The sequence below is a fragment of the Chiloscyllium punctatum genome, chromosome 39, assembly GCF_047496795.1.
Source record: "Chiloscyllium punctatum isolate Juve2018m chromosome 39, sChiPun1.3, whole genome shotgun sequence".
NCBI lineage: Eukaryota > Metazoa > Chordata > Chondrichthyes > Orectolobiformes > Hemiscylliidae > Chiloscyllium > Chiloscyllium punctatum.
In genome coordinates, this window is record NC_092777.1 from 58724374 (window position 1) to 59260256 (window position 535883).

Genomic DNA, 535883 nt, shown 5'->3' on the forward strand with positions numbered 1-535883 from the left:
TGCTATGATCCCAGGTGCTCTTAATACCACACAAATCAGATCCCAGCACGAAACCTGGGTTGATAAACAAACAAGACTTCTAGTCTATTACAGTGCTCACTCGGAGCATCCATGTTCTAAAAAACATAGTTAGGAATTAGGAATTAGATTCAATTGAAATCAAAAGATTTAGCCATTGTGTCACTCTGGTGATTCTCCTAATTTAACATGCACAGGACTTTGAAACAATTGTTTAAACGTGAACTATACTTGGAAGTAAATTCAAGTTAACAGACAAATACAAAATAACCATTTGATGCCTAAAAGAAGATCAATCTTTAAGTCACTCCAATTCTTTGTTATTTCATTGCATTTTACAAAAGTAAGTTTTTGGTTTAATTCTGGTTGCAGTTTTTGTTAACTCAATCTGCCAGTAATACACAAAGAAATTCTCAGACATCTCCATGGTATACCTTTCAAGAACCAATGATAGAAAGTTGTGTATTAGTCCTATTACACATTTTGAAGATGGCAGAACAAATTGAGGAAGGTACATGGGAGTTCAGCACTGGGAATGAGAGAGTGGTTTTGAGGATTTATTCTCCTCTAACAAATATTAAGGGAAGGTTAAATGATATGTTCATAAATAGGAACAGGGTGAAGGACAATAGAAATGATAACACAAGGGTACAGATTTAAAATACGTAGCAAAACACCAGGGACAAGGATGATGACTTGCTGCAAAAAAGAACTTGATCTGGAACATATAACCTGAAAGGGTGGAAGAACAATATCCAATAGTACCTTTCAAAAGACAATTGCCTATTTTTATTACAAAAGGAGACATTTGTACGTCATGGAGAAGAGCGCTTCGGGGTCTGCAGTGAGACAAATAGAATCAGACTGACGAAACAGATAAGAGCTGGGATTCTCAGGAAGGGGTTCCCTGAGATAGGTCAGAGGTGTGGCGCTTAAGCATACAGACGTAACAAACACAAATCTGTTTTAACTTGATATTCGGGTTGTCAGCCTTGATTGAACATATTTGAGAATATTTTAACATGCCGTCTGTCTTTTCTGTATATTAGTGATAAATACCTTGAAAACAAACAAACAAGCAAAATAAAAGAAAAGCTTTTTGGGTTATATGCAGGCAAATCTAGTTGATGTCTACTTACCAGCAGTAGATAGTGATCAAATGTGGGAACTCCATCAATGATACTGAAAATAGAACTCAGGAACCTCGAATTCCACATTGGCTGAGATTTATCAACACTGCACGGAACTTAGATTTAACCTGGGTCTCCTTTCCCACTCAGTAGTTCACATTAGTGCAGTTATATAATAATCTAAAATTCGCAGTAGGTAAGGATTCAATTGAAAAATTAAGTTTTATGATCTACTATAGCAGGATATCATTTTTTCAGTATCGATTTTTTGACTTGAAGCGGCTGAGCAGTTAACAGACAGAAGGCAAATATAAACTGAACTGGTTATGCTGTGAGGGTGCAAACAGCATACACTTTATTGCTCATTCTGCATGGGTACACACGCAAAGTTTTGTTTTCCATACAGTTTTGTTTTTTTTTAATTATTAAAGCCCATGTAACAGCGGGAGTGAAATACAAATGTGTTAACAACGCTAAAACACTCTGTAATAAATACAAAATAAAATGGAAATAAGAAAAACCTAAAAACAAAAAAATATGGTGTTTTTAAGAACTGGGAAGTAAAGCCAAGGGATTAATTGTAAACTAATTACATCTATATAAAAAAAGATTTTAACAACTGGTAGACAATATTCTATTAACCAATAAGTGTTACATACAGTGAACTGCTCCTATAACATATTATTCCATTTATTCAGCATATTTCAAGTCTGTGAAGCCATGGGCGCATGCTAGGAGCTATCGGCTGTATGATGAAGCATGCAGTCTATTACAAGAGCAACACTCTAATTGCTGATTTTAGCTTTTCCTTCTCAGTACGCAGTCCATTTTAAATCCATTATTGATAAACTTAGGTGTAGTGTTATGGATGGTTTTGAACAGATCATGAAAATAGACCACGTGTGCATTGGGCATTCATCAGAAGAACACAGCTGTAAATGTCCATTGAAGACTTTGTTCTGGTCATGGGATGTCAGCTGTCAACCTTTCAGGATGGGTAGGAGAGGGGAGGGAAAGGTCAACAAACCAAACAGAACTAAAGTCATAAGATGTGCAAAAAGTGGTTTAAAATAAAAGTTAAGATATAATTAACTTAAAAAGTTGTAATAGTCACAGTATTAGCCTCAGATTTATATATATGCCTCACCCAAGACTGTACAAAGCACCACTGCAGGACACTTCACTGCTGGATGATGCTCTTGCAATTGATAGGCAGCAGTGCAGGGCAAAAAAAATAAGATTGCTGTATCAACAGGTGCTCCCAGTACAGAAATACTATTTGACAGGTTATAAATATATTAAAACTCATGTGAATGGACAGGATCTGCAGAACATTTCCTATCATTAAAATTACAAAAAAAAATGATCTCAAACTCTTTATATAAAAAAAGTCAATGTGGGATTTTGAGATGCCTCAATTTAATATACAAGTCATAATTCATCTATGGATAGAAAAGCATAACCGAGGACAACTCTCTTTAATTTATATATTTAATTTTTGCTTTAATAATTGTTGGCTATACAATGAAGTTTGTCTCAGCCCAGCTATAACTAATAAAAGATGGAATATACTCAACACACTTCATGTTAGAAAACGTTCTGAGAGCATAAACCAACATCGCATTGTAGAGTGTTGTTGCTTTTAATATACTATAAAGGAGTAATTATCCCTTGTCATGTAATATAACTGATGCAATAACAAAAGAAAATTCCCAGTTAGCAATGCTGGCTGGTAATATGCAATTCATAAAAAAGATTCCTCCCTGTCATTTTTGGGAGGGGTTGGAGAAAAGTGGTTATGGCTGAGTTTGCTGAAATAAAGTGGAATGTTTCTCCTGCAATGATTTTGTACAAAATTATTTGCCTAACAGACATAGGATCAAGTCTGCAACACACCAGGAAGAACACTGAAAACAAAAAAAAGCCAATTTTCCATTTGAGAATTCATTTGGAATATTTACTTTATAACAACTCAGTTACTGCACTGTTGATAATTTTGAAGCTTCACTACCAAATGAATGACCAGTAGGAAAAAAGGTGCAATGATGGTATAGTCATGTCAGCCCAACAATAATTTTGTTGTACCAATTGCTGCAGTATACATCATGATGCATCGGGGTATTATCCATTAGTAAGGAGTAGATGGGCTTAAGACAGATGTCAAAATTGTTGTAGTAGTCTTTTAAGTCAGAAATGCTATCAAGAATACTGCTAACTGGTCAGATCATAAAAAGCTAGCAGTTTGTAATTTTCCAGATATTAGTTTAGCAGCTGATAGTCTCATGGCAAACGCCAGGTGACCAAATTCCTCAAAATTCCCTAATCATCCAATTCCTCTTGCTGTGCTCTCGCTAGGTAAGGGAAAGACATCCTGTGTATTCCAAGCACTGCTGGAACCTCGGCAGGAGAAAGCCCTCACTGACAGGTGCGTACGGAAGTCCCATGATGCACAAAGCAATCATTCCACAGCAAACCCACAAGTCTCTTCAATGGCTGTTAGCAGCTTCTCATAGAGTTTTTCATAGTTCTCGTAGGGAGGAATGTCAATTCTATTAAAGCTAGAAAGAAAACAGTCAAGAAATAGGTTTTACTATCCAGGTTATAAATCATGCATGCAGCTACATTGTCTCCAAGTCGGTTTCTCAAGTCTCTGGACATGACTGTGCATTTTCTCCCCCCGCCCAGGACTCCTTTTATTATCTGTAACATTCTTAGGCTGCATTCATAATCTTTAATGGACAGATATAAAGCTCCAAACAAATTATGCAATAACATTCACTCATATGCATAATACTATAATCTGTTCACTCCAGGGAACAAGAGTGAAAGAGCTACATGATGACAGAAAATTATGAATGGCAGGTTCCATATACATGACAATCCCATCTTTTCTTTAATGAATTCCTGCCAAGTTTGGAACAAATGGAATGGGATGGGCTAACTCAAGAAGATATGATCTTACTATGTTAGATTAATCCATTAAAATGGAGAAATGATCAATGTTTTCACTTCTCTAGTTTCTTTTGAATTCTAATGCAAATATTAACAGACAATAAAACCACTGCATACCAGGTATGTGCTTTGGGGAGGTTGTTGGTGCTGGCATCAATCTGGTGAATGGTGAAGAGCCTTGGACCTGCTGCACCTGCAGTAATACGAAGACTGTTTTAAATATCAATATTCTTAAAATGATTTGTAATCTTAGCAAGTGTTTGGTTTCACAATATATAACTCCAAAGATGTTGTGCCTTGTAAATCAATGGCTTCTTTCACCCAATGTCACAACGATAGTACGCATTTCTCCCTGTCCTTTTGGTACACAGGTGGAAAGAAATAATCAAGCTTATGCTTTTGTTTGTTTTATTACAGTACACATAACTGTACACAGCCTCAAAAATCACACTCACCTTGTAATGCTTTAAAACCCTGCAGAGGCACTCGAGAGGATCCTGTCACAAACTGGAGCAATCGAGCTCGCCTTTCTTCATCAAAAGACTCCACTGCCTTCCAGAACCACTTAACAATATTGCTATCTGGCGTACAGTGTTTTAACCTAGTGTTTGATTTCCAGTCGTTAATATCGATCTTGCCAAGTCCACAGATAATTAGCTGGGAAGAGTCAATAAAAGCATGCCAAATTAACACATGAAGACAGTTTTTCCTTCTCCAGACCATTGCTTGCTTACTCAATGTAAGTTAAATGCTGTAACTACATTTAGTTCAATGAACCTACTTAAATTTTTTTTGCTTCTTCAAAGTTATACACAACTTTAATAGATTAATTTATGATGATTCAGACTATACCAAGAACTATACAATTTTCTTGACGTTTCTTTAGCTTTTGATATTCCATTTTATTAAAATAGTTTTTATGTCTGCAAGAAACTTTGATAGTTTCTTTGGGATGCCCTGAAACAATGTAAATTGAAACTCTTCTTTCTTATTTTAGGATTGTTTCCTTAAACCTGCTGTTGGATCTTTTTGTTTCTTCCTCTCCCTTGGATGTCAATTCTCTTACTGAGTCAGCTGCCTTAAATTGCTCAAGCAGTATGACTCATCAACCTTGTTAGAGCAGGCTACATAGGACAACACTGTCAACTTAAGTTCTAAGATTGCCCTGCAATTACCGAACACACAACTTCTAGTAGGAGTAGCTGTACAATGATCAACACTAGAGGGCATCATAAATAGGGTTCTGAAGAAAGATTAAATTGAATTTTTAAAACAATTTGTTCCGGTGAGGTGGATTTCGCTGGCTCAGATAGCCAACACGGTCTTGGAAAAAATAATGGTGAGCTGCTACCCTAAACTGTGGCAATCAACATCCATAGTACTGTTGGAAAGGAAGGGAGTCCAGGGTTTTGCCCCAGTGACAGTGAAAGAACAATACCCTTCCAAGGAAGGAAACTATGCTTAAAATTACCTTGTAACTTGCTTCCACGCATCTTCTACCCTTATCCCTTTAGGTTTGGAAAGCGCTGTCAAAGGAGCCTTGGTGAGTTACTGCAGAACATTTTATAAATGCCACACCCTGCTACCATTATATATTTGCAGTGGAGGGTAAGAATGTTAAATGGGGGAAGAGATGCCAATCAAGTAGGATGCTTCATTTCAAATGGTGTCAAGCTTCTTGAGTGTCAGTGATGAGTATTCCATCACACTTCTGACTTGTGCTTTGTAGACTGGGGATAGGCTTTGATGAGACATGAAGTAAGTTACTCACTGTAGCATTCCCAGTTTCTGATCTGTTCTTATCTCCAGAGTACTTAAATGGCTGGGAGAAAGGGAGGACTGCAGATGTCAAGAGTATGGTGGTGGAAAAGCACAGTAGGTCAGGCAGCATCCAAGAAGCAGGAGAATCGATGTTTCGGGCATAAGCCCTTCAACAGCCATTCCTGATTAAGGCTTATGCGCGAAACGTCGATTCTCCTCCTCGGCTGCAGCCTGACCTGCTGTGCTTTTCCAGCAGCACACTCTTGATTACTTAACGGCTGGTCCAGTTCAGTTTATGCTCACTGATAACCCGTAGGATGTTGATTGTGAGAGATTTTGAATGTCAAGTGACGTGGTTAGATTCTTGCTTTTTGGTAATGACCATTGCCTGTTACTTGTGTGGTGAAAATGTTTCCGTAGACCTTGGTCATTTAAAATTTTTCACAATGAAATGTATGTGTCACTGCCATTTTCCTCAATCTGAAAGTCTAGAAATGGGGCCAAAATCTTAGACTAAGAGGTCAGAGAACTGGGATGAGGAGAGATTTCTTCGCTCAAAAGTTTATGAATGCCTCCAGCAGTGGGAGTGATCGAATTGCACTCTGGGAAGCTGAGTGAACTGATATATTTCGGCAGTGGCTGAACTAGAGACACTATACGTGTCTCCCACTTGTCGTCGTCCTCTAAGCAAACAAAACTGTGGTGCGTTGATAAAGTAAGGGTTTTCTATTTATTTTTTGTTGTGTAATTGATTAAAAAAAACAGTTTAACTACAATATCAAGTAATAGATAAATGAAAACAAAGTTAAGCTTAAGAGTAAAAATGGCAGGAGATCTCAGACCCATACTATGCTCCTCTTGCTCAGTGTGGGAGTTAGGGACGTGGCTGATGATGTCCCTGACTCCTTCACATGCAGGAAGTGTGTGCAGCTGCAGCTCTTGTTAGACCGCATGACGGCTCTGGAGCTGCGGACGGACTCACTTTGGAGCATACACGATGCTGAGCTGGTTGTGGATAGTACGTTTCGCAAACTGGATACACCGCAGATTAGGTTTGCTGATGGAGAAAGGGAATGGGTGACCAAAAGGCAGAGAAAGAGCAGGAAGACAGTGCAGGTGTCCCTTGCAGTCATCTCCATCCAAAATAGGTATACCATTTTGGATACTGTTGGGGGTAGATGGCTCACCAGGGGAAGGCAGTAGTAGCCAAGTTCATAGCCCTGTGGCTGGCTCTACTGTACAGAAGGGCAGCAGAAAGAGTGGAAGGGCTATAGCAATAAGGGATTCAATTGTAAGGAGAATTGATAGGCGGTTTTGTCGTCGAAAACAAGACTTCCAGATGGTATGTTGCCTTCCAGGTGCACAGGTCAGGAATGTCTCAGACTGGCTACAGAACATTCTGAAGTGGGAGGGGGAACAGCCAGCTGTTGTGGTGCATATAGACACCAATGACGTAGGTAAAAAAGGGGATGAGGTCCTACAAGCAGAATTGAGGGAGTTAGGAGCCAAGTTAAAAAGTAGGACCTCAGAGGTAGCAATCTCAGGATTGCTACCAGTGCCACGTGCTAGTCAGAGTAAGAATGAAAGAATAAGCAGGATGAATGTGTGGCTTGAGAGATGGTGCAGGAGGGAGGGATTCAAATTTCTGGGACATTGGGACTGGTTCTGGGAGAGGTGAAACTATTACAAATTGTACGGGTCTACACCTGGACTGGACTGGAACCAAGGTCTTTGTGGGTGCTTTTGCTAATGTTGTTGGGGAGGATTTAAACTAATGTGGAAGGGGGATGGGAACCAAATGAAGGGGTTAATGGACAGTAAGGAGGTAGTAACTGTAAGGAACTAGATACTGAAGTCAGCATGACTAAGGGGTAGAGAAGGCAGGGAGTAGATTATGAACACAAAGGGCCAGATGGGTCTGAGGTGCATCTGTTTTAATGTGAGAAGTGTAGAAGGTAAGGCAGATGAAATTGGGGCCTGGATTAGTACCTGGGAGTATGATTTTATTACTATTACTGAGACTTGGTTGAGGGAAGGGCATAGTCATAGAGTCATAGAGATGTTGATTGGCAATTAAATATCCCTGGATATTGATGCTTCAGGCAGGATGGAGAGAGAGGTAAAAGGGGTGGAGGAGTTGCGTTACTGGTCAGAGAGGATATCACAGTTGTGCTGAGGGAGGGCACTATGGAAGACTCGAGCAGTGAGGCAAAAGGCAGAGCTCAGAAATAGGAAGGGTGCGGTTACAATGTTGGGGCTGGACTACAGGCCCCCCCCAACAGTGAGCATGAGACAGAGGTACAGGTATGTAAACAGATTATGGAAAGTTGGAGGAGCAACATGGTAGTGGTAATAGGAGATTTCATTTTCCCAACATTGGCTGGGATTCAGTGTTCGAGGTCTAGATGGAGCAGAATTTGTAAGAAGCATCCAGGTGGGTTTTCTGCAGCAGTATGTAAATAGTCCAACTCAGGAAGGGGCTAAACTGGACCTGGTGCTGGGGAATGAGCCCGGCCAGGTGGCTGAAGTTTCATAAGGGGATTGCTGTGGGAACAGTGATCTCAATTCCCTAAGTTTTAGAATACTCAAGGATAAAGAGGAGAGTGGTCCTAAAGGAAGAGTGCAAAAGTGGGATAAGGCCAACAATAGCAAAATTAGGCAGGAGCTGGGGAATGTGGATTGGGTCCAGCTGTTTGAAGGTAAATCCACATTTGATATGTGAGAGGCTTTTAAAGAGGGGTTGGTTAGAGCACAGGACAGACATATCCCTATGAAAATGAGGGATAGAAATGGTAAGATTATAGATGACAGGTGAAATTGTGAGACTAGCTAAGAGGAAAAAGGAAGCATACGTAAGGTCTGGGCGACTGAAAACAGACGAAGTTTTGGAAAAATATTGGGAAAGTCGGATCAATCTGAAACGAGGAATTAAGAGGGCTAAAAGAGTCATGAAATATCATTAGCAAACAAGGTTAAGGAAAATCCCAAAGCCTTTTATTCATATATAAAGGAGCAAAAGGGTAATTAGAGAAAGGGTTGGCCCACTCAAGAACAAACGAGGAAAGTTATTTGTGGAGTCAGAGAAAATGGGTGAGATTCTTAAATGAGTACTTAGTGTCAGTTAGGGATAGATGTTTGATTACTGTAGGTCAAGTTGGCATAAGGAGGAAGTGTTGAGTATTCTAAAAGGCATTAAGATGGATAAGTCCTAAGGACCGGATGGGATTTATCCCACGTAACTGAGGGAAGCAAGAGAGGAAATAGCTGGGGCCTTAACAGATATCTTTGCAGCATCCTTTAACATGGGTGAGGTCCCGGAGGACTGGAGAATTGCTAATGTTGTCCCCTTGTTTAAAAAGGGTAACTGGGATAATCCAGGTAATTATAGACCAGTGAGCCTGAACATCAGTGGTAGGGAAGTTGCTGGAGAAGATACTAAGGGATAGGATCTATTTACAATTGGAAGAAAATGGGCTAGACAACATGATTTTGTGCAGGGAAGGTCATATCTTATCAACTTAATAGAATTCTTTGAGGAAGTGACAAAGTTGATTGGTGTGGGAAGGGCTATAGATATCATATACATGGACTTCAATAAGGCGTTTGATAAGGTTCCCCATGGTAGGCTGATGGAGAAAGTGTAGTCGCATAGGGTCCAGGGTGTACTAGCTAGATGGATAGAGAACTGGCTGGGCAGCAGGAGACAGTAGTACTAGTGGAAGAGAATTTCTCAAAATGGAGACCTGTGACCAATAGTGTTCCACAGGGATCAGTGTTGGGACCATAGTTGTTTGTCACATACATAAATGATCTGGAGGAAGGTATAGGTGGTCTGATTAGCAGGTTTGCAGATGACACGAAGACTGGTGGAGTATCAGATAGTGAAGGGGACTGTCAGAGAATGCAGCAGAATATACATAGATCGGAGAGTTGGGCAGAGATATAGCAGATGGAGTTCAACCCGATCAAATGCGAGCCCCAGGCTAATGTGCTGAGGATATGGGTTCAAATCCCACCATGGCAGCAGCTGAAATTTGAATTCAATAAAAACTGGAATAAAATGCTAGTCTAATATCGACCATGTAACTATTGTCAATTGCCATAAAAAACCCATTTGGTTCATTAATATCCTCCAGTTCAGGAATTCGGCTTTCTAAACCTGGTCTGGCCGACATGTGACTCCAGACCACAGTAATATGGTTTACTCTGAACTTCCTTCTGGGCAATTCGGAATGAGTAATAAATGCTGGCCTGGAAGCAACACCCAAATCGCATGAACAAATAAAAAACATCTTCAACCCCAGTTTATATTATTTTAAATCACAAAATGTAGGTTGAGTACGATGAATGCACAAATACTACTGGCCATTAAGGATGGATAAAATTAGTCACTGGTTAAAGTGCTGGTAAACAGCTTCAGGGACAGCACAGACTAGTGACACTTGGTGAATAATTTAAAATGACCAAGGTTTGGAATCTATAAAGGCATGCCTCAACCTATGACCTACATACACCAATATAAAAAAATACAAAGAAGTTACTGATGTACACCACTTCACCAAATGTAAAAATCAATCCATTTTCAAGCAGCTCCTTTTTTTTTAGTTTAAACAAAAGGTTGAATCACCTCCAGAACAATGAGATGAACATACATGTCGGAAACACTATTACCTCACTAAATTAGGTAAAAACTTGGTACTCACTTCCAACTCCTTCTCATCAAATGTTTTCAGCAGATGCTGTGGGATCACCTCATTGAATCCTTTCTGCAAGGCAAGAAACTGGGCTTCGATACCTCGCAGAAACCGCCAGTTCACGTATAGCCTACAACAGGAAATATTACTTCATGTCAGTGTGTTTCACATGGACTCTACTGTTGCAATTGAAGTGGTAACCTTTGTAGAAAGGTTAGGCTCTTAGCTGAATTGCAAACAGATTTACTCCACCTTTGGCAGCTCTTTTCCTATCAGTGCAAAACAGCAAGTCCTTGCTGCAACCGCAACAGTGTTTTAGCCTTTGCCACTCGATGGGTCATAAAAATGAGTTTGTTCACTGTATAAACAGCTAAAGTTAATATAAAACTGAGTGACATGGACCTAAAGATACCAAATTTAAGTCCGGACCAGTGCTGAATGAGTTGATATAAGCCAGACAGTACAGTTCTAGAATTTGCTACAGCAGGCCTGTGATAGGTGCAGACTCCTGCTCCTAATCACAATCAAATGATCCAAAAGCATGAGGTACGGTCACAAAGATTTAATTCATTTTCATTCTCTACAGATACTATCAGAGATAAATATTTCCAGAAATTTTGGGGTATATTTTTCACAATCAAAGAATGTTTGCTGATGTTTGCCCATTATAACAATAACAGGCACGGCTGTGATTTAATACCTGACATATGAGATGTGTAACATGTTTGGGAGCGACAGATGACCTCAAATCATGTATTATTTCATAGAGATTGATCATTATTATTAGTCAATAATTCCATAAAAAATATTGTATCATACTAGCAGATGGTAGAAAGCAGACGAAACAGACACTGGTTCTTTACTAGGCAAAAGTTTAGATCAAGGTAAAAACAATGACTGCAGATGCTGAAAATCAAATACTGGAGTTATTGTATCCATCAAAGTTTCACCTGCACATCCACCAATATCATTTATTGTATCCGTTGCTCCCGATGTGGTCTCCTCTACATTGGGGAGACTGGGCGCCTCCTAGCAGAGCGCTTTAGGGAACATCTCCGAGACACCCGCACCAATCAACCAAACCGCCCTGTGGCCCAACATTTCAACTCCCCCTCCCACTCTGCCGAGGACATGGAGGTCCTGGGCCTCCTTCACCGCCGCTCCCTCACCACCCGACGCCTGGAAGAAGAACGCCTCATCTTCCGCCTCGGAACACTTCAACCCCAGGGCATCAATGTGGACTTCAACAGCTTCCTCATTTCCCCTTCCCCCACCTCATCCTAGTTTCAAACTTGCAGCTCAGTTACTGTCTCCTTGACTTGTCCGACCTGCCTATCTTCTTTTCCACCTATACACTCCACCCTCTCCTCCCTGACCTATCACCTTCATCTCCTCCCCCACTCACCCATTGTACTCTATGCTACTCTCTCCCCACCCCCACCCTCCTCTAGCTTATCTCTCCATGCTTCAGGCTCACTGCCTTTAATCCTGATGAAGGGCTTTTGCCCGAAACGTTGATTTCGCTGCTCGTTGGATGCTGCCTGAACTGCTGTGCTCTTCCAGCACCACTAATCCAAAGTTTAGATCAGACAGGTGCTTCACACCCACTCCAGTTACTGGCTCCACACCCACACCACATCCCAGCTCCCAGCCCTGCCAAGTTTTCACCATCCCTCCAGACCTTCCCCTCACTGAGGATGAACGATCAGTCCTCAGCAAAGGACTCACCTTCATCCCCCTCCGTCCGCGCATCAATGAATTTAATACACGCCGTGACGTCGAACACTTCTGCCGCCTCCGCCTCAGAGCTTACTTTCACAATCAGGACTCCCGCCCACCTTCCGAGGACCCCTTCGCCCACCTCCAACACACTGCATCCACCTGGACACCCCGCGCTAGCCTATTACCTGCCCTCGACCTCTTCATTTCCAACTGCCGCTGGGACATTAACTGCCTCAACCTGTCTACCCCCCTCCCCCACTCCAACCTCTCACCCTCACAACGCGCAGCCCTCCAATCCCTCTGCTCCAATCCCAACCTCACCATCAAGCCAGCGGATAAAGGGGACGCAGTGGTAGTCTGGCATACTGACCTCTACACTGTTGAAGCCAAATGCCAACTCAAGGACACCTCTTCCTACTGCCCCCTCGACCATGACCCCACCCCCCATCACCAAACCATCATCTCTCAGACCATACAGAACCTTATCACCTCAGGAGATCTCCCACCCACAGCTTCCAACCTCATAGTCCGGGAACCCCGCACTGGCTGGTTCTACCTCCTTCCCAAGATCCACGAGCCTGACCACCCTGGCCAACCCATTGTCTCAACATGCTCCTGCCCCACTGAATTCATCCCTACCTACCTCGACACTGTCCTATCCGCCCTAGTCCAGAAACTCCCCACATACATTCAAGACACCACCCACGCCCTCCACCTCCTCCAAGACTTCCGTTTCCCCAGACCCCAACGCCTCATCTTCACCATGGATATCCAATCCCTCTACACCTCCATCCGCCATGACCAGGGCCTCCAAGCCCTCCGTTGTTTCCTCTCCTGATGTTCCCAACAGTACCTTCCACTGACACACTCATTCGTTTGGCCAAACTGGTCCTCACCCTTAACAATTTCTCCTTCGAATCCTCCCACTTCCTCCAGACCAAAGGGGTAGCCATGGGCACATGTATGGGCCCCAGCTATGCCTGCCTCTTTGTTAGCTACGTAGAACAGTCGATCTTCTGTAATTACACTGGCGCCACTCCCCACCTCTTCCTCCGCTCCATTGATGACTGCATTGGCGCCACCTCGGACTCCCGCGAGGAGGTCGAGTAATTCATCAACTTCACCAACACATTCCACCCTGACCTTAAATTTACCTGGACCATCTCTGACACCTCCCTCCCCTTCCTTGACCTCTCCATCTCCATTAATGACAACCAACTTGACACTGATTTTTTTTAAAAACCCACCGACTCCCACAGCTACCTGGATTATACCTCTTCCCATCCTACCTCTTGCAAAAATGTCATCCCGTATTCCCAATTCCTCCACCTCCGCCGTATCTGCTCCCAGGAGGACCACTTCTACTACAGAACACACCAGATGGCCTCCTTCTTTAGAGACCACAATTTCCCTTCCCACGTGGTTAAAGATGCCCTCCAACGCATCTCATCCACATCCCGCACCTCCGCCCTCAGACCCCACCCCTCCAACCATAACAAGGACAGAACACCCCTGGTGCTCACCTTCCACCCTACCAACCTTCGCATAAACCAAATCATCCGCCGACATTTCCGCCACCTCCAAACAGACCCCACCACCAGGGATATATTTCCCTCCCCACCCCTTTCCACCTTCCGCCAAGACCGTTCCCTCCGCGACTATCTGGTCAGGTCCACGCCCCCAAACAACCCACTCTCCCATCCTGGCACCTTCCCCTGTCACTGCAGGAACTGCAAAACCTGCGCCCACACCTCCTCCCTCACCTCCATCCAAGGCCCTAAAGGAGCCTTCCACATCCAAAGTTTTACTTGCACATCCACTAATATCATTTTTTGTATCCGTTGCTCCCGATGCGGTCTCCTCTACATTGGGGAGACTGGGCGCCTCCCAGCAGAGCGCTTTAGGGAACATCTCCGGGACACCCACACCAATCAATCACACGGCCCCGTGGCCCAACATTTCAACTCCCCCTCCCACTCTGCCGAGGACATGGAGGTCCTGGGCCTTCTTCACTGCCGCTCCCTCACCACCAGATGCCTGGAGGAAGAACGCCTCATCTTCCTCCTCAGAACACTTCAACCCCAGGGCACCAATGTGGACTTCAACAGTTTCCTCATTTCCCCTTCCCCCCATCTCACCCTAGTTCCAAACTTCCAGCTCAGCACTGTCCCCATGACCTGTCCTACCTGCCTATATCTTCTTTTCCACCTATCCACTCCACCCTCCCCCCGCCCCCGATCTATCACCTTCATCCCCTCTCCCCCTCACCTATTGTATTCTATGCTACTTTCTCCCCACCCCCACCCTCCTCTAGCTTATCTCTCCACGGTTCAGGCTTTCTGCCTTTATTCCTGATGAAGGGCTTTTGCCCGAAATGTCGATTTTACTGCTCCTCGGATGCTGCCTGAATTGCTGTGCTCTTCCAGCACCACTAATCCAGATCCTGGAAAAGTACAGGTCAGGCAGCATCCGAGGAGCAGGAAAATCGACATTTCGGGCAAATGGTCTTTACTCTCTAGCTACACCTATCTACCCATGCTGTCTGCTGGAGTTTCACCGACTCTGCAAATTGCCCTCCAGATAGTTGCAGCGGGAAAAAATTTCCAGAATGTCCCATGACAAAGGTGTGGAAAATAAAAGATGCAGTGGTTTTGTCAAGGTTGATTCCTGAGTTGCTCCATGACATAGTTCAGCGTGTTACAGACCGTTCTCGGGGATAAATAGAACATAACTGCGCAGTACAGCCCCTTCGACCCTCAATGTTGCGCTGACCTGTGAAACCAATCTGAAGCCCATCTAAATCGCATTATTCAATTATCATCCATATGTTTATCCAATGACCACTTAAATGCCCTTAAAGTTGGTGAGTCTACTACTGTTGCAGGCAGTGCATTCCACGCAATTACTACTGAGTAATGAAACCACCTCTGACATCTGTCCTAAACCTATCAACCCTCAATTTAAAGCTATGTCCCCTCTGCTAGCTATCACCATCCAAGGCAAAAGGTTCTTAACTGTCCACCCTATTTAATCCTCTGGTCATCTTGTGTCTCTTACCCTTCTCTCTAACAAAAACAGCCTCAAGTCCCTCAGCCTTTCCTCATACGACCTTCCCTCCATACCAGGCAGATCTGATAAATCTCCTCTGCACCCTTTCCAATGCTTCCACATCCTTCCTATAATGCAGTAACCAGAACTGTATGCAATACTTCAAGTGCAGCCGCATCAGAATTTTATATAACTACAACATGACCTCATGGCTCCGAAACTCTATTCCTTTACCAACAAAAGCCTTCATAACAACTCTATCAACCTGGGTGGCAACTTTCAGGTATTTATGCACACTGACACAGATCTCTCTGAGCACAGTGGCTCAGTGGTTAGCACTGCTGCCTCACAGCGCCAGGGACCCGGGTTTGATTCCAGCCTCGGCCGAATGTGTGTGTGGAGTTTGCACATCACCCCATTGTCTGCCTGGGTTTCCTCCGGGTGCTCTGGTTTAGACCATAAGACCATAAGACCATAAGACATAGGAGTGGAAGTAAGGCCATTCGGCCCATCGAGTCCACTCCGCCATTCAATCATGGCTGATGCGCATTTCAGCTCCACTTGCCAGCGTTCTCCCCGTAGCCCTTAATTCCTCTAGACAACAAGAACCTATCAATCTCGGCCTTGAAGACATTTAGCGTCCCGGCTTCCACTGCACTCCGTGGCAATGAATTCCACAGGCCCACCACTCTCTGGCTGAAGAAATGTCTCCGCATTTCCATTCTGAAATGACCCCCTCTAATTCTAAGGCTGTGTCCACGGGTCCTAGTCTCCTCGCCTAACAGAAACAATTTTCTAGCATCCACCTTTTCAAAGCCATGTATTATTTTGTACGTCTCTATTAGATCTCCCCTTAATCTTCTAAACTCCAACGAATACAATCCCAGTATCCTCAGCCGTTCCTCATATGCTAGACCTGTCATTCCAGGGATCATCCGTGTGAATCTCCGCTGGACACGTTCCAGTGCCAGTATGTCCTTCCTGAGGTGTGGGGACCAAAACTGGACACAGTACTCCAAATGGGGCCTAACCAGAGCTTTATAAAGTCTTAGTAGTACATCTCTGCTTTTATATTCCAACCCTCTTGAGATAAGAGACAACATTGCATTCGCTTTCTTAATCACAGACTCAACCTGCATGTTTACCTTTAGAGAATCCTCGACTAGCACTCCCAGATCCCTTTGTGCTTTGGCTTTATTAAGTTTCTCACCATTTAGAAAGTAGTCCATTCCTATATTCTTTTTGCCAAAGTGCAAGACCTCGCACTTGCTCACGTTAAATTCCATCAGCCATTTCCTGGACCACTCTCCCAACCTGTCTAGATCCTTCTGTAGCCTCCCCACTTCCTCAGTACTACCTGAGATGTGCAGGTTAGGTGAATTGACCATGCTAAATTGCCCACAGTGTTCAGGGATGTGTAGGTTAGGTGCATTAGAGAAGGGTAAATATAGGATAATAGGGTAGGTGAATGGGTCTCAGTGGGTTACTCTTCAGAGGGTTGGTGTGGACTTGAGCTGAAGATCCTGTAGGGATTCTATGACTCCAAAAAATCTCACCGTTAAGCCAATACTCTATATTCATGTTACTCCTTCCAAAGTAACTCACCTCACACTTTTCCGCATTAAACTCCATTTGCGACTTCTCTGCCCAGCTCTGCAATTTATACATCCCTGTGTAACCTGCAACATCCTTCCGCATTGTCCACAACTCCATTGACTTTAATGTCATCTGCAAATTTACTATTCTTCTATGCCCTCATCCAGATCATTTATAAAAATGACAAACAGCAGTAGCCCCAGATCACTGCAGTACACCACTAGTAATTGAATTTCAGGATGAATATTTCCCATCAACCACAACCCTTTGTCTTCTTACAGCTAGTCAATTTCTGATCCAAACTGCTAAATCACTCTCAATTTCATGCCTCCATATTTTCTGCAATAGCCTACCATGGGGAATCTTATCAAACATTTTACTGACATCCATATACACTACATCAACTGGTTTACCCTCATCCACCTGTTTTGTCACCTTCTCAAAGAACTCAATAAAGTTTTTGACACATGACCTACCCTTCACAAAACTGTGTCGACTATCCCTAATCAACATATTCCTTTCTAGATGATTATAAATCCTCTCTCTTTAAGGCTCACTGGTCTGTAATTACCAGGGTTGTCTCTACTCCCCTTCTTGAACAAGGGGATAACATTTGCTATCTTCCAGTCTTCTGGCACTATTCCTATAGGCAATGATGACATAAAGATCAAAGCCAAAGGCTCTGCAATCTCCTCCCTAGCTTTGCAGAGAATCCTAGGATAAATCACATCTGGTCCAGGCAACTTATCTATTTTCACATTTTACAGAATTGTTAACAGCTCCTCCTTATGAACCTCAATTCCGTTTCGTCTAAAAGCCTGTATCTCAGAATTCACCTTGACTACATTGTCTTTTTCCTGTGTGAAAAAAATTCGTCAGTGTTCATACTCGCGAAGATAAAATTCAATCGTGGCTAGATGACCATCAACTCCATGAAAGATGCTCTTTGGTATGTTCAAAACCAATTGGCCTTCCATGGCTGCACACTGCAACATTGCAAGATCCAGGGTTATGTGCTGAGGGACACATTAATGCTTGGGAAAACTGCAGAATAGGAACAAAAGGGTCAGGCCACCACTGAAGGCCTTTCAGATGTAATACATAGCGAGGCTAGAAACTGGATAAAGCCCCTCAGGCTGTCTGCTCAAGATGTAGTGAACATTAAACATTAAGAAGAAATTGACTTGCTTTATGCCTCATGTAACATTAAGTAATATGTTTCTATAAATTTTATGAATTAAGTGTTATTTTGGAAAAATAAACTTCCACATAATCAATTCTTCACTCACGAATAAAAGTATGCACTAAACAGAAACTGAATCCTTAGAATCCATACTTAATTTATTATTTCATAATTTAAAAATGCAAAAACAATTTCAAAAGATAGAAGACAGAAAACAGCACTAGGTTAAAATTAAGAAGCAAAGATGAGAAGAAATGGATGAAAATGTGAACACGGATAAAGTGCACATGGGTTATTACATAGCAATGTGTTTGAACCTTTCTGTTGTTTGGGGCTAATATTAAACTGCATTAATCTCCAGATATTTTAGAAAATCTGTTTATTCATGCTTTTTCAACACCAGAACTATGTTCTAAATTGTTGCAGAAATGAATCAGAAGTGAAATAATTGCAACAAATGTAGATTGGGTTCAGTTGACTCAGTGAAATCCCCAGGTACTGACTGATGTAGCCCTAATCAACTACACATCAAAGATGGCTGTCTCCTGGTACATATAGGTTGTTTACATTATGTTAAACCACAGTAAATCATAGCTTGCATCTAGCCATGCAAATATAAACCAAGAAGTCCAATCCCTTACAAATTATTTTGTTGCAGACTATTTTCTAATTGGATTAAAGTTTCATGAAGTAGAATCATAAAACAGCAGTAAAGTGCTTGCTGTCTCTCTTACCGAACGTATTCTTTCTTGGTCTCCTCTGTTACAGGAATGCTTTTCCCATTTGGCTTTAGTTCATGTTGAATGATTTCTCCATAGGCATTGTGCTCCACACAGAATGTATGGTCCAAGACACCGGTGATGTCATTTTCACTGCATAGCAGAAAAACAAAACACTTGATCACAAACTTTTCAGCCCTCAAACTACTGTTGTTTTACATCTAGTACATGTTCTGCATCATCAGTTGATAAAGAGGTCAAGATTTTCAGCCAAGGGAAAATGCATCAAACTCTTCTGTATATACTTAACATACATTATTTTTCAACTTTCGTAATGGTACATGTCTTGGTAACAGTTCTCCATAAATATTGTCAGTCAGAACACAAATTGACAAATTAAGTGAAAAAGATTTGTGGCAAGTTTTGTCCCAATGAATTATTTTGCCAAACGCTTGTAAAACATTGCAGAATAAAGATGCTCAAACTGCAAGACACAGATGCCATTAACATTGCTCCTCATTTTTCAAACTTTGTAAACTCATACAGAAACTCAAACAGCCTTTGAAGTTTTTAAACAAGAAAAAATAATCTTACAACATACTAGAATTACCTAACCCAATTCAAAAAATGCTGTCCATTCCAAGGCTACTATTAGCTAGAGTACAGAGGGTTCAACTGACAGATTGCTAAAGATTTCTAATCCTGTTACAATGAAAATGCTACTTAATAATAAAGACAATGTATTTTTAAAAACATGAAAATTTAAAAGTTATAAACAGGAAATTAGTTAAACAAAATAAAATTGGGGGGATTCAAGATGGTGGCGATGTGAATAGATCAGCCTTGCAGAGCTCTGCACCCCAACCCAGAGTAGTTATATTTTTTCACCTCCCCACATTAGTTTTTTGGAAAAAAATATTGTTAAATGGTAATACAACAGTTTAAATCCTTTTGAGTGTGCGAGAATGACTAAGGGGAAGCAAATGGCCAAGTCTCAACACTTGGGACACTCAAAAACACCAGGCAGGCCAGAGCCTGTAACTGGGAAAGCAATCCCTGTGCAGCACAACATTGTGGAGGAACTCTGAGTCATCCGACAGCTGACCCAGGAGATGAGGGAAGAGACTCGTAATCAAGTGGAGCCCAGCTCAACCATGCTGCAAAAGCACGAGGAGGAGTTAGAAGGACTCGGGAAGCGAAGTGAAGAGGTTGATTGGAACACTTGAAGTTGCAGTAGGGTGGGTTTTTCTCGTCGTTTAGTACGAGGGGCAGAGGAGTGGCAATACTCGTCGGAAGGGTCTCCCATTTAATTTAATAGATTGCGCTAAAGATGATTATGGTCAGTTTTTTTATTCTGAAGGCCCTTATACATGATGAGGAATATGGTATTTTGAATGTCTACTGTCCTCCAGCTCACCCTCTTAAATTTCTGACTGATTTCCTCGACTAAGCTGATGGCCTTAGCGTCATGGAATATTATTAGTTGGGGGGGGGGGGGGGGCGGTGCTTTAATTGCCTTATGGTTCCTGCGCTGGATAGAATGCCCAAAGGTGCACCCCTCCTCCCCCTCCCAAAGCTTTCTTCACAATCTACGCAGTTAGGCGATCTGGGGTTGGTACACGTTTGGAGATGTTTATACCCATGGGCAGAGATTTTACATTCTTTTCCAATCCTCGTAAATGCCACACAAGGATTGATTATTTCCTAACTCCTGTGGCTTCTTTAAATTTGGTGGTATCCTGTTCAATTGAGAATATTGCCATCTCTGATCATGCAGCGGGGTACTTAACGGTATCAAGTGTATTAATTCATTTGGTTTTTTTCTCAGGTTACAAGATCAATTTTTCAAAATCTGGAGTCTTGGGGAATACCGGACATTGAAGTGGGCACAGGGTGGCTCTCTTTATTTTGGCCTTAGTTGTCCCTAGTTTTGATCAGTTATTCAAGGCTAGTTTTGTTCATTTGTTTGACAAGATTAAACAAGACCTTCAAAGACAGGGGGCCCTTCCAATATCATGGCTAGGTCGAGTTGCTCTTCTTAAAATGAACACTCTTCCTCGCTTATTATACCCTCTGCAAATGCTGCCCTTGTCTTTTCCTAGACAAATATTTCAGAAATTAAATGTTTGGTTTAGTTCTTTTATTTGGCCCCTTATCAAGCTTATGGAATTCCAAATACCCCAGGGGTCAGGAGGAGTGTATCTCCCAGATGTCAGAATATATCAATTGAGCTCCCTTCTATCTTTTGAGAGCGACTGGGTCTATGAGGACTCGGTATCAATATGGTTGGACATTGAGGCCTCCCAGGCAAAGTGTCCTCTTATTAACCAGCTGTTTCTGGACAAAACGAGGATAGCTTTGAAACAGTGCTGCAATCCAATAGTTATTAATACTGTCAAAGCATGGGGGGCAATGAGACAGATGGAGGATAATATGTCTAAAACATCTTTCCATACTCCCATAGTTGGTATGCCAGGTTTCCGGCCAGGGACAACGGATCCCATGTTTATGTCCTGGGCGGATAAGAGAGTCTCTCGTTTGGTGACCTGTTTGAAGATTAAACATTGATGTCGTTTGATCAAATAACTCGTAAGTATAGATTATCGAATAGGGACCTCTTCTGTTTTTTCAGATCAGAGATTTTATCCAAAAAGAGACTACACTTCTAACTGAGTGTTACAGATCTGATACGAAAAAGAGGGTGCTTCAGGCCAAGAGCACTCTTTCAAGTGAATACTCTCTATCGTTTGTAAGGGGGAGGTTCCTCGGGTGACATTGAGCAATTACGGGAGGTCTGGGAGAGAGAGTTGGGGTTAGAGATCACTCCTGAAACTTGGGAGGATATTTGTAAGAGTGCGAGGAAGATTTCAATATGTAATAGGACCCATGCTGTGTAGTTAAAGATTCTTCGTAGGACTCATCTGGCCCCAGGTTGTCTTGCAAAATTTAAGCAGGGTGCGTCTTCAATGTGCCCCAAATGTAAAATAAATACGGGTACCCTCACTCATTGTTTGTGGTCCTGCCACAGTGCCACAGACTGGAGCACTGTGGCAGGAGTAATAGAGGGGGTCCTGGGGACCGAAGACAAGGTGGACCCGGTTTCTCTTCTCCTGGATTTGCCAAATTTATCTCCCTTCGATGTACATGGGAGAAAGTTTTTAGTGTCCTCACTTCTTGTGCGAGGAAGAACGTTCTGATGTGCTGGGTATCCGAGAACCCCCCGGGTCTATCGGGGTGGCATAAGTTAATTATGGAACACATTCCTTTGGACGTTCCTACAAATATGATGCACCAGAAAACGGAAAATTTTGATAAGACATGGCAACTATTTTTGAATTATTTGGAAGCAGATCTGTCCGCCATTTTAATTAGGGCTTTGATCGAGCCATAGTGGTTTGGTTTAATAAGTCTAATGTCCTGAGGGAAAGAGTTTCAAGCAAATACGGGTTTAATAATTGATGCTCTCAAAGCTGAGGTCTTGTTACGCTGAGTGGTGTTATTTATTTACTTATTTATTGATATGTAATGAGTGTAGCTGTGAGTTCTTTTGTAGAGTAGTATAGTAGTTGGCTTATTGTTGCGGTCGTTATAATGTTATATTTTCATATTTTTGTAATTTTATAATTTTGTAAAGAAATATTTTTTCAATAAAAGTATTTAGAAAAACAAAGTTAGAAATGGATGAAGTGTTCATTTTGATATTCACTGCAACTGATAATATTGGAGGGAAACGAATTATGAAAACAGATTCTACTTGCGATGCAGTAACTTGCAAGTGACATATACAAAATAGGATACGCTACTTTAAAAGTTAGCATTTGATACATGATTGAAAAGGATCACAATGTTTTTTTTTGTTCCCTTCACCCCTTTTGATTAATTCTACATTTTTTACATTACTGCATTTCAGACCACTTCCATATGTAATTAATATTCTCCATGTCCCATTAACAGAACTATTCACAGATCGTTTCAGCTACTGGTTCAATGCTTTCAAAAGATCCTCTTGAGGTTTGGAAGGCAGCAGGATCATTGTTTGGACTTTGTCTTTGATGTTAACCACAAAACACACAAAAAACACTAATAGGAGATGCAAACAATACCAGTAATACAACAAACAGTTTTGCAGCAGTGAGCGTAATATTGTTCTGTGTGTAGGAGTGGAAAAAAACAGTTCTCATCTACTGTACTAAATAAATGAATGGCCATTTTCATGGTAATGACTCTTTATTCTTCTTCTATCTGCAGATATGGATGTCACTGCACCTGACTAATGGCCTTCAAAAATTATATTCAGTGATTTTGAATAAAAGGGATGATAGTAGTGATGAGGACCCAGTAAATTTGAATAGCCATTAATTCACAGAGCTACCAATCAAAACTATATTAGGAAACTAATTTAAAAAGCCTTACTTTTGAACTGAATGGCTTTGTTCCTCCCTTGGAGGAGGGGTCAACAAGAACCACACTAATTGTTGCAACAGCACGTCAAGCGAAACTGACCCAGAATTTTGCTGATAGAAACCTGGTTTAACTTCGAATGCATCATGACAAAATGAAAGACGATCGCATTGCACTCTGGACAAAAATAACTTCATCACTTGAGTGCATACACCTGTATGGGGTATTCTCAAGCGCACTCTCTTGTCCACAACTGTTCTATTGGCTCTGGAGATGAAGTGGCGTGTGTAAACTCAGCTTTCAAAAACTATCAGCTTTGCCTATTCAGATTTCTTCAAGCGAGCCTTAAAAGTAATCTCTGCTCTATTTGAAATAATTTGACTTCACTTCTAATAGAGTCTAAAAGCAAATTACTGAAATTGCTGCATTGAATTAAGTAGCAGTAGATGTAAAGCAGGACTGTACGTACAGGATCCAGACTAAGCTGTTGTGTAGATCTGGGTCCACAGACTCCATGTCATCCAGTGTGATTGACTTTCCCAGCAGCTGTTTATAGAAGGGAAGAGTGAAGCCCCCATCGATGTAGTGTCCATGAAACACTGCCATCCCCATAATCCGACCAACAAAATGGAAATAAGATAAGTGTTCCTATTTTGAAGAAAATTTGAATTAAAAGTGAAATGGCAGTTAAAATTGCTTGCCTTCAATTAGAATTTTGTTAGGATACTTTATCAAATAGATCAATCATATCAAAGAACAAAAATATCATCATCTTATGCTTTGATCCCATTCCTTTGTAATAAAGTTGTTCAAAAATAAAAAGTTGACTTCAGAGTTCATATTAAAAATGTACATAACCCATTTCCGCATACAACTTTTCTAGAGGTATCTGTCCTACTGTATTTTTCCTACAATAAGATCCAGACTACAAGTTTCCAATAAGAGTCTCACATTTACAAAGTACTTTTAAAAAAAACTCAAAGGCACATGTTAAAAAGGCAGAAAATAACTGGCAGAGTAGACCTCCAGGAGACAGTCAGCAGGAGAGAGCCCTGTCAACATGGCTCAGTCTGTCAGTCAAAATGTGACATCACAAGAATGGTGGAATGTCTTCCACGTCACCCCGACTAGCCAAGTGCTCTACAACAGGAGACATCATAATAGCTGAAGAGTAGAATTTGGAAATCTACTTTCAAAATATTTAATATCATAATTAATTAAAATTAAGATGGCCAAGCAGGTGATGTGTTGCAGCTGTAGTATGAGAGGTGTCACCGGTGTAATTCATAGTGGCCACATTTGCAGCAAGTGTTTGCTGGTTGAGGTATTTTGATTCAGAGTTCATGGGCTAGAGTCTGAGGAGTGAACACGGACAAATCAGGGACTGGGAGTGTTTCAGGAGACAATCACACCCCTTAAATGAATTATATTTGATCCGCAGTCTCGGACACAGGGGTATGACTGTGAGTGAGGCAGACACTGGGATCCAAAATTTAGTTTTGTGCCCTTGTCCAATACGTAGGAGGTTCTTCTCCCAGCGTGGACATGGACACAGACTGCAGAGAGGATGGGCAAACTGACAAAAGCACCAGGGTACAGAGTGTTATTCATGTTTGTTGAGGGGATGGGAAAAGAGAAATGAAATCGTAATAGGGGATAGCATAATTAAGGGAATAAATACTGTTCTTTGCAGCAAAGGGAGCGCCAAAGATCATGTTGCCTACCTGGTGCTAAGGTTAAGGACATGTCTTCTGGACTGAATAGGAATTGGAATGGGAGAGGAAGAATCAAGTTCTCATGATCCCTCTAAGTAGCAGTCTCATAGATAGGACTAGGAAAGAAGTTCTGCTTAGGGATTTGTGAGCAGTTCAGGCTAAATTAAAATGTAGAGCTACGAAACTACCACTGCACCCTCCCCCACCTTTGGCCATGCTGGTTTGGTGGTGATGGTGAGGTTGGGGTTGGAACGGAGGGAGTGGAGAGCTGTGCGTTGTGAGGGTGAGAGGTTGCAGTGGTGACGGAGGTGGACAGATTGAGGCAGTTAATATCACAGCTGCAGTTGGAAATAAAGAGATTGAGGGCAGGTGCCCGATGGCACGGGGTATTCAGATGGATGGGGTGAGTTGGAAGTGGGCGAATGGGTGCTCAGAAGGTGGGATGGAGTCTGGATGGAAAAAGTAAGCCCAGAGTCTTGATGTCGGCTAGGAGAATATTAATGTCCATTTCAAGAGGCAAGGTTTGCTCAGGGATAATGAGCATGGCTTTGTCAGAGCGAGGTGATACCTAAGAAATCTGGTAGAATTTTGAGAAGGTGACCAAGTGTTTGGATGAGGGTAGGGCTGTTGTTATGGTTTACATGGATTTCAGCAATGCCTTTAACAAGATCCCAAGGGAAACTGATAAAGAAGAGAAAAGCTCATGGGATCCATGGTACCTTTGCAAGATGGATCCAAAATTGGCTGAGTGGGAGAAGACAAAGGGTGTTGGTAGAGGCTGTTTGTGTGACTGTAGTTACGTACCTCTGCTGGATCCCTTATTGTTTGAAATGTTCTTAAACAATGTAGATGAGTGTCTTTTGGGTGGGGGTGTTGATGATACGTAAGTTTGCAGAATCTATGATGTAAAGATTGGTCAGGTTGTTGACACTGAGGAAGGTGGTCTTAAATTACAGATTGGTCAGATGGGCAGATCAATGGCAAATGGAATTGACACGTAGGAGGTTGTGCACTTTGGAAGAAGAAAGTCGTCAAGGGAGTACTCAGTGCATGGCAAGACAACAGGAAGCTCAGACGACCACAGCAATCCAGGGGCTCTTGTCCACAGACCCCTGAAGGTGGCAGACAGGGTAATAGGGTAGTTAAGATGACATTTAGGACACTTGCCTTTATCAGTCATGGACTAGATTACAATAGATTAGGGAGGTCATGTTGAAGCTCTACACAACTTTGGTGAGGCCACATATTATAGCCACATTCTAAGTCCTCACACTATAGGAAGGATGTGACTGCACTGGCGGGGATGCAAAGGAGATTCACCAGATATTGCCAGGGATGGAGCATTTCAGCTCTGAAGAAAGGCTGAATAGGATCAGATGTCTGCTTTGGAGCAGAGAAGGTTGAGGGGGAACGTGGTAGAAATGCATAAAATTATGAAAGGCATAGACAGGGTGAATTTAAAGCAGCTATTGCCCTTCGTTGAAGGGTCAATAACAAGAGGGCATAATTTTAAAAGGAAAGGCGGGGTTTTAGAGGGAATTTGAGGAAAACCTATTTTTCCACAGAGTGATGAAAGGTCTGGAATGCATTGCCTGGAAGGGTAGTTGAGGTGGGTACCCTCACAACCTTTAAAAAGTATTTGGATGAGCACTTGGTGTCGTAATATTCAAGGCTATGGGTCTAGTGCAGGAAAGTGGAACTAGAGTAGGTAGTATATTTATGATGGGACAAATTTGATGGGCCGATGACCTTTTCTGATTGTATGAGATAAGCAATGTGCGAAGAGGAGGAAAGAACCTGTAGCAGTCTACCACGAGGGACAAAGTATTTGACAAACTAATGTGACTGAAAGCAGACAAGTGACCAGATGATCTTCATTCAAGGATTTTAAAGGAAGTAGCTACAGAGACAGTGGAGGCATTGGTCGAAATATTCTAGAACTCAGAGTTCCAGCAGATTTGAAAACTGCAGATATGATGCCCCTGTTCGAGAAGAGAAGGAGACCTGCCACAGGGATTAGAGCTGGCGCCACAACACTAATGACTTGGACAGGGAAAGTGAACATATTAGCTGCAATTTTGTGGACAACACAAGAACAGTTGGGAAGGTGAGTGGTGAGGATGAAACAATGTGGAAAAGGTGAAGTTATGCACCTTGGCAGGAGGAATAGAAGAGCTGAATGTTATTTAAGTGGAGAAAGCTGCAGCACTGAGGAATTTGGGATTCTTGTACATCAAAAAACTAGTGTACAAGTTCAGCAGCTAATAGAAAAGGCAAATGGCATGTTAGCATTTATTTCAAAGAAAACAGAGTAAAAAAAAAAGAAGAAAATGTGTTGCTGGAAAAGCGCAGCAGGTCAGGCAGCATCCAAGGAGCAGGAGAATCAACGTTTCGGGCATGAGCCCTTCTTTGGGCTCATGCCCGAAACGTCGATTCTCCTGCTCCTTGGATGCTGCCTGACCTGCTGTGCTTTTACAGCAACACATTTTCAGCTCTGATCTACAGCATCTGCAGTCCTCACTTTCTCCTACAAAAAGAGAGAAATATTGATAAATTTATACAAGGCACTAGTTATAACACACTAGTCTGGTCCCCTTATCTAAAGAAAGATATACTAGCATTGCTGGTAGTCCAGAGATGGTTCATCACATTGATCTTGGATATGGTAGATTTTTCTTATGCAAAGAGGTTGAGAAGGGTAAGAATGTACTCACTGGAGTTTAGAATAAGAGGACACATTACTGAAACATATAAAGACGATTACAGGGTTTGACAAGGTAAATGCATTGCTTCTCCTTGTGAGAGAACCTGGGACCGCTGGACATAATTTGAGTAAGGGGTCTCCCAATTAGGACAGAGATGAGGAATTACTTCTCTTAGAGGGTAGTGAATCTGGAAGTAGTGGCCACTGAAAATCGCTAAGACCATCATATTAAGTATACTCAAAGCTGAGACAGCCAGAATTTTAAACAGTGAGGGAATCTAGGGTTAGGGGGACAAAATCAAGAAAGTGGAGTTGAGGACCATCAGATCAGCCATGATTTCAGTGACTTGCAGAACAGACTCCTTGGGTCAAATTCAATTTTTAGCAACCTGCCTTCAGTTGAATACAGAGAGTTTTAAAATGATTAAATTTGTTTAATTAATAAGAATCGGTCAATTAACTTCATGTCAACTGAGAAAATACTGCTGACTACTGCCCTCAGTTTTGTTTCTTCTTCCTCCCCCTTCTTTAGGTTCTCTGCACCACAAGTCATTCCTAAGCCAACCTTACTGGAAAAGCTTAAATGTAAACTTGTATATCAGTGATCTACTAGAACGTCACAGACAAACTGGTTTAACTTGCTGTTAACTTATCTGCAGACAAATTTGTTCTTCTGTTAGATATAGATTTTGTTTTTGGTTGAATGTAATCTCCCACTGGCTCATATTTTCCAATATGATTGCCATTCTACCTATGTCAAATGGAACTATAATCAGTAGAATAAAATTAGAATTTTCAAAGAGCACCAATAACAGTTTTCTAACTATGAGCTTAGATTCCAGGGTGGCTGTAAATATAATTATTCAAATGAACAGTTGACAGAAACTTCAACTTTTAAAATCTTGTTTTGGTACTGAACAGAATTACAACTATGCATTTAAAATCTAACAACTGTCCTGTGTTCATCCCTTAAATTTCACTATAGTTAAATTTTAAAAATATGATCGCTCACTGGAAGCTCTCATTCAACCCATATCCATTGATGGCCAATTACTTCACCAGGCAGAGAACATTACTGAAAGCATTCACACATATGCACACAGATCCATAAGCTATTAATGATTAAACAAGCTCCTTCTGCTTCCACAGGTTAGTCTCAGTGCTCTGCTTGCAGTAATTAGTTACAAGGTGTGCAGCCTCCTGGTTATTCTTATCTTACTTTGAAATAACAGACCACCACTCTAATAATTATGCAGTGGAGCTGTCAAGGGTGTATCAATTAAAAGATGATCTTCTGCTTACAGGATTGACCGCAGAGTCTGGGTTGATCTGTAATGTGTAGATGTCATCTCTGGAGTACTGGAAGAGTCCATAGTACGGGTTCAACATTTCATGAGACAAAAGATAAAGCCACTCCCTGCAAGAAAGAAAGTAGGCAGCTTTTGTTTAATATTTATGATATTCAGTGGCAATCTTATAGTAAGTTACAGGAAGTTTTGCTTTACAAGGACGAGAGAGCACATAACAATATATTCTTCCATCATTAAAAGTCCATAAGACATAGGAGCGGAAGTAAGGCCATTTGGCCCATCGAGCCAACTCTGCCATTCAATCATGGCTGACGGGCATTTCAACTCCACTTACCCGCATTCTTCCCATAGCCCTTAATTCCTTGTGACATCAAGAATTTATCAATTTCTGCCTTGAAGACATTTAGCGTCCCAGCCTCCACTGCACTCTGCGGCAATGAATTCCACAGGCCCACCACTCTCTGGCTGAAGAAATGTCTCCACATTTCTGTTCTGAATTTACCCCCTCTAATTCTAAGGCTGTGTCCACGGGTCCTAGTCTCCTCACCTAACGGAAACAATTTCCTAGCGTCCACCCTCTCCAAGCCATGTATTATCTTGTCAGTTTCTATTAGATCTCCCCTTAATCTTCTAAACTCCAATGAATACAATCCCAGGATCCTCAGCAGTTCCTCATATGTTAGACCTACCATTCCAGGGATCATCCGTGTGAATCTCTGCTGGACAAGCTCCAGTGCCAGTATGTCCTTCCTGAGGTGTGGGGACCAAAACTGGACACAGTACTCCAAATGGGGCCTAACCAGAGCTTTATAAAGTCTCAGTAGCACAACAGTGCTTTTATATTCTAACCCTCTTGAGATAATTGACAACATTGCATCGCTTTCTTAATCACGTACTCAACCTGCAAGTTTACCTTTAGAGAATCCTCGACTAGCACTCCCAGATCTATTTGTACTTTGGCTTTATGAATTTTCTCACCGTTTAGAAAGTAGTCCATGCTTGTATTCTTTTTTCCAAAGTGCAAGACCTCGTATTTGCTCACATTGAATTCCATCAGCCATTTCCTGGACCACTCTCCCAAACTGTCTAGATCCTTCTGCAGCCTCCCTACTTCCTCAGCACTATCTCCCTGTCCACCTAACTTCGTATCATCGACAAACTTCACTAGAATGCCCCCAGTCCCTTCATTCAGATCATTAATATATAATGTGAACAGCTGTGGCCCCAACACTGAACCCTGTGGGACACCGCTTGTCACCGGATGCCACTCCGAAAAAGAACCTTTTATCCCAACTCTCTGCCTTTTGTCAGACAGCCAATCCTCAATCCATACCAGTAGCTCACCTCGAACACCATGGGCCCTCACCTTGCTCAGCAGCATCCCGTGTGGCACCTTATCAAAGGCCTTTTGGAAGTCTAGGTAGACCACGTCCACTGGGTTTCCCTGATCTAACCTACTTGTCACCTCTTCAAAGAACTCCAACAGGTTTGTCAGGCATGACCTCCCCTTACTAAATCCATGCTGACTTGTTCTAATCCGACCCTGCTCTTCCAAGAATTTAGAAACCTCATCCTTAATGATGGATAGGTAAATGCATAGGTAAATGTGCTCCTTCAGAGATACAAAATATAAATGCTCTACAATGCTAAAATCAATTACAGGTCAGAGCATTTTTCTTCCACTTTTTAAATCATTTAAAGCCTTCTAAGTTCAGTTCAAGCAGCACCTAACTGTAAAATACCTTGAGAATGTAATAGTTCTGAAGCTGATGGCATAAATTGACAGGAAGCAACAAATTCCTTCAGTAAAAAAAAGGCCTTATAAAATGTTATTCAATCACTACAATTATTTGCAGAATTTAAATAAAAATGTTTCCACATTACAAAGACTATCCTCAAAGTGGTACAGATAATATTACTCCGACCAGGCAATCTATATAATCATTGGCCAGCTTCCTCTACCTGTATGGACATATATTCAGGACTGAAGCAAGCACAGCATTTACTATCAAGCCAATCTTGAGCTGTTTAGCATTTGATCTTTTTATAAATTTGGACTAGATTTTAGCCAAATGGCACTTATGGTTTAGCATTATGACCAAACTAAATCAGATGATGGAAATAAGGAGGCAGTGATAAAAATTATAAAAATATTTGCACTAAATAACAACAGGTAATGTGCTACCATTAAAGAAAACACAGCTAAACTAAAGCTAAAACGAAATTAGAAGACGAAACTAAAGCATAAAGGGATGGCAGGCTTAATACAAGAGAACTTTTGTGCACAACTATATTTATTTTATGAGCATAGTGCTAATAATTACAGTAACCAAACATTGTTAATTTCTTTTTTCCATGTAATTTCCCCTCTCTCCCCAAGTGATAGAGTGCTTGAGCTAAAATAATACAAAGTCAGCCAGTCCTTGGGAAAATCAAACTCTTGTATTGACCTGCTGACAGTCCAGGGGTATTAATCACACTAACAGTAATTCACTAAACAGGAAAACCTGCCCATTGGTTAAAGTTGTTTACTTCATAATTCAGGGAGGGAGAGAATTTAATTAAAATAGATTATGTAAGGGAAAGCAGAAAGAAACTAAATTACAAGTTCTGCAAATCATTCAACCAGTTAGTAACTAAAGCAGCAACTTTCCAAGTTTGACCTTCAGTCTGTACTGAGTTAGAAACTCTCAGCTGCTGTTCAGTGAAAACATCGTAATTTGTTTTCGGGCCCCTAGAACTCCTGTCCCTGTTCAGTGCTGCAAGGAGAATTATGAAGGTCCGCAAAAAATGGCATTAGGTTCAGCTGTGATACAACCACATGCAAACAGTCAGAATCTGCCAATGCTTGCCATGAAATTTGTGCATTAAGAATGACTACTCAGGTGACTAACACTATAAAATTATGCCAGGAAAGAATTAGCACCTTCAGTAAAAGGTAACAACTACAGAACAAGAGGAGAGACAAAAATGACATTCATAACTAAATTAAAGTGCAAAGTATTATGTAATTCCATGTGGTCGTGTTTGGGGTTGGTATATTTCTATGTACAGGAAGGTATCCACTAGGTGGTGCTACGTACAAAACCATTTAAAACTGACGATCACAGAGCAAAATTACTATCTAATAACTGGAAAAAGCAACACTACAACATGTCAGTTATTAACTTCCCATAACAATACTCACTATTTACTTGGTGGTTAAGATCATTTCCACATAACACCAGCATGAATGTTGCCTTAAGTCTACCATGATAAGTATTAAATTAAAGCGCAGAAACTTAATTATCAGCTGCAGCAAGTAGTGTACACTCAGATCAACCACAATCCACACAAAGGTTTCAAGCTACAATTTACAAATTAGCAGTCAGGAGACGTCACATGCCCCAGGAGGTAGGGCATCATCTCTGAAGTGCCCCAAATCGTGAATTTTGTGTCTTTTCTGCCTTGCCCATTCAAGGGTAATCAGACAGATTAACATTTCAGCTCAAAGAAGAAAATTTTAGAAAGTGACCTTGTACCACTATTATGCATCTTAATGAATTGTTACAGTAGCAATGGTCAATTGACTTTGATTTCAGTAGCAATCCTACACACGGCGTATGGCAGCGGGTCCAGTGAAAAGAGGGGCAACTCATTTTTATAAATCTTCAATGCGGTAGATTAACGTTATTTACCTAGCAACGCCTCCATAATCTAATCCTTCTTCACCACGGAATTTTACCATTAATCGTTTCCATAAATCTTTCGGTCTCATCTTCATTACTTGCCTATAAGACTCCTGGAAATAGAATATTAGACTATTTGTTAGTTAAAACATTGATCTAAATTATGAACCAAAGAATGAAATACTATAAAATGTAAAATCCCATTTCAGGTATTAAAAAAAAACATTTGCAGCTTCCATTCCAAAAACATATTACTGTTGACAAAAGGGCACCTGAAAGCAATCCAATCCATATTATGCTTAATAAACATGATATACAATAGCATTCTGAGGAGCTTACTGAATACATGCTGCTGTGATGATAGTCTCAAAAAAATGGCATTTTATTTACTCAAAGTGTTCCAATGGCAATTAAATACTCTAAGGAACCTGATCGAGGAGTAGGAAGGAACCCACCCTAAGTTAAAAAAGTTCTATGTATGTCAGCAACACTGGCCCCTTTCAGTTGACTATTTAGTGAGTGGGGAGACTACGATATAGTGGTATTGTGGCTGGACTGGTAATCCAGAGGCCCAGAGTAATGTTTTGGGATATGGTTTCCAGTCTAATTTTGATTACAGATTAAATTTGAATTTAATTAACCTACCTGGAACATAAAGCTGATCTTAATAACAAAGCTCATTATAATAATCAATTGTTGTAAAAACTGATCTGATTCACCAATGTCCTTTAAGGAAGCTAATCTGCTATCCTTACCCTACCAATAACTCCAGATCTTAGGGATGGACAACAAATAATGGCACAGTGAGCACTGCTTACATCCATGAAAGAACTGAAGAAAATGTTAAGAATATTGAATCTTTACCCAGTTACAATCAGATTCATATCTTCGGTTTAATTAAAAAGATCAGCAAACAAATAAATTAAGAAAATTAAATTAAATTTATCCTTGCAATACACAAATAGCAAAGTATAGAAGACAGCTCCAGTCAAGGAAAGCACAATGGAGAAGCCAGACACAATTTGGTGGACTATTTAGAATGCAAGTCACAGCCATCACACACCTGGTCACAACTCTGGGGAAACAGTGCATGGCAAAGCAAAATCCTAAAGCAAGGAACTGACAAATATTGTACAAATCACAACTCATGGACTCTACTAAAAATCTACATTGCTCAAAAACTAGTTTTGAAAACTAAAAATGTCAAATTTTAAAGGATTAAATTGTTAATCAATTGTTTCAGTAATTGTTTTCAACATTAATGCTGTAACAGCAACATACCTTGAAAGGTGAAAGACAGCTCAGAATATTAATATTTGAGAAGTTGTCAATCTGACAGCATATATGATCTTTGCTTAGCTAAGATATATCAACCACCAAGCTAGCAGATTTAATAAAGGTAACCTGCATAAGACTTGAAACTGATGTTTGCAGGTTGCCTGACAACAGTTGGCATTTGAAAATTTCAGCATCATTTTTTAAAAATCATTCATGGTATATGGGTTTCAATTGTGGGTTCAGCATTTACTGGCAATCTCTGTTTATTTTTGAGAATGTAATGGTGAGATGCCTTCTTGACTTGCTGCAGTCCTTTTGGTGTAGATAGACCCATAATGCTGTTAGGGAGGGAGTTCCAGGGTTTTGACCCAGCGACACGGGAAAGTCAGGACAGTATATGGCTTGCAGAAGAATTTGCAGGTGGTGGAATTCCTATGCATCTGTGGCTCCTGAACTTCTGTATGGCAGCTGTTGCAGGTTTGGAAAGTGCTGTCCAACAAGCCATGGTGAGCTATACATAGCACACACTGCTGCTTTTGTGCCTTGCTGTTGGGAGGGAGTAAATGCTTGTAAACGTGGAGCCAATTTGCTTTGTCCTGGAAGATGTCAAGCTTCTTCAGTGGTGTTGGAGCTGCACTCATCCATTCAAGTGAGGAATACTCCATCATTGATTTGTACCTTGTAGATTGCGGGCAGTCTTTGGAGAATTGGGAGGTATTTGACTCACTACAGGATTCCTAGCCTCACCATAGTATCTATATGGCTAGTCCATTTAAGGTTTTGGGAGAAAGTAAGGACCGTAGATGCAGGAGATCAGAGTCGAAAAGTGTGGCGCTGAAAAAGCACAGCAGGACAAGCTGCATCTGAGGAGCAGGACAGTTATGTTTCAGGCATAAGCTCTTCATCAGGAATGAGGTTCTGGTCAATAAATGGTAGCCCCAGGATGTTGATAGTGGAGCAATCAATCAGTGATGGCAATGCCATTGAATATCAAGGAGCCACGGTTAAATAATCTCTAGTGGGAGATGGACACTGCCTGGCACTTGTATGCCATAAACGTTATCCAGGTCTTGCTGCATTTGAACATGGGCTGCTTTGGGAATTGAATGCTCATATATCAGCAAAGAGTGTCCCTCAAGTAACACTGACTCCAATTTGCAAGGGCCTTGATGTCAAGGTCTGTCACACTCGCTGTCCCATGGACTCCAGTTCTTTTGTTCCTTTTGAATCAAGAGTTTAATGAGTTCAGTAGTCCTGGTGGAACCCAAACTAAAGTGTCAGAGAGCAGGTTATCACTAAGTAAATGCTGCTTCATAGCATCTGCCATCTCTTCATTTCTGATTGAGAGTATACTGAAGGGGTAATAAATGATCAAGTTGCATTTTTTCACATTGCTGGGTGGATGCTAGCATCACAGTTCTTTTGAAACAGCTCAGCTGAGGTGTGACAAGTGCTGGAACAAATCTTCAGTACTGTTTTTGGAATGTTGTCAAGGCCCATAGACCTTGCAGTTACCAATGCCTTTAGCTGTTTCCTGATATCACGTGGAGTAAATCAAATTGGCTGATAACTAGTGGGGTGGGATGGATTAGCCACTCTGTACTTCTGATTGAAGATTGATGCAACACTACAGCCTTACCTTTTGCAAGGATATGCCAAGCTCCTTGAAGATAGGAATATTTGTGGAGACTCATCCTTCAGTTAGATGTTTTAATTGTCCATCATACATGGCAGGCTCTGTCTTTCAATTATTGCTTATACTGTTTGGCATGCAAGCAAGCCCAAACTGTAGATTCACCAGGTTTACATCTCATTTTTAGATATGCCTGGTGCTGCTCCTACACTCTTAGGTGAGTCATGTCTAGGTTTCATAGTTTATTTTGCAGAATTACCAACATACCTGGAATTGATCGAAAACTTTAAAGCTGCAAGTTACATCAGGGCAGTTTCTGCGGTTTCAAAGAAGAGAATAAAAGGAGACAATCTCTATACCTCAAATATCTCTTCCCTGGAAACTTCAATTCGACAGTGGCCAGCCTGAGGCTGTTGCTGAGAGAGTTCTTGCCTGAGGATCTTGAGCTTCTGGACCAGGTCTCGTTTATATCTTGGCACAGTCAGGCATTCAGCTTCATCAGGCAGGAGGATTGGAGGTGCTGGTGGTGGCTGTTGCTGTTGCTCTTTCAGGTGATTCTGACGACTGGATGGAGAAACAAAAGCAAAAAGGAAGAAGAAAAGGTTTAAAGCTGATCTAAACACCATACTTCAATGTAGGTTATAAATGCATGCCAGAAAGAGAGAGACACTCCAATGAAATTACTACTAAAATAAACTTCAGTCAGATCCTTGCTCATAGTTTCTACCATACTGTAGAGATAATCATTTGATTTAGCAATTTTTTCAAGAAAAATCCTTTTTATAATTAAGGTAATAAGTGCAACATTGAAAAAACAAATTATGTCTTCAAACTTATCTGTCAAAAGTATACTGACATATTAAAATTTATTGCATATTTAAAAAGGAATTATTTCATTGTGGCGCTCTCACTACACAGTTTTAGAATATATCACTGAAGCAAGAAGCTTTCTTGCTCTTAAAACAATGGATACCTTTCCAAACGCAAAAATATTTGGATAAAATTTAGACAAACTGAGTGGGGTTCACTGAAGAGATACAACATTGAGTAATCTTCCTAACAATTACTTCAGTTTAATTTTCTAGTATTTCATGATATTGGACAAGGTGACTCAAAAACAATACTAACATTAGCAACAGTGAGTGAACTTTTGAAATCACAACAGAAAATACTCAAAACTCTGGCCAGCTTCAATTAAGAATTGAAAATAGACTGATCTTCTAAGCAGAGCCATAAAAGGAAGAACATTACCATAGTAGATGAAGCTACTTATATCATCAACAAACTTGGGAGCTAGGGAGGGAAATGTTTGGTCAGCAGTTGAGGAGGAATTGTGTCATAGGTACAGACAATGGATCACACAAATGACGAGCTCAGGCACAGCATAAGGAGGATGACAGAAAGAGAAAAATGTAGCTTTATAGACAGGAGCTATCTTTGCTCTCAGATTATGTTAGAATGGGGGATTCTGGCACAGCTATAAGCATTATAATGTAGACTTGGAGTCATACAGCATAGAAACAGATCCTTCAGTCCAACCAGTCCATCATGACCAGAATCCTAAATTAAACTAGCCCCAACCTGCTTGTGCTTGGCCCAAGTCCCTCCAAACAGTTCTTATTCATTTGTCATCTAAGTATCTTTTAAATATTGTAACTGTATTCACAGCCATCACTTTCTCTGGAAGTTCATTCCACAAGAACCACTCAGTGTAAAAGAAAACTTTGCCCCTCACATCTTTAAATTCCTTCTCCTCTCAGTTTAAAAATATGTCCCCAGGTCTTGAAATCACTGACCCTAGGAAAAAGACACAAGTCATTCACCTTATCTATCCCTCATGATTTTATAAACCTCTATAAAGGTCACCCTTCAATCTCCTCGGCTCCAGTGAGAAAGGTCACACCTATTCAGCTTCCCCTTATAACTCAAACCTTCCACTCCCAGCAACATGCTGGTAAATCTCTTCTGAACCCTCTCCAACTGAAGAGTATCCTTCCTACAACAGGCCAACTGGAACTGAATGCAGTACTCCACAAGAGGCCTCAATGTTTTGTACTACCTCAACATGACGTCCCAACTCCTATACTCAAGGGTCTGAGCAATGAAGGCAAGCATGCTAAATGCTGTCTTAACCACCCTTCATGTTATGCAAACTTCAAAGAATTATATAGCTAAAACCCAGGTGTCTCTGTTCTACAATACTATCCAAGGTACAACTTTTAATTGTACAAGTCCTACCCTTGTTTGTTTTACCAAAATGTAATATCTTGCATTTATCCAAATTAAACTGGATCTGCAACTCTTCAGCCCATTGAATAAAATATAGCCACAATTTAAATTTGTAATTGGAAATATTATGACAAAAAAATTGCCGTTTATAAAATTTACCTCTTTTTAGTATCTATCTAATATAGCTATTCATACATATGAATATAGATAACAATGCCAAGGGGCTGTTGACAAAACGGGCATCATAAACTGTCAGTCTTTTCCTCACAAATTAACTTCAAACACAGATATTTCATTAAGAAATGCTGGATAAGCAGAGATGGACCTGTATTTTACAGTCTATTACCAAAGGATTTGGAGGTCAGGAGGATACTGTTAAATCAAGTGGGCAACCTCCACGTAAACTTAGAAAATAGAAATCAAGAGGAGTAGGCCATTCAGCCCTTTAAGTCTGCCCCACCAGATCTTGGCTGATTGTCCAAGTCACTGTTCCTGCTGTCTTCCCAAAACATTTGATCCCTTTAACCATTAGAATTATATCTAACTCCTTCTTGAAAGCATTCAATATTCTGGTTTCAAACACTTTGTAGCAGAAAATTTCATAGGCTCACCATTCTCCGGTGAAAACGAATTTATCATTTCAGTCCTGAATGGCCTCTCTCATATCCTTAGGCTGTGATCCCTGCTTCTGGACTCCACAGTCAACAGGAACATTCTTCCTGTCTTTATCACATCTCATCGTTAGACTTTTATAGGTTTCTGTGAGATTTTCCACCCATTCTTGTAAAGTCCAGTAAATATAGTACTGATCAATCTCGTCTCCCTCCATATGGGCGGCACGGTGGCACAATGGTTAGCACTGCTGCCTCACATCGTCAGGGACTCTGATTCAATTCCCACCTCAGGTGACTCTGTGTGTGGAGTTTGCACATTCTCCCCATGTCTGCGTGGGTTCCCTCCGGGTGCTCTGGTTTCCTCCCACAATCCAAAAATGTGCAGGTTAGGTAAATTGGCCATGCTAAATTGCCCGTAGTGTTCGGTGAAGGGGTAAATGTAGGGGAATGGGTCTGGGTTGGTTACACTTCGGCGGGTTGGTGTGGACTTGTTGGGCCGAGGGGCCTGTTTCCACACTATAAGTAATATAATCTTACTTCAGTCTTGCCATCCCAGGAATCAGTCTGATAAACCTTCCCTGCACTCCCTCCATAGCCAGAAAACCCTTCCTCAGATAAAGAGATCAAAACTGCACACAATACTCCAGGCGTGGTCTCACCAAGGCCCTGTAGAATTGCAGCAATATATCCCTGCTCCTGTACACAAAACCTCTCACTACGAAGAGGTTTTGTGTACAGGAGCATCTGCCTTCTTCATTGCCTGCTGCACCTCCACACCTACATTCAGCAACTGGTGGACAAGGACTCATTGCACCTTCCCCGATCACAATCTATCACATTTCAAACAATAATCTGTCTTCCTGCCTTTCCTTCTAAAGTGGATAATCTCACATTTATCCACATTATTCTGCTTAAGCCATGCACCCTCTCAACTTGTCTAGATCATATTGAAGCGTCTCTGCATCCTCCTCACAGCTCACCCTCCTACCCAGTTTTGTGTCATCTGCAAGCTTGGTGATATTACATTCAGTTCTCTCATTTAAAACATTATATATTGTGAACAGCTGGAGTCCTACCACTGATCCCTGCGGTACCTCACATATCACTGGCTGCCACTTGGGAAATAAACCATTTATTTTTACTTTTTATGTCTGCTAACTAGTTCTTTATCCATACTTTTTAAAATTCATTTTTGTGGGCTGTGGGCACCGCTGGTTGGGCAGCATTTATTGCCCACCCCTAACTGCCCTCGAGAAGGTGGTGGTAATGAGCTAATGTCTTGAACCTCTGCAGTCCACCTGTGATGAGGAGATCAAAGTCTAAAAATGTGACACTGGAAAAGCACAGCATCTGAGAAGCAGGAGAATCAATGTTTCGGACATACGCCCACCATCAGGAATGTGAGGTGGGGATGGGAGTGAGATAGCTGGGAAGGCAAAAGGTCGGTGCAGGTTGGGGGGGGGGGGTGGTGGTGATAGGTTGGAGCGAATAGGTGGGAAGGAAGATGGACAGGTAGGATGTTTCAAGATGGCGGTGCCAAGTTGGAGGGTTTGATCTGGGATGAGGTGGGGGAGGGGAGATAAGGAAACTGGTGAAGTCAATATTGATGCTGTGAGGTTGGAGGGTTCCAAGGCGGAAGATGAGGCAATCATCCTCCAGTTGTTCGGTGGCTGTGATTTGGTGGAGGAGTTGGCCCAGGACTTGCATGTTCTTGCAAGAGTCAGAGGGGGAGTTGAAGTGGTCAGCCACAGGGCAGTGGGGTTGTTTGGTGCTTGTGTCCCAGAGATTTTCCCTAAGAAGTTCCATGAGTTGATGCCCTGTCTCTCCAATGTAGAGGAGACTACATCGACAGCAATGGACACAGCAGATGAGGTGTTTGGATGTGCAGGAAAAATCTCTGCCAGATGTGGAAGGGTCCTTTGGGGCCCTGGAAGAAGGTCGGGGGTCGGGTTTACACCTCTTGCGGTTGGAAGGGAAGGTGCTGGGAGTGAGGCGGGGGGGAAGATGTGGGCTGTGGACCTGATGAGGGAGTCTTGGAGGGAATAGTCTCTGCGGAATGCTGATAGGGGTGGGGAAGGAAATATAGTTCTGCTGGTGGGATCTGATTGTAGGTGGCAGAAATGGCAGAGGATGATGCACTGTATCATCTGTATCACTGTAGTGGGGGGGGGGGGGGGGGGTGGGGGGGTGGGGGGGGGGAAGGTGAGGACCAGAGGGGTTCTACTGTGGTTGCGGGAGAGGCGTTGGGGTCAAGGGCAGAGGCACGGGAAGTGGAGGAGATGCACTGAAAGACATTGTTGACCACATGGTAAGGGAAACTGCGGTCCTCGAAATACGTGGCCATCCAGGAGACCCTGGCGTGGAACTGCTCCTCCAAGAGCAGATCCGGCGGAGACGGTGGAATTGGGAGTAAGGGGCTTGACAATTTTACTTGGGGGGGTATAGTCCAGGTAGCTGTGGGAGTCGGTAGGTTTGAAGTAGATGTCCGTGTTGACTAGGTTGCCATTGGAGACAAACAGGGCCAGGAAGAGGAGGGAGGTGTCCAAGATGGTCCGGATGATCTGGAGGTCAGGGTGAAAGGAGTTCGTGAAGTTGATGAACTGTTCAACCTCTTCATGGGAACGTGAGGTGGTGCCAATAAAGTCATCAATGCAGCGGACGAAAATGTGGGGGATGTTGCCAGTGTAGCTATGGAAGATGCACTGTTCCATGTATCTGATGAAGAGGCAGGCATAGGTGGGGCCCATGGCTACCCCTTTGGTATGAAAGAAGTGGGAGGATTCAAAGGAGAAGTTGATCAGGGTGAGGACCTGTTCTACCACTCAAATGAGTATGTTGGTTGAGGGGTACTGGTTGGGTTGGCGGAAGAGGAAGAAAGTGAGAGCTTGTTTCATAGAAATTTTCCCTGAAAAATTCTGCAAGTTGATGTCCTGTCTCCCCAATGTAGAGGAAACCAGATGGGGAGCAACAGACACAGCAGATGAGGTGATTGGATGTGCAGGAAGATCTCTGCCAGATATGGAAGGATCCTTTGGAGTCTTGGATGGAAGGTGTGTGGGTGTGTGTGTGTGGGTGGGTGTGTGGGGAAGAGAGAGACAGGTTTTACACCTCTTGGCTGATGGACTAGATTTCCATGGTGAAGATGAGGCATTGGGGACCGGGAAATGAAAGCCATGGAGATGATGGAGGGCATGGGTGGTGCCCCAAATATACGTGCAGTCCCTGGATCAAAGGGGACAAGTCGCTGTCAAGATAGAAGAGAAGTTCGGTGGGGCAGGAGCAGGTGGAGATGATGGGTCGACCAAGGCAGTCAGGTTTGTGAATTGTGCATAAAAGGTAGAACCAGGCAGTATGGGGTTCCGGGACTATGAGGTTGGAGGCTGTGGATGAGAGATTCCTTGGGGTGATGGTTGGTCTGGAGATGATGGTTTGATGATGGGAGGTGAGGGCATCGTTGAAGGGGCAGTAGAAGGTAAGGTGATGCCTGGCTTCAGCAGTGTAGGTGTCGGTGCATCAAACTACCACTGCGCCCCCTTGTACACTGACTTAATGGTGAGGTTAGAGTTGGAGCGGAGGACTCCACCAGTTCCCTCATCTCCACTACACCCCCCCCCCCCGCAACTCATCACAGGTCCAACCTCCAACTTGGCATCGCTCTATTGAACTGTCCTACCTGTCCATCTTCCTTCCCATCTATCTGCTCCACCCTCCTCTCCGACCTATCACCATCATTCACCACCTCCAACTACCTATTGTCTTTCCAACTACCTCACTCCCCAACTCGTATTCTGCTATTTATCTCTCATGCCCCTTCCTCCCCACACACTCCTGATGAAGGGTTTATGCCTGAAACATCGATCCTCCTGCTCCTTTATGTTACCTGACATGCTGTGCTTTTCCAGCGCCACACTTTGAACTGCAGTCCACCTGCTGTGAGTTTACCCACAATGCCCTTGGAACAGAATTCCAAGACTTTGACCCAGTAACAGAGAAGGGATGGTAATATATTTCCAAATCAGGATGGTGAGTGGCTTGGAGGGAAACTCGAAGGTGGTGGTATTCCCATGTATCTGCTGCCCTTGTCCTTCTGGATGAAAGTGTTCATAGCTTTGGAAGGTACTGTCTGAGGATCTTTGGCAAATTTCTGCTACTAAGTGTTGGTAGTGGAGGGAGCAGACGCCTGTGAATGTAGTGCTAATCAAGCATGCTGCTTTGTCCTGGACGGTAATCAAGCTTCTTGAGTGTTGTTGGAGCTGCACGCATCCAGGCAAGTGGGGAGTACACCATCACATTCCTGACTTGTGCCTTTTGTAGATAGTGGACAGACTTTAGGCAGTAAGAAGGTGAGTTACTCGCCACAGTAGTTCCAGCTTCTGGCCCGCTCTCTTAGCGGCTGTACTTGTATGGTGAGTCCAGGTGAGTTTCTGGTCAATGGTATTTTGATAGTGGGGGATTCAGCAATGGTAACACCATTGAATGTCAAGGACGGTGGTTAGATTGTCTCTTACTGATGATGATCACTACCTGGAATTTAGCACTGCTTCACCTGGAAGGTGTGTTTGGGCCCTTGGATACAAAGGAGGGAGGAAATGAACAGGGCAAGTTTACACTTACTGCGGTTGCAGGGAAAGTGATATGGGGCTGTGGAGGAATGTTGGGACTGAAGGAGGAGTGGACCATGGTGTCCCAGAGGGAATGGTCCTTGCAGAAGGCTGACTGGGAGGGGAGGGAAACGTATGCGGAAATGGCAGCTAATGATCTTCTGGCTGGTGGGATGGTAGGTGAGGGGACAAGGGGGACCCTATAGCTGTTGTAGGATGGAAGACAGGGAATTAGGGCTGAAGTGTGGGAGATGGGTCAGACCCAGCTGAGGGCCCTGTCAACTATAGTGCTGGGGAATCCTCGGTTGAGGAAGGTGGTGACATCTTGGAGGCCTCTAGGCGAAGTTGGCATCATCAGAACAGATGGACAGAGACAGAGGAACTGGGAGAATGGAATACAGGAGGCAGGGTGTGAGGATGTATAGTCAAGGTAACTGTGGGAGTCAGTTGGTTTGTAGTGGATGTTGGTGGCCAGCCTAACCCCAGATATGGAAACAGATGTTAAGGAACAGAAGGGAGGAGTCAGAGATGGACCAGGTGAAGATGAGAGCAGGATGGAAACTGAAAGCAAACTTGATAAACTTTTCCCAAACCCAGACAAGAGAAGAAAGCAACACTAATGATGCTGATATACTGGAGGAAGAGTTGTTGTTGGGAGCCGGAATAGGACTGGAACAAGGCAGCTTCCATGTACCCCACAAAGAGACAGGCAAAACTGGAGCCCATGTGGGCATCATAGCCACCCCTCTGACCTGAAGAAAATGAGAGGAGTTAAAAGAGAAGTTGCTCAGGGCAAGAACAAGTTTGGCCAGGCAGAGGAGAGTGGTGGTTGATGGGGACAGTTCAGGACTTTTTTTCTAGGAAGGAGCAGAGAGCCCTGAGATCATCTTGATGGGGGACGGACAAGTAAAGGGATTGCACTTCCAAGGTAAAGAGGAGGCGGCTGGAGTTCACAAACTGGAAACTCTGAAACTAACATAAACAGTCAGAGGAATTGTGGATATAAGTGGGGAGGGACTGAGACAAAGGGGAGAAAAGATTGAGTAGAGGTCAGAAGAGATGAGTTCTGTGGGGCAGGATCAGGCAGTAACAATGGGTCCACTCGGGCAATCCTGTTTGTGGATTCTGGGAAAGGATCAGAAGCAAGCTGTGTGGGGTTGGGAGACTGTGAGCTTGAAGGCATTGGGAGAGTGGGGGATCACCAGATGAGCTAAGGTTAGTGACAGTGGCATACACAATAGCCTGATATTCCATGGCAGGGTCATGGTCCAGGGGGAGATAGGTAGAGGCATCTGAGAATTGGTACTTAGCCTCTGCAATGTAGAGGTCGGTCCACCAGACAACAACAGCACCATCCTTGTCCGCATAATTACAATGTCAGGTTTGGATCTGAGAGCACACAGTGCAGTCAGTTTGTAGACAGATAGGCTGGAATGGCTTTTCTTTTGGTGGGGAGTTGAGGCAATCAATGTCACGTCAACAGTTCTCAATGAACAGGTCAAGTGCATAGATTCTCAACGCAGCTCTTCACCCACCTCACAGCGGCCCTTGGAAACAGGGGGGAGGAAATGAACGTGGCATCCGGTTAAGATCCCAAAATCATCACTACACACCTCTGCCCCAAAATGATGGAGAGCTGCTGGCCTCTGATCTGCCAGCAAGCCTCTTTAGGCGGGTGTTCTTGATTGCCTCAACAATTTTAATCAAGGGGTTAGTATGCGTGCGTGTGTGTATATCCAGCAGCATCTTGTAAAACTCAGCTCCTGTACACTTTTTGTTCTTAAAGTACAAGCAGAGCTCCCAGAGCATTATACACTGGTTTCAATCAATCAGTTATTATGGGATAAGTTTAAAGATGTAAAACGCTGCAGTCTGAGGCGACTGTCCATTTGGAGTTTGCACATTCTCCCCGTGTCTGCATGGGTTTCTTTCAGGTGCTCCGATTTCCTCTTACAATCCAAAGATGTGCAGGTTAGGTGAACTGGCCATGGTAAATTGCCCGTGGGGTTCAGTGGTGCATAGGTTAGATGCATTAGTCGGGGTAAATGTAGAGTAATAGGGTAGGGGAATGGGTCTGGGTGGGTTACTTTTCAGAAGGTAAGTGTGGACTTGTTAGGCCCAGTGTTTCCACACTGTAGGGATACTTAAAAAAAAAAGCTTATTTTCAAAGTCAATGCATCAAAAAGGTAAACTTCTCTGCTCGAGTTTTCCCCCTCTTCTAATATGCATGTTCCCAGTAAACGTGAGAAAGAAAGAAATTGGGAGAGAAGACAGATAATGGCAGTTGTGACTATACAGTATTTTAAAAGTATCCCACGGTTTCACGGTTTTTCTCAAGTTGTGAAAGGCAGTTTTTATTGCATATTCTTTCTCCTAGAAAAGAGAAAAGATTTATTCCTTGACTTCCCACTGAGTGACAAAGGGAGATGAAACTGATTCATATTAGGAATATTTTCCATATTTGCAGCATTATTTTAAACAATGTTAAGTGCAGTTTGCAAGACTTCACAGCAGGGGCCCTGATGCAGAGCAATGAGAGGGTACAAGACAGAAGGAAAAACAAATTTTAAACAGCATTCTGCCAAATCTGCACTCTTCTTTAGCCTGACTCTTAATCTTATTAATGCAGCAGCTGTAGGAGAAAAGGCACATTCATAGACTAAACAGGGTCACTCTGAAAGTGATGCTAATTCTGAACTGCTGATGCTTGCTTCCACCTATTGTCAAGACAGAAAAGGAGATCTCAAATTTATGGGTAGCATGCCAATCGCTGCACCTTTGATCTAAACTCGGTACCACAGCATGTTCCAAGGAACTCATTGGCAAGATATTATTGCTTACAAAATGCTGTTTGCGTTAGCAACCTGGCTGAGACACCGTCCATGGCTGGCTGACCACAGGAATGAGGGAATTTTTCAGTACTACCCACTGGCAATAAAACTAAAAATTCTTGGCAATTTTTGCAGACTTCTGCAACTCATAAACAGATGGTTTTTCAGGTACTTATAATTCATTGTTTTAACAATAAGGTTCAAATAGCTCCAATTTGAAGGACAATAAAGTTATGCGACCATTGCACATAGCCTAGTTACTCAAACACATTTTTAGAAAAGAAACTGGCTTCAAGTAAATCATTTCCACTCCTTTAATGGAAATGTATTTACAGTGATATCCTGTGCCATAAATGAGTTGTTAAAACAGGAACTAGCAACTGCATAAAAGGTGAAATGGGGTTCCACATCTGATTCATGTTAAAGCATGATTTTCTTTTTAAACAAAGCTCATTAATTGCCCCAAATTTTTAAAATCATGGAGTCATGACTTGTAATATGAAAATAATAGTAGTACTTCTCGAGAACTGCTTGTACATTTTTTCATGAAGATTAAACTTGTATTCACATTTACACAGCTGGGTTAGCCCCTTGGGGTGCACCTGTGTCATAACATAGTCACTGAAACTGGTCTTATCAGCTAAGCAGCTCATCTTAAGCTTCTTCACATATTCAAAAGGCGTTACCACATTCTGTATTGAAACCACTGGGATAAAAGAATCAAAATTGTAAAAATTGGAAATATGATTTCATCTGAAAATAGTTATTCTGATTGTTCTCTTACTCTCTCCCTCTTACAGTCACAACTGTGACTAAAACTCAAAGTAAATTTCCTTTGCTTCAGTCATTTTTACACAAACAGTAATTTTTCTTTGGATTAAAAACCTACTCTCTACTGCTTGCAATACACACACATCCCAATTACGTGGCAGGATGATTCTATGAATGAGCCAGGCATATACTAGTAGCATTATAGGTCTTGTAACATGGGCTCATGTTAAGAGTTATCCACTCAGCCAAAAATAATCACTTAACATTTATGTGAGATCTGTGAAAAATCCTACCTTTCATCTATGATCCATCAGCATGGGAGGTGCACCAATAATGAACTCCATATTAATCAATTCAAAACAACAAACTTACATTTGCTCCTCAGAGGATGTCCCACTTGTGTCTCCATAAATCATAGCAATGTTACTTTGGAACTATTCTAATCAACATACTACTTAATTAAATATCTTCAAGATGTAATGCAACAGCCAAATGCAAAGTTGTACACCGCGGCTCAAACATTGCAGTGCCAATTAAAACAGGGTAATCAATGCTCTGTGTAATTGAGAGAGGATCAATGGGCTGAATGGCCTGCTTCCACACTTTAAGGATTAAATCAGCAACTTTTTGCATTGTTAAATGCAAAGTTAAATGTGGAAATCAGGCCATTACTGTTCATGCCATTCTTTTTCTGAGTAGCAAAATCTTGCCAAAAACTCCACATTGAAATGCATGGAAAACACACAAGTTCCTATACTTACTTGATAAGTATGAACTGAACTTGTGACAAAAGTTAAAGGCTTGACTATTTGGTGTAAGGATATATTTAATATGGTGACAAGACTTATTTATATTTGTCAGCCTCTTAAGCAGTAAAAGTGAGCTTTTACAAGTGTCCCAAGTTTCAGCAGAAAGGTTTCTCCCCCCCCTCCCCAAGTATGCCAGTTTAAAACTGCATGTGGCACTCCCAATATTTTAGGTGGCTCAGTGGTTAGCACTGCTGCCTCACAGCACCAAGGTCCCAAGTTTGATTCTAGCCTTGGGCGACTGTTTGTGTGGAGTTTGCACATTCTCCACGTGTCTGTGTGGGTTTCCTCCAGGTGCTCTGGTTTCCTCCCAATGTCTAAAGTGTTAGGTGCATTAGTCAGGGGGAACTGGGACTGGGTGGGTTACTCTTCGGAGGGTCAGTGTGGACTTGTTGGGCTGGAGGGCCTGTTTCCACACTGTGGGGGATCTAATCTAATCTAATCAATTTAAGCCTTCAACTTTTATTTAATATTCAAGATTTCAATATTTTTAAACTTTTCTTTTCTGTTTTTAAATTCCACTTTCTTTCCCTCTTCATTCCATTTTCAGAAATGACGAATAATTCAATTAATTGTTCTTAACTGAGATTTGCTGGTTCAGACTTTGCATGGCTTACTAACTTTTTAAAAACTGATTGGTCAGTGATGCACTGTTGCTTGACTCATTCTTACAGCTCTTCGATTTCCCGTAGAAGGTACTATACTATAACAAGACTCTACTCTCAGTGATGTTCCAGTGCAGAACTACATAAAAGGTCTTTGGGCAAGTGCAAATGCAAATGTAACATTCACTGCTCACTACATAATTCAGGCCCCTATGTTCAGATCAGCAGCAGATGGAGTACATACTCTTTTTAGCACTAATCTAATTTTTGTGCAAAAAATATTGAGCACAGAATTTGGAATATCTTACAATGTTAAGAACCTATATAAATGAATAAAATAATTTCACTTAATATATTATGGAAATTGGCTGTATTGGATAAATACTTTTGAAGATGAGAATGAATGATTATAACCACAAAACTCTATACTTGAGACATTTCCTTTATTTACACATAAAAGGAACTACTCGCTGTAATGTTTTCAACATTGCACAAATTTCTTCAAAATAACTTTGGACACTAATGCATCTCATTGGTGCATTTTTTTTAAAAAACCACAAATGCAACTTTAGTGTCTGCCTTTTAAACCTCAGACTTTACCATTAACCACCTGTCAGACAATCTTGACGCATTTCAGAAAAGGCATATGGCCAAGTCTGAACTGTATCTTATTTTTAAATACTCAGCTCTGCTTGAGCAGTTTACTAAAGTCTGCAACTTTTACAGTTTTCTAAAACAGCAATTTCATCGGTCTTCTTCAAAGCTTTTCTGCTATTACTTTTACCCTTGAATATGGGATCTCTTATTGGGATACTATCTGCTCTGGTAGAACGATAGCCCTGTTGCCCTTGTGTATCTTGCCTTTGGTCTTGAGATTGTTTGGTTCATCTTGATTGATAGTCAACCGTCCCAAACAGACATAAAGAAAGTATTTCCATTTGATACTGCATCAAAAACTAAAAGTTAATTAGAAGATAAAGCCTACCAGGAATTCAGGCAATATGTCTTTAGTCAAAGAGTGGCAAAAATGTTGAACTCACTACAACAAGAAGCAGATGAATTCACAGAAAAGCAAGATAAAGTAGGAGGGAGAAAGAAATAAAAAGTTACAGTGATGAGTTTAGACAAAGTAGAGGCAGCCTATGTAGGTTAGAAGTGCCAGAATTGTCCAACAGGCGTAAACATCTAACTTCTTCACTGAAAACAATGTGAGGAGCCGGGTATTGGTGGTGGTTTGGGGTGAGGGAAAAAGGTAATTGTGGAGGATGTTGTGGGGCAGAAGAGTGCATGGAGGAAGAGAATGGGTAGTCATGCTGCATAATGGCATTCTTCTGAACTTAAACTAGAGTTTTAATTTCCTGAATTTGGAAATTACAAACTCAGTACAAACTATATAACAAATACAGATTATCTTTATCAGTATAAACCAGTACCAAATCTCAATGCAGTAACTAAGTACAAGTTATTTTTAAAGAAAAATATTTTTTGAACCATCGAAGTGTGGACATCAGCATTGGCAAATTACATACTTGCTATTTTTATGTCTTTCCCCAACGCCAATGATATCAACAGCAAGAATTCCACATAGCATACATTAAATGCAGACTGCAGTACTTTTTGGTCTGTCCCATTAACCCAAGGCTCCTTAAAATAACCCTAAAGCATGACTGAGACAGTTCAATTTCATGGGAGCTCAATTAGTATTAATGAATAGTGAAAATTAGCCTGAATTTACTTCAGTCTCAAGGAGACCCAATATAAAAGACAGGAAGAGAGAGAGACAAATTTCATTTCAGGCTGATTACCAATTCATGTTCCCAAATGTGGTCTATTAAGAATAAACAATTCTAAAACAGCCTTAGAACTGAATGTGGAAAATATCTACTTTCTGAATTCAAAAATAAATTATGCAACAAGTTTTCAGACAGCAATTTGAGCATCATAACATGCAAGAAAACGAGATACATTTTAAACTGCTTCATATAGCTATAATATCTTTTTAAAAACGCAAGTCTACTCAAAATGGCAAATTACAGCCATCTCAACAAAATAAATCAACATAAATTACTTCAACTATCCACATCTAAACACTGACAAATTGCAGGTTATGATTTTTGTCACCAGAGCCACTTCTATTTTAAGATATTCCAGGGCAAAGATCAGTGCTCCCAATGATGAACTGCATCTGCCAAGTCTGAGTACTGTTCCAGCTTGGGTATGCATGGCATGTAAGCTTCCTCTTGCATTGGACTGGGAATAAGATGGGTTTAATTCCCTCTCCATCTCCCGCCTTGAACAAATGTCAGAAAAGTCAACAGGAAGTCTCATCCTATTCAAGTTTTGCATGCCAGACTTCACTGTGGAGCCAGCTATTAAAACCATCCTGAGTTGCAAGTACACAAGGACTCAGAGCACAGTGAATGCACTGTTCACATGGTAGCTGGAACTGATAACAGAAAACAGCATTTGACTGCTTAGAACAAGGCTTCTTTTGCTAATCTTAAAATGGTATGTCTTTCATGTTGGTTTGAGCTAATAAATCAAAATCTTTCATCCCAACTATTCAATGTCAAGGAGCAATCATCTGTTGCATTGTCTTCTGAGAGGAGTAGGGATGCTCTTGCCCATTTTCTATTTACCTTCACTATAGAATCCTCAAAATAGCTTCATGAATATATTCACCTTGTGATCCTAAGGCAAGTTACACAAGGCTCACAAAACAGAATGTTAGATAATCATTTTCCAATGAATCAACAACCCGTGCCATGTTCCCTTCCTTTTATTTTACAATGGCTGGCTGGCTGATACAAAGTCAATATAAATAATTATTATTTATGTATAAAAGCCGACTCAGATGAACAGAGAAAAATCAAAATTCCATGTCATATTTTAATTTTCAAAGACAAAGGTATTCTGTCATCTTTATGTGTGCTTCACAGGTTTATAACAGATTTATTAACATTATGTCACTTTAGCACACAGGAAATAGGGCAAACCTTGATAAGCACTTATATGAAACTGCAAAGCAATGCACCAGACAAACAACCAAATGAGTTAGTTAATGAAGTATTCATTTCTTGCACAATACAGATTTTTTTCTACTTTTGTTTATTTCAATATCAAAGGATTTCAAACAGCCCATCATGCATATACCAGCTCTTCTAACAAGCATCACTTCATAATGTCAATCACCTGCATTCTCTGCATACTCTTGTACATTATTTCTATCCAAATAGAAATCCAAATTTCTCTAACGCCTGAATTGAACCTAGCTCCAAAACATTTCCAAGCAGTGCATTCCATGTTCTAACTACTCTCAGAGTCACTTTAAACGGGTGCCCTTTGGTTCCTGATCCTTTTCCGAGCAGGAACAGCTTCTCCCCATCTACTCATGATTTTGAAGATTTCTCTCAAATTTCCTCTCAGCCTCTTCTCTCCAAGGTGAACAGTCCCAACTTCTTCTCTACCCTCAAGTGAAGTTTCTCATTCCTAGAACGATTCTTGTAAATTACTTCTGCACCGTTTCCAATGCATTCATATTTTTCCTATGAGGGGCCCACAACCTGGCACAAAATACTCCAGCTAAGGTCTAACGATTTCTTAAACAAGTTCAACATCAACTCTTTGCCCTTGTACTTTATGACTCAATTATTAAAACCAAGACCACTACATGCTTTATTAGTGGCTCACTCCATTTGTCCTGCTACTTTCAATGATCTGTGCACATACACCTTAGTTCCTCTGCACCTGCAATCCTTTTAGCACTGTAGCACTGTACTCTCTATTTTATATTTTCTTTCAATGTTCTTCCTACGAAAGTGCATCACCTTACACTTCTCTGCACTGAACCTCATTGTCACCTATCCACCCATTCCAACAATTTGTCAATATGCTGTTGGAGTTGCACACTGTCCTCACATTGCTTCCATGTTCTGTGTGATCTGCATATCTGTGCTCTTTTAATTCCCTTTACACTCATGCTTTCAATTGAGAAGCTAGACTGGACATGGGCGGGGACCATTTTGTTCAGTTAATCGAATTCTGGACAACATAGTTTAGACAAGCACTGGGACCTTACCACCTTGCCAGATAATCCGATATTCAGACAATTGAATGCCGGATTATCGAGGTTCCTCTGTACGTGATCATTTTTATAAGCCTGTGCAATGCAATAAGTCACAGGTTTAATTATCCTTCCTTCCACAGGAATCAATTTGGTACCTTTCTTGATAACATTTCAGTCTTTTACAGAAGTCACAAGTTAATTGTTTTTATCACAAAGAGCAACGAAGTGAATTTTTATAATATAGGGCTACATTGGCCAGGAATTCTACCATTCTCCCTCTTTTAGCTCTAATTCCTAATATTAACGCAAGCTAACTGGAGCTATGAACACTAAACCTAATGAATATGGGAGGAAGGATGTTGAAAGGGCACACAAAAGATTTATAAGGATGTTTCCGGGACTGGAGGGTAAGTTAAAACGCAAGGCTGAACAGGCTGGGGCTTTTATCCCTGGTCTGTCAGAGGAGGAAGGGTAACCTTATAGAAGTTTATAAAGTCAACAGGGGCATGGATAGATGAATAGTCAAGGTCTTTTTCCTAGAGTTGAAGAATTCAAAACTATAGGGCATAGGTTTAAGATGAGAGGTGAAAGATTTAAAATGACATAAAGGGTAACTTTTTCAAGTGGAGGGTGGTGCATGTATGGAACAAGTTGCCAGAGGAAGTGGTGGAGGCGGGTATAATTACAACATTTAAAAGGCATATGGATGAGTATATGAATAGGAAGGGTTTAGAGGGATATAGGCCAAATACTGGCAAATGGGACTAGGTCAGACTGGGATATCTGGTCATTGCAGACGAGTTAAACTGAAGGGTTTGTTTTGTGCTGTATGACTCTATGAACAATGAGTGAAGTAAATCAGAGTCAAAACAAACGAGGTAACCCTCCCATTTTATAAACCATTGTAAAGTCACACTCAGACTACTGGTCAGAGTCCTAGCAGTCACAGTACAAAAGGACATTGCTGCTATCAAAAGAATACAGAAAAGAGCAACCCGAATGACTGTGGGCATAGGCATGGTGGATTATAAGAATGGTCACGTACAGAGGAACCTCGATTATCCGGCATTTAATTATCTGAATATCGGATTATCTGGCAAGATCGCAAGGTCGCAATGCTTGGCTACACTATGCTGTCCAGAATTCAATTAACTGAACAAAATGCTCCCTGCCCGTGTCTTTCAGATAATTGAAGTTCCTCTGTAAATTGCACACATTCTCAATGGAAACAAAAGGCTGAGTGGCATCAAAACAATTGATTTTAAGATTCTAAGGAATTAGATAATGTGGACCATGACCAACTATTTTAGATTGTTCAGAACATTAGAACCAAAGCCCAGTTCTTGAAGGAGGGATAAACGTGAAATTAATCCATGAAAACTGTATTGCAAGGAGGAATTGACTAATCTATGGTACCAGCTCGCTAAGGAAACAGTGAAAGCAGGAATCTCAACTCTCAAGGAATTAAGGGCTACGGGGAGAACGCGGGTAAGTGGAGTTGAAATGCCCATCAGCCATGATTGATTGGCGGAGAGGACTCGATGGGCCAAATGGCCTTACTTCCACTCCTATGTCTTATGGTCTACAAATTAGGTATATTATTTTGGACAGTAACATTTGGAGATTAGTATATGAATAATTTAGGACATGATCTGGTACATACAGCATGCCAGGAAGAAAAGGTAGTCATGAATCTAGCCACCCAAAGGTCTCCTTCAGGTTTTGCTTGCATCATTTCTTGTCTGCTGGAGGCTAACTGATACCCTGATGGTTACGATTGTCAACAATTCAATTTTGTAATGTGGGTAATGTGACTACCAAGACTACCAAGACTGGGGGGGTGGGGGGGTGGGGGTGGGGGGGGGCGGGGGAATGTATATATTTTTTGTCCAGCAATTCATTTGTTTCATTACAAATCTACAAAACTGTTATTGGATAAAGGTTTCAGTCTCCAAAAGATTCCCACTTGCACTGTATTTAATACATTAAAGACAAATCCAAAGCAACCTTATTTAAAATGAACAGGAATCCATTTATTATACATGAGAGTTAAAGAGAACCAACAAAAGATTTCACAAGTTAAACAATCTGATTACTCCTTAAACCAAAATTCAATGGCACTATGCATTTGGAAAAAGTTAAAAATAAATCCAACTCAGCACAAAATCTACAAGCTTTGCAGCCATATTTAAACAGTTGCAATTTCAAGGATCCATACTAGTAAACCAGTTACCGGTATGTGCTGAAGGGGTTTAATTCTCATATTCATAAGATTTAAGCTGCTCAGTTATCAAGTTTTTTCAAGACAGAGTTCGAAAGCTTTTTTTAAACTTGAAGAGAATCAAGGGTTTTGGGGATTAGGCAGGAAAGTAGAGTTGAGATGATCAGCTGTGATTGCATAAATGGTAGACTTGAATGATTGAATGATGTACTCCTATTATTGTTAAAAGGGCAACAAGCACGACAGGTCTCTGAATGTTCATACCCTTTACATATACACAGCAAATCCACTGTGGCAGGGATTCAGGGAATCTACACTGAAACCTTACATTTTTTTGAACTGCAACTTCTGTGAAGTCAAACAAAATGTATTTATGCAACACTGATTCTTTAAAGTACACATTCATTTCTTGTAATTAGCTTCCATCATCAAAAATTTGTGTTTTAAGAATTTGAACAGATTTATTGAAAGTTCTCCCCATCCCTGTAGGAGTCCCAAAGTAATACAAATTTTTGAGTAGATTATTGTTCATTTTCTTATTCAAGGCCTTTATTGCATTCTGACTGGAAAGGGGTGGCAAACTGCTTTGTGCTTCTGCCAAAGCTGCCCAATGAATTCTAGGAGGAATGCAACAGCAACTAGCCTCTTTGAAGGAGGAAGGACCTGAACTTGGTCACTTTGCCATAATACAAGTGTGAAACACCCATCTTGACAGTCACTTAATTTAAGGAGAAAGTGAGGACTGCAGATGCTGGAGATCAGAGCTGAAAATGTGTTGCTGGAAAAGCGCAGCAGGTCAGGCAGCATCCAAGTAGCAGGAGAATCGATGTTCCTGAAGAAGGGTTCATGCCCGAAACGTCGATTCTCCTGCTCCTTGGATGCTGCTTGACCTGCTGCGCTTTTCCAGCAACACATTTTCAGCTTAGTCACTTAATTTAACTCAAAGTGTTTCTGTAATAGTCTTACAAACAAAAACCACAAAAATTTTGGGCTTGTTTTCCCCCCCAAGTCAAGCATGCCAAATTATTTGCTTTTAAAAATTGCCAATTATATCATAAATTCAAGTTTCGAAGGGCAGAGTCTGCAGCAACTCCAAACTGGTTAATTTATCTCCTTGCAATATTTCCAAAGACAGCTATCTCGATCTCTATGTTCAAGCAGCAACAAATTTTCCTCACTTCCACACAGAATAAAGCTAAAATGCAGACCGACAATTTTTACCTGAGAGATTAAATGAGATACATCAGCTCTTCAGCAATCACAATACAGTACAACTTAACACCTAACAGAAACTCTGTTGTAACATCCTTTTCATGGCTTATTAAATGTCATTATTTAATTTCCAGATTGAAACAAGTATGAAAGTAGAACTAACAAACAAAAATTGACTTGCAGCCGATTATGAATTGTAGAATCTGTTCAGAATACAATGTAACATGAACTAAACTAGGAGTGAAAGCCTTCACCAAGTTGGAATTGAACAGATGTGGAAAAACATCACTTGCAAACTTATCATAGCATTATCTTAATTGGTGCACAAAAGGATGAAATTTTAGCTCTGGATGCTAGATAATTAAGAAGTTAAACAAAACATCCACAAACACAAAGTAATGTTTTTGTTTACTTGAAAGCAAAGACCTTTTCTTCAGATGACATTGAAACAACTTGTTTTTGCAATAAGCTGTATAAATGCCATTTTAATTTTGTCAAACTGGTGATTTGATGTTCTTCGAAGAATGAAAGGCTTCTAAAAGGGGATGGTCTTCGTACTACATTTCTTCTGCACCAGTTGTGAAGTAGAGTTCTGAAACCTTGTTAAAGGCAGGCCAGCACACTGTCTGGATTCTTTACAAAGTTGAAAAAGGGCTGACAGGGTGATTTCCCATCATAAGGAACTTAAAACATTTCACTAACATTTGGAAACTACTGAATGGAGCTCTGTGTGTTCATTTAACTATGCATGAACAGAGACCAGCTTCCTGTATTAAATGTGACGGGGTAGGTAGTGCAGACCCACAAGTTTCCCTTACATAGCAACACAGAAAATAGGAATAGGACTAAATCATTCAGCCCTTCAAGCCTGCTCTGCCATTCATATGATCAGGACTGATCATCCAACTCATCAGCCTGTTCCTGCTTTCCTTTGATCCCTTTAGCCCGAAGTGCGATATCCAAGTCCTTCTTGAAATCATACAATGTTTTTGCCTCCACTGTTTTCTGAGACAGTGAATTCCACAGACCCACCTGGGTGAAGAAATTCTCATCTCAATCCAAAATGGATTCCCCTCCCCCCCAATCCTGAAACTGTGGCCCTAGTTCTGGGCCCTTTTAGACTCCCCTAAAATCAGCAACCTCCTGCTTTTATCTACTCCTGTTAAAATTTTATAGGTTTCCATGAGATCTTTCATTCTTCTGAACTCCTAATAGATTCAAATTGTCCTCATACGTTATATTCGTTCAGCACCAAAAAAAATTGCAGTAAACTGCACCAAAAAGGAGAAGACACATTAAAAAGTACCAGCACAGTGCCAAAAGCTCCTACATTTTAGGTCATTAAGGGATTGCAATGAATCAAAATTACATGTTTCTTGCACAAGGAGGGAATGAAGGAAAATTGGAGGGCAAGTCAACACAGGACACGCTAATGTGTCTGTCAGCAGCCAGTTAAACAACAGAAGAGGCCTGGGGCCAGGTTACTTGTCTGCTGTCCCCGCCAAAAAATGGTGCTTGATACTTGGGAGATCAGAGTGAAAAACCTAATTTGAATGGAGGAACGAAGTCCCCTTAAAATCCATAGTATTTATGGACTTAGATCCTTAATAAATTGATTTACAGATAAGCTGCTTGTGGTTCCCATTCAGATTACCAGAATTGGAGTTTGCCCAGGAAAAGGTTCACTGAGACAAGTGAAAATAAAGTTTGGATAAGCAGACAGTCATCAAGATAGGACAGTGGTTTTTCATAATGATGTTTATTACATGCTTCTGCTAAGGGAAGCATATAAAGCAGCATCCCTCAGCCACTGTGGTGTCTGACTATTTACTGAAAACTGTCTGCATTTTCAGGCCACAGAATTTTTCTTATTATAAACAATTTTTCCTTGAGCATATAACCTTTACTCTTCCTTCAAATATCTGTTGTTTGGCTATTTCATTGACTTAAAGAATACCAGTTTACATTAGGCACAATTAAACATTAAATAAATACATACACATATGGTTGCAATGCCTGTTAAAAACAATTTAACTTGTGATAAAGGATAAGGAAACTGTACTTAATAGATCAGAGAATGGAGCCTACAACTCTATGTTGACAAACTCGGGCAATGTTTCATCAGCACTAGTAGTGATGAATGGAAGCTAGGCAGTCTCCAAGTCAGGGTGTGGTGGGAAGTTTGGGGGCTGTGGTAGAAGAAGGAAAATATTTATAATCAAACAGCAAGTCACCCAAGAACATACTTCCACATCTGCTAGCAGCCAAATACAGAGAGATATTCACAGGTTCTTAGAAACAGGACACCTGCATGGTTTGAACTGTAGAAGAGTAAATTGTGGGTTTAGGTGGGTGGGAGAATGCGGATCCAGACTGGAAGAAGAAATAACTTTTATGTTCAAAGTATTTGACCACGCACGTGTAAACTGATCTCAAACATTTTTTAAAAGTTCTTAGATTCTGCTACATGATGTACACATGCTACACATAGCCTTTTACAGCAGTCACCTCTAACATAAAAATTACTTCGACTAAACGGAATATCTTTTCAAAGCTTCACAAAACTATATGCTTGCATTTCAACTCTTTTGTTTGCCTTGCAATTAGACATGCAACCATGAGAACTCTATCAGTAAAGCTGAGTAATATTCTTCACTCTGGGTTCCTCAGACAAAAAAAAACCTATCTCAAGTTGTTCAAACAAAAGTTTATACAATTCAGAGTAAAATGATCAATGGGCCATGCTCAGTGCTTGACAGAAAAGTAAACTGCTGCTAGGTTGGACTCAAGTAACAGCACTCATTCCTATCAGTGCAAGATAAAAATATTGGTAAGTAGATGATTTGTGTGTTTTATAAAGTTATCAATAGATGGAACCATTTTAGGTATTAACCTGATGCTTAAAAATTACATTAAAATGTATGATCGACACCTCATTAGATTTCTAAGTACAAATCATCTGCACAGAGAACCAGAGTGAATTAACAAAATCAATTCTGAAAATTCACAATTCGTTAACTCCAGTTCATTGAAAGGGTATAATTCACATGGTGCTTCTTTCTTCACTTGACTGCACAAGATTGACATCTTCAGAATTCTCGCAAGCACTGCAGATTTGTCAGCCTTGTTTATAAATTTTATCCAGGTTTTTGGGACCAACATGAGCATTACACAGGCTCTTCAGCACTTCATAACTTACCAATATGACAAACTGAACTGAATTGCAGAAACTATTACTCATTTTTAAAGTCCAGAAGAGACGTTGGACCTATTCAATAAAATTCTGAGTGTCTCATACTATGACCCTGGATGAAGCATGGGAATATTATCCAATCAAAAAGAACAAAAGGTCGACCAAAAGGAATTCTACGCAACATAAGAATAACAGATGCAACTAAGGTGCAGTTGCAACTATTGAGAGTTCATGGGAAAGGGCAAAACCAAGGGAAATGAATGAATCAGTTTTAAGAAGATTATGAAAACCTGAAATTCAACATATGAACGAATATTCAAGATAACTCAATAACTGGTTATTTTGAAGAGGAACTGGACATGTAATTGAAAGTGTAAAAGCCATGGGACTGTGGTAAAACAGGGAAATGGATACTTCTTTCAAAGAGACATTACAGCACTTTGAGTTAAATTGAAGTCGCAACTGGACTGCAACAAATCTTATGTCACACCTCCAAAAACACATCACACGAGAAAGCTAGTCAAATTTGAAGATACATGGATTTTGAAGATGAACACTGGACTCAAAACATTAACTCAGATTTCTCTCCAAAGATGCTGCCAAACTTGCTGAGATTTTTTCAGCAATTTCTGTTTTTGTTGCTGAAGATCATTAAATCAGTTAGTCAATCATGCAAGCCATAGATAGGCCACAGCTTTTAGAAATTAAAGTGAATCTGCAATCCATTCCCATCAGGACTATAGTTTGCATATAGAAGCACAGATATCAAATTTATATCCAGGAGGAATGAGTTCCGAAAGCAGCACATTTTAGTTTCAAAGAATGATTGACAAACTTTCATTCTTAAATCTGCTTGCTCTAGATTTTATCTATCTTTTTCTCAAAGTTTTCGCGTTTGTCTTGGTTAGCAATGAAATTCTGGCATACGCTACTTTGCTTATCTTCTTTGAAAATGCAACTAATACACAACAAAAGACTCAAAAATATAATTCACTTTTGAATTATTTTGAACAAGCATATCCACTTACAAAATGCTTTAAATCACTCAGAACATTCTCTACCAATCACCATTTAATGTAGTTTTTTGAATAAGGATACCGTACAAATTTACACATGAAACATTAATGAAAACCTAACCTATTTTCTAACTATCCACAATTGACTACCTGCTTCTGAACTAACCTTAAGTACTTTGTGACTATTTCACTTTGCAGCAGCTCAGAAGTACCAAAATTAAAGCGTGTTCTGCAAAACTGCTCCATTAGCGATTAGATAATTCCAATTTTAAAATAATTTTTCCAAGGTGAAACACAAGACAAACATGACTTAGTTTACGGAAAATTGATGACCATGATACCTGCACAACAACTATCCCACTCACGCGGCAAGAAAGTTAAGTCAGTGTAAACAGCAAAGTCAATGCAATGCTTTCTTAAAACTTCAACACCCTATCATAGTCCTTTTACTTTTGGCAGTTTCATCTTCAATTGAGAGTTTGGAAGTGCAACACATGAATTATAACTAGCTATTTTCTGATTTCTCATATTTAGGAGCTAGCAACATATTTCCAGCTAGTTGTACATAACAGGATTGTTCCATATTATCTCTCATGTCCAAAGGTCAATCTTCACATTAGCTTATCCTAGTCAATTCTCTAAACTCTCAAAATGTTATAACTGGACAACAAGTTTGTCCATTTGGCAGTTCTTATGCAGCCCACCACTAATGTTCCAAAGATAGAAAGTACAAGTGGAAAATCCTTGCAGGAGTCATTCCTCCAATCAAAAAATTTCTCTCCTGTTGTTGTTGCCAATAGGATTACGAGTAAGCCTACAACTGCATGGCAATATTAATAACTTCATCCAGCTTGAGGCATGTGCACTTGGAAAGGCAACAACGAAGCAGAGGCTGCTGAGAGATTATGTAAGAGAATGGGTTGAGACACACATACTGTTATCAGGCAGGTGTTGGACTCACAGGTTCCTCAAGCGGGGTGGGTGCAGGAGAAAGGGGCTCAGAACAAGTGCAGAATACAGAAGTTCCTCATTGTTGGGAGTGGAGGTTCCACATATCAAGTATGGGTTTGAGGCAAAGAAGATCAAAATTGCTGGGCAGATGGCAGGGGATGGAGTATTGGAACCCATGATTTGCTGAACATTGCAAGATATGTCACAGATGGAAAAGGTGAAGGAGTTAAGGCAGACATCACCCTTCCCAAAAACTGGAGGAGTTGGAATAAGGGTGGTTCTTACACATGGAAGGGCAGAAAGGACAACAGCACTTGTAGTAGGGCAGAAAAGCAGAGTACATTTAGGATAGCAGAAGGGTTGAAAGGTATGTCAACAGGAACAGATGCATGTGGTGGAACAGTTACAGATGCACAAGTGGGAGACAGACTCTGTGTGAACCGTAAGAGGCAAATGAAGATCAATTCTCATTAAAGCCAACTCCTCAGTTTTGGCTGGGATCTTCATCCTTTCCTAGTCATCAGGAATTGGGGCCTAGTCTACCTGTCTCCATCTCTGCTTCTTAAGCAAAAAGGCAAAAAAAATTCCTAATTAGTTCTGCCACTTGGCATTGTCTGGTTACAATTTTTATGAAATGCTCATTTAAATTATTGATTTTTACTTTAGGAGTATTTTTTCTGAAATTCACATTTACTGAAATTTGCTCACTGGTCCAGAATAAAAGCAAAGTCCAAATATACAACTCCACCCCTTGCAAAAGAGCAGTCAGGTCATGTTTGCTAAATGTGGGGTATTTTATGATCAGACTAATTTTAAATAGAGCCAAGGATACCTATCCCAGAGTTCATCTCCGCCTGAAGACCAGATATACTATTACTGCAACATTATTTTCTCTTTTCCTGCCACCCACTTAATGCAAATCATCTCTGATCAAGGAAGTGGCTTTGGAAAAAGTGAAGTTATTCATCTTTCAGGCAGTGCTCTCATTACTTCACCTGGTGTGTTGGTAATGTAGATTCGGTCCTTGGTTCGAGTCCCTCCTGTAGCACAGTACCCATGATAAAGAAATTAAAACAAAAAAAGTACAGGAATTAATTATAAAAAAACCCACTTAATATTTTTCACTTGAAGCTCTTCAATTCTAATGTTTCATGGCATACTCTAGTGCAAAGTATAAAGAACTAAAGTAAAAAGCAACATCTCAATGTTTACAGGATCTACTAGGTAAGATCTATTTTGTTAAAAATTAAACTGAACTTAAATTTAAAAACTGGAGCAAGTTTCGGCCATTTTAGCCCTTCAAGCCTGATATATGATTCATCAAGATAATGAATATTTTCTGACCCAATGAGGAAAAACAATCATAACCAATAATCAGGAATACCCTGAATAATACGGTGACAGCACAATTTTTTAAAATGTATGATCACTTTAGTCTCAAAACCACAACATTGTTTTTTTATTTAAAAAGGAAATGATAGATCATAAGACCAAAGAAATCCCTCATAGATGAATTTTACCTAGTCACCATTGCAGCACTCAGCTCAATAATTTTTCTCCTTGAGATTATAGAAATTTACATTTGCACAGCAACTTCAAACTATCTTCCTTGACAATGTTCTTAGCCTTAATGGAAAATGTTCTACCAACTTCTAACTTTTAATGTGATTTTCAAATGTGCACGCCCTTCATCACTGAATCCATCACCACAGTTAAAAGATTTTAGAATCAGTCTTTGCAATCTATTCCAAAGTATATAATCCTAAATTATTCAACTGTTTTTTTCTACAGCCAATCTTGGTAGGTACAATGACCTCCATTACCAGCATTTTTGCCCTCTTAACTACATACAACTTTGAGAATTAGATGGTCAGAATGGTACATTGCTTTCCAGACACTGTTTCTATGAATTTCTTGCACAGCAGAAATGCAATTTCTTCAGCCATCCCTATTACTACTAATGCAATCCAGTTATCAATTGTCTTTTCTGTATATAATCATGAAAAGATAGATTTATTGAATTTGCATTGGTAATCCTTGATGTTTGGCATGATTTATATTGTTGCTTGACTGTTATAGTTAACATATGGTCCTTTTTAGGTATTTGTTCTAATATTAACTGTTTTAAATTTATCCTCATTAAGTGGCTAGCAGTTACAATTCAATGACAAGATTTGCAAACCCTTCTGAGACAAATGCTACATGGCTATTTCTTCCTTCATCCAAAAAACTCTGATCACTGTTTGGAACATGGTTAACAATCTGAATTGTCATTATAGGTAGCTGGCTTAAACTCTTAAACAGAAAAAAAAAGTCAGAAAAGAATTCCCCTTTATACAAATGCTCCAAAGCTCACATTCAGTATACTATTAGCCCCCACAAAAACTAAAATAACGCAAATGCATTTTTTGCACTGTACGGTATTTTCTGCATGATTAGAAATTGAGTTATTGGATGCACCAATTACTGGGTACCTCAACACAAGTCTGACATTGTAGTATCAAGAATAAATGCAGTATGTCGAGTATAAGCAATCTTCTTCATGACAACATACACAAATATCTTTTCAACAAGAGAAATTTGCTTCTGAAACAAACCGTCCAGTCAACGGATGCTTATTAAGTGACTGTACTACATTTGGCACGTTCTTTTGTTTGGTGATTCATTCTTTAAGTTCATTGACTGCACAAATCTTTGTGTTCACTTGAGTTTTAAACACTTGCCCTGCCAATTTCAAATCAACAGTACTGGGAAGTTTTATTTGGTACAAATTGCTTAGCTATTTTTCAGCTTTTAGGTCTTTGATACTGAAACTCTACCCTATTTTGCTACTGGTTATTTCTATCAGATCATAGATCAAGTAGTTCTTCTACACAGGAGGAAACTGCGGCAGACACCTAATGTGTTTGCCACCAAAGAGAAATGCTAAGCACATTTATTTGAACAATCAGATGGGATCATCATCAAACAAAGTCCTCTTTTTTTTTCCTCAAAGCAAGATATTATGAGTAAAGGGCAGGATAGGAAAGCGAAACCACTTGGTAACAAAACATATATGTGAATCGTCTGAAAGACTTGACATAAATCAGAGCAGTTGGCAATTCTTTCTTATTGAAAATTTGCTAAAAGCCGTACGTTCAAACGATTCCAGATTTTTGTTAATATCTGTTTTCAAGTGCTGTTTAAACAGCTGCATTGGAAAAACCCACAATATCATTTTCAATAATAGGACATCCATAAACTATACTTGAAATTCACTTTGAAATTTTGAGAAAGGTGGGTGGGAATGGGGAAATCAGTAGCAAAAGGTTGTTCGGTTACTTACTTTAAAATAAAATGCAAGTTAGCAGATAACCGTGGGTCTGTAAACTGTGTTGTCCTGTTGTTGTGGTCAACAAAATAGACTCTTCCTGTGGCTGTATTGCGGATTTCCCAACCCGGAGGCAAAGGCCCTAGTTCCTCACAATTAACGTTGCTAAGATCCCTGCAAAACAAAACATAGACGGCTACCTCCACTTACTTCACGCCAAACCAATTAAATTTATAAAGAATACAATTCCATAATGTCAGAAAGACCAGAGCATTCCAAAAACCTGATATTTTCTGTTCTAAGCCTATAGTGTCCCAAGATACAAGTTCATTAAAACCTGCACAGGCCTGAAAACCAGGTTGTCATGTCATTAATCTACATTTTAGCTGCACATCTTAGCCAAGTGGCTTTATCCCAAGGAATAAGTCCACTAAAAGCAAATACTCTGGTATTTCACATTCATATCCAACTAGTAGTTCTTATCAAAATATACAGGAACATGGAAACTAATTTTTCAACAAACATTTTACATTTACCACAAAACACCTATCTATGCATCTATGCTCCACTACACTTCTAAAAGCAGGTACTTAAATTATTTTTAATTCATGTATTAAATGTGGGAGTTGCTGGTTGAGCCTGCAAATGTTGCCCATCCATAACTGCCCAGAGGGTAGTTAAGAGTCAACCACATTGCTATGGTTCTGGAGTCACATACGTCAGATTGGGTAAGGTCTTCACTAAACGACAATTGTGAACCAGATGGGGATTTCCAACAACCGACAATCCAGATTTTGATTAAATTCTAATTCCATCATCTGAAAAGGGGGGTTTCGAATCCAGGTCCCTCCTCCAATCTGGTTGTCACTTGTACTTAAAGCCTTTACAAAAATTCTATCAACGTCATTCTCTCTCTTTCAAACAAACAATCTTCTCCTCTTCACAGCCACCTCACATTTTTAATCAAGATTAAAAGCAGCTAACCTATTATTAGATCTCTGCTGAAAATATTATTTAGTTGGGTGCCAGCTGGTTTGGATCAGCAGTCTGGGTAGATTCACTCTCCAACCTTGTTCAGAGTTGCTTTGTCCCTACTTAGCCATTATTAATGGCAAGGTTTTGTCAAGGGGATAATTCCCAAATTTAGGTTTACAAGAATGAAGAATCCACGGAAGGTGGGATGGTCTCCTTTGAAAAGAGAAGATTAGCAAGATTTGATAGAAATGTCCAAACTCATGATAAGTCTAGACACAGTAAATAAAGAAAAACTGGACCTACTAGTAGAGCCACAGGATACTGATTAAGGTAAACAGCAAAATAATCAATGGCAACATCTTTTTGTTTTATATATGGCACACATAGCTAGAATCTGAAATGCACTGACAGGACAATGAATGGTAGATTCGTTAATCGGCAAACAAGTATATCTGACAAGGCCAGCACTGTTTGCCCATGCAAAATTCTTGAGTGCATTCTTGAATTGTTAGAGTGTTGTCACACCTGCAGTACTGTAAGGAAATAAGCTCTCACATTTCAATCCAGTTACAGTGAGGCAAAGCATCATATTTCCAAGAGTCAGATTGGAGGGTAATTTGGAGGGAAATACTCCAGGTGGATTTGATGGCCATTGTTCCTGCAAATGGCAGAGTTTGCAGGATTGGAAGATGATGGGGAGGGAAGTTTGACTACAGCAACTATAGCACATCTTGTAGATGATACACACTGTTGTGACAGTGTGTGGATGATAGGGAAAAGTGAGTGTTTAAGGTCGACAATAGGGATGCTAATCAAGCAGACTGTTTTGCCCTGGGTGGAGCTAAGCTTCTGAGTGTTGCTGTAGCTGCACTCATTCCAGTAAATGGGAAATATTCCATGACACTCCTGAGCTGAGCTTTATAGATGGTGGGAAGACTTTCGGGAGTCAGGTGGTGAGATACTTGCTGCAGAATTCCCAGTATCTAACCTGTTTTTGTAGCTATGGTATTTACATTCCTCATCTAGTTAAGTTTCTGGTCAAATATAATTTCCTAGGATGTTGATGGTGTGGATTTCTGAGATGGCAATGCTGTTGATCATCAAGTGGAAGTGGTTAGATTCACTCTTGACGAGATTGTCATTGTCTGACAATGTGTGACACAAATGCAACTCATCTGCCTAAGTTTGAATGTTATCTAGGTAGTTCTGCATGCTGATACAGACTACTTCAATATGGTAGTAGTAATGAATGGAAATGCAGCAAACATCTCCATCTCTGACTAAAGAGCTTAAGCATGTTTAAAACTCAAATCATTAAAAATGTAAATATGATTCTTTTGCCTATCAAACCAAACTGCAAGCCAGAAATAGAGAAGTATCTCCAAATTCATATGCCAAGTTTAGAAGAATCTGAAGATGTGGTCCTTACAAACACCTTGGGATGGAAACTGAAACCATTATCCTTTTGTTAAATCTCTCCATCAACAAAGTAGACCCATTAGGCCAGGCTTCCTTTACCTGGGTACTCGAGGATCGTGCCATGTGCTCACCCCGGTCTGTGTGTGCAGAAAATACACCTGACCTTGTTGCGTTGTTCTTTGTTCTATACAAAATAAAAGAATAATAAATACTCATGACAGTTGCAATAAAGAGAAATCGGTTTTCAGCCAATGAGATCCACACCAGTGAGAGTTTCAACTGTCCCTGCATGGAACATGGCACAGACTGTTACAAAAAAAGTGTCAAAATGCAAATGAAAAGTTATAGTTAATGAATTTTGTAGAATTTAAGATGATGAACAATCATACATGGAAAAAGAAGTATTTTCAAAAGACTTTTTCTTCTACCTCCCTCTTCGTTCTAGGCTATCACCAATCAAGAGTGCTAACAAATCAAATCCTTTGCCTGCTTTTAAAAATATATTCTTTCCTAGGCTGTCACCATTTACTGTTCATTTCCATTTGCCCTTGTGTAGGGCAAGTAGTAATCCACTTTCTTGAAGCACTGCAGTAACCTGATGTAGGAACACCAACAGTGCTGTGTGGAATGGAGTTCCAGGATATTTATCCAATGACAGAGAGGGAATGGCAATATAATGTGTGCTTTTATAACAAAATGGCTCAACAAATTTAACAATGTAATCTTTTAAGTTTAGTTCAGTATTACTGACCACCAGGAGGTGCATGAGAGCAGCCCATGATTGTTAAGATTTTTCTATTCTGTTTGTGATAAAGCATGTGTCTCTCCATTCACACCTATCCACAAATGTACAGCTAGAATCTACTTTACAAATGAGAAATAATAGGTACAAAGCCAAGTCAAAACATTTCATATTAGGAATACAACATGTTCCCTCTCTGTTTTCCATGTTAGGTACAGAAGTTACCTCCAGGCAAAGCATATTAATTCCAAAATCTTGTCCAGCACGGCCAGAAATGCTTTTATCAAGTCACTATTAGCTTATATGGTTCTGCAACTATATATTTACACGTAAATCCGCCAATTTCATCCTTCAAACTTTCATTGCACAACCTAATTTCTCTCAGGGAAAACAGACCACTTTGAGGATACTGTAAATATTTTAGGTCAGATCATGAGAGTTTGCAGTATACATCTATGTCATCCAGCGTGCAGTATGCATACTGGACAATTCATTGCAGGTAAAGATTTACAATTCAAAAGGTCTGTTTAGGGAAATAATAAAATTATATTTGTAAAACAATGGAATTTTAAAAAATTCATCATAGGATGTGGGCATCACTGGCTGGACCAGCGATTATTATCCACTCAGAGTTGCACTTGAGAAGGTGGTGATGAACTGCCTTCCTGAACCGCTCAAGTTCTGTACACCAAATACTGTTAAGAAGGAAATTTCAGGATTTTAACCCAATGACACCAAAGAAACAGTGATATATTTCCAAGTCAGGATGGTGAATGGGGAGCTTGCAGGTGGTAGTGCTCTTGCTATCCTTGTCCTTCTAGATGGTAGAGGTTGTGAGTTTGAAGCCTTTGAGTTTGAAGTCTTAATTACTTCAGTGATGAAAACTCCATGAATCTTTTCATTATGATGCCACAGCATATAACACAAGGAAGGCAGGTTTCATTACAAACACATGGTATTATGATCAAGAAAGAAAGTGTCTCAATTTATATTTACATCAAGAGGTGAAAATAAAAGGAGGGAGTGAGATAGGGAGAAATTTTCAACAGACAGAGCAAGAGAGAAAGCTATTAGTTATGGTTGTTGTCACTCAATCCACTAGCAATCATTTGAAACAGCTTGAGTGGAGTTGAGCTCATACAAACAGACATCTGATTGATGAGTGGCCTGATACGATCAGCATGTGGGAATGAGAAATGTGGGAGTAAGTATTATAAACAGAGCAATAGCCAAAGAAAAATAAAATTGATCAAGAAATTTTACAATACAAAACTTAAGTATGATACTGATTTTGTTATGAACATGTTAAATATGTATTGATTTATTAAGTTAAACATGCTGCTGAATATGCTACTCAACCATACAAATCAGGAAGGTACGATGGCTCAATTCTGGATTTTGTGGTGTTGGTTGATCTTGCAGTAGATGGAACCTACAACTACCCAACAGCCTATGTGGGAAGGCAGAAATGAAATAGAAATTGGCTAGAATCGTTATTGAATGGCATTTGCTGGGAAGTATGGATGCACATGGATGGGTGTGGGGAGAATCGGGTTTGGATATAACACCTCTCACATTTGAAAAGAAATTTCATACTCGGTGCCTAAGCAGGATGCCAAAGGATAGCGGAGACTTGTGAAATTACCAGAGCACCTCAAATACACGAGGGGGGAAAGAAATAATGCAGACTTAATATGTAAAAGCCTAATATAATATTTAAATAGCAGAAAAATGCAGCAATCTTATAGATTGTTTTATTTGTATGAGACATGATACTTTATTTCTGTTGTGCAATTAGTCAAAACATTAATGCTGTGTTCCCTCTTCTCTTTTTGACTATCCTATGACACTCACCTAGATCATGAACAATTAACTAATTACTAATTCACCTAGGAGAAAGTGAGGATTGCAGATACTGTAGAGTCAGAGTCAAAAAGTGTGGCACTGGAAAAAGCTCATCAGGTCAGGCAGCATCCAAAGAGCAGGACAGTTGAAATTTCAGGCTTAAGTCCTTCATTAGGGCATATGCCTGAAATGTCGACTTTCCTGATCCTCGGATGCTGCCAGATCTAATGTGTGTTTTCCAGTGCCACACTTTCCGACTCATTGATTCAAACAGGGCAAGCGGAGTAGAATATTAAACTTAAATAATAAACTTTGGGAATCACTGAACATTGAACCAGTTATCAAACAATAAATCTCTGAACTGCATATAATCCTGCCAAAAGGACTCTTCTCCCAATCCTGGCCTCAAACAATGAAAACAGTAAGAGATTGTCTGAAATTATTTCCAACATATCTAATGCATTTAATTAGATCCTATGCTTGCTCCACATACCGAACATAAAACCATGCACTGCTGAATAAACACATTGCCCATTAACCCACTGACCATTTACTTCCAGATGTAATAAACCTCAACAACAGTAATGCAATGATTAACTCAAGCAGGATCTGTACCCAGGTTCTCGACTCAAAAGAGGAGCCCTTCTGTATTTGTATATATGGCATCCTCAATAGAACACACAAACAATTAAGGCAACCTTCCCAAATAATGGCTATAGATTCACCCTTTCACCTCTTCCCTTTCCTGAAGGCTAGCAAGGTGGCCCACATACCTAGGGTCTACCTACCTTTCTTGGTCATGACAGTTTTAATTTCCAGATTTTCCACATTACCCTTTATTTTCTGCTATTTTCTTGTAACCTTTAACACTTCCTCAGGACCTACCTTTTGTTTTCACATTATCACTTTCACCTCATGCTGTCTTGCATAGTTATTCTCTTTGTCTTCTAACCACCAGTTGCCCTCCACCTCATTACAGTCTTCACTCTATTCCGTAGTTTTCCATTTCCTAGACCTGCATTTGCTTAAAAGTCATTCCACTTTCATTTTCCAGCGTTGATGAATATCATCGATCTAAAATCTTAAATTCAAACTCCACAGATGCTACCTGGCAAGCTGAACATTTTTTTGAATTTTCTATTTTTATATCATCCGCATAAAAGATTAATCTCTCACATGGTGCTATTAGCGACCTGAAGACAAGTGACTTACAAATCACACATCCTGAGATCTCAAAAGATTTTGATTCACAGCGATCAAAAATGAAGGAATGTTGAGACAACAGTGAGAGCTCCATGATTTACAGTAGACTAAGCTGATTTTAACAATGATACCAAATAGTGCCACTTAAAACTGAAGTAGAGGTATTTTAGCCCATAGCTATCAGACATAAATATTCATAACAAATACAAGATTCTCGTCTTCTGATTGAAATTCCAGCTCATGTTCAATAAACGTGAAGTAGGAAGATCATATCTATTTCCAGCCATTCTTTCCTCAAAAATAAATTTAAGTTAAGATTATACAATTAACTGACGGTGGGTAAGTATGAGTTCTCGGATTGAAATTGAGGCAGACGCTTCTTGGATTATTCTTGGTGAGAAAATATTGGATTAGTGTTTTGAACCCAAAACAGATTAAAGTATTTACAGTAAACATTGCGACAATGAGACAATTAAGCAATTCCATTTATGCACAGGATAATGCTACACGATTTTCTTTATTAATAGATTATCAACGTTCTACGAGATGACTTCTTCATGCATTTTTACATGTTTGAGGTTTAATGGATCAGGAGACAGGAGATGGTATTGCAAAAGTTCCCAGAACTGCAAGAATTCTTAATGCAACTCTACTGTAAGTGCTAAATTCAACTAACAAGTAGGGAGGTCCCAAGTTCAAGTCAGCTGATTTCAGCTTCAATGTCAGTGAGAAGGCAAAAGACTTTCATAGCAATTCTGTACAACAAGACGGTCAAAGTTATTTAGCAGACACCTTACCAACAGACGTTTCAAACAAATACTAAGATGCAGCTTGGCTGCTGAGTGATTAAATCCCTCCCTGTCAGATTCTTCACAAACAGAAGGAGTTTCAAGATAGTTATAGTAGGGAAAAACAAAAAAGAGGGTAACTGGAATATGCTTTTATAAAGAATGCATGGAAAGGGATGCAAATTGAAGTCCATCCTGAGCAGCTCCATAAGACAGGCTTTTGCCAGGAACAGTCTGAATCAAACTGGGGGTCAAATTGGTGTTTGGACTGCCTGAAACCTGTCGGTTTTCCAAACGTACTGATTCAACAATCTTGCAGAATACCATGCCCCAAAGTGCAAAATGATATTTTGGGGGTTCAATGAAGCTTGACAAAAAAATGCTCTCCCACCATAGTACGCTGAGGAGCTGGGCACAATATAATATCTCTTGGACAGAATGTTCCATTAATTAAACTGCAAATGCTTTCCAAGTGGACCTAATCACCTGAAGGAGCAGTACTCTGAAAGCTAGTACTTACAAATAAACCTGGTGGTGCATGATTTTTAACAAGTGGATAAAGGCATTGTGCACTTAATTGAACTAAACAAGGCACATTATCACTTTGTGCATTGCCATAATTGAATTGCAATCATAATTATGATGTACCTTCACAAATTTTAAGTCAATTTTGAAACAAAAAATACAGGTTCCTGAGGCAACAAGCTGAGAATCAACTAGGTTTCCCATTCCCAATTGATATTCAAATAAACAGTGTTGTCCAGCTGGCATACTAGACAGTGAGAGTTATGCCTGGGACAAATACAACATTTGGCTCATTACAACTTCACCTGCTGTTTAATGTTCTACCACTTTGTCATAAAGACCTCCATACTAGCAATATTTGAACAACTAATTTCACCATGGCTCAAAGGTAGAAGGCAGAGGTTGGTGGGGGAGGGTTGCTTTTCAGACTGGAGATCTGTGACCAGTGCTGGGTTGACTGCTTTTTGTCATTTATATAAATGATTTTGATGTGAACTTAGGAGGTATGATTAGTAAGTTTGCAGATGACACCAAAATTGGAGGTGTAGTGGACAGAGAAGGGTTTTTACAAATATATTAAGGACAAAAGGGAGAGAATAGAGCCCTTCAAAGATCAGCAAGGCGGCCTTTGTGTGGAGCCACAAAAAATGGAGGAGATACTTAATGAATATTTTGCATCAGTATTTACTGTGGAAAAGGATATGAAAGATATAGACTATACGGAAATAGATGGTGACATCTTGCAAAATGTCCATATTACAGAGGAGGAAGTGCTGGATGTCTTAACGGTTTAAAGGTGGATAAATCCCCAGGACCTGATCAGGTGTACCCGAGAACTGTGTGGGAAGCTAGAGAAGTGATTGCTGCACCTCTTGCTGAGATATTTGTATCATCGATAGTCACAGGTGAGGTGCTGGAAGACTGGAGGTTGGCAAACGTGATGCCACTGTTTAAGAAGGGTGGTAAAGACAAGCCAGGGAACTATAGACCTGTGAACCTGACCTCAGTGGTGGGCAAGTTGTTGAAGGGAATCCTGAGTGACAGGATGTACATGTATATTGAAAGGCAAGGACTGATTTGGAATAGTCAACATGGCTTTGTGCTTGGGAAATCATGTCTCACAAACTTGATTGAGTTTTTTGAAGAATTAACAAAAAAGATTAATGAGGGCAGAGCAGTAGATGTGATCTATATGGACTTCAGTTAGGCATTCGACAAGGTTCCCCATGGGAGACTGATTAGCAAGGTTAGATCTCATGGAATACAGGGAGAACTAGCCACTTGGATATAGAACTGGCTCAAAGGTAGCAGACAGAGGGTGGTGGTGGAGGGTTGTTTTTCAGACTGGAGGCCTGTGACCAGTGGAGTGCCACAAGGATCGGTGCTGAACCCTCTACTTTTTGTCATTTACATAAATGATTTGGATGCGAGCATAAGAGGTACAGTTAGTAAGTTTGCAGATAACACCAAAATTGGAGGTGTGGTGGACAGCGAAGAGGGTTACCTCAGAGTACAACAGGATCTGGACCAATGGACTGAGAAGTGGCAGATGGAGTTTAATTCAGGTAAATGCGAGGTGCTGTATTTTGGGAAAGCAAATCTTAGCAGGACTTATACACTTAATGGTAAGGTCCTAGGGAGTGTTGCTGAACAAAGAGATCTTGGAGTGCAGGTTCATAGCTCCTTGAAAGTGGAGCCGCAGGTAGATAGGATAGTGAAGGCGGTGTTTGGTATGCTTTCCTTTATTGGTCAGAGTATTGAGTACAGAAGTTGGGATGACATGTTGCGGCTGTACAGGACATTGGTTAGGCTACTGGTGGAATATTGCATGCAATTCTGATCTCCTTCATATCAGAAAGATGTTGTGAAACTTGAAAGGGTTCAGAAAAGATTTACAAGGATGTTACCAGGGTTGAAGGATCTGAGCTACAGGGAGAGGCTGAACAGGCTGGGACTGTTTTCCCTGGAGGATCGGAGGCTGAAATGTGACCTTATAGAGGTTCACAAAATTATGATGGGCATGGATAGGATAAATAGACAAAGTCTTTTCCCTGGGGTCGGAGAGTCCAGAACTAGAGGGCAAAGGTTTAGGGTGAGAGGGGAAAGATATAAAAGAGTCCTAAGGGGCAACATTTTCACGCAGAGGGTGGTACGTGTATGGAATGAGCTGCCAGAGGATGTGGTGGAGGCCGGTACAATTGCAACATTTAAGACGCATTTGGATGGGTATATGAATAGGAAGGGTTTGGAGGGATATGGGCCAGGTGCTGGTAGGTGGGACTAGATTGGGTTGGGATATCTGGTCGGCATGGACGGGTTGGACTGAAGGGTCTGTTTCCATGCTGTACATCTCTATGACATCTCTATGGGGTGGTTACCTCAGAATCAGCCTGCTCCTGCCCCACCAAACTCATCTCTGCATACCTCGACACTGTCCTGTCCCCCTTAGTCCAAGAACTCCCCACCTACGTTCGGGACACCACCCACGCCCTCCACCTCCTCCATGATTTTTGCTTCCCCGGTCCCCAATGCCTTATCTTCACTATGGACATCCAGTCCCTGTACACCTCCATCCCCCATCACGAAGGACTCAAAGCCCTCCGCTTCTTCCTTTCCCGCCGTACCAACCAGTACCCTTCCACTGACACCCTCCTTCGACTGACTGAACTGGTCCTCACCCTCAACAACTTCTCTTTCCAATCCTCCCACTTCCTCCAAACCAAAGGAGTAGCCATGGGCACCCACATGGGCCCCAGCTATGCCTGCCTCTTCGTAGGATATGTGGAACAGTCCATCTTCTGCAGCTACACTGGCATCACCCCCCACCTTTTCCTCCGCTACATCGATGACTGTATCTGCACTGCCTCGTGCTCCCACGAGTAGGTTGGTAAAGTTTATCCACTTTACCAACACCTTCCACCCCGACCTCAAATTCACCTGGACCGTCTCAGACTCCTCCCTCCCCTTCCTAGACCTTTCCATTTCTATCTCAGGTGACCGTATCAACACAGACATTTACTATAAACCAACCAACTCCCAAAGCTACCTAGACTACACCTCCTCACACCCTGCCCCCTGTAAAAACGCCATCCTATATTCCCAATTCCTTCGTCTCTGCCGCATCTGCTCCCAGGAGGACCAGTTCCGATACCGTACAACCCAGATGGCCTCCTTCTTCAAAGACCGCAATTTTCCCCCAGACGTGATCGACGATGCCCTCCACCACATCTCCTCCACTTCCTGCTCCTCCGCCCTTGAGCCCCGCCCCTCCAACCGCCACCAGGACAGAACCCCACTGGTCCTCACCTACCACCCTACCAACCTCCATTAACAGCGTATCATCCGCCGTCATTTCCGCCACCTCCAAACGGACCCCACCATCAGGGATATATTTCCCTCCCCTCCCCTATCAGCGTTCAAAAAAGACCACTCCCTCCGTGACTCCCTCGTCAGGTCCACACCCCCCACCAACCCAACCTCCACTGCAACCGCAAGAAACGCAAAACTTGCGCCCACACATCCCCCCCTTACTTACCTCCAAGACCCCAAGGGATCCTTCCATATCCGCCACAAATTCACCTGCACCTCTACACACATCATTTATTGCATCCGCTGCACCCGATGTGGCCTCCTCTATATTGGGGAGACAGGCCGCCTACTTGCGGAAGGTTTCAGAGAACACCTCTGGGACACCCGGACCAACCAACCCAACCACTCTATGGCTCAACACTTCAACTACCCCTCCCACTCCACCAAAGGCATGCAGGTCCTTGGACTCCTCCATTGCCAGACCATAGCAACACGACGATTGGAGGAAGAACACCTCATCTTCCGCCTAGGAACCCTCCAACCACAAGGGATGAACTCAGATTTTTCCAGTTTCCTCATTTCCCCTCCCCCCACTTTGTCTCAGTCAAATCCCTCGAACTCAGCACTGCCTTCCTAACCTGCAATCTTCTTCCTGACCTCTCCGCCCCATCACCCTCACCTTGACCTCCTTCCGCCTATCGCATTTCCAACGCCCCTCCCCCAAGTCCCTCCTCCCTACCTTTTATCTTAGCCTGCTGGACACACTTTCCTCATTCCTGAAGAAGGGCTCATGCCCGAAACGTCGATTCTCCTGCTCCTTGGATGCTGCCTGACCTGCTGCGCTTTTCCAGCAACACATTTTCTGCTCTGATCTCCAGCATCTGCAGTCCACACTTTCTCCTCAGAATACAATTGGACCTTGAACAGAAGGGCCAATGGCCAAGCAGTGGCAGATGGCGTTTGATTTAAATAAATGTGAGGTGCTGCATTTTAGAACGGCAAATCAGGGTAGGACTTAGATGCTTCATGGTAAGGTCCTGGGATGTGCTGCTAAACAAAGAGACCTTGGAGCGCAGGTTCATTGTTCCTTGGAAGTGGAGTCACAGATAGATTAGATGGTGAAGAAGAATTTGGTATGCTTGCCTTTATTGGTCAGTGCACTGAGTATAGAAGCCAGGAGGCCATGTTGTGGCTGTACAGGAGGTAGGCCACTTTTGGAGTACTGCATGCATTCTGAAAGGATGCCACCCTGCTACTGGAAGGATATTGTGAAACTTAAAAGGGTTCAGAAATATTTACAAGGATGTTACCAGGGTTGGCGGTGTGAGCTACAGGGAGAGGCTGAATAGGCTGAGAATATTTTCCCTGGAACGTCAGAGGCTGAGGGGTGACCTTAGAGGTTTATAAAATCATGAGAGGCATTCATACATTAAATAGACAAGGTGGGGGAGTTCAAAATTCGAGGGCATAAGTTCAAGGTGAGAGGGGAATGTTATAAAAGGAACCTAAGGGGCAACGTTTTTTTTCCACACAGAGGGTGGTGTGTGCATGGAATGAGCTGACAGAGGAAGTGGTGGTTAGTACAATTACAGCATTTAAAAAGCATCTGGATGGGTACATAAGGGCTTAGAGGGATATGGCCAAATTTATACAAGATATCTGGTCAGCATGGACAACTTGGACTGAAGGGTCTGTCTCCATCCTGTATTTCTCTATAACTCTATGTGTCACTTTGTTCTTTGTTATCTGCTGCATTGATCAAGGAGCGGGGTATTTGTTAAGCAGGAGTATTCTTCTCACAATTTTCATGATTTCCCAATATTGTTGCAAACTAATCATTGTTCCAGACTTATTTGATCTTCTGTTATGCCTTGTTCAATGTGAAGACTTCTTGCACTTAGAGTTCTGGCTCTTCACCTAAACCTACCATTAATATATTTGTATATTTTTGTATTGTTACTTTTGACCTGATGCATCTCCCCTGCCATTAGTAATTGAATTTTTAAAGTTTCAAAACACTCATTTAATAAATATTCCTATTCCATATGGGTTAATTTTTAGCACACTCTTAAATCTATTGCTTGTTTTACCTTGATCACACTGTGCAATAAAACAAATTAAACATATTATAATTAAGAGAAATTTCCCTATCCAATGATAAGTGTATGTAACATGCTATCACGAGAGAATAGTTGAGGCCAGTTCAATTAAACTGAATTAATGCATTCAAGAGGAAGAAAGACAATCAATCAGATTAGAAAATAATGGGATGATATGTTGATAGGCTTGGACAAAGAGGTACAGAGCTTGAAAAACACTGGTATATATCTGCTGGACCGAATTTCTGTGTTATAAACACTTTGTAACTCTCTGACAATCTAAGTGAACTGCATATCAGTGTTATAATATCTTTTCAGATTTCAACATATCTACACAATTCACATTTCACCAAATAACGTTAGATAACAAAAGCAGAAGTTGGTTACTCAGCCATTCTAGCCATTGACCATTTATGATCATGGTCAATCATTAAACTCCATATCCTTTTGCCACTTTGGGCTAAAGGGATTAAAGGATTTTTAAATGAAATTTTTTAATGAAATCATACAATATAGAATCAAAGAATCCCTACAGTGCAGAAAGAGATAATTCGGCCCATAGAGCATCCTGTCCACACACACAGCTGCAACCTATCCCTAAAAAAAAAATCCAAATTTACCATGACTAACCAAACCTAACCTGCACATCTCTGGACACTACAGGGCAATTTAGCCAGCCAATCCACCTAATCTGCACATCTTGGACTGTTGGAGGAAACCAAAGGACCTGACAGAAACCTATGCAGACATGGGGAGAACATGCAAATTCTACACAGACAGCTGCCCAAGGCTGGAATCGAACCCTTGACCCTGGTGTTGTGTGGCAGCAATGCTAACCACTGCAGCGCCAAACTATCATGGTGTTTTGGTCTCGTATGCTTTTTGTGGTAGTGTATTCACAGGTTCACCACAGTCTGGGTGAAGACATTCCTCATCTCAGTCTAAACGGTTTACCTTATAACGTAGGACAATACAGCACAGAACAGGCCCTTCGGCCCTCAATGTTTCAACGACCTGTGAACGAGACTTTCAAAGATGGGAGGCGCTTCTGGTCTCATGGTTAGGTTGGATAGCTCTTAATAAGATTAATATTCTCCCCCATTTGTTGTACCTTATATGGATGCTCCCCCTGATTTTTGATAAGGAAATGTTCAGGACTGTTGGTTCAGCTCTTTTATTTGGCATTGTAAGTGGCCCCCTATTAAATTAGCTAAACTGCAATTGCCTCACAGACTGGGGGGAGTGGCTCTCCTGGACATTAAAAACTATCAACTAAGCTTGCTTATATTAGTGGGTGGCACAGTGGTTAGCACTGCTGCCTCCCGCCTCAGGCGACTCACCGTGTGGAGTTTGTACATTCTCCCTGTGTCTGCGTGGGTTTGCTCCGGTTTCCTCCCACAGTCCAAAATGTGCAGGTTAGGTGAATTAGCCATGCTAAATTGTCCATACTGTTAGGTGTAGGGGAATGGGTCTGGGTGGGTTGCGTTTCGGCAGGTCAGCGTGGACTTGTTGGGCCGAAGCGCCTGTTTCCACACTGTAAGTAATCTAATCTAACTAATCTATGCCCATCCCCCTACACTATCCCATCATTATCCATAGGCTTATCTAAGGACGGTTTAAATGCCCCTCATGTGGCTGAGTTAACTACATTGGCAGATAGAACATTCCACACCCTTACCACTCTCCGAGTAAAGAACCTGCCTCTGACATCTGTCTTAAATCTATCACCCCTCAATTTGCAGCAATGTCCCCTTGCTGCCTGCTTACAAAAAGCCAGTTTCTAATCCAAACTGCTAAATCACCCTCAATCCCATACCTCTGCATTTTCTCCAAACGCCTACCATATGGAAAATTATCAAAGGCTTTTCTGAAGCCCATGTACACTACATCAACTGTCCTACCCTCATCCACATGCTTGGTCACCTTCTCAAAAAAACTCAATGAGGTTTGTGAGACATGATCTGCCCTTGACGAAACCATGTTGACTATCTGCAATCAAATTGTTGCTTGCTAGATGATTATAAATCCTATCACTTATAATGCTTTCCAAAACTTTTCCTGCACCAGACGTAAGGCTCACTGGTCTTTAGTTACTTGGGTCACCCCTACTTGAACAAGGGCACATCATGTGGAATCTTCCAGTTTGCTGGTATTAAACCTGTAGACAATGACAACTCAAAGATCAAGGCCAAAGGCTCCACCATCTCCTTCCTAGCTTCCCAGAGAATCCTCTGATAAATTCCATCTGGCCCAAGGGACTTACCTACTTTCACACCTTCTAGAATTGATAACACCTCCTCCCTAGTAACCTCAATCCTTTCTAGTCTAGTAGCCCATATCTCCGTCATCTCCTCTCCAATATTATCCATTTCCTGAGTGAGAACAGATGAGAAATATTCGTTTAGCACCTCTCCGATCTCCACAGGGTCCACACAGAACCTCCCACTTCTGTCTTTGTCTGGCCCTATTCCTAGAGTATAGTGCTGGAAAAGCACAGTGTTTTCCTGTAGTGTTAGGTAAGGGGTAAATGTAGGGGTATGGATGGGTTACGCTTCGGTGGGGTGGTGTGGGTGGACTTGTTGGGCCGAAGCGCCTGTTTCCACACTGTAATGTAATGTAATCTAATCTAATCTAAATCTAAATCTAATGTAATGTAATCTAATCTAGTCAGCATGGATGAGTTGGAGAGAAGGGTTTGTTTCTGTGCTACACAACTCTGACTCTATATGTACCACCCCTTGACATTCAATGGTGTTACCATCATTGAATCCCGCATTACCAATGTGCTTGGGGTTATCATTGACCAAAGACTGAACTGGACCTGCCACGTAAACACAGTGGCTACAAGAGTAGGTCAGAGGCTAGGACTACGGTGACAAGGAACTCTCCTCCTGACTCCCTAAAGCTTGACCTTCATCTATAAGGCACAAGTCAGTGTGATGGAGTACTCCCAGTTTGCCTACATAAGTGCAGCTTGACACCATCAAGTGACACCACTGACAATCGGAAGCTGCAGTGTATACTATCTGCAAGATGCACTGCAGAAATTTGCCAAAGCTCCTCAGACAGCACCTTCCAAACCCATTTAGAACAATTAGGACATCACTACCAGCAAGTCTCCACCTTTTTTGCTGCTAAGCCAAAATCTTTTGAGGCTTGCAGTGAGAAAGTAGTGGGAATAAAATAGTAATCCTTTATCAAACACAGTAGCTCATTTATATTGGCCACTTAGGAAAACTCCTGTGATCTTTGTTGCAAATAGGAGGTCAGTGAAATTGCTGTATTTTGGGACTGATAAAAGCAAAACAGATCATGGGATCTGCTCTTGAGTCTCCCTTGAAACATGTTTGGGTTACAGAATTCAAGGAAATCACAAACCGTTCTGGGAAGAAGCTGCAAGATGTTGACACTTGGAGACAATGGGCACATCATCTGTGTTTACACTGGTTGGTCTGGTGGTTTCCAATGCCCCACGAATGCACTGAGAAGGGTAAACAGTTATGCTTTAAGCTATCCATTTACTTGGAGAATAAAAGAGAGTTGTTGTCTTGATATTCCAATTAGCATTTCTACCTGGATAGGAGGATATGTAATTCATGTTGCCTTGGAGGTGGGTTTTGAAATGGAGAGAGTCCTTACAAAAGCATCCAAGGAGCAGGAGAATCGATGTTTGGGGCATCATCAGATTCCTGATGAAAGGCTTATGGCTGAAACATCAATTCTCCTCCTCTGATGCTGCCTCACCTACTGTGCTTTTCCAGCACTATACTCTAGGAATAGGGCCAGTCAAAGACAGAAGTGGGAGGTTCTGTGTGGACCCTGTGGAGATCGGAGAGGTGCTAAACGAATATTTCTCATCTGTTCTCACTCAGGAAATGGATAATATTGGAGAGGAGATGACGGAGATATGGGCTACTAGACTAGAAAGGATTGAGGTTACTAGGGAGGAGGTGTTATCAATTCTAGAAGGTGTGAAAGTAGATAAGTCCCTTGGCCAGATGGAATTTATCAGAGGATTCTCTGGGAAGCTAGGAAGGAGATGGTGGAGCCTTTGGCCTTGATCTTTGAGTTGTCATTGTCTACAGGTTTAATACCAGCAAACTGGAAGATTCCACATGATGTGCCCTTGTTCAAGTAGGGGTGACCCAAGTAACTAAAGACCAGTGAGCCTTACGTCTGGTGCAGGAAAAGTTTTGGAAAGCATTATAAGTGATAGGATTTATAATCATCTAGCAAGCAACAATTTGATTGCAGATAGTCAACATGGTTTCGTCAAGGGCAGATCATGTCTCACAAACCTCATTGAGTTTTTTTGAGAAGGTGACCAAGCATGTGGATGAGGGTAGGACAGTTGATGTAGTGTACATGGGCTTCAGAAAAGCCTTTGATAATTTTCCATATGGTAGGCGTTTGGAGAAAATGCAGAGGTATGGGATTGAGGGTGATTTAGCAGTTTGGACTAGAAACTGGCTTTTTGTAAGCAGGCAGCAAGGGGACATTGCTGCAAATTGAGGGGTGATAGATTTAAGACAGATGTCAGAGGCAGGTTCTTTACTCGGAGAGTGGTAAGGGTGTGGAATGTTCTATCTGCCAATGTAGTTAACTCAGCCACATGAGGGGCATTTAAACCGTCCTTAGATAAGCCTATGGATAATGATGGGATAGTGTAGGGGGATGGGCATAGATTAGTTAGATTAGATATTAGATTAGATTACTTACAGTGTGGAAACAGGCGCTTCGGCCCAACAAGTCCACGCTGACCTGCCGAAACGCAACCCACCCAGACCCATTCCCCTACACCTAACACTATGGATAATTTAGCATGGCCAATTCACCTGACCTGCACATCTTTGGACTGTGGGAGGACTAGATATCCTAAATTAACCTAGTCCCATTTGCCAGCGTTTGGCCCATGTCCTTGTAAACCCTTCCTATTTATATATCCATCCAAATGCTTTCTAAATATTCTAATTGTACCAATCTCCACCACTGCCTCTGACAGCTCATTCCATACATACACGCCACCCTCTCCAAGAAAAGACTGGCCCTTAGGTTCTTATTAAATCTTTTCCCTCTCACCTTAAACCTTTGCCCTCTAGTTTTGGACTCCTCTACCCTGGGGAAACAACCTTGACTATTCACCCTATCCATGCCCTTCATAATTTTATAAATCTCTGTACTGGCACCCCTCAAGCTCCAGGGAAAACAGTCCCAGCCCATTCAGCCTCCCCCTGTGGCTCACACCCTCCAACCTCAGTAACATCCTTGTAAATCTTTTCTGCACCCTTTCAAATTTAACATTTTTCCTATAGTTGGGAGGCTAGAATTGAACACAGTATTCCACAAGTTACCTAAACAATGTCCTGTACAACAGCAACATGACCTCCCAACTCCTATACTCAATGCAGTGACCAATAAATGCAAGCATCCCAAATGCCTTCTTCACTACTCTGTCTACCTGCGACTCTGTTTTCAAGGAACTATGAACCTAAATCTCCAGGTCTCTTTGTGCAGTTAGATTGTTTCTTAATGGTGATGGTCATAGCCTGACATTTGTGTGGCACAAATGCTATTTTCCACTTGTCAGCCTAAGCTTGGATACTAGCAGAAAGTGAGGACTGCAGATGCTGGAGATCAGAGCTGAAAAATGTGTTGCTGGAAAAGCGCAGCAGGTCAGGCAGCATCAAAGGAGCAGGCGACTCGACATTTCAGGCATAAGCCCTTCTTCAAGCATTCCTGAAGAAGGGCTTATGCCCGAAACGTCGATTCTCCTGCTCCTTTGATGCTGCCTGACCTGCTGCACTTTTCCAGCAACACATTTTTAAGCCTGGATATTGTCCAGATTTTGTTGCACTTGAACACGGATTACTTCAGTACCTCAGTCACAAATGGGGCTGAACATTGTGCAATCATTGACGAAGAGCCTCAGTTCTGACCTTCTGATGAAGGAAGATCATTGATAAAGCAGAAGATGGTTGGGCCTAGGATACTACCCTGAGGAACTCCTGCAGAGATGCCCTGGAACTGAGCTGACTGACCAACAACCATGAGCATCTTCCTACGTGCCAACCATGATTCCAGCCAGCGGATAATTTGTTAGGGCTCCTTGATGCAACACTCGGTCAGATGCAGCCTTGGTAACAAGCATTGTTATTCTCAACTCTCCTCTGAAATTCAGCTGTTCTGTCCATGTTTGAACCAAGGCTGAAATGAGGTCAGGAGCTGATAGGTCCTGCGGAACCCAAACGGAGCAGTTATTGCTGAGCAGATGCTACTTGATAGCACTGCTGATCACACCTTCCATCACTTTACCTATGATCAAGAGTAGACTCATGGAGCAGTAATTGCTATGGTGGATTTGACCTGCTTTTAGTGTACAGGACATACCTGCGCAACTTTCCATATTGTTAGGTAGATGTATTGGAAGAGCTTGGCTACAGGAGTGGCAAATTCTGGAGCAGACGGCTTCGGTGCTATTGCCAGAAAGTTGTCAGACCCCATATCCTTACACTATCCAGGGCATCAATTCTTGATTTCGTGTGAATTGGAACTGGTTTCTATAATACTAGGGATCACTAGAAAAGGTATCGATGGATCATCCACTCAGCACTTCTGGCTGAAGATTGTTGTGAATGCTTCAGCCTTACCTTTTGCACTGTTGTGCACAGCTCTTCCATCATTGAGAAAGTGGATATTTGTGGTGCCTCCTCTTCCCCTAGTGAGTTGTTTAATTGCCCACCACCATTCCTGACTAGATGTGGCAAGGCTGCAGAGTTTAGATTTGATCTTCGATCTGATTAAACTCAGTCCGGATACAGACAGTATGGCAAGACAGCATTTAGTGTTCATTCCTAATTACCCCAAGGTGATGGTAGTGGCCTTTTTCCTTGAGCCATTGAAGTATAGTGCTGAGCAAGAGCATCCTTTAGAGAAAGGGCTATCAAAAAGTAGTGCTTTATGTAGTCCACATGTGTCTCATGCCTTAAAATGCGAAACCTGTGAAACTCCAGTAGCTTAACTATTGTTGGAGTTAAGCTACAATAGTTTAACTGTTCATCTGAATTATGGACATTTTCTGATGTTATTTCATTGTTTTACTTTCACTGACCAGAAGTCTTTGAAAGATCTATTCTCAATTTACCTTCCTCAATGGTAGAGAAACCAAATCAAAATCCACAAACAAAGATATTTTAGTATTTGGTACTCTTGGGTTAATAATATTTAACACAAACATCAATTCAAACTTTATATGCCAAGGCAGCCCAAAGCACATAAGTAATTGGCCCAAGATAACAAAAATAACTTAGATACCCTTCATGTTTATTTTAGTAAACTATTTTAAATACATTTTGACCTACCAGTTTATTCACACAAATTTGCTGCCTTACAAAAGCTTAACTATCCTCTCAGTTCTTTTAAACTGTAATGCTGTGAACTTCCTTTCTTTTTGGTATGCTTCACGTTTCGACAAGGATAATTCTGTAGCTTACACAACATAATGCTGAAGATATTCATTTCAAGTCAACAATTTGATCCCAAAGGCAGGTTTGATAGCATTCCTAATTACCATGAAAATCCCCAACTGTGTAATTTGAGTTATCTTTTTCTCAGTAGCAATAGAGTGCAGTTGTACCTCCAGCATTTCTTCTCATTGAGTAGTAAGTGAAGAAAAAGGATGAAAAAAGTGAAATCAAAACATTAGTTGAACTGTAAGTGTAAATGAATAATTGAAAACAAAGCCAAAAAGTAACCTTGGAATAAGGAAATGGAGGAGGAAAATGAATAACAATAAACAAATGTTCAATGAAAGCAAAATACTGAAAATGCTGGAAATCTGAAATAAGAACAAAAAGTGCTGGAGAAACTTAGCAACTCTGGCAGCAACAGTGTAGACAGAAACAGAGTTAATGTTTTGAGCCCAAGACTCTTATTTGGAATGGATGTTCTGAATGTTAGACTGACACCTTTCCAACAAAAAGTAATTAGAACATGGAATGCTTCACAATATCACTATTTCAGCTTACAACTGATTGGGTAAATTATTTGAAGAAGAAAATGAATAAGACCTAGAAAGACATCACTGATTAGCCCATTTGATGATCTAACAGTCCATGCACAATACAGAGACATCATAAATGTATAAGCTTGTCAAATAGTTTGGCAATGAGGACTGGGAAGTGAGAATCTATGTAAAATTTCATTTCATACTCAAATTCTGAGCTCTCCACACATATCAGACCCTACTCCAATCAAGAAAAAATAAACTTAACAGTATCCTGACACCAAATGTTATAATTTTAGTTGAACTTTGTTGATATCATAGCAGGTAACAACTGCCTTTTGAATACTTTACTATATTTTACTAAGGTTACAATAGATAATTTACTTTATTGAGAGAAACCTAAGTGACTTACCATAACCTTCTGGGAGATCTGGTGGGAGGTGCAAATGTGTCCGACTCATATAGTTTCTGTGTCTTTGTGACCTCACTCTCCTCTCTGCCATCCGTGGGTCAGGGGTTTGTCCACATGAAGCACCATTAGCTGGTGTAATTGGCGTATTCTCATCCACTATGCAACTCAGTGGCCTGCCAGGACTAGCATATTCAGAGGCTGGCCTGTGACCAAGTAGAGTGTCATAAGAAAGTGTCATAATGTCAGTTATGCTGTCAATGAAATCCTCATACAATAATTTCAATCAATTTCTTCAAATTCGTCCTCCAACACATTCCTATTAGTTCCATCATGCTTTCATGACTTTAAAAAAACTGTTCCAAGTGGTTCTAATGAATCTCTCAAACTACAAGCATGGTAGACTCCAATTAGTGGAAAAAAATCCATCACCCGCAATAACTTCAGAAATACCTCATCAACCTGACCTGCTTCCTATTCTTCAACAGCCCTGATGAAGGGCTTTTGCCCGAAACGTCGATTTTCCTGCTCCTCGGATGCTGCCTGAACTGCTGTGCTTTTCCAGCACCACTCTATTCTGGAACCCTGTTCTTCAACATGCCATTTGCAAATTCCTTCACCTCGTTTGCAAATATATCTATGCCTAGCATCAAATTATTTCTGTAACCTCCTTCCACTTGACCTTCCAGACAATCCTCTGACTGTTCTTTGCCTATTCAGTTCTCCTTGTTGTAGTAAACTTATTTTCACGTGTTGTGTATTCTGGATCTCACAACCTGAACCTGTGTTCCTCCTCATCTTCACACCTCAACCAAACCTTCCAAGATACCATTTATCAAATTCTTCTCCTACTGATAGGTTCATCGGCTCCAATATGAGTGAAGCTCCATAGACAGTTTTGTTAATCTATATTGTAGCTTTTAATACAATGTTGTTAATTGCATTTTAAAACTTTTTGTTTTAAATAGTGGATTCATAGCGTTCATTATTTAGAGTTCTGTATCTCAGCCATGATGACCACTGAAGCAAAATACAAAAGTTTAAGCAATTGAAAGATTGCAGAGAGGTCAAATAAACATAAGTTGAAGGGAATCAACTTTGGTTGCTGTAGTTCATCTCCTAATAGCTAGTTAGATAGCAGCACTGATTAGCCACCTGCTCTCTGTATGTCCCAATACCTCATATCCTGAGCATTCTCCCTTTTCGTCATCTGTTTACAATGCTGATTATTACTGAATTGCTCTTTGGCACCTTGACAAATGGTCAATCTTAATTTGAGTCTATGTGTAAAAATCACAAGATATTTGAACTGTTGACAGTATCAGACAAGTTGGATCCTACCATAATCTGAAATATGTACAAATGCACTTTTTAGAAGTCATTATTTGTGGTTGGGGGTATTGATTTACAGAATGCTCACTGCCATGATATCTAATAGGAACATTAGGGGCTCATGTGGCTGAAAATCACTTTCATAGTGCAAGTATCCTCTATGTCAGGAAAGCTAGCTAAAGAAAATTGTTGAACTAAGATAAATATCCAATTATCATTAAGTCATTTTAGTATAATATTTGTAATTGACAGATTGAAACAAAGACTATCTTTATGCAAGGAATGATTGAAATGTTAATCAGCTGAAAATCTCAGACCTGCCCCTCCTCTCGTCGTTAAGGAAGCAACTGAAATAGAAAGACTGGCTTATTTGTTCACATGACTCATATCCATCAAGTTGTACTGCAGGAAGGAGTCAGATATAGTGGAATTTATGAAGGAGACTGTGGTCTCAGTGTCTGCTGATGTCATGATTTCTTCCTTTATCTGGGATTTTGTGAAAGCACGCTACATTGTATGATACAATTTTTGTTGCTGAATCTACGCACGTAATGCTATGATAGCAAATACATTAATTTTGACTCTTAAAAGGGGCTTGAAAAATGGTTTGCATTTCCACTGTTAAAACAATGTTAAGCTCCACTACCCAACAATTCCCAATTCATTTCTGCTCAATAGTTCACAGCAATTAAATGTATCTGCCTCAAAATTCCAGTCATACTAAACATTTTCGTAAACTGTATTTTGAGAGATGGGGAGGAACCTAATAAACATATTTTATTGACTCATTATTTACTTCAAACTATACAAAGAGCAAGCAATTAATATAGACACCTAGGTATAATTTTGTAATCTGAATTATTATAAACAACTTTTTTGTTTAAAAGGACCTTCTGTTCTGGGTGTAAGGTTTGCTCGAGTTGTTCAGGAGGGTTTAAATTAGTGTGGCAGAGACGGTGGGAACCTGAGCTATATACCGGTGGTGAGAGTTGATGAAGATGAGGCAATAGCAAGAGGTAGCGCAGCCAGTGGGAAGGAATTTCCTGGGAAAGAACCAAGGGATCGGTTTAAGTGTGCTTGCTTTAATGCAAGGAGTATCAGGAATAAAACTGATGAGCTTAGAGCATGGATCAGTACCTGGTGCTATGATGTTGTGGCCATAACAGAGATGTGGGCTTCTCAGGGGCAGGAATGGTTGCTGGGTGTTCCAGGGTTTAGAACATTTAAAAAGAATAGGGAGGGGGTGTAGCACTGCTAATCAGAGAGGGCATCACAGCTACAGAAATTACCATTGTCGAGGAGGGTCTGCCTACTGAGTTAGCATAGATGGAAATTAGGAACAGTAAGGGAGCAGTCACCTCATTAGGGGTTTACTACAGGCCCCCCCAATAGCAGCAGGGAGATTGAAGAAAGCATAGGTCGGCAGATTTTGGAAAAGTGTGAATGTAGTAGGGTTGTTGTAATGGGTGACTTTAACTTTCCCAATATTGATTGGAACCTCCTTCGAGCAGATGGTTTGGAAGGAGCTGTTTTTGTAAGGTGCATTCAGGAGGGTTCCTAACTCAGTACATTGACAGGCCAACGAGAGGAGAGGACACTTTGGATTTGGTGCTCGGCAATGAGTTGGGGCAGGTGCCAGATCTTGCAATGGGAGAGCATTTTGGTGAGAGTGACCACAACTGCCTCACATTCAACGTAGCTATGGAGAAGGAGAGAAGCAGGCACAATGGGAGGATATTTATTTGGGGAAAAGGAACCTATGATACTATCAGATGGGAGTTGGGAAGCATCGACTGGGAGCAATTGTTCCATGGAAAGGGCACTATAGACATGTGGAGACTGTTTAAGGATCAGTTGTTACGAGTGATGCACAAATGTGTTCCTGAGACAGGCAAGGAGGGGTAAGATAAAGGAACCTTGGATGACGAGAGCGGAGGAGCTTCTCGTCAAAAGAAAGAAGGCAGCTTACAGAAGGTGGAGGAAGCAAGGGTCTTGCTCAGCTCTAGAGGATTACAGGCAGGTGAGGAAGGAGCTCAAAAATAGTCTGAGGAGAGCCAGGAGCGGCCATGAAAAAGGCTTGGCAGGAAGGATTAGGGAGAATCCAAAGGCATTTTACACATATGTGAGGAATAAGAGAATGATCAAAGAAAGAGTAGGGCCGAACAGGGATAGCATAGGGAACTTGTGTATAGAGTCTGAGGAGGTAGGGGAAGCCCTAAATGAGTTTTTTGCTTCTGTCTTTACTAAAGAAAAGGACTTTGTAGTGAATGAAACCATTGAGTAGCAGGCAAGCATGCTGGAACAGATAGAGATTGAGGAAGCTGATGTGTTGAAAATTTTGTAAAACATTAAGATTGACAAGTCGCCAGGGTCAGACCAGATCTGTCCTCAGCTGCTTTGGGAAGCGAGAAACGTGATTGCTTTGCCGCTTGCAAAGATCTTTGCATCCTCGCTCTCCACCGGAGTCGTACGTGAGGACTGGAGGGAGGCAAATGTAATTCCTCTCTTCAAAAAAGAAGTAGGGAAATCCCCGGCAATTACAGACCAGTCAGTCTCACATCTGTCGTCTGCAAGGTGTTAGAAAGGATTCTGAGGGATAGGATTTATGACCATCTGGAAGAACATGGCTTGATTAAAGGCAGTCAGCACGGCTTTGTGAGGGGCAGGTCATGCCTCACAAACCTTTTGAGTTCTTTGAGGATATTACTAGACAAGTTGATGAGGGTCAAGCGGTGGATGTAGTGTATATGGACTTCAGTAAGGCATTTGATAAGGTTCCCCATGGTAGGCTCGTTCAGAAGGTCAGGAGGAATGGGATACAGGGAAATTTAGCTGTCTGGATACAGAATTGGCTGGTCGACAGAAGACAGTGAGTGGTAGTGGAAGGAAAATGTTCTGTCTGGAAGTTACTGGTGAGTGGTGTTCCACAGGACTCTGTTTTTGGGCCTCTACTCTTTGTAAGTTTTATTAATGACTTGGATGAGGAGACTGAAGGTTGGGTTAGCAAGTTTGCAGATGATACAAAGGTTGGAGGTGTCGTTGACAGTATAGAGGACTGTTGTCGGCTGCAGCGTGACATTGACAGGATACAGAATGGGCACGGAGGTGGCAGATGGAGTTCAACCTGGTTAAATGGAAAGTGACGCATTTTGGAAGGTTGAACTTGAAAGTTGAGTACAGGATTAAAGACAGGATTCTTGGCAGTATGGAGGTACAGCGGGATCTTGGTGTGCAGGTACATAGATCCCTTAAAATTGCCACTCAGGTGGACAGGGTTGTTAAGAAAGCATATGGTGTTTTGGCTTTCATTAACAAGGGGATTGAGTTTAAGAGATCTTGTTGCAGCTCTAGAAAACTTTGGTTAGACTGCACTTGGAATACTGTGTCCAGTTCTGGTCACCCTATTATAGGAAAGATGTGGATGCTTTGAAGAGGGTTCAGAGGAGGTTTACCAGGATGCTGCCTGGAATGGAGGGCTTATCTTACGAAGAGAGGTTGACTGAGCTTGGATGTTTTTCATTGGAAAAAAGCAAGAGAAGGGACCTAATTGAGGTGTACAAGATAATGAGAGACATAGATAGAGTTGATAGCCAGAGACTTTTTCCCAGGGCAGAAATTGTTAACACGAGGGGTCATAGTTTTAAGCTGTTTGGTGGAAAGTATAGAGGGGATGTCAGAGGTAGGTTCTTTACGCAGAGAGTTGTGAGAGCATGGAATGCGTTGCCAGAAGCAGTTGTGGAAGCGAGGTCATTGGGGATATTTAAGAGACTGCTGGACATGCATATGGTCACAGAAATTTGAGGGTTCATATATTAGGTTTACCTTACATGAGGATCAATGGTCAGCACAACATAGTGTGCTGAAGGGCCTGTTCTGTGCTGTACTGTTCTATGTTCTAAAGATCATATTTAACATGCACCACTTTTAATGGAAAATTGAGTTCAAAAAAATCTCCAACTAACTCCATTAATAAAATCAATTGCCCCACCTGCATAACTAACAAATTCAGGTTCAATTTCAAGTCAGCAGTAAGATAATTAATCAAACACCAATATTCTGGAGTAAGTGGAGTTCTGGGTTGTTTGAAAAAGAAATGGGATGCCAGGCTTAACTACTGCATTGAAAATCTTGCTGAAAAGCAGATGCATAATACAATTTTAAGTCTGAATTGGCCTTAACTAAGGCAACCAAGGCTGAAGACTGACTAGATACAGAGGAGAAGAATGAGTGACACAAGGAGTCTTGGAGTCTAACTCAACTGAAATCAATATTTTCATGGATGGGGAATGCAAAACAAAAATTGTAACAAAAATGTGGTCAGAAGTACTTTCTTGTAGTTTGGTAAATGGCGAGCCATACAAGCAGTTAGAATTCAACCATGTTGGTGTCTGAGTGGAGGTATATAAATCAGTCAGAGCAGAAAAGAACATATGAAAGGAAACCTAGTTCCTACTTGTATGGAAATCCAATAGCTTCATGGTCACTTTTATTGACACCAGAATTTTATTTCAAAATTACAAACCCTCCATCTGCTTTCATAACTATCAGTTATTAGGCCAGGATTATTCATACCATTGCCACTACACTTTCTCATCCTGATGATGTGTGGCTTAGCTGTATTTTAAACTTGCAGAAGGCTATATTTTAATCAAATTTAAAGTTTTTTTTCCTGCAAAGCGTACTTAAAATCAAGGTCACCATTTAAATACAAGGCAACATTTTTTCTCACAGAACATTAAATGTCTTTGCAACTGCTTGCACTGCATTTCAGGGAGAGACTTTGAACATTTTTTAAAGGCAGAGGTAGAAACACTCTTGGTAAGCCAAGGGTAAAAGGGCACAGGTCTCTGCTATAATGTGACAGTTGCGTTCCTCTACAACCTCGCGCTGTAGAAAATCATGTTGTAGAAGATTGCTCATAAAAAAATCAGTATACCCATTCAGCAGAAAGTTTGCATTATGTAAACAACATCCACAATTAGTCAATCGCTTTATAGGCAATTTGCACCAACGATACGCACGTTATAGCAGAACGACCTACATTAGAATAAGTGGGAATGCGGATTTGAACTTACAACCAGATCAACCTTGATCTTATAAAATGGAAGAGTAGACTCAAAAGGGCCAAATGGCCTGCTCCTTGTTTATAAGAGTCTCTTGGATTGCCAAAACTTTCTCTAACATTCTCCATCAGAGACCGATCACTCATTCGTAGTTTGATAGTCTTCTGTCTTTTGATAATCTCAAAATTAAACGTCTGGAGAAAGTATTTAGCCAATTGAACATTAACTTAGCATAATCTCCAAATAAAGGATGGGTGCCAGAACAAGCAGAAACAATTTAAGTAACAATTTCAAAGAAAATGGAGATAAGAGTCGACTCAAAAATAAGCTACAAATTGAAATGTCAGATTTTGTATTTCAGCTATAAAAGGATATTACAATAATAAAGCAGCTCCTAATATCCAAGTTAACGTGGCAGGTTTTGAGAAGATTTGTAGCTCAGGTTAAGGTTTTGGATATAGGTTTACTCGCTGAGCTGAAAGATTCATTTCCAGACTGAGGTCCACTGAAGAGGTTACCCAGTAGGTAACGAAACATCTGGAAATGGACCTTTCAGCTCAGCGAGCAAACCTACATCCATCCAAGTTAACTCTATCACTACAATCATGCTACATTTCAAATGCATGGTGGGACACCACAAATTTACTAATGCAGAAACACTTGATATACAAAGAAGTCACTAGGAAGCAAAAAACAATAGCATAAACTATATTATTATTGGTCATTTATTGTCCTTCATAGAACACTGGACAGTGTTTTCCATACATTAATCACTTACCCATTACATTCAAACCATTTTAATTTGTCATTCACTTTGTATAATTGTTTGCACAACAACACATCCAATTGTAGACTTTTTAATTAAAGACTTTGTTTATACCATATTTCAGCCAGCATAGCGTACCATTTTTAATACCCATACTTGGTCAATTGTAGGGAACAAGCTTAAAACAGATCATCTAGATTCAGAATGGTTGAAATTCTGGAAGAAATAAGAAAAGTGAAAAGCACAGATGGGTTGAATTATGTGGAAGGCCACCCATGGGACAGCGCATATTCTTTTCAAAAAGAGGACAGATTACATGAGGGTAAGGAGATTTTCAAAGCAGAAGTTTGTAAATATGCATGCCCTGTTAACCAATTGCCAGTTTCCTTCAAGATCCTTCGAGTAGCAGTCATTTCAGATTCACAAATATCTTTGTTAACTATCACAGACCTCAGATTCAACAGTAGCAGAAAGAAAACTGACACTATTCTTCACTTACCGAGTAGGTCTCTCCCACTGCGTTGTTCGTGTGATGTGGTTTAGATACTGTATTCGACCTGAGGCAGTTCTTCGTTCTTCCCAGCTAGTCAACCGAAACAAAGAGTAGTAAATGACATTTCCTGGAAATGGGCACAGGAATGTGTCCAAAACCAATAAAGGAAACAATCCAATACTAAGAAATGGTTATCCAAAACTTGGTTACAAATTCATGAGTTGCCAGAATGTAGCCTGGTCAGATGGAGTGATTATAAACCATTTGTCACAAATGATCTTTTCTGAAGTAAGAAGTACGAGATCCAAACTTCATTCCAAGACAAATGCATAACCTATACTCACTAGTGCAAAAGTGATGGGGAGTTGCATTGTCAGAGATATTTGTGGATTAAACATTAAACTATAGATTGTCTCTGTCACTTTAGGTCAATGTAAAATGCCAAATGTAACTATTCATACAATAAGGAAATATCCTACACCAACAAAACAGATTAATTGGCTGCAAAGACAAGCAGCACCAAGTCTCAGTGCCACTATAAAATTTCAATTAATAGTTCTATTACATTGCAACTCAAAGTGACTTAAATCAACCTCCCCTTCTTCATTATCATAACCTCACACCAGAGACACCAATAGTGCTTGTTCTTGTTTGGAACTCACTGTGACAACATCAAGAACAGAGTTTGGTAAAGGTACACAAAATATGAAAAAACAAATTCAGCAACTAAGCAGAAAGGCTTAGTTGCCTGGGACTCAAAGGCTGTATTTCCAAAGTTCAAAAGTGAACTTGAACAATACTTAAACAAGTACTATTAAGGAATTGGCTACAAGGGATTTTTAAATCTGAAAAAGGCTGGGATTTCCAAGCAATTAGTAAAGCTGAAGCTCTATATGCAAGGCAATTTGTATAAATTAATTTGTGATTTGTATATGGAGGTGAAATAATTAGAAGCAGTTTGCTTCATAAAACAAGCGAGATGATAAGACTTCTTTATAGGAGGAAACTCCTGCTAAGGACTTGTACTTTATCTTTTAATATGTGGGAAGCTATTGAATATTAAAACAAATTGTGAAAATGAAACAGTCCCATAGTGACAAATTCGATGGTGCCTCAGTTTTCTACATTTCCTATGTTTAACCTGAAATAACTCCACAGAGGCAGGTGTCCCGTCACCAATTCACCCTTTAATTATATGCAGAAAGTCCTTGACACTGATCCTAGTTTCTCACACACCGCTCTCAGACAGAACAGAAGCTCTTACACTCCTGTCTTTACCTGTCAGCCAGGGCTCCCAGACCGAACCAGATTCGGTTCCAATCAGAGAACTCATTCCATGAAGTCCACCTAGTTGACCTTGTTACAATCACCTCATAATCATTAAAATGACGCATTGTTCTGGGCAAGCAGGATCTCCTTAGAGTTTACCTGCTTTTTGTCATTAGAAGCAGTCTCTTTTCAATCAACTGCTGGCTATTAGTATTTAGTTTTTGATTAAATCCAGGGAAAACAAATCATAAACTTGCATCCTTCCTTAAAATAATCATGCACATCTTCAGAAGTACTTGGCATTCAGTGAATCTAATTTTACAATCATGCATTTTTTAGTTTTAGTATGCATTTTCACAGATTTCAATGTCCAAATGTATTCAATTCAAAATTCAGGGCATGCTATTCGAACTCACTTGACCTATACACACTTCCGTTTCTGTCAATCCTGTTAGTGTTTTTTTTGTCTTTCTAGTTTCGGAATATGTTCAGCAGCAATCCATAATTGATTCAGGGTATCAAGTCAAGAAAAAAATTACTTATATTTTGCATAAGTGCCATCTGATTCTTCATTATATTCATTACTACATGTGCCAACAACACATGTCAGTGATAGTGATGATGGTCAGTAACAAAACTCAAATTGTAATTATATCAACAGGTCATCAATGTGGACAAGTTGAATTCCAACTAGAAATCTAACTACAATTTTATTTCATTAAAACCATAAGACCATAAGACATAGGAGCGGAAGGCCATTCGGCCCACCGAGTCCACTCCGCCATTCAATCATGGCTGATGGGCATTTCAACTCCACTTACCCGCATTCTCCCCGTAGCCCTTAATTCCTTGTGACATCAAGAATTTATCAATCTCTGCCTTGAAGACATTTAGCGTCCCGGCCTCCACTGCACTCTGCGGCAATGAATTCCACAGGCCCACCACTCTCTGGCTAAAGAAATGTCTCCACATTTCTGTTCTGAATTTACCCCCTCTAATTCTAAGGCTGTGTCCACGGGTCCTAGTTTCCTCAACTAACAGAAACAATTTCCTAGCGTCCACTCTTTCTAAGCCATCTACTATCTTGTAAGTTTCTATTAGATCTCCCCTTAATCTTCTAAACTCCAATGAATACAATCCCAGGATCCTCAGCCGTTCCTCATATGTTAGACCTACCATTCCAGGGATCATCTGTGTAAATCTCCGCTGGACACGCTCCAGTGCCAGTATGTCCTTCCTGAGGTGAGGGGACCAAAACTGGACACAGTACTCCAAATGGGGCCTAACCAGAGCTTTATAAAGTCTCAGTAGCACAACAGTCCTTTTATATTCCAACCCTCTTGAGATAAATGACAACATTGCATTCGCTTTCTTAATCACAGACTCAACCTGCATGTTGACCTTTAGAGAATCCTCAACTAGCACTCCTAGATCCCTTTGTACTTTGGCTTTACGAATTTTCTCACCGTTTAGAAAGTAGACCATGCTTGTATTCTTTTTTCCAAAGTTCAGGACCTCGCATTTACTCACATTGAATTCCATCAGCCATTTCCTGGACCACTCTCCCAAACTGTTTAGATCCTTCTGCAGCCTCCCTACTTCCTCAGCACTATCTCCCTGTCCACCTAACTTTGTATCATCGGCAAACTTCACTAGAATGCCCCCAGTCCCTTCATCCAAATCATTAATATATAAAGTGAACAGCTGCAGCCCCAACACTGAACCCTGCGGGACACCGCTTGTCACCGGCTGCCATTCCGAAAAAGAACCTTTTATCCCAACTCTCTGCCTTCTGTCAGACAGCCAATTCTCAATCCATACCAGTAGCTCACCTTGAATACTATGGGCCCGCACCTTGCTCAGCAGCCTCCCTTGTGGCACCTTATCAAAGGCCTTTTGGAAGTCTAGGTAGACCACATCCACTGGGTTTCCCTGGTTTAACCTACTTGTCACCCCTTCAAAGATTTCCAACAGGTTTGTCAGGCACGACGTCCCCTTACTAAATCCATGTTGACTTGTTCTAATCCAACTCTGTTCTTCCAAGAATTTAGAAACCTCATCCTTAATGATGGATTCTAGAATTTTACCAACAACCGAGGTTAGGCTAATTGGCCTTTAATTTTCCATCTTTTGTCTTGATGCTTTCTTGAACAAGGGGGTTACAACAGCAATCTTCCAATTATCCAGGACTTTCCCTGACTCCAGTGACTTTTGAAAGATCTCAACCAATGCCTCCGCTATTTCCTCAGTCACCTCCCTCAGAACTCTAGGATGTATCCCATCGGGGCCAGGAGGTTTATCAATTTTAAGACCTTTTAGCACTTTCGCTTTTGTAATGGCAACCATACTCAACTCAGCCCCCTGACTCCTTTTAATTGTTGGGATATTACTCATTTCTGGGTTAGTGGTGCTGGAAGAGCACAGCAGTTCAGGCAGCATCCAAGTAGCTTCGAAATCGATGTTTCGGGCAAAAGCCCTTCATCAGGAATAAAGGCAGTGAGCCTGAAGTGATGGGAGATAAGCTACAGGAGGTATTACTCATGTCTTCCACTGTGAAGACTGACGCAAAGTAATTGTTAAGTTCTCCTGCTATTTCCTTATCTCACATCACTAGGCTTCCAGCATCAGTTTGAAGTGACCCAATGTCTACTTTTGCCTGTTGTTTGTTTCTTATGTATTGAAAGAAACTTTTACTATCATTTCTAATATTACTGGCTAGCCTACCTTCATATTTGATCCTTTCCTTCCTTATTTCTCTCTGTTATGCTCTGTTTGTTTCTGTAGCCTTCCCAATCTTCTGATTTCCCACTGCTCTTGGCCACTTTATAGGATCTCTCTTTTTCTTTAATACATTTCCTGACTTCCTTTGTCAGCCATGGCCATCTAATCCCTCCCTGGATAATCTTTCTTTTCTTGGGGATGAAGCTCTGTACAGTGTCCTCAATTATACCCACAAACTCCTGCCATTTTTGCACTGTCTTCCCCGCTGGGCTCTGCTTCCAGTCTATTTTCGTCAGTTCCTCTCTCATAATTACCTTTATTTAACTGTAACACCATTACATCCGATTTTGCCTTCTCTCTTTCAAACTGCAGACTGAACTCTACCATACTCTGCTTCCCAAGTGTTCCCTTACTTTAAGATTTTTTATGAAGTCTATTCATTACATAGCACTAGGTCCAGAATAGCCTACTCCCTTGTGGGCTCCATGACAAGCTGTTCCAAAAAGCCATCCTGTAAGCATTCCATGAATTCCCTTTCTTTGGATCCACTGGCAACATTATTTACCCAGTCCACCTGCATATTGAAGTCTCCCATGATCACCGTGACCTTGCCTTTCTGACATGCCTTCTCTATTTCCCGGTACATGTTACGCCCCAGGTCCTGACCACTGTTAGGTCTGTACATAACTCCCATTATGGTTTTTTTGCCTTTGTGGTTCCTCAATTCCACCCACACAGACTCCAAATCATCCGACGCTGTCATTCATTGCCATAGATTTAATTTTGTTCTTAACTAACAAGGCAACCCCACCCCCTCTGCCCACCTCCCTGTCTTTTCGATAAGTTGAAAATCCTTGGATGTTTAACTGCCAGTCCTGACCCCCCTATAACCACGTCTCTGTGATGCCTACCACATTATAACCATTCACGATGATCTGTGCCATTAGTTCATCTGCTTTGTTACGAATGCTATGAGCATTCAGGTAAAGTGCCTTAATGCTAACTTTCTTATCATTAGAGATATTGGAAGTCATAAGATGTCCTAAGTTATCCTTCCTTTTTGCTGCATTCCCAGTCTGCCTCGAGTTTAAATCCACCTGCACAAATGCTATTCTGTTGCTTATTTTTCTATTTAACTCCATACTCAGTCGCTTTCACTTTCCCTTCCCCCCCAACTCAGAAGTTTAAGGGGGTTAAAGGTTAAAGAACACTGCTGCTTCTGGGTAATTTTAGTTTTCAAATAAGTTAACCAAAACTTTACTGAAGCATAAAAATCAGTTCAACAAGTTAACACCAGCTCCAATGGTTTATGTACCAATTTTAAAGCAGAATACCCTGGCTTATATTTTTTCAGCACAACAGCAGAATCACAAAACCATTTGATGTAGTTTACAAACTATTCTTACGTGTCCTGACTTATTTGAAGCAAGCAAAGCACCTAGATAAAATAATTTAGCAATAAAACTGGCTTATAAATTGTGCAAGAAAAATGCTAGAATAATAATAGTAATTATATTTTGTTGAAGAGAAGGTGAACAAGATCCTGTTGCAACAGAAACTGGAAAAGCTAGGATAAAATAAGCTTGAAATGCAGTTTAAAGTGGAGTTTAAAATGGAACTCTAATTGGAATGAAGTTGAAAACTGGGAGGGAAGTTGGTGTCTAGGCATAAATCCATTGATTCAAGATGAATTTTTCAGATAACTCGAGTAGAATTTTCTTACTCCTCACATATATCTTGAAACATTCTAATTGGAACATCATCCACCGTATCCAGAAGTATGAAATGGAATCAAGTGCTCTAGTACTTAAGTTATAATCAGCTTGCACTACAACAAATGTGCTATTATGCAACATTTTACTGTTGCTTCAAGTTCTTAATCACCCGTAATACAACCAGCCCTTTCTTACCCATCTGGCAAATCATTGTCAAACAGACGGCTGCAATCCACAACAGGACCTCCGCTGCCTATCCGATCCCTAGATTGAAGGCTTACTGTTAAGAGATAAAGAAGAATTCATTTCACTCAATACACCTCTTACCAATTTTCCTTGTAATTAGGAATAAAAATAAATTAGATGAATACATTAAATAAACAATTATAGTTTATCTTTCTCTTTTTCTATTTTTCCAGTGTCAAATGTCATTCAACTGAAAACAACACAGAGGAAAAGACCTTTCAGTCATCTTGAACTGGTTTTATCACTCAACTAGATAACAGTAATGTATACCTCAACTCCTTTGTCTTGTCTTTGTGTTATATCCCTTGATGTCCTGGCCTAACAAAATCTTGCAAGATTCAACTGATCCAAAATACTAAGGTTTTGGGTACAACGTTCAAAATTCCAATGACCCTTAGTGTTGAAAGTGTTCTCGATTTTGCTTGCTTTCTAAATGGCCTAGCTGCAATGGTGCAATTTTGTCTCCTTGTTCTGCAACTTCTTGGCAAATATCATGCCTCAACCTTCTGTAATAATTTTAATTGTTGAAAAGTATTCAAGTCTGATTTGTCCTCAAATGATTTCCTGCAGATGAAAATACATGTTTCGCTTGTCTATTTCATGATTCATTTCACCATGTGAGACTAAAAGATCACTCTCCAGTAATCTTGCACACAAATTTCAATCACATGATCCAACATCATGAAACAGACAAAATGGAATAAAAGGATATCCAATTTTACATCAATGTTAAAAATATTCCAATAATTGTTTGTATACTTCAAAACAAAAATGTTTATACATACCTACTATCTGTCCCCTTACAGTATCATTGTCATTAGGGCTTAGTTTGCATAGATCCAGTCTCTGGTCTGTGAAAAATGAAAATGTTTATTATGTTTCTTCTTCGAAGTATTCAGCAGTTCAAGGAATTTCAGACCCAATATTAAGCTTTTGCCAAAGTAAACAATACTCATTATGGATTGCTTATAATATATTTAACAGATTAGAGGCTAGTATGCTGAACAGGACAAAAAGGAGCAAAAGTAGAACGTACTGCTCTTTGGACCTACACCAACATTCAACATCGTTGTTGATCTTCCACTTCAAATCCACTTTCTTGTCCTGTTACAACAGGGGTAAATCCCCCTGCTTAATTTAAACCAGCAACAAAGGAAAGATTTATCCCATGCAGTAATCTGTGAAAATTCGAGAGGCCAAGAACTATTTAAAGTAAAAATTAACAACTTTATTTTTTAAAGTATAAGAGAATAATTAACTAACAGTTATTTACAACTCCTTCCTCTAACCTATCTTTTAATTTCCCTTCTATAACACTCGTCCAATAAAACCCTCCGATTAAGATTTACTAAAAAATTCAAATTTCGAAACCAGGTTGAATCTTCTCATTATATCTTCCTCTATAGATTTGCTGCCCAGGTCAGTGTTAATGTTTTTCTCTGTGCAAACTCTTTCTTAGACAAGTACCCCTCAGAGTTCTGACAACAGCCGACATCTGTTGGTGTTTTGGCAGTTATCCTCAAACGGTTCAATTTATCCCGGTCTTATGGCCCCAAAGCATAATGTAAGCTGATTGGTCACATGCAAATTTGTTTTTGTCTCCAGGCAACCAGCTACCCTAGCTGCTGGACCAAAGGGTATCTTCTTCAGGACACATGGTACTGTCAGGTTGTTCTGCTAGCTTTTAACTTTCTTGAAGATACCGTAAACCCATATCTTCATAATAACTCTCTCATATCCTTGATCAAAAACATCTAATATACATTGCATGAACACTCAATAACAGTGCTATGGAACTGAGCATTCCAAAAATACATAAATTTTTGAATAGAGAGAGTCTAATTTTATTCATGGATAGCCAAACTTATTCTGAGGCTGAAACTCCTAGTCCTGGAGTTCGCTAGCAGGAAAAAACATCCTCCCCAGTATTTCCCCGAGCAAAACCCTGAAAATATTTTTGTTTTGCCACTTCTTTTTTTCCTCTTTTAAGTCTACCAAAACTTGCTCCAGTATAGCGAAAACACAGACAACTAACAGGAAATGTGGAAAAATTGTCAGAGACACCCTGTACACAAAAAATAGGTCAATTACAGCTGAACCAATTACTGGTCTACTAGTTTATCTCAATTATCAGTCATGGGAGAGAACATCAACTGTGAGATCAACCGCACTTCCTTCACAATAACCTTATCACTGGGTTCTGCCAGGGTCGCATGTCAGCATGGGTTCAAACATGGACAAAACTGAATTCCAAAGCAGAAGTGAGAGGGATTCCCCTCAAGGTGAAGGTTGCATCTTATCATGTGTAGGAATCCTGCAAAACTAGCTTCAAAGGGTATCAGAGCAAAACTTCTTCACTAGTTCACCTAGCACAAAGGAAAATGGTTGTGGTTGTTGGAGACTAGTCATCTGAGCTCGAGGAATCACTGTAGGGATATCTCAAGATAGTGGCCGAGAGCCAACCATCTTCAGTTGCTTCATCAATGACCAATGATATCAGAAGTGGGACGTTTGCTGATACTTACACAATGTTTTGCATCATTCACGACTCCTCAGATACTGAAGCAGCCAATGTCTCAATGCAGCAATACCTGGTCAATGTCCAGATTTGAGCTTACAGGTGGCAAGTAACATTCATGCCTCACAAGTGGCATAATGACCATATCCAACAAGATAATATGTTCCTATCAGCGTGAAGGGTAAGGCTGATAGGTGTAGGAAACACTGAATGACGACAGAAACTGGGGCTCTGGCCAAGAAAAAGGAGGCATATGGCAAGTATAGACAGCGGAGGTCAAATGAATCCCCTCGAGGAGTAAAAGGGCAGTAGGAGTATACTCAAAAGGAAAATCAGGAGGGCAAAAAAGGGATGCGGGATAGCTATGATAAATAGGGGAATCCAGAGATTCTACATATATATTAAAAGGCAAAAGAGTAATGAGGGAGAGAATAGGGCCTCTTTATGCTCAGCAAGGTCATCTATGTGTGGAAATGTAGGAGATAAGCGAGATACTAAATGAGTATTTTGCATCAGTATTTACTACGGAAGCTAGAGAACTTAGATCAATTAAACGGTGATATCTTGAAAAATGTCCATATTACAGAGGTGGTGCTGGAAGTCTTAGAATGCACGAAGGTGGATAAATCTCCAGGACCTGAGCAGGTGCATCCCAGAACTTCATGGGAAGCTGGGGTGGTGATTGCTGGGCCTCTTGATGAAATACTTATATCATTGATAGCCATGGGTGAGGTACTGGAAAACTGGAGGGTGGCTAATATGGTGCCATTATTTAAGGAAAGTGGTAAGGAAAAGCCAGGGAACTATGGACCAGTGGGGTTCATGTCAGCAGTGGCTAAGTTGTTGGAGGGGATTCTGAGGGACAGGATTTACATGTATTTGGAAAGGCAAGAACTGATTAGGGATAGGCAATATGGCTTTGTGCGTGGGAAATTGTGCCACACTAACTTGATTTGATTCTTTGATGAAGTAACAAAGAGGACCAATGAGGGCAAAACAATGGAAGTTGTCTGTATGGACTTCAGCAAAGTGTTCAACAAGATTCCACATGGTAAACTGGTTAGCAAGGTTAGATTGCATGGGAGCTAGCCACTTGGATGCAAAATTGGCTTGAAGGTAGGAGATAGAGGGTTGTGGAGAAGAGTTATTTTGGACTAGAAGCCTATGATCGACAGTGTGCTATAGGATTCGTCCTGGGTCCACTGCTTTTTTTCATTTATGTAAATGATTGGAACGTGAATAGGAGAAATGGTTAGTAAATTTGCAGATGACACCAAAAATCAGTGGTATAGTAGACAGTCAAGAAGTTATCTCAGAATACAATGGGACCTTGATCAGATGGGCTGAACGACTTTGGATTGGCAGATGGAGTTTAATTTAAATAATGTCGGGTATTGCATTGTGATAGGGCAAATCAGGGCAGGATTTATACACTCAATGGTAACATCCTAGGGAGTGTTGCTGAACAAAGAGATCTTTGTTGTGCAGGTTTATAGTTCCTTGAAGGTAGAGTCACAGGTATACTGGGTAGAGAAGGCGGCATTTGGTACACTTGTGTTTATTGGCCAGTGCATTGAGTATAAGGGTTAGGATGTCATGTTGCAGCTGTACAGGACATTGATTAGGACACAGAGGTTTATAAATTCATGAGAGGCATGGATAGGGTGAATAGCCAAGGTCTTTTGCCCAGGGTAGGGGAGTCCAAAACTTGAGGGTATAGATTTAAGGTGAGAGGGGCAAGATATAAAAAGGACCCAAGGAGCAACTTTTTAACACACTGGGTGGTATGTATGGAAGTGGAGGAGGCTGGTACAATTACAACATTTAAAGGCACACTTGGATGGGTACGTGAATAAGAAGGGTTTAAGGGATATGGGCCAAATGCTGGCAAATGGATTTAGATTAATTTAAGATATCTGGTTGACATGGATGAATTGGACTGAAGGGTCTATTTCCATGCTGTACAACTCTATGACTCTATGAGAGAGGATTTAACTATTGCCCCCACTAACAATATCCTTTGGGGGTTATCATTGACCAGAACCTAAAATGGACCAGTCATATAAATGGTGTGCATACAAGAGTAGGTCAGAGGCTATGAGTCCTATCGAGAGGGACCCACTTCTAGACTCTCCAAAGCCTCTCCCAGCATGTACAAAGCACAATTCAGGAATGTGATGGAATAGTTCCCATCTGCCTGGGTGACTGCAGCTCCAACATCACTCAAGAAGCCTGAAGCCAACTTCAAAGCAGCCCAATTGACTTTGTGGATGTGGTGCCATTCGCTCCCTTCACCACTGATGCTCAGTAGTAATAGCATATACCATCAATAAGAAGCACTCCATAAACTTACCAAGGTTCCTTAGACAGCATTTCCAAGTTAACAACCACTACTATATTAGAAGAACAAAGCCACAACCTAAAAGCTCTCCTTCAAGCCACTCAATGTTCTGACTTGGAAATATAGTGCCAACCTTCAGTGTCACTGGGCCAAAATCCTGGAACTCCATCCCTAACAGCATTGTGGATCTATCTGCAGCAAATGGACTGCAGCAGTTCAAGGAGGCAGCTCATCACCACTTCTTCAAGGTTAATTGGTGTGGGCAATAAATACTGACCTAACCAGAGACACCCACATCCCACAAATCAACAACAATAAAGTCACCACAGTGTTACCAGACCGTGGGACTGCTCTCTCATGAGATATTGAGAATGTGTGTAGGGAAAGAGTTAAGTTTTGGGTTTTATGAAACAAGAGTTTCAGCTGAGCATGACTCAGATCAGATACGAATTTGCAGTTAACAAGGGGAGTTGGAGGCAAGAGTAATCGGTTAACAAGATGGAAAAGCATTCATTATGTAGAACCATTTAATAGTATTGGAAGCATTCAGTATGTAAGGTCACTTAACAAGGTGGAAAGTATGCATTATGTGAAGCCAGTTATTCATTGTGTAATAACAGATGGCTTAGTCTTTACTATTGACACTCGCTGATTATAATGGTCACCCAATCAATATGTGTTTTGCCTTATCTAGATGCTCCTCCCTGTAAAATGTTTATCTAATTCACTAAGAAACTGCTGTTTGAGAGAGACAGGGAACTCTCATCTCTGTACACATGGGTGATCATTCTCTCCCTGCAGGACCTGGAATAAAGATGAAGCAGGTAAAACTATACTGTCTCTCTGAGCATTTTGCTTGGTGGGGGGTGGGGAGGGGGAAGGAATGGGATGATAATATCACTCTCTGGTCATGGAAGAATTTGAGAAGTTGAATCTTCACAGTAACCTCAACCGGTGAGGCAAATGAATCTATGATGTTGGCATCACTCTGCTTCACAAACCAGCCTTTCAGCCAACAGAACTAAACTGACCCCCAATGAGTAATAGTAATTGAACAAGAACTAATGGGCATCAGACAGCACCTGATGACTCTGTTACATAGAAGAAATGTAGTTTTGTTTGACATTTAATATATCACACTAATGAATACAGGTTATTTATTGACCGCAGATGAGATTTCAGCGCTTCCTTGTGTTATCCGGCCTTAAAATCTTTCCTGTACTAATAAGTTTTCCCTTAATAAGAGTTTTTATATTCTCTCTAAATTATATGAAACATCTCATTCAAAGGGTAATCTATAAATTCAACACTTTCGGAAGAATTTGAAGGCTTTGGAGGAAGGTTCAGAAAGATTTACCAGATGGTTCGATGGCAGCAGGGATTAAGTCATGTTGATAGACTGGAGAAGCTGAAATTATTCTCCTTAGAGCAGACTGCTAAGAGGAGTTTTGATGAAAATGCTTGGAATCATGAACTGTTTAGCTAGAGTGGAGAAGACAGTACTGGATTAGTGGTGCTGGAAGAGCACAGCAGTTCAGGCAGCATCCAACAAGCAGCGAAATCGACGTTTTGGGCAAAAGCCCTTCATTAGGAACGCCCGAAACGTCGATTTCGCTGCTCGTTGGATGCTGCCTGAACTGCTGTACTCTTCCAGCACCACTAATCCAGTATTTGCTTTCCAGCATCTGCAGTCATTGTTTTTACCTACCTGGAGAAGACAGTGGTTGTTTCCAATGGTTTAAGGTTCAATAACTAGAAGGCTCACTTCTGAAGTGGTAGGCAAAAGGACTAGAACGAATGTGGAAAAATGGAATTAACCAATGAGGGTTAGGATTTCAAATGCGCTTATAGGATGAAGAAGTTTTCAAAATTGGAACTGGAAATACACTTGAAGGAAAGAAAAACATCTGTTATGCACACAAAGAGCAGAGAAGTGATGAACACTTCTTGATTGCTCTTAGATCCACTTTCTGTGCTATATCATTCCATGATATTATCAACCAATGAACCCACTGGCAATAGCTTATGCTTTAGACAAACTCATTTTAAGTTGAACCAGGCTTGAATAGCACCCCGGTGAGGCAAAGTAAAATTGGAATTTTGTTGAATCTTATAAATGAAGACAATTTTTCTGCAAAAGCAAATGGGAAAAAAGAAATGGAAAAATTAGAGAGAAACAAATTGGTTAACTTTCTGACAGTAGGTGTCAGTATGTTTCATTAATCTGATCTCACCATTGTTGAGAATTGAAAACAAAACAGAACTCCAGCATTCATAGATATTTTCTAATCAATCTGTTCAGAAATATTATTACACACCTCTGGAGGAGATGGGACTTGAAACTGGATCTCTTGGCTCAGAGGTAAGGGCACTATCACTGTGCCACAAAAGCCCTGCCATTTATATACTGATTTTCACAATTTCATGACATCACTTCCAAACAATGATACATTTTTGAATATGTAGTGAGGTAGATCTGTAGTATATGGTTATTATTTTGGGAACTTGACAATGAAGGAAAATCAGATTTCAGTCTTCATTTCCTTGGAGGTGACTTAATTTTCTGACCTTTGTTTAGAAAGTATTTTAAGAAATGAACCAAAGACAGCATTTTCAATAATGGCATATGACAAACTAAATGATTATCAGCTACCTGAGAACTCAATTACTGAACGTTTACAAAGTTGAGTTTTATGAAACAGAAACAAATAATAAGTGACCATGAATAGGGTGAATTCTGAAGAAAAGTCATCCTAGCAGGAAGGGCATTTTCTGACTGCCAGGGTGGGAAATAAATCTACTTCAGCAGTTGAGAGAGAAGAGATGGGTAAAATCAGTTTAAGGGCAATAACTGAAAAAGAGTTAAGTGATGATAAAGCACAATGCCAGTAAAAAGGTTGAAATCTTTCTTCTTGCCGTTCATGTTAAGATCCTCAAAGTTTGGGAGAAGATTTGTAGCTCGGGTGCTTGTTGTTGTGGTTCGCCCAGCTCGGCGAACAGAACCACAACATGTTAAGATCCTTCTAAATTGTCATATATGTATTTATCTATGCTTTGTTACTTTTCTTGTGTGCACTTCACCTCTGTCCTTCTGTTAAAAGAAGTTTTACAATAAATATCTTCATAGGAAATAGGAGCTGAAGCCAGCTATTCGACCCCTCAAGCCAGCGTTGCCATTCAGCAAGATCATAGTTGATATGCCTCAGGCCACAATTTCTCTTTTATGCCAGTAGATCATAGCCTCAACTACTCAATATTTCAAATATCTACCTCCTCTAAATACTTTGTGATCTAACTTCTACAACTGGCTGTGGTAGAGAATTCCAGAAAGTAACTAATGACTGCTAGAAGCAACTCCTTCATGTCAGTTTTAATGAATTCCCCGACTTATATTGTAACTAGGTCCCCTGGTTTGAGATTTTCCCCCTGCCCCAGCAGACATATCTTCCCAAAATCTACTCTGTTAAATATTCTCAGAATCGCCTCTCACCTATTTTGTGTCAACAGCAAATCTGGACACATTACAATCTGTCCCTTCCTTCAAGTCATTAACAGAGAGCAAATAATCTATGTTTACTAATCCTTGAGGCACTTTACTAGTTATATCTTTCCATCCTGAAAAAGATGCATTAATCTGGACTCGGTGTCTTCTGTGCTCACCTTAATCCATGCTAATACATTAATCCCATTAGCATGAGCTATCTCATGCAGAAAAACTAGAGGTCATAGGTTTAAGGTGAGGGGGGAAGGATTTAAAAGGGACTCGAGGCAACTTTTTCCACAGAGTGGTGCATGCATGGAATGAGCTGCCAGAGAAAGTGGCAGAGGCTGGTACAATTACAGCATTTAAAAGGATGGGTATATGAATACAAAGGGTTAAGAGGGATATGGGTTAAATGCTGGCAAATGGGACTAGGTTTATAAAGGATATCTTGTCAGCATGGACGAGTTGGACAGACTGTCTGTTTCCATGCTGTTCGCCTCTATGACAATATCAAAAAAAATCTGGGATTAAGGGTTAAATAATGACCATTAGAAAAACCCATTTGGGTCATGAATGTCCTTAATTGGCCTGGCCTACAGGTCAGGTAACCCACAGCAATGTAGCTGATTCATAACTGCCCTCTGAAATGGCCTATTAAGCCATTTAGTTGTAACACCCACTAAAAGGAAAAAAAGGGAATAAAAGTTGCCCACATGGCATTGACCTAGGCACTGGAAACGACAGTAGCCAAAGACAAAACAAAACAAAAAAAAGTGCCATTCCTTGACTGTCATTCCTGGAATTCCCACCCTAACAGTATTGTGGGTTTACCTACAGACTGCAGCAGTTCAAGGTGGCAGCTGCTCACCATCACCTCTAAGAACGACTAGGGATGGGCTATAAATGCTGACCCAGCCAGCGATGCCCATCAACCTTTCTAGCAGCACACGATGGAGTGACTTCTGGAAACCAAGTACACAATACGGGTTCCCCTTTTTCAATTCGGCTTATTATTTCTTCAAAAGGGCTCTGGGAAGTATTTCATACATGATTGCTTTTTTAAACGTCCTGCTTGTTCTTCCTTAATAATGGACTCTATTATTTTTCTAACAAATGTGAATGACCATCAAGGAAACTAAATTGCAAAACAAAAATTTTGATCTATCAAATTAGTTTTCACTCAGAAATCTGATTTGTCCAGTATTACCATTAACTAGGATCATAACAGTAGTTACCGTTTCGTGCAGGAACTTTACACATGGTCATGTCCCACAAACAGTAATGTAATAATGGTTAGATAATCTGTATTGATTTAGAGATAAACGCTGGCCTTCTTCAAAAGGATTTCCTTCCTAAAAGTGGCAGGAGATCTTTTACCTCCACTTACCATCAACCAGCCACTTGCTCAGTATTATATAGGAATGGCAACCGAGAATCTGTGCTTCACCACCATGAAGCCACAAGTTACTGATTTGGAATGAGTAAGGCATTACTAACATTTTACTTGAGAAATTAATTATCAAGCATTCTCTAATCACCAAGTAGTTAACTTATACCTTCATGCAACAACTTTAGTGTTCATTACAGGTGCATAAACATAACTAAATATACTTTTATGCTTTCATAAACTATTACGGGAAATCTGGAGTGAATCTTCTGATAAATGGAATTTACATTGCAATATGTTCCGAAGGAAACTTAATAGGCAGGAAAAAGAGATATAAATAGTCAAAATGTACAAAATATCTGGCAGCATGATGACGGAGTAAATTGGAGCAACATTCTGAAAAAATTATGAGGTGGATCTCATTGGCTACCATTTGATTGCAGATAGTAAAGGGACAAGAAAAGTCACAGAAAGGACCAACCATCATCCCTCCGACATACCACCACAAGACAACTTTCACATTTTTCAGCAAGTAGTTTGGAACATTGTTTTTACACACAAAGACAGCAAATAGGAACACTAATAAGCCATTCAGCCCTTCATATCTGCTCCACCATTCGATAAGAAAATGGGCACGATTAATTGCAAACTTGCACCTGCTGGTTATAATTAAAATCAAACTTTTAAAATGTTCTTCCCAAATATTTGCTAATAACTCAAGTAGTACAGCAAGGTCTCTACCTAAAGAAGCTGTTGGGGTCTGGTTCCTCAAGGGAGTGCAATCAGGGCAACTTTTGTGGCAATAGAAGCAGCTCCACTGTGCAGGAGTGGAGGAAGAAAAAAAGCAAGAGCAATAGAAATTGGGAACCCATTATTTAGGAGGAATAGAGAGGTGTTTCAGTGGCAGTAGAAATGGCACCAGGATAGAATGTTATCTCCTGGTACCAGGGTCAAGGATATCAGAACACCTGCAAGACATTCTTCTTGTGAAGGTGAATAGCCAGATGTCAAGTTCCACGTGGATACCAATGTCATGGTCAGTAAGGGAAATATGGTCTTGGAACCAAAATTTAGGTAGCAAGGTGGAAAATTAGCAGGGAAGACCTCAAATATAGTAATAACTGGATTACTCCCAGTACTACATGCAAGATAGCATAGAAAGATAAGCTAGATTACTGCAATGCTGGAAAGATGGTACAAGAGGGAGAATTTTAGGTTCCTAGGACCCTGAGAGAAGATGGAAAATCTTGGAAGACAGAAATTGTGCAAACCAGATGGTTGGACCTCAACAGAGCTGCGACTGAGATTCTTGAGGGTGTTTTGCTAGTGCTGTAGGGAGGGCCTGAAAGTGATTTGGAAAGGATGTGGGAACAGTGATAATATTTTACAAGAACATTATCATTCACAAAATACGTGGACAGACTGATAGCACTAGCATAGAGAACAGGAAGTAAATACATGAAGTTGTAGTATGTGAGAAAGCAATGAAGTCTAAATCAGGGTTTTTGTACTTGTATGAGAATGCATAGAGTAGAGGAAGGGGGTTTACAGAAGAAACAATGTGTGGAAACACACAAAGACAGCAAATAGGAACACTAATAAGCCATCAGCCCTTCATGTCTGCTCCACCATTCGATAAGATCATAATAAATAATCCTACTCAGTACCCTGCTCCTGCATATGTTCTGTACTCAAAGATACCTTTATACATAAGATCTTTATCTCTCTCCCTGTTGAAAACATTCAACATTTTGGCCCTTGCTTCTGGATTCCAGAGTCACTGGGAACATCCTTTCTGCACTTACCCAGTCAAGTCCTGTTAGAACCTTTCATTATGCAGACTATCATATCATTTTCCTTCTTCCTGCATATTTACATTCAATGGCTGGTGTACAGGGACATCCAGGTCTCTTTGCATTTCCCGTCTCCAAATCTATCGCCCTTCAGATGCCTATCTGTGTTCCTATTTTTGCTTCTAAAGTGGACAATCTCACAATTATCCTTCACTTGGCATGCATTTGCTCAATCACACAACTTGTCCAAATCACACTGATGCATCTCTATATCCTCCTCACAGCTCAACCTCCCAACCAACTTTGTGTCATCTGCAAAGTTGGTGATATTACATTTAGTTCCTGCGTCTAAATCATTTATATTGTGAATAGCTGGGGTCCAAGCACTGATCTGTGTTACCCACGGGTCACTGACTGCCACTCAGAAAATGTCCCATTTATTTCTACTTTTAGTTTCCTGTATGCAAGTCAGTTCTTGATCCATGTCCGTATGCTACCCACAATGCCATGCACTTCATGTTCTAAATGTCCAAGTAAACCACATCCATTGGTGCCCTCAATCAACGTCATACCCTGAACAAGTTCCAATAGATTTGTCAAGCATAATTTCCTTTCCCCAAGTGCCGATTCTGTCCAATCCTGCCACTGTTTTCCAAGTGCTGTTGTGGTAATAACAGAAACATGACTCACAGAAGCATAAGACTAAATGTGATATATTTCTGAGTGCAAAGTGTTCATAAAAGATAGAAAAGGAAATAAAAGGAGGGATTAGCAGCATTCATTTAAGGAGATCATTCCAAAGTTAGAAAAAGAAGATTTCACATGGTTCAAAGACAATTTGACTAGATCTAAGGAACGAAAAAGTGTACCACATTGCTTGGTATAGCCCACAGACCACTAACTGGTGGGAAGGATGTAGAGGAACAAATCTGTACAGAAATCACAGTGAGAAGTCAACATGGCAGTACAGCTTTAATGTGGGACTTTAATTCCAAATATAGATTGATATATTGGTAATTGAAAGGGCTGTGAAAGGTACAGATTCATACAACATGGAATTAGAACCTTTGGTCCAACTCATCCACTCATCCATGCTGACCAAACTTCCAAACTAAACTAGTCCCATTTGCCTGCATTTGGCCCAAATCCCTCTAAACTTTGCCTTGGATGTACCTATCCAAATGTCTTTTAAATGCTGTTACAGTACCTGCATTTACCACTTCCTCTGGCACATCATTCCACATACGAAACACCCTGTGTGTTTTTCTAGATTGTGTTCAGGTGAATTTCCTACAGCCATACTTACTTAGTCCAACAAGGGTGACAATGTTTGACTTGGTTCTTGAAATAAAGTTAGCCAAGTTAATCAAATGTCAGTGGCTGGGGGGAATCATTTAGGAGACATGGATCATAGTATTGTAAGGTTTAGGATGATGGTGGTGAAGGACACAAGTCAGCCCAGGACAATAGTCAACATGCCTTGTGCTAACTTTTATGGGGCAAGAATGGAGCTGGACAAGATAGACTGGAATGAAAGGTTAATGGAAAAAACTGTAACTGAGCAATGGGCTCAGGGAGGAGAGCAGATAGTTTAAAAGAGGAGAGACTTTGGTTAAGGCATATTCACTCAAAAGGTAAAGAAAGATCAAACAAATCCAGAGGTACCAAGATGACCAAAGAGGTAGAAATTAAGAAAAAAGAAAAAGTGCACTTAAGATAAATATCAGATAGAAAATACACTTGACAACTAAGAGAAAGTCAGAAGGTTCAGCAGGAAGGGAGGTAAAAAGGCACAGAAGAGAAGCAATGAGGAATTATGAAAAAAAAGATTTGAATCCAACAAAAAGGAGGAGTTCCAAAGTCTTCCATAGGCATAGAAATAATAAAAGTGTGGCAAAAGGAGGAATGGGCTGAAAAGAGGCATTATACATGGATGCAGTGAGCAAGGCTGAGGTATTAAATTAATATTGTACATTTGCCTTTATGAGGGAGGTAGAAGGGACCCAGGCCATGGTGACAAAGATGGCAAATCTGTCACTGGAAGGGTTCAAAACAGTTAAGGAAGTAGCATCAGATAGACTGCAAGTGCTTATATTAACAAGACTTTATAACTGAGATACACCAATGATACTGAATGGAGTGGAGTGGAAACTGCAGGTATCCATAATCTTGCAGTGTCTCCCAAACTTGGGAGATACAACAGAACTGAATAATTGCAAATATCATATTCTTGATGAAAAAAGTTGCAGAGAAGCCCAGCAGTTACAGACCAGCCAGTTTAACTTCAGTGTTAAGGAGGCTTCTAGAACAATTAATTTTAACAGTGATAGCCCTATTGGCTCTGCAAAGTCCTCCTTACTAACATCTGGGGACTAGTGCCAAAATTGGGAGAGCTGCCTCACAGACTCATCAAGCAACAGCCTGACATGGTCTGTAAGGTATGATTCTGTGAGTATGACTATGTCCCAGATATCACTATCACCATCCTGCCTCACTGGCAGGACAGACCCAGCAGAGGTAGCAGCACAGTGGTATACTGGAGGGAGTCGCTCTGGGAGTCCTCGACATTGACTCTGGACCCCATGAAGTCTCAAAGCTTCAGGTTAAACATGGTCAAGGAAATCTCCTATAGATTACCACATACCGTCCTCCTTCAGTTGATGAATCGGTACTTTTCCATGTTAAATAACACTTAAAGGAAGCACTGGGGGTGGCAAGGGCACAAAATGTTCTCTAGGTGGGGAATTTCAATGTCCGCCACCAAGAGCGGCTCGGCAGTAATACTCTAGATCGAGCTGGTTGGGTCCTAAATGATATAGCTGCTCGACTGGGTCTGCAGCAGGTGGTGAGGGAACCAACAAGAGGGAAAAACATACTTGACCTCATCCTTACCAATGTGCCAGCTGCAGATGCACTTGTCCATCTGGAAGAGTGACCACCGCACAGTCCTTGTGGACACAAAGTGCCACCTTCACAATGAAAATGTCCTCCACTATCACTGTGCTAAGTGGGACAGACTTTGAATAGACCTAGCAACTCAAGACTGGACATCCATGAGGCACTGTGGGCCATCAACAGCAGCCGAATTGCACTCCAGCACAATCTGTAACCTCATGACCGAGCATACCCTCTACTTAATCATTACCATCAAGCAGGGGATTAACCGTGGTTCAATGGAGAGTGCAGGAGGGCATGGCAGGAGCAGCACAAGGCATACCTGAAGAGGAGGTGTTAACCTGGTGAAGCCACTAACAAGGACTACCAGAGACTGAATGCCAAGTCTCCAACACCACGTCCAACCTCCCCCTTGCCCATGACCTCACCACGACCCATTATGCCAAAATCACTCACACCATCCATGCCCTCATTGCCTCTGGTGATCTCCCCTCCACTGCCTCCAAACTTGTAGTCCCCCAGCCCTGCATTGCCCAGACCACCTGCTGTCCAAGATCCACAAGCCCAACTACCGTTGCCGACCCTTTGTCTCAGCATGCTCCTGCCCCACCGAACTCATCTCATCTTACCTCGACTCCATCCTCACCTCTTAGATCAGGCACTTCCCACCGATATCTGTGACACCAACCACGCCCTCCATCTCTTCAATAACTTTCAGCTCCCCTGCACCCAGTGCTTTATGTGCACCATGGACATGCAGTCCTTATCCACGTCCATACCCCACAAGAATAGCTTCCAGGCCCTCCACTTCTTCCTCTCCAACAGACCCATTCAGTTCCTCTCCACTAATACCCTCCTTCGCGCTGCCGAACTGGTTCTCTCCCAACCACTTTTCCTTTAACTCCTCCCATTTCCTCCATATTCAGGGGGTGGTCCTGGGCACCCAGATGTGCCCCAGCTACCCCTGCTTCTTTGTTGGTTATGTCGAACAGTCCCTCTTCAGTACCTACACAGACACTATGCCCAAACTCTTCTGCCATTAAATCGATGACTGCATCGGTGCAGCATCCTGCACCCAGGTTGAATTGGAGCAGGTCACAGACTTCACCCACAACTTCCACCTTGCTGTCAAATTCACTTGGTCCATCTTGGACACCTCCCTCCCCTTCTTTGACCTCTCCCTGCCCTCTCCAGATGGGCGTTTACTACAAAACCCACAGACTCCCATAATTACCTGGACTACACCTCCTCCCATCCAGTATCCTCCAAGAACTCCATCCCATTCTCCCAATTCCTTCCCCACATCTGCTCAGACAAGGAGACATTCCACTCCCAAGCATCCCAGATATTCACCTATCCTCCCTCTATCATCCAGACAGCCCTCTACTGCACCATCTTTATTCCCATTCCACGGCTCTAAATTCCCCCCCTCCAAATGCAATAAAGACGAGTCCGTGTCCTCACTTACCACCCCACCGTCTCTGCATCCAACACATCATCCTGAAACACTTCCCCTAACTCCAACTAGACTCCACCACCAAAAACATTTTCCCCTCCCCACCCCTCTCTGCCTTCCACAAGGACCATTCCCTTCAACATTCCTTGTTCAGCGCCACTCTCTGTACCAAACCCCCAGACACCTTCCCCTGCAGCCGGAAATGATACAAAATCTGCCTGCACACCAGCCCCCTCAGCTCCATTCAGGGGCCCCAAACAGTCCTTCCAGGTGAAACTGCCTCTCTTCCAACCTAGTTTACTGCATCAGGTGCTCCCGACGTGGTCTTCTCTACATTGGGGAGACCAAACGTAAACTTAGGGAACAGTTCAACGAGCAACTTAGCCAGGCCCATAAGGGACGACAGGATCTCTCAATCACCACCCATTTCAATTCCCCTAACCACTCCCTTCCGACATGACCATCCTTGGCCTCCTCCACTGCCACAATGAACCAAACTGCAAGTTGGAGCAACAACACCTCATCTTCTGCATGGGCAACCTACAACATTGAGTTTTCCAATTTCAAATAATTTCCCTTCCCTTCCCCTGACTCCCTTCCCAGCCTCTACCCCTCTCCCTCCCTTCCAACAACTGGATTCATTCCTCCCATTGACCAAAAAGGTCATACCCTCTACCTGTCTTCACCTATTCCCATCACCCCCTTTATCTGCAACTCCCCCTATATCCATCCCAGTCCCAAAGAAGGGTTACACCTGAAACGTTGACTTCTCCACCTGAATTGATGCGGGCTGGCCTTGTGTGTTCTTCCAGCCTCCTGCGTGTCTACTTTGGATTCCAGCATCTGCAGTTTTTTGGTCTTTAAACAGCATAAGCAGCAAGTTATAGTCAGAGCTGAGCAATCCATCAACCAATAGAACCAATCTAAGCTCTGCAGTCCTGCCACATCCAGTCGTGAATGGTGATGGACAATTAACAATTTACTGGAGGACAAGTCTCCATTAATATCCCCATCCTCAATGAATGAAGAGCCCAGGCCATCAGTGCAAAAGATAAGGCTGAAGCTTTTGCAGCAATCTTCATCCAGAAGTGCTGAATGGCTGAACTATCTCAACATCCACCAATGGTCCCCAGCATTACAGATACGAGTCTTCAGCCAATTCGATTCACTCCACGTGATATCGAAAAACTGTTGGAGAAACTGGATACTGCAAAGGCTATGGACCCTGACAACATTCCAGCAATAATTCTGAAGACTTGTGCTCCAAGCTGTTCCAGTACAGTTACAATACTGGTGTCTACCCGACAATGTAGAAAATTGCCCAGGCATGTCCTGTACATAAAAAGCAGGATAAATCCAATCTGGTCAATTACCTCTCCATTAGGCTACTCTTGATCATCAGTAAAGTGCTGGAAGGTGTGATCAACAGTGCTATCAAGCAGTACCTGCTCGGCAATAACTTGCTCAGTGATGCACAGTTTGGGTTCTGCCAGGACCACGCAGCCCTGGACTTCATTACAGCCTTGGTTCAAATATGGTCAAAACAGCTGAATTCCAGAGGTCAGATAAGAGTGACAGCCCTTGGTATCAAGGAGCCCGAGCAAAACTGGAATCAATGGATATTGGGGGCAAACTTTCTGGTGATTGGAATCATACCTGACACATTGGAAGATGGTCATGGTTGTTGGAGGTCAGTCATCTCAGCTCCAGGACAACTCTGCAGGAGTTCCTCAGGGCAGTGTCCTCGGTCCAACCATCTTCAGCTGCTTCATCAAGGGCCTTGCCCTTATGATTGAGGGAGAGTAGGGATGTTCACCGATGATTGCACAATGCTCAGCACCATTCACGACTCCTCAGTCCATGTTCAAATGCAGCAAGATATGGACAATATCCAGGCGTGGGCTGACAAATGGCTAATAATATTCACACCACACAAATGCCAGGCTATGACAATCATAAACAAGAGACAATCTAATCACTGCCCCTTGGAATTCCACACTGTTGCCATCACTGAATCCTTCCCCCACCCCATCCCCCCACATCAGCATCCCAGAGGGGATATCATTGACCAGAAACTAACTCATCACATAAACACAGTGGCTATAAGAGCAGGTCAGAAGCTAGGAATACTGCGGTGAGTAACTTACCTCCTGACTCCTCAAAGTCTGTCCACTATTTAGAAGGCAAAAGTCAGAAGTGTAATGGAATATTTCCCACTTGGCTGGATGAGTGCAGCTCAAACAACAGAATAGTGGGTGCATGGAATGCACTGCCAGCATTATTTGTAGAATCAGATACATTACGGGCATATAAGCGACTCTTGGATAGGCACATGGATGATAGTAAAATGTCGGGCACGTAGGTTAATTTGATCTGAGTGCAGGATGAAAGGTTGCCACAACATTGATTGTTATGTTCAAAACTTAAGAAACTTGAGACCATTCAGGACAAAGCAGCCTGCTTGATTGGCACCATAACCACAAGCATCCACTCCCTCCATCACTGATGCTCAGTAGCACCAATGCGTACTATGTACAAATGCACTGCAGAAATTCACCAAAGATCCTCAGACAGTACCTTCCAAACCCATGACCACTTCCATCTAGAAGGGCAAGGGCAGCAGACGCCTTCAAGTCCCCCCCAAGCCACTCACCATCCTGACTTGGAAATAAATTGCCCTTTCTTCACTGTTGTTGGGGCAAAATCCTGGAATTCCCTCCCTAATGGCATTGTGGGTCAACCCACAGCAAATGGACCGCAGTAGTTCAAGGAGGCAGCTCATCACTACCTCCTCAAGGGATGGGCAATAAAGTGCTGGTCAGCCAGCGCCACCCATATCCCACAAATGAATATTAAAAGAAAGATATAGTCAAATGGAAAAAGGCAGACTGACTAGGAAGAAACAATACAGACTTTGAAACAGGACACCATGTTTAATGCTGCCCTGTTTTGTGGAGAGAAAATATAAAAGTTTGATAAGGATACTGCTATTGATGGACTCCCAGAAGGTGCCTGATACAGTGCGACATAAAGGACAGCATGAGAATAATATACTTCATAGAATAAAAGTTACAGGAGCAAAGTGCATACAAAATTAGCTAGGTGATTATAAACACACAGTAATGATCAATGGATATTTATCATGCTAGAGGAAGGTTTGTAGTGGAGTTTCCCAGGGGTTCTGTTGAGATACCTTGCTTTCAAAGTTGCGGACGGTACAAAACTTGGGAGAATTCTAAACAAAGAGAAATACAATGCTGCAGAACTTCAGAAGAACATCGACAAGTTTGTTGAGTAGACGGATAGGTGGCTGATGAATGTTAATATAGAGAAGTGTGAGGTAATGCCTTTCAGTAAGAAAATCATGAACAGACAATTAAACAGAAGGTGTATAACTTTAAAGGAGATGCAAGAGCACAGGAACCCATGCGCATATGTGCAGAAAACAGTGAAGATGAAGAAAGCAATTAGTAAAGCATACAATATCCAGGATTTTATTAATAGTAGCAGTGAGTACAAGAGGAAGGATGCAATGCTCAACTTATATAGAACATATATTAGGTCTCAGCTACAATACTGTGTACAGTTTTGGTGCCAGGCGATAGGAATGATGTGAACAAGTTGCATTGAGTGGGAAAGAAATTTACAAGAGTGGTTGCAGGGGTGAGAAATTTCAGTTGAGGTTTGATTGGAGAAATTGGGTCCATTCTTCTTGGAAAGATGACGACTAAGAGGAGCTCTGATAGATTTAAAATTATGAGGGGGCTAAATAAAGGAGATAGGAATAAACCACTGCCACTCTCAAAAGGATCAACACCAAAACAGCAGAGATGTAAAATGATTTGCAGGAGAAGCAAATGCAAGGTGAGAAAATATTTTTTCATTCTTGTCTGGAATACACTGCTTGGAAGAGGAGTGAAGGTAGTTTCAATCGAGGCATTTAAGAGGGTATTGGATAACCATTAAAAAGAATGTTAAGTCACAATACTCAGAGAGCCAGTCAGACTTGATGTGCTAAATGGTCTTCTCCACCACTTCTGTGAAAAGATAGGGAGATGAAGAGAGTGCAGAAGAACAGGTATTATAGAATATGGAAACCCATTCGCAAGTTAACATTTTGGCATCTTTAAGAATAAAACAATAAGATATATGACTCTATGACTCTATATAGGAGCATAAAGAAGGCCATTCAGCCCATCGAGTCTGCTCCGCCATTCAATCATGACTGATAAGTTTCTCAACCCCATTCTCCCGCTTTCTCCCCATAACCCTTCACTACCTTGACAATTGAGAACCTATCTATCTCCATCTTAAATATACTAAATGACGTGGCCTCCACAGCGTTCCATGGTTGTGAATTCCTGGCCGAAGAAATTTTCCTTATCTCTGTTCTACAAGGTCTTCTCTTTACTCTAAATCTGTGCCCTCAGGTCCTAGTCTCTCCCACCAATGGAAACAGCTTCTCAACATCTACTCTGTCCAGGCCATTTAGTATTCTGTAAGTTTAAATTAGATCCCTGCTCATCCTTCTAAGCTCCACTGCGTATAGACCCAGAGTCCTCAAACATTCCTCATATGTTCAGCTTTTCATTCCTGGGACTATTCTCGTGAACCTCCTCTGAACATGCTCCAGGGCCAGGACATCCTTCCTGATCTGGGGCCCAAACCTGCGCAGAGTACTCCAAATGTGGTCTGACCAGAGCTGGAGAGCCTCAGAAGTACATCCCTACTTTTATATTCAAGTCCTCTCAAAATAAATGCCAACATTGCATTTGCCTTCCTAAGTACAGATTCAACCTGCAAGCTTACCTTCCAAGGAGAATCCTGGACTAGAACTCCCAAGTCTCTTTCCACTTCAGACTTCTGAATTTTCTCCTCATTTAGAAAATTATCCATGCTTCTATTCTTCCTACCCAAGTGCATGATCTCACACTTTCCCACGTTGTACTCCATCTGCCACTTCTCAGCCCGCTCTCCTAACTTATCCAAATCCTTCTGCAGCCTCCCACTTCCTCAACGCTACCCGCCCTTCTATCTATCTATCTTTGAATCATCTGCAAACCAAGCCAGAACACCCTCAAGTACCTTCATCTATATCATTACCATATAAAGAAGATTAATCACTGAATCTACACTCAGTTTTGAAATTTAACAGTTATGAATACATAAGTCTCCTTTAGTTTTACAGGAATACAGAAGTTATAAGGCTTTGACATTGGGACTAAAGCCTCAGCGAACCAATGTCAACCTGCCAAATGTTCCTCCCTATGGGAAGGTTGTTAGGTATCATTTGATACTACTAGAGAACTGTAATAACTGACAATTTGACTGGAAAGAAATCAAACTATTTCCTTCCATTCACTTTCACTGGACAAACTGGACATCAGTACTCAAATAATGTACTTTTCTTCATATTTCAACTGGATGACGCAAATTTAAGTTAGTGAACAATCCAAAGTGCCACAGAAACACAATTTGCATTATTCATGTTTCTCAAAAGGCAATGTTTCACAGGGGTGAAATCCAGATTAACATTTATGCAAGCATGCAATCAGTTTGCTATTGTTTTTCAGAATGGTTACATCTTTCCAAAATAATTAATATTGAATTAAAATTAAAAGCTGCAAGGTAAGTCATTAAAGACAAATTTAATAAAGATCTAGATTACTATCAGTTTTCTTCTTCTTATTTAAACTGTTTATACTTACAACCAGTATCTTTAAGGCGATTGATGGCATTAGAAAGGAGTCGCACACAACCAAGGAAGCCTGCGCCCTGTTTTTTGTGAATTTTCTTGTGATTCCAAATGCTGATCGTTATAGAATCTGATCTCCCAATATATCTGGAAACAATAAAAAGATATTAAAATTATATATTAATAATAAAAGTAATTTAAAATCAAAAAGAACTGCAGATGCTGTCAACCATAGACAAAAATAGAAATTGCTGGAAAGGCTCAGCAGGTCTGACAGCATCTGAGGAGAGAAATCAGAGTTGACGTTTTGGATTGAGTGACCCTCCCTCAGAACAAAAGCAATTTGTTTGCTTTTCTTTTGAAGTCAGTTTTGATCAAAATAAAGGCAAAAATTCTGTGGTTGCTAGAGTTCCTTAACAAAAAGAAAAAGTGCTGGAGGACCTGAGAAGTCTGCTAACAGCTGCAGAGAGAGAAGCAGAATGGATCTTTTGAGTCCAATACAGGTTGTTCTGCTATTTCTGCTACAGGTGCATTTCATTAATGCAAATTCACTGTAACGCAATTGACGAATTGGGGACACAGTTTCCAAAGCACAAACTTTTAAAGCGTGTATTGGTTATAATGCGACTCCAATCCCATTAGTTTAAATGTTAATGCTATTATACAATTTTCTTATATTGGGATTGCACAAGAATGGAATGACTATATTATGGCATAATCAACTGTACGAATCTTCTCACTCCAACTACTTGCTTTGACCTCTTGTCCTCAATTATTTATTTTTCTATGCTACATACCACCCAAGAGAGCAGACAGATTGCACTACGCCAGCTGCCTACAGGAATACAGATCTAGCAGCAGAACATTCAGCTCTGTTCTGTCAAACAATTAGATCGTGGCCGACCTACATCCTCATTTCATTCACCAGTGTTGCTCCATAATCCCTTAATATCATCAAGGGATAAATCTGCCTCTAGTTTAAAATTATCAATTGAAATAGTAGCCTTTGCTTTTTCAGAAAGTGTGTTTCACATTTCTACCGTATTGAGCACAAAGAAGTGTTTCCTAATTTGTCTGAATGGCCTGGTTCTGATTTTAAGGTAATGATTTCTTGTCCTAAACCCCCCCACCACCATTTGAAAAGTCTATCTACATAACAATGCCATTCTAAACCCTCAAACCTCAATCAAATCACTCCATAATCTTCTACACTCCAGCAAACATAGTGCTAACTTTTGTGACCTCTGCTCATAACTGAATTCTTGGGGTCCTAATAAAACTCTGACAGATCTGATCTGCATCTCTCTCTCGACAATATATCTTCACCACAGAACAGTATCCAAAAATTGTACACCGTACTCTGGATGAGGTTCTGAGAAGTGCTTTAGATGTTATCACTCCTACCAATATGCGATTTTATTTCTAAGTTCCCCACCACCTTCTATTTTGCTGAGGCACACAGTTATCCAATGCCCAAAAAGTCTTTCCTTCTGGAGGCATGGCAATCAATGCTGGCTATTTAATAAAAGGCCAAATCACACCCAAATCTGATTCTACCCAATCCTCAACTGGCAATGAAATATGTACCATCTGAAAGTGTGTCCCTGCACAGCAAACAAAAACACAAGTCCTGACCGATTTTCCTCTCCACATTGTCTTTTGCAATGTCATATTATCTGGAAACAACTAACTACAGACTAACAATCAAATCTTTGTTCATAGTCTTGTTATTTATATACTATTTTACAAACTAGGTTTTGGGCGAATCCATTTTGTTTCCTTTTATCGTTTTGTAATTCACCCAATATATTGTCCAATCCACTTCAATAAAACTGTTTCAAGAATCAATATCACTATCAAGAATAGATTAAACTGTTTAGATGCAACCAATATACATGGCAGCATGAAATGCTTTTAACTGTATGCTTTTATTATACTTAATTTTAATAAGAAATCTCAAACATAGTTACAGTGCACAGTTGTGGTTCTTATCAAGTCTTAAAATAATTCAAAATAGTTTTCCCAATCAAGATATTAGTCAACACTCCACAAGAACTTGAAGTGTACTTTTACCTTTCAAAGGATATTAACGTGAGTGAGTATAACCACTGCAGAGCTTTGTTTTACACAGCAGGTTGTTTTTGGCTTATTGTTCGATTCTTTCAAATAGTCCTGTCCACAGTCCTTTCCTTTCAATCCTGTGAAGTATTTACTTCCTTTCTTATATAAATTACACTTACAGGTAAATACATATAAGACAACAAACTTCAGCATACTCTAAGCTAATTTGGTTTAAGGGGATGGTCCATCTTGTGAGAGTGAAGAATAAAGCGAGAGCAGTTTAGAACAATTATTTAATTCCCAAATTGAGATTGCAACATTTGGCATTATCAGGAATTCATACAACATGCAGGTGTAGGAACAAAACTTTGACATTTAACAAAAGGTCCTAGGGAGTGTTGCTGAACAAAGAGACCTTGGAGTGCAGGTTCATAGCTCCTTGAAAGTGGAGTCGCAGGTAGATAGGATAGTGAAGAAGGTGTTTGGTATGCTTTCCTTTATTGGTCAGAGTATTGAGTACAGGAGTTGGGAGGTCATGTTGCAGCTGTACAGGACATTAGTTAGGCCACTGTTGGAATATTGCGTGCAATTCTGGTCTCCTTCCTATCGGAAAGATGTTGTGAAACTTGAAAGGGTTCAGAAAAGATTTACAAGGATGTTGCCAGGGTTGGAGGATTTGAGCTACAAGGAGACACTGAACAGGCTGGACTGTTTTCCCTGGAGCGTCGGAGGCTGAGGGGTGACCTTAGAGGTTTACAAAATTATGAGGGGCACGGATAGGGTAAATAGGCAAAGTCTTTTCCCTGGTTGGGGAGTCCAGAACTAGAGGGCATAGGTTTGGGGTGAGAGGGGAAAGATATAAAAGAAACTTAAGGGGCAACTTTTTCACACAGAGGGTGGTACGGGTATGGAATGAGCTGCCAGAGGAAGTGGTGGAGGCTGGTACAATTGCAACATTTAAGAGAATTTAGATGTGAATAGGAAGGGTTTGGAGGGATATGGGCCGGGTGCTGGCAGGTGGAACTAGATTTGGTTGGGATATCTGGTCGGCATGGACGGGTTGGACCGAAGGGTCTGTTTCCGTGCTGTATATCTCTACGACTCTAAAAATAATTAATCATTACACCCTCTGGAAAAACACTGCATCACTATATGAGCAACTTTGCTTTTAACTGTGCATATACATACTCTAGAAGCTCCTCTTAGTTTTACAGGAGCATCACCACAAAACATTGGCAGCTTCATCATTATTGCTACTGCAAAATCAAATTCAATATATTTCAAAATGGTTTATTTCAAACAGCAATAAAACAAATTTGGGTGTATTGTGTGAAAATTAAAGATAAGATCGGAGATGTCTTATACAGTTATAGGAGCATCACATGCAACTATGCTATGTTAAGAAAAAACAAACATAAAAATTCAAGTTATCAATCTTTATGAAAACTCTTCCGCGTGAGTGTCAACAATGAATATTACACATTAACAGAAAAATCCTGTGTTAATTCCCTGGGGCACTCAACTTTCCATTGGCAACTAATTCACAACAAAAAGGGAAGTTGAACATAGCACCAATGAAACTAACTTTAAAGCACCATAAAATGCCAAAATGGAAATAATAGCTGCACAAAACCTTTGCCCTTATCATTTTTGTTTTTGAAGCATTTATTTTAAATATTGCTTGAACAAAACTAAATGTTGAATTGTGTCAAAGAAAAAGCAATGATTTTCTTAATTATATGCTGTGGTGTCTTTCAAATGCATGGTACATTTGTCTCAAACACCACTTTATGAAATTGTGTCATGTTGATTGTTTGTAACTTTGTTCCTAGGAAAGGCAATAATACAGGGACAATCATGAATACCTGTCAATTTCCCAGAAAAACAAAAAAAAACACATTGAGTTGAATCACATAACATAGAAAAGAAATTTATCAGATGCAGAAAAAATATTTCAACTTCATTCTAAAACAAATTACAAGTAAACAATGAAGGCAGCATCCTTATTCAGATGAAAAGGTCAGTATTGCTAACATTGTGAAAAAAGTGAACCTGCTGCACCATTAACAATTTCTTTCTAATCTTCCTGCTACAAAACACTGTATACTTCAGAACTGTTGTTTGGATAATGAAGAGCTTATGCCCGAAACATCAACGCTTCTGCTCTTCTAATGCTGCCTGACCAGCTGTGCTTTTCTAGCACCACACTTTTCGAATCTGATCTCCAGCATCTGCGGTCCTCGCTTTCTCCCTGTTTAGATAATGCCAACAATACACATTTTGTGCAGAAACAATACCCATTCATGAAGGTACCCCCAATGAAATAACATGAGTAAAGGGATCTGGGAGTGCTAGTCGAGGATTCTCTAAAGGTAAACATGCAGGTTGAGTCCGTGATTAAGAAAGCTAATGCAATGTTGTCATTTATCTCAAGAGGGTGCTTGTGCTACTGAGACTTTATAAAGCTCTGGTTAGGCCCCATTTGGAGTACTGTGTCCAGTTTTGGTCCCCAAACCTCAGGAAGGACATACTGGCTCTGGAGCTTGTCCAGCAAAGATTCACACAGATGATCCCTGGAATGGTAGGTCTAACATATGAGGAACGGCTGAGGATCCTGGGATTGTATTCATTGGAATTTAGAAGATTAAGGGGAGATCTAATAGAAACTTACAAGATAATAGATGGCTTGGAAAGGGTGGACGCTAGGAAATCGTTTCCGTTAGGTGAGGAGACTAGGACCCGTGGACACAGCCTTGGAATTAGAGAGGGTAAATTCAGAACAGAAATGCGGAGACATTTCTTCAGCCAGAGAGTGGTGGGCCTGTGGAATTCATTGCCGCAGAGTGCAGTGGAGGCCGGGACGCTAAATGTCACAAGGAATTAAGGGCTACGGGGCGAATGCGGGTAAGTGGAGTTGAAATGCCCATCAGCCATGATTGAATGGCGGAGTGGACTCGATGGGCCGAATGGCCTTACTTCCACTCCTATGTCTTATGGTCTTATGGATTAAAGTCTTTACCCAGTCAGTACCACATTTAAATTCAATTTCTCAACCTTCCACAACCCTGCAGGTAGGGGGATATCGATGCATTGTTATTAATGTTGACATTGTAGCAGAGCATCTTCAGCATTAATGCTATTTTATAGCATTTGGGGTAAGATACAATTTAGATTGTATAAATCTCCCTGCCTAACTGCAAATGGTGAGATAAACTATCAATCGGTTAATGATACACAGCAGTAAGCTTGTTCTCCACAAAAATGATAATAGATTTCCAGGAAACACAAGCCATGTTTAGAAACTATAATTAAAGATTCACTTGGCTTTGTATACTGTACTTCCCATTCAATTCTGTGGTTAAAGTTTAGAGGAATACAGAAGACCATTTCACCATTATGAGGTTTGTAGTGTCAATCCAATTTGTTGACAAACTGATGAAACGGAGAGTTAATGATGAAAAAAAATATATGTTGGACAAGGTGTCAATCAAGTGGACTGCTTTGCCCTAGATGATTTAGAGTTTCTCAACTGTTGCTGAAGCATCCAAGCAAGCGAGGAGCATTCCATCACACTCCTGGCCTGTACTTGGTAGAAGGTTCACAAGCATTCTGGGAGACAAGAGACAAGTTATTTGGTGCAGGATGTCTCGCCTCTAAATTGTTCTTGCAGCCACAGCTTCTGTTTTTCATCCATGGCAACCCCCACTGAATGCTCATTATGGTGGTTCAGCAATGGCAATATCACGAAAGGCTAAGGGTATTGGTTAGATATGTTATTTGAAGATCATTGCCTGGCATTGGTGTGGCATGAATATAACTTGCCAATCATCAGCCTAAGCCTTCATATTGACGCTTCATTGCCTGGGTGAATGGTGCTGAACTTGATGCAGTCATCAGTGAGTGAACATCTCCACTTCTGACAACATGGTTGAGTAAAGGCCACTGGTGAAATAACTGAGATAGCTAGATCTAGGACCTGTTCTAGAGGTATGACTGGAAGCTCCACATTAGTATAGCGGTTAATACCACTGCCTGACTTGTACACACCAGGGTGCAATTTACGGTTGGAAAGTGGCTGATTTTAGAGCAAATCACTACTCCAGAGGTGTGTCAAAGCATCTTTGAGCAGGTTAAGTAGAAAACATCTAAGCTGAACAGCTTAGGGAGTACTTAAGGTGCACCGGTAGAGTCCTCGCCTCTGGTCTAGAAGATCTGGATTCAAATACAACCTGCTCTGGAAGTGTGTAGTAACACCTCTGAAGACAAAATATCTAGTCAGATTAGAGACTAACAGGTTTTTAAAAAAAAAATCACAAGCTTGTGCAGGTCAAAGCTCGAGATTTCAAATAAACCTGTTGGAATATCACCTAGTGTTGTGTGACTAATGACCTTGTCCATCCCAGTCCAACACTGGCACCACTACATTGAGAAAACATCTAAGCTGAGGATCATATGATTAACCTCAAGCAACCACAACTATCTTCCTTTGTGCTCAATAGGAATCCCACCAACAGTAAATACACCAATGGGTAATCACAAAGTAAAGAGGGACAACTCAAAGATGGTCATTCCTAACAACAGTGTCAAGGACAAATGCATTACTGACAGATAAATTGTTAAGATGATGATCGAGTAAGTCTCCCTCTCTTGTTGGTTGCTTCACCACTTGCTCAACTCAACCTAGCAGCCATGTCCTTTATGGCTTGACAAGTCATAGTGCTTTCATGCCATTCTTGGTAATGGACATTGAAGTAATTCACCCCACCCCCATCAGGTACATTGTGTCCTCAGCATTCTCAATTCTCTGCCACGTGGTGCCCACAAGAAGAATACCAATTCATCAGCCAAAGGTGAGTTGATGGTAACCAGCAGGTTTCCTTGCCGATTTCTGACTTGACAACATGAGATTTTTAAAGTCCAAGTTAATTTTGAGGGTAATTCATTTCCAGCCATGTACCACCTTTCCCTCCACCTCTGGTAGATGTGCCCTGCTGTGGGACAGGAAATATTCAGTGGTATTGTGTGGAACATCTTTTTGAAAGTCATAATTCTGTCACCATGACAATGTCAGTGGGACATCTCCTTCAATTTTGGCTTAAGTCCGCACATGTAGATAAAGGTATGTTTTTGTAGGGTCAACAATGCTGGGTGTGCTGCGATTGATTCCAGTGTTCAGGTCAATGCCAGCAAGTCTGGACAGCTTCATTCCTTTATGATTTTGTAGTGACTTTTCAGCAATTAGGTGGCTTGCTGGGCCTGTTCAGAGGGCATTTAAGAGTTAAGTGAATGATTGTAAATCTGGAATAGTATAAAGGGAAAAAGTGAGGACTGCAGACACTGGAGATCAGAGTTAAGTGTGTGGTGCTACAAAAGCACAGCAGGTCAGGCAGCATCCATGGAGCAGGAGAATCAACATTTTGGGCATAAGCCCTTCATCAGCAAAGTGGTATAAAGGTTAGATTGGGTAAGGAGGGAAGATTTTCTTTATTAAAGGTCATCAGTGAACCAAATGGCTTTTTACAACAGTTGACGCAGGTTTATCGTCACCATTGGATTAGCTTTTAATTTCATGTTGATTAACTGGATCAAAAAATCTTCAGCTGTCTTGGCAGTAACTGAAGCTATCTCCTGGAGCATGCTTGAGCATGTTTTTTGCTTCCATCGCCAGCTCTGGCAGTGAATTCTATATCCTCTACTCAGGTTTTGTCCAGTTTCAGTCCCAAATTTCTGATATTTGATCTTGTGCCCTCGTTACCTCTAAAATCGACTTTCCCAATCCTCTCATCAGCTTATACTCTTTCACCCTCTATAAATTCAAACTTATGCAAAGCTTCTACAGGCTGTATACTAACTTGCTTCAGGTTCTGTTCACATCTGTGCTTGATGACCTATATGGATTTCTGATTCCACAACATCGCCATTTTAAAATTCAACTTGTGATATTTTTGCACTTTCTAATCTGGTCCTGTCTAGTCTTTCCCATCTCTAATTACCACCTAAAACCTATAGACTATAACCTCTTTTCCAATTCTAACCACAAGCACACAGCTGACCTTAATGCTTCCATGTCATGCCTGTTGAAAGCACTTCCTTCAGACATCTTGGCTAAGCCTCTCCATCTCTCTTTCTTCCTACAAGTAGCTATCTATTTAACCAAGATTTTGATTCTTAGATTAGATTACTTACAGTGTGGAAACAGGCCCTTCGGCCCAACAAGTCCACACCGACCAATTCCCCTACATTTACCCCTTTACCTAACACTACGGGCAATTTAGCATGGCCAGTTCACCTAACCTGCACATTTTTGGACTGTGAGAGGAAACCAGAGCACCCGCAGGAAACCCACGCAGACACGGGGAGAATGTGCAAACTCCACACAGACAGCTGCCTGAGGCGAGAACTGAACCCGGGTCTCTGGCAGGTTCAGCACCAAATTAGCTCCCATCTATCACAGTGAGTTGTTTTTCCATTTAAAAGGCATTACATAACCACAAATATTTAGATGTTTATGTCATGTTTACACTGTACTTTGAAAGCATATTACAGTCACAGAAAAAAATAGAAGTACAATGGAGACTTTGAAATGTTCATTATCTCTCTATGCACCCAATTAAAAGTAAGGGGGTATTTGGGCTGCTACACTTAGACTCAGGAGTTTCATGGGGTGAGGGAGGGAATGGCTGGACAAGACGCCTTCAGTTAGAAGTATATTTCTGCAAAGTGTATATATGCAAATGTTGGGTGAAAGGTAGATAGGCCTCCTCTGATGTTCAATGCAAGTTAGCAGTTCACTGACTTGCTCCAAACTTAAGCTACTTCAACAGTAGTTGTTTGAGTGATGTACAATTATTGCTGTACCTCAGGGAATCTCTAGTTGTATACTTCACAAATTTTGTAGGCATTAGTGGGTACTGAAGATGCCAGAGATTAGAGTCAAGATTAGAGTGGTGCTGGAAAAGGATAGCAGGTCAGGTAGCATCAAAGGAGCAGGAAAAATTAACATTTCAGGCACAGACTCCAGCTATGCTGGTCTCTTCGTCGACTATGTAGAACAGTCCATCTTCCGTAGTTACACCGGCACTACTCCCCACCTTTTCCTCCACTACATTGATGACTGCATCGGCGCCCCCTCATGCTCCCACAAGGAGGTTGAACAGTTCATCAATTTCACCAACACAATCGACCCCGACCTTAAATTCACCTCGATCATCTCTGACACCTCCCTCCCCTTCCTGGACCTCTGCATCTCCATCAACAATGACCGACTCAACACTGATATTTTTTACATACCCGACTCCCACAGCTACCAGGATTACACCTCCTCCCACCCTACCTCCTGCAAAAAACGTCATCCCATTTTCCCAATTCCTCCGCCTCGCCACATCTGCTCCCAGGAGGACGAGTTTCACCACAGAACACACCAGATGGCCACTTTCTTCAAAGACCGCAACATCCCCTCCCACGTTGTTGAGCATGCCCTCTAACGCATCTCATCCACATCCTGCACCTCCGCCCTCGAACCCCACCCCTCCAACTGCAAAGAGGACAGAACCCCCTAGTCCTCACCTTCCATCCCACCAACTTCCGCATAAATCTTATCATCCACTGACATTTCCACCACTTTTAAACAGACCCCATCACTACGGACATATTTCCCTCCCCACCCCTATCTGCTTTCTGCAAAGACCATTCCCTCTGCGACTACCTGGTCAAGTCCATGCCCCAAAACAACCCAACCTCCCCTCCCGGCACCTTCCCTTGCCACTGCAAGAATTGCAAAACCTGCACCCACACCTCTATCCAAGACCCCGAAGGAGCCTTCCAGATCCAAAGTTTCACCTGCACTTCCACACATCACTTATTGTATCTGTTGCTCCCGATGCGATCTCCTCTACATTTTTTTTTAAGATTTCCGACAGTGTGGAAACAGGCTCTTCAGACCAACAAATCCACACCGACCCTCTGAAGAGCAACCCACCCTGACTAGTGCACCTATCACTACGGGCAATTTAGCATGGCCAATTCACCTAATCTGCACATCTTTGGACTATGGGAGGAAACCGGAGCACCCGGAGGAAACCCACGCAGACAAGGGGAGAATGTGCAAACTCCACACAGACAGTTGTCTGGAGGCGGGAACTGAACCCGGGTCCCTGGCACTATGAGGCAGCAGTGCTAACCACTAAGCCACCGTGCCGCCCTATTGGGGAGACCGAACACCTTCTCGCACAGTGCTTCAGAGAACATCTTCGGGACACCCACACCAATCAATCCCAGCTACCCATTGCCAAATATTTCAACTCTCCCTCCCACTCTGCTGAGAACAAGCAGGTCTCAGGCCCCTTCAACGCCACTCCCTCACTACCCGATTCCTGGAGGAAGAACGCCTCATCTTCTGCCTCGGGACTCTTCAACCTCAAGGCATCAATGTAGACTTCACCAGTTTCCTCATTTCTCCTCCCCCCCCCCCACCTTACCCCAGTTCCAACCTTCCAACTCAGCACGGTCTTCATGACCTGTCCCACTTGTCAATCTTCCTTCCCACCTATCTGCTCCACCCTCCTTCTGACCTATCGCCTTCACCCCCACCTCAATCCACCTATTGCACTCTCAGCTATCTCCTCCCCAGCCCCACCCTCCTCCCTTTTAAGTCTCCACCCTCGAGGTTCCCAGCCTCATTCCTGATAAAAGGCTTTCACCCAAAACGTTGATTTTTCTGGCTCCTTGGATGCTGGATGACCTGTTATGCTTTTCCACTCTAATCCACAAATTTTGTGTGCACCAATTGGGTTTACTGCATATATGACAGAAAGTAAAATCAAATAGGGTGGTTTTGGTGAAGGGGAAGGAGTCACAATGAGAAAGTCAGGTTTTAGCAAGACCCACAATGTCAATTTGTTTATGCAGTAAAAAAGTTGGGAATCCAAAACAAAATAATTGAAGGCAATTGCAACTGGGAGGTGGTGTCCAAGGTTAATCACAAAGAAATATGGGAAGTGAGATAGTATACAAGAGAGAAATGAGACAGCCAAACTTGATATTGGAATGTGCCAGGATAGTTGCACAAAAAAAAATTCCAGATTATTCATGGGAAACACGAGAGACAATTATAGAGTCATAGAGATGTACAGCATGGAAACAGACCCTTCAGTCTAACCTGCCCAGATATCCCAACCCAATCTAGTCCCACCTGCCAGCACCCAGCCCATATCCCTCCAAACCCTTCCTATTCATATACCCATCCAAATGCCTCTGAAATGTTGCAATTGTACCAGCCTCCACCACATCCTCTGGCAGCTCATTCTATACACATACCACCTTCTCACCGTAAACCTATGCCCTCTAGTTCTGGACTCGCCCACCCCAGGGAAAAGATTTTGTCTATTTATCCTATCCATGCCCCTCATAATTTTGTAAACCTGTGAAAGGTTACCCCTCAGCCTCTGACGCTCCAGGGAAAACAGCCCCAGCCTATTCAGCCTCCACCTGTAGTTCAGATCCTCCAACCCTGGCAACATCCTTGTAAATCTTTTCTCAACCCTTTCAAGTTTCACAACATTTTTCCGATAGGAAGGAGAACAGAAATGCACGCAATATTCCAACAGTGGCCTAACCAATGTCCTCTACAGCTGCAACATGACCTCCCAATTCCTGTACTCAATACTCTGACCAATAAAGGAAAGCATACAAAACACCTTCTTCACTATCCTATCTATCTGCAACTCCACTTTCAAGGAGCTATGAACCTGCACTCCAAGGTCTCTTTGTTCAGCAACACTCCCTAGGACCTTACCATTAAGTGTATATGTCCTGCTAAGATTTGCTTTACCAAAATGCAGCACTTCGCATTTATCTGAATTAAACTCCATCTGCCACTTCTCAGCCTGTTGGCCCGTCTGGTCCAGATCCTGTTGTAATCTGAGGTAATCCTCTTCGCTGTCCACTATGTGCAAGATGGCAGAAGCAACCAGGTTACATTAGCAACAATAGGAATAGAAGAGCTCCAGTGCACCTTAATTTCTGCAGCTTCAATGAACTGTGTTCAGCATTATTTGTATGAATGGGGAGCTCTACAAAATAGCATGTTTTGTTTTCTAGGTGGAAGAATTCATTCCCATCATCCAGCCTACTATTCTAATTCTCCAGAGAAACGTTACATCGGGGTCAAAACAGCAACAATATTGGGAGTCAAAAATAATAAAACCGAAGAAAATCCTTGGTATTAGATCAATGATTTAATTGTTTTATAGTGTAGTGAAGCAAATACACTGTGCAAAAGTTATTTGAATTATACAACTTAAATTAAGTTTCATTTGGAGAACCGCACGATTGTGAATTACATGCAGTATTAAAAGAGGAATCCTTGCTTCATATAAGCAGGATGAAAAGAGCGACAAAAGACTAATTGCTTCCCCCATTAGAAAAATGGCAACTGTCTATTAAAATAACCCAAAGCTCATTTCTGCCTAACTATTAGTCTTACAGCAACTTTTATTTTTAATTAGCTTAGATCTCATTACTGCACTTGAAAGTACAGAACCTTGCTGTTGTAATCCACTTTAATCAGAATGTACAAGAAAATCCAAACAGCTTCTTTACATAGTAAAAGTATTTAAACACTGAATATGCTATGGAATAAGTCACTAACAATTACAGTTTCAGCTGTAATACATTAACACAACATAACATGATCTAAATTTTATTAACAACACCTGGGAATGTGTCATGAAGCATGTTTTTGAAGTTTTTACTCCTCCAGCAAACAGAAAAGGAAGTTGCGTTTTCTTTGGCATATCAGGCACTCTCGTGGTTAGGTACAGCTTGATTAGATGCAACAAAAAAGTTGTACTTTCTATTCTGCACCAACAATATGTCTGGACCTAAATTATATGACATCAATGTGACATTTCTCTGTGCCAATTTAGTACAAAATTAAAGAGCACTCTAATGGACATCACATCAAAACACAATGGAGTTATGTCAGCTTATTATTTCCAACAAAGCAAATCACAGTAGAAGAAATTCCTTCCAATAGTCCAGGCTACTGTTGCTTAAATGATGAGAATTGAAACATCACCTTACAGTTCCTATTTTTACTTTCCTGTAGCATTTTGAGTCCGAGTTGCTTGCTAAATCATTTCAGATGGTCAATTTAGATAAATACGAGGTGCATTTTGGGAAAGCAAATCATGGCAGGACCTATACACTTAATGGTAAGGTACCAGGGAGTGTGCTGAACAAAGAGACCTTGGAGTGCAGGTTCACAGCTCCTTGAAAGTAGAACTGCAGGTAGATAGGATAATGAAGGTGGTGTTTGGTATGCTTTCCTTTCTTAATCAGTGCAGTGAGTATAGGAGTTAGGAGGTCATGTTGTTGGTGAACAGGACATTGGTTCATTGGTTAGGCCACTTTTGGAATATTGCATGCAATTCTGGTCTCTTTCCTTTCGGAAGGACATTGTGAAACTTGAAAGGGTTCAGAAAAGATTTATAGGGATGTTGCCAGGGTTGGAGGTTTTAAGTATTCACTCGATCTATCTGGTCTATACCTGACATATGCTTTTTATAAAAGAATTCAGGGGAATTGAGCAGGAAAATAGCCATGTTGAATGATTAGCAAGAGAACATACAACATTTAGTCTCAGACAGTTGGGCTGATTGGGAGAGCTAATTTGCTGACAAGGGATCAGGAAAACATAGGGAGAATCAAGGAAGCAGAACTGAAGACTGCAATAGGGAACTATAGGGAGAAGTTGAATAGGCTGGAGCTGTTTTCCCTGGAGCGTCGGAGGCTGAGGGGTGACCTTATAGAGGTTTATAAAATCATGTGGGGTATGGATAAGGTAAATAGGCAAAGTCTTTTCCCTGGGGTGGGTGAGTCCAAAACTAGAGGGCATAGGTTTAGGGTGAGAGGGGAAAGATATAAAAGAGACCTAAGGGCCAACTTTTTCAAGCAGAGGGTGGTACGGGTATGGAATGAGCTGCCAGGGGAAGTGGTGAAGTCTGGAACAATTGCAACATTTAACAGGCATCTGGATGGATATATGAATAGGAAGGGTTTGGAGGGATATGGGCCAGGTGCTGGCAAGTGGGACTAGATTAGGGTCGGATAGCTGGTCGGCATGGACGAGTTGGACCGAAGGGTCTGTTTCCATGCTATACATCTCTATGACTAAGTGCCAACCACATTGCTGTGTCACATGCACATAGACTAAATAAGGGTTATAGGTTTTCTCCAGTGATGGTGATGGTGATGGTGGTGGCGGTGGTGGTATTTTATTCCACATTTTCATTCAGCAACTCTTAGCTACAGTTGTAGGATTTGAACTCAAATGACTGCTGCATTACCTCAAGCATCTGGATTACTAGTTTAGCCACATTATCTCTAGGTTTATCACGAAGTTCTCAAGGGCAGTTAATGACTTGCCAATGACAATACCATCCCAAGAATATGACAGGAAAAAACTATATAGTCCTTCAATGTAAAAAAAAAGTCTTCAAACACCCCAGGGAAGCAAAGTGAGGGGAAATAACATATGGCAGTTGCCTCCTTTGGCTCGCCATAAGAGGTAGGTGAGGAATTTGCTAATGTTTTCGTCACAAACTTCCAAACATTTCAGAAATGTTCCCTTAAATTCAAAAGTTCCATTATTTAAGAGGATAGGATATATACATCAGGAAATTACAGACATGTTAGTCAAATTTCTGTTATGAGGAAGTTATTCAAATCCACTCGCAACAGAGTAACTGAGCACTTCAACAAAAATGAATTGAATAGAGGGAACCAGAATGGAATTGGGAAGGGCAAGTTATGTTTAATAATCTAGTGTATTTTTTGTAAAAAGGTCACAAATGTAGGAGTAGCTAAGGGTGCAGACAAGGCAGAGATGATTGGATCATTTCCAATTTCACACCCCCTTATTCACTGTGTTTTAAAGAAGTGATTTAACCCTGTAAGTGTGTGATTTAACAAGACACAAGAAGACAGACTTAGATTGAAACGAAGTATACACATTTATTTGCTTACCTTTTGAACTGTAAATGCAACAGCATCCATTCTCACTTATTCTCACTCAAGAAAAGACATAACAACAGACGTAGCATGCATTTATATTTCTAAAGAGAGTCCATAAATGTAAAAGATGCTATCTTTTATATAGATAGGTATAATCTGCAGTTGAAAGCAACCGTCCCCTTCTCCGTCTGTGACACTATCTGGTAGGAATCCACCTTTTGGCGACGAAGACGTCCTTCCTCTGTGGTCTCTGTCACAGGCCACTTGTTCTGTGCTATTACCAAGGTAATTGTGAATTACCAAGGTGTTTTCTTGCAAAAGACACTTGGCCATGTGACAACAATACTGGTGTTCCCATTCTCCACAAAAAGGATTGGATGAGCTAAGCAACTGGCACATATTGGGAAATGAATGCCGCCATTTGTATAGTCTTGTGCTTCAGTGATTTACAGCTAACTCATCTTGGAGGGATTTCAATATACAGAAAAGAAAGCTGAGTGACAACCATATTTCAATTTCTTCAGGTATTTAATTAAGATAGAAGCTGGAAGGAACAAGAAGTGTTTGAAGAGGAGATCTAGGTGTCAACATTCAAGAAACCTACTACAATCAAGGGCAAGATATCAGTGCAAACATCCACATGATGATCATGGTTGGTTAGGCATAGCTCAACTGAACATGCAACAGAAAACAAAACAAAAGGAAATTGTGAATGTTTAATCACACGTTGACCCAATGTATGGGCGAGGTGAGCAGAGCAGGAAGTTGCCAATCGCCCTAAGTACCTAATTAATATTTTACTAGGTTTCTCTTTTACCAAAAATCAGATTGCTACAATCATTTGAGAAAATCAGAAAGAACTGCTTCTGCCTATATTCTTTCAGTATTACAATCATTTCAGTTTAATATGATGTCAAAATAATTACAAACCAGATTAAGTCTTGGTCCACAAGACTATCCCAGTACACAAAAACAGAAATTGCTGGAAAAGCTCAGCAGTTCTGGCAGCATCTGTGGATAGAAATCAGAATTAACATTTTGGGTTGAGTCAGGAAGGAGGTAGTCCTGAGGAAGGAGGAAGTTCAGAGGAAGGGTCATTTGACCCAAAATGTTAACTCTGATTTCTCTCCACAGATGCTGCCAGACTTGCTGATCTTTTCCAGCAATTTCTATTTTCATTTTTGATTTACAGTATCCACAGTTCTTTCAGTTTTTACTATCACAGCATAGCCTGCAAAAACTTGGCAATACATGTTATAACACAAAATACACTGGCCGATGTTTAACTGAAGCAGATATCACTCTTACCCTTAAGCAGCAATTAATAAATGTTGTTTGGGCTTCCACATATGACATCAATGTATTTAAAGGTAATACTGTTGCCTGAACATGCAATTCCTTTGAATGTACACAATACTTATTATTAACCAAATTCACTTTGTATTTAGTTAGCTAATGCTGAAGTTGCAAAGGTCAAGTTCTGTGTCGCCTTTGTGGAGCCTCTTCCTACAGGTTAGCAGAGGGCAATGTCGGACCACGAGGGAAATATACAATAAACACGTCTCATGATGGAAAACCTCGGTATCAGCTGTTTGACACTTTCTCTTTGGACACAATCCAAAATAGTAAACTACAAATGTGAGGAAACCCTGCGCCTCATTTTGAATGAAAAACCTTTTTCTAAAAACAAAAGAACGTACTAGAATAAATCACAAAAACAAATAAAACGGGTTAGGGTAACTGGCAGACATTGAAGTGCCAGACCACTTTGATTACCAGACATCAACCACTCAAAGTTCTTATCTTGTAATATTTTGAGCACAAAGTAAAGCGCACACTATGGAAATCACTCTACACAGTGTTACTGAGGCTTCGTGAAGCTAGTCATCATAAACTTATCGGTTAAGACTCAATTGAGTTTTGAACAAAAACACTGGCTACAATTGATTTATTTAAAAAGTCAAAGAACCTTGACAATAAAACTATTGAACTTTACTGACTGTTTTGGAGCATGCGTTTCCATTTCCCCATGTCACTCAAAATTAGTGCTCGCTGTACAGGTCTGCAGTCGAAAAGATGGTTGCTAATTCTATAAAGAGCCATCTGAGTGCACCTGCAATCAGAAATCAGCACTTCACATAACAGAACAGAAACTCAGTGTGGGGAGTCAAATTCAAACTCTGACTGCTGACTAGCACTGTATATCTGCTGTTTAAAGTGCTATTGCACCCTCCAAAAGATAAAAACCAGGTAGCAAGCTGAACTGTTGTTAATTTGCACTGTACCTCATGCGCTGATGGTTCAATAGGTTTATCCAGTAAGCAACTGCAGAATTCCCGAGTAAGGACCAACAGTTAAATTAAGTTTTATGCCTTCAGTAACCAGAGAAGGGAAGAATCATGATTTTGGTTACAAGTCTGCAAAGTACTTCCCAAGTGTATATGTGGATCAGACTTGGTTTGGTGCCCTTTACAACCATAGAGCCTACTGACATAAGAGTTGGACACACCCTTGGACAAGTGCCAAAAACCTTCAAGACAGAGAGAATCGACACCGACAATTTACAGAAAATGGGGAATGATTCAATTGATATAATAGGTAACATTTAAAAAAAATCAAGTTATCGTATTCCAATTCATCACAAAAATTCACATTACTGGAACACTGAACTATTATTTTCTTCCCACCCTTGTAACAGTTCTCTTTGGTCATTTTAAGACAAATGTTTCATGCTGATCTCCAGCGAAATAAATTGGAATCACACCAGCAACATTTTCTTCACCAGTGTATTTGGCAGTAATTTTACTTCAAGCCTCAGCGTGAAGAAACAAACAATAGAAGGCACTTTGAGATATTCCTTTTACATAGCGTATATAATTTATCTTGCCGAGATTGCCATTCTGGGTTCAGTACTCACTGAGACAAATCAACTTTCTGCTTTTATTTTATTGAGGGTAGGTGAAAAAAATCTGTGGCTGCTGCTTTTTATACCAATCTGAACTAACTTTCTTGCAGCCCTTGTGATTTCTCTTTTTGCCATACAGCTTTCTGTCTCCATAGGCAACATTAACTTTTACATATACAATGGCAGGATGGAAGGCAGCGTTGTTGGAGAGGCCATTCTTATGTGAACTCAAAGCCATGTCCCAAAACATGTAGATCTGGATAAAAGGTGATTGACAAAAGGTGGTTAAAGGTTTCGTCAGATTCTGTCTCAGCCAAATATCTCCTTCAATGCTGAATCAAAATGGATTTTTGTTCATCACAGTTATTTGTGGAATCTTACTGTCTGCAAAGAAGCAGTACGTTTACCGACATGACATGCTATGTTTCAAAACAACATCACGGTAAGCAAGGTCCTTAACCTAAGAAACATGACATATTAAAATTCAAGAATATACAACCAGTGTCATTAACCAAACTTTACTTGCTACACTGTAGAAACATGTCCCAAGAATGTGTTCCAAAAATTAACATCCCTCGCTTTAAAACTTTGGACTTCCTTTTCCAATCAAATAATTTTCACTATTAAGAAAGCATCAACTGCATTTGGCCAAAATCCAGTCCACTATTACAAATAAATAAATGAATGAATAAATAAAAGATGCAGAGGAATGTGAAGATCAACTTTTGTCACTCATTTAGTGGCAATGACTTGAATCCCACTAGCCATGAAGATAGTGGAAGCCAAAACAGTAATTTCAAGATGAAATCAGATGGGCACTTTAAGGATCACATGGAACCAAGTGAAAGAGTGCAACTTGGTAGGTTGACCACAGACAGCTGGCAAGGATTCGATTGGCTAGTACGGCTTCCTTTTGTGTCACAAATCACTCTCTCCCTTATGATCCAAGTGACTGAAATGTAATTCTACTCAAAATTGGGTCACCAGGATTTCTTTTATTCTATATTAATGACTAAGACTCGGGTATGCAGAGCAATTTTCAAAGTTTGCAGATTCAAAACTTCCTAAGTAAAATTAGCTGTGAGTACATAAACAGACTTCAAAGAGACAAATAAACACATTTCAATAAGATCAATGAAAGACAGCATAAAATATAGAATCTCGAACAGCATGCAGAGGCACCTGGGTGCATTTGTGCATAATTCACTAAAGTTGGCACGAAAGGTTGGGGAAATCATTAATAGGATATTTGAAATCCTGGGTTTCATAAAATTACAATTATAGAAATAGAAACCCTACAGGTGTGGAAACAGGCCATTAGGCCCAACAAATCCACACTGACCCTCCGTAGAGTATCCCACAGAGACCCATTCCCCTACCCCGTTACTCTACATTTCCCCTGACAAAGGCATTAACCTATGCATCCCCGAACACGAGGGGCAATTTAGCTTGGCCAATTCACCTAACCTGCACATCTTTGGACTGTGGGAGGAAACCGGAGTACCCAGAGGAACCCCACACAGACATGGAAAAAATGAGAAAACTTCACACATACAGTCGCCCAAGGCTGGAATCGAACCCAGTTCCCTGGTGCTGTGAGACAGCAGTGATAACCACTAAGCCACCGTGCTGCCCACAGTTATATAGTAAGTCATGGTGCACTTTAATAAAACACTAGTTTGCCCTCATAGAAGAACTGACAGCAGGAGTAGACAATTCAGCACCTTAAGCCTTGTCCACCATTCAAAACAGTCATGACTGATCTCATTTCAGCCTCAACTCTATTTTCCTGCACATTCTCCATATTCTTTCAAACTATTGCTCGCTAAAAGTTTCCTCCCAAACATTTTCAGTGTACTGGCACCCAGTGCACCCTGGGGTTGTGAAATCCACAGATTCACAATCCTTTCAGAGAAGTAATTCCTTCTCACCTCTGTCTTAAATCTACTACCAGTTATCCAAAAACTATGACCTCACATTTTGGAATGCTCCATAAGGGGAAATATTTGCTCTCTGTCTACTTGATGAATTCCCTTTAATATCTTATATATTTCAATTAGATATCCTCTCATTCTTCCAAATTCAAGGCCGTATAGGCCTAAGTTACTCAAACTCTCTTCGTGGACCTTGTCTGAACAGCTTCAAGTACAACTACATTCTTCCTCAAGAGGACCAAAACTGCACACAATATTCCAGATGCAGACCCAATAATGCCTTATACAGTTGCAGTATTAACTTTTATATTATATATTACATTCTATTGTATTTACATTTACTCACTGGAGTACTATATCGATTTCTGGACCCTGCATTGTAGGAAGGATATGAAGACTATGGGGAAAATGCACAAAAGGTCCAGAAATATGAGGGACTTTAGCTACAGTAGATTCAAAAAAATTGGAATTGCTACTTTTGAAGCTAGGAAGGCTGATGGATTTAACAGAATATTAAATATCATGAGGGGACTGGACTGAGATGATGGGAAAATTTGTTCCAACTGAAGCAAGAGTCAAGACCCAGAAAACACCAATTTAAGGGAATATGATAAAGACATAAGAACGAGGCGTAGGAGTAGGCCCATCTGGCCTCTCGAGCCTGCTTTGCTATTCAATAACATCATGGCTGATCTTTTCGTGGCCTCAACCCCGCTTACCCGCCCTCTCACCATAATCCTTAATTTTTTTCTGTTCAAAAAATTTTAGCTTTTAAAAACATTTACTGAGAAAGACTCGACCACTTCACTGGGCAGGATATTCCACAAATTCACAGCCCTCTGTGTGAAAAAGTCCTAAATCTGCTCCCCCTAATTTTGAGGCAATACCTTTGTGTTCAAGTTTCACCCTACAGTGGAAACATCCTCTCTACTTCCATCCCATCTACTCCCTTCATAATTTTATACGTTTCTATAAGATTCCCTCTCATTCTTCTAAATTCCAATGAATACAATCCCAGTTTACTCAATCTCTCCTCATAAGCCAACCCCCACAACTCCAGAATCAACCTGATGAACTCCTCTGCACCCCCTCTAAGTGCCAGTACATCCTTTCTCAAGTAAGGAGACCAAAACCGCATGCAGTTCTCCAGGTATGGCTGCACCAGCACCCTATACATCTGCAACATAACCTCTCTACATTTAAACTCAATCTCTTCAGCAATGAAGGACAAAATTCCATTTGCCTTCCTAAATATCTCTTGCACCTGCAGACCAACCTTCTCTGATTCATGCACAAGGATACCCAGGTCCCTCTGTACAGCAGTGTGCTACAATTTCTAACCATTCAAGTAATAGTCCTTTTCACTGTTATTCCTACCAAAATTGATGACTTCACATTTATGAACATTCTACTCCACCTGCCAGACTTATGCCCACTCATTTAAACTAACTATGTCCCTTTATAATGTTTCACAGTCCTCTGCACACTTTGCTCTACCATTCATAGAAAGGGTGAGGGCAGTAACAAATTAAAAATACCATATATGAATGCATGAAGTATTAGAAATAAGATGGATGAGTTTGAGGCTCTTTTGGAAATTGGCAGATACAATACTGTGGGGATAACTGAGACATGGCTTCAAGTAGACAGGGCCTGGGAAATGAATATTCGAGCCTAAACGTGCTATCGTAAGGACAGACTGATGGGCAGAGGGGGTGGGTGGCCCTGTTGGTAAGGGATGATATTTAGTCCCTTGCGCGGGGGGGATCTAGAATCAGGGGATATAGAGTCAGTATGGATAGAGCTGAGAAATTCTAAGGGTAGAAAGACCCTCTTGGGAGTTATCTACAGGCCCCCAAACAGTAGTATGGATGTAGGGTGTAAGTTGAATAAGGAGCTGAAATTGGCCTGTCGCAAAGATGTTACTACAGTTGTTGTGGGGATTTTAACATGCAGGTAGACTGGGAGAATCAGGATGGTATTGGACCTCAAGAAAGAGACTTTGTGGAGTGCCTCAGAGATGGATTCTTAGAACAGCTGGTGCTGCAGCCTACCAGGGAGAAGACAATTCTGGATCTGGTATTGTGCAACGAACCAGAATTAATCAGGGACCTTGAAGTGAAGGAGCCATTAGGAGGTAGTGACCATAATACATTAAGCTTCAATCTGCAATTTGAAAGGGAGAGGGTACAATCAGTAGTGACAATATTTCAGTTGAATAAAGGGAACTATGGAGCTATGAGGGAGGAGCTGGCCAAAGTTCAATGGTGCAATACCTTAGCAGGGATGACAGTGGAGGAACAATGGTAGATATTTCTGGGTATAATGCAGAAGATGTAGGATCAGTTCATTCCAAAAAGGAAGAAAGAGGAGGCAGGGGTGGCCGTGGGTGATGAGAGAAGTTAAGAAACATATAAAGTCAAAACAGAAAAAGTATAACATAGCAAGGATGAGTGGGAAAACGGAGGACTGGGAAGCTTTCCAAGAACAGAGGATTACTAAGAAGAAAATACACAGAGAAAAAATGAGGTACGAAGGTAAACTGGCCAAAAATATAAAGGAGGATAGTAAAAGCTTTTTTAGGTAAGTGAAAGGGAAAAAAAATGGTTAAGATTAAAATTGGGCCCTTGAAGACAGAAACAGGGGAATATATTATGGGAACAAAGGAATGGCAAAAGAGTTGAATTGGTGCTTCAGATCTGTGTTCACTGGGGAAGACACAAGCAATCTCCCTGAGGTAACAGTGGCTGAGGACCTGAACTGAAGGGAAATTATATTTGCCAGGAATTGGTGTTGGAGAACTGTTAGGTCTAAAGGCTGATAAGTCCCCGGGGCCTGATGGTCTACATCCCAGGGTACTGAAGGAGGTGGCTCTAGAAATCGTGGATGTGTTGGTGATTATTTTCCAGAGTTCTATAGATTCAGGATCAGTTCCTGCGGATTGGAGGGTGGCTAATGTTGTACCACTTTTTAAGAAAGGAGCGAGAGAGAAAACAGGAAAGTAAAGACCAGTTAGTCTGACCTCAGTGGTGGGAAAGATGCTGGAGTCAATTATAAAGGATGAAATTACGACACATCTGGATAGCAGTAACAGGATAGGTCAGAGGCAGCATGATTTATGAAGGGGAAATTATGCTTGACTGATCTTCTGGAATTTTTTGAGGATGTAACTGAAGATCGACAAGGGAGATCCAGTAGATGTAGTGTACCTGGACTTTCAGAAAGCCTTTGGTAAAGTCCCACATAGGAGGTTAGTGAGCAAAATCAGGGCACAAGGTATTGGGAGCAAAGTACTGACTTGGATTGAAAATTGGTTGGCTGACAGGAAACAAAGGGTGGTGATAAACAGCTCCATTTCAGAATGGCCGGCAGTGACCAGTGGGATACTGCAAGGATCAGTGTTGGGACCGCAGCTTTTTACAATATATATTATGATATAGAAGATGGCATTAATAGCAACGTTAGCAAATTTGCTGATGGTACAAAGCTGGGTGGCAGGGTGAAATGTGAGGAGGATGTTAGGAGATTATAGGGTGACCTGGACAGGTTAGCTGAGTGGACAGATGCATGGCAGATGCAGTTTAATGTGGATAAATGTATGGTTATCCACTTTGGTGGCAAGAACAGGAAGGCAGATTACTACCTAAATGGAGTCAAGTTAGGTCAAGGGGCAGTACAAAGAGATCTGGGTGTTCTTGTACACCAGTCAATGAAGGCAAGCATGCAGGTGCAGCAGGTAGTGAAGAAAGCTAATAGTATGCTGGCCTTCATAACAAGAGAGATTGAGTACAGAAGCAAAGAGGTTCTTCTGCAGCTGTACAGAGCCCTGGTGAGACCACACCTGGAATATTGTGTGCAGTTCTGGTCTCCAAATTTGAGGAAAGACATTCTGGCTATTGAGGGAGTGCAACATAGGTTCACGAGGTCAATTCCTGGAATGGCGGGACTATCTTATGTTGAAAGATTGGAGCGACTGGGCTTGTATACGCTTGAGTTTAGAAGACTGAGAGGGGATCTGATTGAGACGTACAAGATTATTAAAGGATTGGACACTCTGGAGGCAGGAAACATGTTTCCGCTGATGGGTGAGTCCCGAACCAGAGGACACAGCTTAAAATTAAGGGGTAGGCCATCGACAAGGGAGATCCAGTAGATGTAGTGTACCTGGACTTTCAGAAAGCCTTTGATAAAGTCCCACATAGGAGGTTAGTGAGCAAAATTAGGGCACAAGGTATTGGGAGCAAAGTACTGACTTGGATTGAAAATTGGTTGGCTGACAGGAAACAAAGGGTAGTGATATTAAGGGGTAGGACAGAGATGAAGAGAAATTTCTTCACCCAAAGAGTGACGGGTGTGTGGAATGCTCTGCCCCAGAAGGCAGTGGAGGCCCAGTCTCTGGATTCGTTTAAGAAAGAGTTGGATAGAACTCTCAAGGATAGTGGAATCAAGGGTTATGGAAATAAGGCAGAAACAGGATACTGATTAAGGATGATCGGCCATGATCATAATGAATGGTGGTGCAGGCTCGAAGGGCAGAATGGCCTACTCCTGCACCTATTGTCTATTGTCATCTTAGTGTCATCCACAAACCTTGGCACACTAAACGTGGTCCCCAACTCAAACTTATCTACGTAAATTGTGAGTAATTGCAGTCCCAACACTGAGCCCCGAGGAACACCACAAGTCACAGACTGTCAACCCCAATGGCACTCATGTATTCCCACTCTTCGCTTTCTGTTGGCTAACCAATCCTTGATCCATGCTAATGTATTGTCCATAATGCTCTGCATCTTTATCTCATGCAGCAGCCCTTTGGTCAGCACCCTGTTATCAAATGCCTTTTGGAAATCTAGATAGACCACACCTACTGGGTCTCATTGTCCACCGTATTCGTTATGTCTTTGTAGAATTCCAAAACAATTGGTTAAGCATGACACGCTGTGTCTGCCCATCAGGACAATTTCTATCACGATGCCTTGCTATTTCTTCCTTGACAATAGACTCAAGCATTTTCTCCACTACAGAAGTTAAGCTAACTGGTCTATAGTTCCCCATCTTTTATCTATTACCCTTTTTAAACAATGGCATCACATTTGCTGTTTTCCTATCTGCTGGAACTGCTTCAGAGTCCAGTGAATTTTGAAAAGTTACCACAAGTGAATATAAAAGCAGGGGTGTACTTCTGAGGCTTTGGTCAGGCCACATTTGGAGTACTGTGTGCAGTTTTGGGCCCCATATCTCAGGAAGGATGTACTGACCTTGGAGCATGTTCAGAGGAGATTCACGAGAATGGTCCCAGGAATGAACAGTTTAACATACGAGGAATCCAGATGAAAGTTTGCGCGCTGAGCTGGAAGGTTTGTTTTTAGACGTTTCATCACCACACTAGGTAACATCATCAGGGAGCCTCTGGTGAAGCACTGGTGTTATGGTCCACTTTCTATTTCTATGTTTAGTTTTGAGGAATGTTTGAGGACTCTATACTTGGAATTTAGAAGGATGAAGGGTGATCTATTTGAAACTTACAGAATACTGAATGGCCTGCACAGATGTTTCCATTGATAGGAGAGACTAGTACAGAGGGCACAGCCTTAGAGTAAAGGGAAGACCTTTTAGAACAGAGATAAGGAGAAACTTCTTCAGCCAGAGAGTGGTGAATTTATGGAATTCACTGCCACAGAAGGCTGTGAAATCTAGATCATTGAGTATAGTTCAGGTGGAGATAGATAAGTTCTTGGCTGTAAAGGGGATCAGAGATTATGGGGTTGAGAAACTTTGTCATGATTGAATGGTGAAGTAGACATGGTGGGCTGAACAGCTTAATATACTCCTGTGTATTATAGTCTTATGGTCTAAGTGCATTTGTTATTTATCCCGCCAAGTCTTTCAGCACCCTAAGATGCATTCTATCAGGTCCAGGAGTCTTGTCTACCCAATGCGTCTACACTAGCTTGCTCAACACTACCTCTTTCAAGATCATGATTGTTTCCAGGTCCTCACCCACCTTTGTCTCTGTCAAATACTGGCATGCTATTCGTATCCTCCAGTACAAAGACCAACACAAAACACCTATTCAATGCCTCAGCCACCTCCTCACATCCCATTACTAAATCCTCCTTCTCATCCTCTAAAGGACAAATATTTATTTTAGCCACTCTTTCTTCGTTGTTTTATCTATTTATAGAAACCTTTGCTATCTGTATTTATATTCCAAGCTGTTTTTCTTTCTCAAACTTTTTTAAAAATCGCTCTTTTAGTTTTTAGCTGATTTTGGCTACTTTGAATGCCTTCGCTTGTAATTTGATAGCCTCCCTTATTTCTTTGGACACCTACGGCAAATTACCCCTTTTCCTTCAGACCTTCCTTTTCACTGGTATATACTTCTGCTGAGCACTTAGAAAAATTGCTTTGAAAGTCCTCTACTGTTTGTCAACTGCCCCACATAAAGTCTTTGATTCCAGTCTACTTTAGCCAACTCTTCCCTCATCCTATTGTAGTCTCCCTTGTTTAAGCACAGGACCCTGGTATTGGACTTTATCTTCACACTTTCCATCTGTATTCTAAATTAAACCATACTGTGATCACTCCTTCCCAAGAGGATCCCTAACTATGATATCATTAATTATTCCAGTCTTATTACACAGGACGAGATCGAGGATAGCTTGCTCACTCATCGGTTCCAATACATACTGTTCAAGAAAACAACTGCAAATCCATGCAATGAACTCCTCCTCAAGGCTACACTGACCGACCTGGTTCAACCAATCAATATGAAGATTAAAATTCCCCATGATAATTATTGGACCATTTTTACAGGCATTAGTTTTTTTTGATTGCCCACCCCAAAGTGATTATCATTTGGTGACTACTACTACTTAGAATTTCTAATTTCCACCCAAATGGACTCAACCTTACTCTCCACAGATGCTACATCAGCTCTCACCATTGCCCTGATGTCGTCCTTAAATATCAGAGCTGCATCACCTCCCTGTCTGTCCTTCCGAATAGTCTGATACACATAGATATTTAACTCCCAATTGTGACCATCCTGCAACCATGTCTCTGCAATGGCTACTAAATCATATTCTTTCGTGATGCCGTTAACTCATAGATCTTGTTATAAATGCTACAAGCATTCAGAAAAACTGCCCTTCTAATAGTTTTGTACACTTTTTATGGATTCCAACTTCTCCAATAATAATATCTTCTGAGTTATCCCTCCTTTTTTTTTTACTTCTTTCATATCTGCTATGTAGTTAAGCCATGCTGCACACATGCTAACCTGCTGCTTTCCCCTTTATTTGCCACCATACTTCTTGTCGTTTTCCCCTTCCCATCCTTCCGACTCACTAGTTTGAAGTCCTAGTGACGACCCTATTTATCCTTTTCGCTAAAACACGGTTCCAGAACAGTTCAGTGGAAACCATCCCATCGGTACAGATCCCTCCTGTTCCAATACTGATACCAACGCCCCATGAAATGGAACCCCTCTTTCCCACACCACTCCCATAGCCATGTGTTTACTTCTCTAATTTTCTTATCCCTAATTTGTATGTGGCTCGGATAGTAACCTGTACCTTAATTTCACTCCAAGTGCTTGAGAATCAACGGTGATATGGAAAAAATGTGGAACGTTTCAGAGAACATCTCTGGGACACACACACACACACACGAAACAACCCCACTGCCTTGTGGCCAACCATTCAATTCCTCCTCCCACTCCAGCAAGGACATGCAAATCCTCGGCCCCTTCCACTGCCAAAGCCTAGCCACCTGATGCCTGGAGGAAGAACACCTCATCTTCCACCTTGGGACCCTCCAACCACACAGAATCAATGTCACTTTCACCAGTTTCCTCATCTCCCTTTCCCCCTTATCCCAGATCCAACTCGCCAACTCAGCACCGCCCTCTTGTAATGTCCTACCTGTCCATCTTTCTTCCCACCTATCTGCTGCACCGGCCTCTCCGACCAATCAAAATTACCCACACCTTCACCTACCTATTGTCTTCCTACCTACCTTCCCCCCCCCAGCCCCACCCCCTCTCATTTATCTCTCAGCCCCCTTATGCCCCCCAACATTCCCAATGAAGGGCTTATGCCCAAAATGTCAACTCTGCTGCTCCTCCAATACTGCCTGGCCTGCTGTGCTTTTCCAGCACCACACTTTTTGACTCTAATCTCCAGCATCTGCAGTCCTCACTTTCACCTCGTTGTTTCTTACCCAGCAAATGGTTAGGATCTGAACATGCAAGTCTTAATATGTGGAGGAGATTCAACCATCATTTCCAAAGTGTAATGGATGATTATCCAATGTGCAAAATTTACAAAACTACATGGAAGAGCCACATGTTCTGGATCAACTGAGTTGTCCCACATGGTGGACTTAATGGGCTACTTCTGTGTTGTAACCATTCTATGTTAATATTATTTTTCTCATGCCACTCCAAATCCTCAATTTGGAGACACAGCACAGAATGGAAACAAGCAAACTGCTCAAGTTGTCAACAGATATTAGAGGAATTAATTTGAAAATACACTGTTCCTGTTGTCCATCATATAATTACAGTTCTTAGTAAAACATTACCAAAAATAACTCCATAATTTCAGTGAAAAGAGAGTCATACTGTCCAACCCAACACACGGGAAAATATGCCTGACTTCCAACAATCAGAACTATCACTTCCAGAACATCTCTGCACAGGTTCCTAAGAGTAGTGCTCTAGGCCCAACCATCTTCAGCTGCTTCATCAATGACCTTCCCTCCATTGTAAGATGGCTATGTTTGCTTATGATTGCATAACATTGAGAACTGTGACTTCTCAGATACTGAAGCAGTCCATGCTCCAAATGCTGCAAGATCTGGACAATAGCCCGAGTTTGGGCCAACAGGTGGTAAGTAACATTCCCACCAGTCAAGTGCCATGCAACAACCATCTCCTGAAAGACAGAATCTAACCATCAGTGAATCTCCCACTATCAACATCCTGAAGTTATCACTGAACAGAACTGGACAAGCCATATCAATACTGCGACTACCAAGTAAGGTCAGAGGCTAGGAAATCTGCAACGAACTCACCTCTAGACTCTACAAAGCCCATCCAGCACGTACAAGAGTGTGATGAAATACTCTCCATTTGCAGCTCCAACAACATCCATGAAGCTTAACATCATTCAAGACAAAACAATTTGCTTGACTGACAGCACAAACGCTCACTCCTTTTCGCCACTGATATTCATCAGCAACACGTACTGACAAAATACACTTAGAAATTCACCAAGGCTTCTTAGACAGCACAGTGGGTGGCATAAAGGGTCAGTGGTTAGCACTTAGGTCTCACATCATCAGGGATCGGCCTCAAATACATTCTTGGGCGACTGTCTATGCTGAATTTGCACATTCTACCCATGTCTGCGTGGGTTTCTTCCGGGTGCTCTAGTTTCCTCCCACAGTCCAAAGATGTGCAGGCTAGGTGGATTAGGCATGGAAAATGCTGGATTAGAGGGACTGGGTACAGGGTGAGTCTTCATACAGGCAGTGTTGAATCGATGGGCTGAATAGCCTGCTTGCCAAACTGTAGGGATTCTGTGATTCTTCCAAACCCAGTATCATCTGGAAGAACAAAGGCAGTAGACACAGTGGGAACATCACCTGCAGCTTCCCCTTCAAGCTACTCAGCATACTGACTTTAAATTTACCGTCATTCCATCAGTTGCTGGGTCAAAATTCTGCAAACTCTCCCATAACACCACTGTGGATGTATCTATATCAAATGGACTATAGATATTCAAGAAGGTAACTCATTACACCTTCTCAGGGGCAACTGGGAATGGGCAATAAATGCTGTTTAAAAAAAAAATCACAACACTAGGTTTAGTCCAACAGGTTTATTTGGAAGTACAAGCTTACGGAGCACTGCTCCTTCATCAGGCAACTAGACAACCTGACAAAGGAGCAGCACTCCGAAAGCTTGTACTTCCAAATAAACCTGTTGGACTATAAGCTGGTGCTGTGCGATTTTAACTTTGTCCACCCCAGTCCAACACCAGCACCTCCACATCAATTAATCCTCACCGCAGCCAGTGAAGTCAATATCGCACAAGCAAATAAGACAGATGTGTGATGCCATATAAATTATTTTAAAAACCAACACATACTGTAACTCTAGATAATTCTGCCTTTCAAACTTCAGAACATCTGGAATGCTTTGGTAAAATATGAAAACATTTAAATTAGGAAGAATGAAGGAGCAAGCAGACCCAGTAATTCAAACCTCAAAACCCGCAGTCAAACTGCCCATCATGATCACCATTCAGAAAATTTCCACAAGTCATGCTACACTGTTCCAGAGATTCATGTCTTCTGACTACATCAGAAACATGTGGCAAAATAAATTCAAGAGGAGAATAACTAATTGTTTTGATATTCTGCATCTAAAAACCATTATTTTTGATTATATAGGGAGCCATGTGACCTATAACTGACTAAAATCAATTAAGTATTGCTTAGATGCAAAAGAAATACAGGTATTAATTACCTGCAAGCACGTTAATCATTGATATGGATTGCTTGAGCCATGATATACAGGAAACTTTAAGGCTGTACGTTTTAGTTATACAGTACTCACACACCACTGATATAATCCTTGCCCCATCCTACTGCATTCCCCTGCCCTACCACATACCTTGCTTCCCCCCACCTTGGAAAAAATACAAAGGCAAAGATTATCTTAAAAACTATACAGCACAACAATCTTTGCAAACTCAACTAGTTTCACTACACAGTGTAACTTCTTTCAAAGTAATTACAGCCATGAACAGTTCTGAATACATTTTTATATTTAAAGAAAATATTTGCAGTGGAAAAATACACATTGATCAGTCTGCAGGGATGTCGGCCATAATCTGTTTTAATCTTGAAACACCAATAAAATGAGCAAATTGGCACTTTGCCAGTGAGGCACCATCTGTCATCTATGGCACGTAAGCTATTTCCTGTTACACTACATGCATTATAGGTCAGTCACTGTCTGCTTTTTATACAAAAAAACCATGGTGCACTGTAACACAGGTTTGTAGGGATTTTGAGATACACAATACCATGCTTTCACCATCATTCATAATCAAGGGCCTTTTTTAAATTTTTCAAACTGATTCAATCAAACAACTCCAGATTACAAACAACCGCTGAAATAATACAGCACAGAAAAGAGTCTTTCCACTCATCTTGTCACGCAGACGCAAAGACATCCAGATGCTTATTCTAATCCCACCTTCTTGCACATGGCTCATAGCCTTGCAGCTTGCAGCTCCGAAGATGCAGATCCAGATACTTTTAAAAAATAGTTTAGGGTCTCTGCCTCCACCACCAACTCAATAAGCAAATTCCAGACACCCACCACCCTCTGCACAAAAATATTTTTCGTCACATCCTTTCTAATCCTCTGCCACTGAGTTTGAATCTAAGACCAAGATTTATGAACTCTCTGCCAAGGGAAACAGGTTCCTCCTGTCTACCTCTACCCCTCACAATTTTGTATACCTCAATTATGTCACCTCTCAGTCTTCGCTGTTCCATGGAAAATAAATCCACTTTCTCCAATCTCCCCTCATAGCTAAAATTCTCCGGCCCTGGCAACATTCTAGTAACTTCACTCTCTCCAAAGCAATTACATCCTTCCTGTAACATGGTGACCAGAATGATACACAGTACTCCAGTTGTGGCCTCACCAGTGTGTTTTATACAGTCTTATCATTATATCCCAACTTGCACATTCTGGGCCCCTGCCAATGGAGGAGAGCATTCCATGTGCCTCTTTACAACCTTATCTATCTGTCCGGCTACCTTTACTTGCATACCCAAAATCTCTCACAACACCTACCCCTTTCACTATACTCCTATTTATTGTGTACTCCTTTTTACTCTTGACCTCCCTAAATGCATTGCCTCATACTTTCCACTCCATCTGTCACTTTCCTGTCCACTCCACCAACTCGTCGATATCATTTTAGAGCGGACACCCATCCTTTACACCATCCACTAAACAGCAAATAATCACCTGCAAATTTTCCAATTGTACTCCATTCAAATCCAAACTGTTAACATACAAAATAAACAGCAGCGGTTCCAACACCGAGCTCGGTGGAACACTTCAGCTATCAATTCACAGGGGAAGTCATGACCATTACCTTTTGCTTCCTGATAGTAACCCAACTTTGGATCCAATTCACCCTGTATCCCTTGGGCTTTTACTTTTTTGACCAGTCTCACATGTGGGACCATGTCAAATGCCTTATTAAAATCCAAGTCAACAATATCCACTGCATTATCCTCATCGATCCTCTTTTTCACTTCCTCAATGACTTCAATCAAGTTTGTAAGGCATGACCTTCCATTAACAAATCCATGAGGACTATCTCTGACAAGTCCATGACTTCCCAAGTGACAGTTCGTCCAATCTTTCAGGATTGATTCTAACAATTTTCACACAAGCGAAGAAAGATTAACTGGTTTATTATTGTTTGGCATTTCTTTTGTACCCTTTTAAAACAACAGAACCACATTTGTATTTCTCCAATTCTCCGGCACCTCAACTATGTCTACTGAAGGTTAGAAAATAATCCTTAGAGCATCTGCTATTTCCTCCCTGTCCTGCTTTAACATTCTGGTAACTTATCCACTTTCAAGGATTCCAGAGTCAGGAATAAGAATGATGAACTTAGAACTACAATGCTATGGCCATAATGGAGACATGGATTTCACAGGGGCAGGAATGGTTGCTGGATGTTCCAGGGTTTAGATATTTTAAAAAGTACAGGGAGGGGGCTAAAAGAGGAGAGGGAGTAGCATTGTTAATTAGAGAGTTCATCACAGCTGCAGAAAAGGAGGTTGTTAAGGAGGGTTTGTTTACTGAGTCAGTATGGGTGGAAGTCAGTCACAGGAAAGGAGCAGTCACTTTATTGGGTGTTTTCTATAAACCCCCACCCCCTTCACCCCCACCCCAAAAGCAGCAGAGAGATGGAAGAACAGGTTGGACAGCAGATATTAGAAAAATGCAGATGTAACAGGGTTGTTGTAATGGGTGACTTCAACTTGCCCAATATTGACTGGAGCATCCTTAGTGCAGATGGTCTAGATGAAGCCAATTTTGTCAGGTGCATCCAGAAGGTATTCCTGGCTCAATGTGTAGATAGTCTAACTGGGGAGAGACTATATTGGACTTGGTGCTCAGCAATGAGCCAGGCCAGGTATCAGATCTCTCAGTGAGACAGCATTTCAGTGACAGTGACCACACCTGCCTCACTTTTATCATAGCCATGACAGTATGGGAAGGTATTTAATTGGGGCCGGGGAAATTATACTGCTTTTAGACTGGAGCTGTGGACAAAAATTGGGAAGTATTGTTCTATCAGAAAGGCACAACAGAACTGTGGAGGCTATTAAGGATCACTTGTTGCAAGTTTTGGATAACTTTGTCCCACTAAGACAGGCAGGGAATGGTAAGGTGAAGGAATCTTGGATGACATGATCAGAGAAGCTTCTCGTCAAAAGGAAGAAGGAAGCTTACTTAAGGTTGAGGAAGCAAGGATCTGGCGCAGCTTTAGGATTACAGGGTAGCTAGGCAAGAACTCAAAAATGGACTGAGGAGAGCTACAAGGGACACGCTAAAGCCTTGGGAGGAGTGAGGAATAAGAGAATAATCAGACAGAGGGTAGGGTCGATCAGGGATAGTGGAGGGAACCTGGAGTCAGAAGAGGTAGGGGATGCCCAAATGAGTCTTTTGCTTCAGTATTCGCTAGAGAGAGGGACCTTGTTGATAGTGAGAACACCGTGGACCAGCTTAATAGGTTTGAACAGATTGACACTAAGGAAGTGAATGGGCTGGGATTCCTGGGAAGCATCATGATAGAGAAGTCCCCAGTGCCAGATGAGATATATCTAAGGTTACTACGGGAATCGAAGGATGAGATTGCTGCACCTCTGGCAATGATCTTTGCATTCTCACTCTCCACAGGAGTAGTACCAGCTGATTGGAGGGAGGCAAATGTTGTTCCTCTGTTCAAGAAAGGGAATAGGGAAATCCCTGGGAATTACAAACCAGTCAGTCAGTCAGTCTTACTTCTGTGGTAAGCAAGGTACTGGAAAGGATTCTGACAGATAGGATTTATGACTATTTGGAAAAACATAGTTTGATTCAACAAAGTCAGCATGCCTTTGAGGGGCAGGTCATGCCTCATAAGCCTTACTGAGTTTTGCACCTTCTCTAGTAGGTATATCCACATAATCAGAAAACTTTTTGTACACACCTAACAAATTCCTCTCCATCTAAACCCTTAACACTATGGCAGTCCCAGTCTAGTTTTGGAAAGTTAAAATCCCCTACTATAACCACCCTATTATTCTTACACATAATGGAGATTTCCTTACAAATTTGTTTCTCAATTTCCTGCTGATGATTAGGGGGTCTATAATACAATCCCAATAAGGTGATCATCTCTTCCTTATTTCTCAGTTCCACCCCAAATAACTTTCCTGGACATATTCCCAGGTATATCCTCCCTAAGGACAGATGTGATATTATACGTTTTCAAAAACACCACTCCCCTCCTCTCTTGCCCCCCTTTCTAACCTTCCTATAGCATTTGCATCCTGGAACATTAAGCTGCCAGTCCTGTCCACCCCTTAGCCACATTTCTTTAACTGCTATGACATCCCAGTCCCATGTTCCTGGGACAATGTTTCCATTGGTAAGACAGACTGGGATCCGAGGGCACAGCCTTAGAGTAATGGGGTGACCTGTTAGAACAGAGGTAAAGAGAAAATTCTTCAGCCAGAGTGGTGAATCTATGGAATTCATTGTCTAAGGCAGCCGGCAAGGCCAGGTCATTGAGTATACTTAAGACGAAGATTGATAGGCCCTTGATTGTAAAAGGAATCAAGGGTTATGGGGGAAAGCAGCAAAATGGGCTGAGAAACTTATTAACTATGATTGAATGGCGGAGCCTACTCTATAGGCTGAATGGCCCAATTTCTGCTCCTATGTCTTAAGATCGAACTATGTAGAGTTCATCTGACTTCCCAGTATATTAGGCCGCTTCCAATTCAGGTGCAATCTGTCCCACTTATACTGGTCACTTCTAGCCCAGAAGAGATTCCAATGATTCAAAAATATGAACCCTTCTCCCCTGCACCAGCTCCGCAGCCATGCGCTCATCTGCTCTATCCTCCTATTCCTTTCCTCACTGGCTTGTAGCACCAGCACTAATCCAGATATTACTACCCTTGAGGACCTCCTCTCTAAATTCATACATAAATTCCTATATACTCCCTTCAGAATCTCATTCTTGTTCCTTCCTATGTCGTTAGTTCCAACATGTACAGCAACCTACTGCTGGTCCCACTCCCCTTGCAGAATATTCTGCACTCTCTCTGAGATACCCTTGATCCTGGCACCGGGGAGGCAACATAACATTCTGATTTCTCGCTGTTGGCCACAGAAATGTCAGTCCTGACTAACTAGACAGTCCCCGATCATAATCAATCATTTGGAACCTGATGTACCTATCGTTACATTAGAGCTAGTCTTGGTACCAGAAACTTGGCTGTTCATACTACATTCCCCTGAGAGTCCAAAACAGCATATTTATTTGCAATGGGAATAACCACAGGAGACTCCTGCACTACCTGCCTCCCTCTCCTACCTTTCCTGGTGGTAACCCATCTACCTGACAATATGTGCAGTTTTTCTCCCTTCCTATAACTGCCATAGATCACATTCCTTGGCTCCTGGGAGAAAGTGAGGACTGCATATGCTAGAGATACTTACAAATGTGGAAGGATCCCTTGGGGCCTTGGATGGAGGTGAGGGGAGTAGTGTGGGCACAAGTTTTGCACTTCCTGCAGTGGCAGGGAATAGTACCAGGAGTAGGGTGTGGGCTGGTGGGGTGCGTGGACCTGAAGAGGGAGTCACGGAGGGAATGCAACCTCCGCATACACTGCATCATCCTCCGCCACCTCCAAATGGACCCCACCAAAGATATATTTCCCTCACCAACCCTATCAGCATTCAGAAAAGACCATTCCCTCCGTGACTGCCTCGCCAGGTTCACATCCCCCACCAGCCCACACACCACTCCTGGCACCTTTGCCTGCCACCACAGGAAGTGCAAAGCCTGTGCCCACACCACACCCTTCACCTCCTTCCAAGGCCCCAAGGGATCCTTCTACATCCGTCAGAAGTTTACTGTACCTCTACCAATGTCATCTACTGCAACCGTTGCACCCAGTGAGGTCTCCTCTAGATCGGGGAGACAGTACACCTCCTTGTGGATAGTTTCTGAGAATATCTCTGGGACACCCGCACCCACCAATCCCACCATCCTATGGCTGAACACTTCAACCCCCCTCCCCTCCCCTCCCCTTCCCTTCTCCCCCCCACCTCCCCCCCCCCCCCCCCCCCCGTCCGTCAAGGACATGCAAGTCATGGACCACCTCCACCACCAAACCATTACCACCCAACACCTGGAGGAAAAAGGCCTCATATTCCGCCTTGGGATCCTGCAACCACATGGGATAAATGTGGATTTCAACAGCTTCCTCATTTCCCCTCCCCCACATTATCCCAGTCCCAAGCCTCCAAATCGGCACTGCCCTCTAGCCCTGTTCCATCACTCTCCCCTGACCTATCACCTTCTCCCTCGCCTTCATTGACCTATCACTTTCTCAGCTATGTTCCCCCCAACCCCAACGCCCTCCCATTTATCTCTCAGCCCCGACCCACAAGCCTCATTCCTGATGAAGGGCTTATGCCCGAAACATCATTTCTCCTGCTCCTCAGATGCTGCTTGACCTGCCATGCTTTTCCAGCAACACACACTCAACTCCTGTAAATTCCTCATTGCCTCTAACTGCCACTCCAACCAATCCATGCGATCTGATAGGATTCGCAACCAACCAGACTTACTGCAGACATAATCTCAGTAACATGAAAATTTTCCCTAATCTCCCACATCCAACAGGAAGAGCACATCACTCTACTAAAGGCCATCTTTGCACTTTAACCACTTACCGACTCAGAAGATATCACAGTCTTACTACTTCAAAGATCACTGCTCCAAGTTAACTTAGTACCTATGTTTTATATTTTAAAGTTTAAATAAAGAGACAAATCTCAATAAAACAAATAACCAAAAAGAACCCACTCTATTCACTATTAAAACAAAAGACAGCAAGGTTCCATTTAAAAACCATGCACTTATCTGCTCCTGTGCTGTGAGCTTTCCTACACAAGTTCCTCCAAAGTCAGCTGTGAATTTCGCTTTTTGTTAATTTTTTCATAGACACACTCCGACATTCAGAAATATCTGAACTCAAACTGGAGAGGGTGCAGAGAAGATTTACCACGATGTTGCCTGGAATGGAGAATAGGTCGTACGAGGATAGGTTGAGAGTGCTAGGCCTTTTCTCATTGGAACGGTGAAGGATGAGAGGTGACTTGATAGAGGTTGATGAGATGATCAGAGGAATAGATAGACAGTCAGAAACTTTTTCCCTGGGAACAACAGAGTGTTACAAGGGGACATAAATTTAAGGTGAAGGGTGGAAGGTATAGTGGGAGGTGATGTCAGGGGTGGTTCTTTACCCAGAGAGTGGTGGGGGCATGGAATGCGCTGCCTGTGGGAGTCAGAATCATTGGCGACCTTAAAGCGGCAATTGGATAGGTACATGGATGGGTGCTTAAGCTAGGACAAATGTTCAGCACAACATCGTGGGCCGAAGAGCCTGTTCTGTGCTGTATTGTTCTATGTTCGAACAATGAAGGCAGTAACTGTGCTGATTCACTGCTGTGCCAGACAGCAGTGTCAGTTTCTTTCTGTCTCACTGACCATGTGGTCTCTCTGCCGTTGTTTCTCTTCCTCCTTTTTCAAGTGCCTTTGTTTTGATCATTTTCTTCCCCTCAAAGTTCCAAAACAATGTAACAGTTTGTAAAACAATAATTACTGTTCCTGAAATTTGAGGAAATCAGCCCCAACATCTAAAAGACTTCAATGAAAAAGGAACTGCTCTTGCAGTCTTCCTCCAACTGCTTTATTAATTGTGATTTTCCTAAGTTCCTCCCTCCCTTCTATTTCCTGATTTATTGATGTTTTTGTAAGGTTACTTGGATCCTCTAAATTGAAGACTAATGCAAAGTATTTGCTAAGTTCATTTGCTATTTGTTCATTTGTTCCTCATTAATTCTCCAGTTTCACTTTCTAAAGTCTCAACACTCCTTTTGTTAATTCTGTTCTTCAATACTTACAGAATCTTTTGCTATCTGTTTTTAAGTTTCCAGATAGCTTTCTCTCATACCCTGATCTTCCTCTCTTTATTTGTTTTTAGGGAATTCTTTGCAGCTTATTTTATACTGTCTAATTTTCTGATTTGTCCCTTGTCTTCTCACAATTATTTGCTTTTCCTTTTAGTTTGATATTATCTTTAAACTTTCTAGTCAATTACAGATGCTGGATTTGACCCTTGGAATTTTTCTTTTTCTTTGGAATATAGCTATTTTACATATTCTGAAATATCCCCTTAAATGCCAGCCAGTCCATCTCCTTTGGTATATCGTTTAATCTAATTTGCAAATTCACTTCAGTCAGTTCTGCTTTCATATCATAACTGTTATTATTTACATTTTTAAAAAAGATTCTTCGATCTACTCCTCTCCTTCAAACTATATGGAAAATTAAAACCTATTATGGTTACTGTTAGCTCCAAGAATCTTTGAATATTTTTAAAGGCAAAGGAAGTTACACTTCGGTTAGCTTTTAATGTCATAGCCTTTAAGTCTAATATATTACCTACAATGACAATATATGGATAGATCTTAAGTTTCACAGACAACATGAACACAAGACATCTATGTCAGACAAATAGATTGAAACATAAGATTCACAGTTTATTTCAAGTTGGAAAAGTAACACTTGTTTAAACTGGACAAAAAAAACAGTAAAACCATATCCCCCCACTGTTAAGCGATCAACAATTTAAAGTTACTAAATAATTTTTTGACTATTCCACTTCCTGAATGTACATCATTAGGTGCAGTGGCTCAGTGGCTAGTACTGCTGCTTCACAGCTCCAAGGACCCTGGTTTGAATCCAGCCATGGGCAACTGTCTAAGTGGAGGTTTTGCATTCTCCTCATGTCTGCATTGGTTTCCCCAAGTTGCCCCAGGTTTGAAGATAGAGTAGGGAGCTGGGTCTGGGTGGGATGTTCTTTGGAGAGTCGGTGCTGACTCGATGGGCCGAATGGCCTATTTTGCACTGTAGGGTTTCTATGATTCTATGAGATAGATATTCGTTGAAAGGTTATCAGGGTTAGATGGGAATGTGGACATGAGGTTTTAATCCGATCAGATTTGATCTTATTGCGGCAGGTTCAACGGGCTGAAAGGTCTACTTCTGTGCCTGTTTGCATGTCAACAGTGCTATCGAACAGCATTTATTCAGCAACAACCTGCTCACCAGTGCTTAGTCTGGGTTCCACCATAACCATTAAGCTGCAACCCTCTTTATCTAAGAGGGCAAAATAAGTGAATTCCAGAGGCAAGGAATGATTACCCTTAATATCAAAGCAGTATTTGATCAAATATGACACAAAGGAGCTTTAGTAAACATTGAAGTCAACAGGAATCAGGGAAAACTCTCCACTCATGTCTAGCATCAAGCTGGTCGTAGTTTGCTGGAGGTTACGCCAACAGCACAGGTCATTACAGAAGCTATTAAAATAGTGACCTAGGGTCTCCCATGCATTGACATCTATATTACATTTCTTGAGGGAAACATTCATGGAGTCTTTTAGATGCTTCATCTGCCCACATCTTGTTAAAAGTGTCTTCTTTGAGCTTGGTGAAGACAATTTGCTTTGGTAGTTGGAACTGAGGCATTCTAAGCAGACGGGAAGTCAAGTTGATTTTGGATGATGTCGTCCTCATTGCTCATTGGTGCAGTTAGCTGGTTCATGCTGGCAAGACAACCTTAATGGTACTTAAGGGTCTTGAGGTTGCATCTATAAGTAGTCCAAGTTTCGGAGCCACATAGAAAAGTCAGATGATTCCTGTCTTATGCACAAAGATCTTGGTATCAACACAGATGTCACAGTCGTCAAAGACGCTCATCCTTAGGGGTCAAAGGATGTTTGCAGATTGGATGCAGTGTTGAATCTCTGTACCAATGTCAGCTTTAGCTGAGAGGTAGCTTCCTAGGTAGGGGAAATGTTTCATGTTTGGGAGGATTTCTCCATTAATCTGGGGGGTAATGAACTGGAAATTGACTTGGGATGGTAAAGGGTTTGCGTCATAAAGGTTGAGGCTGAGACCAATTCTTCAGTACACTTCCACAAAGCACTGAGTGAGGTTTGAAGATGCTCTTCCGTGAGAAGCTTAACATAGGAGGAACATTTGAAGACTTGGGTCTATATTCCATAGAGTTTAGAAGGACGAGGGGGAATCGAATTGAAACAAAGAATACTGAAAAGGCCTGCACAGTGTAGATGTTAGGAAGATATTTCCAATGGTAGAAGAGGTAAAGGGAAGACCTTTTAGAATGGAGATCAGGAGAAACTTCTTCAGCCAGAGATGGTGAATCTACAGAATTCATTGCCACAGAAGGCTGTGAACACCAGGTCATTGAGTATATTTCAGACTGAGATACTTAGGTTCTTGAGTATTGTTATGAAGTTGCAGATGTGTACTATACCTCTAAAGGAGCTGAAATTTCTGGCTCGCACAGAGTGTGCTGAAATATTTAAAAATGTAACATTTAGTTGACACAAATAGCAGGAGCTGCACCGCCATGGTACAGAGCAAATTCAAATCCAGCCAATCAGTTTTTAAGTTATGCTCCAGATACCAAACTCCAATCAAATTTGAATTTTACTGTTTTTGGATGTCATCAAACCAATGAAATGATCTAATGCTTTGGGATATAAAAAAGGACATTTTAAACAGTTAGAGGGAGAATAGCAAAGAGCTGCCAAGCACCAACATAACAGCCAGCAGAATAGCTTTCTGAAAGGTACTTGTCCATAAGAAATTTATGAAGACCAAAGCTGACCTAGAGAAATCTACAGAGAAAGTTCGACATCCGAAGAAGATAACAGAGTTTGAAATTGATTTTGCCGTAAATTTAAGAGGGAATTTAATCGGACCAGCATTGTAGAGTGGGAGGTAAAAATAGGTTTAAGAGAAAGGAGTTGTAAATTGTTGTTTAATGTTCTCTTTTGAACTTAAAGAATAAAATTGTTAATTTTTTCTTAAAATAGTGATATTTGGGACAGCTCTTTGCCTCTAGAAGTGTAACAGATTAGGGGCAAGGTGTGATTTTCTGTGTGCCTGGTTTAAATTTGCAGGAGGATTTACCCAGTGTTGTAACAGTATCAAGGGGATCAAGATTACAGGGAAAAAGTGGGAGAATGGAGTTGAGAAACATCAGCCATGGTTGAATGGCTGAACAGACCCCATGGGCTAAATGGTCTAATTTCTGCTTATGGTCTTATGGATTCAGCAGAGATGACATTGATATCCACATACTGAAGTTCCACAAGCAAGGTTGGTGTCGTTTTCTTCTTGGATTTCAATTGGTTGAAGTTGAAACATTTTTTGCCAATCTATAATTGACATTCAGCAGTGTTAGCATTACTGAATACTTCATCAACAGCATCCATGGGGTTACCATTGACCTGAAGCTGAACCAGGCCAACCATATCTGCAGCAAATATCTAGCCTCCTAACTACCCAAAAACGACTGATCATCTACAAGGTGTGACGGAATTCACTCCACATAGCTGAATGTTTCTATCAACACCACTCTGGACAAAGTTTGACCAGCACCCCATCTGCTATGTTAAATAGCCACTTCTTCCACAACTGTACTATGGAAGACATATTGCAACACAGGCTCCAACAACAGCATCCTCCATGATCTCTATGACCTAGAAGGATAAGGATTGCAGATGCAGGCTTTAAGGGTTTCTAAGGGTATGATTCACATTTTGGGATGCTTTTATCTTTGCTAATGATAGGAGAGTGCCCCTGGGTGCAAATCCCAGCTGGTTTCTTGTTTAGAGAGGGGCTCTTCTGGCACAGTGATAGCGTAATTTTGAGCCAGGAGGCTGAGTTCAGGTTCTATCTGCTCTAGAGGTGTGCAATAATGTCTCTAAGTAGGTTGATTAGAAAATATTTAGACCACCACCAATTTTCAGTTTCTCTAAGTCACATATCACCTTGATTTGGCATTATGACAGCTGCTTTATTCCTGATGAAGGGCTTTTGCCTGCAACGTTGATTTTACTGCTCCTCGGATGCTGCCTGAACTGCTGTGCTCTTCCAGCACCACTAATCCAAAATCTGGTTTCCAGCATCTGCAGTAATTGTTTTTACCTATTATGACAGCTGGGCCTAAAGCCTTCAACTCCCTTCCTAATAGCACCATAAGTGCACATACACCACATGAACTCAAGCGGTTCAAGAAGACACCTCAGCATCACTTTCTCAAGAGAAATTAGTAATGGATAGTAAATTGCCAATAACATTCAAGGTCGATGAACAAATAATTTTTAAAATACATCCAAAAGGAAATAAGTGAGATGCATTCCACCTGAAATTGGCAATAAAATCACAATATAATAGATTTGTCAACTTATGACAAAGTCAGATTGTTGTGCCAAGAGAGGACTTTCTTTTTTGTTTTTGAAAAAAAAAGTTTTTTCTTTGAATAGATCTGTGCCATTCCTTGGACAGATGAGTTTGTGTAGCAAGTGAATCATTGATATACAGCCTGACTTAGAAGCTACTTTATCATGGTCTTCCAGATTGTTTAACCTAAATTGCTGTAACCAGACATGAAACTAAACATTCCTGATGAAGGGCCTAAGCCGAAAACGTCAACTCTCCTGCTCCTTAGATACTGCCTGTGCTTTTTCAGTACCACACTTTTTGATCATGAAACTAAACATACATCATAAGTGTAAAAACTAATAGGATTTGTCTCAAGTCTTTCAACATCCAAATCAATTGATTTAATAACTAGCAAACCACCAGTAGATATTTTACTTGCTCCTAAGCCTACACTAATACAATTAACTACATTCTAACAGGTTCACAAAGACAAAAGGACTTTTGGCATAACCAAATACGGAATCAAGATTATTCGTTTGCGATAGGAATTAAATAAACTGGTGCATATAAATACCACCTGCCTTTCAGCTCATTTACAGTGACTACATTTGACAACAATAGCACCAAAACTAAACAGACACCATCGACTTAAGTGAAGCACAGTATGCTGATGACAATATCATTGGTCACTCAGATTTGCAAGCCATTTTCAATCTCTTCAATTCTGCATACAGTAGACTCAGCCAGTCTACTCAGACATTTCATATCATCATGGCTGGTCATCCAACTCAGAACCCTGTTTCGACTTTCTCCTCATGTCTTTTGATCCCTTCAGCTCTGAGAATGATATCTACATCTTTCAAGAAAGTCTTCACTATTTTAGCCTCAGTAATTTCCTGTGGCAGAGAATTCCACAGGCTCACCACTCTCTGAAAGAAAAAAATTCTCCTCATCTCTATCCTAAAAGGCCTAGTCCTTAACTGTAGAATGTAATCTCCAGTTCTGGATTCTCCACTTATTATGAGCATCCTTCCTGCATCTACCCTGTCAAATCCTATTAGAATTTTATAGGTTTCTATGAAATGTCCTTTCACTGATCATATGTCCAGCCATGATCACATGAAATGTCTGAATAGACGCAAAAAAAGGTCAAATGGTGTACCCCTGCACCTATTTACCTGTTTCAATTGGGACATTTCATATTGAAATTTCAACATGTTCATCATAATGAGGAAGGACAGGGGATTCAATCCATATTTTCCGCAAACAATCCATAAGATTTCAACATCGTCCACCCAAACACAAAGCATTACAGCCTGTTTCACCCGCTCTCACCAATTTAACATCAGCCTTCAAACAGACAGGAAGTTGCACTGCTCAAGCCAAAAAAGAAACCAAGCGTTTAAAAATGTAAAAGGTGATATTCAAGATGACAGTTGTAATACTAATTCCCATTTCAGACAGACTCACTTTCAGGCTTGGGCAAAGTACCTGACAAGCTGATTTTAAAGCTTTACTTCTAGGATGTGAATTTGGGTAGATACATACTAAAAGGTACACACAAAATTACATTTCTCACGCTATGAATATTATGTCAAATCAGTCTTTCAAAAGAGAGAATAATCATATTTTCACAATTTCTTTCAATCGAAAAATGTTTCCAAACATTTGGTTTTATTACATTAGTTAGGGTGTACTTTTTATTGTGACAATAATTCTTAGAATTTAATCAAGCACTCACAGATCATAATGCTGATTCCACTTTGGATCTAGTGTGTTCTTTACTGTGTCTGTAGAATGGCACTGTCCTGACCCATCTACTACCACCTTTGCAAAGGGGTCAGGGAGTCCTAAAAGGGAAACAAAAAAAACACGATGATATTTTGATTTGTTACTATGCTATCTTTATTTTCTGGCACAAAAGAACTTTACAGAAGATACAATGGCATTTATTCTTAGAACGCTAAGCTCCGGAAAGATATTCTTAGTACCAAATATAAATCACAATTCTTTATGAAGAATTTTCCCTCTAAGAAAGTCCTCTTTCTTTTTCAACTCTTAGAAAATAATGTCACTCTCCTTTTCAAATGCCAGTGATTCTTTGCTGCAAATAAATGTGCATTCAATGCTTACCAGCTCAGAATATTTTTAATGTTAGAAATATGGGGGAAAAGCAAGAGATTAGAACCAGGTAATGATGCTAAATTTAACAAGCCAGTGCAGGAACAGTCGGCTGAATGGGCTCCTTCTGCACTGCAACACTTCTATAATTCTGAGTAAAAGTACCTTTAAAGATGGTCCTGTATCTAAAATGGTTTCACTGATCTGTTCCATGCATCTCCGGCATTCACTGCTTTTAATTCGCTTGGTGCTGAGATGGAGACGATTGAGACCTTCAAGTTCCGAGGAGTAAATATCATCAACAATCTATCCTGGGCAAAAGTGAGTACTGCAGATGCTGGAGATCAGAGTCAAAATTAGAGTGGTGCTGGAAAAGCTCAGCAAGTCAGACAGCATTCGAGGAGCAGGAAATCGACGTTTCAGGCAAAAGCCCTTCATCAGAAATGAAGGGCTTTTGCCCGAAATTGCTGATTTTCCTACTCCCCTGATGCTGCCTGACCTGCTGTGCTTTTCCAGCACCACTCTAATTTTGACAACAATCTACCCTGGTCCATCTATGTCGGTGTTACGGTTAAGAAACCGGAGCAATACCTGTATTTCCTCAGGAGGCGAAGGAAATTCAGCATGTCCACAATGACTCTACGGTTTTATGCAGATGCATCATAGCTTGGCATGGCAACTACTCTGCCCAAGATCGGAAGAAATTACAGAGAGTTCTGAACACATCCCAGTCCATTACATCAAACAGCCTTCCATCCATGACTCCATCTATACGGTCTGTTGCCTCAGGAAAGCTGCCCAACATTATCAAAGACTCCTTCCCACCCCAGTTATACTCTCTTCCACCTTCTTCCATCAAGCAGAAGATAAAAAGGTTTTAAAACACATAACAACAGATTCAAGAACAGCTTCTTCGCCGTTGTCATCATATTTTTGAACTTACCTCTCATACATTCAAGTTGTCCTTGCTCTACAGTTATAACTCTATATTCTGCATTCTGCTCTATTATCCTGACGTACTTACGTAATATGATTTTCCTGGATAGCAAACAAACAATATCTTTCACTATCTTGGTACATGTGACAATAATAAATCAAACGAAAAATCAGATTTCAGCAATTCATTTTTACCACCAAATGGTGCTGCACCAAACTGTACAACAACGCTGATAAAGGCCTGAAAGCTATTTCAGTTGAGTAACACGGAAAGATTCCAAAATAGAAATCTCAACAAAACATGCAAATATCTTGGCCCACAGTCCATTGTCTATATGAAATACATAGTGATGCTGCAGAGTGCCTAGATCAAAGGGAGTGATATTGGTGAAGAGATAATGAGCAAATATAATAGTCCACAAACAAATAGGATGGAGTGATTTTCCTCTCATTAAATGGAATTCTATTCCCAAATGTCCTCATAGCATATGTCTGAAGACCTCATGCAAAAGACTTTTATAGGTGAATAAAACAAAAAGGCAGCATGATCTACCTTGTTAACAGGCATAATTTGTCATGACACACAAAGCATTCTTATTTCATAACACTATTGAATATTTTGTGCTTCAGTCAACTTGATTGTGCTAATCATGGAATTTCTCAAATAACTGCACCAGATGTACAAAATCATTGAAGTAATTGATACAGAATGCAAGAGTCACTCAATGCAAGTATAAAAATATGTTCCAGATCAATTTATATCCCAATTTAGAGGAAAAAAGAACTGATGCACTTTTTAGAGAAATTAACAATCTGATTGTTCATTATATTTAAGAATGCAATAGCCAGTGTATTTTATGGCAACTCACATTCTTTCCACAGCAAATCAAAGTCACTCACAGTCTTGCATTACCAATCTTGTTGGAAAGTTTCCTTCAATTCAAATCCCCATGAAGATGTTGTGGCAGCCTTCTTCCTCATTAAGATGAAGGCTAATGCCATGGTGGTTAATTGTTTTAAGCATTGTGTGGTGTGACTCAGGAGTCCCAATCTGGCATGGCAGTTTCTGGCACAAAGGACAATAGCAAGCAAAGAGGATGCATGACGTGTCGGCCTCTATTTGCTCTTAGCGCTTTTTTAGCAGTGGTAGTACTGTCGCAAGTAAATGCCATGCCTTTCCATTTTGGTGAAGTAAAAATGAAAGGAAATGCCAATTCTTGGACTAAATCATGTGCCTTTTTTCACCTCAGTTGCTACATACTTCTTCAATCACAAGTCTTATGATCGCTTTTGAATAAACACAACGAAATGTGTTTGCTTGTGCTTTAAACTTTAAATTGCAATATTGTATGACATGGTCATCTTTTGTAGACTATGTTTATATATAAGGAACAGTGTTTGTGAACACCACAAATTTCTGAGTGACAAAGAACAGTAATGTTCAATGATCAGCGCAGTATCTTAAATGTTAAGTGATGTCATTTATCTTAAAGATCTTGAGCTCACTTTTATGAGGTAAATGAAGTATAAATTACTACATTCCAACACACAAAAATATGAGTGTCCCCCTTTCTCTATTATATGTTTTTTCCCACTCACATGGGACTTGTTTCTTCGCATCAGCTCAGGATTTGCCTCGGAATTCTGAATATTACGTACACTTAATATCATGTGCACCACTCTTGTAGGGCTTCATTATTAAAACAAATAAAAAGACTTTAGACTCCCTATGGCTCTCATGTACCACTGTAGACATAAACTCAACTGTGCTACACACAACTCCATCAGGTTAGTGCATATGGATTATGTACTAGTCTGCCTAAATACTATTCAATTCAATTTATACAGCATTAAATCATTATATTGCTCCAGTCTCATATGCCCATAGTGGAGTTCCGTAATACACATTTCATAAAAAGGGAACAAGAGTAAGCCACTTGGCCCTTCACATGTGTTCAACCATTCAGATCATGGCTGATCCAATTTTAACTTCAACTTTACATTCCTGAATACCTTCAATAACCTTTCATCTCCTTGGTAATCAAGAAATTATCTACCTTTATCTTAAAAGATATTTAAAGATTAGATTACCTACAGTGTGGAAACAGGCCCTTTGGCCCAACAAGTCCACCATCGGCCCTCCGAAGAGTAACCCACCCAGACCACTTCCCTCTGACCGATGCACCTAACACTATGGGCAATTTAGTATGGCCAGTTCACCTGACCTGCACATCTTTGGACTGTGGGAGGAAACCGGAGCACACTGAGAAAACCCATGCAGACATGGGGAGAATGTGCAAACTTCACACAGTCACCGGAGGCTGGAATTGAACCTGGGACCCTGGTACTGAGAGGCAGCAGTGCTAACCACTGAGCCACCATGCCACTCCAAGATTCCACAATCACTACTTTTTGAGGAAGAGAATTCCAAAGACACGCATCGCTCAGACAAACTGCCTTTTCTCACCTGAGTCTTAAACGACCAGTCCCTTATTTTTAAATTATGATCCCTGCTCAAAACTCTCCTGGAAGAGGAAACATTCTTTCCACATTCACCTAGTTAAGGCCCCTCAGGATTGTGCATGTTTCAATTAAGTCACCTCTGACTCTTCTAAATTCCAGAGGATGAAGGGTCAGCCTGTCTAGCCTTGCTCGGTGAGGCAATCCACTCATTCCAGCTCAATTCTGCTCAATCTACTCATTCTTATTTACTTTATAGTTACCCAGGTTACATGATGAGTGAGAAAAGAGTACTTGCTGCTGACCCTGAAGTCGACTTAATAAAAGGTCTTGTGTCTCTATGACAGACCTCTAACTCGCACAACATTCAACTGATTGCGGCATAGTTTCACGACAATTCCCAGTACGAGTCAGTGACATACTCAAGTTATCCAAACAGTCAATCTCATAACAAGCACCAGGAAGTGAAAAGCATTAACAAACAACATTTTTTCTTCCTACAGAAATAAAGGGTGAGATATGAGGTGAAGGTAGAAGCTAAACTATCAAAAGGATGATTAGGAATAAAATAAAAACCTGTTAATCTTAATGGAGACATTTAACTATACTCAATTCGTCATCAATAATTACTTTCTATGTTGTTACTGACAGCAATAAGAGTGAAAATTTTGCTAATTGCTAGATCAGAGAGGGTAGAGGTAGTGGTGTGGACCTCTACCCTTTCTGATTTAGCAATTAGCAAAATCTTCACTCTAATCTAATCTGTTTTCAAATGTTGTGAAAAAAAATATTGCTGTCAGTAACAACGTAGAAAGTAATTATTGATGACGAATTGATCTTGCCCTGAAAAATAGAGTATAGTTAAATGTCTCCATTAAGATGAACAGGTTTTTGTTTTAGGATGCAATAGTTGGATTTCCATTTTAATCTGAGTTCACACCTCATCTGAAGTCAGATTTCGAGGGAAATGACAGCATGTATCAGAAATTTATGGGGTTCTCAAGATGCAGATGTTGTGTCCTTACCCTTAAGCCAGGAGGCCCAAGTTCATGTCCTGCCTGCTCCAAGAATATGTTACAATATATTCAGCAGGTTGATTAAAAATATATAAACCCACAGCTCAACAGCAAAAGCCTAGCAAGTTTCAGTTAAGATATTTTCGTGTAGAGATCAAAGAAATGTTGCCTAAGTGGCTGCCTCCAGTACAATATAATGAGACATAATTTTTCATTTATGTTGAATTTCATGGTACAGTTGGGCTAATTTTGTCGAACCATAAACTTTTGTTTTAGGAAAGGGGCAAGTAGAGGGGAGTAGAACATAAAAGAGTACAAAATTAACAGTTTAAATGAAAAATATACAACCACTCAGGTGATTAATCAATACTGTTTAACTATGCAGATATGCAACATTTCTCTTCCTGTATACGGACTTAATAGTTTTCAACTCAGGCTATATTATGATGTAAAATAAGTTGAAGTACAAAAATACGAACTTCTTTGGAGTCTTGGAATTTCCTATGAACAGATTAGTGCCAAACATATAAGTATACTTTTTCAATGTATAGGTAGGGGCTGAAGACATCCACCTGACTCTCAGAAATACCATGATTTCTCTCCGGGACCCTATTTGTCTCATACCACCTTCACCTCCTCCCCCAAGAGTATAGACTCTCTTTTGTGTAGATTTCTTTGGCACCGAGGCCCCCCAAGTTATCCATTCTCAATGGTGAAATTACACAGTTAAAGTAAGCATCAGTAGCTTATTCAACGGAACATGAAGCTGAGCCCAACCTAGTCCAACTAAATTTGCTCTCCAATTTCAGTGGTTAACTCAATCAGTTCTCAGTACAGTTCATCACTTGCTTTCAGCCCCATAATTAAAAACTATTTTCAATATGCAGCTTGGTAGTGTGTCACAGTCTAGTACAGATAAGCATAAAGATCACAAAGCTCAAGTTTAAAAAAAAGTCAAGTTTGCCTCATCTTGCTTCTCATGCATATTTTTAAGTAAACACTAGATGTTTGAGGTAGCTGAGAAAGAAAACAGATGGAATCAGAAGTTCTCCACTGAATATCTGTTTTAAACAGTAACCATGAGCAAAACATTACCTACTGAGTGAGACTCACTATTCTTTTTGTTACCCCTACAAATTATGTATCAATAAAACAAAGAACAGGGATGGAAATCTGAAACAAGGACAGAAATTGCTGGAAAAACTTAGCAGGTTTGGCAGCACTTGTGGAGAGAAAATACAGAGTTAACTTTGAATCTTCTGAAGGGTCTGTTCCTATGAAGGGTCACTGGGCTCAAAATATTAACTCTGCTTTCTCACCACAAATGCTGCTAGACTTGTGGAGTTTCTCCTGCAATTTTTGTTTTTGTTATTATATATCAAATTCAGCTTGAGAACGTATACACGTCATTTTGTTAAAACACGCATTTCATCAACTCTAATTCACATGATGGGACAAATTGGGGACAGTTTCTAAAGCGCGATTACAGCACCAACACTTTAGGTGCTGTTTCTAAACTGCAACATTTCTATAATGTGGGGTTGCACAAGAACACAACCATCGCGTTATAGAAGAACTGACTATTATAAATCACTATGCAAAGTCAACTAGGCACATAAGATGATACCATGCTTCTAACTGCAAATGAGGTTGTAGAAACATGGCACATTTTCTACAGTAAAAATGCATACTTTACTTACCTTTACATTTTAAGGGATTAGAGTAAGTCAGATTCTAATTTTTTTATTATTTCACAGGATATGAGTGTCACCGGTTAGGCCCACATTTATTGCCCATCCTAAATTTCCTCGATGTGGCATTGGTGACCCATGTTCTTAAGCTACTTCAGTTCACAGAGTATAAGTTCACCCACGGAGCTGTTAGGAAGGGAGCTCCAGGACTCTAAAACAGCTACAGTGGTGGAACAGCAATATAGTTCCAAGTCAGGAATGGTAAATGGTTGAGAAGGGAATTATTGGGATAGAAGGCAATATTAGAGATAGAATCCATAGTCATATGGAAAAAGGTGGGTTGATTAAGAGTCAGCATTAACTTCTAAAGGGAGGACTGTGTTTAACCAACTTGCTAGAGTTTTTTGAAAAGCTAACAAAAAGGCTCAATGAGAGTAGTGATTTTTATGTGGTATCCATGGATATCCATGAGGCACATGATACAATTCCACACACACACTTACGAGGGAAGTTATATGCCAATGGTACAAAAGGGACAATAGACAATAGGTGCAGGAGTAGGCCATTCTGCCCTTTGAGCCTGCACCACCATTCAATATGATCATGGCTGATCATCCTTAATCCGTATCCTGTTCCTGCCTTATCTCCATAACCCTTGATTCCACTATCCTTGAGAGCTCTATCCAACTCTTTCTTAAATGAATCCAGAGACTGCCTTCTGGGGCAGAGCATTCCACACAGCCAGCACTCTCTGGGTGAAGAAGTTTCTCCTCATCTCTGTCCTAAATGGTCTACTCCGTATTTTTAAGCTGTGTCCTCTGGTTCGGCACTCACCCATCAGCGGAAACATGTTTCCTGCCTCCAGAGTGTCCAATCCTTTAATAATCTTATTTGTCTCAATCAGATCCCCTCTCAGTCTTCTAAACTCAAGGATATACAAGCCCAGTCACTCCAGTCTTTCAGTGTAAAGTAATCCCACCATTCCAGGAACTGACCTCGTGAACCTACGCTGCACTCCCTCAATAACCAGAATGTCTTTCTTCAAATTTGGAGACCAGAACTGCACACAGTACTCCAGGTGTGGTCTCACCAGGGCCCTGTACAGCTGCAGAAGAACCTCTTTGCTTCTATACTCAATCCCTCTTGTTATGAAGGCCAGCATGCTATTAGCCTTCTTCACTACCTGCTGTACCTGCATGCTTACCTTCACTAACTGGTGTACAAGAACACCCAGATCTCTCTGTACTGCCCCTTTACCTAAATTGATTCCATTTAGGTAGTAATCTGCCTTCCTGTTCTTGCCACCAAAGTGGATAACCATACATTTATCCACATTAAACTGCATCTGCCATGCATCTGACCACTCACCTAACTTGTCCAGGTCACCCTGGAATCTCCTAACATCCTCATCACATTTCACCCTGCCACCCAGCTTAGTATCAGCAAATTTGCTAACGTTATTACTAATACCATCTTCTATATCATTAACATATCTTGTAAAAAGCTGCGGTTCCAGTACTGATCCCTGCGGTACCCCACTGGTCACTGCCTGCCATCCTGAAATGGAGCCGTTTATCACTACTCTTTGTTTCCTATCAACCAACCAACTTTCAATCCAAGTCAGTACTTTGCCCCCAATACCATGCGCCCTAATTTTGCTCACTAACCTCCTATGTGGGACTTTATCAAGAGCTTTCTGAAAGTCCACGTACACTATATCTACTGGATCTCCCTTGTCCATCTTTAGAGTTACATCCTCAAAAAATCCCAGAAGATTAGTCAAGCATGATTTCCCCTTCATAAATCCGTGCTGACTCTGACCTATCCTGTTACTACTATCCAGATGTGCCGTTACTTCATCCTTTATAATAGACTCCAGCATCTTTCCCACCACTGAGGTCAGACTAACTGGTCTATAATTTCCTGCTTTCTCTCTCCCACCTTTCTTAAAAAGTGGTACAACATTAGCTACCCTCCAATCCGCAGGAATGGATCCCAAATCTATCGAACTCTGGAAAATAATCACCAACGCATCCATGATTTCTAGAGTCACCTCCTTCAGTACCCTGGAATGTAGACTATCAGGCCCCGGGGACTTATCAACCTTCAGACCTAACAGTCTCTCCAACACCAATTCCTGGCAAATATAAATTCCCTTCAGTTCAGGTCCTTCAGCCACTGTTACCTCAGGGGAGATTGCTTGTGTCTTCCCCAGTGAACACAGATCTGAAGTACCAATTAAATTCTTCTGTCATTCCTTTGTTCCCCATAATATATTCCTCTGTTTCTGTCGTCAAGGGCCCAATTTTAATCTTAACCATTTTTTTGCCTTTCACATACCTAAAAAAACTTTTACTATCCTCCTTTATATTATTGGCCAGTTTACCTTCGTACCTCATTTTTTCTCTGCGTATTTCCTTTTTAGTAATCCTCTGTTGTTCTTGAAAAGCTTCCCAGTCGTCCGTTTTCCCACTTATCTTTGTTATGTTATACTTTTTCTCTTTTAACTTTATATGTTTCTTAACTTCCCGCATCAGCCACAGCCACCCATGCCTCCTCCTAGGATCTTTCTTCCTTTTTGGAATGAACTGACAGTAGTGACATGGATATAAAACTGGAAAAATGTGACAGGAAACAGAGATAAAAATCATACAACACCAGGTTATAGTCCAACAGGTTTATTTGCAAAGCACTAGCTTTCGGAAGGCTGGTCCTTCATCAGGTAGCTGTGGAACAGGATCATAAGAGACAGAATTTATAGCAAAAGATCACAGTCAAGCAACTGAATTGATTGCATCATTTCAGTTACATGACACTGTAATGCGCTGCTATAAATTCTGTGTCTGACGATCCTGTTCCACAACTACATGAAGGAGCAGCGCTCTGAAAGCTAGTGTTTCCAAATAAACTTGTTGGGCTATAACCTGGTGTTGTAGTTTTTAGACTTTGTCCACCTTAGTCCAACACTGGCACCTTCACATCGAGAAAACAGAGTAATAGTCAATGGTTATTTTTCAGGCTGAGGGATGAATTGCAGTAGAGTCCCCCAAGGGTAAGTTTTGGGATCTTCGTTTTTTTCTGATGTACATATGACCTGGAATCTTAGTGTGCATAGGACAATTTCAAAGTCTGCAGATGACACAAACCTTGGAAGCACTGTCAACTGCGAGGAAGACTGTGTGGAACTGTGAAAGGACACAGACAAGTTGATGTAGTGAGCAGATAGATGGCAATGAGATTCAACGTAGACAGGTGAAAGGTGATGCACTGTGTAGAAAGAACATAAATACAACGTACAATGGGGGCACAATTCCTGAGGGAAAACTGTAATAGGGGAATCTGGGTGTATAAGTGCACAGACCAGAATTGAATGCAGTATTCCAAAAGTGGTCAAACCAACGTCTGGCATAGCCACAACATGACCTTTCAACTCCTGTCTTCAATGCACTGACCAATAAAAGCAAACATACCAAACACCTCCCTCACTCTCCTATCTACCTGTGACTCCATTTCCAAGAACTATGAACCTGCACTCCAAGGTCTCATTGCTTAGTAACACTCCCCAGGATCTTGCCATTAAGTGTGCAAATCCTGCCCTGATTTGCCTTTCCAAAATGCAGCACCTCACTCAATAAAATACTGTCTTATCATCACAGCAAGTCACTCTCACCTCACCTCGTGGGTTCAGCTGTTTGTCCATGTTTGGACCAAGGCTGTAACAAAGCCAAGAGCTGAGTTGCTCCAGCAGAACTGTGAGCAAAATTCTGCAAAGTGCTGCTTAATAATGTCATTGATGATACCAAGTACACTGATGGGGCAATAATTTGCTTAATCAATTTTTTCGGCCTTGGAAAATTTTCTATAAATCCCACTGTCATGGTTTTACTGTAATAGCTTGGTGAGGAATGCAGACTTTGGAGAATAAGTCTTCCCTATTATTGCTGAAACAGTGTGAAGGCTTTTGGTCTGTGCAATATTCAGTGATCTTCAGCCATTTCTTGATATCATGCAACATGAAGTGAATCAAATTTGCTGAATACTGGAACCTGGCAAGCTGTGGATCTCAGAAGGGCGTACAGATGGATCACCCACTCAGCATTTCTCAGTGAAGATGGAAACAAAATGCTTTAGTCTCATCATTTGCAGTAACTTGCTCCCATTATTGAATATGTGAATATTTATGAAGCCTCCACCTCCATTTAGTTGTTTAACTGCCTACTGACATTCACAACGGGATGTGTCAAAAATGTAGAGTTTAGGTCTGATCTGCTGGTTTTGGGATTGCTTAGCTCTGTCTTTCATATATTGGTAAGATTGCTTTGGCATGCAAGTAGTCCTGTGTTGTTAACTTGCACTCTCTCACTCAGCCATCACCCACGTTCACTGTTCTGTATTGGTTCCCAGGTCAAAATTACTCTGATTTAATAACTCATTCATATATTCAAATACTTCCACGGACTACTCCTCCCCACCTGTGGCCTCATGTAGGCCCCAACCAGGTACTCTCAGTTCCTCTAAATGACCTCCTGTGCACATCTTCTTTGCTGCACCATTGGCAGTCACACTTTGCACAAATGAATTCGGAGCAGTCAACCATTTGATTCCAAGTCAGAGCCATTATTTGATTAGATCATGGTTCAGTGGATTGTAGTTTGTACTTTCCTGTCTACTTACATTCCCCTGGATCCCCTAGTTAGTCAGGAATGTGTCCAACAAAGCCTTAAAATATTTAATCACAGTGCTTTGAGGAAGAATATTCCACAAACTCTCATCCCTCAGAAAAGTATTCTCAACTCAGTCTTAAATAGGAAATCTTTTTAAAAAAGACTCCCTCATTCTAATCTCTCATGCAAGAAAAAACATCCTTTCTGCATCCATCTTGACAACTGCTTCAAAAAAATCATCTCTCATTTTTCTAAACTCCAATGCATACAGGTCTAAAGTGTCCAACATTTTCTCATGATAGCCGCTTCATTGCAGGAATCAGTTGCGAACCTTCTCAAAAGATCTCACCACAGGCAGAAAAAGAAAATGGAATACTGCAGTTATAATATGCCACACATTCAAGTTTCCAGCACTCAAAACTGAACCCTACCACACAGAGCTCTCTCCATGCTAAAATCCAGAAATTGGAGTGTTCTTTTTCTCCTGCTCATTTAAAATCCACAAATATCGTAATGGTCATCCCTGACATCAAATTCTCAGAGCCGTACAGAAGTTGTGTACTCTCACCTTATTAGTGGACATCCTCAAATGGTTTACAAGAATTGCAAGACCCAAATAGCTTTTTAGGGATGAGTCGATCATCGTACGTGAGGAAATGCAGAACGGTAGAATCTGTACCCATTGGTGTTTAGAAAACGGAGAAGTGATCTTGCTGAAACATACTAATTCAATGGATATAAGGGTGGATGCTGAAATTATGTTTCCCATTGTGAGAGAGATTTGTTAAAGGACACAGTTTAAAAATAAGGGGTCACTTGTTCAATGAGGATTAATTCTCTCTCTCAGAGAGTTGAGAGTCTGCGAAACTCTCTACCTCAGAATGCAATGGAAGCAAGATCATTGAACATTTTAAGATAGAGTTTGATTGTTCAGTCACAAAAGAGACAACGTGTATCTGGGAGAGGCAGGAGGGTGGAGCTGAAGCTGTTAAATGGCTTACTCTTGCTCCTAACCCATATTATCATATGTTCAGAGAATGCTTAATTTGCAACTATGTCCTCTTTTAATTTAAGAGGACCAAAAATGTAAATTGTATTCTCGATGTCTTCACTAAGGTCCAATAGAAATATAGCAAAATGTCCTGTGTTCATATTCTGTTCTCCTTACAACAACCACATCGCATTTGCCTTCCTAATCACCTGCTATACTCACCAATGTATTAACTTTGTAATTCAAGTACCAGAACACCAATATCCTCTGTACAACAGAATTCTGCAATGTCTGTCCATTTAAATAAAGTGCTGTTTCTCTATTTTCCCTTCCAAAGAGGCCAGATAACATGTTCCTACGTTATCCTCCATCTGATAAATTTTTTGCCCATTCACATAACATAGTTATAACCCATTGCAGACTCAACATGTCCACTTTGCAACTGTCCTATCTATTTTGTTATCAACAACAAATTTAACAACCGAGTTACTGATATAGATTGCAAACAATTATGGCCCCAGTGCTGATCCCTGCGCTACTCCACTTGTTACATCTTGCCAACCCAAAAATGGTCCATTTATCCCGACTCTCATGTCCTTTCAGCTAACCAAGCCTCTATCTATATTAATATATAATCCTCTATACGATGAGCTCTGATTTTGTGAAATAATGTTCTATGTGGTACTTCAACAAATGCCTTCTGGAAAACTAAGTGCACCACTTCTACAGGTACGACTTAGCCACATTATTTCTTACTTCCACAATGTACTCTATTACATTTAGTTAACACGATTCCTTTCATGCTAACTCTGCAATGTTTATATCAAGATTTCCTGTGCCTTGTTAGAACTTTCTTAAAGATTCCAGCACTAGCCCTCTGATGTTAGGCTAACCAGCCTGTAAGTTTATTGCTTTTTCTCTCCCTCCTTGCTTGAATACAGCCTTCAGCTTTCCAAGCCCAAAACTCAAACTCCCTCCATAAATATTTGCATCTAAATGTTTCCTTCTTTGCAAAAGTTAACTTTGTCTAAGTTAACTCCTGAGGAGCACTTTGGAACTTTCACTATTAGGTATTAGCTAAAATCAAGTTCCTATATTTTAATCAATGTAAGAAATGTTCCATTGCTTAAATCAAGATAACCTTTTTGGATTACTCTGTACCAAATATCAGAATCAAAAACTTTGTATGGAAGATGTTGCCAGGGTTGGAGGATTTGAGCTATAGGGAGAGGTTGAATATACTGGGGCTGTTTTCCCTAGAGCATTGGAGGCTGAGGGTTACAAATCTTATAGAGGTTTATAAAATCATCAGGGGCATGGATAGGATAAATAGACAAAGTAGTTTCCCTGGGGTGGCAGAGTCCAGAACTAGAGGGCATAGGTTTAGAGTGAGAGGGAGAGGATATAAAAGTGACCTAAGCGGCAAACTTTTCACGTAACAGGTGGTACACGTATGGAATGAGCTGCCAGAGGAAGTGGAGGCGGCTGGTACAATTGCAGCATTTGAATGGCATCTGGATGGGTATATGAATAGGAAGGGTTTGGAGGGATATGGGCATGGACCGAAGGGTCTGTTTCCGTGCCATAAACCTCTGACTCCATAAATAAGCACAATAACGATCACTAGAGAAAATGCATGATACAAAGTAATAGAGCTAAAGAGCAGTAAAAGCCTTGGATCTGATGGGATGCATTGTAGGATATTAAAACAATTAGATACAGAGATAGTGGATGCACAGGTAATAATCTTCCAGAATCCTTAGATTTGGATTCCAGAGGATTGGAAAACTGCCAAAGTAACACCTTGATTTAAGGGAAAGAGATTTTAAAAAACTAACTATAGTCCACTTAGTTTAACATCTGTTCTTGGGAAAATGCTAGAGTCTACTATAACCATGGAACATTTGGAAAAACATAATATGATTAAGTTGAGTCAGCATGGCTTCATGAAGGGAAATAGTGCCTGACAAATTTATTAGAGGTGGTAACAAGCTGGATAGATAAAGGGCAAACAGTAGACGTCCTGTAGTTGGATTTTCAGAAGACATTTGATAAAGGAACTACACATTAGGCTGCTTACTAAGCTCAGGTTCCAAGGAGTTGTTTGTAATATATTAGCATGGATAGAAAGCTGGCTGACCAATGAAAGACAGAATTCGGGTAAGTGGGGCATTTTCAGAATGGCAACCCTGTAACTGGGATCAATATTGTTTGCAATGCATAGTTGTAACTTGAATGGCAGTGAATGTTGTGCAGATAACAAAAATACATGGAAGTGGTGAGACTGACACAGAGTCTACACGTAGACATGTTAAGTGAGTGGGAAAAATCACTACTGAAATATAATTTTGGAAAATAAGGCCTATGTACTTGGGCATGAATGTTAAGTAAATGGTGAAAGACTGCAGAAAGCTGAAGAACAAGAAGATTTGAGACACCTCATGTATGAATCAAAGCTAGTATATACGTTCAGCAGGTAGAAGAGAAGGCAAATTGAAATTTGGTGTTTAATTCAAAGGGAATGGAGTATAAAAATTGGGAGATTCTTTTAATATAATACAAGGCACTAGTCAGACCACACCTGGAATACTGAGCACAGTTTTGATCCTCTTACCTAGGGAAAGGTGTATGGGCATTGGAGGCAGTCCTGTGAAGGTTTGCCAAGTTGATCTTGGATATGCAGGGGCTACCTTATGAAGAGACATGGAGTAGGTTGAGCCTATACTCACTGGAGTACAGAAGAATGAGAGGCCTCATGCATTGGAATATGAAAGATTCTTTGGGGACTAGACAGGACACTTGGGGAAAAGTCGCTTCCCTTTGCATAAGGATCTTGGATCAGAACACAATCTCAGAATAAGGAGTCACCCATTTAAGTCAGAGATGAGGAGGAAATGTTTCATTCAAAAAGGGTAGTGAATCTTTGGAATTTTTTACAGGAGAGGGCTGTAGAGACTGGCTTACTAAATATATTAAAAAGATTGAGAGAGATAGATATATAATCAACAAGGAAATCAAGGTTTATGGAGAAAAGGCAGGAAAAGAGTTGAGGATTACCAGATCAGCCATGATCTCATTGAATGGCAGAGGAGATTTGATGGGCTAAATGGCCTACTTCCGCTCCTACATGTTATGGTCTTATGTCGTTAGTCATCATGCATCAACAGTACAAATGACTGAAGAAACCTGAAGAGGATTTGAGATGCTAAAGAGGGCTTTATGCGTCAAAACAATTACATCTTGGTTTTTTTTCTCCTAATGCACATTAGAAAGGCAAGAATTTAACTTAAAAAAACTGCATTGTTCTTATCAATATAAATATTCAAAAGTGATAAATGTAACCAGATGGGCTTGACTTTAACTCTTAAATACAATTCACTTAATTATATTCTCAATCTAACAAGTTATAGTAATTTTAACTGAAAGTCTTCAGACTGTGAAGTGAGATGGTTAGTGTGTTTGTGCCGAATTCCTGAACGCACCTGTACAGCATAACTGCTGGAACAATCAGATGAAATTTCATTATTATTACAAATGGTAAATTTCCAAAGATTAGTGAGGGTGGTATATGAAGTAGTTTCATTTGAGAAATGAGAAGTTTGCACTAATACATCATTCCAAAATCCCTTATTTCATTATTTTTCACACCACAGGAATACATTGGGGTTCTACTAGTTGTTTCATGTGCTAATTCAACTGAGTTATATGGACTGGATACAATGCAGGTTTAACTGTGCTGAATTAGCAGACATTAATGAAAATGCATTACTACAAAAGGCCTGGATTGGAATGGTATGGTATGGAGAAAGCAGCTGACTGGAATCAAATGATTCTTCTGAAGTGTGTGTGCGCGCGCGTGCATGTGTGTGAACATCCAGTGATTATTATCAGGGCTTGGGATGTGATACACCCACAGATCAGAAGCCCACCAATACTCATTATCAACATTCATTCATGAATGACAATTAGGGCATGCAAAGAGATGGCTACTCACACCTCGAACAACATCACAGGAGGAAAGATTCACTTATAGATCATATTTCTGGGTGAGAGTTTGGTGATGGCATGGACCAAAGAAAGACCAGGAAAGGGATACAGGCAGGAATTGAAACATATAGTTCCGTGAAAACTTAGTGACAACATACAAACCTATAGTATTAATGAATTGCCTCTTTTGAACAGTTCAAGTATTCCTTAACACTGATTAGAAAACAGTTTCTTAAAATGCGGTGAACTGGGATCAATTCTTATGAAGTTTTATTGTATGAAATTCACACCTCACAAAATGTTTCACATATTTGAATATGATTACTGCTACACTCTATGTCATAATTGTGTCTGCTTTTGGACAAGCAATTTTCTTGAAGCCTACTTTATTTATACTAGGCAACAGAACGGTGCGTAAAAATCTTGAAAATGTGTCGTCATTACATAACTGACTTGTATTACTTTTCATTTTAATGCAGCTAAGGTAGTCTTCTCTAATAACAACATGCAGCTGGAATACTTACGGAAGAAGTCTTTCTTCACCAAATTCTTAGCACATAATACTAGAAATTAAAAAAAGGAAAAGAATTACTTGCAGTCTTATGTATTTATTTTGATTTCAGTTATAGAATGTTGAACTATTTTACTTAATGATAGTTTAAACAACGCAACTCATTAAAATCAATTATAGACCAAGGAAAAATCAAAAATATTAACTTCAAATCACTACAAAGAATGAATTCTCGATTACAAATGTGATAACACTGGGGACAGAAACTAGGCAACTGATAAACTGAAACTAAGTGGCATGTACCTCATCTTAGGTTACTTACTTCAATGTAGCTAACTACGACAGCACTGTAAAATCTCAAGCACACATCATGTGGAGCTGTGAAAGCTCAATTAATTGCATGCTCATGACAGAAATTTACAGATTATGACTACAGAGATCTATGTATATGGAGATAATGCAGTAAAGTGGCAGGGAGGTAGATGGTTGGCCAAGGTCTAATTCAGCAGCGAAGCAAACTTGATGGACTCAATACTTCAGTTATGCTACACCACAAAATTAGATAATATTCTGAAAAAAAAACTGATGCTGGATCAGTTTCTATCATCCTGACCAGCCAGTAAGAAACTCTCTCAAGTCCTTAGCAGACAGTACTGTATTGAGTGTTGAAGAGATTACACAGTCAAGGTTTGCTTATGGCGTGCAGACAGGGAAGTAGCTGAGACCACAACCTGAAGAGCAAAGATGCTGTAGAATGATGGCAACTACTCAAAAGGCCAAACGGTCTACTCATATGCTTTCAAAACATACAGGAGGTGTAACTAATGGCAAAATAAATACGTGAAAGTGACATACAGAGAAAGCCCGTGTCACTTTTTAGGGCTATAAAATTGGGGATAAAAATTCGATAAATTTCACAATTTCTGATAGACTTTTTTTTGCTCATCCAAATAGTACATACAAACCCCAGCACTTGACTAGTGAAAATTAATACAAGTATATTTAATGCAAAGTGTTAAGAAAATTCATGAAAATATAGGAACCAATCTTATCCTAATCAAAATTTCTGATATTTAGCAGACATATTAATTTCAATCTTTTTTTTTCAATATTCTTCCCATAAAATTTCCTTACAAACGCAGGATTCATCTATGACAGACCACATCAACAACCCACAATTCAATGGTTACTCGTAACTGATTTCAATTTAGTTGCAAAGCATCAATATTTGAAACATTTTGTAATGAAGACACTTTACATTTAATATTGCCTGAAGGACTACTTTTGAAGAATTAAGTAAAATTCATTAATTTCAAATTTGAAGGAAATACTTGAAGAGGCTTCTGTAGAAAAACGTTTTTGAAAGATCACAGTAAACATTTTTAAAAGTGAGGCTTCCTGTAAATCACGAGACAGGTGACAACTGCTTCCCCTGCTGTAGAACCTGCTCTGAGGCTTTTTAGTTGGCTGGGACAAATCCCTGCTTGACCAGTTTACATTTGAAATCAGACAGGTTGACTCAGGTTGGTCAAGGCACTGCCCTAAGGAACGAAGCAGAAAATGGATAGTTAACTTTTAATCATCATTACTGGCACACTCCTCATGGCAGTGCTTCTATTCATCAGAGCCTATTTGTCAAATAGACAAAAAAAACTTGAACAAAATATCTCTTTCTCTCAGCAATAATGATTGAAAGGATATCTCAGGATCGTATTACCTGAACAAACCGTGCCCAGAGACTCAAGAGTTGTGCCTGATTAGAGATTTGACCACACGTGTCAGAACATCATGGAAACAAACTCTGGAACATTCTAATCTTCATCCCTTTGCTGTAAAACTTAAATTATTCTATTCTTCAGAAAGCCAACAACTGCAGAGAAATGGGTTTTGTTTTCTCTCTTTTCCTGAAGTGAGTGGGTGTGTTTGTCTGTCTTGGAGATATTTAGAAGGATAAACATTTATATTTTGTGTGCATGTTAATCAATTATTGTATTTTCATTGAATAGGTTTTTTTTGATAATAAACCAATCATTGTCCAGGTCCTGCTGTTTAAAACCAATATGGGGCAGGTCTGAAGACCTCCTCGTGGGTCTGCTCTTGGGCCTGGTCAAACTGGCCATAAACAGATCCAGGCAGTGGGTCGTGGAGGGGGTCATTAGGGCCGACTGCCTGCCCCTCTTCCGCGGTGACATTAGAGCCCGGGTGTCCTTGGAGAAGGAGCACGCGGTGTCCACCGACACCCTGGAGTTGTTCAGGGAGAGGTGGGGGCCGCAGGGAGTGGAGTGCATTATTTCGCCCTCCAATTCTATTTTGATTTAATCCCTGCCCTCCCCTTCACTGTCTGATCACACAGCATTGCTCTTTGTGAAGGGCACTGCTTGTCACTGGCTACTCGGGTGTTTCCTTTCTTCCTGGCGGTGGAAATTGAATAAAGATTCCTACACCTTGTGTCTCTCACTGTGTCTCACACCTGCACACACACAACATGGATGCTGGGGAACTAAAAATAAAAAAGAATAAATAAAACTAATACGGACTTTTCACTGGTCACCTCAGCAATGGGAAAAAGCCTTTTCTATTGTATGTTTTGACCCATAGAATTGTTGGACCAGTACAACATTGCACTCCTTTAGTCTTGATTATAACAATTCCTTACATAATTATTTTGTTTCACTGGCTGACAACATTTTACTCTAAAAATGCTGTAGTGCAACCAAATGAGTTAACTAAACATGGCAGATACTGAACATGAATTCCAACTTAACATCTTGCATGTAGTTGGTTACTGCACCTACTATCTGATGGGAGGAGAGGTGCATCCCAAAGGAAGCTGTACATGAATAAGACAATTTGCAGTAGTACAATCTTTCAGGTTAGTTAAGAGAATTACACTCATTGCAACTATACAAATACCTTCTAGCTTGTCCAACTAAAGATACATGGACTTAGGCCATGTAAAAATGAAAAGCGAATTTTAGAATCAATCTGGACCTGTATACAAACTGTCCAAGCTGTCAAAGAATTGGGATGTTGGGATGCAATAGCAAGGCAATGCAATAGCATATACTTCAAGAAAAATATAAGCACATAAAATTCAGTCCAAAACTAAATACCCTGAGAATTTAACACAGAGTGCAATAAATGTGAGGTTTTCTTCGTTTATATCACCCTAGTCATTTCCACTATTTTGCTAAAATGTGTTTGGTTTTGTAGAGTTGTGTGTGTATGCACGTGTGAATGGGAAGGATGGCATGGGAACATACAGAGAGAGAGAGAAAGAAAGAAAGAAAGAGAGAGCATGCACATGGGAGTGGGGGAGACAGAAAAGGGAGGATGGAGGAGGGGCTATTTTAAGTAACTCACATACAAAGTTGTTCAACACACTAGACCCTAGTCAGATATATTATTTGGAAGACCAGATGTAATTGAACTTAATTTAAGATGCTCATCATGGACAGTTAGTGAGCAGTTAATATTAACCGTCATATTTGCAAAACATATGCACATGTGCTTTAAGTTTTTGAATGGTTGATGGAAAAATGGTCAACCTGAAAAGCAGATTTTCGATCACTGTGCACGGTTTCTTCCTTGATGTGTAATGCAGGTCAAATTGCAGGACTTTGGCAGCACGGAAACACCACCAACATTGCCTGAAATTCAGTACCCATGGGAATGGCCGAAAACGGGCAAATTCAGTACCCATGGGGATGGCCTCAACTGGGACCTTGGATTCATGTCACATTACAGGTGACCCCACTGCACCACACACACACACACACACACACACAATCACTGACACTCTTACAGACCTATACACACAGGCAGACATGCTCTCATACACAAGCGCTCTCTCCCTGCACTCACATATACACTCCCACACTCACCCTTTTACAGACTTATACCCCTTCTCACACATATACACTCTGACACTCATACCCCCTTTGCGCACGCACATGCACACACACAGGTTGTAGGGTGAATTTGTACTTGCAGAATTACATTTAATTTTGCTCAAAACTGTATGAATCCATGTAAGATTCTGTAAATCCGTTTTTTAGATTATAATCAGTCTGAATACTGGGGCACAGACAGCCTCACACCTTCAACACATTATCTGGCCAACGTGACACCTATTGTTAAAGGGTACTTGAGAATGTAATTTCAAGAAAGTTTTGGAATTTACATACGAAACCAACATGCCCATTCTACAAGAGGAGAGACTTAAACAATCTAGGTCTTTTTCAATATACAATTTCAGTTACATCACACGATAAACTTTTGCTATAAATTCTGTGTTTTACAATCTTATTCTCCACAACTACCTGAAGGAGCAGCGCTCCGAAAGCTAGTACTTCCAAATCAACTTGGACTTTAACCTGGTGTTGTGTGATTTTTAACGTTGTACACCCCAGTCTAACACTGGCACCTCCAAATCATTATTTAAGATGGTATCCCTCTTCAAGCAATCAGAATAACTACTCCTGACAAGGAGCAGAAAACAAAGCCACTAATAACAAGCATCAGCTAACAGAACATTTCTCGGCAAAAGACAAGCAACAGGTCTGGATGGCAAGCAGTCTTGTGCAGGCAACATTCTGGGCAATCAATGTGACAAAAACCAAAGTACCACTCACCACAGTTGGGTATAAACATCGTAGCTGCACCAAGATATGCTAACCCTGAGAAATTCATTGCAGAGGTTCAAACTTTGCCAAAAGAGAAAGACTGCAATGTCTTCCGTGGGCATTACATTTACCTGTATGGCATCCAAAATATTTTCTAATCAACCTATGCAGAGATGTTATTACACATTTCTGGGGCAGGTAGAACTTGAACCTGGACCTCCTGGCTCAGAGGTAGGTACTTCACCACTGCACTACAAGATGATACCTTCTATTTGATATATTCTACTAAAATTAATGCACATAATTAACATGGTGTTATTGCCACACTTGTGGCTTAGCAGGCATTTCTATTTCTTGATCTACTGATACATTGTTGAAGTAATGGATGTGGTGAAACTTGAAAGGGTTCAGAAAAGATTTACAAGCATGTTGCCAGGGTTGGAGAATTTGAGCTATATGGAGGGGTGAAGTAGGCTGGGGTTATTTTCCCTGGAGTGTCAGGGCTGAGGGGTGTCCTTATAGAGGTTTATAGGATAAATAGACAAAGTCTTTTTCCTGGGGTGGGGGAATCCAAAACTTGAGGGCATAGGTTTAGGGTGAGAGGGGAAAGATATAAAAGGAACCTCAGGGGCAACTTTTTAATGCAGAGGGTGATGAGTGTGTGGAATGTGTTGCCAGAGGAAGTGGTGGAGGCTGGTACAATTGCAGCACTTAAAAGGCAGCTGGATGGGTATATGAATAGGAAAGAATTAGAGGGATATGGGCCAAGTGATGGCAAATTGGACTAGATTAGGTTAGGATTGTTGGTTGGCATGAAGGATCTGTTTCTGTGTTGTACATCTATGACTCTAATGGATCAAATTTTAACCAAACTGGGAAGAAATTTCCAAGCATTTATTAGCAGTGTGTTTTAAATTAACTTAGGTGGAGACATTTAACCAGTAGTCCTGACATTTGATTTGTACTTACAGAAACAGGCCATTGAGCCCGTTCAGCTCAATGTTTTTACTATATGTTAGCCACCTTGCACCCATCTTCATCCGAAACCTTGGTCATATCCTTTGATTTCTAAACACCCTCAAGATTTTAACTATCTTTCTCTTCAATACATTGCATAAATGGACAGACATTGAAAAAAAGATTTCACTTTCATTTATCAAACTTTGGTTTGAAATTTAAATATTCATAAATAATTCAGTTATACAATCCAATACATGGGGCAGCACAGTGGCAAAGTGGGCAGCACTGCTGCCTCACAGCAGTAGGAACCCAAGCTTGATTCCATCCTTAGGTGACTGCATGAAGCTTGCACATTCGCACCGTGTTAGCATGGGTTTCTTCAGAGGGTTAGTGCAGACTCAATGGCCCAAAAATGGCCTATATTTGCACTGTAGGGATTCTTATGATCCTATAATTATACATCTTTTCCTGCCCATTTTCAGAACTAAATCTAATACTACTTATGAATCAATGTATTGCTTTTTTTCCAAAAAGCAACATAGACATCATGAGTTTCAAGGTAAGTTTCAAAGCCAGTTCCATCAAAATCCATCTTGTGGCTTATTTTGCAGGATAGATTCTCTTGCTAATTATTGTGTTTCATCATTCCCCCACTCTTGGTATATTCCTAACACCAAGCTACAAAGTAGAAAACAGATCCACAAGGTAGATGGACCTCAATTATGTTATTCATGGCTGGTGTTCATGTCGTATGAAAACAAATTCAGATCATCTTTGCTACCAAAACCACTTTCCATCCCATTTTGAACTGGTTTATGGTACAAAGATCCCTTGACAGTCTGGCAAAGTAGTTCCAGTGGTTGAATCCTGTAACCCCAAGCCACAAGGGTCATAAATTTCAATGCCGGCATTCATTTACATTTGAACCTGCTCGTATGAATTTGGTTTGCTTTCAGCAGGACAGAATCCCAAAAATAATTCCAAATGGAAAGTAATTTCTACGTGGGAGGTTGACTGAATTTCTTTTCCTTGAGGAAATGCCTAGAAAGGAACAGAAATGTCAATGAAACAGTCAATGTTCAATTTTTCTAAGATTTTGATTAATATAGATGCTTTTAATGCCTTTCCTCTAAGGAAGATAGGCAATAAAAACTGAAGCTAATTTCATATTAAATAAATCAATAGCTGCAAACTGTAAATCATTGGAGGTATAACAGTAACCTAGCACACACCTATGTTTGTGTAAAATAAAAGTTCTCAGAAACAGAATTCAACAGATACATAAGTTTATAACTATTGTATTTTTTTCTTAAAAGCTAATGTGTGCCAAGAATTTTGTGTACTCTTTGCAACTACCATGGTGCCTTTTTTAAAAAAAAAATTATTTCAGCAGCTGTTTGATCAAAGGAACCCAGGCTGGCCTATGCACGCAGCAACAGCCTCTTGGATACAAATAAGGAGAAGTCACCTCTAACACAAAGTCTGGGATAAATCTTACAGGTAGGCACTATCTTTATGAGAGAAAAAAAATGAATTCTTCAAGATCCAACAAATTCCACAACTCATGTACTAAAATGTCCATATCACCAATTTTCTGAAACCAATACAATATACTAACAAATAATCAACTAGATGAGAAGTGTTAATGAGCTTGAATAAAATATTGGCAATGGTTAATTTCCAATTCAATTTTGGTACAATGGCTGGAAGCTAACAAACTAAACAAACATAAATTAACTTATAAAATGTGAAATTGCATTTTAGTTTATAGCAGAGTGATCGTTTAAACCCATATGCATGCCAGAGACTTCAATCAACTGACTGCTAATGTGCTCTAGCTATGCACGTACAACACAATGTTAATCCGAATCCATTTTATTTTAAAAAGGAAAGGCAAATCTTGCTTGTCTAAAACATTAGTCACTTTATCTCTTTCATATGCAATTTTGTTCCACACGTCTGAGAGCCAACTAACTTTGGCTACTTCGCCTGCTCGACCAAACAGAAGTAAATATATAAAACCTATAACCTAGCTGGCTAGATTTCAAAGGCAGAGAGATACTTGGGATCTACTTGATCAGGAAACAGAAAAATCAAACTTGCTTATTCATGTTTCGTGTGGTCATTTACTGGTTTACTTTGTTTCAATTAGATTCAGTTCTGACGAAATATATTTTATTATTTTTAATGCCCTTGAAATAAGCGAATCATTTTAGGTGTGAGAATTCTTGATTTCTGCTGTTTTTCATAATTGTTCTAGAGATGGTAACCTCTAGAGAATCACTGTATGAATGCTCCAGTCTGGATGTACATGTTGATTTAACACCCTTACTTAAAGGGAGGCACTTCTGACAAAATTAACATAGTTCCAGATTGTGCTCAAATCTTAGTGATCCATGATCCCATGGTCATCCTGCTCCCCCTTCAGTCGAAGCAAAATGCTCAGGGACACAGAAATTTTACCTTCCTTTATGCCAGGCCCTGAAGAGACAGAGAGAGAACGATCACCCATGTACGCAGGGACATGGGTTCCTGGTCTTCTCTCTAACAGCAGTTTCTTAATGAACTATATAGTCATTTTACAGGGAGAAGCATCCAGATAAGGCAACATACATTTAGTTGGGTGACCGTTACAATCAACGAGTATTGATAGCAGAGACCATGCCCTTTACCGTTATACAATGAATGTTCTTAGCCTTGTTAACTAGATTCATATAATGGATACGATTTCCCTTGTTCGCTGACCTTGCGTACTGAATGCTTCCAATATTGTTAAATGGCTCTACATAATTAATGCTTTTCCACCTTGTTTCCAGCACCCCATTGTTAACTAAGTTCTTTTGGATCTGAGTCATGGTCAGCTGAATCTCAGAACTTAACTCTTTCCCTGCCTACTTATACCCTATACACATTCGCACCACCATCTTCAGAGGTTAAGGTGACAGTAACGTTAGCCATGCCAAAAGGGCATTTCTTTATTTAGTTCAAATTATTTAATTATATTAACGTGAACATTTCCTTATGGCTATCACACCACTTAACTTTTAGCAATATCAGTAGGAGTGGCCACTACTCGATCCTAATGAAGGCAAAGTTCCATCTTTAAATGGAGGACATTCTCTATTGTGTTCAGTTATCTTACCAGCATACTAAATGGGACAGATTTAGAATAGATCCAATTGTTAACCATAAGCATCCTGAGTTGCACTGTAACATCAATAGCTATAAATTTATTAACCACAAATGTGTCACACTATAGTCCAGTATACTCTACCAATAAGCCAGGGGACGACCCTGATTTAATCAGGAATGCAGCAGAGTAGGTCAAAAGCAATACCAGACATACCAAAAAGGTTAGGTGCAAACCCAGTGAACTTACAATGCAGGATTTCATACATGCTAATAACAGAAGCAGGAGGAAGTGAGAACTGCAGATGCTGGAGATCAGAGTCTAGAGAATGATGCTGGAAAAGCGCAGGTCAGGCAGCATCCAAGGAACAGCAGAATCGACGTTGCAGGTATAAGCCTTTCATCAGGAATTCATCAGCCCTACCTGCTGAAGGGCTTATGCTTGAAACGTCGATTCTCCTGCTCCTTGGATGCTGCTGACCTGCTGTGCTTTTCCAGCTCCACACTCTCAACTAAACAGAAGCAGCTCACCAATCTCTCAACCAATGGATTATATCAAAGTTCTGCAGTCCAATTGTGACTACTGGTGGATAATTAAATAAAAATGATAGGAGGAGGTACCTCCATAAACATTGCAATGCTCAACTACAGTATGGTGAAGTTTAAGGGATGCAAAGCAAAACATTTACAACCATCCTCAGCAAGTGGCAATGAGTAGCTTAGCTTCCTACTGAGGTCTGAAGCACCACAGATGCTACTCCTCAGCCAATTTGATTCACGCTAGGTGAGAAAGAAATGACTGAGCATAATGAATACAGCAAAAGCTATGAGGGTTTTGACAACATCTTGGGTATAGTGCTGAGCATGTGCTCCAGAACTATAGGTGCTCTTAGCTAAAACTGTTCCAGTATCGTTGCAATACTGAAATGTGTCTGAATAAGAGGACAGTTGGTAAGATCATTATGCAACCCACAAATGAAAAAGGTTCAAATGGCACTGAACTGAACACTGTATATTAGGTGAACTTCTGACTTCTGATGGAAGGACGATCAGTAACAAAGCAGCTAATGATAATTTGGTTGAGCACAATGGTCAGATGTGTCCATGCTGCAGTATACTTGGGCTAAAATGATTGTTGGATAATAATCAGAACAATCTTCTGTTTTTCTGGCTATGATATGAACCAGTGAAGAGTACATCACCCAATTTCCATTTTACTGGAGTTCCTTGATACTATTCTTGGTCAAACGCTCTCTCAATGTTCAGGGCAATCACTCTCACCTCATGAATTCCACACTTGCGTTCAAGTTTGGACCAAGCCTGTAATGAGATCAGGAACCAAATGGCCCTGGAAGAACAGAGACTGAGTATTTGAGTAAAAATCACACAACACCAGGTTTATAGTCCAACAGGTTTAATTGGAACCCACTAGCTTTCGGAGCGCCACACTTTCATCAGGTGGTTGACCACCCCTCCGAAAGCTAATGTGCTTCCAACTAAACCTATTGGACTATAACCAGGTGTTGTGTGATTTTTAACTTTGTACACCCCAGTCCAACACCGGCATCTCCAAATCATGTGTATTTGAGTAAGTTACTGATGAGTAAATATAGCTGGACGTGACAAAAGGAAGAACAATCACCTCCTCCCTTTTTCACCATTTCATCAAACTCCAGTTACACTCTAATGTAACAAAGCAGCATTCCTCAGTACATACAAGGCTATAATGTTGGCCATTTGATTTGAACCATGTTCACCATTTTAGATACAGACTCACTCCAATGCCAGTATAGCACTACTGCAGTGTATACCATCTACAAAAGTGGTCTTTGAGAAACTGGATAAGGTTTCATTGACAGAACATTTCTAACTTCTAATTTCCAATACCTAGAAAACCAAAAGGCAGCAGGCTATTCAGACGTGCAAATATTTTCCCACTCCTTCAATGTCAATCAGTTAAAATCCAGAAACTCCTTTCTTGACAGCACTCTTAATATATCACATTGACTGCAACAGTTCAAGAAGGTACCTCTCAAAAATCTTCAAGGTCAATTAAGAATGGAGCAATAAATAAAAGATGCCCACATCCCAAAAACAAATAAAGATTTACTGTACTTTTGGTCCAAAGATGCAAGTTTCATAATTTTCACAATGTAATTGAGATGTTAAGAAAATACAAATATAATTTGCTGTTTGTGATTGCATGTAAAAGAAAATATAGCAAATATTAACAAAGAGTAACTAAATGTGCACATTTTAGGCTAAAAATTCACATTTCAACTGTCCCCTCACCCAGGCAACTTGCAGTTACTTTAAAATAGCAGAAATTAATTCATTAGTTTCAAAATGTTAAATTTCACTGTTAAATTGATGTCCTATGGATGTGATAAGGCATTATATTGATGAGCATTCTCTCTTTAAAGAGAGAATATTTGCAAAACATGTTTCACTTCAGTGTCACATCCAACAATAAAATTTTCAGTTACTTTTGTGACTCCTTAACATCAACTGTAGTAGAGGTCAATCACTTGATTACAGAACTGTTTTCGCAGCAAGAATATAATATTTTACAACAAATTCTTATCTCATATTAATAACAAGCTACTTGCAGAAATGGCAATGTATCAACTCAGGTTCTCAAAAAGGTAACAAATCCTCATTTTGTAAACTGCAAACTTAACGTGAAAAATAGCTGGCTCACTATGCCAAAAACTCTTTATATGCTGCACTAAAAATTCCATTGACTTTCTTTGCCCTCATGTTGAATTTCAATTCCTTTCTTGACTTTTTTGATCAATTTAGAAAACAAAATCAACAAAATCCCATTTTAAATATTCAGATATAACATTTTGAACTTATCAACAAAATAGTGTCCCATTTTGTAGGTCTATTTAAGCACAGGTGTTTTGCTTAATCAAATGAACTACCCACTCCATCCAAGCAATGAAATGCATTGCCTGAGAGGATAGTATGATGGGAAAACTCACACCCTTTAAAAAGTATTATCACTTGAAATATCATAACTTTCAAGGCTATGGGCCAAGGGCTAGAACGTAAAGCAAGTGTAGATTTAGAGTAGTTTTATTGGTACAGACTGAATGGGCCAAAGGGTCTCTTGTACCGTACAATTCTATGATTTGTAATGTGTGTGACTCTTACAAAAGGCAACAAATGCCAAACTATACAGGTCTGTGTGTAAATTGCCAAATGGCTTCCTCCTGTGCTGTAAGCTCAATCTGAGCAACAGTCCTTCCCATTTCCCTCTTTATAAGTTAACATGAAGGATCCTGAACAATTTTTGAAAGGAACAATTCAGAGCATCTTGCTTATAAAGAATATGAAATGTATGAAATTCATTCTGTTGCAAACTATTCTTTCATATTTATTAAATGATTAATAAACACAAAAAGTTGATTTTTTTACTTTTTGGTACCACATCGTGTCAAAGGTGTGGTTTTAATTTTAACCATATTGTATTTATGCAGGCATATTTGCTATGTAACACAAATTCAAATGTTTTAAGTGGTCAATTTCATGGATTCATTTACTTGCGAACTTTAGCACTCCAGTTGAAGGTTAAATGCTGAATTTGTGCAATGCTTGTTTTACAACACTAAACTTGGAAACCAGAGATTTAATTCCAATCGTGACTGAGTTGTCTAAATCTCCAGTACTCTCTGCTAGACTGAGCAGATTTGAAAAATTCTTTACATAACAATTGTTATCCATTATGTCTAGAAATTCTGCTAAGCAATCAGCAGCACTCCAGGTGGGGTTTTGATGCAAATTCTTAACCAAGCATTGAAGTAGTAAACAACAAGTGTGGATAGCTCATTTGGTAGAGTTTCAGGCATTTAATAAGAGGATCCAGGTTTTAAATTCCTGTTCAGGGGTTCATTTGATTTTTCATGTTGCAGTGGTAATAACCGTACCGTTGAGTCAGAAGACCTAGGTTCAAGTCTCATCTACTCCACTGGTCTATAATAATATCTCTGAACAGGCTGATCGGAAAATAGTTTTTGTTGTAAACCCAGAGAAAAGACTAGATTTCATTACCAAATCTTGGTTTATGCAACCATTTTGAATCTTGCTACTTAAAAATAAATCCTGAACAATATTCTCACAAACTATTTGTCATTTAAGCATCTGAGTTAAAACAGCTGAGATGGCATTATCTTTTCAGGGGTGACATTTTATTGATTTTCACTGAACTGCAACCAACATTTTGCAAATTATATATGTATCAGTAACTGAGAAGAGCTACCAGAAACAACAGGTGGCACGTTTATAATCTAATTTGTGGGGGCTCTGGAGGTGTAGTATTAATTTCCCAAACTACAATCCAGGAGGTCTAGATTAAGTCCCACCTGCTCCAGGTACAGGTAATAACAACTCCGAGCAGCTTGATTAGACAATATCTTTAATCTTATTTAGACTATAAAATTGTATACTTTAAAAAAAAGGGAAGATGAGAACTACAGAGTTTAAATCATAGATTCCTTAGGAACTATACAAAATGCACACCAAACACCAGCTTTTCAACAAGGGATGATACAAATGATCAAAATTCTAAACCTCTCCCAAATGAGACAACCAAAAACGAACTATGTCAAACAAATGAATCTTCTGCATTAATTTGTGCAAAACACATGGTAGGCAGCATTCCTTGACTGCTGCTTTAACTCACTCCCCAACTGTTGGGTACTATTTTTAGTGTTGTTAGGCACATGTCAAAGCTTTCATATATTACAAAATTATTACATGAATTACAAACATTCTGAAAAGTCTGAAATTCTACAGTTTATTTTCCTTCATTTTGAAAAAAAGTTGAGCTATTTAAAAACCATCTGCAGATAAACATTATACCATTAAACACTCCCACATTTTTTGCAAAGAGTGCAGACTATACCTTTACTCAAAGCAAGCAACATTTGTGATTCATACATAGGTAAATTCATACATAGCACCTAACAGACTATTTGGCCCATTATACCTGGGCTGGCATTTGAAAGAACTAGGAGAAAATGAGGTCTGGAGATCAGAGTCAAAAGGTGTGCGGCTGGAAAAACACAGCAGGTCCGGCAGCATGCAAGGAGTAGGAGAGTTGACATTTCGAGCATAAGCTCATCAGGAATGTGTGTGTGTGTGTGTGTGTGTGTGTGTGTGTGTGTGTGTGTGTGTGTGTGGGGTGGGGGGGGGCTCAACAGGGCTGAGAGATAAATGGAAGGGGAAGGGGCTGGGAGAAGGTAGCTGGGAATGCGATAAGTAGATGAAGGTGGGGCGGGAGGGTGATAGTGATAGGTCAGAGAAGAGGTTGGAGCAGATAGGTGGGAGCAAAGATGGACAGGTTAGGACAGTTGAAGAGGGCGGGGCTGAGTTGGAGGATTAGATCTGGGCTACGGTAGGAGGAGAGGCGATGAGGAATCTGGTGAAATCGACATTGATCCTGTATGGTTGGAAAGTCCCAAGGCAGAAGATGAGGCATTCTTCCTCCAGGCGTCGGGCGGCTAGAATTTGGCAGTGGAGGCAGCCCTGGACTTGCATGTCCTTGGCGGAGTGGGAGGGGGAGTTCAAGTGTTCGGCCATGGGGCAGTGGTGTTGTTTAGTGGAGTGTCTCAGATGTTCTCTGAAACCTTCAGCAAGTTGGCGCCCTGTCTTTAAATGAAGAAGGATGATGCGTTGTATTCTGTTTGTAGGTGGCATCCTCTGCCATTTCTGCCACCTACAATGGATCCTACCACCAGAAATATATTTGCCTCCCCACCCCTATCTACATTCTGCAGACCATTCTCTCCATGACTCCCTCGTTAGGCCCACGCCACTCCCCACCACCACCGCTTCTCCCTTCCAGCCCACAACCAACCCATCTTCCATTCCCAGCATCTTCCCTTGCCACCGCAGAAAGTTTAAAACTTGTGTCAACACCTCCCACCTCACCTCCATTCAAGGCCCCAAAGGATCCTTCCACATCCAGATTTTCCTGCACATCTACACACTTCATCTACTGTGTCTGTTGCTCTCGATGTGGTCTTCTCGACACTGGGGAGAATAGGACGCCAACTTGCAGAATGTTCCAGAGTACATCTCCAGAACACCAGCACCAACCAACCCCACTGTCCCATGGCCGATCACTTCAACTCCTCCCACTGCGTCAAGGACATGCAAGTCCTGGGCTTCTTCCACTGCCATATTCTGGCCACCCAACGGCTGGAGGAAGAACACCTCATCTTCCGCCTTGGGATCCTCCCACCCCACAGGATCAGTGCCGTTTTCACCAGTTTCCTCATCACCCCTCCCCCTACCTTGAGCCATATTAATCCTCCAACTCAATACTGCCCTCTTGAACTGTCCTACCTGTCCATCTTCCTTCTCACTTAGCCGCTCCACCCTCCACTCCGACCTATCACCAACACCCCCACTTTCGTCTACCTATCGCATTTCCAGCTACCTTCCCCCAGCCCCACAACCTCCCATTTATCCCTCAGCCCCCCTTGAGCCCCTCCCCACATTCCTGAAGTGCTTATGCTCGAAAGGTCAACTCTCGTACAGCTCAGATGCTGCCTGACCGGCCAAATTTTTCCAGTGCCACACTTCTTGAATTTGAAAGAACTATCCACTTAGAACTATATAATCTTTCTTGTATTCTAACTGCCAGTTGTTTAAATGATCCAAATTCTAAACCCCTCTGGGTCAAAATCCTAGAAATCCTCGCAAGTGGCATTATGGATGCACCTACACCAAATGGATTACTGTTCAAAAAGACAGCTCATCACCACTTTTTCAATGGCAATTAGGAATTGGCAATAAATGCTGACCCAGCCATTGTTACCTACTACTGATGAGTGAAGATAACCTTTATCCTTTCACTACATTTTAAGATTCTTTAAATATCATAGGTTTGCAAAGTGTAATTTTACAGCAATCGAAATCAAACTAAAAACTCTCCACTGTGTTTCTGCATACCAACATATTAAATTAGAAGTAGACTATTTGGTCCCCAAGCCTGCTTCGTCATTCAGTAAGCTCATGACTGATCTGCTAGATATTTGGCATTGCATATTTTTACGTACTTCATATAACCTTTGACCAAGAATCTGTCTCCTTCTGCCCTGAAAATATTCAATGACCCCTCTCTCCACTCTTTCCGAGACAGACTTCCAAAATCTCTCAACCCTCAGAAAACTCTGTGCGCAAAAAGAACAACACAATTTTAAAGTAATGCCCCCTAGCTTTTGACCCACCCACATGAGGAAATATCCTTCTCATGTCCATGTCGCAAACTTTTCAAGATCTTATGTATTTCACCAAGTCATCCCTCATTGTTCCAAACTCCAGTGAAAACAAGCCCAGACCGACAAATTTTTCCACACAGCATAACTTGTTCGTTCCAGGTATCAATCTCTGCACTATCTCCCAAGCATTCACATCCTTTTGAAAGATCTGAACTTCTCCAATGAAAAATATTTGTATAAAATTGATGGTTTTATGACATCAAAATGTGGAAGATGGGGGAATCCAAGATGGCAGCGATCTAGGAGGGTCGTGTTGCAGAGTTCTGCACCACAGCATAAGCGGAACCATTGCAATATCCTGGGAGTATGGAAAGGTTGTGGAGTCCCAGGAAACTCTGAAAAATCAACTTTGCTGCGTGTTCACTATCCAGAGATGCCAAAGAAGGGAGGAGGAGCATCCGAGGCTGAGCCCGCAGCCCAGTCTGCAGGATCCTCAGACTCTATTGCCTACCAGGCCCTGGTGAAGGAGCTCACGAAATCTCACGAGATGTTGGGCAAGCAGACAGAGGAGAAGCTGGCCCCGATCTCTATCATGCTGCAGAAGCATGAACAGCAGCTGGGAGATGTGGAAAAGAGGACGGATGAGGTTGAACACAGAGTCATAGTGGTGAAAGCTGATACCAGTTCCTCCAAGGAGAAGATCCAAGCCCTGGAGACACAGGTTCATAATTTACATGACCAAGTGGATGACCTTGACAACAGGGGCAGGAGAGAAAATATTTGGATCGTCGGTCTGCCGGAGGGTAAGGAAGGTGAGCAGCTGGTGGAATTTACTGAGGACTGGTTGCCAAAATTCCTTAACTTGGAAGCTGGAATGAGAGGCTTGAAGTTTGAGAGGGCTCACCGGGTCACGGTATGGACATCACATCTGGGTCAACGTCCTCGTCCTCTCTTGGTGCAGTTTCATCATGAAAGAGATAAGGAGAGAATTGTGGAAGTTTCCAGAATCCACAGGAAGGATCCGAAGGCCCTAATTTACCAGGGCTTTAAGATCATGTTCTTCCAGGACGTCTCAGCGGCAGTGATCAAGAAAAGAAAATTCTATGACTGTGTCAAGAGAAGACTGAGGGAGCTTGGGATCCAGTACTCTGAGATATCTGGCAGTGCTTTGAAACTCCTTTGATGGATCCGTACATCTTTTTCACATGTCAGAGATGGCAAGAGACTTTGTGGACAAATTAATATAATCTGAACAATTTACTGTGTACAAAAGTAGTGTTGATTGAGCATGTCTTTGATTTTTTTAAAGCAGCGGAAAGCCGTTTGGGGCTTTCTTTTCCTTTTTTTATTGGTAATAATCTGGTTTAAACTGTTTGGCAGCAGTTGAGATGTGTACATTCAATTTCTAAGTTATAACAAAGGAAGGGTGGGGTAATAACCCCTTTTTCTCTTTAAAAAAATTTTCTTTATTCACATTGCTATTCCATGGTGTATTCTCTTTCTTTTCTGCTTGTGTTTGTAGTGCGGCTCTAGCTAGATGCCTACTTATGGGCAGTTTATACCCAGTTCAGGTATTTAAACGCCCGGGCTGCAGTCTTGGCAGCTGGATAGGAAATTGGGTTTTGGGATGTGTAGTTGCCCCTTTGGGCGGGGGGTCCACAATTCAGTGCCATTAGTGCTTTATATGATGGTTTTTTTTTGGTTTTTGTTGTATATAATCTTTGACAGTTTTGTAGGTTTGTTAAAAGTAGTGGTTTTAGTTTATGTAGTTTTTATGTTCGATGGATCTTGTGACACTAAGACTTGGCGATTTGTTGTTAGAGTTCCTCCTCTCTGGAATTTGAATAATACTGCAGAAGGTTATGGCTAATGACCTGATTAAATGGCGTACCTGGAATATCAAGGGGAGTCACTCACAAATTCAGAATAAGGCAGCACTTTTGAGTCTTAGGAAGGAGAAGGTGGACATTGCTTTGTTACAGGAGTCACACTTGAATGAAAGGGAGCATTTGAAACTACAGCAGAATGGCTTTGATCGGGTTACCTTTTCATCTTTTAACACCAGAAGTAGGGGAGTGACTATATTGTTTGGGAGGAATCTTCCATTTAAGTTACTAGAGTGTGTGTTAAAGATACACACGGGAGGTTTGCAATTCTCAAAGCCTGATAAATGGGGAAGAATATGGTGTTTTAAATGTTTATTACCCTCCGGCCTATCCTCTCAAACTTTTGGTAGATGCATTCTCTAAACTGAGCAGTCTCGAGTCCCAGCATATCGTGATGCGGGGAGATTTTAACTATCTCATGGATCCCACAGTAGACATGTTGCCAAAGGCCCCCCTCCAATACCCTCTGTACAAACTAAACAAATAGTGGATGTGTGTGGAGTTCAGGTTGGTAGACGTCTGGAGGCGTCTCCACCCTACAGGCAGGGATTTTACGTATTTTTCCAATCCGCAGAAACGTCACACCAAGATTGATTTTTTTCTGACCACTATGGCAACCCTGGACTTGGTGGCATCTTATACGACTGGTAACATTATCATTTCCGATCACGGTCCGGAGTACTTATTGGTTAATATTAAGAACATTACACTGGGTTCGAGGCACTGGCGAATGGATCCCTTTATCCTCAAGGATAAGAAGTTTGTGGAGTACTTCTCTAGGAAATTTCAGGCGTTCCTAGACATTAACTCAGTCTCAGGTAGTAGCCCATCCAACATTTGGGAAACTGCTAAAGCCTATGCCAGGGGGTTGGTTATTTCTTACACTGTCAGTAGGAAGCAGCAGAAGGGTGAGCAGCAATGTCTCCTCGAAGCACGGTTGAAGGCAGCTGAGAAGGCTTACTTTGACAGGCCCTCGTTGGTCAAGCTATAGAGGATTACGACACTGCAGTCTGCATTGAATTCCGTGCTCACACAGACAGCAAATAAGGAGATTACTTTTGCAAAGCAAAGATTATTTGAGCATGGTGACAGGCCAGACAAATACTTACCATATCTCACCAGGAAAAGGAGTGCCCCTCAAGCCATTACAGCGATTAGGGAAGGGTCTGGGAACCGAACACGTAACTCCATAAAAAAAAAACATGGCATTCCAGAGATTTTACTCCAAGTTATACCAATCTGAGGGTTGTGAGCAGGGGTGGGCCAAAATGTAGTCTTTTTTAAGGATCTGGCACTCCCGAACAAGAGTCTTTTCTCAATGCTCCCTTATCAGAGTAAGAGGTGCAGGAGGCTGTGAAGCTGCTTCAGAGTGTAAAGGCACCCGGTCCTAACAGACTTCCCAACGAATTCTATAAAGAATTTATAAACATACTGTCAGGCCTGATGCTCAACATGTTTAATGACTCACACAGCCATGATTGTCTCTTGCCATCTCCGAGAGAAGCAAATATTTCGTTTATTCTTTAAAAAGGGAAGATCCTGGAGGACTGTACTTTGTACAGGCCCATTTCACTCGTAGGGAGGATGTTAAAGTCCCCATCTAAGACTCTTGTGTAAAGGCTGGAGACTGTGTTACCTTCCATTGTTAAAAAGGACAAGACGGGCTTCATAAAGGGTCGCAGATCCTCAATAATGTTAGGAGGCCGCTTAATGTAATTCAAGCATGTCAACAACAGTCAATACAGGGACTGGTGATTTCTCTAGATACAGATAAGACATTTGACCAAGTTGCGTGACCTACCTTTTCTATATTCTGGAGAGGTTCAGCCTGGGCAAAGTCTTTATAAGATGGGTAAAGTTTCTCCACAGTGACCTCGCTGCGGTCATCACTAATGGGGTAGGATCCAGCATTTTTAACATTTGTAGTGGCAGCCAGCAGGGCTGTCCCCTTTCGCCGCTGCTTTTTACATTGGAGATTGAACAATTGGCGGAGGCCATTCGTCAAGATCCCAATAATATCAACTCCAGAAGAAGTGAGGTCAAACTTACATAAGGTTTCATTTTACACAGATGACATCCTGATTTTTTTGTCAAATCCAACAATTTCAGTGCCTTGTCTGATACAATGCAATTTGGCAATACAGTGCATTTGGCACCTTTTCAGAGTACAAGATTAATCTTGCAAAAATCAGAGGCTGTACCTATGGGTGGTCTTACAAAGGGTCTAGACCTTGAGGGCAAATAATGATTCCCATTTAAGGGGGCGGGGCGGGGGGGGGCGGGGCGGGGTGGGGGGGGCGGTGGAGAGAGAGAGAGAGAGAAAAAAAAGAGTTGTGTGTATTTGGGCATATTCATTACTCCAGTTCTGGATCAACTGTTCAAAGCTAATTTTGTTCAATTATTTAGAGTCATAGAGACGTACAGCATGGAAACAGACCCTTCGGTCCAACCAGTCCATGCCGACCAGATATCCCAAACCAATCTAGTCCCATCTGCCAGCACCTGGCCCATATCCCTCCAAACCCTTCCTATTCATATACCCATCCAAATGCCTCTTAAATGTTGCAATTGTACCAGCCTCCACCACATTCTCTGGCAGCTCATTCCATACACGAACCACCCTCTGCATGAAAAAGTTGCCCCTTAGGTCACTTTTACATCTTTCCCCTCTCACCCTAAACTTACACCCTCTACTTCTGGAACACCCAGGGAAAAGACTTTGCCTATTTATCCTATTCATGCTCATGATTTTGTAAACTTCTATAAGATCACCCCTCAACCTCCAAAGCTCCGGGGAAAACAGCCCAAGCCTGTTCAGCCTCTCCCTACAGCTCAAATCCTCCAAACCTGGCAACATCCTTGTAAATCTTTCTGAACCCTTTCAAGTTTCACAACATCTTTCCGATAGAAAGGAGACCAGAATTGCACGCAATATTCCAACAGTGGCTGAACCAATGTCCTGTACAGCCGCAACATGACCTCCCAACTACTGTACTCAATACACTGACCAATAAAAGAAAGCATACCAAATGCCTTCTTCACTATCTTCTTTATCTACGTGCAACTTCACTTTCAAGGAGCTATGAACCTGCACTCCAAGATCTCTTTGTTCAGCAACACTCCCAAGGACCTTACCATTAAGTGTATAAGTCCTGCTAAGATTTGCTTTTCCAAAATGCAGCACCTCGCATTTATCTGAATTAAACTCCATCTGCCACTTCTCAGCTCATTGGCCCATCTGGTCCAGATCCTGTTGTAATCGGAAGTAACCTTCTTCACTATCCACTACATCTCCAATTTTGGTGTCATCTGCAAACTTACTAGCTGTACCTCTTATGCTCGCATCCAAATATTTTATATAAATGACAAAAAATTTGACAAAACCAAACAAGACCTTCAAAAGATGGGAGGGGTTGCCGGTCCCGTAGTTGGGTCAGATAACGCTTAAGATGAATATTCTCCCTAGTTTGTTATACCCTATATGAATGCTCCCCTGATTTTCAATAAGCAAACATTCAGGAGACTGAATGGCTGGTTCAGCTCTTTCATTTGGCATCGTAAGCAGCCCACCAATAAATCAGCTAAACTGCATTTGCCTCACAGACAGTGAGGTGGTGGTTTTGTTGGGGGGGGGGGTGTGGATCTCCTGGACATGCTACCAACTACGCTCACTTTTATCCTACATGAGCGATTGGGCCTCTGGGGACCCTCTTTCAATATGGTTAGATATCAAAACCTCCCAGGTAAGGTGCCCCTTACGAGCTTGCTGTTTTTGGACAAAATGAGGACAGTTAGGGATAACTGCCATAACCCAATAGTTATCAAGACTGTTAAAAGAATGGAGGGCAATTTAGCAGAAGAAAGGCCAAGTTGGCAAAACATCTTATCTTACACAGATAGTGGGTATGCCAGGTTTTCATGCAGGGATGATAGATTCAGGATTCAACCATTGGGCAGCTGGGGTGTATCTTGCATGGGAGATTTATTTGAGAGAGACAATTATGTCCTTTGATCAGTTAGCACAGAAATACGAGCTGTCCAACAGGGTCCTTCTCTGTTTTTTTCAAGTTGGGGATTTTATTCAAATAAATACTACACTTTTGACTGATCGCTACAAATCCGACAGAGAGGAGTGTGCTCAGTGCTAAGATTACACTTTCTGTCAGCACTTTTTCATCAATTGGGGGGGTGCCCTCTCAGATGAGTTCAATCGACTCTACAGGGTGTGGGAGAGAGAGCTAGGCTTTGAAGTCTCTTCAGAGGCATGGGAAGATATTTGGGAAAACTCAAGAAAGTTAGCAATTTGCAATAGGACCCATGCTTTACATTTGAAAATTCTCTACAGGGTCCACTTGGCTCCAGGCCATTTGTCAAAATTAAACCAGGGGTATCTTCAACATGTCCCAAATGCAATGTTTGTATGGGCACTCTTACCCATTGACTCTGGTCCTGTGGTAGGCTTCAAACATACTGGAGTACTGTGGAGAGAATCTTGGGTGTAAGGGTGGAGAAGGGCCCAATCTCTCTGTCTTGGCCTGCCCAGTGTGTTCCCTGCAGATGCGCATAAGAAAACACTTCTCAACATCCTCACTTTCTATGCAAGAAAGAATATCTTGCTAGGTTGGGTATCCAAAAAACCCCCCCCGGGCCTGGGCTGGGGGAAGATTGTTATCTTTTTTAGATTAGATTAGATTCCCTACAGTGTGGAAACAGGCCCTTCGGCCCAACCAGTCCACACAGACCCTCTAAAGAGTAACCCACCCAGACCCATTTCCCTCTGACTAATGCACCTAACACTATGGGCAATTTACCATGGCCAATTCACCCGACCTGCACATGTTGGACATATCCCTTTGGATCTTCTCACAAGTATGGTACACCACAAAACTGAGAATTTCTATCAGACATGGCAGCCCTTTTTGGAATACCTCGACACTGATTTATCTGCCACACTAACAAGGGCTTTTGTGTTTTGGGAGTCCAATATTCAGGGAGAAAGAACTGTGAACATATGACTGCCTTATCTGACTAAGTTGAGATATTACTATCTGTTAGTTTGTTGTTGGTTATTATTTATTTAAATAGTTAGTTGGGTTTTTTAATTATATATTTTTTAATGTATATTTATACATTTGTACATGAAGGCAGGTTGGATTTTTGTGTTCTTTCTTTCTATTATTTTGAATTGCATAGTTTTGTATTTGTTGCAATATTTTTAAAAATCTATTTTTTCAATAATATATTTTTAAAACTGTGGAAGACTGAAAAATGCTCCCCCACTTTCATCAGACATGCATTATAATTTGCATTCTTTAAATTCTTACCATTAAAGGGTCAATGTATAAATATATTTTGTTTTGTCTAACCTGCCTACAGATTAGAGCAGTACGCACCTGATTATGATCTTTAAAAAAACTTGGAAATATAAAACTGCAATTTCATATCATGATAGTCTTTATTCAAGATACAAATATTTAAGATGTGTTATATCTAGCAGAATTGATTAAATACCTCAATAAAGTTGACGAATGAACAAAGGTGATATGATAGCAAGTCACAATCAAATCTTGTAACTAAGCAAGACTCCATTCACATGCAGCTGATGAAAGTCATAACTGTCAGAGTTTAACGGCGAAGCTTTGTTTAAATTTTCAACAGGCAGATTGACTCTGATTAGTCAAGGGCCTGAAAACCAATTTAGAATAGTCAGTCAGGCTTGCATCGTGGCCCACTAGTAAGTACTGGAAGCTGCTTGCATCAATACAAAGGGTCATGATCTTTGCAGACAGAAAGAGCATGTACACACACTGCACCTATTCCTACACAACCAATGATAGTCATTCTCTAGCTCACATTTGAAGGCAGTGCTTTGACCAGGGTCAACTTGAGAATAAAATTTTAATACAACTTGGCAGTTAATTATAAAAAGTGGCAATCTACTGGTGCTCTCTTCATGGTAACTCCTCTACCAACCAGAATTCACTTACCAACAAATCAGCACTCTCTTCTCATATAGTATAAATACTGTTTTCCTTTGACATGTGATATTTCTTAAGAATTATCCTGATGAATGGAAGATGAAAAAACCAGAAAAAGCCCAAATCAGACAGGACTCAATGATTTTGCTAGGATTATCAGAAGGTCAACACCATTACAAAATCAGATTCCTATCCAATTCCTAGATTGGAGGACTGTATTGAGAAAGTCAGACAAGCCAGTTACATCACCAAGTCAGACTTAATGCGTGGTTACTGGCAGGTACCTTTATCAGAGTTGGCAAAAACATTTCTGCATTTGTAACCCCAAATGAGCTACATCAGTTTAAAGTGATGCTCTTTGGAATGAAGAACATACCTGCCACATTCCAAAGACTCATGAACAGAGTGGTGGCTGGGTTAACAAATTATGCAGTCTATTTGGATGACGTAGTGATCTTTAGTAAGTCCTAGAAAGATCACATGATACAATTGGCAGAGCTCTTTGAATGACTAAGAGAAGCAAAACTGGTGATAAACTTAAATAAAACTGAATTCGCGAAAGCAGAGGTGACGTTCTTGGGACATAACATCGGTCACGGAAGGTTGATCCCACGGTATGCAAAGACGAAGGGCATTGAGGAATTTCCACAACCAACCTCGAAGAGGTGCTTAGATTCTTCAGATTCAGTGCATTCTTTTGGAAGCTTGTTCCAAACTTCAGCAGTGTAGTGGCACAGTTTACCAATTTGAAGAACACAATTTCAGTGGACAGAACCATGCCAGGAGAAAGTGAGGTCTACAGATGCTGGAGATCAGAGTAGGGAGTGTGCTGCTGGAAAAGCACAACAGGTCAGGCAGCATTCGAGGAACAGGAGATTCTCCTGCTCCTCGGATGCTGCCTGACCTGCTGTGCTTTTCCAGCAACAGAACCATGCCAGGAGGCATTCAATCATTTGAAATCAATATTAATCACCAAACCAGTTTTAGTTACACCAAACCTTTCAAAATCTTTTAAAGTCACCATCGATGCTAGTGACATAGGAGTTGGAGCTGTACTCCTACAGGAAGGTAAGCATGGGATTAAACTGCCAGTTAGTTACTTTTCAAAGATGATCAACATCCACCAGAGGAAATACTCCCAATTTGGAAAGGAACTATTGAATTTGGAACTGGCCTAACAACATTTTAATGTGTATGTCGCGAACAATGGTGCACATGGATCACAATCCGCTTACATTCCTAGAACGTTTTAAAGATAAGAATATGAGACTATTGCGATGGAGTCTTATGTTGCAGGCTTTTAATTTAAAAATCATCCATGTTGCAGATCAGAAGAATGTAATCGCAGATGCGTTACTGCGGATTTAGCTGATAGAGTCAAGATGAGATTTGTCTTTATTTAATGTTATTCAGGTACGTGGGAAGAAGTTAAGATGAACTTATATTAAAAAGTTATATTCATGTTAGGATAATATGTTTTAAAAAGTCAAAAAAAAAGGCATCTTTTCATTATGATGGTTCATTTTTTCTTAACGGGTGGAGGAGTTATGAAGATGTGGATGTACGTTAAGAGAGTTAAAAGCAACAGAACTACCAGACCCAGCACCAAGTGTTCTTAATAAAGGTAATAATGTAACACTTGTCGAACATATCGATTAGCTCATTGCCTGGAGACAAAAACAAATTTGAATTTGGCCAATCAGTTTAAATTATACACTGAAAAATACCAAACTCCAATCCGGTTTGAATTTAGTATATTGACAATCTTAAAAGCCAATGACATAGTCCGATACTTTGGGGGTATAAGATCAGGGAAAGTTGAACAGTTGGGAGAACTGCCAAGCCCCAGCAGGTAAAAGACTGCCTGAAAAATAGCTCTCTTAAAAGTACCTTTTTCAATCAGTAACCTGTGACGCAGAAATTCCGAAAAAGAAAAGATGACACATGAAAGTCCAAATAGAAGAACCGAAACCTGTCTCGTTTTGAGATAAGTAGTGCTGTTTTGTAAATCTTAATTGGGATTTTTATTGGACTAGTATTTTAGAAGGGAAGGTAAAACATAGGTTAGAGTAAGGACTTTCACATAGTTGTTAGTAAATTATTCTCTGTTATACTTTAAGAAAGTATACTGTTTAAGAAGGGCAGTAAAGACGAGCCAGGGAACTATAGACCGGTGAGCCTGACCTCAGTGGTGGGCAAGTTGTTGGAGAAAATCCTGAGGGACAAGATGTACATGTATTTGGAAAGGCAAGGACTGATCAGGGATAGTCAACATGGTTTTGTGCATGGGAAATCATGTCTCACAACTTGATTGAGTATTTTTTTGAAGAAGTAACAAAGAAGATTAGCAAGGTTAGATCTCATGGAACAAAGGGAGAACTAGGCATTTGGCTACAGAACTAGCTCAAAGGTAGAAGACAGAGAGTGGTGATGGAGGGTTGTTTTTCAGACTGGAGACCTGTGACCAGTGGCGGAGTGCCACAAGGATCGGTGCTGGGTCCTCTACATTTTGTCATTTACATAAATGATTTGAATGCGAGCATAAGAGGTACAGCTAGTAAGTTTGCTAGTAAGTAAATTAGAGGTGCAGTGGACCTCGAAGAGGGTTACCTCAGATTACAACAGGATCTGGACCAGATGGGCCAATGAGCTGAGAAGTGGCAGATGTGAGCTTAGTTCAGATAAATGCAAGGTGCTGCATTTTGGGAAAGCAAATCTTAGCAGGACTTGTACACTTAATGGTAAGGTCCTAGGGAGTGTTGCTGAACAAGGAGACCTCGGAGTGCAGGTTCATAGCTCCTTGAAAGTGGAGTCACAGGTAGATAGGATAGTGAAGGCGGCATTAGGTATGCTTTTGTTTACTGGTCAGAGTATTGAGTACAGCAGTTGGGAGGTCATGTTGTGGCTGTACAGGACATCGGTTAGGCCACTGTTGGAATATTGCATGCAATTCTGGTCTCCTATCAGAAAGATGTTGTGAAACTTGAAAGGGTTCAGAAAAGATTTACAAGGATGTTGCCAGGGATGGAGGATTTGAGCTATAGGGAGAGGCTGAACAGACTGGGACTGTTTTCCCTGGAGTGTCGGAGGCTGAGGGGTGACCTTACAGATGTTTACAAAAATTATGAGGGGCCTGGATAGGGTAAATAGGCAAAGTCTTTTCCCTGGGATCGGAGAGTCCAGAACTAGAGGGCATAGGTTTAGGGTGAGAGGGGAAAGATATAAAAGAGACCTAAGGGGCAACTTTTTCACGCAGAGGTTGGTACGTGTATGGAATGAGCTGCCAGAGGATGTGGTGGAGGCTGGTACAATTGCAACATTTAAAAGGCATTTGGATGGGTATATGAATAGGAAGGGTTCGGAGGTATATGGGCCAGGTGCTGGCAGGTGGGACTAGATTGGGTTGGAATATCTGGTTGGCGTGGACAGGTTGGACCGAAGGGTCTGTTTCCATGCTGTACATCTCTATGACTCTCAATAAAGTTGTTAATTTTTACTTTAAATAGTTTCCGGCTACTCGAATTTTTACAGATTACTGCATGGGATAATTTTTTTGCATTGCTTGTTTTAAATTAAGCAGGAGAATTTACCCAGTGTTGTGACATTAAACAACATAGGTCTTGTTTTCATTCCACGGATTAGTAAAGACTAGAGGCTAGGAAACTCTTTCAAATAGTTTTTTTTTGCTGCCGCTCTTCTAAATGCAGTGTTCTGAATACATTATGGCCTTTAGCAGAAATGTCATGATGCAAATCCACAATGACAGCACTATTTTGTACATCCTCATCCCATCCCACTTGTCTAAATTTCAAATGACATGTACCAGTACCTTGCCCACTTAAAGGTTAGGATCTGACCAAGATGGCCCATGCTCATGTCTACACTTGAGAAATAGTCCTAGAATAGTGGTTGAACAGTAGAGAATACTGAGCAGACTGGTTGCAAAATTAAACTATTTATGTACATTCGAATTCAGATCAGTTTACTGTGTGGACATAAATGAAAAAGTAGCACACTTAAGCCACATGATGTCGTTTTCAAATGTTCATCAGCACGTTGAACAAAGTTTCCCTGATGGCTCACTCATTTAATATAAAATGTTGCACTGACAATGCTAATCTCAATTGTGATTCCAGATGGAATACTACAATTGATCCCAGGACATCTAGCATGCAGAGCTGGGGGAGGCATTAATTTAAGAATTCCACTTCTGATCACTATCAAAATACTGATGCAAAATCCAAGCTCAGCTGTCATGTTGCCAACCAATATCAAGATTCATATATAAAAAGACATTGGAGGATGCATAGTTTCTGACTAAAGGTACACATAACAAGATGTCAAAATCTTCTGGGAGAAGATACCATTGCATATGAAGAATAACTGCTAATATCCACCTGCAAATTTAGCTGGAACTACCGATTAGATTAGATTGCCTACAGTGCAGACGCAGGCCCTTCGGCCCAATAAGTCTACACCGATCCTCCGAAGAGTAACCCACCGAGACTCATTTCCCTGCATTTCCCCCTGATTAATGCACCTAACATTATGGGCAATTTAACATAGCCAATTCACCTGACCTGCCACATCTTTTGGAATGTGGAAGGAATTAGTCTTTTCACTTAGAACCTTTTCAGCTGATGGTGTCTGCACCAAGACTGAAACCATCCAATCAGCTGCCCCTGCTAGTTCTATTGCCCACTAAGCCAAACCTCATCATGCTCCCCCTACTTCCAACCTGAATTCACTCTGTCTTAGCCCTGTACTTGCATTACTTTCCCAATGTCTCTATCCTACCTCATGCTCTTCCCATTCCCCTCTTGCATGATCCATCTCAGATTCCCCATTCTGACCAAATTGCCAACCAGCCAACTTTCCTTACTGCCCCCTTTTAACTCACAATGCAATAGTTTCACATGCTCAGAGCGGCTTCATTATATATATTAAAAAACCTCAACCTTCTGTTCTTGAAAATTAATGTTAATCTCTAATTGTTTTCTTTTATGAAGACCTTAAAATAGTAGTCACCTCCCAAATCCAATTTCACATTTGATTTTCTCCAGTCAGTTTTCAACCACTGCCACAACCCAAAGCTCCCCAAAGACTGCATGGGCTGGCACGTTCAAGACTGACAATAGTACATTATCATTTCTCAAACTTTCTGCAGCCTTTGACATATTTAACCACATCATCGGTCAACAACGATTATTTTTCAAAATTGTTCATTTCTACAGGACTATTCCCACTTGGTTTCACACTTATAGCATTTGGAGCAATGAAACTCTTTCCCATCCCAAGGATTTGGGACTCCCAAAGTGCAAACCTTAGTCCCTTCACATCAGGCCACTCTTAGTGCTGCCATCTGAAGACACAGGTTCAGTATCAGCTTTGCTTGCCTTCTCTTAAAACTTCACTTGCTTTGTATTGGCTAACATGGCCAATATCCTAGACTCAACTGGTAATATTGGCTGCTCATTTAATTATCAGGAACTCATCTTTATGACTTCTATCACAAATTAGTACTTACCAACAAATGCAACCCCATTTCCAACAACAATCTCATACTGAACCAAACTGTTTGCGACCTATAAGTTTCAACCGAAGCCTAAACCAAGCTTAGTAACTTACTGTCCCCTGATAGTACCCACGTGGCAGGGCAGGGTGTCAAGGAAGAAATATTGCTGTGCCGTTTTGACAAGATCTCATGAGGATTTTAATCTGGAGACTTACTTCTGTCAGGCCAAAAACTACCTGCACATTTATATTCTGGCACAAGAGTCACACTTTCTCCTGTATCTTCCATGACTAATTCATCCCAAAGATCCTGCTGGCCTCCACGACATTTCAGTTCTCCTGTCCATACCTCTTTGGACTGAGTCATGGTCACATTTTCACTTATAATGGTGACATTGGTAATGTAAGTTGTGCCTGGAGAACTCTTATACCCTACCTAAAGGGGACCACCATGTAGCCTGCTTAAACCATTTACTAATCATTTCAATGTTTGCTCTTTCAAGCTCATACCTACATTAAATGCACAATGACTCATGGGTATATAGCTTGCAGGTAATTTAGAATACTCTAGTCATGCAAAGTATATTGCCACTCCCTTTTCTCCACACACAAACTTTACTGGTTTTTGCCCTAAACCACTAATTTGGGCTTGATTACACATAATAATTCCTGGGGTCCATATTAATCGACTGGTTTTCTTTCTTTATATCAATTCTCTGGGTGGCAGAGCAGGACAGAGCTGCCATAACTAGTATCATCCCTTCCCGTTCCATACCGCCATAATACAGTTCCATCGTCACCATTCCCAAACTCACGTACTACTCGAGATTCACAATTTAATTTTCCTATTACGTCATCATACATGCAATCAGATTTCCCTTCCTCTAGTTCTGCTACTTTTGTGTCCATTGTCCATTTCCAAGGTAGATGATGGTGCTGGCTGCTAGCCTGTAAATAACAAGGATCCAGTCTGGTCGCCCAGTTACATAAGGATATTATCAAACTGGAGAGGGTTCAGAAGATATTCACCAGGACGTTGCTGAGTATGGAAGGTTCCAGTTATAAAGAAAGGCTGAATAGGCTTGGACTTTTATCACTGAAGCATAGGAGGTTGAGAAGTTACCTGATAGAACTTTATAAAATACAGTCGGTTCCGATCTAACATGATTGTTCCATTCTCGTGTGATCTCACATTATAAAAAAAATCACGCAATAACCACGCCACTTAAACTAAATGGGGCTGGAATCACATTATAGCCAAAACAGGCAAGGAAAGTTCACGTTCTACAAATAATGGTCTAAATTCTTCAATCACATTAAAACCAATTTGCATTGAAGAAATACGCATTATAGCAGAACTGACTGCAATGATAAGTATAGAGAGAGTTAATGGGAGTTGTCTTTTCCCTAGGATTGCGGATTTCAAGATGAGGAGCACATCTTTAAAGGTGAGACGTAGAGAGATTTTAAAAAGTCACGAGAAGCAAATTATTTTACACAGAGGATGGTTCACGTGTGAAATGAACTCCCTGAGAAAGTAATGTTTAAAAGACAGTTGGATAGATACATGAATTGGGAAAATAGCCACGGTCTTTTCACTAGGGTAGGGGAGTCCAGAACTAGAGGGCATAGATTTCGGGTGAGAGGGGAAAGATATAAAAGAGACAAAGAGGCAACTTTTTCATGGGGGGAGTGGGGGGGGGGAGCGCCATGGGCGCATGTTTGTGGAATGGGCTGCCAGAGGAAGTGGTGGAGGCTAGTATGAATGCAACATTTAAAAGGCTTTTGGATGGGTATATGAATAGGAAGGGTTTAGAGGGATATGGGGTGGGTGCTGGCAGGTGGGACTTGATTGGGTTGGGATATTTGGTCGGCATGGACAAACTGGACAGAAGGACCTGTTTCCGTGCTGTACATTGCTATGACTGTATGACTAGAAAATTCAGATGGCAAAAAAAAAGCTCATGGTGTCAGCAATAAAATATTGGCATGGATAGAAGATTAGAAGCCTAACAGGAAGCACTAAGAATAAATGTGACATCCTGCCAGCCTGAAAAATGCCCAAGTGGTGTGCCACAGAGGTTATTGCTGGGCCTCATCTCTTTACAATTTATACAAATGATTTGAACGAAGGGACAACAAAGATAATTAAGAAAGTGATTTGTGAAGAGGACGTAAAGAGCCTTTAAAGGCATATAGATACAATAAGTGGGCAAGAGCTGGCAATTGGAGAAATATGGGAAAGTGAAAAATTGTTTATTTTGGCAGAAGGAATAAAATAGAAGCATATTATATAAACAACAAGAGGTTGCATAGCTCAGAGATGTAGAGATCTGGATGCCAAGTACATGAATCACAGAAAGTTAGTATGCAGGTAACAGTGATCAGAAAGGTAACAGAATTGTGTTTTATTGACAGGGAAACTGAATGCAAAAGTACGGAGGTTATGCTTCAGTTATACACAGCATTGGTATCTGGAGGACTGTGGTAAAAACAAGGACTGCAGATGCTGGAAACCAGATTCTAGATTAGAGTGGTGCTAGAAAAGCACAGCAGTTCAGGCAGCATCCAAGGAGCAGGAAAATCAACGTTTCGGGCAAAAGCCCTTCTTTGCAAAAGCAAAAGACTGTGGAGGACCGTGTACGGTACAGACGATCAGACTTACAGAAGAATGTTAATGTGTTGGGTTCAAGTCAGGAAAGGTTCACTGGAGCAAAACCTGGAATGAGCATATTGTCTTATGAGGAAAAGCTAGACAGGCTTCATATTAGGCTTCTAATCTTCTATCTATGCCAATATTTTATTGCCTATACCATGAGCTTTTATTTTCTGCAATAACCTTTGATGTGACATCTTATCAAATGTCTTCTGGACATCTAAAGCATAAAACATCCACTGGTTCCCCTTTATTTACAGCACAAGTCACTTCTTCAAAAGAACTCCAATAAATTTGTTAATTTTCTGAATTTTAGAAGAGTTAGCGATTATTTAATTGAAACAAGATCCTAAGGGGACTTGACCACATAGATGTCAAAAGGGTATTCCATCCTGTAGGATGATCTAAAACTAGGGTTCAAATCATACCACCATTGCTCGGTCTGTATTATTTAATGAAGTGAAAATTCATTATGTAATACCAGGGCATCAACTATGAATAGTAGACTTAAAAAAAAGAAATTAACAGTCAATTCAGTTTCTCATGTGAAATCTCAAATTAGGTCCATATTTTCATCAAAATGTTCATGATAACAAGACTTCTAATCAAACCTAACTTTTAGTCTATCAGGTAAGTTAATGAAAGCCAAACACATATTCGGTTGTCAACAAAAGGCAGCCAGATCTTGCACTTTCCCTTCCATGTTAAACATCATACAACATTTGGATGTGGTAAAATTCTCAATACAACGTATAAAATGTAAGACAGTTTATTTAATGAAAATACCTCGATATTTCCAGTAAGCATATCGTACTCCCTATTTTCACCTCCATTTCTGAAGCTGATTTTTATTGACTGGACTGTTGATGATCTCAAGTACCTCAGCAATACCCTCATTATGTGAGATGGGATTCTGTCATACAACCTTGACATTTCCAGCACAATACATTAGGTCACCATAATCCCAGAGGACGAAAGGGCTGCTTTCTCATTACAACTAGTAGCGAGTTTAACCTTAGGGTCACCATACCTCAGGCAAAAGGGTAAAGTTGAAAAAACAGGTCCTTTGTAGTAATCTCAGCTGGTACAGGAATTGAACCCATGCTGTTGGTGTCCCTCTGCATCTTAAACCAGCTGTCCAGCTACGGAGCTGACCGATCCTCAGTTTACAGTTGCAAAGAAATTCCTGATTTCATTTGTGAAATTATGGGAGAGGATTTAACAAGCCAAATAACTCTCACACAATCATCCACAGTGAACTCTTCCAGAGTAGATACAGGTATTTTCTGAGACAGGCATCTCTTGGCCCACTGCATTCCAGGAATAGGAGAATAAGCAGAAGTTCAGCTTCATGCATCAATAGATCACAAAAATGAGTTTTTTAATTCATTCACAGGATTATAGACCTTCACTGGCAAAGTTAGCATTTATTTCCCATCTTTAGTTGTCCCTTGCACAGATGGAAGTAAAACCTCCTTTAATTCCTGTAGTCTGTGTGTTGTGAGTACTTACATGGTACAATCCGTAGAGAGTTCCAAGATTTTGCTCAAAAGACAAAGAAGGAACTGATGGTATACATCCAAGTCTGGTTGGCATGTAACTTGAAGGGGAACTTAAATGGGAAATTTACACTCATAGATAGGGTGTTAATCAAGTAAAAGTGTGGACTGCAGATGCTGGAGATTAGAGTCAAGAGTATGGTGCTGGAAAAGCACAGCAGGTCAGGCAGCATCTGAGGAGCAGGAAAATTGATGTTTCAGGCAAAAGTCCTTCATCAGGAATGAGGCTGGGGGCCTCGGAGGTGGAGAGATAAAAGGTGATGTGTGGCGCTGGGAGGAGATGGTGTATATGTGTAAGTGTCAGTGTGTGCGCACATGAGTGTGTGTGGGGGAGGGATTACGAGTGCCTGTGAGAGGATGTGCATATGTGAGAGTGAGTGTAAAGGGGTTTAAGTCTGTGTGTGTGTGTGTGTGTGTGTGTGTGTGTGTGTGTGTGTGTGTGTGAGAGAAGGTCTGCGTGGGTGTGTGGGCATGTGGATGTATGTAGGAGTGATGTAGTGCAATGGGGTCACCTCTAGTGTGACATGAACCCAAGGTCCTGGTTCAGTACGCATGAGGATGGCCTCAACCGGGACCTTGGGGTCATGTCACACTACAGGTGACCCCATTGCACCACACACACACACCCTCTCAAGACTTAAACCCCTTTACAACTCTCACACATACACGCACGCATAACCCTCACCCCACACACATGCACAAGTTTGTGGGGCGAATTTGTACTTGCACAATTACATTTTACTTGCTCAAAAACTGCATGAATCCATGTAAGATTCTGTAAATCCATTTTTTAGACCAATGCGGCACAGACAGTCTGACCAATGTGGCACAGACAGCCTCACAAATGGAGCTAACACCTTCAATACATTATCTGGGCCAATATGACACCAATTGCTAAAGTTTACTTGAGAATGCAACTTTTAAAAAAAGTTTTGCGATTTACATATGAAAAAGAACTGAAACTAACAATTCAGGTCTTTTTCAATACATAATTTCAGTTACATCACACTGTAGACTTTTGCTATAAATTCAGTGTTTTACAATCTTATTCTCCACAACCACCTGATGGGGGAGCAGTGCTCCGAAAGCTAGTGCTTCCAAATAAACCTGTTGGACTATAACCTGGTGTTGTGTGATTTTTAACTTTGTACACCCCAGTCTAACACCGACGTTTCCAAATCGTAAATTATTTAGGTCATGAAAAGTAATACATAAAAATGCACTCAATTTTTCTTTTATAACAAGCAATTTTAAACTTTGCTTGTCTATGGCAAAAATAACAGACTTAAGATTTTTATACATCAGAATTTCCTTTTAACAATAGCACACTATTACATTCAGAGTGCAATTCTGATGTCATAGTTAATGACTCACATTTTTAAGGGTCCAATAAGCTTCTCAGACACTCATCAGTTTACTTAAAAACACAAAAGCCAAAAAAACTGATGTAAAATTTTGTCTTATAATAATTAGATTGCAATGGTATTTGATTAAAAGTATTAAAACCTTTTTTTGTGAATTTGGACAACAGCTGCACGTCTTTACTCTATCACATAATCGGACAATTTAAACAAGTCCCAGCTGTGGAAACACAATGATACACTGTACTAACGTGTGTAGTAATAATGAATGACTAGCTACATTCTAATCTGAATAATGCTCTCAACTGCTCTTATTGCCAGATTCCCCTTCCCTCCTCCAGAGACCAACTGCATTCCAATTACACTTATGACTGGAATGAAACTGTTTCAGACAAAAACACTCCATGTCTCCAATTTTCTAATGGCATACAGTAGTATATTATAAGCAGTACATTACTGAGCTTTATAGTTACATATTGTGTAGCTGAATAATTAGGGTTTGCAATTGTGTTAAATGAAGGAAGTACTAAAACACATTTATACTCTGCAAAACTGTTAAAATAATGCTGTTCTTGCATGCTGTCTAATTTGAATATTAGTAATTTAGCAGGCACAAGCACGACTTTTTTTCTAATTAATTTTTAATAGCTATTATTCCAAAAGAAAAATACTAAGTAGCATTTAATTACAAGCACATCAGTTTCAATTAAGCCAACTTCTGCTACAATGTCTACGAACGTGCAAATATGTTTCAACACATTAATATACTTTTATGACTAGAACAAACAAAATAGTGATTCCTTCCCTCATCCCAAGCATATAAAACATTTTTTTGCATATTGTACTGAAAAATTACATATTAATGAATTCAACTGAAAAGTACTGTTGCTCAGCCAAACATTTCAAACCACTAGACAGAGAGACAGATATAATGCTGTGTGACTAGTGGTGCGCTAAGAGATTCTCCAATTTAATACTTTTCTTTGTACAAGTAAGGAATTAATTTTTCTTTCCATTGATTTACACCACTCAATAAGCCAGCCGAGCAGGAAACCGGTTCCTCAGTCGCTGCCAATATTAGATACTCTATAGCCAGCCAGTTTAAAAGTGTGCAAGAGCTGCCCATTTCAAACTGTTCTCTTACTTTCCCTCCCTTCCTTTAGGGAACCTCCTGGCTTCCATTTGCTACAACTGGTTGATCAGTTATTCATATTGTTCAGAAACACAAAGCCTTCTTCCTGCACTTCAATGCAAAATTCTAGCTCCATATATTAGTACTGAAATGCTTAACAGGCAAGGGTTGAAAGGAAAGTAATCCAGTGGAATACATCATTCAAATATTGACACAGATGTGGACCACAATTCTCAATTCCCCAACCCTCACACCTCAAACTAAACAAACAATCAGGAGATTACGTGCACGCAGCTCCACTGCTCCAAACATGGACAAATACTAGCAAGTTATCCAGAATTTGTACAATTTCTGATGTTATAGAACAGGCTGCAGGTCCCTCCTCCTTGGGTAGACATTGGTCATGGCAGGGAACTACTTCAAAGTGGTTAAAAAAAACACTGTAAAAGTTTAACCATAAATAGATCTCAACAGACAACATGCTTGACAAAAGCACAACTGTCTAGGTTGGTAGTTCCAGGAGGTAAAAACAATTACTGCAGATGCTGGAAACCAGATTTTGGATTAGTGGTGCTGGAAGAGCACAGCAGTTCAGGCAGCATCAGAGGAGCAGCAAAATCGACGTTTCGGGCAAAAGCCCTTCATCAGGAATAACCTGTCTTTTCTTCTCCCATCACTAAAATTAAATTTGGGAACATTAATGATATCACAATTCATTCAAAATAAAACAAACAATAACAATATCTTATAAAATTCCTGTAAGACAAAATATTGATGCCCATGATATATTTTTGGTTGACAAGGCAGTTAAGGATCTTGGGGGCAGAAAGAAATTGGAGTTGAGGCCAAGATCAACTTCAGCAAAGCATCACGCATATTTTATGAATTAATAAAAATTGTATCATGATTATTTTTGGTGATAATAATAAGAATATTAGTGATGATCTAGTTAAAAAGAAACACAAAATACCAATTACATTAACTAGCACCATAGGCAAAGTATCCCAATCTCCTTAGATGCATCTCAAAGGGGGGGAAGACAAAAAAATTAAAGGAATTATCAAGCTACCATATTATAAGATATCAGACATAATGTAACATGGAAAAATGTTTTCTGTATCCAATCATTTAAGAAAAGGGACAAGCCATCGGACTTTTAGCAGTCATGATTACTGACTTACTCCAGATTGAAGTTCATTCCTGTTTCAAGTGTTCACAGCTCACAATACACTTTTCTTAAGGGGGTCAGCACTGAAAGGAGGCCTTCAATTGATGGCCAGATGGCACGTTTGGCTTTTGAATTTGGAAAGAGGCTTTCGTGTGGAGTTCAATGTGTTTAGGATTTTTCAAAACTGAATCTTTCTTTTTACACGACACAGATATTTTCCTTTCCACTGGCTTTTTTTGCAGCAGCTGGGTCTCAAAATATCTGATCTATGGGTAACAAACACCAGTACCGAAAACAAAGATATAGAGGCTCCTTAAAGCTGTTAACATTCAGTCGGCGATCCACAACAGTTATTGTTGCATCAGAGTTTTCACCTGACAAAGGATCAGTGCTCTGAAAACTTGTTATTTCAAATAAATCTGTAAAGACTATAACCCTAGTGTTGTGTGGCTTCTGACCTTGTCCACCCCAGTCCAACACTGGCACCTCCACATCACAGTTGTATGAAGCATCAGGGAAGAGGCTATCACATACTCAACACGTGGAGTCAAAGCCGCAGTTACATTAAGTCTAAGAGGGGTGATAGAGAAAGAAGTTCTGTTTAGTGTGGGGACTATAAAAGGGGTGTTTTTGAAATTAAGATTATATTTTTACTATGTTTCTATATCTTTAAAAGTGAGTTATATGTAAATAGCTTGGTTTATTCAAATTCATCTTCATTTCTCTTGAATAATAACCTTCTATTTTATTGTTAAACACAAATCTGAAGCATTGTATGTTCATATTTCAGTGAGAGACCATCTCATTAAAACATATAGTCTGCAAAATTTACTAATTAAACTGGTAGGAGTCAGTCCCAGTACAGTTTCTCAACCAGAACAGCTTTTTAGATGTTACAATCTGAACTGCAGCAACCAGGTGCTGTGCATAGGTAGCAGTTTCTTATGGCAGTCAGAACAGTAAATGTCATGATGACAAAGAGAAACAGGAGTTAAGATGAAAATTCACTGGAACTCAAATGGTCAGTAACAGGATAAAGCTTCGAAAATAAATACTGAGAAAATGGGAGATCTGTAGAGAAATAGTTGCAATGAGAAATTTTGAGGCAGCAAAAAGATTCTCCGTGAACAACTTTTGAGGTCAACAATAATTTAAATTCACATTTAGATGATTCAACATGTCCATGCTCTGACCAGATAACCGAAATTAATCTTGTCCCATTTGGCCCATAACCCTCTCAACACTTCCTATTCACATACCCGTCTAGGTGACTTTTAAATGCTGTAATTGTACCAGCCTCCAACAGTTCCTCTGGCAGCTCATTCCATGCACATACCACCCTCTGTGTGAAAAATTTGCCCCTTAGGTCCCTTTTGCATCTTTCGCCTCTCACCTTAAACCTATGCCCTCCAGTTTTGGACTCCCCTACCCTGGGGAAAGGCCCTTGGCTATTTGCCCTGTCCACCCCACTAATGATTTTGTAAATCTCTTATAAAGTCACTCTTCAGCCTCCAATGCACTGGGAAAAATAGCCCCAGCCTATTCAGTCTCTCCCTATAACTCAAAACCTCCAACCTGAGCAACATCCTTGTAAATCCTTTCTGCATTCGTTCAAGTCTAACAACATCTTTCCTATAGCAGGGAGACCAGAACTGCATGCAGTATTCCAAAAGTGCTCTAACCAATGTCCTGCCATAACGTGACATCCCAAACTCCTATACTCAATGCATTGACCAATAAAGGTAAGTGTACCAAATACTGCCTTCACTACCCTGTTTATCTGTGACTCCACATTCAAGGAACTATGAACCTGCAGCCCGATGTCTCTTTGTTTGGCATGACTTCCCAGGACCGTACCATTGTGTGTATAAGTCCTGCCCCAATTTGCCTTATCAAAATGCAACAAATCACATTTATCTAAATTAAACTCCATCTGCTACTGCTCAGCACATCAGATCAATGATCCATTATTTCTCAGCTAAACTTCTTCACTGTCTACCACACCATCAATTTTGGTGTCATAGAGTCAAAGAGCTGTACAGTATGGAGACAGACCCTTCAGTCCAACTCATCCATGCCGATCAGATATCCTAAATTAATCTAATTCCATTTGCCAGCATTTCACCCATACCCCTCTAAACCCTTCCTATGTCAATACCCATCAGATGCCTTGTAAACGTTTTAATTGTACTAGCTTCCATCACTTCCTTTGGCAGCTCATTCCACACACGCATGACCCTCTGCATTAAAAGGTTGTCCCTTAGGACCCTTTGAAATCTTTCCCCTCTCATTTTAAACAGCTTAAATTATGCCCTCTAATTTTGTATTCCCCCAGCCCAAGGAAAAGGCCTTGGGTATTCACCCTATCCATACCCCTCATGATCTTCTAAACCTCCATAAGATCACCCTTCAGCCTCTGACGCTCCAGGGAAAATAGCCCCAGCCTCTTCAGATTCTCCCTACAGCTCCATCCCTCCAACCCTGGCAAGATGCTCATAAATCTTTTCTGAACCCTTTCAGTTTCACAACATCCTTCCAAAAGTCAGGAGACCAGAACCATACGCAGTATTCCAAAAGTGGCTTAACCAATGTCCTGTAAAGCTGCAACACGATATCTCAACTCCTATACTCAATGCACCGACCAATAAAGACATCTACAAACTTACTAATCATTCCTCCTATATTTACATCCAAATCATTTATATAAATGACTAAAAGCAGTGGACTTGGCACTGATCCTTGCAGCACACCGCTGGTCATAGCATTCCAGTCTGTAAAACAACCCTCTATCACCACCCTCTGTCTCCTACCTTCAAGCCAATTTTGTATCTATATGGCCAGCACACTCTGGATTTCTTGTGATCTAACCTTGCTAATCAGTCACCTTGCTGAAGCCCATAATATATAATATACAATAGATATGTAGCATTTAATACATATAATATATACAATATACATACACACACACACACACGCGTGTAGAAGAGAGTAAACCGGTTGATGTGGTGCATATAGATTTCAGCAAGGTGTTCGATAAGGTTCCCCACAGTAGGCTATTGTACAAAATGCGGAGGAATGGGATAGTGGGAGGCATAGCAGTTTGGATCAGTAACTGGCTTGCTGAAAGAAGACAGAGATGGTTGACGGGAAATGTTCATCCTGGAGTCCAGTTACCAGTGGTGTACCGCAAGGGTCGGTGCTGGGTCCACAGCTGTTCGTCATTTTTATAAATGACCTGGATGAGGGCGTAGAAGGGTGGGTTAGTAAATTTGCAGGCGACACTAAGGTCGGTGGAGTTGTGGATAGTGATGACAGATGTAGTAGGTTACAGAGGGACATAGATAAGTTGCAGAGCTGGGCTGAGAGGTGGCAAATGGAGTTTAATGCGGATAAGTGTGAGGTGATTCACTTTGGTCGGAGTAACCGGAATGCAAAGTACTGGGCTAATGGTAAGATTCTTGGTAGTGTAGATGAGCAGAGAGATCTCGGTGTCCAGGTACACAGATCCTCGAAAGTTGCCACCCAGGTTGATAGGATTGTTAAGAAGGCATACAGTGTTTTAGCTTTTATTAATAGAGGGATCGAGTGCTGGAACCATGAGGTTATGCTACAGCTATACAAAACTCTAGTGCGGCTGCACTTGGGAGTATTGTGTACAGTTCTGGTCACTGCATTATAAGGAGGATTTGGAAGCTTTGGAAAGGGTGCAGAGGAGATTTACTAGGATGTTCCCTGTTATGGAGGGAAGGTCTTATGAGGAAAGGCTAAGGGACTTGAGGCTGTTTTCATTAGAAAGAAGGTTGAGGTGACTTAATATAGACATATAAGATAAATCAGAGGGTTAGATAGGGTGGACAAGAAGAGCCTTTTTCCAAGAATAGTGACTGCGAGCACAAGAGGGCATAGCTTTAAATTGAGGGGTGATAGATTTAGGACAGATGTCAGAGGTAGTTTCTTTACTCAGAGAGTAGATTAGATTAGATTACTTACAGTGTGGAAACAGGCCCTTCGGCCCAACAAGTCCACACCGCCCCGCCGAAGCGCAACCCACCCATACCCCTACATCCACCCCTTACCTAACACTATGGGCAATTTAGCATGGCCAATTCACCTGACCTGCACATCTTTGGACTGTGGGAGGAAACCGGAGCACCCGGAGGAAACCCACGCAGACACGGGGAGAATGTGCAAACTCCACACAGTCAGTCGCCTGAGTAGTAAGGGTATGGAATGCTTTGCCTGCGAAGGTAGTAGATTCGCCAACTTGAAGTACATTTAAGTTGTCATTGGACAAGCATATGGATGTACATGGAATAGTGTAGGTTAGATGGGCTTCAGATTGGTATGACAGGTCGGCACATCATTGAGGGCCAAAGGGCCTGTACTGCGCTGTAACGTTCTATGCTCCACACACACACACACACACACACACACACACATATAAATAAAAATATATTTAACATCTGCCTTCATCAACTTTCTTTGTCACTTATTCAAAAATTCAATCAAGTTAGTGAGACACTATTTCAAAGCCACATTGAGCATACGTCCAATTCCCATTCCAGATCACGTAGATTGGGATGCTCCTCCTCAGCTGCTAAGAATGAAAGACAATGGGAAGAATGAGGCATCAACAGACAATGAGCCAGGGAGTTGCCTTCACACAGGGCACATGTGACAGTCACCTTAACTACAGAAAAGTATGCTGTGGACGTACCGGTGCAGAGGGGGACAAAGTTAAAACTCACAACACCAGGTTATAGTCCAACAGGTTTATTTGAAAGTACAAGTTTCACAGCACTGCTTCCGTGGCTCTTCATAAAAATATACTTAGTTTAAGAAATTAAAGTGCACGCTGAAGGAGGTGAATAAATGCTTGAGACTTAGCTTTTAAAAGTGGCTGCAGAGGGGATAGAGTTCTTAAAAGCAGAGGAAATGTGAAGGTTTAAAGAATGAATTTTAAAGCAGAGGTCTGAGAGGAAAGGGCAAGTTGTACAAAAGATCAATACAAAGTAGAAATCACACAACACCAGGTTATAGTCCAATAGGTCACAACCACCTGATGAAGGAGCTTCCAATTAAACCTGTTGGACTATAACCTGGTGTTGTGTGATCTTTAACTTTGTAACCCCAGTCCAACACTAGCATCTCCAAATCAATACAAAGTAGAGTTCTAGATGGGGTATGTTCTATGGCTGGAAGGTTACAAACTATAGATGGATCGGAACAGGAGGATTTTAAAATAAGATGCTGCAATACAATGTATTTCAGCAAGAAGGAAGTAAGTAGGACTTGAAGCAGTATCGGAAATGAGCAGAAGATGGATCAACAAGTTTATGAACAATAGGGATGCTCACAATCTCATATTCTAAATATTTAAATTTTATCAAAAGGACAAAAGAACTCTGCACACAAATATAAATTCATGTAAATGTGCATGCACAGACAATAGGGGCTTATAGTAGGAACAATAAATGGTTTGAACCTTAACTCTTCTTCACAGACAGCTGTCAATGGTCACTCACAGACTATCACTAATTACCTCAGGTCAACAGTTACAGTTACTGTTACATTAGACATGTAAAAAGATGCTAAGCATATAAAATCAAAAGACTCTCAACAATAATAGTTTGGAACATTTTATCAGATAGATCTGAATGTCTACAAGGAACGAAGATGTATTCAACATATCTAAGACAATCAATCAATCAGATACATACTGTCAGGTCATAGAGTGCTCAGGTAGATCTACAAGAAAGTAAGAGATAGCTTGGTGCCTTGGACGACTACTAATGTGTCACAGCAGGCCCAACTTCTAAACCTTAGCTGTTAAGTAAAAGAAATCAAGTAAAAGGGAGAGAAGGCAGTCTCATGGAGGATATCAGATTTTCCTCTTCTCATATCGTTCCATATGATATATAAACCCTACAATGTGGAAACAGGCCCTCTGGCCCAACAAGTCCACACCAACCCTCTGAAGAGTAACCCATCCAGACCCATTCCCCGACTGCTCTACATTTACCCCAGACTAATACACTGAACCTACACATCCCTGAACACTGTGAGCAATTCCAACAGGGCCAATCCACCTAAACCACACATCTTTGGATTGTGGGAGGAAACCGGAGCACCCAGAGGAAATCCAAGCAGACATGGGGAGAATATGCAAACTCCACACAGACAGTAGCCCAAGGCGGGAATCAAACCCGGATCCCTAGTGCTGTGAGGCAACAGTGCTAACCACTGAGCCACTGTGCCACCCCTCCAATGAAATGTATCACCCAACATAACTCAAGTTGCACTGAGCATCAATGGAAATCTAATCAATGTACTTGAGGAGATGGAAAATAAAAATGGTTGTTGGAAAACCTAAGGTCTGAGAACAAAGATTACTGTTGGTGCTTTTGAAAGTTGTGGTTGGGAGCCAGTGAACTGTCCAATGTCTTAAGTACATAATCCACATCAGGGTCAGTAATTCAACACCCACTGTTTATTTCTCCAAAATCTAAATGCTTAAATGTTCTAAAAAGACTAGAAGGCATTTAAACAAAGTAGATGAGGAAACTTTTTTTGTTTTCTTTTCCTGGAAAATTGCAGCATGGATTATCATGATCTGGCACAGAGTACAGTTGTCTCTGTTAATGTAGCCTATGTGACTAGGAGACACACCAAGTTGGAGTCTGCTTGCATTTTCCATGTCTAGACCACTGCTTAACACCAGGTTGCATTTTTCACATCATTGTTCTACAGTAAACAAAGCACTTCCTTTTTTATCCCTCCCACTTCCTCATTTCTCCCTCCCAATTCCTCTCAACATGTTACATCATGCCAGAATTAAAATGCTGTGAGGTTCTACAGACTACAGTTTTATGTTTTGCATTTCCTAAACCTTGTCCCTCGATAGCTGAATGCCATTTCATATCAGCTTACATGGAATAGGTCCTCATATGATGACTGCTACAGCTGCAATAAAGTCAGTGAAAGACTCAAATTCAAAACAAGCAGCCAAAATATTCTTCCTTCAACAGTAAAGACAAATGATTTCCACACCCATTTAAAAACTTACAACAGAACACATTGGAATGCTTGGTTTATGTAATTGTTAATTAAAAGGAATGGATCGTTATTATATTTTGCATCTGGTTAAAATATTTTCAACATTATAGCTTGCCAACATTTGAGAGAACATCTATCACAGTCTGGACAACAAGTCTATACACTAGTTAATGTAATTGATCCAGTTAATGGAAATGAGGAACTGAGATACACACATCTTTTAATAAATAATAGCAGAATCCTTCCTTAGGCAATGGCCTAGTACCCACAGTGTGGGGAGGAACAATTAAAAAGTCTTATTGTTACCTTCCTCTTGAAGAGTTGCTCAGATATGATTCACTCCCAAGGATGTAACTTTTTTTTAAAAATGTTTGTTTGGCTGTGGGAGCAATCAGAACAATATGATCGTGCTTTTATCTATATCTAATTAGTACCAGTTATCCAAAAAAGAAATGGCTGGCAAGTTATCACAAGTGGGTAATTCTAATAATGAATTAGAAGGGTCAACCTAGATGATAGGACTGAATCTTTGAAGAGGGTCTTGGAATTCACAACCTTCTCACCATAAAGCCAATGTCAATATCTCGAGCCAAGTTGAATCTAGCAAATGATAAGTTTAGGGCTGAGAGTTTAAAACATGTCCTTCCACAGACTAGTGGAGGCAAAAATCCCTGTAATGATTTACAAGGCAATTGTACAGTACAAAACCACATACATTGGTGAAATTTAAAGTAGCATGGAAGTGCATCATGTAAATACGTGTGATAAAAGTAATGGTCATTTGGAATTGGAAGAGAGGAGGAAATTTTTCAAATGGGAAGAAGTAGAAAAATAAATTCCAACAGTTTTTGCAGTTGGTCTAGGAATATCGAATGAACTATTGTCTCACCCTACAGAACTCTCCAGAGATTCATAACTTAACTAGTCAGACCCAATGCAGCTTTCACTCCTCCCCTGCAATTTTGTGTCATGTTTTTCTCAAACTCGTTCTTGGAGTTCTGGTTTGACATTCATTTTCCCCCTGCCCTTTTATAGTTCAAGATGGCATATATGCAAATGTCCCACTTCACATTTTGTACTCAAGATGAACTGAAGCAACTTTCCAAGGTTTTTTCAACTACACTTTCAAAACCTGTAATGTGTACCACCTAAAAGAATGAAAAAGGAGCAGATGCATGGGAATGCCACCTCAATATCCCCTCCAAACCACATAACACCCTGATTTGGAATCATATTCTCCTGCTGCTACTTCACAATCAGTGGGTCAAAAATGTGGAATTCCCTTCATAATACCACTGTGGATTCAAAAATGCACTCATCACCATATTTACAAGAGCAATTAGGGGAAAGCAAGTTTGTGTTGACCCTTATAGGGTTGGGAATGACCTCGTGAGGCCAATCCAAAGACCCAAGAAAATGTTCTCAGGACCCTGGTGCAATTTTCCCCCAATGGCAGGTGGTGGAACTTTGAATTCAACAGAAATCTGGAATTAATAGTTTAATGATGACTATAAAACCAGCGCCTATTGTCAGGAAAACCCCACCTGATTTGTTTATGTCCTTTAGGGAAGGAAACTGCTGTCCCAGCCTGGTCTGGCCTTCATGTGATTCCAGACTCACAGCAATGTGGTTGACTCTCATCTGCCATCTGGGCAATTAAAGATGGGCAATACTGCTAGACTGGCCAGCAATACCCACCTCCTGTGAACACTGATAAAAACTGGGTGTTCTCACTTCATGAATGGATAAAAAGTTTAAAACATTTTTTGTTCACGTGGAACCAGAAACTTCAGGATATATATCCTCAGAATTTTTTTCTTCCCTAAAAGGATGCTGAAAATTTACAAACAAACCATTTTAATGTTCGAGGCTGATCAAAAGCTGGAGTTTTATCAAAGAAATTAAGCTTCCTCAAAAAAAAAATAGAATACCTTGAAACATCTCTGGGCTAAGTGGACACTCAATGACAGGTGTTTAGCAAAAATTATTTGTCACATGAAAAAATGAGGGTTGATTCACCAGAGTCAGCATTAATGTATTAGAAAATTGCTTGATCCTTTAACAAGTGGGAATAGTTTTTCCTTACCTACTTTCTCCAGACCCCACACGGTTTTTGAAACCTCTATCAAATCTCCTCTTCAATGAAACTAATCCCAAATTCTCAATCTATCCACACTGCCGAAGTTTCTCTACTCTGGAACCATTCTCATAGAACTCTTCTGCAATCGCTACAAAATATCTGCATTCTTCTTAAACAGTGGTACCGAGAGCTGCACATTAGTTCAACCGAGATCTAACCAGTGTTTTATAAGTTCAACATTGCATCCCTGCTCTTGCACTCTATTACCTCTACTAATGTATTAATGAAGCCTATTGATGAATACTGCATGTTTTATTAACAGCGCTCTCTACCTATCTTATCACCTGTAACATATTACATACATATAAACCCAGTCCTCTCTGCTCCTACACATCCTATAGCAAATAATGTTACTGGCCACATTCCAGCCTAAATTTGTAAACTGCCCAGGTCTTGCTGCATTTGGACATAGCCTGCTTCAGTACCTGAGCAATCTCAAATGCTGCTGGACATTGTCCAATCAATGATGATATCCACATCTGACCTTCTGATGATGGGAAGGTCATTGAATGAACGTGCCAAATATTTTTTCATTTAATCTACTGCAAAATCATTCAAACAAAAATCAAGAGGAAAATTAAATCTTTCCTGTCGGAATTAGCAATCCGTAGCAACTATTAAACAAAAATCAAAATGGCAGAGGTATAAGCTGTATTATACAAGTTTGAAACACTAAAATACACAACCCACCCTTTTGTGAAAAGGAAATATGATAAACTATTAATCATTTTTAGTGGAATTTGAGCCAAAATACTTGAATATTGAACTCCTCACGCATAGCACTCATCCCATTCAAAGACGGTGATTCATTTCCCATTTGGCAGCAATTCAGCCTGCAATGACTGCATACTGCAGATCATCTTTTTGCAATGGATGTGCACAGATTCTTACACCTGACATTCTACATTGCTATTGTTGCCAGCTGGTCAGACTAGACCTCGTCCTGTTTACCAGACACATTAAAGCTATCCTATTGGGAGTCAAATCTCACAACCAGTTGGGAAAAATTTGCAATCTTGCACAGATTTAAAATTTTATAATGTGCTCTGTAATCACCAAAGTGTATTAGTAAGAATAGTCAAGTCTATTAATGCATTTTTAAAGTCTTTTTCTGTCTTTTTGCCCATGCCAAATTAACAATGTTCATTTAAAAAGATTTCCTAAATCTGCTTATTTATTCACCGCACATTCTAGTGGCATACATTTGATTTTATTGCAGTAGATCCAACTGAGAATTAGCTATAACTGGGTTTTAGGTATGACTCTTGGCCCATATTGCATTTGCAGATGTACCATAAACACTTCAAACAAATATTGCTCAGAATTTCATCTGCATATAATTAACCAAATGAAGTGAAAATTAGAATGATGTGGAAATTTAGCTTGTATAATACAAATTAATTTGTTAAACTTTGTTTAACAGTAGAATAATTTTTAAAAAAACAAAATACAAAAATATAAAAACACAAAAACTAAAATGGATCAATTTTATAATTAAATCAGTTAATACAAAACTACTACTCCATTTCAGAACAAGTTCATTTATAAAGCCTGTTATGCCCCGATTACAGTCAGAACACATACTGCTAACCAGATTTGCTTTGAAAAAAGGAGTGATTTGCATCTAGGTGGCACAGTGTCTGCACATCAGATTACAGGCCACACGTACTATTCTAGCTCTGCAAATCCAACCTCAAAAACCCAGAGAGCTCTGTTCTATTTTTGTTTAGCAGTCTATTTCCAGCTTGAACTCTGTGGACTTGCAAGATTTGGAAAAGCTTGCTCCTAGCACTACTGCCTCTCACACAGACAAAATTACAAATCATAACTGCAAGACCATTAGTAGCAGTATCTGAAGATACATGACCATCAACAGGATTTGAAAGTTTCTAGGTGGTTCTGAAGCTCCATGGTATTCATATTTGCAGACAAACATGCAAAATCAGTTCACATTTAATGGAGCACATTTGTAATAATAAACTCAAAACATTCATAGGAAAACCAACACTTAGCTAGAAGGGGAGGTGTTAGGTTAGATAACAAATTTCATCAAATAAAACAGGTTTTAGGAAGCATATTGACAAGAGGTGCAGTCCTGGCGAGAATCAGGGAAAGAATTCCAGAGTTGAGGGCTTGGCATCTGAAGGCCCGGCTTACAATGCTGAAGCAACTAAAACTGCGAATACTCAAGGTGCCAGAAGTGGAGAAGCACAAAGATCTTGGGAGAATTAGAGCGAGATGAGATTATAAAGACAGATGGAATGATAAGAGCCTAGACATTTTTCAAAACAAGAATGAGAACTTTAGATGAGAGTTCTGAAGAGTCACACTGGGCTTGAAATTTTAACTCTGTTGCTCTCCTCACAGATGCTACTCTAACTGCTGAGTTTTTGCAGCACTGTGAATTTCAAAATGGAAACAGTGCAAAAACGGGAGCTATGCAAGCTAGTGAACACAGGAGTGATGGTTGAACAGGACTGAATGCCAGACAAAACAAGGGCTGCAGAGTTTTGGTGACTTCAAGGCAGGAAAAGACAGGTGCACATTTGGCCATCACATTCTTGATGAAGGACTTATGCCCAAAACATCAACTCTCCTGCTCCTTGGATGCTGCCTAACCTACTGTGCTGTATCAGAGCTACGCTTTTTGACTCCGCCTCTCCAGCATCTTCAGTTTCTCCTATTTGGCCTCTTGATGTCTGACAACATGTTTCAAAGAATTTCACATACAATCAGTTACCTTCTAGAACTTCTGACAGTCAATAAGTTTAAAAATTAATTTATATGACTATATAGAAAATGGTTTGAGAGCCAATACTATGGCTTTAAGAGGTGTATTTTGTCCTGGTTTTTATTGAAGAGATTTTCAGCCATAGGTACTGAGCTGTCTTCTCCAATCGAATATTGTAAACAGCTTAAGAGGCTTTGGGAGTTTTTTTAAAAGCTAGAACAATAGAAGTCACATAAATGGACGGAGTCAGGTTCCCACCGAACTGGGTTTTAGTTTGGCTTTGAGCAGTTGCTGGGGACGAAGTTGGATATTGAAGCTGCTATTCCTCTCTCTGTTACAGCTGAAAGCTGAAGTTCTCTCTGTCTCGCATGCAATCTACTTTACTGAATTTGCCTTTACCGAGGGTGTGTTAATGGGATATTACTATATTCGAACAGTTGCTGTTTAGGTTGTTACATATTTATTATTCAGCTAAGATTCCCAATGGAATTAAAAGTTATGTCAATTCTTCTTTCTTTTGTTTTGCAGTTTAACTACAGGGTAAGAATAAAAAATGTTTCGCTTAAAGCCTAGTACTGTAACCAATCAAATTATATCTGGAATACAGCACGTTACACTTGCCTTTAAACAAGAAACACTAGGGTCGAGGCTATCTCCTTAATATATTTTGAAGGAGATTTGGTCTGGTCCAATGAATAATCATATTTTTCTTCTTTGATAAATTGGTAAAGATACAAAAAGAACCACCTACTCTTCAAGTAGTGCAATCAGATGTTTAACATCCAACAAGCAAGACAGTGCCTCAGTATTTAATTTTAAAAACCATATCTTTATATGTTTTATTGTAGTTATTTCCATATGTGATAGAATACAAGTGAAGGAAGCATCACTATTTTTAGAAGTACAAAATCCCAACTGAAGAGATGATCTTGCAGAAAACTTTAATCAGTGTTCAAAGCAAACATAAATGTGTGACATGGGTAGCATTTGATACATCTCATCATTGTGTTTGGGTTGCAAACAGGTTGGACACATAACCACGTACTGTTATCTGTAAAATGATAAGTTCTGTGCTGCATCAAGTTATAAAATATCTATGTTATTAATCTTTCCATCTGAATGGATTCAAATAATGTAGCAAGGCTTTCAAAATTGCACTAAAGCCTGTCCTTTTTACTTCTTTATGTATCAGGAGATTTTAGGGCAAGCAAATATACATGAACAGCAATAGGAATTACTTATTGAGAGAAACACTTTCCTAGTTTGAGACACATTTTCTGGCTTTCTCATTTGTACTATTCCGTGGGACTGGGTTGGGGTATTGCTGGAGGAGCAGAGTTGGAAAGATCAAACATAATATGGCATGTGAAAAAAATTACAGACTAACTAGTAATTGTACAGAACAATATCTGAGTAAACCAAGACTAAATCTCTTGAATCAACAGTTAATACAATTAGTAATATATTTGGAATGATTTCTGGTGCACAATTTAAATATTTTTGAGGTAGAAGATGAGGCTTTTGGGTAATCTAAGATACAGGACAGGGAAATTTTGTGGCTATAATACCTGCTCCTTTTTTTTTGAGTTATTTTAGGTGTTGGAGGTGATTTCCTCGAATTCCAGGAGCTGCAATTACTATTTGATAAGCTGTTGCATTTTTTCCCCCCAAAGTTCCAAAACAAAGTCAAAACAACAGCACTTTTAAAAGGGAGATGGACAGACAATAAAACAGCACATAATCAGTGAAGCGGTCGGGGGGGGTAGACACAGAGAGAGAGAGAGAGAGAGAGAGAGAGAGAGAGAGAGAGAGAGAGAGAGAGAGAGAGAGAGAGAGAGAGAGAGAGAGAGAGAGAGAGAGGGGGGGAAGAGAGAGAGAGAGAGAGAGAGAGAGAGAGAGAGAGAGAGAGAGAGAGAGAAAATTGATGAGGGCAGAGCAGTAGACGTGATCTATATGGACTTCAATAAAGCGAGACTGGGAAAGCAATAATGGGAGACTGGTCAGCAAGATTAGATCTCATGGAATACAGGGACAACTAGCCATTTGGATGCAGAACTAGCTCAAAAGGTAGAAGACAGAGGGTGGTGGTGGAAGGTTGCTTTTCAGACTGGAGGCCTGTGACCAGTGGAGTGCCACAAGGATAGGTGCTGGGTCCACTACTTTTCGTCATTTATATAAATGATTTGGATGTGAACATAGGAGGTATAGTTAGTAAGTTTGCAGATGACACCAAAATTGGAGGTGTAGTGGACAGCAAAGGTTACCTCAGATTACAATGGGATCTTGATCAGATGCACAATAGGCTGAGGAGTTGCAGATGGAGTTTAATTTAGATAAATGTAAGGCGCTGCATTTTGGAAAAGCAATCAGAGCAGGACTTCATGTTAAGGTCCTAGGGAGTGTTGTTGAACAGAGACCTTGGAGTACTGGTTCATAGCTCCTTGAAAGTAGAGTCACAGGTAGATAGGATAGTGAAGGCAGCATTTGGTATGCTTTCCTTTAATCAGTCAGAGTATTGAGTATAGGAGTTGGGAGGTCTTGTTGCAGCTATGTTGGTGAGGTCACTTTTGGAATATTGCTTGCAATTCTGGTCTCCTTCCCATTGGAAGGATGTTGCGAAAGATGAGGGGATTCAGAAAAGATTTACAAGAATATTGCTAGGGTTGGAGGATTTGAGGTATAGGGAGAGGCTGAATAGGCTGGGGCTATTTTCCCTGGAGCGGAGGCTAACCTTATGGGAGTTTATCAAATCAGGGGCACGGATACGATAGACAAAGTCTTTTCCCTGGGATGGGAGAGTCCAGAACTCGATTTATGGCGAGAGGGGAAAGATATAAAATAGACCTAATGGGCAACTTTTTCACGCAGAGGGTAGTGCATGAAAGAATGAGCTGCCAGAGGAAGTGGTGGAGGCTGGTCCAACTGCAACATTTAAAAGGCATGGGTATATGAATAGGAAGGGTTGAGAGAGATATGAGCCAAGTGCTGGCAAATGGGACTAGATTAGTTTAGGATATCTGGTCAACATGGACAAGTTGGACCAAAGAGGCTATTTCTGTGCTGTACACCCCTATGGCTCTATGACTCTAAACGTTCACAACAAACAGTATAACCCCGAATTCAAGCCGAGCACTCACAAGAACTAAAAATGTGCTGCGGTTAGCCAGTCTGCATTTGGGGTCTCTCCAATGTAAAGAATGCCACATCATGACCAGTGACTAAAGTAAAGTAAATTGAAAGAATTACAAGTCTCTGCTTTCTTGGAAATACTGTTTGGGACTTACATCAGAGAAAGGGGGAGGTAAAAGGACAGGTGTTGTACCTCCTACATTGTCACGGATAGGTGCTGAAGGGAGAAGGTGATGGGTGACTGAGGAGTAATCCCCAAGCAACCAAACACAGGTCAGGTTGTTTGAACACTTTTTCTTTGCAAAATAAAAAGTGGTTACACTTGAATTTTTTTTTAAACCAGCAGATTTTGCTTTTGAAATTTGATGTTTCTTTTTCTTTCTTTTCTAAGGTAGATATAAAGAAACCATTTCTCTTCTAGTAAGGAAGTTCACAACAATGAGGTATAATCTTAAAATTAGAGCTGGGAGGCCTCAGAAAGAACATTTTCATACAAGGTGTACTTGAAATTTGGAGTTCTACCCTGCCTCCTACATCCTCACAAAAAGATACTGAAGTTGGGTTAATTGGAAATGATCAAAAATCAGCCATCCTGTTTTGTTTATTTACTGTTGATTGGGATTTGAATTTGGGTATCACCAGCAAGGCCAGCAATTGTTGTCTTTGAACAAACTATCTTGCTGGGCCATTTCTGAAGGCAGATAACCATATTTCTTAGATCTAAGCTCCTATTTAGACTAAATTAGGAAAGGATGTAAACCAAAAAGTAACGAAGAAGAAGAAAACAAGAGATAACAAGAATCCAGAGAAAGTACATTCCTGTCAGGTTGAAAGGAAAGGCTGTTAGGTTATAGGGAATGCTGGATGACTAAAGAAATTGAGGGTTTGGTTAAGAAAAAGAAGGAAGTATATGTCAGGTATAGACAGGATAGGTCGATGGAATCCTTAGAGTATAAAGAAAGTAGGAGTATACTTAAGAGGGAAATCAGGAGGGCAAAATGGGGACATAATTCTGTTTGCCAAAGCTGTCTCAAGGAGAATTCAAAGGGTTTTTACAAATACATTAAGGACAAAGGGGTAACTAGGGAGAGAATAGGGCCCCTCAAAGATCAGCAAGGCGGCCTTTGTGTCGAGCCACAGAAAATGGGGGAGGAACTAGGGGCGGCACGGTGGCACAGTGGTTAGCACTTCTGCCTCACAGCACCAGAGACCCGGGTTCAATTCCCGACTCCGGCGACTGACTGTGTGGAGTTTGCACATTCTCCCCGTGTCTGTGTGGGTTTCCTTCGGGTACTCCAGTTTCCTCCCACAGTCCAAAGATGTGCAGGTCAGGTGAATTGGCCATGCTAAATTGCCCGTAGTGTTAAATAAGGGGTAAATGTAGGGTGCATTGCGCTTCAGCGGGTCAGTGTGGATGTGTTGGGCCGAAGGGCCTGTTTCCACACTGTAAGTAATCTAATCTAATCAAAAAACTAAATGAATATTTTGCATCAGTATTTACTGTGGAAAAGGATATGGAAGATATAGACTGTGACATCTTGCAAAATGTCCACCTTACAGAGGAGGAAGTGCTGGATGTTTTGAGAAGAGTAAAGGTGGATAAATCCCCAGGACCTGATCAGGTGTACCCAAGAACTCTGTGGGAAGCTAGAGAAGTGATTGCTGGGCCTCTTGCTGAGATAGTTGTATCATCGATAGTCACAGGAGAGGTGCCAGAAGACTGGGAGGTTGGCAAACGAGATGCCACTGTTTAAGAAGAGTGGTAAAGACAAGCCAGGGAACTATAGACCAGTGAGCCTGAACTCAGTGGTGGGCAAGTGTTGGAGGGAATCCTGAGGGACAGGATGTACATGTACTTGGAAAGGCAAGGACTGATTCAGGATAGTCAACATGGCTGTGCGTTTGGGAAATCATGTCTCACAAACTTGATTGAATTTTTTGAAGAAGTAACAAAGAGGATTGATGAGGGCAGAGCAAAAGATGTGATCTATATGGACTTCAGTAAGACGTTCGACAAGGTTCCCCATGGGAGACTGATTAGCAAGGTTAGATCTCATGGAATACAGGGAGAACTAGCCATTTGGATACAGAACTGGCTCAAAGGTAGAAGAGCCAGTGGTGGTGGTGGAGGGTTGTTTTTCAGACTGGAGGTCTGCGACCAGTAGAGTGCCACAAGGATTGGTGCTGGGTCCTCTACTTTTTGTCATTTACATAAATGATTTAGATGTGAGCATAAGAGGTACAGTTAGTACGTTTGCAGATGACACCAAAATTGGAGGTGTAGTAGACAGCGAAGAGGATTACCTCAGATTACAACAGGATCTTGACCAGATGGGTCAATAGGCTAAGAAGTGGCAGATGGAGTTTAATTCAGATAAATGCGAGGTGCTGCATTTTGGGAAAGCAAATCTTAGCAGGACTTATACACTTAATGGTAAGGTCCTAAGGAGTGCTGCTGAACAAAGACACCTTGGAGTGCAGGTTCATTGCTCCTTGAAAGTGGAGTCGCAGGTAGATAGGATAGCGAAGGCGGCGTTTGGTATGCTTTTCTTTATTGGTCAAGAGTATTGAGTACAGGGATTGGGAGGTCACGTTGTGGTTGTACAGGACATTGGTTAGGCCACTGTTGGAATATTGCGTGCAATTCTGGTCTCCTTCCTATTGGAAAGATATTGTGAAACTTGAAAAGATTCAAAAAAGATTTACAAGGATGTTGCCAGGGTTGGAGGATTGAGCTATAGGGAGAGGCTGAACAGACTGGGGCTGTTTTCCCTGGAGCGCCCGAGGCTGAGGGGTAACCTTATAGAAGTTTACAAAATTATGAGGGGCATGGATAGGATAAATAGACAAAGTCTTTTTCCTGGGATGGGGAGTTCAGAACTAGAGGGCATAGGTTTAGGGTGAGAGGGGAAAGATGTAAAAGAGACCTAAGGGGCAACTTTTTCACGCAGAGGGTGGTACGTGTATAGAATTAGCTGCCAGAGGAAGTGGTGGAGGCTGGTACAATTGCAACATTTAAAAGGCATTTGGATAGGTATATGAATAGGAAGGGTTTGGAGGGATATGGGCTGGGTGCTGGCAGGTGGGACTAGATTGGGTTGGGATATCTGGTCGACATGGACAGGTTGGACCGAAGGGTATGTTTCCATGCTGTACATCCCTATGATTCTATAACTTGCAAGTAATATCAAAACAGATAGCAAGAGCTACTTTAACCATATAAAAAGGAAGACAAAGCCAAAGTAAACATAGACCACCTCCCCCCCCAGAATGAGACTGGGAGAAGAATAATACGGAAGCAGGAACTGACAGAGGAGTTAAATAAATACTTGAGTCAGAGAGCTACAGCACAGAAAAAAGGGACAAGCAAGTCTGCGCCGATCAAAAACAACTACTAATTATATCTGGATTTTCCAGAAGGCATGCGACAAAGGTGAAGCACAAAAGGCTACCGCATAAGATAAAGGTACACATTATTACAGGTAAATAGCACAGATAGAAGATTGGTTAACTAGCAGAAAGCAAAGAGTTGGAATAAATAGGTATTTTTCTGGTTGGCAATCAGTTACTAGTGGTGTGCCTCAGGGATCAGTGTTGGCACCACAATTGTTCACAATTTACATAGATGATTTAGAGTTGAGGACTCAGTGTAGCGTGTCAAAGTTCACAAATGACACTAAGATGAATAAAGTGTGCACAGGAATATAGATACGTTAAGTGAGTAGGCATGGAGTACAAATCTTAATATTATATATAATGAGGTCATCCATTTTGATAGGAATAATAGCAAAGTGGCCTATTACTTAAAAGGGGAAACATTGCAGCAAGCTGCTATGCAGAGGGACCTGGGTGTCCTTGTACATTAACCACAAAAAGTTGTTTTTTAGATGCAGGAGGTATTTAAGACAACAAATGGAATATTGTTTTCCATTGCTGGAGGGATGGAGTTTAAAAATAGTGAGTTATGTTGCAGCTGTGCAGAGTGCTGGTGAGGCCACACCTGGACTACTGTGCACAGCTTTGGTCTCCTTACTTGACAAAGGATGTACTGACACTATAGGTGGTTCACTAGGTTGATTCTGGAATTATGAGAAGAGATTGAGTAGAATGGGACTATACTCATTGGAATTTAGAAGAATGAGGGAAATCTTATAAAAACATACAAAATTATCAAGGGAATAGATAAAAGCAGAGAGGTTGTTTCCACTGGTGGGTGAAACTAGAACCGGGGGGCCTAGCCTCAAAATAAGGGGGAGCAGATTTCAGACCAAGTTGACGAAGAACTAGTTCAACCAAAGGGATTCAAGTTTGAGGAAATCCCTAACCAGTGAAACAGTTTTGGCAACCTTGTTCAATGTTTTTAAGGCAAAGACAAACACATTTTTTGAACAGTAAAGGAATTAAGGTTTATGGTAAACAAATGGGTAAATGGAGCCGAGTTCACAACAAGATCAACAATGATCTTATTGAATGGCAGAGTAGACTCAATGAGCCAGATGGCCTACTCCTGCTTCTATTTCTTATGGTCTCATATTAATCCCATTTTCCAGTATTTGGACCATAGCCTTGTAAACCTTGACATCACAAGTGTACAGCTAAATATTTCTTAAATATTGGGAGGGTTTCTGCCTGCACAGGGGCAGTGAGATCTAAATGCGCTGCCATCCTCTGGGTGAAAAGGTTTTGCCTCACATTTCCCCGAAATTTTCTGCCTCTTACCTTAAATCTATGGTCCCAGCCATAGATCCCTTCAGCAAGGGAAATGTTTCTTCCATCCACCCTGTCTATATTTCTGAATTTTATACATCTTAAACATGTTCCCCTAAAGTCTCATCTGCTCTAAGGAAAAGAGCCCACTCTGTCCAATCTTTCCAGCTCAGGCAAAGTCCTGGTGAATCTCCTCTGCATCCTCTCCAGTGTTAATCACATCCCGTCTAAGAATGTGGTTTCAGGTACTGCACACAATACTCTGTGACCTAACCAATGTTTTTGTATAGTTGCAGCATAATCTCACTGCTCTCAAAACTCCAAGCTTGGCTATTAGAGGCAAGTATCCCATTCCTACCCACTTTATCCACCTGTTCTGTATTTTAGGGAATCAGTAAACATGCCCAGTACTTCCAGGATCCTACCATTCATCATGAATTCCCTTGCCTTGATTGTTCTGCTGAAGTGTATCACCTTATATTAATCTGGAATAATTTCCGTTTGCCATTGAGCAGCCTGACCAGCACATCTTTTACTTCCTGCAATCTAAAAGTTATCCTCCTTTTTGTTTACCACCCCAATTTTTCTATCATCTGCAAAATTAATGATCAACAATTTGCATCAGTGTTCACAGTGGAAGACACTACGTGCATCATTAAGTTACTAAATACTCCTTTCAGATCACTTTGAAAAATGTCTCATTGTAAGTTCTCCACCCCCAGACACGGTTCTCTGGGCTTCCTGCACCAAAAAAGGAGCCAGAGGCACAAGAGCAAAGTGAAGAGTTTCTTCAAAGATGATTCTTCCAAATCCATCCATCTGACCCCTTCTTTGGTTACAAGGCTGGCATGACACACGTTGTTCCTGACACTGACAGGCCTGTTTCAAAGGTAAACAAGAAGGAGTTGGTTGAAGCGGTGACTGTAATTGAAACTCGTCCAACGGTAATTGTTGGTCTCATTGCTACATTGAGACTTCCTGTGGTCTCCGGACCTTTAAGACCATCTTTGCCGAGCAGATCAGCGATGAATGCATGTGTCGGTTCTACAGGAATTGGTACAACCCAAGAAGAAGGCTTTCACCAAGTACTGCAAGAAATGGCAGAATGATGATGGCAAGAAGCAACTGGAGAAGGACTTCAACAGCATGAAGAAATACTGCCAGGTTATTCGTGTCATTGTTTACACATAGATGTTCCTGCTTCCCTTGCGTCAGAAATCACCCCACATCATGGAGATCCACTTGAATGGTGGGATCATTGCAGAGAGTTGATTGAGCAAGACAGAAACAGGAACAGTAGGTTGCTGCTAATCTGGTGTTTGGTCAGGATGAGATGATAGATGCCATTGGTGTAACCAAAAGCCATGGCTTCAAAGGGTTCACCAGTCGTTGGCACACGAAGAAACTGCCAAGGAAGACTCACAAGGGGCTGCATAAAGTTGCCTGTATTGGAGCTTGGCATCTTGACTCTGTAGTTTTCTCTGTTGCTCATGCAGGTCAGAAGGGATACCATCACCGTACAGAGATCAACAAGACGACCTACAGGATTGGACCAGGTGACCAAACCAAGGATGGTAACCTGGTGAAGAATAATGCTGCTACAGAGTACGACCTGACTGACAAGAGCATCAACCCAGTAGAAGAATTTCGTCACTATGGTGAAGTGACCAATGATTTTGTAATGATGAAGGACTGTGTTGTTGGTACCAAGAGACATGTGCTTACACTGCACAAGCCCTTGGTGCAGAAGATGTGCTGTGGAGAAGATCGACCTGAAGTTTATTGATACCTCTTCCAAAATTTGGTCATGGCCACTTCCGGACCACTGAGGAAAAGGCAACATTTATGGGACCCTGAAGAAAGATCACATGGCAAAAGAAGAGGCTGCATAAACCATGGACCAATTATGACATTGCTCCAGTGATCAATAAATATTTTTATTTTAAAAATTTAATTACTAAATATTCAAGCAGCAAAAGGAGGAGAGGAAGTAAGTAAACTAATTATCAGTTAAGAAAAAGTGCAAGAGAAACTTACGTGATTAAAGAGCAATGAGTACTCTGGACTTGACAGGTTACACTCTAAGATATTAAATGAAGTAGCTGCTGAGATAGTAAATGCACTGGTAGTAACTTTCCAAGAATCCTTAGATTCTGGAAAAGTCACAATGGAGTAGAAAGCTGCTCACATACAGAGGAACCTCAATTATCCGAATATTAATTATCCAAATTTCGGATTATCCAAAGACAATCTCAAGGTTCCTGTCAAAATGTTACATCAAAGAGATAAGTGAATTCGGACTACCTATTCCAAGAACATGGAAAATGCTGGCAAAAACAAAGAAACACAAGCACATCAAGCAATAGTGACTGGACTTTTTTTTTAAAAACGCAAGGGTTAGTTACACAGCCCTTTGCTTTATTCCTGTCACTTTACCGGGCCATTAAATGAAAAAAATAGCAGAGAAAGTAAACATATGCACGAGGTGATACTTCTGTCTTTCCAGCGCGATATTGAGTTCACAGAAACTGACAAATGCTCATGATTGTAGAAGCTGTCCAGGATCTTGTTTAATGCTGGGATTTCGTATAGTTATGTGATGGGAAGGGTTTCATCCTTCTTAGTTTAACCTGCAATTTGCAAAATGCAAAGATTAGTTTGTTTAAATAGCAGTCTCATTAAAATTATAGATTTAAACAAACTCTCCAGTACAGCATGTTTAAGGTCAAATCAAAATGAAATAGTGCCCTCGCTCGGATAATCAAGGTTCCTCTGTAATACCTTTAGTTACAAAGGAAAGAAACAAATATTAGGTGATGTAGGCCAGTTCGCTTAACATCTGTAATTGGGGAAAAATAAATGTCAATTATAAAGGATGTAATGGCACCATGTTGTAATACATAAGATAAAACTGAGTCAGCATGGCATCATGAAGGGGGAATCATGCCTCACAAGTTTGCTAGAATTCTTTCAGGAGGTAACAAACAGAATAGATAAAGGGGAAGCAATAGTAATACATTTGGATTTTCATAAGGAGTTTGATAAGGTGCCACAAATTAGGCTACTTAATAAGAGCTCATGGTGTTAGAAATATTATGTTGACATGAAGAGAGGATCAGCTAGCTAACAGAAGACTGAGGATTGGGATAAGGGAGGCAATTTCAGGATTGCAACCTAAAACCAGTGGTGTATCACAAGGATCATTGCTAGGGCCACATTAACTGGCTTGCACGAGGAAAATTAATGTAGTGCAACCCAGTTTGCTGAAGACAAAGACAGATGGAAGGCAAGCGGTGAGAACACCACCAAGTGTCTGCAGATGGATAGCAACAGGTTAAGTGAGTGGATTCCAGAATAGAGTGGTGCTGGAAAAGCACAGCAGTTCAGGCAGCATCTGAGGAGCAATTTTCCTGCTTGCTACTTTCTCCCCACCCCCACCCTCCTCTCATTTATCTCTCCACCCTTCAGGCACTCTTCCTGTATTCCTGATGAAGGGCTTTTGCCCGAAAACATCAATTTCCCTGCCTGCCTGAACTGCTGTGCTTTTCCAGCACCACTCTATTCCAGAATCTGGTTTCCAGCATCTGCAGTCATTGTTTTTACCTAGGCTAAGTGAGTGGGCAGATGGAAGACCCTTTGTCAGGGAACAAAGGTTATGTACTTTGGCAGGACAAATACAGGAGCTGAATATTGAAATGGAGAAAGACTGCAGCAAGCTGTAGAACAAAGGGATTTGGGAATCCTCATCCATGAATCACAAAAAGCTACAAATCAATGTGGAGCTGCGAATAAGGAAGACAAATGGAATGGAATATAAATGTAGGGAGGATTTACTATAACTATACAAGGCACTAGTCAGAACACAGCATGAACAATGAACAGCTTTTGGCCCCTTATCTCACAAAAGACATACAAACATTGGGAGCAGTCCAGAGAAGGTTCACTAAATTGATACTAGGTATGGAGGAACTGTCTTATGAGGAGGGCTCAAGTAGATTGGGTCTACACTCATTGGAATTTCAAAGAATGAGAGACCACTTTATTGAAACATACAAAGATTCATTGAGGACTTGACAGACTATTTGCAGAAAGAAGGTTTCCCTATGCAAGAGAATCAAGGACCAGGGTGCATAATCCCAGAATAAAGGGTCGCACATTTGAGAGATGAGAAGGAATTTCTTCTTGGAGGGTTCCGAACCTGTGGAATTCTTTACCACGAACGTCTGTTGAGGCTGGGTCATTCAGTACATACAAGGCTGAGATAGAGAAATTTTTAATCTGTAAGGGAATCAGCATTTTTTTGGGAAAAAGATAGGAAAGTCAAATTGAAGATTAATCAGATCAGCCATGATCTCATTGAATGGTGCAGCAGCCTTGATGGGCTGAGAGGTCTACTACTGCTCAGTCTTCTGGTCATATTTCCTTGCCAAAAGGACATTAGTGAACCAAATGGGTTTTTTACAACAACCAACGATAGCTTCATGGTCACCATCACTGAGACTAGGCTTAATACTCCATTATTAATAATATTATGAAAATTAATTGAATTCAATTAACAACTGCAATGGCAGGATTGGAACCCTTGGCCCCAGTGCATTAGGCCAGGCTGTGCAAGTCTAGTGATTCTACTAGGATTTCTAGTCCAGTGACACTATCACCATGCCACACATACAAAAAAAATGTGAAAACATCGTGAACAAATAAATGGAGAAAACTCAAATCATCCATGATCCAACTGAATAGTGGAACAGGCTAAAGTGATTGGCATTTCAATATTTGGATGCTTGTTATGTCTGTGCTCACTTAGAAACAGCTGCAGGTCATTGTCAAATCTTTCTCTGAAGTATGAGAAAATGGGCCTTTTACTAAAGCTTCCAAAAAACTAAAGTCTTTTTCCATCCAGCTCCCAGATCACAATATCAATCGTAGTTGGAGTATTTTCCATATTTTGGCAGCTTTGTCGCAATAAAGACAGACAAACATTGACGAAACTTATCAATGACTCCAACATGCCAGTTCTGCCTTCAACCATTCAGAGAATATTTGAGGACCAGAATTTCAAACCTGACACTAAGGTCACAGTTCACCAGATGACCAAGATGAGAAGTGAAAATCCAGTTGTATTCATTAGTTAAGAAGGACAGAAAGGAAAAGGCGGTGGAGTTGCATTACTGGCTAAGGTGGATAGAAACACAAAATTGAGGAAAGATATTATCTCAGACAATGTAGAACCTGTGTGAGTAAAATTGAGAAACACCAAGGAGCAAAAAACATTCATTCATTCAGTGTGGGATGGTATATAGACCAAACTGTGGCAGGAATGATGGGAAGTAAAGAGCAAATCAGAGATGCCTGTGGTAAAGATGCTTGTAATTATGGGTGACTTTAATCTACATATAGATTGGGCAAATCAATACCGTAGAGAAGGAATTCCTGAAGTGTATACAGCATGGTTTTCTGAACAAATACATTAAGGAACCAATTAGAGAACAGACCACCTTAAACTGGATATTTAATTTAATTGTGAGAGGTTCCTTGGAGATGAGAGACCATAATATGACAAAATTCTTCAACATGATGGAGAGTGAGGTAGTCGATTCTGAGACTAAGCTCCTGAATCTTGGTAAGGGATATTACGATGGGATGAGGTGTGAGTCAGCTGCGATGAATTGGGTAATGTTAGTGAAAGAGATGACAGTGATAGGCAATGACAAACATTTAAAGAGCAAATAGGTGAACTACAAAAATTGTTTATTCCTGTCATGCAAAGAGAATATGGCCAGACTGTGGTTTACAATACAAGTTAGAGATAGCATTAGATGCAAATAAAAAGCATACAAATTGCTCAGAAAAACAACAATAGACCAGAGGACTGGGAACAGTTTAGAAGCCAGCAAAGAGGACCAAGGGATTGATTAAGAAGGGGAAAATAGATAATAAGAGTACATTTACAGAGAACAAAGAACTGACTTTTAAAATTCTATAGATATGTAAAGAGAAAACAAAAATCAGTGAAAACTGATGCAGGTCCCATACAGTCAGAAAAGGGAGAATTTATAATGGGGAACAAAGAAATAGCAGACAAGCTAATTCATATTTATGTCCTCCTCTGTGAAGGCAAAAAAGCGAAATAATATATCAAAAATGATGGGGAGCACAGGATTTAGTAAGAGAGAGGAACTGAAGCAAATCCATACTTGTAAAGAAATAGTCTTGAAGAAATTAACGTAATTGAAGGCTGAAAAATCCCCAGAGCCTGATAATCTACATCCAAGAATACATAAAGAAGTGGACCTAGAAGTAGTTGATGCATTGGTGGTCATCTTCCAAGATTCTTTTGACCCTAGAATATTTCTTACAGATTGAAGGGTACCTTAATGTAACCCTGCTGTTTAAAAAGGTAGGGAGAGAGAAAACAGGAAATTATCAAACTGATGTCGGTAGCAAGGAAGATGCTACAGTCAATGATTTTATAGTAGACCACTTAGAAAACAGTAGTAGAATCATTCACAGTCAGCATGGATTTACAAAACTGAAATCATGCTTGACAAATCTGTTGGAATTCTTTGAGGATGTAACCAGTAGCGTTCATTGGGGAACCACTGGCTGTGGTTTGTTTGTTCTTTCCAAAGGCCCTCAGCAAAGTACCATGGAAGAGATGACTGCATAATATGGAAGTATAAAAAATTGGGTAATGTATTAAGATTTACAGAAAAATTGGTTAGCAGACTCGAAACAGTAGGAATAAATGGGCTTTTACCTCAATGGCATGAGAGGACTAGTGGAGTACCACATGAATCGGTACTCAGACCTCATCTATTCACAATACATATACATGATTTAGATGAGGGAACTAAATGAGACATCTCAAAATTTTCAGATGTCACAAAGATGGGCGAGTCATGAGGAAGATGCAGAGATGTTGCAGTGTAAGTTGGACCATAAGACACAGGAGCAGAATATGGCCATTCTGCCCATCGAGTCTGCTCTTCTTTTGGATAGTAGCTGATATGCTTCTCAGCCCATTCTCCTGTCTTCTCTCCCTAACTCTTGATCCCCTTACTAATGAAGAATCTATCTGGCTATCTCCACCTTATATACACTCATTGACTTGGCCACCACAGTCCTCTGCGGCAATGAGGTCCACAGATTCATCAACCTCCGGTTGAGGAAATTCCTCATCTTGGCTCTAAAAAGGGTTATCTCGTCAATCAAAGGCTGCACCCTCAGGTATTAGTTCTCCTACTAAGGAAGGATCTTCTCCACTCAATCCAAGCCACTCAGTATTCTAGAAGTTTCAATCAGATCCCCCACAGTTCTCCTAAATTCCATTGACTACAGACCCAGAGTTCTAAACTGTTCCTCAGATGGCAAACCTTTCATCCCTGGGACCATTATTGCAAACTTCCCCTAGACTCAAGCACATCCTTCCTTAGATACAGAGGCCAAAACTGCTTACAATATTCCCAATGAGCTCTGACCAGAGCCTCAAAGCCTCAGCAGTGCATCACTGCTCTTGTATTCTAGTCCAAATTAAATGAAAGCTTAACGTTGCATTTGCGTTTCTAACATTAAACTTAAGAATTCACAATCCCAAGTCCCTTTGGGCTTCTGATTTCCAAAGCCCTTTTTCATTTAGAAAATAGCCTACACCTGGATTCTGGAGGAATCAAGCAGGAGGCTGGAAGAACACAGCAAACCAGGCAGCATCAGGAGGTAGAAAAGTTGCCGTTTCGGGTGTTACCTTTCTTCAGGACTGAGGGCGAGCGTAAGGAGAGCTGCAGATAAAGGGGTGGTGGGAGCAGGGTGGTGAAGTGTGGATAGGTTAGGACAGGGACCGGGTTGGTCAATGGAAGTAATGAACCCGGTAGGTGGCTGGGAGGAGTGGAAGGGAGGGGAAGCCTCTGCGAAGGAAGTCAGGGGAAGGGAGGTTATTGGAATTCAATGTTAAGTCCTCTGGGCTGCAGGCTGCCCAAGCGGACGATGAGGTGTCGTTCCTCCAATTTGCAGTTTGGTTCGTTGTGGCAATGGAGGAGGCCAAGAATGGTCACGTCAGAAAGGGAGTGGGAAGGGGAACAAATGGGCAGTGACTGAGAGGTCCAGTCGGCCCCTGCGGGCCCAGCTGAGATGCGCGGCGAAATGTTTCCTAAGTTTATGTTTAGTCTCCTGATGGAGAGAAGACCATATCGGGAGCACCTGACGCAGTAAACTAAGTTGACAGAGAGGCAGGTAAATCTTTGTCTCACCTGGAAGGACTGTTTGGGGCCCTGGATGGAGGTGAGGGGGGTGTGTGTCAGCGGATTGTGTATCTTTCCCAGTTGCAAGGGAAGGTATCTGGGGGTGGTTGGTGGGGAAGGTGGCGCAAACCAAGGAATGGCCCTCATGGAAGGAGAGGTGGGGAAGGGAAGATGTTCTTGGTGGTGAGGTCTAGTTAGAGTAGGTAGGCAGGCAGAAGTGTTTAAGGACGATGCATTGGATGCAGAGACTGGTGGGGTGGTAAGTGAGGACAAGGGGACTCTGTCTTTATTGCGTGGGGGTGGGGAGTTTAGGGCAGTGCAACGGGGAATGGAGGGGTTGTGCTGGAGGGCTGTCTGGATACAGAGGGGGGGAAAAGCAGGTTGTTCAAAATAGGTGAACGTCTGGGATGCTTGGGAGTAGAATGTTTCCTCGTCCGAGCAGATGCGGTGGAGACAGAGGAATTGGGAGAATGGGATGAAATTTTGCAGGATACTGGGTGGGAGATGGTATAGCAAGTAGTTGTGAGAGTCTGTGGGTTTATAGTAAATGTCTGTCTGGAGACTGTCACCAGAGAGGTCAAGAAAGGGGAGGGGGTGTTCAAGATGGACCAACTGAAATTGAGTGTGGGGTGGAAGTTGTGGGTGAAGTCGATGAACTGCTCCAGTTCAGCCTGGGTACAAGAATGCTATGCCGACGCAGTCATCGATGTAACGGCAGAACAGTTGGGGCACAGTGCCGGCGTAGGTACTGAAGAGGGGCTGTTCGACATAGCTGACAAACAGACAGACAAAGTTTGGGCCCTTCCATGTGCCCATGGCCACCCCCCTGGATTTAGAGCAGATAGAACCAGGCAGTTCGTGGCTGGGGTATTATGAGATTGGAGGCAATGGAGGGGAGATCACCGGAGGCCATGAGCACACAGACCATACAAGTGATTGTGGCCTGATGGTTCACAGTGGAGTTGTGGGCAAGGGGGAGATAGAATGTGGCATCGGAGAGTTGGTGTTCGGCCTCTGCAACATAGAGGTCTGTTCTCCAGACTACCACTTCCCCGCCTTTGTCAGCGGGTTTGATGGTGAACCAGGGATTGGTACGGAGAAAGTAGGGCACTGCACATTCAGAGGGGGTGAGATTGGAGCAGGTGGGGTAGGGGGTGGGGTGGCGGAGGGAGTTGGAAAAATTGAGGCTGCCGATGTCACATCAGCAGTCAGCAATGAAGTAGTCCAGGGTGGCTCTTCCTACCTCACACTTAACCACATTGTATTTCGTCAGAGTTTTAAAGTTCCTAGAGTACAAAAGAAGCAAGCACTCACAATTCTTCATACAAGTTTCCTGCTTGAATCTCATTGATGTAGAGGAGACACAATAGAAAGCCAGAGAAAAAGAGGTGGCTGTGGAAAAATCAATCTAGACAAAACTCTACTCATGACCTAGATGTTGACACATATCTGAAGGAGACAAAGGCAGGTGAAATAGAAAAATAGATTAGAGATAGGGGTACAAATTGGTTTTTTTTTAAAAACACTGCAAATGTCATCTGGAGATTATGAAAAACACGCATGCATCAAGAGAAACCAAATGTTATTCAGAAGCGATGGAACGCAGCAAATATTTTCAATTTACAACAGTCACTTATTGTGTGTTCTTCTGGTTGGAAGCATAAACAGTGTTATGGATCTGGCCAGATCCCCTCAAAATATTTCAAGTAGCCTGGACTTTAACTTTGCTAGCTGTTTTAAGCAGGTGTAAAGTGGATATTCCAGGAGAGATGCAGCTGAACCAACCACTCAGTTTTAAACAAAACAGAATTTATTTGCAAAATTACCAAATGAAACACAAACAAAAGAGAACAGAATTTACAATCCCAACAGATTTTCCCAACTTAATGATACTGTCCCAAATTTCTGCAACAATCCCCATAAACACCCTTTGGCAAGAAAGTAAAAATCAAACACAGGTCTTATGAGAGCGAGAGAGAGAGAGAGAGAGAGAGAAATGACAGATTCAGCGTGGAACACCCTCTTCCATGTAGCTGTATCTTTGACAGCAGCCTAAAAGAAACTGACTGCTTGCTAAATCCAAACCAAACCAGACCATAGAAAAGCTGAGCTGGGAGAACTGGCCACTCCCCTTTCGCTGTACATGCATTTTTTTTTAAACTTGAAAGCCTTTCACTGAGGCAGTATCTGTTAGCTATAATCAAATTGGCCCTAAAACCTATCCAAGACCTGTGTGTTTATGACCACTCTGAAAAAGAAACTAAGGACAACATAACCTTGTTAAAGGAACAGCATCATCACAACAGACCAAACAGATTTAAGACCTACAGAAGGAAGACGGGTACAGTGAAGCAACAGTGGCTAAGGAGACCTTGGCCCCAGACACTGGTAGAAAGGAAATCTCTGCATTGCAGCCCCAAGCCTCCACCTCCCCTCACCCCCAGCCTGGTGACATCAGTCATATGCACACCCAGCCATTTTTAGTAGTCTATCAGGCCCAGCAAGTATCACCAACCATGTTTGTGTATATGCAGGGGCCATTTTGACACCATGGATAAATCATTCAGTTTTTAAAATACTTTAGCTTGAGAAATTCCTAGATTTTCAAACCTGTAAAAAAACAAGTAGGAGCAAGTAAAGAGGAAAATCATACATAACAGAAATCCATTCACATATGGTGACCTCCTCTATGCTGTCTTACATTAGTTTCTTTCATGCAGGTCCCTGTCTACACTCCTCTGACAAAGTTCAATTAGTAATGTGGCTTGGCGATAACCCTAAGCAACAATCATAAACAAACTTTGTCCTTTGATAAGGACTTCCACTTTTAATTGTAATTTGATGTCCCTGATGAATGTCATTGCTTTATAAGTTCTACATGTTTCTCAAACAATAAAACAACATATGCAACACCAGTACTTAGATCTTCTCAAAAAAAAAATTCCGAACTTGATTTTTACCAAATATCAAAATTTTATTAATAAGGAAAATTTCTGCCATCATTTTAAATGTGTATCAACAGTATGCACAAATTTGTCAACAAAGACAAGGAAAAGTAGATTGCTTGTCCGCTGGAGTTCAGTCTGCTGTTCAATAAGATCATGGCTGGTGTTTTGAATTTTCCTTTCCCATCTACCCTAATAATCTTTGAACATTTTCAAAGATGAAGGTAGGTAGATCTGATTAGATAAAGGAATCAATTATACTTCAGAGTTCCAAATTCACAGAATCCTCAGTAACCAAAACAATTCTCAACTCTGCTCTGAAAGAGTGACCTCCAATTTAAAAACAGTCTCCCCTAGTTCCAGGATCACCCACAAAAGAAAATTCTTTTCACACAAAACTTTCAAGGAGCATTTAGGATCCTGCACTTCAAATAAGCCACCTTTCACTCTTTTAAACTGGAAACAGACTCAGCTTAGTCAAACTACCCTCATAGAAACACACACATTCCAGGTATTAATGCCTCCATTACATTTATATCCTTCAAATGAAGAAAGCAAAACTTGGAGATGTGGTCTCACCAATGCTCTGAATAAATTAAGTATAACATCATTACTTTTATGTTTGCTTCCTCTCATAACTGAGAATAGCATCCCAGTCACCTTCTTGATTACATGCTGCACCTGCATACTAACATTTCAAGACTCATGCACTAGATTTCAAATCCTTTGCACTCATTTTCCCTGCAATTTTTTTTTCTAATACATAGCCGTGGCTTCTGGAAGCAGAAGCCAACGCTTCAGCATGGAAGCACCCATTGGCATCTGTGCAGTTTAGAAAAAATGTCACTTTACACCTCAAACTTCTGCAATTGCTCATTCTTTGCTGCAAAAGGGAACAAGTTCATATTTTCAGACATTATACTCTAGATGCCAGATTTCTGCTCACTCAACTCAACCTATTTCCTCTGCAAACTCCTTATGGCTTCTTCACAACATACTTTCTTATCCTTATGTTGTCCACAAATTTAGCTGCCATGCCTTACTCCCCTCATTTAAGTAACTGATACAAATTGTGTGAAGTAGAGGCCCCAAAGACACTGAAGTGATTAGAAATGACTGTAAGAGTGTATAAAAAATAAATCATAAATTTTAGATAGGACGCTACTGAAGAGAATAGCTATAAAAAAATCTTGTAATGAACAGAGTTCCAAAAAGTTAGATTGGCCCCACAGCTACCTGGATCACACCTCTTCCCACCCTGCCTCTTGCAAAAATGCCATCCCGTATTCCCAATTCCTCCGCCTCCGCCGGATCTGCTCCCAGGAGGACCAGTTCCACCACAGAACACACCAGATGGCCTCCTTCTTTAGAGACCGCAATTTCCCTTCCCACGTGGTTAAAGATGCCCTCCAACGCATCTCGTCTACATCCCGCACCTCTGCCCTCAGACCCCACCCCTCCAACCGTAACAAGGACAGAACGCCCCTGGAGCTCACCTTCCATCCTACCAACCTTCGCATAAACCAAATCATCCGCCGACATTTCCACCACCTCCAAACAGACCCCACCACCAGGGATATATTTCCCTCCCCACCCCTTTCCGCCTTCCGCAAAGACCGTTCCCTCCGCGACTACCTGGTCAGGTCCACGCCCCCAAACAACCCACCCTCCAATCCTGGCACTTTCCCCTGCCACCGCAGGAACTGTAAAACCTGCGCCCACACCTCCTCCCTCACCTCTATCCAAGGCCCTAAAGGAGCCTTCCACATCCATCAAAGTTTTACTTGCACATCCACTAATATCATTTATTGTATCCATTGCTCCCGATGCAGTCTCCTCTACATTGGGGAGACTGGGCGCCTCCTAGCAGAGCACTTTAGGGAACATCGCCGGGACATCCGCACCAAATCAACCACACCGCCCCGTGACCCAACATTTCAACTCCCTCAGACCCCACCCCTCCAACCGTAACAAGAACAGAACGCCCCTGGTGCTCACCTTCCACCCTACAAACATTCACATAAACCAAATCATCCGCCGACATTTCCGCCACCTCCAAAAAGACTCCACCACCTGGAATATATTTCCCTCCCCACCCCTTTCCGCCTTCCGCAAAGACCGTTCCCTCCGTGACTACCTGGTCAGGTCCACACCCCCCTACGACCCACCCTCCCATTCTGGCACATTCCCCTGCCACCGCAGGAACTGTAAAACCTGTACCCACACCTCCTCCCTCACCTCTATCCAAAGCCCTAAAGGAGCCTTCCACATCCAAAGTTTCACCTGCACATCCACTAATATCATTTATTGTATCCGTTGCTCCCGATGTAGTCTCCTCTACATTGGGGAGACTGGGCGCCTCCTGGCAGAGCGCTTTAGGGAACATCTCCAAGACACCCGCACCAATCAACCAAACCGCCCCGTGGCCCAACATTTCAACTCCCCCTCCCACTCTGCTGAGGACATGGAGGTCCTAGGCCTCCTTCACCGCCGCTCCCTCACCACCAGACGCCTGGAGGAAGAACGCCTCATCTTCCGCCTCGGAACACTTCAACCCCAGGGCATCAATGTGGACTTCAACAGCTTCCTCATTTCCCCTTCCCCCACCTCATCCTCGTTTCAAACTTCCAGCTCAGCACTGTCTCCTTGACTTGTCCGGACTTGTCCAACCTGCCTATCTTCTTTTCCACCTATCCACTCCACCCTCTCCTCCTTGACCTATCACCTTCATCCCCTCCTCCATTCACCCATTGTACTCTATGCTACTTTCTCCCCACCCCCACCCTCCTCTAGCTTATCTCTCCACACTTCAGGCTCACTGCCTTTATTCCTGATGAAGGGCTTTTGCCCGAAACGTCGATTTCGAAGCTACTTGGATGCTGCCTGAACTGCTGTGCTCTTCCAGCACCACTAATCCAGAATCTGGTTTCCAGCATCTGCAGTCATTGTTTTTACCTCAAAATGGCAACACTCTCTCATTCCACATATGCTGCCACACCAGCTGAGCTTTTCCTGCACTTTTTAAAAATATTTTGAATCCCCAGTATCCAAAGTAACTATCTTTTCTTGTACTGGAATTAATAAAGTCTGTCAGATTTTTGCAAGATGCAGCCTTTATGTTGGAGAAGAAACAATTCTGTTGGAGTTCACATACTTACTGGTGAAAACACATGTTTATTGAAGACGAGATTGTCCACCCAAAATAAGTACTGCTACCTAAGACCAATACTGTACTTTTAAAAATTACAATTGGCATGTTATTTTGATTTCCTTTTGTTCATCTGGACTATTATTACAGAACAGAGCCAGTTTACAAAGTATGTTAATAAGTATCAAGGAACAGGTCAATGGAAATCGACAAGAAAGATTTTGCAATACTTAAAGAGTTACTGTTGTCATACAATGGAAAGTCTTACAGAGAAATCAGTTGCTGAACAAGTCTATATCAGAAAATTGCCACAAATGTTGATTTTGAAAAACTGCCACAATGGTGGTGGTGGTGGTGCTGTTGGAGATGAGGAGGGAGTTTGTAGCTCAATACTTTCTCAAATACACTTTCCAACATGTTATTTTGGCAAGACTGGCTTGCATTTTAAAATGTATTCAATACTAACTGAAAATATAATTACCAGCTGATGATGTAACCGTGCATAAGACACACAGTTCTAATAAGATCCTACAAAACGTCCTCACAAGATAAAACTAACTTTTTAACCAAACTAAGTCTGACATCAACACTCTGGTTTACAGTGTACACAGAAATGTGGTAGAGGGGCAGAGTCAGACAGCCATAACCAAACAAACAGTCTGAACTGAGCCAAGCTGTCTGTAAATTGGAAACAAGGCAGTTCTATTTAAACTTTCTACATAGGCCTAATGGGCAATAAGCACTGCCTGATGTAGCATTAAATTATACAAGCCAGAAGATCTCAGGGCAAGATTCTGCTTTTTTGCTGCATTTTCTGATTTCAGCCAGGATCTCAACATATTGGAGTTTGTCAGATCAAAAATCAGTGAGGGTTCCACTTCCAGATCCATTTTCTGCAAATCCAAGAAATTGAGGATAAACCGTAGAATTACTGAAAAAATAAAATTCAAGCCAAAAATAAATAAAATACTTACATGGATTATAAGCTGCCCAGCCAAAATTTATAAAATAAAGCCTTTCATTACTTCAAGATTTGGGTATCCCAACATTTTGGACCTAAATCAAAGAAACATCACTCAAATCTGGTTGCCTTTAGTGATGTAATCACTGCATTACTCCTGTGCATTCTCAAATTAACACCATTTTACAACTCTTTCCCCATAGCCCCTTCTTCCCCCCCATTTAAAAAAAATTATTCAACTCCTTTTTAAAATGTACTAATGAATCGACATCCATTACTTTTTCATATTGTGCAATGCAGATCAGAACATGCTCCATAAACAATGTCCATCTGCCTGTTTATTTCTCAGATTGTCAACCTTTTCACCAGTAGGAATAGTTTGTACACATAATGGAATACTTCCATAAATGTATGTATCACTATGTATCATAAGGAGGCAGAGGACAGAAGGTTCCAAGACTTAATCAATTGTTTGGGCACTGGAAAGAATGCAACAATTAATGCACACATCATGCATTACGGAGGAACAGCCTGAGCTGTCAGTCTTAATCACTGTCCAATGCACAATGTATATATACTTGCAATGGACTGGATCAAAATCCCCTAGAATGCTATGCATAAAACTTCCAAAGTTCACAAATCTCAAAAAAAAGTACTGCAGGTTCACCAGCATCGAAGAAACTGTACTTCAATTTGAGCAGCCATTTTTACCATGGAACTTGCAAACAGAATTGAGTTGAAGTAGAAGTTGAAAATGTCCTGGATATTACAGGTATTAATCCTTACCATTAAGCACCTGATCTCATCATTTCAATGAGACAACAGACAAATACCATGCTTTCGCAAAGAGTCAGTAAATGAGGATTTGAACATCACTTCTACAGTACCTAATGCTGTTCATATCAGCATATGGAGTCTAATACCAAGCTGACAGCTATCGCATATTAAGTGTATGGTGTTGCATGCTTTGACAAAGGAAAGGATTACATCAATTCATTTCACCAAAAGATCATCTGGTCATTTAATTCATCATTGATCATACTCCTTTGCCATACACTCTTCCCTAGAACAGTAGCTATGCCTTGGGAGTACATTATTAGCTGTAGTGTGTTTTGGAACAAAATCATCAGAAGTGCAATATAAACACAAGTTTTATTTTGTCCCCTGTACAACACATCCACAGATAATTAAACTAGAAAACAATGTGTAAGTCAACTAAATTATATACCCCAACTACAATACTGGATTACATATTCCAATAAATTTCATTTGCTCATTTGTTCAAGCATTTAACAATACATTTGAGACAAAATGAAAGATAAATTTTACTTTGTGCAACTCACATTATGGTTGTTAATTTGTTCAGATTGTGTGCAGGCTGTATTTTCTGTTCTGACCAGGAAGTGGTAGAGAAAATGTTCGACCGACTAGCTGGCTAAACCATTAGCAAATGCTGCACCCAAACCTGGCTGCATGGCTCAAGTTTATGAAATATTTTCACATTAATACATTTACTGGAAACTTCAAAACAGCTCAGTAACATTTAGAGGAAATGATCATAAGCCTAATGTGCAAACTCAACATTATATTGGTCAAGCATTTCTTCCTTAATCAAAAATCTTAGTTTCTACCAAAGTTCATCCGTTTTAAAAATGACACATTTAATCACAATTCAATACCTAGACTTAAATCAAGCTAAATTACAGTAGAATATCAGCTTCACAAGTATTTCAAAAACACCTAGTTATGTTTGAAAATATAAGCTGGTACTAACTGCATTGGACTTTTGAACAAAAATATTTTCAAATAATAGGTACCAATGTTCAGGGTTAAGTATTTACAGAAGTGAAACACATAAAAGACAGGTATGTGAAATATTCAAAGTTGGCAATGAAGATCCTCAACCATTTTTTTGGAAATGGTCTCTTCCTATTGCTAGCGTTGGCTCAGCAAAGATTGATTAGCTTCCCTTTCTTCAGGCATGCATACATACCAAATATCTTAAAACAAAACCAGTCTCTAAGAAACATCAAATATGTCAGCTCAACAGAGTTTTGAGCTTTTATATTACAATACCACAAGGTCTCCTCCATCAGCACATATCCTTTAGGACTTATAGGAAGCCTGCAAATGTATTTACTGTTATTAAGTTTCTGAAACAGGTTAAATGTTGAAACAGCATATGTTCATATTTTGCAAAGAAACGAGTCAAAAAGAAATATGACAGCATCCAGCATGTCTTATGGCACCCCCATTCTTACTGTCTCCTGCACTTTGGAATTCAGCAATCTTCTGTTGTTTGGCAATGCATGCATGCTCGGCAGGGAAAGGGAAATGCAGAGGAAACAGAAAGGGCATATATTAACTTACTGAAATGTGCTACAATTCTGGCCATAAAGCTTATACGAAAGCCAAATAAAAATGTACCTTGAAAAACTTTGTTATAGAATGGCAACAGAATCAGTTTAATAAAAGTCCTAAGATCAACAGATTTACATGACTCTGCTCTGATCGCAGTCCACCACACTATAAAGACCCACCACTTTTCCCAATTCATAATATGGCTCACAGCACTCTAACTCAGAACATGCATGCTACAAAATCATAATGTGCAATTAAAATATTTCTGAAGAGAGCCAAGAAAGATTGAGAGCATTTGCATGACAGAATTACCCAAATTTTTTCATAAAGTGTACTTTTTTTTAAAAAGAAAAGAAAAGTTCATTTAAAACACAAGATGTCTGTCAAGTAGGCATAAACTTTATTCTTTCATTTGTGAGATGTGAACACGTTGAATGCCTATTTACCTTTCAGAAAGTAGCTGTGAACTTCCTAGAACTGCTGCAGGCCACGTGGTGAAAATCTCACACTATGCTATGAGATAGGGAGCTCAAAGATTTTAATTAGGCAAAAAGGAAGTGATGTAAGTCAGAATAGTATTCTGATTTAGAAGCAAACTTGGAGATAGTGGGCATGCCAGGCCACTTGTCCTTCAAAATGACAGAGGCCCAGAGTGTGAGAGGTGTCGAAGATGCCGAGATGAAGAAGTCAGTTGCTCTAAGACATCTTATACATGTTACCATCCGCAGCCACTTAAGGTAGAATGTGGATGGGGTGTCAATGAAGTTGCAAAATCTTGGACGATGCCAAGTTTGGTGCTGCAATACCATAAAATAACTTAAAATTAACCTTAAGTTCCAAAGAATACAATAATTTATTGAAGAGAAATTAAGAGAAGGTAACACATTGACTTCAATCAGCTGAATGCCTTATTGAACAGGTTCAGGTCCTCAATTCCCCATATTATGAATTCTTAATTAGACAGGAAGGTTAAAAAGATCTACAAAATATGACCACACACTCAGGTTCTGAAGAAGGTTCACTAGGCTCAAAACGTTAACACTTTTTTCATCGAAGAGATGCTGTTCTACCTGCTCTAGCAATTTTGTTTTTGTTTACCATCACTCAAATAACTGTCATACATCATGACACGTTATGAAAGTATCAAAGGTTGTGAGCGAGTCACTTGTTAATTAGGTGTAAGTAAACATATTTTACTGGTCAAAAAGGAGGAAGGGTCACTGGACCTGAAATGTTAATTCTGATTTCTCTTCACAGATGCTGCCAGACCTGCTGAGTTTTTCTAGCAAGTTTGTTCTTGTTTTTGATTTCCAGGATCCACAGTTCTTCATTTTTATTTAGTATTTAATTTTCTGCCACGTCCATTCCAGGTGAGGAAGGGCCACTGAACCTCAAACGTTAATGCCCACTTCTCTCATAGACGCTGCCAGACGTACTACGTTTTTCCAACAATTTCTATTTTATATTTTACTGGTGACCTGCTAGAACATTTCATGTGATTCAGAATCAAATTTTATTCAATAAATTCTCATGTGAAGTAACTCATGCCTCATCCAAGCTCTATTGAAGAGAGAGCCTGAGGAAAGTGCACAACAAGAAAGATTCACACACAGTCAGGAAGCAGAGATCATGTTTGGAGTAAGAGACAGCCCATGTGAGCATATAGTTCAGGACTTGAGGCATCATGGGAATTCAGTGCAGAGGGGAAGAGATGCTTTTTGCTTGATATTTTGGCTTGCAGTTTGTAAGGTTTTCTTATAAAACAGGTTTATCTGAAGCCCAGCACAAAGAGAGTGACATCACAGAAACAAATGCAAGTTAATTGGCTGGTAATAGCTACTAATTTGACTATCAACTATGGGTTACTTTGAGATTGAAGTTAAGTCGGAGAAATATTTACTGCTGAGACAATTAGGAATTTACAAAAAAAAATGCAGAATTAAGTAAATAAAATGGAGATGCAGGGTCAGATGGTGTGTTAAACCTGCATGTTATGGGAACTGATGGACCCCATTCTGGTTCATAGCGAACACATCTGTAGCAAGTGTTTGTTTGAGGAATTCCAGCTTAGCGTTGATGAGCTGGAGTTCAGCTTAAAATACTACAACACATCAGTTACCTGGACGTTGTGTTTCAAAAGGCAGTCACATTCCTTAGACTAACTAACTCGAATTCAGTCAGTGGTCAAAGACAGGGTGGTGTGACTACAAGCAAAGCAGGTACAGGTGTCCTGGAGTTAGTGCTGAAGGAGCCTCAGTCCTTCAGCTTATTTAACAGACTTTAGATATTTAATTCCTATGTGGATGAGCAAACTGACCATAGTACAGGAGCCATTCAAAAAGGGAGAGAAAAAGAGAAATGTAGTTGTAATCAGGGATACTATAGTCAGGGGAATAGACATAGTTCTCAATGGCCATGATTCAGAGTCCCAAAGGCTGTGTTGCCTGCCTGGTGCCTGGGTTCAAGACTTCACATCTGGACTGCAAAGGAACTTGGAATGAGCGCGGAAAGATTTCTGTGGTTCATGCAGGTACCAATGATATTAGAAGCACAGGAAAAAGATTCTGTTGAGGGAATATGAACAGCTAGGGGCTAAATTAAAAAGCAGAATGCAAAAAGATGATAATATTTACATTACTACCTGAGCCACGAGCTAACTGGCACAGAATCAACTAAATTAAAAAAGAGAGAATATGAGGACTGCAGATGCTGGAGAGACAGAGTCAAAACGTATAGCCCTGGAAAAGCACAGCAGGCAAGCAGCACCAGAGGAGACAATCAATGTTTTGGGCATAAGCCTTTCATCATGAATCAAGGTCCTGACTAAGGGCTTATGCCTGAAATAGAACATAGAATAATACAGCACAGAACAGGCCCTTCGGCCCACGATGTTGTGCCGAACTTCTATCCTAGATTAAGCACCCATCCATATGCCGCTTAAAGGTCGCCAATGATTCTGACTCTACCACTCCCACGGGCAGCGCATTCCATGCCCCCACCACTCTCTGGGTAAAGAACCCACCCCTGACATCTCCCCTATACCTTCCACCCTTCACCTTAAATTTATGTCCCCTTGTAACACTCTGTTGTACCCGGGGAAAAAGTTTCTGACTGTCTACTCTATCTGGGCGGCACGGTGGCACAGTGGTTAGCACTGCTGCCTCGCAGCGCCGGAGACCCGGGTTCAATTCCCGCCTCAGGCGACTGACTGTGTGGAGTTTGCACGTTCTCCCCGTGTCTGCGTGGGTTTCCTCCGGGTGCTCCAGTTTCCTCCCACACTCCAAAGATGTGCAGGTCAGGTGAATTGGCCATGCTAAATTGCCCGTAGTGTTAGGTAAGGGGTAGATGTAGATGTAGATGTAGGGGTATGGGTGGGTTACGCTTCGGCGGGGCGGTGTGGACTTGTTGGGCCGAAGGGCCTGTTTCCACACTGTAAGTAATCTAATCTAAAAAAAAATCTAATCTATTCCTCTGATCATCTTATAAACCTCTATCAAGTCACCCCTCATCCTTCGCCGTTCCAACGAGAAAAGGCCTAGAACTCTCAACCTATCCTCGTACGACCTATTCTCCATTCCAGGCAACATCCTGGTAAATCTTCTCTGCACCCTCTCCAAAGCTTCCACATCTTTCCTAAAGTGAGGCGACCAGAACTGCACACAGTACTCCAAATGTGGCCTAACCAAAGTCCTGTACAGGTGCAACATCACTTCACGACTCTTGAATTCAATCCCTCTGCTAATGAACGATAATACACCATAGGCCTTCTTACAAACTCTATCCACCTGAGTGGCAACTTTCAAAGATAATGTCGACTCTCCTACTGCTTAGATGCTGCCTGACGTGCTGTGCTTTTCCAGCACCATTCTTTTCGACCTAGATTAAAAAGTAGTAAATACATGGGTTAGAGACTGATGAAGGACAAATGGTTTTGAATACCTGGGACATTGGCACCAAGACTAGGGAAGGACGGAGATGTTCTGTTAGGACAGGCTCCACCTGAATCATGCTGGGAACTAGAGTCCTAGTAAATCAGACTGCGAGGGCTTTAAACTAAATAGTGAGAGGTAGGTTCAGCTGCGCGGAAAGTTATAAAATCAAAATGTGGAGAAAACAGAATTGCTGATTACTGACAGACCTGATTTGTCAGCAGAAAATTAAAAGTAGAAAATTAGAAGTAACAGAATGTGAATGTCACATTGTACCAAGAAACCATAAAGTGAAGGGAAATCCGATAATAAAACAAACTTAAAGGCTTTGTATCTTAATGCATGAAGTATTCGGAATAAGATAGATGAACTGATGGCAAAAATCAAGGTAAATCGAAGTCACAAGGTGGAGGAGGAAAGAGGCTTCAAGAGAGGTTTCCAGAACAAGTAACAGAGTACGGAAAGTGTCACCCTGCAGTTTGAGAGAAAAAAATCTGAAATCAGATTTAACATTAGTACAATTGTCATTACAAAGACATGAGAGGAACTGGCCAGAATTGATTAGAAAGGATGATGGTGGAGCAGCAATGGCAAAAGTATCGGCAGGGAGTAATTCTGGAGGCACAGCAGAAATTCATCCCAAGAAAGTAAAAAACATACTAAGGGGAAGATGAGGCAACCATGGCTAACAAGGGAAGTCAAGGACAGCAGAAAAGCAAAAGAAAAATCATGCAATTTGGTAAACAATTGGTGAGAAGCCAGATGATTGGGAAGCCTTTAACACCAGCAGAGGACAACAGAAAAATCAACAAAGGGGGAGAAGAGGAAATATGAGGCGAAGTTAGCTCACAACATAAAAAAACTCTCAATATTATTGTAAGGATATAAAAGCTAAGAATGGACAGTGGGCTGCTGGAAAATGAAGCTGGAGAAGTAATAATGCGGAACAAAGATAGCTAGAGGAAGTGAATAGCTACTTTGTATCAGTCTTCATGATGGAAGACTTCAGCAGGATAACAGAACTGCGAGAGTGTGTCAGGAGGCAGATGCAAGTATAGTAACCATTACCAAGGAGAAGTTGCAGGGTAAACTGAAAAAAAGTGTGAAGGTGGATAAATTACCTAGACCAGACTGATAACATCCCAGAGTTCTGAAGGAGATAACTAAGGACATTGTGGAGGCATTAGTGGTGATCTTTCATGTGTCAGGGAGGATTGCAGAGGACTGGAAAATGGCTAGTGTAAAATCCCATTTAAGGAAGGAAGGGAGGGAGCAGAATATGTGAAATTGTAGGCGAGTTAGCCTACCTCAGTCATTGGGAAGATTTTAGTGTCTATTATTAAGAGTACTTGGAAGCACATGATAAAATAGGGTTGAGTCAGCACAGCTTCATTGAAGGGAGGTCATGCCTGCCCCAATATTAGAATTCTTTGAGGAATTGACGAGCAAGTGAGACAAAGGAAAGTCAGTGGACGTGATCAATTTAGATTTCCAGAAGGCTTTTACAGGAGCCCATAGTGTTAAGGGAAAGGTCTTGGCATGGATAGATGATTGGCTGTCTGACAGAAGGCAGAAGTGGGGATAAAAGGGGTCTTTTTCAGGTTGGCAGCTAGTGACTGGTAGAGTTCCTCATTACTACAGGTCAGTGTTAGGATCACAACTGTTCATGTTATATATTAATGATCTGGAAGGAGGAACTGAGGGCACTGTAGTTAGGTTGCAAATGACACAAAAGGTAGGCAGTGGGACAGCTAGATGTTGCAGAAGGACAGGCTAGGAGAGTGGGCAAAGAAGTGGCAGATGGAATACAACGTGGAAAAGTGTGAGGTTATGCACTTTGGAAGAACATAGACAAGGACTTTTTTCCAGCCTGCTCTTTGGTTAGTGCCATAACACACTGGTCTAAGAAAGTGTCCCCCCAAAAAATTTGAGGAATTCCTCATCTAGACTACTTTAACCAGTGTGATTTCTCCAGCCTCCACGTAGGTTAAAATTCGCCGTATATAAATACTGCATCTTTTTGACAAGCTCTTATTATTTCTTCCTTGATATCCAGTTCTACCATGTGGGTGCCATTAGGGTCCTATACTCACATCCCACAAGTGATCTCTGGCCTTTATCATTCCTCATCTCTAACCGAGTGTTCCATATCCTGGTTTCCTGACTTTGTGTTAATATCATGTTTAATTAACAGTGTTGCTCCTCCACCCTTTCCTAGCTTCCTGTCCACCTTAAACGTCAATATCCTTTAACATTCAGGTCTCAATCTAGGTCATTCTGCAGCCAGTCTCAGTATGGCCACTAGATTGTACTTATTTATCTCCAGTTGTACTACTAGTTCATCTGTTTTGTTTCAAATGTCACATGAATTCAAATCCAGTGCCTTAGGTTTGTGTCCTTTTACTAAATTTTGTAACCTCTAGTCTTTTAAAATCTGCAGTCTCTGTCCCTTCCTGTCATTGCCCATTTACCATTCTGACATTAATTCCCTATTCTATTGCATTTTTCCTACTCATTGATTCACTACAACTTCCCAAATGTGGCCTCTGTCATCACAATTTAGTTTAAAACCTGCTCTACTTCCTCAGTCATGCGATTCACAAGGTCACCAGATCCAGTACAGTTTAGTTGTAGATTGTCCCAAAACTCGAACAGTTCATCAAAAAAGAGGAAGGAAGGGAAAAAAAAAGGAGGAAGGAAAAAGAAGAAAACAGGAATTCAGAGAAAACTGAAAGCTGCCTAGGTTTTAAGATAAGAAGTTTTGTTTTGTAAATCATAATCGGGAGTTTTATTGGACTAGCATTATAGAAGGGAAGGTAAAAGATAGGTTAGAGTAAGAAATTGTAAATAGTGGTTAGTTAATTATTCTCTGTTATACTTTAAGAAATAACATTGTTAATTTTTACTTTAACTAGTTCTTGGCCTATCAAATTATCACAGATTACTGCATGGAATAAATCTTTTGTATGTTGCTGGTTTTAAAATTAACATGAGCATTTACCCCATATCGTAACAGTATACACATTGGGATTCTAACAGTTCCACATACATAAAGATTGGCCTTATTTATACATTTGGCCTTCATAAATAGGGCCTAAGGTAAGTGTTCACCATGTAAGTTTGATCTGAAATAGGGCATATCAAAGCCATCTTGTTGAAAAATGGCTATCCCGATTATTTTTCTCACAACAGTGAGAATGCCTAATCACTGAAAACCCCAAGGCAGTCAATCTTTGTCCCAAAAGATGCCCAGGGTACCTCACTTTACCTTTCCAGGGAAATCTACTCAATAGGTTGGAACAACAGGTGAAAATAACTGTTTTACAATACTACTATATAATAGTAGTGAGCCTTGCTCAGGTTACTAAGACTGTTGTCAAGCCAAAAAGATGCCTACCTATCACAGAAATAATTAACGTGGTATACAAGTTTCAGTGTTAACATAATGCCAGGTACGGACATGATTCATTCCAAAGACCAGCACAGCATAGCAAAAAGCATTTCACTTTACCTGTTCACAAAAAGGGAAGGTACTGACTTGTACTCATCTAGCCTGCACATGTTAAACTCACTACAGTGTTCAACATTAGATGTAATTCTGCAAATGGGCAAAGAATTATACCAACTAATTTAACTGGTGTCAGTCATATTCGCAGTGTGTTGCCGTTGCATGTACTGGGAGCTCCATAGGTTAACACACAGGGTCCTGTACTTTGCAAAGGGAAACGAAATGAGAATGCATTGCTACAGTTTCAACTCAACAAATGACAGCCATTCACCAGTTATTTTCTTACAGCAATGCCTTAACAAATTAGTCAACTTACCTGGTTTAATTAGCAGTGTAACAGGTGCATTCCCTATAGCAATGCCTCAACCAGTAAGAGTTTACTCGCCAACTAATCAGCATTCTCATACAGTAAAGTGTTAGTTTTCCCCTTAAATTTGTATTTTTGTGAATTGTATTGAGTGTAAGATGAGAAGATTCAACAAAATATTTCAGTAATAATCAACGTCCAGAATTACAGAGTTCCAAAAAATTTCACCCTAACTTTTCTGTTGGATTAAAATACCACTGATGTGCAGACGTTAGACAAAGCAAGCCACACATCAAGGTTCTGATGAAAGATCATTGACCTGAAATATTAAACATTAAGTGCTAACTCCTTCTCTCCACTGATGCTTTCTGATCTTCTGTGTATTTCCCTGCAATTTCTGTTTTTATTATTAAACATCAAGATTTCCATAATCACGCTCATGTTTCAAATATTTTCATCTTGTTCAACAGTTGAAGATAATATGTAATGGAAACACAATATCACTACTGATCAACGGTTTGTCAAATTCACTCAGAATTTACCAGATCTGTGGTGTCTCAGTGATCTAAATAATAAATTCAAAAATTATTTCTTTTTGAGCCCAATCCAAACCAACGAAATTTGTTTTGGCTAATATTATTATTTTGTCACCATATTATGACTATAGGTTAGGTTTGATAACTTGCGAATCCGCTTTGTAAGTTATATTTAGGTTCTTCAATGGATTATATACAATACATATTATTGCAATGTCAGAAGTATAAGAAATAAAATCAAAATTAATGCACCTGTAAACTACATGTTCTACGACAAAGAATATTCATTTTACTTATGCGACAATTAAATATCTATCACCCAAGTGGGCACCTACATGCGATGGATGTGTAGAACGCAGAGAATAAAACATTCACAACCCCACAGAATAAAGTGGGTTAGAACATAGAACATCACAACGCAGTACAGGCCTTTCAGCTCTCAATGTTGCGCCAACCTGTGGAACCAATCTGAAGTCCATCTAACCTACACTATTCCATTTTCATCCATATGTTTATCCAATGACCATTTAAATGCCTAAAAGTTGGCAAGTCCACTACTATGACAGGCAGGTTGTTCCTTGCCCCTACTACTCTGAGTAAAGAAACGACCTCTAACATCTGTCCTAAGTCTATTTCCCCTCAATTTAATGCTATGTCCCCTCGTCCTAGCCATCCCCATCCAAGGGGAAAAGCACTCACTGTCCACCCTGTCTAATCCTCTGATCATTTTGTATGTCTCTATGAAGTCACCACTCAACCTTCTTCTCTCAAACGAAAACAGCCTCAAGTCCTTCAGCTTTTCCTCATAAGACCTTCCCTCCACACCAGGCAACATCCTAGTAAATATCCTCTGAACCCTTTCCAAAGTTTCCACATCCTTCCTATAAAGCGGTGACCAGGACTGTATGCAATACACAACAGACCATACCAGAGTGTTGTACAGCTACAACATGACCTCATGGCTCTGAAACCCAACACACCATATGCCTCCTCAGCAACCCCATCAACCAGGGTGGCACCTTTAAAGACTCCAGGCACATATAACAACTATTCCTGTCCCTGCTCTATTCAGGTCTCCGAAATGGCCACAACATTGAAATCCAGGTACCAATCCATGCTGCCAGTTCACCCATTTTATTCCAGATGCTCCTAGTATTGAGTAGACACACTTCAAACCACGTTCCTGCTTGCTGGCGCATTCTTGCAACCTTGAAACCTTATTTCCGACCTCACTACTCTCAACCTCCTGGACACTGGAACTACAATTTAGGTTCCCATCCCCCTGCTGAATTAGTTTAAACCCTCCTAAAGAGCATTCGTAAATTTCCCCCCCTCCAAGATATCAGTACCCCTCTGGTTCAGATGTGGACCATCCTGTTTGTAGAGGTCCCACCTACAGCAGAATGAGCCCCAATTATCCAGGTATCTGAAACTCTCCCTCTTTCACGATCCCTGTTGCCACGTATTCAACTCCTCTCTCGCCCTATTCCTTGTCTTGCTAGCACATGACACGGGTAACAAACTAGAGATAATAACTGTTTGTTCTTACTCTAAGCTTCCACCTGAGCTTGCTGAATTTTTGTCTTAAATCCCCATCCCTTTTCCTACCTATGTTAATAGTGCCCATGTGGACCACAACTTGGAGCTGCTCCCCTACCCCACAAGGATCTCAAAAACACGATAAGCGACATCATGAACCCTGGCACCTGGGAGGCAACACACAAACCACAGTCTCTCTCATTCCCAACAAGCATCCTATCTGTCCCCCAAATCTTGTTATAACACTGGGGTAGCAAGTGAGACCTAATCAGACTCACTTACACTGGATTTATAATGCAGTAAAATTAAAATATCTAATGATTTGTGGGCGGCACGGTGGCACAGTGGTTAGCACTGCTGCCTCACAGCGCCAGAGACCCGGGTTCAATTCCCGCCTCAGGCGACTGACTGTGTGGAGTTTGCACGTTCTCCCCGTGTCTGCGTGGGTTTCCTCCGGGTGCTCCGGTTTCCTCCCACAGTCCAAAGATGTGCAGGTCAGGTGAATTGGCCATGCTAAATTGCCCATAGTGTTAGGTAAGGGATAGATGTAGATGTAGGGGTATGGGTGGGTTACGCTTCGGCGGGGCGGTGTGGACTCGTTGGGCCGAAGGGCCTGTTTCCACACTAAGTAATCTAATCTAATCTAATCTAATTCTCAGAAGTCCCCAACTGTGCCTAACCAGACTTTCAGACACCAGGTTTTTAATTTAAACAGAAATCGATTTATTAATCGTGCAACTTTTAGTAAAGCCAAGCTAAACAAAGTAATCTAATTAATGTGTATGAATTAAACACAATCGTTTTTTTGTAACCCCCACTCACTTCAAAGACCAACAGGCAGAGTTAACAGATAATTTTTTTAAAAATAGAGAGTGTGTGTTGTAACTGGCTAGTTCAATAACAGGTTTAATAAGGAGTACTAGATCTTTACGTAATCCTGAACAGTGCACTGTATTCCTGGAACAAAACAACTGCATCTTCCTCAACTTCCAAAGTCACTGGTCAATACAAACTGCTTCCATCAGGCTCCAAGGGGTATTCACTCATTTCTTATAAACTGGAATTCTTTTCAGAACATCCAACAATTCTTTAACAAGAAATTAAACACATCCTCCCAGTCCAACTTCCAAGTACACAGCCTTCTGTCCAAAAACCCAATCAAAACCAGTTCAAACTACAGCTCCTCTTTATTTTTCAACATTTGCTATAGTTGGCTGGCCAGTACCAGCTTCCCCTTCATTGATCAATGCAATATCCAATCAGCTGCTAGGCCTTGAGCATAACACATCCTATGCCAAAACATCAGCAGTATTCTTAGAATTTTATTTCCAGGCCTGTTTCTATATAGACACCAGTCTATTTGTTCTCTTTTTTTATATATTAAAAAAGCTGCTGTTCAAAGTCCAATCATTAACATCAGCTCACAGCTCCAAACTGACATAGAAGAAAATGTAGTAATGATTGATCTCAACAATTTGCATTTCCACACATCTGTACTATCCAACAACTGAGAAATAGGGTAACTTTCATTTCAAGGAGAACAATTAGGGATATTAAGTCCACCTTGGAAACTTCAGGATTGTAGCTTAACATGAGCAAATAATTGCTGTAATCATTGCTGCTTTCTTGGTACTCACCTTGAGTGCTGTGAACTCTGATCATTTCCACTGAAACATGTTAAACAAGGCATTTTAACAAAAATCTGCACTTTGGATTATAAATACATTAGGTTGCTAATATGTTTGGTACTAAATTTCTCATTGCCGTTTGTAGGTATTCCGAATGATAACGTCACAATCAACTAAATGGAACTAAGTGGAATTAAATGGTTACATCGTTGCAACTATGAAAATTTCAGAGAACAACAAACATTCTAAACAAAGCTCAAGCAGTCATCTAAGCACGATAAGTGAATAATTCTCTACAATTACTTACATATTAATTTATCACACACAAACACTTTTTCAATTTTAACCAGGTAAGTACAACATCAACAGCTCTTCAGGCACTCTGTTCACAAGATGATCCATTTCAAGGGAATAATCGTTTGAAAATATCTCCTGTAAGTCTATCAAGAAATAACACTAGGTATCAAAGTTATTTTTGGCTAGAAATAAAAATTCAGAGAGTGACCGAGTTGTGAAGTAGTCATATTTTGCAGAAGATTAAAGAGATATTAGTGAAGGTTTGTTTAAAAAAAACTAATTTATCCTAAAAGGTTTTTACGGTTGCAATTGTGATTTGGGTTGGCTTCTTGATGAATGCCAATCACAGCAATCCTGAAAAGTGAATCTAAACCAGTCATAGTCATATAGCACAGAAACAGACACTTTGGTCCAACCAGTCCATGCCAAGCATTATTCCAAACTAAACTAGTTCCACCTGCTTGCTTCAGGCCCCTATCCCTCCAAAACCTTCCTATTCATGTACTTATCCAAATTAAGACTTTTGTGCAAAGGACGGCACTGTGGCTCAGTGGTTAGCACTGTTGCCTCACAGCACCAGTGTCCCAGGTTCGATTCCAGCCTCGGGCAACTGTCTGTGTAGAGTTTGCACATTCTCCCAGTGTCTGCGTGGGCTTCCTGCAGTGTTCTCCCACAGTCCAAAGATGTGCAAGTCACCATGCTAAACTGCCCATAGTGCTAGGTGCATTAGTCAGAGGGGAAATGGGTCTGGGTGGGTTACTCTTCGGAGGGTCGGTGTGGACTGGTTGGGCCGAAGGGCATGTTTCCACACCATAGGGAATCTAATCTAGAGAATCTAATCTAATTTCTCTCCCACCACTACTGCTCCCAATCCCTTTCCATGGGATTGATCTTAACATATCAGTCAAGGTCGTACTGCTCAAAACATGCTCAACACAACATTTGGGATGCCAAAGGACTGAGTCACCCATTTATTTTTAAAAGGAGGGTACATTTCATAACAACTATTTGTAAAGAGGAAAGAACAAAAAAATCTATTAGCCATTTTTACCTATTGGGACAACAGTTTCACTATCATAGTCTTAATATTGCACCAAAAAGGGGGGCTATTTTTCCACAAGTTCTTGTGCTGCCTCTTTGATCGCAATTAGTGCCGAACCCTACTATTTTTACATAGTCCTTAAATTGCCCCTGCTATTATTATTTCTATCTTCAGTCATCAGTAACCAACTCCAGAGTGACAAAAAGGAAAGAAAAATTCTTGTAAATTCATTATCTCATTAAGGCAATCAAATCAACTCTAGGAAAACTATGATTTTATAACATGTTATTAAATATAATTAACATTTAATTTAATGCCACACTTAGCACTTCTATTTTGATACCTCATGCCAGCGGAGATTAGTTTTCTGTAACAGACATTTTGATCACATGACAATACAATCAAACTAATTATGTCAACATTAGATCAAAACCTGGAACATCGAATCCTCTGGAACCCAAAGGCCCATTGGTTCAAATAGGGTTTTTTTTTTGATAATTGCTTGCATAAGGTGGGAGCCATATCACAGATGCTAAGCTAAAGAGTTTATTTGTTTGTAAATAATAAATCCTGATTGCTTTCCTTTCTGCAGTGTTATAAACAAGACAAGTTCAATTATTTAACAAATGGATTAGTAGTAAAATCAGATAATACCAAAGCCTAAATTGATCTACTCTGGCAAACCATCAAGAGGCTGATATGGTGCTGGCATTCTGTGCATTCACAACTGACAGAGATTTAGATCATAATTTGTCTCAAGTGTGTTTGTTGTTCTCAAGTTTTCTTGACTTTTCAGTTAAATGGACTCTGGAAATCTGATTGGTGGAGTCTTTTATGACTAAGCATAAACATTTATAATAATGGATTCAAAGAAAATATTATAATTGGAGTTACGATTATGCAAACTTTTCAGCACGATTACAAGTTAAAAGAAAATGAAGTACTGGTGTGAAATCACAATGCGAACCCACTAAGTGTGTGTGTTACAAAGTGACATGAACCCTTCTTTCTTGTAATCTAATTATTAATTTTGTTCGCTGAAAGAACATAGGTTATTAGCTCAATTAATAACCTGAGTTTTGAGAAGATTTGTAGTTCAGGTTGAGGGTCTGGATGTACTTTTGCTTGTTGAGCTGGAAGGTTTGTTTTCAGACGTTTCGTCACCATACTAGATAACATCTTCAATGAGCCTCCACCCAAGGAAACCCAAACATATAAATAGAAAGTGGGCTAAACCAACAGTGCTTCATTTGGAGGCTCAATGAAGATATTACCTAGTATGAAATGTCTGAAAACGAACCTTCCAGCTCAGCAAGCAAATGTACATCCTGAGCTAATGAACCTTGAATACACATGATTAGCATTAATGTATATTAGGAATACTCAGGTTCAATACGTTAAAACAAAGTTCAAAATTTGGCAAGAGGATCTCTATTATGGTATTATTTTCTATAAAATTTTTGAACTGCAGCTGAATAGCAAGTGAAGTAAGATACCATGTTGATCCTGTGATACAATATTCCAGAGAATGGCTCCCATTTCTCCAGGTTGTCAAACTGGTAAGTGCTGCTGCAGTGTAGGGGGAGAAATTTAGAGAGAGAACTCATGGCAATCATTTGAATATAGGTTGCCTATCCAACACTCTCAAAAATAAGGGAAAAAAAATCTAATCTAGACAAATTTTTTAAAATCTTATTTTACATAGGTGTTGTCACACTGACCGGACATTTCAAAGGACTTGACAATTTTAAAAAGTACTGAAATGGAGTGTAATCTATGTTATCATGTAAAAATACAGAGGCCAATTTGTAAACAGCAAACTCTCCCATAAAACAGCAATCTGATAATGATCAGATGTTTTATTCTGTGATCGTCAATATTCATCCCTGAATTGCCTTCAACTCCAGGGATAGCTAAATAGCATCACAGTATAGAGAAATTAGAAAACAAATTTCAACTGAACTCTAGAAAAATAAATACAATTCTCCTACAACTGTCTCTTCTACTATGATTGAAACGTATATCACACAATCTGAAAGAAAGCTTTGATTTTTTAGAAATCTATTACGTTGGCAAAATCTCAGAATAATTTATGCTACTATACAATGCATTCCAGACTGAATCAATGGACATGTATTCCAAAACAGAGCATCACATTGGCATGAACATATCAGTCCAAGTTTTGTCCTGCTTTTCTTTCAATATCCCACTGAGGCAGTAGGGAAGTCTAGCATAGTGCTAACACTGTAAACTTGAACTACAAAGTCACTAATAGTTCAGGGGTAGGGGAGTTGTCTGCGTGAATGTGGTAGAGAGAGCGTACATGCACTGTGGGAGGGGGCAGAGATCCCAATGTCTTCTGTCACCAGGGAATATGGAGAGCTTGGCTGAAAGGTTAGTGGCTTATAACTTAGTGTTAACAGTAAAATTACATTCCATGTTTGTTCAAAAGTATTCTACTTTCCTTATAAAATCTAATCCTGAGATGGAAGGAGCTTGGTCCCATATTCAGGCATGTTACACAGCTCATGTGCAGTAATGGACTGGTGAATATTTAAATATCTTTTGTTTTGAAGTATTTTATAAGAAATGAAAACCTGTTTATGACATATTCACGATATGTTGTCTTTATTGCACAAACTCTAATTTTATTCTGAATTTGACGGATTTCGCCAAAAGTTGACGGATGGAGTTTAACTTGGATAAGTGTGAGATAATCCAGTTTTGTCTGAATAATAGGATGTCTTGGAGGCAGTTCAGAGGAGGTACGCTAAATTGATTGTAGAGATGAGGGGTTTGTCTTGTGAAGCGGGAAAGAGAAGTTTAGGCCTATACTGTCTGGAGTTTGGGAGAATGAGAGGAGATCTAATTGAGGTATATAAAATGCTAAAGGAAATTAATAAAGCAGATTTAGAAAAGATGTTGCCTTGTGGGGCAATTTAGAAAGAGGGGTATATTAGTTTTAGGATAAGTAATAGTATATTTAAGCTGAGTTGAGAATAAAATACGACTGAGCTGAATCCTGAAGAAGGGCTCATGCCCAAAACGTCGATTCTCCTGCTCCTTGGATGCTGCCTGACCTGCTGCGCTTTTCCAGCAACACATTTTCAGCTCTGACCTCCTACATCTGCAGTCCTCACTTTCTCCAATAAAATACTACTCTCAGGATTGTGAATCTGTGGAATATATTTCCGCAGAGTGTCTTGGATGCTGAAACAAAGTAAATTTGAGGATGAGATAGGTAATTTTTAATTAGTTTTAAGGGTTATGGAGAGTAGGCAGGAAAGTGGAGTTGGGGCCAAGATGAGATCAGCTGTGATCATATGAAATGGTGAAGCAGACTTAAGGGGCTGAATTGCCTATTGCTCTGTTTTGTCATTTTCAAGAACAATTTTTGACATTAAATGTTGGCAGCCTGTTTATCTTTAGTGATACAGGCACTTGAGCTTAAGTGTCTCTTTGCACAAAATCTGCAAGTTTCCAGCAGCAGTAGTAATCTACAGCAGGAATCTGTTAATGGTCACTACAGGCCCAGTCACTTCATTATATAGAAAAGACCAGTCTGGAAATAAATAACTGAGTCTGCTTAGTTATCCTTTCCAGATTGTGTGGTTATATAAGCATTCCTTTAATATGTTTTTGTTACAAAAATCCACAAACAAAATAATGCGTTTGTAACAGGTTAAGATGTTAACATGTTTTCTGCATATCTTGTGTGATGGAAAAAGCTTTTCTTCCAATGCAGTTATTTATTAAGATTATAATCTGTTTAATGTCCAATTGCCTTATTATTTGGTCTTCAGACCTACTCTTTTATAATGTATTTTAACTACTTGGATATTTCATTGTTTTCCTAACTTTCTAAATTTGCCTATTTTAGAACTTAATAAATAATATGGCACCAAATGCTAAAAATGGTAAAATAATAGTAATGAGGAAGGCAAATGGAATTTTGGCACTTAGCTAAAGAAATAAAGTAAAGAAGTAGAAAATTGGTGCTGCAACTCTACAAGGCATCAGTGAGCCTGCACATGGAGTATTGCATACAATCCTTAATATCTTGTCAGAGTTTTCAAATGCCCAAAACGTGATTGCTGTTCAAAGTCACTTTTCAATTTTATAACACAATGTTAATTTTTGACTGGTTTAATTCCATTTTTGGCCTGGTTCGAGCCAATAATAGACAACATTCCCAAATTTCAACATATTGCATAGCAATAATGCACAAAGACACTCAAGATTAAACGATAATTTGGACACCACTGCTTCATGTTTATCAATACACACTCAAAATAATTTTTTGATCAGTATATAAAAATTTGTAATAAGCAAATTGTCAGCATGTTCCAATCTATAATAGCATAGATCCATTGTCAGTCTGCACTTTTGCTGGTCGTGGTTTGATTTGGTGGGCACAGTTTGTCACAGGAGTCACTGGACCATGGAAAGGGCTGGACAGCAAGACACGTACTGTCTTAATTCAACACTAACAGAGAGTAACTACATTCTGACATTAAAAACAGATCCATTGTAAAGTTTTCATCTGTTTTAGTTAATGAAATCACTTCTTCTGTCAAGTCAAATACCTTAGAGCTGACAGGTCAGACATGCAGAGATAGAGGGAAGCTACATAGTAAACAAGATCAGCATCTATGTTGGTCCTCTCTCTGGACTTCCCACGGCAGTTTACAGCTAATTAAGTAATTTTAAGTGTTACCACTGTTGTAATTTAGGAATTGCAGAACCAATTTTGTCCACAACAGAAAATGACCAACTTTCTCATGATACTGGTTAAGAGGTCAATACTACCCAGGAGACACCCACTTTTAAGTCCATCTGTGAGAGCAGACAGGACCTCAGTTTATCATCTCGTCTGAAAGACAAGTACCTCCAACAGTGCAAAACCCCGTCAGTGTTATACTGGAATCAGCCTATCTTGATGTGGTCAAGTCCTTGAGTTCTATACATGTTGCTGGTATCCACTGTCCATTGTACAATCCTGAGTGGGGATCCAATGCATTATTATTCATTATTTCCATTATTCCTATTATTCCTATTATTTTGTTGGTGGGTTTGGGGGTTTTTTTTAAATAAGTGTGCATTTTCATCACATCCACAATGACTACTTTGTCACCCCAACACTGTAACCACCAGGACAATTTCAAAGCAAACTGCAAGAGCACTGCGAAGTCAAAGACATATAGCGGGTAGGAGCTTGAATCCACAACATTTGACTCAGTTGAGAGTGTTACCCATGAGGCATAATTAACAAGGGGAAAAACTGTTCTAATACTGTGCTAGAAATAATAACAGTACCTGAATCACCAGTGCAAGGAAATTTAGCTTTGGTTTGAAGTCACTTGTGAAAGAATGCACCTACGACAACACTGAAGTACTACACCAACACAAAGGATTAGATTATGAACTGAAGGCTTGGACCCATAACAACAATTAAATACCATGGAAAGAGCTGGACAGCAAGACATATACTATCCTAATTCAACAGTAACAGAGAGTAACTACATTCTGACATACTGTATTTCTGAAATACTGTATTTCACCTAATATTCATTATGGACTTGAAGTGCAAATTTCTTGGGCAACTCTCCAAAGTTATTTCCAGTAATCTGCTGTCTGAATCAAAATTTTTTTCCCCCTGAGCATTTTATCAGGAAAGTGATATAATGTCCTGTGGAAGTCAACTTCTCATCTCCCTAGTATGGAAGATTTTTTTTTGGAAGAATTAAATGACATTCCCAAAATATCTCGCCACCACAGTCATAAAATACGCTAATGTTGTTTGCTTAATTCATGCTTGACTGAATGTTTTGCTTCCAGCCAATGTGGCTAAATTTTATTTTTAAAAATCACATCAATTTTAGAATTTTTTTCTACCCTGTTAAACATTTAAACTTTTTGCCAGGTGAAAAGTACACTTCATCCAGAGCAGAACTTATTGCTTTGAAAATTTTTTTAAAAAAAGAGTAGGATTGCATGCGTCAAAGAGAATTGAATCACATGTCCTCCAACTCTGCCTCTGGGAAAAAAAAAGTTCATCTTTACTATATTTATTTTTTAAAATTTTTTTTGCCTCATTTCCCCAAAACTGGCATTTGTCTTTTATTAAAACAAGCAACATCTCCCCCCCACCAAAGGACACAGATAATATCCAATTGTACATAAACTTCAGCCTCAACTGCTCCTAAATTAATGGGATGTTTGTCAAGATATCCAGTATTGGGCAAACAAATATCGGGAAGGCAGAAGCAGTTCTCTTTCGTCCCCATCCGTTAACTCTTATTCACAACTGTATGAACTTAACCAGGCTGTTTGCAACTTTATGGCATATTTACCCCAAGATGAGATTTTGGATAAATATCTTTGCCATTAGAGGGCCACCTATTTATACATCCCTCCCTCAGTTCATCGCCTTAAAGACTATCATCCATGCATTTATTACTTTAGATTTGACTACTCCTGCACTCCCTTTTGTCCTCAAATATTCTTACCTTTGTGAATATTTTTAAAATTCATTCTTGAGTGGAGTGTGCTGCCACAAAAGAAAACAGAAGATATAGTCCACATGGTGAAGGTACACTAACAAAGCTGTTACAAAGACAACTTGAGGTATGTGGCTCAATGAGAATGTCGATGCAGTGATATAGCTCCAAGTCAGGATGGTGTGCTTTTGGAGGGAAATTGGCAGGTGATGGTGTTCCTACATAGTTACTGTCCTTGTTCTTCTCAATAATGGAGATCGTGGGTTTAAAAGGTGTTGTCAAAAGAAATTTGACAAGTTGCTGAAGTGCATCTTGCACATCAAGATAAAGCAGCTAATTGAACTGGCATATACAACTTTAAAAATTCACTTGCTTCACCACAAACACAGTAGAAGCAGCATATTTCATCTGCAAGATGCACTGCAATTACTTCCCAAAAGATCTCAGAAAGCAACTTCCAATCTGGTGACCTCTAAATTCCTAGAATCCAAGGGTCAGCAGATGCATGGTAACCCCACCACCTGCAAGTTCCCCGCTAAGCCTTTAACTGCTCAGTCTATATGTGACTCCAAACCCATAGTCATGCAGGTGACCTCTCCTTATCCTCACGCTCCTCACAATCTTCCTGTAATATTAAAAGATTAAATTGTACTCTCTGTCTCTGGACATTAATATAATGTTAAAGGGTTAAATTGTACTGCCTTTCTCCAAGAAACTGAACATTGCTGAAGTGGGTGGGGGGCGGGTGGCGTGGTACTCAGTCTCACAGACAAGATGCAGGAATGTGGATGACTAGCCAATGTAATTCACACATCACTTGGGTAGCCATTTACTACTATTCTACTGCTATTATCAAATTAAACTTTTATTCAGTCCATTCCATTCAGAAATGCTTTCATAGCAATCCCCAGCCAATCAAATTTGTTTGCGTGATCATCCTCCAATACTGAAGATCTCACACCTATATTGTCTTGGGGGAATCACAGCATCAGGAAACTGTTTGGATAACAATACCTCAGGATTAAGGCATTTACATTTACATTATCTCCATGGATGACCTCATCCTACCATTGTACCTGGAGTACCTGTGGGCATTACCAACTGACCCCCTATATAAACAGGGGATGTGTTTCCTTTGTTCAGAGCCTCTTTTGACTTGACTTTGCACGCCCGCAAAGAGTGTCAAAGAGGGTCACCTAGTTTGTACAGGCTTTAATACACTTCAACTGTTTGTAGAAGTTGGTGTGTGCAAAATGCATCTCATTTGTGAAACCTCGGGAAAAGAACCTAATATTCCCAGATACCCTGATCATCTAATTCTGGCTTCTTGAGTATGCCTGATTTTAGCTGCTGTTAATAGTGGCCATACCTTCAGACACTTGCACACTGTGCTCTGGTATTCCATGTGCAAAACTCAACAACACTTTCCTCCTTTAAAATGCTCTTCAAAAGTCCCCCGTGTGTGTTTTTGGTCATTGGCCCCAACGTTACATTATTCAGTGTTAATTATTTAGCTTTATAATGCTATTGTAAAACTCTTTTGGACATATTAATGTTAAGCATGCTAAATCAACACTAGTTGCACAAACTGAACAGTGCCATAAAGAGGACTGCATCACAATGTTACGGGAAATGAATGCAAGGATGGAGTTAAAAAGTACTGCTAATTATGTCTGGATACAGTGTGTACGTGCTAATGGAGTCACAGAACACTGCCTCAGAGTAATTTTGCTCAGTCCTCAGATAGGAATGATCTTCCAATGATGAGGTCGTCGTCACCTGAATCTTGGATGCTATTGAGTGTTGATGTTAAATTGGGCTTACCTCAGAGACTAGCACAGGGTTGGCCTAGCCGAACTTCTTCAACATCGATAATCAGCAAGATCTTGCATTGCAAGCTATTGTGAGATAATCTATCATGACACATAATCTTGCACCTAATGTATGACTATTGGACTCCAAATATGATAGTGAAAATTGCCCAAAGTGCTTTGTTTTAGCCTCAGATGGGGTGAGGCTATAATTTGTACATGGTAACTCAAAATGATGGCTGCATATTTATATAGTAAGCAGTAAGAACACTGCTGCCCACCCAATATCACCTCAATTTTAAAATCACCATATTTGAAATTTCTCCATGCTGTCGCCCCTTCTATGAAGCAACCTTCACTCCTACAAACCTTCAAAAATTATATTCCTCTAATGCTGATTTCTTCCCCATTCCAAATTTTAACTCTTCCACCATTGGTGAAATGCTTTCGGCTGCCTGTCATAAACTTTACAATCCACACCTCTTTGAACAGAATTAACCAAGCTTTTTGTCATCTGGCCTAATATTACATGCACTAAAAGCTGCCCGATAGCTCTCCTCTCAAGTACTTTGGGAGGTTTTATTACATTAAAGATGATATAAAATAATTTGTTGTCAGGACATATATCCAACCAGTATTCACTGAAATTTCTCAGTAAGTTGATAGATTAATATGTTTTGGCAAATGACAAAGCTAACGGAAGTTATGAAGATCAGAGTAAAAATATGTATTCTGGCCTGTCAGGACACAAAGTGCTTTGGACATGCAACATCTTGAGATTTTTATTTCTTGTAAGCGTCATGAAGAAAGCTCAACATCAAAAAACCTTTCAATCGGTCCTGGAATATGATTTTAAAATCCCAAAATCAAACTTAGTAACTCAGGGCAAGAATACATTTACTAGAAGATTGTAAAAGATTTGCGTATTTTATCAAAGCACATAGTATTTGGTTATGAAAGTTTTTGTCACTTTTCTCAAATTAGAAAGACCCAGCCTATGGACAAGTCCAGAAGCATCAACATTCTGTAAACTAAAATCAGCAACCCTGGATAGTGGAGTGTGAAGAGAAGAATGAAAATGCAACTTTATCTTGGGAAACATAAGTCAGGCTAGAAAAATTTGCCCCAAAGGGAAAACCCTAATATCATGGACTGTGTAATTGGACTAGGATCTCCGAGTAAACACTCCAATATTATGACAACCAGATGAAAATTGTTCTTTTTTTAAAAATTGCATCTTTAATAGACACATATTTGGTCACTGGTTAAAAACAAGCAATAAACTAAAACCCGTTAGGATGCATGTTTAACTGACAGTCTAAAGTAAAACCATAACTATGGCTAGAGTCAGACTTTCAACTAAATCCAAAGTATCTCCAAATTTTGGCATCATGCACCAGGAAAACTTGCATGCATGAGCCCTGTGGGTTCAGTTTCACAATACACATTCCATTGATATGAACTTAACATGAAGTCCATCTTTACAAAAATGTGCTGTGCAAACAGTATAAAAGTCTAATTTTTGAATCTAAATACTTCACCGGCATTAAAATATTCACTTTAAACAAGTTAACACTAGCATTAAAATAACATTCTTGAGAAATATTTGGCTTCTAAGGCTTAAAATTTTACCTTGAGCACCCTCATATAGAATTAGTTGGCTCTCGATAGAAAATAAATAAAAACTTTCTTTGGAAGCTATTTACTATTTATACTCCATTTAATATTTTTTTCTCTAATGCTCTGTAACACTTTACCTATTATGCATCAGTACTTTGAGTTACTTTGTATTCAAGCTAATTCATACCTTGGCAGCCACTTGTAAGCCTATTACTCACATTTTTCTCCTGGTCCCCATTCTGTTCAATACGAAACAACTCAAGATGCTCATTTAAAATTTGCATTTATTGTTCCCCAAGCCCTATGCCAGCTTAATTAAAGATGACCTCATTTTCCTATGCCTAGTTCAATCAACAATTCAATGACTGTAGTCACCTTCTCATAATCTCACCCTTCGTATGATTCTATGATTCTGTGATACTACTCAAAACTATGATATGTTAAGATTTCTTCCTCCAGGAGGTGGTGGTTTTAGAGTCATAGAAATGTACACCATGGAAACAAACCCTTCGGTCCAACCCATCCATGCTGACCAGATATCCCAACCCAATCTAGTCCCACCTGCCAGCACCCAGAACATATCCCTCCAAACCCTTCCTATTCATATACCCATCCAAATGCCTTTTAAATGTTGCAATTGTACCAGCCTCCACCACATCCTCTGGCAGCTCATTCCATACATGTACCACCCTCTGCGTGAAAAGGTTGCCCCTTAGGTCTCTTTTATATCTTTCCCCTCTCACCCTAAACCTACGCCCTCTAGTTCTGGACTCCCTGACCTCAGGGAAAAGACTTTGTCTATTTATTCTATCCATGCCCCTCATAATTTTGTAAACCTCTGTAAGGTCACCCCTCAGCCTCCAATGCTCTAGGGAGAACAGCCCCAGCCTGTTCAGCCTCTCCCTGTAGATCCTCCAACCCTGGCAACATCCTTGTAAATCTTTTCTAAACCCTTTCAAGTTTCACAACATCTTTCCAATAGGAAGACCAGAACTGCACGCAATATTCCAACAGTGGCCTCACCAATGTCCTGTACAGCCACAACATGACATCCCAACTCTTGCACTCAATACTCTGACCAATAAAGGAAAACATACCAAATGCCGCCTATCTACCTGCGATACCACTTTCAAGGAGCTATGAACCTGCACTCCAAGGTCTCTTTGTTCAGCAACACTCCCTAGGATCTTACCATCAAGTGTATGTCCTGCGAAGATTTGCTTTCCCAAAATGCAGCACCTCACATTTATCTGAATTAAACACCATCTGCCACTTCTCAGCCCGTTGGCCCATCTGGTCCAGATCCTGTTGTAATCTGAGGTAACCCTCTTCGCTGTCCACTACACCTCCAATTTTGGTGTCATCTGCAAACTTACTGACTGTACCTCCTATGCTTGCATCTAAATCATTTATGTAGAGGGCCCAGCACCGATCCTTGAGGCACTCTACTGGTCACAGGCCTCCAATCTAAAAAACAACCCTCCACCACCACCATCACTGGCTCTTCGACCTTTGAGCCAGTTCTGTATCCAAATGGCTAGTTCTCCCTGTATTCCATGAGATCTAATCTTACTAATCAGTCTCCCATGTGGAACCTTGTCGAACACCTAACTGAAGTCCATATAGATCACATCTACTGCTCTGCCCTCATCAATTTCTTTGCTGCTACTTCAAAAAACTCAATCAAGTTTGTGAGACATGATTTCCCACGCACAAAGCTATGCTGACTATCTCAAATCAGTCCTTGCCTTTCCAAATACATGTACATCCTGTCCCTCAGGATTCCCTCCAACAACTTGCCCACCACCGAGGTCAGGCTCACCGGTCTATCGTTCCCTGGCTTGTCTTTACCACCCTTCTTAAACAGTGGCACCACGTTTGCCATCCTCCAGTCTTCTGGCACCTCACCTGTGACTATCGATGATACAAATATCTCAGCAAGAGGCCCAGCGATCACTTCTCTAGCTTTCCACAGCGTTCTTGGGTATACCTGATCAGGTCCTGGGGATTTATCCACCTTTACCTGTTTCAAGACATCCAGCACTTCCTCCTCTGTAATCTGGACATTTTGAAAGATGTCACCATCTATTTCCCTACAGTCTATATCTTCCATATCCTTTTCCACACTAAATACTGATGCAAAATATTCATTTAGTATCGCCTCCATTTTCTGTGGCTCCACACAAAGGCCGCCTTGCTGATCTTCAAGGGGCCCTATTCTCTCCCTCATTTCCCTTTTGTCCTTAATATATTTGTAAAAACCCTTTGGATTCTCCTTAATTCTTTTTGCCAAAGCTATCTCATGTCCCAATTTTGTCCTCCTGATTTCCCTCTTATGTATACTCTTACTTTCTTTATACTTTTCTAAGGATTCACTCGATCTATCCTGTCTATACCTGACATATGCTTCCTTCTTTTACTTAACCAAATCCTCAGTTTCTTTTGTCATCCAGCATTCCCTATACCTACCAGCCTTCCCTTTCCCCCTGACAGGAATATACTTTCTCTGGATTCTTGTTATCTCATTTCTGAAGGCTTCCCATTTTCCAGCCGTCCCTTTACCTGTGAACATCTGCGTCCAATCAGCTTTTGAAAGTTCTTGCCTAATACCGTCAAAATATGCCTTTCTCCAATTTAGAACTTCAACTTTTAGATTTGCTCTATCCTTTTCCGTCACTATTTTAAAATGAATAGAATTATGGTCGCTGGCCCCAAAGTGCTCCCCCACGGACACCTCAGTCACCTGTCCTGCCTTATTTCCCAAGAGTAGATCAGGTTTTGCACCTTCTCTAGTAGGTACATCCACAGACTGAATCAGAAAATTGTCTTATATGCACTTAACAAATTCCTCTCCATCTAAACCTTTAACACTATGGCAGTCCCAGTTGATGTTTGGAAAGTTAAAATGCCCTACCATAACTACCCTATTATTCCTACAGATAGCTGAGAACTCCTTACAAGTTTGTTTCTCAATTTCCCTCTGACTATTGGGGGGTCTATAATACAATCCCAATAAGGTGATCATCCTTTTCTTATTTCTCAGTTCCACCCAAATAACTTCCCTACAGTCTATATCTCCCATATCCTTTTCCACACTAAATACTGATGCAAAATATCCTCCCTCAGCACAGCTGTAACGCTAGCCCTGATCAAAAATGCCACTGCACCTCCTCTCTTGCCTCCTTTTCTATCCTTCCTGTAGCATTTGTATCCTGGAACATTAAGCTGCCAGTCCCACCCATCCCTGAGCCATGTTTCCGTAATTGCTATGATATCCCAGTCCCATGTTCCTAACCATGCCCTGAGTTCATCTGCCTTCCCTGTGAGGCCCCGTGCATTGAAATAAATAAAAAGTTTAATTTATTAGTCCTACCTTGTCCCTGCCTGCCCTGACTGTTTGACTCTCTTCTGTTCTCAACTGTACCAGTCTCAGATCGATCTCTTTCCTCACTATCTCCCTGGGTGTCCCCCCTCCCCCCGACACACATTACTAGTTTAAATCCTCCCAAGCAGTTCTAGCAAATTTCCCTGCCAGTATATTAGTCCCCTTCCAATTTAGGTGCAATCCATCCTTCTTGTACAGGTCACTTTTATCCCAAAAGAGATTCCAATGATCCAAAAATGTGAATCCTTCTCCCATATACCAACTCCTCAGCCATGCATTCATCTGCTCTATCCTCCTATTCCTACCCTCACTAGCTCATAGCACTGGGAGTAATCCAGATATTACTTCCCTTGAGGGCCTCCTTTTTAAATTTCTGCCTAACTCTCTGTAATCTCCCTTCAGAGTCTCAACCTTTTCCGTTCCAATGTGGACAATGACCTCCTGCTGGCCCTTCCCCCCCATGAGAACATTCTGTACCCTCTCCGAGACATCCTTGATCCTGGCACCAGGGAAACAATACACCATTTTGCTTTTTCTCTGCTGGCCACAGAAACGTCTGTCTGTACCTTGGACTACAGAATCCATAACACAATTGATCTCTTGGAAGCCGATGTACCCCGCGTTGCATTAGAGCCAGTCTCAATACCAGAAACTTGGCTGTTTGTGCTACATTCCCCTGAGAATCCGTTACCCCCTACATTTTCCAAAACAGCATACTGGTTTGAAATGGCTATGTCCACAAAAGACTCCTGCCCTAGGTGCCAACCTCACTCATCCTTCCTGGAGTTAACCCATCTATGTGACTGGATCTGAGACTTTTCCCCCTTCCTATAACTGCCATTCAGCACATACTGTTGCTAATTCCTCATCGCTTCTATCTGTCTCTCCAACCGATCCACTCGGTCTGATAAGATTCGCATCCAACAGCATTTATGGCAGATATAATCCACAGTAAACCTTAAACTCTCTTTAAAGTCCCACATCTGACAAGAAGTACATCTCACTGCAAAGGCCATTTTTGCTCCTTCACAATCTACAGACCCAGAAAATAACACCGTCTTGTTCCTCTACAAACATTGCCCCAGGTTAAATTAATAGCTATGGCTTATATTTTAAGTTTAATCAAGAGACTTATCTCCAAAAACATATAATCAAGAAAGAATCCACTATACTCACTACTGCAGCCTTTCTCTTGGACAGACTTAAAACAACAATTAACTTATCTGATTCTGTGCTGTGAACTTCGCCAACAGTTCCTCCAAGATTAGTTGTGAATTTCACTGTTTATTAATTTTCCCAGATACACTCCGATGTCTAGCGATACACGAATTCAAACAGCAAAGGCGGCAACTGTGCAGGGTCTCTCTCTCTCTCTCTCCTGCACTGTCCTCACCATGAGCTTCCTTTGTCTGCTCTTCTCCCTTTTAAACTGCTTTTACTTTTTTTCTTCCAAAGTTCCAAAACAATACAACAGCATATAAAACAGTAATTGCTGCTCCTGGAATTCGAGGAAATCACCTCCAACACCTAAAATAGCTCAAAAAAAAGAGAGCAGCTCTTACAGCCAGAAATTTTTCCCGTCTCCATCTTGGATTACCCAGAATCCTGTGTCAAAGTACGTTCAGGCAAAAGTGAAATTACAGTCACGTTTTGTAAATGTCAAGTCTGTTACAGAAGTGATCTAATATGGCTTCTTCAAGAATAGTTCTCAAAGAGATTATATTCACCTACTGGCACAGTCCATCTCTTATTATGGAGTCTCCAGTGATGCCCCAATCTCTTTGTACCAGCCTAACATGGCAAACAGTAAAGTTTCTCACTCTACAAGAATAAATCAAACATGGGTCAGAGATTTTTTTTCCTCCAGATTTCTGTTGATTGGAATGTTGAATCCTGAATATGGGTCTCTTTATAAAAGTAATTACAAAAACATCAACTTCAAACACAGCTTAATTGCACTGAAGTCTTTTGATGACTTTTCTTTTATTAGCTAGCATTGACTGATTAATGTGCAGGTGCATGGTGAAGTAGGGGACGGGTACAATAGTGATAGGGAGAAGAGTTCACAATTACTGATTTCAAATCTAACATCGCATAGTGGAGTTGCAAATGCTTTTAACAAGTTGCACCGACTTTATTTACCAAAATGGCACATTGCAGCAGGCATAAAATTAGATTAATTTTCAATATTCCCCTTTTTCTTTTATCCAATGTGCCCTTTGATTCTACTGTAATCTGGCATGAAGTTAACCAGTGAGGCAGGAGGATAATGGTCAGTAGCCTGGACAAATGAAAGGATATAAGTTAAGGTTTCAACCCTGGTTACTCTGCAGTGCCTCCTGGAGGAACCTATTTTTCATATAATGAATGGTGTTTATTTGGAACCAGCTGCCCAGCATGGCAGTGGAAGTAGAGAACATGAATGATTTCATGAGCAAGTTGGATGGGTGATCAAACATATGCATTTAGAGAGCTACAGGGATAGACTGAAGGAATGAGAGTGTGACTGGACTGCTGTACAGATAGTCAGCACCGGTTCCATAAGCTAATAAGCCTTCTGTGTCATCATGATCTAGTTTTGATGCAGTGCCCCAACTCAATGGCTCTGAATAATGTCCACTTCAATGTGAAAGCCAATGCCTATCAAACATCCCATCATAAACCAGCTAGCAGAGAAAAAGAGGACAATTAAAAGGATAAAAATGTTAAATGATTCAGTGACATTCACAAAGCCATTCATGTAAAATTTAAACATTACTTTTCTGAAAATAATTTCCCATCTCATCCTCCCAGTTCACATGTTCCAAGCCTCTTAACTAGAAATGTGTCTCATGTAGTAATCTCCAAAGCCATTACTATATTGCATATTAAAAATTATATTTTTATAAACATAAAAATCACTAAAATACATTTTGAATGTGCAACTTTGAAACTGTAATTAATGAAACTGCAGTCTCTATTACACAATGAAATGAGTCTGTACAACACAATTAACAAACAAAATAAAAGTGGGTTGATTGCACAAATGTTTTATGCAAAGTTGCAATAAACAATTGCGCACTGTCACAGAGATCCTGTGAAGAGCACAAATGACCCAAAAGCAAATTGAATTTCTAGAAAAGGTTTTAAAATGGGCAGTCGTTTCTGTTTTTAAACTTGATTTTTATGTTTGTTCTCGATTTGCAGCATAGCTTTACTTCCACAAAAACCGTTCCATCCAACTTGAAACATCTACAGTAGAAAAATAAAATCATGCATTGTTCACAACATAACTTCAGGTAGTAGCCGCAGCTGAATAATGAGGCTCAGTGGCCCTGGACGAGAGAGATGTGGAAAATAAGTCAGTGTTGCTGTGCCTGATCATTACCTAATAAAATCAGCTGCAAAATATAGCGGTGGATATCAGGAGGGGACTAGATCAAATCTGGCATCAATGATTTCCTTCCCTTACCCCAAAGGTAAAAGCTTCTCATCAAAAAATGCTTATGAATACAGAATGCATACTTCGGCAAAACGAAGAGGGTTGGCAAATTTGTTGGGTGTTGCATAACTAAAGCTGTATTAAAATTACTCCAAAAGCATGTTTAGAGTACATGACTTAAAATGCACATACCAAACACTGAACCAATGACGGTAAACCTTGTCTAAAATCAAGGACATTCAAAAAGAGACAGACTGGAGTCAATTAAATAGAAATAGCCACAAGGCTAATCTAAATAACAAAATAGCATAAAAAATACAGAACAAATACAAATCGTGATTTGCAAGATAAGTAACAGACAAAGTGGCAGATTCATGCACTCTTCTATACAAATGAAGATGTTACTAGTAAATAAATCCCAACTTGCTAGAGAAAACAGCATTTTGAGACTTCACTACAAAAACTTTGGAATTTTCAGGAAATCTGGTATTTGTTTGCTATGACTATCTCTCGTCTATCACAAAATAATCTCACTGCATTATCAAATACTTGCCCCTAATTGTCTGTACACATCACTTCCTCCAAGTTATCTCATGTTCAAAACATCGCCTCCCAGGAATACCCACTGTCACGCTACAATCTGCAGTGTTTTGACTAGTGAGTGTCTCTCAACCGCCTTTTTTTATATCACAAGTACGAACAATGCAGAAATATACTTGAAGTGCAGTTCTATTCAGTTTCCCCATACTCTGCTTACAAATTCCCATTCTTTCTGAAACATCATCTCTTGGTCTCCTGATCTCCCCCTAAGTGCACATATCATTCCTTCATCATTCCAATAATTCTCAGCAGAGTTATTTTGAAGTGTACTAGTTGCTTCTTTAATTTTTTTTATGCCATTCTTGATCTTTAAGTACTGATATTTCCTCCTTCAAGACTATAATAGTCTTGCCATCTCCTATCATCACCCGTCTCTAGTTCCCACTCTTGTTCTGACACAGGCCTTTTGCTCATTACTCTTCCTTCTGTTTATCAGAGGGCTGGGCCCTCAGCCTTACACAAACTTCCAGCCTCTCTAATACCCTCGTTCTTTAAAATCACCTCTGACCAACTGTTTCAACATGACGTCCTTCAGCTCAGAATTCAATTTTTCTCATGTCCCCAATGTACTGAAAAAGAGAGGACAAACTTAAGTTTACAAAAACAGAAATGACTGCCCATTTTAAAATATTAAAATACATCCAGGTATTACTATTTAACAGGATAGAATAGTATTTAAAAGTAATTTAGTGGTCAAAGAAATGGTTAGCGTCAGTTTGGTGCCAATCTTTGAGCCAGCTTGGAAAACTTTAAGAACAGAAGCTGAGGCTTTCTCTGTAAATATCACAACTGATAAAGCAAAATCATGTGTGATCTACCTTAGGAAAGAACAACACACAATGGACTTGCAGTACTTTGTTAATCATAACTTCACAGATTTACAACAAGTAAAGCACATACCTCCATCAAGCTGTCTGAACTCAGTGTTAAAACACAACATAAGACTTTTACACTTCTACTTGAACCTTTGTCCCATAAAATGTGTCAATAGAATTTACTATCAAGTGTTGACAATCAACAATATTCTAACTAAAACAACACATTTCTGAATCACTTTGTCCAATCACTCAAAATTAACAGATCCTATTTTTTAAAAATCCAAGATTTTGCTCTGCGTCTTCACCAAAACCTAATCAGTTCTTTCTTGGGTCATATTCCTCGTATTATGCTTTGTTGAAGTCGATAAAGTAATGCTTGAATTATTGTTTGTCTATTTGTCTAGGGGAAAAAAACCTTTTCCCAACCTTCAGCAGCGATGTATTTGCCATAGTGTTTTAACTTAACCCTAACGGAATCCACACACCTGAATTGAGAGACAGTGGTGCCGGAATAACAAAATGTTGAAAGAATACAAAAACAAACAAACACTGGCATATCATTAGCAAATTCCTAAAACCAGTAGATGCTTCCCAGCTAATGAGTGGGGAGACAGGAAGGAGGATAGGACAGAAACAAGGGTAAGGTTACAAAAAAAAGAGTGAAAATCGTGCATAGAGAGGAGAATGGTAATTACAAATCTTTGTTGACTCGCAATGAGTCTTAAGATCTTATAATTTGCATACATCTTGTACAGTGGTGAGGAAAGAGCATGGGGGGCCCAATTTTTTTCCACTTTGCATGTAGCCTTGTTTTGACAGTCAAGGATGCCCAAGATGGACATGACATCAGGGGAGTGGGAGGGGAGGTTGAGATGGCTGGCAACCAGAAGGTGGGGTTGATTCAAGGGCACAGATCATCCCCCCACTTTTCCCTCTGCTACATTGATGACAGTATCAGTGCTGCCTTGTATTCCCATGAAGAGCTTGAACAGTTCATCTACTTCACCCGCACCTTCCCCCCGACCTCAAATTCACCTGCACCATCTCTGACACGTTCCTCCCCTTCCTGGACCTCTCAGTCTCCATCTCTGGTAACCAACTCAGCACCAACATCTATTTCAAATGCACCAATTCCCATGCAACTCGACAACACCTCGTCCCACACCACCTCCTGCAAAAATATGTGATCCCATTCTCCCAACTCCGCCACCTTTGCCATATCTGTTCCCAGGAGAGTGATTCCACTCGAGGCGTCCTCCTACTTGGTGGACCATAATTTTCCCTCCCCCATGACCAACAATGCCCTCAGCTGCATCGCCTCCATTTCCCACACCTCTGCCTTCAAACTCCTCCCCCCAACCCGAACCACAAGGTCCTCACATTCCATCCCACTAATCTCCAAATCCAACGCATCATCCTGCCACCATTTCTGCCACCTGCATTCTAATCCCACTACTAAAGTGATATTTCCCTCCCACCCCGATCCACTTTCTGCAAGAATAATTTCCTGTGACTCCTTCATTAGGTCCACACTCCCCACCAACCTGCCCTTCAAACCTGGCACCTTTCCCTGCGGCCACAGTAGGTACAAAACCTGCCTTCACACCACCCCTCTTACCTCTGTCCAAGGCCTCAAAAAGAATCATTTCAAATTCACAGAGATTCACCTGCATTTCCTCTAACCTGATTTATTGCATTGGTTGTCCCTGATGTGGTCTCTTCTACATGAGAGAGACTGAGCACAAATTCGTGAACCGGTTCAGGGAACACGTATGATCTGTTCATTACAATCAACGCCACCTTCCGGTTGCCAGCCATTTCAATTCCCCCAACTTGTCCTCTCTGGGCGTCCTCCACCGTCAAAATAAGGCCACATGCAAAGTGGAGGAAGAACACCTCATCTTCTGCCTCAAGAGCCTACCACCACATGACCATAACGTAGAATTCACCAGCTTCCAAATCTCCCCATCCCCACCTCATCCCAGGTCCAGCCTTCCCTCTTTGCCCCGGCTTCCTGTGACTTGACCTAACCAGTCCATCTTCCTTCCACTTATTCGCTCCATCCTTCCCACAGACCAATCACAATCACCTCCTACCTGCATCACTAGTTCTGATGAAAGGTTCCACCTGAAACATCGACACCCTTGCTCCTCTGATGCTGTTTCACCTGCTGTGCTTTTCCAGCTCCACACTTTATTGACTTTAATAAATACTTTGAACAATGTCTACATCTTGCATTCAACAAACATGAGGTTTAAACTAACCAACTAAACACATACTAAAAAGGACTTTTTATTGCCCATTTGAAAAATACACCTTCCCACTCACGGTACTTCATTAGCAATCTATCTTTCAGTGATGTGACCTAAATTCCAAAAGTTTAAAATCGGGAAACACAGAATGACCAAAAATCACCTAACCAGTCTTTCTGTAAAGTCTTTCAAAAATAACTCCTGCTTCGCCTTTAAATCTAGGAGGAAGTTCTATTCAAATTCTACTTGATCGCCAAAGGCAACCAAACAAAAATCCCAGTGTCATTCCTAAGCTTGTTTGGCATATTTTACCAAACATACTACAGTGACACAGATATACTTATGCCAAAATAGTTTAATTCTACACGATTTAATTCTTCACTTCAAATTTCTCCCAATGCATCTACCTCCAATAGGTTTGAAAGAATTATATTATCTCAGACAAACCGCCAGCCATTTTTCACAATTTAAGTAAACTATCATACATCCCATAATTACACTTCATGACAATTCTATGAAGAATATAGATCTACAATGGGGTAACACCAACATTTTTGAGCTAATATTTATGGCCAACTCAGCTATTAGTAATTTGATAGTCTATCTGCTTACACATTTCTACCACACAACCTCAACAGGAACAGTTGCATGATTTTTATTTGTGTTTCCATTATGTTTACAGTAGAACATGGAAAGCCCTGACCAGGGCATCAATCCAATGATGCAAATCGTAAAAACGCACATTTTCACCTTTCCTTTGTGCTTGCTCAGTAGTCCTCAAGGTCTCCTCTACTAGCCCCAAGACAAAAAAAAATCATTTTTGAGTACATAGAGTTTTAGCTTAGTTTTCCAGTGTGTGCATGTGGCTAAGAGACTATCTTTGGCATTCAAATTATAATCTCAAACAGAGAAGCCTGTTCCAGCATCAGTGATCCAACTGCAAAGGCCATAAGATGCTCAGGTAAGGGTGGCATTTAAGCACATCTGGAATAGGACAAGAACCTAATGCCGCCCTGCTGCAACTCCATAACATGTATAACAGAGATCTTAAAAAGGTTCTGGCCAGGCTTTTCCTTTTGTTCACTTACCGATCCTGCATTTACTATTCATATTTATTGAAGATCACAGGATGCAGAGATTAGGACAGAAATCCACAACCATTGAAAACACAAGCTGGAAAATGCTATACATTCTCAAGAACAAAAATTTCGCAGTACAAACAAAATACAATATTACCACCAAATAAAAACATTGTGCATTATTCCACAACATTCTTTGAAATGGCAACCCCAAAAACATTTAAAAATAAAAATTGCTAAACAGGACATGAAGTTTATTAAAATATTAGTGGGCAGCACTGTGGCACAGTGGTTAGCACTGCGGTTAGCACTGCTGCCTCACAGCGCCAGAGACCCAGGTTCAATTCCCGCCTCAGGCGACTGACTGTGTGGAGTTTGCACATTCTCGCTGTGTCTGCGTTGGTTTCCGCCGGGTGCTCTGGTTTCCTCCCACAGTCCAAAAATGTACAGGTTAGGTGAATTGGCCATGCTAAATTGCCTGTAGTGTTAGGTGATGGGGTAAATGTAGGGGAATGGGTCTGGGTGGGTTGCGCTTCGGCAGGTCGGTGTGGACTTGTTGGGCCGAAGGGCCTGTTTCCACACTGTAAGTAATCTAATCTAACCTATTCTCCTCACCAAGTTCTTCTTTTCCAAAAAAGATCAATTCCACGGCACAGTACAAATACCAGCTCCAAATATATCTCAACTAAAATAAATTAGTATTCAACATAAGGCTTGGAAGACTAGTCATTCAGGGCATGACATTTAGCTCAATCCTGTCATTATCAAACACACTGGGAGGAGATAAAATCCCTGCAACCAAGTTAACGGACATCAGCTTACGTGCCTCAAACTAGGGATTGAGCACCAATGAATCCTGGTCTGAAGGGCTCCACTACTCGCCTGATGAAATTGCTGAGACATTGGCATAGCTGAAGGATAACTTGGGAATAAATTATCGCAATGCCAATGATAAATTTTGTTGCAATCCACTGGGACAAACGGAGATAATATGTTGGTGCATTGCCAATGTAAACCATATGCCATCAGATGGCAGTTCCCTGATTTTTTTTATAATATGTCACACTGCTTTATCAAATTCAGTAAAGAAGCTGGGTAGAGTAACAATAAAAAATGGAACATTAGGATTTTACAAGACTATGTATAGGATAAGCTGTCTATTCCTCAGCTTCGAATACAATTACAAGGAGTCATCAGAACAACTCAACTGAACTGAAACTGCCAACCTTCAAAAAACTAATTAAGAGTGAAAGGGGCTAAGATATAAAAAGGAACCTAAGGGTCAACTTTTTCACACAGTGTGGTGCATGTATAGAATGAGCTGCCAGAGAAAATGGTGGAGGCTGGTACAATTACAGCATTTAAAGGGCATCTGGATGGGTAGATGAATAGGAGGGGTTTAGAGGGATATGAGCCAAGTGCTGGCAAATAGAACTAGATTAGGTTAGGACATCTGGCCGGCACGGACAAGTTGGACCAAACGGTCTGTTTCCATGCTGTACATTTCTCAGACTCCATCTTGCAAAATTTTACAATTACAACTCATCTGTAATATTTGGAAACAACAGGTATACAAAACAACTCCAAAAACAGTAAAATTGCGAATTTTAAGTAACAAAAAACTTCCCTGGATTAAGCAAAAGCTCAGTTTACTGGAAAGCAAGAGAACTGGAATCGTGCCAATTTTAATCCACTCAAATCATAGGGTAATGAGGCCAACTGTTGCACTCCAATACTCCTGCTGCCAAATTCAAGATCTGTTAATTGAGATTTTTGAAGTTCCAGCTGATCTTCGTCATCTACTGTAGGATTCACTTCTTAATGATTTACAGTTCTAGAAGAACTGGGAACTCTATAATGCACAATGAGAGACAGAGTTTGGACATTAAAGGTCTGCTGGCCACTTAATTATCGTCGTCATCATCTTGATACCAAGAAAAACGCACACTTCCAGCAATGATAATTGAATAATTAGGGGGAGGAAGTCTGGATGATTTTTCCCCTCCCTCACCCCAGAGACCAACTGTAGTGTGATCATATGAAATGTCCTGGTTGAGATCACCTAACTGAGCAAAGATAGATATTTGAACCTGACAGCTTCCTAATCTGTATGACTTACCGAGGGGTTAAAAAACTTACTGAGCCAAAGAAAATCAGGAGAATCTGCTAAATGTTTAAAACTAAATATCACTGATTTTATTTAGGTCCACAAGCAGCATGTCGTCAGTTAACTTCACAGACTCCAATAAGCATGTCCAAGGGTTGCACTTTTGCTGTCACATAGTACCACGGGAATTTTTAATCATTTTAAGACTTAATTAACTTATTCCAAGTGAGTCAAAGTAATGCCTTCCCTGCAACAAACCCACTGTTTCCAAAGATTTTTGCTTCAAATAAAGCTGTAACTAGTGCTCATTGTCTCTTATAAACGTAAACTTGAAGACACCAGGAGTTAGCATGAAATGAAACTCTGCCCAAATTATGTGAAAATTTGTAAATGTATGTCAAATGCAAATTCATTTCCAAAATGAATTACAAAAGATGAATCACTGACAAACGTGTATCCAATGGTTTTACTTGACATTCAACCTGGAAGATACAGTTTGAAATACGATGAAGCTCTTAAAAAAAAAACTTTAAATGAAAGTATTATGCCTACTATATACAATTGGTGCAACTAAAGTTGGTTTAAAAAACACAAAAACAAAATACCTCCAATTTATCTGGACCAATAAGTAATAACATAGGACATACTAACTGGATAATCCACAGTAGATATTCAACTTTTCCTCCGATTTTAAATTGCCCTCTGTCCTTCCAATTAACATGCATTGTTCTCACATAGAAAACATGCCCCCGAATTTGGCCAATGCGGCTTCTAGCAAGCAGACTGAGATTAAGAATTTATTAGACAATGTAGAGTCATGGTTTCAGAGGCAGAAACAGACCATTCAGTCCAATTAGCCCACGCTGACCATGTACCCAAACCAAACTAGTCCCATTTGCTCGTATTTGACCCACCTCCCTCCAAATCCTTCCATGTACTTATCCAAATGTTGTAACTGTACCTGCATTAACCAGGCAGGAATGGCGGGACTACCTTACGCTGAAAGACTGGAGTGACTGGGCTTGTATATCCTTGAGTTTAGAAGACTGAGAGGGGATCTGATTGAGACGTACAACTTTATTAAAGGATTGGACACTCTGGAGGCAGGAAACATGCTTCCGCTGATGGGTGAGTGCCGAACCAGAGGACACAGCTTAAAAATACGGGGTAGACCATTTAGGACAGAGATGAGGAGAAACTTCTTCACCCAGAGAGTGCTGGCTGTGTGGAATGCTCTGCCCCAGAGGGCAGTGGAGGCCCAGTCTCTGGATTCATTTAAGAAAGAGTTGGATAGACCTCTCAAGGATAGTGGAATCAAGGGTTATGGAGATAAGGCAGGAACAGGATACGGATTAAGGATGATCAGCCATGATCATATTGAATGGTGGTGCAGGCTCGAAGGGCAGAATGGCCTACTCCTGCACCTATGGTCTATTCCTCTGCCAGTTCATTCCACTTACGGACCACTCTTTAAAAAGGTTGTCCAGGTCCTTTTTAAATCTTTCTCCTCTCGCCTTAAAAATATGCCCCCCTAGTTTAGGACTCCCCCACCCTAGGGAAAAGATCCTTGCTATTCACTTGATCTATGCCCCTCAAATTTTATAAATCTCTGTAAGGTCACTCCTCAGCCTCCAACTATGCAGTGAAAATAACTCCAGCCTATCCTTATAATTCTAACCTTCCATTCCCAGCAACATCCTGGTAAATCTTTTTTGAACACTCTCCAATTGAATAATAACCTTCCTATAGCAGAGTGACCAGAAATGTACACAGGAGTCTAGAAGAGGCCTTACCAACATCCAGAACAACCTCAACAATGACATCCAACTCCTATACTCAAAAGGTCTGAACAATGAAGGAAAGTGTGCTAAACACCTTCTTAACCACCATGTCTACATGTGATGCAAATTTCAAAGAATTATGTACCTGAACCCCTAGGCCTCTCTGTTCTACTACAACACCCAGGGCCTTACTATTATTTGTGTAAGTCCTGCCTTTGTGTGTTTTACCGAAATGCACTTATCCAAATTAAACTCCATCAGCCATTCCTCAGCCCATTGGCTCAATTGACCAATTTTAGATAACCTCCTTCACTGTCCACTACACTACCAATTTTGGCATCATCTGCAAACTTACTAAACATGTCTCCTAAATTCTCATCCACATTTATTCAGTACATTTATATAAACAAAGAAAATTATGCACACATTGTCAGTACTTTTTCCACTTTATTGCTCATGTCCATACTTCTCTTCAATAGTACTTAGTTCAGTCAGATTCTTGTTTGAGCAATGTCACGAGTTCTAACCCCACTCGAAGAGACGCAAGGACATACTCTCATACTGAAACAGTACTGTTGCTATCTTTTGGATAAGGAGTTAAATCAGGTGGATTGCTCTAATCTGAGCAGAAGAGATCCTTGGGCATCCAGATCACCATTTACCCTTCAACCAACACCACTGATAACAGTGACACGAGTGTACAATTCTACAAAATGTTGAAAAATCTGAAATTAAAAAACAGAAAATGCCATAAATTCTCAGAATGGCAGGCAACATCTGTGGACTAAGAAATAGCATTTATATTTCAAACAGATGATAATTCATTAGAAATAGTCCAAGATCATCAATCTGAAACCATAACTCTGTTTCTGTATCCACAGATATTGCCTGGCTTGCTGAGCATTTACAGCATTGCTTTTTGCTGTTACACTTCCCAAAACAACAACATTGATGAAATTTCTAAAGTGAAGCGTAGTTATACCTTTGTAATATTCTATAGAATGGGAAGTGTTTTTGGAAGTGCTGTTACTGTTGTTAGCATAGCATTGTCCAACAAATAGAAAATTAAAGACCAGACTCTATGCTTTTAGAGCACTGGTTGAGTAAAGACCGTTGGCCATAATACATACTCTCTGCTTCTCCTTCAAACAGTATCCAAAGATCTATTAAAACAACCCAGCCAGCATGCAATACCTAAGGTTTAATATCTCCTCCAAATGTTTTGCTAGCACTACTTCTCTGCTGTACTGAATGATATGCAAAAGTATGTGATGGACCTTTAACCTACAACCTTCTTAGTCAGAGGTAAGTGTATTATCTTTCAGCCAAGCTCACACAAAGCATGAGCTAATGGAAATGCTAAGAAGCACAAGTATAATTTTCACAATAAGCATTTTCTTAAAAAAAATTTATACATCACTTCCTATTTTGAATCAACCCTATTCTTAATGTTAAATGCTATTTTGCCATAAACCTTCCTGAAACTAAGCTCCAGTTTCAACTAATATATTTTCACTGTGAAGTCCATAGACAAAAAATAAAAATATAAACACAGTGCAGTAATAGCACAAGGCAACAAAAATAAATTTTTGAACTTTTGCCAAGTTTGCTGTTTGGAAGGGTAGGAACATCAACAAGTGGATTAACAAAATACAGCAACTCTCAAGACCTCTTGATCTCACACATTGCCACATTATAAACATGCCATGTATGCAAATCGGAGAGAGGGGGTGGTAGGAACAGACAGGCTGTTTCAAAGCCAACCCCTGCCCCCCTCATCACAAGAATAAACTCAACAACCGAGAGTTTACTTTGCCAGGCCCAAGACGTATTACAAGCATCGAAACCTCCAAACAGAAACAGGAATTTCCTGGTTATAAAATCATCCGAGGGCACAACCTCTCTCGAAGTCCAGATACAGAAAAGAAGAAAAAAAAATACAAATTTCAAAAAGCAAAATCTGCCAGTTAAAAAACTCATTCAAGTTCAACCACACTTCTGTAAAGAAAAAAAAGTGTACAAATAACATGACTTATTTGGCCGCTCGGGATTGGGGGTGGGGACAAAGAGAAGGAAACCACTAGAAACAAAACAATCTTTCCATTCACAAATCATTTAAAATAAAGAGAAAATGAAAGGGTCTATTTAAAGCACCAGGTCTTTATAACGCACTGTGTACATTATATATGCGTGTGCAATTCACAGCTTCTTACCTGTTAGACGTAACTTGACTGGCCCGTTCCTCCTGGCTCCTTGATTAGACATGTTCCCGAGTGCTTGTATTTTTTTTTGTTTTTGTATTTGTATTTTTAACTGAGGTTTAATTCCTGCTGCTGCTGCTAACGGTGATGGTATCTCCCGTTCGCCAGCGGCCGCCGCCGCCGCTTTTCCCCCCTTTCCCCGAACGAACAATGATGGCCTCCTCCAGCCCGGTGGCCCGGATGTGCATAGCCCACACTCACCAACGGACGGCCACAAAAAAAAATCGATCAAAATAAAAAAACAAACATTATTCACCTCAGGAAATTTAAAAAAAAAACAACTCCCCCTCCTCCAATGCTCCGAAACAAAAATCAAATTTTCACTTTTCTTCTAGATTTTTCTGTCTCCCTTCGCTTCCTCAGACCGTCTCGATCAGAGCAACGAGACTCTCCCCTTTCTCTGTGCCTCGGTTCACATCTTCGAATACCGCTCAGGATTGATCTCTTGCCGAGGTATATTCTTATTTTGTCGAAGGTTCAAATCCAGTCGATAGGCTGTTGCTCTGCTTTCTTCCTTTATTGTTGAGAGTATTTCCACCCACAGAAAATCCACGCATAAACGACGGAGAGGAGAGGTTCAGGGCTACTTCAGAGCAGCAAAAAGTTGTCAGTGATACTTTTTTTTCTTTTTTTAAGGCTGAAATCGCTGCTTTCTTCTCTTTTCTCGCTTCCTTGGTCGAAGTCCTCTTCAGGGCTTCTCGACTGAAAGCCAGAACACAGTTCTTGCTGACATCACCTTTGTGCTCCCTCCCTCTTGTCAGTCTACAGCTCCTCCTGCTCGGAGTCTAAAGAACAAGGCACTCGAGAAATAGCACCAAGGAAACTTCACCAGCAGGGCACTATTAGTAAATATGATCCAGCCATGTCTGTAAGTTTGTCAGAGCTTGACATCGGATTGTTCAGTTTACGAAATGCATAGTCTATCGATATGAAATCCACGATTCAAATGAAATGAACTAGTCACTGAGTGATACAGCACACAAAAAGCCCATTCATCCCATCGACACCGTGCTGCCTCTTTTGTGGAGTTACCTAATTAACCACATTCCCCTGGTATTCCCCATACCTGTTATTGCCCTCCACCCCCAAGTATTTAGCCAATTCTCTTTTGAATGTTATTACTGAATCAACATTTCAGGCAGTGCATTGCAATGTCGCTAAGTTGAAAAATATAGTTACCCCCGGGATCTTAGTTATTTTTGCCAGTCACCTTAATTCTGTGTCCTCAAGTTGCCGATCGTTCTGCAACTGGAAATAACCTTTTCTATTTACTATGTCACAACTATGATTTTGAATCAATATTTTGTCAGGTTTTTAACTGTCCAACTCATTAAAAACTTCAGGGGCACATTAAAGCAAACATCAGTTTAAAAAACGTTCTTGTGAAACTAATAGGTCCAAAAGCTGAAAAGTGTCCTGGAGCTAATGCCTTGCATCCAAGGGTCTTAGAAGAGGTAGCTGCAGAAATGGAGTTTGCATTGGTTGTAAATTTCCAGAAATCTCTAGATTCTGGGGAACTGTTGAAGGAGCTGATGAAAGAGCAGCGCTGGGAAAGCTAGTGCTTCCAAATAAACCTGTTGGACTATAATCTGGTGTGAAAATCATAATACAATCAACCTGAGTCAACTGTATTTATAGGTTCGCGATGTCTCTGATCGTGTTTTTGGATCCTTAAGGGGGAGGGGGAGCAGCCCCAAGTCGTGGTCCACATAGGCACCAACGACATAGTAGGAAGAGAGATGGGGATTTAAGGCAGAAATTCAGGGAGCTAGGATGGAAGCTTAGAGCTAGGACGAACAGAGTTGTTGTCACTGGTTTGTTGCCCATGCCACGTGCTAGTGAGGCGAGGAACAGGGAGAGAGAGGAGTTGAACAAGTGGCTACAGGGATGGTGCAGGAGGGAGGGTTTTGGTTTCTTGGATAATTGGGGCTCTTTCTGGGGTAGGTGGGACCCTCTACAAACAGGATGGTCTTCATCTGAACCAGAGGGGTATCAATACCCTGGCGGGGCGAAATTCACTAAGGCTATTGGGGTGGGTTTAAACTAATCCAGCAGGGGGTTGGGAACCAAAATTCCAGCAACACATTTTTAAGCTCTGATCTCCAGCATCTGCAGTCCTCACTTTCTCCCAACCAAAACTGTAGTTCGAGTATAGAAAAGGTTGAGAGTAGGGAGGTCCAAAATCAAGTTTCAGGGACACAAAATGGCACCAGCAAGCAAGAAGTTGGTTTGAAGTGTGTCTACTTCAACACCAGGAGCATCCGGAATAAGGTGGGTGAACTTGCAACATGGGTTGGTACCTGGGACTTCGAAGTTGTGGCCATTTTGGAGACATGGATAGAGCAGGGACAGGAATGGTTGTTGCAGTTTCCAGGATTTAGATGTTTCAGTAAGAACAGAGAAAATGGTAAAAGAGGAGGAGTTGTAGCATTGTTGGTCAAGGACAGTATTACAGTTGCAGAAAGGATGTTTGGGGACTCATCAACTGAGGTAATATGGGCTGAGGTTAGAAACAGGAAAGGAGAGGTCATCCTGTTGGGAGTTTTCTGTAGGCCTTCGAATAGTTTCAGAAATGTAGAGGAAAGGATAGCAAAGGTGATTCTCTATAGGAGTGAGAGAGACAGGTAGTTGTCATGGGGGACTTCAATTTTCCAAATGTTGACTGAGAACACTATAGTACGAGTACAATAGATAGGTCAGTTTTTGTCCAGTGTGTGCAGGAGAGCTCCCCACACAGTATGTAGACAGGCCAACAAGGGGCGAAGCCACATTAGATTTGGTACTGGGTAATGAGTCCGGCTAGGTGTTAGACTTGGAAGTAGGTGAGCACTTTGGTGATAACAATCACAATTCTGTTATGTTTACTTTAGTGATAGAAAGGGATAGGTGTATACCACTGGGCCAGAGTTACAGCTGGGGAAAAGACAATTATGATGCGATTAGGCAAAATTTAGGAAGAATAGGATGGGGAAGGAAATTGCAAGGGATGGGCACATTAGAAATGTGAAGCTTATTCAAGGAAAAGCTCCTGAGTGTCCTAGATAAGTATGTACCTGTCAGGCAGGGAGCAAGCTGTAGAGTGCGGGAGCTGTGGTTTACGAAGGAAGTGCAATCTCTGGTCAAGAGGAAGAAGAAGGCTTATGTTAGGATGAGATGTGAAGGCTCAATTAGTGCACTTGAGGGTTACAAGGTAGCCAGGAAAGGCCTAAAGAGAGAGCTCAGAAGAGCCAGGAGGAGACATGAGAAGTTGGCGGATAGGATCAGGGTAAACCCTAAGACTTTCTATAGGTATTTAATGAATAAAAGAATGACGAGAGTATGATTAGGGCCAATCGAGGATAGTAGTGGGAAGTTGTGTGTGAAGTCAGAGGAGATGGGGAAGCACTAAATGAATATTTTTCGACAGTATTCACTCTGGAAAATGACAATGTTGTCGAGGAGAATACTGAGATACAGGCTACTAGACTAGGTAGGATTGAGGTTCACAAGGAAGAGGTATTAGAAATCCTGCAGATTGTGAAAATAGATAAGTCCCCTGGGTCGGATGGGATTTATTCTAGGATTCTCTGGGAAGCCAGGGAGGAGATTGCTGAGCCTTTGGCATTGATCTTTAAATTGTCATTGTCTACAGGAATAGTGCCAGAAGACTGGAGGATAGCAAATGTGGTTCCCCTGTTCAAGAGGAGGAGTAGAGACAACCCTGGTAATTATAGACCAGTGAGCCTTACTTCAGTTGTTGGTTAAGTGTTGGAAAAGGTTATAAGAGATAAGATTTATAATCATCTAGAAAAGAATAATTTGGTTAGGGATAGTCAGCACAGTTTTGTGAAGGGTAGGTCGTGCCTCACAAACCTTATTGAGTTCTTTGAGAAGGTGACCAAACAGGTAGATGAGAGTAAACTGGTTGATGTGGTGTATATGGATTTCAGCAAGGCGTTCGATAAGGTTCTCCAACAGTAGGCTATTGTACAAAATGCGGAGGAATGGGATTGTGGGAGATATAGCAGTTTGGATCAGTAATTGGCTTGCTGAAAGAAGACAGAGGGTCGTGGTTGATGGGATATGTTCATCCTGAAGTCCAGTTACTAGTGGTGTACCGCGAGGGTCGGTGTTGGGTCCACTGCTGTTCGTCATTTTTATAAGCGACCTGGATGAGGCGTAGAAGGGTGGGTTAGTAAATTTGCAGATGACACTAAGGTTGATAGAGTTGTGGATAGTGACGAAGGATGTTGTAGGTTACAGAGAGATTTGAATAAGCTGCAGAGCTGGGCTGAGAGGTGGCAAATGGAATTTAATGCTGACAAGTGTGGGGTGATTCACTTTGATTAGGGAAAACCGGAATGCAAAGTACTGGACTAATGGTGAGATTCTTGGTAGTGGAGATGAGCAGACAAGTGTGGGGTGATTCACTTTGATTAGGGAAAACCGGAATGCAAAGTACTGGACTAATGGTGAGATTCTTGGTAGTGTAGATGAGCAGAGAGATCTTGGTGTCCAGGTACACAGATCCTTGAAAGTTACCACCCAGGTTGACAGGATTGTTAAGAAGGTATACAGTGTTTTAGCTTTTATTAATAGAGGGATTGAGTTCCGGAACCATGACATTATGCTACTGCTGTACAAAACTCTAGTGCGGCCACACTTGGAGTATTGTGTACAGTTCTGGTCACCGCATTATAAGAAGGATGTGGAAGCTTTGGAAAAGGTGCAGAGGAGATTTACTAGGATGTTGCCTGGTATGGAGGGAAGGTCTTATGATGAAAGGCTAAGGGACTTGAGGTTATTTTCGTTGGAGAGAAGAAGGTTGAGAGGTGACTTAATAGAGACATATAAGATAATCAGAGGATTAGATAGGGTGGACAGGGAGAGCCTTTTTCCAAGTATGGTGACGGTGAGCACAAGGGGACATAGCTTTAAATTGAGGGGTGATAGATATAGGACAGATGTCAGAGGTAGTTTCTTTACTCAGAGAGTAGTAAGGGTATGGAATGCTTTGCCTGCAATGATAGTAGATTCGCCAACTTTAAGTACATTTAAGTCATCATTGGACAAGCATATGGACGTACATGGAATTGTGTAGGTTAGATGGGCTTCAGATTGGTATGACAGGTCGGCGCAACATCGATGGCTGAAGGGCCTGTACTGTGCTGTAATGTTCTATGTAAACTCATGTTTGACAATTTTATTAGAGTTCTTTGAGGATGTAACAAGTCAAGTGGATAGAGGGGTACTAAGAGATGTAATATATTTGGATTTTCAACAGACATTGATAAGTCAGCTTCAGACGGACTTGATGAATTGCAAAACTTGGGCTGTTAACTGCAGTCATATGCCTATGGGTACAGTAGATACAAAGCATACATACACATCTCAGGGAAAGGTATTAAAGAAATGGTGAAAGAAACAAATCTGTTCATCATAGTGTATAAAACACAATTGACTATAAGTCTTAGCATACTGTTTTGTATCTGTACATTACCTTAGTCTGACTTCAGTTAGAATTTCATGTTTAGTTTTGATCACCTCACAGATAGGTAATATTGAGGCATGGAAAAGATGCAGAGGAGGAATGCAAGATCAATTTTCAATTGGAAACATCTTAGTTATCAGGATAGATTAAAATATCTGAGATCCTGCAATTTAGAGAAGGATGGACATGGGTGATCTAAGCAAGATTTAGATAATTATGATGACGATGAAGGAAGATGGTGCTTGAGTCAACAATTTGTTGCAATTTTCTGTGTTGTCAAGGATCAAGGAACCAAATTTTAAATTGTAGAAGACCAGATCTATGTTAAATGTCAAGTCGTGGGTCTTCTTCTCAGAGAATGACGAACATCAGACATTATTTGCCTGTTCTTACAGTAGATCTATTAATTGAATTCTTCATGAGAACTAAAACTATTTCTAGCTGGGAAAGAGATCACCTTGGAAGAAAGGTAGGTATTGCAGGGAATTAGAGAAACTGGTGACATTCTTGTGTTCTGGGCCAGACCAGACCACCTCAAAATATATGAAGATGGTCTAGACTCTAACTTCTTATTATTTCAAAGTTAAGTGTAAGACGTTACATTCCAGATTCTATTTGATTGGTCAAACTGCTCAACTTTAAGCAAAACACACTTTATTTTTACACTACAGTTAAAATACAGACAAAATAAAAATAGAATAAAATAATTGGCTTAACTGTAATTCAATCAAAATGCTTAACAAAATAATATATATTAACTACAACAAATTAACTTTTTCCTGTAGTAATATCCCATAAACACACCCTTGTGAAAGGCAAATTCAGTAAAATAGGTTGTCTCACATACAATTCTAGCAACAGGAAGAGAACCCCAGCTTTTAGTTGTAACAGAGAAAGAAATAAGAGCTTCCATATCAGCTTCAAGACCCCAACGACTGTAGAAAGCTAAAACTAAAAAGCCTGGTTCAACCCATTCAGGTTGTTTCTGTTGTTCCAACCCAAGGCTTTACAAGCTGTTTATTGGCTTTAAACAGGCTTCTCGTCATCTCTGTCTCAGCCTTTGTTAAAAAAAGGACAAAATAGACCTCTTAAAGCCATAGTATCGTCACACTTGACTAGACGATCAAAGAGGGTCAGAAAGGAATTCCTAAATTTTTCTTCCTCCAACAATAGCTTAGATTTTTAATCACTGCCTGGCTATTGCATGGTTTCAGGTGGGGTGAGAATGTACATAGAGTTATAGAGATGTACAGCACGGAAACAGACCCTTCGGTCCAATCCGTCCAGCCGACCTGATATCCCAATCCAATCTAGTCCCACCTGCCAGCACCCAGCCCATACCCCTTCAAACCCTTCCTATTCATATACCCATCCAAATGCTTCTTAAAGGTTGCAATTGTACCAGTCTCCATCACTTCCTCTGGCAGCTCATTCCATACCCGTACCATTCTCTGTGTGAAAAAGTTGTCCCTTAGGTGTCTTTTATATCTTTCCCCTCTCACCCTAAACCTATGCCCTCTAGTTCTGAACTCCCCCACCCCAGGGAAAAGACTTTGCCTATTTACCCTACCCATGCCCCTCATATTTTTTAAACTTCTATAAGGTCACCCCTGAGCCTCCAATGTTCCAGGGAAAATAGCCCCAGCCTGTTCAGCCTCTCCCTTTAGCTCAAATCCTCCAACCCTGGCAACATCCTTGTAAATCTTTTCTGAACCCTTTCAAATTTCACAACATCTTTCTGATGGGAAGGAGACCAGAATTGCACACAATATTCCAACAGTGGCCTAACCAATTTACCACCTAGCAGGACATGGGCACAGATGCATTAGCAGAACCACCATCTGCAAGATCTCCTCCAAGCCATACACCAACCTGACTTGGAACTATATCACCATTCTTCATTGTTACTGGGTCAAAGTCCTGGAAACTCCTTCCTCACAATACTGTTGGTGTATTTACCCCCATGGGCTGCAGTATTTCAAGAAGGCCACTCACATGGCAATTAAGGAATGGTAATAAATATTGGCCCAGCCAGTAACACCCACAGCTCATGAAAGACTAAAAACAAATGCACAAGGTATTATAAATATTCAGGACAAGTCAGGTGAACCAGAGGATCTTTCCCTTTCAGTCTTTGTCATGTGTTCTTATAAACAGCAGGGAGGAAAAGTAAAGTAAAATCTGCTTTGGTGGTATTCAGTTAAGAGATAACTATTATAATGAGACTAGGCGAAAGTAATCTTTACTTCCATTAATTCTATGGATCTTTTATATACACATAATCACATAGACAGGGTCTTAGTTTAACAACTTACCTGAAAGACAGCATCCCCAGTATCTCTACATTGATGTTTCAATCTAAATTTTGTGCTCAGATTTGAATGCTACTTTAATTTATGATCTTCTGACCTAGAGATAAAGTGTTACTCGAATCAAGCATGATTCATCGTTTCACACACCAGTTAATTTTATTAACACTTGCTTTAGCAACTCGAACTATAGTTAAAATATTTTTAAACTGGGTCAGTTTTAAATTATTTTGTCTTTATAGAAAGTAGCGAACACTGTGCATAACAATGTTTCGTTTACAACAACCACCTATAGGACATAAAGCATTACAGTGCAGTACAGGCCCTTTGGCCCTAAATGTTGCACCGACCTGTTAAACCAATCGGAAGCCCATCTAACCTACACTATTCTATTCTCATCCATATGCCTATCCAATGACTATTTAAATGCCCTTAAAGTTGGTGATAAAATATATGCTTCAAGTAAATAATAATTTCCATATGTTGAGATACACAGATATTAGAGAATGAGGGTGAGTGTGACAGTAAGATCATTTCATATTGGAATAATTCTCTTCTTCCCTTTAGGGGATGGGTGGAATTCATAAACCAACAAAAATGTGCAGTGCACAAAAATGATGTAATGACTGATACGATTAGTTTTGTTAACATTTTAAACTATGTGTGACAGCAGAACAACTTTAAATTGCAAAGAAGATTAAGCACATTTTTCCAGTAAAGCATCACCATGAGTAATCAAAAAAGCGAGACAGATTTCTTTCCCTTTTCCCTGGCCACAAATCTAGCTTACATCCAGATAATAAAATAGATTGATTAGGGTTAATATTTTTTCTGGAATTTTTGTTTTACTGTCATTTTATATTTTTCCATTTTGTTTTTGATCTCAGGATATAGAATCCTTGTCTTTGTAATTAGAAGCAAAGTGTACTAGAACAAGGAAGTTGTACTAAATTCAATGTAGCGTAATTTTTTAAATTATTCATACTGCAGTGAGTCATAATACACTGTCTACTGAAACACAAGAATGCTGTTCAAAGCAACAAAACCTGTTTACTAAAATTTGAATTTAAAGGAATAATCAGCATTTTGAGGAAATGGATTTGAATCACTTCTTGCTGAAATATTGCAGGAAAAGCTGAGAGTTGTTTTCTCATCACAACATATAAACAGTCACCTATCCTCATCAGCTGGCAACATCATCTCATCACATAACTCAGAAAGAAAATTCAAAATATTTCAGTGCTACTTTCAGAAACTAATTGTCCATGAACATCGAGGAACACCACCGATATCTTTTAAAGTCACATTTAAACTTCTAACTAACTTGTTTCTATTTGTTGTAGCTGGTTCAAGCCAACAACTTTCAAACAGCTTGTGCGTTGTATTCACACCACATTAACAACATTGCTGGACAAATATGAATCTAACAGTGTGAATAATACAGTAGTATTGAAAAAAAAGGCTGTTAAACAGTGAGATTTTTGTGAATCCTGTTGAAGGACAGTGTTAACCTACAGTGCAGTGATACTGCAGTTTACTGTAGATGGTTTTCATGCATGGACCTCGTGTCGAATTCCAGTCACAGCCTCCTTGCTGATCTTGGGTTTTAACAAGTACTGCTCCTTTATCATGCTCAAATCCAAACTGAGCTAATTTTGTGAAAACTATTTTGTGAATCATGCCCCCTCTATATTGCTGACCATCCTAGTTATCTTTTGCAATACAAAAAGATATCTGATGATGACAATGTCAGAAAACCCATCTATGATCAACTTAACAATGCGTATGACAGTGCTACACAGTCTTCTCATTGATCTTTATAAGGTCCTTAAGAAGCAAAAATTATTCTGTTTTAATTATTGCTCATTTCTTTTTCTGAATAAGAACTATTCTCACAATGATGCTTGGAATGGACAAATAATCCATTAGCGCCTCCTACTGATATTATCGCAGCCTGTACTTTGGCTAAAGTTAGAAAGTCGAATACAAAAGCAGCCTTTTGAAAAAGGTAGTTCTTCTATAACGCAATGGTTGTGTTCTTGTGCAACCCCACATTATAGAAAGATCACACTTTAGAAACAGCATTTAAAGTGTTGGCGATGTAATCTTGTCATATCCAACACATGTGTTAAATGTTCGCACATTAGAAACAGTGTCCCTAGTTAATCCCTTTACAGCAAATTTGCGTGAACGAAATTCGTGTTATAGCCAAATGACCTGTATACATTTTGCTACCTTTTTAGGGTTCTCGAAGCTGTGATCAAGAGGCCAGAATAGAATGCTGTTCGTAGCTTTCCCTCATTGGTAAGTTTGCTGTTAGAAGAGCAATAACAAATGTTGATCAAGGTTTCTTCTGTAACTACAACCACCTCTTCTATTGGGGGAATATTCAACCAGTATCTTACTTCCAACTGACATCCTGTGAAAAATAACTGGTATCAATTTCTGTCCTAATAGTCATGACAATGTGATAACCAAACATGACCAAGCCACACTGAACGCCCTCTTGTAAAGCTTGTTTTCAGGTGACAAGCCTGAAAGACAATGTGCTTGTCTCCATATAACTAATTCCCTAGCTCAGTGTCTTTCTGATCTCTTTCTAGTCCTCTCTCATGGTGGTTGTCACACCTCACTGCATCTACCTCTTCTCTCAATCCATCTATTCTAACTCCCACATTGAGACTCAGGCACTCAGTCTCTCATGAAATTGTCTGCCCCAGTTTCATTAATAGCTCTTTATTCTCATTCATTCTTTTCTCTTTGGTTTAATGAATTTTCAGGACTGTTTTACACTCTGATTCCTTGTTACTGTGAGCTACAAATCTATCACCTTTCTGTAATACTGCCCTTCTGCATTACAAGCATTCAGGCGTGTTTTGGTAACTACCTTTAGTACAAGTGAATTTTACTTGTTAATAATTCTTTTTGTCTAATTTGTACTCTGCACTTCAGTTTCTCTGTGCTGCTGCCTCTGTCTGTTCCTTAGCAATTTGGACACTCTGAAAAATATGAATTCCTTTGCACATTAAAATCATTTGCAATCATTTGAGCACTTTAAGCAACCTTGCCCATTTATTTGTTAATTTAAAGGACAGTATCAAAGTATTTCTTTTGTTGATCATTTCCCCATTCTTGAATATAATTGCACCATAATTGATTGGGTGTGAGCAGATGATCTGCATTAGACTTTCTTCAGTTCTGCTCTAATAGTAATGACTGGGAAGCATGCAAGACATGACTGTCTTCATGGAATCCTGTCCTTCATTTGGTGTCTCCTTACAACAGACTGATTGAACTCAGTGATTCACCATATGGGAAGTAATTGGCAACAAACAATGTACTATTAATGTGTTCCAGCACTAAGGATTGACTGTACTGTTTTTTATGCACCCTGCAGAGGCCTTTTTTTTCAAATGGGTGGCAGATTACCAACATGCCTCATCTTTTAATCAGTGGCTCTTGGGTGAGAGCTTTCTGCCAATCATTCAGCATGTCTAAATCTTTAGCAATGCCAAAGACAAATACCTTTCTACATTACTAGTGTGCCATAATATTTTACAGTTCCCTTTAGCTAATGAAAATTACATGCCAAATGCAATATAAATAGGCAAACATAGCATTAAGTGTTTCATTGTGTAATTCTACCACATATGCCACAATCTGTCATTCTCAAATCATTCAATCACATTGGATTATTTGTCCAAATTGTCATTGTCCCTACTGGAACATACTGGATCACAGTGCATGGCATTGTGACACTAAAGGGTGCAGTTTAAATCCTTCATACGCCACATTGCTGCTGAAACTGAGAAATGCATAAGTGGAGACAGATAGGTAGTGAAGAGGGACCAAGAGCAGTATAGAAGTGGATCAGTGAAATTGGCAAAGGAGAAGTTTGACAAATATGATTTAAACCCTAACAAAAGAAAATTGCTTGCATGTATGATACAGGGTGAAGTGTCTATAATGTCCACAGAAATCACAATAATTTCAAGATAGCAAGAATTTTATTTTCAAAATTTTTAAATCTTTTCACAACATTAATTAAAATTTCACTGTAATTTTGGCATTCCTCTTTTTCATTTTTTTCTAATTTACTCATTCAATTTTCTACCTTTCTCATATGGCTAATAATAAAGATTTTTTAAATAAAACAAGGGATATAGCTGTTAAGCACAGAGTTGAAGAGGGTTCTGTGTGAAAGCCATTTGACAACAAAAAGTGAAAATTCAGGATGCAGCCTCTTCCAATGTTCCCCAGCATCACAGATGCCAGTTTTCAGCCAATTCAATTCACTCCACGTGATATCAGAAGAACACTGGATACTGCAAAGGCTATGGTCCCTGACAACATTCCAGCAATTGTACTGAAGACATGTGCACCAGAACTTGCCGCTCCTCTGGCCAAGCTCTTCCAGTATAGTTACAACTTTAGCATCTACCTGACAATATGGAAAATTGGATAAAAGCAAATTACTGCGGATGCTGGAAAGAGAAAATGCTGGAAAATATGTCAGCATGCTCCTGCCCCACTGAACTTTTTTCGTCCTACCTTGACTCCATCCTTACTCCTCTGGTTCACTCCCTCCCCACCTACATCCGGGATTCCTCTGATGCCCTGCGACACATTGACAGCTTTCAATTCGCAGGCCCTAACCACCTTCTATTCAACATGGGTGGGCAATCTCTTTACACCTCCATCCCACACCAACACGGCTTGAATGCTCTTTGCTTCTTTCTCGAAAAGAGGCCCGAACAATCTTCATCCACCACCACTCTCCTCCACCTGGCTGAACTTGTTCTCTCTCTCAACAACTTTTACTTCAAATCATCCCAGCTTTGACAAAGGGTCAGTTAGACTTGAAACATCAGCTCTTTTCTCTCCTTACAGATGCTGCCAGACCTGCTGAGATTTTCCAGCATTTTCTCTTTTGGAATATGGAAACTTGCTCAGATATATCCTGTACACAAAAGTCAGAGTAAATCAAACTGGCCAATTACCATCCCATAAGTAAAGTGATGAAAGGTGTCATCAACAGGTACTAATAAACAGCACCTGCTCAGCAATAATTGTCTCAGTTACCTGAAACGTCAATTTCGAAGCTACTTGGATGCTGCCTGAACTGCTGTGCTCTTCCAGCACCACTAATCCAGAATCAGTTACATCCAGTCTGGCCTCCACCAGGGCCACTGAACTCTTGATCTCATTACAGCCTTGGTTCAAATATAGACAAAGAGCTGAATTCCAGAGGTGATCTAAGAGTGATAGCCCTTGACATCAAGCCACATTTGATCAAGTGTGGCATCAAGGAGCCCTAACAAAACTGGAATCAAAGGGGAACAGGGGGCAAACTCTCCCACTGGTAGGATCCATAGCTAGTACATCAAAAGATGGTTGTGGTTATTGGAGGTCAGTCATCTTAGCTCCAATATATCTCTGCAAGACTTCAGAGTAGTGTCCGAGGCCCAAGAATTTTCATTAGTGATCTTCCATCCATCTTAACGTCTGAAGTGGATATGTTCGCTGATGACTGCACAATGTTGAGCATCATTCAACACTCCTCAGATACTGAAGCATATCTGCTTAATATCCAGGCTTGGGCTGACAAGTAGCATTCACACCATGCAAATGCCAGGCAAAGTCCATCTCCATTGAGAGACAATCTAACCACTATTCCCTGGCATGCAATGGTGTTACCATCACTGAATCAGTATCATTGACCAGGAACTCAACTGGACTCACCACATATAAGAACAGGTCAGAGGCTAGGGATTCTATGGTGACTAATTCACCTCCTGGCTCCTGAATGCCTGGCCACCATCTACAAGCATAAGTCAGGAGCATGATGGAATAGTCCCCACTTGTCTGGATGGGTGCAGCCTCCAATAATATTCAAGAAGCTTGACACCATCCAGGACAAAGCAGCCCACTTCATTGCGACGACATCCACAAGCATCCACGCTCCACCACCAACCCTCAGTAGCAGCAGTACTATCGACAAGAAGCACTGCAGAAATTCACCAAAGATTCTTAGACAGCATCTTCCAAACCTATTACCAATTCTATCTGGAAGGACAAGGACAGCAGATTCATTGGAACACCATTACCTGCAACTTCCCCTCCGAGTCAGTCACCATCCTGTCTTGGAAATATCTCACTGTTCCTTCACTGTCGCTGGGTCAAAATCATGGAATTCCCATCCTAATTGCATTGTGGGTCGACCTACAGCAAATGGACTGCAGTGGTTCAAAAAGGAAGCTCTTCACTACCTTCTCAACAGCAACTGGGAACAGGCAATAAATGCTGGTCAGTGAATTAATAAATAAAATGCAAGAGAGTTTATAATTTTTTTTTCTGTGGGCATGGTAAGTAAAATTTGCTCTTTAATTTGGGAAACTAAAATCATGAGAAGAGTTGTTCTTGGTGAGGTGGTATAGTTTTTTCCAGAACAAAGGTATTGAAAAATGAAATAATTCCACGGATGCCAGTATCCCGTCAACAAGTCACTGTTTATTGACATGTGCATAGTGTACATAGTACGGCTTCTTCAGAGCTAGCTCTCAGAAGAAACATAACCTCTGGCACTCCCATTTTTTTTTTCTTTTCCTAACTGCGGAAGTGCCTATTTTTTCCCCAGCACCCATGGTGTGTGTGTGTGCAGGTGTGAGACACAGTGAGAGACACAAAGTGCACGAATCTTTATTCAATTTCCACCACCAGGAAGGTAGGAAAACACCCGAGTGGCCAGTGACAAGCACTGCCCTTCACATCAAAGGGCAATGCTGTGTGATCAAAACAGTGAAGGGGAGGGTCGGGACTAAATCAAAATAGAGTTGGAGGGGGAAGGCACTCATTTTTTTTTCTTTTCTTTTTCTTTCTTTTTTTACTTTTTTTTTCTTTTTTTTCTGCAGTAGTGGTTTTTCTTTTCCCCAGCACCCATGGTGTGTGTGTGCAGGTGTGAGACACAGTGAGAGACACAAAGTGCACGAATCTTTATTCAATTTCCACCACCAGGAAGATATGAAAAACACCCGAGTGGCCAGTGACAAGCACTGCCCTTCACATCAAAGGGCAATGCTGTGTGATCAAAACAGTGAAGGGGAGGGTAGGGACTAAATCAAAATAGAGTTGGAGGGGGAAGGCACTCCCATTTATTTATTTATTTTTATCCTTTTTTTTTTCTTTCTTTTTTTTTCTTTTTTTTAAAACCCCCACACTACCGCCTAACTGCGGTAGTGCTTATTTTTTCCCCAGCACCCATGGTGTGTGTGTGCAGGTGTGAGACACAGTGAAAAGACACAAAGTGCACAAATCTTTATTCAATTTCCACCACCAGGAAGATATGAAAAACACCCGAGTGGCCAGTGACAAGCACTGCCCTTCACATCAAAGGGCAATGCTGTGTGATCAAAACAGTGATGGGGAGGGTAGGGACTAAATCAAAATAGAGTTGGAGGGGGAAGGCACTCCCATTTATTTTTTTTTATCATTTTGGGTTTGGAGTCACACAGAGGCTAAATCAGGAAAACGAGTCAGATTTCCTTCCCCAAAGGGGGTTAGTAGCTAGATGGGGTGTTACAATGGTGGGGTGGAGGGAGTTGACCTGATTGTCATGAGGCTTGTTTTTTATTTTTTTATTTTTTTTGACACCCGGGCCCTAACGTATCCCCTATTTATTTTTTTTATTTTTTTTTTATTTTTTTTTTCTTTTTTTTTCCCAGCACCCATGGTGTGTGTGTGTGCAAGTGTGAGACACAGTGAAAAGACACAAAGTGCACGAATCTTTATTCAATTTCCACCACCAGGAAGATATGAAAAACACCCGAGTGGCCAGTGACAAGCACTGCCCTTCACATCAAAGGGCAATGCTGTGTGATCAAAACAGTGATGGGGAGGGTAGGGACTAAATCAAAATAGAGTTGGAGGGGGAAGGCACTCCCATTTATTTTTTTTTTATTATTTTTTTTTTGCAGTTTTTTTTTTAATCCCCCACACTACCGCCTAACTGCGGTAGTGCTTATTTTTATTCCCCAGCACCCATGGTGTGTGTGTGTGCAAGTGTGAGACACAGTGAAAAGACACAAAGTGCACGAATCTTTATTCAATTTCCACCACCAGGAAGATATGAAAAACACCCGAGTGGCCAGTGACAAGCACTGCCCTTCACATCAAAGGGCAATGCTGTGTGATCAAAACAGTGATGGGGAGGGTAGGGACTAAATCAAAATAGAGTTGGAGGGGGAAGGCACTCCCATTTATATCTGTCAGCCAGGGCTCCCTGATTGGACCAGGTTCAACATTCCCAATCAGGATACCCATATTCTATGAAGTCCATCTGGTGACATCATTACAGTCACAGCAGAAGAAATTTTATAAGGGGATTCCGCAGCAACACCCACTGAGTACTATACTGATAGCAAGTCACTATGGGATAATATACATTTCAACAAAATGTGTAAATAAAAAGATTGAGAATTGATATTGCAACTTTAAAACAGAAGCTAGAGAATGGAGAAATTATGAAATTGAAATGCGTGGATAACTGCAGCCAGCTATCTGATTCCTTTACAAAGAAAGGAGCAAGTTCTAAGAATGTGTGTAAAAGGATGCTTGGAGCTTTAAATTTTTTCATTCTTGTCAAAGAACTGGGCATTGATGGTAGGTCAGCATTTATTGTCCAGAGGACAGTTAGGAATCAACCACATTGTTGTTGTTCTGGAGTCACATATAGGGCAGACCAAGTAAGGATGGCAGTTTGGACACTTGCTGTTTGTGGCAAGGAGACATAATGGGTTACAATGCAAAGCAGAATGGAATAGCGGACAAAAATACATCCCTCCCTGATGCACTAAATGCATTTTATGCTCATTTCGAACAGAAGCCTCGGATGCATCTGTTCCCTCGGTCACCTCTGCATACCAGATGGAGTCCCCGGCTGTGCATTCAGATCCTGCACGTACCATCTGACAAGAGTATTTACTGACATTTTTAATCTCTCCTTACTATGATCTGAAGTTCCCACAATCAACCCAGTACCAAAGAAAGCTCATGCAGCATGCTTCAATGACTATTGCCAACTTGCCTTGATATTTGTAATTCACCTACCATTGCAACAGATCTATGGCAAGTGCCATCTCCCTGACAGTGCACTCGTCCCTGGAACATCTGGATAACAAGAACAAAGAACAAAAATAACAAAGAAAATTCGCCCCTCCAAGCCTGTGCTGATCCAGATGCTCTTTCCAAACCTGTTGCCTATCTTCTAAGGATCTATATCCATCAGCTCCCCAGGCTCCTACTTATTGATTACTGCTCTGGCTTCAACATATTATTCCAACCAAATTAATCTCCAAACTCTGACACCTAAGTCTGTGCTCCGCCCTCTGCAACTGGTTCCTTGTACTCCTGACCAACAGACTGCAATCAGTGAGAATAGGCAACAGCACTTGCTTTACAATAATACTCAATATTGACACCCTGCAAGACTGTGTACTCAGCCCCTTACAGTACTACCTGTACATTCATGACTGTGTGGCCAAATTTCATTCTAACTCCATTTACAAGTTCGCTTACATCACTACTGTTGTAGACTGGATCACAAACAATGATAAGACAGAATACAGGAAAGAGATTGTGTGCTTAGTGGTATGGTGTAAAGATAACAATCTCTACCTTGACATCTGCAAAATGAAAGAGCTGCTCATTGACATCAAGAAGCAAAGTGGAGGGCATACTCCTGTCTACATCAATGGAGCTGAGGTGGAGATGGTCAAGAGCATCAAGTTCCTAGAAGTGATAATCACCAACAATCTGTCCTGGTCCACCCAGATTGATATGACGGCCAAGAAAGCACAACGCCTCTTTGTCCTCAGGAGGCTAAGGAAATTCAGCATGTCAGTAAAGACTCTTACCAATTTTTGTAGATGCACCATAGAAGGTATTCTATCCAGATGCATCAGGGCTTGGTACGGCAACTGCTCTGCTCAGTATCATAAGAAACTACAGAGATTGTCAATCACACAGTTGACTCCATCTATACTTCACGCTGCCTTGGAAAGGCAGCCATCATAATCAAAGATCCCTCCCAAGCTGGTTATTTCCCTTCTGTCAGACAGAAGATACAAAAGCTTAAACACATGTACCAACAAATTCAAGAACAGCTTCTTCCCCGCTGTTATTAGATGTCTGAATGAACCTCTCAAATTTTAAATTTAATTTTGATCTCACTCTTTGTGCACCTTCTCTGCAGCCATAACATTGTAGTCCTCACTCTGTTCTGTTACCCTTATGTACCTTCTATGATATGATCTGCCTGTACTGCAAGTAGTACCTATGTAGATATGACAATAATAAACTGAATTTAAAAAATCAATCTGTTTTCTTCCCTATAGAACATTAGCCAAGAAAACAAAATAATATAACATTGTCACTTTGTATGTTTTGTTTTTTTTTAATTACATATTGATTTATTTGAAAGGGGAATCTATTGTCATATAGTGTAGTCTGAAGGGGTTCCTGAGATCTAATGGAAGTGTGATGGATATACCAAAAGTTAATTGGGTGTGATTTGGGAAGAGTTGCAGTCAGCATTGCAGTGAGGCAGTCTGGGAAGAATGTCCCATAGGCAGCAGCATAGTAAAGCAGTCTGGGAAGAATGACCTGCAGTGAGCATTGCAATGAAGAAGTCTGGAAAATGTCCTATGGTCAGTTGTTCTGGGAAAAAAACACAAGTGACATCACAGAAAATCTAAGTCCACTAGCTGATATATTGAATTTTTGGAAGGTTATCTGGGGAGTCAGAGACATAGCAGTACTTGTGAGGGAGCAGTACAGAATGGGAATATATAACTCATGGCAGAGGCTTGAGGCATATATCACCGAACTTGAATGTCAGAGAGACGCAGTACCTGTGCGAGAGCAGCTGGCACTGAATTCGAAACAGTTAAAAATAGAGTGACTCCTCAGGAAAACCATTCATTCACTGATTGTTGTGAAACTACTGTTAAGGATTGTCTGCAAATTGCTGTAAATTAGAAAAGTGTATATTTTTTAAACAAGTAATTGCACTTGGATTCAACAGAAAAAGTTAAGGCCAATATAATAAGATAATAAATGGAACATAGAGGAAGTAAAGACTTAAAGTAAGGTCTTGGCAAAGATTAAAAGCAAGGACCTCATTTTGTAGTGGGAGTGTTTGGATTAGAACAGAGTATTATTTAAAGGGAATAACTAATATGCTTAAGCTAAAGGGAAGTTGTGGCAGCAGAAATCACAACCGTGATGTGCTCTCCTGTGCTATAAGCAAAGTTATGCATACATCCAGTGTTCCTGGCAAACATATGTGTGTCCAGCTGCAGTAACCGACAAACCATATTTTGGAGCTAGAATGGAGGGTAAATTCACTGAGGAGCATCCACAATGCTGAGATTGTCATGAAGCATCCATGACGCTGAGCTTGTCATAGACAGTACACTCAGTAAAGTTGTCAAACCACAGATAAAGACTGAACAGACAGAAAAGAATGGGCAAGCACCAGGCAGAATAAAGGAAGGCAGGTTAGTGCAGGGGTCCCTTGTGGCCATTCCCTCTCTAAAAGGTATACCATTTTGGAAACTGTAGAAGGAATAGACATCTTATGGGATAGTAGCAGAAGCCAAGTCCATGGCACCATGTGTGGATCTGGTGCATGAGGTGAGGAGGAAGAATGGCAGTGCTATAGTAATAGGACACTCAAGAGTAAAGGGAACTGACAGGTCTTTCTGCAACTGCAAAAGAAAATCCAGGATGGTATATTGCCTCCCTGGTACCAGGGTCAAGAATGGAGGAACGCAGCTGGAGGACATTCTGAAAAGGAAGGGTGAACAGCCAGTGGTACAGATCAGTACCAATGACATAAGTAAAAGAGGAATGAGGTCCTGCAAGCAGAATATAGGGAGTTAGGATGTAAATTAAAAATTAGGACCTCAATGATAGCAATCTCAGAATTACTAAATAAATTATGTTGGAGGGAAGGATTCAAATACCTGGAACTATGGACAGATTCTGAGGAAAGTGGGATCAGTACAAGAAGGATGGGTTAGAGGGTGTGGTGGGGGGGAGGGGGCGGAAGGGTGATGTTTGCTGGTATTATTGTGGAGGGCTTAAACTAGAATGATAAGGGGATGGGGATCTGAGTAGGAAGCTAGAAGGGACCATAGTGCAAAATGCAGCTAAAATCATTAGCCTAATATCATTAATGGGGAAAATGCTAGTTTAATATAAAACATGTGATAGCAGAACATTTGGAAAGCGTTAATGGGATTGGACAAAGCCAGCATGAGTTTATGAAAAACAAGTCATACTTACCAAACTTACTAGGCATTTTGAGGTCCTACAAACAGAATATAGGGAGTTAGGATGTAAATTAAAAATTAGGACCTCAAAGATAGCAATCTCAGGGCATTCTGGCGAAGTTCGCCGATGATACGAAGTTAGGCGGACAGGCAGGTAGTTCTGAGGTGGTGAGGAGGCTGCAAAAAGATTTAGACAGTTTTGGAGAGTGGTCCAGGAAATGGCTGATGAAATTCAAGTGAGCAAATGTGAGCTTTGCACTTTGGACAAAAGAATACAGGCATGGACTATTTTCTAAACGGTGAGAAAATTCCTAAAGCCAAAGTACAAAGGGATCTGGGAGTGCTAGTCCAGGATTCTCTTAAGGTTGACTTGCAAGTTGAGTCCGTGGTTAAGAAAGCAAATGCAATGTTGTCATTTATCTCAAGAGAATTGGAATATAAAAGCAGCAATGTGTTACTGAGACTTTATAAAGCTCTGGTTAGGCCCCAGTTAGAATACTGTGTCCAGTTTTGGGCCCCACACCTCAGGACATACTGGTACTGGAGTATGTCCAATGAAGATTCACACAGATGATCTCTGGAATGAACGGCTGAGGATCCTGGGATTGTATTTGTTAGAGTTTAGAAGGTTGAGGGGAGATCTAATAGAAACTTACAAGATAATGCATGGCTTAGAAAGGGTGGACGCTGGGAATTTGTTTCCGTCAGGCAGGGATACTAGGACCTGTGGGCACAGCCTTAGAATTAGAGGGGGATCAATTTAAAACGGAAATGAGGACAATTTCTTCAGCCAGAAAATGGTGGGCGTGTGGAATTCATTGCCATGGAGCACAGTGGAAGCCAGGACATTAAGTGTCTTCAAGGCCGAGATTGAAAAATTCTTAATTTCACAAGGAATTAAGGGAGAGTGCGGGTAAGTGGCATTGAAATGCCCATCAGCCATGATTGAATGGCGGAGTGGACTCGATGGGAAAAATGGCCTTACTTCCACTCCTATGGCTTATGGTCTTGTAGTAACTGGTAGAATAGACAAGGGAAAACTAGCGGATGAAATGTATTAGGTTTTCAGGAGACTAGGAGAAAATTAGGACTGCAAATGCTGGAGATCAGAGTCGAGAGTGTGTGTTGCTGGGAAAGCACATTGGGTCAGGCAGCTTCCAAGGAGCAGGAGAATTGACGTTTCGGGCATAAGCCCTTCATCAGGAATGAGGCTTGTGGGCCAGGGCTGAGAGATAAATGGGAGGAGGTGGGATTGGGGGGGGGGGGGGGGGGGGGGGGGGGGGGAAAAGGTAGCTGAGAAAGCGATAGGTGGATGAACGTGAGGGAAAAAGTGATAGGTCAGAGAGGGGGGGGGGGAAATGATGGACAGGTCAGAAAGGTGGTGCCGATTTGGAGGCTTGGGACTAGGATAACATGGTGGGGAGGGAGGGGAAATGAGGAAGCTGTTGAAATCCACATTTATTCTGTGTGGTTGCAGGGTCCCAAGGCAGAATATGAGGTATTCTTCCTCCAGCCATCAGGTGGTAGGTAACGGATTTGCTGTGAGGAGGCCCAGGACCTTCATGTCCTTGACAGACTGGGAGGGGGAGTTGAACTGTTCAGCCACAGGGTGGTGGGGTTGTGTGGGTGTGGGTGTCCCAGAGATGTTCTCTGAAACGATCCACAAGAAGGCATCCTGTCTCCCTTATGTAGAGGAGACCACATCGGGTGCAACGGATGCAGTAGATGACATTGGTAGAGGTACAGGTAGATTTCTGATGGAGATAGAAGGATCCCTTGAGGCCTTGGATGCAGGTGAGGGGAGTGATGTGGGCACAGGTTTTGCACTTCCTGCAGTGGCAGGGAAAGGTGCCAGGAGTGGGGTGTGGGCTGATGGGGAGGGGGGGGGGGGGGGAAGGTGGACCTGATGAGGGAGTCATGTAGGGAACAGCCTCTCCGTTACACTGATAGGGGTGATGAGGGAAATATATCTTTGGTGGTGGGTCCCGTTTGGAGGTGGCGGACGTGGCAAAAGGATGATGCAATGTATGCGGAGGTTGGTGGGGTGGAAGGTGAGGACTGGGGGATTTGTCCTTGTTGCATTTTAGAAGTGAAAAGGAGGAGATGCACTGGAGAGCATTGAAATCAAAAATAGTGAACCCAGTTTCCATTAGAGCATCAACAGCTTGAGAAGGTAAACATTGATGGGAAGGGTAGTGAAATAATGGTAGTATCACTGGCCTAATAGTAGAAAGGTCCAATTGAATGCTGTAGGAACATGGGTTCAAATCCCACCTTGCAATTGGTGGTACTTAAATTCAATTAATAATCCATAAATTAAATCAATGACAGCTATCATTGTTTTTCTGGAACCCATCTGGTTTCAGTCAATGGCCTTTAGGCCATCCTTATCCAATCTGGTGTAAATGTGACTCCAGACCAATAACAATGAGATTGACTTGTAACTACCTTCAGAAATGACTGAGAAAGCTATTCAATTCAAGGGCAATTAGGGATGGGGCAACAATTGCTGGTCTTCCCATTGACACCCACAGCCAATGAAAAAGATTTTTTAAAAGTTTCATTTTAAAATTATATTGCAATCAACAGATCATGAGCCATGAAAATGCTATGAATTGAATAGTTTTTCAAAACTGAGTCACGTAATAAATGGACAGGTGCTTTGTTTAATTTTAAAATATAAAGAGGGCTAAAGAACACCTAGCTAATTAATACTGAATTAATCAATATAATGGTCAACAACATCAGATTAAGCTTATTTAGGGAGATGACCAACACAGTGCACCCAGCAATGAAAAAAATTAATTAGCTCTTTTTTGAGATTGAATCTAATACAATTGAGTTAAAACTGTAAGATGATAAGATCCCCAGTTTCAAAATTGTGACCATAATCTCAAAAGGCAAATTGTGTTCACCTGTTTTATGAACAGAAAAATGATGATAGCAGCCTTTAAGTTGCTGTCAGTATTAAGCAGGCAAAACGGTGTTCAAACTAAAAACCTTCAGGAATCCTGGAGAAGAGCAAGAACCCAAGCTAAATACTCTTCATGAAGTTTGTAGCTTCATTAACTCACCCCTGTGGGCTGAGATCTTTTATGGTTTTGATTCCGAAGAAAAAACACGTAAAGCCTCGTACTTCTCTGTTTCTCTTTTTGACAGTGAAAACAGCCAAATATCAAATAAAGTATTGCTTTAGAAATTTGAACACCAATTGGAGACTGATAACTTTACACAAGTGGACTAGTTAGTGAGGCTGGATTTAGCTCTTACGTCTTAGCTCTTATCACTAATAAATCCAAATTTTTCCCCAAATGAATATAAATCTTTTCCATAAAAGGTTCTCCAATAATTTCCCTACCACTGATGCAAGGCTCACCACTTGTAATTTTCCAGATGGCCTCAGTTGCCCTTCATGAAACAAAGGAACAGTGTTGGTTAATCTCCAAACCTAAAGACTCCCTAAAGATACAAAGATGTAATACAAGGCTCATAAAAAAAAAGATACTATCTTACTTTGGCTTGAGACAGATATACCCCTTGAACATTTAAAAACCAGATCTATTCACAAGCCTGAAAAGTAAAGACTTCAGTTTGTGGTTAGGGCTCCATTGTTATCTTTTCTCAATAAAGAACAACTTTAAATTTATATTGTTGACAGTTTATAAAAAAAAAACTCAAAAGTAGGTAGTTAATGCATAAATCAGAATAGAAATGGCAGGATGGATGATGTGGAAACTGGACATCAATTGACTTGATTGCCACATGTACCAAGATAGTGAAAAAAGTATTGTTTAGTATGCTATCCAGACAAATCATAGCTTACACAAGTACAAGTACATTAGAGTATAGAACAAAATGTAAAATAGTGATCCAGTTATAGAATATACAGGGAAAGAAAAATCAGCATTAAGTCATTCAAAAGTCTGATATCAGTGGGGAAAAAGCAACAGTTTCTGAATCTATTGGTACATATTTTCAAAAACTTTTGAATCTTCTGCCCAATGGAAGAGGGTTAGAGTACAACTAGGGTGAGAGGGGGTCTTTGATTACATTGACTGTCTATACTTACCACTGCCAATGGAGAGAAGGCTGGCTGCTGTGATGGACTGGGCAAAAAGTTGTTGCCATACCATGTTGTGGTGCATCTGGTGTCTCAGCTATTAAAAATTGCTGAGTCATTGTAGATATACTCAACTTCCTTACCCTTCTGAGGCAGTAAAAATGAGAATGCTGTAAGCATGAGTGGACCAAACAGATTGATGATATTTACTCCTCAGACTAGTGAGCTCTTAAATATCTCTGCCTCAGCACCATTGATACAGACAGGGCATGTCCTCTGCATAAGTTTCCTGACGTCAATGACCAGCTCCTTTGTTTTGCTGACAGAGCTTTTAAGCACCATACCACTAAAGACATTTTCTGCACTTTTTAATTGTTGTTTTGCTGATAACTTGTTAGTTGACTTAGAACAGATCCAGAGCAAACATCTTATATTTACAGCTTGAGGAACTGGAGAGTTGGAGCTGAAACAATTGCAAACTGTTGATGGGTCAAAAATCCTTGAAAACCAGCTTAAATCCAGCTGACAGAATTTGAATTCAATTTAAAAAAGAAAATCTAAACAACTTATACACTAAACTTCACCTGACCATGAAATGGCCAGGGTTAGAATGGTTGAAGTAAGAGACTCAATTATTCAAAACAGGATAACTCCTTGCTTAAGTATCCATCACATCATGCACCTTGGGTCTGTTAAAGCAGTCATGATTATAAATTCCTAATTACCATTACTAGTTAAGTTTAGGATTTTCAAAAGACTTTATTAATTCTAAATGGTTTCAATTAAAACAAAAACTGACTACTGCACTCCATACCAGATGGTAAGAGTACAGATACTTTAAAAAGTTGGAGTATTTACATTTCAAAGTTTAATTACAGAAGTTGAAAAATTTTATACAAAATGTACAAAGTGGATAGTCAAGGATTAAGTATGAAATGTAGACTACATTTGACAGATACAAAATAGTGACGAATAGAAAGTAGTTAGAAATGTTGTCATTCAAAATTCAAAAGTCACAGCAGGATTCTCAGCCTGAAATGTAAAAACTTCTTCAGTAGCATCTGGCACAACATTCTGGTCTTCCTCAGTCTAAAAAGAGAGCAAACATTAGTGCTAGATTATCTTGTAAAATAAGAGTCAATTATATTGAAGACAGAAGAAATAGCTTCCAAATAAAGTCATGGTCTGGTAACAGTTCAGAGACAGATTTTAATCAATTCAGGTTATAGCAACAAATCTGCAAAAGGGAATCTTAGGTGATTAAAGTTCTCATTACTGGTTTGTTCAAATTCAATGTTTGTGATTAAGTGCAATTTCACCAGCTGAGTGCAAGGTTTCAGATGCTGAAATAGGGGTGATCCAAGTCAAAAAACAAACCATCACACTAATTTAACTCCATGACTGAAATGGCAACTTCCCAATGAATGGGATGAAATTGGATTCAACTTCAAGTACTTCCACTTACCTCTTCAGAAAAGTATTTTTCTATCAAGTTCAGGGAAGCTTTGTACACCTGCTCATTTTCGTGAGATTGCAGAGCTTCAATTTTATCAAGACCTCCACATTCCTCTATCATGAGAGAGAGCTTATCTGTCTCATTAACTTTTTCTGCAGCCTGTGGAATAAACATGCAATGAAAACCAGGCTTTGGAGTTAAGTATGGGTTGACAGAATTAAGTTAATGCATCAAAGCTTGCAATCTTGCCAGATATAAAATTTAAAACATCACCCCTCCTGCCCTTGTTGCTTAGTTCCATAGGGGAGTACAATTTAGACATGTCAAAATCACCAGCAAGTACTTAAAGCAAGATTTGCACAATATTAGTATGCTGAGACAACAACCATGAGCATTTTGTAATGTTGATTTTCCCCAACTAGTATGTTACAAGATGCCACTTTTTGTAGTCCCTTATTACTGCATACCAGTGTATAGCAGGAGAAAGGTGAGGACTGCAGATGCTGGAGAGGAGATCAGAGCTGAAAATGTGTTGCTGGAAAAGCACAGGTCAGGCAGCATCCAAGGAGGAGAATTGACGTTTGGGCCATGAGCCAGTGTATAGCACTCAAGGTGAAAAGGACAGCTTGTGGACCCCAGTAGTTAGTTAAAATAAAAAATCTTACCAGGAATATATTGGCAATAGCATCTAAAATGACTTGGATAGTCTTGCAGTCTTTGACTGCTAACAGGGCCAATAATGGCTCAATAACTCCAGACTGAACAAGGTAGATAATTTGTTGGATTGTACCACCACTGGTGTAGTTTGTCACAGCCCAGACAGCTTCTTTTTGAGATTTAAAGTCACCCTGTAAATTAAAAGTTAAAGAGTCATACAGGTTGCTTGTAATTAATACAAAAAAGTGTAGCTTGGCAGCAGCTGGAGTCAAATGACATCAGGATCCTTGTTCATTTGAATTGAGTATGAATTTAAGATATTCAGACAGACATTGTCTGTAATGCTCCCATTGTATACATTTCAGTGTAGTACTAAAATAAAAACTAGTTGCAGCACTGAGGATTAACTCAATGACATTACTGAGCTGTAGTGGCAGAAAATGTTTATGCAGCATTTTGTCATGCAAGTGACAGGAGGAGTTGTCATTGCTCAATAGGAGTCTAACAATAGTTCAAGTTGCAATTAGATATTCTTGTGGCAAGGAGAACCTTGTGCAAGCTACATTTCTAATCTAGATCAATGAAGTGATCTTAAAAACTTAGTTCTTAAAACCTTAGTGTACAGTTTACCTGTTTTGTTAAGGATTGGTTGCAAGGTAGAATGATGCTCACAGCATGGGTTCAATTACCATGAAGGCCTCTCCTAATCTTTCCCCTGCCTGAGGAGTGGTGACCCTCAGGTTAAACCATTAAAACGCAGACACATCAGCCCTATGGTTCAGTAGGACTGAAAAATTTTGTGGTCCTAATTGTCCAAGTGGAATTTCTCCTGTAAAAATTTCACTTCTCAATCCTCATGCCAAATTTAAAGATATGCACCCTTAGGATCCCATAGTAAATACAGGGGAAATGATGGATGTTGTCAAATTTAAAGAATACAAGTAGGAAAACTAATTGGTTGCAAGCAAGCTTACTAGGACTATAGGTTGGGTAACAAGTATTTTGAGAAAAATCCTATCATGACATTGCAAAGTTGATCAAAAACTGTTCACATGCTAGAGGTTAGTTTCCAATAAAAAAGTTAACATGACCATTGGAAAGAAACTGCCCAGACACTTTTGGGCTGCTCACCTTCCTAAGCAACTGAATAAGAGGTGGAACCAATCCATTGTCAATAATTGCTTGGATTTGTTCTGGCTTTCCAGCTGTAATATTAGAAATTGTCCAAGCAGCTTCCTTTTGGATATTGCCCTTTGGATGGATAAGTAGAGAACCAAAGTAGCTCAGCACACCAGAGTCAATGACAATTTGTGTCTGATCATCTGTACCAGTCACAATATTGCCCACTGCCCTGAGTCCAGGAGTCTGGAAACAAAATTAGAAAAAACATGCTTCAGCAAGTGAATTCCAGCATTAAATTCTCTTATGTCCACTCACAGTGAAGGAAAATTAAGTTAATTTCTATTAAAAAAAGCAGGATGTCTCTAGTCAGATTCATAAAAGTCTGCAAAAGTTAAAGTGAACTTCAAAAACCTGTATTAACATTACTTAACATGTTTAATAGTTTATGTCAGTTAGTCACACAGCTCAACTTCAAAAAAGCAAAGCAGTGACAGATTCCTTTACTATTGTCATCCAAACTCAGTTTAAACACATGCACTACATGAATTAAGCTAGTTTGACAAGATAGATCATTGAATTAGTACCTAAATGCTTCCTACACAAAAAATTCAGGCCAGTTTAACCTTGGCCGAGGAGAAGGTATTGGAGTCAAAAGGTATGCCACTCAAAAGGCATGGAGTAATCAAGGACAGTGGATTTAAGATAACATTTGCTAGCTTTGACTAATTTGGCTGAATGGAGGTAACAAGGAGGACTTGTGTAGTAGTCATCTGGTCTAAAATGACTTTTAGACAGGGTCTTCTGTAAAATGTTTACATGTCCATGGGATTAAGGGAGTGTATACAAAAATTGGCTCAGTGACAGAAAATAAAGGCTAAAATGTCTTCAATATTTGTAAGGCCACAGGAGTGCATGAGGTGGAGTAAAAGACTGCCACTTGATGGTAGTGATTTGGATTTAGTTGGGGCAACATCAAGATGCTTGCAAATAACGAGTTAGCCACTTGGTTGGCAAGCAAGCTGTAGTCTGCAAGATAGCAATGGACTGGTCAATGAGAAAGAAGTGGTAAATGGAATTAAGCCCAGAAGGGAGTTAAAACAAGGTTCAGGACTGTATAATAAGTGGGACAATAGAAACCAAAGAGCATTTGTAGTGCAGTGGTAGTGCACTTTAAGCCAGGACACGAGTTGAAGTCTCACAAGTAGTGTCATATCAGTAACTAGTTCAACTATAATATCTCGATATTCCAGGGTAACATTCAGATTCTAAAGTAGAGCAAGTTGGTGGTGGTGAAAACTGCACACAATACTTTACTTACCAAAGCATAGAGTAGAGAAGGGAGGTGACAATAGAATGACAATTAGGGTTGGGCCACAGCTAGACACTAATTTTGGTCACCTCATTATAGAAAACAATTCAAGAGTGGGTACAAGGAAATGCTAAGACAATAAAAATTGAGCAGCGAATAGGCTGGGAATATGGTCTAAAACAGTGGAGGCTCAGGGGAAATTTGATTTAGGTGTACAAGGTTTGAGGGGCATGGAAAGAAAAGTCCCATTTACCTTTGTGGGGAAATGACTACAGCAGGCTAAACTGAAGTTTGTAGCTACAAGGAGGAGACAAAAAACTACACTGCTGCAAAAAACATGAGGTAAAAGACAAAAGCCCTGTACTCAGTTTTTAAAAAAGTCTGGACACACTCACTTCAATATATGTAGCCTTTAGGTGTGGGACATGGTACTGTAAAACCAGATTAAGCCAAGTTGTTTGCTACATTTGTCCAGGTAGTGTCTATACTAGAAGTTCTACATTTTCTTAATATGCAGATGAGTGGATGAATTGGTCTTCAGGAGGGCTAACATAGGCAGGATCAAGTGGCCCTCCTTACAATGAAGGATGACATGACAGTTACTGGCATCCAATACTCCCTACAAGGGACTTGAGAATTCTATTCATGTAGACATTAGAAATTCCAAATTTAATACTAATGTCTGTTGCACTGAAGAATCTTTCGCCACCATACATTTGTAGTACAAACAGAGTGAGTCACTAAGTTAGCTATTTAAAATGAGTGTAATAGACCTGTACAGCACAGAAATAGACCCATTGTCCAACTGGTCCTTGCCAACTAGATATGGTAAATCATCTAGCCAGGTGCTCCAGTTTCCTCCCACAGTCCAAAGATGTGCAGGTCAGGTGAATTGGCCATGCTAAATTGCCCATAGTGTTAGATGCATTAGTCAGAAGAAAATGGGTCTGGGTGGGTGACTTGGAGGGTCTATGTGGACTTGTTGGGCCAAAGGGCCTGTTTCCACATTGTAGGGAATCTAATTTAAATTTGCCAGCATTTGGCCCATATCCCTTAAACACTTCTATCCATATACCCATCCAGATGCCATTAAAAAGGCTGCAATTGTACTGCCTCCACCAATGCTTCTGGCAGCTCCGTCCATACACTCACCACCCTCTGCATGAGCAAGTTGCCACTTTAAAATCTTTTCCCATATCTTATGTAGCTCAATAGTATATTCTTGAGATTTGGTCACTTCAAGCTGACTCACCCTGCATTCCCTCAATTTAAATATTATTTGAAATTCAGAGAGTTAAATTTCTAATTAAAAACTTACCACTATTGATAATTCACATGATGCAAGCAACTGCACCAAGCGTGGCACAACTCCAGTACACACCACTACCTCAATGCGGTCATTTGAGCCATCTGTTAGGTAAGAGATAGCCCAGCATGCATCAGCAAGAACTTCTTTGTCGTCATGGTGTAGGAGGCGTACAAGGGCTGGCAGAACCTGTTTCACTGCTTCTAAAGGTGGAGATGGGTTCTTGTTGCGGCAGAGATTTGATAGCGTCCAAGTTACATTTCGCAGATAGCTAGACTAGATATAAAAAAAGGGAGACGAACGTATTAGACAGAACAAAATAACTTTATACTTCAAGCTTGTCCATAATTTAAGTTACTTCAAAATGGAAGTGCTGCAATTTGTCTCGACTGGCAACAGCATTTGAGTATAACTACACTGCAACACCTTTTAAGAACAAATTATGAATAATTTGCATCTTTAATCAAGCAAATAAAAAAAGTGTTATTTTGCACTGAACTATGTAGAGTACTATTCTTACACCAATAATATTACCATCTTATTCTAAGAGAAGCTGCAGTACTTTTATTCTGCTTACCGATAATGCAGCTAATTCAGGAACAGCCAACAATGCAAGTAATGGGTCGAGGGCTCCACATTTGATAACCAAGTCTCTGTAGTGTGATCCATCACCTAGAACAAATAGGCAGCTTGTTTTCCACACAAAATTTTTAAAATGCTGGTCACAAGTATACAAAGCAACTGTGTTGCAGTGTTTTTACATCTTTCAGCAGTTGTCTGTATTGAAGGATGAGTTAATTATCTTTGTTTAAAAAGGAAAAAAAGCTTTCAGGCATATTCCTACAACAGTGATTACTGGAGAGAGTTAGAACCAATGAGGAATTTTCAAAAGCAATAGTGTGATGGATGACAGTTATGAAGGCGGGGGGTAGAGAAAGGAGGAACGAGAAGGGAGGTTCTCAGATACTGTGATAGATGGGTTAATGCAGGAAAGGTAAGGGGGTAGGCACTTAGTGCAAGAGTCTCCTGTGGCTATACCCATTTCAAACAAGTATGCTGTTTTGGAAAATATAGGGGGTGCTGGATTCTCAGGGGAACCTGGCACAAACAGCCAAGTTTCTGGTACTGAGACTGGTTCAATGCGACATGGGGTATGTTGGATTCCAAGCAATCCATTGTGTTAGGGGATTCACTAGATGGGCAGGACTGGCAGCTTAGTGCTATGGTGGAAGGGGGGGAAAGAGGTGAAGGAACTGGCTCAAAAAAAAAAGGGTAGATGACAGAGGGGGAGGGTATTTTTCAGACTGGAGGCCTGTGACCAGTGGAGTGCCACAAGGATTGGTGCTGAGTCCTATACTTTTTCCCCATTTACATGATGGATTTGTAGGTGAGCAAAAAGGTACAGTTAGTAAGTTTGCAGATGACATCAAAATTGGAGCAGTCATGGACAGCAAAGGTTACCTCAGATTACAACAGGATCTTGCCCAGATGGGCCAATGGGCTAAGTATGACAGATGGAGTTTAATTCAGATAAGTGAGGTGCTGCATTTTGGGAAATCAAATCGTAGCAGGACTTAGACACTTAAATGGTAAGGTCCTAGGGAGTGTTGCTGAACAAAGACCTTGGAGTGCAGGTTCATAGCTCCTTGAAAGTAGAGTCATAGGGAGATAGGATAGTGAAGGCAGCATTTGGTATGCTTTCCTTTATTGGTCAGAGTATTGAGAATAGGAGTTGGGAGGTAATGTTGCTGCTGTACAGGACATTGGTTAGGCCATTGTTGGAATATTGTGGGGGTTTAGATTAGAGTGGTGCAGGAAAGGCACAGCAATTCAGGCAGCATCCGGGAATAGTGTGTGCAATTCTGGTCTCCTTCCTATCAGGAAGATGTTGTGAAACTTGAAAGGGTTCAGAAAAGATTGACGTGGATGTTGCCAAGGTTGGAGCATTTGAGCTTTGGGGAGAGGCTAAACAGGCTGGGACTGTTTTCCCTGGAGCAGAGGTTGAGGGGTGACCTTAGAGGTTTACAAAGTCATGAGGGGTATGGCTAGCCCCTATATGGAGGGATATGGGCCAGCTGCTGGCAGGTTGGAATAGATTGGGATATCTTGTTGGCATGGGCAGGTTAGACTAAGTATTTCCATGCTGTACATCTATATGACAACTATACCAACAGCACCCCACCCCCAAAAAAATGTTTTAGGATTCTACAAAGTAGACCGGTTTCCTGTATCAGGAATTATAGATTAGGGGTTTTGGAATCCTATTATGATGCATTTTGGTAAAAAGGGAAAAGCAATGACATGCATGGCACAGTTTTAAAAGAGGTGGAGGTACCTGGGAAATATTGTGCATATATATCTTAGAGTGGGATATATACCAAAATAGTTTGCCAAGATGGGGATTATAATGGAAAGGAGGTACAAGCCAGAGAAGGTATGCTGAATTTTTACTTCTGGTTAGGTCAGAACTATAGAAGTGTATGCAGTTCTGATCAGGATTCTCCAGAGAAGAAATCTGAGGGCACAGTAGATTTAACATTTAAAAAGTTAGTTTCAAAAAAAGTATGTTGAAGAAAAGGAGATTTGATACATGGATACCAGCTGTTCAGAGTTAACTGTTATTCCAGAACTGGGGAAAACCAATTTAAAGGCTTGGGCAAATGGTGCCCATTTTATTTCAATTAGAGTGACAACCATGACTTTACATCAAAAGCTTCAAGTGGCCCAGGATACTTTAACAATCTGGTCAGAAAATTAGTCTAGTCATCAGAAGAGAGTCCAAAGACTTACTCTTCCCCTGTCCCAACCATGGCTGTCCACCATCCACAAGAAGAGGTGGAAGCTTAATTGTGATGGAACATACTGTACTATGAGATTGGTGCAGCTGCACCAGTTTTAAACACCATTTAGGACAAGCAGCCCAAAATTTTAGCACCCTGCTCACCATTAGCAGTGCATCATCCAGAAGATGCACTGAAAAAAAAAGACAAACTAAGGCTCCTTTGACAGTACCTTCCAAATCCTGACTTTTACTAGAGGGGCAGATGTGGGAATACTCAACTTTTAAGTTCCTCCTAAAGCCACACTATCCAGAGTAAGCTCCTTCTTCACTGCTGAGTCAAAACTGCTTTTGACATTAGATGCACCTACAGACCTTTTAGGCAATTCAAGGCAGCAGAGCACCATCACCTTCCCCAGATGATTGAAGGGACAGAATAAGTGCCACCCTAGCCAGTGAAGCTCACATTACAAGTGATTAAAGAGACTATGTCATTCATCCCCAATCTAGTGAAGAAAGTTACTTGCTCCTTGTTGTTGAGGGTATAGTACACAATTCAAATGCTATATTTGGCAGTTAATGAACATTTCCACCATAAAAAAAGTTACCTGCAATATTTCCTAAAGCCCATACTGCTTGTTCACTGATGTGTGGATGTGGTGATGCCAACAGATTGATGAATGCTGGAATTGCACCACCATCAACAACAGCCTTTGTCTGATCAGAAGTTCCAGAAGCTATGTTGGTGAGGGCCCATGCAGCTTCAAACTGGATGGGGCTACAATTAAAGTTCCCAAGGAATCCTACAAATTTGGGGATTAGTCCAGCTTGAATAATTTTATCAATGGGAGGATGTTTCTCCCTAGAGAGTAGCTTCCTGGAAAGAGAAGGAATACTTAAAATATACACTGACAAGAGAACTGCTGAAAATTAAAGTTAGACATGCAAGCTCCAACAGAAACATAAGTGTTTAGAATCAACCTTCTAAATCAAATATTCAAATTTTGATTCCAAAACCCTCAGTATTATGTCAATGTTGACTAGAGTTAAGAGTCACAATCAGGTTCATTTGTAATTAAAGCTTCTGAGTGCTGCTCCTTCAGATGGGTCAGGCCAGATCTAGTAGCTTACTAGAAATGGTCTTCGATCCTGTCCCACTAGCTAACTAATAAAGGAGCAGCAACCCAAAAAACTTTTACTTCTAAGATGAACCTGTTGGACTATAACTTGCTGTTGAGGATTTTAAACTTTGTCCACCCCAATCCAACACCAGCACCTCCATGTATTGGGTTTGCAAAGATAGGAGTGTTTGACAACTGGACCACCATAACCAATTAGGTGGCAAAAGTCCATTTGGTCAACCCTAGGTAAGGAAGCATCTTGCATGGACTCAGTATTATGCACAGTTCTGATCACCACACCATAGGAAGGGTGTGGAAGCGCTGGATGTAGGTTTGCTCACCGAACTGGAAGGTTCATTTCCAGATGTTTTGTCAGCCTATTAGGTAACATCTTCAGTGGGCCTGAGGCAAAGCAATGCTGAGAATTCCTGCTTTCTATATATGCTTGGGTTGGTGAGGTTACTTCCTGTTCTTTTTCCCCCAGGGTGTAGTAGATGGGGTCTAACTATTGACAGAGTCCTGGTTGGAATGCCATGCTTCTAGGTATTCGAGTGTCTGTTTGGCTTGTCCTAGGAATCATCAGCAGTGCTTCACCTGAGGCCCACTGAAGATGCTGTTACCTAGTAGGTGACAAAACATCTGGAAATGAACCTTCCAGCTCAGTGGGGCGAGAGGGCGACCAGGATTGGAATGCATTACTTTTACTGAAGGGGTTGGACAAAGATTTACCATTAGTGCCAGAGGCTGATGGGCAACCTGATAGAAGTACATAAATAAAGGTATAGATAGGGTGCATGGTTAGTCTGAACTAGAGTCAAGGTTTCATTAGATACCAGGTGGACAAAAACAGCCTTCTAAATCAGAATGCAGATGTACCTACTAGATTAAAGGTGTAAACCTTTACCTACTCTTGGGAAAGATGACAGGGCATTGACTGAACTGTCAGTAGGGGAGCACTTTGGGGCCAGTGACCACAATTCTACTAGTTTTAAGATTGATGGAAAAGGATGACTGGATTTAAAAATTAAAATTCTAACATGGAGAAATACTGTCAAAATTAGCCTTAGACAAGAAATTGCTAAAGGTGATTGGGGAGAGGTGTCTGCAGGTAAAAGATGACTAGAAAATGGGAAGCCTTCAAAAAAGTTAGAAGGCAGAGTCTATAGGCTCCTATTAGGATGAAGGGCAAGCCTGGTAAGTGTACAGAATATTGGATGACTGAAAAGTGGTGGTTTTGGCCAAGGAGGAAGCATATGTCAGACAGTAAAGATCAAGTTAATCTTTAGATTAGACAGTAGGAGTATTCTTAAAGGAAAAATCAGAAGGGCAAAGACAAGATCACTTTGGCAACTGGGGTTAAGGAGAATTCAAAATGGATTTTATAAATGAAAAAAAAAGTGGGTAACTCTTGATTACAGCCCCTTAAAGATCAGCAAGGCAGCCTATGTGTGGAACTGCAAGATACTGTCAAGTGTTTACTGTTAAGGATATGGAAGATAGGCAGTGAGGAAATAAATATCTTGAAGAATGTCCATTAGATATGGCAGGACTGGACAGTTTAAAAATATTTGGACAAATCCCTGGGATTGGATCATGTGTACCCTAGAATTCTGGACACTAGGGAAGCAATTGCTGGGCCCCCTTGCTGATATCACTGGCTACAGGTGATGCACCAGAAGACTGGAGGTTGACTCTGGTGGTGCCACTATTAGAAAGGTGGCAAGAAAAAGCCAGGGAACTACAGACGAATGAGCCTGACATTGGTGAGCAAGTTTGAAGGAATCCTGGAGGGACAGGATTTACAAGTATTTGGAAAGACAAAGATAGTCAACATGGCCCTGTGCATGGTAAGTGTTTCAATAACTTTAGTTTAAAGTATAGTGAAGCAGATTGATAAGAGCAGTATGGTGTACATTATCTACAGACTTCATTAGCACATTAGAAAAGGTGCTCATGATAGGCTGGTTAGCAGGTTAGAGATCACATGGAATACAGGGAGAATTGGCTCAAAAAAGGTAGAGGGTTGGTTTCAGATTGGAGGCCAGGAACTAATGGTGTGCCACAAGAACTGGTGCTGGGACCAGTGCTTTATCATTTAAAACAATTTGGATGTGAACATAGTGAGGTATAGTTAGTAAGTTTGCAGGTGACACTGAAATTGAACAGTGTAGATAGTGAAGAGAATTACCACAGGATCTTGATCAGATGGGCCAGTGTGCTGAGGAGTGCTAAATGGATTTTAATTCAGAGAAGTGAGGTGCTACATTTTGCAAAGACAATCAGGACATGACTTATACACTTCATGGTAAGTGTTGCTGAACAGACCTGGGAGCGCAGATTCATAGCTCCTTGAGAATGGAGTGAAACACAGGATAGCAAAGGTGGTGTTTGATAAGTTTGCCTTTATTGGTCAGTGAATTCAGTGTGGGAGTTAGGAAGTGATGTGGCTGTACAGGACATTGGTTAGGCCACTTTTGGAATATTATGCAAACTCTGGTCTCTCTCCTATAAGAATAATGCTGTGACGTTTGAGGGGATTCAAAAAAGAATCAAGGATGTTGCCAGGGTTGGAGGGTTTGAGCTAAAGAGAGGCTGAGTGACTTTTTTTTTTAAAAAACTGAGTTTTTTCTTGGGCAAGGCAGTCCAAAACTAGAGGGCATATTTTAAAAAGGAGAGAGGGGCAAATTTTAAAAACCCAAGGAGCAACTTTTTCAGAGGGTGGTGAATGATTTGACAGAGGAAGTGGAGGAGTTTAATATAAATTACATTTAATGTAACTGGATGATTGATCAGAAAAGATAGGAATATGTGCCAAATGGGACTAGACAAGTTTAGGATCTCTGGTCCAACTCAAGCATGCTGACAAAAGGGTCTGGTTTTAATGCTCTGCCTCAGACTCCTAATGGATCCCAAGCATTGGTTGGCATCAGGACAGATCAACTATTTGACTTCTGAAATAGTATTAAGTAGTGTGGCTCCTGAGAATTAGCAACCATTTTGACACAAACTGGTCTTTCAGTACAAAGCTAGAACTGCTGACATGCTTATTCAAGTGCATTAAGTGTTTTATAAACATAACCTTGCAACTAGAGAAGCACTGTTTTCCCCAAACCTCACTAGTTCAGCATGATACAACTCATGGGATCAATCTCCCCGATTTGATGCTAATCTTGCAGAACCTGGTGCAAAGTGTTTGCTATTCCTCAAGCCCAGCTTGATAAAAAAACATCTGGGACCACAACCTGGGCAGCAGTGGTTAGCACTGCTGCCTCAGCAGCAGAGACGCAGGTTCAATTCACACCTCAGGCAATTCTGGAGTTTGCACATTCTCAGTGTCTGTGCGGGTTTCCTCCGGGTGCTCTGGAGGTTAGGTGAATTGGCCATGCTAAATTGCCCATATTTATGTGAAGGGGTAAATGTAGGGGAATGGATGTGGATGGATTGCACTTCAGCATTAAGTAATCTAATTTTAATCTAAGTAATCTAAAAACCTGTGCTGACCAGTGATATCACCAAACCCATGACTTTGTGACTAGTGGTCTGCCCCTGCTTAAGATACTATATAAACTAACATCTTGTATTACTTTGGACAAGATCTTTCCCACAGATGAAATCTTCCCCATGGCTATGTAATGGAGTCTGTTAATGCTCAAGGTCTGACTCCAACAGGTAGTTTCATTGGTTTGCTGCTGATTCAGCCATTTTGTGCCCAATGAAAATCATTCCCTTAATTGGCAGTTTTCTTCAACAGCAAGACATCAAATTAAAATCTTGTTTCATAACAGCATTTATTAAAACACCTCAAATATAGTAACAAATTAGAGTGTCATTTTTGCTATTAGTATTAAGATTGGAGACACAATATGGCCTGGTTCCTTTAAATATATATCCAAGTCTTACAAGTGCTTGAATTAGTACTTTTATGTTTATTTCAGAATAAATTCAAGTGTCAGAAATGATATCAACTGTCAAATTTAGATTAGACATTTCCACATCACATTCTAAAGTGATATCTAATTGCTGTCACACCATAAGTTGAGAAACTGGGCACCAGACTGAATTACTTTTAAAGATTCTAGTATTTTAAAGACCGAAATGTTTATCTAGAGTGAAAGACACCCATTCTTACCTAGCAGCCTGTGTTGCTTGGAGTTGAGTTTCCAAATAATTGCTCTGGATACCTTGGATTATTTCATCCAAACTCATAGGCACCTGATTTTAATAAAAAAAGTTTAGTGAAAAGTTATTAATCTAAAGTTAGGATTCTTTTATTACATTACATTACATTACCTGGATATTGTTCTTCTCTTGAAGTGGAGATACGTTTTCATCAGGGAAACTATTCACGTTCCTCCTTTTAAATAGGTGATCATCTTTTTTAGCCTTCCGCAGCTCAACGTTGGTTTCGATTCTCCTGCGTCTCAACTCCTTTTGAATAAAAAGAGAGCAGAACCAATTAGGCCATTTGCTGATGGAGATCATTAAACAGTTATAACTTAAAAATAAGACAACTCACATTAGCGTCTTTACCCTTGTTCTTAAACTTGGTTAGGCGGCTGAAGGCATTCTCGTTGACAGTAGTTGACATATTTCAACTTCAAGTAACTTGGCAAAGACTCTACGAAACAAAGTTAATCAATCATAAAAAGCGTGCTTCAACTGGCGGGGCAGATTTTTAGATATTTCAGAAAAATACTTTGCAATGTAGATCAGTTAATAATTCTGTTAAAGAGAAAAACATCTCACCCAGATTAACAAGTTCCAGCATTTAGATAGATTATTTGTTTTATCTAAACAAAGTTTTATAGCAAAAAACGGAACAGGTCTTACATGCGGATGTTGAGACAAAGATTTAAGGGGAAAGTTTCAACTAAACTATTGGCGTTAGAATTGTAATTAATCAGAAAAAAATACTGCTAAATGAGAACAAGTTTAAATAATATTAACACTTACAAAATGCTTGCAACTGAACTATTAAACCAACCGATATATAACCTCGTGTCGGTAACACTAAAACCAACAGAAGTACAAGCTGAGCAGCCGCTCCATCTATTTAAACTTGCCAGGTTGCCCGGCTCCCATTGGTTCATTCGATTCAAAGCAATTTTTCAATTGGCTGATTTGAAAGAAGCTGAGGATGCGGTTGGATGTATTTCCATACCAACCGCATAGCCAATCAAGTCAAGGATATTAAAAATACTACTCCATGGACAGCGCCATCTGAGGCGCGGTCTTTTGTTGTTTTGCGTGTTCAAGGGATTTGAAATATCACTTCCCTTTTTTCTTCCTGTTTTTCCACGTGGTGTAAAAAAACCGCTGGTTTAGGAATAAAAATTATTGGAAACACTTCCGAAGTCATGATTTTGCCCACATATTGTAACATCTTCTGAAAACTTCAAGTCTTGGGTGGTTGACCGTCCGGTAATTCGTACCGGATAACATAGTCTTATGTCCTGTGCCTTAGTACGTTTACAGCAAAGAAGGGGTCTGTTTTTGGTTCTTCCCCACCACCCACTGGCAGAGGCAAATTCGTACTATGTGATTAAAGTTGAACTTGATTTCATATTTTTGTCCCACAATCAACCCCAACCAACAAACCAAAACTTCCCGAGAGACCAGTTCCTGCAATGGAGTGAAGGTAATAAGAATTCTGGAGGCATGGGGTGGGGAGATTGCTGCTTTATGCCTGAGAGGTGTGGGAGTACATCGCAAACGGTTACCTCAAGTGTAGGACAGTGCAAAACAGTTATTCAGTCGTAGAGTCGTACAGACATGGAAACAGACCATTCGGTCCAACTCGTTCATGCAGACAGTGTTTCCCAAACTAAACTAGTCCCATTTGCCTGCATTTGTCCCATATCCCTTTAATCCTTTCCTATTCATGTCCAAATGTCTTTTAAATGTTATAACTGTACCTGCAACACCATTTCCTCCCAAAATCCATTCCACATAGGAAGCACCCATGAAAAGGTTGTTTCTCTGGTCCCTTTTAAATATTTTTCCTATCACTTAAAATATGCTCCCTGGTTTTGAAATCCCCCACCCTAGGGAAAAGACCTTTGCTATTCACCTTATCTAGGCCCCTCATGATTTTATAAACCTCAAGATTGATTGATTGTTGTCACATGTATTGAAGTATAGTGAAAAGTGCTGTTTTCCATGCTATACAAGCAGATTGTGCAGGTCACCCCTCAAGGTCCTACACTGCAGTGAAAAAAAGTCCCAGTCTATCCAGCTTCACCTTATAACTCAAACCCTTCAGTCCTGGCAACATTCTGATAAATCTTTTCTGAATCCTCTCCAATTTGTTAATATCCTTCCCATAGAAGGGCAACCAGAACTGTAATCAGTAGGTGAAGGGGTAAATGTAGGGGAATGGGTCTGGGTGGGTTGCGCTTCGGCAGGTAGGTGTGGACTTGTTGGGCTGAAGGGCCTGTTTCCACACTGTAAGTAATCTACTCCTAAAGTGGCCTCAGCACCTTGCACTGCCTGTACACTCATGACTGTGTGGCCAAATTTTGTCCTAACTCCACCTACAAGTTCACTGATGACACCACTGTTTTAAGTCAGATTTCAAACAATGACAAGACAGAATACAGGAAAGAGGTAGAGTACCTGGTGGCATGGTGTAAAGATAACAATCTCTCCCTCAGCATTAGCAAATTGAAAGATCTGGTAATTGACTTAAGGAGGCAAGGTAGAGGGCACACTCCTATCTACATCAATGGAGCTGAGGTGGAGATGGTTGAGAGTGCCAAGTTTCTAGGACTGACAATCACTAACAATCTGTCCTGATTCATCCACGTTGATTTGACAGTCAAGAAAGCACAACAATGCCTCTTCTTCCTCAGGCGGCTAAGGAAATTTGGCATGTCTGTAGAGATTCTTACCAATTTTCATAGATGCACCATAGAAATCAGTCTATCCAGATGTATCATGGCTTGTTATAGCAACTATTCATCCTAGGACCGAAAGAAACTATAGAGTTGTGAACACAGCCCAGTTCATCATGCAAGCCAACTTTCCATTCATTCATTCATCAATACTTCTTGCTGCCTTGGAAAGGCAGCCAACATAATCAAAGACCCTTCCCACCGTGGTTATAATCTCTTCCAATCTCTTCCATCGCTCAGAAGATACAAAAGCTTAAACACATGAACCTACAGATTCAAGAACAGCTTCTTCCCCTCTGTTAAAATGTAAAATTTAATGTTGATACAGATTCAAGAACAGCTTCTTCCCCACTGTTAAAATGTAAAATTTAATGTTGATCTTGCTCTTTGTGCACCTCCTCTGCAATATAACATTGTATTCCTTGCTCTGTTCTATTATCCTTATGCACTTTATATTGTATGATCTACCTGTACTATGCACAAAACAAAAGCTTTTCACTGTACCTAGTACATGTGACAGTAATAAATCAAATCAAATCATCAACACCCTGTACAAATGTCTTAACTCCTATACTCAATGGTCTGAACAATGAAGGCAAATGTGCTAAACACCTTCTTAACCATCCTGTTTACCTGTGACACAAATTTCAAAGAACTATGTACTTGAACCCCAAGTCTCTCTGTTTGACAACACCACCCAGGGCCAAACTATTAACTGTATAAGTCCTGCCCTTGTTTGTTTTACCAAAATGCAATGCCTTGTGGTTCTCCGAATTAAATTCCATCTGCCACCCCTCAGCCCGTTGGCCCAATTGATCAAGAACCTTTGTAATCTGAGATAATTTTCTTCACTGTTGACTATATCACCAATTTTTGTATCATCTGCAAACCTACTAAGCATGCCTCCTAAATTCTCGCCCAAATTGTTTATATGAATGAGAAACAAAAGATTCTAGATTTAGATTTAGGTTTTATTGTCACATGCGCTGAAGTACGGGTACAAGAGTACAGTGAAAAGTGTACAATGTTGCCACACATGTTGCCATCTTGGGTACAAAGTGCCTAGGTACAAAATCTTACTTACGTAAGTAGAAAATTTAAGAAATAAGTTAAGAAATTCCGTAATACAGTCTACTTAGCATAAAAGTAGAAAAATAAAAAATAATGTAAAATGGCAAACAGTACGGTCCTTTCTTAAGCTATGGACATGCAGAAGCTCCAAGAGGGCTCCCTCTCCCCCATGATGGCATGCTTTTACAGCACTGGTCTCAGATCCACCTGGGCACGTCAGGCTTCACCACCGCTCACAAGGCCTTTGCCCCAGCTGCTGCCATGTTCCACCACTGCTGCTGCCTCCACAGCCTCCAAAAGGTAAGTAAGGAAGAGTAAAAGCTAAAAATAAAACTGAGAAAAGAAGATAAAAAGGTAAAAGGGAAAGCAGGCAGAATAGATGAGAACCGTGCTCAAGAGCCCAGACAGTGCTTAATCCACCTTCGGAATAGTTTTGAACAGAACCATCCCTAATCTTGAACAGAACTATCCCAGATCTTGAACAGAATCGTCCATCTATCCCAGTCCTTGCCTCTCCAAATGCATGTAAATTTTATCTCTCAGAATCCCCTTTAACAACTTACCACCACTGACTCACTGATCTTTAGTTCCTAGACTTCTCCTTACAGCCTTTCTTAGATAAAAGCACAACATTAGCCGCCCTCCAGTCCTCTGGCACCTCGTCCTCTGGCACCTCATCCTTGGCTGCAGATGATAAAAATATATCTGCTAGGGGCAGAGATATTTCTTTCCTAATTTCCCACAATGTCCTGGGATATACCTAATCGGGTTCTGGAGATTTAATCCATCTTTAAGTGTTTAAGACCTCCAACAGTTCCTGTTCTGTAATATACAGTGCTTTAAAGTCATCAATATTTGTTTCCCAAGCCTCCATGCCTTTCTCCACAGTAAAATCGGACATAAAATATTCATTTAGTATCTCTCCTATCTCCTGTGGTTCCACACATAGATGACCTCATTGATCTTTAAGGGGTGCTATCTTTCCCAAATTGCTCTTTCGCTCTTAACATACTTGTAGAATGTGTTTGGATTAACCTTAATCTTATTTGCTAAAACTTTCTCATATCCCCTTTTTGCCCTCTTGATTTCTCTCTCAAGAATATCCTTACACCTCTTCTACTCTTCAAGAGATGCACTAGATCCCATTTGTCTATATCCAATATATGACCCCTTCTTATTCTTGACCAGAGCCTCAATATCTCTATTCGTCCATTGTTCTCTACACTTACCAGCCTTACCCATTACTCTAACAGGAACATAATGCCTCTGAACGCTCATTATCTCTCTTTTGAAAGCCTCCCATTTGCCTGTCATCCCTTTATTTGCAAACAGCCCACTCCCATCAACTTTTGAAAGTTCCTGTCTCATATCATCAAAATTTGCCTTATTCTTTAACTTTTACACAAGGCCTATCCTTTTCAATAACTATTTTAAAACTAATAGAATTATGATTACTGGCCACAAAGTGCTCAACCAGTAACACATCAGACACTTTCCCAGCCTTATTTCCTAAGAGAAGGACAAGTTTTGCACTTTTTCCAGTAGATACATCAATGTATTTATAAAGAAAGTTTTCTTGAACGCATTTAACAAACTCCTCACCATGCAAGCTCTTAACACTATGGCAATCCCAGTCTATCACGACATTTGAGTTGTATAAGACACCTGAAAAGGTTAATTGACATTACCAGGACATAAAGGACTGTTGGATTGCGTGTAGCGTAATTGTAGTGTTTAAATCCTACCTACTCCAGAAGTGTATAATAAATCACATTTGAACAGGTTAATTAAAATATCTAGAAAGGATTGAGATTGAGCCTATCTTCAGAATATTTTGAGTTGGCATCCATCCCCAATTAGTGTCAGTCACTTTGACTAATACCTATAAATAGCATAGTTAGCAGGGGAATTGACCCTAAATCTCCGAGATCATTCTAATGGATACAACCACAAGATGGTACAGCAATGTGGATTTCAAATAGACAGTGCCATCCTGAAGAAATCTTGAGGAGCTTTACAAAAGCAATGGAAAAAAGAAGGAAAATCTTGCAGTCTGAAAACTGAATGTATTTTTAAATATTCAAGTGTCTGTCAGCTTTTGCGAAAAAAGCACCCTGCAGTCAAAAATAATTGTGAAATAATTACCTGTACTAAGCCTGCCTCTAGAAGCCCAAAACAGCTAGAAATAGTGAGAAATATTGAAAATGCTTCTGTCGACCACAAAGAGATTCACTACAATTACTTGGGGAAAATGTGAATCATAAACCTGGGATCCAAGAGTAGATTTCGGATATTCAATATGAATTTAGTTCCTTAGAGAAAGAGTGAAAATGTTCATATGTAAAGGAAAATTCTAGGCTGAGCAGCTGAACCAATGTTGTTATATTCATTTAAAATTATGAGGAAAAGCTATTAAATATATCTTTGCAAAAGGGCTCTCATAAAAATAAAACTTAAAATGGCAGCACAATTTGACTACTTGGCGCGAAAAAAACAAAGAAAGAAGAGTTTATTAAAAATCAAAACTGAAAGAATTATGACTGCTGCAATCAGAAACAAAAACAAAAATTGCTGGAAAAGCTCAGCAGATCTGGCAGCATCTGTGCAGAGAAATCAAAGTTAATGTTTTGGATCCGGTGACCCTTTCTCAGAAGCTCTGAGGAAGGGTCACTGGACCTAAAACATTAACTTTGATTTCTCAGCACAGATGCTGCCAGACCTGCTGAGTTTTTCTAGCAACTTATGTTTTTGTTATTAAAAATCAATTTAAGTTTGTGGTCTATTACTCAATATCTGAAAATTGCTTTCTAATGTAGTCAGAACTATCTATAGCTCTAAGTTTGATTTATATTTCTATGTTGTATACATTAAGAAGGGAAGGACATAGTTTAATTTTTAAGTGGAACCTCAAGTAGATAGGATTGTGAAGAAGGCATTCAGTGTGCTTTCCTTTGTTTGTCACAGCATTGAGTATAGTAGTTGGGAGGTCATGTTGCGGCTGTACAGTACATTGGTTAGGCCACTTTTGGAATATTGTGTCTAATTATGGTCTCCCTCCAATAGGAAAGATGTTGTGAAACTTGAGACATTTCAGAAAAGATTTTCAAGGATGTTGCCAGGGTTGGAGGGTTGAGCTATAGGAAGAGGTTGAATAGGCTCGGGCTGTTTTCCCTGGAGTGTCAGAGGCTGAGAGGTTACCTTATAGAGGTTTATAAAATCATGTGAGGCATGGATAGGGTAAATAGACAATATCTTTTCTTGGGCTGGGGGAGTCCAGAATTAGAGGGCATAAGTTTAGGGTGAGGGGGAAAGACTTAAAAGGGACATAGGAGGCAACGTTTTAATGCAAAGGGTGGGGCATGTGTGGAACGAGCTGCCAGAGGAAGTGGTGGAGGCTGGTACAATTACAATATTTAAAAGGCATCTGGATGGGTAGATGGTTAGGAAGGGTTTAGAGGGATATGGACCAAATTCTGGCAAATGGGACTAGATTAATTTAGGATATCTGGTTGACATGGATGATTTGGATGAGTTAAAGAAAAGAAGCCATGGGGTGAATAGTACAAGGGTTGAAGAGAGGAAAGAAATGAGGATGTTGCCTACACAATTTTCCATACTTTTGGGATACAGGGACAGAAATAGCTTTCCTTTGGAAAGAGAAATCTATCCAGAAACGATGTTTGAGTATACATGTTTCTTTTAAATGGAAGTAGGACATTTATAGTGAAAACATCTGCAAGAGCAGCAGTAGTTTAACTCCAGAATAGTCAGAGCAGAATAAAGAAAATCCTGACTGTTTCAGTGTCAGTAAGAGATACTTCAAAGCAGAAGGCTATGAAAGAGGAGTTTAAAGAATCTACTGTAACAAATAAATTAGCTGTTTTAGCAGCTGGTTTAAGGGACTCATGAAGGGACTTTAAGTAAAGAATGCTAAGATTTGCTGGAAAGAAATCAAGTGCAGTGCACCAACTGAAGAAAGAAATTTTAGGTGGAAATATGGTGACCCTTCACTGGGGTTTAAGTTTCTGGGTGGTTGGTGTTGAGGGCAAGAGTACTGAATCTTTATATCTGACATTTGTAATAAGACCATTCCAACTTGTTGTAATATGACATAGTTTGTGCTGAATCTCACATCTTTTTGGCTAATTCTAAGTTGGGTTGAGTTTTTTGGTGTCTTTCACTTTCCTATCTCTTTTGTCTTATCTTACCAAATGTACCACAATAATTTGGAGATAGGGAGGACTGCAGATGCTGGAAAGTCAGAGTTGAAAAAGTGTGGAGCTGGAAAAAGCAGGTCAGGCAGTATCTGAGGAGCATGGAAGTTGACATTTCAGGTCAGAACCTTTCATCAGGACACAATAATTACTTATCACACCCCTATGGATTCTCTCATGTCTGATTCTGGCCCCATCTTACAACACACTCTTCCCAGAACAACTCACCACTCAGTAGATATCCACTGAAAAAACAGTATTATTTGTGCTTGTGCCATCTTTGAAAGGCCACAGTGGTCCTGAACTAGCATTGGCAATCAGGCATTGCTCCTCCTTGGCAAAATCATGGGAGATCAGCTGCAAAGCCACACTGCCCATGGCACATAACTAATGGAGCTGACATTTCTCACACGTACACCTCCAATTTCTCAACCCCATCACTGTTGAACAGTACACTACATACATTTTACTGTGCAGCTAAAAATATTCTTAAAGATGCAATAACAGTGCAACACTGCTTTCTAAGTTTAAAACAATATGAATATCCCAGAGAAGATTACAAAACTGTACAAATTGTCCATATTGTTAAAAGGTGCGAACAGCCTATTAGAAATAAGGGAAAAGTGGTAAGAATTAACTGTCCTTTCCTTCACCTTGGGAGAAAATAAAAATATTGTTTTTCAGTTCAGAGTATTTCAACAATCTTTAAACATTCAAAAATTGTTTTTTCAAAATTAGTAGGACAATTTTGAAATATTTAAAATCCTTTCAACTTTAATGAATGGAAATTGACTAAAATTTCTGCAAAAGAAAATATAAAGATACAAATAAAATAATTTTGAAGCAACAAAGCTTAATCACAAAACCTTGCAAACAATTCAGCTTCATTATCAGTTAATTAAAGAAAATAGTTTTATTTTTCAAATATGTTTTAAAACACGAACATGAAGGGCTGAAAAGCTCTTACAATGCTGTAATACTTTATAAATACACTTGTATATAAAGTTGACAATGATCAAAAAAATTCAAATAGCTAACTGGGTCTGCTTTATCCTTTTATTTTTATTCCAAAGTGCTTTTACACACAACTGAGCAACTTTCCCATCACCAAAATCACCAATATATTTTTCCTTTCCATTTTCTCTTTTAATCTGTTGGGTCTGCTTTATAAAGGGCTCAAGTGTTGACTTCCAGCTCGGAAGTCCTGTTACCAAAGGAACTCATACTCAACAAGCTCCACAGGGAGATTTGTTAGTGATTCCCCATGGGCCTTGTAGGGGTTATCACTGTGTATAAAGTTCTGAGGGACATAGAAATGGTAGATAGGGAGAACTATTTCCCTTGAGCAGAGGGGTCAATAAATGGGGGACAGTTTTAAGGAGCAGGAAGTTTAGAGGGTGACTTGAGTAACATTTTTTTAGTGCAGAGGATTGTGCATATCTGGAACTCACTGCCTAAAAGGGTGGAAGTGATGGGAAGGAACCCTCAAGACAGTTAAGAACTGTTTAGTTGACCATTAGTAGCATACAAGACTACTGGCCATTTGCTGGAAAATAGGATTAGAATAGATGTTTGATGACCAGCACAGACAGGATAGGCTGAAGGGCTCTTTCTCTGTTCTAAAAGCTCTGCTCTAGAGAAGAGTAGCCTTTGTCATTTCTACTGTATACAAGTGATGCAGTAAAAACAAGACAGCGTTCCTCCAGTATTGAGGGTGCTACATTGACAGCACAAACAATTGCAGTCATGATTTGGAGACGTCGGTGTTAGACTGAAGTGTGCAAAATTAAAAATCACACAACACCATGTTCTAGTGCAACAGGTTTATTAGAAAGCACTAGCTTCCGGATATACACTAGCAATCTGAGTTTTTTTCAATATATAATTTCAGTTACATCACACTGTAAATTTTTGCTATATTCTATGTCTTACAATCTTATTCTCCACAATCACCTAATGAAGGAGCAGCGCTTCGAAAGCTAGTGCTTCCAACTAAACCTGTTGGACTATAACCTGGTGTTGTGTGATTTTTAATTTACACAATCATACACAGCATAAAGTGCATAAGAAGTGCAAAACATGAAAGTTACAGTGTAACAATAGAATGATGAATAATAGACATTTTTTTCTGGCAGCAATATGAAAGAATTTCAGATGGGAAAGAGTCCAATTATACTGTGTTAAGGAGCCTGATGGCTTGGGGAAAGAAACTGTTGCACAGTCTGGCCATGAGAGACCGAATGCTGCAGTATCTTCTACCAGATGGTAGGACGGAGAAACGTTTGAGTGAGGTGTCTTCCACAATGCTCTTAGCCTTTTGGATGTAGCATGTGAAGTAAATGTCTGTAATGGAGGGAAGAGAGACCCCGATGATCTTATCAGCTGTCCTCACTATCAGTCTTACGATCTGAGATGGTGCAATTATCGAACCAGGCAGTGATGCAGTAGCACAGGGTACTCTCACTGAACCCTCTGTAGAATGTGATGAGGATGGGGGTTGGGAGGTGGGCTTTCCTCAGCCCGCGCAGAAAGTAGAGATGCTGCTGGGCTTTCTTGACTATGGAGCTGGTGTTGAGGATCCAGATGAGATTCTCTGCCAGCTGTATGCCAAGAAATCTGGTGCTCTTCACTGGGAAGCTGTCGATGTCCAATGGAAAGTGGTCACTCTGTGCCCTGTTGAAGTCAACAACATCTCTTTTGTCTTGACCACATTCAGACCAGTCCATTAGCTGCTGCATCTCCTCTCCGTTATGCTGACTCGTCCCACCTGCTGATGAGGTCACTCATTCACTGCCAACTTAAGACGGTTAGCAAAATAAAATGACAAGAGGAAAAATGTTTTCACACAGCAAATGGTTAAGATCTGCAATATACTGCCTGAATGTGTTGTGAACGCATATTGAGTAATTCAAAGATCATTGGATACATTGAAAACTGTGCAAGGCTGCCAGTTAAAGGGAGTGAAGTGGGACTAGGCAAGTGCAGACAGCATGGATGCAATGATTTAATGGCCTTCTTCATCATAGTCATAGAGATCTACAACACAATATATGCAAGTCTAAAACAATCACCTAACTATTCTAATCCCAAACATTGCATGATCCTTTATGCTGTCTCTCCTTATTTTGTGTATCTTCTGTCCTATAAACTCTGTAAATTGCATTTACTCTCCTGTTCAAGCGATGGATGTACAGTGTCAGCATATTAGCTGTTTGTGTTTATCCTGTAAACAAGTTGAATATATGTTTTGACCATCTGCGCTGCTCAATAAATATTCTCTGTCATCCCCATGATCACATTTAATTTTATACATGAAGTTATCAATATTAAGTATGCCACGTGTATATGTCACACTATCGGCCGCTCTTTACTGTGATGACCCAGTGGCCTAATGGATAAGGCATCAGCCTCCGGAGCTGGGGATTGTGGGTTCGAGTCCCATCTGGGTCGTGTAAGTATGTTTTTTTGTATCACCGTCCCGCGTCAGTTTGGGCTGCTTGACCCGGTTACTTAAGTCCAGCATACACCAATACTCCACTAAAGACGCTGTCCCGGGTTTGCAAAACCTCAAAACCCAGCCGGAAAGCTATACTTCAACCGGGAGACTGCTCTGTTGCGGGGGCGAGTTCTCGATGCGCTTCGAACTAAATGCCAGCAGAGGGTGATAGCGAGGAGCAGCAACTCAGTTAGATCCCGCAGCAAGTACCTGCCTTTAGTTTTAGCAAAAAAACGCACGAAATAATCATTCAGAATAGATGCACTCATTCTGAAAATCAAAGGCATTAAGTACACAACCGGAACATCGTAATACTGATTAGAATACAATTCAATAATTCCCACCCGATGCCCACAGTGTATTTTATTGCTAATCATTGCCGCCTGGTAACCATGTACAAGAAGGGAGCTTCTTTCTATTCCCAAATGCAAAATAAAAATTGGCACAAAAGTACACTTAATAAATAAAGTTTATGATTTTTGGTTATCATTTTTGCAAGTGATGTGGCGTTTCAGTGGAAACAAAGTAAAAGCCTCAAACTTGGGAAAATACAGCAATTCAATTGGGGTATATTTTTAACACGGTGATTACTGAAGGCAACAAAATTTTTATAAGAGTTGCTTTTCATACAGCACTTGATGAATATATGGGTCAATTAAGATACTTTTCGAGTACTAAGAGCTACTGGAAATCTTCCTCATTAAAAATCTAGGGACATGGGTTCATTATTCAAAGGCAAAAAAAATCAGGTCTCAACAAATTAGTTCTTAAATGGAAAATGATGAAATTTAATCAGTTGATGTAGTGTTGTCCTAGGTTGCTGCCCCCTCATTAGCATAACCCAAGCAAGGTATAAAACAAAGGGCATTCTCTCTCTCTCCTCCTTAATTCTCTCCCCTCTTCAATCATTTGGTTTTCGTTCCTGCTTCAGTATGAATAGACTGGTATTTATACATATCTTTTCGATCGTCGTATTTGCAAAAACTGAAGGTGAGAGGCATTTTATCCAATTTTCCAAAAAAAAAGTAAACGCTGCGCTGTATTTGAAATGGTCGTACGTAGCATTATAATATTTTATATTAAATCCAAAAAGGTGAAGAAAGGAGATGCCTTTAAGGAAAATAAATCTTGGATAAATTTAGCTGTACATATAATCTGTGCAATTGTATCATCTTCCAAGAGTTTAAATTGAATCAAAATATGTCTCAGAAATCGTGAAGAAAGTGACAATTTGACTGGTCCCTCTTCCTTTGTCAATGTACCCTGGTTATACCAACAACGAATTTGACAATTAGAACTTATTTACCATGATGCTGGTGGTCTTCTAAAAGTGAAAGACGGAAATTGCCAGTGAGGTATTCAGCTTTAAGGTCAAGCTTGTTCGGTACAGTACTGTGTTCGTTGATCTCAACTATTGCAAATGGATTCAAGTCTCCCGAGATGAAAGAAGTGCAAACAATTTTGCAACAGTTGCAATGTGCCCGGAATTCATTTGTGAGAAGCTCGTAACCATAGCCCAGGCTGACAGCTATGAGTTGTGTGTGAAACCATGGATTAGCATCAGCAAGGTCTTAAAGAATTAGGTGCCATTTGTAAGAGTACAGTAACATTGTCATCAAGTTGATAGGTAAATTTTGGGCTAAATGTGAAAGCAAAACTCAACAGAAAGAGATGAATTTTAATTTGTCAGTATCAATATTCATGGTCATGGAGATACTGAGATGATTGGGTAAAAAAAGACTTAACTGCCTCGGATCCTTAAACTGCGAAAGTTTAAAATAATTTTCGAACTAACAGAAATGTACATCGTTCCAAAGGGTTTTGAGAGAATACATTGGAAGAAATTATTTCCACTCGCTCAAAGTAACTGAAAGATACAGCCTTAAGGTTAAAAGAACTTCAGAGGGGAAATTAGAATAATTAGTTTTTGAGTTGTTCTGACTGGGGGGGGCTGCCTGAAAAGGAGCTGGGAACAGATTCATAGATGATTTCCAAGGTGAGAGATTTTTTTAAAATGACAATTGAAAATAAAACTGGTTGGGAATGACGTGGGATTGGGTTTAATTATGTAGTTTTATTCAAACAACCAGTCTGCTGTGGGCTAACTGGCCTTCCCTCCGTGCCTGAGGATAAAAATTTGATTCTTCTGTAGTGTACAATATGGAGTGTGGGGAAGAAAGTGAGGACTGAACAAGAAGACGTGGATGGGCAGAAGGAGAAATACTGGAGGGTTTAGGGGTGATGAAGAGTGATAGAAGTTCAGTAAATTAGCTGTAAATAAAAGTAGACCACAAAACACAGGAGTAGAAGCAAGCCATGCAGTCCATCAAATCTGAGCCACCAATAAATGAGACCATGGCTGTTCTGATAATCCTCAACTCCACATTCCTGCCTTTTCCTCATAGCCATTAATTTCATTTCTAATTTAAAATCTCTATCTCAGTCCTGAATACATTTAATGACTCAGCCTGAACAGCCCTCCATGGTAAAGAATTCCAAGACCCTCTGAGAGAAGAAATTTCGCCTCATCTCCATCTTAAATGTGTGATTCCTTATTCTGAGATTATGGCCTCTGGTTTTAGACACTCCCACAAGAGTAAACAACCCTTCTGCATCTATCCTGTTAAGTCCCCCAAGAATCTTGTATGTTTCAATAAAATAATTTTTCATTTTTCTAAACTCCAATGATTACAGGCTTAATCTACTCAACCTCTCCTCATAAGACAGAGTCTTCATATCAGCCTCATGAACTTTCTCTGAACTGCCTCTAATACCAGTCCTTAAATAAGGGGACCAAAACTATTCACACTACACCAGTCTGACCAGTACTTTGCATAGTCTTAGCGAGACTAAGTGACCTTTGCAGATTTGATGGGCCAAGGGGTTTCTTTTGTGTTGCTGACTTTTGTGACTCCATGACTTCTGTATTTGTATTGCTGAAAAAAGACACATTTTGCTGAAAAAAGACATTTTGCTGAAGTTTTTCAGTATGAGTAAAAGATGAAAAACTTTGACAAATTGTGTCTTTTTTCAACAATATTGTACAATAAAGCAATTATTCATAAAAGTATTTCAAAGTTCTCTGAAAGTGTGACTGGTGGAAAAAGCATTGTAGCTCTGGTATCTTTTACCCTGTCTTCTGTATATAGAGCTCACACCAAAATTTGGAATAACAACAGATCGAAGATCTTCCTCCTCAGGGATTCTTGACCCTTCAGTAAATCTAACAAAATTGCCTCACAAAAATCAGAGTCACCTGGAGTCCAGTCTACCTGTTCTGGATGCCTTTTTTGAGAGAGAAGAGACATCTTACCAACAATACAAGATCAAAAATGAAATCTCACATGCAGAGGGTGAACTCAGTCCCATGGTTTTTTTTGAAAAAAACCACAAAAGGAATGAAAGCACAGACAGGCAGAAGTACAAGGCAACTGCAAAAGAACATCCTGAGAGACAGGGAAGTTGGCAATCAAACTACTTGCGACCCCTATATCCAGATAAGTCCAACTTGAATAGGTCACCGATCTACTATAATCTTCTGGTCAAAAGAATGCAGTCAAGTTTTTCCGTGTATCCGATCCACAATTATCATCAGGGCACACAGCTCCATCATCATGTAACAAAACAGGGAGAAAGAGCTACATCTTACAATCTAGACCTTGAGGAGAACAGATCCAGAAAGACTATACGGTACAGAACAAGTGAAACATTCACAAATGGAAGCAATTCATCATCTACAATCCATCGACGTCCTTCAAGTTTGCTCTATCACTTCAACATACTCAGAGAAGGTAATTAGTATGCTGTTACCTGATGCTGACATTGCTGATACATTTACTGTTATTCTGGAATTTCCTTTCCTAAATTTTTCACTTTTCCCCTCTCCTTAAAACCTACCTCTTTGGTCTAGATTTTTGTCATATGCCTAATATCTCCTTATGTGATTCTGTTATAGTGTCATCCAGATCTACCACAAAGAAAAAAGGCCATTTGGCCAATTCTGTTCACATCATCTAAATAACCATCGACTATTATAATCCCATTGTCCAGCAAAACTCAAATTTGACAGCACCCACTGTGAGGCCAAAGGGCCAATTTGATTGATAAAGCTTCAGTTCTTAACCCAGCGTCTTTGCACCCAGTTGTAGACCCCTAATGATATCTATGCTGAGTATTTATTTCTTCATTCAAGGGGTGGGTGTCGCTGACTGGGCCAGCATTTATTGCCCATTCCTCGTTTCCCTTAGGCAAGTAGTGATAAGGTGCCTTCTTAAACCATTGCAGTCCATTTGCTGTATGTAGATGCCCTAGTCATTAGAAAGGGAGTTACAGGATTTTGACTCAGCAATACCAGTGATATATTTCCAAATCACGATGATGTGCAACTTGGGGCAAACTTGCAGGTGGTGGTTTGCCATGCATCAACTGCTGTTGCCCTTCTAGATAGCAGTAGCCATGGGTCTGAAAGGTGCTGTTTAAGAAGCTTTGAGAATTTCTGCAGTGCATCTTGGAGATAGTATACGTTGCTGCTACTGAACATCAGTGGTGGGGTGGGTGGAGTGAATATTTGTGGATGTGGTGCCAATCAAGCAGGCTGCTTTGTCCTGGATGGTAACAAACTTCATGAGTGTTGTTAGAACTGCAGTCATCAATCCAAGGGGAGAATTCCATCACAGTTAACAGCCCAAATTGAGGATCAATCAGAGTCTGCCAAATTTCAATGTTCAATTTTCATTGGAGAAATTTGAGCTCTGGGAGGGAAAGTGGGTCAGAGTTTCAGCAGAGGTCACTGCTTGCAACATGCATGTCTTGAGAAATTATGAGAATATAGCCCAAGATCACCCTGGGATGCCCAATGGCAGAAAGTACCTCACCCCATATAAGTGTTCAAAACTTTATTAAGTCCCTAACACCCAGATAAGGATGCTGGAATAGACGCATCTCATAGCAGAATTGTCCTTGTAGTTAAAATAAAATAGTACTTAATTCCAGTTTCTGCAACTGCCAGTTTTGAGCTGCTAATTGTGGAATATAAAATAAATGACACACACTCTTTGCTGTTCGATCCCTATGGAGAATTATACACTTCCTACACATAGATTGACCGCTTGCTCAGGTGATGCTTTTGACACAGATTGATCAATAATTTAAAAGGGAAAAACAAGGAGTTAACACGGCACAGAATAAAACAAAGAACTTTGGATGCTGGAGATCTGAAACTGCACCAGAAACCGCGAGTGAAACTCAGCAGGTCTAGCAATATCCACGGTGACAAAGCAAAGTTAACATTTCGAGTCCAGTGACTCTGATAAAGAGTCATTAGACTTGAAATGTTAACCCTGTAGTTAAAGTGATATATGGCTGTTTTGGAATGCTAATATTTACAGGGTGCTTGGGCAATGTTTGGCTGTTTGTTTAAGCAGAAGATGGTGGGTGCCAGGAATGCGTTGCCAGCAGAGGTGGTAGGGGTGGGCACAATAGCGCCATTTAAGATGTACCTAGACAGATACATGAATGGGCAGGGAACAGAGGGATACAGATCTTAGAAAATAGGTGACAGGTTTAGATAGAGGATCTGGATCAGCGTAGGCTTGGAGGGCCGAAGAGCCTGTTCATGTGCTGTAATTTTCTTTGTTCTTTGTTCAATATGCAAATTTTGAAGTGTAAGAATAGCAGTTCTTTGCATCGTGATGGAATGTTTGTCACTGTTGCTCCTTGAAAAGTAGAGGGGAGTCTCTCAACTTGACAGGAACAATTTTAAATTGCAAGCAACAAATGCCTGCAAGTCACCAGTGTTCTCCAAATATCCAGATAGAGGGGTCAGAGCCAATTTACTATTTAAAAAGACTTCACTGAGGGAGCAGGTCGTTCCCAATATGTCAATCCTGCTGCAAAAACGAGCCAGAGGTAAGACACAATGTGATTTTTTTTAACATGGTATTATTTCTGGGCTGTTTATAACAGGAAATGTTTCTTACACCCCCACAGGAAACCATGATTCCAAAACTTGGGATTCTTTCACACACACCACCCCCACCTCCATCTCCCATCCGCCCTGTCTAACCAAACTTCCCATGGCCTGACCAATATTTCCCTCCCAGAATTAAAGTTTCTAACTAAAGTTGGAAATCATTGCCTCCTGCTGATATTTATGGTCAGGCAGCTGCTTCCTAAATAGCTGGGTGCTGAGTATTTTGAAACCTGGCTGTTAAAATTGAGTGTGCCTGTCCATTGCTGTTCCAGATAGGGCACTATTAGCCAGAGTCAAGATTAGAGTGGTGCTGGAAAAGCACAGCAGGTCAGCCAGCATCCGAGGAGCAGGAAAATCGACATTTCGGGCAAAAGCCCTTCATCAGGAATTTCACCACTATTAGCCAGACCACATTTAAACATGGGAGTTAAAATTGAGCTATTGCAATTACTGTTGCACATTCATTTATTTGCAGGGAATTCTCCCAATGTCCTGGGCATCATTCATTCTTCTTCAAAATTGGTGATTTATCTTGGCCATTTGAGACTGTGCTGTGCATAAATTGGCTCCTCTGTTTACTTTAAGAATAATAGTAATTGTAAAAGCACTTAATTGAACAAAGAGATCTTTTAGACTCCCTACAATGTGGAAACAGGCCCTTCGGCACAACCAGTCCACACCGACCCTCCGAAGAGTAACCCACCCAGACCCATTTCCCTCTGACTAATGCACCTAACACTATAGACAATTTAGCATGGCCAATTCACCTGACCTGCACATCTTTGGACTGTGGGAGGAAACCGGAGCACCAGGAGGAAACCCACGCAGACACGGGGAGAATGTGCAAACTCCACACAGACAGTCATCAGAGGCTGAAATCAAACCTGGGATCCTAGTGCTGTGAGGCTGCAATGCTAACCACTGAGCTACTTGGGGTGCAAGTACATAGTTCCTTGAAAGTGGAATCACAGGTGGACAGGGTGGTGAAGAAGGCATTTAGCACACTTGCCTTCATTGGTTAGAAAATTGAGTACAGGAGTTGGGGCTATACAGGACATAGTTGAGGCCACTTTTGGAACACTGCATACAATTCTGGTCGCCCTTCTAAAAGGATGTTGCTAAACTTGAAAGGGTGCAAAAAAGATTTACAAGGAGGGTTTGAGCCACTGTTTACCCTGGAGTGTCAGAGGCTGAGGGGTGACCTTATAGAAGCTTATAAAATCATGAGAGGCATCAATAGACTGAATAGCCAAGGTCATTTTCCAACAGTAGGGGAATCGAAAATTAGAGGGCATAGATTTAAGATGGGAGGGGAAAGATTTAAAAAGGATCTGATGGATAACTTTTTCACACAAAGGCTGGTGCATGTGCGGGACAAGCTGCCAGAGCAAATGGTGGAGGCAGGTATAATTACAAAATTTAAAAGACATCTGAATGGGTATATGAAAAGGAAGGGTTTGGAGGGATGTAGGCCAAATGCTGGCAAATGGGATTAGGTCAGATTGGCATGGACTAATTGGACTGATTCGTCTATTTACATACTGTATAAATCTATGACTCTATGACTTTATAATTATAAAGCATTTAGTAACATGTTAAGTGCATGAAAAATGTTATATAAAGGTATGTAATATTTTGTCAGATGTGAGGCCTGAATCATTTCATTAATTAATTGAGCTTTTCTTTGCTTCTTTCAAAGATTACAATAAAGAGTTATGTTCAATTGAATGCAGAAAGGAAAAGAATGAAAGAGAATTCTACTGCAACAGTGAGTTCGGTAAGAACAGATTGAGGTTTAAATGTCATTTCTGTCTACATTGCATGGCTGAAAAAATAAAATAGGGTATAATCTGCGATCTGGTATCCTTTGTTTCAGTGGTGGCAATTGGAAATGGGATGGGTGGGAATGTACAATTTATTTTGCTTTATCGGGATTGTATTATAGACCCCCTAATAGAAATTGAGAAACAAACTTAGCTATCTGTAAGAATAATAGGGTGGTTATGGTAGGGGATTTTAACTTTCCAAACATAGACTGGGACTGCCATCGTGTTAAGGGTTTAGAAATATTGCTTTTCTCAATTTCCAAAGGCAAACGTGTGCCAGCATGTACTGTGCCATCCCTGGTTGCCCCTGCGAAGGTGATGTGCTGCTTTATTGAACTACTGCAGATTGTTTGGTGAAGGTATACACACAATGCGATTAGAGAGGAGATCAACAGACTTAAGCTGATACTTGCAGATAGGATGAACACTAGTAACATCATTCATTGATTCTGTGACCACAAATTAATAACTGAATGTAACAGATGTATCGGCTTAACTTGAAACAACAAAAGATGAATGGATAACTTAAAGTTAAGCATTTCCCAAAGAGAATAATGAATATGTTGAAGAGATTCCTCCAAGGAATTGAACAGGTTAATGTCAGAAGCAATTCAGAGCAGAGCTTGGATGACATTTTGGTGAAGAAAGTGATTGTGGAACCTTGGAAAGAACTTTAGAGAGGAAACTTGGAAGCTTGTGAGAGCTGGGCTAAGACAGGGAGAATTTAATAAGGTTGTTTGAAGCGCTGTGCAAGGGAATCAAAACAATAGACAACAGACAATAGGTGCAGGAGTAGGCCATTCTGCCCTTCGAGCCTGCACCACCATTCAATATGATCATGGCTGATCATCCTTAATCAGTATTCTGTTCCTGCCTTATCTCCATAACCCTTGATTCCACTATCCTTGAGAGCTCTATCCAACTCTTTCTTAAATGAATCCAGAGACTGGGCCTCTACTGCCCTCTGGGGCAGAGCATTCCACACAGCCACCACTCTGGGTGAAGAAGTTTCTCCTCATCTCTGTCCTAAATGGTCTACCGACGTATTTTTAAGCTGTGTCCTCTGGTTCGGCACTCACCCATCAGCGGAAACATGTTTCCTGCCTCCAGAGTGTCCAATCCTTTCATAATCTTATATGTCTCAATCATATCCCCTCTCAGTCTTCTAAACTCAAGGGTATACAAGCCCAGTCGTTCCAGTCTTTCAGTGTAAGGTAATCCCGCCATTCCAGGAATTGACCTCGTGAACCTACGCTGCACTCCCTCAATAGCCAGAATGTCTTTCCTCAAATTTGGAGACCAGAACTGCACACAGTACTCCAGGTGTGGTCTCACCAGGGCCCTGTACAGCTGCAGAAGAACCTCTTTGCTTCTATACTCAATCCCTCTTGTTAGGAAGGCCAGCATGCTATTAGCTTTCTTCACTACCTGCTGCACCTGCATGCTTACCTTCATTGACTGGTGTACAAGAACACCCAGATCTCTCTGTACTGCCCCTTTACCTAAATTGATTCCATTTAGGTAGTAATCTGCCTTCCTGTTCTTGCCACCAAAGTGGATAACCATACATTTATCCACATTAAACTGCATCTGCCATGCATCTGACCACTCACCTAACTTGTCCAGGTCACCCTGTAATCTCCTAACATCCTCATCACATTTCACCCTGCCACCCAGCTTAGTATCATCAGCAAATTTGCTAACATTATTACTAATACCATCTTCTATATTATTAACATATATTGTAAAAAGCTGCAGTCCCAGTACTGATACTTGCGGTACTCCACTGGTCACTACCTGCCATTCCGAAATGGAGCCGTTTATCACTACTCTTTGTTTCCTATCAGCCAACTAACTTTCAACCCAAGTTAGTACTTTACCCCCAATAGCATGTGCCCTAATTTTGCTCACTAACCTCCTATGTGGGACTTTATCAAAAGCTTTCTGAAAGTCCAGGTACACTACATCTACTGGATCTCCCTTGTCCATCTTCAGAGTTACATCCTCAAAGAATTCCAGAAGATTAGTCAAGCATGATTTCCCCTTCATAAATCCGTGCTGACTCTGACCTATCCTGTTAATACTATCCAGATGTGTCATAATTCCATCCTTTATAATTGACTCCAGCATCTTTCCCACCACTGAGGTCAGACTAACTGGTCTATAATTTCCTGCTTTCTCTCTCGCACCTTTCTTGAAAAGTGGTACAACATTAGCCACCCTCCAATCCGCAGGAACCGATCCCGAATCAATCGAACTCTGGAAAATAATCACCAACGCATCCATGATTTCTCGAGCCACCTCCTTCAGTACCCTGGGATGTAGACCATCAGGCCCCGGGGACTTATCAGCCTTCAGACCTAACAGTCTCTCCAACACTAATTCCTGGCAAATATAAATTCCTTTCAGTTCAGGTCCTTCAGCCACTGTTACCTCAGGGAGATTGCTTGTGTCTTCCCCAGTGAACACAGATCTGAAGTACCAATTCAATTCTTCTGCCATTTCTTTGTTTCCCGTAATATATTCCCCTGTTTCTATCTTCAAGGGCCCAATTTTAGTCCTAACCATTTTTTTTTGCCTTTCACATACCTAAAAAAACTTCTACTATCCTCCTTTATATTATTGGCCAGTTTACCTTCATACCTCATTTTTTCTCTGCGTATTTCCTTCTTAGTAATCCTCTGTTGTTCTTTAAAAGCTTCCCAGTCCTCCGTTTTCCCACTTATCTTTGCTATGTTATACTTTTTCTCTTTTAACTTTATATGTTTCTTAACTTCCCTCGTCAGCCACAGCCACCCATGGATCTTTCTTCCTTTTTGGAATGAACTGATCCTGCATCTTCTGCATTATACACAGAAATATCTGCCAATGTTCCTCCACTGTCATCCCTGCTAAGGTATTGCACCATTGAACTTTGGCCAGCTCCTCCCTCATAGCTCCATAGTTCCCTTTATTCAACTGAAAAATTGTCACATCCAATTGTACCCTCTCCCTCTCAAATTGCAGATTGAAGCTTATTGTATTATGGTCACTACTTCCCAATGGCTCCTTCACTTCAAGGTTCCTGACCAATTCTGGTTCGTTGCACAATACCAGATCCAGAATTGCCTTCTCCCTGATTGGCTCCAGCACCAGCTGTTCTAAGAATCCATCTCTGAGACACTCCACAAAGTCTCTTTCTTGAGGTCCAATACCATCCTGATTCTCCCAGTCTACCTGCATGTTGAAATCCCCCATAACAACTGTCGTATCATCTTTGCGACAGGCCAATTTCAGCTCCTGATTTAACCTACATCCGACTTCCAGACTACTGTTTGGGGGGCCTGTAGATAACTCCCAAGAGGGTCTTTTTTCCCAATAATGTAGCTTAGATTTTTAGAAGCTCAGGGAAAACAAAGATTTATTTGTGCAATGAAAATTTATTATCTAAAATGTGAAGCTGCAATTAAATGCTATGTAACTGTCAGGTCGTCTCATTTCCCATCCTTTACTTCAGTCTGCACCCTCTCACCCTGACAACAAAAAGACCTGGTACTCTCTTGGAGAATTTGTGTCTCCATCCTGCAACATAGCTCTTCACGATTCTGTGTATGGTGAAGATGCTCGGCTTAAGATAAAGCTTGTAGTGTGTACCATAATCATAAACGCTCTTAATTTCATGTATTATTTTACAACATTTTGTGAACCTTACATACAGATTCATATCTAATAACAATAGCAAATGCTGAAAATATATAGTTAAAAGTCACACAACACAAGGTCATAGTCCAACAGGTTTATTTGGAAGCACTAGCTTTCAAAGCACTGATTTTGTATCAGGTTTTGTGGAGCAGGACCATAAGACACAGAATTTATAGCAAATGTGTCATGTAGCTGAAATATATTAAATAAACTTAGATTTCAGCCAAATGACACTGTAAGCTTTTGCTGTGAATTCTGTGTGTTATGGTCCTGCTCCACAACCACCTGATGAGGCAGCAACACCCCAGTCCAACACCAGCTCCTCCCAATAATGAAAATATACATGTAGGTTAGTCAGTAGAAACAGAATAATAGCTTACTGTTTCGTAGACACCCAAAACACTAGCTTTCATTTTTCAGATGCTGACTGATACCTTGTTCAATTGGAATTCTTTCCTATTTTAAGCCAGTTTTAAATATTGCTGCTAACGTTTTAATATTTTCTTAAGTCTGCTATTATTCTTTATAAACTGAACATGAGAACTGAAAATGCCATGGCTGGGTACTTCAGCTCAATTCTTTAATGCAGTGACAGTATTCAATCTTTCAACAGCAATCAGTGGTATAGTCCATGCTATAGTGACCCTTGGTAAAGGGCTGCGTCTGGTGACATTATTGGTAGACAGCGGTGGATTCTATCGCATGAGTCGATTATATGTCACACCTGATGGATTCTTCTTCAAAGTGCATATTCTTGTTGTTGACACTTTCAACTGTAGAAGATTGTGTCCGGACTTGAAATTTGGTAAGTCCAATATTCCTGATCATACTGCACAGATGGTTATAGGGGTTGGGAACTTGTGGAAATTTAGCTGTTGCAGTTAGATCAGTAAGTTCATTCACTAAGATCTAGGTTAAACACCATCTTGTTGGGGTTAGTTAGCTTCGTTGGCTGAATGTCTGGTTTGCAATGCACAGTGGTATGAGCACTTATGGATTCAATTCCTGGATAACTGTGATTATCATGAAGGACTCCCCTTTTCAAACTTACCTAAGGGGTAGTGACCCTCAGGTCAAACCATTATCAGTCATCTCCCTCTATTGAGAGAGAGTAGCCCTGTGGTCCAGTAGGACTAGAATAATTTCATGCTAGCAATGAAAATGCAACATTAAGTGAATTTTATCAGTAAGTTTATTTCCCAGTAAGTCCACAGTCCAATACATATCCCTAATTTGATATTGGAAAAATGCAAGACTGGTACACTTCTGCAGCCGGAACTGGAATATGTTGTTGGAGGAGAGGAACATAGAACATAACATTGCAGTACAGGCCCTTCAGTCCTTGATGTTGCGCTGACCTGTGAAACCAATCCGAAGCCCATCTAACCTACACTATTCCATTTTCATCCGTATGTCTGTCCAACGACCACTTAAATGCCCATAAAGTTGGCGAGTCTACTACTATTGCAGGCAGGCCGTTCCACACCCCTACTACTATCTGATATCTGTCCTATATCTATCACCCCTCAATTTAAAGTTATGTCCCCTTGTGCTAGGCATCACCATTCAAGGAAAAAGGGTCTCACTGACCACCATATCTAACCCTCCGATTATCTTATATGTCTCAATTAAGTCACCTCTCAATCTTCTCTCGAATGGAAACAGCCTCAAGTCCCTCGGCCTTTCCTCGTAACACCTTCCCTCCATACCAGGCAACATTCTAGTAAATCTCCTCTGAACCCTTTCCAAAGCTTCCACATCCTTCTTATAATGTGGTGACCAGAGCTGTCCGCAATACTCCAAGTGCGGCTGCGCCAGTGTTTTGTACGACTGCAACATGACCTCATGGCTCCAAAACCTAATCCCTCTACTAATAAAATCTAACTTACTGTATGCCTTTTTAACAACTCTAGCAACCTGGATGGCAACTTTCAGGGATCTATGTCCATGGACACCAAGATCTCTCAGTTTATCTACATTATCAAGAATCTTACCATTAGCCCAGTACTCTTTAATCCTGTTGCCCCTTCCAAAGTGAATCAGCTCTCACTTTTCTGCATTAAACTCCATTTGCCACCTCTCAGCCCAGTTCTGCAGCTTATCTATGTCCCTCTGTAACCTGCAACATCCTTCGGCACTATCCACAACTCCACTGACCTTAGTGTCATCTGCAAACTTACTAACCCATCCTTCTATGCCCTCATCCATATCATTTATAAAAATGACAAACAGCAGTGGCCCCAAAACAGATCATTGTGGTACACCACTAATAACTGAACTCCAGGATTAAAAATCACACAACACCAGGTTATAGTCCAACAGGTTTAATTGGAAGCGCCGCTCTGAAAGCTCGTGTGCTTCCAATTAAACCTGTTGGACTATAACCTGGTGTTGCATGTGATTTTTAAACTTTGTCCACCCCAGTCCAATACCGGCATCTCCAAATCAGAACTCCAGAATGAACATTTCTCATAAATCATCACCCTCTGTCTCTTTCAACTAGCCAATTTCTGATCCAAACTGCTAAATCTGTCTCAATCCCATGCCTCTGTATTTTGTACAATAGCCTACCACATCAACTGCTCTACACTCATCCACCTGTTTGGTCACCTTTTCAAAGAACTCAATAAGGTCTGTGAGGCACAACCTACCCTTCACAAAACCGTGCTGACTATCCCTAACCAAATTATTCCTTTCTAAATGATTATAAATCCAATCTCTTATAACCTTTTCTAACACTTCACCCACAACTGAAGTAAGGCTCACTGGTCTACAATTACCAGGGTTGTCTCTACCCCCCTTTTGAACAAGGGAACAATATTTGCTATCCTCCAGTCTTCTGGCACTATTCCTGTAGAAAATGATGACATAAAGATCAAAGCCAAAGGCTCTGCAATCTATCCCTGGCACCCCAGAGAATCCTAGGATAAATCCCATCTGGCCAAGAGGACTTATCTATTTTCATACTTTACAGAATTGCTAACACCTCCTCCTTGTGAACGTCAATACCATCAAGTCTAGTAACCTGTATCTCAGTGTTCTCCTCGACAACAGTGTCTTTTTCCAGTGTGAATACTGACGAAAAATATTCATTTAGCGCTTCCCATATCTCCTCTGACACCATGCACAATTTCCCACTACTATCCTTGATTGGCTCTAATCTTACTCTAGTCATTCTTTTATTCCTGATATACCTATAGAAAGTCTTAAGGTTTTCCTTGATCCTACCTGCCAACAACTTCTCATGTCCCCTCCTGGCTTTTCTTAGCTCTCTCTTTAGGTCTTTCCTGGCTAACTTGTAACTCTCAAGTGCCATAACTGAACCATCATGTCACATCCTAACATAAGCCTTTTTGTTTCTACTTGACAAGAGCTTCAACTTCTTTAGTAAACCATGACTCTCTCGCTCGACAAATTCTTCCCTGCCTGACAGGTACAAACTTATCAAGGACATGCAGTGGCTGTTCCTTGAATAAGCTCCACATTTCAATTGTGCCCATCCCCTGCAGTTTCCTTCCCCACCTTATGCATCCTAAATCTTGCTTAATCGCACTGGAATTACCTTTCCCCCAGCTATAATGCTTGCCCTGCTGTATATACCTACCCCTTTCCATCACGAAAGTAAACATAATCTAATTGTGGTCAGTGTCACCAAAGCGCTCACTTACCTCCAAATCTAACACCTGGCCTGGTTCATTACCCAGTACCAAATCCAATGTGGCCTCGCCCATTGTTGGCCTGTCTACATACTGTGTCAGGAAATCCTCCTGCACACATTGGACAAAAACTTACCCATCTAAAGTACTTGAACAATAGCATTCCCAGTCAATATTTGGAAAATTAAAGTTCCCCCATAACAACTACCCTGTCACTCTCATTCCTATCGAGAATCATCTTTGCTTTCCTTTCCTCTATATCTCTGGAACTATTCGGAGGCCTATAGAAAACCCCCAAGGGGGTGATCTCTCCTTTCCCATTTCTAACCTCAAACCATACTACCTCAGTAGACCAGTCTGCAAACATCCTTTCTGCCACAGTAATACTGTCCTTGACTAACAATGCCACACCTCCCCATCTTCTCTGTTCTTACTGAAACATCTAAATCCCTTAACCTGCAATGACCATTCCTGTCCCTGTTCTATCCATGTCTATAATGGCTACAACATCGAAATCCCAGGTACCAACTCATGCTGCAACTTCACCCACCATATTCCCGATGTTCCTAGCACTGACACATTCAAACCACCTTCCTGCTTGCCAGTGCCCTCTTGCGACCTTTAAATCTTATTTCTGACCTCACTACTCTCAATCTCCTATATACTGGAACTACAACTTAGGTTCCCACCCCCTGCTGAATTAGTCTAAACCCTCCAAATAGCATTAGCAAATTTCTCCTCCCCTCTGAGGGTCCTGCTGAATTAGTCTAAACCCTCCAAATAGCATTAGCAAATTTCTCCTCCCCCTCTGAGGGTATCAGTACCTCTCTGGTTCAGGTGAAGACCATCCTGTTTGTAGAGGTCCCACCAATCCCAGAAAGAGCCCCAATTATCCAGGAATCCAAAACCCTCTCTCCTGCATTATCTGTGTAGCCATGTGTTCAACACCTCTCTCTCCCTATTCTTCGCCTCGCTAGCATGTGACATGGGCAACAAACCAAGATAACCTTTTCCAATACTTCCCTATCCCCTTCATTGCATTACTCTGGACAGTAATCTATCTGTAATTAATTTATGTAAATTACCAGTTTAAAAATTTACATAGCAGGACAAAGATCAATTATACCATGCTAACACATTCATAAATTTGCAGTTAATCACTACTCACCAAATCATATTTTAGGTCATGTATCCAGCAAAACAGCAATTTACCACATATCTGAAATATTAGTCAGATCACCAACATCTGTTTCTCTAGTAATGCCCAGCTTGGAGTCAACCTTACTAATCAACATGGAAACCTCTAATTTGTGTTCTTTTTGAAGTTATTTTTGATTCAAATACCACTATCTGGGGTAACCTTGGTAAGCCTTCAGGTATCCACCGTAAAGTTCAGAAATTAATCTTCAACATATTTCAATATATTTTGGAAATAAACTAAAGAACTTCACAAATTGTCACAAAATTAGAACAACTTTTATTTCAAATCATGAACTCACGAACGAGTGGTGGAAATTCTACAAACTGCGGATGCTCGGAAATCGCACAGGAGATTGGCTTTATTCTGTTTAAAGGTGTGATCCAGCACACCTGGTAATCTTTAACATCCACGAGGTACTCAAAATGGGAAGCATTTAATTCTCCAGCAGCAAAAACATCTAAAATTTAAAATGTACAACATTAAGGAGTGTGCATTTTCTCTCAATTATCCAAAACAATTTCTCATCCATCACATTCAAAATCCCATTGACTATACCTTGTAAGAAAATGGGCATTATTTCAGGCCTGCCAGTAATGGACTTTCTTGAAGAATAATAACTTGAGAAATGAACTGGGAACACTTGTGCAAGTACATTAATGCATTCAAGTGGGAACATAGGGACAGTAGTGAGCTACACTATCCCCTGAGCCTGTTCCACAATTCAGTTAGATCATGGCTGATCTACCAATAGGAAAACTGGGGTTAAAATAAATAGAATAATATGGGAATAGATCACAGCATTTTTCTAACAATCTTTCCGTATATTGCTTCTTAGGTGGCAAATACATCCTGATGGGCCTGATTTATCACAGGAGATACATTCTACCCACTTGGGCACAAGAACGTGTTTCTGGGAGACTAAAGCCAGGAGATGGACTGGTTAAGAGCAGTAGCTATGTGAGACGATATAACAAAAAGAGGGACCAGAGAGTCCAGTTAGCACGTGATGGGAAATGTGGAAGTGCATTTTTCAGATCTCAGCAGAATTGAAATGGGCCAGTGTGTACTTTACATTATCTGTAACAATATGACAAGTAGTGTAAGCATTGTTGTTTGCTATTATTAATGAACGTAGCTCATTGTACTTAAAATGTTCTATAATATATGTAGAGTCAAAGAATCATACAGCATGGAAACAGACCCTTTGGTCCAACTTGTCTGTGCTAACCAGACATCCCAATCGGACTTAGTCCTATTTGTCAGCATTTTGCCCATACCACTCCAAACCCTTCCTATTCATATATCCATCCAGATGCCTTTTACATGCATCAGACTCCACCACCTCCTCTGGCAGCTCATTCTATACATACACCATCCTTTGCGTGAAAAGGTTACCCCCTCAGGTCCTTTGTAAAATATCTCCTCTCTCACCTTAAACCTGTCCTCTTGTTTGGGATCTCCTCACCCTAGGGAAAATACCTTGGCGATTCATCCTATCCATGGCCCTCATGATTTTATAAACCTCTAAGATCACCCCTCAACGTTGTTTTCGATTTTAGTCTACCCCTTCAGCTCATCAGTACAGGTGCTATAATTAGCCTTAGCAACCCAGGCTAGAACTGGGAGACAGTATCAACTAGGTTTTCTCCTCCTCACTGCTATCCAGTGCCATGTGCCAGAAATAGAACAAGCTCAAACAGATATTGACTGATTGAACTCCCTGTGATGGCCCCCTCCACCTCATCACAACTGAATGGCTAAGTGGGATACAGCAGCATGAGAAGGGATTGTTAGCATCAAATTATATCCCAAAGGTTCAATGCTTTCAAGAGGGGAACAACTCGAACAAACTGTACTCTAGTCAAGTACCACTGTATTTTAAAGAAGTTGCATTAATCTTTTCAGGACACATCCTGGATTGGTTTGCTATCAGTTTAGCAAATCCAGTTTGTGCAGTTGAAGACAACATGCCTCATTCAATGCTCACATTGCAATGTATAAGTCTAACTTCACTCAGCATTCCAGTATATCCCTGCCCTTCTGATAGCTGTGCTTAAAGAAAATAAAAACCTTCCCAGTGAAAGGAAGAAGACATGAAAAGTGGAGACTGTGAGAAAGTAACAATCATTCCTCTTCCTCTGGGAAACGGCTGTTTCCAGGAGATCAAAGCATCTGGAATGGGTGCAGCCCGGCTGCTTGTTACATTGAATTGTTTATCTAAAGGCTGATGTTTCAGGGTCCTCCACTAGGTCGAGATTGTAACTATTTCCCCAGAGTCCCTGGAGATCATGGAGAAAACTTTCTCCATATGCATTGGACACAAGAAGAATGCAGACTGACAGATGAGCAACCATTATTCAAATACCCAGGCAGCAGAGTGCTTTTTAAAAAATTAAGTATACAATAAAAAGCTTTCAAGGAAGAGTTATTTTTAATAGCAAATATTAATTTATCTCACATTAAATGTCTTTTTTGCTTTGCTGTTTAGCTATATTTTGATACAATTCAAGAAAATCTTTTATGTGCTATATTTCATACTCCTGCTCACTCCTGATTTCTCCCCACCATAATCTCCTAACGCTATATTTCTGTTTACAACTGGGGCTTGCCACCTTCACAGCTTCTGCTGTTCTAGGATCAGTCATTTGTGCGAATGTTCCACAGAGATGGATGGGTTAATGGGTCAAACCCCACTTCTCCATCGGCTACTGTGCTGAGATGGAATATTCCACACCTATAGAGTTCTTTATCTCAGCAGTCATTGTTCGATATACAAATTATTGACCTGGAGAGCATCTGATGGAAACAGACATTAGCAACCACAAAGGCTTTTTCCCACGCTCAGTTCATCATTCTATGTTTAGAATATTGCTTTAGTGGCCAAAGTACCACAGCTGGAAGGGACATGGCTGTAGGTGTATTGCCCCTGTTGGTTGGGGCAGGTTGACACAAAGCAGTTTGGGTAGATACTTAGGAAAAAATTATTGCAAATGCTGGAATCTGTACAGAAAACAACCAATGCTGACGATCACAGCAGGTCAGACAGCAGTCATGGAGAGACAGCAAGCTCATGTTGAGTCTGGATGACACTTCAGAGCTGAAGTAAAGTGTGGAGGGACAGCATTTACGCTATAGTTTGGGGGGGGGGGGGGTTTGTGTGGAGGTAGTGGGTGCAAGGTGCTGGTGGAGAAAAGATGTCGATAGTTCAGGTTAAGTGATTGGAATGCAAGAATGGCAGAACAATGGTGTGTCTAATTGCTAGACTTGAAAAGACAGATAGTCCCTGTGGGGTGGAGGGAAGGGAGAGAGGATATGATAATGGAATGCAAGCTATAAAAAAGGGAAGAAATGGTTCATAATTTGAAGGGGTTGAACTCAGTATTAAGTGCAGAAAGCTGTAAAGTGCTGAGTCTGAAAGGGAGATATCGTTCCTCCAGTTTGTGTTGTGATTCACTGGAATTAAAATGACCAGCTTTGGGAAGGTTAGGGTCCTGCTTGCACACAGATCAGAGGTGTTCTGCAAAGCAGTCACCCAGTCTGCGTTTGGTTTCTCCAATGTAGAGTAGACCACATTTGGTGCAGTGAATACAATATACAGGATTGGAAGAGGTACAAGTGAAATGGTGCTTCACCTGGAAAGATTATTTAGGCCCTTGGATGGTGAATGGGGAAGTGGTGAAGGGGCAGGTGTTACACCTTCTGCAGTTACATGGGAAGGTGCCTTGGGGAGGTGGGGTGGTGGTTGTGGAAAGGACAAGGGTGTCCTGGAGGGAGCGATCCCTGTGAAATGCAGATGGGGGATTGAGGGAAAGATGTATTTGGTGGTGGTGTTCTGCTGGAGTTGTCTGAAATGGCGGAGAATGATCCTTTGAATGTGGAGGTTGATGTGGAGGGATGAAAAGTGAGGACAAGGGGAACCCGATCAACTGTTGAGAGTGATGGGCGGGGGCAAGGATGGAAGCATGGGTGATAGGTGAGATGCGGTTGAGGGCCTGGTCAACCACAGTGGGTGGGAAACCATGGTTAAGGAAGACGGAAGCCATGTTAGCTGCACTGTGTTGGAAGGTGGCAACAGATACAACGTAGGCAAAGGAAATTGGAGAATGGGATGAAATCTTTACAGGAAGAAGAGGGTGTGAAGAGCTGTAGTGAAGGTGGCTATGGGAGTCAGTAGCTTTGTAGTGGATGGCAGCACACAATTTATTTCTCAAAATGGAGACAGAAAGGTCAAGGAAAGGAAGCATCAGAAATGTAGGTTGCAGAGGGGTGGGTAGTGGGTGGATACTCGATTGCTCCAAGAAAGAGTTACAAAATCCTTAACACCCATAATAGGGAAACAGTACAAACTACATATATAAGAAAAATATTTTGATGTCCCAAAGAGCTATCTTTCAGTCGCATTTTAAATTTTTCTTCAACCTTTTCCCCAACACTCATTACCTGAAAGTTACTAAATCATTGACCAGTGGACGAATTTATTGTCAATTTTTCTTTCTCATCAACTCCTCAGTAATTTGGAATGCCTTGCAAATCTACTATTTTCCTATTCTCTCTTCATAATAAATTTCATATCACATCCTATCTTAGTAAATGTCTTCAACATTCTCACCATGTATTTGACACTCTTCCTAAATTAATTGCTGAAAATTTTTATATTGCACAGGGTACAGTAAAGGTAAGGTCCAGCTCCAGAAGTGCTGATACAATACTCATGGCCTCTATTCTCTGCATAACAATCCAAAAATTACTGCACAGTGCAAGCAGACTGTCCATAACAAGCCTTTGCAAGGCATTCAACTTAATATGCACATCATTGCCCATTAAGCAAAGATTTAAAGAGAAATAAAGCTTTCAGTTAATTGACACATTGGAAACAGTAGCATGAAAGTAAACGAGCTAGTGAGTTGCAGAAATTAAAACCTCTTGAAATAAAATTGTTGATGCTGAAATTAAAATGACTTGGCATTCTTCAGCTATCAGACATACTCAAGCATATGATTCTCGTCATGATATTTAGTCATCGGTGTACCTACATTTGCAAGATAATTACAAAATTAATGCCCAGAGGTAACATAGTAGTAAGTGTACCGTGGCAAAGAAAAGGGAACATTACTGGACAACAAGGCATCAGTATTGCTGAATTCAACGGGCTTCACATACGCACCTGAGATCAGCACAGACCCTGCAGTGAGCATCAGCATGAATTCTAGTAAATTGGGTAGCACGTTGGCTCAGTGGTCAGCACCACTGCCTCACTTCGCCAGGGGCCTAAGTTGAATCCCAGCCTCGAGTGACTGTGTGGAGTTTGCACATTCTCTGGAGCTGCATGAGTTTCCTCTGGGTGCTCTGGTTTCCTCCCACAATCCAAAGATGTGCAGGTTAGGCGAATTGGCTATGTGAAATTGCCCATAGTGTTCAGGGATAAATGTATATAGTGATGGGGAATGGATTTGGGTAGGATGCTCTTTTGAAGGGTCAGTGTGAACGCGTTGGGCCAAAGGGCCCGTTTCCACACTGTAGGGATTCTAACTAATCCTTAACTGTGCAGTTTTACTACTGCATTGGCTGAGATCAGATCATCAAATACTTGCAGAACATTGACATTTTTCTGTCTCAAAACCACGTAAGTTGACAAACGTAACTGTTCCCAGCCATCTAGAAACTTAATATTTTGCACCTATAATAACACAAGAAACCTTGGAAAATCTGTAGGAACACAAGTTATTTGCATAGTTCCAAATTTATCCTAATTTTCTTTATATATCTTTGGGTAAGTGGGCAATGTATTGTAAAGCAATAGTGTCTGAGGGAATCAGGTAACAATACTCCAGGCTGAAGTGAAAATATCCAAAGAAGCAGATTGCCAAAGTGTATTCGAATATTTTGATAAAACTGATAAACCAATGAGCAAAATCAATGCACTCAGCCATAGAAATGATAAATCTCTGACATGAGAATGGAAGATACTGTTTTGTACAGAAACTGTATAAAAGCACTTTGCCTTTGGACTATGAAACTAAAAATGGAGCAACCTAAGCTAAAAAGATACACACTTTTGGAAAAAAAAAGACTGCATGTGTCTCTATATTAAAAAAAGAGTAAATTAAATTCACATTTTACCTCTGGGCATTAATTTTGTAAATATCTTGCAAATGTAGGTACACCAGTGACTAAATATCTCATGACAAGAGAATCAGATGCTTGAGTATGTCTGATAGATGAATGCCAAGTCGTTTTAATTTCACCAACAGCTTTATTTCAAGAGATTTTAATTTCTGCAACTCACTAGCTTGTTTACTTTCATGCTGCTATTTCCAATGCGCCAATTAACCGAAAGCTTTATTTCTCTTTAAATCTTTTGATGCTTTATGGCACTTATCCAGCAACAGGAGGATTTGGTTAGATTCTCAATTATCTGAGGAGAGAATTTAGGATCATGTTTCCTTAAATGTGCAGTTAATGACCCCTACAGTCACATCTAACCTTTGGGTGAATAAAAAGCTCAAGGTTATGACCCCCATTTCCTCCGTCACTATTGAAGTGATTTAAAACATTTCAGCAGTTACAATCCCTAAAATTATTACACCTTGTGGGATTCCCTCACTCAAACCTAGAAAGATCAAAGAAACTGTTACGCGATATCTAATGGGAATAGTGGTCGAACCCAAATGAAAAATTGTGCAATTTTTTTTGTTATCAACTGAAGCTTGAAAGTAATCTTTAAAGTTGTTTGTAACAATAACATCCCGGGCATTAAAGAATCCACTTGTAAACTAATTCAGTGGATACAAACCATTTATTAAGTCAGTCTCTGCCACACACATTTCTACTCCCCACAACCCAACACATCATTATTTTACATGGGTATAACTCCGTAACCAGTAAGGGAACAAAGGGTGCTTGGGGTGGAAAGGAGCATCTGATACCTATTAGTTTCTTGCCAAGATTTTATAATTTGAAGAATCTTTTGCCTTAACTATGTCTTCGTCAGAGTTAATGATCCTTGGCTCTTTAGCCATTTTTCATATCTCTAAATATTTTTAGAGATCAGCCTACCTTAATCCGACTATCTCTATTGTAGTATGGTTACTGGAACTCTACCCAGCGTTCTCGATGCTCATTATTTGTTCGTAGGTCTGCACTTCCATGTCTTTCCATTGTAGGACCTGACTAGGTTTTACTGCTGTCATAATCCCTTTTGTGTTGAATCCTCTCTCTCTCTCTCTCGAGCCATTCGATTTTCCATCATCACTGAATGGTCAGAGTAGACACAAAATTGTGACTCTTAGAAAGGATGAGATTTTTTGGGAGAGAATATAAATTAAAGAATTTCAAATCAATAAGGCTCAGGATTAGTTAGAGATATCTAATTCATATTGAAGAATTGAACTCGAGGGCACAGGTGAATGCCTCAACAAGACTGTAGAAGCACCTTCACACATGTAACCTCTATTACCTAGAAGGACAAGGCCAGCGATGCATTGGAACATTACCGCATACAAGATTCTCTCCAAGCACCACACCATCCTAATTCAGAATTCTATCATTCTTCACTTTCCTTTGTTCAAAGGAACTCCCTAACAATGACCGTGAATGTTCTCCACCAAGGACCATAGTGGTTCAAGAAGGCAGCTCTGCACCAACTTCGAGCAATAAATGCTACCCATTGACAGTGATACCCATATCCAAGAAACAAATTTTTAAAAACCTACACCAATTAGTGGAGGTGTGGTTTAAGTTAAGGGTCACACACATTACCTAACCATATTGTTGACAACACCTTGAATGCATCATTTTTACTTTAAAAAGAGGGCATAGTGGTTTTATTGTTGGACTGTTAAGCCAGAGACTCAGTTAGTGTTCTGGGGACCTGGGTCCCAATCCCACCTTTGAATTGGAATTAAGAGACCATTGTCCGACTGCCAGAAAAACCCATCTGGATCACTAAAGTCTTTTAGGGAAGGAAACTGCCATCCTTACCTGGTTTGGCCTACATGTGACTCCACCCACCGCAATTGGTGACTCTTAATTGCCCTGATTAGGGATCTGCAATAAATGCTTCCCCAGACAGTAACACCTTCATTCCATGAATGATCAAAAAAATGAATATGGAATTCCCAAAAACCTGCATTTACTTCTCTAGCATGTAGATAAAGTCTATACTTTATCTGTACAAACAAGCCACTTCAGGATTAGAAACAACAAATGCTGGAGATCACATTAGCTTGTTGTCTCTCCATAGATGCTGTCTTAGCCACTCTCATTTCCAAATTTGTTTTCAGGTCAGATTCCTGCATCTTGCAATAATTTTCTCCTGACTTCTGGATTAGTCAGTGTTTTTTTTGAGGAAAAAAAATTTCTTGCTTGGTGCGAAAAACTAAGTTCAGCAGAACATTCTCAAAGCTTAAAAGGAAGCAAGTGATGGGGCAGAAAAAGTAGAAAATACTTTAAACACAAAGTTATAGCTCAGTTAGATCAGCACCAAGACAGGCATAGAAATTTACGTTCCTGGATCTTCCTGATCAGTCTGTAGCAACGTAAAGTCATCTGGCCTGACTGACATTTTAACTGAAATCAGCAAAACAACGTTGAAACCAGGAAAGATGGCTGCCTACTTTCATTCCTTTATTACTTTCTAAAGTATCTACACAGGTTTGGACATAGCTATGCATTTTAAGTCTTTTGCTGCAACCATTAATTTGTCATCTCATGAAGATACTGAAATGTGCTGGAGAGCAGTTCCACAGGTGCTTTGGGTGCCTTGCTCAAATGGCCATTCATGCTCGAGACTTGCCAGCAATTCATGCCTGCTATTCATTCATGGAGCATATCACATCTGAACCTGATGTCATCTGCATGCAGGGTTTGCAATTCTCTTCTGTACAGGAAATACTTTAGTTTCCCACAGTTTATTCCAGTTCCATTCAGACATGTCGCCCATGGTTCAATCCTCTTCCTGCAGATTAACATAACACTAAGCTGTTGAGCAATTTCAAGGATTTTTTAAAAATGGAAATATCAATTCTCTTCTTTCATTAAATCAGAAGCTCATTTAGAACAACACAGACGTATAGCTGTTAAGTGAAGATTTAAATGCAGTCAACTTTTGGATCGTCTTCCCAAATATAGAGCTCGCCATACATAATTATTCTCCTGATTTTAGGTTTTCAGACAGCTCAAAGCAAGCAAGCAAGCTTCTCTCAATATACTTGACAGAAAAAAAAACAAGGAATTATTTTCTTACTAGTCTGACTTGAGCACTTCAAAGTTAAACCAAAGAGCGAGTGCGTTTTTATTTTTGTTCGTTAACACTGTTTTTAACACCACAACCAGGGTAAACTATTGAAAGCCTCTTTTGCCAAATTGCCATAAATAAAAATTAATGGCAAAATGTCCCAAATTTATGTATGCTTTCAATGTGATTAAAAAGATGACACCAAAGTTGATGTCAAAAACATTACTTTATTGTCTAGGATGAAATGTCCTATCAAGTACAAAAGAATTACTCTTCATAGTTGCCACAATCTGTTAAAAACATAGATAGCAATCTATTGCCTACAGGTAGGAAAGATTTTTTTTTGCAACATTACTCAAAACAAATAAGTTTGTAGATATGAATAAATAGTACAGAAATACTGTGATGTGGTGATGAGATGTGCAGTATTTCACAACTCGAGAGTTAGTCCATAGTTCCCCTTTTTTTAAAAACTCAATACAAATGCATACAATATGCAGCATTTCAAATTTAAAGTGTCCTTGCACCATTTCCAAATTTTATTTCCTTTGTTAGAATTCTTGGGAAGAGACCTGAAGTCTCACAATGGGTCATTTTAAGCACATACAGAAACACTTGTGGATTTTCTCAGTGGGAGATAATGGTTTCCTCCATTTATTGTTTTCATATACATCAATATTTCTGAACCTTAATACAAAAAAACAAAAAAAAATTCAGCATCTGACAAAATGTTTACATACAAGATAACTTCAGTACACACCGTTTATTTCAGTCTATCAAATTTCTGCAGAGTGATTGATAGTTGTTTGGTGCTGCCTCATCGCCACTGTGGCAGTCTTAACTTTGAAGTCAATCCTGAAGACCGCTCAGCCAGTGGTCACGCGGGAGCTCCACTTCGGTCAGATTAGTTAGGAAAATAAAACTTGCTGCTGGATCCCATTCCGCTGTGCTCACATGTATCTGTATGTGTGTGCATGTGTGTGTGCGCGTGCGTGCATGTGAAACAACTCCTTTCAAAGAAAGAAAGGATCGAGGGTTATCACTCACCGTTACCTACAGCAATTACATAAAAAAGACCAACTTATTGCAAGTTGGGTCTTTTCATATCAATAAGAAAAAAAGCACATAATTAGTTGACAAACAAGGGCAGCAGATTCTAAAAAAGAAAGCTTCATCTTTTCTCAGTAATAAATAAATACAGCTGTCAAATTTAAACACGTTTGTTTCATTACAGACAGCTTGCAGCCAGCTTCTTCACTGAAGAACTGTGGTGATGAACTTCGCTGGGAAAATTGAAGCCAGCCCCCTGTCATAACAAGAGTGGACAGGATGCTTCATGCTTCCCATCCCATATCAGGCAAGGAGGAAACAACAGTCAAACAGGGCTGATAAAAGGTGGCTTCTTTACAAATGTTTTCAAATTTCCTTCCTTCTCCTCTTCATTTAAACTCTCCCTTTTAGTTTCTAACAAACAGATGGGGCTTTATCCAATTCAGTTAACTGATTGGTGCTTGAACAACAGTGCTGGTTAAGGTCAGTCAGTCAGGAAAGCCTGACTAAGTATATCTGCCTCTGGTGGCATCAACTTCTTACTGCACTCTGAATGCAATTCCTGTTATTCACGCTTTGTAAGAGTTTGTTCCTTGTTGGTTGAAGTCTAGAGAGTGCAATCTACGCAGTAGAGTGTAATCTGTTAGGAATGAGACCTGCAGAGCAAAAATTGACAGATTTTAGTATTCGTACACTTCTAGAATAATAGTGAATGGTTAAAAATTAATGAAATTAATCAACAAAATATAGAAGGAGACACATTGACAATACTATATTCTCAATGATCCTGCATTCAATCTACATTTTTTGCATGGCTGGTTGTTATTACATGAAAATGAAATGTCAAATCTAAAGAACAAATGAAAGTTGCTGAAGTTTTTTTCCCCCCCCCTTAAAAAAAGGTTATGTGATTTGAAGTGATTCAAGCGATCAACATTGTTTAAGTAATAAACTAACCCAAGATTCGTAAACATGCAAAGCAAGGAGAAAATATGTTCACTAGGTGCAATAAAAGATATTACGCCACAATTCTTGTGTTCATTGATGGAAATACATGGAAAATGGCAAATTTTGCAAAAACTGCTGTTTATTTCACAACTTCAATTTAAGAAAATATACAAAGTGATGCAAAGTAGTGTAATCAAATTGAATTTGACAGAACCAATGAATGAGCTGTCAGGATGGGTGGCAGAAAAGCAGCAAAGGTGTTGCACAGCAGGGTTTTGTCAGTATATGTGTGGAATCTGATTACGTGTCTTTTGATTATGTTGCCAAGAGATTGCATGTATATGGGAAATAAAAAAGGGTAAAGACAGATTCTTGCAGACATAATTACAGTTCATGTATGTAAAAAGAACATCACATAAGATTTCCTGGTAATAAAAGAGTTAAACAGATAAACGAGGAACCAATGCCAGGACAGTCAGATTCACCTGGACATCTTGGAACGGATAGTGGAAGAAGATCACAAAGTTAACAACTTCAAAGACTGAAAACGGTAGAGAAGGATGAAGGAGGAGATTACCAAGAGCAAAAGTGAAAGAGAATGCAATTTACAGGCTTGGATTATTTCAGTGTAATGGATGGGGAAGAAATCTGATTGAACACCTTCAATCATGTAGAAGAACAGATAGGATATAAAGTTAGAAGGTGACAATATGTTCAGGAACTTGGAGGACAATAAGAAGGTTGGAGATGCGGTAGTTTTAGACAGAGGAGGCTGAAGGAGGTTCCTTGAAGAAAAAAGTAACAGCAGATTTGAAAGGGAGTAATGGGTGAGCATAGCAGCCAGCAGCTTCTTAGAAATTAGATTAGAAAGAAAGGGGAAGGTTGCATGGATAAGATGAGCTCAAAGAAAGAGGGAATTACAAATTTAGGGCGAAGGCATGGGGAAACATGGCTGAATGAACATTCTTGAAAACCACCACTGAATGCTCTCCAAAACCTGCACATCCATACTTAGATACAGGACCCAAAATTATTCACAATACTCCAAATGCTGTCAGACCGAGCCTTATACAGCCTCAGCAATATCTCTCATAAGAACATAAGAACTAGCAGAAGTAGGCTTCATAATTTTGCACATTTCCGCGTTGGACTCTAGTCCTCTTGAAATGAATGTTAACATTCCTCCTATGGACCTACCAGGTCGTACCTACCACCTGTATTCACTTATCACTATCTCATCATTTTGCTACCAGCCCTCCCTTTAACTGCTGCTCCACCTCCATTTCTGAAGGGGTCTACCCAAAATGTCAACTTCTCTATGTCCTGGTGCTGACTGGCTTGCTGTGCTCTTCCAGCCTCCTGCCTGACTAGTTTGGATTTCAGCATCTGCAGCTTTTTTGTGTCTAACATTGCATTTGCCTTCCTAACTGTGAACTGAACCTGCATGTTAACTTTAAGAAAATCCTGAACTAGGACTCCAAGTCCTTTTGTGCTTCAAATTTCCGAAGCTTTTCCCCATTTAGAAAATAGCTTACCACAGTGCATAATCTCTCACTTGCCCATATTGTATTCCATTTGCCCACTCTCATAGCAAATTCAAATTCTTTTGCAATCTCCCTGTTTCCTCAACACAATCTGTCCATCCCCCGGTCATCTGTAAACTTAGTAAGAATGCTCAGTTCCTTTGTCCAGATCGTTAACATGCAATGCGAATAGTCGTGGTGCCAACACTGACCTCTGTGGAACTCCACTTATTATCAGCTGCCATCTTGATAAAGACCTCTTTTATTCCTACTTTCTGCCTATGCCAGTCAGTCAATCCTCTATCCATGTCAGTACCTTGTTGGTAACACCATGGGCTCTTATTTAGCAGCCTTCTGTGCAGCACCTCGTCAAATGCTTTCTGGAAATCCAAATAGATCATGTCCACTGGCTCTCCATTGTCTAACTTGCTCATTACCTCTTCAAAGAATTGTAAAAGATTTGTCAGGCATGACCTCCCCTTGTCGAAGCTATGCTGACTCAACCCTATTTACCATGCACTTCCAAATACAGGCATGGAATTTATAGGCAGACAGATCAATAGGCAGAGAGATCAAAAGATCATACAAATGGTGCAAGTGCAGCGTCGACAGGGTGAATAAGAAGTCTCTGCAGGTGATCAAAAGTATCAGACGGTATGAGTAAAGTGTCAACAGCTGGTTAGCAAGTGAAGCGATAACCTATAATCTGCTTAATTGAGGCAGAGAGATAATGACAAAAAAATTTTAAATAAGGTGGCACTGGAAACAATCCATATGGCTGGAATAAAATGACAGGTATAAGAGTTACATGCGGAGGGTTTAACCAAAGTAACATGCAATCCAAAACTGTACAATCTAATTAAGGTAGAGAGATCATAAGTTATCAAGGTGATACTGTCAAAATAAGACTATAAGGAAGATCTTACAAATACAGAATAGTATGGTGAGTTTACATGCAGCGTGACATGAACCCAAGATCATGGTTGAGGGCGTCTTCATGGTGGGGGGTACACAACCTGGCCATCAGTTTCTGCGTTGTCGTATGTCTCAAAGGCCACCTTGGAGGTAGCTTACCCGAAGATCAGAGGTGGAATACCCTTGGCTTTGTGCGTGGGAAATCAAGACTCACAAACTTGATTGAGTTTTTTGAAGTAACAAAGAGTATTGATGAGGAGTAGGCGTGATCTATATGGACTTCAGTAAGGCGTTCGACAAGGTTCCCCATGGGAGACTGGTTAGCAAGGTTAGATCTCACGGAATACAGGGAGAACTAGCCATTTAGATACAGAACTGACTCAAAGACAGAAGACAGAGGGTGGTGGTGAAGGGTTGTTTTTCAGACTGGAGGCCTGTGACCAGTGGAGTACCACAAGGATCGGTGCTGGGTCCACTACTTGTTGTCATTTAAATAAATGACTTGGATGCGAGCATAAGAGGTACAGTTAGCAAGTTTGCAGATGACACCAAAATTGGAGGTGTAGTGGATAGCGAAGAGAGTTACCTTAGATTACAACAGGATCTGGACCAGATGGGCCAATAGGCTAAGGAGTGGCAGATGAAGTTTAATTTAGATAAATGTGATGTGCTGTATTTTGGGAAAGCAAATCTTAGCAAGACTTATACACTTAAAGGTAAGGTCCTAGGGAATGTTTTTGAACAAAGTGACCTTGGAGTGCAGGTTCATAGCTCCTTGAAAGTGAAGTTGCAGGTAGATAGGATAGTGAAGAAGGTGTTTGGTATGCTTTCCTTTATTGGTCAGAGTATTAAGTACAGGAGTTGGGAGGTCATGTTGCGGCTGTACAGGACATTGGTTAGGCCACTGTTGGAATATTGCATGCAATTCTGGTCTCCTTCCTATCAGGAAGATGTTGTGTAACTTGAAAGGGTTTAGAAAAGATTGACAAGGATGTTGCCAGGGTTGGAGGATTTGAGCTATAGGGAGAGGCTGAACAGACTGGGGCTATTTTCCGTGGAGCGTCGGAGGCTGATGGGTGACCTTATAGGAGGATTACAAAATCATGAAGGGCATGGATAGGATAAATAGACAAAATCTTTTCCCTGGGGTCAGGGAGTCCAGAACTAGAGGGCATAGGTTTAGGGTGAGAGGGGAAAGATATAAAAGAAACCTAAGGGGCACCCTTTTTCACGCAGAGGGTGGTACTTGTATACAATGAGCTGCTAGAGGAAGTGGAGGAAGCTGGTATAATTGCAACATTTAAGAGGCATTTGGAAGCGTATATGAATAGGAAGGGTTTGGAGGGATATGGGCCGGGTGCTGGCATGTGGGGCCAGATTGCGTTGGGAAATCTGGTTGGCATGGACAGATTGGACCGAAGGGTCTGTTTCCATGCTGTACATCTCTATGACTGAAGTGTTCCACTACTGGGAGGGAACAGTTCTGTCTGCCAATTATTGCAGTGTATCCATTCATCCATTATTGTAACATCTGCATGATCTCACCAATATACATGCCTCAGGACATATGAGGTAGACAACAATGGCCAAGTCATGAGTATCTGCTGTGTACACGGTGGGTGGTGTTCCCACATGTTATGGTAGCATCCATAGCAATGATCTGACATGTCTTGCAGAGGTTGCCATGGCAGGGTTGTATGGTGTGGTGGTTGACATTGTCCTGAAGGCTAGGTAGTTTGCTGTAAACAGTAGTCTGTTTAAGGTTTGGCAGTTGTTTGAGGCAATAGAGAGGGCGTAGGGATGATCCTGACGAGATATTCACCGTCATTGATGACGTGTTGAAGGCTGCAAAGAACATGGTATAGTTTCTCCTCTCTGGAAAAGTAGTGAACAACGAAGGGTACTCTTTTGGTTGTGTCTTGTGTCGGTCTTCTAAGGAAGCCATTATGGTTTTTCACTGTAGCACACTGGAACTGGTGATTGGCGAGTTGTGCATTGTATCCTGTTCCTCCTCATTTCAGTGATCTTGTGTATACGCAGGGCTTGTTCACAGAGGATGGCTTCATTAACATGTTTAGGGTGAAAGCTAGAGAAGTGCACCATTGTGAGGCTATTGGTGGGCTTGCAGTAAAATGATGTACTTTGTTGTTTGTCCTTGGAGATGCTTGCCACTAAGAATTAGACAGATTCTGAACAGTAGTCCATGGTAGGTCTGATGGTGCAATGAAATTTGTTGATGATGTTGTGCAGTCATTTCAGTGATTCCTCGCCACATGTCCAGAGGAAGAAAATGTCGATGTACCTGGTGCACAGTGTTGGTTGGAGGTCCTGTGCAGCAAAAGAGGTCTTGCTTGAACTTCTGCATGAAAATGAGGGCATATTGGGGTGTAAATTTTGTCTCCATGGCTGTTCAGTGTGTCTGGATGAAGAACTAGTTGCCAAAAGTGAAGACGTTGTGGTTGTCGATTCGGAGTAGTTGTAGGATGGTATCTGGAAATTGGCAGTTGTTGGCATTGAGTATTGAGGCTGTTGCAGTAATGCGGGGGATGCTGGTGTGGGGTGCCAAAAGGTCCAACGTGACAAGAAACGTTCCTGGTTCAACTGGATTGTGGGTGCTGATTCCTGTAAGAAGTCTGTAGTGAAGCAACAGAAGCTGGGGACCTCTTGTACAATGGTTTTCAAGATGCTCTCAACATAGCCAAAGAGGTTCTCACACAAGGTCCCAATGCATGATATGATGGGATGTCCAGGTTAGCTTTGTGTATCTTTGGAAAGTAGTCCAAGTCTCTTGTGCAAGAAGTATGTGGGATGAGAATGCATAAGATGAAGCTCTGGATTAAAGGTCTTGATCAGTCTGTTGAGTTGATGGGGTATGTTCTTTGGTCAGGGTAAAAACAATGACTGCAGATGCTGAAAACCAAATACTGGATTAGTGGTGCTGGAAGAGCACAGCTGTTCAGGCAGCATCCAACGAGCAGCGAATTCGACGTTTCGGGCAAAAGCCCTTCATCAGGAATCAGGGCTTTTGCCCGAAACGTCGATTTCGCTGCTCGTTGGATGCTGCCTGAACTGCTGTGCTCTTCCAGCACCACTAATCCAGTATTTGTTCTTTGGTCAGATCAGCAGGTAGCTGTCTGTCGTGCTCCTGGCCGTTCAGTTGTGGGTACACTCCATGCAATAGCTCATTCTATTCTGTATGAGGATGGCCCCTCCCTTGTCTACTGGCTCAACGACAATGTTGCAGTTGGTCTTGAAAGCACAGATGGCACTGCACTGTGCTTGGATGACGTTCTGGACTACCTTGTGAGTGCGGCTGATGAATCTGGCGTTAATGCATCTCCTGACAGCTTGAGCATACATGTCAAGCACAGGGCAACGGCCTTCCAGAGGGATCCAATTTGACTCTTTTTGCTTTTATCGCGGCACTGTGGGCCTCTCTGTTGGTTGTCCCATTATGCTTTCTGTTGACATCTTGGGGTTTGTAGAATGTTTCCTGGAGCCTCGTTCACCTGATGAATTCCTCCACGTCTGCCATGAGACTAATGGGGCCCATTTTGGTGGTGGGGCAGAAATTGAGCTCTCAGCTGAGAATTTCAATTTCATCTGGTTAAAGGCCGTGGTCAGACAAGCTGATGGTGGATTTCTTTGCGTTGGTACCAGTATCAGTCGTGGTACTCTGGGAGACTTGGGTACTGCCAATGCTGATGCCAAATTTCTCAGTTTCCTGTTCTTGGTGTGCACGTAGGTGGTGCAGTTCTGTTGCCTTGTCTGCTTGGCAGTGTGTTGTAGGTAGTCTGCTGCATTTGAGCGCAAGCTGAGAATATGGACTGTGTCTCGATTTCAACGTCGCGCCCCCTGCTGTAAAGCTGATGTACATGATGATCGAGAGGTGGGGTGGCAGTCTCTCTCAGTGTAGGTCGACTTGAGTGGGTTTGTGATCTGTTGTCCTTTTGGGATTGTCTCTACTTTCTTCCATCTCTGCAGGAACTTGATGTCATCCCCTCGCTTGTTATTCAGCTGTTGACAACTTTACTCACACTGTCTGACACTTTTGATCACCTGCAGAAACTTATTATTCAGCCTGTCAACACTCCACTCACACCACCTGTATGATTTTTTGATCTCTCTGCTTATTGATCTCCCGGCCTATAAACTCTGTATGCTTTTCTTCACTTCACCTGACGAAGGAGCAGTGCTCAGAAAGCTTGTGATTTAAATAAACTCATTGGATTATAATCTGGCGTCATGTGACCTGACCTTGTACCTCACTTCTTAAAGAGGGTGTTACATTAGCCATTTTGCTGGGACCCTTCCTGACTCCAGCGATTCCTGACAGGTCACCACCGATGCCTCTATGAACTCCTCAAATATCTTTTCAGAATTCTGGGCTGTATTCCATCTGGTCTAGGTAATCTATCCAATTTTGGACCTTTCATTTTCTCCAGCACCTTCTCCTTCGTGATGGCCAACACACTCAACTCTGACTCCTGACTCTCAAAGTTCTGGTATACTGCTGGTGTCTTCCACCATGAAGACTGATGCAAAGTTTCTATTCCATGGTATTTGAACAGATGAAAGACTCAACAAACAATCGAGGTATTTTTCAATGTATAATTTCAGTTACATCACACTGTAAACTTTTGCTATAAATTCTGTGTCTTACAATTGTGTCCTCCACAACCACCTGATGAAGGAGCTGTGCTCCGAAAGCTAGTGCTTTCGCTTAAACCTGTTGGACCATAACCTGGTGTTGTGAGATTTTTAAACTTTGTACACCCCAGTCCAACACCGGCATCTCCAAATGCAGAAAAGTGTGAGCTGATTCACTTTGGAAGGAGCAACAGGAATAAAGAGTACAGAGTTAATGGTGAGATCCTTGGTAGTGTAGATGAACAGAGAGATCTCAGTGTCCATGTATACAAATCCCTGAAAGTTGCAACCAGGTTGATCGGGTTGTTAGGGCGACATAGAGCATGTAAGCTTTTATTGGCAGAGGGATGGAGTTTCGGAGCCATGAAGTCATGCTGCAGCTGTACAAAACTCTGGTGCAGCCAGATTTACTAGGATGTTGCCTCGTATGGTGTGAAGGTCTTATGAGGAAAGGCTGAGGGATTTGAGGCTGTTTTTGTTAGACAGAAGGTTGAGACATGATTTAATGGAGACATAAAAGATAGTCAGAGGGTTAGATAGGGTGGACAGTGATAGCCTTTTTCCTCGGATGGATGTGGCTAGCATGAGGAACATAGCTTTAAATTGAGTGTTGATAAGATATAGGACAGATGTCAGAGGTAGTTTCTTTACTCAGTACAAGGGGCGTGGAACACCCTGCCTGCAACAATAGTAGACTCGCCAACTTTAAGGGCATTTAAATGGTCATTGGATAAATATATGGATGAAAATGGAATAGTGTAGGATAGATGGGCTTCAGATTGGTTCCAAAGTTCTGCGCAACATCGAAGGCCGAAGGGCGTGTATTGCACTATAATGTTCTACCTACACAGATCTTGTGTATTCCAACTCTATAGTATTGCTTGCGATTGACTTTATTGTATTTCTTACTCACAAGGCAACCCTGCTCCCTCTGCTTCGATAGGGTGCATTTCCTTGGATGCCCCTTTAAACCTGCTTACCAAGTCCAGAGCATGTCAATGAGATAATAGTCAGAGTCAAACACAGTAACAGAAAACTACTGAGCACTAAAACCAGGAGGTCCCACAGTCTGTGTGACCAGACTTTCGGTTTTTGCTAAATTGGCTGAGCTCAGTAGAGTGGATATAGGTTCACAACTGCCTATATCCCTCGGCAGGATAACACAATGTACTTCCTACTCTTGGCTGGAACATGTTTTGACAAGACGGGGTTTCAGTGTTATACCAAATCAAACATCCTGCCATCCCTACTAAGTAAACTCACACATGAAGGGCATCTACTTTGGTGGAATAAAATAAAGAATGCCAAGCATCAAGGTTATCAGAGAAGATGATTTAAATAGAAGCAGCACTGAAGCCTCACCGGTTTGCCTTGAAAGTTTTCAGTTTCTGTACAAAAAATGATTCTAGAACCTCTGCACATTGATAAAACGGTGAATCACTGGGGTTATAGTAACGGCAGTTGTCAAAGATTTTGGTCATATCACCAACAAAGTCTGTCAGTTTTTTGTAGAACCGATGATGTATCCTTTCTTCCATGGTAGAAAGATCTATATTAGAAAAAACAGATTTAATTCAATATCTGATGCTGGGACAATATCATAAAGCATAGTCTCATTTCACATAAGTTACAAAGAACTTCAAGACTTTAATATGAAGACTGAAATGTTAATTTATTTTAATGCTTGACATGTATCATCCACCACCCACAATAGATGATGAGAAAGCTGTCTCAGAACTTAGACTTTGGTGAGGCTGTCCACTACATTTTGCATGCTTGAATACATCCACATTCAGTTCTGTGACAATCTGTATCTTAAAAATCTAAAAGCTATTGCGAGGCAGCATTTGAACCCAAAAGATGCCTGGTGCCAGCTTGTCTTGCAAAAGTATCAAATTCAACTTTTCCTAAAATTAAGGAACTCTAAGCAATAAGTGAATGCCACACAGTTCCACTTATGATTGTCAAGTTGCAAAAAAAAGCCTCGCATATTCTCTGCAACACAACAGTGCTCAAACTTCCATTTTTCCTAGTTTGTATTCCTTGATGATGTAACCTGTTTAAATTTCTGTTTATTATGTCAGACATTATATAAACCCTCCGCAGTGCATCAAAATTGAAGTGGATCCATAATACCGGGATGCATTTATGATGTAATTTTTGTACACCCTTAATTTCTTAAAAGCTAACAGGGGAAAACTGAAGCACCAACATGGATTTCTAAACAGCATGTCATGTTCAACTAACTTGCTGGGTTTTTAAAGCAGTTAACAAAAGGGGTAAATGAGTGCAATGCTGTTTAGGTGGTGTACATAGACTTTTAAAAGGCATTCAATAGAGTTTCCATAAATCTGCTGTGTAGTGAAGTTTAGCTCAGGGAATAAAACAGACAGTAGCAACAGATATAAAATTGCCTAATCAAAAGGAAACTGAGTAATGGTCAGTGAATCTCTTTTGGACTGGACGACGATTTGTAGTTGAGTTCCCCAGAGATTGGTACTGGGATCCTTGTTTTTCCTGATACAGATTAATTATCTAGATCTTGGGTGTGCAGGGAAGTCCTAAAGGACACAGTCAAGTTGGTGGAGAGGGAGGGTCAAGTAGCAGCAGACAAAAATCTATGTGAATAAGTACGAGGTAATGAATTTTGGTAGGAAGAACATGGACAGACAATGCAAAATAAGGCAGAAAATTCTTAAAGTGATGTAGCAGCAGAAGGACCTGGCTGTGCATATGTGCAGAGATCACTGAAGGTGAAGACAATAGTTAATAAAGCATGCAGTATCCTAGGTTTTATTAATAGGTACAAGAGTACAACAGCAGGAAGGTTATGCCGAACAAGAGACTTCTAAGACCTCAGCTGGAGTTCTGTTATTGTTCTGGGTGAAGGATGTGAATGTACTTGAAAAAGTGCAAGAGGTTTTTTTTAAAGAGTGATTCCAGGGATGACGAACTTAAGTTATGAAAACAGATTGTAAGGGTTAGGGTTGTTCCCCTTGGGAGAAGGCTAAGAAATTGTGTAATAGAAAGTTCCAGAGGTCTGGACAGAAGCTAGGGAGAAACTGTTCCCACTTGTAAATAGATAGAAAATGAGAGAGCACAAATTTAACAAGTGATTTGTAAATGTAGCAATGTCATGTGAGGAAAAACTAAATAATTTACAATTTGATTAGAGATTTAATCTGCTATCAAGAACTCTTCATAACTAACTGGCTTTTTAAAAAAACTCAAATAAAGGCAGTAGTTTTCCTGTTTTATCCATTTTTAATGGCTGTTTGAATTTTTCTGAATTGCTATCCTGCATGTCCTGCCTGACAAAGTACAAATGGAAAAACTGGGTGAGGGCAGCAGCCAATTCAGCTTAAAAGCCCTTCACAGCTGAACAATTTGTGAACAAACTGAACAGGCTTTCAGCTGACAAAGAGTTATTAGAGTGAACTGAGAATGGTAATCCAACAATAGGTAACTCAATTCCAAAGAGGGGAGAAATACTCTCCTAAATAGCAACTCTTATGCCACAACCAAAAATTTAAAAGTAGTCTAGTTATAGTGACGGTAATTTTCTTAACTCCCCCTTGAGAAAACTTGTCACTTTTCTTTGTGAACAGCAAACTTTTTTTTAAGGTTCCTTAAGCATTATTTAAGTGTCATAATAAATTAAGTCTCACAATAAACCTCAGAAATATGATTTAATCAACTGGATCATGAAATGTTTTTCACACCCCTTCTGCTAAATAAGGAATGTTAACATTCTTCAGACTTGCTTAATGCCTTGTGGAGGCAGATTATTATCATTGCATACCCTGGCTACTGCCTTGAAACAGTCATCACCCATGAGGCCACAGTTACTTAAGTGTGAAAGACCAAGGAAATAAGCTCCTTTCATCTCTATATTTATGTCCCTGATATTGCACCTACATAACAACAAGCAGCTCTCCAAGTTTATAACACAGTCTACTCTGTTATTTGGGTTACTCTTCTGCAAATTAAATTCTGGAAGTAAATGGAGCCAGATGACAGGCATGAGCGACTTCCAAAAAACAAATTGTTGATCAGATACAATGAGATTAACTGAAGGCCACTATTAATATTATACAAATTGTGAATCAGATCTGTTTTAAAACACCACTTCTGGTATTATTCTACCTGGCTTTCAAGTGAATGTTTCAATTAAATTTGAATTGTGGGTGGCACGGTGGCACAGTGGTTAGCACTGCTGCCTCACAGCGCCAGAGACCCGGGTTCAATTCCTGCCTCAGGCGACTGACTGTGTGGAGTTTGCACGTTCTCCCCATGTCTGCGTGGGTTTCCTCCGGGTGCTCCGGTTTCCTCCCACAGTCCAAAGATGTGCAGGTCAGGTGAATTGGCCATGCTAAATTGTCCATAGTGTTAGGTAAGGGGTAAATGTAGGGGTATGGGTGGGTTGCGCTTCGGCGGGTCGGTGTGGACTTGTTGGGCCGAAGGGCCTGTTTCCGCACTGTAATCCAATCTAAATCTTCTCTTCATTCCAATATAAACCTCCATCAGATCACTCCAATGGCTTCTGAATTTTATCAAGATCACATACTGAAGCATTTTTTAAAAAAAGAATACTCTTCAGTTAGACATGAAATTGATCCATTCATGCGTGCACAAGGTGGTGTTTTTAAAAATAATTTTCTACCTTCAAATCCCGCACTCACCCTGAAGTGCCTGACCCAAGCTGCAAAATGGCTCTGCAGATCAGCAGCCTACAAGTACCACCCTCTCAGACATTGAATGGAACAGCAAGCTATTCTATCACAAGGACAGTTTAAATTGTACAGGAAACATTGATTATCCACTCATTCTTTTCTCGTGTCACTGCACAAAACTGAGGTCAGGTAATCGACTCCTGGTCCTGTTCAAATTGCATTTCAGTCAGCTTGAAAAAATGTGAACACCCTTGACTGATGAAGCATCCTTTCATCCTGAGTGCCACAGTTGGGACTGGACCACGTACTTCACAGAGGGCAACTTTAACAGAGTAACTAATAAAATTACCTTAGTACTCGACTAAAAAGCACAAAAACTGAATGACTTACCCATTGGCTCTTTGATAATGCCATAATAATCTGGTGCATCATTGGGATCTACTGGTTCCAAAAAGGGCCAAGCCATCTTATGAGCCTGTTGAGGAATTTAAGAATTTATGCTTCAAAATGCTTTATTAGAATCATGGATGTATGACGTTCTCATGTCAACAATCAATTACACTTTAGTGAAAACAAGGTCATTAGCGTGAAATAGGTGTAGCCAAAAACTCAGTTTGTTAATTTTATGCATTCTGGAGAATGACACATGTTTAATATGTCTGCTCGTCATTGCCTGGACACTGGAAAGAAAAAAACTGGAGGATTGCCAATAGCTGTGGAATCACACCTTAGAATAAGTAATTGCTTTCAGGAGTGCAACAGGTAGTTTGGAAACTAGAGTGAGGAAGGGAAAGGAAATTTGAAACGTTCATCACTCTTTCCAAATCTGCTTGTCATCCACGTGGCTGCAATTTTTCCAGCAATTGAACAATTTAGAAAGTTACAGAATTAAATATGTGGAATGTGATCCCACATTTATCCCCTTAGTAGCAGCATGCACTGTGGCTTGAATGTTTAACATCAGCCAAAAGTAACTTTAGACTGGCAGCTTGGTAAGGGCAGTAATCAGTTGGAAACTTCAATTTTAATCACAGTTGCTGCGAATATTGAACAGTACCATCACAAAACACGTTACATCTTGCGTCTTCTCACACAGGTTGGCATTCCTATGCTTGATCTTGGGCAGGAGTGCAGAACAAATGTATCATGGGAATGAGTGAGAATGAAGAGAATTAGGGCACTCCGAACTTCTCATCTTAAGCCTGACTGCTCAAAGATGGATTTTGTTAAATACAAGCCAAATGACAAGCACAAAGTGTGATTTATCAGGGTTTCACTCAGCCTACATAAATCCATTGTCAAGTCCCATTTCAAAATCCAGAAGAAAAAGTTAATGTAAACCCATCTCTAAATACAAAGCTTATTGAACCAGGGAGGCTCAAGTTGTGCTAGTTAATCATTTCTCGGCTGTTTAAGTCACAGATGAGGTTGAGAGACATACTTACATCATAGATTCGAAGTAGAAAACAGAATAAAACAATGTATTTAAGTGGACTAAACACTGGCAGAACCTAAATGTTGTGAACCGAAATTAAGGTTAGTTTTTAAAAAAAACTGAAAAAAGGATTAACTTTGAACAGAATTTATATGCACATACTTAATTCAGTTTTTATTTTACTATGGCAGAAAATGGCTTTGAAAGTTCTTTTAAAGAAATCACCATCCTACTGCAGATTTGCTTTAGGTTTGGATTTTCCACCAGCAGAGACACCTAGTGTACAATGCTTTCAGAGTCTCTAAGCCTAAACCCCTCCCTATCAAATTTCTTTCTTTCTAGCTACCAGGTGGCAGTTTAATTTATTTTGGACGGGATTAGATAAAGGACAGCAAGGTCAGTAACGTCACCCCCATTTCTACTAAGAGGAAGGGGAAGCTTTTGGGTGAAAGTAGAAGAAAAATCTAAAATAAATGCAAGAGGCATAGAACAAGAAGTTGACAGAAGTTTAGAAATTATTTTGTAAATTCTCACCTGTAAAGAGCGTAGCACTCGTCTAAGACCCTCATAATCTTTGTCTGAAAGCGGACTAAGAACAGTCATAGCATCTTCTGTAGACTGACATTGTGGGCAAACATACTCGTCAATGAGATCTGCCTCACTCTGTAGTATGCCAACACAACGCCCATGATACCAATTTTGGCAGCGATCACAACCGATGTAAAACCTATGGATTTAAAAAAAAATGTGTTTTCTTCTGATCTTCGCACTTAAGAAAAACAGCCAAATCAATAGCATCAACAAAATGCACCATGGTTTATTCATTATTTTATCAGGGTCTTCCCTCCTGATCACAGCAAGTATTCACTGGAAAGCTAGTTAAATTTTGCAGATTAGGAGGCCCCAGGTGAAATCACAATCAGGGGACTAACCAGGTATCATTGTAGCTCCCTATTCCTATACAATTATCCAAGAACTTTGGTGTTAAGTAACTTAATGAAAGCTGAAACATAAAGGATGGCCATTTGTGTAAGGACCCTGTAGAATCTAAATGTCAACGTGCACCAAACAAATTGGGGAGTTAGTGGAGGATGAGGGAGGAAAACCCAAACTGAAAAGAATATCAAATTCAAATCTGGAAAAAATATCAAAAGTCTCTCAGTTTCCGTGCAAGGTTGAGGGTTGGAGAATTCTACATACTTTTTAAATTGGGAAGTAGATCAAACATAATTTACCCATTTTGCTTGTATTTCAAAATACTGAAAACTGCCACAAAGGGAATGAACATTACAGCAAGATTAAGACAAGAATTTACCAAATATATTTTCAAAATATGTATACATTCTTTGTGACACTACATTTGGACCGAATTCTGCTTTTGACATCAGTGCATGTTAAATTTTGTCAAAATTACAAAGCAGAGCTTTTTTTAAACAAAGCAGCAACTAGGATATTGAAACCTGTAAAACTCCACTGTATGTTAGTCACAAACCTTCCAAAAGCTGTTACTCTGAATCCCTCTTGCAGAGTTCAAGTGTTTTTAACTGGTTGTCTCTGAAATAAAGCGTTTTTTTCTTACCTGAAAGGCCAATCTTTGTGTTTCTGCAAAGTTCCCCAAAGTAGATTAAAAATCAAACATACTCAGTGCTGCAGTTAGCTAGTGTGGCTCAGACAGACAATAGCGACAGAGCCATATAGATCAGGATGAAGTTTGGCTTGATTTCCAGTCTTTGCAATTTGTCAATCTCTCATTGGATAGTGATATTAATACTCCTGGTCAGCTAAGTAGGGTGGGGAACATTTAGGGCTGTTAATCTGATTAGTATTTTTGATCAAACTGTTGATGGTTGGTAAGGACATGACTAGCTTAGCGGTGACATCTCACATGGATCTACAGCCTGCCAATCTTCACTATCAAACTCATAAATGAAGAACGTTTGTTTGGTCAGGTTACTAAAATGCTCTGACAGTCAGTCAATGGGACAGTGCACAGGCAGGAGCCAGTAACTTCAATAAAAAGGAAAGGGACTGAAAACAATTAGCAACCTTAACAGCTGAAAGGAAGATACTGGAGAATTGTATGTTTAACAAGTGAATCAGCGCAAAGTTAAGTGGGAAAAAAAGAAAACACTGGAGAAACACCCAATTATGAAATCAATGATCTGTAGTGGGGAGATTTCAAAAGCAGAGTTATATCAAATATCACAGGCAAGCTTAATATGATTTCATGCAATTTGCATCACAATAGGTACGTAAGAAACATCTGAGGACAGTACTGCAGGCCTGATACTCAAAAGTGAAACTACCTCAGGGCAATAAAAAGTCTTTGTTGACATTTCAGCTTACTGTGATTCGTCGTATGGTGTTCTACAGATACAGTAGAGCTCCTCGCTGCTGCCCTCCTGTGCTCGTTTACATTCATTGCAAATGTACTCATCCATTTTTTTAGCCTCTTTTTCTGTGATACCAACACAGTCTCCATGATACCAGTTCGTACAGAGATCACAGCCAATGTAGAACCTGAAAAACGAACACACACATCCGAGTGTGTTTAAGTTTCTTTCTCGTTTCGGTGAGCCACAAGCCTTTTATGTAGAGGCAAGGTGGTTTGTGCAGCACACTGGTGCCAAGTTCTCTCAGCAATCCACACAGCAGCACCCCAATCTCAGCCAGGACACTGGAGGTGTTTGAGTGGTGTGATAGCCCTTTCGGGGGGCGAGAGATAGAAAACAACTAAAACGGAAGAGGTTCAAATAAATGAAAGCTACACTTAAACACCAGTCAGTGTTCCATGACAAATGTAGTATAAAATGTCTTTTGACTGGTTGGGAATGTCACATGGATAAGAGAAGCTGAAAATGAAAATATAAAAAAAAACTGTGCATGGTATGAGGAAGAAAAAGCAAACCAAAAATGGCAAAAAGCGCTGTGATGTGGCGGGGAGAAAAAAGTATTTATAGCTTCTTTGCTATCATTTTGGAAAGATGTCTAATTCCAATCACAAAAAAGTAACTCGAAAAATCTGTCCACTTTCTATTCAGACACTCACTGTAGAAAATGAAATGGTTCTCACCAGCATCTCCTGCTCTGTTCAAAACTGGAAAACCACTTTCCAAGGAAAACAAAAAACAAAAACATCAGCTGCACTGAACCAGTACCTGTATTACCGAGATAGAGTCATTAAGTATGTTCAAGGTTGAGGCAAATTTTTCATCAGTGAGGGAATCTAAGGTTATAACGAGAAGGCAAGAAAATGGAGTTGAGTGCTATTAGATCAGCATGATCTCACTGGAAGGCAGAGCAGACTCAATGGGCCAATTGGTCTATCTCTGCTCCTACAAGTTATGGTCTAAGCATCTGCTTGGAATAAGGAAAGGAATTGGAAAAATTATGATAATAAATACAGGTAGAAGAAAACATTTGATGATCACGTACTTTGATTCATCATAAGGTGTCTTGCAGATACAGTAAAGCTTTGTGTCCTTCTTAGATTCTTTTGAGGTAGTAGAAATCATCTTTTTCTTCTTGACCTTTGCAGGCTCTTTCTCCTCTTCTCGCTTTCGCTTCTGTGTCACAGCAGCTTGTACAGCATTTGCAGCAGCAATGGCTGCAGTGTGCATAGCGGCTGCATGTGCCTTCTCTTTGTCCTTCCTTAACTTATTTCTGTCTCTTTTCAGCTCCTCCTACGAAAACAAACAAAATTTCAGCCAACAGCAACAAACTGATTTAGCAGCTATATAGAGAATAAGATCAACTGCATAACACAGAACACCTTCGTGCATTATTACACTGCTGCAAAATGCATCCTGTACATCCGAAAGTAAAAATATCACACAAAGGTTTGCCACATTTTGTACTATTTTCTCAAGCTTAGATATCACTTCTTGGTCTCTTAGGACATTCTGGTGCCAGTACTGATGGCCAGAATGCAGACAGTTTATTATAAGCTTAAGTGCTGCTGATGGGCAGCTAAATTTTAAGTTGCCCTACATGAGATAAGTTTGAGGTAGAGATGTTGGCATTGCCTGCCAGTGGAAACTGACTGTTTCAGATGAGTAAGCTGAATATAGTTTTTGGCTGAATTGTCATGTAAATTTCCTTGGAAGCAATGTGTTCCATCCTTTGGCACATAAGGGCATTATTCCACCTAGACTGTACTGCACCACTGTCTGAACTCAGAACAGGAAAATACACTGAAAAAAAACTGCATAAAACTCAAGGTGGAAGATGTCTGCTTTGAAAAAAAAACCAGAGAGGAATGAAGGGGAGCATATCTGTTTTCGTAACAATATTAACAGAATTCAAAATTAAAGTGGCAATGTGGTTAAATTCAATTGGCTAAAAGACAGAATATCAAGGGTAGTGCTGAATTGTTGTTTTGCAGATTGGACTGAAATACACAGCAATGTTCCCCAGAGATCAGCATTAAGACCGCAACATTTTATGACACTTATAAAGAACCTGGCGTTGGATACAAGACGCATAACTTCCAAACCTGCAGACGACTTACAAAATTTAGAAATGCAGTGAACACCAAGGGCGGGGGGGGGGGGGGGGGGAGTGTAGGAGAGCTCAGGACATGGTGAAATGTGCAGACATAAATCCAAGTTAATGCAGAGTAATGAGATGATGGAATTTAGTGTGAAGAATGAGAGAATGAAGGGAGGCAATAATAAACTAAATAGTGCAATTTTAAAAGTAAACAGGATCAGAGACCTGTGGAGGAGTGGGGATGGTTCACGTTCTGAAATATTGATGACGACAGGATAAATTGTTCAATTAAAAGTGTATAAATATCTGTGGCATTAGAAAAGGATTTCAAACACACATACAAGGATGTTATGCCAAACATTTATATACAGCCTCATATCTCTGGCTCTTTTTGCAATTTTAGTCAACCCACAGTTAAACTCTAGTTAGAGGGACATCAGTGGAACACTAATGAGGCCTCAGCAAAAATATTCTGTCAGTTCTGTGTACCATGCTTTAGGAAGGATTCAGAGAGGACACTAAGAATAATCCTTGGAATGAGGAACATCAATGATATGGAATATTGTGTAAACTGGAACTGATCCTTTCAGAATAAAGATTAGGAGGGGCCTAATAGAGGTGCCTAAATGATGAGGGTATTTGGTAGAGTTAATAAGGGCAACCAGAGGAAACAGAGCTAAAAATATTGTCAAAATAACCAGAGAGATGAGGAAAAATGCTTAAAATGAATATTGATTTGAAATCCACTACTTGAAAGTGTAGGTGACAGATGCAATCATAATGTTCACAATAAAATCAGACATATACTTGAGACAGAACCATTTTCAACATTGTGGGAAAATGGGATCTGTGGAACAGTTATCATAATTAGTTAATGAGCATGCAGGCATACACATGGTGAACTGAAATGTTTGCAAAAATTCACAACTCTATGCAATTCAACTTGAGTTTTGAACATCTGAAACCATGGTGGTATGCAAAGAATAGCTCTGCCCTTCTGATTCTTTAAAATTTCTCCCTTGACATCGCCAAAAATATTACAGTAATCATTGCACTGCTGTTCCTGGGACCTTGTTATGGGGAGAAAAAAAAATCATAGTTTTTATTTTTGCCGCAATAGGGGCTGCATTGAGGTGACTTGCTACCTTTGCAGAAGGTACATGGACCTGAAAGTGCCTCAAAGAAAAATTGACTTGATGTTTATTTGTCACATACCTGCACCTCAATTTGAAGCTCCTTGTCCAATAACGCCCTTTTCTTTAGGATCTCAGCCTTCAACTGCTCTTTGTGTTTGAACAACAATGCTGACAGCTTGGTAGCATTCTGTTTACTGCGCTTCTGCTCCACGTTCTCATCTCGCTTCCGTTTCTTCGCTGCCTGTTTTTCTTCCTTGTCAATTTTATCCAGAATATACTTCATAACCTGGTTACAGACAATCATTCTGGATTCAAAGAGAGAAATAAACAAAGTGAAACAGACCTCCGACACATACTTCAGTGACTTAGGTTTTTCTTCATGAATCATGTTGCATTTGTCAACTGCAAAAACAATTCCAAACAATAATAATTTCCTCATTCATTACAAACAACCAGCCAATGGATTCATTCAAAAAACACAACTTTGTTTTCTGCCATATTAACATGCAATTCCAGGATCACAGATTGAATAACTTCCTTCAGACATTTTACTGCAGTGAAAGCATTTAATATCCTGCTGTATGATGGATTTCACAGACACTGCGGTCTTATTCTTCACGAACAAGAATATTAGCTGAATAGTTGTGCCGCTATTAGAATAGCAGTTACAACTTGGTTCAGGGAGAAACTGTTGTGGCAAAATCAGGAAAATCTATGTAAATCTCGACAAGATTCCCACTTTATGATGAACTTGAAAATAAGCTAACATGAATTCATTAAAGCTTCTGACACTCCCCTTCAAAATTCTGAGGATAATTAATCAGACGTCAAACAGCTCGTTTATATTGGAGATTGCCAAGGCTACTCTGGTCAATCTCAATTCTGTTGAGAGGAATGACCAAGCAGGTGGTGGACAATTTCTACTTGGTGACAAGGAGGAATGGTCTTGTATCGTCCTTAGGGACTATTATCACAAACAAGGGATTAAACCAGGAAATATTTTGATCTGCAAGGTGTAATGTAGCATATAAGATGAACCATGAACTCGTACCATAATCAACATGATGATGATTTGGTGGTTGGAGCAATGACATATTTTGGAACAAAAAAAACTTGATTGTGGGCAGTCATGGAAGCTACACTTCGGAAATAAGCAGGTTCAGGAATTATTAGTTGAGTTGGAAATCTGTTCAGTTGAACTGTCATACAATTCCAAAGAAAATGAATTTGTTATCTTTGTCCATCCTTTAAAGTTTTAAATACTCTCGATAAAAACAGCTTTAGAACAGCATCACATTTAATTACCTCTACCTGCGATGACATCAAGTTTCACTAATGAATAGACTTACTCATTATCCATTTTCCCTCATGTGAATGCAGAGCAATTTATTCACAAAATAATTAGTCACAAATCATGAAAACAGGATGTGCAAGTATACAATCTGCTCCCAAATCTAAATCAATACTGCTTAACATATGCAACTGTCAGCATATCTATTAGCATGGTTTTGTGGCAGGACCTTTCTGCTGTATCAGACGGTGGGATGGTTCAAATCATGATTATACAATTCTTGCCTGACACTCCAGACTCAAAGGAATGTTGCACTGTTGGTGGCACAACCTTTTAATTGAAGTGTCAAACTGAAGCCTTGTCTGAATTATGGGGGTTGAAGTTTCACAAATTATTTCAATTAATTACTTTGAAACCCAGAATCACTATCTCTGGTGTCCAGTATAAATCTCAAGAGGCAGCATAAGTAACAAAGATATCTCATTATGATCACCAGCTGAAGTGGCTGTTCTGTTTCTAACATTATAAGTGACTCCTCTTCAAAACAGTAAACCCCTCTGGGATGTTCTGAGATCAAGACTGAAATACAAGTCTTCTATAAGGCTAATGGTCAAAGTTAACGTTAATGTGAACGTAACATGCATGCTTCTCGTTCAAAAGAGAAAATCTAAACGCTACATAACGAATACTAAACATGCAGGGGATACAAGAGTGCTCAATTTCAGGATGTCAAAAATTGTATTTGTATTAAATTTTACCTTTAATTGGATTTGATAATGTAAATACCAACCTGAGGGACTGCAAGTGGTGGTAATTTTGTTAGTAAGATTGTAATGTCACTTAAGTAAAGCACTGAGCACATCAGTGCAGAAACAGTATTGCAATGCTATACTGCCAAAAAAATGAACAGGAACTGCCAGTCTTAAAAATGCACTGGCCGTATATTCACAGGTTGGAAACAAACTCCAATAACACCCATAGAATGCAACATACCTACAACAAATGGGATCTTATCTTGATGTAGCTTACTAGCATTTTGTTTTCCAACACCATAGATTGCACATTCACAGTCATTCTGCCATTTCATAATTCACTGCTGTTAAGTTCAGTCTATTCAACACAAGTTTACTACAGCTTTATACAAAGCTAATACAAAAACTGCATGCGCAGCAGTTGTGATGATCATCTATGCACAGAGGCATACTTGCACAACCACGTTTGCTGTTGAAGACTAACACGCCGAAACTGTGTGCACACAGATGGCTCTAGATAGCCATCTTGAATGCTACATCATGTTGGGTATACTGGTAGTGCAAACAGCTGAACTATTGCTACAAGTTAGGAGTTAAAATCCCATCATAGCAGATGGGAGAGAGCTTGTGTAAGCTTCAAGAAGGCAGAGCAAAATTGAAGTCAATTGATATCAATGAGAACTCTTCATTAGGTTGGAGTTATACTCAGCACAATGGAAGATAATTGTGATTGCTGGAGGTTAATTAAAGAGTCTCAGAACATTACTGCAGGAATACCTCACAGTAGTGCCTTAGACCCAAATGTTTTCAGCTGCTTCATACCATCCTTCCATCATAAAAGGTCAGAAGTGACAATGCTCACTATGATTGCAGTGTTCAGTACCATTTGCAACTCTGCAAGTTACTGAAATAGTCCAAGCCAATATATGCCAAGAACTAAACAACATTCAGGCTTGGGCTGATAAACAAAATTATATTCATAGCACATTCAGGCAATGGTACTCTCCAACTACAGGAAATCTAATGATCTCCCCTTGACATTACCATTGTTAAGTTCTCTCACTATCATTACCTGAGAGGTCACCATTGACCAGCAAATGAACTGCATCAGGCATATAAATACTGTAGTTCCAAGGGTACATCAGGAGGGAATTCTGAGGCCAGTTACTCACCTCTTGATTCTCCAATCTCTGTCCATCATCTTCAACACACAGGTCAGAGTGTGATATAATACTCCATGCTTGCCTGGATGACTGAATCTCAAACAGCACTCAATGCACAGTAAGATCTAGAGTTAAGTAACCTCCCTGATTGGCTCAACATTCACCAACTTAAACATTCACTCCCTCCATCCTCAGTCTACCACATATAGGATGCACTGCAGAAATTTCCCAAGACTCTTTGGCAGCAACTTTTTTTAGTACATTGTTTACCACCTAAAAAGCAAAGGGTATCAATAGATGGAAAAGAAAACATTCCCACATGGTCACTGGTCAAAATCTTCAAACTCCTGTGCCAGTAAAACTATGGGTAATCCTCCACCAGATGGACTACAGTGGTACCTTGATGCAGTTCACCACCTTCAAAAGCATATATATATATATAACATTTGTTTGGCTTCATAACTACAGAAATGTTGTTGACAACTTTTGTTATTCACTCATGGGATGTGGCTGACCTGTCCATAGTTGCTCTTGAGAACGTGGTGGTGAGCTGCCTTCTTGAACTGCTGCAGTCCATGTACTTTAGGTAAATCCACAATATCCTTCGGGAAAGAATTCCAGGGTTTTGCCCCAGCCAAACTGAAGGAACGGCAATATATTCCCAAGTCAGGATGACGAGTGATGAGAATGCCATCTATCTGGTGCCCTTATCCCTCTAAATGGAAGTGGTTATGGGTTTGGAAGACACTAAGGATCTCTGGTGAATTTCTGCAGTACACCATGCAGATAGTACACACTACAGCTACTGACCATAGACAGTAGGCGTGGATGATTGTGGATGTAATGCCAATCAAGTGAGCTGTTTTGTCCTGGACGGTGTCAAGCATCTTGAGTACTGCTGGAGCTATACTCTTCCAGGCCAGTGTGCAAGTATTCCATCACACTCCGAACTTGTGCTTTGTAGATGATGGACAGACTCTGGGGAGTCAGAATGTGAGTTACTCGCCACAGTATTCCTAGTCTACTTGCTCACAGCCACTGTATTTATATGGCGAGTCCAGCTGAGTTTCTGGTGAATGAGAACTTGCAGAATGTTGGCAGTGGGAGAATTCATTGATGGCAACACCATTGAATGTCAAAAGGTGGTGGCTAGATAGTCTCTTGCTGGAGATGTTTATTACCTAGTATTTGTGACACAGATGTTACTTGCTATTTGTCAGGCCAATCCTGGATATTGTCCAGATCTTATTGCATGTGAACATGGATTACTTCAGTATCTGAGGAGTTACAAATGGTGCTGAACAGTGTGCAAATCAGTGAACATCCCCACTTCTGACCTTATGATAGAGGTAAGGTTGCTGATGAAGCACCTAAAAATGGTTGTGCCTTGGACACTACCCTGAGGTATTCCTGCTGAGATATGCTGGAACTGAGATGATTGACCTTCAAAAACCACATCTATCTTCCTATACGCCAGGTATGACCACAACCTGTTGAAAGTTTGCCCCTGATTAGAGTTTTGTTGGGGCTCCAGGAAGCCACACTCAGTCGAATGCAGCCTTGATGTCAAGGGTTGTAACTCTCACATCAGCTCTTGAATTCAGCTCTTTTGTCCACATTTGAACAAGGCTGCAATGAAGTCAGGAGCTGAATGGCCTTGGTGAAACCCAAACTGGGTGTCACTGAGCAGGTTATTGCTGAGCAAGTGCTGTTTGATAACACTGTTGATGTCACCTTACATCATTTTACTGAAGATTAAGTGGAGGTTGACTGGGCAGTAATTGGCTGGGTTGGAAATTGCTTACTTTGTGCAGGGCATACTCAGCAATGTTCCACATTGTCGGGTAGATGTGCTGCAACTCTACTGGAACATCTTGGCTAGGGGAGTGGCAAGTTCTGGAGCACAAATCTTCAGCGTTATTACCAGAATACTGTCAGGGCCCGAAGACTTTGCACAATCCAGTACCTCTAACCATTTCTGGATATCACATGGTGTGTGAGTCAAATTGGCTGAAGACTGGCTTCTGTGATGCTGGGGAGCACCAAAGGAGGTAGAAATGAATCATCCACTTGGAATTTCTGGCTGATGATTGCTGTGAATGCTTCAGCCTTATTCACTGATGTGATCAGCTCTTCCATCATTGAGGATGGGAATATTTGTGGAGACTCCTTCGCCAATGATTTCCTTAACTGCCCACCACCAATTATGATTGGGTGTAGCAGGACTGCAGAGCTTAGAGCTGATCCTTTGGTTGTGGGATCGGTTCACTCTGTTTACCATTTGCTGCTTATGCTGTTTGGTATGCAAGTAGTCATGTTTGGTAGCTTCACCAGGGTGACAGCTCTTTTTTAAGGTATGCCTGGTGCTGCTGCTGGCACGTCCTCGTGATTCTCTATTGAACCAGAACCTCCATTTGCCTTCTGAATTCACCTAGTAAGCCACTCATCAAGTGCAATTAGGATGGTAATAAATGCTTGTTCTAATAAAAATGTGCCATTAAAAAAAGTGAATTGAATTGTCATACCTTAAAATAGAATTTTTAAATATAAAAACAAAACACAAACTTTTAGCATGCATGAACTGAAGCTGTAAATCCTCAGTGAGAAAGGCCTTAGCAATGGTTGACAAAGGTGGCTGACACATGGTGAAGAAGTAGTAAGCAATTACCAAGGATTATAGTGAATAATCCTCCAGTATGTTTTGTTAGATTGAGAGCTGCATCAATTAAAACACAAAATTAAAGCCAAGTGTTTTAATTAGCTGTCTCCTCTATTATATACATAGACTTTCTGCATCATTCAAGTCCAACTATTAATAGATGGCCCAGGAAAAGGTACTTTGAGGTAAACACTTTTGGTGTACGGCTTTATCTCACAGCAATTAATAATCTGGCATTTAAGCGCAACCAAAAGAGAACACTTGGCCTTTTATATAAATTGTAAGAATCTACCTCCTGTAAATGTTTTTATAACATTAGACAAAACAATCCAACAGAATTGAGGATGCTGGAAATAAAACTAAAACAGAAACTGCTGGAAATCTCAGTTACTGCACTTGAAACATGAACCTTGATTTCTCTCCACAGATCCTGCCAGACATTGAGATTTTTGAGCAATTTCTGTTTTTGTCTTCATAATATTAATCTGTTGGAAGGGAATCATCTTTTGCTTTTATTAATTAATTCTTTAGGAATGAAATAGAATTGAGCATTTTGTGATTTTTGTAAATATGACAATTTTTTTACCCACAGGAGATCCAATTAAAAACCAGTTTGTTAAGATTTTCCCTCAGTGTTGTCATTAACGTACAAAGAAAAATAACGCAGAACTATAGTCTTAGATACAATCGTCACATTAATCTGCATTTCCAGTTCCAAATCAAGTTCTCAAGCAGAAGTATCAATGATGCTATCCCCAGTTCTTTTGAAAAACACCTGTCACTGACGTTGTGGGAGAGGCTGAACAGTGGTTAGCACTGTTGCCTCACAGCGCCAGGGACCCAGGTTCAATTCCCACCTTGGGAAACTGTCTGTGTGGAGTTTGCACATTCTCCCTGTGTCTGCGTGGGTTTCCTCCCACAGTCCAAAGATGTGTAGGTTAGGTGAATTGGCAATGCTAAATTGCCTGTAGTGTTAGGTGCATTAGTCAGGGTAAATGTAGGGGAACGGGTCTGGGTGGGTTGCTCTTTGGAGGGTCGGTGTGGACTTGTTGGGCCGAAGGGCCTGTATCCACACTGTAGGGAATCTAATCGAATCTAATCGATGCAGGCACGATTTAAGGACTTATTTGTTAGCAGGAAATTTGAAATTATTCCAAAAGTGTTAAGCAAAGATCTCTTCAAACTATCATGTTTCATATAAAACAGGAAATGCTGGGAACAAAAATATTTCCTTTGCTTTTTAATCAATATTGGCTGGCTAGTCATAACTAAATATGTTATATTAAAATTGATATCGTCCAGAAAATGACAATGTAAGTTTTACAATGATGTGATATATGTAAAAAAAAAGATGAAAAGAAACTTTCAAATCGAGAACATAGCAAAAATAAAACTGATAACTCTGTCCAAGAAAAGCTATCAAAAGTCTTGGAGTAAAAGCAAACATGAACGTAGTTAAAATTAGATCAATATGATCTAACAAAAGAACAGAACAGCGTCAAATAGGTGACTAGGATAGATGGCAATTTCAAATTATACATGTGGGTACTTCTCAAATCTACTTACAACTACAGAACCTCTGCCAAATAATATTATGCTTTTTGAATAAGTACCTCTGGTTTTCTTCTCGTTCTGCAGGCGACATCATCCGATTCTTCGCTTTCAAGTGCTCAATGACAGCATTTTGTTTCATTACAACCTTAGCAACAAGGAAAAAAATGATTAATTCATAGAAGATAACAGACAATAAAAGTACAAAAGATGTTCAAATTTGAATGATTAGTTGAAAGAAAGTTCTCAATTGATGTGGTGTGTTTTGGCAATACCCAGGATTTTTTCTGCTGGGCTACGGTGTGTGTAGAGTCATCAGTGGAGGGAAAAAAACACAAAAAAGGAAGGTTGGACACTTTGCTAAAGAGAGTGAAGGAGATAGAAAAGTACATAAAAAGTGAAATTCAACCAGCACCACATACACTCACCCAATGATAATATGGATGACATTCAACTTCACATCCAAGGTAATTCCAGGTGTTATTTTCTTGCAGGTAAAAACAATGACAGCAGATGCTAGAAACCAGAGTCTAGATTAGAATGGTGCTAGAAAAGCACAGCAGTTCAGGCAGCATCAGAGGAGCAGTAAAATCGACGTTTCGAGCAAAAGCCCTTCATCAGGAATACAGGCAGAGAGCCTGAAGGGTGGAGAGATAAGTGAGGGGAGGGTGGAGGTGGGGAGAAAGTAGCATAGAGTACAATAGGTGAGTGGGGGAGGGGATGAAGGTGATAGATTGGTGGTGGGGGGGGGGAAGAGAGAGAAAGAGTGGAGTGGATAGATGGAAAAGAAGATAGGCAGGTAGGACAGGTCATGGGGACAGTGCTGAGCTGGAAGTTTGGAACTGGGGTGAGGCGGGGGAAGGGGAAGTGAGGAAACTGTTGAAGTCCACATTGATGCCCTGGGGTTGAAATGTTCCACGGCAGAAGATGAGGCGTTCTACCTCCAGGCGTCTGGTGGTGAGGGAGCAGCGGTGAAGGAGGCCCAGGACCTCCATGTCCTCGGCAGAGTGGGAGGGGGAGTTGAAATGTTGGGCCACGGGGCAGTTTGGTTGATTGGCAGATTGCATTGTGCAGAGATCCTGACAAGGAACACAGTTCCCTCAGCCTCATGCTGAGCCATACCTTCACAAGTAGCACGGGAGCAATCAAGAGGGAAGGTAGGTAAATACAAAGGAGACTAATTCAATTTAGGAACTAAACCAGGAGCTTGGCAATCTTAAAGCCTTTTATAATGCAACACTGTAGTATTATTGACCTGCTTCCAAGAATTCTTATTTTGATATTTGTTCAGGCCACAGTTGTTACACAAATTGTGAATTGCAGCTCTTAAATTCAATTTTAATTCAGAATTTCAGAAAGGTAGTAAGCGGAGGGAATGATCTTTCTAAAGATAAAGGACAAGAAACTCCAGCTGTTCTTGTGCATCTCCAAATGCAAGGGCATGAATGAGCTCAGGTGCCTTGAAGAGAAAATAAATTCTGAACAGAACTCTGTACAATGGTGCAAATTCATTGTTTAAACGCAGAGTGTAATGCTATATTTTTGTACTGAAATTGATTCACAAGTAATGGTAGGAATTCTCAAAATCTTGGCAGCTGAAACAAAAACACTTACAAAAAGGTACCCAGTGAATACATTCAATTTCTCATATCAAGAGTTTTTCACCTGTTTCTGAATAATTTCATTTTGGTTTGTAGTCTGTAGCATGTGCTCCCTCTTTGCCTCAATCTGCAGCTGTTTCTTTTGCTGTTGTTGCTCACGGATTTGTTGAATTCTCTGTAGGTGCTCCTGGACACTGGCTGTTTGCACACTGACCACATTCTGAATCTGCTGAGCTGCAGTCAGACCTGGTTGGTGAATCTGAACAGGGACCTGGAGTTTAATTTGATGCTGAACCACACCTGGGGTGACCTGAGGCAGTGCTTGGGTGTCAGCTGCCATCTGATTTGGAGCTTGAGGATGAAGCTGAGGTTGTGGAGTTATTGTCTGAACAGTGGCTTGATGTTGCTGAGGCTGTAACTGTGGTCGCGGTGGAGACTGTATATTCAGTTGATTTCCAGCTTGGGCTGGAGGAACTTGCGTTTGTGGTGGAGCTTGTGTTTGGACAACAGGATGAACTTGTGGTGGAGACTGTATCTGGACCACAGGCTGGGCTTGTGTTGGTTGCGTTTGAGCAGGTTGTATGGAGGTCAATGACTGAGAGGTGACTGAAGTCTGAACAGCAGAAGGTGGTGGAAGCGGAGGTGGTGACTGGATCGGAGTTTGTATTTGTTGTACATGTGTCTGCACCTGTTTCTGTTCTGTTGAAGCTGCAGAATAAAATTAAATACAATATATTCAGTATCGCATGCGAATTATACATGATTTAAGAGTGACTGTTAATTGCAATATTAAGTAAAACCAGTATTACATTTAAAATAAATTGCAACATTATTAGTACAACTTAGAGAAGTTAATTTCCTGCACTAAATTAAATTAGTTTTGATGTTTAACTGCAAAGCATAGCATTTGAGTATCATTTTTGTCCTCAAGAACAATTAGAACATAGAACATAGAAAAATACAGCGCAGTACAGGCCCTTCGGCCCTCGATGTTGCGCCAACCGAAGCCTACCTAACCTACACTAGCCCAATAACCTCCATATGCTTGTCCAATGCCTGCCTAAATGCCCATAAAGAGGGAGAGTCCACCACTGCTACTGGCAGGGCATTCCATGAACTCACAACCCGCTGAGTAAAAAATCTACCCCGAACATCTGTCCTATACCTACCACCCCTTAATTTAAAGCTGTGTCCCCTAGTAACAGCTGACTCCATACGCGGAAAAAGGTTCTCACTGTCAACCCTATCTAAACCCCTAATCATCTTGTACACCTCTATCAAATCTCCCCTAAACCTTCTTTTCTCCAATGAGAAAAGTCCCAAGTGCCTCAGCCTTTCCTCATACGATCTTCCTACCATGCCAGGCAACATCCTGGTAAACCTCCTCTGCACTCGTTCCAATGCCTCCACATCCGTCTTGTAGTATGGCGACCAAAACTGCACACAATACTCCAGATGAGGCCGCACCAGAGTCTTATACAACTGCAACATGACCTCAGGACTCCGGAACTCAATTCTTCTACCAATAAAGCCTAGTACACCATATGCCTTCTTGACAGCACTATTTACCTGGGTGGCAACTTTCAAAGATCTGTGTACATGGACACCAAGATCCCTCTGCTCATCCACACTACCAAGTAGTCTACCATTAGCCCAGTAATCCATCTTCTTGTTACTCCTACTAAAGTGAATGACTTCACACTTAGCTACGTTGAATTCCATTTGCCACCTTACTGCCCAGCTCTGCAACTTATCTATATCGCGCTGTAACCTGCCACATCCTTCTTCGCTGTCCACAACTCCACCGACTTTCGTGTCATCCGCAAACTTGCTCACCCAGCCTTCAAGCCCCTCCTCCAGGTCATTTATAAAAATGACAAACAGCAATGGTCCCAAAACAGATCCTTGTGAAACACCGCTAGTAACTGCGCTCCAAGATGAACCTATACCATCAACTACTACCCTCTGTCTCCTTCCAGCCAGCCAATTCCTAATCCAAACCTCTAATGCACCCTCAATGCCATACCTCCGTAGTTTTTGCATTAGCCTGCCATGGGGTACCTTATCGAACGCCTTGCTAAAATCCATATACACATCTACTGCTTTACCCTCGTCCACTTCCTTGGTCACCTTCTCAAAAAATTCAATAAGGTTTGTGAGGCACGACCTGCCCTTCACAAAACCATGCTGACTATCCTTGATCACATTATTCCTATCCAGATGTTCATAAATCCTATCCCTTACAATTCTCTCTAAGACTTTGCCCACAACAGAAGTGAGACTCACTGGCCTATAGTTACTCGGGCTATCCCTGCTCGCCTTCTTGAACAAGGGGACCACATTCGCTATCCTCCAGTCTTCTGGCACTGTTCCCGAAGACAACGACGACCTAAAAATCAAGGCCAATGGCTCCGCTATCTCCTCCCTAGCTTCCCAGAGGATCCTAGGATAAATGCCATCAGGCCCAGGGGACTTACCTATTTTCACCCTTTCCAGTATTCCCCAGACCTCTTCCCTACGTACCTCAAGGCCATCCATTCTAATCACTTGTGACTCAATATTCACATCAGCAACAGTGTCCTGTTCCTGAGTGAATACTGATGAAAAGTATTGATTTAGTGTCTCACCAATCTCCTCCACCTCCACACACAACTTCCCACTACTATCCTTGACTGGACCGATACCTACCCTAGTCATCCTTTTATTCCTGACATACCTATAGAAGGCCTTTGGGTTTTCCCTAATCCTACCAACTAAGGACTTTTCATGTCCCCTTCTCGCTGCTCTTAGCTCTCTCTTTAGATCCTTCCTGGCTACCTTATAACTCTCAATCGCCCCAACTGAACCTTCACGCCTCATTTTTACATAGGCCGCCCTCTTCCCTTTCACAAGGGATTCCAATTCCTTATTAAACCCTGGCTCCCTCGCAAGACCCTTTACTCCCTGCCTGACTGGTACATACTTATCAAGGACACCCATTAGCTGTTCCTTGAACAATCTCCACATATCATTTATGTTCTTCCCTTGAAGCCTATTTTTCCAATCCACGCATCCTAAGTCATGCCTCACCGCATCATAATTTCCCTGCCCCCAGCTATAACTCCTGCCCTGCAGTGCACACTTATCCCTCTCCATCACTAGAGTAAAAGTCACCGAGTTGTGGTCACTGCCCCCGAAGTGCTCACCTACCTCCAAGTCTAACACCTGGCCTGGTTCATTACCTAGAACCAAATCCAGTATAGCCTCACCTCTTGTTGGCCTGTCTACATATTGTGTCAGGAAACCCTCCTGCACACATTGGACAAACACCGACCCATCTAACGAACTTGAGCTATAGCTTTCCCAGTCAATATCTGGGAAGTTAAAGTCCCCCATAACAACCACCCTGCTACTTTCACTCTTCTCCTGAATCATCCTCGCAATACTTTCCTCTACTTCTCTCGGACTATTAGGAGGCGTGTAGAAAACTCCTAACAGGGTGACCTCACCTTTCTTATTTCTAACCTCTGCCCACACTACCTCAGATGGCAAGTCTTCCTCCATCACCCTTTCTACTGCTGTAATACTATCCTTGACAAGCAATGCCACACCTCCCCCTCTTTTACCCCCATCTCTGACCCTAATAAAACATTTAAACCCTGGAACCTGCAACAGCCATTCCTGTCCCTGTTCTACCCACGTCTCTGTAATGGCCACAACATCGAAGTCCCAGGTACCAACCCATGCTGCAAGCTCACCTACCTTATTTCTAATACTTCTGGCATTGAAGTATACACACTTCAAGCCACCTTCCTGTTTACAGGCACCCTCCTTCGAGATCGATGCCATGTTCCTAACCTCCCTACACTCAAGGTCCTGTACCCTAAAGCTACAGTCCAGGTTGCCATGCCCCTGCAGAGTTAGTTTAAACCCTCCCAAAGAGCACTTATTTTTATTCTTCAGTTCTGAAGAGTCATATCAGACTCAAAACATTAATTATGTTTCTCTCTCTACAGGTACTGTTAGACCGACTAGAATTTCTCATATAGTTAATCTTTTATTTCAGATTTCCAGCGTCTGAAGTATATTGCATTTTTATTGGGCCTGTGATATCCATGATTAACATGGATTCACTGGCTAGCTGTGTTGTGCTGAAAGTAAAAAAAAAGTTCTTTTTAGAGGAGCTGAGCATGTTTCGAGAATACATTCCCCAAATGTTCACTAACAAATTTTTTTAACTAATACATTGAAAATAAATGACAGCTAGGGAATCGCCTTACTTGATGCTGTTGTTGCAGAAGCTACTGTTGTTGCAGTAGCCGATGCTGTTACTGTTGACAGAGGTGTGAAAAGGAATCTCTGAATTGTTCCACTTGGCATGGCTGCCTGCATTAGCTGTTGTCCTGGCCCAGGAATTACTGATACACCTTGTGGGATAAGCTGAAGCTGTCCAGTTGTTTGTCCCTGTCCTTGGATCACCACAGTCAATCCCTGACCTCCACTCTACAAAGAAAGCAACATATCACCAATTAGAAAAGTTTTACCTGCATAATTATGCACATCTTTCAGCAAAAAAGGTTGCTTCCGAGATTTTATAGGAATTGCGAAGAGGCACGATGGCATACAAAATACGATAATAAAAAATTAACAGCTTGCAATTAGTAGTGAGATATTTTGTGGGTTTTCTTCTTCTCTGAAGGAACTCAAATTTTAATACTGTGCTTTGCTGTTAAAGAACCACACATCACCAAACTTTGAGATAAGTGATGGATTCAATTCTACCTGAGCATCATGTAATAAGATTTTACAACTTCAAAATCACACCTGAATGCAATGGTATGGTATATATTAATAATGTGTAGAATTAAACTTTCAACACAGAGCTTCAAATAAGAAAACCCTCTGTGCATTGACTGTTAAAATTGCTGTGCTTCAGAAAAGAAAACTTTAAAACAAGATATGACAGTCTTATGACTTGGAATTTTCAGGAACGTTAACTTTCATAGCAACAAATTAAAATAATTTTTAAATTTTGCTGATATGGAACACATACTACTGACTAAAGAAATGCATGGTATTGACAGTTAAATAGGCATTTTATAATTGCTCAAATCTGCTGTTAAACATTCCCAAAATTATGTGCAATTCCCAGTTTAATCTCCACAATACTAACCTGTCCTTGCGTGAGCTGGGTTAGCTGGGCCATTGTTAATCTGACCTGTCCTTGTTGTGGCCGCTGGGCTGGCTGTTGACCTTGTGGTGTGGCAGGCCGGCTTTGGAGAGGTTGCATAGCTGTAGTTGGTGTAGTCACCATCTTCTGGGTTGAACTCTGAACTAAATTACCTGTACTTGACACAGTTGTTACTGGCTGTCCACGGATAATCTGCGTGACTACCTGTTGGTTTTGAGCTGCAAGGTAAACAAAGCAACTATATTAAGTTTAGTTATGATTTGTTTAGTTAGATTATGTCATAATGAATACCTGCCTTCAATATTAGAACAATCTACACTGAAAAACTTCTGCTCAACTTTAAATTAATTTAAATGCCTAAGATTATTCTTCTTAAATGTAAATAATATGCAGCCTTAGTTTGCACATTACATCGACTGCTTACAAACCTATGACATCCCAAACTATGAAGCAACATCAGAAAAGATAGGAAAGAAGTTAAATACTTAAGAAAATAGAAACAAAGTGGGGGTCGACAGAATGATGACTGATTCGAATGAGATGAATAAATCTTCTTGGATTCAGCATAGGCTGAATGTATTTAACAGTTTCTGTAGTGTTATAAAACTCTATGATTCTAATATGGTGGTCAGAATCCAAATTCTGAACTTTTGTCACTGCAGGAGAGTATATAAAACTACCTACCGTAGAAGTGAGTAAAACATATATCTAAAACAAAACCCTGCACACAACAAAATTAGTACTTCAATGTTCCAAGCACTGTGGGCTTGCTGACAGATATTGCATGTGATCACTAAACAGCGAGGACCACGGAGGAAAATACATAGGTATGAAGTATTCATTTCTGAGGAATGAACCTTCCAGCTCAGCAAGCAAACCTACATGTAGAAACTGGGTAGGTAAAAATGGAAGGACAGCAAGCTTGTTCAAAGATAGTATAATGGCCATTGAACTGCAATGGTTGGAGGTGAGAAACAGGAAAGGAAGGGCAACCTCATCAGGTATTTATTATAAATCTTCAAATAGTGGGGAGGAGTACAAGGGAGCAGATTATGAAAATCTGCATGACCAGTAGCAATGTGATAAGTAGTGATTTCAATTACCTTAGGGAAGATTGGGAAAGGGTAGAATGTGGGACATGGAAGGGGAGAAATTCCTGCAATGCGTACAGGAGAACTTTCTGGAATAGTACATTTCCAGTCCTCTGGCTATACTAGATCTAGTTCTCGGAAATAAAGTAGGCTAAGTGGACAATCTCAGCTGGGGAGCATTTGGGAAATGGCAATCACAATATGGTTCAGAATTACATTGGAAAAGGATAAAAATCAGTCAAAGATTAAGAACAAAGAACAATGTAGCACAGGAACGGGCCCTTCCACTCTCCAAAGTCAACACCAACACATTTTGTCCTTCAAGAATAAAACTGCCTTCACTTACAGAATCTGTACCCCTCTATTCCCTTCCTACTCACGACTGCTTGAGATCGCAGATTGGAATAGGACAGATTTTAGGGGGCTAAAATTTGAACTGGAGCAGGTTGATCGGAAATGCAGTATGGTGGATAAAACAGACGAAAAATAGGGGACTTTCAAAAGGGAGATGACGAGGGTGTAAGTTAGTACATACCCATGAGAAATAAATGCTAAAACTAAAGTACTCTGGATGACTAAGGATATTGATGAGAAAATAAGGAAGAAAAAGGAAACATACCAAAATAATAATAGCAATATAAATCAGAAAGAGTATCTCAAATGCAGGAGAGGGGCAAAGGCTGCATTTAGGAAGGCTAAGAAGAAACATGAGGAAATGATGGCAGGCTGCACTAAAACAAATACTAAAATATTCCTTCAAGCATCCTAATAGTAAAAGATTAGTGATGGACAAAGTGGGGCCCAAAAGGAACAACCAGGGCTACTCACTGAAGCAAATGGTATGGCATAGGTATTAAACGAGTACTCTGCTTATCTTTCCTGAATTAAGAAATGGTGACAATTGCCCAATTGAAACTATGGGCATTGAACAATGGATCATTATAGTTTTAGATAAAGAGGTGCTAAAAAAGGTGAGCAGCACTTCAGGTAAAGACACCAGGCCCAGATGGGATACATTCTAGATTGCTGAGAAAAGACAGACAGCAAATTAGAGCTGTTGACAGAAATCTGCCAGACCACTCTGCATACAGGATTAGTCCTCGGAGGATTGCAAACGTGACATTTGTTTAAGAAATGTGCGAAGGATAAACCTAGGAATCTGTAGACTTGTCACCTTGTTATCAATAGTGGGAAACGTGATGGAAGCCAGAGTATGGGGCGAAGATAAAATATATGTTTAGAGAAAAATAAGTTAATACTAGACAGTCAACAAGGCTTTGTCAAGGGTGGGTCAGGTCTGATAAATTTAATTGAGTTGATGTATTTATATGTTTGAGAAATATAGTGATGAACGTACTTGCTGGGAGTATACCTTGCTGGACCATCAAAGGTGTACGGATAATAGCTTTGCCAATGGTTGCTGCCTGCTGAAAAGGTGCTCTTATAACTGTAACGCCAGGACGTATCTGTGTTGCTCCTCCTGTTGTAAGGACCTAGCATAAAAGATCCCAGTACATTAATTTCAAAATGGTAACACTATTGCCAAAGCACTGCATTAAAGCATGTAGGTAAAAGTTGTATTCAGTACTTTTTAAAAGCCATTAGACAATAAAATTTAGCAAAACTAGACAGCCATGCCTAACTGCTGACATTCTAAAGAATTAATTTTTTTTACATCTCTGACACGATGAATGAGCTCAAACTGTTCAATAGCTGACTGCAATATGATGTACAAGGTTTTATGGACTGCAGATATAAACAAAACTGAAGCTGCCTAAAGACCATGCAAAAAGACATTACAATATATGCAACAGGAACCAACCTTAACAGATGCGTAACTGGGAGACATCCAAAAATTTATTTCTGATCCCAGCCAGTCTCTCAGCCGTTTCAAGCTCAAGAAAACAGCCATAGATCTCTGAGTAAAGAACGGAGCTGAGGAAGGTGGAAATTGCCCTCAGTTTTACAATCCCACATTGTCTCAAATTGAAGGAGGGCAAATTACTATACAGAAATGAAAGGCAAAGTGTGAAAGTGGTACATCAACACGACCTATCTTCTTTTACAGGTGTGCTGATAGATGAAACTGATCAAGGTGCAGAGTCATTGCAACATGCCCTATTCAATAACGCAGCCATTAGTGCCAATGAAGAAAACAGCTCAAAGAGGTCAGTTTTCAGGATTTGCTACCAAAATGATCAATGACTGCTGATTTAAAACGCAGAAAACTGGAAGAGGAAATGAAAAATGGAAACAATAATTAATTCAAGAATGAAGCCAAGATGGAAGCTATCGATCAAAACAAACTCCATCTTTCCCAAACATTCTCTGGAGTTACCGACAGCCAGATCAACTAACCTGGGAAATGTTTCTGAGCTAAAATACCAAAGAACTGCAGATGCTGGAGTTCAGAAACAAAAACAGAAATTGCTGGAAAAACTCAGCAGGTCAGGCAGATCTGTGGAGAGAAAGCAGAGTTAATGTTTCGGATCCAGTGATCCTTCTGTTCTGCTCCATACATCATAGCTGATTCTCACATCTACTTTCCTGCCCTCTCCCTGTAACCCTTGAATTGCTACTAATCAAGAATTTCAGCTCGACAGAAAGAGCATTCTTCCTCAGATAAAGAGGCCAAAACTGCACAAAATGTTACAGGTGTGACCTCACAGAGTGCCTTGTAGAATTGCCTAGAGACATCTTTGTTCCTGTACTTAAATCCTTGTTATGAAGGCCAACATACAGTTGTCTTCTTTACCACCTGCTGTACCTACACACTTCGATTCAACGACAGGTGCATGGGGGCACCCAGATCTCATTGGGCATTCCTCTCCCTCAATTAACAATTAATAATCTGCCTTCCTGTTTTGCTACCAAAAGGGATAACCTCTCATTTATCCACATTATATCGCATCTGCCAACTCACTCAACCTCTCCAAATCACAATACTATACCTCCGCATTCTCCTCACAGCTCATCCTTCCCCTCAAAAGCAGGGTTCAATTCCCACAACACCTGAGGGTACCATGGAGGAATGTCCTTCTCAACCCCTTTCCCTCACCTGAGGCATGGTGACCCTCGGGTGAACCATAATCTCTCCAGGAAGAGTGCAGCCCTATGATCTCTGGGACTACGGCAGCATTACCAATATCAAGAGTCCTGGTGTTCTGACTTGTTACCTTCAGGAATATTTGCAGATATTACATTATATGAGGGTACTCAACTTAGAATTTTCATCAATTGGTGAGAAGTACAATGATTACTTTGTTTATCAAATGGGAGTTGAAAAGAATGACAAGATTAATTCAGAGAATGCAAAAACATTTGATTTTTCCATTCAAGAGTTTACTATAATTTTGATGACAACTGCTTCATTTCTTATATTTATTGCCTAATTTTCTACTGCTAGTTAAATTTACTGTGGTCCAGAATAACAAATTGCTGGAAAAAGACATCTTATTGAAGGTTTTGATCATCAGGACAATTCACAAAAGTATCAATTCAAGCAGAAAAATCAACATTTATGCTGAGGGAAGTGTTCACTGTCCAGCAAAGATGCTGTCATGGACAGTGCATCAGTAATGATAATTGATAGTTAATTGTCAGGCTTGTTTAAATCAGAAATGTTAACTCTGTTTGGTAAGGGTAATGCCCTGAGAAATGAACAGTGAATAACTATCATCAATTTGAGTTGAAACAAGCACTGTGCATGTATATGTTCTTTCAGTTTGGTCTTGATCAAGGAAAGCCTACACATATTAATAGATAGAGACAGTGGATTGAGGGGTTGACCTAAGTGTGATGGCATATGTCACAGAGCGGTTGCTGTCAAATTGTAGTACACGAATGAGGATGGCCCAAGACAGACAATCATGGCACATCTTGAAAGCAGATCTTTGAAGAGGAGCAGCTACAACAGGTGGAACAAACATTCACACACACTGTGTGAACTACTAATGAGTTGTAAACAAAGGACATTTATAATAACCTAAAGGTATAGTGAATAAAAATAATAAATACCTGTACCTGCTGAGTTGTCGTTGTTGTACCTGGTGCATTCTGCCGCAGAGTTACTGTAGTGGCCCTTGGCTGGAATGAAGTAAAGGTTTGCTGGCTGGAAGTAGTGCCTGATGGAATGATTCCCAGAACTTTCTGCTGCACCTGAACTACACCTACAATAAACAAGGTAGTAAATAAAAACAAAGACAATTTGCAAATAACAACAGCACAAGGTCATAAACCAGCAGCATATTAAAGGTTGCTTCAGGCAAGTAGATATTGCAGAAACTTAAGTTCATGGATGATGTAACCTTACTGCTAACACCTGCCGACAAGAGGAAGTATGGAAAAGGAACCAGAGAAAGGAATGCCAGTGACAAGGCCAAGGACCGATTTCCACCATTCAGACACACCTGCCAAACTTGTGGTTGGAGACATGGGCCTATGATCATGCTCATCAACCACAAAGGATCCACGGAATCCATGACTTGGGATACACAAACTCCTAGGTGGACAACTGGACTTGGTAGCAAGTGATTGCTGCCACCATAAAATCTGACAAGTCCATATGGGAAATTACTAGAATGCTAGCGAGTTTTGACAAGATTTGCAGCTCAGATTCAGGATCTGGATGTAAGTTTGCTGGCTAATCTGAAAGATGTTTTCAGACATCTCGTCACCATACTAGGTAACATCAACAGTGAGCCTCTGATGAAGCACTGGTGTTATGTCCTGCTTTCGATTTGTGTTTAGGTTTCTCTGGGCTGGTGATGCCATTTCCCATGTTGGTGATGCCATTTCATGTTCTTTTTCTCACAAGGTAGTAGGTGGGGTCCAAGTCCAAGTGTTTGCTGATAGATTTCCGATTGGAATGCCATGCTTCTAGGAATTCTCGTGCATGCCTCTGTTTGGCTTGTCCTAGGATAGATGTGTTGTCCTAATCGAAGTGGTGTCCTTCCTCATCTGTATGTAAGTACACTAGTGAAAGTAAATCATGTTGTTTTGTGGCTAGTTGATGTTCATGTATCCTGGTGGCTAGTTTTCTGCCTGTTTGTCCAATGTAGTGTTTGTTACAGTTCTTGCAAGGTATTCTGTAAATGGCATTTGTTTTAATTGTTGTCTGCACAAGCTCATTTGCTGCTGTTTTAGTGTGTTGGCATGTTTGTGGGCTACCATGATGCCAAGAGGTCGGAGTACTCTGGCAGTCATTTCAGAGATGTCTTTGATGTCGGGGAAAGTGGCTGGGGTTTCTGAGCACATTTTGTCTGCTTGTTTGGGTTTGTTGCTGAGAGAAATCAGTGGACTGTATTCACTGGGTACCCATTCTTTTTGAACACAGTGTTTCAGTGATTTTCCTCTGCTCTTTGTAGTTCCTCTGTGCTGCAGCGTGTCGTAGCTCATTGAAATATTGTTTAATGCTTCGTTTGTGGGTGTTGGGATGATTGCTTCTGCAGTTCAGTATTTGGTCCGTATGTGTTGATTTCCTGCAGACGCTGGTTTGAAGTTCCCCATTGGCTGTTTGCTGTACTGTGACATCCAGGAATGGCAGTTCGATGTTGTTTCCCTCATTAGTAAATTTTATGCCAGTAAGGATATTATAGATGTTGAAGGTTTCCTCTAATTTGTTTAACAATGACAAAGGGGCTATCCACATAGCAGATCCAAAGTTTGGGTTGGATGACTGGCAGATCTGTTGACATTCAAGTCTCTGCCTTACTGCCCTTGCTAAGTACCCTGATATCAGAGATCCCACGGTTGTTCCATTGGTTTGTATGTAGGTTTTGTTATTGAAAGTGAAGTGGGCGGTAAGGCATAGGTCCACTCGCTTGATGATGTTGTCCTTGCTGATGAAATTGGTGGTGTTTGGTATATGGCTCTTTGGTTCTTCTAACAGCATAGTCAGTGTTTCTTTGGTAATGTGATGTGAACAGGACTGTTAAGTCAAAGGAGACCATTATTTCATCCTCTTCTATCTTGGTGTCTTTGATGGTATTCAGGAATTCTTGGGAGGAGTGAATGGAGTGACGTGAGTCTTCTACTAAGTGATTTAGTCTTTGGTGTAGTTCCTTGGCTAAATTGTATATTGGTGGTCTAGGTAGTGAGACTATGGGTCTGAGGGGGGTTCCTGGTTTGAGAGTTTTGGGTAATCCATAGAAGCGTGGCATTCCAACCAGATCTCTACCAACACACACACACACAGACTTGGACCCCATCCACCACGTTCTGAGAAAAAGAATGGGAAATAACATCACGAACCCAACAAAACCTAAATACAAATAGAAAGCAGGACATAACACCAGAATTTCACTGGAGGCTCACTGAAGACGTTACCTAGCATGGTGATGAAACGTCTGAAAACAAACCTTCCAGCTCAGCAAACCAACTGACATCCATTACTATAATGCAGTTGAGGGGTGGCTTACTGGAATGATCGAGAAATGAGGGGTTTGTCATATGGAGACAGGCTGAATAGTTAGCCCTATACACTCTGAAATTTAGGAGAATGAGGGGAGATCGAATTGAGGTATTCAAGATTATAAAAGGTGTTGATAAAATTGACTTGGAGTGGATGCTTCCTCTTGTGAGGCATTGTAGGACAAGTGATCATAGTCTTAGGATAAGGGGTAGCAAATTTAAAGAAGTAGTTTCTCCTCAGAAGTGTTGTGAATCTGTGGAATTTGCTACCCCAAAGTGTGGTGGATGCTGGGACAGCGAGTAAATTTGAGGAGGAATTAGACAGAGTTTTAATTGGTAATGGGTTGAAGGGATATGGAGAAGGCAGGAAAATGGAGGTAAGGAGCATATCAGCCGTGATCAAGTGGTGGAGCAGAGTTGATGGGCCAAATGGCCTAATTCTACTCCTATATCTTATGAACTAGCATCAGTCATAAGAAAACACTGACAAAGCATTTCAACAAATCAAAGGGAAAAACAGGATATGAAGATGAATTGTCTGAGGATTCAATATTTATGAATGTAACTTGTTTGGATTTTAGGAATGCATTCAATTAAGGTTTCTCAAAACAAATGTTAGCAAAAATAAAAGTGCATGGATTTGCACTTCCTTAACTTTTACTCTGAAAACCCTCATCATCTGTTCCACTAAGATCACTCAACCTAATATTTACGCTGGGGAAGTTGATGCAGAGTTTGCAATCAACAATGGTATAACTGAACACCAACAATTTTCAAGGAAGTAGCTTTTCCTATGACAGGTAGGTCATGCTTGACAAACCTAATTTAAGTTTTTGAAGAGGTGACGACCATAGTGGATGGAGAATGTCTATGGAGGCTGTTCCTGTGGACTTTCAGAAAACATTTAAGTGCCATACAAAAGACTTAACGAAGATAGAAGCCCATGGAACTTTGTGTGTATTATTGACATGGCTGGATATTGACTGAATGGCAGGTGATAGAAAATAGGGATAATGAGTAGGCACTCAAATTGGCAGGGTGAGACTAGTGGGGATCCTACAAAGATCTGTGTCAGGGCTTCAATTATTCACATTACTTATTAATGACTTGGATAATGGTATATAAAGTCATATATGCAAATTTGCTGATGGTGAATAGGTGAAACTGGGGCAGATGGATTTCAATGTGAGCAAATGTGAGGTTATCCATTTTAGATCAAGTATAAATCAGGGTACTTTCTAGATGGTATAAAGTTAAATACAGTGGATATCCAAAGAGACTTGGAGTTCAGGTGCACAAATTTTAAATGCCAAGAACATGTACGGAAAATAATCAAGGCAGCTAATGGAATGCTAGCCCTTTTACATAGAAAGCTAGATACTGATGTTATGCTGTAGCCATACATAAATCCTGTTTATAGCCCACGTGTAGTGCTGACAGCAGATCTGGGCATCACATTTGGGAAAAATGTGTCAACCTTGGAGGAAGTACAACATTTGTGCATAAGAATGATATCTGGACTTCAGGGATTAAGTTATGAGGTGAGTTTAAATACATTTGACCTTTTTTTCCCCCCAGATTTTGGCTGGTTAAAAGATGACGTGAAAGAAGGCTTCAAGATATTAACAGGAAAAGTCAGAGTAGATAAACTATTTCAACTGGTTGGGGAATCAAGAACTACGAGCATGTCTACAAATTAGAACAGACTATTCAGGAGACAAGTTACGAAAATTCTACACACAAAGCATGTTAGAGATTTAGAACTCACTTTTGCAAATGGCAGTGGATGCTGGATCAATTGTTAATTTTAAATCTGAGAAACATAAGCTTTTGCTAAGAAAAGGTCTTAAAGGATATGAGCAAAAGACAGAATTAGGCCACATATCAGTTGTGATCTTATTGAATGGTGCAACAGGCTGAAGGGGCTGAATGGCCTACTCCTGATGTTATGTTCTTGTATTCAAAACATTGACTCTGTATCGCTATTCACAAATGAGGTCAAACCTGCTGAGTTTCTCTAACACGTCACTTTATGATAGTAAATGCATGAGGCACAAGCACCACTTACTGGGCTGCTCATGAAAGGAATCAGTTCTTCTCCAGTTCATTTCATTTCATGGGGCATCTCTCGAATTGTGATGGGGAAAATGACAAATTTCTCAAGCAAGGTTTCAGCTTCCATGAGAACAATCCAACATTGACATTCAATACTGACAGAAGTGCCTTATAGTGTACTAATCCACTTTTTTTTGCCTTTTGAAAAGGTACACTACTCTTCAGATACCAGTTTGCACATAAATATGGAGCTGGGTTTATACCAGCATGAATGAGAGCCAAGCCTTCCTTACTTACAACGAGAGGAGCACTGTACATGCAAACAAAATACTCAAGCACAGTTCTGCTCACATGCCAGTAATCTGAATCTGCCACTGGCTCTTCCCTTTCCTAAGATTTTAAATAGTCAGTCACAATGCTTTTGACCATCCCAACTGAAAAAGTTTAATTCGTCATCACTTGCTACAACACAAATATTTTTCAGTAAATGTGTTATACAACTGTATTTAGGAGCATGTTGCAAGCTCTTAGAGTTTATATCTAAATATACCATGTGAATATAAATATTAAATTTGAAACACTATCAAATTGATGCCAATGAGGTCACATTAGCAGGCCAGGTTATGATTTCTTGGGTGCATTCCTTCAAAATTGTAGATTTTCTATCAAGAGCTGCAAGATGCATTAAAACACTACACTGAAGACTTGAAAACCCAGTTTAAAATATATCTAGTGAATTTCAACTGAAGGTTAACCTTCCTTCTCCTGTCCAAGTGGGACTGCAAATCTTGATAAATGAAGTTAACCACAGTTGTCACTACAGATCACACCATCCCAACCCGCCCATTGTTGCTTCCTTAAGTCATAAAAGGTGTCAGCAGTAATTTTTTCCATTGATACAAAGCTTTATAAATAAATTTTAAAAACAAAGAAAAATGGAAAACACAAAAGCGAATATAAATTTGCTGACATGTTAAAAATATTTGGAGCTTTAGTTATATTCTAGCAGATGACAATATATATTAAGAGTCCTGTGATTTAAAATATGCACTATGAAATAATATTCTCCATTCTACCTCCTTGAGTGGTTGGCACGTTGACAGTCAGGATTTTGCTGTTTGCAGAGAGTGGAAGCTTAGCAGTTATCACCTTGCCAGTCATGGTTACTGGACTGCCTGTTATCTGGAAAGTTTGACCCGTGGTGGCAATAGTTGTACCTGTGGTAGAAACTGTGCTGGTAACTAGAAGGAAATGGATGAGAGATATAAATAACAGTTAGGACTTTCACTATTTCGTTGACATCTGAGACTTATATTTGAACAATGAGCCAAGAAGTCAGTTTCTCAGCTTTCACATTACCAAATCAAAACTCAGCGAGTATTAATTCAAAGTGTAATTAAATTAAGACTAAACAAAAGGTAACTTATTTACTATAAAAAAGTGTGTTTATATGAGAATAACTTTACACGAGTGGACAAAAGGAATGTTTTGGTTCATTAGCTATTTTAATATACAGACCAAGCAATAGAAAAAATAAAATAAGTAACCTTTCAAGAAGGTACCTTTTTAAGAAAAATAAAATATTTTCAAGATTTATTTATTTTCAAGCTAGAAGCCAAATACATTAATCACATATGCAATAGTTCCCCTAACTGACAAAAAGATACTCTCTCTTAAAAGTGTAAGATATCTGTCCAACGTTTCCCTTCAACCCTGTGAGAAATTTAATGGCTCTCAACATCATGCCAGGTTAATTGAGTTAAACGGAGTGTGCGTTCCTCAGTAATACATTGCATCATGACAACAGTAGGTTAAAGACATGGTAATTTATTCAGTGACAATAGGACATTTGACAAAAAGCTACAAACCTATTAAGGCAGGCAATATTGGATTAGTGACGCATCCTAATTTAACAATAAAGCAAATCAAAACGTAAAAATTAAAGCCTTAAGAGTTTAACTCTAGCCTGTACTCCCAATGAAATCACTAGGATGAAGATGACAAAAATATTTTACACAGAAACAAAGTTCTGATTTTCTTCCCATCTTTAGGGAGGTCTCTGCTTAATATCACTGCTGAGGTTAAGAACACTGTGCATGCAATCACACATGATCAGACTTAGTTATTACTTCTCTCTCAAATATTAATGCACTGGCTGTATCCACAGAGATACGTACCTGACCCACTCTGGCCCTGCTTGATCCAGGTAGCAAAACTCTGTTGAAAATTCTTGTTAGGCTGGAATGTTACTGTAGTTGGTGAACCCACTTTTGTGGTTGTAAACACCACCTTTGTTCCTGGGGAAACCTGTCCTGTCAAGGAACCTACCACTAACTTCTGGGAGGTGGCAACAGTGGTAGTAGTGCTGTTGGTTGTAGATACAGAAGAGGAGGAATTTGGAGTGGAAGATAACTTCTGCTGCTCAAGACGTTTCTGTTAAGGCAGAATAAAATTTATAAAAGGTTTGTTCACACAGCACCAGTGCATATATTTTCACAAGATAAAAATCAAAGACAATGCATGGCAATATTCCTGTCTTTGGTTGTAGTCTCAGCAAAGATTCACAGATGAGATATTCCAATGTTCTCATAGACTCTTCTTTCACCCCATATTTGTGTATATTAATCCATACTGTTCACACATAAGCACTGTAATACATTAACAGGTAAGGTCTTACCACTTATGGCCAAACAATTGTGCTCATTTTCAGATTCCTATACATGAACATAATAACGGATGCGCCGGGGTTGGACTGGGGTGGTCAAAGTTAAAAATCTCTCAATACCAGGTTACAGTCCAAAAGGTTTATTTAGAAGCACTTGTTTTCAGATCGCTGCTCCTTCATCAGGGGGATACCTGATGAAAGAGCAACAGTCAGAAAGCTAGTGCTTCCAACAAAACCTGTTGGACTATAACCTGGTGTTGGGGGATTTTTAACCATGCTAGGATTGGAATTTCTTTAGTTTCACTAAGGCATTCGACAAAGTTCCCCATGGGAGACTGGTTAGCAAGGTTAGATCTCACGGAATACAGGGAGAACTAGCCAATTGGATACAGAACTGACTCAAAGGTAGAAGACAGAGGGTGGTGGTGGAGGGTTGTTTTTCAGACTGGAGGCCTGTGACCAGTGGAGTGCCACAAGGATCGGTGCTGGGTCCTCTACTTTTTGACATTTACAGAAATGATTTGGATGCGAGCATAAGAGGTACAGTTAGTAAGTTTGCAGATGACACCAAAATTGGAGGTGCAGTGGACAGTGAAGGTGGTCACTTCAGATTACAGTAGGATCTTGACCAGATGGGCCAATGGGCTAAGGAGTGGCCTATGAAGTTTAATTCAGATAAATGGGAGGTGCAGCATCTTGGGAAAGTAAATCTCAGCAGGACTTATACACTTAATGGTAAGGTCCTAGGGAGTGTTGCTGAACAAAGAGACCTTGGAGTGCAGGTTCATAGCTCCTTGAAAGTGGAGTCACAGGTAGATGGGATAGCAAAGGCGGCGCTTGGTATGCTTTCTTTTATTAGTCACAGTATTGAGTACAGGAGTTGGGAGGTCATGTTGCAGCTGTACAGGACATTGGTTAGGCCACTGTTGGAATACTGTGCGCAATTCTAGTCTCGTTCTCTTGGAAAGATGCTGTAAAACTTGAAAGGGTTCAGAAAAGATTTACAAGGATGTTGCCAGGGTTGGAGGATCTGAGCTATAGGGAGAGGCTGAACAGGCTGGGGTGGTTTTCCTTGGTGCGTCGGAGGCTATGGGGTGACCTTATAGAGGTTTACAAAATTATGAGGGGCATGGATAGGGTAAATACACAAAGCCTCTTCCCTGGGGTCGGGGAATACAGAACTAGAGGGTATAGGTTTAGGGTGAGAGGGGAATGATATAAAAGAGACCTAAGGGGCAACTTTTTCACGCAGAGGGTGGTACGTGTATGGAATGAGCTGCCAGAGGAAGTGGTGGAGGCTGGTACAATTGTAACATTTAAGAGGCATTTGGATGGGTATATGAACAGGAAGGGTTTGGAAGGATATGGGCCAGGTACTGGCAGGTGGGACTAGATTGGGTTGGGATATCTGGTCGGCATGGACGGGTTGGACCGAAGGGTCTGTTTCCATGCTGTACATCTCTATGACTCTATGACTACAGAGGAAATAATATTTCAATATCATTATTTATACAGGGAAAAGCTAAACAAATCATTTGAATAATAATCAAATTCGTGATATGTGGGGTGGGGAGAGAGCAGAATATTTCCAATAATCATTTTTATAATTTCTGATAGAATGAAACTAACTTTAGCTTGAGAACACTTTAAGCCAAAGTAATATTTGCTGCCATAGTTTAATGCTTTTCCAGGTGGCCACACAACTCTCTAAATGGAATGATCTTCCACAAAATAGCACTAAGTGTCCAAGAGCATTGGTAGTCTACTAACTTGACACCGACTAGATCTTAAGGATAGAAGATTTCATAGAATAGAATCCCTACAATGTTAAATCAGGCAATTTCATCCCTCAAGTCCATACCAATACCTGAAGAGCATCCCATCCAGACCCACCCCCATCCCTATCCCTGTAACCCTGCATTTCCCATGGCTAATTCATCTAACTTGCACATCTTTGACTTTGGGATAAAACCCACACAGACATGGGGAGAATGTGCAAACTCCACACACACACACACACACACACACACACACACACACACACACACACACACACGAGACTGGAATTGCACCTGGATCATAAAATTGGTGATCAGGTTTTCTACAGCTGCATCACACAGGACATTTTGCTCCCGACAACCCTTGACAGGAGATATGTGACTACCAAGAGTCATTTGGTAGCACTTCATACTTCTTATGCCATTCCAAGTCAAAGGATACAAGTGTACTAATACTACACTCTCAGTATTAAAGAGCTCAAAATAGTTTACAAAATAAACATGTTAATACATCAAAATAATAACTCTTTCCTTCATGACCCTACAATGTAAAAAGAATGAATTCTTTTAAGAATAAAAATTAAAATCAATGCAGTTTACTGACAGGTGGGATGAGGAAACTTCATGCCTTCCCACCTGTTGAGCAGCCAATCGCTGCTGCTTAAGCTGGGCCTCCAGTTGGGCCTTGAACTCTTCGGATTTCTTCTGCTCACTAACCTTTGCTTGCTGCTCAGCAGCTTGTGCCTTCTCCTTTTCCACCCTGAAAAACAAGGAAATACATGACCAAATCATTGTTTAAGAGTGGTGACTTTATGCAAAAAATCAGCTAAATGCTATGCTTTAACATTTTACTAATTGATGCATGGAAAATCCCTCCAGCTAAATATTGGGAGGTCCTGGGTGCAAAATCAAAAGAAATAGGTGCAGGATTAGCATTCAGCCCTGAAACTTATCCTGCCACTCAATAAAATCATGGATGGTCTGCCTCAGGCCTCAAACTCCTCTTTCATAGCAGCTTCTCAGAGCCCTCAAATTGTCAATATTTTAATTATTGTTTTATGATGACCAAAACTCCATACTCTCAACACAGACTCCATCCTTTTCATTGGCAAGCATTTGAGACTGCATGAAAAAGTTCACAGCATTGTGCCATTTCAGCCAGAGATGAGCTTTTCACCACATAATTGTGCCATCACTCAATTCACCAACCTTGTGGGCAGGATTCATCAGATTAATGTTCCCTTCTGCTCAGGAGTTTGAATTCAGTCAAACTGAAGCAGTGACATTTTTTAAAAAATGTAATTGAGCAAAACTGGCACTGCTAAATAGAGCTTTTCCTAATTCAAACAATCACCTTGTGTTTCAATCGTCATTAACTACTTCCAAATCAAGTATAACAAGCCAAATATGAACTAAAGATCAATCCCACCCCTAAAGCAGCTATCCCACAGTCAGAGTGCCACCACCAATATGTATGGAATTTGGACAAATAGAAAGTGGATTAATTTTGTCCAAACTCAGTTCACTGGTAACCTTTACAACAGAAAACAGAGGAGCAAGTCCATCAGCCTGGATTTAAGCCCTGTGCTCACTTTGCTACCCAGTTTCCCGAAAACAAATTGAGAATGGCTTCAAGTCCATTTATCACACAAGTAGTTAAGAGTCAGGGATGTACTTCAGAGGCATTCATCATTGTCTAGACAATCATAGTAATTAGGTTGTTATTTTGAACGGAAAAATATGTAGGGAACTGCCCTCTATGGTAAAGAATTCCACAGATTCCACAAACTTCTTTGAGAACAAATGCGTCATCCATCTCCGAAATGTGTGATCCCTTATCCTCAAGGATAGAAGATATGCACAGTTTTCCATTTCCATTATTTGTACCATTTGTTTACAACCATAATAAAAGCTAACAGATTAATTATCTTCCCTAAAACCACAATGATTCAAATAGAGCAATGCAAATGAAAATATATCCAAAAAATCTTCACGGAATTGTTAATTCTACCTTTCATTCGAATCAGAGTGTGCCTGGCAATTCAAGACCAGATTACTTAAGAGACCTGTTAGTCTGGTGCATTTTAAAAAGTTAGATTGGCATGTTAAAGATCTTCTGAAAATGTCCTTTGAAATGTATATTAGATTAGATTAGATTACTTACAGTGTGGAAACAGGCCCTTCGGCCCAACAAGCCCACACCGCCCCGCCGAAGCGTAACCCACCCATACCCCTACATCTACATCTACCCCTACCTAACATTACGGGCAATTTAGCTTAGCCAATTCACCTGACCGGCACATTTTTTGGAGTGTGGGAGGAAACCGGAGCACCCGGAGGAAACCCACACAGGCACGGGGAGAACGTGCAAACTCCACACAGTCAGTCGCCTGAGGCGGGAATTGAACCCGGGTCTCCGGCGCTGTGAGGCAGCAGTGCTAACCAATGTGCCACCGTGCCGCCCACTGGACGGGACACTGATATTAAAAGTAAATCAAATTAGTTAATTTCAAGTATTTCCAAATTCTGCACGTTAATATTTTCCCTCCACCTTCCAAACTTTTTTTTAACACATCTAAAGTTTCAAACCAATGTCAATCTCTAAGTATTAAAACTTCGTTGGCACACAAGTGATAACTTCTAAAATATCCTACAAACATTTACTTTTTTTGTTCCCAAGAAACCAGCATACATGAAATTCAAATAGCTTTGAATAGGTGTCGCAATTTTCCACTCCAACTTCCTGGTCCAGTTTTACATTTTGCACTGTTAAGATGGCACATGAAGTATTCAGTCTAGAAGTTTTGAGACAATTTGCAGGTCTCAAATATGAAATTTCATAAATTCACCATCCACTAATTAAATAGACATACAAGCAAATCTAAAGTAATTGCAGTGGAGAAATGCATTAGATTGAAACTAGAAATGGTAGGTCCATCCAATGAAGAGAGATTTGTGACCACAGGTGCAGTGAAACCAAAGTTTAGAGGAATGAATGCGGATCTATTTGAAACGTATAAAATTCTAACAGGGCTGGACAAACTAATGAGGGGAGGATGTGTTCCTTGATTGGGAAGCTACAGCAAGGGGTCACAGTTGCAGGCTACAGGGCAAGTCATTTAAGACCTAGATAAGGAAAAAGATTTCTTCACTCAAAGGGGAATGAATTAGTGTAATTCTCTACCACAACTGGTTGTGGATACCAAGTCACTGCATATATTCAAGTGAGCAATTGATACATTTTTAGATTTTTAAGTCATAGAGGAATATGGACAGAAAGTGGGAATATGGTACTGAGATGGAAGAGTAACCATGATCATACTTAATGCCAGAGCTGGCTGAATAGCATACGCGTACTCCTAGTTTCTTAGTCAAGTAAAAATAACATCTTTGCTTAGCTCACTAATCTTGCACTTATTTATCATAGAACCATCAAACTTAATCAGTTTGCAGCATAATGAAAATAAATACAGTTGACTGAAGATTTGTTAGAGGCTAAAATGACTTGCTATTGTACACTGAATAAATATAGACATGAACCAAGTCGGTTCTACCTCTCTGCAAAACTGCGAATTTCCCACAAATCCAGTTCTTCCTCTGGAACCCAGGTCTCAATTATTACAGGACCAGTCTGCTTTGGGGCCTCCACCTTCTTTGGCCGTAATGCACTAGATCGAAGACCTTTTCTCTGTGGTGTTGGAGTTTCTTCAAATGGGAAAGCAAAAAAAAGTTAAACGACTTACAACTTTTGTCTATTTAATCAAAACAATTCATTATTTTTAGCTGACATATATAACCTTTTATTGTATACAACCTTAGGCCAAGTTAACCTAGCCCCAAAGTAAACAATTTGAAAAAGCACAGAGTTTCACCTCGAGGCCCAGTTAAAAACCTCCAGAATTCAATAAGGATGGATTACAACAAGGTCAAAATTTAAAACAAGGTTATGACTCAAATTTGATTCTTGTAGCCCAGCACTTATGCTAGACTGATTTGCTCTGGAAAAAGTGAGGACTGTAGATGGTGGAGATCAGAGTAGAGAGTGTGGTGTTAGAAAAGCACAGAAGGGTAGGCAGCATCCAAGCAGCAGGAACATCACTGTTTCAGGCATAATCCCTAGGCATAATCCCTTCATTAGGAATGATTTGCTCTGGACCCTCACAATTCTAATTATTTATAGAAATTCACTGTAGAAGGTGAAATTGGTCATTTTACAAGAGAGTAAATAGGGTAGTGGGGAATAATTTAAACAAAGGAAGATCTATCCAGTATGATAACATATAAAAAAACAAAAGTATTAAACAATATAGGGCAGCACGGTGGCTCAGTGGTTAGAACTGCTTCCTCACAGCGTCAGGGACCCGGGTTCAATTCTCACCTTGGGCGACTGTCTATATGGAATTTGTACATTCTCCCAGTGTCTGCGTGAGTTTCCTCCGGGTGCTCCAGTTTCCTCCCACAATCACAAAGATGTGCAGGTCAGGTGAATTGGCCAGGCTAAATTGCCCATAGTGCTCGGTGCATTAGTCAGGGGTAAATGTAGAGTAGGGGGAACGGATCTGGTGGCTTACTCTTCTGAGGGTCAGTGTGGAACTGTTGGGCCGAGCGGCCTGTGTCCATACTGTAAAGTATCTAATTTAATCGTATCTAAAAAATTCATTTCTAGGAAGGAGACACTTAGAAAATAGCTGCTCTCTACAGAAATGTACACAGGGTAAGAAAGAAAAATTGTGACAGAAGCAGAAAACTGGCTTGACATGGTTGTTGTAGCAGCGTTAGAGATCCAGTATGACTGGGGGTGCCAAATAGTCAAAGCTTTAGAAAGGGCAAGAAAACCTGGACAGGAAATAAAGCAATTTTGATAAAATATACAATAATAGAAGCAGAAAGAAGGGATTTAAAAAGGGCGCTGAAGCAATGAGACAATATGGAGAGACTTATGGAACATAAAACCTCAAGTTAGTACTTGGGTATTGTGAGAGACTTAAAAACATTGAGGTCAGGAAGCAGTGACTGCAATCAGGAATTGTACTTTTCACAAACTGGAAGAAACAAAACAGTTAAAGTGTTTGAAGTAATATATTTCTTGAAACAGACTATGTTAAATTTAGAGCTGAAAACGTGTTGCTGGAAAAGCGCAGCAGGTCAGGCAGCATCCAAGGAGCAGGAGAATCAACGTTTCGGTTATGAGCCCTTCTTCAGGAATGAGGAAAGTGTGTCCAGCAGGCTAAGATAAAAGGTAGGGAGGAGGGACTTGGGGGAGGGGCGTTGGAAATGCGATACGTGGAAGGAGATTAAGGTGAGGGTGATAGGCCGGAGTGGGGGTGGGGGTGGAGAGGTCAGGAAGAAGATTGCAGGTTAAATTTAGTAATAATTAACACACCAGAACTGGTTAGCATACTGAAGGTGAAGGAACATCTTGCAGATACTGACAATATGACAAATGAATTTAATACTAGTATTGATAGCAAGTCTTAAAGCAAGATAAAGATCTAAGAAAAACACACTTCAAAGAGATCAGAATGGATTTCTGCAGGAAAATTAGAGAACCAACAAACAGTGATATGTTCTATGTTTTTGAAATGAACTTTACCTTTAGGAGTTTCAGGAACACCAATAGGACAGATAATCTTCCGAATGCAGTATTCAGAACGGATTCCATATGGACCAACATCTCTTCGCTTGATAATCTCCGTAGTAGTGATATCAGTTTCTGTGGTTTCTGCAAAGTTATAACAAGGGTGAGTTTATCCTTGACTTTTGTTAATGCCTATACACTTAAATTATAAACTAGCAAAAATCACCACTTCAAATTCAAACAAAACGAACCTATCCAAAATACATATTTTACATAAATTCCTTTGTGTAATTCGCTTAGCTATTACAATAACATCAAAGTTTACTACAAAACAGCTGTCTAATTGGACAGAGTTAATGATTTATGAAAGGGAATTCTGTTGACAAGACAGTATTTTTGAGGATGTGACTGACTTGATAAGGAAGAAATCAGTTGATGTGGTATATTTGGATGTTGAAGTTTTTTTTTAATAAAATCGCACAAAGGAGGTGAATTAACAAAATTAGAGAGCACAGGATTGGGTGTTATACACTAACATGCACTAAGGACTGTTTTACAGACAAAAAGCAAAGAATGGATCATTCTCAGGTTTGCAGGCTGTGAGCAATGGGGTACGACAAGAATCCATGCTTCAACCCCAGCTATTCACTCTATCAATAATTTGGATGCAGAGGGCCAATTCAAATATTTTCAAGTGTGCAGGTGTTACAAAATTGGGTGGGAATGTGAACTGAGAGGAGGATGCAAAGGGGCTTCAATGGGATTTAGACAGGTTGAATGAGTGTGCAAGAGCATGGAATATAATGTGGATAAGTGAGGGCTTATCCACTTTGGCAGGAGGAACAAAGGAGCAGAATGTTTCTTAAACTGAGAGAGATTAGAATGTGTGGATGCCCAAGGGAGCGGTGTCATTGTTCCTACATTGCTGATGATTAGCATGCAGGCAGGGGCTCTCAGGAGTTGAGTGGTAATGTCCCAACCCCTGGACTGAGGGACCTGGCTTCAAGTCCCACCTGTTCCAGAGGTGTGTAATAATTAGGAAAATTAGGAAAAATAAGCTTAGAAAAAAACAAAAGTTAGCATGCAATTCAGAAACCAAACATTAGCTTTTATTTCAAGAATTTAAGTACAGAAGCAAAGAAATCTTGGTTTAATTGTTTGGAACACTGGTTATACCAAACCTTAAATATGGTGGTCTCTTTGTCTAAGAAAGCGTATACTTGTCATAGAAAGAGTAAAGGTTCACTAGACTGATTCCTGGGATGGAGGGACTGTCCTATGAGAACAAATTGAGATGACTGGGCCTGTTAAGGATTGATCTCAAACTTAAAAAAATTCAAACGACAGACAAATTAGATGCAGAAAGGATGTTTCCCCGACAACTGAGTCGAGAACCATGGGACAGAGTAAAAGGCAAGATGAGACAAACTTGATGAAGAGTGGTGAATCTTTTAAATTCTCTTCACTAGAGGGTTGTAGAAATTCAGATGTTAATTAAGTTCAAGACAGAGACTGATAGATTCCTAGTTACTAGCAAAATCAAGGGATGTGGCAACAGAATTGGATATGCATTGAAGCAAATGATCAGCTATAGTCTAGAATGGCAGAGCAAGCTTGAGACATTATATGTCCTATTCTACCTCCTATTTTCCCTTGAAAACTGGCCTGGATATAAATATAGACATGTCTGATATTTTCATTAAAGTCAAATCCCATGGCAGCATGGTGGTTAGCACTGCTGCCTCAGTGCCAGGGACCCAGGTTCAATTCCAGCCTCAGGCAACTATCTGTGTGGAGTTTGCACATGCTCCATGTCTGAGTGGGTTTCCACCGGTTACTCCAGTTTCCTCCCACAGTCCAAAGATGCACGGGTTAGGTGAACTGGCCATGCTAAATTACATTACAGTGTTCAAGGGAAATGCAGAGTAATAAGGTACGGGAATACGTCTGGGTGGGTTACTCTTTGGAAGAACGGTGTGAACTTGTTGGGCCAAATGGCCTGTTTTCACACTGCAGGGATTCTATGATATCAGTTTCATCCCCTGCTTTTTGGGTATAATGGACAATGCTGTACCATTTGGTCATGACTCCTGGATCAATTTATCTTGCGAATATTGCTAGAATACTGGACTCTAGAATCCCCAAGGCCAAATCTCCCAGACAGAAATATATTTCTGCCAGAGACTTCTTTCTCTTTGCCAACTAGAAGCCAGGAATACCAAGGACTCATGTAGCAGCCTAAATACTGACGTCATTCAAGTTAAATTTGATGGAATCACAAGACTGAATTTGGCATCTCCTTGATTTGAAGAGTTTTGATCTCTTCATATAGTGCAATTATAAATGTATTTATTGAAAATGTCAAAGTCAGCAAAACTTACATTTGAAAGAGGCAAGTATCATAATCTCCATGTAAAACTGCTTTACTAAAATTACACTAGGCACTTGTCAGACCATAACTGAAATGGTTTTGGTCCCCGTATCAAAGGAAAAGCATAGAAAATTCACAGGGTAGATTCCTGATATGAAAGTATTTGAGGTGATGTTGAGCCTGATCAGCCATGGTCTCATTGCATGATAGGCAGACTTGATTGGCTTACTGTTTCTATGCCTAAATGCTACTAATATTCCCCCAGAAGTCACTCTATACAATCAGAATTCCACAGAATGTGTCACATTTTGAGCTGATGGCATGCATCAATATTCCACTATTTCTGAATAGGACAGTATATCTAAATGTGCATTATATAAAAGAAAGTGTTATTATTGCAAATCGCCATTTTAACCAGTTTTTAAAAAACTAAATTCATGAGCAACTACATAATGTAAAATTGTTACGTTCTGAAAAGGTTCAGATATTTTAATTTGGAGGTATCTAACAGCATAGTACAAAAACACGTATAGCTGCAAATCCTCTTTACCCAAAGCTCTCCAAAATGCATCAGCTAAAACACAGTCTCAGATGATTTAGAATCTGCCATACCCGTACGTGCAGTGGTGACTCCTGATGGTGGTTTAACTGCCATGTCATCCCATCGTAAGCACGCCCATAATAACCGCAACATAAGGCTGACACCAGCTAAGGATTTCACAGTTTGCAGTCGATATCTAGGCAAAAAGACATTAGTGTAACGGACCATTAATTACTAACAACAACATGCTTTATGAAAACTCTGAAGATCATATTGCTACTAATGACATGCTTAATATAAAATTTATGCTTGACACCACAAAAGTGGTGTATCATCTGAACTTCCCCAGTCTGCTATTAATTTCATGGTCCTACTTATTTTGTCCCTCAAAAGCCAAGCTAGAAAAAACACAAAGCAATTTGACAAACAACAGATAAAGAAGAAGAAAATCAACAAAGTGAAAAGTTAAAACCATAAGTGCGCTATATGCTTTTTAAAAAAACATTGCCTTATGGTAAAACAAAACCAAAAATATAGCTTCCTCCACATAACACAAATGCTTCCTGTTCATCTAATTCAAGTCTCAAAGGTAACATACTGATTTAGAAAACATTTATTTTCAATTCATTCCAGCACACCTTCCAACTGTGCAATTTCATTTTCATACAGACTGAACATATGAAACTGGTTCAAGTGGTAAAGAGGACAAGGTCATTGAACACTGTTTCTCTTTAATTTAGATAAATACAAGGTGCTGCTTTTTGGAAAAGCAGATCAGAGCAGGATTTATACACTGGTCCGACAGAACGTTGCTGAACAAAGAGACCTTGGAATGGAGGCTCATAGTTCCTTCAAAGTAGAGTCACAGGTAGATAGGATAATGAAGGCGGCATTTGGTATGCTTTCCTTTATTGGTCAGAGCATTGAGTATAGGAATTGGGAGGTCGTGTTGCAGCTGTACAGGAAATTGGTTAGGCCAATTTTGGAATGTTGTATGCAATACTGGTCTCCTTCCTGTCAAAAGGATGTTGTGAAATTTGAAAGGGTTCAGAAAAGATTTACAAGGATGTTGCTAGGGTTGGAGGATTTGAGTTACAGTGAGATGCTGAATAGGCTGGGGCTGTTGTCCCTGGAGTGTCTCAGGCTGGCGGGTGACCTTATACAGGTTTATAAAATCCTGAGAGACATGGATAGTTTTAATAGACAAAGTCTTTTGCCTGGGATGGGGAGTCTAGAACTGGTGGACGTGAGTTTAAGGTGAGAGGGGAAAAGATATAAAACAGACCTAACAGGCAACTTTTTCAAGCCGAGAGTGGTGTGTGTCTGCAAAGAGCTGCAAGAGGAAGTGGTGGAGACTGGTACAATTACAACATTTAAAAGCCATCTGGATGGGTATGTGAATAGGAAGGGCTGAGAGAGATATGGGCCAAGTGCTGGCAAACGTAACTAAATCTGGTTAGGATATCTGGTCAGCATGGACAAATTGGACCGAAGGGTCTGTTTCCATGCTGTGCTTCTCTATGACTCTATAACTGTGTCATGGAGTCAACAAGGGAAGAAGCTAATTAAGATCATGTCTTGTAAAATAACACGGTGTTTTCTCAATTAATAAAAATCTCTGGAGATGAATGAAAATTGTAGAATTTCACATCAAGTCCAAAGGTGATACATTCATGCAAGTTTAAACTAGAGTATAAAACTTTAAACCAATTACAAAACTGCAAGGCTCAAACTGCTCAAGATAAATTAAGAAATTGAAATAAAGGTTACGACTGAAACAGCCCATGGTGAACGTTTAAAGAAATCATCAAATCCCACACGGTGGCTCTGTGGTTAGCACTGCTGTCTCACAGCACCAGGACCCCCAGTTCAATTCCAGCCTTAGGCGACTGTCTGTGTGGAGTTTGCACATTGTCCGGCTGCTCCAGTTTCCTCCCACAATCCAAAGATGTGCAGGTCAGGTGAACTGGCCATGCTAAATTGACCATACTGCTAGGTGCATTGGTCAGAGGGAAATGGGTCTGGGTGGGTTACTCTTCGGAGTGTCGGTGTGGACTGGTTGGGCCGAAGGGCCTGTTTCCACACTGTAGGGAATCTAATCTAATCTAGTCATTGAAACAACATAGGAGCCCATTCAGCTCTATCATGGCTCAAGTAGCCAAACCTAATCCCACTTGTGAGTACTTGATCCATAAACATCTAGGTTATGATACTTGGAGTAATTTTTACATTTTAGGAAGGTTTCTATCAGTTTTTCAGGCAGTGAGTTCCAGATCTCTACCATTATCTGGTTGAATAAATTTTCCCACTTACCCTCAATCTATGGATTCCTCAGCCATAGAGGTATAGGAATGTTTTTGTATACTTCACTTGGGCTCCTGCTCAGCCTATTGCATGAATACAACCCCACCCTAAGCAATCTGCCCTCAAAACCAAAATTCTCCAATATCCTCACAGACCTGTTCCATGCCTTTCCTAATACAATTCTGTCTTTCTTATAGTGCGGTGAGCATCGGTATTCAGTACTTAGTGGGCATTCAGTGCTTCATATAAAGACAGCAAATCTCACATCTCTTATGTTCATGCCTCAGTTCATTCTAATGAATATCCCAAATGCCTTCTTAACCAATGTATCTATCTGTCCAAACAAAAAAACAAATAACGATGGATGATGGAAATCTGAAACAAAAACAACTGGAGAAACTCAGCAGGTCTGCCAGTAGCTGTGGTGAGCAAGCATACCCAACATTTCAGGTCCAGTGACCTATGCTCCAAAGACTATAAATCTGTCCAATCATTTTCAGGACTCTGAACATGTTCTTTTGCTCAACATTCAGTATCTGACCATTGGTGTTGTATTTTCTTGGCATGTGAGCCTTCCTCAAATGCTTCAAAATACTGAATAATTCTCAACGAATAAGCTTTCACTTCTCAGTGGAAAGCAATGTGGGAAATAAAGTGTTCGATCCACAGCTAATTTAAAACGTCACACATAGCATAGCCCAAGAGGGTTTTGTTGCCAATAACATTAGTAAATTTGAGGGTTATAAATCGGTAAAGGGTAAATTAGAATATTGGAATAAAGCAAGAGATACTAAAACATGATTGTACAGGCTTCCAGTGTAAAAAGAGATTAGCAAAAGTAAGATCGGTTCTCCTGATGAATTAGAGCATTAATAATGCTTAAAAAAAATCAGAGACATTAAACAAACAGTACTTCTGCTTTCACAGTAATACACCAGAAATAAATGAGTACCAAGATCAATGCAAGGGGGATATCAGATCAGTGAGTAACGTACAAGTACAGAAGAAATCAATGTCTCCAAGTCAAAAACCTATACCAAATGGCTAATACTTTATAATTTTAAAATAGTTGATGCAAAGTTAGTGGATGCATTGTTTATAATCTTAAATCCCCCAGATTCTGGATCATTTCCAGTTATGTCGACTATTTTGTAATTAAGATCTAGGTTCAATGGACAGACTTGAGGTGCTGCTAGATGGAATTCTGTTTGCCTGGACACAGATTTCAGTGTACTTCAATGAACAATACCACATATTCATAACATGCAGTCAAGCAGGCAGACACCTCTTCAGCCTCCCTCATCTGAAGATCGGCAATCTTACATTTAAGTTCTACTGATAGTTTCCCCATGCTCTACAGCAAAACATGAAGTCTCTCATCCAAGAATATATCAGGCCCAAGTCTGATAGCTTCTAAGATCAGAACAATTGTTTTCAGACTAGTACAGCCATTGGCAAGTGTTTCTTTAGGTGGGCTAAAGAAAATAAAAATCTTTATTCAAAGTACGTTATCTTGATTAGAAACTGTTCAGATACATGACAGCACACCTCCAGGGCAGGTGAAATATGAACCTCAATGCCTGGCCTACAATTAAGGATGCTATTGCTCTACAAATGTTGGTACTGAATAAAGCACCACTTTTCAGTTTTAACCGTAACACCATAAAGCTTAATCACAAAGCAACAGTGGAATAATGAAAATCAGAGATCTGCATAAGATCAGAATTGGAGGACTTGGAGGAAGGTCTTGGAATTGGAAGGCTAAAGGAATTCAGAGGTGAGGAGATGAGGGGGGACAAGGCCATGAAAGTACCAACAGATGGTTGTCATTTACCTTTCAGACTTTCATCATTCAGCGAGATCACAATGATCTGTGACCCAACCACATAGCTGCCTTTGTCCCATTGTTTTACTACTGTTGTACAATAAAAATCTAACTTTCAGTTTAAAATTAACCAATAATCTAGCATTAATTCCTTCTTGCAGAAAAGAAATCTAAACTTGTAACAGCCTTCGTGTGAAGCTCTTCTTAATTTCATGCTTAAAAAATGTCCAGTTCCAATATTTAGAAAATGCCCTCCAACTAACGGACATAGTTTCTCTTTATCTATCCTATTTGTTCCCCTTAATATCTTGAAATCTATGATAGAACTACCTTTTAATCTTCCTATTTCCAAGGAAGCCATGATGTGGAGGTGTTGGTGTTGGACTGGGATGGACAAAGTTAAAACTCAGACAACACCAGGTTGCAGTCCAACAGGTTTATTGGGAAACACTAGTTTTCGGACCGCTGCTCCTTCATCAGGTATCTGTATAGCTTCCTAATAAATCTATTGGACTATAACCTGGTATTGTGACATTTTTAACTGTTTCCGAAGAGGTATGACCTCAGTTTGTATAATCTCTATTTAGGATTTAGCATTTGGAATCCAAGTATCTATAATCCCAAAATTACCTATTTATCCTTATATTCTGTTTCCAATCCTTTATCCACACTCCTACATTATGTGTTCTTATCTTGTACAATAACATTTTACGTTGCACTTTATCAAAACAACCCTGTAAATCCAAAGCAATCAGATATAGTCAATATGGCTTTGTGAGATGAAAATAGCGTTTGACTAATTTAGCAAAGTTCTTTGAGAAATCCACAAGCAATACAGATACAAGGGAACTTGTGGATGTGCTGCACTTACATTTCCAGTAGACATTTTACAAAATGCCACAAACGTTATTACACAAAATAAGAGTTCATAATGTAGGGGGTATCATATGAGCATGGTTAAAGGATGGGTTATCTATCAGGAAATAGGTGGTACAAAGTTAATTTTTGGATTGGCAAGCGATGACAAGTGGAGTACCAGAATCAGTTCTGGAGCCACAACTATTTACAATTCATATCAACAACTTGGATGATGGGAATGAACGTATTGCCTTATGACACTAAGGCAGGAATGTTGTGAAGGGCATACAAGGAGTCTGCCAAAGGATACAGGTCAATTAAGTGAGTGGGTAGTAAAATGAGGCAGCTAAGTTAGGTGAGGGGGTCAAAAAAAAAACAAAACAGATGAAGAATAAAGTTGGAAAATATGAACTTGTCCACTTTGGCAGGAAGAATAACAAACTGAGTATTATGTAAATGGCAAGCAATTGCCCAACTCCACAGTCCAGAGGGATTTGGGGTCCTGATACTTGAAGCAAAAAAAGTTAGCATTCAACTCATGAGGACAGCAAGTGTGTGTGTGCGTGGGGCGGTGGCATGGGCGCGCGCGCGTGTGTGCGTGTGGGGGGGGGGCAGGGCAGGGCAGAAGGAGCAGTGTGTCTGTGCATTCTCTTGCATGACAGTATTTGGATGATTAGGTCTGCATCCACTTAAAGTTCAAAGAATAAGGTGATCCAATTGAAACATTCAGGATCCTGAAGACGAGAGGATGGATGCTGAAAAGATATTTCTCGTTCTGGGAAAGACTAGAACTAAGGGATAGTTTCAAAATAAGGATTCTCAAATTTAAGATGAAGATGAAGCGATTCTTTTCTTAGAGGTTCGTGAATCTGTGAAACAATCTTCCCCACAGTGTGGTGCAGACAGACTCACTGAATACTTTCAAGACAGAGGTCGGTAGATTCTTGAACAATAAAGGACTCAATGGGTATTAGGGCAAGTAGGATAATGTTGGGGCCACAATTAGATCAGCTATGATCTTTCATATGACAGCAGATCACAATCCCAGAATTACTTTGACATAGTGGACTTCTAAGACAGATGCAGGTTTGCTGGTTAAAATATAAGAGGGACATACAAGCCAAAGATTGCTGGGTGTATAAATTGGGCATGATGTGAGGTAAAGAAAAGCAATTCCAAATGCAAGACATGTGTTTTCCCCAATCAAGGAATATGTAAGAGGAGTTAAAAAACAACTGCAACGCAGCTCTGTGCACTAGTCCAGTATTCTGCTTCTATAAGGTTTTGGGGTGCTATGAAGGTCACAACTGAAGAACGTCCACTAGACACCCTTGCATTCCTATGTAATAAAGTTTCTGTCTTTCTCTCACTCGCTGATTGCTGTAAGCAAGTCCCAAGACAGCAAAGTCACAACTGAAAAATAAAGAGGACAATTCCCTTTGGCTTGTAGAATCCAGAATCTCCAACCAAATGCTCAGCAGCAGAGTGCGTGAAATACCTATAAATTCACAATGATGGCTGAGAAGCAGCGCAGCATGCAGGCTCATGCCCAGAACTCATCTGGTCTCTTTAATTTCTTTCCTTAACAGCATTTTTTTTCTCTTACTTTAATCTACTAGCCTTCTGTGGACATATTGAACCAGTGTGGGGACAGTAGGAGAACAAGCTCAGCGCAGGGGCGACAGAGGTCCCCCAGGAGAGGAGAGAGCAAGCAGCCTAATGCAACAGCAGGCAGCCCGAGGTCTCCAGGCATCTGCAGTGGCGTCAATTACAGGGAGATTGAGTCCAACACCCAAGAGATTGAACCTTGTGGTGAGGGCAAGCCCAGCATGACTAAACACTTAAGGATTGCAACGTTGAACTTCTAACTTTGCTTGCTTAGTTTACGACTTCGTACCTAAAATGGCACCAGGAACGCCAACATTGTACACTTTTCACAGTACTCCTTTATCCACATACTTGAGTACGTGACAATAAAATCTAATTCTAAGTACATGTACACAATCCTTTATCCGAAACCCTCAGGACCAGCTGGTTTTTGGAATTCTGAATTTTTCAGATTTCAGCATAAGCGAGTTGCACTGTGAAATAAAAAATGTTACTGAATAGCACCTGCGAGTACTACAAGTGCGGAGATAGAATTGATGCCTGCCAGTGCTGGGCCACGCCACATCTGAGTTACCTGAGTCAAGTGGGTGTGGAGTTGGGTTAATTGTTTGCACGCCAAACAATCTTGTTATGGAGAAAAAAAAAACTTCACGATAAAAGCTTTGGATTTCGGATAAAGGATTGTGCACCTGCATCACAATTTGGAGGTAGCCCAACCAAAATCATGTGAATTGATGGTCCTTGCGATTGGACTAGTGAAAATATGATATTGCAGAACAGGTTTGAATGGCTGAAGTGCTGAAAATTGAGTGTGGTGCTGGAAAAGTACAGCAGGTCAGGCAGTATCTGAGGAGCAGGAAAATCAATGTTTCAGGCAGGAGCCCAAGTGCCAAAAGGCCTACTCTTGCTCTTAACTCTCATGTTCTAAGCTGCTGTCTTGTTTCCTGAATTTTGCGCAAAAATTATATTTGATAGCCCCTCACACACTTAACAACTAACAATTAAACCCAGTTACTGCATTTTTTGATTTTGCTTTTGTTATTACCAACAGATGTAACAATTGTGGCTGCAGAGAGCTTGAACACCATTCCATAAAACATGGCAGTCATAGAGATGTACAGCACGGAAACAGACCCTTCGGTCTGATTCGTCCAAGCCGACCAGATATCCCAAACCAATCTAGTCGCACTTGCCAGCACCCGGCCCATATCCCTCCAAATCCTTCCTATTCATATACCCATCCAGATGATTTTTAAATGTTGCAATCATACCAGCCTCCACCACTTCCTCTGGCAGCCCATTCCATACACATACCACCCTCAGCGTAAAAAAGTTGCCCATAGGTCTCTTTTATATCTTTCCCCTCTCACCCTAAACCTATGCCCTCTAGTTCTGGACTCCCACACCCCAGGGAAAAGACTTTGTCTATTTATCCTGTCCATGCCCCTCATGATTTGAAAAAACTCTATAAGGTCACCCGTCAACCTCCGATACTCCAGGGAAAACAACCCTAATCTATTCAACCTCTCCTCACAGCTCAAATCCTCCAACCCAGGCAACACCTTTGTAAATCTTTTCTGAAACCTTTCAAGTTTCACAACATCTTTCCGATAGGAAGACTAGATTTACATGCAATATTCCAAACGTGACCTAACCAATGTCCTGTACAGCCACAACATGACCTCCCAACTCCTGTACTCCATACTCTGACCAATAAAAGAAAGCATACCAAACGCCTTCTTCACTATCCTATCTACCTGCGACCCAACTTTCAAGGAGTTATGAACCTGCATTCCAAGGTCTCTTTGTTCAGCAACACTCCCTAGGACCTTACCACCAAGTGTATATATCCTGCTAAAATTTCCTTTCCCAAAATGCAGCACCTCACATTTATCTGAATTAAACTCCATCTGCCACTTCTCAGCCCAATGGCCCATCTGATCAAGACTCCACTGTAATCTGAAGTAACCTTCTTTGCTGTCCACTACACCTCTCACTTTGGTGACATCTGCAAACTTACTAACAGTATCTCTTATGCTCACATCCAAATCATTTATATAAACGACGAAAAGTAGTGGACCCAGCAACGATCCTTGTGGTGCTCCACTGATCACAGGCCTCCAGTCTGAAAAACAACCCTCCCCCACCACCCTGTGCCTTCTACTTTTGAGTCAGTTCTTTATCCAATTGGCTAGTTCTCCCTGTATTCCTTGAGATCTAACCTTGCTAACCAGTCTCCCATGGGGAACCTTGTCAAACACCTTACTGAAGTCCATACATATCACATTTACTGCTCTGCCCTCAATCCTCTTTGTTACTTCTTCAAAAATCTAAATCAAGTTTGTGAGACATGTTCTCCCACACAAAGACAAGTTGACTATCCCTAATCAGTCCTTGCCTTTTCAAATACATGCACATCCTATCCCTCAGGATTCCCTCCAACATGCCCACCACCGACATCAGGCTCACTGGTCTGTAGTTCCCTGGCTTGTCCTTACCACCTTAAACAGTGGCACCACATTTGCCAACCTCCAGTCTTCCAGCACCTCTCCTGTGACTATCGATGATACAAACATCTCAGTAAGAGACCCAACAATCACTTCCCTAACTTCCCACAGAGTTGTAAGATACGACTGATCAGGTCCTGGGGATTTATCCACTTTTATGCATTTCAAGATATCCAACACTTCCACCTCTGTAATCTGGACATTTGGCAAGATGTCACCATCTATTTTCCTACATTCTATATCTTCCATATCCTTTTCCACAGTAAATACTGATGCAAAATACTCATTTAGTATCTCCCCCATTTTGTGTGGCTCCGCACAAAGGCTGCCTTGCTGATCTTTGAGGGGCCCTATTCTCTCCATAGTTACCCTTTAGTCCTTAATGTATTTGTAAAAACCCTTTGGATTCCCCTAAACTCTATTTGCCAAATCTATCTCATGTCCCCTTTTTGCCCTCCTGATTTCCCTCTTAAGTATACTCCTACTTCCTTTATCCTCTTCTAAGGATTCCCTCGATCTATCCTGTCTATACCTGACATATGCTTCCTTCTTTTTCTTAACCAAATCCTCAATTTCTTTAGTCATCCAGCATTCCCTATACCTACCAGCCTTTCCTTTCACCCTAACAGAAATATACTGTCTCTGGACTCTCGCAATCTCATTTCTGAAGGCTTCCCACTTTCCAGCGTCCCTTTACCTGCGAACATCTGCACCCAATCAGCCTTTGAAAGTTAGAGAGTCATAGTGGAGTGCCACAAGGATTGGTGCTGGGCCCTCTACTTTTTGTCATTAACATAAATGATTTGTATGCGAGCATAAGAGGTACACCAAAAGTCGAGATGTAGTGGACAGCGAAGAAGGTTACCTCAGATTACAACAGGATCTGGAGCAGATGGGCCAATGGCCTGAGAAGAGGCAGATGGAGTTTCATTCAGGTAAATGCGAGAAAGGAAAGAAAATCTTAGCAGGATTTATACACTTAATGGTAAGGTCCTAGGGAGTGTTGCTGAACAAAGAGACCTTGGAGTGCAGGTTCATAGCTCCTTAAAAGGAGAGTCGCAGGCAGATAGGATAGTGAAGTCGGTGTTTGGTATGCTTTTCTCTATTGGTCAGAGTATTGAGTACAGGAGTTGGGAGGTCATGTTGCGGCTACACAGCACATTGGTTAGGCCACTGTTGGAATATTGCGTGCAGTTTTGGTCTCCTTCCTATCAGAAGGATATTATGAAACGTGAAAGGGTTTAGAAAAGATTTAGAAGGATGTTGTCAGGGTTGGAGGATGTGAGCTGTAGGGAGAGGCTGAACAGGCTGGGACTGTTTTCCCTGGAGCGTCAGAGGCTGAGGGGTGACCTTATAGAGGTTTACAAAATCATGAGGGGCGTGGATAGGATAAATAGACAAAGCCTTTTCCCTGAGGTCAAGTAGTCCAAAACTAGAGGGCATAGGTTTAGGGTGAGAGGGGAAAGATATAAAAGAGACCTATGGGCAACTGTTTCACGCAGAGGGTGGTATGTGTATGGAATCAGCTGCCAGAGGATGTGGTGGAGGCTGGTACAATTGCAACATTTAAGAGGCATTTGGATGGGTATATGAATAGGAAGGGTTTGGAGGGATATGGGCAGGGTGTGGCAGGTGGGAGTAGATTGGGTTGGGATCTCTGGTCGACATGGACCGGTTGGACTGAAGGGTCTGTTTCCAACTGTACCTCTTATGCTCGCATCCAAATCATTTATGTGAATGACAAAAAGTAGAGGGCCCAGCACCGATCCTTGTGGCACTCCACTGGTCACAGGCCTCCAGTCTGAAAAACAACCCTCCACCACCACCATCTGTCTTCTACCTTTGAGCCGGTTCTGTATCCAAATTGCTAGTTCTCCCTGTATTCCATGAGATCTAACCTTGCTAACCAGTCTCCCATGGGGAACCTTGTCGAACGCCTTACTGAAGTCTATATAGATCACATCTACTGCTCTGCCCTCATCAATCTTCTTTCTTGTCTAATACCGTCAAAATTGCCTTTCTCCAATTTAGAACTTCAACTTTTAGACATGGTCTATCCTTTTCCATCACTATTTTAAAACTAATAGAATTAGTTACAGAAAACTGTAAAAGTAGTAAATTATCCTCATTTACCAATCAAACAAATGTGTTAATATGGATCTGACCTAATATGCAAAGGCCAGCATTTCAGGAAGCACAAGTAACTACCCTGCATCAGGACAAACAACAATTAAAACAAGGAATCAGTTGAGAATGAAGCTAGTAAAAACGTGAAAAACTACAAGCAGAAAACAATCAAATTCTGGCAAATCAAATCCATGTATTAAGCGCCAAAAGGAATGTTTACTTCATGGACCATTTTCAGAATATTATTGCATAACTGCTTTTTTTCATTACCAATAAAAGTAATACTGATCTAAACATAGATAATCCACTAATTTACATTAAATCTAAAAACAACAGATTTCTTAATAATTCAGCTTCCCAAATATTGGTACACTGTGGAATCATTGACATGTTAAGGACCTGTATAACTCATGAGATGGTTTCATACATGTCAAAGGAACTCCCTTGATTGTTGATGACGACATCTCTCAGGGGTGGCAGTCTTTTAGTTACTCAACAAATATCCACAACTGAAGTGTGTTCTTGAATAGTGAAAGCTGTTAACTAAATGAATCCTGTTAAATCAATTAGTAGCATAACCAAGCAAAGTTTTCAGGTTTAACCTATTAATTGATCCTGTGTTAGTTGATCTCAGCTAAAGTGGATATAAAGTGGATATACATGCAATAAAATTAGCTTTGGAGCCACAGGAGGAAGGATGGAAAAAATATGTTTTATACTTTAGCTGAAAGCACATCTGTGAAGAACATGCAGTGCTGGAATCGAGTTTAGTTGGTAAGTAATTATCTATAGTCCACAAAGGACAATTACTGAGTATATCCAAGACAGTCTTTGGATACCAAGGTAATCAAGGCTTAAGGAGATATGGTGATCAATGAAATGAAGGAAGATCATCAGTCCAGAGATTAGTACTCCTGGAGAAGGCTGGCTACATCGAATGGCTTACCCGTGCTCTTAAAATGCAAAAACCTAAAAATTAACAGAGACTCCAGAATTCATTTGGTTACCAGCTTTCACCAATCAAGACCACACTTCAGTTGTGGATATTTGTTGAGCAACTAAAAGGCTGCCACCTCAGAGGTGTCATCAACAATCAAAGGAGAGTAAAAATGAGTAGAAAATTGGCAAAACATTGAACTGTGAAAACCATCCTCAAGTACTAACATCAGTCAGGAATGGGAAAAAAAAATCAATTCCTAATGTCACTCCTAAAGGGGTTTAAAGTTAAATTAGAATACCTCCATGCAATGCCAAACGTTGGTCTCGGTGATGGATATGGCCAGATGTCCTGTGCAGGCTTTGCATTGTAGTTAAATCCTGGAACTTCCTGAATACCAGATCTCCTGGCTAATTTCCGTAGGTCATCATTGGGTAGGACAAATATGCTCTTCTTGCTGCTTTTGGTAATAAATTTACGGTATGAAGGCAGGGCCGTGCCAGACCTGGTCTTTTTGGGCCGACAAAACCGCATTAGTTTTACTTTGTCCTTGGTGGAATATTCTTTACTTACTGTCATGGTAGTTGACATCCCACCTGGAGTGGCCACACAGTCAGTCACTGTGGTTGTGACAACAGTTTTTTCTGTGACTGTCACAGCATCCACAGTACAGTCCAGTTTTGGTGTGGTCACTTTTGTGATTGTTGTGGTTGTAGTTGTGGTTGAACAAACAGCACAGTTCTTGAGACAGGACACCACTGATGGAACACTGCTCTGTGGAGAAGAAGCTTCAGTTACACTAACAACAGTTTTGGACTGGGTCGAAATGGTTGTAGTCGTGGTAGTCATTTTAGTAATAATTGTTTTAACCTCATGATCCCCATTGACACCACCCATTTCATTTTCTGATTGCATCCCATTTTGCTCACTGAAGCTTTTACTCAAAGTGGAGTCTGATATTGATATAAGGGGTGGAGAAGCAGATTTTTCATGCAGCTGTCCATCTATTTCCAATAGCTTTGCTCTATTTTCAGTCTCTAATGATTTATCCACATCAACATTTAAAAGGCCTGACTCTTTGGATGAATTTACTACCTCAGAAATATTAAGTAACCCTGATTCACTTCCCTGCAATAGTACGGGTTCTAACTTGGGTGGATTCACTTGTGCCTTTATCAGTGGGATTGAATCATCTAACTTCCGTGCCTTGATCTGTGGGTTTGAAATGTCTACACAGGGTGCCTTTACCTGCGAGACTGAATCATCTAATCTAGGTGTCTTTATCCGTGGGATTGAATCACTTATTCTGGGTGCCTTTACTTGAGGGACAGCATCATCTACGCTAGGTGCATTTAGCTGAGAGACTGAATCATCGACTCTGGGTGCATTTACATGTGGAACAGCATGATCTATGCTGGGTGCCTTTGCTTGGGAGACAGCATCATCTGACCTTGGTGCTTTTAACTGTGGGACAGGATCTAACTTGGGTGATTTCTCCTGTGGGATGGCATCATCTAGCCTGGGTGCCTTCAATTGGGACACTGCATTATCATTATTTGCTATTATATTATCCTGAACCTTGGAATGCGCAGCTATTACAGTCCTTCCTTCTACTCGATTTGACTTTTCCTCTAGGTCAACTATGGTAATATCCCCATTCATAACCAGCCTGACCAGTGGATCTCTTGCTGATGACTTTGTTTCATTTTCAGAGTTCATTTTGATGCTGCTCTTTTCTTTAAGATGTTCTATATTATTAACAGCAACACCAGATGCTTCAGTTGGCACCAGTTCAGAGTTTTTCGTAACAGTTGATTTTGATTCCACAACAACTTTTCCATTAACCTGATCAACGAGGTACTGATGCTCTAGTTTATCTACTGTTTGCATTTCAGAAATCTTAGTTTCCATATTGTCATCTATGTCCATTTTTTCAAGGCACTGACTTTCAATACTATTGCTTTCCTTGTGGACATGTAATTCTTTTATACCATTTTCCTCAATAATCATTGATTCAACACATTTTTCAGAAATTGCTTCATTGGTTTGTGGCTCGATCTTTTCAGGATAGACAATTCCAAGAATTTCAGGGTTGTTTCTTTGAATGTTTTCGTCAGTTTCCATTAGACCACTACTCCCTTCAACAACACCCATTTCCATCTTCGTGTTTAGATTGTCGTGGTTTCCTCCTCCTGCCAATGGCTCACAGATCTTGCCAACTTGCTCATTTTTCACATCAGAACTATTATTTACAGAATTTTTCCCCGTAACCAACTGCACGCAGCTGCCTTCGGCTCCATTTTCCTGATTTTTAAAATGTAGGTCATTGGATTCATTGCTTGTGACCACCGATTCAATATTATTCTCAGTGGCATCCTTCGTAAGTTTTTGGTTTGATTTGGTACTGTCAATATCTGGATCCTTTAAGGGTGTTAAAACTGGATTATTTTCTTGGACCGATGCTTCATTTTTTTCAATAGCATTTTCTTGAACTGACGCCATTGAGCTTTCAAAGGTGAGCTTTGGAGAGATCTGATCCATACGTTCTTTTTCTTGTACTGCTCCAGGTTTTTTCTGAATACAGCTTCCGGCCTGATCAGGTTTCTGTGGTTCAGTTGCACCTTTGTGTTCTTTTTTCTGCAATTTCATTAAAGCATCTTGTTTCAGTTTTTCTTGACGTTGCTTCTCTTCCATCGTAAACTGTTTTATTCGCCGATCCAGCAGTCCATCCAATTTTGATGTTTTTACTCTCTTTTTATACCAAGTCCTGAGTTGAAAGGCTTCACTCACATTGATAAGATCAGTAGAGATATTACTTTCCTGTTCTTGTGAATTGGATTTAGTTCTGGACTCATCCAAATTCATTGGTTCATCCTTTATGAACTTATCACCATCAGTTCTGATATTTTCACTGTTCTCTAAAAGAAGAAAAAGCAAATAGTTAACATTAAGAGTTGCATAAATAGGAAACTGCCCTCCCTCAAAGTTTTCTGAAAGACATTTCCCAGTCTGACCATGCATCAGTCCAATGAAGTGGCCAAATGACTAACGAGTAACCTCAGAGTGAATCATTTAGGTTGACCTAGATACAAGGAACTTTAAGGAAAGGGTTAGAGAAACAAAAGACGACGGGAAAGAGTTAACTTATTTCAAACAGCATAAACTTTGATTTAGGAGAGAAAACTAGATTCACTCACAGGGCATCAAATCTCAAATGAGAGTAGAAAATTTGCACTTGCCCAAATTAGTGAGAAAAAGCAGAATTCCAAGCAAAATTCTCCAAGAGATCACAATCTAGTCTCTTTTTCTTGAATTGCTATATTATCACAAATGAGCAATGCTAACCAAGACCATTCAACACTCATGGATTTCAATTTCATCAACTACTTCTCTTTTGCCTGTTCTATTTCATTTCGGAATTGCTGGATTAAAACAACATGCAGTGTACTCGTAAGTCAGAACATCTGTGCATATGGTAACTGTCTCAGTTGCTTAATAATTATTTAAATTACTTTCATTTAACTTGCATTCCAGAAAGATTAATTCCCAATACAAAATACATCAATGTGTGATATCAATGTGGATTCAAGTGATGTCACTGTACTAATTTCCACTTGTCAATTCATGATATTCACATTTTGATGCACATTTCATGAGATTTCTACCACACAATTAACACCCATACCTCCCAAACAGATGGACATACATTTTGAAAGTCTCATTTCCACATGCACCAGATTTATTCTTGCATATCCTGCAAATATAGCATTTAGCAAAGCACTGGTACAGCTGAGTGGAAGCTCTTCCAACTCTCACTACTTGGCAGTAAGACAGGACCACAAAAGATTCCACAATTGATATATCGCTAAATGCAAAGCAACAGGGAGGAGATTATCCATATACTCCTCTTCCATGTCACTGAAATAATGCAGTTCAGAATCATCTACAAATCTACCAAGATAATTGGGGCTCATGATATATACAATATATTCAATGGGGAATATATAGAACGGAAATAACCTGGTTTTTTAAAAATAACATGCATTTGTTATGCATGCAATAGTAAGGGGTCGCCTTATGTTAATTAACTATATAACTGAGGCATATAACATTATTACCTCTCTTTGGAGTTTGTGATGACACAGGATTTGCGTCAATTTCCATTACTTCCTCCTTTTCTTCTACTTTGTCTTCCTCTTCTGACTTTATCTCAAATGACTTATCTGTGACTGTGTCATTCTCTGGCAGATCTTTAGAGTCTTGAGATGATTGATGTTTCTTACAGCCTTCAGACTCCATTTTTACTGTAGAAGAACACTCATCTTGATCCAGTTTTGCATTATCTTTCTGGTCACCTAATAGATTGGCAAACCCCTTCATATTTTAGACAGATGAACCCGTATTCCTAAACCATTAACTCTAATAGTAAATTTTAAGAATCTAATTTGAATCACAATTGCAATCAGGATCAAACAGAAGCTGCAGAATCACCACTCTTAGAGAGTGATTGAGTGTAATAATGATTTGGAGGTGCTGGCGTTGGACTGGACTGAACCAGGTTATAGTCCAACAGGTTTATTTGGAAGCACTAGCTTTCAGAGCACTGCTCATTAATCAGATGGTTGTGGAATACAAGATTCTAAGACACCGAATTTATAACAAAAGTTTACAGTGTGATGTAACTGAAATTACATATCGAAAAAGACCTGTAAAGCATTTCAGAATGACCATATTGGTTTCAGTTCTTTCATATGTAAATTGCAAAACTTTCTTTTATAAAAAAGTTACATTCTCAAGTGAACTTTAACAACTGGTGTCATGTCAGCCCAGATAATGCACTGAAGGTGCGAGCTGCCATGTGTGAGACTGTTTGTGCCACAATGGTCAGACTGATTCTAATCTAAAAAACAGATTTACAGAATCTTACATGGATTCATAGTTTTTGAGCAAAGTAAAATGTAATTTGGTTTACATTTTATGAGAGTAATAATGTTAGCAAGTTTTGAGAAGATTTGTAGCTCAGTTTAAGGTTCTGAATGTAGGTTTGCTCACTGAGCTGGAAGGTTCGTTTTTACGAAAACGCTTCATGAAAACAAACCTTCCAGCTCACCAGGCAAACCTACATCCAGTAATAATACTAAATACAGTAAAGAGCACTCAAATTTGCATTTAAGATATTTAGTTCAGGTTTATCTTGAAAAATTTTCATACTGCAATTTTTTTTAAACATCAGAATTTATAAAGAAATTGGACTTGAGAGCACAAGTAGATCACATAGTCCTTTGAGCCTGTTCCACCATTCAATGGCCGATCTGGTGTGGTCCCGTGCCCTAATTCCTGTTTGCATCCCATAAACACTGAATCCTTGTCTATCAAAAATATTAACAATACGGCCTTGAATAAATTAAAGATGCAACTTTTGCAACTTTCACAACTTTCTGGGAAGAGAACTCGTCATTCAAACAACGCTCATAGAAAACTGTTTACTTCATCTGTGGGTCAAAAAGGAGATCTCTTAATCATAAGCAGAGACTTTTTTCTTCAAATTCAACAATGGCAGTTTACAACACAATCTTATTTTTCAGTTACTGAGATGTGAATTGTCAAGATATTAAAAATGTTGCATGCTCAACAGTGAAGAAAAATTGCACAGCACAATCAACCACGGGCGGAGCTGAAACATACCTTCCAACTCTTTCCGATAATGTACATTCGTATTTCCAGGTAGCCGAGGCACAAAACGATGGACGTGAGTTTTACTAATCCACATCCAACCACCATATCCCGTTACACGATATTCTTCTCCCTTTTGTTTCCATACCTGTGTTAATGTCAAGTTAAATTTATGCAGTTTAAATAAAAAATTATTGCACTTTCTCTCTCCTCTATCATATCTCTAGTCCCTGATGACACATCACCAGAGCGGAAAAAGTTTTGAATTATACTTCTTTGTTAATGAGTGATTATCCAATTGGCAGGTCTGTATAAATTTTCCACTGGTTTGGAGTTAAGAATATCATTACTCTAGCAGACAGCTAACAATTGACCTCACCTTAAGAGTCTTAAAGTTCAACCATACTGTTGAATCTTTAACTGTCAACTCAACTACTTCATTTAATTATTTTTGTATCAAAGATCAATGACTTATGTTCTTGCTAAGTCATGAGAAAATATCCATAATTAGTGGTAACCTGACAACCTACCTGATGCTTTACAGGGAAAGTATATTTCACCCAAGTAGCTTGCTGCATAACTTCCTCTTCCTCTTGTTTCCGCTCTCGCTTTTTAATTTTTTCCTTTTCTTCTCTTTCAACTGACGTTAATCGATAAAACCTGTGATCAATGCAGGAATATTATCTTAGTTTTCTACAGACCCAAATAAAGACATATGTCTCAATGAGAATTCATGATGACCACTCGAAAACTACACCAGATTATCCAACTTTTTTAAATTTCCTTTCTAGTTTCACGGGTCATTGATAACCAGTGATGGCTATTTTAGAGATTACGATTTAGAAGCACAGAACATAATTTAAGTAAGACCTGTAAACTATATTGCAGTGTCAAACATGTTGGTATTAAATACCTTTACTTGTTATTTTAAATACCTATATTCATTATATTCCAGCTAGATCACATTGTTTTGGAACAATGGCTCCCAATAATTTTTCCTATTTTTGACCCCCTTCATGCCATGCATTATCCTGTCAACGGACCAGACCGATAATGACAACTGGAGATATGTGGGGAAAAAAGTACACGAGGGGTACTTCACATCAATCCCTCAGAAAATACAGGTAAAGCAGTACATTATATTTTTTAAGATACTAGATTACCTAGTGTTATTCTGTATTTTATTTATAATGGAAAATAAAATCACATTCTGATTAAGTTCTTGGTAGGATATTCTATCTTCCTATTTAACACAACAACCACAACAACGAGCACCCGAGCTACAAATCTTCTACCAAACTTTGAACACGTACAGGCGAGAGATTCTATCTTCCTATTTAAAGGTAAAAAAAAAGGTGATCAACCTTTATACATTTTTTTTTTAAAAAGAAGCCTGCAATAATAATTAAACATTAAGCTAAGGTTATACCAAAAAAATAGAACAGGCAACAAAATTGAGCAAAATCACCTGGTATGCCCTAATGAATCTCGCCAGACTGGAAGCATGACAACAGGTTTGATTGCACACTCAAGGATTGCAAGAGCTAGTGCAAATTCCCTTGGTTTACTGCACATCTGGACTGCTTTTATCCAATTAGATCTGAAAAAATTTGTTCAAACAAAGTTGATTATTGCACATACATCAGTAAAATTAACAATGTAAGTTTATTCTGTCTCTGAAGTTGGTAAAACCTGCAAAATCAAAATATGGAGTTCACTGAACATTCTCCACTTGCTTGGAAGAGAATATCTCAAATAATACATGCTCAACACCATTCATGGCAAAGCAGCCTCCTTGGATGGCACTCTACCACCCTCTTCCATCACCAGTGTACAGTGGCAGCATGTGTATCATCTACGAGAAGCACTGCAGCAATTCACTAAAGCTTTGCAATGACATCTTCCAAACATACAACCTCTCCCCTGTTAGGAGGGCAAGGGTAGTTGGTGGCTGGACAGATGGCAATGTGTGGACACTGTACTAGTACTCCTGAATTTCAGTCGAATGCTCAAGGTCATAGGTTCAAATCCCACAATGGCAGAAAGTGGAAAAGTAGCTGACAGATTGATGTGACTGAATGGAGTTCCATTTCATGGGTCACTGGCCTATAAGTAGTGGGAGCAAGAGGTCAAATATGGAAAGATGTTTTACATATCATAAGAGTAAGACAAGAAAAGACTGATACAGGAAATTAAGACGAGAATGTCAGGAAGGAGCAGAAACAAAAACAAAAACAATCCTGGATTACACCAGTCAAGACTTAATGTTAAAAGAGAACAATAAAGGCTGCTTATCCATTATGGACACACAGTATATTCAAAAATAAACAAATTGATAGCACACTTTGATGTAAACAAATACAACTGATAACCAAAAGAGAGACATGGCTTCAGGATGACAAGGATTGGGTTCTTAATATTATCAAGGGAAATATGACCTTCAAGAATTCAGGAAGCCAGATGGAAGCGTAACTCTGTCATCAAGGATGCATTTACATAACGGTTAGAAATAGTCATGGTTGAGGAGATCAGGATGTAGAATCGGTTTGATTGAAGGTACTGAATAGTAGGAGAAAGAAGTGGTCCACCAGCCCCATTACAATGATCACAATGTGGGACAAAGTATAAAAGAAATATTGGATGTTTCTGATAAAGCAACCGCATTAATCACAGGTGACTTTAAAGTAAGTAGAAAGATCAAATTGGCAATAGAAATGTGCATCAGGAATTCATAAATTGCTTTTCAGATTGTTCCTTAGAATTGCAGTTTTTGGAACTGTCAGAATAAAATAAAACAAAGAACTACAGATACTGGAGATATGAAATATAAACAAATTACTGGTAAAACTGAGCAGGCCTGACAGCATCTGTGGAGAGAAAGCAGAGTTAATGTTTTGAGTCTGGTGATTCTTCGTCAGAACCATCACAGAACTCCAAATGTTAACGCTACTTTCTCTCCACAGATGCTGCCAGATCTGCAGGTTAGATTAGACGTGCTATTGTATAATGTGACGTAATTAACTCATAACCTCTGAGTTAAAGTCATCCTCAGTAGCAGTAACTTTCATTGGTTTGGATTCATGTCCAAGGTCCCTCTGTTCCACGACACACCTTAAGGCCCTACCATTCATCATGAAACTCCTGCCTTCATTTGACATTCCAAAATGCAACATCTCAAGGTCCCAATGCTTGGATAAGCCGAACATTCGATTATCCAAATGCTCCTTGCCTGCATCGTTCGAATAATCAAGGTAGCCAAAACAGTTTCAAGTATTGAACATTAGATGGTGTCCTCTATCATTTCAACATACATCACCAGTTTTGCTAAGACCAATATTACATTAAAATGTTGGTATTTAAAACAACAGCTTGGTGGCAAACTGCAGCAGGCAAATTATATTTCCCAGTTACCTCTATAAACATTCTTTGCTGAAATTGCAATATTGATTTCAAACTCAGAAGAAAATTAAGCAGCATAAAAGTACAATCTATAAACACGCAAATAAACTAATTCCATTCACCTATGTGAAGCCCAGTTAGGATGCAGGAATGAGGATGGGATATTATTCTCCAGCTGGATAATGGTCAGTCTTAAAGTAGATATTGTAAGTACTTTTGACCCATGCACAGCACCATTCCACTTGAACTCGCCTGCAGGGGTCATGCAGAACTTATGTGAAAGATGCCTTCTTTTGTCATGATCTTCTCGGTGCTGATGCTTGTTGAGCGCCAAGGTGCTGGTGCTGTATTGGTTTTGGTAGACACGATACTTTCCCTCTTGACCCAACTTGAACAAGTTGTTCACAATTCCCTTCATCACCAGATCTTTCCTTGTACTCAGACGAGAAACTTCCCCTTGTGAATTCACCACCAGGACCTGAAAAGTAAATAAGCTCAACATGCCATTTTATATTAATACATGCTCCAAATTCTACACTGTTTGCTAGTTCAATATAAATATCTATAAACAGTTTAAGCTGAATTTACAACCATCTTGAGAAGGTAGTTAAACTTCAAAATTTCTGGAAGAGGGAGCATTGGTGGTTATGGAAGTATTAATAACATTGCTGTATTCCCTTCTCCTCCACTATTGCCAAGAAGACAAATAAATGGATGCCTTCATGTAAACATCAAGAAGTTGCAGGAGATCAGGAGAGAGGCAACATGAATAAAATTTGCATGAGGTGGAGTTGATGGCCTAAAAATCTTTTACTGGCTCCACAGTTTATGTTCTTGCAGTAAATGTGGTAAGCAGACGAAATATCTCAAAGATTCACGTAATTCGAAAGAATACCTAAAGTTACTTTGAGTTTAAAAAGAAATTTAGTTGATCAATATATACCTCTACGTGTTGTTTGCAATGCCATTCAATTTATATCTAGAATTATGTACAAGCTGGTCTCTCACCTCTCTGCCTTCCTTAAATGATTTATTTGCTTCATGCACTGCAGCTGCAGCCTGGGCGCTCTTAAGCTGACTCAACTTGCTATCAGGGTTCCGTAACCTTGTGACCATCCGAGTAGGGATAGATGATCCTTTACCAGCTCCAGAGGAATCACCATTTTCACCGTATGTTTTATCACCGCAGAATTCTGCTGATTCTACAGCAAACAATTACTATAGAGTTATTAACGATAATGCATAATTCACTCAAACAATCTTAGATACATTGTTACACATCATATCCTACTCATTTGTATTTTTTTTCATGATAGGAGGTTAGAGTCCACCATGACTTAATTCCCACTCCTCCATAGATCACAACATTATATAAAAATACTTATTCCAGTTACCATAATCAATTAAACATCAAATCTCTGTCAGGATTTAAACAGGATATATCAAGCAGATTTCATAATGAACACAATTATTGATGTATCAAAAGGTGCAATAACTGGTTTACACAGTCAGTAACACAGAAATATATGCTTATCCTTCTAAATATCCCAAAACTCTCTTGCATGCAAACACAAAACACAAACATATATATATTCTTAAAGTGAAAGAGATTTCTCAGCAGAGATTGGTGTTCTAAAATCAAACACTTTGGCCCAAGTGTTAATTAAGTTCAGTCTTGGACTGAGCACATGCACCTGAAGGTTAAGGGGAAGGAAGTACCTCAAAATCTTTTCTCTCAGAGGCTAATCAAGTTGGAGAATTCTTTACTGCCGAGTGTTATAAGGCTTGATCATTAAGTATATTCATACCTAAGACAGATTTTTTTCCTCATTATTAAGGAGATCAAGAGTTATAGCGATAAAGCAGGAAAGTGGAACTGAGGATTCTCAGATCAGAATGATTTCATCGAATGTTGCAGCAGACTCTATGGTCTACTTCTGAGTATGATCTTCTGGTATTTCTTGACGTCACAACGTTAAAGCGCAAGGTGTTCTAAAGTCTGTTGTTCTCGAGCTCTGGCATGTGAGGCCATTACTAATGATGCACAATTATCTTTGAAGCCTTCCAGCACAATTTGTTCAGAAAGTGCAATTTTGAGATGCTCTTTTGACACTTTCAGAAGAAATTCATAAACCAAAGTACCTACTTCTCATGGAAATATGTCACAGCATGTCCAAACAGCCTGATTAAAATAACTTCCCTTCCAACTCAGCTCTTTGTAGCCTTCCCTCCAAATGAGACAGATAAAACACAAGAACCTTCTCCAAGCCAGTAACTGTTCAAAAAACACACCTAACTAGGTCGAAAGCTGAACAAGCAATTATCATCAGTCATGCTATTTCTAAGAACCCTCATTTTTAAACAAAAACTCCAATGACATTAGATGCCTTCCAATAACCTCTTAAGGAAACCATTCTAAGTGTTTCCACAAAACTTTAAATGAATCCCTTTTTCGCAATCCTCGTGGAATGAAACACGAAAAGCTTTCATAATACATTTGATTATTATTTAAAAACCTTTAGCTTAGGGAAACCTCTTCAAAAGTAACAGTTCCATAATACTAGGTTTTTGGTTTTTAACATGAATCAAGGTTAAGTGAATGTTACTTGACAGTCTAAGATGCATTGAAATCGTTACTTCCCTGAACCATTCTGGTGAGTATCTGTTGATCTGGGAGATGGAGGGGGTTGAGGAGTTGTTTATTGTGCCATTACCTTTAACAATACAACTAAGTACACATTTTAGACATTTTTCAAATGAAGAACTTGTCCATCTTTTTCGGATTTCATCACACATGTGGACTTATGATTCTATGACTGAACTTGGTATTTTCTAGCAAGTTTAAGTCTTCAGAATTAAAAAAGCTGTGCTTTCATTAGCTGTCTCAAAACTTAAAGGTACAAGAAAATCATATGCAAGTGAGATTCGATAAGAAATCACCTATACAGTTTCCTAAAAGATTGGAGAAACATACTAAAGCTCTACATGATATGTGATTAATTGAAGTAATTAATTTGGTTGAGGAAATCCCCTATAGCAATCAACTCTAAACTGTCTTCTGCAATAGATTTAGCTTTTTTAATGCAACATTAATTATAAAGCCTTTTTTTTTCCAACTGTGGAATCAACAAACAATAGCACACAGATACAAATGGATTTAAAAAGTGTTTTTCCATCAATTGACTCACTAAGAGTGTTACAGGAATTCCTTCAAGTCATGTTGAAGATTTTAAGCACAAACGTGTATTTTTTAAAAAGTAATTAAGAAAAGTATTTTCCACAATGCATGTAAAATAAGGCTGAAAACAGTTATCTATAGAAGGTCAACGAGGAGGTGACAGCCTAGTCATATTATTACTAAACTGTTGGCCCAGACAGCAAGGTAATGTTCCAGAGACCTGGGTTCAAATTCTGCCATGGCACTTAGTTCCATATATTTATTGATTTCAAATTCACTAAGGGTCTAATGATAAGTAACTCTGAAATTCAGGAGTACACATCCAGGAAAGATGTTAAAAGCTAGAGAATTACATATGAAATCCATTAAAATACTTGCAATAGCATAGTGTATCAGTGTACCAAACCACTGATGAAAAGATTGTAGGCTTATGTTCCCAATTTCCCATATATGTAAATGCTTATAAGAAAATGGACTAAAAAATTAAATTGTGAGAGAAAAGAGGGGAAATAATACAGATACTTTTGGAGATAGTTGCTCAGGAGTGAGGTAAACAACTCAATTTTCTCAGCCAAGTATTTTCCATGTCCTTTGGACAGTTAACTGCAACTCACACTCTACTTAGGTTCTAGCATGCATCAAGATCATTACTGTCCCCTGAGTGAGAAGAATCTCCATATTCAGGTGTAGCTCCAGATGCCACTGTAATCAGTAGTATGACTCTATATTGCCCATGAGTGCGCTGTTAGGCCACCTATTAAATATTCCTTATTGCTTCAGGAGTTTTGACTCTTCGGATAATCATCTTCTTTGACATACTTTAAAACTATAATTGTAATCCCCTGTATAGAAATTAGCAAAGGTTCATATTATTTCATTAAAAAATACAACACTTCAGTTTTATCAATTTTTTGGGGGCCAGAGTTGAATTAGCAAATACAATCTTGACCAGTACAGGTTCTGCCAAAAACTTGCTATTGGTCCTGATTTCAATTACTCAAATTACATGATGGATTAACAAGTCAACATTCTGATAGAAATAATTAAGTTCACCTGTTTCATCCTGGCCATTTCCTGAAGACTGAGAGGATCCCTCCATATTCTCTAAATCTTCAACCATTTTGAAACTGGTATCCTGAGTGGTTGTGTCATTAGACAAATCCACATTGCTGGTGCTATCATCAGCAGGTGACGGTGATGATGTAGCTTTCACAGCAGTGTTTGCAGCATCAGTGGAAGTCTCAACAGCATCTTCTGAAGTGGTGGAAAATAATGACAAATTGGTTTACTAAACATGAAAAGCAATCCAAACATGTTTCTTCACAACCAGTGGCAATGAATTGCAATCAAAGTCACTGGACAATAGAATCAATCAACCACAATGAAATTATGAACACTGTTTGGCATACAGTTTAAGAATCGATCCGTTCAACAGAGCTCAAATTTTCTTAACTTCTTATTTGAATGACATGCAGGACGTAACCAATTAAATTATACAAAACAAGATCTTCATTTACAAGGTTATTCTTAATTACGCAAAAGCAGAGTAGACTGTGACAACAGTTGTTCTTTCCAATCAATTGATGTTTAAACCAGTTGAAAACATCACAGCTTGATATCAAACAAGTCCCAGATTTGTTATAAATCCTATTCAATCCACTCCCCTCCCCTTTCTACACCCTAGTGCTCCTTTTTCTGGTTGCTGACCCATACTTCAGTACAGTACCATGGCTGCCTGGAACTCATCAAGATTGCCATCCTTCATACAAAACCATAAGACCAGGCAGATATTTAACATTATCCCAAACTTGTCCTTAACTAATGGCCATACTTCCCAGTGCAAATAAAAGTACTGAATACCAATTAAAAGTGAAGATGACTGATTTGACTCTTCCTGGTCTGGATGACAAAGCAAGTTGTGGTAGTCCCGCTACCATCCCTGCAGAAATGTCAACTTAAGACCTACCTAGTTTGCATGATGCTCTATATTCCCAGTAAACTATTTGGGAACAGAGTCAATTATGATTCCCTTTCAGCAAAAATCCTAAAATGCTGCATTTTAAAGAATTTTGAACAATTAAATTATTCAAAGAAAATGGGGGAGGGGAAAGAATTAGTCATTCAAATACAAAAGGGCTCATGCAGTGAATTTTTAAAAAAGATATAATCATAGAAAGAAAGGTGCTTTAATCATAGACCCAGTAGAACAAGATACCATGCATTTAAGCAGCAAGGAAATTCTAAATATATGCAGTCACAAAAGCTCATCTAAAATATACATGAAGAATAACTCTTTCAGGGATGGGACTCAAAGCAGTCTTTGGCCAACTATTTAGATTAGATTAGATTACTTACAGTGTGGAAACAGGCCCTTCGGCCCAACAAGTCCACACCGCCCCGCCGAAGCGTAACCCACCCATACCCCTACATCTACATCTACATCTACCCCTTACCTAACATTACGGGCAATTTAGCATGGCCAATTCACCTGACCTGCACATCTTTGGACTGTGGGAGGAAACCGGAGCACCCGGAGGAAACCCACGCAGACACGGGGAGAATGTGCAAACTCCACACAGTCAGTCGCCTGAGGCGGGAATTGAACCCGGGTCTCTGGCGCTGTGAGGCAGCAGTGCTAACCAATGTGCCACCGTGCCGCCCATCTTATATGAACTCTAATATGTTTTCTACTGCAAAATCACCAACTAATAAGACCATAAGACCATAAGACATAGGAGTGGAAGTAAGGCCATTCGGCCCATCGAGTCCACTCCGCCATTCAATCATGGCTGATGCGCATTTCAGCTCCACTTGCCAGCGTTCTCCCCGTAGCCCTTAATTCCTCTAGACAACAAGAACCTATCAATCTCGGCCTTGAAGACATTTAGCGTCCCGGCTTCCACTGCACTCCGTGGCAATGAATTCCACAGGCCCACCACTCTCTGGCTGAAGAAATGTCTCCGCATTTCCGTTCTGAAATGACCCCCTCTAATTCTAAGGCTGTGTCCACGGGTCCTAGTCTCCTCGCCTAACAGAAACAATTTTCTAGCATCCACCTTTTCAAAGCCATGTATTATTTTGTACGTCTCTATTAGATCTCCCCTTAATCTTCTAAACTCCAACGAATACAATCCCAGTATCCTCAGCCGTTCCTCATATGCTAGACCTGTCATTCCAGGGATCATCCGTGTGAATCTCCGCTGGACACGTTCCAGTGCCAGTATGTCCTTCCTGAGGTGTGGGGACCAAAACTGGACACAGTACTCCAAATGGGGCCTAACCAGAGCTTTATAAAGTCTTAGTAGTACATCTCTGCTTTTATATTCCAACCCTCTTGAGATAAGAGACAACATTGCATTCGCTTTCTTAATCACAGACTCAACCTGCATGTTTACCTTTAGAGAATCCTCGACTAGCACTCCCAGATCCCTTTGTGCTTTGGCTTTATTAAGTTTCTCACCATTTAGAAAGTAGTCCATTCCTATATTCTTTTTGCCAAAGTGCAAGACCTCGCACTTGCTCACGTTAAATTCCATCAGCCATTTCCTGGACCACTCTCCCAACCTGTCTAGATTCTTCTGTAGCCTCCCCACTTCCTCAGTACTACCTGCCTGTCTACCTAACTTTGTATCATCGGCAAACTTCGCTAGAATGCCCCCGGTTCCCTCATCCAAATCATTAATATATAATGCGAACAGCTGTGGCCCCAGCACCGAACCCTGCGGGACACCGCTCGTCACCGGCTGCCATTCTGAAAAAGAACCTTTTATCCCAACTCTCTGCCTTCTGTTAGATAGCCAATCCTCAATCCATCCCAGCAGCTCACCTCGAACACCATGGGCCCTCACCTTGCTCAGCAGTCTCCCGTGTGGCACCTTATCAAAGGCCTTTTGAAAGTCCAGATAGACCACATCCACTGGGTTCCCCTGGTCTAACCTACTTGTTACCTCTTCAAAAAATTCCAACAGGTTTGTCAGGCATGACCTCCCTTTACTAAATCCATGTTGACTTGTTCTAATCAGACTCTGCTCTTCCAAGAATTTAGAAACCTCATCCTTAATGATGGATTCTAGAATTTTACCAACAACCGAGGTTAAGCTGATTGGCCTATAATTTTCCATCTTTTGCCTTGATCCTTTCTTGAACAAGGGGGTTACTACAGCCATCTTCCAATCATCCGGGACCTTTCCTGACTCCAGTGACTCTTGAAAGATCTCAACCAATGCCTCTGCTATTTCCTCAGCAACCTCTCTCAGAACTCTAGGGTGTATCCCATCGGGGCCAGGAGATTTATCAATTTTAAGACTTTTTAACTTTTCTAGCACTCTCTCTTTCGTAATGGCAACCATACTCAACTCAGCCCCATGACACCCTTTAATTTTTGGGATATTACTCATGTCTTCCACTGTGAAAACTGATTGCAAGAGATTGCAATAAAGATTGCAATAAAGATTGCAAGAACAAATTACTCAATGAAGCATTCTGAAATGGTTATATATTCAGCATCCAAAAACCTGCAGAATCCTGGGATGCTGTCCATGTTTTCTTTCACACTTTCACACTTCGTTCTTGAACTTGACTGTCTGAGGGGACAGGTACCAAATAGAAGTTGCGAAACTGGTCTTGTGCAAAAATTGTCAATTAACTAGGGAACACTCAAAGCAAATTCCTTCTTGGAAAACATCTCTTGCCAAGCTGGTTGAAGTAAAATTTAATAATATTCATAGTTTATCCAGGACCTACAGAAGTCATTCCAGAATCTCAAATCCCATATCACTACAGTTCCAACCACTTGCTGAGTCCACTGTATAAACTTTCTAGATATTTCAATATTCTTCTCATAAAATAGTAGTCAAAGCAACACATACCAAAACTATGACTTAACCACTACTTTGAGTCTGAGTCATAGAGATATACAGCACGGAAACAAACTCTTTGGTCCAACTCACCCATGCTGAACAAATATCCCAACACAATTTAGACCCAACTGCCGGCACCCGGCCCATATCCCTCCAAACCCTTGCTATTCATGTATCCATCCAAATGCCTCTTAAATGTTGCAATTGTACCAGCCTCCACCACTTCCTCCAGCAGCTCATTCCATACCTGTACCACCCTCTGTGTGAAAAAGTTGCCCCTTAGGTATCTTTCATATCTTTCCCCTCTCACTCTAAACCTATGCCTTCTGGTTCTGGACTCCCCCCACCCCAGTGAAAAATCTTTGCCTATTTACCCTATCCATGCCCCTCATAATTTTGTAAACTTCTATAAGATCACCCCTCAGCCTCTGACGCTCCAGGGAAAACAGCCCTAGTCTATTCAACCCCTCCCTATAGCTCAAATTCTCCAACCCTGGCAACATCCTTGTAAATCTTTTCTGAACCCTTTCAAGTTTCACAACATCTGTCCGATAGGAAGGAGACCAGAACTGCACTCAATATTCCAACAATGGCCTAACTAACGTCCTGTACGGCTGTAACATGACCTCCCAACTCCTGTATTCAATACTCTGACCAATAAAGGGAAGCATACCAAACGCTTTCTTCACTATCCTATCTACCTGCAATTCCACTTTCAAGCAACTACGAACCTGCACTCCAAGGTCTCTTTGTTCAACAACACTCCCTAGGACCTTACCATTTAGTGTATAAGTCCTGCTAAGATTTGCTTTCCCAAAATGCAGCATCTCACATTTATCTAAATTAAACTCCATCTGCCACTTCTCAGCCCACTGTAATCTGAGGTAACCTTCTTCGCTGTCCACTACAGCGATTTATCATCATGAAATTTAATGCTGCAGGCATTTTTAAAAATTTTTCTTTCTGCGTTTCATATGTTCATTCCACCAGCTTATGTCCTCAAGTATTTTATAGTCGCACTTATATTTATCTAACTTTTCCTCATTTTGAGCAACATTTCTTGATATCTATAATACTTTCCAGATATATTGTTTTGGCTATTACTGTCCTGTGCAAAATTAAGGTTTTAATTTAGATTTTTAGATTACTTACAGTGTGGAAACAGGCCCTTCGGCACATCGACCCTCCGAAGAGCAACCCACCCAGACCCATTCCCCTATACTTACCCCTTCACCTAACACTACGGGCCGGGCAATTTAACATTGCCAATTGACCTAACCTGCACATTTTTGGACTGTGGGAGGAAACCGGAGCACCTGGAGGAAACCCACGCAGACACGGGGAGAATGTACAAACTCCACACAAACAGTTGCCTGATGCGGGAATTGAACCAGAGTCTCTGGCGCTGTGAGACAGCAGTGCTAACCACTGTGCCACCGTGCCGCCCATGACCTTAATTAAGGTAAAGATAAAAATAATCTCATCCAGGTTTTTGATGAACGAGAGCCCTATGTTAAGTAAAAATAGTTTTGTGCTAAATTTTTTTTAGTCCGATAAATCACAAGAATGGTTAGTGAGAGATATTGAAACATTTACATTAGCACAGAATGTGGTGCTGTTCTAGGATTGGGTCAGAGACCAGTGGAAGACTTTTTACTGAATTATATCTTGCCTGAGTGCTGATGCCAAGCGAGAAAATATTAATATTTGTAAAAAGCATGTTACTTCTAAATGCTAACCTGAAACAAATGTTTCCAAAATTATATTTAAATGTAATCAAGTTTAAAATATATGGCAAAAAAGGGACACTGAAGTTCATAGAAATTGCACTGTGAAACTTGTTTTGCAGCTGTTAACAAAACAAATGATCAAAGCAAGGCGCATGCAATACTCTTTGCTGTAAGTGAAAGAAATAATGAGACAGAGCCAACAGTGCAAAACACATATGTAGGAATCTTTGTAAAACTAGTTTCAAACCAATAGTTCTTCAACAATAACTACCATACGATATTTTTATTTCTCATCATTCATAAAACATAGTCCCTGAATTTCAGCATTATCGAATGTTGGTTTCAAATATAAACTTTATGTATGAAGTATTAAAATAAGCTAAAAGTAAAATCTGTTCGAACAAGTTGACATGAAAATCATCTCCAAACTATCAATATCCAGAAATTCAGATACAAACCTTAATAAAAAGGAACATTACTCTGGTTTATTATTTACTGCTTAGGGGAAAAAAGCATGCAATTTTTCTCAAAAACCTTATTGATATGTTCATCAACAATATCAATGTTTGAAACAAAAGTCATAATAGTTGTCAAAAATGACAGGAAATTTAAGATATATTTCTTTGGAGATGACAGCTGCTAACCATAATAATTGAATATTAAGTATACAGATGAAAATATTATGTCAACAAGTTAGCAGAGACATTAATTTGCATCATTTGGGACTCATTGGTAGGGCCTGATATTTGACAGGATAATATCTACAAAAGATTTTCCTCCTTCAGGGACCATTGCTCTGCAGATCAATTATCCAATCGGAGATAACATTACACATATACAATAATTTTCCATCATGCACAAACTAAAGAAATGTTTGTGTTTGACATGGTGTAAAACAACAATGGTCTACTGAAAACAATTACACACACACTCGTTGACTCAACCCATTGCCTAGTCTTGTTATGAAATATACAAGCCAGCGATAGACCTTGTCTACAGATAGCAGGTTTCAGACATGCCAACAGTGGAAGCAGCATAACTCAATCTTAGTATCCCTGACATGGTCAGAGAACTTGTTAATTAGAGTTCATACTTGTGCCCAATAACCAGCCTGAAATTGTACTGGAGTGCACGCTGAGTGAGGACATTTGGGTGTGCATTCGAAAGCAAAAAGATGAAAATCTAAACTTAGAAAAAAAAGATGAAATAGCTACAATTAAACTGGAGTCAAATCACTTAAGGTACAAGTTAAGAGATTTTTTTGGCATGTAAGGCGAGGAAAGTCCTCCTAACAGCAAAGATAGATTTGACTGCCAACTTCTGATTTAAAAATTAGTAATGTCAGTAAATCATTTGTATTACCAACTTAGTAATTAATAGATTCATAAACAGACAATTAGAACTGCAGCCCGCAAGCAAAGAAAATGAACAAAAAAAAAGTGATGCATGATTCCAAAGATGGAGGTAGTACATTCACTCAGATGATGATCGAGAAAAGAACTGCTCCCCCCACAGAGAGGTATGATGAGTCACCTTCTGTACCTGTTCTATCCAGGGGGAGCTGTACTGATTCGACTGCCAGTTTCTTCTCCTCGGTCAGCTTCTCAGCTTGAGGATTTGCTAGCTCGGTCTCTCCAGTGTCCTTCGCTGGGCAAGGCTTATTTTCATCTGCAGAAGCATTTTGGCTGCTGCCATCGCTCTTCAAAGTCCCTGAATTTTCAGAGCTACAATTATCGACACTAGGTGTGGGGTCTATAGCAAAATGCAGAACACAAGCACCACCTTTTGAATATGTCCCTGACCATAAGTCTAAAGAAATACCTTAGACGTTTTGCACGTCATATTTTGAGAATATCCAAATTAAGAAATGTCACTCATTTCACTATGTTACAATACAGGTACACAAACACATTCATATTTAATATACAGCATGTACAACTGATTTGATTTGTTGTGTTTAAAACTGTCTAATACAAGTAGATTTTTTCAGAGTAGCTATCAGACACCATCCTGGCATTTTCTTCTGCCCAAGCTAAAACAACTACTCAGAGCAAATGTGAAATGCATACTTCCAAAGACGACAACTTGAAAATTTTCCCAACATTAGTAATGTTTGACAAGATCACATCCAAACAACCTTGATACCATAAACAATTTTGAATCTCTATTCTGAGTTAGTACTACTAAACAGTGAATAAAGTTAACATCCAGCTTGTTTAGTCCTTTGGTGTTAATTAATTAAACTAATTTTTACTGAATTGGTACCAAATAAGTTGCATAATAACTACCACTATTCACGTTCTTCCACTGCTACCACTACAATCACCACTGAACATGAAACAATTTTTATCTCATAATTTGCACATTATTTTCTGCCAAGAACAAAAAAGTCATGTTGTATGAACTCAGTGACTTCCATAATTCTACAGATATTGGAATATTGTGCTGGTGAAACCAACACATCAATAAGATAAACATAACTCAATGATACAGAAAATGTGGGTCTCAGAATCTATATAGTAATTAAAATCAAATCAGCTTCAACTTAAAGTCCCATGCATCTGCTGGGATTTTGTGGTTTGTCAATAAAGTGTCATGAAGCACGAATCTTCAATGTTCCAAATAAACCTCAATGAAGAACAGACTGATATAAACATCATGTAGATGGTTTTAAAAATGAACAACTCTACCTTTTATTTGTGTACATATAATCCACAATTATCCTCAGTATCTACAGTTCGAATCTAGCTACAATTACCACTATTATAGTGATCAGAATTAACATTGTATAGATGCGATTTGAAACTCATCTAGTTTTATAAATTAACAGGAACAAAGTGCTTCTACTGCATGAATTAAGTGGTGACATCAACTGATTGTTAACCTTGTAAAACTTCACAGGGGTAAAACACTATTTACCTTCTGTGCCTTTTGCCTGAAGGTTTTCTTCAGCCTCTTTACTATCTTTGTCCTTCTCTTCAGTTTGCTCTTCTGACGTTTCATTATTTCTCTCAATCTCCATTTGGCTATTATCCCCAGTTTCTCTCTTGGCCTTCTCTGCTTGTTCTGCTGCCTTTTGCTTAACTTCCTCCATCTCTGCTTCTTGTTTTGCTTTCTGCCGCTCCAAAATTTCCTCTGAGGAAGAGAGTGGAGATTTATTTTAGTACTACAGACAGGCTGACTGTGCTATTTTATATAGCATAAAAAAGCACTTCCAAGTTGATGCCCAAAATGCTAATACTGTACCTCTACCCAGACTGAATAATGCTCAATTTGTATCAAATTCATGTCACCAATCTCAGCATAAAAACTCAACAGCTCTTTGGACCTACAATCAAAGGAAGGAATAATGTGCAAAAACCACAAGACAATTCTTGCTCATTATTTAGAATGCAAGGAATATTTGTAAAGATAGCTGATAAACATTTCAGTTTTGTGATTCAAATGAACACTAATTCAGTATTTCTCAAAAAAGTTTTTTTTCCAAAGGAAAGAGTATCCAATCTATATAACCAGTCACAAAGTAATAATTACTTAATTAGAATCTTCAAATCATTAACAGCAGATTAAATTATTTCAAATAGCAAGTCAGAACCATACAGCATCAAAAAAAAATTGGTAAATCTTAGACAGCAGCACAGGATTAGAAACAATGTATTTTTACAAATAATTTGAACATAAGAACAAGGAGTAGGAGTAGGCAATTCAGCTCAAGCCTGCTTCGTCATTTGAGGCGACTGGAGCTGATGTCACCTCAACCTCAACTCCACTTTCTTGCCTGCTTTCAAACCATTACTCATTAAAAGTCTATCTCCTCATATTCAATATTCTGGGGTAGTGACTTCAACATATTCACAACCTTTCAAGAGAAGTAATTTCTCTTCTGCTTTAAATCTGTTACGCCTTTCTGTAAAACTATAAGCTCTCACCTTACATCGCTCCATGAGTCAACATCCTTTCTACATCTACATTGTCTTTATAATCTTATATACTTCAATTAGATCAACTCTCAGTTTTCTAAACTCTAAAGACTATAACCCTAAAATGCTCAATCTCTCTTCTTAAGTCAAGCTCATCTCCAGAATCAAGAATTAAGAACTAGGACGAAGAGACAATTTGCCCTTGATCAAGTAACAGATTCAGTGCCTTATTATTCTGGTATTCCTACAAACTACTTCATTGGTCAGGGGAGTGAAAAGATAGATGTGTGAGGGGGGGACAACACTAATGAAAAAAAGACACGACCTACTTTCACTAGTATCCTTACATACAGATGAGGAAAGACACCACTTTCCTAGAAGCATGGCATTCCAACCAGAACTCTATCAACAAACACATCGACTTGGACCCCATTTCCCACGGTCTGAGAAAGACAATGGGAACTGACAACACTAACCCAAGGAAACCTAAACACAAATAGAAAGCGGATCACTAACACCAGTGTTTCACTGGAGGTTCACCGTTGATGTGACCTAGTATGGCAACGAAACATCTGAAAACAAACTTTCCAGCTCAGTGAGCAAACTTACACCTAGAATCTCAACCTTCGTGCCAAATTTCTCAAAGCTCGCTAACAAAGACTGGCCAGGTGGTTCACAGTAGAAAAAATTCTTGGATTACAGGAGGATACAGATAGATTCGCCAGCTCAATGGCAGATGGTATTTATCACTGATAAGTGAGAGATTATGTACCTTGGAAGAAAAGAAACACTCAATGACTGGAAGAACATTAGGAAGCACAGAGTGATTGTTCACACATTCCTCAAGGTGGCTGGACAGGCTAACAGATCAGTTAAGACAGTACAGTATATGTGGTAGAGATTATAAGAACAGGGAAGTTAACTTGAAGATGGACAGGATTTTATTAAGCCACAGATACAACTGTGTGTGTAATTTGGTAAGTGGACTATAGGAAGGATGTGATTGCATTGAAGGGATACAGAGAAAATTCACCTGAGTGTTGCCTGGGATAGATCAGTCTAGCTATAAAGAGGCTGGAATAAGCTTGAGGTTTTCTCTTTATAGCAGAGAAAGCGGAGAGAAGACCACTCAGGAGTGCAAGATTATGAGGGGCATGGACAGTGTGGACAGAAAGCAGCTGTTCCCCTTAATTGAAGGGTCAATATGAAGAAGGCATAATTTTAGACTTCAAGGCAGGATTAAAGGGGATTTGAGGAAAAAATAACTTGACCCAGAGTGTGGTGAAAATCTGGAATTCACTGCCTAGAAAGGTGGTTGAGGCAAAAACCTCACATCCTTCAAATGCTCATCCAAGTACTTTTTAAAGTGTAATAGCATTCAAAGCTATGGGCCAAATGCTGGAAAGTGGGACTAATGTAACTAGTCTAGTTCATTTGTTGGTGTAGATTAAATGGGCCAAAGATCTCTCCTGCACTGCAAGATTCTGTGATTCTTGCTTTTTGTCCACCTTCTTTGCAGCCATAACTTTGTATTCCTTGCTCTGTTTAATCACTCTACGATCTCTGTATATTATGATCTGCCTGTACTGCATGCAAAACAAAACTCTTTTCACTGTACCTTGGTACATGTGACAATAATAAATCAAATCAAATCTAGAAGCATATTTCAAGTCTTCTTCCAGATGGTGGAGGAGTACGTGTGACAACCACCTGGGACTACACAGCACTACTACAGCAACGACTTGATCTTCATGTTACAATTGTGGAAGTTTGGACTTTTTTTTTTAATTGCCTGCACTTCACTGTTACCATCATAAGAGCAGCTTTCAGCAGAGCATCACTAGAAACTGGCCCCAATAAATGATGACCCTACTAAGTGATCACCATCACCCAGCTGTTCAATATTACTATTGGCTCTCAATCAATGTAAAAATCACCAAAGCAACTTTGGTTCAATGGACGAATGGGCCAACTAGTTACAATAACAATTTAGGAGGAAGTATGTGGGGAAGTATTAAAGAGGCTGCATGATGGACAGGGTAACAAAAATCAACAGATCAATTCAGAGAAATGTTGAGTAGTGCATTTTGCAGAAAAAGGTCATTGAAGCAAGTATAAGTGGTATAACTTAATGTTAGAAAACAAAGATATTGAAAGGGCACAGATGAAGCTGAATTTGTACACGTTTAGACTGTTTAGACCATAACTGCATCACTGTTAGTGAGTATAGAAATGAAATGCATACAGTGGAGGCGACAGCAAGGATAGGAGGAAGAGGGAGAAACAAAGATAGAAACAAAAGACAAACGACAAAAGCATCAAGGCATAAAAAGAGGGGCAAAACAAAAGTAGGCCAAAGTGCAAAATAAAGCTAAGAAGAGGTTAAAAAGTCTAAATTCTTTATGCCTTAATGTGTAGAGAATTCACTTTTCTGATTAATAGTGCAAATAAATACTAATGCAGTTGTAATTAGACAGACACAAAGGGAAAGGGGGGGTGGGGGGGTAACATTGTTAGACAAGAACAAATCAATAGTAAGGATGGAAATTGACTTAGAAAACCACAATGCTGAATCTGCATGGGTTGAGTTAACAAACACCAAGGGTCAGAAAATGTTGTCTGCAAGCCTCAGTATGGAGGTATAAAGGAAGGGATTAAACAAGAAATCCAAGATTCATCCAGTAACCATTTCAGACAGAGAGGAAGAGAAGTTTATTCATAGTGGTGAACCTGTGGAATTCACGACCACAGGAAACAGTTGAGCCCAAAACTGGTAAAATTTCAACGATTTGAATGTAGTCCAATGGGAAACAGGGATCAAAGGACAGGAGGGTAAAAGCAGGAAGCAGCCATTGAGTTGGAAGACCAGCCAAGATCACGATCAATGGTGGAACATGTTCAAAGGGCTGAATGGTTTTCTCCTGCTTCTATTCTCACTTCTAATCCTAGTCTGCTCACTTAGCTGGTCTCAGCCAGGACAGTAGAAGTACAACTGCCCTTTGTCTTTTTCTACCTGTCAGCCAATATTTCCATTTGTGATCAATGTCAGAAACTCTTGTTCAATAACCTACCAAACCCATTGCAAATGTTCACATAAATAATGAATGACCAACTAGTCAAGGTTCTGGAGCCTGTTACTGTCCACACATTCTGTTGTTTGTTTTACCTATTTCTGTATTCACTTGTGTTGCTTTTTTTGCTGTTGAGGCAAAGTTTTTAAAAGGTGTGGTGAACATATTTGAGTTTTTGGACCAAAGGTTAACACCAAAAGGTGAAGTTTTTTTTCCATATCATATTAATATAACTCAATACAAAGGTTAACACTATATTGTGGAGCCAGAAGATACGCTCTGATCCTGCAATCACAAACAGTTTTTTCCACTTGGAAGGACAGTCATCACATCATTCACTATGTCACTATTGCAGAAATCCTTCTATTCAAAGGCAACAAAATTTGAACACTGCTTCTTAAAATAAAAATAAATTGACAGTACAAGTTAAAGAGCTTGTGGAAAACTAGGAGCAGTAACAGCTGCTAGACTAGTACAGGTAATTCAGATACCCAGGTAATCTTCTGGGAAATGAGATTAGAGTCCCACCATGACAGATGGCGGAATTTGAATTCAATAAAAATTTGGAAATAGAAAAGTCTAATGATGACCATAATGCATTGTCAATGGTTTTAAAACCTATTGATTCACTAATATCCTTTTGTGGCAGAAAACTAGCATCCTTACCTGGTCTGGCCTTCATGGAGTTGCCACATAATTTCCTGAGTATCAACCATGAGTAAAGCAAAAAAGGAATGAAACTGGGCAGACCACTTGGCTTCAATCAAGTCGCTGGAAACAACAATGACAAACATAGATTTATCAACCCTCCAGAGCCCTACCTACTAACATCTGGGAGCTAGTTTCAAAATTTGGAGACTTGTCTCACAGACTAATTGATCCTGACATGATCATACTAATGGAATCATGCCTTACACACAATGTCTGAGACATTGCCATCACCATCCTTGACCACCAGCAGAAGTGGCACCACACTGATATGCAGCTGACTGGGAGTTGGCCAATGTGAACTGAACCAGCCACACAAATACTGTGGGTGCAACATCAGATTAGTGGCAAGAAATCCTACAGCAAATAGCTGACCTCTTCACTCCCCAGATCCTGTCCACGGTCTATATGGCACAAATCAGGAATGTGATGGAATACACAACACTTGCCCAGACAGCAGCAGCTTCAACACTCAAGAAGCTTGACACCGTTCAGGACAAAGCAATCCCTTGGCTGGCATCACATCCATAAATGTTCACTTCCTCTACCATCAACACTCAGTACACGCTGTGGCTACAACTGCAAGGGGCACTGTAGGCATTCACCAAGGCTCCTTAGACAGTATTTCCAAACCTATAACTATGACCAACTAGATCAGCAGATATATGGGAACACCATCAGTAAGTTCCCCTGGAATCCATTCTCAACCCAGACTTAGAAATATATTCCTTTAATGTTACGTAGTCAAAATCCTGGAACTTAATCCCTAATGACTCCAGCCCAAAACTGATGAATCAGTACTCTTCCTGTTGGAGAAAGCTCCAAGGGAGCAAGGGCACAGAACGTGCTCTGGGAGACTGCACCAAGAGTGACACAGCAGCACAGTTGAGCCCTGAAGTACATAGCTGCCAGGGTCAAAAGCAGGTGGTGAGGGAACCAAGAAAGAAAAATAATACTTGACTTCACCCTCAGGAATTTGCCTCCCAGAGCTGCAGTTGTCACGACAGTCCTTGTTGGCACAAAATCCCACCTTCCTATTGAGAATACCCTCCATTGTGTGGGAGTCGAGTGGCACTCCATATAACTGGAAACTTTGTGGCCAGATATAACACCTACTTGACGATTCAGAAGTCTGAAGTGCAGAGACTTGGGAGTTCTCGTCCATGATTCTTTCAAGGTAAACTTGCAGGTGGAGTCAGTAGTTAGGAAGGTAAATGCAATGTTGGCATTTATTTTGCAGGGACTTAAACATAAAGTCAGGGATGTACTTCTGAGACTCTCGAAGGCTCTGGTCAGGCCATGTTTTGAGTATTGTGCGCAGTTCTGAGCTTCCTATCTCAGGATGGATGTACTGGCCCTGGACCGGGTTCAGAGGAGGTTCGTGATAATGGTCCCAGTAATCAAAAGCTGAACAAAGATGGAGTAACTTTTGACAAATCTGGATCTATACTCGATGGCATTTAGAAGGATAAGGAGGGATCTAATTGAAACTTACACAATACTGAATGGCCTGGACAGAGTGGATGTTGAGAAGCTCTTTCCATTAATAGGACAGACGAGAACCTGAGGGCACAGACTTAGAATAAAGGGAAGACCTTATAGAACAGAGTAAGGAGAAACTTCTTCAGCCAGAGAGTGGTAAATCTATGGAATTCACTGACACAAGCTGTCGAGGCCAGGCCATTGAGTATATTTAAGACAGAGATAGCTGGGTTCTTGATTGTCAAGGGGATCAAGGGTTATGGGGAGAAAGCAAGAGAATGGAGTCAAGAAACCAACCAATGGCTGAATGACAGAGCAGACTCTATGCGCTGAATAACCTAATTTCTGTTCCTATGTCTTATTACCAGCTCTCTCTCTCTCTCTCTCTCTCTTTCTTTTCTTTCTCTCTCTCTCTCTCTTTTCTCAGCTGGAACTGACAACCGGAAGCGGCAGAGACAGGCCACTATAAATGCCGGAGGAAACATCACAGAAGCACTTCACAGGAGGCTCCCAAGCACTGAGGATGTCACCTAGACAGGGGACGAAACGTTTGCAAGACAAATTTCCAGCTCGGCGAACAGAACCACGACAACGAGCACCCGAGCTGCAAATCTTCTCACAAACTTTGAGTGTCATTAACATTGCTATCAAGCAGTATTTGTTAAGCAATAATCTGCTCATTAATGTTCAGTTTGGATTCCACAAATTCCAAGGCCATTCAAGTCCTGGCCTCATTACAGCTTTAGTGCAAAATCTCTCCATTGGTTGGATTGAAACTTGGCACGAAAGATGATGGCTATGGTTGTCTGAGATCACTATCTCAGGTCCAGACATCGCTGCAGGGGTGGCTCAGGATAATATCCTTTGCCCAAGCATCTTCATGCTGCTTCATCAGTGATCTTCCCTTGCTGATTATTGCATAAGGTTAAGCACCATTTGTGACCCAAGCAAAATCTGAACAGTGTCAGTTTGGGCTTATAAAAATCGGAGGTACCATTTATGCCAAACAATGACAATTGCCACCATGAAGAAACCTAACCATCATCCCTTGACGTTCAATGATATTACTGTCATTAAATACCATACAGTCATGATATTGGCGGGTTCCCACTGACCAGAAACTGAATTGAGCCCATCATACATGCTTTCTAATGAGGAATCTTTTAGCACTTCCTGATTTCCTGAGACCTGTCCCATCACCTACAAAAGTACAAGTCAGGAGTGTGATGAAATATTCCTGACCTGTCTGGATGAGTGAAGCTTCAAAAACACTCAAGCAGCTTGACACCTTCCAAGGCAAAGCAATCCTTTTCATTGTTATCTCATTCATAAAATTTCACTCCTCCACTACAGATGCTCTGCAGCAATCAAAGGTGTCGCATCGACAAGATGCGCTGCAGGAATTCACCAAAGCTCTTTAGACAGCACTTTCCAAACCTGCTTCCATCTCAAAAGACAAGGACAACAGATACATGGAAACACCAAGACCTTCAGATTTCCTTCCAAGCCACTCACTATCCTGACTTGAAAATATATCACCGTTCATTCAGTGTTGCAAGAACCCAAAACTCCCCCGTCTTCCTCCAAGAAATTGATTGCAGTTGTTCAAGATGACATCTCAAGGGCAACTGGGGTGGACAGTAAATGCTAGCCCAGCCAGTGACACCCATATCCAATGAATTTTGTTTTAAAAAGCAACTAGTTTAAAATGCATTTACACCATTTTTGCTTCAGTACTTAAGGCATAAATACATCCCAGTCATGTCACCTCAGTGAAAGATAATAATTTGTTAAAACTATCCTCAAAAATGAAAAGGCTAAATTTAATATTAAATTATAAAGTAGTTAAGAGACTAAAATATGCATGCTGTGTTGCTTTGAAATTGGTCACTGCAAAAAATGGCTCAATTCCGAAAAACATAACCAAAATTTTAACAATTGATTTCATTTAAACACATGATACTTATAAGATTGAGAAAATAAGCTGAGCTACAAAATGTGATTAAAATACTATTCATTTTGAATTATAATATTGTTCTGATATTCAGGGACTAAATTCTCTCGTTAAAATTGCTCAAGATGAAACCCAAAAGATCAAGATAAGCAAGTCTGATTTTGTCACAAATACAAACGAAAAATTTTTTAAAAACTGTATCGTGTAAGAACCAGAGTCCCCATCGAGAAAATCTTTTCTCAAAATGTGGAAATCTTACACTTGTAAAATAACACTAACAGAACAGAACAATATCATCTTGTCAGGGAGGCTAATTCAAGATAGATTATTTGTGCAATTCAAGAGGACAAAGGGATAAAAAGTATAAAATAGTTTCTAAATGGACTAAATTTATATTTTCAAATTTTGTACTTCCAAATGTTAGACCAAAATCTTAAATTAGAGAAAATTTGGAGGTTTACCTTCATTTTTATTTTGGGCACCCACCAGCATGTCACTAACGCTGAATAAATGGTTCCTGCCAGTTCTGTACCAATTAAACTTTGCATCAAGTCACTAAGTGGTAAATTACAACTTTTGAAAACAAATGACCAATCTGAATTAGAGGTAAACAAAACAGCTTCCCAACACATATCAATGCTGTACAAAAACTCCATGCAAAATTACACCTGCTAGGTAGAAAATAATCTACAAAATCATAAGATATTGGAGAAGTAGGCCATTTGTCCAAGAGTCTGCTCCTCCATTCAATGAGACTCTGGCTGATCTGGCTGATCTGACAGTTCTCACTCCATTTTTCTGTCTTCTCCCTATAACCCTCAATTCCCTTACTAATTAAAAATCTATCAATTTCAGTCTTGAATATACTTACCAACATAGCCTCTTTGGTTAAATATCCACAGGCTTACTAAAGAAACCCTTACTGTCTAAATATACAACATTTACTGGTTCCACTTTATCTACCCTGCTTGTTACCTCAGAGTGCTAATAACTTTGTCAGATTTGACTTCCCCTTCATGAAACTATGCTGACTCTGCTTGACTATATTGGGTATTTCTAAATGTTCTGCTTTTATTTTCTTTGTAATAGACTCTTCACATTTTCGCAATGACAGATAAGAACATAAGAGTGGAAGTAAGGCCATTCGGCCCATCGAGTCCTCTCCGCCATTCAATCATGGCCTACGGGCATTTCAACGCCACTTACCCGCATTCGCCCCGTAGCCCTTAATTCCTTGTGACATCAAGAATTTATCAATCTCTGCCTTGAAGACATTTAGCGTCCCGGCCTCCACTGCACTCCGCGGCAATGAATTCCACAGGCCCACCACTCTCTGGCTGAAGAAATGTCTCCACATTTCTGTTCTGAATTTACCCCCTCTAATTCCAAGGCTGTGTCCACGGGTCTTAGTCTCCTCGCCTAACGGAAATAATTTCCTAGCGTCCACCCTTTCCAAGCCTTGTATTATCTTGTAAGTTTCTAATAGATCTCCCCTTAATCTTCTAAACTCCAATGAATACAATCCCAGGATCCTCAGCAGTTCCTCATATGTTAAACCTACCATTCTAGGGATCATCCGTGTGAATCTCAGCTGGACACGCTCCAGTGCCAGTATGTCCTTCCTGAGGTGTGGGGACGAAAACTGGACACAGTACTCCAAAAATGGGGCCTAACCAGAGCTTTATAAAGTCTCAGTAGCACAACGGTGCTTTTATGTTCCAACCCTCTTGAGGTAAATGACAATATTGCATTCGCTTTCTTAATCACGGACTCAACCTGCAAGTTTACCTTTAGAGAATCCTCGACGAGCACTCCCAGATCCCTTTGTATTTTGACTTTATGAATTTTCTCACCATTTAGAAAGTAGTCCATGCTTGTATTCTTTTTTCCAAAGTGCAAGACCTCGCATTTGCTCACATTGAATTCCATCAGCCATTTCCTGGACCACTCTCCCAAACTGTCTAGATCTTTCTGCAGTCTCCCCACTTCCTCAGTACTACCTGCCTGTCCACCTAACTTCATATCATCGGCAAACTTCGCTAGAATGCCCCCAGTGTCTTCATCTAGATCATTAGTATATAATGTGAACAGCTGCGGCCCCAACACTGAACCCTGCGGGACACCGCTTGTCACCGGATGCCATTCCGAAAAAGAACCTTTTATCCCAACTCTCTGCCTTCTGTCAGATAGCCAATCCTCAATCCATACCAGTATCTCACCTCGAACACCATGGGCCCTCACCTTGCTCAGCAGCCTCCCGTGTGGCACCTTATCAAAGGCCTTTTGGAAGTCTAGATAGACCACATCCACTGGGTTTCCCTGGTCTAACCTACTTGTCACCTCTTCAAAGAATTCCAACAAGTTTGTCAGGCACGACCTCCCCTTACTAAATCCATGTTGACTTGTTCTAATCCGACCCTGCTCTTCCAAGAATTTAGAAACCTCATCCTTAATGATGGATTCTAGAATTTTACCAACAACCGAGGTTAGGCTAATTGGCCTATAATTTTCCATCTTTTGTCTTGATCTTTTCTTGAACAAGGGGGTTACAATAGCGATCTTCCAAACATCCGGGACTTTCCGGATGACAGCTAATTAACCTTTACTTATCTTAAGCATGAATAAGCATTTTACAATGGCAGTTTTCCAAGTCTTTGTGACAGTTCTAGAATCGAAGGTTCTTGGAAAATTACTGCTAGTGCATCCACTATTTATAGCTAATTCCTTTTGGGTCCTAGGATGTATCCCTTCAGTTCCAGATGGGCCTCATTAGTACTTTTACTCAAATGAAAATTAATGTATTACTTCCTATCTGGCTTTTGTCCCTTAATTATTTAGCATTTTTTGGAAAGCTATTAGTGTTTTCTACAGTGAAGACTGATGTAAAACTCCTACTTAATTCCTCTGACATTTCTTCGTTCTTCATTATTATTTTCCAGCCTCATCCTCTAAGACGACTATCATTTTGGGCTCTCTCTCTTCCTGTTTATATATTTTAAGAAGCTCTTACTATTTCTTTTACTATTATTTGCTATTTTTGCCCATAGCTTATTTCCTGCCGTTTTTGGTCATTGATTTTTATTTTAAAACATTTCTCAATTCTCTACCACTAATCTTTGCTGTATTATGATACTTTTTCTTTCAATTTGATACTATCCTTAACTTAGATAATTAACTCTTCGTGTATTAGGTATGCTGTGTTACAGATGTATAACAGAGTCATAGAAGTACAGCACAGAAACAGATCCTTTAGTTCAACTTGCTCATGCTGACCAGGTATGTAACGCAATCTAGTCCCATTTGCCAGCATTTGGCCCATATCCCTCGAAACCCTTCCTATTCATATACCTACCCAGATGCCTTTTAAATGCGGCAATTGTACCAGCTGCCACTACTTCCTCTGGCAGCTCATTTCATATACACGCCACTCTCTGCATGAATAAGTTGCCCCTTAGGTCTCTTTTATATCTTTTCCCTCTCACTCTAAACTTATGCACTCTCATTCTGGACTCTCCAACCCCAGGGAAGAGACTTTGACTGTTTATTCTATCCATGCCCCTCATGATTTTATAAAACTCTAAGGTCATCCCTCAGTCTCTGACACTCCAGGGGAAACAGCCCCAGCCTATTCAACCTCTCCCTGTAGTTCATATCCCCCAACCCTGGCAACATCTTTGTAAATCTTTTCTGAACCCTTCCAAGTTTCACAACATCCTTACTATTTTTGGCATGCGAATTTAAAATCGAGGCAGATAGATTTTGATCAATTCTGAGAAGTTTTTTTTTAGAAAAGTTGAAAACCTCAACGAGTCATTTGGACAGTGACCTAAATGCATCATTTCTAAGATATATGAGTGCAATCAAGTGCCTGGGAGAATCTCTGCAGAATTAATGGATACAATATTTATATTGGTGAGTTTATGACAGTCGGGCAAACACATTAAGGCAATTAGTTTGAGTTTAGACAGTAAACAGAAGATTCATGGCTACTGATGGGGGAATGGCCTCTCAGAGGAAAGCAACAGCCAAATTCGTTGCCCAATGATTGGTTCTACTAAACAGCAGGAATGAAATAAGTGTGGGAAAGCTATAGTAATAGTGGATTCAATTGTATGGGAATTAAAAAGTTTGTGCGGCTGCAATGGTATGGTATGTTGATGGTATGTTGCTTCCCAGGTGCGTGGGTTAAGGATATTTTTGGAGAGAGTATAGGTCATTCTGGAGTGAAAGTCTGAACAGTCAGTCAGTGGTAATAGTGCATATCGGTACCACCGATACAGGTTTAAGAAAAAACAGGGATGAAGGTCTGAAAGCATGACGTAGGGAGCCACAGCTTCACCATTCTCCAGCTGAAGAAATCCCTCATCTAATTTCTAAAAGGTCACCCCTTCAATCTGAAGCTGTGCCCTCAGGTCCTAGTCTCTCCTAATTGTGGAAACATCTTCCCCACTTTAATTCTGTCCTGGCCTCTCAGTATTCTGTAAGCTTCAGTCAGATCCCCCCCTTCCTCATTCTTTTAAACTTCACTGAGTACAGACGCAGAGTCCTCAGCTATTCCTCAAATGACAAGCCTTTTCATTCCTAGGATCACTTATGTAAACCTCCTCTGGGCCACCTCAAACACCAGCACATCCTTCTCGGGGCTAAAACTTCAAGATATTAGTCTAAACATAGTCTTTTACAGCATCAACAGTACATCTCCGTTCTTGCATTCTCGTCCTCTCAAAATCAATGTTAACACCGTATTTGCATTTTTAACTGCCAAAATGAACCTGTATATTAATCTTAAGGAAATTCTGAACCAGCACTCTTAAGTCCCTTTGTGCTTTAGATTTCCAAAGCTTTCTCGGTTTAGAAAATAGTCTACACCTCTGTGCTTCTTAACAAACAACATAATCACACATTTTCTGATACTGTATTATGTCATTCTTTATACACTTTCCTAGCCTGTTCAAGTCTTTGGCAGCCTCTCTTCCTCCTCACACTACCTGTCCTTCCACCTATCTTTGTCTCATCTGTAAACTTAGCAGCAATACCCTCATGTCCCTCATCCAGATTTTGTTTGAGGTATGACACGAACAGTTGTCCCAATATGGATCCCTACAAAACTCTATTCGTCATTGGCTGCCATCAGAAAAAGACCCTTATCCATCCTCTATGCCTTCTGTCAATTAGTCCATCTTCTGTTCAGCCAGAACCTTTCCCCTAACACCATGGGGTCTCATTTAACAGCCTCCTGTGTGGCACCTTGTTAAAGACTTTCTAGGAATTCAAATAGGTCACATCCATTAGTACTCCTCTGAGGTGGTAATGAGCAAGTTAGACAAAGATTTCTAAAAGATTTGTCAAGCATGACTTCTCCTTAATGAAGCTATGCTGATTCCAAGCTATTTTTCAATGCACTCCCATTTACTCAACAATCTCATCCTTAATAATGGACTCTAAAATCTTAACAACTGGTCTACAGCATCTTGCCTTCTGTCTCCCTCCCTTCTTAAACAGGGTGTTATGTTAGTCATTTTCCAGTCCTCTGGGACCCTCCCTGACTGTAGTAATTCCCGAAAGATCACCATCAATGCCTCTACAACCTGCTCAGAGCCTGCAATGCAGTCCATCCAGTCCCAGTGATTTAGCGGTCACATCTTTCAGCTTCCCCAGCACCTCATCCTTACACTCATCTCTGTCCCCACAAACCCCCAAACTGTAGTGATAATGTTGGGGAAGACACTAAACAGGAAATTAGAGATGTAAGCAATAATAAAAAAAAAGTAGAACTCGAATCATGGGAGACTTGAACTGTCACACAGATTGGGAAATCAGATCAGTAACAATGCTATAGAGCAGTGGTTCCCAAGATGTTCAGTAATGCAGCACACCTCAAATGAGAGAAACAACTGCACAGCACATTACTTTCTTCATATCACTCAATTTTACCCTTTGGCCACACGAGTTTAGAATAGTCATGTCTGAGGATCAAAAGGCCGATACCAAGCCTTTAACTTGATTAAGTTTCACAAGCTTTATGCGCTGTAATTTTGATTGGGTGGAATATTATGACGTTTATTTTGCATTGATTCCATTATCGAAAAGTGAGACACTGGAAAAGCACAGCCGGTCAAGCAACACCCGAGGCAGGAAAGCCAATTATTCGAGCATAAGGTCTTCATCAGGATTTTCATTAGCTTTGCACAAAATTTCATAGCACACTCGTGGCAGTGCACTGGGTGATCGCTGCCTAACAGTAGAAATGCCTGGACTGTATACAAGCAGGTTATACAGGTTAGCATTGACCAGGAATTTAATTAGACATCCTAATAAACATTGTGGTTTCAACAACAACTCAGGAGGTTGTGAATGCTACAACAACTAATTGACCAACTGACTTGAACAAGCTTGGAGAAAGTGAGGACTGCAAATGCTGGAGATCAGAGCTTAAAAATGTGTTGCTGGAAAAGCACAGCAGGTCAGGCAGCATCAAAGGAACAGGAGAAGGGCTTATGCCCGAAACGTCGATTCACTTGAACAAGCTTGTCCATCAAGAGTGGAATCAGGAGTATGACAAAATACTCTTTACTTGCCTGTATCACAACAGCACCAATAACAACTGAGAAACTCAATCATCCAAGGTAAAGCAGCCCAGTTAATCAGCGCTCCAACTACAAACAGTATTTAATCCCTCACTATCACCACAGTGTTAGGAATCAAAGCCATCTTCTAGGTGCAAGGTACCAACTTGCTAAGAGTACTTCAATAGCACCTTCAAAAATACAACCTCTTCCATCAGGAGAAACAAGATGAGCAAGCACGTGAGAACATCAAAGCCTCTGATTTCCCAAGTGATCTACCATTCCAACTTGGAAATATAGACCATTTCTGCAATACTGCTTCCTCAAAAATTTGCAGTTCACAACCAAACAGACTGTGATTATATCTACATTAGAAAGGGTACATGTGAGATTCACCAGGATTTTTCTTGAGCTGTAGCAATTCAGCCACAAAAAGAGACTAAATAGGCTATGGCTGTTTTCCTGAGAACAGGGAAGGGGAAGGGTATCTGATCAAGGTATACAAACTTTGAGGGGTGCAGACAAGGTAGATGTGGAGAAGCCTTTTCCTTAGTCAAGCAATTAATAACCACTGACAGAGTTTTAAATTAAGGAGAAGGAGATTTAGATTGAATTTGAAGAAAACTTCTTTCTTCCTGAGGATTGTAGGTGTCTGGTACACATTACCTAAAGGGTGTTTAAGGCAGGAACCCTCAACACAGTAAAAGATAAACACTTGAAACTCCAGGGCATACAAGACTACAGGTCAAGTGTTGGAAAATAGGATTAGAACAGCTGAATATTTGATGACTGCCACAGACACAATTGGTCGAAGCATCTCTTTCTATGCAGTAAGAACTTTATGATGCTAAGAACTCCACATTGCATCAGGAAAACTCTCAGCTCCTTCTCAAGTACAATTAGGGACTCAATCAAATCAGTAATTGCCTTGCCATGACTTAACATGAAAGAAAGGGTCCAATATTATTTTGCTACTGGTGAATGTTAACTTTGCATGCCCTCAGCTACTTCAATTGCTTTCAAAGCATCAAGGATTTATCTTCACAAAGTTAAAATGGATGACCTAACTTCCAATGGGTTCAACTATTAGGTAGTTGGTAGCATGCTCACTTTAGTAAGGAGATTGTAGCTTAAAGTCCCACTTAAACTTGAACACTAAAACCTACCAGTGCCGTTCTCAAAGACTGCTTCAATTTCAGGGTTGTCATCTTGTGGATAAGATATTAAACATCTATCTATGGAGGATAAAATACAGCATTGGTCTGAAGAGCGACAGTGGTGCTTATCCCAATCATTCAGTCAATATTTATCTCTCAACTGATCAATCCCTAAATCAGTATTTTATTATTCAACCCTGTTGTGGAAGCTTGCTGGCTTGCATATTTCCTACATTACAAAAGGATCAGTCAGGCTCACAGTTTGGCGTTTCTGTGTGCATTAGAAGCTAAATGCATTAATACATAGGGCCCTGCTCTTTGCAGACAGAAATTACATGAGTACACACTGCCTATTGTGATGTAGCAAAACAGATGACATCCATTCTCTGGTTCATTTCTCAGAGCAATGCACAGACCAAAGTTAATTTGCCCTGTTTGAAAGTTAAAGCAAACATGGTGGTTAACAGTCAGTCATCATTAACTGGTACATTCTCCAAGACAACCCCTCTACCAGAAGAGATTTTCCAAACAAACAATCAGCACTTTGCTATAATTGCTGTTTTCATTTATTTTGAAATTTCTTGCAAATTTGCCTGATGAATGCAAAACAAAAAGCTTCAAGAAAAATGTCCTTTATACAGCTATACTCAAGTTCTGTACTCCCAAACTAAAGTAACTACACTTCAGAACACTATTCGCTTTAATGTACTTTGGGACATCCTTAAATGGTGAAAGGTGCAATATAAATGCAACTGTTAAAAAACCAACAGAGTCTTTACCGAATATTGCCCAGTTATCTTTCACACATTAGTTCAAGTCTTACTACTGTGAAACTTTGCTCTCTTCACCTCGACTTATTCCATCAAATTAAAAAAAAGACAAAATTCAAACAAAATTCAAGTCATTCCTTGCTTCATCTTGGGGAAAAAAACATTCATTGTGGCGCATGGCTAAGTGATCAAATGATCATGCCAAAATAATTTGCAAGTAACCCAATGCTCTCAAGATTAGTTTTTAGAGTGTTGCCTACCGCCTTGTTGCGTAGGAGTTTGTTTCAGAGTTCCCACAACCTGCAATTCTCCCCAGCCTGGCTCCGTGGAGTCCCCAATTCCTAAATGAACATGAAAGGGGAAAAAAGAAAACTATTGAAGAAAAAACAAACTGGAAACAAAAAGAATAACTAACCTTTGGGGGAGTGAGATAGGTAAAGGAAGGATGCAGACAATATAAATTTAAGAAATGTTACAAATAAGATTAAGGAACAAAATATTGGGGGAAAATTGATAAAACCGAAAGAAAACACAATTAAGATAAAGATTCATGAACAAATTAAGTGGAAAATACCAGAGTGCCCAGCTGCCAAACCCCTTAAGCTATATCTAGGCCTCACCAGGCAAATCTCATGGCAACCTTAACATTCTTCCATAAATCCTTCAAGGCATTCCTATTAAGGCCAGTCTTGACCTTTAAATTCTATCAACATTTTCAATAGAGAATGCTGCAACATTTCATCTTTAGTGGCGATCAATTCATTAAAAATAAATTTTACTTCAACTCTAGCTTGGAAAAATATTTCTTTCAAAGTAGGGTTTTTGAGTTTACAGGACACTATCCAAAGCAAATCTACTTTGACTTGGAGTCTGACAATGAGCATATTAGACCTGGAGACCACTGAAGTCACAAAAGTGAATGTATTTATATTCACTCATCATGTTCAATATCTGGAGTAGTCTGTTAAAACTCACAACACCTGGTTATAGTCCAACAGGTTTAATTGGAAGCACACTAGCTTTCGGAGCGTCGCTCCTTAATCAGGTGGTAGTCTGAATTCACTCCACAGCCACATGTATAACAGTATGGTAGAATTTGAAAGGTGACAACACCTCGGTTAAACTAATAACAGACATCTGGCTGACGAGAATTCTCCAGTTCCAATCTCATATGAAGCTACATCTGATCTCTTAAATTTACCTACATAAAAGCAAATATATGAATTTAAAAACTAAGAAATACCTACGACTTATGGTGTTGGATAGCTCACTGGAGCAAAATACCATTTTTTTAGTTGTGATTCAGTTGCCAATACTGTCAGCGTTTAAAAGTCATGGGTTGAAGTTTCACTCCTTGACATAATCTAGACGGAGATTCAGCACCATGCTGTGCAAAAGCTGCATTGTCAAAATTACATAATACCTTTCAGATGAGACACCTAACCAAAGACCAATAGGTGCAAGAAAAAATGAACAAGTTCCCAAAGACACTATAGATGTTCTCTCTATTGGCTGATCTAATATTTACACTTTAATCAACAATACTAGAATGGATTACCTACTCATCACATTGGCTTTTGTGGAACCTTGCCACAAACAGTTTGGCTGTTGTGTTTCCTACATTACAGCAGAGATTGTACCAAAAAGTACTTCATTCCCCAAAAAACACCTAGAGTAACTGTGAATAACCAAAGCAGTGAAAAGAGCTATATTAAAGCTTGACTTAAGCATTTTATTAAGAGTTCTGGAGTGAGAGCTTAGCTATCCAGGCAGCGTTAATTACGCATCCCTCATTGCCTTTCAGAAGGTACTGGTGAACCACCTTTTTGAACCACTGCAATCCATCTCATGTAGCAGGTACTGCATTGACAGTTAAAGAATTGCAAAACACCTCCAAGCTTGGGTTTGACTAAGAAGGAAACTTTAAAACTGCAGTAATCATATGCAGCTACTGTCCTCGTTCATTACCTTTTTATTCAGGTGGTACAAGTTGTAGCTTTGGAAGACACCCGCGAGAGGAGTCTTGATATACATCTGCAATTTGTCTTATAGTTGACATACTGCTGCCCAACCCAGAATTTTGTCCATTCTTACATCATATTAGTAAAGACCGCTTCAATATCTCATACACAACAATGCAATCGTTGAACATCCCCATTTCTGAGCTTCTGTTGTGGCAAAGGTCATTGAAGAACAAGATGGTTTTGGCTAAGACATTACTCAAAGGAACTACAGCAACATTGTTCTGATGCTGAAGAGACTGGCCTCCACCAACCAAGAGCATTTTTTTGTATTAGGTATGATGCCCCTATTATCAGTGATTTCAGTTTTATTCAGGCTTTTTGGCATTGCCCTTAATCAAATGTTACCTATATCTCAAGAAGAGTATTGCTCTGAAATTATGCTCTTTTGCTTAAGTTGAGATCAAAGCTGCAACATTATCTGGAACTGAATGACTCAGAAGACTAGATAACACTGTCAAGGACATGGATGTAGGTTTGCTCGTTGAGCTTGAAGGTTCACGTCCAGACCGTTCATTATCCTACTTGGTAACATCTTAAGTGGACCTCCGGCGAAGCACTGCTGAAAATTCCTGCTTTCTATTTATATGTTTGGGTGTCCTTGGGTTGGCGATGTCATTTCCTGTGGCGAAGTCACTTCCTGTTCCTTTGCTCAGAGGGTGGTAGATTGAGTCTAACTCAATGTGTTTGTTGATAGAATTCTGGTTGGAATGCAGTGCTTATGGAAATTCTTGTGCGGGTCTTTGTTTGGCTTGTCCTCGGATGGATGTGTTGTCCCAACTGAAGTGATGGCCTTCCTCATCCGTATGTAAGGGTACTAGTGAGAGAGGGTCATGTCTTTTTGTGGCTAGTTGGTGTTCATGTATGCTGGTGGTCAGTTTTCTGTCTGTTTGTCCAACATAGTAACAGTCCTTGCGCGGTATTTTGTAAATGACATTAGTTTTGCTTGTTGTTTGTATAGGTTCTTTCAAGTTCATGAGCTGCTGTTTTAGTGTGTTGGTGGGTTTGTGAGCTATCAGGGTCCGAGTAGTCTGGCAGTCATTTCCGAGATGTCTTTCATGTAGGGATGAGTGGCTAGGGTTTCTGGACGTGTTCTGTTTGTTGCTAAAACAAAAATCAGTGGACTGTGTTCTTTGGGTACCCATTCCTTTTGAATACACAGTATAAGTGATTCCTTTGCTCTGTGTAGTTCCTCTGTGCTGCAGTGTGTGTTGGCTCGTTGAAATAATGTTCTGATGCAGCTAAGTTTGTGGATGTTGGGGTGATTGCTTCTGTAGTTCAATATTTGGCCCGTATGTGTTGTTTTGCTGAAGATGCTGGTTTAAAGTTCCCCATTGGCTGTTCGCTCTACTGTGACATCTAAGAATGGCAGTTTGTTGTTGTTTTCCTCCTCTTCAGTGAATTTGATTCCAGTAAGTGTACTATTGATGGTCTTGAAGGTTTCCTCTAATTTGTTTCATTTAGTGATGATAAAGGTGTCATCCACATAGTGGACCCAAAGTTTGGGTTGGATGGTTGGCAGAGCTGTTCGTTTAAGTCTCTGCATTACTACCCCTGCTAAGAACCCTGATAACTGAGATCTCATGGGTTTTCTGTTGGTTTGTCTGTAGGTTTTGTTGTTGAAGGTGAAGTGGGTGGTAAGGCATAGGTCCACTAGCTTGACGATGTTGTCCTTGTTGAAGAAGTTAGTGGTGTTTGGTGATTGTGTATTTGGGTCTCCTAATAGTGTAGTCAGTGTTTCCTTGGCCAGGTTAATGTTGATTGATGTAAACAGGGCTGTTACATCAAAGAAGACCATTATTTCATCCTCTATCTTATTGTCTTTGATGGTCTTCAGGAATTCTTAGATGGAGCGGATGGATTGTCATGAGTCTTCTACTAAGTGTTTTAGTCTTTCATGTAGCTCCTTGGCCAATATGGAAGTTGGTGTTCCAGGCAGCGAGGCTATGGGTCTGAGGGGGGCTCCTGGTTTTTGAATTTTGGGTAATCCAGTAGAAGCGTGGTGTGTTGGATTCGTCTGGTTTCATTTTTTGGAAGTCGGTCTTATTTGTTTCTCCAGATTTCTGATGTTTTTTTGAGTAGGGCCACTTGTTGGTAAGTGTTGGTATCTCTAAGCAGGGAGTTTGCTTTTTCAATGCAGTCTCTTCGATTTAGAATGACTGTCAAGCGTCCTTTTGTCTGCTGGTAGGATAACAATGTTTTTACCTTTTTTTAGTCTTTCCAGTGCTTTCCTTTCTTGTGTGTTGAGTGTGTTTCCTTCCTTTTTTCTGCTTAATGTTGATGCGACTATCTGTCTGATGGTTTACTGGGTTTCTTCTGAGAGTTGGTTGTCTTTTAGTGTTGTTTCTAATGCTGCTAAGAAATCTATCTTGGTTGCATCCTGGTAGTTAATTTAATCCTCTTATTAACATGGCTTTTTCAGTGTCTGAGAAGGGTCGGTCAGATAAGTCTTTTATCTATGCTTCTGTGTTGTCAGTGTTGTTACTTTGTGTAAGTTTGTCTAGTTTTTTCTGCAGGTCTAGTTTTTTCATTTTCTGTGTTTGTCACTGTCTAATATCTATGGCTTGTTGTACTGTGTCTATCCATTCATGGTTTGTTGCATGAGTGAGTAAAGATTTTTGGTGCAAAATGTCCCGGTTGTATTGACACCTTCCTTTGCCTTGCTGATGCAGAATTATCGGCCAGATTGGATTTGTTCAGCTTTTTGGAAGGATAAAATATGCCTGGGCAACTTAACACATTAGGTAAGTATCAATCTTGCAACTGTACTGCTGCAGCACATCACGCTCTGAAATGTAAGCCTTCAATACGAAAATTGGGGTGCTCAGACTCAGCATTTATGCCATTCAATGCTTTTGGAAAGTTAACTGCTTTTTGGCTCCGAGTGCTGGGTCACTCTTGCGGTACAGAGGCCGAGGCAATATCCCTATCCTTAGATCAGGTTCAAGTCCCACCAGTATTAACATGTAAAAACAGGTTGATTAGAAAAATAGATTCAATACCTGCTACAGCCTCAATTTGGCAAAACATTTCCTTCAAAACTTGACCAATGTAGTCACACTGAGCCAGTATGAAACTCAAACTCCACTTCCAGTGATGAATATATTATTTTGTTTCTTCACTCCGTATTCATTCCAAGCGGTATTCAACATCATGAAACACTGATTCAGCTGAAAGGGGACTGTTATTGATAATCAGCAGGGACTTTCCCTGCTGTGCTCGACATGATACCATGAAACGTCAAGGGATCTGAAATCATTTTGAGGACTCCTAGGGGCAGGCATTACCAAAATACACTGTTGTGCCACTACTTCTGCTGGGTCTGAGTGGTCAGTGAAATAGGACATGACCACAATGGAGAGAATATGAGACACTGACTTAAAGTATGATTTAGTGAATGTGTATCCAGCTACTACTCAACCAGTCTATGGGACAGCTATCCTAATTTTGGCACAAGTTCCCACGTTCAGTGGGGAGAATGTTACAGTGTCAAAGAGGAGCAGTTGCCATTTCTGATGCCTAGGTTAACATTAGGTCATCATTATGGTTTTTCAGTTACTTAGTTTGAATCCAGCCCAAATTGGCAAAATGAAATTCCCAATTTGTTTGTAATTTAGATTGAACTTTTAACTAGTAAGCAGTGAATAAATTTTCTCTCTCAGGGACTTCAAAGATGGGTGCTGTAGGAAATAATTACAACTATATAGCAACAGGGGGAGCTGTTGATACTTTCTTTTAGGAGCTTCTTTCCGTTCACCCATTTCTATATATTAACTCAGTGACTATAAAATGATAGATACGCCAAAAGGAGTAAACTGTCCCAGTGCCTCATAAATGATATCCACGTTAACTATAACTTCTTAGTAACACTTTGAATCATTTTGGTCGTAAACAGACCTAATTGTAGATTTTTTTTTATTTTGGGGTTTTTAAAAATGTGTTAATATATTAAAACCATTGTTTAACAAACTGATCGACTTTGAGTGTTATCATGAATATGGCTGCAACATGCTTTGTTAAAATGAGTTCCCCAATGATTTGTATCTCTATAGGTAATTGTAGGTAGTGTACACATGTACACTGCTTAAGTGCAATGGAAGGAATGCATCAGCAGAAAACAAAAATTAGTGAATAATTAAGGTTTCACTGATTACTTTTATTAATCCTCATACTCAAGCAAACCCTTCCCACAGTGATTTCCCTCACCATCACAGCTTGACAAGCTCTTTACCACACCAGTTAAGTATATCACATGACATCATACCTATTGAAATCACAATTGTACTACATTTAATCTCTGCCAAGACTAATCTGCATGCAGTAGCATTAGTGCCACAACAGGCAAAACAAGTTAAGATTGCTAATGAAAATAATTCAAATAACCCAAATGAGTTGGCAGCAAAGCTGGATGTATACTAACAAGCTGCACTACTGAAGGGGGATATGGGTTCTCACCTTAACCTTCCTCAAAGGATGGTTCCCAGGTAGAGAATCAATGGCAGCATATTATAATTTCAGGATGGGGACTGTGGAGAGAAGTACCAAAATAGGTGCTGACTGAGTAGCTGAGTGTTTTTGTCTAGAAGAGACAAAAGAGAAAAAGGAATAGAAAAGGGATACTGTGAAAATCCGACTCAAGTCTTACTGAAATTGGCAAAGGCCTGAAGGGATCTTTTATGTATTTTCTCAATAAATGAAATGCTACTTGGAATAGGGGGAAAAAAATCAGATTTAAATAAGATTAAACAAACAATCCACTTCAAAGTGCTAGATATCAGTGCAAAATAAAGTCACATTTGTGACTATAAATGTCTGCCATTGTTTTGTAAGCATGGACAAAAACTATGGAATTTGCCATATAATTTAATGCTTACTCATTATCTATCAAAAGTAGATCTAAAAGTAATAATTTCCAGCATCAAACTATGCAGAATATTTTATTATTTATACACAGACAGATCTAGTAAACCTTGCTGACTAAATCAAGAGTTGCAGAATATTAAAATAAGGAACAAGCAATACAAAAATTGCAACAGTCCCAATATGCTTATTGCATTTCAGGGACTTTGCATACGAAATGAGAACATTCTGAACATCTCAGTTTCATCTCAAAAAGGCTAATATTTCAAGCCACATTGATGAAGCATGTCCAGTTGAAACAGTTGCCATGGTTCAGAGTTGATGGCTAACACTAATTCTTGCTTAGCTTGTGAATTTCAAGATATTGACACACTGAACAGTTTAATAGCAGAAACAAACGACCATTCAATACCAATTAAACTGCAGCTGAGAATAAATTCAACAACCTCAGTAGCAAAAAATTTTTTTTTCTTATAAAGTGCATGGAAAAAATTGATTTTATTAAAATATTTAGTCGCACACAGCAATACGAATCAAGGATCGAAACAACTTTTTTTTCCTCAAACATGGATGATGTAATTGAACAACTCAAAATATTTTGCTGTAACTGGATACAACTTAAAAAGGATGCATAGTTGGTCAACTTCCACACTGAATCCAGAGGTCATCTATTAACTGATTGCAAAAGCTAATGATCATTTTTTTAGATCACTGCTATAATGCAGCAAAAAATCAATTTGATATAACAAATAATTGCTCGGTAGCACAGAGTTTAAACATGGTTAAAAGAGAGAAGAAATCATTGTTTTTTTTAAAATAATGCACTCATCAGGACTAGGATGCAAGAAACTGACTTGAACCTAATTTATACAGCTTGAAAAGAGGGTGCTGTTTGGTTGGACCATCATTGGTTGCATCGCCACACCAATTTTGTGCCTGCTCAAGACTTAATATTCTGATCTACGCTAACAAAATCTACAAGAGACAAAATTTGCCAGTATGCCATTTGGTCGCCCCCAATGTCCAAGAGGTCTGCATTCAACAAGTGAACAAAGCATCCACTATTTATTTTGTAATGGATATGACAGAAGAGCATCAACTGATAATTTTAAATCCGAGAAATAGACGTACATCAGCAATCTTCAAATCAACTTCACTTACCATTAGCTGCACTAAGACAAGATTTATTATTGCCACGAACTTTGTTCGTCAATTCTTCTGTAATGTCCATATGCCGATGAATTTCATCACGCATTTCTTCCAGTATTCTGCATAGGTCATATTCCCAGTATTCTTTGTCCAAAGATTCAATTAGTTCAGCCAACTGTACCTTTGAGCTGTAATACCATACTTTCTTATCCTTTTCATCTTCTTTATCTTCTTCACTGAAAGAAAAATACATCAAATTAAATCAAGAAGAGAGTATTATGGCATCCAGGCTGATGTTGCTCCAAAAAGATGATTTGGCTACATTAGGACAGGATGAAGCAGCAGCCTCAAGTCACACTATCATATTAGTTTTCCTCCCCAATATGTGTAAAGCTGAATATATGCATAAATATTTAAAGTACAAAAAGTTTTAAAAGGTATAAAAAGTGATTTCATTACTTGGATCATGATCACAGTTATTTCAAACTTCAGTAACATAATCAAAACAGGAATCATTGGTAATGATCAGCAAGTAGAGCAGCATTTGTGGTGAAAGAACACCAACATTCCAGGTTGTTGACCTTTTATGTGAACTGTTCTGACACAGAGTCACCTACCTGAAACCTGAAATCTCTCTCAACAGATGCAGCTAGACTAATTTTTATTTACATTTCCAGCATCTGAATATTTTGTTTTGGTACAGCTACTTAATCACTTGCTTGAGCCCTTTGACCATAAGGCAAAAGAGAAGTCTGCGCACTCAGCCTACTGAGTCTGCTCCACCATTCAAAGATATCATAGCTGATCTCAATCCTGACCTCTACTTGCCTGCCTTTTCCTTAGATGATAAATTTCTCAGCCTGAACATGGCTAACCATCTAGCCTCTATAGCACTTCAATGGCAAAGACTTGCACGGATTAATAAACTTAAGAAATTCCTCCTCATCTCTTTCTTATACGGGTGACCTCTCATCCTGAAGTTATACCCTCTGGTCCTGGATTCGCGGAAACAACCAGTCTGCATCTACTGAGTCAAATCCTTTATGTTTTAATAAGGTCACCTCTCAAGCTTCTACATTCTAATGTGTACAAGTTCAATATAGTCAACCTCTTCTCCTAAGAAAATCCCTCCATTTTCTGAATCTCTAGATTGCCTGCAATGACAGCATACCTTTCTTTAGGTAAGGGGATCAAAACTGTTCACAGTATTCTAGGTGTGATCTGACTAGTACCTTGTACAGTGATAGGAAGACTTCCTTATTTTGGTATTCCATTTCCTTTGAAATAAATGGCAACATTCTTGTCTTCCTTATTACCTACTGAATGTGGATGCTGACGTTTTGTAAATTTATACACAATCATTCCCAAAAATCCCTCTGCAGTAACTTTCCACAATCTTTCTCAATTTAAATATTCAGTCCCGCTATTCTTCCAGCCAAAACATTTAACCTCACATTGATAATCAAACTTACAATTTGTTTATATCCTTTTGCAGACTGTGTTTCATCCTCACTACCTGGATTTGATCGATTTGGATATCATCCGCAAACTTGGCTATTGTACATTCAGTGACCTGATCCAAGTCAGTCATTCATATAAATATTGTAAATAATTGCAGTCTGAGAATTGATCCCCGAGCATTCTAATAGGTATAGTCCATCATCCTGAAAATACTCCCCTTAGCCCTAATCTCGGCTTCTATTAGAGAATTCTCCATCCATGCTACAATGCTATCCCCAACACTATGGGGTTCTTATCTTTGTAAGTAGCCTAACTTAAATAGCACCTTATCAAATGCCTTCTGGAAATCCAAAAATATACATCCCTTTATCTGTTCTGCTTGTTACAGTCTCAAAGAATTATACAGTCATAGAGATGTACATCATCGATATTTGTCAAGCATGTGCCCTTCATGAAGCCATGCGGACTGGTGGATTATTTTACAAGTTTCCAAATGTTATTACATCCTTCATAATAGACTAATATTTTCCCAACAACAGATGTTAAGATAATTGGCTACAGTTACACGTTTTATAAATACCAAGCTTTATTGAGCCTTCCAAGACTACTTAAAGAAAGACTGGAGATGCTCGTGGCTGTCAAGCTAACAACTTGAAAAGTTTTTAGCCTCTAATTAATATAAATAGGTATAGAAAACCACGTAAATGAAAAAAGCCCAGCTTTGAGTTTAAAATAGTAACCTCCAAAGATACATTGTTGAACTTGTTAAACACAGAATTGTTTCCTAAATTTAGCCTTTTGCTGAGACCCAGGTATATGCATCCAAATAAAAGCAGTTTCAGTCAATGTGACAAAGTCAAATAAAGTTTCTTTTTAAGTTGTGGACTTTGGAGAAATAGTGTTGTGTAAAAAGTGCAGTCTTTTATCAAATAGGGTTCTTTTAAGCTCAATAGGAATAATATTGAAGTACATTAGGTTAATGTATTTTTTCACCAACTGATGCATTGCAACGCTGGACAAAAGTCCCATATGCCCTCCTGCAACCTCAGTACCTCTGTGACAACCAAACCTGATTATGGAAGAGTGGTCCGAAGCCATAATCTTGGTAGTAGTGGAGCATGCATCCTATTACTGATGTGCTAGGATTCCTTAATTACAAAAAATTCTGAATGCAGTTATTGAAAAAAGACTTGACTGAACTCCACAAGGTCAGACACACTAAATAAAATCTTTCACTGAATATTGAACAGAATTTTACAGTAATGAGAATGCCAGAAAATGCAAACCACAGGTAACAGGAATTTCCTTGGGTTTCTTCACAACTTGAAATATCTCCCATAACTCTGGCATGAACTCTAGCCGTGCATAAATAAGGATTCAGTTGGTTCAACTGTAGCCAAAGAGGAGAACCTGAGGGTAATTCTGTGACAGATTTTCAGCAATTCTTTATATGTTATATATGAATGTTATATATGAATATGTTATACGTGAATGCTGAAGGTCTCACCCACATAGAACACATACACATAAACAAATGTTGGTGTCACACTAAGAACTGAAACCCTAAGATCAAAATCGTGTAACAACTGCAAATCTTTTGCGGTCCAAAAGAAAAAGCCCTCTTCAGTTCAGGTTTGAAAAATGAGATAATGCCCAAGTCGTGAAGCCTCATCCATAAGTTCTCCATGGCATTGCTCTATCCCACTAACCGTTTTAGCTCCACATCCCAGCTCTTCTCTTTCTTTGCAACTTGACAAATGTCAAATGTCAATTACGATGCATTCCACCTCTCCTGTCCATTAGGAGTACAGGTTCATAAGTTTTCTCCCAACACTCCTCCTCCATGCTATTTAATTTCTCCTAACTCTAAAAGCCCTCCTGAAATCTCTTCAAACTTACCTAAAATCGTCTAACTTCCCATGAAAGACCTTCAAACAGTTATACTGTGAACAGATCTATGTCTGGTAGATGCAAATGCTTCATGATGGAAAACAAGAGTTTTTCTAAAAGACTGATTTTGTTTAAATTGTCCAGTCTGATGCATACCAATAACAACCCTCAATGAATTCCCAAGAGCAAAGTGTTGCACAAATCTGCAATCTGGTATTAAGCACAGACTGGGTATACTGAAATTGCAAAGGAACAACAGCATTTCACAGAATGAAAACACAAGTTACTGATTGCGGTTGCTTGTATTGTTAGTACCTTTACTTGTTATATTGCTTTGAAATAGTCTTAAGACCACAGTCTCAACGTAACAGTAAAAGTTGCACAACATGTCATGCATGAACGTCTAATGATATTCTACACCTGGAGTAAAAATGTCTATTACATTAACACTGAATGTTTACACGCAAGATAACTTAAAATGTAATTTTATGATACAAAAGTCAATAAGCTGATAAACCTATGTTTACCAAATAAACCAAATACCACCCATGTTTAAAGGATGTGCTAGAGTGAATGTAACATCTTTAAATATGTTACTTCATTCACATGCTCATTATATACAATGAATGCTTTTCTTTTCTCCTTTGTTCAACTTACCACAATATCCACGTAAGTTTTATGATGCTCATGCCTGGAAAATTCAGTGGAATCAGACTTTGAGGTAACTGCACCAAGTAATGCAAGTATAATTTGGTTGTTTCCATGTTTTACTTAGGGGTGTCGGAACTTCATCGATAAGGTGTCAGATTGGGTGCTACAACATTTTGTGTGCATTCTGTGCTTTTGTAGAAAAATGTCTTAAGATGTTTCAGAGCTACAAGAAAGATAGCGGACACAGTCAAAGTTGGAGACATTGGCATTGGGGGACTGGTAGTTGTAGTTTGGTCAAGGTGGTGAATTTCAAGGAGGATCTTACACTGCACAATCAGCATAGTGTGATAGAATCTCTACTGCGCAGGTAGAGGCCTTTAGGCCTATCAAGTCTGCATGGACCCTCCGAACAGTATCCCACCCAGAACCCACCACCACCCTATTCTAATATTCAAATGACTGAAGGAATGAAACTAAGAGCAAGAAAAGCCAAAATGGGTCCATTAGATCATTTAACATATAAATGTAGTAGCTACTTTGCACATAGCAACATCCCTGAAAACAAATGTTCACAATTGATCGATTTGACTAAGGAAGGATTGTTGAAAAGATACGACCATTACAAAGACTATTTTTTGGTGGAAAAAGATTCATTATTTAAAAACCTAAAATTACAGTGATATCTATTTTGGTCAGATAACTTGGCAGCATTCAACAATCAAACTAATAGTCAAAGAATCACCACTTACCCTCAGTGCAAGTCTAAGGTTAAGACAGTCTATGAAAAGTAACAACCAAATCTTCAAAAAGGAAGAAAATTTACATTTATTTTCTTTAAAGAACAACCTTGGATTTTTAGCTTTCAGTGAAAGTACCTGTACAGCAACCAATGCAAATCTTAAACAAAAACGTTTCGATATTTGTTAAAAAGTTACATTTATTTGGGAGGAAGGAAAAGACAAAGGTCAGACTTTCTCCCCATTCACTCCCAAATAATGTCTTAATTTTGGATACAATTCCTCAAGTACTGCAGTTTCAAAGTACTTTCCCTAAGAGACCAGTGAGAACATGTATAGGGTATAAACAGGCAAGGAAAGAGTTAAGTTGTGAGTTTTGTGATACAAGAGGTTCAGCTGAGCATCACTCAGATCAGATAAGAACTTACAGTTAACAATGGGCAAGGGTAATGGGTTAACAAGGTGGAAAAGCATTCATTATGTAGAGCCATTTAATAAGAGGAGGTAGTGTTCAGTATGTAACGTCAGTTAACAAGATGACATGTATTAATTATGTGAAGCCAGGTATTCATTGTCTAACAGCAGCTCGCTTAATCTTTACTGTTGATACTTGTTGATTGCAACAATCTATTGCCTTATCTGGATGCTCCTCCCTGTAAAATGACTATATAGTTCATTGAAAAACTGCTGTTCCAGAGAAGACCATGAACTCATGTCTCTATGCACATGGGCGATCGTTCTCTCTTCCCCCAGGGCTCAGAATAAAGATGAAGGAGGTAAAACTATACTGTGTCACTGAACATTTTGCTTTGATTTTGGTAGTGCTGGTGGTGGTGGTGGTGGTGGTGGGGAAATCGACACCAGTACAGACATGGCGGCCCCAACAAACATCAGCTGAAGCCAATGAACTGTGGTAAACAGTCAAAACCTCTATTTGTATTTGCAAGGCAGGAGCAGAAAACTTTCCCATTCTGTATCCTCAAAACACCCTAATCACTTATCACACCTGCTCAAGAATCACTACCTCACAAAAATAATTAATCCTAAGAATTGGGATAACCACCTCAACTTATTCTACTTTATGCACCAGTGTCAAATGATCCTCACATGAAGGTGTACAGTAACTGGGATCACAGATCAAACTGCAGTAATAATCATTTTTGAAGGAAATACTCCAATACATGCAGTCTTTTGTTAATTTTTTCTTACACTATTGCTTTCATAAATAATAAATGGAAAAGAATTTTAAGCATGACCAAAGATGAAAAACAGAAACAAAACAACCAACAGTTAACTTACATTTAAACTCCAATAATCCAAATTATTTTAAGTTTGAAATCAATTGCAATGTCATGCAGTGCTAGTGTTCCTAATTTTGGCTCAAATCCCATCTGCTCCAGGCATGTGCTGGAACATGTCTGAGCAGGCTGATGAAAAGTATCCAAGATCAATTGCAAACATCTTGATTAAGTGCAGCAAAATGTCAATAGTTCATTAGTCAAATACACAAAATATCTCTTGTTTTCTCTACTTAGTTTGATATCTTGGCACTCTCGACTCCAAGTCTGAAATATTAAATCAAAGCTCCATTTTCCAATCAAGTAGATGTAAAAAGTTCCAAGATACGTTCAAATAAGAATGCATGAATACTCTTGGTCAATCTTCAAATGAGATCACACAACAAAAATAAATATGGTTGAGAAGTCGTGATTTGTGAATTCCAGAGGATATGGAACAGCGCAATATAGATTTAACTTCTGCCTCGCAAAATGACTGAACATAAGAATAATGTAAGCTATTCCACTCCATAGCCCATTCTGCTAATTAATGCAACCAATCATCAATTACACATTATCAATCTCAGTTTTGACACTTTCAATTAACTCAATTTTTTTTGTGGAAAGTATTCTGGATAATCAATGCTCACTGACATCACCCTTACAGCAGCGCAGTTCTAATTTTAAGTACTTTTACATCAACCTTATTCAAATGTGTCACATGTGCCTGGGGCAGTTGGGACTTTAACCAAGACCTTCTAGCCCAGAGGCACAGATGACATTATCACTACGCCAAAAAATTCCTCTCCAGTTTTGAAGTTATATTTCTTAGTGTTGGACTCTAACCAAAAGCATTCATTCCTCTATAGATTCTAAAAAAACCAAAAAAACTGCAGATGCCGGAAATCAGAAACAATAACAAAAATTGCTGGAAAATCTCAGCAGTCCTGGCAGCATTGTGGAAAGAAATCAGCGTTAATGTTTTGAGTCCAGTGACTTTTCTTCAGGACTTCTTCCACTTATTATATGAACTCTTGACAGTTTTCAATTACAGCCACGCCTTAATCTTCGAATCGAAGGATGCAAGTCCAGCATGAGAAAGAACCTGATAACCTAACCCTTTTATTCCAAGAAATTTGTGCTGCACTCCTAACTGAAATGTATATGTAAATGTACTAGGACCCAGTAAATGCAGTATTCCAAATAAAATAGCTAAACAATCTAGTTAAATTCTAAGAGATGAACTTAAAATTTATATTATAAATTATGATTAATAATTAAATGTATACATTTTTAAGAAATAGCATCTCATCTCAGTGCTTAATGTACCATGGTACTGCTCGTAGTGAATGCGACACCTAGAGGATGGAAGTCCAAATTTCACCCTGCCAAGGTGTGAAACTAAACTCCATAATCACCTAATTAGCCAGCTCGGAAAAATTAGCATGCAATTTATTGGATTGCCATAAAAATGCATACAAGTTTATTATTATTATTAAAGGAAGGGAACCAACCATGAGCCATCTCGCCTGTCCTACACTTTATCTATAGCCGACACATACAATGTCGGCAATGGGGAAAGGAGCCATGTGACTGAAAGATAAACAAATAATAGTTTGTGCCATCTTACAGAAACCTAGAGAGAGCATTTAAAGTTAGGAATTACCTTTAGTACTTTTGGAACAGAAGCAGAGATGAACAGCAATAAGTTTGACTTCTCTATAATTTGTTAATTCATTATAGTGAGTGGAGAATATATCTTATAGAAAAATCTTTAGCCTAGTGCACACTGTTGGATGAGGGTTTCATAGAATCCCTGTAGTGTGCAAACCGGCAGTTTGGCCCAACAAGCCCACACCAACCCTCTGAAGAGTATCCCACCCAGACCTATTCCTCTCCCCTGACTAATGCACCTAACCTAATCATCCCTGAACACTTCAGGCAATTTCACCTAACCTGCACATCTTTGGATTATAGGAGGAAACTGGAGTACCCAGAGGAAACCCACGCAGGCACAGGAAAAATGTGCAAACTCCACACAGACAGTCGCCCGCGACTGGAATTGAAACTGTGCCCCTGGTGCTGTGAGGCAAGCGCTTGCACGTAGCGTGAATTTTCAAAACACTTTTGAATAGGTAACTTAATGGAGCTGGTGGGCAAATCTTGGACTGGCTAAGAAATAACTTACGTTACTGTATGGAATCACAAACCATGGAATTCTGCTGGCAGTGGTGTCACGATGTTGTTCTCAACAACCTTAATAACTTGTTAGCGAGTTTTGAGACGATTTGTGGCTCATGTTGAGGATCTGGATGCAAGTTTGCTCGCTGAGTTGGAAGTTTCGTTTTCGTGCAGCAAACTTGCATCCTTAATAACTTGTATGTGTGTATTCAGGCAGTGTCCACAAACTTGTAGGATAATAAAGATCTTCGTGAAAAAATTTAAACTATAATTAGATCTAGATGTAATGGAGTAGAATAGACCTGAGTTTGTCAAGTGTCATTTCGAACCATCAATATTTGCAAGGCATAAAGAGAGGGCTAACACTAAGTATGCATCTTATATGAAGGGTTGCAGATCAAAGACTGGTGACCAGAAAAAAACAACCAAATGTTATTATAAATGAATCACTAAAAATGCAATGCCAGTGTCACAAGATGAAACTAAATAAAGTATTGAGATGTAATGACAAACAAAACCAGTATAAAATAAAAGGCACAACAGTAAATTATCCTTCTACATGACTTCAGTTTTAACCTTGTCTAGAACACTGTGCCAATTCTGGTTCCCTCAAATGATGGCTGGTCTGGAGTTACTGAAAAATATTCAAAGAAAGCACACATTGATACCAATCTAAATATCCTTAGTTATTACACTAAGATCAGAATGGCTCTATTTGTTAAAACCCAAGAATAAAGATAAGCCATCAAGATAATCAAGGAACTAGACTGTCAGTGCAGAAAACTACTACAGTTAGATTGTTTTTGGGGGCGCTGGGAGGGGGGAAAGCAGAGAACGCATGTATAGGTCATGCAAAGTAGAATTGTTGTGTCAAGTGTTTTCATTTTTATGAAGATCACTTTTTTTTTGGAATAAGAAATTACTTTGAGGACCAAGCCTCAAATCACTGCAAGTCATATATAAAAGAAAAGAGCTGAATGAGTTGCTGAACATCACTGCCAGAAGAGCCCAAGAGATACACAGTATGGAAATAGACCCTTCAGTCCAACTCGCCCATGCCGACCAGATATACTATATAAATGTAGTTCCATTTGCCAGCATTTGGCCCATACTCTTCTAAACCCTTCCTATTCATATATCCATCCAGATGCCTTTTAAATGTTCCAATTGTACTAGCCTCCACCACTTCCTCTGGCAACTCATTCTATACACATCCCAACCTCTGCGTGAAAAAGTCGCCCCTTAGGTCTCTATTATATCTTTCCCTTCTCACCCTAAACTTAAGCCCTCTAGTTTTGAACTCACCCACCCCAAGGGAAAAGACCTTGACTATTCATCCTTTTTATGCCCCTCATGATTTTATAAGGACACCCCTCAGCTGCTAATGCTCCAGGATAAATAGTGCCAGTCTATTCAGCCTCTACCTGTAGCTCAAACTCTCCACCTGGCAACATCTTTGTAAATCTTTTCTGAACCCTTTCAAGTTTCACAACATCCTTCCTATAGCAGGGAGACCAGAATTGCACACAGTATTCCAGTAGTGGCCAAACCAAATGTCCTGGTCAGTCATAACATGACCTCCCAACCCCTGTACATGTTGTTTTATGATCATGCACATTTTGTTAATGCAAATTTACTGTAACGCAATTGACGAATTGGAGGCACATTTTCTAAAATGCGAACTTTTAAAACATGTCTTGGCAGTAACACAATTACATCACCAACATTTAAGCTGGCTCTAATGCATGATCTTCCTTTAACGCAGGGTTGGACAAGAATGCAACTAGTGCATTATACAAGAACTACTGTACTCAGTGCCAATAAAGGAAAGCATATCAAATGCCGCCTTCACTATTCTATCTACTTGTGACTTCACTTTCAAGGAACGATAAACCTGCAATCTAAGGTCTCTTTTTTTCAACAACACTCCCCAGGGCCTTACCATTAAGTGTATATGGTGTGCCCTGATTTGCCTTTCTAAAACACATTTAGAACATAGAACATAGAACAATACAGCACAGAACAGGCCCTTCGGCCCACGATGTTGTGCCGAACTTCTATCCTAGATTAAGCACCCATCCATGTACCTATCCAAATGCCGCTTAAAGGTCGCCAATGAATCTGACTCTACCACTCCCACGGGCAGCGCATTCCATGCCCCCACCACTCTCTGGGTGAAGAACCCACCCCTGACATCTCCCCTATACCTTCCACCCTTCACCTTAAATTTATGTCCCCTTGTAACACTCTGTTGTACCCGGGGAAAAAGTTTCTGACTGTCTACTCTATCTATTCCTCTGATCATCTTATAAACCTCTATCAAGTCACCCCTCATCCTTCGCCGTTCCAACGAGAAAAGGCCGAGAACTCTCAACCTATCCTCGTACGACCTACTCTCCATTCCAGGCAACATCCTGGTAAATCTTCTCTGCACCCTCTCCAAAGCTTCCACATCTTTCCTAAAGTGAGGCGACCAGAACTGCACACAGTACTCCAAATGTGGCCTAACCAAAGTCCTGTACAGCTGCAACATCACCTCACGACTCTTGAATTCAATCCCTCTGCTAATGAACGATAATACTCCATAGGCCTTCTTACAAACTCTATCCACCTGAGTGGCAACCTTCAAAGATCTATGTACATAGACCCCAAGATCCCTCTGTTCCTCCACCTGACCAAGAACCCTACCATTAACCCTGTATTCCGCATTCTTATTTGTTCTTCCAAAATGGACAACTTCACACTTGGCAGGGTTGAACTCCATCTGCCACTCCTCAGCCCAGCTCTGCATCATATCTAAGTCCCTCTGCAGCCGACAACAGCCCTCCTCACTGTCCACAACTCCACCTATCTTTGTATCATCTGCAAATTTACTGACCCACCCTTCGACTCCCTCATCTAAGTCATTAATAAAAATTACAAACAGCAGAGGACCCAGAACTGATCCCTGCGGAACTCCACTTGTAACTGGACTCCATGCTGAATATTTACCATCTACTACCACTCTCTGACTTCGACCGGTTAGCCAGTTTTCTATCCAATTGGCCAAATTTCCCTCTATCCCATGCCTCCTGACTTTCCGCATAAGCCTACCATGGGGAACCTTATCAAATGCCTTACTAAAATCCATGTACACTACATCCACTGCTCTACCCTCATCCACATGCTTGGTCACCTCCTCGAAGAATTCAATAAGACTTGTAAGGCAAGACCTACCCTTCTAAACTAAACTCCATCTGCCACTCCTTGGCCCATCTGATCAAGATCCCATTATACTCGGAGGTAACTTTTTTGGTAATCTACAAACTTATTAACCATACTTCCTGTACTCTCATCCAAATCATTTACACAATGATAGAAAGCAGTCAACCCAGCACCGACCCTTGTGGGACACCACTGGCCACAGGTCTCCAGTCTGTGCAACCCTCCACCATCACCCTCGGTGTTCTACCGTCAAGCCAGTTTTGTGTACAAATAGCTAGTTCTGCCCCTATTCGGTGTGATGTAACCTTGCTAACCAATCTACCATGAGGAACCTTGTTGAATGCTTTATGAAGTCCACATAGAGCATGTCCACTGCTCTGCCCTCATCAATCCTCTTTACTACTTCTACAAAAAACTCAATCAAGTATGCGAGACACCATTTTCTATGCGCAAAATCATGCTGACTATCCCTAATCAATCCTTGCTTTTCTAAATACATCTAAATCCTATCCATCAGGATTCCCTCCAACACTTTGCCAAGCACCAAATTTAGGCTTACTGATCTACAGGTCCCTTGCTTTTCTTTATTACCTTTCTGAAATAGTGGCACCATATTAGCCAGCCAATCTCCAGTCTTCCAACACCTCACATGTGACTATCAATGATACAAATATCTCAGCAAGGGGCCCAACAATCTCTTTCCGAGCTTCCGACAGAGTTCTAGGATACAACTGATCAAGACCCTGGGATATCTCTATCATTATGCGGTTTTAGACATTCAGCAACTCCTCCTCTGTAATATGGACATTTTTCAAGATGTCACTATTTATTTCTCCATTTTCCATACGCTTATCCACAGTAAACACTGATGCAAAATACTAGTTCAGTATCTCCCCCATCTCCTACGGTTCCACACACAGATGGCCTTGCTGATGTCTAAGGTGCCCTATTCTCTCCCCAGTTATCCTTCTGTCCTTAACGTACTTATAAAACCCATGTGGATTCTCCTTAACCCTATTTGCCAAAGCTATCTCACGTCCCCTTTTTGACCACCTGATTTCTCTCAAGTATACTCCGACTGCTTTTACACTGAGTCATAGAGACATACAGCATGGAACCAGACTCTTTGGTCCAACCCGTCTATGCCGAAAAGATATCCCAACCCAATCTAGTCCCACCTGCCAGCATCCACAACCCCCCCCCCTCCCCCAGCCCATATCCCTCCAAAACCTTCCTATTCATATACCCAACCAAATGCCTCTTAAATGTTGCAATTGTAGCAGCCTCCACCACTTCCTCCTGCAGCTCATTCCATACATGTACCACCACTTGTGTGTATAAGTTGCCCCTTAGGTCTCTTTTTTATCATTCCCCTCTCACCCTAAACCTATGCCCTCTGGTTCTGGACTCCCCCACCCCAGGGAAAAGACTTTGTCTATTTACCTTATCCATGCCCCTCACAATTTTGAAAACCTCCTATAAGGTCACCCCTCAGCCTCCGACGCCCAGGGAAAACAGCCCCAGCCTGTTCAGCCTCTCTCAATAGCTCAATTCCTCCAACCCAGGCAACATCCTTGTAAATCTTTTCTGAACCCTTTCAAGTTTCACAACATCTTTCTGATAGGAAGGAGACCGGAATTGCACACAATATTCCAACAACGGCCTAACCAATGTCCTGTACAGCCGCAACATGACCTCCCAACTCCTGTACTCAATACTCTGACCAATAAAGGAAAGCATACCAAACGCTTTCTTCACTATCCTATCTACCTGCGATTCAACTTTCAAAGAGCTATGAACCTGCACTCCAAGGTCTCATTGTTCAGCAACACTGCCTAGGACCTTACCATCAAGTATATAAGGCCTGCTAAGATTTGCTTATCCAAAATGCAGCACCTCGCATTTATCTGAATTAAACTCCATCTGCCACTTCAGACCCATTGGCCCATCTGGTCTAGATCCTGGTGTAATCTGAGGTAACCCTCTTCGCTGTCACTACATCTCCAATTTTGGTGTCATCTGCAAACTTGATAACTCTACCTTTTATGCTCACATTCAAATCATTTATGTAAATGACAAAAAGTAGAGGGCCCAGCACCGATCCTTGTGGCACTCCACTGGTCACAGGCCTCCACTCTGAAAAACAACCCTCCACCACCACCCTCTGTCTTCTACCTTTGAGCCAGTTCTGTATCAAAATGGCTAGTTCTCCCTGTATTCCATGAGATCTAACCTTGCTAATCAGTCTCCCATTGGGAACCTTGTCGAACGCTTTACTGAAGTCCATATAGATCACATCTACTGCTCTGCCCTCATCAATCCTCTTTGTTACTTCCTCAAAAGACTCATTCAAGTTTGTGAGATATGATTTCCCACGCTCAAAGCCATGCTGACTATCCTGAATCAGTCCTTGCCTTTCCAAATACATGTACATCCTGTCCCTCAGGATTCCCTCCAACAACTTGCCCACCACCGAGGTCAGGCTCACCGGTCTATAGTTCCCTGGTTTGTCTTTACCGCCCTTCTTAAAACAGTGGCACCACATTTGTCAACCTCCAGTCTTCCGGCACCTCACCTGTGACTATCGATGATACAAATATCTCAGCAAGAGGCCCAGCAATTACTTGTCTGGCTTCCCACAGAGTTCTCGGGTGCACCTGATCAGGTCCTGGGGATTTACCCGTTTCAATACATACAGCACTTCCTCCTCTGTAATCTAGACATTTTGCAAGATGTCACCATTTATTTCCCTACAGTCTATATCTTCCATATCCTTTTCCATCGTAAATACTGATGCAAAATATTCATTTAGTATCTCCCCCAATTTCTGTGGCTCCACACGAAGGCCTCCTTGCTGATCTTCGAGGGGCCCTATTCTCTCCTTACTCTTTTGTCCTTAATATATTTGTAAAAACCCATTGGATTCTCCTTAATTCTATTTGCCAAAGCCATCTCATGTCCTCTTCTTTTTTTCCCCTCCTGAATTCCTTTTTAAAGTATATTCCTACTTCCTTTATACACTTCTCAGGATTCCCTCGATCTATCCTGTCTATACCTGACATATGCTTCCTTCTTTTTCTTAACCAAACCCTCAATTTCTTTAGTCATCCAACATTCCCTATAACACCCCCCCCCCCCCCCCCCCCCCCCCCGGCCCAAGCATTTCTAGTAAATTCCCCTGCCAAGAGATTAGCCCCCTTCCAATTTAGGTGCAATCCGTCTTTCTTGTGCAGGTCACTTCTACCCCAAAAGAGATTCCAATGATTCAAAAATGTGAATCCTTCTCCAATACACCAGCTCCTCAGCCATGAATTCATCTGCTCTATCCTCCTATTCCTGCCCTCACTAGCTCGTAGCACTGGAGTAATCTAGATATTAATACCCTTGAGGACCTTTTTTTTAAAATTTCTACCTAACTCTCTGTAATCTCCCTTCAGAATCTCAACCTTGTCCCTTCCTATATTGTTGGTTCCAATGTGGACAATGACCTCTTGCTGGTCCCTCTCCCCCATGAGAACATTCTGTTCCCTCTCGGAGACATCCTCGATCCTGGCACCAGGGAAACAACACACCATTCTGCTTTTTCTCTGCTGACCACAAATGTCTGTCTGTTCCTCGGAGTACAGAATCCCTAACACAATTGATCTCTTGGAAGCTGAGGGAATCACTCAATTTTTGATGTCTATACCTGCCACATGTTTCCTTCTTACATTGAAATTACAGATCATAAAAAAGGTAGGAAAATTTTGGGTGATGCACTTCATGGTGATGTTTAGTTAGCATTCAGAAGCTTCGGAATTTTATAGATATGCTGTCTCTTTAACTGGCTTAGAGATTTTACTGTTTTAGATGTTTCTTCCAGAAGGTTTTACTGCTATGGCAGGGATAAGAGTTGAGAATCATTATTCCCAGTTGCAACATGATAATAAGGAATAGGTTTGATCGATCAGTTGGCTGTTTCCTGTTTTTCCTTCTCATAAGTTTGTAAATAAAGCCATCCAGCTTTGAAACTGCTGCAAGGATGCAATTAAAGAGTGAAATATTTGCATAGGTAATTACAAATGTAAATGTGGTCATCGGTCATGACCATGGGAAAACTGACAAGGTAAGTTTGGATTTGTCGATAGGAAACGTACACAACTGCTTCTGTGCACATACACATTTGATATACAAGTACTACACTTACAGCAGTAATAAAGTTTTAAATAAATTTACTACTGTTACCACCAGATCTGACAGCAGTTCCTCATATTAAATAATGTCATTGTGGTTTTCAACCAAATTAGTACAGACAGCAAGTGCTGATCGATCAACTGCTGAGGTAGGTTCAACATACTAGGGTCTGATCCTAGCTTTGTATGATAATGAGACAATTTAATGGGTCAGCAGAGATTGGGAATGGAACTATGGACATATTTGCTCTTTGGCAGGAGAACAATGAAGCTAACTGATGTTGCAGCTAAACTAATGAACTCAGCACTGATCAAAGACCAAAGCTAAATCACCTAAGCCTCCAATAGCTCTATTCATTGTGTGAACGGTTTACCTTTGACCCCAACCCTAAATACATAAGAACATTTATGGGAATTATTATATATGACCCAAAGAGTACCACAGATATTGGCATAAAGGTTGACTTCTGAAGTCTCCTAAAAGTATTCCAAAATGGATAGACTTTCATAGACAGTAAAAAATGTGAACCAGTAATGCTGGTGTGTGCCATATTGAAACTTTGGGAATAAATGCAACACCAAGATAACCAGTGATGCCAAGGCCAAATTTCCTCTCAAAGGCAGTTGAGGGAAAGCTAAAATTTAGTTGGGACACTGCAGACTGCCAAAGCAAATTTACTTGATGAAAATGTGTGCAAACTGGTTTACAATTTCAAAACTTGAACCCCCATAATGTCATGTCAACCTTATCTTAGACTGAGAAGTGAAAAACTTGTTCCAAGTGTCAAGATGTCCACAGGGTTGTCTTACATTTTCAAAGAATTGAAGTAGATGAAGGAACTGTGTGATTCACAAGTTTCACAGAAGTAACATGGCAATATTAACCTTTCAAGAAACTGATCACCATGAATGACGTTGAAGCTCAATGGATCAATTCTGAAGATGAAAACAGTATTCCTCCCTACTGCTACAAACTCTCAGACTGAGGCCAGTTATCCTTACAGAGTATTCAGCAAGTCAAAAAGATAAATTCAACTTTGAAAATATGCATGGGTAAATTCATTTATCATGTTATAAAACAGGGACAGAGATAAAAGATGTCATAAATAAGAGCCAGTTTGAAGCTTAAATAGGAAAATACTCTCTCAACCAAGAGATCATTAATTCACTCGTGAAGATAGTATTTAGGCCACATTTAAAGGATATCCAAGTCTTTTTTAAAACATCAGTGGTATGGTAAACAGCAAAGAGCAGCACGTTCTTGTGTCAGAACCATGGTGATTTGAAAGAATCACACTGCTGTCCTGCTTGACCTCTAACCTTCACCCTCCATAAACTTCAGCTCATCCAAAGTACCATAATGCTTACACGTAGACTCACTAAGTCCTGCTCACCTTACCTTCATTGTACTCATTGATCAATGTTGGTTTCTGGTCCAACAACACTTCAAGCTTGAAATTCACACTCTGTTGTTTAACCTGAGAACTCAGTGTACCTCCAACTCTGGCTTATTGTGTTATCCCAATGTTCCTTTGCCTCTCCATTCGCATGAATCTGTTAAACTATTCAGGCCCCAAACACTGGAATTCTTTTCTCCTCCTCATCCCATATCAGCTTTTTTTTAATCCTTTTTTAAAACCTACCTGTTCTGCCTTATATCTCATTTTGTTCATGTCAGAGTGTGTAACAAGTTCTTATGAAATAACTTGGGACATCTGACGACGTGAAAAGATGTTCTTATAAACTCAAATTATTATTGACCACAAAACATTTTTACAAATGGTATTTATTGCATTAACCAATCGTTAAATTCAAATTCAAATAGTGATACCTTTAAGTCGTACAAGGTTGACATATTCAAAAATTGCAATAATTTCAAGCATCCCTTGTCTAAGGATAGGTCAGTAAATCTGGCTGAAGAAAACGGACAAGCGGCATCTCAAAAAGTATTGAGTTTTCAGTCCACATTTTACAATAGTAAAAGTTTGCTTTAAGGCCTCTGTTTAGATCAAATCACACACAAAGACATGCAGGCTAGATTGGAGTAACTAACTGTTTATGAAAGTAGTGGGAGTTGGGGTCTTTATGAGCAAAGTAAAGGAGAGAAATTAAAGGCAAAACAAAAGATAACAATAATTTCCATTTACATGGTATAACATAATGAAACATCCAAAGGGATTTCTCAGGAGCATTACAGAAACATGACACCAAACTACATACGGAAATATTAAATCAGATGGCCAAAAGCTTGACCAGAGGCAGGAAAGCTAAGGAGGCACCTTCGGAGGCTGCCTTTGTGCCTGAGATGGCACTGTAACCGGCAACTCAAACTTTTACCTGTACTCATTTGAGTACATGATAATAAAACCTAATTTAATGCAACTCATTCAATAAAAAGGAGGCAAGTGAAGTAGTGAGGCAGGTGTGCGGGGGAAGCAAACTGCTGAAAATTTCACAAATCACAAAAATTAACAAATTAAGTCACTAACTGGATTACCTCAGCACAAAGTCAACATATTGAGAATTTCTGAAGCCATAACATGAGCACAATAACATTTTTCAGAGTTCAGATTCACAATGATTAAAAGTACATTTTGGCAATTCAAGCTTAACTAATATTTTTACTCTGTGTATATACATACATACACACACACATGCGCACACACATAAATAAATAAATAGAGATTACTACATCGAAGTGTCACCAATTTATATTTGGGATTACTTCTGAAATACTTCTGAAACAGCAAAGGTGATTACCTCAGAGGAGAACGGGACCTTGATGAGATGGGACAATGGGCCAGGGATTAGCAGATGAAGTTCAATTTAGATAAATAGATGGTGCTGCATTTTGTTAAGGCAAATCAGGGCAGAATTTATACACTTCATAGTAAGGTCCTATGAAGTGTTGATGAATAAAGAGACCTTGGGCTGTACGTTCACAGTTGCTTGAACGTGGAGTTGCAGGTAGACAGAGCAGTGAAGAAAGCATTTGGTTTGCTTGCCTTTATTGGTCAGTGCATCGAGTAAAGAAGGTAGGTGGTCATGTTGCTGGTATACAGGACATTGATTAAGCCACGTTTGGCATGCTGCATTCAATTCTGGTCTATATGCTAATGGAAAGATGTTGCAAAACTTGAAAGGGTGCAAAAAGAATTTATAAGGATGTTGCCAGTGTTTTCCAATTTGAGCTATAGGGGAGAGGCTGAATAGGCTGGGGGCTATTTTCTCAGGAGCTTCAGAAGCTGAAGGGTGACAATATAAAGATTTATAAAATCATGAGGGACATGGATAAGTTGAATAGACAAGGTCTTTTTCTGAAGATAGGAGAGTCCAAAACTGGAGGGTCTAAGTTTCAAGTGAGAGGGGAAAAATTTAAAAGGAATCTCGGGGCAACTTTTTCACACAGAGGGTAGTGGATGGGTGGAATGAGTTTCCAGGGAGATAGTGAAGGCTGATACAATTACAACATTTTAAAGGCATCTGAATGAGTACATAAATAGGAAGGGTTGAGAGGCATATGGGCCAAATGCTGACAAATGGGACTAGATTAATTTAGGATATTTAGTCAACCCAGAAATGTTGGACAGGAGGGTCTGTATATCTGTATGACTCTATACTTCCATAGGCTTTTACAGCCGTTCTATTTGAGCAGGATTGTATGAAAAGCAAGGAGATAAAAATCCAGTTATTGGTTCAGTTTTCAGATGGTAAGAACAATGCCAAAACAAATCAGCATTCACTGCTATTACCGTACTGACGGTAGCAACAATACTAGAAGTCAGCATACGCACAGAACAATCCAGACACTTATCAATGATCCAACACTTCTTCAGCACCCAACAAGACCCCAGTATTTTTTTTAAATTTGAAAACACACAACAATTTATATCAACAAGGAGAAAAGGGTTCTCCTGGTTGGTTCTCAACACTATAGGCAAGACATTGCCACGTACAAAGTAACAGGCAATTCGCTATCAGCACAACATTTTGAGACAGTTTGCCTTTCCAAAATAATTTGAGATGGACATCTGAAAGTTGTGGCCTTTGACCTATTTACAAATTTGTACAATTGACACAAAATAATGGATTCATCAGGATAGCCAGCATCCTGCAAAATTACTTTAATGAGCTATGTTTCTGCATCAAGCTGGCACGATTAGCAATTGGCTAGAGCCTATTGACACAACTCGTGCAAAGGCCAAATTCTCAGCTCAGGGAGCTACTGTCTTTAAAAACCAAAGTTTGTTTTACTGCCCAAGAAATACCTCTAAACGGAACTAGTGCTTTAATTTCCTGGTTTAAATGTTCTGCTTTGTGCTCTGAAAATATGTTGAATGTAATTGGCTGGTTAGCCTGCTGCTCAACATCATTGCTGTTGCATGCCAAGTGATCCCTTCAACAGGGCAACAGACTTAAAACAGCAATCAAGGAAAGAGAAAGCCCTCAGCTCAAATATTAGTAGACTTTTGTGTGTAGCTTTCTGAGGTCAGCAATGACTGTTATTGCCTCACTGTTGACCTTAAAACACAGGCCAATGGTTTTCCACAATACTCCTTGAAGCAGCATTGGTCAAGACAACAGGACAACTTCCTGTTCTTTAAAATTTACCAGATCCATTTGATCTACTAGAAAGTATGCAAACCACCTCGGTAAAATATTGCAACAAAACTCTGGATCATAATTGAATGTTCTTTCAATAATGTTAGATTTTTGCATACCTTCAAACAAAAGTCTTCAGCCAACAAGCCTAATATATTGGACATAATATTATTGGAGAACACCGCCTTGGCTTCAACAAGAAACTGAATTTTAAGATCAGAGGAAGTTTTTTTAAAAAAAATATTCAAAGGGTGAGGGTGTCGCTGTCGCAGCCAGTATTTATTGCCCATCCCAGAGGGCAATTAAGAGTCGACTACATTGTTGTTAGTCTGGAGTCACATGTCAGCCAGACCAGGTGAGGACTACAGTTTCCTTCCCTAAATGACATGGGTTTTCTGACAACCGACAATGGATTCATGGTCATCATTAGACTCTTAAATTCAGATTTTAATTGAATTCATATTCCATCATCTGCTATGGCAGGATTCGAATGCTGATCCAAGAACATTAACTGGGTCTCTGAATTAATAATCCAGCAATAATACCAGTAGGATATCACCTGCACAATATACTTTAAACTTTCAAATCCTCATTTTAATTGGAGTCAAGTGGATAATTTCAAGAATATATGCTAAAATAAATATATTCAAAATAATCCTGATACCAAATTACACCTACACTGAAGCTTTTGAAGTTGAACTCAATGGATTATGCTTCCAAGAAGGATAAAAAACACTTCAGAATCAACACGAAACTCTTTGAAAAGGTTCTCGGAAGGAACACCTTGTAGTTATTCTATAACATCATACCAGGTTAATTCTTTCCACTGGCCTTGGGGTGGGTGTGATTAGTTACCTATTGCCTCGTCCTTCATTTGATGAATAAAATCTCACATTATCTGAAAATGACGAATTAATTCACACAATCCAATGCATTAAAATGGAAACAAAACATATTTCAACATCCTGCAGAAGTATAATTAAGATCAACAATCTGAAAGGATGCCTGGCTCATTTTCAGTCAAAAATCAGCATTTTTAATAACTAAATGTGATTTGTAGCACATACGTTGATTTTATTGATGTCTATTAAGACTAATAGACCACATATTTTCCATCAAGATATGCTCCAGTTCTATTAAAATAGATTGAAATAAATTATACTTACATTATAATCCTTCTAGTCAGGAACCAATACTTCCGTCTGTGTCGGTCATATCCTATAGGCTCATGGCGAATATATGGTTTATTTTTCTGGATCTCAGGCACACAATCACAAACGCCACAAACTTTGTGTGCCACACAGATCTCACACTGCCACTCATCCTCTGGCACTTCTTCAAGTGGTGGTTTCACACATTCCAAATGGTACACAGCTGAGCAGGTTTCACAGCAAAGGAGATCACCAAGCTTGTGACAAACCCGACAGTGGTCATCATATTGGATCACACCCTCCGACATCAACTCCTCACGGGCGATGTTTGTTGTTAGGAACTGATCCACTAAAAATTGAAGAACTTTGATTTTGTTTTCTATTGGTCCATATGGGTATTCATCCTTTTCCTGATAGGGTAGTACATGATGGTATTCCCGGTCACTTTCACAATAGGCCCGAACCAGTTCTGGCCACGTCATTCCATCTATAAGGTACAATGTAGAATTGATGCTATCTTTTAAGTCAGCAGGGCCAAAGGTGGTATTTGAAGAATCTTCTTCTCGCAAAATCGCTTTCAGCAAAGCAATGTGCATTTCCGCAATTAATGTGCACTGTTCCTGACCAACTAATGCAGCACAGAAGTCTTCAAAGCGGAAAGGTGAAAGACGCAACACGCTTCCAAAATTATTCAACACCTCATAAATAGCAATAACGCTCAATAGCTCTTCACTGGGCACCAATAAGTCTTCTGAACATTTTGGAATATCAAGAGGAACAATGTTTGTTTCTTCAAACAATGGCGATCTTGCCCGATGCACCCTTGTCTGTCTTCTCCTTCCTATAAATACAGCAACAGAGCAAGATAATATTTGTGTAACTTTCTAGATCAGCCACAAACAAGAGAAACTTACTTACATGTGCACAGATCTAGCTTCTCCCATCTTATTTTCCCAAACATCTGGATGATATTGTATACATATATGCTTAGTAATTTAACACGCTGAGGATGCAAAATACAGAAACATTAACATATCAGCATCATAACAGTAAGCAACTTAATTTTCCAGTAAAAAGGTCAGTAGTATCACCTGCCTACCACACAGTCAGCTGATAAAATTGAAAGCAGACTTGCTAAAAACATACAACACACAACAGGAAGTGTTGTCCTGGCCAAATGTTACTTCACAGAAGCCCAAATCAAATGCAAGCTGACATTCATCGCAAAGAAGCAACTATTAGGAGAGGTGATAAAATACTTGTTAGTTTTCTTCCAAGGGGATCTTAAAGGATAAAAGGTGAAGCAGAGAAATTTAGAGGGGGAATTCCAGAGTCTAGATTTAACCAAAATACAGAAAGGTGAGTGATGAACAGAGAGGAGGAATATGAAGTTGTCAGGTTGTAAAGCTCAGTATGCCCATTGAGATAGGGATACACAGGAGTCAGTGTCATAGAGATGTACAGCATGGAAATAGACCTTTCGGTCCAACTCATCCATGCCAACCAGATTTCCCAACCCAATCTAGTTCCATTTGCCAACACTTGGTCCATATCCCTCTAAACCCTTCCTATTCATGTACCCATTCAGATGCCTTTTAAATGTCATAATTGTACCGGCCTCCAGCTTGTCTATCTTGGATTCCAATATCTGCAGTTTTTTTGTTCCACAACTTTCTCTGGCACTCATTCCATACACGAATCAACCTTTGCATGAAAAAGTTGCCCTTTACATCTCTTTAAAATTTTTGCCCTCTCACCCTAAATCTATGCTCTCTAGCTTAAGGGTAAATAGGTCTTTTCCCCATCCATGCCCCTCATGATTTTATAAACCTCTATAAAGGTCACCTCTCAACCCCCAATGTTCCAGGGAAAACAGCCCCAGTCTGTTCAGCCTCTCCCTATAGTTCAAACCCTCCAACCCTAGCAAAATCCTTTCTGAAGCCCTTCAAGTTTCTCAACATCCTTCCTACAGGAGGGAGACCATAATTGCACACAATGTTCCAAAAGTGACCTAACCAATGTCCTGAACAGCCGCAACATGACCTCCCAATTCCTGTACTCAATACTCTGACCAATAAAAGAATGCTTTCTTCACTAACTTATCTACCTGAGACTTGAAGAATTTGAACAGCATTTTAAATTTATGGTTTTGGTGAACTGGAAGGCAATGTAAGCCAGCAAACAGAGGTATGGTAAGTGACGTAACCTGAATATACAACAGGATATGGGCAGGAAAATTTTAGTGTACCACCAAATTTGAGCAAATATCTTGCATCATTCTTCAGTGCAGAGGACATAAGCAACATACCAGGAATAGTGTACATCAGGAAGTGGATGACAGAAAGAGCTTTTTTAAAAATTACAATCACCAAGGATGTGGTTACTGCAGTCTGACAAGTGGCAGATCCTGATGGACTTCAAGATCTTTAAAAAACTGTATAGCGAGATAGTTGGTGGCTTGTTTTTAATTTTCCACAATTTCCCAGATTTGGGTAACCTACCATTTGAAAGGCAAATAGCCAATGTAACTGTTTTGTTCAAAACTGGAAGGGAGAAGAGGTGAGGGATGGTTGGAAGGGAGGGAAAAGAAAAGGGAGTGAGGGAGGCCGAGGGTGGGGGGAGTCTGTTACTTTCTGCAAAAGTAGTATCATTTTCTGTGATCACTTGTAACAAGATATTGTTTCACTCACACCTGTTAAGTCTGAACCTATGGCCAAGTGAACCTTGAACCCTATCTCTCCAAATTAATAACCCAACATGCCACAGCTCTGGGCAACTGGGAACAGCAATGTTATGAACAAGGAGCAATGCACAACAGGTTTGCCAGATTTAGAACTGGACCTTTCTGGTTTTATCTTCACCCTAACAACACCTGATTAGAGCAGTGCCCCCCAGACAGGAACAGGACAGCTACCTCAGCCCTGTCAGAATGCAATAGTTCATCCATACCACAATGATGCAGGAGTTCATCCAGTGACAAGACGATGAGAGAACTTTTATTGGAATTCTGGGACAATATGCAATCCAGAAAAAAAAACTTAAAATGGGTTTTAGATCTGCCAGTATAAATGCATATGGTATAAAAGCCACGGCACAATGTGTCTTCAGTTGGCTTACCTAGCCAACATCAGAGCAGACTCCCTGTTTCTGCAAGAATGCACGTGCAAGGAAACAATCGAGCTTGTGGACAGACAGACCTTCGATTTGGTTCAGTTAGGGGAACCATTGCTGTTCTTCTGGCCTAGGTATTATGCTGCAAGGAAGTAATGACTTACTGCCAAGTGGTGTTCAGCTCTGTGGAGCTTGTTTTTTTTGGGGGGGGGGGGGGGGGGAAAGAGGGGTGGTTACCTAACCTGAAGGATGGGCAAGGCTTCGTTGCAACAGAAAAACCCTAAGTATTTGGTCCATTCCTAATGGAAAAATCCATAAACAACCACAAATCCATCATGCAGTGGTCAGCACAAAATATCGTCCAGACCATGTAGGAAAAGAGTGAGAAGTGTAAAGAGTTGACCTTGGCTGAGTGTTGCAAACTGGGAATGGTCTACATGTTCAAGGATACAATAGCTTGGGGCAGCTGCCGTCAAGACACAGTCAAGAAAGACCACTGCCTAAGGGGTTTCTACCAAAGTATAACAAGGGTCCATTCAGTTATCAGACCCCCTTCACTGCCTCAAAAGGAAGATAAACAGTGTCCTGCATGAGTAAATAATGCCTTTGTTTGTAACTGCAGGGAAGCCCTGAGGAATGTCAAATTCCAATGTTTTGATTTTTTTTCCCTGTGGCAAAGAGTGCACAGAATTGTTTTGTTATCTTTTGTTTGTACACAAAGAATTTTTTTATGAATAAAGTATATCTTTGCAATATAAAATTAACTGATATGCACAGAAGATTTTATGGTTAGATTTTCTCAGATGCAATTTGACATGCACAAACATTCTTCTCCATTCTTATTGTCTTGAACTGCTTTTTGTTATCCGGCAGCACAATACAGTTCACCCAAGGGCCTCCATCATGCTCTTTTGCTCAACTCTTTAAAAAAAACAAAGAAAAAACCTTTTCTGTTTAAGCTATCATGTTGTGCGCACTGCACAACCAGTGTGACTGACTCCTCTACATCATCCAATACTTTTGTGGAATCAGCTCGTATGAATACACAACAGTTTAACCACTCCATCTCAAAATTCTCTCCTCAATGAGCAATTGACGTTTTTCTAAACTAAACTAGAGCCTACCCAATCAAGACAAATGATTCACCATACTCTTTCACTTCTAATCTTCTAGAACCGAGGGATAATCTAGAACAGGTCTTTTTTATGTTCAGTGTTTAGAACAGAGATGAGGAAAAATTACTTCTCTCAAAAAGGGCATGAATTTGTGGAATTCACCACTCCAGAGTGTGGTGGATGCTGGGGCACTGATTGAATTGAAATAGATAGATAGGTAGATAGATAGATTTCTAATAAATAATGGGTTGAAGGGTTATGGGGAGGAGACAGGAAAGTGGAGTGAGGTTGAGATGAGATGAGCCTGATCACATCAAATGGCAAAGCAGACTTCAGGGGCTGAATTGCCTACTCTTGCCCAAAGTTCTCATACTTTCTTAGGATGTCCCTTGAAACAGAGGACAGATTCTTCCACTCTGGATTTGGGAGTTCCCAAAGTGACTGAGCAGCCCGGACTTGTCACAGGTGGGGCAGATTATGTTTGAAGAGTCAGGTGGGTGAAATGATTTGGTTTTTCCTTCTGCTGTTTGTGTTGGCCTGCACCAAATGAAGAAACTTTCAAACGAAGACTATTTCCTACCTACTGCCTGATGCAGTACTTGGACTTTTCTGTGATCTATGCCATCAACTAAAGCATAACACCCAAAACAATTTATACAATTCTGGATTATCCATTAACTGTTTCATATTTAATATCAGTAAGTTACATGCCCTTCACTAAACCTACGAGGATAACATACTTGTTTACTCCTAATATGCTCCACATACATCAAATCTCTGATCTCAGTGTAAACAGTTTTTGAGTAAGATATTCTTCTGTTATAGAGAAGAAAAAAAATTACATTATTATACAACAGGATGGTCCAATAGCAGTCACTGAGGCATGACAAAAGGGAGTGTGTTTTCTGTCCTAAAATTGAACAGTAGGCGAATTATAAAATGGGGAACAAGATAGCATAGGTTTAAGGTGAGGGAAGAAATTTAAAAAGGGACCTAAGGGGCAACGTTGGCATAGAGAGGGTGGTGCATGTACGGAATAAGCTGCCAGAGGTGATGGTGGAGGCTTTGCCCATATCTCCCGAACCCATTTAAAAGGCATCTGGATAGGTATATGAATAGGAAGGGTTTGGAGGGATATGGGGCAACTACTAGCAAATGGGACTAGATTCATTTCAGATATCTGGTCAGCATGGACAGAAGGATCTATTGCCTTGCTGTACATTTCTATGAATCATGACAAAAATAAACATTATTCACCTTCTTTCCTCAATTGAATCCTTAATTCAGCAGAGGATATCTAAAAAGATGACTAAGCAATATTCACCATGGAAATATAACAGGGAGTAAAAATCATAATATGCTTTTGAACAGTATGGTGGCTCAGTGGTTAGCACTCTTATCTCGGTGCCAGGGACTCAGGTTTGATTCCAGCCTTGAGTGACTGTGTGGAAGTTGCATATTCTTCCCACGTCGGCATGGGTTTCCACATGTTGCTCCAATTTCCTCCTATAGTCCAAAGAAGTGCAGGTTAGGTCGACTGTCCATGCTAAGTTGTGCCATGGTGTCCAGGGGTGGGCAGACGAGTGAATTTGGTGTTAGCTGCAAACTTACTAACCATGCTTCCTATGTTCTCATCCAAATCATTTATATAAAATGACATACAAAAGTGGACCAACACCAATCTTTGCAATACAGCACTTATCACAGGCCTCCAGTCTGACAAACAATACTCCACCACCACCCTGGCTCCTTTGGCAAGCTCACCTTATATCCCATGTGATCCATTTGATTAATTACTCTACCCGTAGAATCTTGTCAAAGGCTATACTGAAGTGTAAGCAATGGTGAATCGCAGTGCTAGAACAATACAAAAATGTTTACGAAACAACTAATAATCATTAGGTTTGTTCAGGATTTTAACCTGCTAATGACCATCCTACTGTAGCTACAAGTGAAAGCCTAAGAACAGGTCATCTGATAATCCAGTTAGAAAAATCACATCATGAACAAAACAATCAGGACAGCACAGTCTTAATTTAGCTGGCTGCTCTGGTGTCTGTGTCATTTTCTGATTATACTGCCGAGGCAGCTTGGAAATATAATCAAATAGGTAGGCTCTCCTGATTTGTTCAATGCATGACAAATGGCAGTTCTCAGAAGGAAGGTAGATGTTGGAATTTTATTATATTTATAGCTAACTGACAGAAATGCCACATTCACAGTTCAGAATTTACAGATGGCATAATTCAGAAATTTGAAAATGACTAACTGACAATATTTGTTGCTCTCTTACAAGGCACAGGTGCTGGAATCACAACAACAGAGCTGAGTACATCAGGAGGACAGATCTTTCAAAGTAACATTAGGAATACTTTAGTGTTAAGGGTGACATACTTCAGATGCAAGCTATGTTTGAGCACCATCTATCTGTTCAGGTGTATGTAAAAGATTCTTTGGGACTATTTCAAGTGTATGGAACTCTCTCTGTACCCTTGCCAACTATTTTTCAACTAGCACAACCACAACAAATTAACTGTTCAGTTACTTTATTTGCCATCCACGAATCTTGTTTAGTGTTATCAACAATACAACTCATAAAATTTCAATTCTGGTCAAAGTTGTCTCACATCAACATCCAAATAAAAGTGAATAAAATATCAGATCTACAGAGAAAACTCAAACAAAATTTCTCATGTAGCTGGCGACAGAAAACCAAATATTAACTTGACAGCAGAATACAGGAATACTGGGGCCAGAATATGAGCCACTCCAAACTCATGCCAGTGATAAAGATGCCTACAAAGACATCTCATATGAAAGATTACACTAAACACATTTAAAACACACAAGGTTCAGTTACCACCAATGTAATTTCACACACTACTAAATGACTCTTACATTTGTAAACATTTACTCAATGCATAGTTTCAAACTTTCCACCGTCTTTGAATTCATAGAACTAGCAAATGTGTGGTCACAATAGGTTCATTAGCCTTATGAAGTAATGGTCAAAGATTCTGTTTCTTGAGACAAAATTTACAAAAGAAAAAGGTTTATTGATCACCTATTGGTAACTGTAAAAACCAGGTTGTGTTCACTATAAATTGCCCACAAGCAAAAACTTAGGAAAATGAACATTTTACTCTCACAAAACTAAATTACTTTCTTTAAAAATACACTACTTTAAAAAATGTTGTTATCTGGGTATGGTCATACAACACTAGCCAATCTATAAATGTGTTCCTTATCTGGCAAAGAATACATTTTAGGTCATCTAATCATATTTGCACTCCCAGGATTTGTTACAATAACTGATTCAAAGTTAAGTCAGTATAGATTTTGATTGGCAAGTATCAGTCTTATTCCCATCCAACCAATTTCAACAATTATCTGTCAAATTTTTCATTCCAATCATTATTACATGAACATGTCAATAGTAAGCATCTGTCCCCAATGAGGCACAGAAGTGTAGATTCAGTTGCACTTGCTTCTCACTTCTACCACACCAACTTTTACTGCTGAAAACACAAGCTACTACATAGAAACATGCTGGTCAAGATCTCCCATCTTGCATGACTTCAAAATAACCTGCATGTATATAACATACAATATCTATGCAATAGGAATTTAGGATTATTTGTATCACAAATCTCCTAAACTTTTGAAATATTGCTGAGTGAGAATACAGCTATGTAATTCAAACAAACGTTATAAACTTCAAAGCAGCATGTTATGACAGGGAAGATGGAGATGAAAAAGAAAAAAAGTTTGGAAGTGTTTTTGAGGGAAGGCTGAAAATCCAGATCCAATAAATATTGTTAAATATTTTGCTCAAATCAATCATGGGATGCTATTTTAAATTGAATTATCCAAGTGTGGCTCAAGTGCTGTTCACAAACTGAAACAACATGATAGAAAGTACTGACACTTGTGGATACAGTACTAAAGATCCCTACAATGACCGGAGTTGTTGAAACGCAACTGCTGCTTAGTGAAAGCATTACATTGGGTACAAATTCTTAGAAAGCATCAGGATGTTGTTAATAAAGCACAAGGGACTGTTTTCTTTTTAATTCAAGACAGAGTGGAAAAGAAAGGTTACACTAAACACATGTAAAACACTACCTCAGCTGGAAAACTGCATCAAAATCTGGACGCACATTAGGAAGAACATGAAAGCTTTGGAGAGAGTACAGAGCAATTTACTAGAATAGCTCCAGGGATGAGGAATTACAGTTACACGAATAGACTGGGGGGGAGAAGCGGGGGGGGGGGGGAATGAGAATTAGACATTGAGTGAAAGAGGATCTAACTGGGTTGATCTTCAAAAGAAGCGCAGAGAGAACAGGCTAAATGGCCTCCTGCTGGGTTGCACTATTTAATTACTTTTCCATTCTTAACTGTGCTAAAGTCCAATTTTAACAAGAAAAATAATGCACAAACACTGTCAGCTCAAATGACTGAGCATTTGGCTCACAACCATTGGTTCAGATACAGCATGATAAAGATATGGAATCAAATCACAGATCAGAAATAATCTAATTGAATGGCAAAATAGAAGAAGGGGTTAAATGGCATTTTAGAAAAAAAAACAAGTGTTAATAAGCTGACTGCCCATTCAAAGTGCACTTTTGTTGAGTTTTAAGACCACTGAAGAATGTAACATCGAGCATTTAATTCACTTTTTAGTTTTTGACATTTAAGTTAATTTACAAGTATCATTGACAGAAGAGCAGTCTAGACCTATATCATTAACCAAAACATTTGTCAAAACAGCTTTTGAACGCTTACCACATCCATAACCAGGTACAAAATAAGAGAAACAACATTAATCGATCAGTACTTACCTCAAACACTTGTAACCAAAAATTTGATTTGAAGTGATGAGGCATATGGCACATCATGACAATTTAAAGCAACTATTTTTGCTTGTTATAAAGCAAATTATTAATACCCTAATGGCTGTATTTTTATTTCAAACTTCCTTTAGAAAAACTGTGAGATTTACAAATAATGACACTGAATCAAGATGATTGTGCTTTGCAGTAGTGGGGTTCCAGGTAAAGATAGAAAGTGTGCTTTGCAAGAACAAAATAACGTAGGTTTTTAAAGGAAGGCAAAACTGTATTAACGTTTCCAAGACTATTCTAAAGATCTGGGACATTGCAATTAAAGTAATGGCTGTTAGAGGTGTGACAGAAAGCTTATTGATAAAGTAATGAAATCTCAAAGGTCAACAGGTCACACTGGAGACTTAACTGGAGAGGGTTACTTTCATATAGATAACATAATGAGTTTAAACTTCAGATGTACTTAATTGTTTTAACGTGGTGGGTGCTGAAATGTAATGTTCAAGGAAACTTGTAATAGCTATTTAAAACACAATTGAAGAGAGGTCCTAAGTTGAGTTCTGAGTGGACTGTTTGTGAAGCAGATATGAAAATGTGTTGCTGGAAAAGCGCAGCAGGTCAGGCAGCATCCAAGGAGCAGGAGAATTGACGTTTCGGGCATGAGCCCTTCTTCAGATTCCTGAAGAAGGGCTCATGCCCGAAATGTCGATTCTCCTGTTCCTTGAATGCTGCTTGACCTGCTATTCAAGCAACATATTTTCAGCTCTGATCTCCAGCATCTGCAGTCCTCACTTTCTCCTGTGAAGCAGATATGCCAAGGATGGGAACATTAAACAAGTTTTTCTTGACATGATGACAATAGGGATGTGGGTTTCAACATGAAAAAGAGAGAAAATGAGAACTGCAGATGCTGGAGAGTCAGAGTTGAAAAGTGTGGCCCTGGAAAAGCATACCAGATCAGACAGCATCCAAGGAGCCTCAGAGTCGACATTTCGGGAATAAGACCTTCATCATTATGGTTGGGTCATCAGGAAAGGCTTATGCCCAAAACGTCGACTCTCCTGCTCCTTGGATGCTGCCTGACCAGCTGTGATTTTCAAGCACCACAACTTTCGACTCTTTCTAGAGGCAGAATGCTCAATTTTTCCTGATTGCCCCATTGAGGGAGAGGAAAGTTAGCCTGGGATTAATTACAGTCTGAATGGTGAGTGCCACGTGCAGCCATGTGAAGCATGTAAGAAGGTCAAAAGAACTGAAGCCGCTATCATCACCAATGGCAAGAACTAGAACCCAAAAGAGGTACTGGCATGCAGAAGGGGAGGGGTATCCATAACCTAAATATACAGACCCGTATTAAACTTGTTGGGCTTGTCAAAATTAATCAAACATCATTTTTCTAAGTAATTGTAGTACATGACTACATCACCCAAAATAATGGTTGGGTCAGAAGATCTAGGTTCAAATCCCATCTCTCAATGCAATGGAGGTGTGCATAATAGTTTGATTAAAACCTAAAATGACAGTTGGTGTCAATTTGATTCTCAGGGAGAAATTACATCCTTACAACTCAAGATTGCTTTATAAATCATTATGTTTTTTTTAAGTTTGCCATTTGTAAATTTTGCTGTACTATAAATGCAAAATTCTGTGAAAATATGATCCAATATTCCTTTTAAGAAACAAAACTTGTTTAACCTTCCCAATAACCTCTCTTCCCATTCCCCAAATCCCTTCCCAGCCTGTCCCTCTCCCTTCCATTCTTCCCATCGACCCTTCCTTCCAGCTACCAACCGGATTCATTCTGCCAATCAGGTTGAACCCTCTACCTATGTTCACCTGTCCATACCTCACCACCCTGTGTGGGCACCCTTCCCCCACACCCACCCCCAGTCCTGAAGAAGGGGTACACCCAAAAAGTTGATTTCTCAACCTCCTGATGGTGTCTGGCTTCCTGTTTTCTTCCAGCCTCCTGCTTGTCTACCTTGGATTCCAGCTTCCGCGGTTTCTTTGTCTCTAACCTTTCTGAACGGCAAGGAAGCTAAATCTCAGCAATATTATTAATAAATAGAATTAATATTTGAAAATAAACTTCTTGAAATTTACAAACAATCTGAACACAATTCTGAAAAGAGAAATTTTTGCGTAATCTATCAATTATTTTCCAAAGTATAAGACTTTTTAACCCTCCAAACAATTTTAAAATCACAGTTGTAAAAGTTACAAAATCTTATATAAACATACAGAGTACATCTGTGTTTCGCTTATTTCATCTAACAAGGTTCATGGCTGAAAAAACTATTAAACTGTCCTGATGACTGGATCCTGACTTAAAACCGGTTTCTTAACAGGCAAAACAAAATAATTAATAATCAAGACTGAGTTATTGCTGGAATTTTCCATTATTTTGTTTCAAGTTCCTAGTTTTACATTTTCCTTATTTTCCTGTTTTTCTCATGTTAAATTAACTGAAAAGAAACAGATTTACTTTAAAATTGAAAAATACATACCTCTGCACCAGTTTTAAAAGTTGTTTCCCTAATGTCAAAAGCAATTGGGCTGTCAAGTTGTCACCGAGGTTCATCCCCATCAAGCCCATAACCAACTCATTAAACAGCTTGTGTGTAGAGTTTAGTCACATCCCAACCATTCAACAACACTTCAACAAACTACTTACTCTGCGCGATTAACTAATGCAACTCTGGATCATCATGATAGTTTGAGTTAGATTACATTTCCTAATAGTTAAGTCGCATTTCGTAAATGTCATTTCATGGCAACTGTTGCATGCACGGATGCAGAAAGAGTTTGATGAATTTTGCATATGTAATTACCTGGCTAAGTGAGGTCTCCATACAATACAACCAAACATGTCATGCAGATGCCATCGAACAATATACATTCTTTAACAAAAAAAAGGACGGGAGGTTGGCGATGCTGGAAGCGTTACCTGGAGTACTGCTGTAAGTGCTGTGACTCCTGAAGCTGCTCTCTGTGCAATAACTAGCATCGTCGTCCTCATCCTCCTCTTCCTCCTCCTCGGTGGCCTGGTGATAATCCGAATCTTGCTCGTCCTCGTTCTCCCGCTCGTCCTCGTCGTCATCGTCGTCTTCCTCGGACACCAGACTCTCATCTTCCTCCTCACTCTCGTGGTCGTCGTAGATGACTTTGTTGACGGTCAGCCTGCGGGAGCGGCTGCCTTGTCGTTGCTGCTGAGCCGCGGCCTTGGCCCTGCCCCGGCTCCCCGCCTTGCCGCCTCTCGAGGTCCGGCTCCCTCTACCGCCAGCTTCGACGTGATTCAGCCGCCGGTCGGCCCCTCTGCCTCTGCCGACCCCGGTGGCCCGGTACCTCAGGCTGCCGGCCGGTCCCCCGCCACCTCCCGCCGGCGAAGCATCGAGTGTCTTGGGCGGCCTACCTCTCCTTCCTCTCATGGTGATTCCCCCCCACCCCCTCCAGCTCCGCCTCACTTTATTTTAACCCCCCCTTTGCCTCCTTCACCTTCCCCTCAAAACCACCTCAACCCTCCCACCCCAAAGGGGCGAAGAAAGATTTGGATTTATTATTATTATTATTTTCAGAGACTCTCTTTCCCGCCTCCCTTTTCCGCAGATGCCGGGCGGGAGGCGCCGAGCCTCGAGCTGTTTATTGTTATTTTGTTTTTCCTTTTTTACCCCCCCCTCTCTCTATTCCCCCTCCTCCCCCTTCTCGTCCGTCGCCTCCTGCTTCACTCCAACCTTCCGGCATCCATGTTGTATTCGGGGATCGCCGCCATTTTTGTCAACCAGTCAACTGGTCACGTGACCGCCCCCCCCCCCTTCATCACAGCCAGCACCTCGCGCGCGCCGCCTCCCGGGACCTGGCACGAGCAGCAACCCCGGAACTCTGGCCCTTCACACATCACAAACACACAACCTCAGCCAGCAAAACAGAGCCAGCAAATTTTTGTTTCATGCAATTTTTCGAAACATCAGTTTATAAAATGCGAAAGCAACTATATATATATATATATATATGTGTGTGCACACTGACATATTTATTAAATGAGGAAGAAAATATAAACAGAAGATACAAGAAAAACAATGCAATGTTTTATAAAGCTGTAAATTAGAACATAGAAATGTACAGCACAGAACATTTAGCCCATAGATTTAATCCTAATGTCAAATATAGTAACTTAACCTACGCACCCCTCAACTCACTGCTCTCCATGTGCATGTCCAGCAGTCGCTTAAATGTTCCCAATGACTCTGCTTCCACCACCACAGCTGGCGACACATTCCATGCATTTACAACTCTCTGCGTAAATAACCTACCTCCGACATGCCCTTTATACTTTCCTCCTAATGTCTTCAAAGATATTAATTGAAAGAAAAACTTATCAGCAAAAAGTGAAACAAGATACAAAAGCAATGTTTTACATATTCGAATGTGGTGCAGAATAAAGTCAACAGGAAGGGTTCAATCCCAATTCTGGAGGTTATGGAGACCTGACTTGTGGGGCAGTCACTCACAAGCTAATTCTCTTTATTGAATAGGGAGTCCAGAACTAGAGGGCATAGGTTTAGGGTTAGATGGGAAAAATTTAAAAGGGACCTAAGGGGCAACCTTTTCACACAGAGGGTGGTACGTGTGTGGAATGAGCTGCCAGAGGAAGTGCTGGAGGCTGGAACAATTGCAACATTTAAAAGGCATACGGATGGGTATATGAATAGGAAAGGTTTGGAAGGATATTGGCCAGGTGCTGGCAAATGGGACTAGATTAGGTTAGAATATATGGTTGGCATAGACCAGTTGGACCAAATGGTCAGTTTCCACACTGTATATCTCTATGACCCTAGATGTCAGTGGTCCTTTGTTAATTTTGACTCCATACTTTACCATGAAGTAAAGGGACGCAGAAGTAGATGTTCAACCATAATCTTTAATTGAACATTGGAGCTCATAAATACCTACTCTCGTTCATAAATAGATAAAACAAACTTGTGGAATGTAAAAGAAAATATACATAAGCAAAAACTCAAAAACAAATGCAACATTTTATCTAACATTTTTCAAATTTGTAAAATGTGAAAAAAAATGTATATAAACTAAACCTCATAAAATAGAACAAAAACAAGGTTTTCTATAGCTAAGGGATTTTTAAGCAAAACAAAAATACTGCAATGTTCATGTTATAGATCTAACAGATTTGTAAAAAGTGAAAGAAAAAAATTATTGTAAAAGCAAAACACTGCAGATTCTGGTAGTTAGATTCAACTTGAACGTTAACTCTGCTTTTCCGTCCATACATGCCACCAGACCTGCTGTATATATTCAGCGTTTTCTGTTTTCATTGGTGCAATGTTTTATATTTAACTAGTAAAATAATTTTAAAGAAGTTTTATGAAAGGATACCTGCAAATTTAAATAAATTAAAAACTTGTAAAATCTAATGTTATATATTTAACAGAACATTGTAAAATGCAAACAAAATAAATGTAAGTTTGTCATTTAACATAAACTTGGAATGCAAAGTAAAAATTGCAAAGTTGTGTATTTAACAAAACCTTGTAAATGACCAAAATGCAGTTACTTATATATGTATTATCAACAATACCTGACAAAATTCATCAAAATAAAAGCCAAGAGATTGACTGTGGATATGATTGAGATTTATATGAGAGGCAGGAACTGTCCCCTGGAGGGAGGGATCAATGACCAAGGAGCAAAGATTTGAGCTAAGGGGCAGTAGATTTAGAAGCGATGTCAGGAAGATGTTTTCTCACACAGAGAACGGTGGGAATGTAGAACTCACTCACTGCCTGTCAGTGTGGTAGAGGTAGAAACTATTAACACTTAAGAAGTATTTAGGTATGCATTTGCGATGGCAAGCATGCAACGCTATGGGCCGTGTGCTGAAAAGTGGGATTACAATAGTTAGGTGATTGTTTTTAACGGACACAGTTAAGATGTGCCGAATATCTTTGTTTTGTGCTGTAGACTCTCCAAATATGACAACGCCGTTGCTTATATCACATATTTTAAAATAAAATGCAAAAGAAATTCGTTTTTCGTGCAATGAAACAACGTTTTACTATTTTTTTCTGAATGTCTGGGAGTTTGCTTTTGCAAATTGCGTGCTGGGCTGGATTATAAAACAATTTGGTGAGGTGAAAGAAAAACTTTGCATTAAACCCCCACCGTGTAAAAGGAACGGAAACTTGTCTTTTCTGCAACAAACGCGAGAGGATGTTTGCTTTCCACTATTGGTTACTCTTTTTAATCTCCAGCCGGATAAGACAGGGCAGGAAAGCAGAGCATTTCCGCCGATCGGTTGCAAAATTTGAGCCCAAAGTGCGGTGCATCCTGTTGAGCCCAACTTTTACGCCCTCCCTTTATTCCCAAGTGGGTGACAGTCAAAAGGGTCGCGGGGAGGAGGGTGGTGTAACAAGGGGTTTTGGAGCTTGGCGGCAGCAGCCCATGGCCAATTAGCATTCTCATAACACACCGTCCTCCACCGACAGCCAATGAAAAGGACCCTTACAGTGAAACAAACAAAGCAAGAAATTCCGCAAAGCGAAAGCGTTTCGGCGCAGAGTTTCCCTGTGTCCTTTGTTTTCCTCGCTCTGCACAACTCGATCATTATCTTGCAACCCTTTAGGGAATAGGCTTTCTCCTAATGCCTTCCTCCTCAACTCGAAATCCGTGGAACCTCCAAAGTGTAGCTCAGCTATGAGTGGACAAAAGGTTTTCAACATTAAATATTAATTCTACTTCTCTCTTCGCACTTACTGACGCAACTGCTGAGTTTTTTCCCCCCAGCATTTTATATTTTTGCTTCAACCCCAGGTCTTACTTTTTTTGAAGTAAAAACTTTATGCTCCTGGTCAAAATCTCATATCTGCCTGTTAATGTGAATGACAAGTTAAGCCTCACTCATCTTTCTCTAGTACACAATTCGCTGATACTCCGTGTTTAGACTCACACGTAGAAAGAGATATTTTGGAACTGTACTGAACAAGGACCGTAGTCGTCGGAGAAGATATAAGATAGAAACCAATTAAACTGGAAGTTAACTCGACCAGTTCGTGCCTGGTTTTGCACTATCACCTGCTCAGTACACCACTCATTGCTATTGTCTTTTGCCACAACCCCACAAATGTGCAATGGAATTAAGGAAGTAAAAGAAAAACACCTTTCTGCTAATAAGAAAGCAAATGAATAGCCCAGTCCTCTATAACACTCAACTTGACAACATATGTTGTATGGATTTAATACAAAGTGCAGGATGCAGTTCACTTTTTCCTATAAATTAAGGAGACCTGCATTTTACAATTTTTCATGATTGTCTACAAGTATGATATGAACTATGATGTTTTGATTCATTTGTATCATTAAAATTGTGCACTTGCTGCCATGCTAATTTTTAAAAACAAAGCCATTATGTGTTACAATTGGGGGACATACAAAGCTGCATAACAGTGATGCTGGAAAAGCACAGCAGGTCATGGAGCAGGAGAATCGACGTTTCGGGCAAAAGCCCTTCATCTGGACATACATAGCAGATAAGGCTAAAGGGAGAGATTGAATAGGCTAAGGCTGTTTTCCCTGGAGCATCGGAGGCTGAGGGGTGACCTTTTAGAGGTTTATAAAGTCACGAGGGGCATGGATAGGATAAATATACAAAGTCTTTTCTCTGGGGTCGGGGAGTCCAGAGCTAGAGGGCATAGGTTTAGGGTGAGAGGGGAAAGATATAAAAGAGACCTACGGGGCAACCTTTTCACACAGAGGGTGGTAAGTGCAAGGAATGAGCTGCCAGAGGAAGTGGTGGAGGCTGGTACAATTGCAATATTTAAGAGGCATTTGGATGGATATATGAATAGGAAGGGTTTGGAGGGATATGGGCTGGGTGCTGGCAGGTGGGACTAGATTGAGTTGGGATACCTGATCAGCATGGACAGGTTGGACTGAAGGGTCTGTTTCCATGCTGTACATCTCTATAACTCTACGACAGTGTTAACATGTGGCACACACATGACAATAATTTGCTCACTCACTCCTGTATCATAAGGACAAGAATGGAGATGTTCGCTGATGAATGCACATCATCCAGCACCATTTACAGCTCAGATACTGAAGCAGTATGGCCTTCATCGATTTGAAAGGCTTTTGACACAGTCAATCAGGTACAGGTATGGAAGACCTTGTCAAAGGCCAGCTGTCCAGAGGAATTCATCAACGTCCTCCATCTCCTCCATGACAAGATATCACCAACTGTTCTTGCTGATAGTAATATAACAGAATCACTTGAGGTTAAGACAAGTATCATCACCCTACTCTTTTCTCCATCTTCATCACCACCATTCTTTATCTTGTAGAGAACAAGCTTCCCGGTAGTGTGGACATAATCTACAGGATGGATGAAAAACATTTCAACCTCAACTGATTGAAATCCAGGAAGAAAATTACACCCACCTTGCTTGTGGAATTTCAGCATATGGAATGCAATGTCATCTCTTCTCTCTCGGGAGAGAATCTTCTCGCCTTACTTAAAGCATTTGTGGGAGAGTACCAAAGAATTAGTCTCAGCCTCAGCTTCAAGAAGACTCAAATGTTTACCTCAAATCCATCCCTAGTCAACTTCCAGTTCATCTCTACATTAAGATCAACAGAGAAATCTTCCCAACATGGAACAATTTCATTACCAGGGAAGTTACTTCTTATCTAGGGCTGCTACCAATGCAGTGATTCAACATTGCATCTGTGAGCACTCCCTTCGGATGCAGAAAGATTAGGCCATTTGGCAACTGTAACATCTGTGCAGATACCAAGACCCTTGTGTAAATGGCAGTCATCCTTCCTATTCTTCTAAATGGCTTTGAAGTCTAGATTATATATAGACACCACTCAAATCTTTTCAGAAGTGCCATCTTCTATTTGAGACTGTTTGAGACAGATTCTCTGAATCATTTGGGAGGACATGAGTCTCAACATCAGTGTCCTTGAAACAGCCAATAGCACCAGCATTGAGGCCACAATCATTCAAAGCCAATTCCACTGAGCTGGCCACATGCTTAGGATGTGGATAGGCACAAGAAGCATCAGGAAGTGCAGAAGTCGACGTTTACATTTTGTGTGTATCACTTCTTCAGAAACGTTGACTTGTGCACTCCCTGATGCTGTGTTCTTCCAGTCTCCTACCTTCTACTTTGGGTTCCAACACTTGCTGAGGATGCCTGAGATCCGACTGCCAAACTAAATCATCTCGTCTAGGCACTTGAACAAGAGGAAGTTAAAGCAGACTCCTTGAAGATTTCCCTCAAGGACGGCAATATAGATGCATGGAAGACCTTTGTATAGAAGAAACTGACTCCAAGGAAGTTCCCGTGTGAAGGAACACAATTCTTTGAGAATGCCATCAGTGGGAAGGAGTCTGGAAAAGGATTTGGAGAAAAGAATGTCAACAATCTCAAGGCAAAGGACTGATTCCACCTCCCAGAAACACCAGCCAACTGTATGTTGGAAATGTGGCTCTAGGATTGGGCTCATCAGCTACATGAGGATCTACAATACCGTGGGCAGTGACATGTAATTTCTTAGGTGGACAATCATACCCATTAGCAACTGAAGCAGTTCATGTCCACATGCAACAAACAGTAACCCTGGACAGTAACCATGCTTTGAGTGACAAATGGCAAATAGAATTTTCATCACACAAGTGCCAAGGAATGACCATCCTCAAAGAGAATGTGACTTTCTCCACTTGACATATGGTAATCCCAATGCTGAATCTCCCACTATCAACATCTTGGGTGTGGGATGCTGTGAAATATAGTGTTATAGGTTATCATTATAATTCACTCGCCAGCTCATTATATTCATTAATACCGAGTTCCTGTTCATTCATTCATAACCCTTTACTAACCTGTTATTTACTATAACACAGTTTCATTCTTTCATTCTTAAAACCATGGTTCTGTAGTATATTTTACTATGGCAAGATGGACTAAAATTAAAGCAATACTTCCAAATCCATTACTGCTCCCTCAAACCTTCAACCATTTCAGACCTATTTACATCAAAAGCTACCTCTGAATAAATATCAAAGACTACTAACCTATTCAGAACAATACCTACCGCACCACCACATCTCTATGACCTACCTGAAACTATGGAAAGATTATACTATTAATCAGCCCTTACCAACCCCACCTCTCAGACCTGACTAGATTACAGAACACCAAACATTTTCCTCAATTAGTATGTACTTGTTAAGTCCCTTTTAACTGGGCTGTTATCCTTTAAGAAATTAACTGTCAAACAGCACTTATGTGAAATTGCATGAATGAATGAAACTCACACTGACAAAACAGTAAACAAATCTTACAACCCAGCTGCAGTCATTAATTTAATATCCTTTATTCTTTAATTAAGTACAAGTAAAATTTCTAACTTATTTAGAGCAGATAGGCCGAGTACATTTTACTAACATTTACTAACTTGAAAGACAAAAGAACTAACTGCTATTAATTATGCAAGCAGATCAGACAGACACTCTTAATTCTATCAGGAATAGCAGCCAGTATTTAGCACATGTTTTAACCCATTTCCTGTCTCCCAGGACAGCAGCCCCTCAAACCTTTGTGTACTATAGATAAAACAATGGAACACCAAATTTTAATATATGTTAAAACTGTGAATAAAAAGTTAGTGTGAGAATTGTGTTTGGGGATTCTATCACCACCTCAAATTTGTGTTACCAGGGTTGCTGAATAAAAAAGGCTATTTTTGCCACTCACCGATTTCAGTTGTTATTTGAACACAATTCCACAGTTACCATTATCCAGATCTGAATTGGACTAGCTGTATAATCCAGTGAATACGAAAGTAGGTCAGAAATTATGAATTCTACAGTGAGTAACTCACCTCCTACATCCTTAAAGCCTGTCCACAAAGCACAACACTGAATCCAGGACATAGCAGTCTGCTAGCTCAGCATCAGCTTAAATATTAGCTCACTCCACTAGCATCGCACAGTGGCAGCAGCGTATCCAAAATGCACTGCAGCAACTTAGTAAGACTTCTTTGTCAGCACTTTTCAACCCAGGACCTCTCCCACCTAGGAAGACAAAGGTACCTGCTGCATGGGACGTCACCTGCAAATACCCCTCCAATCCACACATCCTTGATTGAGAACTATATAGCTGTTCCTTCATTGTCATGAGATTAAAAATCCTGGAACTCTTTCCCTAAACAAATTGTACCTAATACAGACTCCAGCACTTCAAGAATGTGACTCACCGAAAATGCTGGCCTAGCCAGTGATGCCCACATCTCATGAAAGGATAAAAATTACACTTGGCACATGCCCTCACAGTCCACAGTCAAACAATCTCCCAAAGAAGTCTAAAACACAAAGGGAGGAACTCTGAAAAATTCCTCAAATTTCAAACAAAAGAAAATGTAAATGCATAATAGATTTTATGTGTTAAAATAATGAAAATATATGTTTCTGAAATGAAATAAAACATTCAGTAAAATACTAAGGAGTATGTAAGTATAATGAGATAAGTCTGCAAGTTTAAACAATGAACAGAAAATCTTGACATCTTCTGACAACATTTCTTACAGTAAATAATATTTTCACACCTTGTCTTTCAAGTTAGAAATTGAACCTGAGTTAATTCAGTGACAATAATTCTTCAAAAGACCTTGAACAGCTCCTCATTTTTTTCAAGTTGAATGTCAACAGTCTTCATCCTGGGAAGCCTCAGTATTGACTTTGTGACACCAAATCAAGGAATAATCCATGTTTTCTAAGTAATGTACAAGATAATAAAAAGATAGTTTGTCGAACAAACAATAATAAAGGAAGAAAAAGAAACACTACATGATGGAAATACTCCGCAGGTCAAGTTGCACCTTTAAGAGAGAGTTAAATAAATAATGTTTCAAGTCAATTATCTTCCATGAGTTCAGGGAAAAGTTTAGTAAGAAGTAATAGGTTTTGAGCAGTGGGTGATTGGGTGGGACAAGAAGAACATTGTGATAAAGTGAAAGATTGGAGAGATTGGATTAAAGAAGTTAATCCTCCAGGGATAAACAGAGTAGTGATTTGGCAAGAAAAGAAACAAGGAAAGATGTGCCAAGGGCAAGTGAGTGCTGATGAAAGGCAAGGAAGAGAAATAAAACAAAGAAAGAGCAACAAGTTGGGCATAGACAATATGGACTGAAGTTGTTCAACTCAGTGTTGAGTTGAGAGTATGTGGGGCTCTGGCCCGAAACCTCAATTTTCCTGCTCCTCGGATCCTGCTGTTCTTTTCCAGCAACACACTCTCAACTCTGATCTCCAGCATCTGCAAACCTCACTGTCTCCCAACACAATGTTGAGTCTGGTAGGCTATGCCTAACTGAAAGTCAAAAAGTGTAGTTCTGAAAAAACACAGCTGGTCAGGCAGCATCCAAGGAGCAGGACAGTCCACTTTTCCAGTATCCATCCGAAGCTTTTCATCAGGAATGTGGGTGTGGCACAAGGGGGCTGAAAGATAAATAGGAGGGAGTGGGGCTGGGGGGGGGAATGGTAGCTGGGAATGTGATAGGTAGATGAAGGTGGGGGGTGATGGTGATAGGTCAGAGTGGAGGTTGGAATGGTTGGTGGGATGGAAGATAGACAGGTAGAACAGTTCAAGAGGGCAGTGCAGAGTTGGAGGGTTCGATCTGGGATAAGGTGGGGGAGGGGAGGGGAGATCAGGAAACTGGTGAAATTGACATTGATCCTGTGTGATTGGAGGGTCCCAAAGCAGAAGATGAGGAGTACTTCCTCCAGGCTTCCAATGGCTACAATTTGGCGGTGGGGTGCTTTTCCAGCACCACATCCTGATCTCCAGCAACTGCAGTCCTCACTCTCTCCATGTGCCTAATTGAAAGATGAGGTGCTGTTTCTTCAAGCAATGCAGCAGTCCAAAGACAGATTTGTCAGTGTGAGGGATGAAGAATTAAAATGAAAGACCATCATAAAGAAATTGTGTTGACATAGCATTTTTCATAACCTCAGGACTCTCTAAGTGCTTTGAAGCCAATTAAGTCTTTGCTTTCTTTGCTGATGATAGCTGTAATACTTCACATTTCTCCACATTGAAAAGCCATTTGTGAAAACAATAACGAGAGACAGCGAGAGCTTTAGAGGCAATCGTGTCCCATCACAGTCCATACTGAAACTACTGAATCATGGAGTTTAATCATGTGTAAGAGCTAGTACCACACAGGGCAGCTCACTTACTTACTAAATCATCAACAACCTCCTAGCATTTTTAAATTAAGCTTTATTCTCATTTTTAAAAAATCATTAAAAACACTTGCATACTTTGACAGGACACTACACTATTTTTAGATACATTTGTTTGTAGTTTAACTTTAATTAATGATTGATAAAAATATTTTTGTTATGAATTGAAAAAGATAACGGATATGGCATGTAAGTGTTTAATGAGGCATTTAGAGTCATAGAGTCATAGAGACGTACAGCAGGGTAACAGACCCTTCGGTCCAACCTGTCCATGCCGATCAGATATCCCAACACAATCTAGTCCCACCTGCTGGCACCTGGCCCATATCCCTCCAAATCCTTCCTATTCATGTACCCATCCAGATGCCTCTTAAATGTTGCAATTGTATCAGCCTCCACCACTTCCTCTCGCAGCTCATTCTATACATGTACCACCCTCTGCGTGATAAAGTTGCCCCGTAGGTCTCTTTTATATCTTGCCCCTCTCACCCTAAACGTATGCCCTCTAGTTCTGGACTCCCTCAACCCAGGGAAAAGACTTTGTCTATTTATACTATCCATGCGCCTCACAATTTTGTAAACCTCTAAAAGGTCACCCATCTGCCTCCGACACTCCAGGGAAAATAGCCCCAGACTGTTCAGCCTCCCCCTATACCTCAAATCCTCCAACATCCTTGTAAATCTTTTCTGAACCCTTTCAAGTTTCACAACATCTTTCTGATCGGAAGGAGACCAGAATTGCACGCAATATTCCAACTGTGGCCTAACCAATGCCCTGTACAGCCGCATCATGATCAATAAAGGAAAACATATCAAATGCCTTCTTCACTATCCTATCTACCTGTGACTTCACTTTCAAGGAGTTATGAACCTGCACTCCAAGATCTCTTTGTTCAGCAACACTCCCTAGGACCTTACCATTAAGTGTATATGTCCTGCTAAGATTTGCTTTACCAAAATGCAGCACCTCACATTTATCTGAATTAAACTCCATCTGCCACTTATCAGCCCATGGCCCATCTGATCAAGATCCCATTATAATCTGAGGTAACCATCTTCGCTGTCCACTACATATCCAATTTTGGTGTCATCTGCAAACTTACTAACTGTATCTCTTATGCTCACATCCAAATCATTTATATAAATGATGAAAAGTACTGGACCCAGCACCGATCCTTGTGGCACTCCACTGGTCACAAGCCTCAAGTTTGAAAAACAACCCTCCACAACCACCTTCTGTCTTCTACCTTTGAGCCAGTTCTGTATCAAAATGGCTAGTTCTCCCTGTATTCCATGAGATCTAACCTTGCTAACCAGTCTCCCCTGAGGAACCTTGTCGAATGCCTTACTGAAGTCCATATAGATCACATCTACTACTCTGCCCTCATCAATCCTCATTGTTACTTCTTCAAACCTCAATCAAGTTTGTGAGAAATGATTTGCCATACACAAAGCCAGGTTGACTATCCCGAATCAGTCCTTGCCTTTCCAAATACATGAACATCCTGTCCCTCAGGATTCCCTCCAACAAATTGCCCACCACCGACAGCAGGCTCACTGGTCTATAGTTCCCTGGCTTGTCCTTACCACCTTTCTTTAATAGTCGCCAATCTCCAATCTTCCAGCTCCTCACCTGTGACTATCAATGATACAAATAATTCAGCAATAGAACCAGCAATCACTTAACTAGCTTCCCACAGAGTTCTCGGGTACACCTGATCAGGTCCTGGGGATTTATCCAGTTTTATGCATTTCATGACATCCAGCACTTCCTCTTCTATAATATGGACATTTTTTAAGATGTCACCATCTATTTCCCTATATTCTATATCTTCCATATCCTTTTCCACAGTAAATACTGATGCAAAATACTTAATTAATATCTCCCCCATTTTCTGCTGCTCCACACAAAGGCTGCCTTGCTGATTTTTGAGGGACCCTATTCTCTCCCTAGTTACCCTTTTGTCCTTGACTTTCGCATTAGTTTGAGGTTAAAAATCACAGAACACCGGGTTATAGTCCAACAAGTTATTCGGAAGCACTAGCCTTCAGAGTGCTGTTGCTTCATCAGGTGGTTGCGGAGTATAAGATTGTAGGACACAGAATTTATAGCAAAAGTTTACAATGTGATGTAACTGAAACTGTATTGAAAAAGACTCAGATTGTTTGTTAAGTCTCTCATCTTTTAAGTGGGCACGATGGTTTCAGTTCTTTCATCTGTAAATAACAGAACTTTTTTAAAGTTGCATTCTCAAGTGAACTTTAACAATAGATGCCATGTTGGCCCAGATAATGCATTGAAAGTGTGAGGCTGTCTGAGCCTTGAAGTTCAGACTGATTCTAATCTAAAAAAGGGATTTACAGAATCTTACGTGGATTCATGCAGTTTTTGAGCAAAATAAAATGTAATTCTGCAAGTACATTCACACACTCTCTCACAGACAATCATACCCCCCTCACATACATACCCACATGCAAACATATATAAGTTTGTGGGGTGAATTTGTACTTGCAGAATTACATTTTATTTTGCTCAAAAACTGCATGAATCCATGTAAGAGTCTGTAAATCCCTTTTTTAGGTTAGAATTAGTCTGAACACTGGGGCACAGACAGCCTCACACTGGGCACGTCACACCTTCAGTGCATGATCTGGGCTAACATGGCACCTATTGTTAAAGTTCACTTGAGAATGCAACTTTAAGAAAATTTACATATGAAAGAACTGAAATCAACATGACTATTTAAAAGAGGTAAAAACAATGACTGCAGATGCTGGAAATCAGATTCTGGGTTAGTGGTGCTGGAAGAGCACAGCAGTTCAGGCAGCATCCAAGGAGCTTCGAAATCGACATTTTGGGCAAAAGCCCTTCATCAGGAATAAAGGCAGTGAGCCTGAAGTGTGGAGAGATAAGCTAGACGAGGGTGGGGGTGGGGAGAAAGTAGCATAGAGTACAATGGGTGAGTGGGGGTGGGGATGAAGGTGATAGGTCAGGGAGGAGAGGGTGGAGTGGATAGGTGGAAAAGGAGATAGGCAGGTAGGACAAGTCCGGACAAGTCATGGGGACAGTTACTGAGCTGGAAGTTTAGAACTAGGGTGAGGTGGGGGAAGGGGAAATGAGGAAACTGTTGAAGTTCACACTGATGCCCTGAGGTTGAAGTGTTCCGAGGCGGAAGATGAGGCGTTCTTCCTCCAGGCGTCTGGTGGTGAGGGAGCGGCGGTGAAGGAGGCCCAGGACCCCCATGTCCTCGGCAGAGTGGGAGGGGGAGTTGAAATGTTGGGCCACGGGGCGGTGTGGTTGATTGGTGCTGGTGTCCTGGAGATGTTCCCTAAAGTGCTCTGCTAGGAGGCGCCCAGTCTCCCCAATGTAGAGGAGATCGCATCGGGAGCAACGGATACAATAAATGATATTAGTGGATGTGCAAGTAAAACTTTGATGGATGTGGAAGGCTCCTTTAGGGCCTTGGATAGAGGTGAGGGAGGAGATGTGGGCTCAGGTTTTACAGTTCCTGCGGTGGCAGGGGAAAGTGCCAGGATGGGAGGGTGGGTTGTAGGGGGGGCGTGGACCTGACCAGGTAGTCACGGAAGGAATGGTCTTTGTGGAAGGTGGAAAGGGGTGGGGAGGGAAATATATCCTGGTGGTGGGATCTGTTTGGAGGTGGCGGAAATGTCGGCGGATGATTTGGTTTATGCGAAGGTTGGTAGGGTGGAAGGTGAGCATCAGGGGCGTTCTATCCTTGTTATGGTTGGAGGGGTGGGGTCTGAGGGCGGAAGTGCGGGATGTAGATGAGATGTGTTGGAGGTCATCTTTAACCACGTGGGAAGGGAAATTGCGGTCTCTAAAGAAGGAGGCCATCTGGTGTGTTCTGTGGTGGAACTGGTTCTCCTGGGAACAGATCCGGCAGAGGCGGAGGAATTGGGAATATGGGATGGCATTTTTGCAAGAGGTAGGATGGGAAGAGGTGTAATCCAGGTAGCTGTGGGAGTCGGTGGGTTTGTAAAAAATGTCAGTGTCAAGTCGATCGTCATTAATGGAGATGGAGAGGTCCAGGAAGGGGAGGGAGGTTTCAGAGATGGTCCAGGTAAATTTAAGGTCAGGGTGGAATGTGTTGGTGACGTTGATGAATTGCTCAACCTCCTCACAGGAGCACGAATTGGCGCCAATGCAGTCATCAATGCAGCGGAGGAAGAGGTGGGGAGTGGTGCCGGTGTAATTACGGAAGATCAACTGCTCTACGTAGCCAACAAAGAGACAGGCATAGCTGGGGCCCATACGTATGCCCATGGCTACCCCTGACCATTTAAAAGCCAACGTTGTCTATCTTATACGTTGCAGGCAAGGTTGCCTGGAGGCATGGTACATTGGGGAAACCGAGCAAAGGCTACGACAACGGATGAATGTGCAGTGCACAACAATCAACAGATAGGAGGGTTCCCTCCCAGTTGGGGAACACTTCAG

The 535883-nt window shown here is 40.4% G+C and overlaps 4 protein-coding genes, 1 non-coding gene and 1 pseudogene across 22 annotated transcripts; 3 read left to right on the forward strand and 3 right to left on the reverse strand.

Annotated features, from left to right (window-relative positions):
• Positions 1-1459: 1459 nt before the first annotated feature.
• smurf2 (SMAD specific E3 ubiquitin protein ligase 2) lies at positions 1460-297180 on the reverse strand. Of its 3 annotated transcripts, XM_072558838.1 has the most exons (20): positions 296388-297179; positions 181413-181451; positions 164764-164872; positions 120462-120595; positions 99665-99730; positions 98829-98913; positions 92935-93018; positions 85278-85480; positions 66452-66536; positions 63974-64132; positions 61644-61688; positions 35892-36096; positions 32631-32734; positions 28946-29060; positions 23694-23872; positions 18839-18976; positions 10565-10685; positions 4556-4757; positions 4218-4293; positions 1460-3706 (listed from the first exon to the last, which is right to left on the reverse strand). In XM_072558838.1, exons 1-20 carry the CDS (start codon positions 296437-296439, stop codon positions 3607-3609), a joined length of 2301 nt encoding a protein of 766 aa, XP_072414939.1. In that variant the 5' UTR covers positions 296440-297179; the 3' UTR covers positions 1460-3606. The 3 variants fall into 3 exon arrangements, with proteins under 3 accessions (XP_072414939.1, XP_072414940.1, XP_072414941.1); XM_072558839.1 differs by lacking the exon at positions 181413-181451 and having other exon boundaries at positions 296388-297180; XM_072558840.1 differs by lacking the exon at positions 61644-61688 and having other exon boundaries at positions 296388-297180.
• Positions 239056-240254, forward strand: LOC140464239 (large ribosomal subunit protein uL3-like; annotated as a pseudogene).
• A 24165-nt stretch (positions 297181-321345) lies between the features above and the next one.
• kpna2 (karyopherin alpha 2 (RAG cohort 1, importin alpha 1)) lies at positions 321346-335423 on the reverse strand. 2 transcript variants are annotated; one of them, XM_072558842.1, is made up of 11 exons: positions 335310-335423; positions 334873-334974; positions 334647-334784; positions 334486-334568; positions 329844-330112; positions 327034-327128; positions 326469-326732; positions 323851-324084; positions 322728-322910; positions 322072-322221; positions 321346-321695 (listed from the first exon to the last, which is right to left on the reverse strand). In XM_072558842.1, exons 2-11 carry the CDS (start codon positions 334942-334944, stop codon positions 321606-321608), a joined length of 1578 nt encoding a protein of 525 aa, XP_072414943.1. In that variant the 5' UTR covers positions 334945-334974; positions 335310-335423; the 3' UTR covers positions 321346-321605. The 2 variants fall into 2 exon arrangements, with proteins under 2 accessions (XP_072414943.1, XP_072414944.1); XM_072558843.1 differs by lacking the exon at positions 335310-335423 and adding an exon at positions 335103-335249.
• A 10488-nt stretch (positions 335424-345911) lies between these two features.
• On the forward strand, positions 345912-345984 carry trnar-ccg (transfer RNA arginine (anticodon CCG)). The gene has a single exon. It is a non-coding gene; the product is annotated as a tRNA-Arg (tRNA).
• A 914-nt stretch (positions 345985-346898) lies between these two features.
• LOC140464114 (UPF0450 protein C17orf58 homolog) lies at positions 346899-364787 on the forward strand. 2 transcript variants are annotated; one of them, XM_072558844.1, is made up of 5 exons: positions 346899-347020; positions 349180-349821; positions 353701-353778; positions 358104-358313; positions 363201-364787. In XM_072558844.1, the coding sequence occupies exons 1-5, from the start codon at positions 346963-346965 to the stop codon at positions 363413-363415; spliced, it is 1203 nt and encodes a 400-aa protein (XP_072414945.1). In that variant the 5' UTR covers positions 346899-346962; the 3' UTR covers positions 363416-364787. The 2 variants fall into 2 exon arrangements, with proteins under 2 accessions (XP_072414945.1, XP_072414947.1); XM_072558846.1 differs by having other exon boundaries at positions 358122-358313.
• Positions 364788-372215: 7428 nt separating this feature from the next.
• bptf (bromodomain PHD finger transcription factor) lies at positions 372216-521601 on the reverse strand. Of its 14 annotated transcripts, none has more exons than XM_072558849.1 (33): positions 521111-521601; positions 509103-509928; positions 487774-487997; positions 479992-480072; positions 463023-463238; positions 461646-461855; positions 454568-454768; positions 451345-451538; positions 450459-450814; positions 448406-448537; positions 447468-447597; positions 446950-447085; positions 445383-445619; positions 441566-444182; positions 429170-429294; positions 426202-426330; positions 424163-424313; positions 421245-421368; positions 418343-418598; positions 417242-417406; positions 411717-411868; positions 409057-409192; positions 406591-406826; positions 405698-405920; positions 401503-402146; positions 399900-399985; positions 392501-392726; positions 390230-390477; positions 389141-389314; positions 387329-387521; positions 385750-385834; positions 382049-382235; positions 372216-373306 (listed from the first exon to the last, which is right to left on the reverse strand). In XM_072558849.1, the coding sequence occupies exons 1-33, from the start codon at positions 521589-521591 to the stop codon at positions 373294-373296; spliced, it is 9594 nt and encodes a 3197-aa protein (XP_072414950.1). In that variant the 5' UTR covers positions 521592-521601; the 3' UTR covers positions 372216-373293. The 14 variants fall into 14 exon arrangements, with proteins under 14 accessions (XP_072414950.1, XP_072414953.1, XP_072414952.1 ...); XM_072558852.1 differs by having other exon boundaries at positions 421326-421368; positions 461637-461855; XM_072558851.1 differs by having other exon boundaries at positions 409072-409192; positions 411723-411868; positions 461637-461855.
• Between the last annotated feature and the right edge of the window lie 14282 nt (positions 521602-535883).

Bases quoted from the DNA above. Each gene is read 5' to 3' on its own strand.
- kpna2 (XM_072558842.1), bottom strand. From the start codon at position 334,944: ATGTCAACTACTGTCAACGAGAATGCCTTCAGCCGCCTAACCAAGTTT. The intron at 334,569-334,646 runs GTAATGTAATGT...TATTAAAATCAG, and splicing joins AAGAGAAGAACAATATCCAG to GTGCCTATGAGTTTGGATGA. The intron at 330,113-334,485 runs GTAAGAATGGGT...TTCTCTTTCCAG, and splicing joins CAAGCAACACAGGCTGCTAG to GAAGCTACTCTCTAGGGAGA.
- smurf2 (XM_072558838.1), bottom strand. From the start codon at position 296,439: ATGTCTAATCAAGGAGCCAGGAGGAACGGGCCAGTCAAGTTACGTCTA. The intron at 10,686-18,838 runs GTAAGAGAGACA...TTCCTGTTGTAG, and splicing joins ACCAAGAAAGAATACGTTCG to GCTATACGTGAACTGGCGGT. The intron at 4,294-4,555 runs GTGAGTGTGATT...GTATTACTGCAG, and splicing joins GGGTTTTAAAGCATTACAAG to GTGCAGCAGGTCCAAGGCTC.
- LOC140464114 (XM_072558844.1), top strand. From the start codon at position 346,963: ATGAATAGACTGGTATTTATACATATCTTTTCGATCGTCGTATTTGCA. The intron at 347,021-349,179 runs GTGAGAGGCATT...TTCTGTATATAG, and splicing joins CGTATTTGCAAAAACTGAAG to AGCTCACACCAAAATTTGGA. The intron at 349,822-353,700 runs GTAATTAGTATG...CTTCTTTCAAAG, and splicing joins CTTCAACATACTCAGAGAAG to ATTACAATAAAGAGTTATGT.
- bptf (XM_072558847.1), bottom strand. From the start codon at position 521,591: ATGAGAGGAAGGAGAGGTAGGCCGCCCAAGACACTCGATGCTTCGCCG. The intron at 445,620-446,949 runs GTATGTTTCAGC...CCAATCTATTAG, and splicing joins TTATCGGAAAGAGTTGGAAG to GTGACCAGAAAGATAATGCA. The intron at 429,295-441,565 runs GTATTCTAATTT...CTTTTTGCCTAG, and splicing joins ACGTTTGGCATTGCATGGAG to ATATCGACTGCAAACTGTGA.